The sequence below is a fragment of the Oreochromis aureus genome, linkage group 2 (genome assembly GCF_013358895.1).
Source record: "Oreochromis aureus strain Israel breed Guangdong linkage group 2, ZZ_aureus, whole genome shotgun sequence".
NCBI lineage: Eukaryota > Metazoa > Chordata > Actinopteri > Cichliformes > Cichlidae > Oreochromis > Oreochromis aureus.
In genome coordinates this window covers 23,162,659-23,625,158 of record NC_052943.1, presented here as the reverse complement: position 1 = coordinate 23,625,158, position 462,500 = coordinate 23,162,659, and the positions used below count along the sequence as shown (strand labels likewise).

The window sequence follows — 462,500 nt, the reverse complement described above, 5'->3', positions numbered from 1 at the left end:
GCCAAAACCTGATCTTCAGCAGGTAACAGAAGGAATGATGAGCAGTCAGGATTGTAGCAATGTTGCCTCTTTTTCTGGCAATACCTGTTACAACATTGGTTGCTGTGGAGTTCTTTTTGGGCTGGTATTAAACTTTGCTGGCTTTATGTTAATTCTAAAACACTCATCGAAAAATCTTTTGTGTGTCCTCACTAGGATAAGCATTTGTTCCATTCTGTTGGACTTTAGTCTGACGTTTGTATTGTTAACTTCTAACTTAAAAGTAATGGATTCGTACTTAGCACTTTCCTACCCTATCAGAGCACTGACAGACACAAAAAGTGATGATGCACTGGGGGATAGGGTTCATTAGGGTGTCTTCTGTGTCTTGCCCAAAGATACTTCAATATGCAGATTGGAAGAGTCAGGGATCAAACCACTGACCTTCCCATTAGAAGACAACCCACTCTACCTCTTGAGTCATAACCGTCCCTGTGAAGAGTAATGTAACAAATTACATTCCTGAGGGAATAATTAAGTTATATAATGCAGTACTTTGTAGAAAAATAACTATACTTAATAAATACATTATATTTTTTGGTAATGACTCCATCACTGCAACATAAATGAATATCATTACCACAGTGTTGTTGACAGTTATGCATGTCCCTCACTCATCTCCTGCCTTAATTGGTCGATACATTTTTATCTTACATAGGTTTAACCGTCAGTAATATTCCTATATGAAACCTAATAAATTCTGTAGTAAAAGTAGAACTCGCAAACACAAAAAGTAAACAAAGTCAAGCCCAAACAACAACAACAACAACAATAACAACAACAAAAAACTTTGAATGTGAATTAATTCAAAAAGTGATGAGCTGGGGTAAAACAACATGACCTCATCAATGCTGACTGTCATGCTAACATTTTAATGAAAGTAATTTATTCAGTTATTAAAAAATATGCAAAACTGAAGATCACCTGAGGAAATTAAGTTCATTCATACATGGCTCCATTTTCAATCAATCACTGTTGTAATTTTTATTTTAACGATAAGCTAGAACAGATGTATGACAACTAATTAACATTTAATAAAAATGATAACCTGCGAAGCCTTTCTTTATAATGAAATGCAATTATGACACCCCCACCTTATCCAGCACAAAATGCAGCTCATAATCATAACAGCATCAGTATAATGAGTTCATATTATTCTATACACTGTAGCCAGTGCACACAAATTCATAAAGAAGCTACTTCCTTTGTTATACTTCAGTCTATCTCCTAACTTAATTTACAGAATTTTATCAGCGTTTGAAGTGAGTTGGTAGTGACAAACTGTCACTAATACCTTTGTCTGTCAGTTGAATTTAATTCCCCATTAAAGTGACTAAGTGTGAATTGCCCCGCTATAGACCCCAAAGGCTCGTTGTTCGCAGCCGGTCTCATTAAATCTGTCAAATGCCCATTTCCGTGCATGGTTTCCTGCCCTCATATTTTAATGAATAGCGTAAAGATTACAATAGTGTACGGTTATAGATGGTTGTGATGTAGGGTGAAACCAGGGGTCTATACAAATAACTTCATCATTAGGGCAAGGTGGTGCCTGCATGGAGAAAATGTGAGACTTGAATGAGATGTTTTGCACCTTTTTTCTTCAGTGGGTCTCCAAAATCAAACTGTACACAGTAAATTGCATGAAAGGACAAGACCTTTTATTTTTATGTCCACATTTAACTATATAATATTTCAAACTGTGTCTCACAACTGGTTACCAATTCATCATGTCCCATATGCCTACATCGCCATGCACTGCATTTAAAGTGTTGACCCTGTGCAAATTATACTTCACCAGAAACATTAATGTCTCACAATATAAACTGTTAATGGTTATTGCACTGCTCACGCAGGTGAGAAGCTTTATGCTTCAAACAAGGTCTAATGACCCCATGAGAACAAGACAAAGTAAAAATTATTAAAATGAGTGCAGAATAATACGGCATATGAAGCAATATCACTGGTTGGGGAAACATTATACATTTATATAGATTATACATGTGAGGCAAGGGCAATGTTTCCATATGCAAATCCACCATGGTTACAGTACATCCCATTATACATGATGGACGATCGGATAAAACCAAATAGTCCTGGAAAAAAATTAATTAATTCCTATATGTTCAGTGTTATTAATACCAATACAAATTAATACGTATTTTAAAAGCAATATTATCAATATAGGTATATATTAATGTTTTTCTATAAATACATTCAATTTTGATAAATAACCATTAAATTTGTTGACAGACTTGGAGACCAGCTCGCAACCAGTTAGCAACCCCTTCAAAACCTCAGATTGCTAGGAAAATACACATATTAAACAACCAGTGGGTAGTGGTTGCGAGATGAAATCAGCCACAGAGACGGTGCTGCAACAAAAACCTCACGATTGCTTTGTTCACAAGCTAATTGCCATGGTAACCAACTTTTCACTTTTGCTATTGTTTAGCCTTGAAGTTGGTGAGTATCTGCAGACAAGTCAGCCTCTTCCATGCAAAAAAAAGACTACCAGAACATCAACCTCACGAGTTAACCCACCTTAGGGATGGGAAGGACTTGGACTAATTGGTTTGCAGAAACCCAACATTCAAAATAAGAGATATGACTGCAAAGATTATTTGTAAATAGTGTTCTCCAGAATATTTGAAAAAAATAAAATAAAATAAAAAACATTCCACACTGAGTGACCAAATGGTGGAAATAATATTTCTGTGCAACAAACCCATACAGTCTGTGTGCAAAATATTACAGTTAATAAAGTGATAAATTACATGGCATAAGTTAAATAACAATAATGTAATAAGATTTGTGATAAAATATCATGAGCCAATATGTAGCAGGCTAACTAATCTAAACAACAACAGAATGCATTTCAACACAACGTAACCTTCAAATTGCTCCTGAAAACCAGCCAATGTAGCAGATGGCAGTCATGATCCAAACAGCAAGAGCAAATAGGGCCAGAGGCTGGTGTGTATTTGTGTATTCTATTCTTACTCAGATGTGATGTTAGACTTTTGTCATCCTCCACTACTCTTTATGTGAAGTTAGCTACTGTAGTAGTCCTCTGTGACTGTGAAAGAGTCTCTACTTTCACCTTTTACGCAGCTCCTCTCTCAGTGTACAACTCCACAGGGACTACTCGTGGTGGAGGAGATTGCTGCCTTTGGCTCCTACTTTATTTAAGCTCACGGTTCAATTGCGAAACTCGAGGGCATAACTTTTCTTTTAAGCTATTAAAAAGGCAAATTCGCTTCCTGTTTTTCTCCTCTCCGTGCTCCATTAACTTTATATATACACAATGCTCCAAGCCTAAAGAATCCTATCTAATGACCATAGGCACAGTGTTTGGGATGTGCATTCTCACTGTAATCTTCAAACATGGAAAATACTAATAAATATTCTTAAAGCTTCAGTTGAATCCCTGGCTAAAGTTATTCAGTACTGTTGGCCCATAAATATTTTTCTTCTTGACAACACTCTTGGTTGCATGCCACTTTCTAGTACGACCATCAATAAACAACATTGGCCTTGTGCAGGGGGCAGAGTTACAGTTTATTTGTCGACTTCCCACCACAGATGTGAGGCTTCACTCTCCTTTTTGAGCGAGACATAAATCTAACAGACACTATAAGGTCGGAAGTGGAGATCATTAACAGCTTGCGCCGAGTGTCAAGTTTACCCGAGAAATCTTCACCTCCAAGGGAGACTTGGCCACAGTGTGCTTTTTTGTTGAGCAGCATTTGTACCCTGTTGCTGCTGGCAGGGGACTAATATCTTGTTCTTGGCACGGCTGCATCCAGATTTTTATGAGGTCTTCAGCCTGTGAAGGCAACATCCCGCTGAACCGAAAATTACCTGCTAATGCACATTGGCTAATTTGGATCTGGGGAGAAGGGAATTATGCAGCAATCAGCTTCAATCTAAACCTCGCTATGTGTGCAAAATGATTGTACAGTATGGGCAGCTAATGGCATTTTACAGCAATACCAATATAATATCATTCTGCCCCCCGCCCCATTTTTTTTTTTTAAACTAGCAGGAACAGATGCCATGCACATGTGCAACTGTGTGGATGCTAATTTAACTATACTATCATAAATGACACTACATACATTTATATACATTTTATATTTTCATCTGATGGGATTTAAGTCTTTAAAAGAGGAATACTTCTTTAACATCCACACATTGGGTACTAAATCTTCACCAGATGTTGCTCTGTTCTACTCAGTACATTTACTGTACCACCCAGCAGTGTAACTAAAGGTGAAAATATCAGGCATTTTCAATCAGCTTAATGATAGCATATGGAATAGAAATTAAAATCAAAACACATACAAGGTGAATTTTTGCTTAGAGCTTTATAGACTTTCAGATTGGGGTTGTTTTCACCTCAGCTGTGGCCCTTGAAAGAATCAATATGCACGTACCCAGGGACACCCTAACCTGTTATGCACGAGTACAGGGATAAGATGTGAAACAGAGTCTAAGCAGACAAGTCCAGTAACATTAAAAACAAGCCTTTCAGCTTCTTTTAAGTCTGCCTTTATTACAATACGGATTAAATTTGATGCTAGTGGCTCTAATATATAAACTTATTTTTTTCCTGAAAACATGCTAAAATAGATGGGAGTTTATATTAGTCCAAACTAATTAAAATACTAATAATATTATTATATTTTCAAATAGGTTTACTGTTTAACAAATGCTCCAACAGAAACTGTACTATTAGCCAATTTGTTAAGTGGGGAAAAAAAAATTGTAATACATTTTGGGTGTTAGCGCAAACAAAAAGTCAAATACACACACATGCACACACACAAAATTCAGTGCACTATTTTTGTTTTCATGGAAATTAAGAGTGGAAGTAGCAGCCAGGTGCTGTTAATGAAATGCATTTGACTAATTGATCATTAGCAACCATGACCATCTCTATAAAAGCAGAGGTTTTGCCAGTTTATTGGTCTGGAGCATTTAGGTGTGTTTTAAAACAAAACTACAATCTTCCCTAGAGGTGGCATCCCAGCAATTTTGTTTCAAGGTCACAAAAACTGCAAAAAACTAGACATGACCCAAATCACTCCACCCTTTACAGGCCACAGTTAGCATTTTAAATGTCCATTACTCTACAATAAGAGGGATAAAAGACAATGCATGGCTTGCACAGCTTAGGTTTCCAAAGTTGCAAAACTCATGGAACAGTGTCCTTTAGACAGATCCTTTAGAGACCAAAGTGGATTTGGAGAAAACCACCTCATACCAACTACCAAGCATGGTGGCAGAGGGCTCATGATTTGGTGCTTGTTTTGCAGGACCTGGGCACCTTGCAGTCATCAAGTGAACCATGAACTCCTCTGTATATCAAAGCATTCTAGAGTCAAATGTAAGACCATGATGATCCAAGCACCAGCAAATCTGCAGATTTGAACGTATAAACATGTTATCAGTTGACTGTTCAAGAGTTTAGAGGGATTCTGTGACCTGCCATCATACACATCAGGACTGACATTAATAAATATCATTGTGTTCAGTTTATGTTGAAAAGCAGTCAGCTATAATACTCTGCATGTTGAAAAACCATCAGGAAATGACGGTCTAGAGATGTGGAAAGTCTATTATAGAATTCCTTGTCCTCCTGAGCAGTCATAAAGCTGCTGCAGGTAAAATTACTGTGATAAAGGTATGCTCTCGCATTATTAGAAAAAAGAAACAGAAAAGAAGAAACAGACAAAAAAAGAGAGAATAATTTTTTTTAATATACATATAGATTTCATAACAAACGGGCAAAACCAGGGATACTCCAAATCAATGAAGTATGGTAGACTAAAGCAATTAAATATAATCATGACAAAAACTGATTATGCAAGTACTGAAACATACAAAATGTGCTTAAATCAAAGATAAATAAACTATTTATATATCAATTTTCCCTTATGGCCAGACATGACTAAATATGCAAATCATTCCATTAAATTTAAATCCTAAAGGTGACAAAGTGCTTTATATTGTAAGGTAAAGCCACTACAATAACCCAGAGCCCCAACTATAAGCTTAATAGTTAGTGCTATAAACCATTAAATGTCTCAGTGAGTTGGGTCTCAGCGATGAGCTTCTCAGTGGAGATCCCATAATTGATGATAATATGTATGAAGGACATAATGAGACAGACAATGAAAATGCAGTAATCTTTGGGTTACTACTACTTTTGTATTTTTGCACTAGAAAAGATTAAGATATGATAGAACTCTCATCCTTCAACAAAGATGATCTTAACGAAACTCTCCAAACCGGATGAATAAAAAGTAACATTTTTATTTTCCCAAATGTTTGGAAAGACAAGCTGTCATATACACTCAGCCCAAAACAGTAGTGTGTTTACTGCAGACCTCATTACTGAGCACCTGTTGACATCCTGATGGGTACTGCAGCCATGCGCTTTAATGGCTTTACAATGTTTCAAGGTAAATTGCTTTGAGATTGCTTATGCTGTAAGTTGAAGCTATAAAAATAAAACTGAGGCAAAAACAAAAAAAACAAACAAAAAAAAACATTGTGTGGGAGTATCAGGTTGTAACTGTGAAAAATACTAATTAATATTATAATACAGCATCAACACCTTTGTGTCTTTGCAGGTCTCTCTACAGTGGCTTTATTAAAGGTTTGAGAGACTGTAGTGTGGAGAAACACAATTAAACAGGCCAGAAAATTTGTTCTGAAACCCAGAAATTTCAACAACGGGCAAAGCAACTCTAGAGTTATTGGTATTGATCCAAAGTCTGTGTCAGCTCTTGACAGTTATATTATAATGGTTGTTTTCTACATTGTTTTCATAGAGCTTTTTTTTTTTTTTTAAATCTATTTTGTTATGCCATTTAATAACTGATTAAAGAATAACTGCAAAATCCTTCGACAGTCCATGGAGAGCTTTAAAGAAAAGAAAAGAAAAAAACCCTTTAAATTGGGCGTGCCACCCACTTTTTTTAATCAATCAGATAGAACAGTGGCATCCACATTTAATTTACTTCTCTTATCTTCTCTTATTTTGAAAGTTCAGTCAGTGCTAACAGCTAACAGTGGCCTTTGTTGACAATTTTCTTCCCAGATGTCTAGCGATTGTAGCAACCCTTGATATCATCCAGCTGCTTTTTCAAAAAAAATCTTATAAAAGAACTGCACCATTGTGACCACCAGGCCAACAGTAGTCTCTGTTCTGCTGTGGAGAGCACCACTCCAACCAGACTCTGCAGCAAGGGGAGAACTTGCTGGGCTGCAGAGCATGACAGTGACAAACGCTGTCAACTGCATTTGAAGACTTTGAAGTTGGAATCAAACTGAAAGATGTGGGACTCACTGAAGAGGCAGCTGTTCCCATGGGAGTCTTCCTTTTGAGTACACACACACACACACACACACGCAGAGCACATGTGACTGGACATTGGCCTTGGCAGCGATCCCCACAGAAATCTGATGTTTATGTTGTTCCTTTCCCACATCGCAAAAGTATGACATCATAACAAAATGTGATTGGTCACTTGCAATGTTGAACCTGGACCAACATTAATTATGACAATCCAGGAACAACACCAGCACGAGGATATCAGACACACGCACATAAATATCATCTATTTCTGGCAGTTTTGCAGCATGAAAGAAAATTATTCAAATCTACACCAACATGTAATTGGTTCTTGCTTTGCTTATGCTCCACCTCTCTAAAAATGTTTACATATTTGAGAGTTTTTACATAATCTCGCAGACAAACATAGAGAAGCATGGAAATGATTGCATTCATCACATGAAACTTTGATCATAACGAGATGATGACATGATTAAAAAAATATAAATCAATTCACAATAAGGCGTTGCATTTAAAAGTTATCTTCATATTTATTCATACCCATCAAAGAGGTCAAGCAATTATTATGAAATCTTCATCTTAATGAATTCTGTCACCATCTCTTGCAATGCAGTCACTCCATACACATATTTTATGCATGAGCGCAGATATTTTGACAGCTATTAGCAGAGGTGATGTACGTACTTTACCTTGTAACTACAGATGACTTCTGGGAGTTCTCTTCATTAAAATGAGCCTGTGAGGGGAAATGCTGCTCGGTGGATGTTAAATAATATTGTTTTATTATTGTATCTTGCCACTTAATTATTTTGACACATTTCTTGTGATGGCACAGTAGTTATTGCTGACATCCATACCAGTAAAATGTATTTTAGCTGGACTGGATTGTAAATAATTATTTGGTTGTTGAGGATAATTGTTATGGCCTTAGCAGGGCCTCCTGTGAAACTGACCTTGTGACCTTGTTTGGGTGTGTCCTGCCATCTCTCCTACCTTAGGTGCCACCTTTTTTGTACAGCTGACTCCCATTAGCAATTAAGAGGGCTTAAGGCTAAAGAAAAGTGAGCCTAGTGCCAGAGAGCCTTGTTAGTTTTTGCAGCTAGTGAGCTGTGTTTGTATGTGGTGGCTGATTGCTCCTGATCTGTGGAGAGGAGTGTGTTTTATTGTCCAACCATTTTTTTTTTTTTTGACTTACTTTTCAGTTTATTGACCAACTCCTAGGCTTTGTTGTTTTCCTTCTTTAAAAGGTGAGAGCAGCTTTTCTGTCTCTTTTAGTTTGGTTAGTAATAGGGACATTCATAAAACCCTTTAATTTAATCATTTTGCCTCCCTGTCTCCTTTTTTTTCTCCAACCCAGACACCTTTTGTTACTTTCCCTCATCCCCTCGACTTTTTAGGGGAACAGAATCAAAAACAGCATTTTTATGTAAAAGCTGTGTTCTTCTATCTGTTGGGGGAGGAGTAGGAAGTTTCTAAATAACAGGAATTGAGATTCATAGCAATGTCCACATCACATTGGCTAATTAAAAGATCAAAGTGATGTCATCATGAACCATTTGCAGGTTTCTGGATACTGTTGAAATGGCCAGTGTAATGAATAATTTCATTGCCTTGGTCTTTACTTGCATCATCTGACATTCTTTCCAAAGCGCCTTTAAAGTAAGGGAGGGTATTTTTGGGGAGGAGGGAAACATCAGGAAAGAGATGATTGTATTTCCTCTTTGCATCTACTGGATATGATCTTCCCCAAAAAATGTTTGAAGTCCTAAAGCTCCTGTGTGAGATACCCGCTGAATCTCCGGTTAAACAAATCCACCCACTAATCTCCTGCACCAAAAAGTCCCAAATTCATCAAAACACTGTAACTGCTTCAACTTTTGCTTAAGTCATTATGATGTCTGACTTCAAGCCTTTGCACCCTGGGAACGGCTGTCCTTGCATGCATGTTCTGACAAAGAAAAATGACTCAATTAAAATCCGTGGTTTGTACTCTATAGAGCTATTAATATCTGCTGACCTGAAATTCTCCAATGGGTTAAGTGAATGTTTGTTAGAGTGGGACACAGTTCAAAGCAGGAGTCATTGCCTTTGAAAAGTGTAATTATGGTGCTTAACATTATTACAGTTTAAAAGTACAGCTTGCCAGCCTGATCCCATGTGGTCATTTTAAGCACTAAAGATATTCTAACAATAACAAATGGGCATTAGTGGGGTCTAAGATATGACATACAGCCTGTGTAATTTGGTGGAAACTTATGAAACTTCAGCTATTCAACCAGCTAAACGGGTATTATTTTGTCAGATCTAACAGCAGATTTATAGAAATTGCACATCAATGTCAAACTGAACTGTGTTTCAAATCAGAACCTCTTTATATTGGATGTTTTGACACAGGTGTTGACAAATAAACCTTAATGATGGCTGTGGTCCGTTTAGGCAACATGCCAGTGAGCCAGCAAGCATGAGGCCAGGGCTCTAATTTTGGCACACCTAAACGAAGTGCAGCCACTAAAAATGTTATCGGTTCCACCTGTTTTTGACAAGCCAGACTGTCCGCTGTGAGAAAAACAAATGCCTGGTGCATCAAACATCTGTTCTGCTAAGGCAGTCAACCGGTTTAATCATAATATGGCTCAAATTAATACAAAACAAAAGTAATTGAAAATGAGAATGTTCTGAAGACAAAAAAGTTTATTTTTATTATTTCTGTGTGAAAATAAGGATTAAAAAAAAACATCAAACACCAAGTCTTAAAGTCCTGTTTTTTTTTTTTTTTGGGGGGTAAAACCTTAGTGTTTAATAATACTTCCTAGATATGAGGTAAAACTAGCAGAGAACAGATTGATGTGCACACCATAAAGCTCCCATATAAAGCTTTTACTAGTTCTGTAACATTTCGAGTCCTTAACAACCTTATATGGAAGCTGTTTGCTGTGCAGATTATCTTTTATCCACTCCTATAATAACTCCACAGATCATTATCACTCAATTCTGCGCCTCAACTGTCTTTCAGCTCATAGAATTGGTTTTATTTTAAATTAGCATAAATTAAAATGAAAATCTTGTGCTTTAACACATCCAATTTTAACGTGAGTGAACACTGGGGGGAAAAAAGTGCCACATGTGGCAAGAACAAAGCAAAAGGTTTCTCATGACTAGCACACCAAATTAGAACTAAAAAGGAAACTGAATATTTCCCCACACTCAAATTCATACTGGGTCTAACGTTTCTCCCGTTCACTGTTTGTTTTTTATTTTTCTCGCAACACAGGCAGCTGGAACCGCAACTTACGTTTGAAATGCTGTCTGTACTTTCTATATTTCGAGCCATTACATCCCTGACCAACAAAGCAGATTTACATTTAAAAGAAAAACTATTTGCATTTGTACACTTTATTATTTCTAGGTTGGTTCAGTAATGTTGGAGTTGAGTGGCAACCCTGACACTCCTGCTCTGCTGATGATCAATTTTTATCCAATATAATACCAGGCACAATGAGATCTCATAATGGCTCTATCAGACCAGTATTAAAATAGGATGGCATGCTCCCTGTAAAAGGGAAAAAAAAGGGTGATTGCAGTCAATTTTTTTGCCAGTTGCGTAGTTCAGGCCACCACTTTTGATCGCAAGGTGGTGTATAGGTCACTTGGTTAGAGGCAATCTGTTTACAAGCAGTTGACATCTGACTGACTGCAGCCACTCTCAATGAGATTGGCAAAGGTTTGCAAATACTACAATTTTTTTTTTATGAAGACAGATTTCCAACACGCTACAATCAATCTGAGTCAGTCTGCAGTGATGAATGCAACTCCTCTGCAATGCATCTCTTTGCAATAAGCGACTCAACTCAGTTGATTGACAGCCAATGGTTTTCCGGTCATTTTGTAGTTAAATTGTTATCATGTACCAACTAAATCACTATTTGTGGAGGACATTCTGGATTTCTGTTTCAAATCGATGAGGACATCGAAGGCAAACTAGTAATGTGACTTTCTGTTTAACCTGAATTTCTGTACATTTAAATAGCAAGAGATTTGTGACTCTTGAACGCTTATCACGGTTCATCACTCTTTCATCAAGAACATATTGTATTTACTTGACAGCTTGACCCCGAATGGCAATAAGATTCCCCGGCCTCTCTGTCCTGGTCGTTGTGTCCTTGGGCAAGACACTTTACCCTACCGCCTACTGGTGTTGGCCAGAGGGGCCGATGGCGCGATATGGCAGCCTCGCTTCTGTCAGTGTGCCCCAGGGCAGCTGTGGCTACAACCGTAGCTTGCCTCCACCAGTGTATGAATGTGAGTGTGAATGAATAATGGCATTGTAAAGCGCTTTGGGTGCCTTGAAAAGCGCTATATAAATCCAATGCATTATTTTACTGCCATTTTATCACCATCTTGATGTCCTAAAATCACTTTGAAGACAGCAACTGGTGGAGTGGTCACAGATCTGGTTCCTCTCTTTAAAGCAACGATTTCAAATACAATGAAATCACAAATTCATTGCACGCAGTCACAATAATATTTCTCATAGTCAAATTAAATTTGTCTCCAACCACTTGTTTTCAAGTGGTTAGTGTCACTGCAGTATAACTTATATTAAGCCATATTCTGATTGTTTTAACTCTTTCTCCCTCAGACTTCTATTAGGGCCACCCTTGTTTCTCTTTTCTGAACTGAGTGGTTTGTCATATTTCAGGCCTGCTTCCAGAACAAAATTATTTGGTAAGCAACAGAAGTTGTTGAATGATCAGTTTACTAGAGATACGCTTGGAAAAACTTGCAGTCTCTTCTAATGGTAGTAAAACCACTTATTTATTGACATACACTGAGGCATCAAAACTTGTTGGTACAGGGGAGGCTGTCAAATGTCATCTATATGGGAAAAGAGTTCAAACTAATGATTACCAGAAAGGTCAGAAGAGGAAAAGAGAAGAACAAAGAATAGTTCATGTGTCTTAGTAGCTTTATTCAGAATACAAACTCACCTCTAATAAGTTCAGTGTGTCTCAAGCTAACTGCCCAGACAATGTGCCTGGTAGTTAAGACTGGTCTATAAAAGAGCTTTCATGCACTTTTCATGAACAAAGAGACAGAAAATGAGTAGAAAGAGAACTGACAGAAACAAATGCACCAAAGCTTATTGTGTGATGACAACTGACCCATTAGCCTTTGCAGGAGCTCTGTAAATGAAACTAAAAGCTACTTGGGGAGCAGTTTATTTTTCCATTCTTCAAAAGGTCAAGTTTGAAAATCGTTTTAGTTTAAATCATTAGAAAACAACTAAGAACATCTATGAAGTTTTGTGCTGCACTGATGGTGAATCAAGTTATCATGTTAATCACAAATTACAAATAATACCAATCTGTAACTAAAGATGGGTGCAAAGTTATTTTCCCCCTGGGAAAAGAGGTAGTGTGGTTCAAAGATCCTATTTTGTGTTTATACAGTGATTCAAGCCTCTTGTCATTCACAGTGAAAGACAGCCAGTTAATGAATAAAACAGTAATGCAAACATGACTAAAGCTCTTGGCAAGCAACCAGTAGAGCAGGATGGTTGGGAGAAGAGCTGGAAGGCTGTTGTTTTTAAAGTCTTAGTAAATACTACCACTCAGCTGCAGCAGATATGGTTTCCCACACATCCCTTACAGCATACCAACCCCCGACCCTCAGCATCAGGCGACGTCAAGTGCCCGTTCACCAAATCAAGCTGAAGTCATGTTACTCGTCTACAAATATCTAGAATGTAGTAGTGTCTAACTGTGCCTTCTACACTGATATATGAAGCATTTAAGTTGCTTTTTTTTTTTAAATAAATGTGTGTATATAATAAAAGCAACAACAGGATCTCAGCTTTATTTAATCAAAACAGCAGTCACCCTCTTCTCCAACTGCACTGTTTGCAAACTGCACATTTAAATATTTCTACTCATAACTGTTTGACAAATTTACCCATTGCCCCAAATGTTACACAAGTACAAAAGCAAATTACTGAAGCAATATAATAAGAATTATTGTATTATTTCACCACACTAATGCACTCACCTCATGCCTATTGCAGTTTACCTAAACAGCAACAGTTGTGAAACACTGTTTAGAAGAGCCATATCGTTTAGCCCTCCCTGTTGCCGTCCTTTAACAAAGTTCATCTATTTCCAATATTATTTGCAATCACATATAAAAAGCCAAAGCGGTTTGAACACAGCCAAAAGAGAGAGGATGTTACTGCGAAATCAATGGACAGGGCTTTATTGCTTCAACATATGGGAGTTTGGGAGTTAAATCTTGCTTGGTTGCTGATTGAATTTTACAGCTAGAGCCTTCAGGAGAGTGCTGAATGGTAATTACCCCAATGTAGGAACAACCAGAGTGGAAAGAAGTGCTAAAAAAGGGAATGAGAATGAATAGCAGCAGGCCAATCCTTGGGTGTATCCCATCTGCTTTGAAATGTGGCAAGTTTAAAAAAGGACAGGGGAAGCTATAAAGGACAAAACTGCAATGGAGACACATCGTGGCTTTGGTTCTTAATGGGGTTTTAGAGTCTTTGTGAGGCAGAAAGCTTAACTTTTTTTGTTCACAGTTCACAGGGGCTGGGAGATTCCCAATTTCCCCAGCAATTCTAACAGTTTAACTGTCCAATTAATACCTTAGAATACAGCCAGACCTATGAATAATGCCATACAACCTGCAAACTAATCCCAAGAATCTAAAGTTGTGAACCCTTTCCTCCATTTTCCTCTTTATGTCTCATGCAATTTTTTTTAAATGGGAAAGTATAGAGTCTGCACAGAATCAGTGCAGACAAATTTAAAGACAAGTGGGCAAGACAGTTGTTATTATCTTAACATGTTCATCATAAGTGATATACACTGTATTTGCTATTTCTATTTAACCAGGAACAATCAAAAGAAAGAAAACCATGGGCTTCATTTTGCTGTATTTTTCTTTATTTGTTTACATTTTTGACACAGATTAAAAAAACAACAACAACAACAACAAAAACAACAACCAAAAAACAGCAGATTCATCAGTAATGAAGGTCACTGGTTGCAGCCATAATTTTCTCCTAAAACTGAGGGCAGCGCTGTCAGATTCTTAATAGGCATTTAAAGTTTTGGTCTCAGTTAATATTTAAGAAGTGTCACTTTAAACTAACCAATACACCAATTAAGAAGCAAAATAGTTTAGTAAATAAAAGTTCATTTTGAAAACATCAAGGTTATTGAGATGTCAGCATATTAGTTAAAGTGGTGGGACACAAGGGCTCAGATTGTTTTGTTTTAACCAGCCTTGAAGTGCTTCCAGATGATAATCTAACCCTTTGGATGATAATCTAAAGCCTTTAAAGTAAACAAATGGTATTAAGGCAGTGATTTAAGGTTAAATTTAAGGTTCTTACTTTTCCTGCTCCAAATCGGTGTGGAACAAATCTGTACTTGGACAGGTGCTGCTTGAATTTAGCACCTGGAGCATTACCTTTGCCTTGAAAAATGACCAACTGATTCTCTGCTGATTCTTTAAGTACAAGATCATCATGGTGATAAGAATGGGAGTCACAGATGCAATCCAGACCTATTGCAGTCCAAGCAAGGGAAGACTTGATTCTCTTCAAGACCCAAGAGCACCAATCATTTAAGGATCAGAAGTAGGATTTGTATTTCTCTTGCACTTAATTTGTACTGTGACATCATGGGCAACTGAGGGAGAACATTTAATGCAAATGACCCAAAATGCTTGGGCACAGTAGTCAAATAAATAGTTACCAAAATAACAATGATCAAAACAATTGGCAATCAAATCTCTGACACATGATATCAATTATCTAATTGCCAGGCTGTATTATACACAGTTGTGATTATGTTTTTTTTAAATTATGGTATTGATACCTGTCATATATTGACTATTTGAAAAACGTTTTATATACACTAACATCCCACATATATTTTTTTCAGCTGCTCTCTTATTAGCAAGGAGTCACCACAGCAATATATTCATTTATTTGATTTTGCACAGATTTTTATGTCAGCCACCCTTCCTGATGCAAACCATGAAGGATGTTGTTGCCGCTCCTGGTCTCAAACCAGGAGGAGGAACTATAGGTAAACATGGTAACCTCTTTGCAACAGAGCCACTAAATCGTTGTTTAATTTATCAGTCATCCAAGTAAAAGTTTATTTACGTAATTAAGAATTTCATGTTTTACACTAACAGGAGATATCTGGTGTGAAATCAAATATAAAATAAATAAATGTTAAAGCACAGGCAAAATTAGTTCTAAGGGAATTATGCAACACTTGGCCTTAATGAAAACATCGAATTTAATGTTGACTTTCAGCTTTGGAAAGATCAGTTGTACAGGGACCAGAATGTTCATACAGTTCAAAATTAGAACTTTAATTTTTATTTATTTTTTTATTTTTGGTCATTGTTTCATCTTACAAACAACATGCTGGTTGACTCACACACACCAAATGTATCACCATGCCAAACTCATCAACTCACTTGGCAAAAAAAGACGATTGACTATTCAAAGTTTGTTTTTTTATGCAAATGTTACAGTGGCAACTGTTTTCTCACAATTCGTTAGTAATATGTGCTTTGATTCACAAATAAAATAATTTATGTTTTGATGGTTCCTGAAGTACAGACAGTGTTCTTTGGTGTGAGTGTTGTGAGGAGGCTGGTCATGTAAACATCAGACACCAGTTATGCCCAAATCTTCTCTCAAAAGGCAATGGTTGGGGAAAGTTTGGTTTTTTTTTATATCGTAGTTCTCCTATACCGTTATTCTGTTATCTTTTGTTTTCTGCCCTTGTTGAATCCCATGTCATTGCATATAGCCTGGTTAAAGATGGATGAACCACCTGTGAAAAAGCAGTTTAAACTTTGAAGACGTACACCCCGCCTTAACTTAGAGTCAGACCTGGCTGAAATGCAGCAGTGTGGGATTACACAGGTCAGGTCGTGCTCTGGTGCTGATGAGCTCTGTGGAGACTTGAATATTTAGGGTACCCACTGGTATCTCCTAATACCAAATTCTTGCCATGCACCCTGCATTGCTGTCCACACAGAAGGACAATTTAACTCATGGGTTTCTCCTTACTTTGAGGGAGGCAGTTGTTAGCTATTCATCTCCTCTCAGTTGGAGTTGCCTGCCAATTGAGTTCTCGGTGATAGTATGTTTTGCTTTCGGGTCTATCAACTCACTTGGCACCCAGGCAGTTTGTGACTGGTATTACTCTGCGTGATCACAGCCTGACTCACACAGAGTGAAAGATCAGGATTCACACTGGGTAAACCACAGGGTGCAATAGGATTACAGTACTTGAAAAGTCTGGACATGCATGCAACATCTTAATTGTGCAGAAGTGTAGTCATGGATTTTGTGTGGATGTTTTTAATGTGATTTAAAGTTGATCAAAAAAATGAACCCATGCAATCTGATAAAGTTGACTTTTGCTATTAAACACAGAAAGCTCTCAGATTCTCTTCTGATTGGCTGCTCACCACCTGAGGTTTGCCTGAGCAGCAAAAGCAGCAAGGAATTTAAACTGTTTGTTAACTTTCTATCCATTTTCCTTTTATAAACGTCGGTGGAATAGTGCAGCATAACAGTGCTGACGGATTTAATCAAAACTGAAGAAAACTCAGGTAAAAAAAGTTTGTGTTTTTATCAGATTATATTAATTTAATCCTGTTGTATAAAGATCTGTTACATGATCAGCTTTTAATGCGCACAAGAAGAAAAAAAGCCCGATTAAGTTTTTTAAGATGTTTAATTTGTTTAAGTTTGTCCAAAACACCAAAGTTCTCTTTAAAAAAAATCCAATGAAGAAGAACCTGCTATCAAACTCTAAGCTATGAGGTCTTATTTATTCGCCTTGAGTCATCCGAATAAAAACAGCTTTCAACAATTGGTTTTGATGGAGCAGCCAAGGTCCTAGCACTGAAGGTCTCCACACATCACATTATAAACCTCAAGGTTCTTAAATGTGGCCATAGCTTTCATTTTCAGACAACTGCATTGAAGAAAAAAAAATTGATTGTCGGCGCCCACTTCACAATACAGCACATAATGTGTCACAGGGAATATGAGTGGTCCCCAGTCTGCAATTTTCCCATGATCCTTATCTTTATTAGCTCATTATTTTCAGCAGAGCCAGCAGAGGCTGCTGATCTGTGGCATTTATGCAGGCAAGCAGAAACAGCCAATTAGTAAGTGCTTATCTCATCACAGATATGGGGGTGCAATAAGAATTAAATAGCAGGGTAAAATTTTGATATAAACACAGCTTTAATTGAGCTACTAATATATATATATATGTGTATATTGGTAAAATGAGGTATTGTAGTACCACATTACCACATTTTACCACTGGCTGCTTAGCCAGCAAAGCTGATGTCAAATATCTTGGCATTTTATAGGATGTAAGACAGCTTGCTTTTGGTGAAGGGCTTTCATAGAGGTATTAGTGATGACAAGTTGCATGGCCTCTCAGAAAGCTATGCAGACCAAAAGAGAGGCTGCACTTTCACCGCATACCGCACTGGCATGAAGGCAACCATGAATTTGTTTTGAGAAATTGAGTTTGAGTTTAAGATTCATCACATTACCGTTGGTATCAGTGAATACTTGTTCTGTCTCATTCCCTTTTTTAAAGCTAAGCATAACTTACAAAATCTTGAATCAATGTGTTTTTGGTACATTCACAAGAAGGTTGTAGCAGATTGGAGAACTACACAGTGCAGAATTACACTTGTTATTTTTCTAGTATTACTCATGTATGACCTGAAAAATCGGGTCCTTTTTTTCAGAAATTTCTCTCAAAATGCTGAAGATTTGCCTCGAGCCTAAACTGCGGGGAAATTAAAATGTAAGGAAACCAATGCCGAACAATAATGATATTATTCAGGCTCAAATACTGATAAGGCAGTTTAAAAGCCATGCAGCCTCAGGTGGAGTGTTACATGGCAAATCCTGGGAACAAATGACATGCCTTGCAAATGACTAACTCGACAGAATAGAGTTTATACATACTTCACAAACCACCTCTAATATTTTGCTTTCTAATACCAATTAGACAAACCACAGCCCAGGCATGTTAGGTGATCCAGAAGGTGCAGCTGTGAGAGCGTGTGGTTCTCTGTGTTAGCACTATGATTACATGATTCATCTAGGGTGTACTCTCACCAAGTGTCTGCTGGAATAGGTGCTAGTTCTCCATAACACTACGTTAGAACAAAAATCCATCCATAAGAAAATGGCCAGATGGGTAGATTTTTATCTAGCAGGATAGCGGTTTGCACTTATAATGCAGCATAGTAACTGCAACTCTGGGTTCTCAGCCATCTTTGCTATCTTGGTTAAGATATCAGACCCGCTCTGATACTCTTTTATTCCTGACTACACAAACATTTTTTTGACAATGGCCTTTTATTTGTAGTTTTACCTCCGTATACCACCACAGTGGATTTTAAAATCAATCAAGATGTGATAGAATTATAGATTAACAACAATATTCCATTAACCATTTAGGATTTACAGCCATTTAATGCATAGTTTCGATTTCTTTCAAATTTTCAAAGGAACAAAAGTAACAACTGCTTAACAACTAGTTTAATTGTAAGATGAAGTCTTTTTTAATCACATGACAAATTAAGCTGATGAATATTTTGATATTGCAATATTTTGTTCAACATATATTTGGTAGCTTATGACTGGAACTCTTAATATGAGGCCTGAAGAGATGTCAATACTAGTGAAAGAGGCCATCATTTGGCTGCAGGAATGGCAAAATCAGCAATCTGATATATTCTTTAAAAGAATGAATGCACTGGAGAGCTCAGCAACACCAAAAAGCACAAAAGTCTACAGAAGACAAGTAAAGCGGATGATTGCAAATTCTTTTTGCGTTTAGGAAAGACCTCTTCATATCATCTAATCAAATCAAGAACACTCTCGAGGAGGTAAATGTATCATTGTCAAAGTCTACAATCAACAGAAACCTTCAGAGGGTTTGTAACAAAGTGCAAACCACTGGTTACACTGGAGAAAAGGAAGGCTAGATTAGACTTTACTAGAAAACATCTAAGAGTCTGCACAGCTCTGGAACAAAAACATCTTTTGACAGATGAAACCAAAATTAACTTGCACCAGAGAGAGAAAAGTATGGAGAAGGAGAGAAACAGCTCGTGACCTGAAGCACAGAACATTATCTGTCAAACATGGTAAAGGCAATGTTATGGCACTGGCATGTACGGCTGTCAGCAGAATCTCATCTGTAGTGTTCATAGACGTTTTGACTGCTGACAGAAGTGGCAGGATGAATTCCGAAGTGGGTACTGGGCTACACTCTGTGCTCAGATTAAGCTAAATGCTGCACAACTGATCAGACAGCACTTCACAGTGCAAATGGATAATGACCCACACTGCAACAGCAACTTAAGGGAAAGAAATTGGATATTTTCAATGGCCAAGTCCATCACTTCATCTAAACCCAGTAAAGCATACTTTTCAGTTAGTGAAGGCAAAAATGAAGGCAGATGCAATAAAGGCCTAGCAGAGCATGGCCTTTATTGCTGAAACACAGCACTTGTGATGTTACTGCATATGATGTGAGCTAGATAAGTTAGAGACTTCAAGAAGTCATGACTGCAAATGATTATGCAATTATTAAAACAATGCTTTTATTTAAATTATGTTAGTTTGCACAGTTACTTATGAGCCTCTGAAAATAGGGGAAAATGTATAAAAATGTCTGTATAACCTAAACAGTTAATACTTTTCTTGTTAAACCCCTTGAATTAAAGTTGAAAGTCTGCAATAGTGTAACAGAAGTAAAACTCCAAAAATTAAATAAAATAAAACACAAGTAGGTCACAGGCCCGTTTTAGAACACAATACTCTGTCTATGAAATTTGTCTGAATTGCCATTTTTCTATCACATGCACCTCTGCAATGGGACAGTTTCACTCCTACTTAAATCAGTTCAATTAATGCTTCCTAACTAGATGGTGTAACGTCTCAAGCTTTACTTAGCTATATGGCATGGTGTTTTGAATCCATCTGAGTGCAAACAAAACATGGGGGACTCACAGCTCAATACTCAAATACCTTGTATGCAAATTTAGGAGCACCAGAACTGCTGCAGTAAAGTGTCGTGGCATTTAGGGCTGAGAGCATTTCCTGTAAATTTCTTGGCTCTCTTAATTAACTGCTTGAGAGAATTTACATTCCTCTTAGAGCCAAACATAAGCAATGTCTGGGCTTGTTATTTGGGCAATTCTGTGATACACAGAGTAATTGGATGATTCAACCCATTTGCAAACATAGGAGTACTTCAAGAACAATCTCTCTATGGAAATTCATATGCAACCTCCATTTCTGCAAAGTAAAATCGAATGATTCACTGGTTGATTTGGCATTCATCTCATTAAATATTGTGGAGCATCTGAGGCTAGAGAGTTTCCTTGACATCTGTCTTTGAGGGATTTTCGTGCTAAACTGGCCATGAGACACTACACCAAACATTACTTATCAGATTATGACAGAACCCTATTGTAGAATGCATTTAATTGATTCATCATGAGTTTTTCTAAATGACTGAAACAAAGTACCATAAAATGTGCAATATGTCCAATATTTCTGACAACACACACTACATATTAACCAAGAGCTAAAACTTTAGTTGGTGGAGTTTTATTTTGGAAGTTAACACTTTATTACCGTGAAGTCTTTATTATGTGAATAGGGACAAAATCATTTTAAATTTTGTTAATCTACATAAATCAGTGAAACCAAAGTTTTTTATTAGATCACTTTGTCATCTTCAAAATAAAAATTCATCACTTATCAGAGCCCCAGATACCATTTCCGAGCATTCGTAGTAATCAGCAGTGAATATTCAAAGCTTGTGTAACAAAGACTTGTGACTGATTTTAGAACTACAACTACCACACATTTCAGCTGCATGTAAAACAGAAGGTCTCCCAGCTTTTTCACTCACTCAGTATTAGAAATTTTCCCCCAGGTGGCGGCACGTTGTTGCAGTGGTTAGCACTGTCACCTCTTGGCAAGAATGTTCCTGATTTGAACCTCCTGGACGGCTAGAGCTTTCGTGTGTGCAGTTTCCCCGTTCTCTCTGTGCATGTCAGGGAATCCAGCTTCCTCTCAAAGTCAAAGATGTGCTTGTTAGGTTAATTTGGGAGGTGTGGACATGAGTGTGTAGTTGCTTGTCTTGCTGCATTAGCCATGTGATGGGCTAGCGACCTGTCCAGGTTGTCTCACCCAGTGTCAGCTGGGATAGCTTCCAGGCCCTCACGAGCCTTAGCTGTATAAGCAATGAAGAAAATGGCTGGGTGGCTGGAGTTGTTCATGTTTATGAATAAACCAAACAAACTGCATCTCTGGATTCTCTGCTCTATTTGCAAGTTGAGATGGGGTAAATTATAGACTTGGTATATTTTTACAAGAAGCACTAACCATTTTAGGGATTCCCTTATAGAAGAGGAGATCACCACTCAGGGTTTTTATAACTGCTATTGCCAACAAGTGACGACGAGTAAAATCATTCAGGTAAACTCAATATACTGCATGCAGCTCTGCAAAGGAATGCGTGCAATCAAATAACTTTTTGCATGTCAAATGATGACTATAGCAAGAGGTGCCAATTACTTAGGAAGGAATACACTCATGAGGGAGAGACACTGTCCCTATGTGTTTGGCCTGTGATTGGCTGGCATCAGTTTGACATGTCTTATTACTGGCACATCTGGGGAGCTGGCAGCATTGCGCAGACCCTGCCAAAAGATTATCGTAAACAGATCTCTGAGCCAGAGACACAACTGGATACAGCAGTAGATGGGTTTATTTATTCACCATGCACATGGCTCTATGCTTATATTCAGTGAGAATCAGCACTGAAACTTTTAGAGAAACAAATTGGAATCTTGGCAAGATAACCTTTTTCAGGATTAAAAAAAACAACAACAAACAGACAACAAAAAACAAAGATGCTACGGGCTAAAAGTTTCACTCAATTATGTAAGGGCTAGTATTCATGTTTTGTTAATCTTTTGATATGTGTGGGAGGTGAGGAAAGAGGATTGGTTATATAAATAGATAAATACTGATATAACAGTCAAGGACAGAAGTTGTTGTTTTCAAAATTCAGGTAAATTAGAACCATGTTGTCTAGTGTCATTTAAAGTGATAGTCCAAGATTTATATTAAGTACTAAAGTTTTTTTGGGACTTTACTGATTACAGAATTATTATATAAACATTAAACAAAAATACTGATTATAAACGGAAGTACTGCCTGTGTTAACTGGTACTGCATCTCATTTGATGTCATAATATTACATTTTTAAAAATTACATTTTAACTATGAAACACTGATTCTAAAAATAGAAACTCCCAAAGCATCAACTCATTAAACATCATAGATAAACAGAGAGGCTGGCTTGACAAATACAGTGTAAAGACTTGTTATTTCTTTTAAATGTTTTTGTAAACTTTCCAAAACATATTGGAATTTATTGGAATTCCAGTATACTTAGGTTGTTACTTTGTAGAGTCAAATTATTAAGCAATAAACAGGAACTGAATGTTCCGTTTTAGTCTTCCTTTCAGACCCAAAACAATGCTTTCTTTTTGTAGGGGCTTGACAGCTACGCAAGCAATGAGGGTTTTCACTTGTCCAGAATTCAGAATTGTGTGAATCAATAATCAATAATGCATAAATATAATATCTATATATCTATATCTATATATATCTATATCTATCTCTATCTCTATATCTATATATAGATATCTATATATACACACATCTTTTTTATTTCTTTTTTTTTTTAAGAGACCCAGCCAGGAAGAATTATACAGCAGACAGACCAAGATACCAGATGTAGTCAGTCCGAACACAACATTAAAGAAAGAACACCGACACCACCAGCAGCATGATCTGCCATCAGTTAACAAGCAGTGGTGGTTGAAACAACTTGCAATGAATACAATTTACCCTTCACTTCACAGTTCAAGTGACCACAACTGACAGCTTGTCCACCTGGATACATCCAGCTACAAGGCAAATTTACACACAAACCAGAGACCTGCAGCAATTACAAACAGACCGAGCCCATCCCAATTATATCTAATTCATTCAGAGTCAAGCGGCATTTGTTCACCATTTCTCTCTCAGATACACAGGAATGTATCAGAGACAACCAAAAACCTAGCATGGCATGGTCTACAGTGCGTTTAAAAAGATGAAGAGAAGTGGCAGGCCTAGAATCCTACAGCAGATGAACAGCATCACAAAGTTATGTCCTTAAAAAAAAAAAATCCAACTAAAATCTGTCACGGGATCTGATTGATGCATTTGGCCCTTCAGTTGATCTACTGTTTGCAGAAGCTTCATATTCATAACAACATGAATCAGAAAGACTGCCAATCATCCCAAACAATAGTGATGTACTATGCAGAGCAGGAGAGTAAAACTAAACAAAAAACTGGACAAGCAGTGCAATGGTGCTTTTATGTGTATGTGCATAATTTCAGAATATGTCTGCTCTCTCTATCTATATATATTAGAAAAGTGGGGAAAATAACTTAATTCATAGCTAGTGGGTTACAGCAGGGGTGGTCTAATTTGCATGAAAACCCTTTTGGACACTTCTTAACCTTTTGCACACTATCAGTGAGCAGAGAGAACAGCGGGCATATCCTGTGAGGATTAGGTTCATGTTAAGTGGGTGTCCTGGAGCCTTGGAAAGTCTCCAGGCTGTGATTTCTTCTGTTAGACAGTGGAATGAGATACAGCTTCCACTGACCAGAGGCGACAGCAGAAATAACCTCAACTGCAGCTGGATTGTCTCTTTTTGATGGCAAGCACCCAAAACCCTTCATCACACACACACTCCCCACACATACACGCTTTACCCACATGCTTTCAGCCATTGGCTATTTGGACAGTGGGGCGGTAGGTCCAGAATCTTATTACCTAAGAGGAGGGCTGAGCAGCTGGCAGCCTCTTGAATTCATGAAATCTCAATATCTGTTGTTTGTATAGTCTGTGACACCGGGCAGCAATGATTTTGGTCAGCTGTAGTTGACTATATGATAATATTCTTCTGATTTTTTAAAGGTAATATATGCATACAAATCTTTACTTATTTCTGTAATTACACTCCCTAGCAGCACATGTCTTCTCACAACAGCACACAGTATAGTTGCCGCTGCTTCATAAAGGACCAGTTTAAAGGTTGGTGAATTCATTCAGAATTAGAAATATCTGCTAGTGACATAAGCCATGTTTCTGTATTCAGTAAATGTACGTGTTATAGAATAGAATAGAATAGACCTTTATTATCCCACGAATGAGAAATTTGGGTGCTACACAGATAAATTTACAATCTATTGGCAATCTAACTGCTTACGACTGTGATCCGTAGACGTGGCAGAGCCGCCGCATACTGCAGCGCCGGAGCAGGTTTTATATCCTGCTTAGGCCAGCGTGGGACAGAACATCGGTGTTTGCTTTGTACTCTCAGGTGATGTCCAGGATTCGACAGAGGCATCACAGGTACAAGGTAAAGTCTTTTTTCCTGCCTGCCAGATAATGTCCAAGCCTCTCTGCCATACAAGTAATTAGTAAGTAAGTTGACATTACATTGCATATCAGTGTATCAGCACAAATCCCTATCCTACTGAGGAAAATGTGTAGGCTCTCAGCATATAGGTCAGGGTAGTCTTGAGTGCTGTGAAAGACATCTGGATTCCTTCTTCTTGGAATTTCTTTTAATATTTAAGTTTAATCACAAATATGCTGAATGCATTTAAGAACAATAATCTGCTACATTCAATTAGAAATAAATACAAGGCTAATATATTTACCGATTTCTTTGTAGCATGTTACATGTGACATTCACTGGAAGTCAGTAAAAATATTTTCCCGGGGTGTCTAAATGTCTTTTTAATTAAGAAACTCCACTGAGCCATTAATAGGTTATAGATATAAACCCTGATCTGCCTTATACATTCCAGTTTAGCTGAATTTTGCAAATGGTCAATAACAGCTGTTCTAATCAAAACTATTTTTAATAACTTCTCTTTATTTTTTAAGTGGGAAACTGTCAAAAGTATGGGAACATTTTCTTTGCCATTATATTCTTACTTGCTAATTAGCTGGACCTGTCAAGGAAGTTTCCAGCTCAGCTACATGAGATTCAATGAGTTAAAAAAGTAAAATAAAAAAAATAAAAGAAATGTAAAGCAAACCCCATACTCAGGAGGGAAGATTACTTTTCAGTGGGATCATTTTTTGGCCAACATTTATAGCATAAATTTCACTCACCAACATGTGCATTTATCTAACAAGAGTGTTCTCAATAGATCACAGTGCAATTCAAGCACTAAGTTTTCTAAGGACATGCAGAGTCTATCCAATAGCTATTGGTTGGCACAGCAGAAAGGAGCAGGTTGAGTCTATCATTCATAGATCCTCTTGGGACATAAAAGAAATCACTAAATTAAGTAGATGTACCGAGACAGAATGTAGCTAAATGAAAATGTCAAAAATAAAAATAGTTATAGAAAACATCATCATAAAATCTCTTCTGTAATGTACTAAACATCAAACATTGATGATATCTTTTCTGAGTAGAACAGAATGACATTTTCCTTTAAGGCTGACATGACATGAATAGTTTTGTGTTGTAGCTAACTGATGATTCATTTTTAGTCCTAAATCCTGGCTGCTAGCAAAAAGATAGTGACAAGAAAGTTCTGAGGTTACTTCGTCTTCAAAGATGAAATTCTCTACATGCAGTGCAAAACATGTTTGTCACATAGCTTAGAGGCAGGATCTATCTGCTGAATCGATGAGGCCACCAGACACGTCTGCATTTGTCCAACAAGTAGATCAACCGTGTCTAAAGAGCTTGTGATATCCACTACATATCAAAGGTGACAAATATTCCCTGTCTAAATTATTCTTTTATTTCACTTTTCCCTCATTTGCAATAAATAAATAAAATACAGAAAAAAAAAATCTGACCTGCTTATGTAAATAGCTACTGTTGAGTGCAAAAGGTTCATATTGGTTATAATACTGACTGACCCCATTAATCTGAAATGCAGCACATCATTTGAGTCCGCTTTTAATTATTCAGACTCCAGTCCCGTCTGAGGTCTAGTTGCTACTTGGCCGGAAACAGCTCTCAGAGTACGCCGTTGCAAAATAGGCTTAAATCTCTACTGGCTAGTGTGATGGATGTCACAGTCTTCACTCACTGCGTTGCTTGAAAATGAGACACCAAGGCTTTAATTCTGTGAAGTGAAGAGAAAATTATTCTGAAAGATGTGCCGCATGAAGTACTGCATGGCGTTTTTAAAGGCAGCTATGCACCAGCTTGAGTTCATTTCAAAAACAGTAAATGAGAGCATGTGAGTGGGTGATGGGGTGGATATGATCACAGTATTACCATGCCAAAACTGAAACAAATTAACACCCTTACATCTTTTTCTGCTGTGACCCTTCAGCATTTCTTATATCTACTAATGTGCGGTTTTGTGACTGATGTCATTTTAACTTTCAGTGCTTAAGCATCAAAGTACTAAGTTTTCAAAATCACAGGAAAAAATATTGTTATTGAAATTTTTATGATTTCAGCCATAATATAATAAATCCCAAAACAGCCACAATCTGGAGGTATTATATTTTCCACACTTGCAATTAGACTTTGCTTAACTTATCCACCAAACTACTCATTTTGTCCTTGTTGTGCTGACCTTTACTGAACAAAATGCCTTTCGGCAGTTGCAGGCATGATTCTCACAATAATTTAATACTGGAAAATCCATTGTGGGCACAAATGTGAACTACATGTAGAAAGATAATATATAAAACATCTCCTTTATGTCCCGAAAAAGGCAAAAATACATAAATAAATGAATAAATAAGTCACGTTTGCATATGTACAGCTTCCTCTCTACTCCTGCTATACAAAACAACACTGAGTGGAAATTTAGAGGGAATGGATAAAATAGGCATCAGTACCCAGATGATTGGAGAAATCATGTAAATGTGCCAAATTTGACAGCCACCCAATGCATCTAGCATTGCGCTTGGATATACATGAGATCATTTATTTTATATTTCATTTGAACTTTTCTCCAGAATAACTGATTCAATCATCATACTGTTTCCCAAGAAGTCTGAGGTACCTGCATAAAAATTAAATTAGAACCAAGTAAATATAATGAAGAGCATGAGATTGTTGATGCCATCCTAATTTAAGGCAGTAATTAAGGTCTAATAATGTTTGTAGTATGGGAAGGCTAAAGACCTGATTAAAAAAAAGGTACATTTATTATAGATGCTAGCGTGCATTATACATGTCCTCATTTCCTGCATTAATTTTTAAAACATTGCCACACTCATGGCTTATCAAAAAGCACATATTATTATGTATGATGTATGATGTTACTGGCATCTATAACGCAGAAGTGAGCATTAGGAGAGGGCCTGTATCGTCTGTTCACCATTTCCACTCATGATCCTGATCATATATAATAATATGAGACAACCATCAATATTCCAGAACTAACTCTCCTTGGCAGGGTAAACACCATCATTTGTGAAACATAACCTAAATCTAACTCTAATAACTGCACACATAAAATTACACTGCTGGATAATGCTATCTAGCCAGGTATAAAGACAGTCTCTGAGAGCTGGGAAGTACTCTCACCACTTCCAAGAACATTAAATACAGATGCAGGGTGAAGAAAAGAGAGCTCCAAAATAACATGAGGACAGGAGACGTGTCTGCTGTTTGGAAAAGTCTCAGTTTTAAAAATTAAGACTCGTTTGGTTCATTTGTGGTCACACTGCTTCTGAGGTGGACTTTCACTATAGGCTCAGGCTCCACAGACAGCAACAAGGAAACAGGTGAGACAAAGATCACATTTTACTCAAAGCAAACATTTTTACATTTTGATTTTGAGGATTATGAATTTGGATTTGCACTGATTACTAAAACTACTTGCACCTTACATATCCACACCAGCATTAATTGAATGTTTTTCTAATTGCCAACAAATTCAATTAAAACCCCCAAAACCAAGAAGACATAGTAGTCGATATATCAGTACCTGTGGCACTAAGCACCAAGCCAATATCGTTCATACTGGGGATGTAAATCATTCAAACAGACCACAAAGGTACAGTTTAATAATGAGAAAAGGGTCTTATTTTTCTTTCCCAGGCAAAACAGCTGGGTGCTCTATTCAAACAAGATAAGTAGTGCATCTGCAGGGGGCAATTTTCAGCTGTGGAGTAACACATGTTTTTTGTGATAGCACACTTTTATGCCAGCAAGCAATCAGGTTGGTGCATGTGACATTCATGGCAAATAAATACAGCTGCAGTGGTTGTGTTTAATGCATTAAAATATGTTGTGGGATACAAGTTTTTAAAAGTGTTTGCACAGTAACAGAGTTGTATGATATCAGAGGTCTAAACTATAGCGTGTGCAAACTGTGCAGTACATGTTTATCAGTATAGGAACAGGTTAGTGTTTTTAACTGTAATGGAATTTCTTTCACTTATGTACTAATCACATTATTTTATTGTGTAATGCCTTGGTGCCACTGATTTTAACATGTCTGACACCCATACAGTAAGACAAATGGTGGGGGCCTATTTAGGAAGTTGGGGGAAGCAGACAACTCCACAGGAGGGAGAGTCTTTTGTCTCTTCAAGGACTCTGGGAGGTAGAAAGGGGGTGTAAACCTTAAGGTGTGAAACAACTGTGTACTGCCTTTTGTTCCTGGAGAAGGTATTTAACTGAGAGCCACACTAGGCTCAGTGAGACTCTGCTGACCCTGCCCCGTGATCATGCAGGCTCTCCACCAAGCTTGGTTTTCTGTTCTTCGTGTGTTTTGATTAAAGAATGTTAGCTACTGCTCACCGCTCATCTGCAGGCTTTATTTAAGTGGAAAAACTTCCACAACAGAATGGCGCTGCGAGCAGGGTGGTCCGTGTGGTCGCTGAACAACGGTTCCGTGGATGGGCTGATCACCCCTGAGGGAAAAAGGTACCTTTGTCCTACCAGCTGTTGAAGCAAAGGAAATGGAGGAGTCACGGAGCTGTGTGTTTCAGTCACCACCGAGACCATCAACTTTGAGGGGACTCCTGCAGATGGGTGAGTTGTGGCTAACTTGTATACAGTCATGGAGAGTTTTTTGTCTGGCCGAGGGGGGGAACGCTGGCCGACTCCGGAGTTCGAGTCTCCGGAGGGAAAATCCTGGTGGTTTGAGACCCCAGGCTTGTGTTGGGAACGGCCCATCACAAGGACAGTGGCTCGAACATGTTGTTGGGGAGAAGCCGGCCCAGACCTGTGGTCAGTCCAAGTACGTCACAGGGACAGCGGCTCGGGTACACTGTCGGGGAAAATCCTGGTGGTTTGAGACCCCAGGCTTGTGTTGGGAACGGCTCATCACAAGGACAGTGGTTCGAACACGCAGTTGGGGAGAAGCCGGCCCAGGCCTGTGTTCGGTCCAAGTACGCCACAGGAACGGCGGTTCGGGTACACTGTCGGGGACCATTTCTGCGTACTACAGTGCGCAGAGTGGCGGTGCTCGTTCCTTGGTCCGTAGAAGGCAAGGAACCTCATGGGGGACGCCTCGTGTAGTAATGGGAAACTGGATCCAGTAAAGCGGCAGGCCTTCCATCAAGCGGCCAGGGACAAAACTCAATGTGTGACTGTATGTTAAGGACTCTGGGTAAAAGTATGTTGTGAGATGAAAGAGAATGGATGTGTGGGAAAAGTTGATGTGTGTGTAAAAACAGCGGAAAATGGGGTTCAAAATGTTGAAAATGGGGAACGGAAAAAAAAAGAGAGGAGTGTAGACATGTGTGTAAAAGTTGTTTCCAACTAGCAGGAGAGGGTGGTACTGCAGGCTACCAGCTCCCCTAGGGTGGACACACACATGAAAATAAGCAAAAAAGGAAAATAAGCAAAAATAGGAAGAGGGTTTGGTGATTTTCAGTGTAGAACAACTACAATCTTTCTGGGTTTTTAAGAAAGGGGACTTCATAACCAGAGAGGGGAGACGTGTTTCTTTAAGCAGTGATAAGAATGATCAAAATGTCTCAGTGTGTCACTTGCAGGTGAAGAACAGACCCTGATCAATTTTTCACGTGCAGCAGTCGGAAGAAATTATAGGTTAACATCATTAGAAACACTCAAGCCAAGTTCTGGCTGAATTGTTTTACAGCTTAACTTCCATGTGTTTGTCACCCTGAGAACACAAGCTCCAAGATTCTCTCCCTGAAGACAAGAAATGCAGTTCCAGAACAACGAGATGGATATCAGGAGCTCACAGCAGTGTCCTGAGCAGTGAAGAAAAGGTCCAGCAGCAGCAGCTGTGCAAGACAGCGACAGCAAGGAGAAAAATGGCATCATCATGACTGGATGGATGGATGTGCATTTCCAACGAGCTGCAACTTCACTGTGTGTGAATGGACCTTTGACAGTGGAAAACACAGGACAAAGCTGAAAGACAACTGACTCTCACTGGACTGCTGCAAGGGGGGAGAGATGAGCTGAGACCACAGTGGAAGGAGCAGGGGAGAACATGGCTGTTTTAGTGTGGGAACTGAAATTTGGGTTTAGGAAACTGGGAAGGAAAACGACTGCCTTGCGTGGAGAATTGAAAAGTGTCTGGAGCACCGCAAAGAGGAGAGGTACACAAAATTACACAAACAGAAAAATGCATTAATCCTACTAACACAAACACACATGCAATGAAGCTCATGAAGACCAAATAGCATTTTAAGCATGCATTGCTGTTACCATCATCTTGTCCGGTTCACTTAGTGGGTTAAAAAGTGATACATAGACTAGTGAACTAGTATTATTTTGGGGAAGGATGATTGAATCATTGCAGGGGTGAACAGAATGCTGCAGGGGGGTCAGATGAGTGGAGACTAATAGATTATTGAGTTTCTTGTTTCTGATGTGTGGGGGAGGTCTTATCATGACACACATCTGGTTACATGGGGGAAAACAAAACTCATTATCTAATAGAATATTGTTGTGTGAGGTGTGTGACTGGTGGATGAAAGTTTTGGGGAAGTTTTGCATTTTCTTTGGTACCACTTTGAAACTGCCAATTAGTTTTGTTTTGATCTATCATTCTAAGAATATGCTTAGACAACTTCTAAAAAGAGGCCTTCATGTTTTTTGATTTTTAACAGTGCACTGAGATTTTTGTTTGGCAATTTTCTCTTTTGAAGCAGGCCTGCAAGATCGGGATCGAAAGCGCTACACAACATGTTGAACAATTGCAAGTGAGTTTCTCCAAAAATTAGAATGGGCTCGGGAGAAAGCCACTTATTTGGGACAATCAGAAAACAAGTCCCTGCCAAAAAGGATTCAGCGAGGTAATCCAGTCTAAATTCTTTTTTTCTTTTTTGAAATGACGTCATTGCTGGCAGTAGAAACTTACTGCGTCACGAGGTTCTACTGTCAGCAAATAAAAATGGGGACTGACTGGACTGACAAAAGCTTGACTGACTTGACACCAGTATGCAAGATTGCACCTTGACCTGACAAAAGGGTGGATGTATGTATGTATGTTTCTTTTTACAGGAGCAGAAAGGTGACAGCAACAGGTTGCATGGGCTTTTGGGCCGTGCTGATTTAACCTTTTAATTGCCACTTTCTGTGTCTTTGAATTTACCAGCGGTGTGTTATTCATGACCTTGTATTGTTTACAGTGCAGAGGTCACTGTGAGAAAGTGTGCATACAGATGCGCTGCGCTAACATCTATTTTTCCACAGCAAAGGGTTAATCGTGGAATCTAATCACATGATTTACAGCAGGACACATCGCTGGCTAATGTTTTACCTTTTTCTTACAACAGGGCCTGGAGTGAAACTACTCCAGGGGAGAATCCCTGGGAATTTTTAAGAGACAATGTACAACTTAATTGTGCATGTCTAATTGTGCTAAGCTGACATAGGGCAAAAGAGGGTTTTCCGTGGAAGCTTTCATTTTTAAATTGCAGAGACCGTGACATGAGGGATATGGAAGGATTGACGCAGATACAGACCACGACCAGGAGAGAATGCTTCAACAGGACCAGTGAGAAGCACGGACCATCTGCAGGACAGCAGACAAACGACAGTGGGCTGCACCACTGGGCTTCCAAAGGATTGTCACGAGAAGATTTTGAACAGCAAAATCTTAAAATAAAATGAAAGAGTTTCGCCGTTGACGTTGAGGAAGACAACTAAGGTGTACGACGTGCTCTGCCTTAAATCTACAGCCGCGTTGGAATGGAAATCAAGGGATGGAGAGAGCATGCCAAGCTCCAAAAGTGACAGCACAGAGGAAGATCAGCGTTGGAATTATAACTCTGTAAATGGCACAGACACCAGGAGCCATGACCGGGGACTGGGAATGACCACCTAATGCTGTTTCACTTTGCCATGCAAAGTACTTTGACACTCTGGAGAAGACCTTTCCTCTGTATCATTGTTGTTGCCATTTGCATGTGAGAGCTTAGATTGTGGGGAAGATTAAAGATGAACAAAGGGTGGTGGGAGAACAGTGAAGTGAGGATACACAGTGTGAAACTCCTTTAAGTGTAAAATAATGTTGATGTGATGTACAGAATGTCAGGAAAGAAATTCTGGTATTAATGTGATTCTTGATTTAAGAATCAAAGGGTGGGATTGTAATGGAATTTCTTTCACTTATGTACTAATCACATTATTTTATTGTGTAATGCCTTGGTGCCACTGATTTTAACATGTCTGACACCCATACTGTAAGACAAATGGTGGGGGCCTATTTAGGAAGTTGGGGGAAGCAGACAACTCCACAGGAGGGAGAGTCTTTTGTCTCTTCAAGGACTCTGGGAGGTAGAAAGGGGGTGTAAACCTTAAGGTTAAATACCTTCTCCAGGAACAAAACAACTGTGTACTGCCTTTTGTTCCTGGAGAAGGTATTTAACTGAGAGCCACACTAGGCTCAGTGAGACTCTGCTGACCCTGCCCCGTGGTCATGCAGGCTCTCCACCAAGCTTGGTTTTCTGTTCTTCGTGTGTTTTGATTAAAGAATGTTAGCTACCGCTCACCGCTCATCTGCAGGCTTTATTTAAGTGGAAAACTTCCACAACATAACTGACAATGTTCTGACTGTTTACCAACAGTTATTTGCATTATCAATAACAAGATAATATTTGTCTCAGTTATTAATCTCTGGCTCACTTCCATAGTGTCTCTTTTGTACAGTCTCCCTCCCCTTAACCCCAGCTGGTTGGGGTAGATGGCTGTTCCTCCCTGAGCCCGGTCTTTAACCGGGCTGCGGGCAGTCTTTATCCTTCAAGCTTGGGTCCTCTATTAGAGGTCTGAGAGCTTGAGGGTCCTGCACAGTGTGTTTGCTGTTCCTAGGATTGCTCTCCTATGGACACAGATCTTGGATGTCATTCCTGGATTCAGCTGGAGCTACTCACTCAGTTTGGAGTGCTCAGATTACCACTGTTCTCTTCACTTTCCACATCTTCTCAAGCTCCTCTCTCAGCCCTTGCTATTTCTTGAACTTCTCATGTTCCACGAGAAGTTTGAGTGATAGAAAGTGATCGCAACATCAGGAAGAAGGAACAGTTGCAGCATATGGTCGCCCCTCCCTGAGCCTGCTTCTACTGGAGGTTTCTTCCTGTTAAAAGAAAGTTTTCCTACCCACTGCTGCCAAAGTGCTTCTTCAAAGGGGGTCGTATGACTTTTGGAGTTGTCTCTTTTCTTTTCCGGATCTTTACCTTACAAAATAAAGCACCTTGAGGTAACTGTTGTGATTTGGTGCAAGTTGAGTTGAACTGAATGCTCAAATATCCTGGGGGCGTATTCTATTTTGACCACGGAACTTCTAGACCATACTTGGCCTGTATACTATGCTAGCCACCAGGTTATGGTGTTCCTGTATACCCTGCTTGCTAGCATCTTGGACCCTGCCGTTATGTGCTGGATTGTCTCAGGGCACATGTCGTCTTGCCTTGTGTGGTAGACTCCAACCTCTATTGATCTTGTGTTCAGACTAGGAAGGAGGTTGAAGACTAGCGAGTGTCCTCGGTCTCCTTCCTTCCACTTACCATACAGTCTCAGGATGCTGGATTAGGGGTGAAACCCTCCGTGCATGGTAAGGAGCTTTCTTGCCTTGATGTCAGTGGCTTCCAACTCCTTTGGCCAGCTTATTATCACAGCAGGGTATCTGTGGGTATTGCCGGATCTTGTTATTCCCATTCAGCTGACTCCTCAAGACTTGCCTGACCCTCTGCAGGTATTTGGTGGTTGCAGCTTTCCTAGCGGCCTCTTCTTGGTTAAAATGGGGAAAATTTGCTCATGTTTACATGAGCCAGTTAAAGATGCACAGCAGGATTTTGTACCATCTGGAAATTAGCAATGGAGGAATCACCAACCCCCATATGAAGTGCATAACGGTGATCGAGCGGTGAGAAAGATATGGATTACTGTCTCAAAGTGCTGCCTAAAAAGAACTGCCTTTAATTTTGTCAGCTGCCTAAATTGCAAAAAGCTTCATCGCCCATCTGACTGTAAAGTGTCCACTTAAACCAGGTGATGAGAGCCATCTAGGCCTTTATGGCATTAAGACACTTAAGCAACAGTCTAACAGAGAATGCAGCATTCTTTCTAAGAGGGACATAAGTCTGACTATAATCTACATAACACTGAAATGAAATTCTGTGCTTCCTAAGTATGAAGCGAAGTGGGAGCAAATATTTGTATCACTATTTATCATGCTATGCAAATAATATTTGAAGACAAACTATAGTTGCCTACATTTAGACATTAAAGATATTAACTGTAGGTTTGTGATCCTCAGACTGAGTAGAAAAGAACAGCTCAAACAACAGAGTCAAACACTTTTGAAATGGACCTATGCATACAAACTTTGGCACAATGGGGTTTTTTTTCACTGATTTATTGGATTTTTTTGCTAAGGAACCTAAAGATTTTATACACACACAAAATGGCAAAATCCATCCCTGACTATATTTTAGACAGATTTGTTTTAGTGAATTCTTATGAATGAAGCAAACAAAGACAGCTCCACTCTAAAATGATACTATTACATCACCCCAATCCTGTACAAAAACCTTGTCAACTAAGGTCTTAAAATGTCGTTCCTACTTGAATCAAAACCTCTATTGATGTAGACTAAAAAAAAATATTTCTACAGTTCAAAAGAAAATGTTTTGAAAATCCATTTATATCATCCACTCTATATTTTATATATTCTTTATTGACTTCAAGCCCCTGTGGCATGGTGCCATTTTAATCTGTGTGTAGCTTTGTAAAACAAGTGAATGAAAGTATACAGTGTTTCAAGGAAAATAGAAGTACAGAAACAAAGCTGATAAATAATAAACACAAAGAAACAAAGGTGTAAAAAAAATATTTCTGCAAACAAAGGTCTCTCACAAATCCTCATTGCTTGCAATGAATAGGACAAGTCTGATAGGGGGGAAAAAACTAACCAAGCACATTTTAAGCTGCATAGTTCCAATTTAACTTCCCTTAGCCTAAATGAAAAGTATCGTCTGTGGTTATCTGAGGCATAAAAATTGAAAGAAAAACTTGCACAATTACTAAAAAGAAATGTGTAAACCACTACATTACAGACCTACTTTTTCAGCCATTCTGTCACAGATTTGCTAATGTGTTCAGGATCATTGTCCTGTTGCATGGCCCATTCAGACAGATGGCCTCACATTTTGTATAAAGAGGAGTTCATGATTGACTTCATGGCTGCAAAACAAGCCCACCACCATGCTTGACTGTTGATATGAGGCGTTTGTGCTGATATGCTGTTTAGTATTCACCAAACGTGTTGGTCTCCATTATGACCAAACATCTCCTCTTTGGTCTTGTCTGTCCAGTGGACATTGTTCCAGACAACTTGTGGTTTCCTTGGATGCAACTTTGCAGGCCTAAGTTGTGCAGTCAGGGGATTTCTCTTGACACCCATTCCAAATATGTCATATTTGTCTTTTATAATTATACTATCATGAGCTAAGAATTTAGCATGCTAACTAAGGTTTGTGGATTCTGAACTGTGCCTCTTCGGTTTCTTTGTTTTTCTGTAATTTCTTTAATTAAGGGAGGGTCTGGTCTTGGGGCAAATTTGGTGAGACATCCACTCCTGTGACAACTCTGCCATTGTGTTAACAGACCTGAATGCTTCAAAGCATCAAACAGTTAAAACCTCTGCTTCTATAGAGATAGCCATGTTTGCTCATAATAAATAAATCAGTCAAATGAATCTTGTTTGCATTACATAGCTTCTAGTTACCCTTTTTATTCCCTATGGAAGCAGTAAGAGTATACTTTGGGTTTTTTTACAGGATTGCATAGAGTTCTGTAAGAACTTTTTTTCATGACTGTACACTCACCACCACTTGGATAAATCTGCCTGGTCTGATGATTCTTGATTTCTGCTGTGACATTCTGATAGCATTGTCAATTTTTTTTTGTAAACAACATGACAGCATGGAGCCATACTGGCTGGTATCAATGGCTCAGGCAGCTGCTGGTGGAATAATGGTGTGGGGAATATTTTTTGACACACTTTAGCAGCAGTTCAGCATTGTTTAAATGCTACAACCTGCCCGAGTACTGCTGCTAATATGTCCATCACTTTATGACTACAATGTACCCATCTGGTGGTTGCTACTGTACCAGCAGGAAAACATACTAAAATGATTTCTGAGGAAGGGGATTAACTGTCAAAAGGCTCTTAAATACAAAGAGGATTTTAATCATTTTAATAATCATGCTCTGTTTTGATTGTTTTGCTACTTTTGGACTAGCCTATTTTCTCTTCAGTATGATCAATATTGAAATTCCTCACTTGTAACAATACCATTTTGAGGATGAATTTACTGTAACGAGACGATGTACGTAAAAATTAGTTTAGGTTGTAGATTAACTTCATGGGGTCAACTTTTACCAACATTAGCTAATCTCCCAGCAATTGCCTCGGTCTTAACAGTTTAATCTTACTCCAGCAATCACATTAAACGCATGCTTTTCAACCACATTTGGAGGGTGATTAGCTTTTAACAGCAGCTTTATGTGTCAGCATTGCTCCTAACTGTAGAAAATGAAGAGAAAGGAGCAGAAATAAATAGAACTCCTGCTGTGACAATACCATTTCAGAGAGAGAATGATTGCAGGTAAATGGTATATTAATAAGGCAGTATTATGCACAGGGGATTTCTGCTGCAGTGAGAATTTAGGCATGGTAGGCTGGTATAAAAGACTACAGCCGAAACATTGAATTGGTTAAAGGCTGCAGTGCAAAATTCAATCATTAGATTGCCTTTAATGAATCTAATGAGGGACTGTTAAACAGGTCGATGATGACCGGGATTGAGCAGTCTGTTATCACAGCTGGTCTGCTCACTGACAACGCAAAAACAGTTGATCTTCAAAACTTTGACAACTTCCAGCATCTTGTTTCATTTCAAGGAAAATTTTTAGATTTTGAGAGTGATGCAATGCAGTTGGCACTTATTCACTACTCAGTACTTATTCAGCACACGTTACAATGGGCTGTTTAGAGTGGAGCATGCAAATGTTACTGTTAAGTGTTCTTGATGCCACTGGAGTTTAGAGAACCTTTGAGTTAAATTTGTTACAAATCAATTCTGCATTTCACAAATGAGAGTAGTACTGTAGCAGAGGTCAGTTTAGTAGGTTGGGATTTTTTTTAGTTTTATTTGCTGTTTTCACTGCCTTAAGGCACTGTAAAACCTACACAGGTTTTTCGGTTTTCATCTTCTTTGTTAAGAACATTGAATTTGTTTTATAAAATCAAATTGCATTTACCCTTATCTTCAATATAACAACTGTATGTATTTACACATATACATAGCTGATATATCTATATGTGTGTGCCTAAGTAAAGAGAAACAACAGCCCAGCATTACTTAAAGAAGGTCAATGAGTCCAGAAAATTGCTAAAACTTTGAATGTAGAATCTACAACGTAAATAGTCATGAAAATAAAGAAAAAACATTAAGTGAAAATATGTGTCCAAACTTTTAAATGTAGTGTGAAGTTGGTAGTGTATGTGTATGTGTGTGTATCCCAAAACTGGGTGAAAGAAACCTGGAATTCCAGTTATTTGTTACGATGATGTTGGGTTGTCAGGTTTTACCAAGTCCCTATGGATTGGGCTTTAGCATTTTAAAACCAGATGTTACATACAAAGCCTCAATCAGATTCTAATCAAGGGAAATTGGACATTCATACAGTACCAACTTCTTAATCGTAATGCAGACCGAGCCTAAGGCATACCCTTGCTTTGTCTATTAGGGTGTTTTCACACCTGCAGTGTTTGGTCTGTTTAAATTGAACTCTGTGTCATTTTCCCCCTTGGTGCAGTTCATTTTTGCAGATGTGAACACAGAAATTGCAATTGGGTGTGAACCAAACACGGTTCCAATGAACTCCTGAGCAGCTGATTTGTGGTGTTTCACGTTGTGAAATAAATGAAAATTCTCCATGTTCTCCAATAACCCAGAACACTGTTATTGTATTATATAGATTTTAGCTGCTCAGCAGTTTTTGGACTTATTTGTATTTTCTTTCCTACTGAACAAAACATTTTCATTGACAGGTGTGGATTGCAGTGAAGTCAATTGAGCATCCAGACTCAGAGGCTTGAATTTTAATTTGTGAAAAATGCAAAGTGGGATTGTTTTGGGGTAAGTCCATGAAATCCAAGTTGCACAGTAGCTTCATATTCAGTGGTAGGCTATGCTACAATATGTGTGCATGATGGTGTATTATTGAAAGCTCACTGAAGAACATGAGTGCTATATAAAGGCAGATTTTTTTACACTTCTTGCATAAATGGGGAACCAGCTTTAGGCAAATGGTTGTGACTTATAATTATTATTATTATTATTATTATTGTTATTACAAATTTGATCTTAAGACATAAAATGTAAAACCAAGACTACTCCAGAGTTGAAAAAAAAGAAATACTAATAAAAGAACACAAGTGCCTTTAATCACAGCTGTATGCAAATTGTTCTGTTTTTCTGTCAGTGTTAAATAAATATGTAAATAAATCTCACTGTATTTAAAGTATGTAAATGCTTCCTGTCCTTACAGCTTTAAAGGTCGGAGCTAAAGTGAAAAACAGATTTTCCTCTTCCAACTTTTCTAAGCTCTTTTGCTAATTATAAACTTAGCTTTGAACTTGACCTCTTACATAATCTTACTGCACTCAAGTTAACAGTTCTGAATAAAGACATTTGTGAGAGCTTGTGGCAGGAGAAACTGTGGTATCCTAGCATAGCAAATGAATTTAGCTAATTAACAAGTGGAGGAGGAAAACAAGAAATATCTTCTAAAAATCAGAAAGTCTAAAATGTGAATTTTTTGACTAGCTCACTGGGTAAAAACACAATTAGTTAATGGATGCAATTTAGTATGAAACTGGCAAGGGACATATTAAACCAACAATAAGAAGTTGGTTGAGGTGTGAGGTTTTGGAAGTTGGGATGTTCTTACCTCCCACAAAGGCCCTTCTAAAGGAAGGTAGAGTTTGCTTGCGAGTGGGCACTGGATTTGAAATCTGAAACATAGCAGTTGGAGAGGTGAGATAGGAAGAAGCAAGCTAGCGAGTAAATATCAGCACCTCATTTTGCCTTATCAGCTGCTTGTAAGCTTCCCAGCAACTGTTAATTCATCTACAGACAGATTGTAACGTCCCTGTTCAGGGGCCACTCTGTAATGGGGTCTGGCAAGGAAGGAGTGGCTAGCAGGTCCAGCGGACATGTGGTCTGGAGGTTAGCCAGACAACTCGGAGGCCAGTCAGTTAAATAGAACAAAAGACCTTTATTTGGCGTTAACACAATAAGACCATGCAAGCCAGGTCTCCATGGCTCTACCCCAGGGGTGGCCAACCCGCGGCTCTTCATGCGGCTCTTCCGTTCATATCAAAGTTTGTGTTTTGGGGGGTTTTTGTGTTGTTGTTTTAAAATTTGCGCGTTCGCTTCGCTTGAGTTCAATACGGTATTTTCATCAAATGCGCATGTGTGTGAGATGAAAATACCGCAAAGTTTCCCAGTAGGAGCAAGTTCGCCCTTAAAATGGCAGGGAAAAAATGCACAGCAAAAAGAAAATACGAAGATGAACACAGGACGTTTTTAACAGAGTGGGAGAGTTTATATTTTTTTGTTGAACACAATGGCAAGTCATTCTGCCTTATATGTCAGACGTCATTAGCGCATTTCAAAGCTTCAAATCTTCAGCGCCACTTCAGCTCACTCCATGCTAACATCGACCAGGAATTTCCAAAAGGGACTGAACTTCGCAAGCACGAGTTGGCCACTTTGAAAAGTCAGGCAGAAAAGCAGATACAGTTTTTCCAAAAATTTACGAAGCGGTCAGAGACCATAACGCTCGCATCCTATCAGCTGGCTTGGAACATTGCACGGGCTAAAAAGCCATACAATGAAGGGGAGTTCGTTAAAAAATGCCTCAGTGACGTTGTTGAAATCTTGTCTCCTGAAAACGACAAATTAAAACGCATGGTATCAGACGTCCAACTGTCCCGCCACACTGTTGAACACAGAATATCGGACATTAACACGGCTGTTGAATCACAGTTGCACTCTGACCTTCAAGCATGTGAGTATTTTAGTGTCGCATTGGATGAGAGTTGTGATATACAAGACAAGCCTCAGTTGGCAATATTTGCACGGTCTGTGTCAAACGATTGTGTAATCAAAGAAGAACTCCTGGATATTGTGCCATTAAAAGACAGAACCCGTGGCATAGATGTGAAAGAAACCATGATGGCTGCATTTGAAAAAGCAAATCTGCCCATAACGAAATTAACTGCAATAGCCACGGATGGAGCACCAGCCATGATGGGATCTGTGAACGGGCTTGTGGGGCTGTGCAAAGCTGACCAAACTATTCCTGACTTTTGGAATTTCCACTGCATCATCCACATGGAGCAACTCGTGTCTAAATCATTGAATTTAGATAACGTCATGAAGCCTGTGATGGAAATCGTCAACTATATCCGCACACATGCGCTTAACCACAGGCAATTTAAGAATCTCATCGCTGAGCTGGACCAAGGGCTTCCAGGTGACCTGCCGCTGCACTGCACTGTGAGGTGGCTGTCAAAAGGCCAGGTACTCTCTCGCTTCTTTGAGCTTTTGGATGCCGTGAAACTGTTTATGGAAGAGAAGGACAAGAACTATCCCGAGCTCTCGGACCTCAAGTGGATTATGGATCTGACCTTTTTGGTCGACATGCTGTGTCACTTGGACAGACTGAACCTGACCCTGCAGGGTAAGTTAAAAATGCTGCCTGACCTGGTGCAAAGTGTGTTTGCGTTTGTCAACAAACTGAAGCTGTTCAAGGCACATATTCAAAAGGGAGATTTAACACATTTTCCCACTCTGCTAAAAGCCAGCGGGCAAGTCGCCAGCACTGCCCTGAGTAAGCAAAGAGCCAGATATGCAACGCTGATTGAAAACTTGCACGAAAGCTTTGTGACCCGGTTCCATGATCTACAATTGAAAAGGCCACAGATTACGTTCCTCGTCGACCCATTTAATGCAGAGACCGGCTGTTTGAAAGTCCCGCTAGTCACAGATGAAGCTGCGGCTGAGTTGGAGATGATCGATCTTTGTGAGGAGGACCAATTGAAACCTGCTTTAAGGGAAGGGACCATTGAGTTCTGGAAAAGTGTGCCAATGGAAAAATACCCCAATGTCAAACAGGCTGCGCTTAAGATACTGTCAATGTTTGGGTCAGCATACGTCTGCGAGTCTGTGTTTTCTACCCTAAAACATGTGAAATCAAAGCATCGATCTGTTTTGACTGACACTCATGTGAAAGAATTGCTTCGAGTGGCAACAACGGAATACAAGCCAGATTTGAAGAGGATTGTTCCAGGCAAGGAATGCCAGAAGTCCCACTAAACAACATGCATTGCAAAAGAAAAATGCTATTGTAGATTATTATATTTTTGTTTGTGGACTTGGTTGAACTGAGAGTTTGTGTGTGTGGGAAACAGTGCACACAATGTTCATTGTTGAAAATGACTGGCCTGTGGTTTTAGTACTGTAGGAGTCCATTTCTGTCATTATCATGTTGGTGTGTGACATTTACAATAAATCTGGCTGAGCAGAGATGTGTGTATTTTTTGTGCGTGTGTGTGTGTGAGAGAGAGGGAGGAAAGGATGGGTGATGTTCATGTGTGCCCATGCGTATGATGTGGCTCTTTGCGGTAACACAGTAAAAAAAAGTGGCTCTTGGTCTCTGACTGGTTGGCCACCCCTGCTCTACCCCGTTTGTACATACATGTGCTGGGGTTAGGTAGTTGCCGGCGCCAGGTACTCGCCAGTACCAGCCTGTTACAATGGTAAGGTCTCTCTAAACCAGGGGTAGGCAACTCCAGGCTTCGAGTGCCGGTGTCCTGCAGGTTTTAGATGTGTCCTTGATCCATCACAGCTGATTTAAATGACCAAATTACATCCTCCACATGTCTTGAAGTTCTCCAGAGGCCTGGTAATGAACTAATCATTTGATTCAGCTGTGTTGACACAGGGTGAGATCTAAAACCTGCAGGACACCGGCACTCGAGGCCTGGAGTTGGAGACCCCTGCTCTAAACAGATGCACGGAGAGCAGCATACTCGGCTGTAATGGCTGCCGCTGCACTCACCCTAGGAGACTCTCCAACTACTACAATAATAGGACGACACCCCCTAGCGGTGCTATACCATAATAAGGTTGTTACAAGATGCCACCAGAACAGAGTCTGATGTAGGGAAGCCAGGACTATATTCCTACAGTATTCCTACTAAAGCAGAGTTGGTGCTTGTAGAACTGAACCACACACACACACACACACACACACACACACACACACACACACACACACACACACACACACACACACACACACACCAAAACAAACAAACAAACAAAACAGACAAGGTACAGCTTTAAACTGCACTTCATTTCAACGGCAGAAACGGTAACACTAATCAACAAACTGTCAATTGTTCTTCTTTATGAGTTAATACAATAAAAGGGAAACACCATTCTCTCATGTAGCTGCCTGTTTAGTCTAGAGCACAGTGTGGTTAAGTCAAGTCTACAAGTGAAGTGCAGTCTTACAGTGGTATTACTAGGTAGTCATCCCTTTGAATCAAAATTTTCCCATCAGATAAAACTTTAAGTGTCTTACTTTTTTCCTTTCTCATGCAATACACAGTCTGGGTGCTCAGCTAGATAGTCTGAGTTGTGCACTGTACAGAGAGATGGACTCTTTGAGCAGAATTCTTGAGCAAGAGAGCTCTGAAAGACCTCTGAAGGCATAGCTGTCTGTATCATTTTGGAGGGGGGGGGTTGGCTTGTTATTATTTTTTTAAAGTGCAGAGAACTATGAAACGTTGGTAAATCTTGCGCCACATTCACGTGAACTGAAGCGTGATGATTACTGTTGTGAGTGACTTGTGTCCAAGCTAAAAGCAACATGTTTTCTGATTTTTTTAAAAAGCCCATACTGTAAAATTAATACTGAATAAAAGAATAGATACACACAGCTTAGCCAATTTAAATTATAACATGATTATTTTCATGTTAAAAATTCCCTTCTTAATACTGCATGTAATTCAGGGATTTATTAAATGTCGGAAGAAGAATTTTAACTGAAAAAAATAAATAAATGTTCATCTTTTAATTCAGTATCTGTATTTAAAGCACTACTAAGTGAGTCTGTGAGACTATGATTAAGTTACGCACCAGTTCAGCAAGTTTCAACGCACTTGCATAAAACAAGAAAAAAAAAAATCAACAAAAAAAATCCACATAAGTCTGTAGCAGGTGGTCTCCTTATCTCACACCACGGTGTAGATAAATTTCACACCACGTCATTTTTTTTTTTTTTTTATCCTGCAAAATTGGAAATTCATTTGTTTTAAAAAGACGGCACCCACAACTTAGGGCAGTAATTGGATTATTAGCTTACATTTGTTAGGGCACCGCGAGGTAAAGGGCAGGCAGTGCTTTGTAGTCTTTGGGTCCTTTGTCGAGGATGACAGGTGGTGAACAACAGCTGGCTTCCCAGGCTGCTCTGCTCTGGTCAGAACGGTCTTGGTCCAAAATTTCCCATCTGCCCTGTCATTGTGCCAGGCCACATACCTTCCTCATCCACCTGCCATCACTAACAGGTTGGTTTTATTCAGTATAGCTTCACCACAAGCTTTTCTTTTCCTAACTAAAATATCAGTGTTTTGACACGGTGAGGTCAATAAATTCAAGTCCCTGGTCTCAAATCTCATATCCAACTACACATGGCTTCTTCCGAAGACAAGCAAAATACCACCACAATTAAAGTCTAATAGGTCACCAGAATTGTTGTAATCCCTCCTATTCAGTACAGCTTTTCAGACCTCATTAAAGTCCTTTCTGTTGACATGCGTAGTTGATATTCCACACATCACAGAGCAGACCAATGAGCCCGGGGATAGAATGTAAGAGAGCCTGAATGGATTGATCAGTTGCTCATTACACAGATCGGAGCAGTGTGTGCAGCTGTAGGTAATGTTTCTGATTGGAGAAAGCTTTAGTTTGTGGCAGTAGTGGCATTTTCAACACCACAGGCAGCATCATATGAAGACATCCCTTGAAGGCATCCTCCAAGGCAATTTAAAAGTATATCTAATTCCCACCTTATTACCTCTACTACACACAGCATCGCTAAACATCTGACTCTAGGTCTGCCAACCAGCTGCACATAATATCACCTCAACTGTCTGATCAACCTTGTCCTGTGCTGCAAGTGCTTGTTAAAATATTCCCTGCACCTCACCTCACCTCCCTAGCATAGTCCCCGGTTGATGCTATGACGAGCCCATCTGTTGTGGCAGCAGTAATTTTGGACTGAAGGCTTAAAGCACTCAAACCTCTTAAATGTCATTCGAATTCAAGGAATTTCTTCAGTCGTTCATCACAGGCTTATTTTTTATAGGTTTTAAAACAGCTCACCTGAATATAAGTTAATCAAGAATGATTGTGTTGAACAGTATGACTAAAAGTATGACTAAAAAATTTTATGTTGGTAATTTTTTAAGGTTCTGGAAGCGTCCATGGTATATAAGAATATTATCATTCTAATTTCTGCATAAGTGGACTATTATTTAAGTTTACAATGGGGTTTTTGTCAGGGGTATATACACTCACCACTCACATCTTGCTAGTCAACTGTCCATTTCAAGCTTTGGAGAGACACCCTTTAGGATGGACACAGTGGACTGACATATCTATTAAATGGACTGATTCTTTTATAGCTCTTTTTTACTCTCCGTTTTCTACTCTTTATACAACATGGCTCATTCCCATTCATTCATAGAAGCACCTTTTTCTATGTTTAAATGGTTTCTATCTAACATTCACACTCTGATGGATGCATCAGAGAGCAACTTGTGGTCAGGATCTTGCCCAGGTATATTTGATATTTGGCCAGGGATCGAACCACCAACCTTCTGATAAGTAGATGACTTGCACTACCTTCTGAGCTACACACTTTGCCATGATAATGGTTGGGCTTTCAGAACTGCCTTAATTCTTCATGGAATAGATTCAAAAAGGTGCTGGAAACATTCCTCAGAAATTTTGGTCCATTTTGACATGTCACCATCACATGTTACAGCTGCTGCAGTTTTGTTGTCTGCACATCTAAAAAGGTGCAATATTGGTGCTATATTGGATTATGACTGCTGACTGTGGAGGCCATTTGAGTACAGTGAATTCATTATCATGATAAAGAGATTATTTTGAGCTTTGTTACATGGTGCATTATCCTGCCGGAAGCAGCAAAGATGGGTACACTCTAATCATAAAGGGACAGATATGGTCAGCAAAAATAGGCAGGTAGGGGGTGGTTTGAATAATCTTCAGCTAATCCTGAAGGGCCCAAAGTGTGCCAAGGAAATATCCTGCACAATATTAGCCCATCAACACTAGCCTGAACTGCTGATAAAAGGCAGGATGGATCTTGCATTCATGTTGTTTACACCAAATTCTGATCCAACAATGCAAATGTTACAACAGAAATCAAGATCGAGATCGGGCAGTGTTTTTCCAATCTTCTATTGTCTAATTTTAGTCAGACTGTGTGAACTGTAGCTTTAGTTTCCTGTTCTTAGCTGACAGAACTGGCACTTGGCGTGCCACCAATCAGCTGCTGATGTAGCCCAACTGCTTCAAGTTTCAATGAGCTGTGCATTCAGAGATGCTCTTCTACATACCATGGATGTAACAAGTGGTTAAGGCACTGCTGCCTTCCTATTAACTTGAAGTAGTCCGGCCATTTCCCTCTGACCTCTGTTATCACCTTTCTTCTCCATTCTGATGAACAATTTGAACTTCAGCAGGTCTTCTAACCATGCCTACATGCTTAAATGAAGTGCAGGTACTGTCTCATGCTCTCAGTAGTGACAAGGTCACTAGCTGATTTTTTCCCCTTTTTTTCTGAGCAGTATATTTGTTGTTGCCTCATAATTTTTTTTCATCATAAGATTCTTGAGTGGAGGTACCGTTAATACAGGTCCCCTCTCAACATTCTCTATAGTGCTCTGAATAGCCAGTAATATATTACAAATAGCCCTCTTCACAATCAGCACTGTGCATTTTTTATTCCAATTTTAAAAGATTTGTGCCTACACGTCAATTAAGGACTGTTAGATCCAAAACACCTTTTTCCTGGTTAACCTGGAGATATGCTTGAAAAGAAGTAATTTGTAGAAGGTGAATGTCAAAAGACCAAAGTATATTTTTTTCCAGGACTATGACTACAGTACATGGAGTGAACAATTTATTACTACAGAAATAGAAGAGACACGGTAATCTTTTGGGTATAATAGAACATTATCGGACAAGCTTTTCTGGAAAGCATTCAAAGGACTGCAGCTTAGAAGCCAAAAAATTCAAGTCAGAGTGTACCCATTCTGCTTCCTAACCTCCATGTTGACTAATAGGTATGAGACAGGCAGACAATAGACCACGAGATAGCTCATTTGGACAAAATTGTGGATTAGGCCAGGGATCGGCTGGTGGATACCTGTAAAACTACAGGAAATATAAGAGGTCGTACAGCTACATAAGCTACATAAAGGTTTCCTACAAAAAATGTTAGTTGTAACATTTAATTTTAAAATTAACCGAAACTGATATTAAAAGACGTCTCTGTTCATGACCATATCATCTATTCCCAAACTGTGGCAATCAGCATCACTGGATTTTGTGGGACTTAACTAATATTCATGTTTTGGTCCATCCGCAGCACTATAACAGCAAAAAATCACAAAGTGTTGGGCTACAGGCCAAACCAGCAGTGTTTGGACTGTTTAAGGCTTTAAATATGCTTTACTACTTTAATACAAGTTTGTGCTGTGCAAATATTTAGAGAGCTGTTGATGCACTAGCATTTAGACAATCTCAGACATTTAATTTTACACTTTGAAAAATATCCGTAGCGAAACTTTAAAGCCAAACTGAGGCATACCGATAAAATGGCAGAGAACATTTGGGTCAGTAATTGACCTTTTGAGATCGAATTAAGAAGACCGAGCAGTCATGCCTTCTGTAATTTGGAAACATTTAAAGGAAGGAACTTTTAATCCTCGAGAGATTCAGAGAAGGTCAACCTTGTTTACCTTGCTTGTGTTCAACTTTCCTTTTGGGGTGTTTATTTTCTTTATTACTGAGTGTATACTGTTGATTTCAATGTCTGTCGTTTCAGATAATGGTGTGAAACTTTGTCCCTTCAGTTTACTGGCTGCTTTGAACCAACTTTACTGGCAATGTCATATATATTGTGACAAGTCATTCAACAGCACTCAGTACCAGAGTCACAAATCAGACCACATTTATTTTCAGTACTTTGCCAAGCAGCTATACTATTCTCAGTGTGCCAAGGTCAGGCACAACTACTTTCTGGTTAGTCTGTGGTTGTGTAAAGTCCAGCATAGAAGATGTAACTTAAACATAATGATGATGATAATGAGAGATTATTGATACTTCATGCTCAATTTAATCATGCTATGGAGCAGCCCATGAGAAAGCCATCATACATATACCCATGCCCCATATGACTACTATTAGCAACAAATAACCCAAAGTTTCCTGTTCAAATGTTGAACATGTTTTATCTGTGCTTCATGTCCAACAGATAGGCCACTTACACCATTTAAAAAATGTCTCAATTACAATAATGGAGAAAAGGAACCCAAAACCTCTTACCAAGCCCCCCCAACCTCCCTTCAGATAATCTGTCTGTATCAGAAGACAGAGTGTGGTCAGCTGGGTGCCCGTGCCTCCAACTGCACCACTCATCGATTATGGAAGGTCGCGTCACTAATGAGCGAAGGTCAACCCCTCTCTTCATCCATCACTGTCTTCCTCACCATCCTTCCTTTCCTCAGAGTTTCCATTCCTCAGTGCTCCCCTGCCTTTGTCTCGTGTGAAGCACAATGTGACGTGAGCGAAGGGCATGTCAATGTTATCAGCATGCAACAGACGACAGCTTTGAGGGAGACCGTGACTTTCGGCTGCTGCCCCAGTGGCTAATTACCCAAACCCCCCTTCGGGTGGACCCCCTCTGGTCACTTTGCAAAACAAACTGCTGAGCTATGGGCGGCCATTTTGCATGTTGTTGCCAAGGCCCGTCTTGCCTTTTTTTTTTTTTTTTGAGACACTTTTAATGTTGGACATTATTAAATGCCGAGAAGCTCATTAGAAATTATTCACAAGGGATGCTCAGAAGCACACATTCATTTCTTAAAAAGAATGATTTAAAAAAACAACCAAAAAAACCACACCTGTTATTTACCTTTGTTTATTTCCAAGAAACCTAGAAACTATAGAGACCATTAGCTCCCATCTCTTTAACCTGATTAACCCGTGCTTGTGAGCCTCACTTCCTTCCCTTTCCACTCTGCAGCTTCTGAAAACAAAATAAACTTTAATACCCATTTCTTGTCCTTCCTTGGTGGAAATGGTAAATTATCAAATTAGTATATGTTAATGTCTGAATCCAATTCATGCACTAACATCCACAGCAACAGTGGTTACAGCAAGAGGTTTCTCCATGTTCACTGGCTGCTTATTATTCGATATACCCAGGAGCCAGTTGTGCAAAACAGAAAGAAAAAGAGGATCAAAGTGATTCAGATTGGAACAAATCTCAAAAACGGTTTGTTCCAAACTGTATGATCCAATTAGATCACATAATCCAATGTTGGTCTTGATAAAGATCAAACCTTTGGTTTGAAGAAGGATTGGGATACATCTAATCTGAAAAAATGTTTGTGTTTCTGCAGACACACTCTGCAGTTTGTCTTTATGCATTTACTATTCTAGACCTGACAACAAACATCAAGAGTGTATGCATAGATTTAAAATTTTAATAACTTAATTATGTATAACTTTTAAAAAAAATTAATCTCTTGACTTGACCACACTGTTTATTGTTTATCTGTTTTATTTATTACTTTAATTAATAAAAGCTGAGGTCCTAAACACATATATTGCAGGTATAAAATACAATGCATCATAAATAATCTTACCAAGTAAATGTATGAAAATATTATAATGTAAATAGGTGGCACGGTGGTTAGCGCTGTTGCTGAAGGTTCTGAGTTCAACTGCACCATCAGGCCAGGGTCTTTCTGTGTGGAGTTTGCATGTTCTCCCCGTGTTTGCGTGGGTTGTCTCCGGGTAGTCCGGTTTCCTTCCACAGTCCAAAGACATGCAGTTAGTGGAGATAGGTTAATTGGAAATACTAAATTGCCCCTAGGTATGAATGCAGGAGTGAATGTGAGTGCGAATGGTTGTCTGTGTCTATGTGTTAGCCCTGCAACAGGCTGGAGACCTGTCCAGGGTGTACCCTGACTCTCTCCCTAAGACAGCTGGGATAGGCTCCAGCCCCCCCGCAATCCTGAAAAAGGATAAGCAAATGGATGGATGGATGATGTAAATATAGTGCCTAATACAACATGTAAAAAAGGTGGAATTGTTAGTTCTAGTGTCTTGTTTGACTACCTTTGATTTCATTTTTCCTTTGTGATCCAGTCTGAATCCTGCCCTCTGGTGGGATCATGGTAATCCTAATATTTTGGATTAAAGTGACTGTTATCCTATTCAAATGTCTTGAACAACGCAAACTGGAGATGTGTCATGCATGAAAAACTAGATTGATCATGTCATCCTGTTTTTCCTTTGGAAAATTGTTTTTCAGGATTTGATCCTATCTGATTGAATTAATCCTACCAGATTACTTTTGAGCAACTGGGTCCAGGAGAAAAAAAAATGACACCGGAAACAAAATATAATAAAACTAACTTGAAACTACTCAAATAATGCAACATTTGTATCCTGTAGTGTATATTTAAAAAATTTTTAAATTTGAGCTTCATTTGTTCAGTCATTAAAGTAATAAATTACATAATGCAGATTATAGTCTGCATATTAAATCTGTTAATAGTCAAGTGTGGAGAAGATAAAATATTCCCCTAACATTTTTCAGTATCAAAATCATGTTAATAATTAAACCTTCATGTCTCTTTAATAATTAGTGACACAATCAAAAGTCAGTTCAAACAACTGCATTCCTTCTTGTATCCTCGGTCAGTTCCTCATTCTGAGGCATTGCAGGAGGATTTCTGCAGGAGGATGAAGAAGATGGGGCGCTGTGCTGAGATGCAGAGGCTAAACCTAAAAGTCTGAAGCTCGAGCTGTTGACTTACATGGAGTTTTCATTGTTGCATAGTAGAGAAACTTCAAATCATTTCCTGATTAAATAGTTTGGTAGGCTCTTGATAACCCACTGCACTGGTGATTTTCCTCAGGATTCTTACTCTTCAACAAAAGTGACACTGTGTGATTTGTTTTGTTTAAATAATTCCACTCATATAATTCAAATCTATGAGATGAATCATTTGATGCATTTACACAAAAGATATAGTATATACTTATGAAATAGCCAATGTGTTTTAATAAATAAAATAGAATAATTAAACTAATAAAATTCCTTAACATTTTTGGGGGGAAGGGGGGGATATGTTATTTACTTCACCAGAGAAAGAACTAATATAACTGGAGCTACTGATCAATACCAATAACTCACTTCACCAGGTGAGACTTCACTTTCTGACCCCAGAATAATTTTTTTACTTCCCCAAAGGCAAAAACATCCTTATTGGCAGGAATATTACACCTCATGCTTTATAGTTAGTGCCACCCTGCTTAAACAGACGATGAGTGGGACAGTTTGTCAATGTTGGAACTTCTTGTTGAAAACGAATTTTGTATCCCTTACTGTCCCTTTGCTATAGTGTACTGATTATTTCTATTCAAATTAAAACAGTGTACAACAGCACACAAGCAATAATAAGCCCCTAAAAATGAAGATCCAAGGACCTTTACATTGATCTTACTGCTCATTTGGCAGCTAGTTCACACTGATCTAGACAAGCATCTGGTTGCACTATAAAGTTACCTTTCACCAATTAAGATCTATTCACAGCTCGAAACAATACAAATCAATGAACAGGCACACATAAACACCAATCAAAAGCTACATCTGGACTTCCTTTGTTGTATTTTAAGGCATTTGCTTTGGAAGGCAAATAGAAGCTTGGATCAATAGCATTTAATCAATATGTTGAGTGACAACAAATAAGCTTGCCATACAAATGATAAAAGTAAAGTTTTGTTTCTAAATTAGTGTTTAAAGCAGCAATAGGTCATTTTCAGTGGTGCTTATGAAGTAATATTCTGTGAATATGGACCTATAGGGCATAATTGCACAACTGTGAGTCTGTGTGTAATGTTAAACACATATTTCATTGAAAGAATATAGCAAAATATCAAGTTGGATAAATTAATACTACTTACTCTAATAAAATCCTTTCACATATAAGACAAAGGGATAAAACATTAAACAAAAACACCTTTTTCCATCCCTTTCTTTCATATTTCTATGAAAGCCTCCGGGGATATTTAATGGGTAAAGCCCAATGAGCTGTGCAGCTTGCAAGTTAGTCATTTAGTACAGTACACGAGTCACGTCATGTAAATCAATCAAATCTGAAAAATTTACCAGCTATCTCAGAATCAATGGATTGTCCTTTCACAGTCTGTTGCTCTGTTGTCCGTTCAGTTTGTGACAATTTTGTTTGCCAAGTCTTTTTTACTCACTTTACTAAACTTTGGAGCGGAGCATGCACTGCTGCGACACTTGTGCCGAGGGCAGAGTTTACCTGCTTGCTTACACTCAGATCCTAAGATCCTCTGTGATCCAGGTCCTTCCATGTTCTGAAATTGCAAGGATTTTGGAAAAACCTCTTCAGGACCCAAAGATGTTTATATTCTGCTATACAGAACACGTGAACTCTGATGTTGTTTCGCATTTCACAGGAAAAAATTCACTAAAAATATTTTGACACACAACTAATCAAAGCTACAAGACAAGCCTGCTATCAAAATTTAGGTAAAAGACCAAGTATGAGATGAAGTTCTAACCCGGCATCAGAGTGGAGAAGAAATGCGATTTGGGCGGCACTAAACGTGCCGTGGTTGCTGGTGCCACATGGGCTGGTCTGAGTATTTCAGAAACTGCTCATCTGCTGGGATTTGCCCACACAATTATCTCAAGGGTTTACAGAGAATGGTCTGAAAACTGAAAATATCCAGTGAATGGCAACTGTCTGCATGTCAGAGGTCAGAGGAGAAGACTACTTTGAGCTGATAAGAAGATAACAGGTAACACAAATAAGCAATCATTACAACTAAGGTACACAGAAGAGCATCTCTGAATGTGCAACACATTTGACCTTTAAAGCAGTTGGGCTATAACAGCATTAGACCACACTGAGTGCCACTCCTGTCAGCTAAGAATAGGAAACTGGTCACCAAAACAAGACAATAGATAAAAATGTTGGCTTTAAAACAACAACATGAAAGCATGAATCCATCTTGCCTTCTATCAATGGCTCAGGCTGGTGATGGTGTTGTTATGTGTGGGGGATATTTACTTGGCACGCCTTGCACTTCTTTGTCTCAACTGAGCATCACTTAAATGTTTTCAGTGTACCTGAGCATTGTTGCTGATTACGCCCACAGTGTACCACTTTCTAATGGCTGCTTCCAAGCAGAATAATGTCACAAAGATCAAAATTAATCAATCTAGCTGGTTTATTGAACATGCAGATGAATTCACTGAACTCAAATGGCTTTATCAGTCAACAGATCTCAATCCAATAGAACAGCTTTGTGATGTGGAGGGATGGAAGCTCACAGATGTGCAGTTAGCAGATCTGCAGCAACTGTGTGAGGCCATTATTTCATCTCTGAGGAATGTTTCCAGCATGTTCTTGAATCTGTGCCACAAACAATTAAGCAGTTCTGAAGCCAAAGGAGATCCAAGGTTACTCATAAACTGTGTTTTCCTCTTGAATAAAATCTGTCAAACCTTTATCGGAAAACAAAATGTTTAGTTGTTTTCCAAGATTTTAGTTGGGACTGGTCTTTAAATTTAATCTTGCATTAAATCGCTCAAAGTTTACAAACTGCTAAAAAAAATGTTCACTTCTACAGAATCTTCAGTCAGGCTGACAGTGTTTAGTAATTCAGTCCAATGTGTTCACAGTACGTTAACACAGCTGAAAGCACAACTGAAAAGCTGATGCTTTCCACTGTTTTCTCTTTCTTTTGTTTAGACTATGAAATATAGTAAGAAGCAAACCTGCCAAGGGAGTTTTTTTTCTGCATTCCTCCAATGAAGCTCGAGTATTACCCTTTATCCAGAAAAACAAACAAACAGGGTGAAAACATCCAAGCTGTAGCCACAGGGAGCTGTCAGCTGGTCAGACTGAGGTAAATGCAAAGAAAACACTTAATAAGAACTAATGGCTTCTTTTACACACTCTCCCTTTTTGTGTAATTTACCTCCCTCATAATGGTCACAGCTGACAGCAGCAGTAAAGATTAGATATGCTTTCCCCTCACATGCCTGCACACATACACAATGGCAGAGAGTGGTGTGTGTTTGTATTGTATTTTGTACATTTTTAGGCTCAGTAGTGTCGCAAGAGAATCAGAGTTGTGCTGGAAAGGCACCAAATTGTTTTTAGGATTGCACGTCTTTCCAAGGGTGGTGGCAGGGTTACATGCTGGCTTCTACATTCTACTGTCTAAAACCACATTTACCCACCCTGCTGGTCCAATTGAATTTTTTGGAAAATGGAAAGACATTACACTTTACAGATGGTGGTTGCACTTTTACTTCCACATATGACAAGGTGCCGTTCACAAGTCAAGAAATAGACTGTAGAGATGTGATGTGTACTGTCTGTAGCCTGAGCCTTCTGTTTTTTCTTATGATAATCTTCCATTCATCAGTTAGCCAGAAATCTGAATGTGAATGCTAGTAATGCACTGTGTGGGATGTGTTAACAGGCAAGTGTTTGCTAATATGTCAGCAATGATAATTCAAGTAAAAAAATAAATCAGCCTCATATACTACATATTGTGGCAGCATTTTTCTCTATGTTGTGGAGCGCGTCTGTCTCCAAGTCGAGAGATAATCAATTTATGCCGGCTGTTGAGTTTTCAAGTTTATATCACGCATTTAAATTCAGAAATGTCCTCTATAGATTTGATGATTAAAAATCCATATCACCTGCATTATATTAAAAACAACATTTTATGACATCAGGCCAACTGGCTTACCAACATCAGACTGATTCAAGTCTCACTGTTTATTTGTGACTTTCTAGCTGTTTTTAACCACATATAGTGACGTTTTAAATTAAACAAGATTTAGAAGCCATTTGAATAAGTGCATGTTACATTTGTTTGAAATGGGTTTAAATTGCCAGAAACCAACATTTTCCCCCCACATAGACATTACCAGGGCAGGTCATCGTGGTATATTAATGGATCTACATACAGAGTATGACACCACTCACAATTGACTTTCCAATTAATTCATAGTTATTTATACACCGTGAAATCACAACTGTTGCCTCAAGGTTCTCTATATGATAAAAAGATTGTACAGTATTACACCAGATCATCCACTGTGAGCTAGCACTAGGCAGTGTTGGGAAGGAAAAACTCCCTTTCAACAGGAAGAAACCTCCAGCAGAACCAGGCTCCAGGAGTTCCACTACCCACCCATTTCTAGTGGACAACTGCCTTGCTCTCACTTTGAAAGCTTAGTTGCTGCTAACCAGCTAGGTTAGGCCCTTCCTGTATCAAATTCATCAACCATCCTCAGAATAATTCAGCTGCATCCCCAAACGGGGACTCGTCACACAGTCTGACACAAACTCCACTATATTAGACTACAGCTGGCAGCAGCAGTCCTCCTTCTGCTCTAGGAAACCAGCTAGAAAGCAGGCCTGTTACCAGTGACTTCAGCTGGGGTGCATCTGGTTCTATTGCTCAGTCACCAAAAACTTAAATGTTTGCCAAGGAGCAATGGTTGTTGTTTTTTCCATGGTTAAACTGAACCAAACAGAAAGTGAATGACTTCAAACACTCTCATGGGTCACACCAAGTCACTTCTATTCATGCAGAACATTTAAAAGTGTTTTCCAAGCAGAATAACCTTAGTTGAAAAATAAATCATCATCATCATTCACATCTGTTAATTTCTTTTCAAATTAAGGAATACCTTTTCTCTGCTACTAGTGCCAGCTTTTCATCGGCACTAATGGTAATGAAGCTGAGACCTAAAAGTGGTAAAAAGACCTTGAATTCATAAAGCAAATTTTAATATTGAGAAGTTATAATAACTGAAACCCTAATTACACCATCAATTCTTTTCATTGCTGTAAAACTGGTCCTTTTAACTCTTCAAACACTGTTCTACATCATCTGAAAGTGCCCAGTGAATGGAGCTGCTGTTCAGGTAAATATTCATTTGATTATTTCTGACACTTTGGAGCTGTTTTCCTATAGCCTGAGACTAATGGCATTGAGGCTGCAGATGGCAATACTGGTAATTTGGACTCTTATTAGTTACAGATAATATACTCATGCTGAGCAATTAAACTGAATATAAAGACAGAGTAAAGGATTTAAGCTTTATCAGAAGTTTAGTTCACAAAATGACCTTCAGTTGCAAAAACCCAGAAATGCCAAATGTTATTTAATTAGAAATTGTAAAGTTAAAGAATAAAACTTTTGAATTGAGCTATCATCTTATTGAAACTGTACCCTGCACTTTATCATGTTCACAGCACAGCTTTTTTTCTTTTACAGACTGGAGCAAAAATGATTATCCTTACTTCACTAAATGATTTTCCAGCACACAGAATTTATATATGCTCCATTACTGCCATCGATGCGTTGCTTGTTTGTTTGGCTTTTTTTATCCATTTCATTTTTTTGTTAAAGTATTTGAGTCACATCACTTCTGTCAAAACAGCTGAATTGAGTAGCTGCATCCTTTGACTGTTAATGAGTTAAGCTGGAAGGAAAAGCATGCTCCCAGCCTCAATAGATTTATTGATGCAATAAAGAGGCATACGAGATCATTTTAAGGTGAGTTATCATTTGCTTTTCCTTCAGCTGTTTATGCAGTAAATACTTGATGTCTCTACCAATATAACTGAACAGGCTGTTTGGGCTGTTAAAAGGGTTACAACTCGTGCTGGGTGATAAAACGATAAAGATAATTATCATGAAATAACTTTTCCTCAATAGAAATATGAGACACGGTCAACATAAAACCAACAGAAGTCATACATCCTTCTTTTGACAGACAACACAAAAGGCCAATGACAATAGGAATAATGCCATGCCAAACCAGTCTTGCTAGGAATAGACTTAGAGCTACATCGGGTCACGCACGCAGTGTATGAGGAGCAGCGGGCAGCAACACAAATGTTAATACTGGGCTACTGCAGTCATAATAAACAGTGTACTGGGAATGTGAGTGAGATAAGAGACAGAATGATCTTCATACCTGACAGAAATAGAGATTGACTGACATTAAAAATTCCAGCATCCTCACATCCTCGAATTGTCAGGTTTGTAATTAACCGGGCCTTTTTAGTGTATTCAAAATGGCTTAGAAATTCAGTTAAGTACACCTGGAGCTTTAATTTTCTTAAACCCATTCATCCTATTCTTTATTTGAAGATGAAACCCTAAAAATGACTTGCACAAGTATTTTATCTGGCAACAACCTTCAGTTCCAGTTATGAGCTCTTTCGCAAGTCATGACATAGTCGAGTAAAAATCAACAATTCAATATCGGGCTACAGGATCAAAAAACAAGAACAAAATTCAACACAACCTGCTTTCTACACAAGCAGTCCACAAATGAGTTCAGTTTTTTGGGGGGTTTTTTAAAGCAAAGAGCAGGTTCCAGTATATAAAAGTATATTCATTTTTCATTTTCATTCATTTTTCATTCATTTTTTTCCATACTCACACTACTAAATCTGTAATCTAGGCTTGGAAGACAACACTAAGGCACTGTTCAATATTTAATGGCACAGGACAGAGAAATCAATTAATTCAAATGAGAAAACACCATGCAGAGTAAATAAAGTATAATTATCCTAATGCAAATCCTCTGTTCTAAAGTTTTCTTGACATTCTATAGATAAACTTATTGGTGTTTTTTTCCCCCTGTGTTCTTTTCATGTCTCCGTGTTATTTTTTTCTATTGATTATTTCTTCTTTATTTTTCAGTCTTCCTCCGTGTCCTTTGTTTGGATCCTTTCGTCACCTCGTATGAAAGCTGATGTGAAATTGCTTACAGAAAATAAATAAATGTCATCACAGGATTATATGTGGACCTGTGAAAAACTAAGCCTTATATCTATCATAGAAACAGCCAGATGCTGATAATCAAATGCACCTGATTAACTGATCATTGACAAGTGGCAGCACCTCTGTGAAACTCAAAGTTTGAACAGTCTGCTGATCCACAGCATCCAGAACGACACAATCTTGAAAGGAGTGGACGCTCCAGCAAATTCAGGTCAAGCTGTGCAATGCTCAGAGAAACTACAAAAAACCCAAGAGCTCCTTCTCAGACTCTACAGGCCTCAGTTAGCATGTTAAATATTAAAGTTCATGACAGTTCAATTAGAAAAAGACTGAGCAAGTGTGGCTTACTGGGAATGGTTGCCAGCAGAAAGGCTCTGCTAAAGAGAACATGGCTGCACAGCTTAGGTTTGCAGTGTAAATTATCTTGATTTAAAACTCCAAACACACAATTTACTGAGGGCATAACACATTTTTTTTCCTCTGTGACTAGAAAAAAATGCCTAACAATCATTTGTTAATGTTATTACCTGACACTATCATTAGAAATGTTTCCATCCTAATGCATGGTATTGGTCTACAGCTTAGCTGGATGTCTTCTCAGAAAAAAAAACAAAAAAAACAGCAATAGCATAATTAAACATCTGCATAATTATTTGTTTGTGCAATATCAAATTATTCTCTGTTATTTGTGCAATTACTGGTTGTGTTATGTTATTAATATGAAATGTTAGACTGAAAAACACTGCAGCTCCATAAGCAGTTTCAGCTATGTTTAATACTGTTTTCCTCATTATGCTCAAAGCTGCAGGGTGTTGACTGCTGCAATAGCTAATATAATGCCATCTTGACTTCTTAATGTTTTTTCTTTTTTTCTAACTTTGAAAGTGCTCAGTTGGAGGATTGCAGGAAGAGAAAGTGGAATTTCACCTATTATCACTTACGACCGCTGCAACATTGTGGGGTGCTCCAAAGTTTGTATTGTTCACTGCGAACGAGCTCAAAAAGGAATAACAACCTGCCTCTTCACAGTGGAAAAGATAAAAAATAAATGAGAATATGAGAAAATATGAGAGATATACACAGAACCTGGTTCAGTGATATTTGTCTTCGCTGTAACTGAACATTCAGGACCTTTAAAGTAGTTTCAGCAGGGTCGAAAACACAAAGTCATCTACACATGCTGATTAATTTCAAAGATTTGACTCTCAGCTCAAGTAAAATTCTTTTGTTCAGATCCATTTGTCAGACTCCACAGGCCTGTCTCCTATTCTGATACAGAGATAAATGAGAAGTGCAGTTATGTATATACTGCACTTATTTAATTCTTGGTTGGAGGCATACAGTATATACACACATTTTTCATTTTCTCTTCCTTTTCCTCATTCTGTCTTTAAATTTGATCTAATGATGTTGGATTTAGACTTACATGATTCTAAAGGCTGAGTTAGACTTTGGAAATTTTGAAAATGAAAACCAAAAACAAAAAGCAGACCTAACTAATTCCACTGATAATGCTTTGAATGTAATATTTCCTGAATTTGGCTTAATGTCGTGTGAAAGCGGCAGCCTTGATGCTAATGGCTCAGGATAACTCAAGTGGACACCATTTAAATGCACATGTCGACTCAGATATTTGGTGGGCAGCTGGTGAAAATAACACAAGGCAGGATACAGGAATACTAATATCAGGAACCTGATTAGCTGTTCTCCAAAGACAGCAAGGGGGGAATTGCGCAGTAGGTCTTACTGTGGATCCTTACCAGCCTTCCACTCCCCCCTGCTGTAAGAGAGGTCATATGGCATTGATGCATGCCAGCCTCTCCAACTGAATAAATTATAGCCAATTAATCATATTTTATTTTCTTTTGCTATGCTGTCTTTCAAGAGATCTAAAATGAACAAAGACAGACTAGCTAAATTCCATTTTGCAGTGATGGTCCTGTTTTGTTTCGTTTTATAAATCAGTGCACTTTCATGCCATCCTAAAAGCCCAAACCCACCTCCTGCTAGGATATTATCAATTTAACTTGGATGATGACAATTCAGTTCACATTTATTTAACATAGCTCCAAATCAAAGCAACAGTTACCTCAGGGCACTTTAATACTGTTGGGTCTTTATAGTATAAAGAGAAAACTCAATCAAACAACCCCCTATGAACAAACACTTTGTGACTGTAGGAATGAAAAACTTCCTTTTGACAGAAGAAATCTCCAGCAGAACCAAGGAGGCTCATGGACGGGCAGCCATTTGCCATGACTGGTTCGGGGTGACATGGGGGTGAGAAGAGGAGAACGTAGAAGTGCTTAATGTGATACACTGTAAATGCACAAAGTCCTGCAGCAGTTTGAGCCTACAGCAGCATAACTATGGAGCCATTCAGGGTCACCTGACTGAATCTTTTATCAAAGGGGAAAGTGTTAAGTCTGATCTTAAAAGTAGTCAGGGTGTCTGTCTCCCACATCCAAACTGGGAGTTGGTTCCATAGAAGAGGGGTCTGATAGCTGAAGGCTCTGTCTCACATTCTACTTTTAAAACCTAAGTAGCTCTGCAGTCTGAGAGCAAAGTGCTCTATTGGGATAATAAGGCACTATGAGGTATCCAAGATAGGATGTGACCTGATTATTCAAAACTTTGTGAGCAAACGATTTCAAATTAAATTCAGTGAAAAGAAGTATGAGAAAACAGTCCTATATAGCTGTTTAACTTATGCACTGAAGAACATTTCCTGGTCAAAAATGACTCCAACATTTTTTACAGTGTTGCTGGAGGAACAGGAAATGTAAAAGGTGCAGCTCCCAACACAGAACCCAGCGACTAACTTTCAAGTGTGTACAAGAACTACAGAGTAGATGGGAAACAAAATATAATCAACTTGCAGGAGGATATAAACATAGGATATATAAGTGACCTTCTTTACTAATATACTGCATCAAAGGTGTAGACATGATATGTCTATTTATAAAGTAAACTACTCTGAATAAACCTGTGTATTTATTACAACTTATTATCATTCTGCCATCATAATATATCTGATATTATACTGCCAAAAGCACAGAAGCATGAAAATCTGAGAAATTGCTACAGTGCATAGGTGTTCCTATGAGCAAGCACTTGGTGACAGCATGAGGGAAGAACTCCCTTTTAACTGGAAAAAACCTCCGGCACTGCCAGGGATCCATAGCCTGATGACTCAGCCTGAGATGAAATGAGAATAGTGCAAATAAATGTTTTGAATAACAAATGCATATCTTTACTTTTCATTTTGTCCATCTTAGTCTGTAATCTTTAATTATTGTTTCTAACACAAACCAAGTCAGTTCAATTCTTGGGTGTATTTATTCATTAAGTTTAGTTTTCAGATCAGGAAAGCAACACTCAGGTTGAGCAAGGTGGTTTTCAGTGCAACACTATATACTTCTTTGCGACAAATTTCACACTAGCGTCTGGTAGCAACCTCACCCCCAGGAATCACTCATCAACTAGTCACAGAATATGCGCTTTTTGCTGGTGTTGCTGACCAGTCGCAAGACCTGCATGAATGGGGCTTTGGAAAACAATTTCACAGCACATCCAGCAACTTCCAGACAACCAGTCAGTATATACACATATTTCTCTAGCAATTAGTGGTTATCAGAGGGTTACCAACCAGTAGCCAGCTCATATGAAACAGTTTTATTTATACCAGAAAATCGATGACACGCAAAAGAGTCTCTACCCGTCTACTCAGATCTCAAATAGATGTTTGTTCAAATGCCCAATAATAACAGGAATATGCATAGGCTTCTGTTAAATAAGGTAACAAAGATACTTTGCCTTAATCTCGGGTGATAGTGATTATGTGCCTGCCACAGCTCATTTAGAGACCAGAAAAAATCATCTTATACAAAAGTAAAATACACAGAGTTGATCTTGGCAATGGCAATAATACATTTTCCAGCCTACAGAGTCTAATATTATCTTAACACTAACTACAAGTAGGTATAGCTTAATAAAGCAAAAAAACAAAAGTAGTTGTTTCATATATAAACCAAGTAGAACACCTGAGTTTTAAGTATATAATAGTTAAGATAAATAAAGATAATCACATGCAGTGAATTGCATATCTACAGCTTGAATTGTATGTAACATGATGAACAAATGACCTTTAAAATGTGATACAGTTTAATGTGGCAGCACTGAGAAAGCAGCAGCCGCTCTGTCTTTCAGATGTAATTATGATATGCTGAACAGTACAGCATTCTGTCAAATTTCTTTGAGCTATTTCTTTCCCTTTAATAGTATGCTAAATATAAACAGTGTGGTGAAAATATTAACATGGGTTCCTATACTAGGACTTGACAGATGGTATTTGGGGATTTTCAGGAAGGCATGAAAGTAATTATCTGAATTGCTGTATGGAGCCATTGTCATTCTAAAAGCCAACACAAAGTCCAATAATAGCCCTTTACAAAAGACCTAATCTTGCAATGAAATCCAAGCCCCAAAACAATGGCAGTTGTCTAGAGGAAATATGCTAAGGCAGTTCTGTTGATAATATTTGACTAGTCATATTTCCACTATGTAAACAATCACAATGCACCTGCCAACCACTAACAAACAACAAGCGTTGCCACAACAAAACAGGCTCCTTCATAATTAATACCAGTGCAAACAAGCACAAATGGCAAACGCAGCAGCATCCAAACAGAAATTAGGAGCTGACGGAAGACAAAAACAAAAGGTGACCCGAAAAGTAAAGAAACAGCCAGTCAGCAGTGTCAGCAGGAGATTAAACAGCACACAAATAAACAAAAACCAAGACATGAAGCAACACAAATGAAGAAAAGTTGCTGAATTACTTACCTTGATGAAAAGTGCAGCAGTCTCTGGTGTCTGAGGTGACAAAGTTCGGTCAAAAGGTGAGAACAGTAAGACGGGTAATCCCAGTTTTCAGGTTTCAGTGCACCTTTGAAGAGGAACTTCACAGCTGGACTGATAGCTCATATGCAGTTACACCTCTTAGTGTCTTTTTAAGATAACAGGTTTTGCAGTAACCTTGTAGAAACTACTTTACTTCAGCTGCTCTTGGGTACGACAGATAGTTAAGGTTCTTGTTTACGCCGCATGTTTGTTCGCTGGTTCTATGTTGCAACCAGGGAAATAGCTCACAATCCTGACTATAGCTGAACTTTGCTGAACTTTTCTTTGCTTTTGAGGCCTAACATAAAACAGCCACTCTTGCCTCACACAGTGTTACTAAAGTCAGCATGGGGTGGAATGGGGTGGAATCTGGTGGGGGTGTGTGGGTCAGGTGCAGAGGAAACAGGTGCTCCTGATTTTTCATCAGGTGTGCAGTGAAGCAGGAGGCACGAGGATACAACCAAAGTTACCTTTGGATTTTTCTTTCAAGTAAGGAACGTACTGAGCACGCTTCAACGTTGTCGTAGTATACTGAAACTAAAGTAGAAAAATAAACCAAAAAGGTCAATAACAGAAAATGTCCCTCTCCAAAATTAACCCTTTAAATCCAAATGTATCAGATTTTATACATATTTTTTTGAGACTTTTACATCATCAGTCTGAGTCCCAGTACCAAATAAAAAAGAAGAAAATAAACTGCACAATGTATTTAAGCAATAAATTACAAAAAAGGCAAATGTAGCAAATATTATACAAATTAAAGCCAATAAATGCAAATTATGATTTTATTTAAGAGTTAAGTAAAATCCCCAACTAAAATCCCCTTCCTCAGCCACCTCCCCCAGTTTATCCAGAGGACTACCAAAGCTTTCCCAGGCCAACCGAGAGATTTATCTGTCCAGCGTGTCCTGGGTCTACCCTGAGGCCTCCTCTCAGTAGGACATGCTTGGAACAGCTTATGCAGAAGGCGCCCAGCAGCATCCTTGCAGATTCCCAAACTACTACAGCTGGCTTCTTTCAACACTGAATGAATGAACACCTCACCCCATGTCCAACAGATAAGAAACTTGTCCCTAATCATTAACCTGTGACCTAGCATGTCCTGTTGCCACATGCCTTCATGCACACCCTTATGTTCAAACATCGTTCAGTATAGACAAACTGTGATTTCCACAGAAGTCCAATAATAGAACACCAGTTACATTCAAATCAGGCAGGCCTTTCTTTACAGTCACGACTCCTCTGATCTCAATGTCACTATACACATGAGAAGTGAAGTCTCCCAGTAGGACAATGGAGTCATGAGATGTAGCATCCAGCAGCACCCCACCCAGTGACTCCAAAAAGACTGGGTACTCTGAGCTGTCATTCAGCACATAAGCTCAAATAAAAGTCAGGCCCCAATCCTGTACCAGAAGGTGCAGGGAAACACCCCCTCTCATTCACTGAGATAAAAGTGGATAAGGGAATAAAAAGATACCGACCAGTGCATGCCGCCTCTCACCAAAGGCAACTCCAGTCTGCAAGAGAGTCCAGCCCTACTCCAGGAGATGCATTTCACAGCCCAAAGCATGTATGAGTTGGACTATATCTAGCCAGCACCTTTACACCTCATGCACTTGCTTAGGCTTCCTCCCCAGCATATAGGTGACATTCCATGTCCCACTAGCCAGCCTCAGTAGCCAGCGATCGGACCGCCACGGCCGCCGATCTTAGCTACCAACTCAAACACACACTCCACTCGACTCCTAGAGTGCCTCTTGGTGGTCCTACAGGTTTTTTATGTTATGGTAGCACTTTGTTGATTGGGATTTGGACATACATGAAGTGAGACTTAAATGTCAATATTTTTGCCTAAAGTAAAGCACATTAGTAATGATATCCATCTGGGTCTGTTAAGTTTAGACAAACATTTAGATTGTCTTGAAATCATTATTATATGTAATGTAAGTTATTGTTGTCAATGGATCATTATTATAGTCATTATTTGGGGAAATTAAGTATCATTTTCAGAGTTCCAGAGGTTCTTTTATCTTTAAACATGTTACAGGTTACAGTAAATACTCAGAATTATGATCAGCTATAAATAGAGTAGAATTTCAATACGTTAAAACTCGCAAGAGAAACCTATTTTTTGTTGATGTTTTTAGTGTAAGAGCAAATTATAAGTGTTTGTACATTTTACATGTTAACACAAGTTTACAGCAAATTTGGCAACAACATGTTTATTTTCTAATGAATTAAGGAAACAAAACAGGTTTGTGTTGCAAATCACTGTATCCATGGCAATGTTATACTTCCTGTTCACACACATACACAGTGGTGTGTGCTGGGAAAAATGGCTTAGATTTGTATTCGAGCCCTTTTCAAAGCAGAGACATCTGCTTTACATCTATCAAGAAGCAATATACAGTGCTGCAAAAAATAATTTTCCCCATTCCTGTTTTCTGCATATTTGTCAAATGTAAATGTTTTACATCATCAAAAAAATTTAAATTAGACAAATACAAAATCCCTTTTTTAAATGATTATGAGCATTTAGAAAAAGCTATTGAAATCTACTGGGCCCAATGAAAACAGATTTTTTAAGATGCTTTCAACCTGAGATAAAATTCCTCCTTACAAACACTTGACTGTAGTTCAGTATTTCAGTTCAGTTATTTAAAAACTTCATTTTGTTATTACTCATGTTATCTTTGTCTAATATTAAAAATTGTTGACTTATGACTTGAGGATTGATGACTTGAAACATGCAAGTGTTTCAAATACACAAAAAATAAATAAATCAGAAATCAGGAAAGGAGAAAATTTCTTTTTGCAGCACGTTATAAACCAAGTGCCTGACTATATTTAGATGCTGCATGTCTCTGGCCATGATAGAGTCACAGTTGTTCATATATGTCAGAATTCATGACCCTCATTCTTCTGTACCTTAGACAAACAAACTCCTGCTTCATTCATTCAAAAAGACTTCACTGTGAAAACGACACCAAGACAAGACATTAAGCAGAGCTAAGAAGGCTATGAAAAAAGTACCCGATATAATGTTTTTCTGTATTAAATAAACATCATATACTCTGGTATTAAATTGATATGCTTAAGACGTGCTGGAAAAAGCTTACAGGACGATTGTGTTCCGATTTGATAAAGCCAGGCTTGCTGTTTGCCTGTTTCGAGTCCTTGCCAAGCTAAGCCAATCAGCTGCTTGCTGTATCTTTATGTTTATTATACATACATATCTAAGAATTTAATGCGCTCATCTACTCAACTACTGGCAAGAAACTGAACTGGCATAATTCTCAAATGACAAGCAATTTCTTTTTTTATTTCTTGCTGTTGACATTTTGTTTCTGTTGTAAATCAATTGAGCTGAGTTTGCTCTTTGCTTACAGGCTGAGACTGCATGTAGTCTTTTTGATGGTAACCACTGTAGGAGATAGTAGGAGTTTGCTGTTACACAAGATCAGTTGCAGCACGCTGTCTAAGCACTGTGTGATGCTCTGGTAGAGGCTGGAGATGGTCTGTAGCTCTCAGCCCACCACAGAGGAGGTGGGAGATGTTGCTTAAGATGGAGTATAGTTTAGACTTCATCCTCCCTTCTGTTGATGCCTCCAGGCTGGCCAAAGAATTTTTGGTTTTTTTCTGACTGGTTTGTTTATCCTGCTTGCCTCCCCCGCTGTGGCGCTGCCTCACCAGCATACCGCTGTACACAAACACTGACTGCTGCTTACTGCAAAGAGAGGATTGCGAATGCCAGTCTAATCAAAGGAAGAGATGTAAAAAATGGTTTTCTTAATAGTCTGCCCACATGTCCGTAAGCATTCAAGGCTTTCTGCAAAACTGGATTTTGTAGAAATTTCTCTCAGGATGATTGCAGGAACAAAATCTGACTGCGGTAGAAGAATGTATGCACATGCTGACGCACAGAGTATATTGACTGGTTAAACTGCCAGCAGAGAGGGTAAGATGTTCAGCAGACCATACACAATGATTTTCAGGTATATTGCTTCAGAATATTCTTTCGGCATTCAGCTCACTGTGCATACCAAACCAGCTGCATATCTCTGACCTTTTAAGCAAACTTTTACTCCATCTATTGTGCAATGACTCGGCGCTTTCTTTTTTTAATTTATGTGCATTACATAAATTTGAACAGTTTATGAAATTCAGATGTGCTCCGTCACCTCATGCTGTTAATGATGAATTATTGACCATCTGTGTGAGAAGCTTTTGAAGTATAAAATTGGTGCATAATGAGAATTTGGTTTGGAGGCAGTTTCAGCTCCACCTCACCCTTACTTGATTACATGTTGAATATTGATTATGCAAAGTATTTTAAATGACATTAGAGTTTAAATGGGCTTTGCAGAAATTAAGCTACACCTAGATTTGCTTCTGTTCCGTCATTAACACAAATGCGATCATTTGTATTGACTTTATGGCGCGTGCTTTCAACTGGGCTTCATATCACTTAAACAGAGCTATCACAAGCTTTCTGTACTAGCTAATTTGTATGAATGTGCTGCAGTTTTGCATTTTCAGAGAAGGTTAATACAGAAGTATCACCAAAATGGGGTGGAGATCAAAGCAAAGTCATAGCAAAAACAAAGTACAGAGTCTTCAACTTCCATGGATTTATGCATCAGGACATAAAAATAATATGATCCTTATTACGTCTTAAAATCAGGTAAACACAACCTCAGATGATGTAAAGGAATCTTTACTGGTTTCATATGAATTTTAGGGAAATCTAGTAGTCTGGGGCTGATAATCAAATGCACTTGAATAACTGATCAACAGAAAGTGTGACCAGCTTTATAAAAGCAGAAGTTTTGGCAGTTTGCTGGTCTGGAGCATTCAGGTGTACCTTAACACAACATCAAGGAGGAAAGACATCAGCAATTGTTGCTATCCGTCAATCTGGGAAGGGTTCCAAACAATTTAAAATCCATCATTCAGCAGTGAGAAATATTATTCACAGGTGGACAACATTCAACACAGTTGCCAATCTTCCTAAGAGTAGACATCCCACCTATTTGATCCCTAGGTCATACTATGCAATCCTTAGAGAAACTGCAATAAACACAAGAACTCAATCTCAGACTCTACAGACCTTAGTTAGCTCGTCAGACCCAGTTAGCTGGGTTCTTGATAGTGCAATTACTGAAAAACTGAACAAATACAGTTTGTCTGGAAGGAAAACTATAAACCTCCCAGAACAACATGGCAGCATGACTTGGTTTTGTAAAGTTGAGCCTGAACAAACCACAAGATTTGGGGCTTGTTTTGCCGCCACAGAACCTGGGCATGTTGCAGTCATTGACTCAACCATAAATTCCACTAAATACCAATTCTAGTTAAATGTGAGGCCTTTTTTCTCACAGCTAAAGCATGACCAGAGCATGGAACAGGACAATGATGTCAGCAGAATATCTACAACAGAATGACTTAAAAAGGAAAAGAATCAAGGTGTCGCAATAGTCCAGACTTCGACCTGGCTGAAATGCGAGGACCTTAAGAGAACTGCAAACACGAATATCTGCAATGTTGTACAGAAAAGTGGGCCGAAGTCTCTCCACAATCATATGAGAGACTGATATAGTCATACAGAAAACGATTATACAAAGTTACTTCACTTCTACTTAAGTGAACGAGATAGTGAACTATGATGTGTACTAAATTTTTCACATATCACTTCAGGCAGTTTTTCTTAGTTTTTGTCAATGATGTAATTTGCCATATTATTGTAAATCTCTGGTTACATTTACCCAAGTTTAAGACTTGCTAACAGTTAGATTTTTTTTTATTATATCCTGATCTGTAAAACCTTAGAAATTGTACTGGATGCACTTTCTTTTCACTATGACCTAATGTTTATCTATCCATCTATATCTCAAGTATCTTTTATGTGAAGTCATTCATAATTTTACTCATTAGCTCACATACATCTATTTGTCCCAGCATACCACTTTGAAGCTCAAAGGACCACTCAGATAATAAGCCTGTAATTAAACCTGGCTGCAGTGGTGTTGGTTGTCCGTGGAGGGAAACAGAAATAGTAGCAGAACTAATGCCAGCTTTATGTTGTGCAGAAAGAGCTCCAGATTAATATGGCTGGTTTTACTAAGAAGCAGTGACAGTCAGGACAGTCCCTTGGTGTGGACCAAATTCTATCTCTAAGCAGTGACTAACATGAAAGAGTCGTCTGATGTTCTGACCTGTGACCTTGCCGTGTTTTAGATGTGGGCTTTCAGTGAATCCGACCATGAAAACAGTATTGTACTGACTCTCCATCGCTGTCTGTCTAGTGTTTGATTTTCTCATGTTTGGATCTCTATCTGTGACCTTTGTTTTCTGTGAAGCACCATGTGAAAATGCATTTGTTAAAAGTGAGTTAGAAATAAATGGGACCTGACAGCAACTGCAACCAACTTTAAGTTATCATGTGAAAACACGTCTGTACCATTGCATATTGAAATGGCTGGCTTGGAAAATAATAATAAAAATATAACGGCAAGTCATTTTCACAGCATTAATGGTAAATAATATTATCAAATAATATAATGCTGCAAAATATGTCTGGACACCTTATAATGGGTTAAAAAACCCTCTGAAACGCAAATAAGCATTAAATTTTCCCAACTGAGATGTTGCTGCAACATCTTAAACGATGCATCTGTTATCAAAGTTTTCTGTCGAGCAGCTAATGAATCAAAGAGCCACAGAGAAGCAGGAAAACAAAAAGGCACCTGATGCTTAGCAGGTTTTCCCACTTATTCCCAAATGACTTATATAGCATATACTGACCAGCATGACTGACTGGCCTTATTGCCAGAGGAGCAAGACAGTGTGGGGGTGAGCCGACCTATCAGAGGTCAGACGTGATGTGAGAGGGAAATGTTTATGGCCCTTCAAACCAAGTTAGGCCTAATAGCCAATTAGTGGTTCAGAAGGGAGGTGAATGTCAGCTCATTGTTTTGAGGACTGTCACACCAGCTGGATAATACAGCACCTTGGCCTGGTGGAAGAACATTAAAGTTCAGTTATAGCGCCTGCTTTCAGTTCTGCCAGAGCCAGTCTAAGAGAGCCATTCCACTTTCCATTAATCATCCCACTGACAGTTATACTTTACTTTTTCTTACATAAAAGCCAATTTAACTGGTAGCATTCTGATAATTCATGCGGATTGGTGTGATAAAGATTCATGGGAGGACACACGCCACTGATGCACATGGTTTTACTACAATTAAAACAAAACATCTACGCCAGACTCGAGTTATTCTGGATTCTGATCTCATAAGGACTCCCAAAACCAAAGCTTATTGTAATCCTTTGAGTTGATAACAAGAAACTGAGGCTGAACAATCAAAGACTGGAAACACGCTGGCTGGTCGGATGAATCTTGATTTTTTTATTTGGATGGTAGGGTCAGTGTTAAATAAAAATGAAACGAAAAAAACATTTAGGTTCTTTAGTACAAAGTTAACACAATTTAAGTGTCACAGCTGACCTGAATATTATTGTATATCATTATGACCACAGTGCACCCCTCTACTGATGGCTGCTTCCCAAAGGGTAACATGCCATGTCTCAAAGCTCAAATCATTCTGATTTCTTGAGCATGAAAGTGAGTTCACGATACTCAACAGAGCATCATTGGGATGTGGAGAAATGGGGGATTTGCATCATGAAAAATCGGCAGCACCTATATGATGTTATATAGTTAATGTATAGAGGTTATATAAGAGGTAAGCCAGTTCTGAAGGCAAAAGGGGGGTCCAACCCAGTCCTAAAATTACACAAGGCCATGAGAAAAACGGTGGACACACTGATTTGGCAGTTTAACAGAGTAATTCATTAAGCAAGCTTAAGTATTTTAAATACCAAAGTGTTAGTGCATAAAGCACCACAGAGAAACTAAAGATGATGGATGACATGGTAGTAACTTGGTGAGCGAGACAGAGAATGAAATGCCAGCACCAGCTTTATATTTTAGCAACACAGGGCCCAGCTGTTCCCTGTCAAAATTTTCTTTTGGTGCACAGAATAAAACACTTCAGCTTACAAGATAACAGATATTAAACATGCATTATAGTCGACGAAGATGGACTATAATGCAATATTGGTGGAGGCTATGCGAGTGACCAGTGACTTTTCACCAAGAAGGCGATTTGTTTTTTGTGTATTCTTGCTATGTTGTGCCACCGTTTTGCAGTTAACCACACCACTGATACGTTTACGTGTCTTTGTGGCATGTGGATGAACATTTGTACATTCTGGTCTGTGACTGATTTTTAACCATGCTCATGATTAGGAATTAAGTGTAGGTTGGTCAGTAGGATGAAAATAGCTTCTTGATGTTGTGTTAAGGTATACACATGCATATCACTCACTCACTACCCAAACTGATGTCTACCAAGTAATTTCCGGAGGCGCCAATTATGCATCAGCAGGTGATACCTAATGTTAGCGAGTCCTGTTTTGCTTGCTTGCAGCTATATATAAATTCTGAATGCCTCATTTGCCCATAAATGCTGTAAAGAGTGAAGAATTCAATAGTACAATAGCAGTTTCTCACCTCCTCTGAAAAACATCAGATAACACAATTAACACAGAACCCCAAAACTTTTGTTTTCTGCATTCCCCATCTGTAACATGGATGGTTGCTGCAAATGTCACTGTGGATTATCACTGAAGTTATAAATATTAAATGAAAGATATTTGCTTACACTGCAGAAACATAAAAAAGGAGATTAATAGAACATTAATGATCCCCATGGAGAAAGTGGATATTATCCACATTAAGAGTTTTACTTTTGACATTTTCAGCAGCGATCCCCAGGTATCATTGCATTATTCATAGATTCAATACAAAACACATCAAATTCACACAACTACATAGACCGTGTGTCTTGTAGGCTAGTAAGCCTTGGCTTATTGCCTTATAATGGACTTCTTAAACCATTTCTCTGTTGTTAGAAATATCACCTCTCAGTAGGGTGAGGCCTTTTAATCACACTCAGGCAATGCAGTCCATTGAAATGTAGGGCCAGACTCTCCCCTTCAGCATGCCAACTAGCTTATTGTGAGTCAGGTTTGTAAGTGAATCCATGGGTGGTTGTTCCCTTAAAAGATCCATTTGAATTCAAAGCATCTCAAAGCGTGGCCCTCAGCTATATTTACAGCTTGGATAGCGATCAAATGGGATCCTTTGGGTTCAATAAAAAGGAGAAGAAAACAGCATGTGAAAACACGAGGGAATGAGTCACTTATTGAGTTTCATGCTTCCTACACATTTTCTGTTACAAAATATATCAGAATTTGTTGACAGCATTACGTTTTTGGATTAAATGTAAAGCTTCGCGTTGATGTGGGAAATGTTCAGTATGCAGTTTAGTGACTGTACAACAGCAAGGACGCGTGTTTCAGTTTTGAAGAAAAACTGTTTGCATTTGGCTCAAGTGCAAGGAATCTATTATTCTGCTTCTTTCATTCCTTCTCGAGTCTAATCTATATACGGTTTTCTATAAGGCAACAATTCAGCTTTTCTTTACTAACAATAAAGTCATTAAAGAAGTATTTCTATATTTTTCCAGATAGGTTCTGCTTATTTTGCTTCATGTATTTTAACCTTGAAATGAAACATTTCCAAAGGCCAGAGGCTCCAGCATGATTGTAGTGAGATGTGACTGACAAAGTGGCCGCCGATTGAATGTTGTCTGCGTATGTGAGGCTTTAATTCAAGTTTCAAGAAGAAAACTGAAATAATTGGTTAATGTGTTTCTGAAAACATTTTATTTGATTTCTTGCCAAGAGTCAACTGAAGAATACAAGCTAGCTGTCTGTTAGCTTAGCATAGCAAAAGTACCAAATCAAAGTAGGTAATGATCTGAGTGAGTGTCAGATGTTTCTCAGTTTGGGAAAGGTAACTTTAAACACCTTGAAATCTGTGCATCAAGGATTTTGATTTCCAAATGTACTTTCATATAAAAAGAGGACTTTGGACCACTAAGTAATCCCTGTTCTTTTTCTCCTTAGCCCAGGTAAGATTCTTCTAAAATTGACTCTGGTTTAGGACTGGCTTGTATTTAGTTGTAGATCCTTCATTGCATGGTGACTCTTGAACCACTGATACTGGCCTCACTCAACCATTTGGGAACACATTGTCTGTTTTGCTGACTTGGTCTTTATGGTGAATGGGCAGCTTTTCAGGGCTTAATTATACTCAGGATTTCTGGATATCTGATTCAATTTCTTGCTTTCTGCACCGCTGGTTAAAGAAGTATTAATTAAGGTGGGGAAAGCTAACAAAAGCCTAATAGCCAATGGCTTCGAGATCACATTTTGGCAGATGCTATCCATTTTTGTTTTCCTCAGACCGTTTACCTGCATGCAACTAAAGCCTGTTCAGTCGTGACTGATCAATGGGTGTTGTATATTGTTAGGCACAATAATAAATTTACAATATTAGAAACCCAATGGATTCAAGAACCTGTTATGACCAAGCACTTGGCAACACTGGGGAGAAAGAAGCAGAAAACTCCCTTTAAAAAAATTCAGCAGAACCAAGCTCAAGGAGGGCAGCCATCTGCTGCAACCAGTTGGGGGTTCAGAGAAAAACCTGGAGAGAAAAGATGAGAAAAGGAAACAGGAAACAATACAACACACAATAGAATTCTTGGCTCAGGTAACTGCAGACATACAGCCCTAGAGAGACTCACACCTGCAAGAAGCTACTGGGAGACCGAGGGCAAGGAACAGACCATGAAAGAAGAGAGAAGACACAGTGCTAATGGCGTGCAACAGTGACATATAAATGCATGCAGTAAATTATTACAGAGAAAGCTTCCAGTCTGCATGTTAAGCTAAGCTAACTGTCTGCCAATTATACCTTAGGACTTGAAAATGGCATCTAGAAATGAGTTTGTTCTCCCACTAAGCATTGCATGAAAGATCGCTGTGTTTTCTTTGTTTTCTTGGACTAAGGCCATTGAATCTGAACAATTTTTATTGGGCCTCCTCCATAATGACTCCAAACCTTTATACTCCTCCACAGCAGATAGTGAGAAGATATTTTCTCACTCTGTGATTTCTTCTGCCAATGCCATGAATGACAAGAGAGTCATTACCGCATGAGGCGACAGGTTCCACCGAATCACTTCTGCAAGGCAACAGGGAGCATAAAGTCACAGATTTATTTATGGGAATAGTGTGTGAGGCAGAGGTGAAAGAGCTTGCATAGATAGATAGAGAGATAGATACTAGACAAAAATTTCAAACTATGAATGGCTTAAAAAATTCAACACAGCTGAATTATTGTCAGTCCTGAGAGTGTTGCTTAAGTGTGCACTGCTGGTTTTCTACTCTGTTTATAGGGTGGCTCCCTCTTCTTATCTCTGCACATTTGCAGGTGCTCTGTCAGAGGCGGATCTCCCTATCTACTAATCTACCACAGTGGCAACTCGAGAGCCGGAGCAGCAGAGTTGAGGGCACAGCAGCACCACCGGCCCGACACAAGAAAGCCGCTCTTCTCTGGCAAATAACCAAACGATCGATGCAAGATAATAACAGATCCGAGTAGTTTTGGAGCCGCTTATCTAAAAAAAAAAAAAAAATACGGTTGCTGTTGTTCTGATTTGTTGTATTGACATTTTTTTTTCCTAAAAAGGCATCATAAAATATCAAAATGTATTGATGCACCTCAAAATGTACGGTTTTGACAGTGGCAATTGCCTCTTGGAGTGAAGTTTGAAAAGCTGAAACCGCTGGGTAATGTACACTATCTCTTTTTTTATAGAGAAATGGGGGTTTTATATCTAACCCCATATCACCGTTAGACATCTTTCAGAGATAACTGTGATATAACACTTATTGTTTCCAATTACGTATGAAATATTTGAGAAAATCACAAAATGTAATAAGCCCAGGTACATGCACCGACAGTAATTAAAGAACCTCACGCTGATATTGAATTACCGGCTCTCTACAAGAGGCTCTGGGAGTGAAGGGAACAGCACGAGTCCCTTTATGAACCGTGTGCAATGAGAACATTCTTCTCAATCAAAACAAAAAAAGAATGAATGCGCTTTAGAGTGCTCTTCAACCCCCCCCCCCCCCTTCAGACCCCCAACCTTCACCGGATTTTACCACAGCAAATTGTAGAGGAAAGCACCTGGGCAGAGGAGCGTATACAGCTTTTATTAATCTTTCTTTTTCTCAATTCTTTGACTCCGACAGCTTTTAAGTGAATTGTCTGCTCAGGCCTATGTAGCCTTGTGGAGTCCAGACATTGCCTGCTGAACGCTGTGACATCTCCACTCCCTTCAGCTCTAGTGCTGTAGCCTTCATCCAATTTACCATGAAAGGAATCCAGACAGTCCCATAATATGACCCACGGCTGCCTCGATTGAGCACGGTCGACACTCTGGGCCCAGGCTTTACACACATAACCATCCCGGCTATCTACAGAGGACCAATGGCTGCCTGCTACCCATTGATAAGGCCCATTGCCCAGGGAAAGAGTGGACACGTCTATCTGGCGGCATTTTATAGGAAAGAGTGCCCCCTGGTGCATCTGAGCATGCTGCACACTTCCTGAGCCAAGCCAGTAGTAAACATATGGCCTTTAACTGTATTCGGGGGTGGTGGTACTGTCGGACACAGATTACAGCAGCGTTTCCTCTGTAATTTCATGCAGCAGCAGCGCTTGTTTCTTTTCTTTTTGTGTGTGTGTGTTTCCACATCGATTCCCGTGTCAGTCACAGTTATCTTTCCAATGCAGGCGACTGCAGTGAGAATATTTTAACTTCACTTTATCACAATGAAAACATGATTTGTCAGCATTAGAGCTGTGCCTCTGTATGATGGAAATTAGGAAAAATATATACATATATAGGCAGTTTTTGTGTCGCTTACACTGCAGTTGTTATGTGATACCACACCTCATGAATAACGACAGCTAAACGCCATGCAGTCTATCGTACTCGCGTCCTCTGGTCCACAGCTCCTTCCTGGGAGAGTCAAACAGACATGCATAAAGGCCACGGCTTTAATGCATTTTTTCCAGACTCATAACAGCTGGGAAGACACCAGTGTTTTTGTCACTAACTGGTTTTATAAGAGATAACAGGGACCGGCAGCAGTTAATAAAACCTGTGTATTAACTTCTTTCAGTGCTGTCAGTTAAACGCTGCCCCAGACCCTTTGAGACCCATCAGAAATATGCTAAATAACCAAAATACCACAGGCAACTTAAGCATCTTTGTAGCCATTTTGACAGTTTAATTTAAACCAATTTAAAAATGGCTCAGTATTGGAATTTGGCAAAAGAAAAAAAAAGAAAAAAAAGTTGCATCTCCCCTATCCTCCTGTTTCTCTTTATCTATGATAGGCTGAGAATAGACACAGAACTGGAGCATGGAAACAGATATTTATACCTTTATTTACCAGCCTGTACATTTGTGTGAGTGTGCGGATGTGAAGGCAGCTTCTCGACTCTCGTGTTTGGGATGTGTATCATATTTTGGATAGTGTGACAAATTGGGGCCCTCGGCTCCATGATAGCAGGAACCAGGACCATTGAGCTTGCATTATTCATGAGGACTGGAAATGTCGAGCTGTGATATGGTGCCGACTAGCACAGCAACAGCCGGAATAATCAGACTGCATGAGCACAGGGAGTCTCCCCATCTGAACCCAGGCTCTGGAAAAAAAAAAAAAAGAAGCTATTAAGCTATAACGACACGGGTTAGTTATTTAAGTTTGATTTCCCCCACAACAAAAGGGCTTTCTTTTAAACTGGGTTTCTAATAAAAATCATTCTTCATTTGAAAATATGAGCAATTAGAATCAATTTAACATATTTTCTATGCATTACAACACTCACGTTAACATCCGAGCAAATTGCAGAGTTCAGATCTTAACTGTTAGAGTGCCCTCTTGTGGTCATTAGGCACATTGCTATTACTGGGTTGGATCCGCTTTGGCCTTCAGAACTATTTTAATTTTTTGTGGCTCAGATTAAACAAGGTGCTGGAAACATTTCTCAGATTTTGGTCCATAGTGTCATGATAGCATCGCACAGTTGCTGGAGGTTTGTCGGGGGCACATGCATGATGTGGATCTCCCACTCCACCACATGCAAAATGTTCTCTATTGGGTTGAGATCTGGTGACCCATTTGAGTAGTGTCTAAAAAACACAAAAAACAAAAACCACCATGTGATGCATGACACGGCTGGATGGATCCATGCTTTCATGCTGATCTTACCATTCAAATGTCACAACAGAAATCCAGCCTCATCGGAACAGGCAATGTTTATCCATTCATCTATTGTTCAGATTTAGTGATCCCCGGAGTGGCACACAGTGTGGTCTTCCACCACTATAGCCAGTCTCCTTTAAAGTTCAATGTGTCTGGCATTCACAGATGCTCTTCTTCACAGCTTGGTTGTTACAAAGTTATTTTAGTCACAGTTGCATTCCTATTGGGTCAAAACAATCTGGCAATTCTCCTCTGATTTCTTGCATTGCGTCAATATTTTTACTCAGAACTGCCACTTACCAGAGATGCCTAAATGAACAGAGTTGCTGCCAAGTGGCTGATTAAATGTGCGCATTAATGAGCAGTTGAACAGCTGTAGCTAATAAAGTGTGTATATAGCCTCTGAGTGTATATTCTGACAATCCTATTCATTATTCTAATTCTCATCTTGCCATCACACATTTCATGGAAACTAAACTTAAAAGTAACTTAATATTACTGAAGAATACATAAGAAATGAGCAAAGTCACTCTGAGAAGTATCAAACTGAACTGAAAACAACAAACATAAAACTGAAGTTAAAACAGGACGCACAGCTAACATTTTCAAACTTCTGAACCACCCGAGTCCCTTCCAGTCCCCTTGGAAAATAATTTTATATAACGCTGCCTGCCATTGTTGTGTGGCTGCATGCATTTCATCTTTCCATTTTTCCCCAAATCAGGAAAAATATAAATCTCAGCAGTTATCACGAACAATGAAGGAATGAATTAAATGTCTCAGTTTCAGGAGAAATAAAAAACGCATCATTTCCACAACACTGGTCAGATGTATTGGCATCAATTTACTTCTCTTACTATGGGAACTGTAGAATTTTATTAGAAAATGAAACGGCTAATGGAAGAAATGAATGAGGAATCAAATAAATTAGAACACCAAAAGAAAAATTAGAGTGGGGACTTGCACTATTCTCAGAGCTCAGAGTAGCAAGATAACACAAAACAAGTACATAAAAGCAAGAGGAGACTTCAATATCTCTTTTATTAACTCTGACACTCTGTGGTCAGATAGAAAAGGATGAGCGTTACACTTTTCAAGTTGCTTCCATGACTTGTGCAAACACTAGACGGCATCTGGAGACAAAAGGGAAAAAAATCCTTAGAAAGAAAAATGAAAAGAAAGACATCTAAATGCAGAAGAAATGAATAAGTGAATTTAAACCTAGGTGTTGATTCTTTATGCAGTTTTATTGATTCCCAGCTTCATATAAACTGGATGTTGAGGCATAAACATAGTACATTTGAACAAAAATATAACCAATATTTACAATTATTGTATTAAAAATACAAAAAACAACTGATACGTACTCCACCAATTGTCTTTTTAAAAGACATACAGGTCAAAGTAGTACAAGAAAGAATGAAGAAACGAAGATCATCACCAGCTAAATGTACATTTCTCACTGACATCACACATCAAACGGAGTAGCAGTTCTACCTACTACACTTATCTTTACGCTTGTACATTGTTGTGCAACGTTTTGTTTTTCGAACTAGGACTCGGCCCGCTAATATGCACATTATCTTCAGAGTTGAATGAAAGTGAATGATGCATGTCACCACTGTATTACAAACAAATTATTAACAATCCATCTGCAACCATTACAAAAAAATACAATAACAAAAGAAACCCTAGGAAAAAAATGATTAGAGCAAAGTCACAGAACACAGTGGAAAACACTGCACTCATTCAAACACTGATCAATGTGATCAGTGCGACTCTGAAGAACAACAAAAAGTTTATATGTTTCACAAGTGGATTCTTAATCGCTTAAATTGGCAGCCTTGGATTAAAAAAAAAAAAAAAAAAAAAAGTACTTCATTTGTCAACTACCTCACCGGAGTCAAAGAAAAAAAAAGATCAAAACTTTCAGTCGCTTCCATTGATGCTGAGATATGATGTAAAACTGGATGCAGGCATTAGCGATATACACACAGCATCCACTGAGCTGATGTCTGTAACAGATGAGAGTTTCTGAGGATGTATCTGGTAGCACGACAACAGAGGGAGGGAGGCAGGGTCGCTCTATGCCGAGACAAAAAGATCTACTACACTGTAACACAGTCTGGTAAAACCACCTGAAGCCACAAACAAAACCAAAAAAAATGCCCGACTTCCTGGTTCTACTGAGTCTTATATATATATATATATATATATATATATATATATATATATATATATATATATATATATATATATATATATATATATATATATATATATATATATATATATATATATATATATGTGTATATATATATATATATATGTATATATATATATATATATATATATATATATATATATATATATATATATATATTAAAAAAAACCAAAAACACACACACACAAAATAAAACAACAACAAAAAAAGCCAGGGGAAGTATCTTGAATAAGGCATTTCATTCCACTATTGCTTGATTCAAGGCTTGCTCTTGAAACAAGGTGATTCACATTGGGGAAAACCGCCGAATGAAATGTTTGCAATCATGGCATCGTAAGGCGCTTGGACATTCATGAGATGTGGCGTGCGTTTGTGTCAGGAAGAAGCCAAATCTGAATTAGTGGATATTTTCATTTGGAAGGGAAATGGGTGTATATTAAGACTATTACAAGATCATGTTGCAAAGGTAGATTCACACTGGCAGCTTTTAAAAAAAAATCAACCCTGCTGCTGGTCTGCGATCCTTTCATCGGTAAAAATAAAGGAATGAAAGGCAACTTTTCTAATATTAGTGCTCGATTGCCGCTCACAGTTTGTACTATGATTCTTAGATTTCTCGCTTTAGCTCGTTTGTGTGCCTCTGATGCACTGTAGAGACCAACACCGTTAAGCCTCACGTGATTCCCAGTGGGTCATCTCTGTGCTTTTTCCTATAATCGCCATCAAAAGTCTCGGTGTAAAACAAAGCAACTAGATGATACAAAGACTGAGATATAACCAGACACACTCTGCTGATATGCTTCACTCATACCCTGGTATCCGGGGTGGGGGGGGGTGGGGGTGGGGGGTGGGGTGGGTGGGAAAGCATCTGGTAAAAACTGATATTGTGCTGAAAGTGCTAGCTTTTGAATTAAACTGTGATTTTGTCTATGCTTGGGTATGCAAAATGTATTGTGTGTGTGTCTGTTTGTGTATGTGTGCACGTTGGTTCTCCCACCTGAGTCCTCCTCCTAGCTCTTTGATTTAAACCAACAGGTGATTAGCTTTCATATGTGACATGAGATAATACTGGATTCAGAGTTCAAACCCTCAGCAACAGATGGGTCATTTCAGTCCAGGCAGAGAAATTATGGGCTGACTTGATTTCTCTTTTCGGTCCCCCAGAGTGCAATCAAAGAAACAAAACTAAAACAAACAAACAAAAAAAATCTAGTGGGAAGTTGAAAATTAAGAGTCAAGTCAACCGTCGTTTCTCTCCGTCTTCAACATTAGTCTGTTTTGTTGTTTTATTTGTTCTTGGGTTGTTTTTTTTTGTTGTTGGTTTTGTTTTTTTTAGAAAGTAGAAAATGAGAAAGTGCAGATGAAGCTCAACATGTCACGATGCTGTGGTGTCAACAGCAAGGTCTGGGGTTTTGTTATTGATGGCGGCGGCGGTGGTGGTGGGGGGGCAGTCTTAAGAAGTCAGTCCTGTTTGTAACAGTAATATTTATGTGGTTTTGTGTGTCTGTGGCTAGGGTGAAGCCCCCCCACCCCCCAAAAAAAACCCAGTGCCAGTCAGGGTTCTGCAGTCTCATTTTTTCCAAAGTGCCAGGCATTTTTTTAAATTGTCTTTGACCTTCTCTCCATCTCTTCTTCACAGTATTTTTATCTTTTTTTTTTCTTTTTTTTTTGCATGCAGGGTCATTCAACCCTCTATGATGCTTTAAGGCGGAGGAGGGAGATGAGCAGAGGAATCCACCGATAAGGAGGGAGAATCAAGTGGAGGAGGCAGGCACGTTATGTCACGGATGAGTCTGTTTGCCTGTCTCTTTAATCCTGCCCACCCTGAACAAGGGGCACTTCAAGTTACTGCACAAAGATGTCCACTGTTGTCCCTCAAACCGCTGACACCTGTTCATCCTCTGTGGAGAGAGAAACAAAGATAGGCAACGGTTACCTTGAATGAATGCATGAGCTAGAATATAATAAAGTTGAAGAGTTAATGAGTTCAGCAGCGGCAATATGTAGAATGAAAACCTGCCCGAGACACCGTTTAAGAAGCTTTTACTTAATGTAATGCCAACAATATTACCAAAGAATGCCATCATTTTTCTGATCAGCTTTAACTCACATCAATCTGAAGTTTTCGAGGGAAGTTTTCAAAGCTTTATTTAACTTGTTTGATTGGACACAAACACCGCAGTACAACAGTGCTGCTCGGTCATCTGAAGGCAGATTGTGGCGTTTTCGAAATATAAAGCAATAAAGGATTTTCAAAGCATTTTCTCCAAGCGCATTTGGCATGGTGCTTGGATAGTTTTGCCTGGGATACTGCCCAAATAATTAACAAGCTGCTAATGCCAACTCTGCCATGGAGCCATGTTAGACTGCATGGCAGATGTCACCGATACATTCACTACTCCAACACTTCACTTTGCGGTCTTCCTGAAACCTCTGACGTTCAAGCCAAAAAACAGCTTGAACGTTCCCACGTGCTTTTTTATGATGCATTTTTGGTGCGCTCTGAAATCGAACCAATGGTAAAACACTCAAATTTTCCAAACGTGTTAAAAACAAACTCAAGTGTGAAAGTGTCCCTAATCATCTTTAAGGGAGATTACTCCTAAAAATAGTCATAACCAGGTGTTTATTTAAGCTTCCACTTGGAAACATCCTCCACTGGAAATGCACTGCAGTATCTATTTTTAGCAGTTTGTTGGCATCAGGATTTCTTGTCTATGTTAGCAGCAGGAAAATTTTTACTGTTTCTCTCACTGTTTTCCTTCCAATGGCCTTCTTTGAGTCATCACTCTCAGAAAGTTGGAAAAATGTTTTTGTAGTTTTGGTCTGTTTCAGTTCCAGTTCTTGACTTCTTGCATCAAATCATGAATGAAATCAAGAACAGGCACCTCGGTGGGTGGAAAAAGGTTCTAAAATGTCAATTTTGGTAAAAAAATTTTGTTGCGCTTTCAAATTTCTTTTTGAGGCTGCTTTTAGTGTGTAAACAAACAGCTGTTTAGTAGGCAGGCATACTGAACTACCTAAACTGAAACCTTATTTCAAGCTTGCACATCAGCCTTTCTTTAAACTAGCGCATTATTTCATGTTAGTCTATACATGTATTACTTAACAAGTGCACATCTATCCACATTTCGATCTTTCATCGCTACACCAGACCACTACAACGACACACAGTATATTCAGAGTCACTGCAGGCGAGTCAGGGGTGTGCTGGTGCAGGTGAATGGAGGTGCATGTTTTCAGGCACTGACTGCATGGGTGAGAGGATCCTAACACCGTGTCTGCTGATGAATGCTGTTTGGACACGGTGTGTGAGAAAGTGAGAGAAGAAGAGCAGAATGCGTGGTGGCAGAGAAGTAGTGAGTCTAATCCAGTAAGTATGACTCATGCATGATGACATATTGCGGGTAAGAGGTGAGGGTCCCACTCCAAATCAAGACTTTCCAGATCAAGTTTAATTTCCACTGACTTTTGGAATTTGGAGTGGGACCGGTGCTACTAGTGCTGTGGGGGTTGTATGCATCTCTGCTGACATGCAGGTTCACTGGTGTGGAGGGGGCAACCTGATAAATTAGTTTTTACCTGCCTTGGGGAGTCGGGCCCTGCCTGTTAACCCCCGTACACACACTGTCATGGTCTGGGAGTCTCTGGTGTATGCTGTGCCACTGGCTTCCTCAGAGCGACTAGTTTGGAAGACAAGGACTCACCCTCCTCTTCCTCTTCAGGCTCTTGCTCCTCGGCGGGTGAGCGAGTGCGGTGGAGGCCGCCTGCCCGGTGCTTGGCCCCCTGGTGGGCCTGGTGGGAGTCGGGCGACTGGGTGACCATGCGCGAGCGCTGCAGAGCCGTAGTGTAGTCTGGTGGCCGCCGGCCCGAGTGGCTTGCTGTGGACGTGGGAACAGACTGGGATGGGTGCTGTCCCTCAGCGAGGTCGGAGATGGTCAAGGCAGTGTAGCCGGGGGGAGTCGGGGGAGGCTCACGGTAACGGCCCTCTTTTCGAGCTGAGGGGATACAAAAGAGAGACACGTGATGATGTGTTTTATGAAGCTTTTTTGGCAGCGACAGTAGAAGATGACAGAAATCAAAAATGAAGGGAAAAAGAGGATGACATGTAACATTTAAAGATGCTGTCATTACATGTTACCATCTCAAATCTGGACTGCTCTACTGCACTGTAGGATTAGCTCATAATTTTGGGATCTATGCCCATTTCATTCTTATTTTTTTGCCAAGAGTTGAAAGAGAAGCAATCTGGGAACCCAACAGCTATCCTCTAATGATTTCCCCTGTGGGCTGACTGATATTTGGGGCCCGTTCAGCACAGCCAGTGGACATCGCGGCCAAAATTCTGGACCCGAGTCACTGTTCAGGAATGAACAACAAAACTGTGAAAAGCAAAATGCTAGCTGATGGTTTCCAGATACATTTCCCACTTGGTCTTTGCAGGGACAACCACAGCCTGCCCAAACATCATTGGTTAAAATGAGCTGGATTACAAACTAAAGCCACAAAGACATTTGTTTGTTTAATCCAATGTTTCTCAAACTGTGGGGCAGGCCGCATTAATGAGACACTGAGCTGCTGCAGGATGAATGTAGAATGGTTAATATTTATATTAGGACATGCCAGGAAAAAAATTCAGCACCACTGGAATCTGTACATTATTTTAGGTGTAAAATGTGTTATATAGCAGGTATGTGTGGGTTTCTTTGTGAGGTGCACAAACTTGAGGAGTCTCCTCATGACTGTGAGGTAACAAAGACTTTAGAAAGTCACTGCAATCAAGTCAGCAAACAGTCCAACTCGTAATGGTGCATAAAAAAACTAAACAAAAACTTAGCAGTCACTCACAAAGGCCGCCTTTATTTCCGACGGTGATGGGTGATGGAGACGGTCGGCCGAGCTGCTTTGCCTCCTCTGACCCGGTGGATGTGATGCTACTTGTTTCTGGGTCGGTGCTGACGTCCTTTCCTCCTCTCCTCTTTATGGTGCCGGTATCCCCCTCGGAGTCCTCCCCCCAGTATGCCGCTGAGGACGAGGAGGAGCTGGCAGATGCCCAGCTCCCCCTTGCCTGTGCTGCCCACAGTGCAGCTGATCCCCCTAATAAGGCATCTGGCCCGCCGGGAGGGAGCCCTCCAATGCCGCCTCCACTTCCACCACCGCCAAAGGCCAAAGTTTCCCAACTACGTCCTTGCTGCATGGTCTGGATATTGTCGTGGGAGCCAGATGAACAGGACGTCCAAGAACCGCGGCCGCTGTCTGCAGCATCGAGGGAAACGCGGTCTCCCTGATCCTGAGTCAGTTCCTCTGAACTGGGTGAGGAGAGTACTGTATGGCCGCCAGCATAAATGCCCCGACAGTCCTGCATTGATGAATATGACCTAGGATATGATGTTTTTAAAAAAAAAAAAAGAATAGTAAAGATGATGACGCTTCACCTCAGAAGGAAAAAAAAAACAATGATTCCCTTATCAAGTTCTCAGTAATCCTACCCAAGACTGTACTGATCGGGGTCAGTCGTGGCTCTTCGTTCCAGCCTTGATCCTCCGATGTGAGAATCCCCGACTACTCCAGAGTGACGGAGTCTCCTCTCCTCCTGGGCCATGTCGAAAGAGGAGTTACTAACGAGACTGGAGCGAGAGGAGATCTCACTGTGACCAGAGTCTGAGTAGGTGTCTCCCATCCTGTTGTAACCTGGAGGAGCGAGGAAGAGGCGGAAGAAGATACATTTATGTACTGGCAGTAGATCAGAATTTACAGTTTGTAATTCATAGTCATTGGTAAAAGTAATGAGAGATTATGAGAAAAGCATTCAAATTCTAAGTGCTTACCTCTGTTTTTGCACAACTTAAACCTGGCTGACTAAATTAAATCCATACAGTATCTATTTTATAGTATAAATCAACTCTTATTCACGTATCATCTGTCAACTTTAAACAAGACATCATGTGCAGACTGCAGACGCCTGTCAGCTCTCTTTACATGGGTATTCTTACTTAAACAGAAGTTCTCTGCCATATTCTAGGAGTGAAAAAACTTCTGTGACAAGGGTAGCAAAGAAATCTCTGGTAAATATTAAGACTTCACTGGTGCTGCCTCCTGATGCATGTAAGACATTAAAGTATATTGAGATGTTTGTAGTCATTTTAGAAGGTAGGGTTTTGTAGTCAAATACACAGCATAAGTTTAACTTGCCCACAAATTTCTGAAGGAAGCAAGTATTGGAGAATGTGAACATTAATGCTAAATGCTAACTGTTGTGACTGCCAACAAAGGGGTTTCTTTAGGTATGCAAGTTTCTGAAATGTTCAGGGAACATCGTCTGGATAAAGGCTATGATTTTTATTTTAGTAGCAGCTTAAATTAGCCTGAGCCTGTTCCTCATCACTACCTGCAGTTTTTATAGGACTCCTCATATCTCACTCCTGCCTGCAATGCAAACAAATTACTCTTTATAAATGGGAGCTGGGAGGGAATTTGGAGACCTATAGTATTCAGGGAAAATTCTGGCTAAATACTACCTATTCAGTAATTCACAGATTTTTGTCCCCAACAATTAGCTAATGCTGAAGTAATGAAATAATGCAAGAATAATATTTAACTGTAACCAATTGCACTATTTAGTTGGCTAGAATCCTAGTTGGTTTTGGAATAAGGTGGAAATTGGGGGGGGGGGATCATATTGGTCTTTCTCGGAACAATGAGAGCCATCATGCAGTACATGGCAGTAGCCACTAGGTGGCAATTGTAGCTCACCATGACTGCAGTCTGGAGAGTGGTGTCAGAGGGAGGGAGGATTATTGGCTTACCCTTCTTGGGCGAGCTCTGGGGGGAGGTGGGAGGGGAGGAGAGCTGGGAGGAGGCATTGGACATGGTGTCCTCTGGCTGCCTCCGGTGTCTTTCGCTCCCCTCCTCTGAAAGAGCGAGGATTTTCTTCAGAGACTGCGGGGAACTGGTGCCTGTGGACATTAGCAAAAAGATGAGCAGAATTAACATGAGGAACACTGCCAATTCCCAAGGGTGCTGGGACGCTAAGCAGCATTGTCTGGGATTTTTTTTTCTTTGCATTTGCTTATTGCCAGACAGCCTCTTGGTGGCAGCACTGTCACAAAGAAGCTGAATCAGCCATTGTCTGCAAATAAAAGGATGAGGAGGACAAAATAATAGCAGCATGTACAAGGACAAGGGAACAGGAGATCTATACAGAATGCTGTTCATGCAATCATGCACCGTTACTGTATCCACCTGTAGGGAAAGCTAAACCAATTAAAAAATAAAAAGATTCAAATCCCAAGAATTTTACCTTAGTAATTATCCAATGAATGTTCACAATCATAAAACTTTATTCTAAAATAACACATATCCTCTTCTCTCTCAATGATGGGAGGGGGAAATACCTTTAAACTCAAATGATACTTGAATACTGACGGTTACGTGTAATCTTCGCCTTACCGAATGGTGGCAGATCCTTGACTTGCACTTTCTTTCGAGATGGGTAAAGGGCCACAGCGGGGACCTGGAGAGCCTGGTTTCCTTTGGCCAGCTGACCCCTTTGTTGACTCGCAGCTCTGGGCACAACTGGAGAAGTGTCTGGTCGTTTCCCACCTGCATTTTTGGGCACTGAGTAGTGGGAAATAAGTAAGTATTCTGTATAGATATACTTCAAGTTACATTTAATAGTTAAATGTGTTAAAAAGGCTTAGAAGGAAGAAATTTGCTCTAAAGACTTTTGCATCGATCAAAACTGAGCTGCACGCCTCACAGAGTCTCTCTGACCAGTACTCCCCAGTGCAATGACAACAAAGGAGGTTTGGCATCAACAATGAGGAAACTGGCTAAGTAACTCAGATTTTTATTTCATGCCAGCTAGTCCTTGAGGATCTGCCTCTGAGCAGTGAACTATGTGTGAGGGTATAAGTACGTGACAGGAGAATTGCGCTCAAGCTTCTAACTTCATATTTTTCCCTATTGAATTCCCCAAACCCCAAAAACTGAAAGAAAGAAGAAAAACTGAAAGAAAGAAGAAAAACTGCAACAAACTCACATGTGCTAATGGAGGGTTCACACTGTAGGGAGAGCGTCTGAAGACTCTCCTCATTCGTTTCCAGGCTGAGGTTGGACAGGTACTGTTTGACCTTCCTAGCCATCTGGGCATCCTCGTAAAGCTTTTTGGCATTTAGGAAGGAGCTGCGTCGCACCCGCTTCTTGTGCCCACCTGTCTGTGTGACGTCAAGCACGGCGGCATTGGCGCTACCCTGACTTAGCGACCTGCTTGTGCACATGAACACACAGAGGAACAGAGACGCACAAACAGAAGAAGACAAAAAAAAAGGTGTGGCTTCAGACTGTAAATGACTCAATTTTGAAGTAAAACTGTATATTTGACACTAGGAGGCTACATAGGGAGCATGGTATTTAAAACTCGAACATGCAGAGAGCAGCTTGAGTCATTTCTCCCAACTCCAAAACATTCCAGACATTCCAGACGGCAGAGGGAGGGGTTGAACGATGACGGCTGCAGTCAAACAACAGGGCAGTAGAAAGAGGGGCTAGTGTAGTGCAGTCATAGTTTACATTTCTGTGGTTTGAGTCAGAGCTGGTAGTAGTAGTAGTAGTAGTAAAAGCATGTTGTTTTTTTTGCACATGGTCTCAGCCAAACAGCACCCTGGCAGTCGCCTGTGGTGTTAGTCAATGAGAAGCCACATTTGTTCTCGTCGGTGGAATTAAATTTATCACGTTTCAATAAAACATTTTCAAGTAGTACCTTACAACAACAACAAACCACATTTCAGAGATATTATTACGAGACAACAATCTCGCAGCTACAAGGCATGGACGTTGTATTTACGAGATTAAGGTGCTAATCATGAGCTGCAGATGTCAAATTGCTTTCTTTTGTTTTTGAGCGAATGAAATGTAAATCTGCATGTTTCCCATTAAATGTTGGCTGTGCACAATGGCGTCCCATTTGACCACAAGAATGTAAAGCATGTTGAAGAGTATTTCACTTCCAGAATCTCTGGCTGTTTGGAGCTTTGATAAGCAGATCGACCATCAAAGACAGGCAAAACTTTGAAACAGAAGCTGCATGCATTTTGTTGGGAAACAACATATCAGAAAAAAGGTCACATTTGCTACTTGGAAGCTGCATATAATCCTTTTATTTGTCAAATATTTTCCACCCATGTGTTTATTTCATGTCGTAAACAGCAAAGTATTCCAATTATTCCCATTATTTACTGATTCTCAAATAATTCATTATAACCTCATGTTGGCATATGTGACCTTTGTTCCACTGAATATCCATAGGTTAGTGTCAAGCAGGGTTAGAAGGATTTAACTCAAAACGGTTAATGAAAGCAAGGTTTCAGAGGGGAAGCACGCAAATTGGCAGGAAAAAAAGGGTGCATGGTGCAGAGAGGGCAAAGGTTGTAGGGTCACCAAACTTACCCTAAACTTCTCCATTTCTTCTTCCTAGAGGGTGTGTGCCACGAGCAGAGAAGCATGGAGGGCAAAGGGTGGATGAGTTGAAAGAGAGAGAGGAGACAAAGCTTAGGACAGGAAAGACCACCAAGATCACCAAAGAGAAGCAATTTCACCAACAGACCCACATGAAAGTCAGCAGAAAGGAAATCAAATGGTAACACTCAACTAAGAGGAGACATCATTAGACAAAGAGACTTTCACAGAAGCACTGAGCACATCTTATGCCAAACAATGTGTACAAGGAAACAGTTGCTAGACGAAGCAGTTGCCAAAGAGAACAGCTGCTTAAAGGAAAAGCGTGAGGCAGGAATTGGACTCAATCTACGTGAACCGGCTAACCCCACAGAGCTGGTTAGTCAGCGTAGTGCCGGCTGGTCCTACAGGGAGAGTGAAGGGTCCTTAAAAATCTAAAGATCTGACTTTGTTTCCTAAATATATTACCTTGTTCGGAACATAAGGGCTGGGTCCATGTTGACAGACGCCATGCGACCAACATGGCGAATTTCTTTGGCAATCATCCGCAGCTTTTCAAAGTTCACCAGGCCGTCCACTTTAGAGTCATTGCCTGAAAAATTCAAAGATCAATTACAGAGTTTAAAAACTACAACAAGTGACAGGACTACGGAGATGAATATGGCTCACCGTGAAGCATTTTTACCCCTTGTCTTGACACATTTAGATTCTGTTTGTGGTTACTGCATATATACAGCAAATCAACGCAATTTGTTTTGAGATTACTGGTGGTCTGTACATAAAGAAGTTGGCCAGAGAGGTAAACTTAAAGTTATGCATAATTCCATGTATAGCAGATGATAGGACCACACTGAAACCAAGAAGCAGTTACCTACTTAAAGTTGGCTTTCACATTGAGAAAAGCTTTCATTAAAAAAAACAACAAATTGTCCTGTATTTCAATAACAATACACAATTTTTAAGATTAGAAATATATATAGTATATAAATGGGTTGTATGTGTGTGCATGCCTGGGTGTTCGACTTTGCAAAATGGATTGTTATTTAGGTTGCTTTTAAGCTATGGGTGATAATGCAAAAGTGTTTGCCTGCAAACTGATAGTAAGAATAGTTTTTCGTTTTGTGTATGATTGAGCGCTAGTGTGCACTGCTCTTGAATCTGATGCAGTGCAGCGGTGATTAAACTCTGTGGTTCTGTGTGCATATTGGCAGTTTTTGAATAGATTTTGAGCTGGAAACCATCAGCAGTATCTGGCAACACTGACTTCTTTCAGAAAAACTGTGCAGAATCTGCAGCTGTGTGTGTTGTGTAGTGTCTAATATAGTAATGTTTATCGAGTGAAAGATCTGAGCTACTCAGATATAATATAATGTAAAAATATTAGAGTAAATCTGCCACACAAGAACTTTGCAAAAATACTGCCGACAAAAGTTGAGGGAAGCCATAATTATTTTATAAAGTCGGTTGTTTCATTTTGTTTTACCTTCATGTAGAAAGGTGAGGTCCTTCTTGATGACAGGGAACAGGGGGATGATTGGTGGCTGGAGGTTTTGATTGCTGAGGACATTCCTGTACTTGGCCATATTCCTTGAAGGGTCGAAGAGGTCCTGCAGGTCCCCGAACAGTTTCTCATATTTGCTTGGCAACTTCTCCCATGTGCCTCTTAGTCTGGAGACTGGAGCCAGGTTCAGACCACTATAGGGAAAGCCGTGGCAGTAAATATATATTATCAGTACAACTATTTGTACAGACATCACAACACAGAAAGAACATCTATATATTAATTTGACTTAAAATATGACGAAAATGTAAAAGAAATCAGTTTATTGCACATTCATTGTCTCACCTGATGATTGCGAACATGGAGCTAAAGTTCTTGCACTCGCGACAGTGCAGGGCTATCTTGATGAAGTGCTTGATGATCTTCATGCGTTTGAGCTGGTTCGGTTCCCGCGTAACCTCAGTGGCCACCCAGAAGGTCTCGTGGTTAATTGCCTCCTCGAAGCGCTTGAGACTGACAGAGCCAGTCTTTGAGCGCAGCTTGAAAAGGTCATCGATGTATTCGGTGGGCTCGATGGCGCAGAAAAGTTCAAAGGCCCGCATGGAGAGCTGCGTGGCCACCTCCACGGTGCTGAGCTGTAACAAAGAAATCTGTCCTTCTCGAAGGAGGTCCTGGGCATCCTCATCGGAACATAACGTCTCCGTCTCCATGTTGCTCTTTAGGTAGTATCTGATGGAGGAAGATGGATTGCAAAATATTGGTTAAACATGATGTTTTGTCCTACTAAAATGGCAACAACAACTATACTGCACATCACCATCCATGTAAAGGAGACCAAGAAAGGAACGGTGGAATTGGCCTTTTCAAACCCGTCTTTATTCCTACTCTTTATGTACTTTTTGATGTTGCAGTTTGCACATCAAGATAAAGAAGTCATTACCTGCCGCTCAGCTGAATCCTGTCGGCTAGCTTAGAAAGCTGATCCGGTAACCGTCTCTGCTTGATGACGCCCTCGGGTGTGACAGACACCTCGCACAGTGAATAAGCCTCCGGTGCAGCAGTCAGGGCGAACTCCCTGATAGCCTGGGCCACCACTTCTTTAGCGGTTGTGTCCTTCCCGATCATAATATACCGAGACTGCTGGTCCGCCTTGAAGACTCGCAGCACCTGGTCTGACATATCTGGGAAGAACGAACAATGGTAATTGTGGTACATCTTACCATTATTTTCCTGAAATCTGAACAGCTTGAATCCAATTAAGAAACAGTGATTGATTAATTGATTGACTGTCAAGCTTTATCAAGAGCTTATCACCAATCCCACGCCCGCAAAAGCCACACCAGCATCTTGCAGATCAGATAAATCTCCATGAAAACATACGAGCCCAGAGGAAATACAAAATTGCACTGCTGTTTTACTGAATTAGCTACTATGACTCCAGATTAAGCGACTGCACTCTAACAGATTAATGTCTGTAAGTCTGACATAAAGGTTGAAAGCACTGCCAAAGATATGATTTTTCCAGGAGAAGCAGAATCACAAGGAGAGACTATACTTACTCATTATCAATGGGACTGAAAGGATATAAACAACATAATGGACAGAAGTTAATATAAAGACCATCTTACTGTATTTTTCTTGTTTATTTTGTGCTATGCATGAGCAGTGGAGGAACAACTGTTTAGGTAGCTATTTTATTATGTTTAGTCATCTGAGGCTATTTGAGTGAGCGGTTCTTTGTTTGTTCCCCACAAATGACATAATGGCAGAGTATTTTTGAAAATTCTAAATGTGTTGATGCCACAAACTTCCCGAGCTCCATGTAGTGGTTAAATACACACCAGGCTGGTTGTTGAAGTCGAGGATGCGGTGGTGTGACTGCAGGAGGTCTGGGTTTGACGACGAGAGGTTTCCGCTGACTGGCAGAGCTGGTGGGATCTGTTTGGACTGCTTCATTCCCACTATGCTGTCATCCTGTGATTGGCCCACGCAAACGTCGCTATGGAAACGAGAGGGCAGCAGAGGGGAGTCTGTTATAGATAGCAGTTCTGTCACCAACAGGCAGAGGGCGATATTTGTGTTTGGAAGAGAAGGAGGATGAAAACACATTTGGCTGTGCAGTCCATATGATGCATTTCATGTTAATTATCCTGGAGTTTCACAGCACTGAAAGCAAAGGTTATATATGGCTCAACTAAAAGACGTTTTCAATGGTGCCCTTTGGGAAATGGACATCTGCTCTCATTAGGAACTAAATTTATATAAACAAATACCTTTTATTTCCCCTGCAGTGTTTACTCCCAGTTTATCTGCGGCAGTTCAAAGCAATTCTGATTCAGCTTTGCATTTGACTGGCAGACTGATAAACATGCAGGTGCACTTTGCATAATCGTTCAGAGCAACATGTCAAAGTGTCAGGAAAATTCAGAACCTAAGTTTCTGCATCTAATCAGCTCCAATCAGGAGGCTTTGATTTCCTATTGATATTAAAATCACAGAGTTCGGAGTCTGTGCAGCATTTTTATTCAGTAGAGTCTTAAATATTTATTTCTCACTAAAATCTAGACATGCAAAGCTGCTTTTATTGGTAATTAAGCCGTGACAGTTAAAAGTAATCAGGTCTTCTTACTTGTATGGTTTAGGGGGCAGGATGCTGGTGAGAGTCTTATCAAAGATCTTCTTCAGCTTGTTGCGTCCTCCCACTGTGTTGGTCTTTGCCTTCTTGCTGACCTTTTCCAGACTCATCACCTGCTCCACATCCACCGCCAGGTCGGGGATCGAGTAGCGACTGGCCTTCTTAATGTCCCCAATCTTTGGAAGGTGGGGTGCCCCATTCTTTCGATCATGTTCCTCCTCACAATCCAAATCATGGTCGTGTTCTGGCCTTGTTAGCAGCTCTTTAAACACTAGACAGGTGTGTAATGTAAAAGAAAAAAAAAAAAGAGTAATTAAAGACACTGTAGTATTCCTACATTTACTCTCAGATTTTAACCTTTTTATTAGTTTATCCACATGCTTTTTGTTCAGTAAGAAGCTGTAACATTTGGACAAGTCAACAAAAAAAGTGATTGTTGTTGACAAAACTATAACTCTCGTTCTAATCGTAATAGGATCACCAGTCATTTGGTGGATGTTGACAAGTTATCATAACCTATAATATGCCTTACCTAAAAGGTTTGTCTTCACAGTTATGGACAAGTGGGTGTTGTTCTTCAGAATCTCATTGGCTTTGCTGAGCTGGACATTCTCAAAATTCTGTCCATTGACCTCCAAGATCTGCAGGAGAGACCGAGAAAGCCATCAGCACAATTTTAAGCAACTTGCTGTACTAAAGGGTTATACATCTTATCGAGAACAGACTGAGGAAAAACAATAGAGTTGATGATGTCAAAAGCTTCCTGTTTTTCTAACCCATAAAGAAACACAAAAATTATGTCGTGGGCATCTCGTATGACTCTCCAAAACTGGGACCTTGACATTTTTGCATTCTTTTGTTAAGAACAAGAAGAGCAAAAATAATGAATTGAACACACTGCCAGCTCCCTGTTAGAAAAAGAATCATGTCTAAATTAGCACCTTATGCATAATTATGGACGTGGATTAAAAATCCAACCTCCTGGTCTGTTTGATGATCATATCTGGCACAAGAACATCATTTGACCACAGAGTGCCCTTTAAATTCTGACAGGACTTCACCACAGGAAGTGCTAAAACTCATCTGTTATCACCACATCAGGCCAATCTGCTGGTCGTGTTATATTACTGCAGATATTAATCTCTGAACTATGCAGTTTAACTGCAACTTTTAGATAAAAAAGAGGCCCTAAACTCCCGAGCTCGTGCATGTTCTACAGGATATAAACATCATCAACATAAGGTTTTGACATTAATACGACCCTTTTCATTTCCAAATAGCCCCGTCTTTGTCTTCATAACCTGACCATTGTACAGGTGCCGGATATTTGCATTTAAATGCGATCATCTAACTGAGCTGCCACTTCCTCTTTGGCAGTAGAGGAAGTCACCTTTAACCGTAATGTACATACAGGCCATCATCTGCTCTTGTGAGGCCAGTAAATGCTTACTTTTTCAAAGTCAAACTACTCTGTTAGGATCAGGAGCGATTAGCGAGTTCACTACTGAGAAGATGATAAAAACCAATGAGATTAATACTAAAGCTCTGAAAGAGCAGGTACTGGGTGAATGATGACATTAACTACAGCTGTTAAAAAAAGAAAGTATGAAGAATATGAGAGAAAGAGAATGTTTCCTTATGGATGTCAGTTTCTCTGCTTCCTTTTGAGGAAACAGCTGCAGGGGATGTTTGGAGTCAAGAGGGCTTAACTCACATCCAGACGCTCTCAAGATGGTTTCAAGGATTAAGGGACTTTGCTTAAAGCCCTAAGGACTGCAGAGTGTGAAAATAGTTGAGCAGTCAAGTTGTGAGGAAAAAAAGCCAACACAGGGTGCCCACAGCTACTGGCAAGTTCAATTTGAGACTTTTCAAAAGAGGCCTTTTAATGCTAGTTAGAGCAAAATGTAAAACCAATTTCACAACAAAAATTTACTTCAACAGGAAATTTAAAGTGCTAGTCTGCACAGCTGTAGCCTACAGAGAAAAAGTGTTCTGCAGCTAAATAAGCTTTGAATAAAAACGGCACTACCAGGAAATGTTCTGCTCAAAATTTAAAGTGCATGATGTTGGTGTCAAAAAGGACGTTAGAAGAGGGAACGGGAAAAAAGTAAATAAAATGACTGAAATCTCTTTACAGTAATAATGGTGGAAGAACCAACTCACTTGATCTCCACGCTTAAGGCCAGCTTCTGCTGCTTTGCTTCCAGGCTCCACAGCATCGATGAAGATGCGGAAACCTTTCTCCTGACCTCCGAGAAGGCTGAATGCCAGTGGAGAGTCCCTGGACGGCTTGGTTAGTGTCACCAGCCGTGGCTTGGCTTTAGCAGCACATGCTATGTTTAACAGTCTTAGGTGCCCACACATTTTCTTAAAGAAGCACAATGAGGAAAATGAATTAGAAACCTGAGTTAAACATTTTTTCCACATCTCTTTATATTTTACACTTACTTCTTTTTCCAGATTGTTTTCAAACTCTTCCAGAAAGCGAGTCATGGCAGGGTCACCTTCAAAGTCATTGAAGTGATTGTTTACCCACAGCAAGACTACCCGTGTAACCTGGAGAGATCACATGATCGACATGCACTTGATTAGAAATGGAACATTTTGCTTTATACCCACATTCAGTCATGTCCAAAGGTTTCATGAGGAATGAGTGTAGAACTGTTTATTCTCTAAACCTACTGACAGCTAATTAAATACAAGTTCAAAGGTCAAGTATGTCTGAGGATTTTATGTATGTGAATCCAAAATGTCTAAAGGACATTCAAGTCTTTCAGAATTCTGTGAAACAAGATAAATTTACACAATGTCTGTGAGTAAATGTACAAAGTCTGGCTGCCTTAAGTGTATCTGAACAGATATACCAGAGTCCTGCTGATCATACCTTGTCCCTGAGACTTGGGTCGTGGAACCACTCCAGGAGCTTCTTGCCCACGACCATGGGGCTTGAGAGGAAGGTCCTGTAGGTCAACAGGAAGTCCTCGATGTATGTAGGGTCCACCACTGAGTGCTCCTCTACGAGGTGCATGGTGAGACGCTCCGGTGTGCCCTGATGTTTAACAGAAAGACATTACAAGTGAGTGGCAGATCCTTAAGATGACTGCAACTTGTCAGTGACGGAGACACACTTGAAATGCTAGCCTGCTTTACTCTATATGGAACCATATACTAGATGGCACTCCTGCTTTAAAGCCTTAAAACTAGCATCAAGTACATACGGCTCACTGTGTTTACTGAGGTCATAAATCAAGTGTGAAATAAGGCCATCTTCTAATGGACTTCTTTTTTGAGATTATGGGGTTTAAAGAAGCATAGATTAATTGATTTTTAACAGTTACCTTGATGACAATGTGTCCTTTCCTGGTGCCGGTGCGGTCTAGTTCACGGTGTTCCTTAACCATAACAATTTCTCCTTCCTCCTCAACCTTCTGCATGTTCTTCTCCACCTGGTTGAGGATGCAGCAGTAGTCCTGCTGGGCTATACACACAAACTGGACACAACAGAGAAACTCAAATTAGTGGGTGACTGAAAGAAACTTGTAAATTTACATGAATTATATATGCTTAATAGTATTCAAACGCAATAACTGGAAGATAAAGTGTTAAAGTAATATAACCTATAAGATCTGATGGCATAGCAACCAAATGAATACATAAAAATAAGATACTCACTAATTAATGGGAACAATTTTTTACACCCCAGCCACCGACTTTAGCTCAGAGTTGGAAGAAAATCTTATGATCTTACTCTTTTCATCAGCTGGCCTATTTTCTTTCATAATAGCTGCTCCACACGTTTAAAGGAATGCTATGGCCCGCAGCAACTTTTGGTGTCATGAGTGCAAACACTTTCAGCACAAGTGGGTCACAGTGGGATTTAAAAACTGAACATGGCAGGGTTTGTACCCATGTTTTTCACATGGAAATAATGCAGAAGAAACTGACCTGTAAACCCAGGCAATAGATTGGACGAACACCTAGAGCAGGAGTATTTAAGGTGAGGCTCTTACCTGGCAGTCGTCTACTTTGGTCTTCATGACACCTTTCATGTATTCTTTCTCCATGGTTGGTGACACCCCAAAACTATTTCCCATGCACAGGATTTCTGTCCGACTGTCAGGGTACGTCACCTCCACCGAACCGTTCAGGATCACCGACCATGAGTCCAGCTGGAGCCATAAAACACAATCACAGAGGTCAGACCAAAAATAAAGAAAGAAAAAAGAAATAAAGAAAACAGAAAACTAATACACTAACATCTTCACACATCAGATTAACGTCAGTATAGTAACATTCCCAACAGCTGGTGTCCTTTAATGAGTCAAAGTTATTTATCAAAAAGAACCATATGTAGCAACTACAAGGGGACTGTTGCACTAACAGATGGTTTCTTATTTTCATCAGAGGAATACAGAAAAAGCAAGAGGCTGTTGGTGCTGCCCAGAAAAAAAACAAGACTTAAATGAGAAAAAAGGAGTTTCAAAGTATTGTTAGTAGGGGCACATTTGTTTGAAGATTTAATAACAATAAAAATAAGGGTATTTTCAGGATTTCCTGAAAAGCTGCCATTGTGGTTTCTTTAACCCTGACAGCAACAATGCACTCAATGAACCTTAAATTATTTATGACTGGACATTTACTAATGTGGCTAGGCCTTAAAGTCATCCTATTGTATGGATGTATTACAGCGAAAAAAGCAAACTGTCACTGAAACAGCGTCCTGAACAGAGAGATGAAATAACTGGGGCCTGCTTTGGGCGCCTAAAGGGTCCTAGAAAGACCCGCCGATAAGCAATGCCCACCATTCAGGTTTAATAGAGCAGAAAAAAATATCAAATGGACGAAGAAAGATTCATTGGTGTGAAGAGGTGAGACTAAGGTTCAGTTCCCACACACACGCACGCGCGCACACATATATGAATTAAATTTAACAGTCACAAGACAGGATTTCCGTGTGCATGAGTATGCACCAACACACACCTCTTCTCCATCATTGAGAACGATGGTGCCGGCGCGTTCGACCACAGCGAAAACCATGACAGCGCAGAGTTCCCTCCTCACTGACATGGTCATGTTGGCAAATGCTGGCAGTTGATGCATGAACTCTAGTAATTGCTCTGCGAGAGGAACAAAGGAGAGACAGCAGAGGAGTTTAGGAAAGGCATCAAAGAGACACTTGGAGGAGAGAAAGAGGGCGGGCAGCGTAGCGTGCACCTGGCAGCTCTGCACTGCCCTCAATCCAGCATCAAAATGGATCATCACCACAATTATATCAAGCCAACGGAGAAATCATTATGTGGACAAGACAAAGCCAAATATCAATTCTATTGATAAAAACTTTAAGGCAAGCCAGGAAAACTGCTGACAATTCACTCAACGACCTCTGTGCGACTTAAGGGAGGTATTGGAGACAATGAACCAGAAGTGAAATCATAGTGGGTGTGCTGTCAGGGAGGATCAGGCTTACAGGCGAATGTCCCCACACATCTCCATCCAGCCATGAACAGAGATGTACATCCTTCACAATGTGCTTTTAACAGGTCTTTATGTGAATATTTTATTGTTAGCATAAAGTAATCAATTAAATTTGTCCACATGTCTTCTAATATTCAATGTTTTCAACCTTTACATTTGTAAGATTTTAATTAACTTATATTCTAAGAACCACATAACTATTTAACCCGGCAGAACCCCCCCCCCTACACATCTATACGCATAAACAAAAACAGGTTCCAAATGTCATATGATGGCTAGCATGACTGGTATTATGAAACAACAGATGAAAGAGGATGTAATATAGAATCATGTGGGAGAAAAACAAAAACAATACATTTTCCCATGACTCCATGCAGGCCTGTGAAAAACTAAGCACACCTCATGAGTCAGTAGCTTGTAGGACTGCTTTCAGCAGCAGTAACTTGAAGTCATCCTATTCTGTATGACTACCAGTCTCTTAAGACATTGTGGAGGAATTTTGGCCCACTCGTCTTTACAACATTTCTTTAGTTCATCGAGGTTTGTTGGCTTCTTTTAACCTAACTTGGATGTGCTGCCATGCTTTTGTTGCAACGAGAGGTTTTCCCCTCGCAACAAACAAACCATACTTGTTAAGTCTTTTTGTATTTTTACAATCACAAACTTTACTTTTCTTATGTTAACTGAGGCCTGTATAGTCTGAGAATTTTTCAGTTTCACTTAGCACATTCTGACCTTCGGGCAAATTTGCAGAGATGTTCATTCCCTGGAAAATTGTGTTAACACACACCTGAATCCTCCAGACCACCAAACAACCCAAATTTCTGCTTTTCCAGAGGTGCTCACACTTGGTGATGATCAGTCAATCAAGTGCCTCTGATTAGCAGCACCTGGCTGCTAATTACACCCCCGCCTTTTTTTCCTGGACTCTATACAGACCTTTGAAATTTTTTGTCACTACTGTAGACCAAAAAACTCTAAATTTCATGATGACGATTGGAAAACAATGAATTCTGAATTTGGTGCAATGTATAGTTTCTCATTATTGAATATGTGATTGGATGCAAGTGCTAGATGCCCATGCTAGGTTTAATACAAGGTGCAGGACTTTCTGCAGCACACCTACACTGATGCTCACAGAAAGAAAACACCCCTCTATACTCCATCTACCAACCAGCAGCAGTGTGGTGTACTGGTTGACCTGGGCTTGGCATGGCAACAGCGTCGTGTGAGAAGCTGCGGAAGCACTGAAAGTTTAATGCGCAGGGAGAGGTGAGGCGAGAGGATGTGCCAGCGTGACCTAGAAAAGCCTGCTGGCAAGGGGAGGGGGTACAGCAGGGAGATAAGTGAAGTGGGGGAGGGGTTGGCACTTGTTCTTACTCTCTCGCCATCCACCAATGTATCATCCTCCCCAAGTCCACATCTGCAGCTAAGCTGAGTGTGCACACTTTTTTTTTTTTTTTTAAACGATGCCTATCATTTTCATTTGAGTAGAATCGTAGCCTTAAGAGTTATGATACTGCAAGGCTGATGAAGCTTTGAGAATTACTCGAAAGCCTCGATCGTACGAGAGAGGCACAGACTTGAGATAAATGTAAATTTATGGCGACGATTTAAATAAGAAAGCAGGGAGTGGCTTTTTATAAAGCATAAATTAATCTAAAATTGGGACAATGTGCTTCTGTTTAAATTGGTATTTTTCACACTATGCTCTAAAGATGTCTTCAAATATAGAACTCTCAGGCATGCACAAGAATAGGCAGGATATTTGTTCACAATAAACACTGCGTGGTTGAATATTTGCACTAGTGCTATTGATTTTCATGACTATTCTGATCAAAGAAATTCAATCTGTAGTTGGGTGCTCACCTATGTCATCGTCGGTCCGGTCCATGGGGTCCTTCTCCAGACAATCCCGCACAATGTCCCGGCTCATGAGGGGGTCGGACGCTCGCTCGATGTCCTCTTCATCGTCGTCCTCCTCAGAGTCCACAGCGGTCTCTGGCAGGCCACTCAGGTCCATGTCACCTGGTTCGTTTTCTGTGGCCTAGAAAGAAACAACAGGTAAGCCATGAGTCAATGATAAACACAAGCAGGGACTCTGCGGCTCCATGCAACATCAGCAATCCCGCCATCACAAGGCCAAACGAGTTCGAGAGTCTACTAGCGAGACACTGAATGACCAACCTCCATGCTCGTTACAAGCAAAGCTTTGAATTATCAGATAAATGCTTGAAAAATAAATCCCCACCCGTATCAGCTGTCCAAACTGGGGCGGAGTAAACATATTGTAAACAGCCAGTGAAATATTTTTTCAGTTTAAGCAGCACAAAACACGCACATTGCAAGTCATTTTACAGTAAGGGGGGAAAAAAACAAAAAAACAAACTCAGCTGTGACACAAAAAAACAAATTCCATTGTGCATATTTGACCCATTTCTTGAAACTGATAAGAGGTAATCAGTACAGTAGGAGAAAGACAGGCGTCAACACTGCATACAAAACAGTCTGCTATGCATAGTAACAAGCTAATTAACTCTCAACTTTCCTCCCCTCTTTTCTCCCCCACAGCAAACGCCACAGCCTGCCTCGCAGCCAGATCCTGTTCTTTGAAAGCACAAGATGAAATATGTGCGAAGCCGTGAAAATGAACTAAGATGAGAAGCAAGCGTAATGCAATTACTTGTGCCTGAGCGATACCAGCGGAGTTCTTCTGCTATCATCAAAGAAAGTATTTCTATAAATGACAGAGGGGCCAGATTGCCTGCTTCATACTCACACAACATGAAAACCTCTCAAAGAGCAAGTCAAAGCAGTCACAAAAAAAGGCAACAAAACATCGGCTCTTCTACCTCCCAACAGTGAACCCTCTTACCCAAATACGGTTCTCAATCTCAAACCTCTTAACAGAAAGAGAAGAATAGGTTGCCTTTGCAAACTGTCCGCAAAATCCCAGAGATAGACGCATCTTCATCTCCCAGACTGTCAGTCTGCTTCTAATTTTTTAATGCTCAGTCTCCCTGTGCTTGGTCTCTCTCAGAAACCCTATGTCATTTCTCCTCAAACGCCATGTGCAAAGGGCTCTTTAATGATTCAGTGTCTGAATGGCCGTTTGGGCATCACTGGTCCACACCCTGGTGGGTGGAGCCTGCAAACATGATGAAAGTGAAGAGTCACAGATTAGGTATGGAGCAGAACACAGGACAGAGGGAAAAAAACCTAAATAAAATGAATGTAAGCTCATAACTGACAATGGAACTTCTTGCATAAAACTACAGAGGATCATGTGACCAGTCTACTTTAAAAACACTAGACAGGTTCACAACACTTAACCCACATAATACAGCATTAGAAACTCAAGGTTATATACAACAATCAGTTCATAGCCAGCTGTCAAACATGGGTGTATGCTTACATATCGCATTTAAATACAGAGGGCCCGGCTGCCTTTGTGCTCTTGCACGGCCCTTTTTTCATGCCATGCATGTATCAGAAATCCATAGATGTGCAGAAAGCATTAAGAATCAGTGGGCAAGTCAGGTGTTGTTAATATTTCATTAGGGCTATTCTTGGATCAATGCTTTCAAAGTCCTTCTGAAGGACCAATTTCATGATTTATTCAGATACAAACAGTGCGCCATGTTGGCAGTGACGTGGGAATTACGTGGCGATAGCAGTGGAATAGCCTGGTGGTTCGACTATTCAGTGCTCCATGCAGAATCTAGACTCCAGTATGCTCAGCAAAAATATATATACAGTAAAAATAATGTTTAACGCAACCATATTTCACCAACATCAACTTAACATGATCTCAAGTGTAAATTATGAAGTATCCTCTGATCCATTTATTCAACAACAGCCCCAGTGAGCACTGCAAACATTGCTCGCTTCTGATGTACTGCACATTTAAAAATGTTTTATTATTCTGAAACATGCAGGGTGTAACTTAACCTAATAATAAAAAAGCAATGTTGCATAAACCAACAGTCTTAGGAATCATGCTGTGCACTCATGGTTAGAATTTCAATGTTTTCTGTCCACATTAAAGGCTATTCCAAGCCATGTGTGCATCGTGTTAATTTTCTAAAAGTTTGTGATAAAAATGAGGAGAATCTTGTAGCCTGGATAGCAAAAAAAAAAAGCCCATCAACCACTTTATATAACAATTTCCACTTAAGCCAGGAAATGATTAGGAGAAGATGGAGAGCATAAAGTGTTCAAGAACTTCAACAGAAGCACACAAAAAAATAAAAATCCAAAAGCTTCAAAAGAGCTTCCAAACCACAGCTTCCCAAATCACAATCCGATGGAGCATCCACGGAATGTGTCTGTTCAAGCCTGATTGACAGACATCCCAGAAATTCAGAACTGAGTAATCTCAAGATTATCCTCTTGATTGACCGATTGATTAAACCTTGTGCCTGTAAAGTGCCAGAAAATACAAGTTTCTTAAGCCAAAGGAGACAGGTTCAAATAGCCTGATGTGTCCAACTAACAGTCCAAATATAACACAGTGAAATACAGAATAGAGCCAAACTTTGACTCTTGGGTATCTGAAGCATTTTGATTGTTGAAACAGTTAAAACAGAGGAAGCACGTATGAAGCATATAAGTATCGAAGTTAAGGAATTTAAATACAGTATTCTGAGCCAAAGTTACAAACAGCAGAGTAAAGGTTGAACCAAACATTATAGAGGCTGAATAAAACAAACAAAACAGTGTCTGTGATTCAGTGAGAGGAGAAAGAGACAGAGAGGAAAAAAAAAAAAAAAAAAAAAAAAATCAAGAGGCCGCCACAGAGCTGCTAGCAGATGGTGCTAAGACCAGGATCACAGACTGGGGACAGTAGAGCCTGTTCAACCTGCCCCAGCCAGCCACAGCATGGTCAAAACATATACACATACACACACAGAGCTCCACAATAACACACCCCTCATATGCAATTAGACGGTTTGTATTCAGCATACTGAATAAGTGCCCTGATGCATACCAACCCCAGTCAGTCGAAGGTCTGACTATACCAAACAGCACAGCCACAATCCTGCTTACAAACATAACACACATTTACAGACACACAGCAGGTGACAGAATTAGGAGCCAATGGGGTGGGTGTGCTATGCTAAGCGGATTAGTTGCAGAGTTTGGGGCACGTCCACAATCAGTTGAGTGCACATACTTGAATTGGGTTTTAAGGGTTCAAATGTTTAACTTTGATTATGTTTTCATAACTACCAAGCAGAATTGAAAAGGCTTGGTGAGGGTGGGTGGATGGGGGTTGGATTGCAAGCAAACCAATCAATTTTGGTGCAGATCTTGATAACGTTATTTATAAACTGCTAAATTAAGCATTGGCCTTGATGAAGGATGGGCTCCCTCAGCCCATCCTTCATCAAGTTATACATATCTCAACACCACAAAACAAATTATGTGAGGCCTACAGGTGCTAGTATTTTAGCACAAAAATGCTCATCAAGTGCCCTCATTACATGAGACTGTATATCACAGCTTTGTGGGAGTCCTGTACTTCTGCTTTGAGGTGATGAAAGGCAGAGCTGGAGTCAGGATGTAGGTTGGACCACCTGCTTGCAACCACCAGCCTGTCTGCTCATCCCCCGCTGCGTAGCAAAAGTCTCCCATTAGTGTCTTATAACATGTCTGGCAGAAAATGCTTTAAATTCTTCCAAAGAAAATTAGTCCTCCTTAATGAGACTAATGCATATTCCCAGAGGTATAGTCATCATTTCACAAAAAGCATGTTTTTTCCAACATTTTTTCAGACTTGTCTCAGATGAGGTCAAAGTTTGTTCTATATCACAGATTTTAAATGCTATGTTACATGTTAGATCACTGAAGCATATCTATATAGATATAGAGATATAGATATAGAGATATCTATATAGATATAGAGATATAGATATATCTAGATATAGAGATATAGATATATCTATAGATATATCTATCTATCTCTCTATCTATCTCTCTCTATATCTCTATATATCTCTCTCTATATCTCTATCTCTATATCTCTATATATATCTATATCTATATATATATATATATAGATATATATAGATATATATAGATATATATAGATATATATATCTATAGATATAGATATATATATATATCCCAAATCATGCAAATCAATGTCTTTTCTCATTATTTACAATTCATCACGAGGTTATGTCGAAGCAAACCAGCTCAATGAATAATTGTTAATTTAAACTGCAGGAAAACAACCGATAAGTCTCCCTCGTCTAATGAGGTGAACAGAAAACTAGTCAGGTTAATACAAACACTACAAAGGAGAGGAAAAACTCAGTCCCGATCAGATGGGAACAGCTACACTTTTAATGCTTAATAGTTGATGCATTATACATTTTGTTTATTATTGCCACACAGACTGAATATAAAAGATGGACCTTGCCACTGTGATGGAGTCTCAAAGTGAAAATTTTGGTCATTGCTATTTGTTTATGTTCACATCAGTGACTGAGAAACCAGACACAATGAAACGACACGTTTATATGGTAGTGGTTTGCCAATCGCAAGTATCCCCAGCTTGATTCATGGTTTACTTTAGATGTAAAGTAATCCACAAAATGAACATGATACTGTATTAAATATGATTTGAAACTGGAGACTGAGACTTTTATCTGATTAACAAAATGCTAACCTAAGCCATAAATCAAGTGAAAAGTAGACTTTCATAGACTTCTATATAATCAGATTCCTGTTTGCAACAGTCACCACCCCCAGCTGATCGTTGGAAAGAAGGCAAATATTAAAATTGTCCACTTTTGAGACATGGAAATGTCATCCATCTTATTTATTAAGTCTATGTGGCTGCAGTCAGGTAAGCTAACTGGCTGTAGCTTCATATTTATGGCATGCTCATGAGCGGTAGTGCTCTTCTTATCTAACTTTTGCCAGTAATTCCAAAAAAGGCCCTAGCTAGACTGAGAAAAGTTTTAGCATCTTTATGATTTCCTCTTGCTTAGCTATGGCTGCATTCACTAGTTAAACTACCATGCACCTACTTAGCTATCCAAGGGACTCCAAGCTGGGGATCCAGCACCAGTGATGGGAGGACTTACCTGGTAAATGTCTGACAGGCTGCTGCTTCCGGAGTCGCTGGTGATACTACATCCTGAGTGGCTTGAGGAGACGTGGGTCACCTGTGGGTGTAAGCCGTCGGCCAGGTGAAGTCTGCTGAAGTCTGCGGGGAGCTGCACATACACACACAACATACACACAGATGGTCAGTATCAGCCAGCCCAGCAACCGCTATTGGTCATTCACACCAACACTCGTGCTGATTGCCAAACATTGGATACAGACTTAGCAGCATGTGTGTCTAAAAATAGGCTGTTTAGCTTTTATTCTATTTCTTCATTTCTTTTCTTCTTTCTTTCTTCTTTCTTCCTAATTATGTTTCCCAAATTCATTTGATAATAAGCAAAGACAGTCTCTTTGCTGTAAAACAATAATGTATCTACTTTAATTTTAATTGGAAGGCAGTCTGAAAAACATTCAATTTGTTCCCATCAATGATTGAAAAGGTTTATCATCTTCTTCATAGCACAGCAGTTATTTCACAAGAAAAATATTAATCAGAGCTTAAACAAGAGCTCAGCTTTGCTTTAATAATACATTTTGTGTAAAGGAAAGGCAGCGCAAAAAAGATTTTAATTAAGTAACCCAACATTTACAGAGTGTGTCAAAAATATTTAGTTTTAAAGTTTGTCTTGTTTTCGAAATCCTTTGGTTTACTTTAGGAGAATACTACACCTATTAGACAAACACATGTAAGAAAATAGGTTACAAAATTGAAAGGGAGTTGAAACTCGGGATTAAACAATAAGATAATCATTGTTTTAAATACAGCAAAGGAGCTCCTTTCCTGAGACCAGCAAAAAACAAACAAGCCTTGCATACATGAAGAAAACACCCTCATTAAGGTACTACGAACTTGAGTAAACTAAATGGATACCAGGCAGTAATGGGGGAAACCCCTCTGAGTAATTCATACGGTATAAAGTGCTAGAAAGCCCAGCTGTAATTAGCCACATTGTAAATGAGCCAACCCGCTTCTCTATGGAAATGACCCCAAAATGTAAAATACATCAGAAATCCTCCCACTGCTCAAGTTTTAGGAGGAAGATGAATTAAAAATAAGAAGCAGTTAGAACTACTACAACTCAGAGGTTTATTTGAAGTCCGCAGATGCTGTATGGTTTCTGTATGTGTGGCGTTAGAGTGGAGACAGTCAACAGCAAACACAGCAGCACAAATTTCCATAATTGGTAATGATTTAAGGCCTAAACTTATCAATTTAATGTCCTGGGACTTTAAAGTCTTGATCCATTTATTGAAAGTTTTTCTGCAAGTTTCCGTAATTCTGTCGATAAAATAATTCAGGTATTAGCTCAGAAAATAATAATTACACTGACATAATTAGTGTTCAACTTCTGTCCTGTGCATTTAAAATCCAACCTGATGGATCAGTTGTTAAAAGGTATGATATACTCATTGATTATAGACCACCTGAAGCCCTTAGAACATAGCTAACATTTGTTTAATTCCACATCTGTAGATGTCAAATGAAATAAATGAAACGTGTTTGAATCGCACTCAAATCTGACTAGAATTTCAGAGTGGTGAATTATGGATTTAATCAAACAGCATAAACTGGTTCATGGTGTCTATAGACTTGAATATTTGATGGCTAAATGTTTTATTTACCAATATACATTGGATACTCTGCAGGGAGACTGTTAGCTTTGGGCCACGTTTCAACTCCACTTCTTGCTGTGGCAGAGCATTAATATTAGATTTTTAAACCAAAAAAAGTCAAAGTGGGCCGATTTAGCTAGTCTGCTCCAGTCAGGAAATCAGAGCCAAATCTAAACATCTTCAGATTGGGTTTGGAGTTTTGAATTTTGATAGTAAACAAGATTTTAAATGTAATTTATGTTCAGTGATTTTTTTCCCCCAAATGTTTCCTCACTTGACAGTAAAAAATGTTTTTAACTCAGCTTTGATAAATGGTGATGAAATAGGGCGAGACTTTGAAATGTCAAAGAAAAAACACAACTTTGCTTTAATAGATCCTGATGTAGAGGTGACACTGGACACACTGCAAGGACCAGCAAGGCTTTCATCTCTTCATTTCTAAGCTATGAAAGGTTAACTCATCTCTGAAATTCAGAAGTCTGGGTATCAACATCATCCACCACTTTGGGATGCAAATAACACCTCTGCCTCAGATTATTTTGGAAATCAGCCTTGAAGTCCCACTTGGATGACAAATGGAATAGATTGGATAGAAATGCATCTTGGGATCTTCATTTGCAAGTAAATAGGTCTGAGCCATCATCTGCTCTTGAATATACTCAATGAAAACGTCCATCGTCACAGCTCCTGAAGTGCTCATCTGCATTACGGCTTAATTAAAGAGTTTTGGAGAATGGAAGGGAAGTGTTTTGCTGCCAGAATGATCGTTGTGTGATAGATAGAAGAAACTAGTTTTGACTAAAAGACTTCTTAACATTCATGAGGCAGAGTCACAATAAAACTGAAGGGCTTGAATGTGTTGGTGCACTGAACTGATTTTGAAGTTATTTGGAGACCTTTGTGAACGAAAAATTTGAATCTGAGACATATCAATTCACAAAGCGCCTTTATGTGTCAGCGACAAGAGACCAAGAGCCAGACAGTGCTGCTCCTGTGGCACTGAGGTGTGATGTGATTACACTGTGTCAAAGATTGCCATCACGATTAATTATCTGGCTGGCTGCACCAACCAAAATGGTTGACCGGAGGGCCTAGTCGCTCTCTATCCCGCCTCGGGCTGCTTTTTTTTCACCCCCTCGTCTGGTTGACTTCACCCTGAGTGCCTCCAGCTGACTTCCACAATATTACTGAACAAATATTATCTGATGAATCGCTTTTGTCTGTTTTTATTTGCAGTGATAAAGCCTCATCACATTTCCTTTTGATGACTTTTATGGCATAATATGTCAGTGTTGCAATAAAATTTCAGACATAAGGTTATGTTGGAGCTCTAGCAATTTATCTTTAAGCTTAGACATTTTTCGCTAGAGTGATGTGGCCTTGAGGCCTGCCATCAACGTCACTTTTATCCCAAAGGAAATTTGTACTCTGGGATTACAGCGAAGCTGGAAGCGAGAAAAGCTTGGCCTCAAATACACACCAGTGAGGTACATCATTGCTCTTACATGCTCCATTATGATTAACGGGAATATTAAAAATGTCTGCCTTTTTAAAGACAGTCTGGAGGAAAAATGAACAGACTTAGGGCTGAGCACCACAGACAAACGAGAAACTAGTTGGAAGGGCTCTGATGCATTCTGGGTGTGCCTTTTTCCATTCTGGGCTTTGTTATAGTAACAGAAACACAGAAAAATCAAAACACCTTTACAAATAGAGAATATTAAAAGATAATAAAAAAATCTGCATCTAAAACACCACATACAAAGAACATAACAAGTAAACAATTAAGTCAGAAATATTTTTAACATTCAGTTAGGGGAGAGTGCACAGAGGTAATGTGAATATTGTCATTACTGTGAGTACAAACAAAAATGGCCATGTTGGGTTTGTCGCTATGATTATCTCAACTGGTTTCCACAACCAGGCAAAAAAGTCTCACCTCCTCCTTCAAAAATAAATAACCGAATTTAAAAATATATATATATAAAAAAATAATACACTTAAAAAATAAGGGAACACCACAAGCCCCTCCCCCTGGAAAGACCCAGAGATAAAGGGAGGACCAGAAAGCAGGATAAAGGGAAAGGATAATAAACACTTAATCCTTTCTCTACACTCATTTAGGTCAGCCGTCTGTCAGTCAATAACCCAGGGTCCATGCAGTCCATAAGCATGTGATCCATCGACTTATTTGGCCCAATGGCATCCACGAGACTGGGCCAAGATGGATGACAGAGCAACAATAATGACTCTGACTCATTAAGTATTTTCAATCAGTAGCGTGATGATACGGTATTGTACATACATGGGTTGTTAACCCCAATGGATTTGCACAATCTATACGAAAACATCGTTGATTAAATTGGTATATATTAGTGACAATAAACATCAGCCACAGTGTGAATGTGTCTCCATTCTCCTACCTTACTGTATATAGGGCTTTCTGTGCTCCACATTCACTGTTCTCTGGCAAACAAACGAAGTGAACTCTGCAGAAGCGCGAGCCGAAAATACGTACAATCAGCTGTCACAGGAGGATTAAGCATCGCTCTAATGCTCGAGCCACAACACTGAACTCTGCCTACATGTGAGCAGATGTGGTGCTCCTTAAATTACACTGCAGACCTAATGACCTAGATTGCTGGGTGGAAACCCTGGCTGGCTCTCAATCTCTTTACTGCCTTTATATGCTGGGAATGAATCACTGCTGCTACACTAGACTTCCGTTCTAGAGTGTCACCAGTCTGCCACAATGAAAAATGCAGCTTTTAACTTCCACTAAAAACAAATTTCAGTGGTTGGGTTTAAATTTTGGACAAAAAACAGAGGGATTTTTTTATGATTCATTTCTGATTTTCTGCCAGTGAAATAGCTTGAAGCTGTGCTGCTCCTTTATACATTTCACATGTTGTTTAAAACTTTCTCTGCTTGTTACAAAATGGAAAAATAGACAACCTGGATGCCTAAGAGGCAACAGGCACATCCCAGAGTTTACCCTGACCATAGTGGCAGCTTCTCGCTTTCCTGAGCCTCGCGGATCAAGAGATTAAAATCCTTTGGGCAGGGTGTCCGATTAAATGGGTTTGATATGCTCTCTGGGCTTTCCCTTCCCCAGATACAGCTCCACCAGTCAGTAACACACAAGTCAGCAGTTAGACAGGGAGAAAAGATTACCTACAATGAGGCAATCCACTATATTGTCATTGGAATCATTTTTACACCAAATGTGAAACACTGGCAAGTTTTTATGCAGAAGTGCAATATTACACTTCTAAAAAGTTTTTTCTTTACAAAAAGTAACAAACTTTTTTTTTTTTATATATATATATATATATATATATATATATATATATATATATATATATATATATATATATATATATATATATATATATAATATATATATATATATATATATATATATATATATATATATATATATATATATATATATATATATATATATATATATATATATATCTATATATATATCTATATATATATATATATATATAGACAATGAAGATGAATAAAGGCACAAAGTATTATCTGACAAAACGTTTGGATATTGCTCTTCAATCTGTGGAAATCAATTTTTTCTCTCAATTTTGAGAATAAGAAATGCTATTCTTCCATTACCAACAGATCCAGTCATAAAGCCTCTTCAAAACTCAAGAATTCAACATGAACTATTAGTTAGCATGTATCTTGTTGCAATAAAGATAAATTAAACCAAACGTTTTCATGGGAAAGATAAGCAATGGTGATGATAGTGTGATTGCTGTAATAAGATCTAGTGGCTTTTATTGACTCTACCCATGGTGGGTTTCCTGCTGGGATAAGGAACTATTTACACAAGCCTTCATTTGTATGCAAAGAACATAAGAAAACAAAAGTCAAAGAAGGGGGCAAGACAGTAAGAAGAGATAAGGGCAAGTTTGATACCAAAGCTAAAGATCTTTACAGAGCTTGTGAAAATGAGCACAATTAAATTAACATTAATTAGCCTGAAAATTGGAAGGAAAAAAGTAAGATATAGATGATGAAGATGATCATGATTACTGCAGTCTACTTTCTGTAATTTTCCATTCTTGCCGTTTTGTTAACTTACTTAATTGTCTGTATAATTTGTCTAACTTTTCAGTTAGACAAGTGCGTGCGATGCGCTCCAGACTCTAAACATGTTTTGGCACTTGAAATTCTTCTATCCTGCCAGCAACAATGCTTTAATTAGAATTATGTGCTACTTGACAGCTGTTTGGCCCCTTCCTCATTAACAGTGATTACAGTAATCCTATAATAAATGATTTAAGATCAGAAGTGTGTAAAGCACTCTTTTTCTGCTCTGTGGTGTTTGCTAGATTTCTGGGAAACTAGTCAATGTATTCTCTCAAAATTAATTTATATGCAATGACTGAAGTGACAATGAACAAGTTTATTTGGAGAGATTTAAAAAAAAAAAAAAAAAAAAAAAAGTATAGGTCTAAATATATGTGCCAATCATTAAAATATGGAAAAGTGCTAAAAGGCACAGCAGCCATAAGGTGCCATACTATGTATGCATTTTAATGGCTTATATCCTATTAAAATGACAGTGTAGCTGTAGGTAAGACTTCAAAATGACATAAGCTTTAAAGATCTGCAGATATCGCATCTTCTTTATGGATAGTTGCAATTGGGGAAAAAAAGATGATGTTTAATATGCCACATTTGGGGGGTTAGTGTTAGGGGCCTTGGTCACCTACAGGCGTCCCTGAGGGAAGCAGCATAAACTGTGAGGAAAGGAGATGAGCCATCTCATCTATGGTGACACGTCCATGTCTATTATAGGAATATTAAGGTGATTTTTCGTTAAGCATCTGTGCTCTGCAAACCAGGAAACGTCCATCAGTGTGATTTACGGCCCTGTCTCTGTATGTGTGTGAATGGATGTGTGCGGTCGCGATGTGTGAGTGATGCCAGCGGTGCTGACAGTCGATCTATCTGTTCCTCCCTCAAGTGCAGAACAGCTCAGGCCTCCAGTGTCTGCTGGAGCTGCCGGCTGCTTCCAGCACCACGGACAGCGCACCTAGCCTAGCAAGAAGCCGGTGGTTCAAATTAGAAGCAACTTCAGCGAGGTAATAAGGGAGGGAGAGAGAGGGAGGGAGAGAGAGAGCGGGGAAAAAACCCGACTAAAAACACCCAACATCATTTCTGAGTGTTCTCGGGCTGAATTAACCATTTTATGCTTTAAAATAACTCATCGTGCATCAGTCTCTGTAATGCGATCCGGCTGTAACAGCTCCTGGAGCCTAAAAGGTGGGCTAACTGAATTTAGGGGAGCTCTCTGAACACATGACATCACCTCCCAGAAAAGGAAAAAAAAATTACACCCGGGATTCAGGATTCACTGCTTGCATCTCCGATGCAAATAATACCTGGCAAAGCTAATTTCACTTTTGCGACTTACGATTATTCTTCATTTCACTGCGTCGTTAAACGCGATGAGGAAGATGTGTCGGTCATTAAAGCACAGACACAGGCTACATCTGCAACGATGTGCTCGTGTTTGACCACAGGAAAATAAGGGCTACTGTTCAAGGGCCTTCGTGGGTGCAACGTGGCACTGAACCATTACTGACCTCGCTCTGAATTTTTATTTTTAGAATATTTTATTCTAATGCCCTAGACCTGGGAGATCGATAATGTAAGATTCACGCAGTTGTGCGCGTGTCAGCGCGCGTCAGTGACAGCAAGCACATGGCGGCCGTTTCTAGTACAACACACTGACACACATCGGAGGCTCGACGGGGCAATAATCAGCTTGTGATTCGGGTTTCTGATGCGTCCTTGGTCTGCCCTGCGTTCATTCATCTTGTGCAGGCTCGATAGAAATCTGATGCACATCCATTATACGGCCGGTAATCATATCTACGGGGTCATAAATGAGGGCGAGAGACAGAAAAAAGATGGAGAAAAAACGCTGCAAGTCGATAGGCTACTTACCGGGGTTTTATCTTGCTGGCTCGGGACTCCATTGCTGTCTGATGCTGCTAATGGTTTCATAATGAAAAAATGTTCACCGGGCTAAAATCTAACATCCCGGACCTGCTCTATGCTACAGCATAGACCCTCATTTTCATCCAAAGCCACCTGCCCTTTCCCCTCCCTCAGCTGCGCCGTCTCCCTGGAAGGAGGCGGCGGCGGCTTGTCAGTTTTGGGAGTATCCGCTGTTCCTTGGCCTGATTTGACACTCCAAACCGACACCACCTTCTGCGTTTATTCCAGCCACCCCGCTTCTTCCAACAGAAATATCTTAAAATCACCGAAAAGGAGGAGGCGGACAGAGGAGGAAAAAATCCTTTTATCCAAGCGAAGAAAAACAGCCAGCGTCTTCTCTCCGCGCACTTGACAATCACATCTCCGACCGGAGAGCAGCGGTTCGCCGATAAGAAAGCAGAAACAGGGGAAAAAGATGAGAAAAATGGCTGACAACACTTTCACTCACGTTTGCTCCCTCCGCCTTCCTTCCCTCTCTACCTCCTTCTCCCTCCCTCTCGCGAAAGTAAAGCGACACACGCGAAAACACACACACGCACGCCTTTATGCACCATTAGATTATTTGAAGACCGAGACGCCTGCAGCCTCCGCCGAGGTACTGTACGTTAAACCCAGCGGTTTGTTTGTAACGGGAGCAGGGGGATGTGTGTATGTGTGTCAGTGGTGGAGGAGGGGGAGGGAGGAGGTGGTGGTGGTGGAGGAAGAAGAGGAAGGGGGGTGGGGGATAAGGACCTCCTCCCTGCCTGAGAGTGATGCTGTCAGAGCAGCCACTATGGCTGTGCTCATCTGGAGGACTTACAACACCCCAGCTCTGATAGAGAGATAGAAGAGGGAAATGGATGGATGATTAAATAAAAATGAGGAAGATGGATGAAAAGCAATGTCCAAGGAGAGATAAAAGGTGATACACAGCTGAGAAGTGGGAGGAAGGCGATAAGTCCAAAAGGTAGAAAGAGGTAGAGGGAAACGGAGGGATGAAGAATTGGTTGGTAGAGAAGAGCACAGTGGAATAATGCCATTATCCCTCACTTCAGCACCAGACCATGGCTGGAGCTTGTTGGCATAGAAACGGAAAAAGGAAAGCCATTTCCTGGGTGGAGAGACGGCAGCACTTCCTCCCGAGTGTGAGAGTAAAATATGGAAAGAGGAAACAGTAGCATTGCTTCTCCGGAGAGGCGAAAGCATTCACAGGGGGCTCACTGCAGGAACACAGACTGGCAGCAATGATGTCACACTGTCACTCAGCTGGAATAGCCATGGCAACTGGGTGAGCACGAGCCCCCTGCACCCACCCACTCATCTACCCATCCAGCCCGCTACACACCCTCTAGGGCCTTCAGTTGCTGTGGCGACGGAGGCAGCAAGACATGCTGAAATGGAGGCAGGGAGGGGAGAGAGTGCATAAAATAGAAAAGTGGCAATAGACTCTTCCACTTCACCTTCACTCAGCTGTACTACAGCGAGCAACAGCATCACCAATCAAACAAACAACATTACACTTGGCTTTCTGAGAGGAAGAAATGTACTTCTTATATGTGTCTGTTCAGGTGGGAGGCCATGCCTCTGGAGACTCTAGATACTGGATAAATAGAAGGCTCTCTCTCTCTCTTTTATATATATATATATAGACTGAGATATGAGGAGGACACAATGACAGAAACTGCACCACAGGGAACAATGAGGATTTAGACAGCAAACCAAAGGCAACAAACAACAGGCCAGTTTGCTACTCGCCACAAAACAACCAGGAATTAAGCTTAGAAACAACACGCAGAGCACAAAACATTAAAAGAAGAGTCGTGTCTGTTTACACATTATCTACACTCAACAGCAGATTAAACAGTAAAATCACATAGAATCTCCAACAGTAGATATAACATTTATTATCATTTATTCTTTGGTCATTGCATTTTCCTGCATTGTTGCAGGTCTCAGTCATTTTGTCATCACTGTCCGTTTTTTGTCATTTTGCAAAACTGGTGGAGGATGAATCAGTTCCCTTTCGGCATCAATGTATCACTTTGTTACACAACATGAAACGAGAAATATTACTAACAAATTTATTTTTAGGCACATTAACTTAAAGCTTTATAAACTAAAACTGAACTTTTTTGCACTTTTCTTTTACTTCTCTTTAATATAATGTGCATTTTTTTGGTTCTGGACTGCAGACAAAACATAATCTGGAAGTATCATGCAGAAGCTGTCACAGGCAGTATCTTTGGCATTTCATAGCATCACACATGAATCAAAAATGAAGAAGTGCTTTGCTGCAGCTCTAGATTATTTACATCCATAAGCAGGAACCATAATATGATTTCAGAGCCTCATACTTAAGATGGATCTAAATGGTGCAAACAACCATACGTAAAGCCCGTGCAATATAAACTTAATTTCTGACAAAGACTAATGAACATTTGAAAATGAAACAATAACTAATCCAATAAAACCACTGACACATTATTTTTTCATGTATGCAGACAGCTGATGCTGTAGCCTTTTAGTAAAGAGTCTGGCTGCTCCGCTTCAGACAATGCCTAGAAAGCAGCGTACTACACGCTGGTTTTGGAGCTGCTCCAGTCAAAGCAATGGGGATGTGAGTGGGAGGCGGAGAGGGGGAGGGAAGCTGGAGACCCGGTATGACATCACCTCTCCTGCCCCGGAGCCATGATGTAATGTATCAAAACAACCAAAAAGCTCAGGTGCTTGGCTGTGCAGCCCAGTCATTAATGTCTCCAACAATTGCTGGCGGGGGGAGGACCGGGGCATCATTACATCACCTCGGCAACGTGGTTGCGTCTGGGGAATATCAGACCCTCCTGCCCAGCCCCCCTTTTTAAAGCTTTCATAGCAAGCTCATTTAAAGGAACAAACAAGCCAATTAATCATTTTTTAGTGACTAATAACAAGCTGAAGGTAAAGGGAAAGAGGCAGGTGAGCATCGATCTTGGGAGATTGTCGGAGTGACATGAAAAATGCTACTTGAAACAGCAATAATGAACTTGATCTCAATTGCAGTGTGTGCTAAATGCATGAGGTGGGTGAGGGGCCTCATCTGCCATTTGTAAACCGCCTGTGAACCCAGTCAGGCTTCAATTGTTTCATGCATTTATAGGGAAAGGCCATGTGATTGTGTTCTGCCTACTGATGTGTGGCATTAGGGCAATAAAAACCTCATTACACTGCTGGATCAAACACCCCTGCATAGACATGACACACATGCACAGCCAAGTATTTCAATGGCAATAACAGCATAAGGCACTCATAAATCAAGCATTTTCTTGGCACCAGCAAACCAGGATCAAATTGTTCAGTATTACAGCAACATTTAAGAAAAAAAATAATGCAAGAGAAAAATGCCTTTCTTTGCCAAATCCCAGACACACATGCACAAAATCAAACCAACAAACACTGCATGACTGAGGTGTATACTCAAACTTTAATTTCATCACCTCATGATCTTTCTTTTGGGATACTTGAGAGCAGATTGTTGGAAGACACATGGTTAAAAAACAACAACACTGGTACTGCAGATGACTGAGCAATGGACGATTTCACAAACATTTCTGTCCACTCAGCTGATCCCACAGTAAATCATAGTTGTGGAGGAGTTTACTGGCACACAGTGAATTGAAGGTTGTCGCCACAGACCACTAACCTTTCTCAATGCACACAAACTTCTATGTTTTTTTTTAATATCTATCAGAACAATAAATATGATAGGAGTTATTTTTTTTCTCTTAAAAACAGATTACTGTGTGTATGATGCACTGCCTTTAGGACAACCTTGAAGCTCTAGAAAAATCTGAAACAGACATCTTACTTAAGTACTATACCTGTTAATGTATACTTGTCTTTTTGTCTTAATGGATTTATTTGAATTTAAAAAACAAAACAAAACAAAAAAACAACAACTTGCTGTTATGCTCATAAGACTGCATAAGACAAAAAAAAAATCCCATAGGATCAATCATAGACATAGACCATAGACACCTTATACATCAGCACATTGTGAAAGACACACAGTGGCCATTAGAGGATCAAACTCAACATACTTTGATTTATTGATCTGTCTCTAACCTTGTTCGGTGATTTGTAAGCCAACAGAATCCCACGTGTAGAGAGAACACAGCGCATTAATCCTTGATGCCGGTCCCATTACGATGGCTCTAAATAACTTTGTTAGAACGCAAAAGATGATCTAATAAAGAGACTCCATTTTCATACTTGCTACAGCCCGAGGGATCATTTCATTTTTCAAGCTGTTGTCACCTCCACGCTGCTCTGAAAATAATTTGACAGAAACGCAGGCAACCAGGCACATCTAAAAGATTACACTTGTAGGTTCACAGGGGCATAACATCTGTTGTGCCCGTGCACCTGCTACAAGGTGCATAAATAGGAAAAGTGAATCAAAAGACATGCTTTCAGAGAATAAGCAACAAAGTGAGATAGTTTCCAAATGAGTGGCAGGTTGATCAGTGACTACAGGTTTCCGGATCGAGTTAACAACTGACTGTAGAAGCTTATGAACTGGAAGTCTTTAACACTGAATGCTGTGGGAGTGAGCCGAATGATGTGGTTTTAGTGTCACAGTTACAACTGCATGTGTCGACTCATTCTTAATCAGTGGAAAGAAAAGGAAATCTTTAACCACAAAAGTTCAAATGTACCTGAAAAGCTGAAACTATACAGTTAACAACTGATGGACACTATCAACTCATTATCAGTAAAATCCCAAATGCAGCATACAACGCTATTAGGATCAGCTAACAATAAGCAAAAATATTCAAATCAATCAGTGTTCACCTGGATGGGATGGATCAGATGGATGGACTGGCATTCATGTGGATATTAACTTAACAACCTTTAACATCAGAAAGCCTTTGCAGACCAAGCTCACACCCTGAATGCAATGACGTCAAGCTTGTTCCTCCCCAGAGGGACAATGAATTCTGCCACACCACAAACACAGTTTAGAAATGGGTAGAAGGAACATGACAAAGACCAAGGTGTTGGTGCAGGGCTGTTAAACTCCCACTATCTTATCAAACATGCCTGCAAAATGTGGTGACTGGCACTGACCAAACAAAGATGACGCTGATGGGAATTGGATTAGTTTTGGAAGTATTTATTCATGGAGTCATGGAGACCATCAGTGTTTTCACATTTTTCCAAAACAATCCATCTAACAGCAGTTAAGATATTTCAGTCTATACCAATATGGTGGACAAACAGTCTGGCTGACAGTGAAGCTAATTGGGCTGAGAATTTACCGTGAGATCTTGAGTAGACCTGCAAGCTGTAGCAGATGATACAAATCACATTTGTACAACTACCTTCACTGTGAAGACTATTCTAACAATTTCAATCTGTTGATGAGTTAGAGGGAAGAGTGCAGAATGACTAGTTAATAGAACCTTAATGAGACACATGGTCATTATGTCAGGATTTAAAACGGGCTTCATACTTTAAATTGCTGGAAAGTGTGCAGAGTCAGATACAAATGGATTAATTGTTGGTATGGAATTTAATGCGCCTTCTGAATTACCTTTTACAGTTCAACACTTCATTGCCTTTTACAAATTTACATAAGATATTACCTTAAGCAAGTCCTATTCTTCAATTTTATTGACGGACCATAGTTCATATCAGTATCAATTCAGTGCCACTGACATTTCAATATAAGGAGGTTTAATAAAAGGCTGATTTCATGTCTGTATGCGGGTCTGTCATTTCAAACAGAGCCAAGAAAAACAAATAACACTAAACCACAATCATCACAACCCCACAGTCTTTCTCAGCTTTTGGACAGCTTTAGGGAACTTTGGGAAATGAGTTGGTGAGATAGTTGTCATCTTATTTACCCGGTCACTACAGTAAACTAATCTAACATTTGTTTCTAATTGTTTGGAGAGATTTTGATCAAATTTAAGTGATAAACACCATTAAAAAGACGCCCAGAGTACCATGTTATCCTTGCCGTGCAGGCTCATTACCATTGAAATAAATGTCATCTGTCAAGCCTTTTGAAAATACTCAACTTTCAAAAAGGTCTTTGAATGTCAAAACTGACATGAAAAGCACATCAAATGTCAGTAAGCGTGTTCTAGCACATTGGTTGAGAAATGAGGCGCAGCCTGTAAACGAGTACCTGATTTTGTGTGCTTGCATGAGGCAGCGGTTCAGCTGTATTATCAAGTCTGAACTCTCCCAAAATATCTGCTCCATTTCCATCAAAACATAATGTTTGATATTTGGCTATTAATAACTACAAACACTGATTGTGTCTCTGTAGTCCATGCTGGGAAAAGAAGCGTGGGTGTTTCATTTCAAAGAAACAAAGGAAACTTAAGCTGCAGCTGCAAATGAAAATGCATATTTATTACATTACATATATACATATATAACACTACAGAAAATAAAGGGATGATCATTTCATTCAGCAATGACCATAATCAAGAGATGTTGAGATTGTAATTATTTTAAAAATAGGCAGAACCTTTGGGGTTGAAGCAGTGTGCCGATTAATCAGCTGCTCAGAGAATAAACTATAAATAAGGATTTATTATTGTTTCAGGATAAAACAATTATTTGCTAGTGTACCAAGTTTATTATATAACTCATAAAATTGTGTATTTTTAAAATATTATTCAAATATTATGATTATAATATTTAATATTAATATCATGATCTTTATATTTTATGGCCCAAACGATGAATGAATCAATAATTAATAAACAACATATTTAAGCAATGCAGGAGACAAGAAAGTGTAGGAAACTGTTTCTCTCTTCCTTGGTGTAGTGCCTATACAACGCCTATTCGACACCGGGGCTTTTGTATCCCTGCACAGCTGAAGCGGAGCAGGTTGTCACAAAGGACAGCTCTAAAAATAGGAGCTCGGCTTTTCTGCGGCCGAAAGTGGCAGGTTTTGTTCTCTCTGCATTTATCAGCAGGTCTGACTGCTCAACACTTTGAGCCCTGATCTTTTCAACCTCTTTGTCATAATCCGTTTCTGCTTAAACACTGCAGGACTCCGTGATGAAATACTGAGATATTATATATACACCCTTCCTCACCTATTGGTAATGCTATGTTTGTACACTTTGCACTGCATAAACTGCTCTTTTAAATGTTAGATAGGTCTTGAAATAGCGGTTTTACACTTTTCAAAGCCATCATGATCGAGCAATCCAGCAGCAATGGCAAGACCAACCAGAGCCCCACCCACACAGCAGGAATAATAATAATCTAAAATTTGATTTATGCTGATGTTGTGATAATAGAATTGGAGTGTGTGTGGTGCAGATTTCAGCCTTTATCAGTCTTCATGCCAGGAAGTGGATGTATTTATTAAGGAAGTCTACTACTACCTACAGATATGAGGGAAGAGACGCAGATAAAACCACCAGGAGAAGCACAAAACACAGACATCTAGAACACATAGACAGAAGAAGAAACACACCCACACTAGAAAACAAGACATAACACTGTTAACAGATACGGTACCTGGGGTTTATTGCATTCCTGGAAGCCGGGTTAAGGAGAGCGCCATGAAAAAAGGAAAAAAGATCAAAGTTATCAAACATGTCACTTGCCAGTCGAGTGAGAAAAAAGTAGGCAAAAGCTCCGTGGCTATCTATAAATCAACCATTTTCAAGTTTCTATTGTTCTGTTACTTGACAGTTTTTCTATATGATTAAATTCTATTATAACAAGAGTTCCCATGTTAAGGCAGATAACTTCAGCCAAAGTGTATCTGCTCTGAAAACAAAGATGATATCGACCTACATGGCAAAATCTTTCATTGTTCCAGGATTCGACAGCCTAATTCATCTTCAAGGTGAAAATATAACTTTCTCTGTACTCTTAGACAAGGACTGTTATAAAGAACACACATTCGCTTGCATCATAATTCTGCCTTGCACACACATACTTCAGCATGCCTGCAGACTACTGAACAGATCACTTCCGAATGCCGTGTTTTTGCCATACCACTGCAGGCTAATTTGGATCTCTAAGCAGACAATAAGACTCACTGGGTTTTCTTTAAAAATTGCATTTGCTAACCTTGCAGCACTCAGTACAGCAGCTTATCTGTGAAGCAAGCTTAGCACAGGCAGGAACAGTACCACATTTTTTGAAAAACAATACATGCATTCACTCTCTCAGACAGAGTTAGGGGAGGTTGATATCACACTCATATTTGTTCAGTAAATATCAAGCTCCAGCTGATTACCTGGATTAGAACAGCTTTAGTATAAAGACCGGAAACGAGGATAAGAAGTAACCTGGTGCTGTAAAGCTACACATTGTTGTCCACACACTTGGGTTATTGTAAGGATTAATCAACAAGATGTGATGCAATAATGGATGAGCTTTAGAAGTGGTGGTAGGGGGATTTGTTACAGTTGAACAGTGCTAGCAGTTTCTCCTGTTGCCAATGTTTACGCTAAACTATGCTAGGCTAAGCTAAGCTAACTGCTAGCTTGGTCCAGCCTCTTAAATACTGTAAAGGCACGAGTCTGTACACCAAAGTCACCAAAATGCAATATGATCTATGAAGAAGCCTTGAAAGAACAATAATTAATTCAGCAATCAATAAATAGTAAGATTAGTTAAATAAGGTAAAAAAAAATATTAAGTCACATCTTTTTTTAAACCTGTCAGCCACAAATTGCACCGATGATATATGGGCCATCTGTAGAATCGCCCATATATCATTTTCTCAAGTGCTTCAGAAGATCAATACATCTCAGAGAAACTGATAACATCCTCGCACAAACTTCCTCAGTGTGTAATGCAATATTTTTGTTCAACACCTTAAATTAAAGCTGAGAGTCGTCTGCCCTTCAACTGCAACTCGAATTTCTCACTTCACGTCTGCTGTGGTGCGGAAAATGTGAAAACTGCGTCACTGCCTAAATATTCCTGGGCCTCACTGTACATCTTAAAGCGGTCAGTGGATGAGTGAGCAATGTCACTGTCAAGGACACTCCAACAGAGCACATGATTGCTGATGGACACATTGGCTGTTTGGGATTAAACCCGCGACCTTCTGATTATAGGGCGGCCTCGCTTACCACCAGGCCTCCTTGGTGGAGGAAAGGAGTAAAAGGAGTATTGATTGCCTGCCTCCTGCTGCTTGTATAATTATAGAACATCTGTTTGGGGCCTTGGATGCCCTGCTGGACACCGAGTAAACCCAGAGGAAGAAATATTATTCATCCACACAGAGTTTGGGGAGTCTACAGGGGTCCTGAGGAGTTTCATTGGAGGGGGGGGGGCAGATAGGAATATGTTAAAAATCTGTAATGGATAAAATCAGCAGCGTGGTAAACACGAAGCCTTAACAGGAACCACATTGACATTTCATTTCAGAGTGAGTGACAGAATCTGCACAAAGACCTCTAGCAAGTGCCTGAGTGAGAGATCAGAGACACAATCTGTGTGTGCATGTGGGTATGTGTGTGCGTCAGGTCGGCTGTTGATATTAGAGGAAGAGATAGAGCGTGTGAGATTAAGTGCAAAATGGAGAGCGACTGAGAAATGGAGATTATGAGCATTTGCCACAGAGAATATATAAAGATCACATAAAGATATATGTGTGTGTGTTTTCATTCTGAACAAGGCACACAAGTGTCAACTCACTGCTCTGAGCACGCAGGAGGCATGTGGTGAATCCTAAACACGGCCCTCTTTCACTGCCCTGATTCATCTCTAGAAGTAGAAATGTGTTTTTATACATCTGCCTCCATCGCTTTAAATAACAGAACTGTCTGCAGAGTGTCTAATGATGGAAACTTGAATTTTCAGAGGAGCTTTTCAGATGAGAACACTGACTGCATACAACTCTAAATTTCCCGTACCAAACTACAGGAATGAGAGCATGACTCTGTTTTGATATGTGGCCTTACATCATACCTTTAATAAAAAGCTTTTAATGGTAGCCTGCAGAAGAAAAAAGTGTGGACACTAAGTCTGACAGTAAATCTGAACAGCACTTTAGAAAGGAAGCCCAAACTGCCATCTTTCACCATAGAAATACTGCAAAGGTCAGTCCATTTCTCTACCTGCAGGAAGCTGAATTACTAATGCCAGCCGACACACGACGTCTGCATTACTGCAACGCAAGTTTGAAATGTGATTTTAGAACTCCAAAGGTGTTTGGTGTAGTGCTCATAAAAATATCGTCGACAACTTCTCATGTCAGACTCAGACTACACAAGAAATATGTTCATAACAGATATTTATACCTGTTATGAACATCACTGTGGCAGATTAAGCAATTAGAGACTTGTGAAATCATGTCTGTTCATGCCTGCAGAGTACACAGTGCCCTGACTAATCACGACTTCCATCGTTCATTGTCTGTTGCTGACTGCCATCTTTTATGGCATCAGCGGACGATAACAAACAAAACGGTGCATGATGCTGGCAGTTCAACCAAGCAAACATTTCGCTTTCACGTTGCCATTTTTTTAAACTGTAGTCTTGTTAAGATTAAAACAAGTACAACTATACAAGCTCTGTAATAGTGTGGAGTATTTTCCAGCTACACCATCAAGCATTATTAGAAACAATTTTCCAGGTTGTAAAAATAATAGAGCCAAATAAAGCTGTGCAGGCAGATTTCAAATTAAGATCTTCCTGTGCCAGAGCCAAGCCAATTATGTGTGAAATCTGGCCACAAAAACACAAGATTAATATCATATGGGCTGCTTTACATCAACTTATAGATATGACCAATCCTAAATGCACATATTTCCCTGATTAATGTGTCTAGCATTTAACAGCTTCTGCGTCGCAAATATACGCAGATGAGAAAAAAGATGGCACTTATTCTGATGATTCATCTATTTAAGTGATTCATTTTAAACTGACCCCTTTTAATCTAACACTTATTCTTTGCACAGACTAAAACAGCAGCTCTAGTCATTTGTGCTCTCTGAAACAAGACATACAAGTTCACTTCCCCAACAGTAAATTAAACAATTCTGTTTTTTATTTTAAATGCATACTGTATATCTTTGTATTTCCATTTAATTCCAAGGCACGCTGTATGGAATTGTATAAAGTGTAGCAAACAAACCAGTTAATGAGATCATTTAAAGGAGCAGTTGCATATCTTCCACGGTATGTCAATCCCAAATAAGTCATCCAAATGATAAATGGGGTCCAAACAGGTCCAAATGAAGCCATTAATTTAAAGTGTTCCAAAACTAGATCTACTTGATCAAGGATTTGCACTTTCTTTGAACTGAGAAAATCAAATAATCTTCTCTTCATAGAGATGATAGCTCTACTTCAGACTGTGGGGGAGAGTGGGGTCTGCATGCAAGTGTCAGCTCTCCCACTGGGAGTTCCACTACAGGGTTAGCATTACTTTTATATTTTAGCTATGAAGCCGGCACTCTGAAGAGCACATTACAGTGGAATGTTCAGGTTGTTGTAGAGGGATCAGAAGCTCACACAGATTCTGTCTGCAGACATTGAGTGACCTGTGGCCAGATCCTACTCATCATTCTGAGGCCTGAGCACTAAACCCTCTCAGATTTAATTAATGTACCAGGTAAATGGCTGAAACAAGAGGATGCAGGGGCTCATGTAACATAAATACAGGAATCAGTTACCACTTTGCAGCATATGTGGCGTTTCCTTGATCATAGGAAAAAAAAAACAAAAACCACTTATTAAGCAAATATTTAATGGGTTGATAATTAAAACTAATGGTGATGTTCACATTCTCCAGATTTCATAGAAACTGAATGTTAGGACTGGCTGCTCCTTCCATAGTTATCCTTTCCCTCTGGACTTGAACAGGACTATGAAATCCACTTCATTCTGTTGAACACTGTCTAACATTGGGAAAAATGTACAAACATGGGCCAGAATGCCTGATTTTTCATAGACTAGATGATTTGACGCTTTCAGCAGGAACACACCTTAGTTTGTCAGTGTAAAGACTGGGAGCGAGCCAATTTGTCACTAATAAAGAAGGATACTTATCCTACAGGGAAAGTATTAGCTATTTCAGGATCTATCAAATACTAAAAATTCCTCAACTGTCAAGATGACATTTTCAAGTACTTCAAAAAAGGAAAACCCCCCCACAAAAAACACAAACCCAGCACATCAATGACATAGCAGCTCATCTGGCCCACGATCCATCACTGTTCACATATAACTGTAATGTGTGAAGAACAGAAAGAAAGTGATAATTTTTGTTGTTATTGGTTGGCTGTATTGCACAAACTAATGAGAATTAAAATCCACTGAGAAGTCAGAGAGGCTCAAACATTCATATAAATATGAATTAATCTTGTTTCACTAAAATCTGACCAATACTCTAGGAGGAGGAGTGATTCTTGTGAATTGTGAAGGCGTAGACTGATGGGCAGCTCGTAATCATACAGGCAGGAGTCTTCACACTGGAAAAGCTATGACTAACAATGTTTGGAACCATTGCATAAGAACAGAATAAGCTATTCATGAGTTATCAAAATATTCCAATTAAGATAATTTCTTGTTTGACAAATCATTAAAGCTTTAAAGATAAGAGTTTACAAAGTCAAATACTGTGAAAAATGGCTAATCACCAATGTTCAAATGTAAGGGACTAATCGATTTGGCTGTTTTACAACTTAGTTTATGAACTGGTGGTGAGACAAATGGGCAGTTTAAAGCCACATTAGGCTAACTTCAGTTTTACAATTTATGAACAAACCTACAGAAAAATAAGTCAGTTAACTTATCAAGTATAAGAAGAATCAGCTCAGCAATCAACAGATCAGTTTTCATTCTCCTCCAAGGAGCAGTTTACCTTCTGAGGTTTTCGTACTTGTTTCCATATTTGCCTTCATAGCAGTGACTAAGCTGAATGAAGAACAAAAAAACCTTGCCTGCTGGAGCGATATCCTGTCTTCAATCCCAAGTTTCTCCTCAGTGCATTTCTCACCTCTTAAAAACGCCTCGGGGAAGGAGAGAGGAAAATCTGAGCGGTGTCTGGCATTCTAAATTCTGGAGATTAGCTTGCTATGTCAGCTTAGCATCCGCCCAGATTCAGCTTCTCTGTCACTCCACACCCCTCCACCCCTCTGTCAGCAGCAGCAGCAGCGGCGGCAGCAGCATGCTGCACTCTTGTTAACTTAGCTCCCTTCCCTACTGTACTTCTAAGTGCACTCGAGCACAGCCCATCTGGGACTGCTGGTTGCCATAGCAGCCGGTCCATCCTTCCCACAGGAGCGGTACTAGAGTGAGGAGAGTTGGGTATGTGACAGGAGACGTCGGGCCATGAGAAAGTTCAGCGCAGTCTTTTGAATCAAAAACACTGCGCGTCTATATTTAGGATACTGGGTGGGGCTGGATGGAGGCAGGAAGAAGACTACTTTTGCCGCATTTACCCATTTGGAGCTCGATTGTTTCAGAGCAATACAAGTTTAAAAAAAAAAAAAAAAAAAAAATTGGTACACTGACAGAACACCCAGGGGAGTGTCAGGAATGAAGGGAATGCAGTGAAATTGTGCAGAACAGGAAAAACTGTGTGCAGCAACTGCATGCTGGGTATTTGCATCATTAGTGTGAAAATGCTTCACTTCCTATTCCCAGGGAAAGAAAGCATGAAGGGGAGAAGGCATGGTGCAACACAATGGGCAAACTTACTCCTCTGCTGTCAAATCGCCTCAGATGGTTAAATTCAACACTATATGGTACAGTAATTAGATCAGACTTCTTCAAAAAGTCAGCGTTGCAAACAACATTTCTCTTTCAATTTTCACACTGCATCATGCAAACTGTTCTGCTAGCTCCAGTTTGCCGATTTGTTCTGCAGTATTTAATTAACAGAACTTTTCCACTGTCTGAGGACTTCATGTATTAAGCAATTAGCAATAGCAATGGAAGAAAATGTGTATTTTGAAACAAGCCCTTCTGTTTAGCATGTAGTCTTCCATTTTCTCTCCTTGTACAGTGCAATAACTAAGAAAACAATCTCAATGTTTTTATCATGAACAGCCATTCTGTGCATCACCAAATGTGCTGGAAAATTTATATTGTGTGGAAAAATATTAAAGGGTGAGTACAATGCTAAATGGTAACATTTGAAACTTCATGCAAGTCACAGGAATCAAAATTGATTGGTGAAGGGTAGAAATCTATCCCAGCTACACTACCTAACAAAAGTATTGGGCCACACCTCTTAACCTGCAGAGTTTCAAACCTTCTCTGGCACTAACATCAGTGTGCTTCATGGAGTGGGTCTTCATGATCAAGCCGCTCCTGTGGCTATAATGTGTAGGCGGCCCTGTACTATTGCTTGTATAGTCTATGAAATAAGCAACAGATTTGTGATCTTCACCAATTTGTCACACAGTTAATTGCCATATTATCATAAACAGACTGGAATTGCCAGCTTTACCCTTTTCAATCACAAACTGATAGACTGACAAGCAGGCTGACGGGATCTTATCTGTATCTTGATGGACCAAAGTCGCTTTGAGGACGGTCACCAATTGTGAGCAGTAGCAGACCTGGTGTCCATCTCTCAAGCAAATATTTCAAAGGGAACAACATTGTATCACATCAGTGTTTTACAGTCTCCTGCCACTCTTTTCCATAGTGAGAGTGTAACAGAGGCATAGCCACTGACTCAGCCGCTAACGTTTGCTCTGAGATTCAGGTGTTTTATGCTTGTAGCAGTTAGCCTTGAACTGCTAGTTTACCACTACTTTCAATTTTTTTATTCCAAACTGTAGCCTCAAAATGTAAAACTCATTTAGTTCCCTCTTCAGTAAAGTATCTCCAATGTTTTTTGTTCAGCTCGCTTCAACAAGGTCCATAAAGTGGTTAACTTTTGGATGCTTCACAAAATATAATGATGCTTAGATTCACCAGCAGGCATGATAACCTAAAATTATTGATGTGAAAGGTGGATTTTACCTGGAAACCAAACCTTTTATAAGTTATCAATGTGCACAAAATATATGATGTGTGACAGCACAGACAAACAGTTTGAAGACGACAGGTACAGCACAGATAAACTGATGCTCAAAAAAACCAAACAAACCCAAAAAACAAACTACAGAAGCGTTTATAAAGAGAGGACTGAGGAACAGACAAAAGCCAGCAAGAGCTGTAAACATCACACACAGAAGTGTAGCCACTCTATTCTATTCTACCAAGAAAGGGCAGAATAATTCAACTCTGCAAGGAGTAGAGGGAGACTAAAAAACAAGCTTGAAGTGCACTCAATGAAGACAAGAGCAACCTTCTCCAGGAAATAAGACATCACAGTCCACCCACCTACAACCAAGGGTCAGCAAAGGGCACCAAACAGAGTGAACACACTAATTTTCAGCTACTATCCGAAGCAGAAATACAACAGGTTTGGAAGAAGGAGCTCGACACACAAACAGAGCATAACACAGTGATAGAGCAACGCTGATGCCGCCTCCGGAGCGCGCAGCGATCCGCCACAGCGAGGGTAAACAACAACAAAACTGTAGCACAGGATGCAACTCACCGTGTGGTACCCGCGGGCTATGGGCGGCTTCCCTGTAGGGTACGGATCCACGGTGTCGATGATTGTTTGTCTCTCCCCTTTCTGGTTGATCTTCCGAAAGCGCCGACGGGACTGTCTGTGCGAGGCTTGTCGCTGAAAGTACTCCTCATTTTCATCCATATAGTCCACCTGGAAATGATAGAAAGGGAGGGAGACAGAGATGAGGGGAGTGACAGTCTTCGTCTTCATTCACGCCCCCTCTTGAATCCCCCACCTCCCTGCATAACGCCCCTCTCATTGCGTAAAAATAGAAGTGTGTGGGCTGTACGATGCACACCTACGTCAAAAGGGTGCTCACAAAACAAAAGGAGAGACCGAGAGAAAGAAACAGAGGGCTGAGCGAGGAATTTGGATGGAAGGATTGAGCTAAGGAGAGAAAAGCGATGGGGAGTAAACTGATTGACAGGTAGAGATAAACAGAGATGGAGCCTGGCAGAGTTGGAAATAGAGACGCTCAACTCTCTCCGTCTCTGCTAGACATATTAACCACAAAGAAATTACAAGTTCAAAAAAGATAATAATCCATGTTTCCATTTTTAATGAACTGGGAGGAAGAAAAACATTTTCCATGTGGAAACTGGCACAGCATGCCACTTTAACTAAGCCATCGCTATAGTCAAGCGGTACAATTTTGTGACGCTTTTTTGGTTTTATACTATCTAAACGGTGCTCTGGTGCCACACGGCTTTGTGCCATGATGGAACGACATATCTGACTTTACATTTTTGGCCCTTTCTTTCCCTTCCCTCCCCTTGCTCGCTCGCTACTTTCACTGCGGCTTCACATTTCACAGCGCTCAGCCTTTGGGATTACACCACTAAAATCTCTCTCTGCCTTACCAACTGCTGCCATGACAACGGCAACGGAGCTGTGTGCGAGCGAGAGCGTAAGTGTGATTGTGTGTCTAATTGCAAATCTCGGTACGCGTGTACAGCACAGACACGTGAGCATCTTTGCTTATGTTTATAACGGCACGTCTGCATATCTCTGTACACTCTTAACATGTAGCAGCGAGGTTCATCCGCGTGCATCACTTCCTCGGCAGCATAAGAGCCCGTTCAGTAATTACAGGGCAAGCTAGCAACTGTAGCAGCATAAGAGGTAAAAGGCTACAAAGTGTCTGCAGCGAGCAGAACAGAGGGAGGTATTATTAAGGAGTGTGTGTTTATCTGATAGAAGCTCAGTTATCACAAGCCCCCCTCCACCCACCCATCTACACAGCACACTCACAGAGAAGAGGCAATTACAGTGAATGAACAGTGCTGTGACTACAGCAGTGCAAACTGGTTGTTATTATGTGTGTTATGTTTTTTATTTTACGGCGATGATAGAATAGGGTGGATATGCGCTGCTAGAAATGGCAGTTGAGGGTGTGTTTGTGTGTTATTATAAGGTGGGGCAAACAGTGCCATGATGCAACCAATCACTTTAGTGGATGAACATTATGTTATAATTGCCACTGGTAGGCAAATTAGCTGCACTGCATTGTTCCTAACCCCTCAACACAACGCTCAATTTGACTAATATCTTGATAGCATTAACCATGTTTTACATGTGCCCTCTGATTTATTTCTCTAGTTTCAGTTCCTTTTTCACATGTGTTCCTCTTTCAAAACAAATGAAAAAAATGTGTTTACTTGATTATTGAAGCAGGTCACAAACTCTGTTTCTCTGCATTATGTGGACCAGTCATTTCCAAATTTTGTGAAAGCAAAGCACACTGGTGTTATTATCTGTTGGAGATAGTCATGCCACCTATTTTTTTTTTCTTTGCTTTAACATAAGGGCAACTAGCATATAGCCGATATCTACGTGCTTATTACACATGCTCTTAAATACGGCCCGCATTGAACCACAGGACAGGCAGCTCAGTTTATATATTAATCTTTTATTTATCTAGGTAAAAATCTCATTGAGATTTAAATATCATTTCCAAGAGAGACCTGGCATCAATCCAGTTGAAGATGTCAGACAGGTATGAGGTTGCATGTGGCTTTTTTTGTTCGTTTGTTTAAAAAAAATATTTAACAGCAATGGCAAATCATGGAGCCTTGCAACAGTTCTGAAAATTAGCACCACATGCTAGCCACACGTAATATACTGCATATATAGCTCTGTCACAGACAGCTGTAGTGAAATGTCAATAAAAGGCACTTAAAACAATGAGATAAAAAATAAATAAACTAAATCAGCGACACTCTGCTGTAGATTTTTGGTGATCGACATGGAGTCCAGCTGTTTCACAGACTGACAGAATTACAAAATCAATGATTACCATAATGTTTCTTTTTGCATCCTATACATTAAGGTGAACTAAAGAAAAACTCCACCTGTCTGTATCCCTTTGGTATTGATGTTTCAGTAACTTACATTACATCAGAAATGGCAGGTGGATGGATTAGAAAACAACCAAAGTCTGACCTTAGAGGCAGTAACTAAACGGTGATGATTTTAATTTTTTGTAGGTTTAAAAAACTACAAGCCGGATGTGTGGTTTCAGCTTGTAAAGTATACAAAATTATCATTTGTCAGTTCTCTCTGTTGGTATGTGTTATTTTTCTCAATTTCTATGTATTTCTATGCATTTCTTACAAAGAAAAAAAGTTGTAATTGCTACTTCCAATTTGTGCTTGCTAGGTAGTGTGTTAGTGTGCATGCATAAAGTAATGCTTTTGACACGAGTGTGCTAAAAGTCTGAGAAACAGAACTCACCACAATCATCTCTGATGGTTCCAGGACGATGCACTCACATCCACGTCGAAGGCTGCCAGCTGATCGCTTCCCAAAACTATAGAAAGGAGGGAAAAGAGAAATATTAAATCTTTATCTAAAGCCAGCAGAACTCTGTCTTATTCAAGCTGTACATAGGCAGCTGAAAACTCTTAAATATAAGTCCTAACCTACAGGTAACTCCTTGTGCAGCATTTTAAATATGCAGTATGGAATATCCCTATATAATGTTGGATAGAGCAGCAATGAATGAACACTTCTTTTCAGCCGTGACCCATCAGAAGGGGAACCACCCACCTCTGGAAAAGTCCACTCTCGCCACGTCACAATTTGTACAGTATGCTTCCTCCTAATGAGAGGGAACGGGGGGCAGCAGAGACTAAAAGGTCTCGAAGACGACGAGCTGCAGTGGAAACTGAGCTTGAAGAGATCCAAGTTGCGGCTTTGGGAAAGAATGCCGCCTTTGTCCAGAATCAGACCTCAATGTAGAGACAAGGGCTCCCTTGTTTGTTATTTTTAAATATCTCTTGGTTCTGAATGTGATCCACATCACTGTGTTTTAAGATAAACTCAAGTGACTCCAAATAAAAAGATTGCACATTGAGTTTATGTGCCAGGTTTGACCCGTTTTGCACTGCTGAGCTTTAGCAGTTGAGGTTTTGTAGTATGAAATGCATTTCTAGGTAACTAACATTTTTTCCTGAAATGGCAAATGGAGCAAACAGTCCATAGAAAATTCAATCCGAAACAAGTTCTAATTGTCAATTCATTGTTTTATTTTTTAAACAAATCCTACATGTAGCTTCTTTAGTGTGACTTTTTGTTTTCTTAAGGCCTTTACACACTGGACACACAAAAGCCATGCAAATTCTGTGCTTCAAAAATATTTTTCTGATTCACGCTGCAGCCGTTCACACCGAGCACATAATTACGCTGGACGAACTTACGGCATTTATTTTTTTCAAACCAAATTCGAGCTTTTCACTAAATTTGGCTATTGAAGCTCATGATGCACACCAGTACTAAATACACAGTGATATAAAATAATACCATCTTCCCCCTGACAAACAGCCAAATGCTGCTCTGGGTTATTCGATTTCTGAAATTATTATTATTCTGTCTCCTCTGATGTTATTCTTAATCTGCTAACAAGAGCTCAGCCTGCCCCACTGCAAAAAAAAACAAAAAACAAAAAAACAAAAGCAGTCGCGATACATCTTCGGCTCCTGGATCAAACCATGAAATTCTCCCTGCTGCTGCCTTCTCGTGAGAATTGAATGAACTCAAATTCTCAGTTTTCTTCTTTAGAAACATCAGGAAAAACTCACCAGCGCTCTGTCGACTTCGACCACAGTGCGTTTTTTTTTTTAAGGACAAATTATTTACAAAAACACAAAACCTTTGGTGTGTGCACGTTTATACACGTTACAGGACAAATTCAGATGGAAAAATTTGGAATTACAATTTCAGTGGTTTCAATAAGTCAGCTGTTGTAAAAATGTGAAAACCTCTCTAACCCAACACACTGGGCATTTTACACTATTTTAAAACTCTTGCAAATATCTGGGGTCATTTTGCTAATCATAAAGTGTATGAGCATAAGCTGCTTATTGCTTTTATAACTGACAGTTATTCAAATGCATGTGGTTTCAGACTGTTGATTAAATAATTTAAGCACGCTGTTAGGCTCTAGGAAGTTTTCACAAGCTCTTAACATTTCAATGTCTAAACTATTTCTTGGAAAAACGGAAAAAAAAAAAAATCTCTGGGCAGGTTAATTAATAACAGTGGTAGTCAATGTGACTTGCTCTGTTCGGGCAACCTGCCATCTACTCGAACCTCACTCTGCGACCGACACAAACTGAGTAATTCCAGGTGTTCAAGTTCTCCTCAGTACCCACAGATGAAGTGAGCAGTGGTAGTGGTGTGAGCCTATGGACGTGCCAGCCTGCATCAATCATTCCCGACAGGAGCAGACCTCCAGCGCAGCATGGCCTAAATGCTTTAGAGCTCTGGGCTTGTGGCTTCATGTTGTGGGTGTAGCTTGGTCAAGTCAGGGAATAAACACCAGCCAAGAAAAACCTGGTGATCCTCTACCTGTCAGCTTGGCAGAGAGCGAGTAATGATTTTTGTGATGCTTTTGTTTTCTATGAGTTGATTTAGCTGGCTTTGCTTTTCCCTTTCTGCTTCCTTTTGTTGACTTTTTTCTCTTTTCTTTGTGTTTTTTTTCCTCCTGTCAGCTGTTCTGTTGTTTCTCTGCCAGAGCTGCAAATTTTACTTGAGCTATTTGTCGACTTTATAATTCACACAACTCCACAGTAAAGTTTTGCTAAGAAGCACAAACTGAAATCAAAGGCAGCATGAGTGACTGGCTGGGCCACACAGGCTTGGTGAGCAAAGGCAGCGAGTGGGTTAATGCTGATTGTCGCTGTTTGCTTTGCCTGAGCTTCTGTTTAATGCCTACTAACTCTGCTCGTATCCCTGACATACACAAGCCTAAATTCCACCGCAGGGCCAAACAGAGCCACTGTAAGGACAGCTTACTCAGTATTTTTGCTCGTGTTCTCGCAAGACAAATGCTGTGATTTTTTTTTTTTTTTTTTTTTTTTTTGGGGAACTTCCTTCCACCAAAGATGATTTGTCAGCTGGGCAGCGGCTTCAGAGAAACGACCAAGTGCTTTTGATCCGGTTTTAGGGACGTGTGAGTTGGCGCCAGCTCTGATCCTGTTCAGCCTCCTTCGACTCATGCTACAGTAGAAAAGCGATAGCGAATCCACCCAATGAGCATCACAAAACACGTTAGGCCACCAGAATACAAACGGTGAAGTGACATGTTCAATCATGTTCTTCCATTTCATTCCTGACATTAGTAATCCATTCCTCCATTTTGCAGGAGGCGAGGGCCACTGGCAGTGTGCAATGTTAAAGAAGGGATTACAGAAGTTGAGTGTGTGGGGGCAGGAGCGCGTTTTCTAACAAAAGTGTCTTGTTTGGGGATTAAAGCCTCCAGTGCCCTATGACTAGTGCTGAGCAAATATTAAGTAGAGGGCCTGCCAAGAGGGTAATATAAATTAGAAAACAAATAATGCATTGAGAGCAAACACTGACTGTCTTATCTAATGCTTAGGTGGACCGGGGTGTAAGCAACTCTCCAGTAATCAACACTGCCACGCAGCACACTCTGCAAAGCCTACCCATGCAAATATTCAATTTTTATTAGCTATAACTAAAGAGGCAGAGGTCTAGGCACACACCACTTGGTATGAATTATTCATCAACGAGGAATTCAGGGCCACAAGTTAACGTAAGGTTGTTTTTTTCTTTCCAGAGAACTACAGTGTGTGTGTGTGTTGGCTGACGAACCTACAAAACCAGATAAAGGAATTAAAAAGGGGCGGGGGGGGAGATAGGAAAGGTGCCAGATGCTTGAGCAGGTATTCAGAGCACAGCGCAAAGAAAAGATGATCACTGTTAAAAGTACCAAAATATTGCTACACTTACAGTGTAAATCTATAACCTTTTATATTTCCATTATCCTTTTTATTTTGCTTGAATTTATTGTTTCTCCAAGTAAAAATTCATGTTAAGAAGCTGTGAAAAATGCAGGACATAAAAAATAAAGACAACACATTTCTTTTGTTTTTGAACAGTTGAAAATTTTGCCATTTTCCCCTTTGTTTGTTAATTTGGCAGCTTACAAATTTTGTTTTTAACTTGAAAAAAGTAATTTACTTCAAACCACTCATGTCACTCAAAGTATGCCACATTAACAGTACTTTAATCCTCAGGCAAGCTCTGCAAAAATACACTTAGTACTCAAATGAAAGAAATCACTCCCATTTCCTTCCATTCTTCTCATGTAACAAAGGTAAAAGCTGGAACCTGGTTTACTGTCTGAACCTGTTCTGTCTTTTCAGAGCTTACCATGGCCCATCTTTATGCGTGCACTGCAGTTCTGAACTTCTTTAGACCCAACAGAGGTGAATCCAACAAATGCCCGTTGGATAAGACATCAAGGGGTCTTTAAACCAGCTTCCTAGAACAATGTCTGTGTGCAGTTCAAATGTGCCTCACAGTGAATTCATAGCAAGTAAGTGTGAGAATGCATCTATAGCAAATGATGTCCTATTTTCTGACACATATGATTAATAACACATATTAAAATTCAGTCCTTTACGTTCTCACATAGCATAAAGCTTCTTAAATAAGCAAGAGATTACCTCCTAAGAGACTTCGAAATAGTTTAGTTATTTATTTTTAATGAAGACAGTAAGTGTGGAGACTCTCCGGAGAGGAAGCTGAATGATACTGAAAACACCGTAAAAGCCATCCCCGGTCAACCTTCCAGTACAAAAAATGAACACCCTTGGTGGGTTTTAATATACCTGAGAGATACGTCCATGTAAAGTCCAAGTTAAAAATTCATTGCCCAAAAGAAGGAATGATGAAAACCATATAAGCAAAAGCAAATATTGTTATTTCAAAACCACATCAGCCAAGAATTTTGCTACAAGTGAAGTCTATGTGAAACAAAACAAAACAAAGAAAAAGAAATTGATGGTGAAGAGAACATCCCCATTTTTGCCTCTATTCTGTCATTTGTCAGGCAGCCAACATCTCAACTTCACATTAAACCCTGAAGCTCTCAGTCGACTGTCTGACATCTGCCCTGCCTCGGCAGCCTTGCATTCCCCTCCGTTATACAACAAGCCCGGGCGTCTGGAATGTCATTCCACATGCATCACCAGCTTCTCATTCTACCAGCCCGGCAGCCCACCGCCTTATCCTCGGATCCACTCTGCTGCCTGTGTGAACCAACGCAACCCTTAATCTGTACCCTGGTCTGAGCTGAAGGGAGCGAGGGATGGAAGGGGGGGGGGTCTTCTCACTCTTTTAAGCTGTTTAACTGAGTAAGTGGTAAGAGGGCACACTGGCTTTTTTAACCCACCAGACCCTTAAGAAGGACAAAGATTAAACTTCTCAGTTATGCAAGACTTCTGACCCAGCACAGAGAAGGAGGGAGTGGGAGGTCAGACGGATCTTTGGCTACAACTGCTAAAGTGAATGAAAACCGCATCCAGGCTTTGAAGCGTTTACCAACATCCTGTCAGAGCCGAGTTTGATGATCCAACCTCACCTTGCAAAGATAAACAGAATTCCTTGGAGTAACAGCATGGTCCACACCACATGCATATTCCAAACCTTTGCCCCGGCACATCTGAAATAGGCACTGACAACACATCCAAGAATGTGTAACTGACTCGTGACTTTTGCTTCCCAAAATACAGCTTCACTGACATTGTAAAAGGCAAAGAGAAAAGGGCACTGGAGACACGAGTGTAGAGAAAGAGCGACTACGCTAGCCGCTCGCAACTTTTCCAAACACATTCATCAGTCATCACTGCATCTATCACTCATTTCTAACATGTTCTCACCACAGCAGGGGCTCCATCTTTGTTTTGGTTTCAAAGTTGCCAAAAGTTGTGTCTAACCCCCTCCTCCATATACCCCAAAAGAGCACACACCCCTTTTGCTGGCAGCACACTCCTCACACTGACAAATCCAAAATAACATCAAAGTCATACTTCACATTCCAGACTTGAAGGTTTTACTGCAAACAGCTCCCGGCTTGGAGAAGAGTCAGATTTTTAAATTACAACCAAAAACAAAGGCGTTTCTAGGCAGAACTTCAGTAAGCCGTACGCTCATGTGTTTCTAGGTAAGAGTTACATGTAGCTGTACTTTGATGACTCACCCCCGACACGCCAATCTGCTCCTAGAGTGACACAGCCACCTGATAAGATGAACCCCTCCTTCTAAAATATCCCTTCTTGTTAGTCCAGAGAAAGCCAAGCAAACACGTTCCAAGTCCCGAGACTTCGGTGTAACTGCGGCATATTGTCCTGTACACAAACCGGCACTGCTGTCGGAGATTTGTGTATGAGAATGGGAGCGTGTGGCTCACAAAGTGTAGATCAGCTTCTGTCCAATGGCTCTGCCCCCTTTCTCTCTCTCTCTCTCTCTGTCTGTCGGTCTCTCTGGCTCTGTGTAATGTGGTGAGCTGAATACGGCTGCATTCCAGCGTACAACTCACTTCCTGTTACAAAGCACGAGTGAGTGAGAGGCTGGACTGTATGTTCCCGTGTGTACGTGTGAACAGGGCAACGTACACTGCTTTTAGAAGTTACTCAATGAAGTGAGCCTGTCCGTTTTAAGTCAAGTGAACTAAAATATTCTAATTACAGTGTTTAGATTTATTTTAGACATGAAAAATATAAGACCAACTCACAAGTTGCCTCAATGTCTAGTTGTGTCCTGTGGTTCAAAAGCTTGATTGCTAGCTTCTAAACGTTATATTTAACATTTTTCCTCAGCTTTAAGCTGGAATGATCATTTTACTGTGTTTTCAGATGAGTGGCATCATTGCATTTAAAATTTTAACACCTAAAGCTGGCATTTCCAACAAAGAACTGGAAATATGTTCAGTATCATGCGATTTAAATTTTCCTTAGCTCACATATAACCTGCAATAACTCTAGAGCTCATCCCAAGGCAAGACCATGCAATCCTCAGAGAATACACAAAAGACCCAAGAATTACATCTCAAACTACAGCCCTGTGTTAGCATGTTAAAATCCATGACAGTACAAAAAACAAAACAACAACAACACACAAACAAACAAACAGAAAAAAACATTATCATGGCTTATATGGTATATATGGAAGGGCAGGAGAAATATTTTTTCTCTCTTAAAAAAGTAGCACAGCTTAGGTTTGGTTGACTGGATAGATGAGACCAAAGTGGAGATGTCTGGTCATAATACAAAGCTCCATATATGGCAAAAAATAAATGTGGCAGGACAAACAACTCATACCAACTGTTGAGCATGTAGGAGGAGGGCTGATGATATGGTCCTGGTTTACAATCACAGGACCTGAGACTACTATAAAGCAGGATTTCATCTTATTCAGATGAATTCGGGATTAACCCTGGGTAGGGATGGGAATCAAGAACCAGTTCCAAGTAGTCCAGTTCCTTGGTCTGTCTGCCTATCGATCCCATTTATCAGTTCTTGCACTCTTGCTATAATCAGCTGAATCGGAGGAGGAAAACAGTGGCGCAGTTTACAGCGTGGATATGGACATTACTTTTATTTTACTGCACAAAGAACGGGAGCACGATGGATACTGCTCCAGGACGGAAACAACTGCATCATACTGTTAACGCAACTTCAGCACCTGGACAGACAGACCGCTAACGCTAAGCTAGCCAAGAGCCCAGAGTGGTGTTGAATTTGAGTAAATGCTGACCCCAGCCCAGCACCGTGATAAAGTGAGCAGTCATTTGCAGTGAAGCCGCTGCCGAACTTCAACAGGTATCAAACGGATGAGCAGTCAGGCTGTAGTCTCAGTTTCTACTGCAGAGTCATCGTGACGACCGCTTTAAAGTCTTTTTGTGCTGGTTTCCATCTTTCATTTGTGTTGTCCGCTTTGTGTTCATACATAAATACTAAGAGATAGATTGCATGCGTCTTCATTAGGATAGGGATTTGTGTTGGTGTATGGGGCTAGAGGTTTATATTTTAACTGGTAATTATGAGACTGTAACATCAAAGTAACTTAACGAGTAGTGTAACAAATGTCTTTCTCCCGGGTGTAATTAAGTAACGTGTAAAAGTGTTCTGTGTAATATGTGTAACAATTACTTTTTTCAGTAATGACCCCAACGGTGATCACAACAAAGAGGGAAAATACCTCCAACATGCACAAACATTTGACAACTCAGCATGTAATTAATTTACATGAATGTAATGACTTTCATATGCTGCTTAGAGATGGTGGTGACTCTCAAAGTGGAGCTAATGAGAATCGATAAGGGAATTGAATTGATAAGTGATATTGATAATGGAATCGGAATTGCTAATTCTTATCAATCCCCATCCCTAACCTTGGGTGTTCTATAGTATCAATATGATAGAAATACAACCACCCACACCCCTTCACTAGCAAGATAATAATAAACATTCTGGTAGTACAAACAGACTTCATAGCAAGTGATCAATGTTTAACCTGAGTGTTGTTGAGTAAACTTCATTTCCTGCTAGAACTCCTTTTTTTTTTTTTAATGCAGCTTAGAAATTTGAGGAAAAAGAGGACCCAGCATATGGGGAGATGTTTTCAATTTATAGACCTAAACTTTCCATGGTGCAGCTTGATGGGGTTTTATTTATTTATTGGATGATTCCTGCCAGGTTAATAGTCAGACTACATGTCCCTGGATTTAGAGCAGACTTTAAAAAAAATAAATAAAATAAAATAATGAAAAATAAAACCTCAAAGCCAAAGGCAAGATAACCCCGATGATATAACAAGTGTTATTTTGTGGAGTAGTCCTGTTCACATGACTGTGTGAGTTGTATCTGAGAACAACTCATGAAAAAAAGAAAAAAAAACTGAGGACAAAAAATATTCAGCACAAAGTCAAAATTTCATGTCAAAACAAACCAACAGTACTGTTTCACAGTCTGTGGCCTGTCGCTGGCAGGACCTAGAATTTTTTTATTTTTAAACATACTATTGCTCTAAAATGAGAAAACAAGACTTACTTGGTTATCAAAAACAACAACCATTAAAATCACACCAGATGGATGAGCACCTAATGTTTCAATTAAAATAAAAAAAATAATGAGATGCACAAGCACAGTAACCATTTTTAGTCATGAAATGAATTAATAAAAAAATTTTAAAAAATCTCCTGTTCAGCCAGCAACTGTTCCACAGAATGGAAATGAACATCAGAAGTGTTGAGAAAGATCTGCATTGTGCAACAAGAGAATAAATTATCACTGGATTAGTTTGTCATCTACAGTCACAGATGAGTCTGCCTGTCAAGAAACAGTCTCATCTGTACCGGCCTTTTTTTCCCAGCACTTCACAAGATGTGATGATGCAGACATTCCTCTGCTACCAAAAAACCCCAATTTTCCCATATGGGATGATTATGTTAAGAGTTGTGGTTTTGGTTTACCAGTGTAAGGAGTGAGTGATGATGAGAAAACAGTTTGGAAATGGATGAACGAAAGAAGCTTTGATAGCAGTATGTTGAAAATGAATGCACACAGCACCGTGGAGGAGGGGAAGTAAAATCAGTCTGGGTTTACTAAAGGGTGTTTCAGGGTGGAAGTCCACAGTTCCATGCAGTTACTAGAAACTATGGCTAAAAATAGTTTAGTGTTGAATGCAGAGTACATGTGAAAATAATGATCGTGCAAATCCTCGTCTTTAGCCTGTTGTTAACATTTGAAAGTTGCAGATTTGGCACATCTAATTTAAGGAACACACCTACACTGGAAAATCTTCTGAAGGAAAATTCATCCCTGAAACCATTAACAGCTCAGTAGTTGAAAAGCTCTCAAAGACACTCGCCTAAAACACAACCATCTCAATAATGGCCCAACCAATAGATGTGTAACATCTGGAAAGTGGCAGCTGCAAAAAAATTGTGTTTTATTCTGTGCAGAGTGATATAGTGGAAGACAACTGTCACAACAGATCACCCGTTCCAAATGTTTTCATCCCATTAAATGGTCATTATCAGTTGTAATCCCATAGATCTCACTAGGAAGCACTATCCTGTGGCTGCTAACAGGCTCAGTAGGCAGTTATCATCTGATCTCATCAGTCATGAACTGAAAGCACATTTAAAATCTGCAGTGCAGTCATCACCCCGGTAACCTGCATGTGGCTAACAATGTGAAAGTGTAGATTTCTAATCAAACCATTATCTTATAACCCGAGCCAAGTAGCTTTGGTATCTTAACCTAAACAGACGGTGTGTAAAAAAGAAATAAGTGGCAACTAAAAATGAAAGTAAACAAGTAAGCAGTCAGTTAAACTGAAATGCCTTCCTGTCCCTTTGTCAGGACTTTCTCTGCAATTTTAAAAAGGAAACATTCCCTAGGCTTAACCTCAGCAAGACCAATCTTCGCTACTCAGCCTGCTTGAAGTCAGAGGAGGCAGTCTACCTGGGTGTTAACTTATAATGACCACTCGGTGTTCTGAATTTAGTAAAAAGATGCCAAAAATAGTAACACAATAACATTTCGTACATGATGCTCTGCGATAAAATGAGTGCTTTTTGTATAACTGTCTTACATCATGTAAAAACACTGTATTGGTAGATACAAGCCAAGTTTTAGCAGATCACACACTGAACACACGCTTGAATTTTAATGCCGCTTTTTTCCTCTGTCCTGTTTTTGAGGATGTCCATTAATTGGAAAGTTGGTGGTCTAAAACCTCCTTAGGCAGGAGGATACTGTATCCCAAACTGCCGCAATGCATTGTGTGAGTTTCTACGATAGAAACACTGACCATAACAAGCTGCACTCAGTTTAAAGCTCCGGGTGGTCACCAAGGCTCAAGAAGTACTGTATAAATGCCAATACATTTTTATGAAATAAGAGTTACAATCTCTGCAGAATCATAACAAAATATACAAGGCTGACTGTCACTTTTAAAACTGACTAAATCACCAGTAGTGCACTTTGGTCACGGTTTGCTGAAGTCAGCCTTCAGTGTACCATGACCAAACATGTATCTATTTAGGCTCTATTTGATTTTGGGTTTACAGCATACAGTTCCAGCTTCTACGATTAATGACTGAGCCATTCATCTCCCCCTGGATCAGATCTCACTACAGCTACCGGCAGTAAGAGAGCGAGAGAAGCACTGAGAGGATGATGGAGACGTATCAGGTTTTCAACCTTGCTGCTAGTGTAGATATGAACAGCCATTTCTGGGTAGGGCCCGTCTGAAACCCAATTCCACCACATCTTTAAAAGCTTCAGGAAGTCCCACTGGACTCCATTCAGTTACTCGTGCCACAACCAATTTCCCCTCCGAGCCATTTTACCTTCACCATTTGTCCTCTTTATAGACTAGGTGAGGCAGTGTGTCTGGATCTTTTCCTCCCACCCAGTGTTTTGCCCCTATAGGAAAACCGTTAATAAGAACAATCCATGTAAAAGAAAACAGAACAAAACAAACAAACAAAAAAAAAAAAACCAACAGAAATGTTCATAATAAGATGATAAGACAAACAAATGTTTTAACACAGAAACTATGACAGTCACGTTTCCTACCAGGACAACAGGAAGATTTCAGTTAGGTTTACAGCTTTGCATCATATTAAATGATTGTACAGAGTTTCTCTAGCACTGTTACGGGAATACAGCCACAACGCCGCTGTCAAGAAAAAGTCTTATTCTTCTCCTTTTCATTCTTGAACTGAAAATGCAGACTGTCATTCAAAACCTGAGTGAGTTTCATGACCCAGGAGTCCTTGAAACGTTGACTTAGAATGTGCCATTGAATGTGTCATTTTGAAAATGTCTGATTGTCACTGAGGAAATAGGTTCTGCTTCATTTCCACCAAAAAAACTTTTTTGTTCTTTCTTTTAAATGGAGCCAAGTGGCTCACAAAATACTAGGGGGCTAATACAAAAATTTCATTAATGAAATTAGTGTATGAATATAAAAAAAAAAAAAAAAAAAAAAAACTACAACAACCAATGACAGTTGGTCATAATGTAATCAGCCTGGGCAATAGTAAATTACCTTGGTAAATTTAACAATGCTTATTTTTCTCTACTTCATTGTTGGCATGAACTGGCTCCTATTGTATCACTGATTTCAACACATAGTGTATGTGCCGTTTTACTAAGATTAACAAACCTGTGTTAGTCAGGTAGGTAACTTTATATAATTCATGTTTGTCTAACTCTGGGTCTTGATTCAGACCCACTATCTGAAACAAATAGTCTAAGCTGCAATCCCTTTAAACCTTTTATTTTGATTGGGTGCCCCTCTCAAATGCATCCAGAACTGTGTCCAACAGAAAAATCACATTAAGCCTCACTCAGGCCTACAGATTGGTTGCTGCCTCACTGGTAACCACCAGTCATTAGCGAAAGATGCATTTCCTGACTAGTGGTGAGTGGTTGCTGGTGGAGTTGCGGTCATTGTTGCGAAGAGAATACTGCACCAAAAACCTCTTTGTCAGTGTTCTGTTGGTTAGTGGATTGCTGCAGTTACATGGAAGACACTGACTTCCAACAGCAAAACTTGGAAAAAGTCCAAAAAGTGGAAAAGTAGAATGTTTGCTTTCAGCGTCACATTACTCCTGCAAAATATCAGTTTCCAAAAGCAGCTACTTTTACTTTGAAGGCTGACGATGTCAGTTTGTGATTTCTTAGTTTTACAGTCAATTGGCGAATAGTTGGCGAGTATTTTTTGTTATTAGATAACAAGTCAATGTCATCCAGGCAAACTGTAGTAACTTAGGTTTTGCTGGCCAGTCTAGGACTGTGTGAGTGAGGCCTTACAATATCCACATTTGTATAGAGGAAAGAAACCAGCATCTGAAAGTTTTTGTTTAAAGTAGCCTGAGCCTACCTTTTGCCATGTTTAATATGGTGTTGACCAACAAAACACTAGGGGCCATTCTGCTTCCTCACTAATGGAAATGTTACCTTTGGATTAAACTTGGAAGAGTGTGGAGGGTAAAATGATAAAAAAAAAAAGCTCACTCTGAGTACTCTCAACATTTACCTGCTCCATTGTTACATAAGCTCAATCAGACATCACAAAGACTTCATACTAATCAAACTTGTCAAGTTTGATCCAACTGATTCAGACTTTTGCATTCTACACACCCAGCATGTCTACAAAAGTCAGTGCTGTGGTGAATGAACAGCTGTTGCTTGTAAAAGAAGACAATCATTCAACAAAAGACGAAGCTTTTTTTACAGAATGTATCTATAACAGGCATTCAGATTATGACTGTGCCAGGCTTAGTGCTGCCTCTTCTGCAGGTATATTATATGTTGCATGCTCTGCACGATGTAACATTCCCTTACAACTATTGCCAGATTGCCTTCTTTTCATCTAGTTGCTCACATGAATCTCAGCTAGTGTCACTGAAGCACATTCTGGCAGAAACTAAAACCGCTCAACGTGCAGTTGGTGCTTCATATGCATAATTTAGCACAGAAGTCATAAATGTGACAGTCCTGAATAAAGCAGTTGGCTTTACTCTGAACATCTGAGCTAATTATCAACCCCATACAGTCTCACACAGCACAGCGGATCCACCCTCCACAAGCTCCTTTGCAACATATGCTTGGTAAACACTTTCAGGGCCTTCTTCTCCTCTGTGACTGTGGTCAAGCATTAACTTTAATCTGCCAGTACCTTCAGATCCCCCTTCGGGCATCCCACACACACACTTTAACCTTCGAAAAACTGAAAAGGTTAGATTTAAGAGGGGGCTAGTTTTTTGGCACATTTCCGATCAACTCTTCCGTTTTAAATGCCTCCCACGTTCGTACAAACCCAAAGAACGACCTCAGCGGACTCCCGCTGTACAGCCGGAACAGTTCTGCTCCACGGGCTAAAGTGACGGCCTCGAGCTCAGAGTGGCCGTAGGTGTGTTATGCAAGCCTAATGGATAAAAAGATCATTGTTTTCAAGACGCCTACAGGGATATTTCATGTAACAGATCCACTTGTGAAATCGCAGCTTTTTAACATTTGAGTCTTGGCTTCAGAGGTGGTGAACACTGCTGTGAGAGGGGAACATGAGTCTTAAGTCCTCTGAAGGTGCCATAAATAATTATTTTCTAGCCTCACTCAAAAACTAAACAAATAATATGCAATATGGTTAAATCAGAAAACGCAGGAATTATCCAAGAGGAAGACTAATGAAATGGTTAGTGTTACTTGAGCTTTTCAACTATGCTAAAATGGTGATGACAATAATGCTTTCTACCCAAGGTTATTGAGACTACTGTGATACAGGTCAAAAGCTTTAAAAGGACATGACTTATGCTAATCTTTTAATTATGGTCAGGAATTCATACGATTTAGTCAAGGTGTCTCTACTTACAAGGTACAAGTGTTACAGTGTAAGCTACTATAATGTGGTTTTGCACAGCTTCAAACCAAGCCTATGTATCCTGCTTTTTACCCTATGACAGCTGGGATAGGCTCGAGCTTCCCCTCTATGTAACCCTTAATTGGATAAGTGTTAGGAATGGACAGATGTACATTCCCCTTTTTGCAGTGTTGGTGATATAGTTCTTGAGAATTTTAGAGTGTAGAAACGTATTTTATGATAACTGTTTATAATTTGTAATGACGACATGTATTTTATTCTCGACCTAGTCGCCTAATGTATTTCTCTTGAACTGCAGAGAAGTCATGTTGATGTCCCAGCAACATTCTTGTACATGAGAAGAAACCAATTTGCATAGAGAAAAGTAAATGTTAAAATAGACTTCTGTATTAAATAACTGATTTTAAAAAAGATATAAATTAAAATTAAATAGTTATGCCAAAAACATAAGTAAAATCTGTTTTTGAAACCAAAGAAACAATGATAAGATTAAAATTTTCTTTAGTGAAATCACATAACTGCATACAAACATTTGCTGCTGTGCAAAATTTTTACAAGGCAATTTTAATAAAAGTTAAGAAGAAGCTGATAAGACAGGAAACAAATCTTGGAGAAAGAGCCATTTGTTTCTTCATTTTAAATTGGCTTGGAAGGAAAGCGGATGCTTGCATGTTACTGCCAAAAATCACACCTTCAAACAGCATTCAAAATGGCCGATGATCTTACCTGCTTCTGGGCAGGAACATGGATTCTTTGATGAAAACTGAGCCAGACAACAGGATGTACCAGCAGCTTCCTATGTCATCAGGGCTGAAAGACAGAAAGAGATACATTAGCTCGGAATGAATTATATGGTGATATTTTGACACGAAGCAGCCAAAAGTATAATTAAGGATGATGAACAAAATGGGAATTTTTCTAGATTTGGAAAGATGAGCCTATAATTGATGTCTCTCTCAAAATGCTCTGGATCTCAATCTGTTATTTGCAGGATGCGTAAAACAAACATGATCCAAAAAGACCCCACCGACAATCAACAGGACCCAAAGTTTTAGCAATTCAACATCCTACTGGCATCATAAGACACCGCCAGGCATCCTAATACATCACAGCTATTCTGGCTATTAAAAAACAGATTTGCAAGTAAGGTCAAATATTTCATTTCATTTGTTGCTGTGGATAATAAAAAGAAAAAACAATTCTTGACAGAAATTCCCAAAAGGGGTCCCTGCTTAATCTATGCCACTACATGAAAGGGTCACCGTGGGGCATGGATTTCATCATCAGTGTGTGCACCAAGGTGTACAAGGCTCTCTGCAGACTTGTATGCACAACAACTACACTACAAGGCCACCAAAAGCACAAAGATTCTCCAGGTAGACTACAAAGTAGTATAATAAGAACAAGTAGTCATCTGTAGGAGTCTGCAGCTATCTTTGTGAATGCCCACAAGGCAGAACACTGTTTTACCCTCTACGACAGTGAATTGAAAATGTTTATGTACAAATCAATCTATTGATGAAGATTATTTGCTGTGTCAGTTTACTTATCACCATTTTCTGTGCAGGTACTGTGGCTTAATGCATCAGTGATGCAAGACTGCTCGCTGCACCAAATGATTAATAAAATTACAAAAAATAAAAAAGCGAGAAACTGAAAGGAAGGGAGAGAGAGAACTGTGAATGAACTGAAGACTCATGTCTGTCCCCACACTACTGGGAAAATGGGCCTCTGAAATAACCTCACACTGACCCTCTGGATGATGCAGCTGATTGTCAAGTCATTTTCCAGGGAAAATGACGGGTAAACAAACCCACACTAAACATCAAGACGTGCACTTTTTTCAGTTTTACGAATTGTGTGGCAGAGCATGTGAACCACAGGCCTTATTAAGGAACATCAAAAGATTCCACTGAGGAGAATTTGCCTACAGATAAACAACTCACTAAATATAATTTTCAGAAACCACATTTGGTACGTCAGTGTTAATAAACTACGCTGCTAACGCTGAAAGGATATCCTCAGATTTTAAAATTCATCAGTTTTGTCTGTGTAATCATCTCGCTTATCCTTGGGTCTTCACAGATACCGCTGAGATAATCTCAAAAGGCTGAACCCTCTATCTGTGCTACATGCAGGATTATCAAAGAGACATACATATTAACCTAATGAGAATGTAAACAAACAAAGAAAGAACAATAATAAATAATAATAGTAATGCTTGCTTTCATCTATACGCAATCAATTCAATGCAGAGCGCTTCAAGGGGAATCAACATATATAACTGCTGTGCTGGTGAGATAAAGTATAAGGAAGCTAAATGCTGCTGTACCAGCATAAATTGTGAGTTATGTTTTACTGGATTTAGTTAAGTATAATCTTATATCAAAACAGATTATACTGGAGACACTGTGCTGCATTTTTCAGGTAATTACAACAGTGATCAGTGAAATTTTTGACTGTTTTGTGAGCCCTAAAAAAAGCCATCGTTGACGGCCTTGTTAATCAGACGTGTTGGGAAACGCACCTCTGACAGTAAAGAAGAAGCAAAAATCCAGAGAAGGAAGTATTCCTGTCACATGTAACACTGATACCAACCTTCAGCAGTATGGGAAATCTGACATCAATCCTGAAGTCCTAGCAGTTATGGGCAAAAATAAACATGCAAGTACTTGTAAACTGCTGTAATTTATGCTACAATAACTTAATGTCACCATAGCAGTTATGGTTACTTTGTTAGTTAATATGTTTCCAAATTGAGCTGAAAATTAACAAATTTAAAGGTGGTTGAAACAAAAAAAAAAAAAAAATGCAATTCCAACTGTGTATGGCTAGGTAAGGTTTTGCATGTTAAGCCATGTATTATAGCACTGCATTTAAAGTACAGTTAACATGTTATATCTGATTAGAAACAAAACTGGAACAAATACGAAATATGATAAAGTTTTCCAGCTCTTAGCAGGTGAAATTATGCAAAGAAAGCCCACCAGCTGCTGACAACAGTTTCACATTTAACGTAGACATCAGAGTCATATTAGTTTTTTCATCCAATTTACTCCAATAAACTTGATAGGTACATTACCCTAACATTTAGCTTTAAAACTCTGGAGGACCAGTTATAACATCATTTTGAACAATTTTAGTTTAATATCATTATGCAGCAGTTCAGGCATAAATGTTCAATACAAATAAGAGTCGCTCAAAATATCTGTGGAGGAATTTTGGTCTGCTATTCTTTATGTTGCTGTGGTTCATTGAGGTTTATGGATTTGTTTATGCATAGATCTCTTAAAGTCCTGCCACAGCATTTTAGTCAGGTTGCATGAACTGCATGACCTAGTGCAAGGCTGCATGCACTTGTTGCATGACCCAATTTGTGCCAAGCTTGGGATGTTTGAATGGCTTCACATTTAATTCTAGAATATGTTTGTATACAAGGTTGTATACAAGGTTTAAACTCAGTCAGACAACTCGATGGCTGCAAGGTGCCCGGGTCCTATGGCTGCAAAACAAGCCCAAATAACCACCCCTCCACCACCACATGTGACAGCTGCTATGAGCTGCTTTAACTAACTGTGGCCTGTAGGGTCTGAGATCTACCTCTTGCGTTTTGTGCAGTTTACTAAATAATATTATAGTAAGAAATCTATTAATCCCATATAAGCACACATTTGAGTGACACTGGACTTTATGCTTCATCTAAAGGCAAAAAACTTAATTCTCTTTACTATGAATGCACAAAATGATCTTAACAGCAGGCTAAAATAAATGTTTCTCTATACGACGCCTGCCTCCAGCAGTCTGTTTATTAGTTGGTACTTTGAAACCTCACCATCTCACAGAAGATGAACGTCTGCAGAAATGAAATCTTGTACTTGAAGTTTCTCTGGTGTTAATAAGACATCGGCTTGAGTTATTATCTCTGTGCATCAACACCTGGTTCAAGTGAGACTTTAATTGGCAAGGTAATGGAAATTAATAACCAGTCACACATCTGCAAGGTGGGACTGGTTTTTACTTACAGAAAGGTAAAAGATGGGTGCACTTATTATACATCTGCTTCTTCACAGAAACGTATATCCACACCCACCATCACTGTGCTGACTGAGTTTTTCCCCCTTTTAATCAAAGGGAACAAAGTCTTGCCCCTCCTTCCTCCTCTCCACATTTTCCTTGCACAACTAATGAGGCTGCAGACAGCACACCCTACTGACACACAGCACATTCTTCCTCGCTCCCTCCACAATCATCCCTTCTCTTTTTCCCCCTTTTCTCCACTGATCTCCATCTGGTTCCCTGCAGACTCGTTCAGTCCTTTTTATGGCTCTTCTTTGCATTTGGATACGACATGAAATGAAATGTTCAATTATTAATTGCTGGCATGCAGGGAGGGAAGCGAGGCAAGCACCTCACATGGCTGAGGAGTAGGAGGAGAAGATACAACACCAAAAAAGTAGGAGATAGAAGACTCTTATGTGGAGCGACAGCTTGACTGAACTGGGTCATGAGTACTGGAAGCGATAGTCAAATGCTAAGCATCATCCACCAAAACGCTCACAGGGAAACATTTAACAGTGGGGAATCTGGTTGATCGCCATGGAGGCAGCAACAGGGGTAAAATGGGGACAAAATTATTATGACAAAGACTTTCACAAAATTAGGTTTGACTTTTACAAACTGTTTCATTCAAGAATAATTGCCTTCTGCAAACAGTAAAGGGAATCATAGTTGGCTCTTAGAAAAAATATTTTACAGGCTCAAAAATTCACAGTTTAACTGTTCTGAACATTATGGTTTGGGGGTTTTCCCGTTTTCCTAGTGTGTTACAGATTTTTTATAGAACAGTTACTAAGCCCAAAGTCCACACCAACATTTCAGTAATGACTTCTAAAACTAAGACAGCAGTCACAGCATCAGCACAGTTTCAACAGTCTGCTTCATGTATGGTATAAGTTTAGATTTCAGAAACCATATATAGCGTTATATAATATGGATTGTCATAAGATTTATGTCTTTGATTAGATGGTCTGACTTTATAACACACATTACAGTTGTCAAAAAAAAGTCATTACATTTCTGCAAGTGTAGTTTTTGAACTTTATTCATAAATGACTTTCATTAAATTAACTCCGAATGCAAGTCTTTCTATACAACAGAATATTGTAAAATAAATACATAAAAAAGGCCAATTTTCTCTATATTATTGCACATATTATTACAACACACACAAACAATCAGGAGTTTCAAAACACTAGAAGTGTTTCTACACTCACATTAAGGGGCATACAAGCAACTGACTATTTTAACTTGTTATTGTCATGCTGCTTTTACCATGGACTCAGGAGACTGGCAGTCTCACAATGTTGTGTTGATATTATGAAATAAGGCATTCAAAGTTTTCAACTGTCCAACAAACACAAAATTAAAAAAAGAAAAAGAAAAAAGGTCAGGAGACGACAGAGTCTACTGGTTAAAGTCCAGCGCTTAAAACTTCTGACCAAACTACTTTTTTGCATATCATCAAAATATTTCCTTTCAAGACAGGATATAAAAAAAAAAAGAAAAGAAAAAATCTTATTCTAAAAATAAACATCCATCTGTCATTTTTCTGTCATTAAAAAGCAGCTCTACCAGATACTTAGCAAATGACTAACGTCTCCATGTCAGTGCCACACAAGCAGAACAGAATTTACTGGAATGAATAATTATATAAGCTGACTGGTCGCTGGGATGTGATGAGTTTTTCAGCTCTTTCTCCCAGAGTTTTCCTTCATCTACCTTCCCATGACGCCGTTTACGAAGGAAAGCAGCTTCACGCTGTCACATGGAACAGGAGCTGCCTGTGAGGCAACTTTCCGACAGCTGCTCCCTCTGAACCTTAGCCAGGGGTTAAAATATCACAGTCTGTTAAGTGTTCTTCTTTAATATTGTCATAATATATTGGATAAAATATAATGTTTTCTCCTCGACAGAAATGAGTAACTGGCTTCAGCAAATCATTTTTGAAAACACTAATTTAAAAAAAATTAATTCATTGATTTACAAAAAAAAAAAAAAAGCCAACATCATTTTCAGTAGTCTGTCCTCAGTTCATTATGACGAACATTATCTGTTTTTTTTTGGGGGGGGGGGGATTTACAATTACTGTCCATTCAAAGTCCCAAGGCAATTTTAATTTGTCCAACCAAAAACATAAACATAAAGCACAAATTGCACAGGATCAGAAGTTAATGTGAAACCACATTAATGATTCAAAAAAAGGGTACAGACTTTGGACGGGGGGATTAATGTATTTCAACGGTTTACTCCGGCTCTGTGGCAAAATGGATTATCAGTGTAATCATTTTTTTTTTTTAAATCCTAAAACTATATAATGCTTGTTTTATGGTACTGTAGTTGTGTTAATTTGTGTAGGTATTTGCCTACAGAGGGGAGATTTCAACCCAGATTATGTGCACCATTGCAGTTCTCCAAAAAACCTACCAGTGCATAGCTCAACTATACCGCTCGAATGCTGCCTGGTTGGCAAGTGGGTCAGACCAGGGAAGGGAGTGACAGCAGTGATGACTAGGAACAGGAGAGGTATCACACACACAGAAAATAAACTTAACTTCAGCTCTTTGCATGTTATAACTCTGCTCTTCTCCACAGTGGCTAAAGGACCGACAACAGCACAACCAAAGTAGCCCATAAACCAGCTGTTCTTTAGTCACTGCCTCTATCTGGCAACCGATGCTCTCTGCAGATAGCTCCCTATGGTCTGCAATGCACAATGCCCTGCAAATACATACAGTTGGATTTTTCACTCAGCAGAGAGGGTCAAAAGTCAAGGGTTTCATTTATAGAGCTGACATGGAAGAGGTTAAAGACCAGCCAGATGATGCTAACCCTCTTCACCAGCCACTGTACAATGTGCCAGGTCAGCCACCATCTCGAGGGTTTAGCACTTTAATCTTCGGATGGTAAATCCAGAGAGGTTCAGACTTGCAGAATGCAGGATGCGATGTTTTCATGTGATACCGAATGTGTCTTTATGAGTGTGCAGCCCAAGGCAGTACTTTTTAAAACTATTACCCTTATCATCCAATCGTTACTGCAGGCCTGCCAACAGCCATGCAGGGCCTGCAAAGTTATAAGCGTGGAAGTCATTACAAAAGTCACTTCAGCAGGACTGCATGTTTGCTGAACAGAAAGAAATATATAAATAGACAGCTGGGATTTAGTTATATGTAAAATGTCCTTTTGAATATGTTCTCCCTTGACAGAAGCAGTCAACTTTAGCTCCAACTAAAAAAAATAAATAAAAATAAATAAATCTTGTCTCTTAAATGTCTTGGAAATTATTCTGACATTTGATTCAGTGTCACTGTAGACCAACTTTAAATGCATTTTTTTTAAACTAATTTCTTTAGTATTGTAATGCTTTAGACTATATGTGGTTTTCTAGGATACAACTTAATATTGATACTATCAAAATTTAATTCCCCCATTAACTTTTAGAGCCCTCATTTTGCAGCCTATTATTGCCACTGTTATAAACAGATGAGGAGATGAAGATAGATTGTTAAAAGCTTGTGTTTTCAGTGTTGATTAAAACCCTGCAGAGAAAACTCAGTCTGATCGTCTGCTGTTTAATGCACAGCTCTTATAAGGGAGAGCCTTGACCAATTTTTATAGGTTAATACAGCTTGGCACGCATATACAAATACATGCAAACACAGCTGTAAATAGACACAACCAGAAACACTGGCGTAAGCGTGCACAGTTGTGCAAATCAAATGAGGCAATTTCCCAAAAGCAAAACAGCATGCTGTGTTTCTGTGCTTTAGCTCAGGGGTAAATTAGCACACTACCAGCAGTTATGCTCTCCACATTGTTTGGGACCACACCAAGGAGCTAGTGCTGAAAATGATTGTTTCGTGTGAAATTTTATCCACATTTTTTTTTTCCATCATTTTCATTTTCATAAAGATGTTTGACAACACTGAAACCCTAGAGAAAGACAGCAGCTCAATAGCTTCTTTCCCAGTTCAGTGAGAAAATACTGTATTAATGTACTTTTAAAGGTCCTATCTGACGAACAATATTCAGTAGACTTTAAAATCCTTTCACAGTGTTTATTTGGTGGTTGGTTGTTTCAGAAGTTTCCTCACCCACAGCTTTCAAGCATCAAAATAAGGAGGTCTGATTTTTGGACTTTTATTTTTTATTTGCCAGGTATGGATATTCGGGGTTGATTTGATCAAAGAGCCAACTTTAAATAAAACTTCGATCTTTTGCCAGTGTAGGTAAGTAGCCTTGGTACTAACACACTAGTGAAAGTAAAACACATTCAGTAAATAAGGACACAAATTTTGTAATTTATGTCACCACTACTTGAAGTGCCTACTCATACTCAACCGCAAACTGCTGTTACAGCTGGCTTGAAAGGCTGCAACAGTTTTAACGTAGCCTCACAACCAACAAAGCACATAATAGAACAGTTACTTGCAAAGGCCAGCACAAAGACAAAAGTAAGGAATCAAAATGTACAGACATTTCATTTTCAGCAACACTTCAGACTATTTTAGACCATTATTGCTATTTAATTAGCATTAGCACTACTGCAACCTCTATACTGTCAGTCCAAATCAAACTCTTAACACTACTAAGCTTATCTCAACATGTTATTGCTACAATGAACATTTCCAGTAACCAACTCTAGAACTTAACCGCTTTCTTCCTAAGAGACAGATTCTATCTGACTAGGCCTCAACTAGTCTTTATCTGGATTCCTGGGTATGCCAGGGGCCACAACAGGGTTACTGGACAAAAACAACAAAGTGGTGAAGGTCACAATAACAACCATAAGTTTACTTAACTAGATTAGCTCCAACTGGAAAAATCTCTCATGTGTCAACATCAGCATGATTCTGGAAGTTAATGCAGTTCCAAGGCTACAACAATTAATTCACCTATAAACTTTGCTTAAAATAATCTCCCGTTATGTTACGGCTGGCCTGTAATCCTGCAACACAAGCAGGAAGACAAACAAACAACAACAAACATCATGTATTAACAAAATCGGGCAACCAATAAAGAGTGCGATGTAAAACCTGGGTAGTGATGAAGGGTAAGAAAACCAGAGAGCCGGTTAGTTGAGAAGGAGGCCACTTAAGTAGGCCCAGTCCATGCACTTAAAAGGTGTCATCAAGTGAGGATATCTAGACCTTAAAGACACAGATCACACCCACATACACAAGCAGAGAATAGCAATGATGGTGACCCATAACACCCACTTTACAAGAAGTATTAAAACACAAGTTTCAGCTTTAGGATTTGCATTAAAATAATGTTTATAAATTCTCAATTATCCCATCATTTCTTTATTTTAACTTTAAGTTATTGGCAAATTATAAATGCTGATACCAGATACATTGGCAAAAGCCAATATATGAATGTTGTAGTCCTAAAGAAACACCAAGGAAGCACAGGGATAACCTGCAACTCCACACATAAGAACCTGCCTGAGTCTCACTGTGAGTCAACAGCCAGCATACTGCCCAAGATGATGCTTCTCGAAAGGGTACCTTTAAATAACCAATGGATAAACAACAAAAAGGCTGCTTCCTTATTCACAAGGGTTTACCAGAGTGGATGTGTTCCTATATTCGATTTGGCAGATTTTTGCGACAAAAGCCCTTCCTGATACAACCCTCCTGGGGATTTGCGCCTCCTTGTAGTCCTGAATTGGGGATCCTTCATGTGCTCAGAGAATGTGTTAACCACACATTACTAGTAGTAATAATAATTTGGTTTTTCTGAAGCAATAAAAAGCAGTCAGGTTTAACATTTATTAATGATGACTTTGCAAACAGTTACTGTAAGGGGCTATGAAGACATTAAAAATACATTTTAACAACTTAGGTTAAAAGTGAACGAGCTAATTAACTGCATATGTCAATATAAAGTTACATATATTATACTTAGGCTACGTCCGCACTAGCCTGGATAAATTTGAAAGCAGCGTTTTCATCTGAAAACGCTCCGCATTACACTATCGTTTTCAGTCGTTGTGCGTCCACACTGAAACGGCCAAAAACGTTCCAGTGCTGCGCATGCATGAAACGCAAGACGATTCGACCTGCCTCATTTCTGTCAGCCGTTTATTTACTTTTCGGCTCTTTGAAACGTCGCGGCAAAATGTTGAGGAAAAGCACCAAGTTTTTTAAATGGACTAACAATGAGGTGGAGTTGTTGCTGCGAGTAACACAAAAGTACAAAGTTGCAAAAGCAATTGAGAGTTAAAGAATTTGAAGAAAAGCTATCTGGAGCATGTACAGACTGATATTAATCTTTAATAGGGCTGTCAAAATTGAGAGCAAACAAAACAACTGCTGTAGAATGCCCTCAGCTATCTTTGTTTAATCGGTCACATGACTAAAATGCATAATCGTTTTTGAAAGTCTCCGTTTTCGCTGTCCACACTGCTACGCGAAAGCACCGTTTTCAAATGTATGCGTTTTCAAGAGCGTTTTCAAAACGCAGTCTCTGTGTGGACGGGAGGCCAAAACTGAGAGAAAACGATGCGTTTTCAAACAAAAATGCATTAGTGTGGACGTAGCCTTAGTGTTTCTGAGTGTGTGTACAAGTAAGTGGTGTGGGGCACCTAAAGGAATCTTGCTGAAGCTGGACTCTACTGTGGCCACCATTTAATCTGCATTCCTATTGTTTAATCAGCTCCCCCACTGCCAAGTGGGCTTCTAATGAGGTGTTGACTTTTCCACACCATGCGCGCGCGCGCACACACACACACACACACACACACACACACACACACACACACACACACACACACACACACACACACACACACACACACACACACACACACACACACACACACACACACACACACACACACACACACACACACACGGGGGATAGGAAGGCAGGAAAAGGGATGTTGCCCCCTCTGTAGCCCCCCGAGACGCTGACAGAGTTAATTAACTGTCTTAATTCTCACTCTGGGTGTTTGGAAGACTTCAATACATGACAGCAGTCAAACACTGTGTGTGTTTTGTGCTTACCACAGTTGTGCCAGCTTTTTCAAAATGGATCCAACACACACACGCGCGCGCGCGCGCGCGCTCTCTGAAAGCTGTCAATGCAGCTTTCTGATCACATTAACCCTCCAAACAGATAGCTCACAGGAGGAAGCATGTAAGCATCACCACTAGTGCCTTGCTGGCTCTCTCCAAACTGAAGAAAATGCTTTTAGGAGCTATTCCCAGCTTTCGTTGACAATTTAGATCAGTCACTTATTGAATCGCACTGAAATATGACTGGATGTCATTTCTATGTTCTCTATCCTTCAGTTGTGCTATAGAGTGATCTGCCTCATACCGCTTCTGCACTTTAATGACATTTATTTTTATTAAGTCACCGGGGTCACTCTTCTGTATGCAGTCGGCATGTTTCATCCCATCAATAACACCGATTTATATCCTGAAGCAAAGTGTGCTTTGACTACAAAGAACTGAAAATACTGTTACATTGTCTACCCATCGTTTTTTCGCTTTGTTCATGCGGCTCTGGACAAATATTATGAGTACCCAAGCAGACAGAGACAGTACTTACTAGTATAGCACTTCGTTGGCCTCATGTCTCTCATAACGCACCGTCTCACACATGATCCTGCAGAGAGAGAGAGAGAGGAAACAGAGGGAAGAAAGAATCACAGTTAGGCATCATATTTGTGTTTGAGTGAATTTATGATCAAATGTTATCAAATGTTGTGTTATTATAAATCTATAACTAGCAAATTTCTGCATATCCTAGAGTCACCTTCAGCAACAGTCACTGACAGTCAGAAAACCGGCTGCTGATTATAATTAAAATTTAGAGTGCTGCGAGTTATAAAGAGTTGCCAGGTTGTCCATTTGGTTCTGGTTGTTGCATTGCATTATGGTCTATTGAGGCTTTTGCTGATAGGTGAAGTGACTTGTTTTGCCTCATAATTTTCTAATTTTTCTTGGTTAAATGATACTTGGTTTATAACTGGTATGACAAATCTTCTTTTCTAGGCAAATATACAACGTAAAGACTACAGTCCTTGCTCCTTATAAAATATGGCGAGATAGCTTTATCCTCAAACTGCAGAGAAACATTTGTTCATGTCTGGGCATTAAATTTGCTGAAAATTAAAGCTTTAAAAATCTCCTTTTTTATTTGGGTATGCTTTATGGTATTTTAAGTAATTGATCACCAATTACATAATTGTTACTTTTAAACTTAATTCAGTGAAACATTTACATCTGGAAGATTCCTTTCTAAAGATATTAGAAAGGTAAATTTTACACATCTACGTTTAAGCTGAGCCACTGCAGTGATTTACTTTCTTACTTAACAAAAGCAGAGTGAGTATGTACTGGTATGTCCTCTAAAATAAAGCCCACATTGACTATGTGGTCCCACTGCACCACTGGTTAAATTGTCTTTTTCTCGATTTTTACCCAGTTGTACTTTTAGGCATTTATTTATTTATTTTTTTAGCAGCATCAAACATGATCTGTGGTTGCATGTCTTATGCACGATTTATTGCCCGAGTCCAAGTGGATGTCCGTAGCAAATATGAAGGAATTCCCTGAAGGAATTCCTGATATATCCAGCTTCTGGGCCTGGGAAGAACAGACAGACCGGCATTCTTGTTGCCTGTACAGAGGCAAAAAAATCTGTTTGATAATATTATAATCTTTAAACTTAACTCTGCCCTTAAAAATCCAGCCTCACAGCTTCTTGTATTCTTTTTGTGCAGCGAGTTCTTTTATAACTGTATATACACATTTCATTTTTTTATGTTCTAAATTCTGGAATCGAAACATTTTCACTTTAAGTCCATTCATGTCAGGCTTTCCCCAGATGCCTGTATAGAGAAGACAAATGCTCTTCAACATCACATGCAAGCAACTGTAGTAAACAGTAACTGATCAAAACACAAAAGCTTTCAAAAACAGCTGCGGGTGGACAGCATGTTGTAGCCTCTTTACACAAAGACCTAAATATAATCCCAGCTCTAGAAAAACAAGTTACTGTGAAAAAGGACCACAGAAGAAAAACAACACAGTCCTCCCAAAATGTTCAGACAACAGAAGTATAATATGATCATATCGTTAGTGGGATGTCTGGCTGGGAGCTTTTTTTTTTTCTCTTCTTTTTTTTTTAAGTTGCTGAAACTGAAGTTGGCAAGAGGGGTTGGTCTGTGGGACTACGGGGACATTCCTTTTCTGTACGATCCAAAACAAGGAGGAGGGAGAGGGGTTAGTGCTGGGTGGGAGGCCTCTGAGGGGTCACACAGTGGAATGTTCTAGCTCGCGGGTCATGCACCGCCACATTGTTCCCTTGCTAGTATAATCCACATGTATGCACACGAGGCATGCTGGGAACAGACTTCTGACATGCAGTGTTTGGAAAGTGTGTGCCAGGCAGAGAAGATGGAGGAGCAAAAGGCAAACTGACGCATGAACGGTAGAGCAGGGCGGGCTCATTACTTCAAGGTTTCAGCAGAGAGTACGGCCTCACGGGGACCCGGTCAGGTATAGGTACAGATTATTAGGGGAAAAGTGCAACAATGGCTTCGCTTAACTGTCAAACAGAGATTTATACAACTGGAAGAGAAAAAATAACTTCTGCAGTTTTAGCAGCTGGGCATGGATAAGTGGTATTGAGGCTGGTAATAATCAAGATTTAAGAGTCTGATGGCAGGTATCATTTATTTTTATCTGGAGGAGAAAAGTCCTTTTTTTGCCCTCTTGAGAAGACGGAGGAGCCAAAATGGCTCATTTCAGCTGGTGCACCAACTCAAACCATCGAGATCCATTATAAAATAAGCTGTATGTCAAAAACTGAAAATGAGAAAAGCAGGTCAACTTTAAAGAAATATTACAAAATACATTCTTGACTGTTGAAATGAGAAGCTCACTAAAATGTAGTGATATTTATGTCCATTTGTTAAAAATGAAGTTCCAGCCAGTTAATATATGAAGAATGAACATTTGTTATTAGTGTGTTACAAAGAAAGACTGAAAGGTCCAGAAGTACTAAAAACTGAATAATAAACATGCTGGTTTAAGATGCTAGAGACCAACCATAAAGATGCACTATAGTAATAACTGCACTTGGATGCTTATTGTAAATTATAAGTCTAAAAAATAAAATCCAATAAGTATGCTGTTGGAGGGTGCACTGGCTCCTGGATTACAAAGAAATAGAAGTAGCTCAATAGCATACAGCATAGCTAGTGGTTCAATGTTAATTTTCCACCCCTGACAACAATGCAGCATACCACTGAGGAGTTGTCACCACGCGTTAATTTGAATTTTAAATTCATGCAATGGGAATATCAAGCTTCAGGAAATGTTAATTAAGTACAGGGGAGGTGTGCAGGGACTCACCTCAACTGGTGCTCTCGCAGGTTGGATAAGGCCTCCATCCCATGGAGATAAGAGTAGACGATCTCCAGGTCCTGAGAAAGAAGAACATACATATATTAGCCTATTGATCAGAGAAGTGATCGATAGAAAATTAACTGGCAGTAGCCACACCAAACAAACTGTTTCTACTCATAGTTCCACTAACTTCAATTCTAAGTTGACCAGGGTTTGGACCAGTGCTCAGATAAAATATGACTTAATGTCTCTTTGCACTCTGGAAGTTGATTAATTACAATTTAGTGTGAAATGCATGAAAATGTGAAATAATGTGAAAATAAAATGGTAGTTGCAGCTTTAGCTTCAAAGTGATGGGACAAAAGAGTCGTTAATCTTCGTCATCGATCCATTCAGCCATCCTTTTCTTAATAACCCCCCCCCCCCCTTCCCATTTTCCATTTTGTCTGTAAAATATTACAACATTATGAGAAATGCTCAAAACTGTTTCAGAAGTCAAAGAAATGTTTACTGTATAAAACACAGAAAACCAAAAGATTATTGAAACAATGGAACCTGTAAATAATTGATTTCCTTCTTTAACAAAGGGCTTTAAAAGCTCAGCACACACTGATTGCTTAAAAAGAAGCACTTACTCAATATTCAAATCCACAAACCACAACATTACTTATTTTTTTAATTGAATAAAATGGAAACATTTAAATTCAACAAAATTATTCACCATTATTCACATTAAAGTTGAAATTTTAAGGTAAATTCAAACCTTTTTAAGGAAAGTAAGACAAAAATGGCATCGTTTGGTTAAGTTTAGGAACATTGTTGTGTAAATTGGCTAGTGAGGCTAGCGAAGCCTCCTTTGTGATCCTCATCCACAGGGTTCCTCTCAGTATATTACAAGCCTGGCAGGCCACAGGAAAAATCGTCATAACTGTTTTTGCACACATATAAAGAGCATGAAATGGGTATTTGAACTGTAAAGCACAGCCTCAATGATGCACTCCCAGTGCACAATCTAAATGTGTACAGAGGGACAAAACAACAGCATTGTGTGCTGGAAAAATCTCACGGTGGTGAGACTAAAAACATTTGAGAGTCATCCAAAATGAATTTGAATTTTCTAAGGCCTTTTATTAGTAAATGCATACTTTGAGACATTTTAAGACTTTTTTTTTTAAAGAGCCCATACACACCCTATTACAATGCTGATCATTGATGCTGCTGCAGACAAACGGGGTTCTTGCACGGCAGACAACATTTCACAGGGACGGTGACATTGACTTGCATAAGTGAACACTGGAATAGAAAGCAATAAAGCACCTCGCATAGGAAAAGAAAATTATAAAAAGAGCTCCACTGAATAACTATAAACTCCCAATTCAATTACTTCATTAAGTGACCCAGTGACTGACTCTCAGATTGTCTGGCATGAGTCCAAGCCAGAGGTGAAACAAAGTGGCCCTCACTGAGAGCTGGCAGCCTGCACAGCTACTCCACTGTCTACTGGCACACACTGGGGCACGGACTGTGTGTGCGTTTGTGGTGCATTGCTGGTCGAAGCCACTGGGAAGCCTTTGTCGGCGGCAACTGGAGGTGGATATGTCGACAGCAGAGTGACGGGATAACAGAGAGCCTGTGTTAAGACCCAGCCAGACACACAAACACGCGCATGAAGCGACACAGAATGGACACCCTGTGTCTGGGTTATGTTTCTGAGAGCAACAACGATCAGCTTGAAAATTTTATGAAATACTGGTCACAAATGCTGAATGACACAGTTTGTGCTGAATTGGTGTCACAAAATGTGTCAGCAGAGGACGAGGGGAGTGTCAGAGGAGCCTCAGTGTTACAAGCCTTTGTATAAACATTTTTTTTTGTTTCAAGTGAAAAATTTTATCATAAAACTATAAGCAAAATATAAAAACTAGGGTAGTTTGGCATAAAGCTGGGGTACTAGGTAGAGTTAAGTCGGAGCAAAAATTAAAAAAAAAATTAAAAAAAAGAAGAAGAAAAAAAAAATGTATAGAAAAACAAAACAAAAAACATCCATCCATCTTCTTCCGTTTATCCGGGGCCAGCAGCCTAAGCAGAGAAGCCCAGACCTCCCTCTCCCCACCCACCTCCTCCAGCTTCTCTGGGGGAACACAGCCATATGGGAGGGGCTCGGATGGGGCCGTGAAAAAACAAAAAAAACAAAAGACAAGAAACATAGGTAAGCAAAAGAAATGGGGAAAAAAAGATTAATTAAACTCTAAAAAAGGAAAAAGCAAAATGAACCAAAGTGTTCTGCTTTTTAATCCATTTATTAAGTTTCAAGTTAAGCAGCTGATCCCAAAAAGATCCAACTCTCTGCTCAGAGAAAGTGAGGTAAAGCCTGCAATCTCTACTTAGAGTGATTCCTGAGGGCTGTCAATAAATATTCAGGCTTTCATGAAACCCCACATATATATATCAAGTCAGACCCAAACTGTTTTTAAAATTTGGGTTTGGTCTTTATAAACAGAAACTCGATTTACCCTGAGGGTTGCCTAGCCCTATTACATCACACTGTGATATCCCCGCTAACCAAATCCTTATGTTCACTGTGTCTGTGGTCAGAAACACAATGAACAGGAGTCACGGTCCAACAAGCATAATGATCAGACTTCTACTGCCACCTACTGGCTGGAAGGAGAACTTTGATTCACCAGGTTCATCGAGGGCACAAAGGTACACCCTCATTCAAATAACACAAATCCGCACTTACTTAATTACTGAAGATAATAACTGAATGCCAAAAATGTTCAAAGTATTTTATGAATTTTGCCTAAACCAAAACTAACTTTTATTAAAATTTAATTCAAATCTTCCCATACTGCAAATCCTTGTCAGCCAAACTCATCCTATGTGCTACCTGCACACCACAAAAGCAGCAACACTAAAGACATTTCTTTACATTATGTTAAAGGAAACTCTAGTTTTCTTATACAGCCTTTTGTTGTAGATTTTGTAACATTGCATGTGTGCATGACCTTCTGACACATTAGGTCATTATATTTATAATGCATGTTGGTGGGTTTGCAGTGGTACAAAGCACAAACCACGCAACAGCAACTTCACCACTTCTGAGGAACCACAAATACGTCCAAACAGGAACTTGGTTGCATTGTTTGCATTATTGTTCCTCCTCTCACTGCCACTATTCTTTACTTTATTGTAAAGGGAAAAATAGATACAAAATACTAATTTATTTGTTCCATCTTGGTTTGGTGAACATTTAGCATACACTGGTTTAATAAAAAATAAAATACTAATAATAACTGCTCTATGTTTAACCATAGACACAGAATTCAAACCAAAAGACACCACTAGATGGCAGGGTTGCAGGGGTTTTTTAAACCTCCTTTTCACAGTGACATAACAGTGAATAAAACAGCGCCACTGAAACACAGCCTAGCAGAAAGAAATATGCAGAACCATCAATTGTGGCTTCAGTCTCAAATATTTTAGATTGACCGTATGGAAAGAATGTAATGGACCCCGTCTTTTCCACTCCCCGAGCCTTACATTTTCCGGTTGGATTTTCTTTCTAATACTGGTTTCTATTTACACTGAGCCAAACACAATCACCACAAAGTACACAGGAAAACGATAAATGAAAGTTTCAGAGCGTGGACCAGGGCATCAAATTTAAACCAACCGGGGCTTTAGTGCTTTTAATATAATTCATTTGTTTTATTTCACTATTTGAAGCCTTTGCACAGGCTTGTAAAAGCTGATTTTATTATCACTCTTTCTCCTAGAACCAAAATCAAAATGAAGGCCCTTTGACATAAACTTTCATCATTTAGGTGATGCCTGCTTCATGCTCTTTTACGTCTTTGTTGATCCTTTGTCTCAGCCACTCTCTCCTCGAACAGAGACAGGAAGGAAAGAGCAGTGGGCAGCAGAAACTAGGACATGCTGATGAAGGCTGCATCTAGCCAAAAATTCTCCTCATTGTTTGTCTAAGACAAAGCTTGTTCATTTTTTTTTTTTTTGTAAAAAGAAGAAAAAAACCCCGAAAACTTCTGGCAGCTCAAACTCCCAGGCTGCACTCAGTGATGCCATCTAATCCCTCCCCCTTCCTTTTCAAAACTAATCCTTCCAAGAACACAGGTGGCCCCCACAGGAGGAAAAACATACCAAGATGCTGTTTTGTGCTCTATAAAGCCCCGGGGATACTTCAAAGTTGTTTGTGCAAAACTAGCCGCGACGTTCCTCACATACCATTTACATACTGGCACTGAACCTTTTTGTCAAGTCCCTCAGTTATTTCCCTGACGCAACACAATATGTCATCACTCTACAGAGTCATTTGTAAGACAGATGGTAGCAGTGCAATGCAGTAAGACGAGCGGAGGCATTTCCTCTCCAGGATACAAATTAAACAATAGCAGGCCTTGTCTTCCTAGTTTTAGGCACACACACACACACACACACACACACACACACACACACACACACACACACACACACACGCTTCCATTTTCCGCCCCTTATGTAAGACCCCAAAGGGAAAGGGTGCACTGTCGGGCCTGTTGCCAGCCTGTTGAGTGGCAAAGCATTCAGTGTGCAGAGGGAGGTCAAGGAAGTTGTGATGTTTTTCCTGCATTGTGTTCACTGAGATTTCCCATAACCTAAAACAACTGGAGGTTGCAGTAAAAACAAATGCAATACGATAGCAAAAAGATAATACCGAGAAACGGCTGCATTGGTGACCTGAGGGGTAAAAGAATTGTTTTGCTGCATAACACACATGACACGAGTGACGGGAAAGCAAAACAATTTATTTTAGGCCTAAAACTCTTGAAAACTATGTATAGCACGAGACGGTAGTGCGTACAGGATTTCCTTGATATCAACCTTGTTTGTTGTCGTCTTTGGCAACAACAATCGAGATGCCATTTACGATTTTTCAATTAAAGGACTAATTTATACATTCGTAAGTCTGACAGAACAAATTCCTTTCTGACAGGTTCTACCACATCAGGTACCATCTCATGACCTCATTGTGAATGAATGAGCTCATTCCTCCGTCAGAGTGAAAGAGCAGGCGTGTCACTGGTGCTTTTTGTTCTCAAAAACAAAGATGCTTAAATTCATTAAAATGATATGATAGGTGCAGAATGGGCAAAAGAAGCACCTATTAAATTTTAACATGGATCTGGGTAACTCCATAAAAATAAATAAATAATAATCAGTGCATTGACCTTGGTGAAGGATGTTCTCAGGTATTTTAGTGACTAAGCTGTCAAAACACTACGTTTGGTTTCGATTAAGATACCTGAAAAATGTAATAAACCTTCACATTTGACAAGCTGAGAGAACAGAATATTAAGCACATGCTTGATAAAAGATGAGTCAATTATCAGTGATTAATGCTATAATTTAAAACAGCTCTGCACCCTAAACGACAGTTAAGAAAGGTGGAGGTTTTCCCTCTCTCTTAACACCACAGTGTCTGTTCAGCACATAGGAAGCTCTCCTTTGGTCAGGCCCTTTCACTGTGACACAAATGGCCAGTCCATTTATTCAACTGGCTCTGGCTGAGTGCAGATAGCAGACCTCTGCATTCATCTATCACCCACTGCAGAGAAACATCAAAGAAAGGGGCTGAAACATTTCAAAAACAATGAGACACTGTGGGAGAGGTAAACAAAAGAGGCTCTGGTAGGGAAGCAAAGGACATTTCTGACGCCCGAGTATCCTGATGGATGTTCAGATAGTTTTTGAACAGATTCATGTTTATGTAGAACCCGTTTTTTCAAGTTAACACCAAGTGTCCTTCTTAAAAGGGGAACCTAGTCTTTCCAGATTCATATTCTTGAGTAGCATTGCATGATTTCATGATGACAGTTTTATCCTTCCTTATCTTATACTTGGTGCTGCCCTTTGTTACATCTTTTAAGACAACACTTTTCTGACTATCTAACCACACTAAATGAAGCTTAGAAGGGCAGCTCATTTCTCTCAAAGCAATGGATTTCAGACAGCTGCATGATATCAGAGTTTTGCTTGTAAATGCATAAATACACAAGCAGATGATTCAAACTTTCAAACTCTATGGATAGAAGCATTCGTTATTACAGGATAAAAAAAATAAAAAATCTGGTTATGTGTGTCAACAGAGTGAGCAAACTGTAGATAGTGATGCTATGTTGATATACTGTAAAGAAATGACCAATTAAATGTTGTAAACTCATAAAACCAGACGCACGATTGCTTGTTCAGTGCTTCGCTGAGTCACCCAGCACAGTAAATCAATGATAGAGTCGCCTTTGTTAACATTTACATCTTCAAGCTGTCGCTATTAGTGCCCGCAAGCCCTCGTCTTTACTGCCTAATAAGGAAAATGTTTTACATTGATGCTCAGTTTATTTTGTTTTTATGCTTTCGTTTAAATGTCATAGAGGTAAGAACTGTTCTGTAGTATTTTGTTTAAATACAAAAAAAGTTGAGAGAGCTGAGATTTCTGAAACGGAAATATGGAGCAATACAGACCACAAAAAAGCACTTCACAATTCATGTACCCTGGCAATCAGGTACCACAGCATATTTCTGCTATTTACCTGTGGGGCTAAACCCTGCTTGCAAAGTGCATATTTGACAGTCAGGAACATGCCTTGAGAAAACAAACAAACAAAAAAAAAAAAACAAAAAAAAACAAACCACACACCGCACTTCTTCCACAACTTTCAGCATCATTTCTGTGTTAATCTTTCCCCCGTTACACAAATAGCAGATGGAGCAGGCATCTATTCTACTCTGATTAGTTTTCATTATTTGGTATCAGAGGATTACAATTTTTTGATTAATCAGTTAATCTTTTACCAAGCCAAATATCAAAAATAAACCACAAGCTGTTCTTGAATCGTGACACATGAATTGGGTTTTCTGTGATGCCAAGTTGAATGTAAATCAATATCAACCGGAAAAGAAGCAAATCCTCATATCTGAGAATATTTTTGGTCATTTTCTAACTCTGTAATTAAAGTAACCGACCATCTTACCTAAATTTAAGTGAAAGTACACCGATTAAGCACCTTTATAATCAACTAACATTTTAATTGATTAATAATTTAGTCTCCAAATTAGTGAAAATGCCAAACTGGTATGTTTTTTTTTCCTTCTTATCCAATGTCTTAGCTCTTGTTATCAAGCCAATGTACAGAGAAACAGAGAGGCGCAGTGAGTGTGAGAAAAATGATGGTGGCCACCTGCTGTGGAGCATATGTACTTTTGTCAGCACTGCCAGGCAACTTGTAAAGAACATGTCTGAAAAGTTTTCACAGTGACTAACATCTCACTGGCAAGCTGTGAAATTTGGCAAATCCTGATCTTTCATTCTGTCCTGGGTGGTGGTTTAGAGGAGCAACCCGTGCTCCGAGTACAAATCGAGCTGTACGAGCACACCACCATCTTAATTAGGGTTCGATTCGTCGCTATAATCGATGATGTCGACCATAAAAATTCATCGACGTGGAATTTTATTGTCGATGCGTCATATGCTAAAACGACGTAAATGTGTTTTTCACTTTCCATATTTTGGAAAGAAAACTTTCCCTGGAAAGTGCTGACAAAGTGCGTCAAATGTCAGAAAAATCTGAATTTGAGAATTAAAATAATGCAATTTCAGACCATTAAGACTGCAGTTTCCAATGTGCAGGCGACAAGCTGCAGCTCTGTTCTCTCTCATTATGCTATCCCTGTCTAAGATGCTTACCATCTTGATCCCTGGCAGTCAGAGAAGCAAAGGCTGTCCTAATCACAGCACTTTGCGCAGGGAGGATTTGTTGTTGTTCCGTTTCAGAAAATAGCTGCAAAAAGCACAAATTAATCCCCCACGACTTGGGAGCGAGGACGACCTAGTTTTATAACAATCGCTCATTTGTCACCACGGGCTGAGCTTCTCTCTCCATACCTTCACCCTGTGAACTTTACTGCGACCGCTTCAAGGTTGGAAGCGGACAACAAAGATTTAGTATGCAAAAAGAGCCCATCGGGGTTGGATACCATAATGACGACGCAGGAATGCAACTCGCAACTGTTTGAACTGTAACAACTTTTTTTTCTTTTTTTAAATTTATTTTAGACATAACCAGATAGCATCTTTCCTAAAGGGGAAACAAAAGCTTGCTCTTATTCAGTCAGTCATTCAGGTATCAGTTCTGTGTAGCCGCATACCACCTCATGATCCGCAGCATTCCTTGGAAGTTTTGACCCATTCCAGGTTTGCCCTGCTGTGTCCCCCCGCATTGAGAGAAGAATCAGTTACCAAGACTGTGCAGGGGCCGTCTTATGTGTCAGGTCGGGGTGAGGCTTGCATTCCTCACATGACACTGGCTAGATATCTCAGTGTCCACACCACACAGACACACACAAGGTCCAAAGAGGCCATCTCGGTCATGCCCCTCATCCCCTACTCCTCACTAACCTATGGCAGGTACTATATGGGATACAGGAACCATCTGAGTAAACCATCCATGAAGCCAGAATTAAAGAATGTTTAGCATATTTTAATAAAATATTACTATATTATACTTACAACAGTTGCAATGTCAGTATGTGTTACATGTGTTAAATGACTCCAAACACACTGCCTTAAAAAGTTTTCTCACGTTTAAATATTACTATATGTGTAATTGTAAACAAAAATGACACAAAATGCTAAATTTCGGCTTTTAAAACCATGAAAACATGCAAATCAAATAGTATTTTGAAAATCTTTAGAAGACTTAATTAAAAAAAGAAGAAGAAAATAACAAAAAGAAGACAAGCTACCATAAGTAACAAATGAGTAATAATTAAAACTCCGTAATTTTAACAATATAATCAGATTATAACATTATTTGACTGGTTAAAGGGGACAGAAAACAACACCAAATCTTAACAAAAGGAATCCAATTTCTTTTTACTATTTTCTGCTATTTTTCATTATGTGTTTAACTCAAAATAATATTCTATTTACAGCCCTGATTTTCAAAACCGTGTCGTGTCTTTCAGGTCTTACTTTAATGAAGTATTAAGCTCAACAGCTAAATGTCACTTTCATTAAAAACAAGCACACAGACAGCAGCACGAATCCTGTTGTGCCTTTTCTCAGTTCTTTTGGACATTAATATGGCGTCGCATGAAATTAAGTGTTAGTCTCATCGATGTCTGGCTGTCGGATAAAGAGCATACGTCTGCATTGCAGATGCAATAACAATTTTCATTGAGTGCTGGAGAATGATGCAGTGGACAGGCCAGCTGAATGAGGTGGTAAATTGCCTAGAGTAGTGTAACAAGGTAAAGAGGCCACTGGGAGTCAGACAGCCACTGCTGAAGGTTGGAGGGTCATGTTGCCTACAATGCAGTATCTGCTAATGGCAATATATTGCATTATATTGTCTGCTCAGCACAAATGCTGCAGCATGTCTGTGTCAGTGCCAACTGGGACTGAGAAAGGCTGCCCCTGACGAGCAGACAAAACACCAACGAAACTGCTCATTCCAAAATGTGCACAACATTCATCATACTCCTCAGGGCTGCTGTATGATGCTCCAGTGGACGACAAGGTGCACATGTCTGTCTTTGTTTGCGTTAGTGTGTGCATGTGTGTATTCCCTCGTCTTTGTTTGTACATTCCCTGTGTTAACAGGGTGGTCAGCAGCTGTCCTTGAATCTGTATTGACAGAGAGTATGGGATCTGCTGGGTATTTTTATCCATTAGCCTGTGTGAGAGAGCAGGTGGAGGCTTTGTGGGCTACAACAAGGTCACACAGTGACGAGTGACGTTATGCTGTTATCGCTGACTGCTTTGGCCAAATGCTAAAGACTGAGTGGCTGCCTCCCTCCCCCCTTTAATGGAAAGACATTGCATGTGGCAAGAGTAAGAAGTGAAACTAGAGAATAGAAGAAATATTGCATTACTTACTTTGGACAAAAAAGAAAAAAAAAAAAAACAAAACAAAACAAGATGAAGATAAGGCAGTGTAATTTAGCAAGTACTTCTTCACATTGTCGACTAATGAAAAATGGTCGCTTGTACAAAAGGCTAAATGTTGAATCAAAAGGAGGAGCTAAATCCTCAGATTACCAGTGCTGTGCCACTGAGACTATATTAAAACCCTGTGCCACCTGAATGAAGTTGGCACATGTTACACAAAGCTAATTAGCAGTCTTACTAACATTAAGCACTTGGGGTTAACTTAAGCTAGCAGAGCACATGGTCTATACCTTCTTCCTCTTTGCTTCTGATGCAGATTTAAGTGTTGCACAAAACAACTACACTTCCACTGCCACCTGTTCAGATGTGCCTGAGAAAAAGACAGGAGTCTTTTTTTTTTGTCAACAGGAAGGCATCTAATACACCCACATGGCCTCCACTTCCACTTTTACACCAGCTTGATGTAATTTATTGAATAGAATTACACCACTGAATGATGGTGGGAGGTTGAAGGGCCCGGTGGAGCAGAACAACTCAACAGTGGCAGGGAAAATTTAAAAGCACTTGGGAGCTGCTGTTTATTTCTCACTGTGGTCAGGGCAGCTGGTGGACACGGTGACTGGTTGGAACAGGACTCAGGGAGGCATGTGAATGAGCTTAACAGCACCTACTTGAGTTGCCTGCCAGCACAAAACCCTGAAGAGGTGAAACACTCTCAGTCTCCTGATGCATGCAAATCAGATGCAAGCTGGAGTGCAGAAGTAGCAGGAAATCTGTAAGTTTGGTTACGAGAGTTGCAAGATGTCAAAAATAGGAAGTGTGTCCACTTCACTGATTTCAAGCAAAACCTTGTTAGCGGTAAGTATGTCAAAACAACGGATGAAGGGTAACTGACCTTTCCAGCACTGCTTTGATCGATACTACAGCCTACCTACATGGATGTGTGCTTTGGCAGTGGATGTGTGCAAATTTATTCTGGCCAGCACCTCCACAAACAGAATTGTGCACCAAACCTCAAGCAACCTATTCTAAAGATAAAGTTATATAAGGAGTGGGCTTGAGTATCACTGCAGCATGTCAAAATATATCTCACAATGTTGACGACAGCTGAAAGCTGCAGCCCACTATCTCATCTGATGGCTGCAAGATAGCACAATGCTGCAAAATAAATACCTCACCCACCCGAGTGTTTTTGATGGAAAGAACAAGAAGTTTGTTTATTGCTCAAACCACATTGAGAAAAACATCCAGTGATTAAAAAAAATTCATGTCAGCTGATTCAGTCCCAATTGATGATCTATAAAAATGTGTCTCATTACCAAGGTGTCAAAAAAGAACCATCTCATGATGAGTCAAATGCAGATATAAAGATAACAACACAAATCACTGTTTATTCTGAGACTCAGTCCTTTCACAACATGTACCAACAGAAGTGCATGATCCTTGACAGATGATCATCTGCCGCTATTCAAAATATATTTAGTCATGCATTATTAACGCAAGTGTTGTCACAAAGAACAAAAAAAACTTCCTGTTTCTTTTTTTCTTTAAAGAGTGCCAACTAGGAGAAATTTTTTTTCTCATCTACATGTAACGTATACAAATAGTTTTAGAAGTTCTTATGGTCAGCATTTGGGAAATAGCTGCATTGTTCACAAGTGGAGAGAATTTATTATTAAATAACCAATATGAGTATGATTTATCAGGAGAGTTGCACAAGGTGAGAAAGGGGTAATTTCTTGCTTTGCACACACACAGTGATTACTTATTCAGAAGCTGCAGTAAACACTGCAAGGACAAAAGACTGCACTGCTGTCCTTGAGGTGATCAACAACATGATTTCTTCTTTATGTGAGAATTCGCTTTCCTGCAGCAGTCTGCTAGTGCTTAATATTATCCACACAAGCCACACTGATACAGGATCTCAGGGCTATCTAATTAGCACCAAATGTTATTTGCTGACTCAGTTGCACCCCGTAACACTAGAGAACTGCCACACAGGGCAGGAAGTCAAAGCTATCAACAGCATCACAAGAATAAATTCAAGGATGTGGGATTACAAATGAATGCAATTAAAAGCTTTGAAACTAAATTCAACACATGCTCTGGTATAAGTGGTCACAAACTGGCAGAATTTATAATCCTGAGGTGAAAAGTTCAGCTATTGCGCTTATTTTCTCGTCATATCCACTTCTATCTTCATAAATACAGTGTTGTGTTAGAACCCGTTTCTCCAGTTGCGTCAAGTCACTTAGCATGACTTTAGATGAATATCAAACTTGATATCCATCTGGGTTGCCCACAGAGCCAGATTTAAAAATCAGGACCATCTTCGTCACTGAATCAAACACTGTATAAGCAAGCAACAGCCAGTCTGCGGTCTCCTGACACAGTTTGTTACCACAGTGATGTGACTGACCACAGACTTATTCAGAGCCAACCACTGTACCAAACTCCAAACACAGCACTGACACGTGCTGGCTCTCCTGGAGGTCTCTGTATAAACAATATTATACGTACGAGCATTTTGCGCATTTTCTTATATTTGGAACTTCAAGTGTTGGTCAATTAATCCTTTAGTCTACAGGTCAATTTCCAACTTTTGACTACTAATTATTCAGGTCATTTTCGAGCAAAAATGCCAAATAAATCACTGCATGTCTTTAAATGTGATAATATGTTTCATAAAAGATAATATTGGGCACGAAATCATGCTTAATTTAATCAATGACATATTTATCCTGATAAATATGAACCAATTTTGAACTAATGAAGATCCACAATATTGATTTGTTCATTTTACAACTCCAAAAAAACTCAAGTATATCTAGATATGGGTTTATAATCAGTATTAATAATCCTAATGTCTTGGATGAAACCATCACACTTCTTTTAGCTAGCACTAACCACAACAATGGTTTAGTGTGGACTCAATGGGGGTCTTTGACCAATACTTGATACAAAGGGATCTCTCTGCTGTGTCACTGAACCTCATCGTAGCAGGTCCATACCCGGGAACAAAGCCAACTGTCCAGCCAAATGAAACCTGCCCCATTTCTCTCAAACAAAGGCCTCAAAGAGGTGCAGTGCAATCATCACAGACTTACGCAACACCATATAAAGATCAATCCGAGGGCTCAAAGCAAAAACAAAAAGAAAAGGATAGGGTGGATAAAGTAGGGTGTAGATGGGCTTTAATCTTTCCGAGCCAAATGGCTTGCTTGGTGGCCTAAATGATCCAGAAACACTCAGTTCCAGCTTCCCTCCTCTTCTGTCCAATTAACTTGACACAAATAGAAGCCCAAGGCTGGAGGAGAGTTACTAATGAAATCCCCCAGACTTTGACAATGGGAGCAGAATAACACTGGTTCCCCAACTGCCTGGACTCAATACTGTGCTGTTGATTCCTAAACCGCAGAAGCATTAATCCCAATCCTCCCCCTGGTGCATTTGAAAGAATTCAATAATCAATCTTTTCCATCTCCGCTGCTTTCTCCTATGGCTTCCTGCAGAAAGTAATTCCTACATTGCAACGCTACTATGGCTGCTGGTTGCTAGGGAACAACCAGTGAAAATCTCTAAGAAAACGGCTTTCACAAAGATTTCGCATATTAGCTCTCCAAGGCCACAAACACGCTAAAGTCACCAGAGGGACGATGGAGTTTGTTTGTTTGAAATCTCCTGTAGAATCCTATCTTATTTGGAGGAAGGCTTTCGATGCTGTTAAGTGGATATCATTTAAAACCCACACCCATATAAAAGAAAGAGAAACTGCCAAAAGAACAGCTGACTAAACATGTTTCAGTCTTACGGTCCTGATTTTTTAGGCATACTATAGTGAACCTAACAGAAAGCCCACACTTCCCCTCCCCAGTACAGTACTGAAAGCCTCCAGGAAGAAAAGAACCCAAGCTTTTAAAGTGCTTCCTAGTATAATAGCCCTTCAAAGTAAAATTGACACTATGTAGCACTCAAGGTGACATGAAACACACGTTTGATATTTTAAGAAAAAAAAAAAAAAATCAATGTCTTAATTGACTTACTTTATCACTTGCAATCCTGTGCTTTCAATTCCTAAATTGATTTTAAATGCAACCTTGGCTGTGTCAGTGCTCTCATGTTTGGAGCTTTTCCAGAGGGTCTTCAGGCTGCAGGATTATCAGCACATGAACAGCAAGTTCCCTCTGAGCTGGGAGTGAGCCAGCACCAATGCCTTTGTTAGTAGCTAACAACATTGTCATCTATGCTCTTTCATCGTCTGCCATCACAATGGAGCAGGGTCTAGCGCTTGCCTGTTTTAGGTGTGATTTCTCATCTTTTTTATCTCAAAAGCTGTGACCGTGGTGCTGAATCCAAAGGAGACAAAGAAACAATGCCCCCCCTCCCCCCATTCCAATAAAAGCTACAGGGGGGAATAAAACACTTTAGTCAATGAAAGCTGATGATGTATCTGCTGAGGTGCCACTTTAGGTCACAACAGCTACAAAGCAACAGCAGAGAGACACTTAAGCATACAAAGCCAACAATGTCTCCTGTGTGAAAATAGCGGTATCAGCATCCAATCACAATTACGCTGTACATTAATGTCAGTTCTTGAACCCCAGCTTAGGATTTGCAAATGTTTCACAACTTAACAACTGATTTTCTTGTGTGTGGTATATGCACCACATTGGTTCACAACAAGCCCACTTAAGTCCTGAATGGAAATTTCCTGTTTACAGAACTGGCTTATGATCCCACCCAAGGCCTTTCACTTCATGCTGAAATAGGCCTTCCCTCCAGACGGAAGGGGATTTCAGGCTATATCCTGAGGAAGTTTTACAAAAGAAACATGGCAAACAATTGTGATCTTTAAAGACTTCAGTCACAAGATGAAATTTCCCGTTTTTTCTTGGCCACATTCAAGTTAATCAAATCTGAAGGGTAGAAAACTCCAGCTAATTGTTTTTTTCCAGTTCACAGTTTCAATTCATTGAGTCTTCTTGGAACATTGGCTTATAGCAGTCTGTATTTGCTTTAATTGCTTTTGTTGTGTTCCTCCAAGTGGGCATAGATGTTCTTTTTTTAAATGGTCCATTTTGCTACCTTTAAAAATGGGGGAGGGGGGGGGACTAATATTATTGGCTAAAATTTAAAAAAAAAAATTAATTCCAATATCAGGACTGCTTCAATCTTTATTTTTTTGGCTCACACATTCTTATTTGTATAAATTAACCTAAACCATGAGTTTATTGCAACTCATGGTCTATAACACCAGCCCTTTTTTCAGTCTTCCTGGCATGTGCACTACTGCAGTTGGTACAGTTTAACTAAAGTGGCCATTTCCAATGTAGCGACAATATGACTGGTGTGATTTTAAACGTTTTTGACAAGCACAAGCTGCTTGCAACAGGGAGTCATTGTGTTGGGTCTACACTATACTTGTGGATCTGGTGGATTCAGAAGCCTATAGCAGAGCATGCAACATGTAATTACATACAGTTTTCATTTAGTCAAGTATAAACACAGTTGCAGACATTCTACATCAATATAACCAGTAGTAAAAGAAACCACAGGAACATGGCACATTTTAAATGAACATTGTACAACATAATAGCATCTTTTGAAATGACATTTTTTATAACAGTTAGTCAAATTGGCTAACTGAACAAACGCCATTTTCTTAACAGTCATATGAAACTTTGTAATATTCCATTAATGACTCAGTGAGGAAACTATTAGCTTACAATGTAAATAGAAACTAAAGACAACAAAAACTGCTGAAGGGTTTTCCCATCATTGTGCACAAGTAGTATTTAACTGGCTAGCAAGCTCTTTGTTCCAAAGGTACAATTAATACAACATTTTTTTAAAAATTAAGCACCATTAAAATTTTAACGATCAAGTAATAACACACTATCATTTAAAATAAGATGAGGAATCACTGCAACTTTTGCCTCTTTAAACGCCATCATTTTCACGCTGGTAGGGCTATTGGAAAATAACTATAAAAAGTATTTATAGGGTATCGTGGCATTTAAAAAAGCTCTTCTAAAGCACCACATAATGGCTTAATTTAAGATCGATCTTCAGACTGGGAGTGACTGGAAGACGATAATTACAACATTATTGAAACAGTCCTCAGCCGGATGAAACTTGTGTTTGAGGCTCATCATCTTTAGTTTCATTTTAACCTGCTGTTTGCTTTTGGATTTCCGTGTTTACTTTTACATCATGGTTACAGTTAACACACACAAACCCTTTGACACATGAACCACAAGTTAGGAAGTTCCAAGGATTTCACATGCACTTTAATCACACAGTCACTGAAGATCCTCTAGATCACCAATGCAGTTATTTTCCCAATTAGAATGGAGAATAACACACCTTCTGCACCACATGCTGTTACAGGAAGGTGCCTGCTGCTCTTATCTATGGGACTGATAACAACTGACAATGGCCAGAAATTCGAAGTGGGTGAATTTGACAAAAAAAATTTCAATACATGTATTCAATTTAAACAAGTGCACAAATCACCTTTAAACAGATGGTAAATGAAAATAAAAAAGGCCATGATCTACTAAAAAGCAAAAAATATTAACAAAAGACATTCCATTAAAATATGTTAACCAGTCACCCCCAGTTGATAAGAGTCACATCATGTCACCTCACCAATCAAATGTTTCCTCACAGAGAACTAACATAATGATCGCTTTAGGGTTAACTGAAGGATGCTTTTCACCAAGTACTTGTCTTATAAACATCTGACATATTGTGCATCTCAGTGGTAAAGTGAGGCTTAGATCCATAGCACTTGCAAAAACTTGCAGAAATAGCCTGTAGTGAAGCCTATATATTGTGTTAATGACACGTTCTGGGCCTACTGCATAAAATAATACGAAACAAATGTTTTTCCTGTAGAGGGATAAGAATGAATTGGGGTAATGTGAACAAGGTTCAGGGCACCACCTACTATGCAGCTACTTTCTAAAGATGCTGAAGGAGGGGCTGCTAGCAATGCAAAAGACATAAACAGTCTCCATGTGGTGGTAAAACTGAGATTTAAAAAATACCATTAAAACCACCTGGAGAGGCCAGTATAGCCTGGTGAAGGATGGTAAAACTGAATTTCCACTAACGGCAGTAAATCTGTCAGTCCTTGCCTAGAGTTTAGCCTAGTTTGCTTATACAACTCATAAAAACATCTTTAAGGGACATCAAAAGTTATTCTGTGCAATAAAAACCCTGCAGCCAAGCCACAATACATTAGCTATGTCTGAATTATCTCCCACCCCAAATATGTGCATTTTTTAACCAAGTGGGTAAAATACATTAACACCAACCACTACTCCCCATGCTAGGGTTGAATCACTTCTCATTATCTTGAGTTTTCACTCTTGACACAGAATCACATTAACAGTATGGATGAAATGAAGCACCAATGAAAATGTACTCGCCTGAGGTTTTTACAATGAATAAACTTGCAGGAGCATCATGATTCTGTCATTATGACATGCTAGTCACAATGACAGAATCATGTTTCTGTCACTGACTTGTGCTCATTGTGTTGTGCTGTACAGTTCAGACTAACGCCCCTTTTCTCGACAATATTCCCTTTCTTAGAGAGTTATGTACGGCCCTTTACAGTCCTTGTTTGCTTACTCAATCACAAATAAGCAAATACCACTTTAAGAAGATTGCACACACATTAGCCTCTCAAAAGAACTACTAGTGTGGCGTTATGTAAGCCTATTTTTTTATACTTTGTGTTTGCTACATTAAGGCAACACAACACCTAAGGAGATCTGCATACTAATCGTGGCAAGGATGATTAATGAAAAGTGTTTGCCCTCAACAGGAGTGGCTTAAGTGTGAAGGAACTATAGGGCCATATGGGAAAACGCCTGGCAGTGGATTGCCATTTGAGGTGAACCAAGTCAAGTGTCAATTAGCCTGGTCAAAGTCTGAGACGCTGATGAGCCAAAGACTGAATAAGTAATGCTCAGCTATAACTGACGTCACAACATTTAAAGAGAGGTTATTGCTGTAAGAGTGAGGAGGGGGGAAAAAAAAATGGTGCCACAATGTCAGAGTGAAATCAATGTCAACAGCGCTGCAAGGGAAATGTTGCATCACAGCAGTAAATGTGTTTACACAAACTTCTCCCAAAGGAAAGAGCCTAAAAATTCAAAGCACACTCACAAGTTCTCTAGTTGAAGACCAGGAGAGAGCATACTGATAATCTCAGACTGGCACCCAAGCAATCTTCACTCGGAGCCGTTAGAAAGAGCATGTAATTGAAGGTTCAGATCAAGCAAGCCAAAGATAATTATGCCCCTTCTTTCCAAACGCAGGAAGCAGCAAGAAACTGTCAAACATTCCAGTGAGAATCAGATTACGTTGAGGCCTTGGTAATAAACAGACATTTTCCCTGATGGTTAATGGAAGGATGGAGAGCTGCAGAGTTGGAAACGTGACCAGCCACAGGTTAGTCAAACCCTCAGGGACCAATTACAAAGATAAGGTTGCAACAAGACATATATCGTACACCAGTTTCCTCCACTGCACACAGGAAGTGGAACAACACTATAACTAATCGCTGATTTAAAAATGGGGAAAATGTTTCGTTTTTAGGTCGTCCAGTTCTCCTTCCTGCTGGCAGAACTCAAGGTCTGCTGCTGCAGCAGTTTTCACTTTTGACAACAGCATCCATTAACCCAGACAGCTGTTTTTGCTCACGCTAGTGTTGTAATGAATCGCTTCTCTTAGCTCACATGGCAAGTAATCACCTGCCTACCACCAGCACAGCTGCTGATAAACCACAGTTTGCACGAGGCATGACAGGCCACATGAGGATCAAAGACACATCCAGCAAAAAGTGTTACAGCTGAACATTACAGCATCAGGCTCACTACACAGTCACACAGCCTTGTGCGTATGACTCTCACACCAAGCCACTTCCCATTATCACTGTGTATTATTTTGCATTGTGTCATTCCGCAATCTGACCAACATCGAACTCTGATGATTTCACCCCCCCCCCCTTTATGTGCTCTAAGTGGTGTAGAATTATTATAGAATCTCATTACATGATGTTACTTCACATGGCATCACAAACTCAGTAATTGTGTCCATGATAAGACTGACAATGTTATCACTACTGTAACATGTCATTACAGCACACTTCCACTTAATTTGCAGTGTGTGTTTACACTTTTGTGCTTGGGTAGGCGGGGTTTAAAGGCGCCATTTCATTCTGATGACTGAAGGTACCACTGTCAGCTGTTCCCCTGTTTAAAGGGGTCACTACTGTAGGGAGGTCTGTATATTTCACTCCTTTTAATCTTATATGTTAATTAAGCCATCTCAAATCTGTGAAATAACAAATCCATATCATAAAAACAAAAAGGAGCTTTAATTAAAAAAAAAATCAAAAAAATCAAAGACCCTTTCTCAATTACAGTGTCAGCTACGACGGCGCTTTTTGGTGCAGTGAAGCAGGCTGGCAGTGTCTCACTGATAAATATTTTAAACCATCAGCTCAGGCAGGTGAGCCATCACTAGAGGCAACGTGTTAATAAAACAAAGTACACAGACACACTGAGCGATACTATTATAGAGCCTGACTAGTTAGAGTAAAAGGATGCAAATTCGTAAGGGTGAAAGCATTCAGACAAACAAATCTCAGTGCATGTGTTGCACTACAACTGATACAAAAATCTCCAAATCAAAGCATTCAAAAACAAATACAGCATTACGGTTTGTATATATGCAGCTCCACTAAGAACATTTCCCTGATTTTTACCCGTTGTTGCAATAAGAACTGTCCGGAACCGCCCTGTGCCATTGTTACAAATAGTGTGAAGTATTAGCTACGTGGCGAACCAGTATAGTGGGATTTAGAGTTCACTAATCACACAAATTAATCAGCTCTCCATCTGATCCACGTCATGTCTGAGCAGTTCACCACGAGGAAGGATTATACAGTAGATTATACAGCAAAGCGACCCTGTACTCTGTGTGACTGAAGCTAAGCAGCACATTCACTCAAAGTAGTCTGGCACTTGTTTACAACAAGGATAGTACAACCATCACAGACAAAGTAATTGTTGCATAATATAGAGCTTTAGATTATATCCAGAAGTGCTCGGTGTTACAATAAGGCAAAGATCAGATTAACTGTGTTAGCCAAGATTTGAGGAATTGCAAAACTTTCAGAATATTAAATTTTTCTCAACTCATGCTCTCTGTAATGTAGGCGTCACTTTTTCCCCTCCAAGTCGCACCCAAAAAAAGGTTTTAATGGGCGCTATAGTAAGTAGGGTAATTCAATAGCAGTCACGCAAAAATATCGCAGTCAAGTGGTTCTCATGCTAAGTTATGTAAAGACTGTGGTCACTCAGTGGCATGAGGTCTACTGCCTTCCGCTATAAAGGCCAATGGAATTCTTGGAGCCTCGACTCCAAACCAGGATTGCTTTGTTTTAAAAATATCTCATGGAATGTAGCACATAAATTTACTAAAACAATGTTTTTCACTAAAGTACAAATGTATAGCGCAAACCTGAGAAACCCAGGACTACACATAATCATTGAATTTTCCAATTAACACTAAGAGTAGCACTAAGAGTGAGATGGGAATGCTTTGAGACAATGCATTTTTCTGTAAGTACTGCAAAGCGGTTCAAAAAGAAAAGTACCTGTCAACTGATCAAAGCAACCACTGTGATAACCTGGAGTGAGCCCTCAATGCAAAAACTTCCGAGAGTAGAAAATGAAATTAGCAACCTCAAAGTGCAGAGTAAGCAACTCAGAAGCCAGCAGGGGTGTCTGGATAAACATTTCAGCCATTGTGTTGCATTAACTTTCTCTCACACTCCATTGTTGTAAAAGGAACACAGTTTAGCTCAAGGAAATCGAGGATACTTTCAACTTCTGTGAGATAAAACACTTTTTCAAGTGCATCCCCTGAAGATGAAGTCTACCTCACCACACTCGTTTTCTTGAGTCAAAGAAAAAACTGGGTCGAGCTGCTGACAAGCTCCACCACAACAGCACCTAAAATGATATTTGATATGATTAGTGCTAAACCAGAAAATGCGAACAATTCATGCATCACTTTCCCTAAAAAACATATTTCACAATCTTTTAAAAGAAAAACACCAACTCGTCTCTAAATTTACAATCGCCGTTTAAGCACAGAAAGAAAAAGAAACAAAATAAAATGTGTATGTCTCTGTAGCCTCAATGAACCAGAATGCAATGCAGCCACAATGCACATTTTTGCAGATCTACTTCCAAACAACTACTGAGCAAAGTACATCATTTCTCCCAAATTCTTCTCAGCTGGAAAAACTATCCAGAAAAAATTTAAAACAAATCAAAACAAAACCTAAAGCTAACGCCAAATCAGCCAAGCTGAAAACCAGCTGAGAATACACAAAAATTTTAATTACTTCACATATTATCACAGCTGGAATACAGTCATCATCCTTAATTAATGTCAAGCATTTCTTACAGGTTTCATTTATACATCCCTAACAGTATTTTACATGTTCGCATAACTTCATTGTAGAAATACACCCCTATTACCCAAAAGCTGAAGAGCTTTAGCTATGATGCTTTATAGAATACCGAAAGTGTTTGTGTGCTTAATTTGCTTCAACCTTTGTGGTGCATTTAAACAAACTACTCTGGATTGCCCTTTTCATTATTAGATTTTAGGGAGTAACTGGCACGCAGGGCTACACAAACATCCTGGTTTACTCCAGTAAGTAAAACAGCCTCAGGAATGTAAAACATGCCTGCCTTGTATTCAATTACGATATCAGACATTTATATGACCGATGAACTGTATAACATCTATAAATGTCATCTTCTTGCAGTAAAAGGGGTTAGAAGATCAAACTTTTTCATCAGCAGCATCCTATACAGTCATGAGATTTAAGTCTTTTTATGGTATAATCAACAGATTTATGAGTCTACCTACCAGCAGACAATGCTATGCTTTAGTGCCATCACAACAACATAAAAAAAACAAAAAAAGACTAATGGGGGAAAAAAAAAAAAAAAAAAAAAAAAAAGATGTGCAAGTATGATTTAAATAACTGAGTAAGAAACTGTGCCGGTCTTCTTTGAATGCATCATATGTTGGGAGTTTTTTTTTTTTCCTCCAGTCCTTCCTGAAATCATCCCCTGTATTTAAACTGGGAAATGTACGTCACTGAGACCGCGGTGTGTGTAACCACTTCAGTCTGTATGCCGTCTCCGCTTTCAACACAAGAATAACATGTGACATCACTTTACTTCTACAGGGTTACTGCTGCAGAGTGCCTGCAAATGCCAAGGCAAGCAGCACCTAAATATACAGGACAGATTGGAGGTTTGGAGAATTAGGAAACCTTGTGTTGCCTAGGAAGATTGCACCATTACAACTCCTGCATCTAAGAAATAGAAGGGGGAAAAAAACACTACAGAAGTTCATCCTTGTTTTTCAACCAGTGATTGGGATTTAAATAGATGTTTCCATGATTCTGACATCGTTACAAAAATAGAAAGTTAGCTAGAAAACAACACCACTCTTCAAAAAAAATAAAAACAAAGCTTTGGGGTTCTCAGACATTCTTCCTCCTCTAAAAGCATCCTGACGGCTTTCCTCTTCCTGACAGCGCTAAGCAGGATGCTGAGCACCAGGGTGGGTTTGTCCATATTAGTCATTTCGCAGCCTGGCAAATGCTTTGATTATCAGACATACATAAACTGATTAAAGTTGTAAAAGCCTTGCTGCATCAAAAAAAAATTTTTAAACTACTGTTTGTACTCACAAAGCAATACTTCAGTATTAAAAGAAAATATAGTTTGCTTTTACAAAATTTATAAACACACATAAAAACCCATCTCTGTCTGCCATCTACTTTATTTTCTGTTTGACGCCTCTCAATCATGATTATTTCATAATCAGAAACATTGAAGATGTTTGGACTGGATTGACTGGTTCTTTACCTTACTAACTGCAATTTGCAAGGCTAAATAATGGCCATTACATTCCCCTAAATTCATCCATCTTCCCCCTAGTGTCTCTTATAAGGTCACTGCAGGTCTTCTCTGATCTCTTATGCTGATCCAGAATATGTGGAAACAATGTAAAGTAGGCAGCGTGTCCTTCCAGCTATGTGACTGCGAAACGGGGTCACCACAGCAGAGGACTGTTGTTTGTGGCCTTTAGCTTTGCCACCTGGCTAAACAAGAGGAGAGATGTCCGTCCTGCATCCATCTACTTGCTGAAAATAAACCAGAGCCACAACTGCGCACCACAGAAAGACAAGTATGTGCACATTTTGGTTCCAGCAAAACTAAACGAAGTGATATCACTCATTAATTCATTTTCAGTCTGTGCAAGCTGTCTTTTTAATCTTCAAACCAGCTAATTTCACTGCATTTTAAGTGGCCAAACAGAGAGACTGAATCCACTTAAACGAAGTTTGCTCTTGAAGATTTTGTTCAATTTAAACAAAAACATAACAGAATTTTATAAACAAATGAAAATCTCATGCTTCTTATTTAAAAGTCAAAATATTTAAGAATAAAACTAAAAAATAAAATGTTTGAAAGTCTTACAATAACTCAGTGATGGTGTGCGTATTTATTAGAATATGTGACACTGGGCAAAAAAATTAAATAACACAATGATAATGAATGGAATATTAAAATTGAGCTAATTAGCCAAGCATGTCTGCCTTTGTCCTCAAAGATTTACACATCAGTATCTCTCCTGAAGCTGGCTCGCTGTCATTTGTACAGAGATCAAAATACAACCTAAAAATAACAGACAGTCAAGAACTAAAGAAGTAAAACCACAGAAAAACCTGCATTTTATAGTGTGTAAAGGAAATCCGTCAACAACAGAACAAAATCAAAATGCCTGGATTGGGAGAAAAGTTATGAACATATGAACTGATAATTGGTAAAATCGTCACACAAACAGAACTAATGGAAACAACACAACACAGTGCCACTGAGAGCAAGTCTCAGAAAAACAACGCGAGTTTCAGAAACCGTGCTTTAACTGAAGGGAAGTAATTCTCTGTGTAGTATATGTTTGAATTTGTATATTAAAGATATCAGATTTTTAAAAAAAAAAAAAGATATCACAGATCAAATAGCCATGTCATATTATCTTAATTTATGTCACTGCTGGAAAAAAAAGCAGTGCTTCAGAGAAAAACTGCATCCTTGTCCTCCATCTCCTTCCCTCTTGATTATTCTTGGACCTTAAATGTCAAAAATTCAGGGCTCTTCCTTCCCTTTACAGTGCAAAAAATATATATAAATAAACTCCACAAAGGACAGAGAGCAACAAAGCCAGCCAGAACACTACCTGTCAAGTGGTCAGCTATTTAACCTGCCGTATGCTATAGGTCAGATCCTACTGTGTGGCGAGTCCTGAGCGATAAAGACAGATCCCTCTAACTGTTGGCTAATCCTGACAGAGAGGTCCTGCCAACACCATTAGGATAAACTGTGTGAGCCAGCACAGTCCCGAGACACTTGAAAGGAACACTTGGGAAAGGTGCTGGTACAGAAAAACAATGACAATGTAGCTGCAGAGTCAGAAGATTTCCATATAGTGGTTTCTGCAGAAAAAGCAGAGGCTTTCCAGGAGCTTTTATTCCTTTGGACTTCTCTGTAACTGTAAAACAACATGGATGCATTCAAATCCTGTTACAATGTCCCAAATGACACCATCATTCTCAATCACAGTCGCTGTTAAAATTGCCCTAGTCAACCTCGCTGTTCATTTTTCTTCATTGCAATGACCTATGGGATCTGGGAAGCATTTTCCTCCTTCCAACCTGTCACTCACTCACTCAGAAGTGCAGAGACTTCCTACAGTAAAGCCCTCTGGGATGAAATGTTTGCATACTTACACAGCATGATTTGATACCGTGGCTCTAAAGTGCTCAAGGACGAGAGGCATACCAGTGATTTCTTTTTTATTATCATTTTACAGAGTCTTCCAGAAGGTCATATTTTATTGAAGTATTTTAATCTGACACTTTTCAAGCCAAGAAATTCCAAGTGCTTAATATCTTCTCACATACTCTTGGCAGGTTAGGACTGCCTCATAAACAGCCCTTTGAGATGGCCATAAAGCTATGCTGATGTAAATTCTTACAGGTGGGGTTGCAAGTTGAGGCGGGTTATGCTTTAGACACAGATCTTGAGAGAATTCCAGATATAGGAAAAATGTTTTTGTTTTCGTTTCCTGAGAAATTTTTCAGAAAAGAAAAAAATAGATTGACACAAATTTTTAAATTAAAGCTTCTCAAAAATGTAAAGCATTTCTTTAAAGACAAGACAGTTAATTAAAAATACACTGATCAATAACAATGAAAATACTTATCATTAAATGGTAATGAAGCAATCTTAGATGAGACTGCTGCTAGCGAGACAAGCCAAATTCTTTATCCAGTTTCCATCACCATGTTGGCATCTGTCACCCATACAAATTACAACTTGCATAAAGCTGTAAAGACCATGAGCCTAGGGCATGGTCTTTACAGCAGAAGCATTAGTCTGTCAATGTGACACCAGTGACACCATAATTGTTTCCTTAATGTGAGATAGACATGGGCAGAGGCTGTGCCACTAACTGTAGCTCTCTGGTTCAAGTGATGGACTATCGATTGTCCATTATGTGTAAAGATTTTGGCACCGGAGCCGTAGAGACGGCTCAAATGAAATGATTTCAGCTTCACAGCCAAACTGGATTTATATTTGATCTTTCCAAAAATGCAAAGCATAACGTCATATATCTGAAACCTTACTAGCCTGGGTGTGTACAAGCATGTGCAGCTCAAAGGGTCACAACCACAGCCCACAGGATTTGCATGTTCAGGCAGGATATGGATTGCACTACAAACTTCTCAGAGGTAGGACAAAGAAGTAACAGTACTGAGCTTTAGAAACAAGTAGCAGGGAACTGTTTGGGAGATTTTTTCCTCCCGATTTTAACTGCACGACAAGAAAAGCACCAATGTCTGTCCACCACAGAAACTGTATGACAAAACATTAATGGACCACTACCAATAGTCGGTGAAGCGGTATCAAAAGTAACCTACAGGATAGTCATCAGAAGCATTAGTCTGTCAACGTCTACCATAAACCGGGGTAATGTCCAAATTTACAGCCCAATATAGTCCACGCGCTATCTGTGAATTAGCCTCTTGTCCTTGACTTTCAAACAGGGATGTGCCTGGAGAGTGGGTATGGGGCGACACTGACCCTCAATGTACTTATATCTCATTTAAGTATTTGTAAGTTATTTTGGATGCATCTTTTGTACGTTTTAAAAATACATCCATTACTATACCATGTTGGTATTTTTTAAATTATTATTATAGAGCTTCCAAGCAGTAATGCTAGTTACTAATGCTGCATCTCCACCTGCAATGTTAGTGTGATTTACGCATTAATGCATCAATAAAAAAAAGTATGACTCTGCACAAACATATTTTATTTATTATTTTAAGGCTAAACTTTTGTAATATTACGGTACTTTAGCAGGATTATGCATTTTACATATGTTCTTAGTCTTAATACTTCCTTCCCCTACTGTAACATTGTTTAAACTTTTCATGTGCACCATCTGCATCAGGGCAGTGTGCTGTCCACGAGCCTGACTTTGCGCCCAATTACCGATTTTCTACATCCTATTCATTTCTGATCAAACTGATTTCCTCTCGGCTCCCTTGCCCTTCCTTCGTCTCCTTTGTGTTATTCTCTTTTAACACCCTTACATATAGCTCTGTCACCATTATCATTTAGATTTTGTTGTATGCAAAAAAAAAAAAAAAAAAAAAAAATCAGTTTTGCAAGAGACGACGTTTGCAACGTGCAGAGATGTAAAACCACAATACACAGAGCGATGCGATACGCCACAGGCGGGTTAGAGTCCCACCAATGGCCGCAGCTCCTGTTACATTAAGTAGCCTTGATTATCTCTGCTGATAGAGGGCTTAGCGGGATGTAGCCGCTGAGACGAGCTGAATGGCAACAGTTGCACTCAGAAACACTTTAACTGTTACACTTTAAAATGTTGCAATGGTAAAATGTAGCAACAAAGTGACAAAAAACGGCGGAGGCTACTAATTTTCATGAAAATCCAATTAGCAGCAACATGCAATGAATAATTTCTTCTGACCTGTTGCGTCCGTTCAGCCGGATTCTTCATCACAGCCTGCCGAAAGCTGTTATCCACGTAAGACGCCATTGTTTTGGAAGAAGCCGTCTAGAGGATGTGGAATTCCTTATCCTTAAAATTACTTATATCCAGGGGTAGGATATATACAAAACAAGTCCCCCTATTGTCTTGCTTTATTCTCGTCGCCTGTGCTCAGATGCTAGCGGGTAAGCTGGGAGTGCCCTGAGCCAGGCCACGACTGGAGCCAGACAGCCGAGCAGTCTCCTCAGGGTGTCTGTCTTTCTGCTGCCCGTGCCGAATCCGGCTGCCAACACCGGTCCTCGCCGGGGAGGAAACTTCCTTTAAAAGCGCCGGTCAAACTCCCTCTCTTAAGAGTTATTTTCTTAGCGTAAAAAGTGTTGTCCCTTTATTCAAGCCAGCGTTCATTAAAGCCATTCCTTGTCTCTTCAGCATTCTGCTCTGCTAGCGACGGGGGAGAAATTCCATGTAAGGATCCAGCAAACAAAAAAGTGAGGAAATAGCAAGCGGCTAACCTGTCAGCAACCAGCTCGCGCCCATTATCAGAGGAAGACTCGCGTCCTCTCACTGAGAAAATCTACTATGTTTGCATTTTGATGGAGCTAAAAGTGAAGATAGAGCCGCCGCCGCTCTGCTCTGTTGTATGCCACCATGGTGACTGACATACCGAGAGCATAAAGACCAGCGGAGTTACCAGTGGACGTTACTTATAACCTTTCAAAATAATACCCCCAAATGATGCTAATAAAAAGACAATGAAGGCTGTGGAAGTTTTGGGCAAAATATAAATAAATAAATGTGCATTTGGATGTGTTTTGCATCATTTTTTTTTCTTTTTTATGTAAGGCTTCCATGTAAAAATTACCTTTGCTTATGACCGTTTTTAAAGAAAGAAAATCAGTGGTGTCCACCTCATAATCCACCATATAGTAAGCTGTTATAGAGAATTATTTCAGTTTCTTCTGTAAACGTGCAGGTTTTTGATTCAAGGTTATTATTTTCCCTACAAGTCCGCTTTGGTTGAGAAATTATGTTGTTCTGTTTTGAAGGGAGCACCGTGGCATTTCCTGTCCGGCTGTTGTTGTATTTCACTTGACAGAGATTATTGTCACAAGGAGGCGGCTAATCATGGGCGAGTCCATTTAACAAAAAAGGGAACGGAGGGCGTAATGTGGCAAAAATTATGCTTTGGCTCCACCAAGTGACTCAATGAGGGATTGCAGTTGTGAGAAAATACGAAAATATGAACCTTGGTGTATAATTCATTGCTATTCGATCAATGAAGTGGTTCCTTCCTGTTTTAAACAAGCAGCTGTGCCACCCTTATTGCAGAAACCTAGCACAGACCCTGAAGACAGTCTGAGCTGCTACATAGGTTATTCACTCCAACATCCCTAAAAAAGTCTTGTTTAGACCAAAATGCAGAAGACAAAACTTTTTTTTTTTTGTCAATTTCAGGCCAAAGCTGATCGGCAGGTTATGGTTATATTCCGGTGTCTGGTCCTATTAAACGTGGTATCCCCCAGGGGTCTGTGTTGGGGCCACTTTTATATCTTCCATTGTTCCTCCCCTTTGTATCCATCTTTGAAAAATATAATATCTCATCACTGTTATGCTGATGAAACATAGTTTTACCTCTCGATTACAGCAGACTGTCTTTTGTTCACTAACAAGGATGTTTAGCTGCCTTGATCAATGAATTGTGAAAAGTTTCCTTAAGAGTTCTTTCCCCTCTGTTAATAGTCTGAGGAAAGTAGTTTTTATGCTTTACAGTTGGATTACTGTAACTCCTTGTACATGGGGTCAAGCTTTTTCAAGATTCTGGCTTGTGGTGGTTAAATTAGTAAGCCCTTAACATTTTAGCTTTACAAAACTAACTTTTCTGCCTTGGGGTAACTTAGATTATTATCTGCTCTTTTTCAGTTCCCCGCTCACATGGAGTGGACTTTTTCATTTGCTTTACAAAGATTCTGAAACAGTTTTTCTTTTCATATTAAATCAAACTGTAAAGACTTTTTCACGTCCACTCTTAATAGCCTGTTATGTTTGCATTCATGGTTGATAGTTTCATCGAGTTTCTGAATAAATGAATACATTTATTTATTTATTCATTCATTCATTTCATTTCATTGTGTAATTGGTTTTTCACTCTGTTATTTGCAGTTTGTTTATCTCTGCTGTTTGCGTGGTTGCTATGTGCTTAATAACCATTCTCTTTCCATTTTGTATTTCATTGCTTCATCAACAAGGTTTTGTTTTTATTATGCACCGAATGGAAAGCTGCTTTTTAATGTATTTAATAAATAACAATTAATTTACTTATAACCAGGGACAGGGATATATTTTACTTAATTTTACAGGGCTTGACATAAATAAATACATAAATACTTCATATAAATAAAGGAGTGAATGGGCATAGTTAAACACTTAAAGTATAATCTGCTTTTAGGCTGTAACTAGGATACAAGTAATGATTCCATGACAACCAGTCATGGCCCTGAGGACAGAGCAGACTGCTGGGCTCATGTTATCACCCATGGGTGGCCATTATCTAGGTGTATCTAGTCTGCAACTAGTCCAAACATAACAGGAAGAGAAATGATGCAAAACAGTGAAACAACTGCAGGACAGCCACAGTATGGACAGAGGATGATTTTTACAGGTAGGCCGATGTATGCAGAGAAGATGCTTTTATTAGTTTCTTCAACTCACTAAGGTTCTGGGGGATCAAATTATGAAGTTAAAATTAGAGCTGAAGCAATGTCTCTACTGCCATATCTATAATACTTTATGAGTGTGAGTGTGTTGGAATTAATAAGAAAGTATTTGCTGCCAGAGAACTGTAACCCAGTTTCCTGTAACTGTGCTTTAAACTGCACACCATGGTTGATCAATTATTAAATATTCAAGGAAATGGTGTGTGTCCAAGCAAATATAGCTGTAACTGGACACATGATGGCACTATAACCTGAATCAAACTGACTATTTGTGCCTATCTGTGTTTGTGTAACAGTGGAAATTTACACAGTGTCATTCTGCGGACCATATCATTGTCCAGAACGAATCCTTACACTGCGATATGCACATAGCCTAGTTCTTTTTAACCATCACTTTATTTCATTATGTAACAGACAGCATTTGAATATTTCTAATGGACTGACAATGCATATCTTTGTTATGTAACTCTATTAAAAAGAGGAACTATGGAGAAAGCGTGGCCTTTTGGTAAAATACTCCATAAAAGAAATAATATTTATTAAATCGCCTTAAGTTGAATATAGACTACATTTTTATTGTACTTAAGTTTATTAAAGCTGTGAATAAAAGCTTTGAGTTGGATTTTTTTTTTTTTTTTTTTTTTTTACCTGCTTTATCCACTCACCAGGTCCAGATGGAATCGGAGACTATAGGCCAAGATCCAATTACTTTACCCGGTACATCGGTGTGGGTGCCACATCACCTGAGGCCACAGGTGACCTCAGTTACCTGTGCCGAGCTCCACCAGATGCCCTCCCACCCATTCCCAGGCAGAGCTATGTGGGGGAGGTGGGCTGGGGATGGCAATATAACCAGCTGTTAAACAGTGGGACGCTGCTCAGCAATATGCAAATTAAGGTGCAACTAAAATCGACTGTGTGCGGCTTATGCAAATGAATAAGCAGAGGCAGCATCTTCTGTTAATGTGCCACAAAGTCACATTGAGCTTAACTTTGAGAAACTCTGACGGACAGATGATTTATCAGCCTTGTGACATCATAAATATTTATTGCTATATTTTTTTTAAGTCGCATATTTTTAACCATTAATGAATATTTTTCGCACAGTCTTCATTGTGATCAATTTATAAATTGAATCATATACACGTTCAAAAATATTACATTAATCTTCATTTCCTTTTAACAGAAAACAGACATACGGGCATCGTTGGAGAACAGAGTCACTCAAAAGTTTCAGAGCACAAAGTAAGATAGAAAGCCTTTTTCCCCTTTGCTCAGAGGGCTATCACACATGTGTGCTTTGTTATGTGGATATGTGAGAACATCTCAGGTTTGCACTGTGCTGAGTGATTGCATTGTAAGTTATCTACCTCCCCATTCATAATGTAACACTTCCACTTTTTCAGGAGCATGCAGCTCCCCAAGCTCTCTTTAAAAGAAATAGGCCAGACATAAACAGACACACAGACATCATAGAAACAAACAAGAGGTTTATGTTATTCTTCAGCATTTTTGGAAACAGTGCCGTATCAAAAATCCAACATCTTTACATTAACTGGCTTTAAATTATGCTTATTGGTACTGTAGATAATCAACTCTTTAAGAGCCAAAACAGTAAAAAGAATGCTGTAGATCTGCTACAACCATCAAAAGTAGGGTGACCAGATCTCAGCAAACTAAATGTGGTGCAAGGAGTTGGTTTGTGTTGGACACTTTACTGATACTGAAGGTAGACTGAAATGACTGAATGTGACATTACAGGACACCATATTTTACTTTGCGGTAAATAAAAAAGTAACAATAGCAAAAACTTAATGTATTAAAAAGGAATTTAAAAAATGAACTGCAATAAAAGTGCAAGGTGGTCAGGTTCTGCTGCTGCTGCAAAACACCCCAAATCATCAGCCCTCCACTACCATGCTTGACAATTGATCGCTACGTGTAAATAATCTTTCTCACTGTTGAATGATGGCTTCAAATTTTTGGTAAATGACGACATAACTCTTCCTTAATTGACCAGCAGCAACAATTGCATGTATTTTGATGATTTGAGGCTGCATTTACCTAATTTTAACACCTACAAAGGACCATGTGATTTTTTATTATGTTTTCATATGTATAATGGGATAAAGAGAGACCTTAAAAAGTACATGTCTCCCACTGTGGGCTTTTGTAAACTAATGGCCATTAAAATGTGGGACATCATCTTTATTAATGAGACTGAAGAATAAAAATGCTGTGCAGTGCCACAAAGTAGGCCCAGTTTGAATACATGATTGATTAACAGTGGTTAATGTTACAAAACAAGACAATATATTTGAATAATGGTGTAATATGAGAAATACAGTACTAAAGAGTACAGTTGGAAAGCCCCAACTACTGTCACCTGTAATTCCCTTTATCTAAGCTTATATTATGTTTTGTTATATATAAAAAAAATCAGCCCTATCTATTGCAGTTTCTGTATCAGCACAGCATTGTACAAATCTGGCAGCTACTTTTCTGGCCATTACTAGGATATTTGTATTGATTTTCTTCTTCACTTTGGCATCCGTGTGGATGTTTCATGATTTTTCATTTGTTCAGGACCGTTTTGCTTTCTGGTCTGAAACATCACAGTCTCCCGGGACCAGTATAAATGAGACACGATTGACAAGGGTGTAGATTTTTATTCTTGGTGCAGGCATCATTCACACAGATATTTTTTACCATCATAGAAAATCAGTCTGTTGTTCCTGAAAATGTTTTTTTCCCACAAGAAAGCCAATAAAAGCTACAAATGCAGGACAGACAGGAGTCTATAAACCAGATGGGAAGGCACACAAGAAAGCACAAAGCAAAGATGAATACATTAAGTCAAGAATGAGAAACAACAAAGGAAAAACAAAACCACTGTGTCGTTGTGATGTCTTAATGACAAGCTGGGAACAGAGAGACGCACATTAAGAGGCTAAGCCAAATGACACTTTTGATTTCAGCAAGAAGATATTATTCATATATAATGGAAAGCCATTCCAAATCTGGAAAATGCTTACAAAGAAACTGTAATACTGTAAAAACTAGCTGAACAACACCCATCTGATCAGCCACTGGAGCCACCCAGATTTTCCTTCCTTCGTTGGGAAAAAAAGAAGAAAAAAAAAACTGTAATATGTGAGTTTAAAATGATCATTCCAACTATGAAATGTGCACATTTATGGAAATTGTTCCTTCCACAGCTCATAATCCCTCAGAAATGTCTGATAGCTAGTTTTCCGAAATCTGCCAACCAGTAAGAAAAAACATAAACTATAACATAAAAACAAATCGAGACTATACATCTGCCCAGGGAGTGGAGTGAGGACACATTAGGAACCTCAGACATGAACTCACAACGTCTTAAAGGAGCCATCATAGAAGAATACAGCAGACCAGTAAAATGTACTAAAAGTTATATTTGAAAGTTTTAATAAAAACAAATATAAAACAAAAACAAGAGATAAGGTGGCATGTTTTCAGAAGCTTCAAAAAGACACAAGCTGTAGGAGATGAGAGGGGGCGAAGTAAGTTAAAGATCTCGTTTAAAGGACAATTTGATATCCCAAATGATTTGCAAAGCCAGCAAACAATATGTCAAAATGCAGAGTGTGAGACACAGCTGATCACATTTATGACCACTGATGCAGCTCAAAAAGCTTCTCTCGGCTGTGCATGCAGCTACTAATCCCTTCTTTGAAGAATCCTTTCAGTAAAATAAGTGACATGCATGAAATATTTGTAGGTGGTTATTCGAGGAGAAATTATCATTTCAGAGTCAGGCTTTGCTATAGCACTGCACACTGGAAATGTGCAAACATAGTCCAAGCCACAGACTGTATATAATACAGAAATAGTGTTTTAATTACAACAACATGTTGGTTCAGGCATGCACCAGTTAAATTCTGAAAAGAAGGGCATGCTATTATTTTTCCTAAGGCTGACAGTCTGAGAACTGGCACATCTATAAACGTGAACTAACTCATATAATACAGAAAATTGTGCTAGTGACCTTCCATGAGGCTCCAACAGCTCCCAACCATTACATGTAAATATTGCTTCGAAGTAATTTTCTCATTTTATAATTTCATCTTTATACTGATAGAAGTTCAAAATATGAACCATTTTTATTCTTTCTTTAGAAAATTTTTCTTTTTCATCATCTTGCTTTTTAAAATTTCACCCTTTAATAAAAAATATTTTCATATGAACATCCTGTGCGGTGACTAAAACGACTCCCTTGGGATTTAATAGGAGTTAAAGTCAACCACTTTAACTATTAGTCTCCTGCCTCAAACCTCAAGCTTGCACATGTTTTTATTCAAATAATATGTTCTTTCTGAAGCTGTGTATGATGTAAAAATGGTTTTATTAGGGAAAATCAATAGCCTACATGTGATTTTCTGTTAAAATGACAGATTTACTCAAGATTACAGGTGCAAATCTAAAATAATCTGGTCACAATTATGAGCCTAAACCAGTTGTTTCTAACACTACTGGATTTGTGACACATGAAAACACAGAAATAGGTGACTAAAAATGTCATCTTTAGGTAGCTAAATAACAGCTGAATGTTACCTGATTTATCTCTCTCATTTTCTCTCAGTGACTTTTTAATGACACCATATTTGTTTATTTTCAGAAATAATATTATAGATGAAACAGAGACAATCTGAGTAAAAGCAAATGGCATCCCACTCTTAGAATGAAGGACCTCAATGTTAAAGTTTGATTAAAAAGCTTGTGAAAAGGTTTCATTTTTCACAACCTTGAGCTTAAAAGAATCTTGCGGGAAAAACAGTTCTTTTATTATAGCAATGTATGCCTTTACTCACTGTAATGCACAATGAATTTATGAACATCCTTCACAGTGTAATCTGGGAAAGTGGGCTTTAAATAAGTTTCTCTGCAAAAGTCCTGACGATCTGCTTCAGGCATAAAAACATGTCTAACGGAGGATTCCATCCAGAAATAACAGTAATCACAGGTTTAGTATTGTTTATCAGAGGTCCCACTCCCTTCTTAGAGTGTCACAGCTACAGACTTTTGATTCTTATTTGAGCAGCACCTGGTAATCTGTCGCCATAGCAAAAATGATCACATCCTTATATTTGGTGTAGATAACGGTACAGATTGTTTACTGCAAGAGAAAACACCAATTTTTCTGTAACGAGCCACACAGACATCAATTTCTTGGGGTCAGCTGCAATTTTCAGGCAATACCATCGCTGCAATAGGATGCTCTAAGTCTCACACCCACATAAAGCCATGTTGTGGTTGAGTTGAGTATGCACACTCCAACAAACAAAACACTCCACATATAGTAAGAGTGGAAGGCAGAGTCAAAATCTTCAACATGCAGGGGGTCCAAATGGTCTTTTTTGGTTCAGAGGATCTTGGAAGAGATCTTTGATATGATCACCAGTTAAAAACAGTCTAATCAGTTTTTCCCCATAGGTCCAATTAAGTGGTTATTACATTTCAGGGTTATGATACGTAAAATAAATAATTTCTTATGAAGTAAAAATGTATCATTTATACATAAGACACGAATCACACTCCAGAAATGACTAGAAGCAGATTCTACCCACCCAATTAAATATTAAAATCATCTAATAAAGAACTTATGAGCAACATACTGTATTTAAATGAGTGTAACAGCCAAGATCAAATTACCCCTTTCTATTGTGACAGGTCAGAACTATTGCGTGGAAGAAAAAAGAATATTTTGCCAGCATAATGATAGAGCAGCATGTATCATTTTTTGAATACTTTTTTAAAATTCAGTTGCAGAATTGGTAAGTAAATGAAAAAGTTGGCAACATACGGCAGCCATCTCATATCCATATAGCAGCACAGATGTTTAAAATGTATTTTTAAAACAAAGAAATGAGAATGTATGCATGAGCACACACAAATCAAACTGCACTGTGTATTAAAAGTTAATCTGTGGAATATGCATTAATTAATTAGTAGATTTTGGGCTGTTAATTGATGGAAGATTAGACTAGCAAACAGAAATAAATAATTAATTGTAAATTATTTTAGCATGGTGTTTTCTTTTTTCATTCATGATTATGAAATAAGAAAAAAGCATCAAAGAGTGACTTTTTGTTCAACTGATTGAATGAAATATTGGCTTAATATAATGTTATGGACGGTGGTTGTCTGATCTCTTTAAACAAATATATCCAATGAGTGTGACCTAATATGATAAAATGATAATTGCACTACAGTCAGGCATATAGCTATTTTTGTGATATATGGCTATAAATTAGGAGTGAGAGAGCATATCTGAGAAGTCAATAGGATAAATACTGTTTTTAGGCTCAATGGTCCTGTTGACTATTAACATCTGTTATCTTGTAGCTCAACTGATAGCAGAGGAGGGACAGGAGTGAAAGTGAAGGGCCCAAATGAGACTGAAAACACAAGGTAAGTTTAAATGTATATACTCTGACCACGGGCAATGATTGTACACCATACATCTTTAATAATGTTAAAAACTGAAATTGGATGCATAAGTTTGAATTTATTTTGGATTTTCTTTAATCCACAAAGTTTAAAGAATTATATATACAAGTTCAAATATATACATACAGTCACTTAAATTGTTAATAAGTGATGCTGAAGGTTCTTTTAGCTTGAAAGGGGCAAGGTCTATTAACCTCTTGTTAGTGATCATGACTGACTGCAGGCATCCAGCATCAAAAGGATTTGTTTGAGAGCACTCATTAGATGGACCAATATTCAGAACAATGGAAAACTCCAAAGAAGACTGTCAAGACTTAAGAAGATTTGCAGATTTACACAAGATGGGATGCAGATTCAAACTGTAAAAGCACAAGTTATTTGGACACATCATTATTTTGCCAAAGTATGAAAGAACACACAAACTGTCATTCTCAGATAAGAGGAAATTATTTAGGATGTTCAGGAACAACCGATGAACCACCAAGCCTCAACCCTGTCATGAACTGAAAACTGCTGGAGCACCAGTGTCACTATCCATGGTGAAGATGGTTTTTATATATCGCCAAGGTCTCAGAGGGTACCAACCAAGAAAGAAGCACCTGCTCCAAAACTGAGACCTTCAAGTTTGATTGTAATTAGCAGCTGCCCATATGGACAAGCCAAATGTCTTGTGGAGAAAAGCTTTGTGGTGAGATGAGACAAAGATTGAGCTATTTGGCCATGACAGCATGGTGGTGGTAGCATTATGCTCTGGAGATATTTTGTTGCCAGTGGTTCTGGTATATTTTGCAAAGTGAATGGAATAATGAAGAAAGAAAACTAGCTCCAAATTTTTAAAAATTCACCTCAAACCAATAGCTAGAGCAGGGGTGGGCAATCTCAGTCCACGAGGGCCGGTGTCCCTGCAGGTTTTAGATGTGTCCTCGAACCAACACAGCTGATTTAAATGGCTAAATTAGCTCCTCAACATGTCCTGAAGTTCTCCAGAGGCCTGGTAACGAACTAATCATATGATTCAGGTGTGTTGTACCAAGGTGAGATCTAAAACCTGCAGGGACACCGGCCCTCGTGGACTGAGATTGCCCACCCCTGAGCTAGACCATTGAAACTTGGATATTGGGTATTGTCCAATTGTCCAACAGGACAATGATCCCAAACAGACATCTGAACTGGTTTCAGAATGGATAAAGCTACTGTTATAGTTTTCTGGTTATGATGTCCTTGAAATCTGTTCCTCTTCTGAGTAGAGGGCCAGGGCCGGTTGAGCTCCTTCTCCTCCCTCTAGAGCAGAGCTCAGTCATCGTTATGCTGCCAGGTACACCGGTTCCTCGTCAGATCCGAATTAATTCCCAGTACTAAAGGACCAGTTGGTGCTTCCAGAATCCGCCAGATAGTCTGCTACTACCAAGCATGATCCTTGCTGGGCTCAAGAGCCAGTACACTTACCTGTCCCTTGGAATTAGTCCACTCACTAACTTCTGTCTCTGGGTAACCCCACTTGGACAATCTTCCAGCAACAAGTAGGAGAATCACTATAACATCATCTGTTAAACTGCCTGCATCTCCCTTTAAGGACCAAACTAACTTCTCTCTCCTCTCTCTCCCTATATTTTAACACTTTAATGTATTAGAGTACTAGTCCTGTTTACAGAAATTCATAATAACGATGAAACTTGTCACACTTTGTTTAACCTAAATTATGTTTTGGTAATACTAATACTTACTTTTCCATAATTTAAATTAGATACTTAAAAATGGTTTCACAGTCATATCTAACTTCCCGTCTTCTCTCTTCTGACTCTTTTTCCTCTCAGTACAGGAACCACAGGAGGATGCAGCTCAAAGAGTCACTGCAGTGAGACACCATCCCTCTGAGTCTCATCTCCCTGAGTTTTTCAGGCTTTACCCACTTTTATTTTTAATAAACCAAAGATTATGCTTATAACTGGTCTTTGTGGTGCTTTATTGTTATGATTAATGTATGCATTTGTTGTTGTTTTAATCAGTTGTTATAGTCATAGTTATATCTTAATATAACTTATATTATATAACTTATGTTATATTAAGATTGGCTTTAAATTAAGCCAACTGTTTTTCTCCTCTTGGTGTCTGTGGTACAACTACACATGTATACTTTTATCTCTGAGTGCTGAATCCACGTGCAGCGCAACACACAACAGTGGAGACCGGTGATCTCTAGTCTTTTTGGTGTTTTACTTTGGAAATCGCAACCGGAATACGCGTGCAGTCACACACTCACTGTTCTTCGGTTATACTTCGACCTTTGTATCTATTATTTTGTATCTGTTATTTTTGTTCTGTCAATCGTAATTAGATAACGAATTGTTTGTTTTTAAAACCGTGTAAGACTCACTAGAAATTAAATGAGACTATACAGTTAACACAGACCGAAATCTGGCGGCTTTTATTTTGAATATAGTAATCGGAAGTCGTATGTCTTTCCCATTCATCCCGTTCAACCTGCTCCAGTGCACCGGTTGGATTTAGCTAGCATCGCTAGAATAAGTGTTGATTTGTATTAAAACATGTCTTACCCAACACCATCCGACAAGCCTTCAAACCCAGAAAACCCCCGCGTCTTCTTGGACGTGGACATTGATGGGGAGAGAGGTCAGGACTGTTGTTTAACATCTATTTGGGCCACTTTAAGTCTTAGCTTGTTAGCTTAGCACTATCCTGGCACGTTCTAGTGACTTCTAGAAACTGATTTATATACCACATGCCAAAGAAGCTATCAGCTAAAAATAACCCAAGCTGTAAATTACATGTGTTTGTCCTTTTAAAAGCCTTTACTTTTAGAGTATTAAGGCAGATTAAAACGTTTTGTGAGCCAGTTTTGTAAGTGTATGAACCACGTGTGCTTGTTTTGTCTTGTGTTACTATAATCTTATAACTGAAACATTAAAAGGTTAAAAGAGATACGAGTACACAGTCCATTGTATTATACTTATATGTTTAGGGCACTTAAAATGTTTTCAATCTTATTATTTCAATTTACCTAATCAATGATGATTTTTTTCAATATTGAAACTGTCGCTTGATAACCTAGTCCAGATTAATGTCATTGGTGTTGTAACTGATTAAACCGAGCTGCTTTCTGTCCTCAGCTGGCCGAATTGTTCTCGAGCTGTTTGCTGACATAACCCCAAAGACTGCTGAGAACTTCCGGGCTCTGTGCACTGGAGAAAAGGGCACTGGCAAATCGACTGGGAAACCACTGCACTTCAAAGGATGCCCGTTTCATAGAAGTAAATAGCCTTCATGTGATGTGACTTTTAACTTTGGAAGGAGAGCTTGAAGATGAATAGCTCAGTAGTTGAAAGGACATCCAGGGTAGCGAAGCATTTGGAGAATATATAGTTTATTGGATATTCAGCACATTTCCTAGGAGAAAATCCCAAGTTTTAGCATAATCAGTGGCTTGGAAACTAGGTGTATGAGTAACTATTTAAAGCTGTGAGTTTAGATAACACTGCTTGCATGGCTAAATTTCATATAGGTAAGTAAGAGGTAATAAATATATAATATTAATTCCTACAGTTTACAAATATACACAAAGTATGAGGTAGTGTATATTATACATTGAATAGTTGCTTGTTCACACAAATGCTCTCCCTTAATAGTTGTGCAACAGAGCATTTAATATGCAGACTAAGTACCTAGATTCTCATGGGATTGTTGAGCCCTTGAGAGTTCAATTTTCATAATAAGACGCCTGGAACACTGTTGATATTAAGTTTGTTTAATGTAGGAAAAGTAATGTGGCTGTAAATTTGTTTTTGGCAGTCATCAAGAAGTTTATGATCCAAGGAGGCGACTTCTCAAACCATAATGGCACAGGGGGTGAAAGCATCTATGGGGAGAAGTTTGAGGATGAAAACTTCCACTACAAGGTACACGACCTATCACCAGGACTGCAAATTTGTAGCCATTTTCACACATGCACTGCATGTGCAAACATTATCCAATCTTTAACCTGCCAGCTCTCAGTTACAGAGTATATGTGATGCTGGATTACAGCAAAGGACAAATAGACGTGTGTTGCCTCCTGGGCACTATATCCTGGCATTTAGCCACCTGAATTCAGCAAGACATAAGCAAATGTTGCACAAGCTCTGATAGTATAAAGCTGGTAGAAAAGGTAAAATTCATTGACTGGATTTAATCAGTATCAGTTGCTTAAATTTAGAATCTGACGCTGTGTCAGCCTATTATATAGGGAGGTGCTAGCCCCTCCCGACACGGGCGTCACTTAGCCAGCCTGTAAGGGCTGGCGTAATGGTATTTGAGCTTCTGATGAGGTCACGCAGGAGGCGTTCCCCATAGTGAGACATGAAACGAATGCTATGAAAGAGAACTGCCCGGTGCAGTATTTTCATGCAATTTGAATAACACAAAGTTAGCTTGTTTTGCAAGACTTTAAAAAAACATGGTTGAGCAACACATGATGTATAGATCCCATATCTGATTTAAAAGCTCCAAGAGGTCACATGTAAGATATCAAATTTCCAACTTGTTGAACAATCCTTACCTTTAAAAATAATCTTATCTTCCCCTCCTGCTCTCTTGTTTTACATCTTTACACATCTCTGAGTGTTCCACATAAACCTTTTTTCTCTTCCTGGGAAATCACAGATGAGATGCACAGAAACACTTTGTGTACTTGAAATGACCTCCCACCTAAAAACATCTAAATATTACTTTATATTTCTCATCTCTTGTAGCTAATTAGATGTTGAGTATAGTGACTGCAGCTTTATTTATTTATTTTTATTTACATCTACTTCATGCATGCATCACAGGGGATGTAAAGGCTATGTGGGATGTCATTATGTTTGAGCAAGTGAAGCAACGCCAGGCTACAGCACACGAAAAATGACCTCATTCAGCAGTAATGCCAACAGTAATGCAGGTTTAATTACCTGTGAAGCGAACGTGCCGAAATGCTTTTCCAGATCGTTTCCGGCCTGCTTTAACCCCTCCTCGTGCCACACGTGAGAAAGGAGAACAGTGGAAATAATCCGAACCTGATTCTCTTGAAATTGTCGGATGCTCATGTGTAAGATGGCTTATGATTCTACATCAGGTGATTTTAAAGAGTTAGCTGAATTTCTTCATGCGCCACGTTGTTTGTGAAGTTTTATCATTTTAAAAATGAAATGCTTGGCAACACAAACTCAAGAGCATGCTGGGATATTTGTGCCCTTAGTGCTTCTTGTCTTTCTTCTGCTGTCATTGTCTAAAGAAGCAGAACAAAGAAATTCAAAGTTACTCAGAAACGATGGCTATGTTTATGGCTCATGTTTGATGTTCCAGCTGCTTTTTCCAACCTATTTTTTTCTCCATGTAGCATAACAAAGAGGGTCTTCTGAGCATGGCCAATGCAGGGCCAAACACCAACGGCTCGCAGTTCTTCATCACAACTGTCCCCACGCCTCACTTAGACGGAAAGCATGTCGTCTTTGGACAAGTGTTGAAAGGGATCGGAGTAGTGAAAATGCTGGAATGCATTGATACTACAGATGATGCCCCTGTGAAGGTAAATGAGTCTTTACTGACATTTACTATTTAACCAAGATAACACCTGCTCTTAGAAGATAATGATACCAATCTGCCCATTATTTTTCTTTCGAGTTAAGGGCAAAACACATTTGGTCTGTTAAGCTATCTTAAAGTTTCTGCTAACATCTGCTTTTGCAGCCATGTATCATAGCCGACTGTGGTGAGCATAAGGATGGGGACAGCTGGGGCGCTGCACCAAGTGATGGAACAGGAGATGCCCACCCAGACTTCCCCGAGGACTCCGACATCGACTTTAAAGATGTAAGTATCAGCGCTGTCTTTGATCTTCAAGGACTCGGGTTGGCAGATAACTGCTCTGCAAGGAGCACTGTGGCATTTTTTAAATATGCTTGTTTGCTGGCTCATCCAGAGCCATATGAGAATGTGGATTTAAAAAAAAAAAGCAATATCACAAATCCAGGTCATGTTTAGTCTGGTTAATAATGGAAGCAGGGGGAAAAGTGTTCCCTGTAATAATGAGTCAGATTATTACTGAGGTCATTGTTGTGCATGTTTTCAATTTTACTTTGAAATAAAATAGATTAGAAATTATGGAGGTTAGACTTTGTGTTTGTAATGTTAGTAATGTCTCCTTGTTCCCAGTGTCGGTCTGTGCTCGGAACACAGTGTTATTATAAGCAAGAGAAATGATGGCAAAAAGTGCAAAAATAAGATCAAAGGTTCCAGTTTCACTTTGGCCTGTGCTTCCTTTCAGGTGGACAAAGTTCTGTCTGTTGCTGAAGATGTGAAGAATATTGGAAACAACCTTTTTAAGTCTCAAGACTGGAAAGGTGCAGCCAAAAAATATAGTAAAGCTCTCAGGTAAGGTGGTTTTGGTTCACTTGCAGTCATTATCACCTTGACTTAAGGAGAAGTCACTTTGAAAAGATATTCCACAGGAATTAAATATTACTCCCAGTAACCCAGAGATGATTTTTATCTGTCAGGTGCTCTTTGAGGATCGTTGTGGTGTATGAGCCTGATTTTCAAACAAAGGAAACAGTAGCAAAGAATAATTCCAAAAGCTAACAAATGATCTTTTTATGTTCATAGGTACTTGGAGGTGGGTGGAGAACAAGTGGAAGAGGAGGCACAGAAGAAGCTGGAGCCCACAGCCCTTAGCTGCTATCTCAACACAGCAGCCTGCAAGCTGAAGATGCAGCTGTGGCAGGAAGCTCTGGACAGCTGCAATGAGGTGACATGAGCTGGAACAAAGCAGACTGAAGCAAATATCACAGATTTAACCGAGTGCTCCTGTGTGGCTGTTAGGGTTTACTGCTGGTGAACCTTTCAGGCTTCACATGCTAAGCTTATGTCCTCTCACCTCTGGAAAACGGTTTATATGATTAGGTTTGAAGATATCAATCAGTACACAGTTTCTGTTGCTGAAGGTAGCACCCACGAGTGCTTAGCCTGATTCTGTCTACAGAGACTAAAATCTGTCTACCAGCACCTTTAACAAACTTTGGGCACTTGTCATCAGTGTTGTTACAAAGAAAATAAAAGAATTTGTCAAACTGGTTATATATTCGTTTTAAATTGCATGCATTTTAGGAAAAAAGTGTCTATTTAGTCTCTTTGATGTTTTATTTCTGTCTACTTAAAAAAAATCATGTGGAAATCTTTTAGATTCTGTGAAATGTGACCTTAACATTTTATCAAATCATCCAAATAATCATTTTTCTTGTCTTACAGGCTCTAGAGCTGAGTGAAGGAAACACTAAGGCACTTTTCCGCAGGGCTCAGGCCTGGCAGGGGTTAAAGGAATATAACAAAGCCATGGTAATGTCTACAGAACAACCTCTTGTGTTAGAGACTGTACAACCCAGCAGCACAACATGTACACAGTGCTTTTTATATGTCAGTTATCTAGTAGATTCTCCTGTAAACAGTTACAGTTAAAAAATAAACGTGAAGTTTAGCATTTGGCAGTAACATTAAAAATATTTTAAATCAATTAGCAGAATTGATTTTAACTATTTATTATTGTGCTATCTACTGTACAATATAAAGCGCCTTGAGGCGACTTTTGTTGTGATTTGGCGCTATATAAATAAAATTGAATTGAATTGAATTGAATTAATTATTTTTTTGTGCTTCTAACTCGACAGTCTGATCTGAAGAAAGCTCAGGAAACTGCTCCAGAGGATAAAGGTAAGGTCTTCAGTGGGTTTGTTTTAACTAAAGTCTTGGTTTGATTTGTCCTCGTAGCATGGCTTTGATCACTAGTTGTTGATCAATGGTCATGGGAATTTGCATATTAGTGGTCAAGGATCTGACCTCACAGCCCACTGTCCATTCAGTGGTGCTAGTTTCAGTCATCATGCAATTCACTGTTTATAAGGTTGGCGAAACCTGCAGTCAGCTGAGTCTGAAGAAGAAACATTTCTCCCACTGAAAACGCTACGTCCAGATGAACAGAATCGACCTTTTGGGACACCAAGTTTATGTTTTATTTTTCAATATATATTCGTGTTATTCAAACTTAGGAAAGAGGCCATAGTCCTGCTGGGGAAAGACAGTAGTTTTCCCCCTAAAGTTTTCTGTTCCTCCTAATTGGACTTTATGCAGAAAATGAAAAAGTATGGTCCCCTGAAAGGTCAACTACAACACAGCAATGAATCAGTTTCTTTAATGGTTGGATTTTGCATAGCTAGTAGGAAAATAGGATGCTATAAGAGGGAGGAGGGAGTGTTCAAGGAACCACATCCTCACTATGTAAGTTTAAGTGTGCTGGGTGCACCAGGCTCGCCGCAAAACTGCAGCTATTTCCAGCTTTTTGACAGTGTTTCATAGCCCTTTTGATATGTTAAGCTTCAGTTCATTGGCTGCAGGCTAGAAGATAAGAGCTATCAGTGTGCTTCATGCTCTCTCTGTGCCTTTAGGAGCAGGCCGTCTTTTTAAGCAAAACTCACTAGCCAGAAAAAAAAAAAAAAAAAAAAAAAAAAAAAAACAGGCAAAAAGTGGATGTATGGGAACTAAAACTTGCTCTGAAAACTGGATATTTGAGGGGAAATGTTAATAGAAACTAGAAATGATCTATAAAATGTAAAATTTCTTCTTTTTCACAGCTATCACCAATGAATTGAAGAAAGTCCATCTTAAAATCCAGGAGGAGAAAGAGAGAGAGAAGAAAATCTATGCCAAAATGTTTGCCTAAACTGACTGACCTCATGATGCAATTGGCTGTCATTATTTACAGTGGAAGCTGTACCTACAGATAAGAAGTGTATCCAGGTGAAAATGTTCGGTATTTTCATTTCGTGGGTCCTTTCATGTTTTTACACCATGCACAATTCTTAATGTCTGTAACGAGGGAATAACTGCTGTAAGCCTTGACCTGCCTTTACTGTAATGAATATCGTGAACATCGATCTGATTGCACTGTGCTGGAAAACCAACTCATGTTGGTGGTTTGAAGATTAGCAAAGCAATTTTGTGTTTGTTATTCCATGGTAGGAAGTTTAAGAGCGCTCTTGGCTACAAGCAGGATATCCATTTGTATTTATTTATGGGGTTTTTTTTGTGTTTGTTTTTTTAAACAGAGGCCAATAAAACAAAAGGGACAACCATCAAGTTTCTTTATTAGTACTGGGACATTATCATAATATATACAATACTGTATATACCACCAGTAGTGCTGATATGAACCTGAGGTGATCATATATATATATATACACACTATTACAATTGGTCAAGTACTTCTTAAAAACAAAACACTTTAAAATGCCTCCAAAGCAGCAAAAACTGCAAATTCTGACTTCAGTTTTACACGGCCCTGCAAAATGATTTCTCCAATATCAAGTTTTTAAACATCCTTTGTCCTTTTTAGTACCCTCAAATAACTACATAGTTACTTGAGCTCTATATACTCAGGCACATTTTCCATACTCAAGTAATCTTTCAACACAAAAAGTAGAAAAACACCCAAGATGGTCACATTCCATTGTAGGCTGGTCCGCCACCACCCTCAGGCACAACCCAGTTGATGTTCTGGCTCGGGTCCTTGATGTCACAGGTCTTACAGTGGACACAGTTCTGAGCATTAATCTGCAACCTCATCCCATCACCTGTGTCCAGGGGAACATACTCGTACACACCTGAGTGTTTGTGGGTGAGAGAGAGTAAACGAGTTAGAAAACAGATCCAGAAGAAAAGCTGTTTGAATGACGTAATGACATGTTATCTCTATGTGAGACACTTTTTATATTAAATCTTTACATGGATACTGAGGAGTTCTTCCTTTTATAGTTTCCATTTTTTATAGTTTTATGGTTGCTGCACTGATAGTTTTCTATCTGTCTAGGTGCTTGCTTTTACCCCTCTGACAGCATGTTTGGGATTACTGTCATCCTGAATAAAGAAGCCGTTGTTACATTCTTTCCAGATGGTGGATCAAAATCTGACAGTACATGTCTGCATTCATAATTTCATCAGTTTTGACAGGATCCCCAAATGTGACAGATGGCTGTAGACACTGTTGTACTCTCTCCTGACCTCCCCTGTATATATTGACAATCATTAAGACCAGCTGCCACTGATTTTTCAGTCCAGTGTTTGTGTAATCCAGCATCTTTCAGCCTTGTCTTCTGCTAAGGCTTCATCAAACAGTCCATCGATCAACTAAAGGACCAGATGTGTCTTTCAGGTATGCATATTATTTCCTATTTCTTAACACTAGAACTGCTTTAGCTAGAACAGACCCCCTTGCATTTTAAAAATCTTGTAAAAGTTGAAATAAAACACCAACACTTAAATTTTATGACTTTTCCTAAAATGTGTCCATTCAGTGAATGCGATGAGGTCAATTATAAAATATTTTATGGGCAATGACTAGTTCAGTATGTTTTTACAGTGAGTCTGTTTTTATGCCTTTTTTAATTTAGCCCAAGTAAGACCAGCCATTATCCATTATGCTAGGTATTGTAGCAGCTGGATAACGTAGTGTCTTGGGTTTGGGAGTGGGAGTTTGATTCCCGCCTGGGGGTGTCTGTATCCAGTAGTCCTAGATCCCCCACCCGACCCCAGAAATGAGTGAGATAAATGTGAGGAACCAGTGCTACTGCCAGGGGGAGCCAAGACAACAGGTCAAAGGGGGGAGATATCGTCACCCCAAATGCGATAGAAGAAAGTGTTGAGTGTGGGAGTAACTGATCTACACTACAGCGGCAGCCTACAGCATACATCATTTGGACTGGAGAAGTGTAGTTGGATGATAGCAAAGAGCACACTATTTGGCATTTAAAGAAGCTGGAACAAGCAATGCCAGATAGTCTGGACACACTAAGAGCTATCTACAGCTACACTTTTTTTTTTTTCTTGGTATAAGAAATATCCTATTTCAAAACTGGTTCTTTGCTAAGTTCATCCCTTGAGTTATACACGAATGACTCATAGGTCAGTGTAAAGTTGCTTTCTGAAAATAGTCAAGTCACTATGTCTGCTTCAGGTATTTCTTTTAATGGTTGCCCCACCTGCAGGCAAAATCTCTTAATGTTGTGGGGTTTTATTTTCACAAGTTTAAAAAGATTTATAATTTATTAAATGTAGGAAGGACCATTAGCTAAAATTGGTTATTTTTTTCACTCGTTAAAATAATGTTTTGTTTCTACCACAAAGGTTAACAAGATGAAATAATGCGAGTAAAAGTTGATAGTTTAATCAGGTTTTCAGCAGGAAATCTAATTTTCCCCATCTCCTAGTTACATTACTGCTCCCTGCTTTAATTTTAATAGCACATAGACCTAACTATTACCAAACCCTATAAAGCCCAGTGACAGACTCCAGCCCCACTTCTACTCTGAACGAAGTGGAAGATGATGGATGGATAGATGACAAAGACCAAAGGTGCACACAGTGATGGCAAAGTTGTAGATTTTTTAAAAACCATATTCCTAATGCCTGCTTGCAAAATTAGTTAGACTAATCATGGTTAATGAGTGTTTGTGCCCAGATGAATGTAGGCTGTGGTAAATATAATTATTTAATAATTTCAGCCTCCAAACAACAGCCTGAAACTGGTAATGATGAGTGCAGGGCAAACCCTAACAGTGCTTCTGCAACTACATTTTAAATTTTAAACATGTAGCAGGTTCTAGATTTTGTGGCCTTATTATATGGAACAGTGTAAGGCTGACTGATTATACTCCACAAAAACAACAAACACACACATCTTGTCAACCTCTAGGATAGTTTATAGGCTCTAAGGTTGGGAGCAAGTAATAGATTTAAGCTGTGTTAGTTTTCTGCAGCTTTTCACCAGCCAACCTTGGTATTCCCAAAACTATTAAAAAAAATTTGGACCTTGCTGACCTAAAGCTGCACTGTGTACAGGGGTATTAATGTAACTGCTGGCCTTTCATATCCAGTCTCCCCTGCTCTTTAGGGCTTGCGTCTGTGGGTCTCAACTTGTGCTGCATTTTGCTTCTCGTAGACTTCACATCATTAAGTTTCAGTTTCCAGAGAATTCAAATGGAGCCACAGTCTGAGAGACAGAATAATGAGTTTAGCTTCACTTAAAGAGAGATAAACACAGAACCTGAGCCTGTCTGCCTGGCTTAATAAACAAACTCACTTATACCCTAAACCTGCTGATAATAATGTCATTACATTTGTTGTGAGATTTGGTTTTAAACGGAGGTTGAAGCTTTTAAAAACAAGAAAATGTTACTCATTACCACAGAGATACCCAGGAATGCTGGTCTCAACTCTCTCTCTTTTTTAAAAAAATACTTAACTTGCTTGCAACTTTGCCTGGTGTGCAAACAAAACCTAGGGCACCTATAGAAAGTCTGTCAGTTTTTGCAAATGACCTTAAAATATTTTTGGGGAAGAAAAAGAAAATCAGGATACAAGATTTTTGACAGCTGCCTTTTTCCACATGTAGCACACAGAAGGAATTGGTAAACCTGGGTGTTTTTTTTTTTTTAACTTCCTGTGGTTAAGGTGTGGAAGTTTCCTGGAAAGAAATTGTAAGAAGCAGCAAACAAGAGGACATCATATTAGCTGCTACTTTTGCACATCACCGCAATGTGATATCACACAGGCATTCAGCTAATATCTGAGCTTACTGCACCCAACATTTATGCCATTAAAGCCTGCATATGTCAAAATAGCTTAAGTTCTCAATAAGACATTAACCCATCAGAACATCTTCAATGAGCCTTGGAATTGAATGTACAACTCTCGGGAACTATATTGGAGTGATGTACTACTAGACTTTACTTCATTTGTTGTTTTAATCATTGCGGGTAGTGCTTCATAATTCACTGGTCCAAAATCTCCTAAAGGTATTCAACTGTGTTCAAGATCTATTGAGTAGGATGCTCACAGGAATAGTCACATCATTTTCAGACTAGTAAAACCAGGATAGAGATGTTTCACTTTAAGACAAAGGTGATAAATTGAGAACAATGTTTTATTGATTAGGAGAGACTCCTTGGAGGGTAAAAGAGGGGCCTGAATCTCTTCTTTAGAGGTCAAGGTCTCCACTGTTAATAATTCAAAGAAAGAGGTTATGGTGGGGCTGGAGCTTATGCCTGCATAAGTCAAGTGAAAGGCAGGACTCAAACTGGGCTGTTTGTTAGCCTGTGGCACGGCTAATCATCATCTTTGAATTAATGTAACAGGAGCGAAACCTGGAGCACTCAACGAAAACTTACAGGAGAACATTAAGACTCTCAAAAGCCCCCAACCAACCTGGATGTTTAAATCTAGTGAGGTAACAATGCTAACTAGTACATGTGTGCTCCATGTTTGGCGAAACAACTACTCATAACTGGTTTAAGAGAACACTAAATGAGAGCAATTCTGATAAAGCACTGACCATTTAACATATCAAAGAACTAAATCATTGCTGGTTCCAGTTTTCAGGTACAAGTGTTTGGTTTGCTTTTCTGAACAGAGTGAATGTCAAGGTGACTTATGTTTAAACTACAAGGATTAGATTATGTAACTCTGCCCTCTAAGCGCATTGCTTCTGTGTTACTAATGTTAACGTGCCCTGTTTAATTTGATGTGGATATGTATGCAAGAACTCAGTTTTCACCTTCACTTACTTTACTATGTGGAAAACATGTTGCAATTCTCTTTAGGGACTGTAGTGGCATTACCTGCGGGGCAGAAACGTTGCTCGGGTCCATCATAAATACCCAAGTTCCTGGCGACCGGGATGCTGTCATCTTTTAAGGTAAGATGTGGGGGCTGGTCCCCCTCATGGTTGGTCCCACTCAACGCCACAGAGGAGAGCAGGTCAAAGCTTATCTTGCCATCAGGCTTGGGGTACTCAATCGGTGTACATTCCTTAGCTGGTTTCAGCTGGTTTGCATCAGTACCTGAGAAAGATGTTGCAGAGTTGGTCACAAAATGCTGATTTATCCACTAGGATAAGATAACCTCAGACCTCAGGTAAAGACAAACCACTTTGCTGTTTCTGTCGGTCTGCAGCAACAAACTTGAACACAGTGGAAAACCTACAATAGTCCACTTTGCAATCTTTGCACATTAAGTCAAGGTCACTGGCAGACTTTTTCTTATTTTCAATGTTTACACATGTAGGCTTTTTTAGAATTAACACCATAAATAGTTGCAATAAAAAATTGCAGAAAACAGAAAATTACACTTCAGCATGAATCCATTTCCCCCCCATTTTTCTACCTCTTTTTTTTTTTTTTTTGCCTCATTATCGCAAATATCAAACAAGACACTTGTTATCAAATGTTTTCTTTATCCACAACAAATCCTCCTCGTCCCATGATAAATGCAGTTTTGCTACTAAGAATTCTGTTGAGGACATAAGAGTGTCTGTACAGCCTGGTAAAGAGTTAAAGTAGGGCTGCAGCCACCGATTATTTTAGTGATCAAGTAATCGATCAATCACATAATTGGATAGGAAATACTTTTGTCTTATTAATGAGCAATATTAAATACTCAAAAGAGAAAAAACACAGGTCTTTCTAAATGAACTGCTCATTGGTTTTCTATTTTAGAAATTGCAATGTTTTAAAAATGTAAAACATTGCACTGCCTCTCACCCTATGGTAGCTGGGATGGGCTCCAGCTCCACCGACTAGAATAAGTGGAAGAGAATGAATGGATGGATGGAAAAAATATATAAATACTCTCAAGTACTCTCTAATGAGGTAGATTTGTTGTGTGTTCATGTTCAGTTTTTGTGCTTTGTGCTTGTAAGTGTGAAGAAGACAAGCGAAGAGTGAGTTTGTCTTTACGCCTTTAAAGGAGAATTTAGTATCTAAAATGAAGAAAAGCGAGCATATCTGAAGTTTGCCCCGTGCTTTGATGCAAAGTTTCTGTGCTGCTGAAAAGAGATCTTATAAATGTTTAGAACGCTCACGTTTTCATGGTGACAATGATGCGCTACAAAGCCATGTGTTAATCGAAGCATCTAAGCAAAAAATGTGTTGGGAATTTTTTATTATCAAATTACTCGATGAATTGCTGCAGCCCTAAAATAAAGAATATGCTCTGCAGTACTCACCACAGTGTTTTAAGGTCCAAGGCTCTTTTCCTCTAAAGATCCAATAGAAAATGCCAGTGTAGATCATACCACCGTAGAGGCCAAAGTAATTGTGGAATGATGGCCTAATATTTCTTACTGCGTACAGCTCCTTCCACACCCAAGAATTCTTCAGGTTCTCAGCATACTCGGGTACATGAAGCCCTAATGGGGAGAAATAATAAAATAGAATTGATAATTAACAACAAAAAATTTAAGGACTTTAGGCTGAATGAACATGAACAAAACAATGTTAAACCAAACCCTTACATGTACATCTGCAACCATCTCAACAGGGCACTACCATTAGGTGCAAAAAAGCAATTTCAGGGTTCATACGCCTTTTTCAGGGTAAAATTCAAGCACCTTTTAAGCATTTTCAAGGTCCCTTTTCAAGCTTTTCCAGCACATTTACCACCCCGCCAAAAAAAAAAGAAGAAAAAAAAAAAAAAAGAATGCATGTTTCAATTCATATCACCTCAGTAAGACCATGTGAAAATTAAAACAAATCATCCTAGGTGAACTTCAACACCTTTATTCCCCTTTTGTTAAGACAGAAAAACGCACCACACAAAAATACTGCAAAAGAAAACGGTCGCCTTATATGCATCCATTTCACTTCACATATGGATCATTTTAGTTCAGCTGCGTGTCTTTCCTTTTGTTATATTTCTTTAAGAGTTCAAAATGTGTTAATTACATAAATAAAATGTAATTTTCTCTGTAGCACTTCATGGATTTCATAAGCAACACACCTTAGTTGTTCACACAAAGCATAAAGATAAAAAACAATATATACAGTGTTATCTTCATCCTAGATGTCAAAAAGTATTTGTGGCTCCCAGTGTTTTCGTTTGCGTGGAAACCAGGTCCAAATGGCTCTTTGGGTATTAAAGGTTGCTGTTGAAGTCCTAGGTTAACTTCAACGCCTTTGTTCCCCTTTTGTTAAGACATAGAAAAACACAAAAATACTGCAAAAGGAAACGGTCGCCTTATATGCATATAGTGTATAAACTCAAAATGCACATTTCACTTAAGAATTAAGATGTGAAAATGTGAACAAATCAACTTGTTAGAGATATTCATCTCCTGTTGAAAAATAACAAAAAAGAAATAAGTCTTCTCATCAGATATTGATGCTTCTTTCCTGTATGACACAAAAAATAGGAGACAGATGTTTGTTTGTTTTTTAAGTTAATTCCCAATAAAACTTTTTTCTCTTAGTGTCCCACAGGTCTCAGTGTGAGCTTGAAGCCATTTATAATGTTTAAGTAGTTTAATGTGTAGGTGCTGACGATAAACACATTTTGAATGAAAGCCAGGGAACTTTGGTAGCACAGAAACAAGTGGCTATTCTTTGTGACCATATGGATCAGTCCCTCATATTACCATTATGTCACCCAAAGGCACCAAGTTAATACTTTAAAAAGCTGCAGCAATACACACAAATATAAACAGTACTTGGTGACAACTTTGCTCATAGCCTAGCTTTTTGGTCGTTTTTGACAACTTTTGATTTGGCCTCTATATTTTACCTTTAAAAACTATTTATCTTGCCTGTTTTCTTCTTGTTTTGACAATTGATCTAATCAGACAAAATTTAAAATACAAGTAGAAAAAAGTTATATTTTTGACTGTGAAAACCACAAACATGTTTAACGAATCATTTTCATAACTTGAAATCCAAATAGAAATTGTACATTTTTAAAAATATGCACGAGTTTTGCAAACAACAAAGTTATATGGTACTATTTACCTAAAAATGCAACCAAGGCTCAGACGTTTTTTATATATCAATTTAAAACTATTTACAGAACAATCAGGTGTTCTGCATCAAATAAGAAGGCACACAAATTATTTATGCAACTCCAAACAAATAGTTTGTGTCCACTATAAGACAGAGGAGAACAGCACAGGGATAAACCCTGCAGGTCTGACAGCATGTGTGTCACTCCTGTTTTCCATGTGGAGACAGCGTTTACACTGCAATCTGCCTTTGGTGGCTTTTTTGCAGCAACTGTGACATTCACTACTAGAACTGACACACAAAACAAAATAACAACTACACTACACACTAACTACACAAGACAACACACTAAGTTGAGACTCCAAACATGCTAAACGTCACAAATCTATCACCTATCAAAACTCGCTCTCTCTTTCTTTCGCTCACTTGCCGGTGTCACTCCTAAAACTTCCCCCTCTTCCTAAACAACCAAATGCCACATTTTACCATATCATTTTTTGATTGGTAGACACGGTACATTTTTCCACCAATAGGGAAGGAGTGTTTTTTCTTTTCTTTTTCTATAGCGCTAGCATAGAAATGCCGTTTTTACTGTTTATTCAGAAAAAAACATTGCGTGTATTTTTTTATGGTAACTCTGGTTTTACGTGGCCAATCAACACAATTCAAAAACTGGTATATAGTGTCAATGGAAAATTGTACTGAGTAGTCAGTATAAGCTTTTAGTGATATAAGTTTATTGATGATAGAACACTGCATGATGATCTTTTCCTTGCTTAGAACTGATTGTTCTTTATAAAACGTGTTCTGATATTTCTATCTGAGTCTTCCCACAGCGATAGTAAGAAGTTGAACAAGCAGTTCTGACCACCCCCCCCACACACACACCCGAACAAATGTATTCATTTTTCTTGTGTATAAATAAAGACAAGTGCAAGAACAGAGCGCACATCACAGGGCCCCCACTCTGGTGTGAGCGTTCTGTGACTGCCCTTGCAAGTAAAAACTGCAGCGTGTGTGTCTTCACTCTTAGACTCTCAGCTGAAGAAGTGTCATTTAGAATAAATCTCTTGACATATAGTTTGAAGTCTACACTTTTCGTTCGACATCTCTAGGTCCGTCAACCCCAGAGGGTTAATCAGAAAGCCTTAAGTTAGCTAGTTATGTAACGGGCTAATGTTTAAAGCTTTCACTTGAGTAAAGTAACTCATATTCCTGCTACTGCTAAGTAATGTTAGCTAAGTTCACAGCATATTCCATAAATCTCCATGCCATAACTAACTGTATAATAGCTCTGCCGTATTGCATCACACTCATTTTAATCATTTCTCCAGCAAGTTTGATAGCTAGCAAAATAATAATCATAATTTTAAAAAACAGCATGTGTAACGTACACGTACTGGAAAATTATTTACTAGGACTAACCTATCATGCGACTGGAGAGCGCAAACTCCGCCACTGTCATTTTCCATCAAACACTCATTAAAACAGCAACCTCCAGGTATGTTAGCGCACTCATCCCCGACTGTTAGGGGGAGGGGTGGGGTCACACATTCAAACAGACAGAGGTGCAAGGCAACCCAGGCGGAGAAATTTTGCTTTTACATTTTTTTCCTCTATCTGATAAGAAAACTATTCAGTCAGATAGTTATTTGTGGTGAATGAAACACAGTTACACTTTCAAGCACTTTTAAGCACCACGTCTGAAATTCAAGCACTTTTCAAACTTTGAAAAGACAATATTAAAATTCAAGCGTTTTCAAGGATTTCAAGCACCCGTACGAACCCTGCAATTTGGTTAACTAACCATTTAAAAAATGTCTCCTTTCCAGCGTATAAGATTTGAAACATAACCTTTATTAACTGAGTAAGCACTATGCTCACGAGATCCATTTTGTTGCCTAAGCAAAGGTTTTGTGTAGGCAAGTGTATATTATTTCCTTTTTGGTTAGGTTGAACCTGTGATAAATCGTTGTCAATGAATTCTGTCCTTTCTGAAAGTGAGTCATGATCCTTGAAGCTGCTTACACTTGACATTTTTATTGATACTGCAGTTCCCTGATTGATGCACCTTCAGTTTGAGCACAAAGATGATGCCCCCTTAGGAAAGAAGTTTTCTCATGGTGTATTGAAAACTCATAAGCCTTTATTGCCTGACCTTTTCAGCCTTTCAGAACTGCTACCTGCCATTCAATCTTGTGTAACCCAGGTTTGTAGGGCTTCTCTTTAATGCTATGTTATCTTCTTTATGTGGTTTCAGAATTTGATTTAGAGAGCTAGAATCCTCAACATCCCATGACTGAGTAAATGTAATACATACAGGTACTGTAGCTACCATGATCATTGCTAGGTCTCAAACTCTGTACCTGCTGTCTCCGAGTCCAGAGTCTCTGCTGTGAGTTTGGGGAAAATGGCTTCAGCAGCCAGCATGCCACTCTTCATTGCTGTGTGGGTGCCTTTGATCTTTGGCACATTCATGAAACCGGGGCTGCAGCCGATCAGCAGTCCTCCAGGGAAAGTCAACTTTGGGACGGACTGAAAAGAAACAGGAAGTAGTTCATGCTTAACTTTCTTCTGTTCTACTTTTAAGTAAACTTTTAATTGGATTTTTTGAATTTGGCCATTTAATCAGATGTAACCTGGGAAAATGTGTCACTATGTCTAAACACATTTCTGGCCCATGACAAAGTAAGACTTAATTAATATTCAGGCATCTATTTATGTAAAACCCCCTCAGGGATGAGCAAAGGCCCCAGCTTTCCTGTCTATGTGAATGAGGAGTGGCTGAGCAGTCATATATTTTTTATTTATTTTTTTCTGCCATATAAAAACCCCAGGTGATCACTTTTGCTGTACATATGGATTAGAGCAGTGTTAACTTTTCACCTTGTTCATAGGGCTGTTCGATATAACGATATATATCGGATGACGATATAAAAACGTCTATCGTTTCCTATTACGCTATCGTTTGTTTCGTGGTGTCGTAAAATAAACTGTTTACAGCAATATTTTTTCATCGTTTTGATGGTCACTGTAGTGGCTATATTAATTTCTTAAAGTTCTGTCTTTCTCTTATATTTAATATAACCACACTACGGACGGACAAGCACCTGTTTTTACGTGTTGTCGTGGCGTCGCTCCGATGTCCGCTTGTTTGTTTTCCACGTAAACCTTTCACAATAAAGCTCAAGATCCTGTTGAGACTTTTCAAAATAAACTGAATCACGTGAAAGAGTATGCAGAGAGTTTACGGATGAGAAGCAAAAAAGAGTCGTCAGGTGCTAAAAAATAAACCTTAGACTCAAACTTTGAAAGAAAACGGTGGCCGTTACAACTTATGTCTAAAAATGTAGTTTCATGCATCGGTTTAAACACTCGACTCCAGGTAAAGGACGCCCAGCTGGAAACACTTCACGCAAGTTGAGTTGCCCGAGATTCACAGAAAATGTTAAATTTTTGTGATTTATATCGTTGTCAGGACGATAAATGTCTTATATTGGGATATGAGATTTTGGTCATATCGCACAGCCCTACTTGTTCAGCACTTGTACAAGTAGAATGTAATGCTTGGTCAATATAGTAATGTTGAACATTTTTTACCTCTTTCTTTAACCACATTAAGCACAACTGGTCCGCACACAGTTAAGGCAGTTACCAAGGGTAACAACTTAGCCATCTAGTGTTTATGTTAAAAGCCAGAGGGAGCCATGGAAAATGGACAAAAGAGCTGCATGTGGCTCAAAACCCCTGCCCCATGGAAAACAAATGACAATTATTACTAGTTAAAAAGCTGTGTTTGAGAGTCTGAACTGTTTAGCCTTCACTTTTGTTATGAGAATGGTAGCAATACTATTCTACTTTTGTCCTCTCCATCTCTGATTGCTCAAGTGATATTACCTAATCTCTTTTCAGACCTTTTATTATTAAAATACACTAATACTAACATTCAAATTGACCAGGAAGGAATCATAAAGAGAAAAATCAAGACAACCACTTTACAGACTCATAAATGCAAATGCTTTACACAATTAATAACCAAACACAGAATATTGCTGCAGTACAGCATAATAAACCTAATCAATTGTTTGTTGTTGTTTGCTGTTAATATGGAGTTAACAACTTTAATTTGTTTACTCTTGATTGCTCATGACTTTAATTAATGAACTAAAACAGTCCTTAGAGTAAACCTAAGTTGTGATGTACATCTTGTGATGTGCTGTACTCATTCTTTGGACATTCATAATAATTCACTACCGAAGGTGAAATTTGCATTAAATCACAAATACTTTGTTCACTCAGACAAATGTGAGCATTTTTTTTTGAATGACACAATTACGCAGAGTACAAACATACCTGAAATCCTCCCTCATTCAGGGCCCTGGCTCCATATGCAATCCTCTGGCCTCCCTCCAGCGTGGGAGCTACGAAGGGATGGTGCTTCCAGCGTTGGAACTCTCTGAATGGGCTCAGGTAAGGATTGGTGTAGTCTAAACCAACCTGACGTGAGAGAAATTGTAACTTCAACTGATTGAGCGGAAAAAAACAAACAAAACAATCATTGAAGACAAATTCAGGCTGAAAACATTTTCTGCCACCAATCAGTGCCTGCCAGTTCATTTCAACTTAAAATAGAGACCCTACTTATTTTTGTACCTGTTCAGATCACTCTGAACTTTATACTGAACTTTTTTGAAAGTTCCAGAGTGAAACTATGGGACGAAGTTTTTTGGGTATGAAAGCTCACAGTGGACGTTGAAGCAGAAAATACTAGGACTTCTAATGTCCATCACAAGGTCACCTTGTATTGAGTTGTCTGAAAAAGGATGAGGGTAAAGATTAAAGCGTGGCAAATATGGAAACAGACTCCTCTGTGCTTGATGTGTGGCCACATTCACTGACTGCACATGAAAGGCATTGGTCATAGATGTGAAACCTGCCTGGCATTTATGGCAGTAGTTCCGAATATCCAGTTAACGACTCAAAATGGCATCACGCAATCAGGACAAAATATGAGATCAGCCTCAAGCGAAACTGTGTGCGTGTCTTTTGGTGGTAAAATGAAATGCAAAATGAACTCAATTAATGACCAGTGGAGAGCTTCATAATCCAGTCTGACAGAGCTGGAGAAAATTTGCAAAAAACCAAAACCCAGAGATATCAGCTGTCTCGGTGCATGTGTGCAGAAGCTGTGATCACATCAGGGTTGCTTTGAGACCCTTTTTTTTTTTCTTCTTAGTTTATTGCTAGAAGCATGTGCAATTTAAATTTCAAATTATCTCTACATCAGATACAGTACACACACATAATATGTAATCCTACAACAAATATGATCTAGTTGGAAGAATGAATGTTGAGAATGAATTGCTTTTATTTATTCATACTCTACAGACTGAATAATAAAAACTAATAATGTGAAATGCCAAAGCCTTTATTGAAGAGCTCAAACAATATCCTGAGATTTTTTTACTGCATGGAACATCCAGCTATCATGTATGAATTGGTAAAATGTGCACAAAACCACTCACAACAAAGCCCAAGGCCACTAGAGGCTCTCCTTCATTTAGATGATACAGAAAGGATCCTCCATATGTGTTTCGGTCCAGGGGCCAACCCACAGAATGCTCCACTCTGCCTGGCCTCCACTTCTTCTCATCAATCATCCACAGCTTACGACAAAAGACACAAAAACAAAGACAAATGAGACGTTACAAAGCGTGACGTATCTTTACTATATTATTCCTTTAGTATTACAGTGCCATATTATAACCTTTAGTAACTCTGCATAACTCAAAGTTGAAAATGGTAATTATTTATCTTATCCTAGGCCTTGGTAAAGAGCCTCAGTTCAACCATTTTCTGTTTTAGCACCTCTTCCTTTAAACCCAACTGTCATCATCCTCCTGTCAGTTTGTCTTTGTAAGTCATAGCTAAGGAGGCCTAGCCCAGCTTGTTATTGTCAGGGACTGATTGTATCCTAGACCAGCGGTCCCCAACCTTTTTTGCGCCACGGACCGGTTTATGCCCGACAATATTTTCACGGACCGGCAATGAGGTGTCGCGGATGAATACAACAAAATAAAACTAGTGCCGGTACCGAAAAAAAGAAGATTTATTCATAACACACGTGAAAAGACCCAGGAAAACCGAGTTAACGATAAAAACGATAACAAAATAACGTTGAAAACCGATAAAAACTCTGAAAACCATACATTTCACACCTGAGCCTCAACTCTCGCGGCCCGGTACCAAACGACTCACGGACCGGTACCGGTCCGAGGCCCGGGGGTTGGGGACCGCTGTCCTAGACTATCGACCTCTCCTCAATATGGCAGTCATACTTCTAGGCTGATGGACAGACTCACCATTCACTCATGTAAGCACACACATCAAACAACTCATTGCATTTTCCTTTGTAAATAAACCAGTTAAACCCCAATAAACTTGAGTGGACTCCCTCTTTTGTTGCAAGCTGAAGCCACCTATAACAATGGCTTTACTCTGATTGACAGTTTCTCGAAAACAGAAGGTTTGTGGCTAGAGCCAGTGCTGTGATCCTGTGATGACCATATTACCAGAATCATAAACAGACAAGAATAGAAAAAAAAGAGTCTGAAACTGAGCATTTAGAGCAGGGGTGCCCAATCCCAGTCCTCGAGAGCTACAATCCTGCAGCTTTTAGATGCATCCCTACTCCAACACAGCTGAATCAAATGGTTTGATTACCTCTTCAGCGTGCCATCAAGTTTGGCAAAGGCCTGATAACAAGCCATTCATTTGATTCAGGTGTGTCGGAACAAGGATGCATCTAAAAGCTGCAGGACGGTAGCTCTCGAGGACTGGGATTGGGCACCCCTGATTTAGAGCAACCACAAGCCCGAAGAAGCCTGAAGCTTATAGTGACTTCTTATTTATGCTTATAGAACCACAATGTCATCCAGTCTTGAAATACTAAACTGATAAAGACAGTGTATGGTATTTACCTCCTTCAGGCCAATGGCATAGGTTTGGGGTTCACAGTTTTCACGCAGGTTGAATTTCTTGTACAGCTGCTTGGCTAAGTGGCCGTGACAGCCCTCACCAAACAACGTGACTTTAGCATGGAGCTCCATTCCCCTCTCAAAAATATCCTGATGCAAAAGAGGAGGAGGATTCATAGATGAAAGACAAGTAACTGAATATATTACAGAGAATAGTTAGGTTGTCCTGGTGACAAACACTGAATTGCTTTTTATGTAGACACTAATGATGCAGAATGGGGGGGAAAAAACCCTTGAAATAGATCAAACCCTACACTCTCAGAGCCAAATAAGATTTTCTACATGAACCGTATGAAACACAAAAACAACATATATAATGCGCTATACTGTTTTGTACATCTTTTTCCCCAAGTATAAAGAAAGAAACTGCATATTTTTATGCCTGATGGTTCTGTTTGTTTTATATAGCCTTAACATAAAGACCTGATAAACCAAAGCTATTCATGTGTAGATTACCAGAAACCCCCTAATGGTTCTAATTTTCATTAAGCTAACACACCAAAGACAACAGTGGAACAGTATTATTAGATGAACTTTTCACAGAACATTACCTTTGGTGATCCATCCTTGGCAATGCCTACGTCATTGGTGGCGATTCCTTTTACACTTCCATCTTCATGAAATAAAACCTTAACATAACAGAGTTAACAATAAACACTTTACACACTGAGAGAGTACTAACCACTGCATGTTCAATTAAATGAGATGGTTGAAAACTGGATGTCTATACATTCATAATTCTGTAAATTCCTACCATCTTTAAGCCTATCATGTAAAGTAAGACATACAAGGTTTGTGATGTCAGTCTCTTATTATTCTTTTATAACTCGTAAAACCAGACCAGTAGTGTAAGCAATAATAGGAAGTTTTAAGCTTGATAACCTAATAGAAGCCAAACAAACAATTTCAAGAGTATAAAAAAAGATCAGCAAGCTGCTCAGCAAGCTTCGTAAATATCCTACCACTGGTAACTCAGATACTGTGTCTCGTGGACAAGACATCAATCACAAAAAGTTTTGCATGCCAATGACATACAGTGCATCAATGAAAAATCAAAGATCATCTCACCTCAGCTGCAGCATAACCAGGGTACAGCTCAACACCAACCTCCTCAGCCTGTTCCCCCAGCCAGCGCACAAGGTTCCCCATCCTGACAATATAGTTACCATGATTTTGCATGGGCAGGCCTATGAACGGTAAGAAAAGTCATTCACAGACTAAGTGAACACCTTGGATTCTCCAGAGTTTTATCAACAAGCTGAATTACTGGTTTTAAGAGAGTCTTTGGACTTGACAATCTCAGTCCAAAATTAAAAAAACAAAACAAAAACAAACATATCAAGTGTAAACCTCTGTGTCTTTTTGTTAAGATATTTTGGTCAAAATCCATTTTAAGACCCTTTAAAATTAACCTTTAACCTTTAGACAGCAAACGGGCTGGCTAATACCATTAGCGTTTCAACCAGTCTACTGTGTCAGCTAGACTTTTGGAATTTTAATTTCACACCTTATATTTATAGTGCAATTTTCTTTTAGGCAAGTTTGCTCATGCACCTCGTGAGCCTAGCATGAAACTTTCTAAAGTGAAGTGCCCTAAAAACATTTAAAACACTTCTAAACTGGCAGAGTTCAGAAGTATAGTTTATTATACTTTCGAAGGTCTTTTATTACATTTACTGTAAAAGGACATGTAGACAACCTGAAACAAGCATAAGATTTGGAATGATATAATGTGGTTGTTAAGTGATGAAGTATGAACCCTGCTTCAGGGTCCAAACTACTCTGCGTTTATTAAGGCAGTTGTGTTTTTAACATGTTTTAATGGTTTGTATCTTGTTCTATTTAATCTAAAAGCCCCTTTAAAAAAGTCAGCGATCACTGTCGGTGTCTTTCAGTTTTATTACCAATATTCATTGGCAGCACATTTTAAAGCTCAGTTTTTAACACCTTACCATGTAACTACAGCCCAGCCCATGCAGCAGTATATTAATGACTAACCTTTGATTGTATTGTGGATGGATTATCTCAGTTGTTCTCCTGACTGAAGTTTGGTCCATTTACAGCATCCTGTCCTGAAATTATGTTTGTCCCTAACCATCGGGAACCCTCATGTTATCTTTTATCAAGTAAAAAAAGTTGGCACTCACTCTTCAGCGTCACTGTGTTTATATTACGTTTTATTTTTTTCCGAAATCTCTCAGTCAGAACATGGTATATCATGTTTAGGTGGAAACAAGCGAGCTAACTTCCTGCTAACTTCTAACTCTGTCAAATTTAATAAGTTCTGTTTTCATGGATGCCTGGATGATAAATTTAATTGTTACACCTGGTAAAGCAGCAATGCTGATCATTTTATTAAAGACGAAAGAATTTAGACAGTTTGTAACTCTCAGTGGTGATGCAGTGTTTGTTTGACTTTGGGACCTGAAGTGGAGTTTGGACCCGGAAACAGCTTATGACGTCAGACTTAAAGACCGGATACTTGATTAAAAAATATTTTTACATTTTTATATGAAGCAGCATGTAAACAACAAACAAACAGAAAATAAACAAAAAACATAAAGAATTTATGAACATAATTATATACACAAATATACAATTAATGAATGAGTCTGTTTTTGACTACACAAATATTTTTGGTCAAAATAGTGTAATCAAGAAGGTCCCACAATTTACCAATTCGTGCAATTCCGATTTCTGCCTTAAACCACGTTACCCTAACCAAAATATCTTTGTGTCAGTACTATATTGAGACATACAGCATAAGACAGTATTATAACATTTTTATTAAAAATTAATACGTGCGGCTTTTACCTGGCATCATAGGAACAGGGATTCTGTATTTCTCTGTTAAAATGCTGAACACATCTTCAGTCACCGGCGTGTTCAATGGTGCCTATAGTACAAAAGCTATTATTGATGGTTTGACTTCCAAAGGATTTATAGTCATTAACAATATATTAAAACAATAATTATAACACTTTCTAAGTTTTAAAAAATTACATTCTTATACCTATACTGTACTGTAACATACCAAACATTTTTTCAAGCTTCACAGAATTGTACAAATTCGGTTTCTGCCTCATAAACTGTATTTTCCAGTATTCCATGTATTTCTATGTTTGCACATTTAATAAGCTGCTGCATATATTTCCTGTTTTCCTAGAAAAATATAAAGAAATAAGTGGTGGCTCCCAACACATGCACAGTACTGTATGTGATAGTATGTACTAGGGCTGGGCGATATGACCCAAAATTCATATCTCGATATTTTTTAGCTGGATGGCGCTATAAGATATATATCTCGATATTTTTTTAAAGCCATAAAGTAAGAACAAAAAGAGTTCTTAGTCAAAGCTGTGTCCCAGATGTCACACAGGCACTTTTATTAACATACAGCATAGATGTACATGAAAAAAACTGCTCAAAAATAAATTATGAGCATTTATTAAATAATAATGCTCCATAAATAAAACTATGTTGTTTTGTGCATAACAAAGAGCTCACAATTGTGCAGTCAAAATGTAAACTAAAAGACGCCGAGCATAATAAAAAAGACAGATTTCACAGCTGCTCTGTTCCCAACTTCTACTGCGTGACTGACAGCCTGGAGTTTGAAATCCGCTTTGTAACCATGTCTCCGAACAGGTGCCATTTATGGTCCTTATACACACACAATACGGTAATATTACGTTGAAGCACAGTACGTATCACTCCGCGAGGCTCCTCGGTAGCCGTAATGCTCCGACAATCCATCATGCGGTGCAGCTCCGTAGCTTACCAAAGTTGTACTAAAACATTTTTTCACAGATTGCTGAGCGCTGTGTATCACATAAAATCAGTTCGCGGACATCAAGCACAACCAGAATATATACAAAAGGCGTGCAGTCAACTTTTGAGAGAATGAAAGGATTCTAGGCTGTGCAGCCCCTCTGGGCTGCATGGCGTTAGCGTGGTTAGCTCATTAACACGTTGAAGCCTTAAAGCCCCACGCACGGGGCGATGCGCAGTAACTCATTAACGGAGATTTGCCGTGTCCATCTTGTCGCTGCCTGCAGGTGAAGCGATAGGGGAGGAGGGGGAGTTGTGTTCAGTTAAGGAGAGGCGAGGTCGAGTAACGTTGTGTAAAGACAAAAGTGGACGAAAGAGAGGCAAACTTGTGGCTCCACAACTATAATTATAACGTAACATAGACTATATCGATATAAAGGATATTGTCACATCTTATATCTCGTATAAAAATATATCGATATTTTTAAAAAACTCGATATATCGCCCAGCCCTAGTATGTACAGTATGTTGCCTTTTTAAATACAGCGTTCTGTACATGCAGTCATGTCACATGTTTTACACAATGTACAAAAACATCTACACATCAATCAAATGTTTTTTAAGTCACTTACCCCGCGCTCCTTCCAATCAGGAATGAGCTCAGTAAGGGCACTGGGCTCCAGACAGGCTCCTGACAGAGTGTGTGCTCCAATCTGAGGGGCTTTCTCCACAAGGCACACTCGCAGCTCCTTCTCATGTTTGTTGGCTAGCTGTTTCAGACGAATAGCTGCTGCAAGACCAGCAGGACCTCCACCAACTATCACCACATCTGCCTCATCTGCAAACCTCTCCATTTCAACACCTGCAAAAAGACCATTAAGTATAGAAGAGATACTCAGGGAATCAGACATGTGGAAGAGAACGCCACTCAGTACTTAGCTAGTTTTAAATATCTAGAATGAAAATAGCAGCTCTGTGTTCCCAGATGCTCTTACTTTGGTTAAAGCCAAAGTAATGCAACCGCAAACCAAAAATTGAGAATTTATGGTATCAATGTAGCTATAGAAAACACTTAAAGTGAAATAAACAACAAAACTATTTACTGAATGGCAATAAATGAACACAGTGAACTTTAAATTGGAAATGATATTAGAACAACGATCAGACTTCACAAAAAACAAAAATAGTTTTATTGTTTTATTCATGCTTAAGAGCTGACAAGCATGAAAGAATGCAGTTCAACCTTCCTAGCATACCAAATCCACACTGAAATTGCTCTTTGGGTATACTCAGTTTGATTTCTTTTTATTACGGCTGCATGCAGTTGACTTTGTGCACTCAGCACCAGATTCCAATGATTCCTCAAATACAGCTGCCTCTGTAAAAATTGCTAATTAACAGATATACAAATACAGTGTGCCACGAAATCCATTAAATCATTAACCTAACTGAAGTCTGCCAAAACTGCTTTTCAAATGTGTGTCAGAAAGACTGAGTGCAAGAGGCGTGATGAAATACTGAGAGAAACTGATGACAATAACAGCCCCTTTTCACTACCTGCGGTTTCAATAACAATTGAGTACCACCTAATAGAAAAGTCTAAAAGTTGAGTCGAGTCAAGCCAATCCGATTCCAGTAGGTACTAGTAGAAAAGGGCTATTAAAAAGCAAAAAAACACTTTTAAAACTGATTGTCGATGTGGAAACACACTAGGAGAAAAAGCTGAAAATGGATTTTCACAAGTATGTATGCAGTTTAATTTGAAAGCTGTACAAAAGATTTCTACCCAGTATTTTAGTCTTTATCTGCATCAAAGGTAGGATGAGGGTACAGTGGATTGAATGTATTGAATGCATGGATTTAAAATAATGACTTATCAGGAGCATATAACTCAATAGCATTTAGCCTGGGGGTTGGGGGCAGGCACAATTCTGTGACTCTTGCAAAAACCAGACTCCATGCAGAGGGCAGAAGGTGTTTAATTTTTTAAAAATAATTTTCTAACTAAGTAATTAATCAGATGATTCTAATTAACTTGTAACAAAGTTGCTTACCTTCCCATCTTGGATCTTTATCTCGAGGATGGATGGTGTAGTGTGTGGTAATGCGGGGTGTTGACACTGTAGAGCATGCCCTTCTGTGTAGTGTTGTGTAGAGCTGAGGGGTAGCATGCTCTGTCTTTATTTTCTGTAATAACCTGACACATCTGCGGGCTGCAAGACAGAAAACAGCTGCCAGTCAAGACCAGTTTCAGCTGGTGGTAACGTGAACAAAAATACTGATCTAATTTGCCTGCTTTCAGCCTGTGTGGGTTAAAAAAGATAAGAGAGAAATTAAACGACTTTCAACCAGCACAAACAGTTAAAGCCTATGGGTTTAGGCAAGTTCATAAGTCCTCTTATGTAGTGATAGGACTTGTGAAACAAAACACGTCAACAATTAGATCATTAAGTAATTGCCCTGCGCAGCTGCTGCACTTCTAAGTGCCAGGCTCGCAGAGCTACTCTTTAACTACTGCAAAGATAAGCCCGTGACTGCGATTTATCATCGGTCTCCCGTTAATAAATAGCTTGTTAAGTTTCAAAACAATGAGGGGACCTTAAAATAAGTACGTAAATCTCTGAAAAGTCGTAACAGTGTATGTATCTTAGGCTTAGGACGCATTTCAACTGACCTATATACTAGTTCAACTTTAACCTACTTATTAGCTTTACGCTAACACAGGAGAGGGTGCTAGGCTGTTTGGGCTAATGCTAAGCTTAGCATTTGTAAAAAGAATTGCTAAACGCATTTAACAACAAGGAAAATATATTCATGACTTAATTACTTACTAAATGCTAGAGTAAAAAATGCTGGTGAAGTCCAACAGCGGTACCTAACGTCAAACAGTGCAAGCTCGAAATGTGTTAGCTAACCGGCTATTAGCTGACGTACCTTGACATGAGTATCTGCTAGCTGGAAACATTGTGTGTCTGCCAGTGCAAACTCACAAGCAGACAGCGGGTTGTCTTTTGAAAAGAATACAGCCTGAAGAGAAGCTATTATGTCCTTACTTTGCTGCCAGTGTAAAAGCTTATGAAACCCGCACACCTGCTACGCGAACTACCAGTGAGGTATGTAGCTTACAAAAGCGCTCTCATAACACTGATACATTCAGGAGCATCAAAAGCTGCGCTGCTCTTGCAGCGGCGCCGCTAACTCAAGACAGCTACAACTGCGCAAGTCGCCCTCTGTCAGAGCAGTGTTATGAGATTGTGTGAGTGTGAGTCAGGCATTATTTAAAGGTGTGCCCTCAGGCCAATGTCCAGCTGGTTTAGTTTTTACTGGCAGGTACGTGTTATTGTATTTTGCACAACTCTGTTGCTTGTGAAGCTCGCACACAAGAATTTCACTCGCATGTACTGTACCAGTGTACCTGCACATGTGACGTGACAATAAAAGTGATTTGATTTGATTTGATCTTTTTCAGCCAAGTTTAGCCAGTGTGAATTTTCAGAACACATGACCATTTGATTCCAGTTTGGACAAATGGCTTACCTTCTGTCTTAGGTTTGATTGACAGGTGTAGAAATGTCCTGATGACACTGCAAACTCCCATAAACCCCAGGAGTCATCAGCAGGAGGAGCCAAACCAAGTGAGTCAACAGATAGTTTGTGGAAACCTTTTGACAGCCTGGTTAGCAAAACCCAAAGAACACCTGCTGATGGCATTGTAGAACTCATGAGATACCACAGTGATGCAGTTGGTCTGAGAATACATGGTCCACTGTCAGGAATGATGTGTATCTACACCTTTATGTTTTGGGAATAAAAAAACCCCTATGTATACCAATGTACTGCATATCACAGAGTTGTTATGCCTGTTGTTGATATATTCATGTAGTGGCTATTCTAGAGTCTGTTGGAGCCCTAGGCAAAAATTCACAGGGGAGTCCTCCAACCAGCATTCCTCACCATTATGTTGTAAATAATCTGACACTAACAAAAAAAAAAAAAAATTGCACTTGACCCATTCACATCACAACCAGCAGAGTGGGACACACTCTGCTGCTTTGCTGCTAAGCTAACTAATGTTAAATTCCAAAGTAAACAAAAGAAGTAAGACAAGCACATTTAGGTATTTAATATTATTTGGTCATTTTTTGTTTCACTCAACTCTACCTTGCTTTTTCCACTCATAGAAGATTAATCTCTTCATTTTTCATTTTTATTCATTTTTATTCAGTAGCTTTCCTTATTGTCATTGGGTTCACTCACATATATTCTTTAAAAAAATATTTTTTAATATTTTCATCTTAAACTAAATGAGTTTGTCACTCCAGGCTTAGATGCTGAGAAAATTCAAGGGAAAAAAACAAAGTTAACAAAGTACATAGTAAATAGTTTACATTTGTAAAATTAAATTTATTTTACTTAAATGTATTTAATTAAATTGTAGTGAAATTGTAGTGCTATAATCAACATTTTGAGGTTTAAAAGTTTTATGGCTAGTTCAAATTACTCTTAGCTACCTCTTGATAGTTCATGAAAAACACCCCTTTTTCCTCACAGACATCTGAAATATGCAGTTTTACACCTTTAAACCTTGAAGTTTAAGAGAAAATGGTTAGAAAAACATGCTACAACCTTTCTCAGTGAGGACTGCCTATCCTCATTGCTCCTAAAATACAAATGAATTTGCGTTATGAGTACAACAAACATTAAGATCTTATTCAACAGAGGCGCAGCTTCTTTACTCTTTTCGTTCTCTCTCTTGTTTGCTGTCTGTGGCTTTCGGTCGTTGAATCCATATTTAAACTCAACTTGTATTTAAACTCATCCACCTTCACTATCTCAACTCCTTGGATCTTCACTCTTACAACTCCTTGGATCTTCACTGTTACACCTGTCTACCTCTCATTAACACGCATGTATTCTGTCTTGCATTGAACTTTCGTTCATCTTCTCTCCAGAGCATACATCCACCTCTCCATGCTCTCCTTTACTTGCTCTCTGAACATCATACTCCATAGAGGCTCTTGCCTGTTGTCATCTGTCAAAGTCTCACCACTGCAATAAAACAGGCACTCAGAGCAGATCCATGATATAATCCCAATCCCATTTACATACTTTTTTGCTACTCCACCTTCCTCTCTGCAGTATCACAGTTCTTCTCTTGGCAACCTATTACATGCTTTCTCTAGATCCACAAAGACACAGTGAAACAGACCTCCATAATTCCCATGTCAATTCTCAGAGCAAACATCACATCTGTAGCACTTTTTCTCAGCATAAAGTCATACTGAAGTCATACTGCTACTCACCGATCATCATCATCTCTCCTCTTAACCTATAAGCTTTTCCCATATCTTCGTATCATCAGCTTTATCCCTCTCCTTACTAATCCTCTGTGCTTCCTGATTCATTAACTGTCCTCCAGCTGGGCTCTTCTTTTTCTAATTTTCTTCATTTTTCAGTGCCTCAAAGTATTCTTTCCATCTTCTCAGCACACTCAGTACATTTGTAGACATGTTATATCTCCTTAACCAAAAAAAAAGGGACATAAATGGATTTGTCAAATAGAAAACCTTGTTGGGCCTGTTGGAACTTGTGCTAATCTAATTCCATGTTTAATCTAATCTCTTTTTTATTGTTGTGTAACCACTAGGTTTGAATATGACATGCTTTAATTGGTTCCATTTTCACAGATTTTTTTTCAACTTGTAACTCCATCTGAGGCCTTTATTATAGTTGTTTAGGCCATTCTGCACATTTACTCATAATTCTTTTTTCCCCCCAGTCTTAAAACCCAAATGTGTTCTATGATAATAAAAATAACACTTTTTTTTTTTTTTTTTTGTCTGTCCCATTTGGTTCTTTAGCCGTCAGAATTGTTGTCTGAAGACCAGCAAGGATACCAAATGGATTTATTTTGCCAAATGGATCATCATGGCATTGCCGTATTGGTCCATTTGATCAAACTTTGGTGTTATTTATTTTATTTTCAGTTGTTACAGATGGGAAATAACACTTCTAAATCAAACAGCCTATAACTAAACAAACCAGCAAATTTTAGACCTAATTTGGGAAAAAAGAAACCACAATAGCAACTTTATAACTAATTTTATTGTAAGATACAGTCATTGTGCAATGTAAATAGAAATTGGCCTATACAATGTATCCACAAATAATTGTTATGATGTATTATGTTTATACCAGACAGTCATATGTTTACTTAGGCCAAATAAGCCAGTTTTACAAGAATCCGTACTGCACTGAACAAAGTATGCACAGAAGAATTTATGACTGTATCACTCATTGTATCGTATTCATCACTGTACAAATATCTTTATATATCACAGTGTAAAAAAATGATGTAGGGTTTGTGGAGACGGTTCAAAGTTCAAACTCCCAGACCAGCTGGGGAATTTCTAGACAAGATGCCGAAAAGACGACTTACCACTGCTGCCTGTGAGTCTGCACCCCACTCACAAAATCTCCCATTCATAAATACACAAATTAAATACATTCTTTGTTGAACATACTGCAAAGAAACTATATAATACAGTATATTACATTCAATATTTTCCTAAAACTATTTTATGTGGCAGAGAAAACACACAAAGACAAAACAAAAAACAGCAAAACACAAAATGAACTATAACTTATCACTCTTGAAAACTGGAGGACATTTTTATTACAATACAATATGAAATATGAAAATTTCCCCTAAAGAGCACTGAACCTGGCTTTCGCATTTGACAAAAAGAATGAATGAAAGTTGTGGTCATCAGGATACCAAAGTTTGGGTGGTACATTATTATCAACAAAATGGTCAATTTTACGGTAAGAAATGTATCAAACACGTATATATAAAACTATATGACAATGTTATTACAGCATTTGCATTACAGTCAGCTGCCACAATATACTCAGTAAATTTTGCAGGAAACCACTGGCTACAGTAAACATGTAATAGCTATAACTAAACAGACAAACATTCATACACTACCCATGAAACAATAAAGCTTCTTGTAGACTGCAATGAATAAACAATAGCAAATTGTATTATTTATTAAATAGAATGCTTTGAAATGGCTGGAAGTGACATTTTCAGAATGCATTCTCGTCAGTCAACAAAAATACTTGATTACAATTTGCAACACTAAAGGGAACTTGCGCAGATATCTCTAGCTAGTTTTGAATTCTGCGTAAGGGGAGCTGTGTGGTTATTTTAAGAAGAGCTTTAAGCATGCCAGTCTGCCCAAGCTACAGGAAAGAAAATGATTAGCAGCCGATCTAGACATATATATAATGGCTCCTAGATGCAAAGAAAATATTTGTTGCTGCACTTTGACCGCCCTAGAGCAATCATCTTTAGCAGGAAATATGCACAAGTTCAAATCACAGAACTATTGCAAGTTTTAAGTTGCACACTTGAAAATGCACGCTCACATGCCAACACCACAGCAATGTTAACAGTTTACAGCAATGTTAACGCCTCTGTTAGGCTTTATTTAGGCACAGTGGTGCTTTTTGTCTTAAATGCATCATGTCAACATGCTAACTTGCTAACAATATGATGTGACGATGTTTGATTAAGAAAAAAAAAAGGCAATTTGGCAATGGTGCTGGAGAATCACAATATTAGTATTCTTAGCCTCGGTGCCAGTGTCCACATCACAGCTTCACAGAATTGTGCTCCCACACCTCACTCTTAGGCTGTCTCCCTGGCAAATCATGTCAAAATTATGTATATTTCATGAGATAAATGTTTTTCTTCCAGAAATACTCATAAGAGTTAACACAGAATGTGCTAGAGACAATAGAGATTATTGCTTTCGATTTTGAATTTTTATTGTTGCAAAATACCTTTTTAAGAGGGGCAAACACCTTCAGCTACTTTACAGCACGCGTCATTTTGATTTCACGCATGAAACAAGCAGCAGTAGAACATTTCTCAATCTGCACATTTGATTTAGAAAAGATTTTACACTTGATGCTATTTCTGATGAAACCCTAGGAGCACACGGGCTTATAGCCTCCCTGTGGAACTGCTGTGATGTACTAACAAAAAGTAGGAGGTTGAGCTAGAGTTTCAGAGTTAAAGATGTAAAGTCTTTAATTTTGGATGGACTGGGTTAGAAATGAGTACATTGAAGGGACAGGTCAAGCTGAGAGTTTCGGAGACAAAGATAGAGAGGCAAGGCAGAGTAGAAATAGTGAATATGTTGAACAGTATGAAGTATGAAGCTACTAGGGAGGAACAAAAGAGGAAGTCCACTCCACAGAGGAGTTTCATGGATGTACTGGATGAGGAATGCAGAAGGTTGGTGTGACAGAGGACAGTGTAATAGGAGGCAGATGATTCACTGTGGTGACCCCTGTTTGTATAAATATGCAGTTTTTGTCTAAAGGAAAGTGTAAATAATTATTTTAGGGCTGTAGCTCCATTTGTTCCTGTTCATTGTGAGCTATCTTGCAAATGCTTCCATCTGCAGCCTTGGCTGGATTGCTTTCTACACTGGGATTAGCATGAAGGCTCTGCTTCGCCTTAAAGGAATTATCCATAGTTAACAACATACAGTTATGCTCCACAAGGTTTCCAGGGGTGCAAGGAAGCATAACAAACTAAACAAACTAAACAAGCACTCCAATAAAAGTAGCTTATTGTTGTCCCATTTCTCCATCTTGAGCCACTGTGAGCCAAGATTCCATATTTCTTCTAGAAGCAAGTGCTGCCATGTGGCAGCCATCCTGAAAAGTCCAGAACTTACTGGGGGCAGTTATTTTGGAACATGTGAATTCAGTTTGTGATGTCAGTGAAACCTTTTCTGTTTGTTTAGGTTTAGGGTGGACACCAATATTGTCCTCTGAACACATCAATGTCTGTACATAACCCATTTCTCACTCTGAGTGATGTACCAATAAACTGGAGTCTTGACCAAGAAACATTGGCAGCCTCCATCCCATCATGTAACTGTAATGATGTAAATACAAATAACCCCAAACAAAACCAAGCAGTCCAGGGTTTTATTTTGGTTGTAGATTTAAAATGTCAGAACTGCAGCACAGATAAGTGTTTCTTTATATCAGAAAGTAGCAGTTTAGTGAGTTTCCAAAAGTTGAATCTGTTCATCTGGACGTAGCGTTTTGTGGGAGAAACGTTTCATCACTCATCCAAGTGACTTCTTCAGTCTTTAGTTTAGTGAGTTGTTTTTGTCTCTATTTCATCTTATTTTGACCTGCTCAATCTCATTTCCAGCTTTCTGACTGTTACAAGCTTAACTTGTTAATGCAAACCTGAAGGTTTTGCTTCAAGCAAGCAAGCAATTTATTTATATAGCACTTTCAGACTGTTTTCAGCTGAAAACAAAGTGTCGTACACCTAACATGAAAAACGAAAAACGATAAGCACATTAAAATAAATTAAAACAATAAAATCAGCATGTTAGATTAAATTAAATTAAAGCAGTAAAATCAGGGTCAAACAGTGTCAAAAGCCAATGAATAAAAATATAGGCAGCTCTTCAGTGCATGCAACAACAAATACCAAATCTCTCAGAGACTAAGTGTAAAATCACAATCACTGCGGTATAAGTGAGGGCATGTACAGAATGAAATTGGGGATTTCTCTTTATTTTGATGGCACATCCCAGGGAAAAAGACACTGGGACACATAATAATGAGGAGCCAACTAAACCTAAGAAATGTGTGACAGACTCATGGGGACCCAGCTAGTTTTTTTATTTATATATATATATATATATATATATATATATATATATATATATATATATCACACACGTATGGGGACTATCAAATTCACATTGCATCACAAGCCACTCATCGCTGCATGAGTGGCCTACTTGAGCCAAGAAAATAACAAAAGGACTGCAACACTCAGTGAATATGCTTGGAATACTCATCCCCTGTTTCATCTGAGCAAATCAAGGATGCAGGTTTATTTTCATCTCATTTATTTGCAGTCCAACAGATTCTCATCACAAGAGATGGCTCAAAGGTGGATGCAACTCTGAAAAAACTTGTGGTGTATGGAGTATCTTTCTTAGTTGTCACTGGCACCTTAGACCTGAGGGGAAAAGGTATCGAGATGCATAATAACGACGAGCTAGCTACACTTTAGAAATGTGTGGCATGCCAATGGGTCTTAACCAAGATAAATCTTGAATGAGGCAGATAGTTGGTCATAATGTGACAGACATATACTGTACTATACTCTATGTATAGTTCCTTATCTTTACTCAAAGAAAATAATTTGCTGTAGGGAAAGAAAAGTGCTATAAGCTTTTATTACTCCAAGGACACGATCAGAATAACCAGTGTGTTAAAATATCTCTCCATTCTTTTCAACTTTCTGGAAGCTAAAGTTTGTAAATAATAAAAGTTTTAATAATTTCCAGCTGGGCATATTTTTTTGAATGGTAGAGAGCAGTTTTAGCCACAGAGGTGACAAATAAGTGTATACAGGTAAGCTGGTGACAGTTATTTGTGTATAAATGTCAATTAAGAAATGAGGTAAAGCAAGCCTTGTATTCTAATAGTCATGCAATACTGGTTTTTTGTCTTAACAGTCTCTTTTGTTGTCGAGTTCTTGATAATAAAAATAAAAAATTAAAGTTTTTTCTGTCAAATGTCCACATACAGAATGCAGACATTTGCTCCCTGTTTCAGCTGATACTCACCTACATATTAAAATAAATAAATAAATAAAGCCATCCTAGTCAAACGACTGGATCTCAGTGGCCCTGAGCGGCTGAAATCCCACTCATTCCCTTACGGTCATCCTATGCATTTCCTGATTCTCTCAACTACTCTTGTTTGCAATGTCACAAAAACGTCCCAAAAATAAATAATAAAAAAAATATCAAACGGGTGGCTGTAGCTCAGGAGGTAGAACAGGTCATCGACTGATTGGAAGATTGGTGGTTCGATCCCTGGCTCCTCCAGTCTGCATGCCAAGTATTCTTGGGCAAGATTCTAACTCCAAGTTGCTCTCTGATGCATCAATTGGAGTGTGACTGTAGTTAGAAAGCACTCAGTTTAGAGAATGGGTGAGATTGGGGGAATGTGTCATGTTGTATAGAGCGCTTTGAGTACTCCGGTAGAGTAGAAAAGCGCTATATAAGAATCAGTCCATTTACCAAATCCAAAATTTACATCTAATTGTACCAATCATCCCCTTGTTTTTCCAGCTTCTGCCATTAGGTCATAATTATGAGGTCCTTCATTGCCCCATCTATTAATTTCCTAAATGTTAGTACTCTTTTTAATCCTATGGGATATTCAGTGGGTCTCACCCATTAATTGTGGGTGAATTGAATGGGAGTGATTCAGTTTGCATATTAGTCCATAGTTATTATTATTATTAGCCTTTTGTCACTGATAACATATTAGGTTGCCTAAATTGTACTTGCCTTGCATTAACAGGATTCAAAGGGAGCAGAAATTCTTTTATGAAACAGGTCCCCCTATCTGCTGTGATGGCTGTTACCATTGACGGTCATGCACTGTTAAATTTTTTGGGGAAAAAAAAAAGACAAAACAAAAATACCGTAACTAATCCTTTAAAACTGCAAAGAATGTAAACACTAACAAGTGACTAAACTGAGGGTAAATATGAACTGCTGAGATGAATGAACTTGAATGAAACTGAGTTGACTGACGTGAGGTTTTGTTGACGATACAAACATGTATATGTACCTCTACCATTAGACAGTTACATAAGTTAATTTGTTTGCGTGCCTGTGTGAATGTGTGTGTGTGGTGGTGTTTCAGTCTTAGGACATACTGACAGCACTGTATGTTGTGTTTCCTGTTTTCTGGTTGATGCTGTAATGTCATTGTACCCCTCATTGGTATTTTCCACAGGCGTGAGCTTGGGTTTCGTGCCATTTGCTTCGAATTCCTGCCCCACGCTGACACTATGGCTGTTTTCCTGCAGGGGCCACATTTCCTGCCAAGTGAGTGATGGATGATGAGCTGGGTGTCTGCTAAGGAGGGGCCTCCTTTGCCTGTAGTTAGCCCACACCTGCACAATAGTCTCTTTGAAAGGCCGTGTTGTTAGTGTGTAAAGGATGGGGTTAAGTGCGCTGTTGATGGGGAGAATAAATATGACTACCCAGGAGCTGATAGTACCTGTCAGAGAACAGAGAAAGAAATGCAATTACAGTGTTAATTACTTAGTGTATCTAGATTGTTACATTTAACAACTACTAATATCACAAATTAAAAATGATATACAAATACTATGCTTAATCTCAAAATAAATGGTCATCATGCACAATCAAATGCATAATGGTTTTCTTAAGCAGTAGTAAAACTTATGAGAAACTCTTTAAGAGAACACACAATGAATCCGTATTTGGAGTACTTTCCTCCGTTTGACCTTAAAAGGTGGGACTTTACAACCTGATGCTTTGCAAGGGAAATGTATCTGTAGCCAGTTCTGATTCACTATAATCAATTTAAAAAATCTTCTAAAAGAGATCACGTGACATTTAAATGTATTCTCAACCCGCTTCTCCCAAAAAAACAATAACTTCATCAAACACAAATCAGCAACACGTTATCATTTTTTTTGTGCCAAAGACATGTGATTACAAAGTGCTCATTACCTGGAAAATGAGGATAGCAAAATAACTAATTTGTTCAGTTCTGCCACTAAAAGATCAATAGAATAATAAAATGAAGCCTATCGTTAATAATCTTAAAGCAAAACTCAGTAAAACTGTAGGATATAAAAATAAAAAAATCACTAAAAATAATAAAATCTATACACAGGTAATCAGTCATATCCATCATCATATCCATGTGGTATTAGTTAAAAGTCTAGCAGCTACATTCTGCTGAACCCCTATAAAGACCTGCCTGCATTCATCAAATCATCTGCTTCTTTCAGTGAGTTGCAGTACACCCCGGCTGAGTTAAGAGGCCAGAAATGTTGTACAGGCAAACTGTGCCTCTACACACACATTTCCATTGACGTGTTTGTTTAAATGCTTGTCATTCTTTTACTGTACCGGGAATCTCCACCTGCAGCAGTGAGAGGATCTTGAGGATGAAAATGGGGATCCAGCAGAGGGAGTCAGTAATGACGATAGAGAAGAACCTTTTGGCAATGGTCACCTCTTTTTTGATGTGGTTGCTGTATTTAGTGGTCTGAGTGCCTGTTCTCTGGATGTTATAAAACATACTTGCATAGGAGAGGACAATGATGAGGAATGCCACCAGGTTAAGACCTATGGAAAGATTTCATACAAACAGTTTAAATTTGCAGTACTTGAATGTACATGTATAATAACTCTCTGCATCCAGAGCAAATAAATAAATGCAAAAAGCCCCACATATAAAACACATATACTAAATACAGAGACTGTACATTTACAGTTACCTTTGGAGAAAACGTAAAAAAACCCAAAACAAGTGAAAACATGAACAAAAATCTTCAAAGCACCGTTTCAAGAACAAATCCTCACCCAGGAATATAACGATGGAGTAAACGTGAGCCCATAGAGTTTCTGGTTGCTCAGAGTGCAGCGGAAAGCAGACACCATTGGTCCCGTAAAAGTTGCGAAACAACCCCTTGCAAACCAGTGGGAGGAAGGCAATAATAAAACCAAACACCCATATCCCAAGAAGGATGGTGACAGTTCGTCGCCAGCCGGGAGTCAAGTACTGGAAAGGGTAGACTATGCAGATGTATTTCTCCAGCGTGAGATATGTAAGGAGCAGGACGGATACTTCAGTGGACAGCATGGCCAAAGAGCCAATGACCTGACACTGGCTGCTATCCATCCACGCCTGGGCGTGCCGGTTGTACTCGCCTCGAAACTTTAGGTCATATGCACCGATCATGAAGAGGTAGATGCCCATCAACCCATCTGCACCTGCGATGAAAAAGCAGCTGATTTACAAATTACTTATGAGATTTTGGCATAAGATTACATCACGTTATTTCTGGAGTATTTGCCTGAACATATAGCTATAAAGTTGTATTTGGGCTGCTTTGCTACAGAGAAAATCTAGTTTCATTACTTTAGATTAATTAAGAAATGTGAGCACAACATCAGTTGGACTTATTTTAACACCAAATAAACACTGCAGTGCTCTGAAAAAAAAAAACCAAGTTCAAAATTTGGTCAACATGAAAGGATTGAATCTGTAAGAAGGAGATTAATGATGACATGCTGACAGCAGCCACTCAACCTTGGAAATCCATGCATATTAAGAGGAACCAGGGATAATATAGGCTAACATCAGTTTTTCATGTGGTCTAAACTGTTATGATCAGGAAATGCATGATATGATCAGTTTGAAATAGTGCAGAAATATACCCATTAGCATTCTTGCTGAAACTCTTGAGGAAAAGGGGTAGCGGCTGGACTCGGTTAAGTTAGCATTAAGACTTGGAATTGGAAGAAAAAACACTAGCTCTGCTCTGTTCAAGGGAAACAAAACTGACACATTAACCAGAGAACTCAAGGCAAATCTAATGTAAGAGAAACAGAATAATGCATGTTCAGTGTTTTAAACTAGAATGCTGATTTCTTGTTCCTCTGCTCAAAGAGCAAGGTTCTTCCGAGTTAAATTTTACTTAAGGGGGAGAATGATTTATGATATCACAGCTAGTTAGAAGCCAGTTTTGAACAAATCGACGTACACTTAAAATGTTGCGTATTATTAAAGAACATGTAAGGGATATCCACCCATCCATGCATCCATCCATCCTGTTAACCGCAGTTTAGGGTCACAGGCGTGATGGAGCATACAACAGTGCTCCATATTTATAGACTCTGAACGTTTCATTGTTTCCACTTTTAATGAAACAGCTCAGTTTTACACTTGAATTTCAAAACTTTTAAAGTTCAAGGAGTTTGAGGATTAACGTCTAAATGCAATCTAAATTCTGACATGTAAAATGGAGAAATATTTAATATTGCAGAGTATTCCTGGGTCTCTCAGTCTAATTTGAAAAAAATGTGTTAACAAAAGGTTATTTTCTTTCAGTTGTATCTGTTCCACTAAAAAAACATTCAAATGTAATACAAGTGGATTTGATCTATTCATGAGAAACCTTTTCAAATAAATGAACTTGGAGACATTGCTCAAGGTTTCCAGCAAAACATAAGTAAGCATACTGCAAGCATCAGTGAGCAACATTTTAATAGAAGGAAACACAGCATTAACTAATTGGAGGTGTCCAAAGTCAAATTGATTTTATCTAAGTAAAGAAGGGCTTTCTCTGTGTGAAATGATGATTGGAGTAAAAACTTTGAAGAGGTTATGGGATTCTACATGCACTGGTAAAACTGCTTATTTACATTCAAAGCACAATCAAGTGGAATTAGAGTGACCACACTATAAGAAGATCAATAATGAGGCTCAGTAGACTGAGAGTTGGGAAAAAAATGAACAGATACAGATTTTGCTATAGAAGACTCTATATAGCAAGACTCCAATCAGCACAAGTGCTATCAAAATAACAGTAGAAACACTAGTATTAGTTCCTATAAGAGTTGGGGGATATATTAACATTCACCAGCATTTCTCTAATCAGAAAAAAGAGCTCTATTTGCAACAGCAACACTTTGTTTATCAGAGACATCTTTTGGTTTTCCTGTTTTTAGAAAAGGATTTATGCAGCAGCAGAATAATGACCACAATACAAGCTTTCCGAGAGCTACGAAAGAAGAAACATCAACTGTCACTGATTTTGCTCTACAAGCCACCCACCTTCATCCCTACAGAACATTTGTGGGGGCATTTGAAGACTGAGAAAGCCAAACTTTCTTGATAAAACAAGAAGCTTTATTGGGATAGATGGTATAATATGGGATATGAAGTTTTGTACAAACCTGTAGATTCCAGGGGTAGAAATACTAATGTGATTACAAATGTAAATATAAGCTGCGGAGCCAATATTTTTTATGATAAAAAGTCTAAACAAATGCAAACTACAAGTATCATCACTAGACCTACTAGACTTTCTGAATCAGAATCAGAATACTTTGTTAATCCCAGAGGAAATTATGTGGTCACAGTTGATCCAAGACAGTAAGAACAGTAACTAAATAAACTAAATTAATTACAATATATATTACAAAGTTATAAAACATAACAAAATAGCTCTAATAAATGCAAATAGCTCAAATTATATACATCCCAGTATACTACACAAATGAATTAGTTGACACTGAGGTGCCCTTCTTGTCAAGACTTGGAGCCCTAGTGTACATCATTTATCTTTACCTAGATGTTAGAAAAAGCAACGTTTAAAGCCCAAACCTCAAATTTGTGTTGCTTAGTGAAGTTAATTTTTTTAGTGTGGAATTTGATTGTCGCCCCTTGCGACAACTGAAGAAAAATACACTTCACGGCCTTCACTCAAGAAGCAGTGGGTCTCTTTGTTCGGGTGCTGTAATGAGCCCATTACAGCTTACTGCAAGTAAGGTGAAGAGGACAATGCACTCAAAAACTTGTGCGTACCCCCTCAGGCAGGAATTCTTGAGAGCACGTAACTTTCTCTTCAAAACTAACAAACTAACAAAAGGTTAGAAGTTCAAAAAGCAAGCTGAGACTTTCTACATCTGGCTTAAAAGACTGTTCAATGTGCACATCTCCATCTCTTGGAATAATTGGAATTTGATATACAAAACATGACTATCCATCGTACACCAACCATTGTTTCATGCTTGAAACTCTTGCAGAGAAAAAGAACGGAAACTAAAAGAAGATAACTACCAGCCCCATCTGTTATTTTCTTTTATACCTGCTTTCAATTCTGTTTGCAAAGTTATCACAATGTTTTTTCTTAAATTAGTGATTTAATTCACAACTTATATCCTCTGATGAATTGCTTGATGCTTCATCAGTCATGGATTAATGTTTATTTCTTTGATAGTTTGGTTAATTCATTACTCAAATCCTCCTCCATAGTCCTGTTAGTAATTCTTTTGATGCTGAATCAGACCAAAGCTCTTTAGAATTAATTGTGGACCTGGAATAAAATTATTAAAAACTGCTTTTAAGTTTTCTTTTGTTTTGTTTTCATTTTTTTTTTAAGTTATAATGTGTCATATAAAGATTGTAAGGGTACAAAAATTAAACTTGCCGACTGTGTGATGTGGCTGCTATAAAGTCCCCTATAACAGCGGACACTGAGATCATTTAAATTAATACTTTGGCTTTCATAGGAAAAGGCAATGGCTGATACAAGCATAATTAATTCATGTCAAGTCTTGTTCCGGTTCTAAGTACGGATGACTCAACACTTTCATGTTTCTACTTTGTTATTGGTTCATTTCTTCCCTGACTCTTTCCGCTCCTTTAATAGCCATATTAAAAGCAATATGCAAACACATCCTGCTTGCATAAAGATACACTTTTTAAACTCTTCAACAAAAGTAGCAAAGAATAAGTCATATTTAAAATGTTTTTACTTTTCTCATCATCATAATCTTCAGTTTTGGCTTTCTTTGGCCAAAAATTCACTTGCTAATGAAAACAGTTCTCATATCACATTCACACACCAGTGCACTCCACAAAAAGACTGGATTTACTTTTCCACTGTCTGTTTGAAACCACAAAACACCTGAACAGCTTTTTACTAACAGCTCTGTCACATGGTTGGCTCTGGCTCAGGACATAGAGTGGGTTGTCTACCAGTCAGAAGACTGGTGTATCTAACTATTGTTAGATACACAGAGAACCCTCCCCCCCAGGCGATGGAGATGATCGCCTAGGAGGAAGAGCTTTGGCGACAGCGGGAAGGCAGAACTCCCTTTTAACAGGAAGAAACCTCTGGCAGAACCAGGCTCAGGGAAGATTGGACATCAGTTGCGACCGGTTACCGGTAAGGGGAGGAAGATAGGACAAAGACATGCTGTGGGAGAAAGCCAAAGATTACTAATAACTAATTATTAAATGTCAGCTGATCCATTAAATGTCACCTGATCCAGCCCGTACTATATGCTTTATCAAAAAAGAAAGATTTAAATCCAATTTAAACCAAGTTGGATCCTCTTTAGCCTCCAGAACTTCTTTACTTTGTTGTGGCGCAAACTCAACATGATGCTGGAAACAATTAACCGAGTTTAGGCCGTACCAACATGATAGCATCATACCAGATTTGCTGCTGATTTGTTGGCTGCACATACATGATGCGGTTTTCCCATTCCAATCCCAAGGTGGTCTAACAGACTGAGATCGCATAACTGTAGACGCCATTTGAGAACAAGTGAACTTAGTGTCATGCTCAAGAAACCAGTTTGAGATGTTTTGAGCTTTGTGACATAGTGTGTCATGGACTGTTATCTTTCTGTGAGTAGATAAAAGAAAATGCTAAACTGTGATCATAAATGGGTCGGCATTTGTGATTTGTTGCGCACTTAGAAATGCACGTCTACATACCTTGGTTATAGCGAATGTTTATTTGAGTCAACCTGTCTACATGCATTGAGCTGCTGCAATGTGATTGGTTGATTTGCGTTAACAAGCAGTTGAATAGCCGAACCCAACAAAGTGACTGGCGAGTGTAGTTCAGCTGTATCTCAGTCAAAACTGCTTTTTGCCACTTAGTATGCATCATATATAAAAGCAGTTTTATGACAAAAGTTAAGTTTGAATATATATTTACTATTTTTACATATCGTGTTAATCATGTCTTATCTTAATGACTTTTTATTTCTTTGGATGATGAGAATATCTTATCTAATCAACTGCCAGCTTTTTGCATTTAGTAGTATTCATGAGGATTGCCAGTGTATTTAATATTAAACCTTTAATATTGAAACATGGTGATAGGCATGGTGGAAACTAATTTCATGCTTTGTGCTGTCTTTGACATTCAAGGCTATCAGAAGGACACAGTGTTGGAAGAATATGTCAGTTGTAATCTAGAAACTGCAACAGCAAACAATAAAATCTTTGTAGCCAGTAAAAGTTATATCCTAAAAGTTATACGAGTTTTCCACTTTAATTGTAGTAAAATGACTTACAGCAGAGGGAGATGATGCACATGGCATGTAGTTTGTTCTCTGAGCGAATGTACGACCGCATGCAGATGACGAAGATATTGCCGAAGCAGGTGGTAGCAGACACGACCCAGACGAAGACCCTCAGCACAATATTGGCCAGTAGGTTCTCAAAGGATGAGATTCCATCAGTGTTGGGCTTACAACTACGCACATGAGGAGCATAGCCACAGTACTGGAATTTCTTGAAGTAGCTGTAATCATGCAAAAAAAAAAGGTGTGAGGTTAAGCAACAGACAAAAGGAGATTGTTTATTGGAACCAAAAAGGTTACGGGTCAATCAAGGCAACAGGAAAATACCACACTTCACATAATGTCTTTTCTTTTTATGCATACTGGCAGGTGCAGAAACAAGAGACAGGAATAAAACAAGAAGGGGTATTCTGGTGATCTGAAGTGCCAATTTTATACGGAAATAATAGCACCCGAAACTGTGAGACTCTAAAGGTGGTGAACCTAATCAAGAAGCCAACTTAAATTAAAATGAGTGCTTTTGTCTTTTGTCTTTCTACCCAGGTGGAGACCTGCAAAGGTTTAACAGTAATCATTTTATCCAAAGAAAGAATTAAAGGGTTTGTTCAGCTGAATTATCTGCCAATCTCCCACCATCAACCCCTGTATAGAAATTGGCATGCCATTTATGGTCCTTACAGTAATTAAAAATGACATTTCAACAAATCAAACCATTTACCGCCTTCCAATATTGCCCATAGCTAAATGTCAAAGTGAACATGCTACTGTCCTTACAATGTTAATTTGCGTACTATATGTTAATCAGTTATTTTATTGCTATAGGATTAAAGGAATGGTAATGACAGTAGTCTCTATTTGGAAAGTCAGAGGATCCTCAGTACTATTAGAATTCATGCAGGAAACTATGAATTGAGTGCAAAATTAATAATTGGCCAATATTTGTTTTACATTTCTCAAATGTCAAACACATGCTGGTGCTCACTCTTCAAAACCAAAGCAGAATGACCTTTTTAGGACAATTAAATAGCGATCAAATCATGACCTTCAAAAATTAACTGCAATATGTTTTTTCAAAAAAGTCCCTTTAGTTAATGCACAAGTTTTATGGAAATACACTCTTATAAAGAAACAGTCCCTTTGAAAACAGTTCACTGCTTTACTTTCTTCAAATAGAGATGCAACTTTAAATTTATTTTTTAAATTGCTTTGTGAAATAAAAATGCTATTCCATTCATGTCTAAGGTAGGGTGCTGGCATATTTCAAAATATTTATGAATGAAGTAGTTTGAGCACTGCTGCTTTAAAATGTATTTTACTTGTGCAAAATAAGTTAGATTTGAATGCAGCTGACACTTACTAAAACTTGCATGAAGCACTATTACAAAGGGAACGTTAAAGAATCTCTGTAACTGTATCCAAGGGTGAAGAGGCATTCATCTTATCATGTTCTCTGTCTTGTTGCATCCCTTCAGGACTTACATGGATGTATCTAGAGTTGTTTTAGCAACAGAAAAGAAGGATTACACTAAGCTCGACTTAATCATCTCCTGGTTGGAAGAGGAGTCTGACAGTCTCAATAAGGCTAGCTCAAAGCTCATTACTAGGATAATATTACTATGTGTGAGTAACACATTGTCTCTATGACAGTCCAGACTGAACAATAAGGATTTACTGTTTAAACATAGAGCATCACAATGGAGTACTTACATATGAGTCAAGTATTTGAGAGGTTCAAACATCCTTCGCTGAATGTTTCCAATTTCTATTCCTTCTATGCTCCTAACAAATATAAAGATGATTTTGTCTTAGTTTGATGCCACACACAATACAGCATGCTGATTTGTTTTGTACACAAAAACGTGAAAACATGTTTTCACCAAATCTTATTCTTGGTAAATGGCCTTTCAAGGCCTAAATGGGGGACATTTTTACTAGAAAGAGACATTTTTAGTCTTCTTTTTATTTAGATTTTGACTTTTGTGAATTCAAGCTTGCGCCTCTGAAGAAAAAGTATGACAATCACTTGCCTGAATGTCTCAAACAGCAATATGCAGAATATACTGAGGTTCTCAAAAATGGAAAAACATTAAAAAATGATAACCTTCTTCAAACTAGTCAAACTAATCAAATCAAAAACTGGAGCTGACCAAAGTAATTGGACAGGCACCAACATGAAAGATAAGATCAATATGAAACTAAAATAAATATGATATAGTAAAAAAATAACAAATTAGAATAAAGAAAACTATATTTACATAAAAGGTTGATTGTAAACTGAGTTTGTGTGGTTGCTTGATATCAATTTATCTTATCACAGAACAAATTCAGTTTTATTTAATGCTAAACATTGATTTTTTTTTAAATTTTAAAGTTATCAGGGATGCACCAACAAATACTTACAATGATTTTAACTTATGTAACTTATCAAAGTGGTCAACTTGCAGCTCCATGATGGGATTGTACGATATATTTCTGCAGAAAAAAGGGGAAAATAAACAACAATGAACAGCACACAGGGCTATTCATCACATAAATGATTAATGAAATTACAGCTCACTGTACATTATGCATGGGAGGACGGAAACAAAGTACAGCAATCTTCAGTGATGCAGTTGCATGAAAACAAATAGAACACTAGTGACATTTAAGTATGTCTAGAAGCATTTTATGCATGTCAGCTGCCTCCCACATGTTTATCTTCCTGTCATACTGTCACATTACCTCCTGCTTCACATCTTAAAGGTGTGTCCTTCCTCTGTTCATTTTCTATCTTGTTATCCACCCACCAGCATATTTATTAGTGGTTAGGGAATCAGTGTATTGACTTAAAATTTATAATCCCTGGGATGATGCTACACCACAGTTTGACACTATTTTTGTAGTATTTTCTGTATTTAATCTATAACTATTCTGTACAACAATGTTAAACACAATAATATCACAATGATATTATCTTTGCTATTTATAATTTATTATGAGGTACTTGTCTTTTGCATTTTCTGAGCAATTTAGTTATTACTATTTTATCATTTTTCAATTAAAAGAAGGTAAATACTTTACTCTTTCATGTGCTTCATAGCTTCAGCTTCTAATAACTCTACATAAAATGAATGCTTACATAACATGTACTTCCTCAATAAATTATGACTTGTCTTTGTATATTAAAGTAACCAGCAGTACATAAATTACCCCTTCACAGAACATTAATTCAAAACTGATACAATCATATATTATTTTTGAAATTTGCAATTTTCCATCATTCCATAAGTTGTAAAAATTAAAAAGTATTACAAAACCCCCCAGCAAAATTTACTACAGCTTAGTCAAAGTCTGTATACACACTTTTCATCGAAAATATACTTGTATAAACATGAAACTATGTCTAGTTTTTGCAAAATGACAAACTGTCACTCTGTTGTCATTCTCGATGACTACAAAGATATAAATAGCCATAGAAAAAGGTATGGGAAAGGTATCTGCATACAGAACTGTATGTCTGTGGGTATTTGTGTAAAGAGAACTCACAGCTGGAGCAAATCCTCAAGTAAGACAAAGAGATTCGGAGGGATTGCCGCCAGTCTGTTTCTGGATAGATCCCTGTGTGCACAGACAAATCCACATCAGTTCTCCAAAAATAAAGAACAATGAATAAATATTGATGTACAACACTGGGCATTTGATGGGTGCATACAGATCTTCAAAGGAAGATCCACCCTCAGTAACTCTGTTAGGGGAGAGGGGGTGGATGGAATGACAGGCAAGCTGAAAAACAGCAATAACAGAAAATGTAAAGTCCTTTAAATACTGACACAATGCTTATAATGGGATGCAGTTCTTGTTGCAGCCACGTTTTCATAAGTGACCATACACAGCAGGTTTCCCAGACATACCTTAACTGCATTAATAAATTTACATTCACAGTTACCCTATTTTGAAGATACACCTCTGGTGTCAGTGTTACCAACTGCAGCAGTGTGAATGTTGCGGTTGTATCGCTTTAATGCATTATATGTTCAACCTACTATCCCTCTTCGTCATTAAATGTAAATGTCTTTGTCCAAGTGGTTTCTTATGTCAATGGTGAAACTAAATGATGAACAACTAGATTTTTGCAAGGTGACTCTATAACAGAATCTTTTTTGCTTGTTTGTTTGTTTGTGATACCGACACAGACATGATGCTCTGTTCTGTTTACTTCTTCTCCCACGTCTCTTTAATAAGTTTCTTCCCATACTTCCCCTGATTCTTCTCTTTGCTACATACTTTTTGAGAAAAATAGAGAAAAATAGAAAATCCCCTGCCTTATCCTTTAAACTTACTCCATATTGACAGTTTCAAGAAAAACAAATTAACTGCCACACCTCATTAAATTTCTGAATTTCTGGGTAAGTGTTCCAAAAATCTTGTGCTCCAAACAAAAACAACTTAATTTCAAGGACAGTTTGAACTCACAGTCTTTGAAGAAAATTAAATACTAACTGATTTAACCGTACACAGGAGGTTTCCCAGACACGGATTAACTCTTTCTATCAACGCTGCTACTGTAACAATACCAGATTCATGTAATCGTCTAAACATCTGATCGCTAAAAGTCAGCGATTTTGATTCTGCATGATTTTGTCATTTGTGTGGGGGCTTTATTTTGCTGTTTTCACTGCATTAAGTCATATAAAACCTACACTGGGTTTATATCTTCTGAGTTAAGCACATGAACTTTACATATGTGCTATATAGATCAAATTGCCATTGCCATTTTCAAAAAGTATTAGAAAGCTCCACATTTAATGCCAGTGGCTGTTGCTTGATAGAATTAAAGCACAGACACAATAAAAATGTGAAGTTCTTGTATCATCAACATGACTCTAATTATAGAGTCAATTATAACCCCTGATCTCAATCAAATTTCCTTCTAAATCACTCAGTCCTATTCATGTGACACCTGTGCAAATTCCATAATGTGTCAGAATACAAATGAGACCTGAAGTGGTCTATACAGATGGAGCAGCAAGGACTGCTGATTGTAATTAACTGCTGATTGTAAACTGGCTATAGGAGTGAATATTATCTTGAATAGTTGTTTGTCTCTGTGAGACTGATAACCTGTCCCGGGTGTACCCCGCCCTTCCACAGGGGTTTTCTAAAAACCCTTCAGCCTAAATGTTACTTTATTAGACACATCCTAAATGATGTCAGTTATTGCATTGAGCAGTGTTTGAAGTTTGTCCGTCTAAGGCAGGAAGCTGCTGTATCTTAGGTGTTACAGACTGTTTTAATGACGTCTAGGATAATCTTTGGAAGCGATTAAAGCATAAATCTGGTTATTTCAGTGCTTTTTTAAATAGAACAGAGCATTTATAGTGTTTTTAAATGCTGCCGTTTCCTTCTGTTCTTTTGGAACTTCTTAAGTCATTAATCACAATGGATCTTCAAAAATCCACATCTTAAATGGCCTCAATTCAGCTTTTTTTGGCACAATCCTGAGAGTTTTGTTTTGTTTTTTTTAAGTTTGTTTGTGCAAAATATTTTTACTTACAATTCTCCAAGCTTTTGCAGGACTGAGAAAGCCTGTTCATGTACGTAGCTGATCCTATTTCGCTGCAGAACCCTGGAGACAGGCAACAGACACAGAAAGAATTATATGACTATTTTTCCTACCTTAATCCCATTTAATGAACTGCCAGAATTGATCCCACACATAGGATAGTACAGTTCATCAATTTGTATGAAACTAAGGTTGATTTGCAAGCCTCTTACAGGAATTGCAGCAAAAGAAAAAAAAATGTAAATGCAAAGACTGCACCTCAGCCATGTAACAAATTATGTAAATTTATACTTACAGAACTGTCAGCATGGTGCATGAGCTGAATGAGGCATTGCCAATCACTTCAATGAGATTTCCTTCCAGGTCGCTGCAACAACATATTATCAAATGAACACAGAAAAATGCATCCAAACTGCTCAGAAAGAACAGATCGATCAACAACTTGGCACTTGTATGTCAGTAGAAGTTTAGATTTTTTTTGACATTCTACTTACAGCCAATTTAGTCTGGGCATTTCTCGACAGATGTCATCCAGCTTTGTCAAAGAGTTGTTCAACAAAACCCTGTCAATCAGCAAGACAACATGAAACAAGGTGAAAGGCCTTTCTCTTAAAGTTCAAAGAAAGAACACTCATTTGCTCGTAGCTGCCAAGTACTCTCAGTTGCACCACTTTTGATGATTTGAAAGGACGTCACAAAAACCAAAATGAACCCCCAAAAAGCCTTTGCAGCAGAAAAAAGTAGAAATAATGACTCACAATAGAACAAGGGAGTTCAGTCCTGAAAAGGTCGTGGAGGATATTTGATGGATGCTGTTATTTTCAAGAATCCTAGAGTAAAAACAAATACATCAAAAATAGAATACAGTTTTGCACAATATGAAACCACATTCACTGACAAGCATACCTGAAAGTAATCAAAAAACCCACAAGGCAAGAAGAAGAAATAAAAGGTGATATATGTTATAAAAGCTGGGTACATACAGCCACTCCAGTTTGTGCAGATCCCTGAACACCCCCGGCATCAAAACTGATATCCTGTTGTTGCTCAGATATCTACATACAGAAAGACAATGGAAGGTTACTTGCACAGGATGCTGATAACAATTTGTAAGTGGTGTTGATCTTCCAAAAGCAATTCATCATTGGTCAGTTTATACAATCTATCCTCTTACAATGAATGTTCATATACAAGCATACCTTGTTAATGTCAAGAAGCAGGATGTGCTAGGTTGCCAAAAATAACTACTGCAAGTGAACTAATGCGTTTCTGCATTTTAAGAACAGATAAGAAACCAATGCAACTCAGAGTGTGTATTATTAAATTACATGTAAAGCAAAAATGTAACAAACTTACAGTCTTGTCAGGTTATACAGCCCTCTAAATGCATCAGGACTCACATCTTGAATCTTGTTGTGCTGGAGATATCTATACATACAAAAAGCACAAAATATTTTCTTGTTTTTTACTTGATAGCTGTAACAAAAAAAACCAGACATACTAAGCCATAAAGCCCGAATGCCTTTGCTCGAGTACAAGTAGTGCGTAAATGAAATCGTTCATATCAAATAATGATAATCTCTTCCAGGAATACTCCTTTATATTGTGCACTACGAGCTCGACAGTTGTGTTTTGTCTTGCGTTTTCACACGCGGCGATTCATTCTAATGTTTGTTTATACACATCTCAGGGAAGTTTTAGTCCAGCAAAACCTACCAACCGAATGGTTTCTGGCGAGGGATAAGACCTATTCTCATGCTGCCATATTCAGTGTCACTGTGTGAGGCTGATAAACAACACAAGTCGACAATGAATGAATTTGTATGCAAAGCAGAACAAAAACGTCTGTCAGGGTTCCCAGCAGTCCTCTTAGCTTACACATACCAGCTTTATAGATGTGACGCTTATTTATTGCATTTGCCACTCAAGGTAGAGTGAAGATGCTTTACTCAATGAATAGGGTAGGGTTATAGCACCTGTTCTATTGTGTGTGGAGCTTTTTAAAAAAACAAACAAACAAACAATATCAAAATAAGAAAAGAATATTTTAGGAAGACAATAAGACAACAAATGCAATAAAAGAACGTAAATAGCATGTAATCCACAATTAATGGAAGACTCACAGTTTCTGCAGGCTCTGGTACTTAAAGAATGTGTTCGCTCTAAGTTTCTGAAGCCCATTCCTTTGTAGGGACCTGAGAGACAGGGACATTTACATGTTTATTGCTTGAAACCAAAAGCAACACTCACCTTTGGACACTTGGACAGCATGTTTCTTCTGACTATGATTAATGGGATTTCGTGGCTGTGAAAACTATTTAAAATGAAACATAACATCCCTATGCTGATTCTATTTTTTTTTTTTTTTTTTTTTTAACATAGCAGGCAGTTTAATTTACTCAAAGAAGATTTTTGATATACATATTTTATTATGTTAATATCTTAACTGGATTTCCCACATAAATAAAATACATATAAAAAAGACAAAAGCTCCCTATAATGTCCAACTGACTTTTTCTGACTAAGCCAGTTACCAGAAACATTAATCTGTAAACATGACAAGCTACAGCTTAGTGGTCTTTTAAATTCTGCCTAGAGACCAGTTCAGGGTCTCTTGACCCTGAACTGATCAACTGATTGAGCTGCTGATTCCAAGCCTTTTAAAGGATTAAATGATGATTAAAAGCTCATCTTCTCACGCACTATTCTGTCAAGCAGAAGTGGTCAGTTTTTTCACATTTGGGAAATCATCTTACTATTAATGCAATCTCCTTTGGTGCACCATTCTCTAACTTTGTTTACTTTAACTTTGTTTTTCTTGGATAGCTGGCAAGTAGAGACCGTCCTCTCCCAGAGGCTGTTTGTGCGAGCAGTTAATTATGACTCCTAGTTAGATTGTTTCATAGCCCTCTAGTGGGGAAGATAATTATAATGGGCTCATGAAAGGAAGCGAGGTGATGATTCATTAGAACAAAAAGTCAGTGTTATTTATTTGAACTGACAATCCATTAAAAGAAATGAAAACAAAACAAAACTAAATTACTTGATTACTAACGGGGTTGGGCCTTACTTTGCCTACTGCCTTAATTCTTCATTGAATAGATTCAAGAAACTGCTGGAAATATTCTTCTGAGATTTTAGTTTTGAGAGACTTTGACAGCATCATCATTTAGCAGCTGCTAAAGACGTATTGATTGCGTTTCCATCCAACTCCAGCATCACTACAACCCAAAGATGCTCTGTTGGGCTGAGATCTGGCAAAAGGGCCCCTCCACATTATGCAAATATTAGTAGCATTACATTATTAACATTATTGTACTTTCCATACCTTCTGACATTTGTAAATGATTGCAACATTTTTCTTGCTAATATGCTCAGAATATTCGCTCACACCTTAAGATGTGTTGTATGTGTCATATATTTACAAGCTGGTCCACTCAAAATGGCTGTTGCGACCTGTCCGGTCAGTCTGTGAGGACATGTGGTTAATGAGCCTTTTATTATTTATTCCATATACATTATAGTTGTCTTAATGTCACATTTTAACATAGGTAACATAGGTGTTGGGCTTATGGTAGCATAGTTGATCTGACTCTGGATGTTGTCCGTTGTACTGATCAAAAAGGCCATATTTTAAATGGGTACAGGAATAGGCTACTTTTTATAGCTTTTAACAGTAAGTCTCAACACTGAGTGGTCTTGTTGAAATATATCCATGCATTTTGTTTAAAGTAGTATATTACTGAACTTAACTTTCATGCAAACAATAAATTAAAAGAAAAAAAAAAAAGATTTGAAAAACTTTTTTTTTTCCCTGAAAATGATTACTTCTACCACCATCTTTGCTCACGGAGAATTGTCCAACAGATTTGAGTTCTTTGAGTGCCATGTCTCAGGCAATAATTTTCACTTTTTACCTTTCAAGTTGTGGCAATGACAGGTATTCACAGTGGCAGGTGATGTTTGAAGTGGCAAATGTCTGCTACAAAAATTCTCACAAGTTGTGACAGTAATCGCTGCTGATGACTGCCTTTCTGGACATTGCTTGAGTTTGAAAGTATTGAAGAAAAACAGGGGTTATTTTCTACTCACATCATAGTGACATTCATTGCTACCACTGGGATATCTTGAAAATGAGCCCCGTCACAGTCGAGCTCCAGGTCTCGGCACTGGCAGAGCTCAGGAACCACACCAAGCACTAGAGCAATGGAGGAGATAGGGGAAGGATAAACAAATGGTCAACAGTGTCAATAGTGGAGCTGTTTTGAATAACAACAACATAATCCTGCTGGAGGACTATGTAAGCCATGAGATTTAAGCAGGAGAGAAAAAGAAAATGAAAGCAAAATTTATTAAAAGTGACTTTTGGGATGAACAGGTGGGCAATTATTAATAAAAGACTTACTAAATATTCCCAGGATAAGCCAGCTTTGATTACCTTTGATTAAATTCCAATTTGAATATGAAAGATGTGATTAAATGAAGCAGATAAAATTGTCTAACCAGACTTTACCGGCTTCAATGAATTTAAATTATATTTGAGGACGTGTCAAAATGAGCCATAAAAGGAAGTTAATGAAAAGCTTGCCTGTGAGCGAAAACACATTTTCAACCAGAGAGATGGTGAGAGAAAATTTTGAAATTGAATCTGTAGAAGTTGCAGCCTTAAGGGCTGAAGAATTAAGCCAAAGCGCAAGTGGTCTAAGTTGCAGTTCCTCAAGTGGCCATTTGGGACCCAACCAATAAAATGTTCAGATCCACTGCAGAAATAAACATGTTTACATCCTGTTACAAATTGTTTTGGTCTAGACAGCTAACTGTCCCCCTTGAGATAACCGCAGATGGGCTGATGTATTAGTATGCAGGTTTGACTTCTTTGAGTAACACATGTATATAGATGCAGGCACCTAGGAGTCAGCTAAGAGTCACCTTAATTAATTTGAACCAATGAAGGCTTAAGCTTCTTTATGGTGTTTGTACAATATGGAACAAATTCACAGAGTGAGTCAAGCCTCTAACTGTGAAAAACTGTGGAAAATATGATATCCAGGAGTGTTTATATTCGTTTCAAGTTATACAGTCTCCACACAGATAATGTTTTGTTCTGCTTTTCGTCACCAGTAGAAATGAACCATCAGTTGATAGTTACAGCAGTTTCCTCAGATTTCTGTAACATTTTGATTTTTATCAGTACATGCATAAACACCTAATTTCAAAGAAAACCCAACAAGAGTAATTTGTTTACTTCTGCTTTATAATTGCAGTAATTCTGGCAATGTCTTTGAAAACAATTAGTCTAATTATGGTCCCCATATCCCTATGATACCTTGCCAATGGCTCTGCAAATTATTCAAGAAGAAATTATAATAAGTGATAAAAATTATGAACCACACTATCATTATTTTAATGTAGCTATGTGCTAGTTCAACAACAGATTGTATTTGGATCTGAAATACCATTTCTGTTCAGGAAGAAAGTCGACGATGGTTAAGCTCATTGCTAGGCGTATTACTAACACTTGAAGCAATGTTCTGGACTGAAACATCAGATTTATGTGAGGATATTCACAAGCCTTTGGGTCACACTGCTCACAACCCTGAAACAGAGCTCCCTGGACCAAGCGGACGGGGAAACAGAGTGACAAATCTGATCTAATTAATTATTCAAAAGAGGTTAGTTAAATTATTATGCTGCGGAAACAAAAGACTTGCTATTGTCCTGCATTCTACAAATAGATACATAATTTGTTTGGCACATTTTTAAAAAAGTTTTGCAGCAGTGGATTTTAAATAATAAAGAAAAATAACTTTCAGCTTTAATTAAAGGGGTTTTACAAAAAAATGCACTGTTTACAGCCATTTTAATAAATACTCCTCTATTTTCAGACACTCAAAATTATATACACAACGAACATACAAACATTTTTAACATAAGGATAGTTCTTAATACTTGGATGAAAATCATTTTCTGTCAGTGACTGCTTAAAGTCTAGAAGCCACAGACATCAGCTCTACTTTTTATCTCAACATTCTTGAAAGAGTAGTTGTAAAACAGCAGAGTTCATCAGTAGAGAAACTGCATTAGTGAAGTCACAAATGATCTTCTTGTGACCGCTGACAGTGGACTCATCTCCGTGCTTGTTCTACTAGACCTCAGTGCAGCGTTTGATACTGTTGACCATAACATTTTATCACAGAGCATGTTGTAGTCATTATAGGTACTGCACTGTAGTGGCTTAAATCATATGTATCTAATAGACTCCAGTTTGTTCATGTTCATAGGGAGTCTTGTTCATACACTAAGGTTTATTATGGAGTTCCACAGGGTTCTGTGCTAGGACCAATTCTGTTTACATTATACATGCTTCCCTTTGGCAGTATCATTAGAAAGCATAGCATACATTTTTACTGCTATGCATTTATCTCTCTGTGAAACCAGATGACACGCACAAGACTTAAACTGCAGGAATGTCTTAAAAACATAAAGACCTGGTTGGCCTCTAATTTCCTGCTTTTAAATTCAGACAAAACTGAAGTCATTGTACTCGGCCTTAAAAATCTTAGAAATATGGTTTCTAACCAGATACTTATTCTGGATGGCATTAACTTGGCTTTTCGTAACACTGTGATGAAATTTGGAGTCATTTTTGACTATGTACTGTAGCATAGTACTGTACTTCCATTTGCATATTAAACACATATGTAGGACAGAGTTATTCCATTTGTTCAACAACTCTAAAATTGGAAACATCCTGTCTTAGAGGGATGCTGAAAAATTTGTTCTTGCATTTATTACCTAAACCGGATTATTGTAATTCATTATTATCAGGTTGTTGTAAAAACTGCTTGAAAAGCCTTCAGTTGATCGAGCGAGAGTAGCAACAAGAACTAGAAAGAAAGGATATTTCTTCCACATTGTCTACTCTTCATTGGTTCCCTGTTAAATTCAGAACTAAATTTAAAATCCTTCTCCTAACATAGAAGATTTTAAACAGTCAGGCCCCATGTTATCTTAAAGACCTCACAGTACTCCATCACCCCTATAGAGTAATTTGCTCTCAGACAGCAGACTTATTTGTGTTTCCTTGGATGTTTAAAAGTAGTATGGGAGGGAGAGCCTTCTGCTTTTAGATCCTCCTTCTGTGGAACCAACTTTCAGCTTTGGTTTGAGAGACAGGCACCCTCTATACCTTTAAGATTGGGCTTAAGACTTTCCTTTTTGACAAATCTTACAGTTAGGGCTGGTTCAGGTGACCCTGAGTCTACCCTTAGATATGCTACAAGAGACAGGTTACTGGGGCTTTCCCATGACGCACTGAGCATTTCCCCTTCTCTCACCATTTATCACTCACCATGTGTTTATACACCTCTCTGCATTTAATTACGAGTTATTGCTAATCGCTGGCTCTCTTCCACAGCATGTCTTTTGTCCTGTCTTCCCCCCTGTTCCAGGTTCTGCTGGAGGTCATAGTGGGTTGTCTGATTGTTAGGGTTTTATCTGTATTATTATAGGGTCTTTACCCTGAAATGCTGTGTTTGCTCCCTTGAGATGCTCTGCCAGGTCTTTATTGCAACTGCCTTCAGTTGCTGCTGTCTCTGGGTTTTTCAGTTTTGTATTTAATAACTGAAAAGCATGCTCTATTGGGTTGAGAGAAGGTGATTGATTTGGCCACTGAAGATTATCCTTTTTTTTGCCTTGAGAAACTCCTGAGTTGCTTTTGGAATATGCTTTGGATCATTATCCATTTGCACTGTGAAGCTCAGTCCGATCAGTTTTGCAGCAGTTGGCTAAATCTGACCAGAATATAGAACTGCATCCTTCAGAATTCATCCTGCTGGAAGTCACATCATCAATAAACACTTGCACTGACATGTCCTTGGGTCTCATATTTAAAATTACATTGAAAAGCGATAAGACACTACAGGGAGTGCAGAATTATTAGGCAAATGAGTATTTTGTCCACATCATCCTCTTCATGCATGTTGTCTTACTCCAAGCTGTATAGGCTCGAAAGCCCACTACCAATTAAGCATATTAGGTGATGTGCATCTCTGTAATGAGAAGGGGTGTGGTCTAATGACATCAACACCCTATATCAGGTGTGCATAATTATTAGGCAACTTCCTTTCCTTTGGCAAAATGGGTCAAAAGAAGGATTTGACAGGCTCAGAAAAGTCAAAAATAGTGAGATATCTTGCAGAGGGATGCAGCAGTCTTAAAATTGCAAAGCTTCTGAAGCGTGATCATCGAACAATCAAGCGTTTCATTCAAAATAGTCAACAGGGTCGCAAGAAGCGTGTGGAAAACCAAGGCGCAAAATAACTGCCCATGAACTGAGAAAAGTCAAGCGTGCAGCTGCCAAGATGCCACTTGCCACCAGTTTGGCCATATTTCAGAGCTGCAACATCACTGGAGTGCCCAAAAGCACAAGGTGTGCAATACTCAGAGACATGGCCAAGGTAAGAAAGGTTGAAAGACGACCACCACTGAACAAGACACACAGGCTGAAACGTCAAGACTGGGCCAAGAAATATCTCAAGACTGATTTTTCTAAGGTTTTATGGACTGATGAAATGAGAGTGAGTCTTGATGGGCCAGATGGATGGGCCCGTGGCTGGATTGGTAAAGGGCAGAGAGCTCCAGTCCAACTCAGACGCCAGCAAGGTGGAGGTGGAGTACTGGTTTGGGCTGGTATCATCAAAGATGAGCTTGTGGGGCCTTTTCGGGTTGAGGATGGAGTCAAGCTCAACTCCCAGTCCTACTGCCAGTTTCTGGAAGACACCTTCTTCAAGCAGTGGTACAGGAAGAAGTCTGCATCCTTCAAGAAAAACATGATTTTCATGCAGGACAATGCTCCATCACACGCGTCCAAGTACTCCACAGCGTGGCTGGCAAGAAAGGGTATAAAAGAAGAAAAACTAATGACATGGCCTCCTTGTTCACCTGATCTGAACCCCATTGAGAACCTGTGGTCCATCATCAAATGTGAGATTTACAAGGAGGGAAAACAGTACACCTCTCTGAACAGTGTCTGGGAGGCTGTGGTTGCTGCTGCATGCAATGTTGATGGTGAACAGATCAAAACACTGACAGAATCCATGGATGGCAGGCTTTTGAGTGTCCTTGCAAAGAAAGGTGGCTATATTGGTCGCTGATTTGTTTTTGTTTTGTTTTTGAATGTCAGAAATGTATATTTGTGAATGTGGAGATGTTATATTGGTTTCACTGGTAAAAATAAATAATTGAAATGGGTATATATTTGTTTTTTGTTACGTTGCCTAATAATTATGCACAGTAATAGTCACCTGCACACACAGATGTCCCCCTAAAATAGCTACAACTAAAAACAAACTAAAAACTACTTCCAAAAACATTCAGCTTTGATATTAATGCGTTTTTTGGGTTCATTGAGAACATGGTTGTTGTTCAATAATAAAATTATTCCTCAAAAATACAACTTGCCTAATAATTCTGCACTCCCTGTATGTGGGTGTGTCCTGTTTTCGCTCCCATTTCTGCTGAGGAACCAGGGCACAGCTCGTTCTTCTCAGCAATTAGCCACTCTGCAGTATAAAAGCTGAAGGGAAGCGCTTACCATTTTCAGTGATGGCCAGGCTTAGAGTGGTGAGCTTTAATGGTGTGCTTTGATGGTGTTCCAAGTTTCGAAAAATGTTCTTGAGTACAACATTTGTGAGCTGTTAACAAGTTCAACTTCTAAAGTGTGACATAATATATCATCCCACACTTATTTACTACTATAGGCCAAAGGTGCAGCGGCATAAACAGAAGGCGTAATTACAGAGAACTGAGTTTTTACTTGCTAAGAATCCTAAAGGAAATCAATTGCAGCAGGCCCCTGGAGACAAACATCTTGTTTTGATAATCAGACTTTGTTTTTTTTTCATAATTGAACATATAGAACAGACAGACACACATCGTCTTCTTCCTCTCTCATTCTGTCCTTCTCTCTTATAATCTCCCCCTTTACCTCCTTTTAGTACCACTTGCCAATACCTATAACTTTTGTAGTTGTTTACAGTGCTGAATGTTCTAACTGTTGAGACAATAATTGACATGCAAGTAACAGTCAAGCTTTTACTGGGAGAAGCACACTTTTGGGATGTGCCCTCTTAAAAACGAATAAACACTTTAAAAAGATTTAAAAAAAAAAAAAAAAAAGAAAAGAAAAGAAAATGCAGGAAAAGCTAAAATATTCCCTGGATACTTGCTTCTTAAGATATGAAGGGCAACAGGCCTTCCACTGATGAGGCCAGCCTGGCTTCTTCTTTTAGCTCCTACCAGAACAATTACTTATTCAATGCTCCTGCTCCAACCAGCGTTTCAGGTCATAAATCCACTGTGACTATGAGCTGCTACATCTAACCTCTGGATTAGCTTTCAAGTCATCTTGCTGACTATTCGTGTTCACCCTGAAGAAAAAAGTGGCAATTTTCATAAAAGTTGTGCATCCCTGTTTTTTTTTTCTATTTCTGTTTGTTTCAATAATTTTGTAAACGCTGTATCAGCTATAGCTAAGTTTGGGAGGGATGACCAACCTCAGCAGTTTTTGGGGGAAAAGGGCAAGGGAAATAAGGATGACTGTATTGTACCCATGACATCAATTTGTTATGACAAAAAAATATATATGTGACTATTTGCCTGCACTGCTGTGCGTGCGTAACACATGCTTATATGGGAGTCATCTGGGAGGTTGACTGGCGGTCACCGGTCAGTGCAGTAGTGCATCTCTAATTAGCTGTCATGTTAGCTATCATCCTACTGACTCTCAGCCTGCTGGGCTTCATTTTTGGGGACACAGAGTTATGCATATAGTCTTTATTTTCTATTCTATGTAGAATAGAAAACACACTGCTTGTCAGTGAGCACAGTGTGGATAATACATAGCTTTCAAACAACTGGCAGATTAAAAAGCATGAGCTGAAAGAGGTGCATATAATGGGAAAAGAAAAATCCAAACTGGATGACTAAAATCGAAGCTTGACAATTTGATTTCATCTTCTTAAGACTGTCATGCTAAGGCCTTTGTTACTTATAGTACGAATGGCAAGTTAAAAGAATAATTACATAAACAGATTGGTCATGCATGCATGATTGATCGTTAAACAGAACAATTTTGACAAAACCAACAATAGACTAAAATTACAGCTGTCATGATGCATAAAATTCCTTTTTTTTACATGTATGGAATGGAATAAGATGAAAGGACATCAGCAAAACAGAATAAAAAAGGCTGTGTCAAACCAACATTCAAATAAGTCTGGTACACTCATTTTATTGGCCATACCATGTAAATCTATCAATCCCACAAAAAACCCCAAAACAAACTTTACCAATTTTTAAAAATGAGCAAATATTATTGTTTATATCCTTTATAAGATGAGTTTAATGCATTTATCTCGAAAAACTTTGTCCAGATTGTGCATATTTGTGCCCATTTTTTCTGAAAAAATAGTTCTCACAACACGCAGAACGTAAAAGTCTTTCCCATTTTCTCACCTCGTGTTCTTTTACATCAACGACATCATTGGATATGTTTCACAAGACAAACAAAAGAAAAAAATGCAAGGCACACTGTGTTTCTGTCCTGAGGTATTAAACTTCAAAAGGCATTTGTTATTGTTCTTTCATCTCGCTTATACAGTGGCGGCTATTAGCTCCCAGTGACTTGACTGGGTTGAAAAGAGGGTTCCTCTGATTTTTACAAATCTGTATTTACAGATGAAAACATTCCAACTACACAAAATGTGAGGTTGAAAGTTTTGGCAATTTTTAATCGCCACCAGCAGTCTTGACTGGTAGAGTTTGCAACATTAAACATGTTTGCTTTGAACTATTTTAACACAGTAACAAAACACAATGTAAACATTTTAGTGGCAAACGGAAGACACACATCTAGGACATTCCTCCAATGCGGTAATGAGCGAATGTCTTCTGTTTTAATTTCAAGTAAAAGCAGAAAGTAAATACTGTCATGAAAGCACATCTGATATATTAACACCCCAATGTGTTTGCTGTAAAACATTGTGAAAAGCAAATAATTAATTTAAGGATAAAGTTTAAACATTTAAAATGAAGGTACTCACAGCATACATTGGACTTGGTCCTGGCGTTATGACTCGGCATTCCAAAATACTTGTCAAAAAGATGGGGCCATCCATTATTATCCCCTGTAAATTAATATATGACAGACACACAGGGAGATTATGAGTCATCTCTTAACTTTCAAAAACCAAACGTGTAATTTGAGTTAAATCAAGTATGTCAGATTCACCAGAAGGCAAACATTTTTCCCACCATTGATGCTATGAGATACAAAAGCCTACACGAAATATAAAAGGCCTTGAGCAGTTTGGGATAACCATACTTGTGATACAACCACCAGTTTGACTGCGTAGCTTTCTGAACTGTGTGTTTTTTGCAAGTCAGAATAATAATCACCCGCTCCAGATTATTCAGTGAATTGCAGCATTCTCCTCGTACCACATTATTGTCCCTGTGTGATTTCTTTTTGTCAATAAATGTAAAACACAGTTTATCTCATACTGGTTTTTGTGAAGGTATAGGGTTTTTTTTTTTTTTTTATCATCTCGGACTGGCGCTATTCCTATCTATTATGTTCATTTTTCCCTCTTTGTGATGTCATTAATATTTATTTTGTACATAAGCACTGTGCTTTCTAGGTTTTCCTTTTAGTTGCATGCACCTTTGGCTGGTTTGGAGCTAAATCTAGAGGTTTTCGTTGTACTGTGCCAAAGTGATGCTTTCATAACATCAACTCTGCCAACTCAACCCCTTTGCAGTTTCCTTTTAAGCCACAAATTGCTAAAAAAGTGGAAAAGCCAACACATTGACAACTATGTTTGCTCTATTTGTTGCAGTGGCATACAATTACAGAATTACAGCATCCCTCAATTATGTAACCCCACCCCATCCTCACTTCCCTATAGCTACCTTTTGGTCATGAATAGATCACATAACAGAAGTGGTTGCACTATTTGTAATTAGAGTTGGTGTGCTATTTGACATACAATTTAAAATAATGAAATTCATCACTTCAGGCTATCATTCTGGGAAACATCTGCACATCCTTGTCCATACCAGTGGTCTATATTACAAAGCAGGATGTTTGTTACTGCCTTATTTATCTTCTTCTGAACGTTCTTAAAGGAGTTCAGATTTCACAAGTTCAGATTTTTTTCCTGGGTATCCTTCAGTTGTTTCATTGTACAGACCCAAGGTCAATGGGTACAAAAAGAAATGGCACTAAGAACAGAGTTAACCACAGCTTTAAGTGTAAAACACAGAAAAAAACTATAGCACATTTAAAACCAGAGGTAGCCAAAGTGCTTCACATGATCCAATAAAAGTACAAAGGCAGATAAGCTAGCAGGTGGGAGGCACTGATTAACCAAGCATACAAGTATACAAGTACGCAGATAAGCACAAGCAAGATGATAAAAACAATAAAACAATATAAGCAAAAGAGAGGAAAGGGGAGGGATGGTCAAGGAGGCTGGGAAGGCTAAGCTAAAAAGGTGGGTTTTCACTCGAGACTTGAAGGTCTGGATCGAGTCAGATGCGTGAATAGGATGAGGGAGGTTATTCCACAGGTTAGGTGCGACTGAAGCGAAGGCAAGCAGCCAACAGGCTGTTGGAGGCAAAAGAAAACAACCACTATGTAGTACAACTGACGCAGACTCTTGTGACAAAAGAAAGCTATTAAAAATTCACTTGAAATCACCTAACAACTTTTTTGGCTACATCCATCTTGATCGTTTTCCTGCTTAGTCAGGGATTAGCAGGAAAAAACAGAGTATCCATAAATACTGATACCAACCACTGCATATTTTCTTTATTAAATATTTGTCAGGATTTAGGGCAGACTGGGAGGCTCCTTCGGGTGCAGTTACCATCCCAGGCTCCCTGTTCTGTGCACCTGTAAGTAATAACCGATTCTTCCCTAGACTGTACTATCTACCATGATGGTAATTTGGCCCCATTCTTTGTCTTTGGTTTCCTTAACTTGCTTTGTGATAACTCCTCCTTCTCATCTCCTGTTTAGAATCCCTGACCTACAATCTTCTCACCCACCAGAAGAACTCTCCAGTTTAATCCTGTGGACTCTTGAGCTCTCAACCAGTCCTAATACTTGGCTTCTTATTCAACTCAGTAATGCGAAATCACAACAACAGTTGTCTCAAGGTGCTTACAATTGCCTTACGGTGCTCCTTGAAACTCCATACCTTCTGGACTTGCATCTGCCCACCCACTCTCTGCTGTACTTGTTATTCCCACTCTGGAAATGTGCCTGCCAGCAGACTGATCTCCTCACTTCCTGACCTCGGACAACAAGTAAGAATGACTAATTTAGTAATTACAGACACCTCATACCCACTTAGTACTTCTTTTGCCACATAATTTTGTTTTTCTCTGCCAAGTAAATTAAAGGGCTACTACTGTCAGGGGCTGTGACCCAGCATTTTCAGTTTATTTTGAATTGTTGATTTTCTTATGTTATGTTTGTGATAATATTAAGTTCTTTTGCTATTATTTAGTTTGGGTTTAATTGAGTTTTATTCTAGTTTTTGGTTCGTCCATGTCTCCTGTTTACATGTCTTTCCTGCCTTCTGTGTAAGTCTATCTTGTCCTCTGTTTTACTTTTAATTATGCTTTCATGCCCCCAGGCTGTCATGTGTTTCATCCTGTTGTCAAGCTTGTGTTGTCATGTCCACCTCTCTCTATGTTTCCTATCTTATTTTGAAGAGACTGGTGTTTCCATGTTCAACGTGTTTAGTTTTACTTTTCCCTGTCGCGTCAGGTTCATTTGTGTCAGCGGTGTCTCCCCAGGTGTTTCTACTTCCCTCATTACCCTCCTGTGTATTTAAGTCCTCTGTCTTCCTCTGTTCAGCATTGGGTCGTCTGTTTGCCCTTATGTCAAGTCACATTATGTCACAGAGTTTCTGCTTTCTACTGTTCGGGTTCTTGTTCATGCTCATGTTTGGATTATTTCACAGTTACGTTATCGCATTTTCTCCTTCAGTTTCATGTTCTTGTCTTTTGTCATCGTTTTCATAGTTAGTTTTAGTTTTACCAGTTTAGGTTTTAGTTTTCCGCTTTGCCTCATTTTTCTGTTTTGCATCGGCCGTAATAAAGGCTCGCTTTTTGTTTACTGTCACTTCCTTTCTCCCATGTCTGCTTTTGGATCCATTCCATAAACACACCAGTTCTGCTCAGAATAACTACCACAAAGTTTTATTTGAATAACTTCACAACTACAGTGGTAAGGCATTCAGACTATCTTGAAGATATACCCCCACATGAATCCCTTTAAATCTTATCCTGTAAACATTCAGTTTTAGTGGTCATAGTAAAACATCCATCCATCCATCATCCTCAAAAGGTAAGAGGCTAGTAGGTCACTAGATTATGGCAAGTTTATGACCCAGCAATCACCTTAAAATAGGCACATTACAACGCACAGGTGCCAAATAAATGTCCTTCCCGGTATAAATCAAATAATCTTCACAAGCTATTTTTGGCCTAGAATAAACTACAATTGGTATAGTTAAAGTTATAGGATGTGTATTTTACATCAATCAGTATTTGACTGTTAATGTTTTTTTTTTCCTGCATTAAGACTGCATATATTGTGAAATCTCTTTAGTTTAGACACTTCAATAACATATGAAATTCAGTAACAGGTGAATATTTTTCTATTATTGGTAAAGGCACAGTTCCTTACAAATACTAGTTATCAAATACCAGTTATCGCCAGTTATCGCTAAATTTGGTGTTCAATTTAACGTGCTCTCCCAATGTTTGCTGCCTCTTATATATTGTGTTTGAGACATACAGTAAATTGTTTTATCCAAATGAATTTTCTTTGAAATCTCACAACTTATCACTGACACCTGTGCAAGGCCACAGTTGTTGCACAGCACCAACTAAAATCAGTAACTTGCGATTTACACCTTGAGTCTATGGTATGCTCTGCAAAAGTAAGAGATTATTAAATATCTTTCTTTGAAATGTGACAGTAATTGGAACTTGATTCTACTCTAAATGAGCTCTCATTTTTCAAGAGTATACGGAGTCCTCTATAAATAAAGCCAAACAAGCTTTGTGTGAAAGGTTTTTTTTCCCCACAGGAATAAAGCACTATTTGAGGGTTACACAATTAAATAAATTGATAAACATGTTCTTGCTTGCCTTCTTAGTCAGTATTTACAGAAGAAACCTACCAGGATTAGGCAGCAGTGCTAAAGAGCTCACTGAGGTTTCTGATCAAAGCAACAGCAGACAGTACTGGGGCAGAGAAACCTCTCCACACTCTGCCATTTAGATTTATGTTTAGCATGTTACAATTCAGTGGGCAGCAGCACTTCAAAGCAGGTAGGAGGTCCACACATATTCTCAGCAGTTTTTGTGTGAAGTGCAAATTTCACAAAGAGCAGTCGATGTGACTCGTCCATGGGCTATAATAAAAGCAGCTACAATAAAAGAAGAGTTCTCTAATTGATAAGCTTTAGGAAATGTATGTTTGGATACAAAACTTACAAAATTCAAGCAATGAGCAAAGGAAAGGATGTGGAGAGTAAAGTGACACAAAACACTAGATAAAAGGGTATTATTGACAGACACTTTTCAAATGCAGTGCACCATTTATACAGGTCTACATAACCTGTGAGGATTATGATCTGCTAATTTTAGATGGCATCCTCTGCCTTCCTGTCTCTATTAGAGACAACAGTTAAGCCGGTTATGCTATGGTTCCAAATGTAATAATGCCTGTTTGTTGTGGTGTATGTGGTAAAAATTTCAATCAGCATGCAAAAGTATTTTATTTACCACATAAAATGTATTAATATTTAACTGCAGAGATTAGTAAACCACAAGAACAAATCATGGCAGGTAAAAGAGCGTTCTCTCTCTCTGTTGAACATATCGCATATAACTTAAATGCAATAAAAGTCAGGTATTTGATTTAAAAAAAACAACAACAACAATTTATTAAAAATGTATTTATTTTTATACAGGGAAAGAATAAAAATAAAAAATCTCTTTTGTAGGGAGTTGTTAAGTTTTTGGTCTTCGAAAGAAAACAGTGTATACTCATTACCACAAAACAACAATGTCCACTCACTTACTTAATCAAAAAATTCATAATAATTGGGTTGACTGTCTACTTGCTAGCCAGGGTTGGAAGGGATTTAGTAATAATCACATACCGAGTGATTCAGAGAAAAAACAACAAAAAAACATGAGACTTCTTGTTTTTTATTAGAGGTTTCTAATCTCCTCATCTGTTTTTTTATTTCTTGTGATTACTGGCTGTGCATTTTGACATTTTCTTACAAAAAAAATTAGTTAGATTAACATATTATTTATTGGTAATTATTTTTGCTAATTGCTACACTTTGCAATCTGCTGCATTTCTCAGTAAGTTATATAGTGAATCAAGATTTTGAAGCACCTAGGATACATAATGCAAGGGGCTCTAAAATGTATTTTAAAAATAGATTATTTGAAAATGTCAAGGTTTTAGGCTGTTCAATGAAGCAAACATTGAAAACCATTTGAAAGACAGAATGAGGATGAATTGGCTTGAAATACGGGAAGTCTGGAGGCAAATTCAGTGTCTTGGGGTATTTGTCATTCTTTTCGAGTTCTTCCTGAGCAGTTTTTGGGTTCTGGCAGGATTACTGAAGGCTGCAGCTGTAGACAAATGATACTGACATGTACTGTATTGTCTGCAACGAAGTTTTGATGGATCGTACATGTCAACATAATTTCAAAGTACTAATTTAGTCTGCGGAGAAGATGCACTTTCCTAGTACATTCATCCGTGATTATAAACAAATATATGACTCCAATTTTGAGTTCCTAAATATAAACAGGTAGCAGTTGCACAAAACTTCAGGGAAGTAGTTGAGCAAAGTCTTTTGCAAGGGCTACCTATTCATCTTTTAACACTTAACAACAGAGGGATTTGAAAGCATGTGAAAAGCCCACACAGAATAAAAAGGTTCCATTGAAACTATTTATGAACTAAACTACAGAAACTTTTTAACATGTAAACAATTTCATCAAATTTTCTGATTGCATTCTTTTTGTTTATGCTCTTTGTCTTGATGTAAATATGCTAATATGCACTTCCAAAGAATAATGGCTTCCAAGCTGAAGGGAACTCTGCAGAGAGTTTGTTTTCAATACAAACTCTTAAAGAATATAAAGCAACTACTGTCAACTGTACCATAGAGATATGGTATCTGCTGATAAAATGGTAATTCTTCTGATTAAATATTCTGGTGCAAGTGTAAACCTGACCCACAGCCACTGAGAGAAATGTTCCTGAACATGGCAGTATACCATACTTTCAAGGAAGTGCCAAAAAAGAATTTAAATTTCAGGACAAACAATGATCAGATAACAAGTTATCTGTACAGATGCAGGAGAAAGCCACTCTGCTTGACATTGATAATAGGATTACCAGCAAGCAGAAATCACTTAATGACTTTCTGGGTCATTCTTGCTATGGATCAGAGTGAGAGAGAAATGAACGGACAAAAAAAGACATTTTAATCTCGCCTTGGAGCAAAGACTGATATTCTATTCAAAAGACTGAAAATATTTTACTTCAGAAACATTGCTACTCCTCTCTTCTTTCTCTCTGCAGTAGTGGCATTTAAATACATGGGGAATTACAAAAAAAGGCATGGAATAGAAGTAGTCTGTGTATACTTATAGCAGCATAATTAAGGAGCCACCTGATAGTTTAAAGCCTAATCTTAAAAGTCAAGAGGATGTTTGTCTCCAAAACCAAAATTAGGAGCTGGCACCACAGAAGACGAGCCTGATGGCTTTAGTTTACCTCCCACTGGTAACTCTCGGAAAGTAAGCCGCCATCTGAGAGCGAAGAGCTCTATTGGGATAATTTAAAGCGCCACAGTGCATATAATCACGCACTGTGGCGCTGTGGATATGAGTTTCCGGCTTGAGATTAGATTAATGAGCTCATTTGCCACTTGTGCTGCAGCTCGCCACTCAACATTATACAGCTGCTGCAGAAAATTGATGCCCCAGCCTATCAGTGGCTTCTGTGACAGCTGAAAGACACTTTAATTACAAAAGGTAAAGGCAGACAGCGCTGCACTACTCATAACATTGTCTTATAATCTGAAGAGGACAAAGTTATAATGACATTTGTTACAAGTGCAGATTGTGCTGTCTTTTGAAGGGCGATTGATAATTTTTGATAAGGTGAGAACCGTGAAACCAGATGGCATGACTGGCATGTGATTCTGAAGTGACTTATGATTTTAATTGGTGATATCCTGTTACCCCGCTTGGTATTTTTACTCACCTGTTGAGTTGTTTTTTGTTTGTGTAAGATTTTGTAAAACTGTTCGACTATTATTGGACTAATCTATTTCCTGATGATTAATGATGCCTTTGAAGCACAATTCCCTCTAACGATTTGTTCATTTTTGATCAAGATAAGACTACTAACTCAAACCAATATTGATTTTCATATTGATTGCTCTCATTATCAGCTCTTCATTTATCTCTGTCTTCATTATAATGCTACATTAAGCAAGGTTCAACTAGAAACTGCTTGATGGATCCTTAAGCACTGTAAGAGCTCAAATATGGCAAAAGGATTATGACCTTTTACCAAATTCTAACCATCTTTGTCTTGGTTGTTCTAACAGAAGTGGTGATGAGTTAGCTTTCCACCCTAAAACATCAAATAAATTAGAGTAGTGCAGCACTTTCAAAAAGGCCAGATTTAGGAATTAAACACTATCACATTTACAAAGAAATGTCCAACAAAAAAAGCATAATTTTAAAGTTTTAAAATGTCAGTTATGTATTTATTTATTTTGCAATTATTATTAATTAAATTAAATAGTCAAAATTACAATGTAGTGGGGTTTTCTTTATTTTTTTATTCAATACAATTAGTACTTTAGCTGTTGACAGGACATTATTTAAAAAGAAACAAATTATATTGATTAAAAAAGGCCAAAACTAACAAAGGTCAAATCAAATAATGGTCATGATACACAGTATTTTGTATCAATAAGAATGTATTAGACAAAACAGGTGGACGGGGGATAGAATGGGCAGAGCAATAGTTAGATTGAACTTGCGTTGAAAAGAACTTGCTGCGTGCTGCACATTTCTAATAAAGGCTCACGATAGCAGTGAAGCTGGTTTTATATAGAGCATACCAGCACTCATTTTGGTAACCTGGTAATCTGCACAGCCTGAGAAGCAAAAGTTCAATTCCATTTATACTTTTAGCACTCAGGCTTCAATCAAACCGTATAGAATACCAAAATGAAACGGCCCCACCCAAAAAAAAAAAAAAAAAAAAAAAATATATATATATATATATATATATATATATATATATATATAGTTTAAGCTTGGTAAGGGATGCCTGAGGCAGCCTCCGAAATCTACTTTCTTCAGCCTAAATCCTGGCCACACATGACTGTTCATGTGTTAATTTCAGTTACAAGATGTCAGTTATTGTACGTACAGAAAGCAGCTTTGAGCTTGAAGCCAAGGGATGCCAAATACCCAGATGGTCAGTGAGTTATTCAAGTTGAAAGATAAAATTATCCTTGTTATCCCTTCGGAGAAGCTATCCACTTCAGTTCTATCAGCCACTGACTTTTGTTTCATCTCTTGTATTCTAGCTCAGTCAGATTTTAAAGGGTTTTGTAATTAGAGTTCAGTGTCCATGAACACTCCGAGTCATTCAGGTCATGCTCAGAAAAGCTAAATCAGTACAAAAGGCAATGTGAATGTTTCTATTTAATCCTTTAAAGGACTGTTTACAACATGATGTAAACCCATAAGTCGCTGAGCATAATTTGAGCTTCTACAACATTGCATCATTTCTTTAATCTGCCCTGTTGGGGTAGAAAACAGTGAATTCAATCTGCACAGTTATGCAAATTATGCAAAATAATATTTATACTTTGAGAGTAAGTTTATTTTGTAAGCCTATTTTGGTATTTCTTTGCGTTTATATCGTATTCTGTTTCATCAACATAGTAATTTTACTTTGGACAAATACAGAGAAATACAAGCTAGTTAAATGGACTACTAAATGGTTACTCCATCCATCCCTTATCTGGATCCTGGTTTTAGTCTAAGATGATATGCTCAGACTTTCTTCTTCATAGCTGATGAGCTCCCACATCTCCTGGACAAACATGTTCCCAATCCAGCTGAGAAACATTTTATTTCTCCACCCTCTCCTGGGTCTGCCCCAGGGCCTTGTTCTTGTCAGACATGTCCAGAATACCTCACCAGGAGGTGACCACGAAGCATCCTGGTCAAACCACATTCAAGTTTTTGATTCAGCCATCGTGAGAGCTGCACTCTGCTTGGCCTGCTAGTACCTATCAGTTGCCTCAAGAGTCCCACAAGCGAAGCAAGCTCCCAACAACTCTGTTGTCCACCATTTGGCTCAAACACTAGATTCTTAACTGTATATATTGATATATATGGCGGGGCGTGGTCACGTGTGTACAGCAACTGGTGAATAAAAACAAGATGCTGAAAAGCATGAATGTGCGGATGGGTCTGCCGTGGAGTTAATACAGTGGTGCCGAAAACCAGGACAGGGGCACGGGAGACCCAGGACTGGGCCAGCCAGGGAAGGAGCTGGCCCAAATGGTGGCCGAGATGGCGGCCACGTGGAGGGAGCAGGTGGCGACGTCACACCGACAGTGGGATTAACTGCAGGACCAGATCGAGTGCCGCAGGCAGATGATCGAGAGGCTGGCAGGTCAGATCGGGTCCTGGGCGACACCGTCGCCACCCCCATCCGCGACCCTTGACTGCATGGGAACTGCAGTCAAAGGTCCGGCACCCATGCCAACCTCCAGGGTGAGACCAGCCAGGACGCAGCCTGCCTCCGCACCCATCCCCACTCCTCGGGTGGGACTGGCTGGTGCCCGGCAGGGGCCTGTGCCCATTCCTGCTCCCCGGAAGAGGGCTGCTGAGCTACCGCCAGGCCCACCACCAGCTCACACATGTCACCAGCCGGAGTTGGAGGACGAGGCGCGCAAGGGCCCTGCCAAGCCTGAGGAGTTATCATAATATATAATATGTGTCAAAACTTATTGTTAAGGGTGCAGAGGAGTTTCAGTTTCAGTTTTATTTGTCATATCAAATGTCATCTTTATGGGGGAAAGACTTAAGCTACAGTTTTGTGTAGTTCACACAACTAGTTGCTCCATTGCCTTGTAGTCTCAGCAATGGAGATGCGTAACAAGGTCCACTTATATTCAATGTTAGCAGCATCGGTCATAATGCTGTTGAAGCTGTGTTAGAGGTAAGAGTTGAAGACCTCCAAAACTAGGGCTTCACACACTTGAACTACATGCTTTGGCACATCAGGCTGTCAGCTTCCTTTCCTGCTAACAAGTGGTCAAAAGCTGTCACCTTGTCCAAAACATACAATATGCCAGAAGAGCTGATAGTACAATACAATTATAAAATTTAGTTCTGGGACGCCTGCCTTTGATTGTGACCCAATCCAAAATGTAACCATGTTTCTCCCATGGGGGATGGGCCCACAGGAGAACACATGTGGCTCATTTGGACTTAGCCTAACCTGCCTGCATGGGATAAGGCCCAGCCATCAGACACTTGCAAAGAAGCCCCTGTCTAAGCGCTGGTTCCAGAGAGCATTATGTTCTGTCACCTGCAGCAGAATATCAATGTAATGTTCATGTGTGTATCGGTTATGCAGAAAAAAATGACAGATAATTTAGTTTGCTAAATAAACAGCAGACCATCTACGAACCCAGTAAGCACAAAGAGCAGCAAATAAACTATGAAATAAGGCAAGTTTAAATTTCACAGCAGAGTGATAAGATATGCACCGTGTAATCGCCACACTTAAAACATCATTGTTTCTTACTAAAAATGATCCAAAATATTTATTAAGGTCTTATATAATTGACTTATATTTACTCCTACTAATCGTGAGACACTCCTTCTCCACCCCTGCCCTAAGTAAAGTAACTCACATTTTTCACAGTGCATCGTCAGGGTCAGGTCATTTTCATAATGCCAGTAGTTGACCGGAACTCTTTTCAAGCATGCATAGTTTTGGGCGATCTGTTCTAAAGTTTACAGTCTAAAGATTACAATTACCAAACATAAAGCAGATATGTTTACCTGCATTTTACCTGAGCTGAGCAACATTCACATTGTATATTCAGATATAGTAAATTCAGATTGGCAAACGTACTGAGTTACTGGGGTTATATTTTTGTGTACTAAAACATGACAATAGTAACTCAGCAGACACTAGGGATGTGAATCGAGAACTGGTTCCCAATAGTGAACTGGTTCAGTAGTTTAATTCCTTGGAATTGTTAGTCTGCCTGCATATCGATCCCACTTATCGGTGTGGAACAGGAGGAAAATAACGGCACAGTCTGCATAGTGGATATGGGCTTTACTTTTTCTAATGCACAGAAGTACAAGAGCGCGATAGGGAAAAGCAAACTTCAGGACAGAAAGAACCACATAATGCTGCTAACACAACTTCAGCTCTTTGAAAGCATCTGCACAGACAGCGAGCTAACGTTAAGCTAGCCAAGAACCAAGAGTGATGGTAAAGCTGAGTGAATGCTGACCCCAGCCCAGCAAACAGACATTGAACTTCTTTATGGAGAATTGTGAAAGTAATGTAGAGAGTAGTAAAACAAGTTACTCTCTCCTGGGCATAATCATGTACTGCATTACTTAAAAAACAAAAAAAACAAAACATCCATCCATCTTCATCCGCTTTATCCGAGGCCGGGTCGCGGGGGCAGCAGCCTAAGCAGAGAAGCCCAGACCTCCCTCTCCCCAGCCACCTCCTCCAGCTTATCCGGGGAACACCAAAGGCGTTCCCAGGCCAGCCGAGATATAATCTCTCCAGCGTGTCCTGGGTCTGCCCTGGGCCTCCTCCCGGTGGGACATGCCCGAACACCTCACCCAGGAGGCGCCCAGGAGGCTTCCTTGTCAGATGCCCGAACCACCTCAACTGGCTCCTTTCGATGTGGAGGAGCAGCGGCTCTACTCTGAGCCCCTCCCGGATGGCCGAACTTCTCACCCTATCTCTAAGGGAGAGGCCAGCCACCCTTTGGAGGAAGCTCATTTCTGCCGCTTGTATCCGCGATCTTGTTCTTTTGGTCACTACCCACAGCTCGTGGCCATAGGTGAGGGTAGGGACGTAGATCGACAGGTAAATTGAGAGCTTCGCTTTTACACTCAGCTCCCTCTTCACCACGACAGACCGGTGCAGCGTCCGCATCACCGCAGCCGCAGCACCAATCCGTCTGTCGATCTCCGGCGCCCTTCTCCCATCACTCGCGAACAAGACCCCGAGATACTTGAACTCCCTCCACTTGGGGCAGGACCTCATCCCCGACCGGAGTGGGCACTCCACCCTTTTCCGGCTGAGAACCATGGCCTCAGATTTGGAGGTGCTGATCCTCATTCCCGCTGCTTCACACTCGGCTGCGAACCGTTCCAGTAAGTGAGCTGGAGGCCTTCACCTGATGAAGCCAACAGAACCACATCATCCGCAAAAAGCAGAGATGAGATTCTGAGGCCACCAAGTGAAGGCCCTCCGCCACTTGGCTGCTCCTAGAAATCCTGTCCATAAAATTATGAACAGAACCGGTGACAAAGGGCAGCCCTGGCGGAGCCCATCACCCACCGGAAGCAGTCCGACTTATTTCGGCAATGCGAACCAAACTCTTGCAACGGTTGTATAGGGATCGAATGGCCCGTAGCAATGGGCCAGACACCCCATACTCCATAACACCTCCCACAGGACACCCCGAGGGACACGGTCGAATGCCTTCTCCAAGTCCACAAAACACATGTAGACTGGTTGGGCAAACTCCCATGCACCCTCAAGTATCCTTGAGAGGATAAAGAGCTGGTCCAGTGTTCCGCGACCAGGATGAAAACCGCATTGTTCCTCCTGTATCTGAGGTTCGACTAGCGGACGAACTCTCCTTTCCAGCACACTGGCATATACTTTCCCAGGGAGGCTGAGGAGTGTGATCCCCCTGTAGTTGGAACACACCCTCCGGTCTCCCTTCTTAAAGATGGGGACCACCACCCCGGTCTGCCAGTCCAGGGGTACTGCCCCTGATCTCCACGCAACATTGTAGAGGCATGTCAACCAGGACAGCCCTACAACGTCCAGAGCCTTCAAGAACTCGGGGCGGACCTCATCAACACCAGGGGCTCTGCCACCAAGGAGTTGTTTAACTGCCTCAGTGACCTCGCCCCCGGAAATTGGCGGGTCATTCCAAAAAACAAAACAGTTCTGAGTAATATGTGTAATACTTTTTTTTGAGCTACAACCCCAACAGTGATCAGAACAAAAAGGGGAAATACCTCTGGTGTGCCCAAACTAAGACCACACAGCATGCAAATACTGTGCACAGATGTAATGACTTTGATATAGTGACTCAGATATAGCAGAGCCGGGTCATAACACTTAGCAATAGTGGTGACTCTCAAAACAGAGCCAATAAGAATCAATAAGAGAATTTGCCAGGAATCGAAGTGATAAGCGATATCGATGGTGGAATTGGAATTGCTAAATCCTTATCAGTTCCCATCCCTAGTGGACACTTGCATCAAGTATACACAAGATGACAGAAAAAGCATTACAGTGTTTGGGGTGTTCACAAAGGGGAATGTTGAGAGTAATGTGACATACCAAACAGTTCTTTCTTTCTCACCACCCACTGAAAAAACAGATGGAGGGTTACTGGAACACTTCACCATCAGGCAGAGAATGTGCTAAGAAGCACTGACGCAAAGGAGAAAGATGAAAATGTCCCAGGAAAGCTGTGCAAAAAGATACGCTTGAAAAATAAACCAAGGTGTTTATGAAACCCTGTAAACCACACAATACGCAAGCTCCCAAAATATATATACTTTCCAATACAACAAGGAGCATGCTATACAGACCTAAACTTTGTGGAGGCTGAACACCTGGTAAACAAGTATATGACCTTGATTTCTGGGTTTTCTTTTTATAACTAAGGGAAATCCAAATGCATGAACGTAAACAGAAATGGAGAAGCAGAAAAAATGCTTGAATATATGAGTATGTTAGCCAAGCTTTGTAGCACAATACACAGTTTAACTGAGCAACTGAACTATGCATCTTATGTGGCTATAAACGCTGTGTGTGCAAGCGAAACTTGAGAGAAAGGTGAATATGTAATTATTTTTTTGTTAGCCCGTGTTCCTTAAACGTATTACTGTAGCTAAAGCATGCACAGCTATTATTTTTCATTACTAGAAAATAACCTGTTTTGATAGAATTACAATGCGTTTGTTTGTTTCTCTTTTCAGACTCCCTTTGTTTGCACAAGAACATTTAATGGCAGGACAATTTCGTTTGGGTTCTGCATTAGAAAAAGTTTTAATTTGGAATATACAAATTGGTTACAATTCTTGGTTGAAAGTTTGCAAACTTATTTAAAGTTGCCACATCAAAAAAATGAGTATTACAATTTCCATTTGTAGAATACAACATTGATACCCCATCCACTCCATATTATGTTTTGCAACATTTTCTCAGTCAAAAGTCTTCTTAGAAGAAAACTATAGATATAATTTCCCAGTTTGATAAACCATGGAAGTGAAATTGGGAAAAATTGACTGAGTTACTTTGAACTTGGCCTTCAAAAACAGATTAATTTGTGACTCATTATATGATCATGATGATACACACAAGCTAAAAAGCACAAACAGACTGATGCGCAATCAGACCAATAATTCAAATGGAGCCACTGCAGTTCAGAGAACAGTCACAATGATACAAAATAAGCTGGGAGAGGCAATCTGTGAAAACACTGATGTAGTTCACAAACTATTTGAAGTCACTCAAAGGGACACATGCAGCACCCCTGCAGATACAAACACTGGACTTAGAGAAAAAAAAAATTAAAAATCTGACTGATAACAACCCTGTTTTTCAACCATCTGTCAGTCTCTCAAAGAAGGCAGAATTACTTTAAAGGCTCCTCTGCGGACTACGTATGAATGTGTTAAAATCAATTTGTTCAAGAGCTTTCAGAAGGTACAGAAGTATGATCTCAAACAACAGTTCTGACCTACATTACTGCATGCAGCATCAGCCCTGAATTACAATTACACAGTAAAGTGGTGGCTCTCAGTCTTCAGTCCAGGTTCTCACGACATGGAGACTTTAGTGACTTTGATTCTAGTCATCTAATTATTTGCTACCTGTGATGCCAAGTACATGTAATTAGGTAATTGGTAGGACAGAGGAACTAGCTCCGCAGCATGGTGGCGTGGGCAGGGATTGAAAATTACTTCAGAGGACATGCGTAACAATTCATTATTATAATTGTGCACACTTAAAAGTCAAAGGATCTGGAGAAGAGTTGTGGCTATCTCAAGAGAGCTACAGCATAAAAGCTGCATATATGCTGTGTTTAAATGCGTAAATGCTTAATTGGGCAGAGTGTTATTCTACACGCAGAATCCTTTGAAGCAGACACTGTTAATATAGTCAGTTAAAAAAAAAAAAGACAATCTGTGCAAGTTCTCTCTCTCAGCAGGAGAGTGGGAACACTGACTTTGATAACTCAAGACACCTTTAATCCTACCTGGAACTTTTGCTTCATTGTGATCTACTGTATTACAATCAAATTGTACCAAAGACATGCTAAAAATCAAACCTTCCATAAGGTGAACACTACTCTGTCTGTCTGCTCATGTTACACTCAATCTAGGATTAACCTGGTATCAGACCAACAAACTGGACCACTGACATAAAGGTTTAACGAAAGAAAAATGTAAATTCATTACGGGTCTGCGACAAATGATGAGTATGTGTCTATATAATAGACTTAAAGAGCTCAGGTTTTTGTTTCATGCAGCACCTTCCAAAGATGATGTTGAAATGATCCACCTCAGGATGATGTTTCAACTAGAGCTAATAAGCGATAAAATATTTCTGTGACCTGTTGCCAAAAAGGATAAGCTGTGGAACTTCACCAATTTCAAGTGTCCTCTTAAATTCAATTACTCACACTTAAAATACCTGTTGCATTGATGAGCATCTAGTATTCAAAAGTAGAAAAAAAATATACAATTCAAATTGGCATAAGCAAGACAAATATCCACCAAGGCTAATCACACATATTTTGCACCTCACTGCCAATTTAGGGTTTTATCAACAAAAAAATGAACTAAAAAGAAATATGGAAAAAAAAAATAATGGCAAAAGAAAGCAAAGCACCGCTTGGCAACACTAGCTGCCTCGTGGGTACAGTGTTACATTACACAGTGTTAACACATCACAGCACTGAATGCTGAGTTGTACTGCTGCCCAAACAAATACAAATACTTAAATAAGATTGTGGGTTCAGACACTGAGGGTCAGTGACTGCATTGACATTGTTACTTTGAGTGGGGACGTGACTGAACAATGTAACTACTGCACTTTAAGGTGTAATTATATATCTGACTATGTGTCAAAGAATGACCTTTGATGTACATGTACACAGCAACCAATATGTCTCCCTCTGGAGATGCTGACGGTAAAGGATTACAGAAATTATAAGATAAGAAAGCAATGGCTTAGAGAAGTGGTGAATTTATTATAATACATCTGACTAATGCGTCAGCAAGCTAACTTACTGTGTGTTCTTTGTCAGTAATTATCAATTGGATTGTTAGTGTGCATATCATGACTAGTAAGACAATGCATGCTGAGAGCGACATGTTTGAGTCAATATTAGTCAGTTGTTAATTAATCACATTACAGATGATGGCAAGGGCTTTACTATATTGCCAGTGTGTTCAAATTAAAGCAAAGTAATGATTTGCCTCACATTAACTGAGCAAATGTAGTCATGGGACCCTTTTCACCCAATTTGGCAACCTCCAAATATCCACCCCAAAAAAAGCTACTGGGGGAGAGCTACTTTATTCTCAAAATGTAATTAAAATGAAAACAAATAAGACAAGTAATGAGCTAAATATTATTATAATTTATTTATAACCCAGAGCATCAAAATTATTTTAACAGTTTCATTCGTTGTGATGCCCCCAACATAAATAAGAAATTAAATACTGGGTAAAAGATTAACAAACATCTCCAAGGACAAGCAACAGAAGCAGAACCAAAGTGTACACCGAGTTTCACTGTAGCAATAGCCCACCCGTTTTGTTGTTGTTAATTCTTTCAAGATATTTCATCTTTTTGGAAATAAAATGCTTTATTATTTATCAATCAGTGTACTGCTGCTGGTACGGATCTTCATTTGGCACTTACACCACCATCTCACAGCAACTCGTTAGATCATACTGAGGCACATTCATTAGTTAGAGGGTGCCATCAAGCACAATTACACACTGTGCATTCTTATTAACTTGGGGTATTAAGTGTTTAATGGAAATTAAATCTGAAATGTAAGAGTTGTTTTGGTTTGCTCCAATTACTTTTTATTGTTTTGCAATAAAGTTAGGGGGGGAAAATGACACTTGATTTTTAGCAGTGGCAAAAATTGTTTGAGTTAAAACCCTTTGTGATGTTACATTCTGGGGAATTTCACTGTGGCTGTAACAAAAAACAAATCCTACTAAAACAGCACCCTTCAATTAATCAGCAGCTTCACATCTGCTTGTTACATAACAGTCTAATGCCACTGTACAACTTGATTTGTTTATGGAGTAAGCTGTATTCCAGATGATATGTTTGTCATATTGTATATACAGCACATTTTTCTGATAGTAGTTATAAATGGATACAATATTTTTTTTGTCATGTGGGACTGGGAAGAGGTTGTTGCAATCAAGCCTAGAGCCCTTTGATGACACAATGTTTTCTCTGATAATCTCAACCTGACATTTCTCTGAGCCTTTTCCTGAAATATATACCAAACCCCCTCCCAAAAAAACCAAACAAACAATGTAACCCATTTTTATCCTCCTCACTTTGAGCCCATGTCCGCTACTTTTTGCACTCCCATGAGTTAAAACAACCGTTCCTCTTTCAGATGTCTGAATCTTTGGCTTTCATGTTTCACAAGCTCTGACATACAGCTCTGACGTAATGTTTAAAAAAACCCTCTCAAGCCCACAATAGAAATGGAAGACTGTTTATACATCATCCGAGAGCTTCGAACAGCACTGTTAAGAGCAGATGGAAGAAAAATATTTATGTTAAAGTTTTGATTCTTGAGCTTTTATTCTCTCATTGCACATATATTATTATTATTATTATTCATGTTATATTTTAAATTACACTCACAGGCCAATTTATTAGGCACACCATACTAGAACTGGGGCTGGATACCAACCATGAGAAGATGGGTTTACTGTGGTCATAAAAAATGAACATGGTCAGCAGTTGTGGTATTTGAAAGACGCTCAGTTGTTACTCGGAGGCCCAAAGTCTACTAAGAAAACCTCCCACACGTCATTACATCGCCAACACTGAATTGTTGATACAGACAAGCTGGGTCCGTGCTTTCATGTTGTTTACACCAAATGCAGTTCCTAGCATCTGAATTTCACAGCAGAAACAGACTCATCAGACTAAACATTTTCTCTATTATTGTCCATTTTTTCCTTGGTTACAACAAGTGGTTATTTACTTTGTTGCCTGGAGTCAACCATGAAGGTCACTGCTTATTTTATAATTAGTTGTGTATGAAATAAAATCTCTTGCTGAATGACAAAACAAGCAGCTTTTGAGTTTACCTCACAAAATAAGATAGCATGCCCCCCCCCCCAAAAAAATTACTATCACTATAAAAGCTCCAATATATTAACCAAATAGTCTAACAGCTATACATATGTGTAAATGTTCATTTAACTTACAATACCAATCATTTATGAAGTAAAAGCCATAAATATATATATTGATGGATATGCCACTAGATTTCCAATCCTGCCCTTGGCATCTATAAAAAAGTGATTAAAGTGAAACAGGCTTTTCCCAAAACTGTTAACTGTGGTCAACAGCACACAACTGTGATGCTATGATCCTTGAGCAGGAAAAGAAAAACCTCATCCTTAGGCAACTAGAGGATTTGATCAGTGTCAGCAAGAGCAGTCTGTTTACAATTACATGGAGGCAGAGATTATAAGGCTTTAGGGGATAAACCCTTTGTTACATAGCCAGATTAAATTACGCGAGTTTAACATTTGTGTAAAAGAAGACACACACAAAAAGTTAAGTTTTTATTGCTTATTTGTCAATAGGTTATTTGTCTATTAGCCAGTACTGGTTAATGTCTGCCTAGGAACAGAAACTGAAATTAATTTGCTAAAGTGTGGTTAAGCTGGTGGAAAATATTACTTTAACCTTTACCTGATGTGTATCCTAATGGGTAGGATAGACACTTTATATCCTAAGTAAATATTTTGATGACGAGATTGTGTCTTATCTGTGTTTTTTCCCCCAATGGTGTGATGGTGTGCCAACCAGAAGAGTCCCCAGGGTTCCTAAGTGCCTTTTAAAGGTGATAGCACCAAGCGATTGAAGAGGGGATTGAATAGATTAGTTTTCATTGTGGTTGTAGGTGGTAGGCCAAGTGGGAAAATATTTTATTTAATAATTGTCATTATTTTTACAATATTGGTTTGATGTTAACAAAGGTTATTAGATAAGATGTCTGTCTAGTTATTAGTTTAGTTTAGCATGTAACCCCAGATAATGGTGTAGCTTGAGGACCAATTAGCTGCAGTCTATAAAAGGCTGCCAGTAAACATCAGAGGCTGCTGCTGGGACCATGTCCCACCACTGGACTACATTGTTTTAGTTTGTGTTATGTTTTTGGCATTTGTTACTGTTGGCGAATAAACATGTGGTTGGTCTGCACCTCATCTCTTCCTCAAGCCACCTATTTTAAGCTAGGAGCTATCCTAACAGGTCTGTAGACATGCAGAGAAAAGCAGCATGGTCAGATAAGGCATCCTGCATATTTTCTGGTTAGGTGAGTGCATTTGTTGCACTAAGAGAACTATATAGGCCTTAATGCTTGACCCCATAAGAGACAATGTGGCATTTGTCTTGCATAGTCTGGCCCCTCAGATGGGGACAAGCGGACAAAGGAAGGGCCACTGCAAGTTAATGCACAATTCAGAGTAATAGTCTATAGCATATAATGAAGTTTATGATAACAGCCATTTGTATCAAAAGTCCCCCATTTTCAGAGCCTCACAAATGGACAAACTAACATGATATTGAATGTTAGGTTTATTTTTAAAACTATAATGTAAGTCCTCTGCAGTTAATGACTTGAGACTGTTAGGATCGCTGGGTTTGGATCCTGCATTTTGAATTTTATTTCGGACTCATGAATCATTCTCTTGGAGTTATGTAATAATTGATGTTCAAGCTCTATATCAGTTAGTCTCGAGTTTAGTTTTCCTACTACCTGAGTTTTGTTATCTACATTTGTAGTTCTTATTTCCTTGTTTTTATGTAGTCAGTTACCTTTTGTGTCCATGAAACTGCTTGACAATTTCTTTCGAGCCTCTACAAATAAAGGACTATATATACACAAATACCTGTGATTCCTGACCAGTTAATGCAGTACTTTTGCTACCAAAATAAAATCAACAAATGAGTGAATATGTTTTGAAGAGTGTTCACAGTTCCCAAACCTAAAATTACAATAAAGAGTAAAATAAATGCCAAAGCTCACTGAAGCTATTCTTATAGTTCATTATAGTTCAGCACCTTGCTACCTAACTAAAACCTTTTGCACACACCCCTCTCTTTTTTTTAAACTATCTTTTGAAAACATTACCAAAACTCTTGAAGGCCATACTGAAAGGATGAGTGTAGATGAAAACTGCAGTCTATTCACTGCAAAGCATAATCACAAATTCATTGAAAATGCCATCATATCACAATGATTTTACTCCTTATGTAAGTTAGGTACACACAGTGACTATGCTGTCGCCTTAAACATTATAAAGAAAAGAATGAGTCTCCTTTGGGTATCATTGTGCTCTAAAATTGAATTAGATAGTCCTGCTTCTTGGAGTATGAAGCATATTTGTTTGTGGAAGATAATAAAACAAGACTCAGAAGGTTTTATTTTTAATATAAGAAAATAAAATAAAAGCAAGAAAACAAAAAGGAACATTATGGGATTATCTCCATTCATGTAAAATAAAATCTCTTGAAATACAGTGAGAGCATCATCTGAGTCACCATTATTAAGAAAAATGGTCCATTTTAACTAACAGCACACAAATCCTGTTATGGATCCTATTTTGACTGAATGTGTCATTCAAATATTCAGCGTCACTCTGAAAAAAGTATGTGAATACTTGTTTGTTGCAGGCACAGGACAAGTCAAAGTAAGGTACTTAGAGACTGATGCATAAACACATTTTTTAATAACTGAGGGATCTAGTGAAACAATCATACTAGATGTCACTTCTTTAGATGCTATTGGTTTTGAAGAGGGATCGACTTCACTTGTCATAATTAACCATAATTACGGACAAAATTAAAAGGAACGTTATGAAGTGTTGGACTGCCATTTATACAAAGCCTTTCTGACAACTCAAAGCACTTTACACTACAAGCCCAATTCAACCATACATATATACAGTATTCTATACATCTGAAGCATTTTAGCTATCTATTTAGACCTAGCATTTAACCTATAATGAATGTCTTTGGACTGTGGGAGGAAGCTGGAATATGAAGAGGAAACCCACACATGCACAGGGGGAGCATGAAAACTCCTTACAGAAAAGCCCCAGCCAACCAGGAGGTTCAAACAACGGACTATTTAGGTGTTAGGCGACCATGCTAACTGCTGATCAAAGAATCAAGTCAATAATATTTGGACCCAGTTTAACACACCAAAATACATTTAAATCTGTGTCCATGTCTTAAAATTTATCCTGCATCTTCTGGCCTTCTAAGGTCTTCTAAGGTTTACTGCTATTTTTCTTCACTTAGCAGTTCTTGGTTGCATGTTTCTTTTTTCTGCAACAGACCAAACATGGAAGTAAAACCTTGCTCCATCCATCCATCGATCAATCGATCGATCGATCGATCGATCGATCGATCCATTCATTCTCTTCCACTTATCCTTATCAGGGTCACGGGAGGGACAGGAGCCTATTCCAGCTACCATAGGGAGAGAGGTAGGGTACACCCCGGACAGGTCACCAGCCTGACACAGGAATATCAAGACCCAAAGTTTTTATCAAAAAATAATGTAACTCAAAAGACAAAGCATAACTCTATTTAGAAAGAACTGCTTTTCATCAACAACTCTGCACTAACCAGTCAGAGGTCTTTTTTGGGGTAATTTTAAAATACGGGACATATATGTGTTTTACATGACTTTACATTTTGGTGAATGCTAAATTTTGTGTTTTTAGTTTTGGCTTTGTTATCAGTTTTTAGCCTCAGGCAGTCAGTCAGTCAGTCAATTTAATTATTTCATACCCAGCACAGTTATCATTGTGCGCAAGTTGTAGATCTAAACCCTATACTGGGGCAAAGTCTCTTTTCTTTTGAAACTATTCCCGTGTGATCACACACTTTGGATTTCCAGTGGAAATGAAGCTTGCAGAGGAATTGTCATACAAGGAAAGACTTCACTGTCTGAAAAGGGATAAAGATACAAGCTGAAGGTGATCCAGTAGAGCTGATCTCAGGAAATGAAGAAAACCTTAATAATTAATCTTTTTATTTATTTATTTATTTTTTTAACAAATAACAGATAACTTTTTGTTGTCTCTGATTTAGTTTTTCAATGTATATATTTTGTTTCAGAAATAAACAGCTTATAATGCAACTGACTTAAATGCTTGTTTATCATCTTTATTTATCAGCGTCTCCCCATGCAACCCTGTATGCATTATAGGGAAGTTAATGATTATAATCTATTGTAGATCTGACCGGGTGTGTATGAACTGCATCTCTGTGTTTTATTGTTAGCATTTATTTATTTATTTATTTCATGTATTAGCTCTTTTCACATTTCATCACATTGTCACCTTAGCCTAGAGATGGATCATTATAGTTTAACAAAAATTTAGGGAGTGAAAAAGACTTCTAGTCATTAAGTGTACCAGTGTTGCTGTATACTAAGCATAAATAACAAAGATGAAAGAAAATTGACTAAATACTTAATATTTCATGGATGCATAGACACTTGAGCGTAAGGATCTAAATACAGTACAGTTGAAGAAAATGTTGTATATTTTGTCTAATGGATTTCTATTTATGGTAACTTCTGTAAAAAACAGATGATGTACTGGTAGAAAATAACCATTACAGTTTTATTTTTTGAGTTGATTTTTTTTCTTACTATATAAACAAATTAAAATATTTACCTTTACCTTCATATAGTAATGTTAACTTTATGTTCCGTTGGGGAATGTAAGTAAATGTAAACTTGGTGAAATGGAAAAACAGATTATGCCACAGGTCTTGTTTTATAGTTTATTTTTGGTTTTACGCAGTGGCATTGCGCTTGTGGCAAAAAAGTGAAATAAACATTATACAGAGGTTCCAAGACTAAGTGATCATATCTTGCTGATTTTTCCTTTCATGTTTTGTGTGTAAAAATTAGAACATTAAAATGTGTGTAATTGGAAAAGTATGGCATAGTGTTTATTCAATTAAGGCAATTCTCTGGATGGCATGCCGTCTTTCCAAACACAACATGCAATTTTCCTGTTTTGTTTTGCTTTTGTACTGATAACCATTAGTTAGCAAAATACGACTGATTGGTAAGAAGATAAATGAAATACAAGACAGAGACCAATCCAAGGTATTGACTAAATGTCAAGGTAAGTGAAAGAGCTTGTGGCCTTACGGTTAGGCTCCCATCAGCGCTGTAGGTTACCTTGAATATAATAAGGTTTTTCTGCTTTATTCAGAGAAAATGGCTCAGCTTTATTTCAGTTTTTATTTTAATTAAATGCTTATTCTTATGTCAGTAAATTACATTGGACTGCAGGTTTTGTTTGCTTTGGTAATTACAAAAACAAATAAAAGGCCAGAAGTGGACAAAGATCTATAAAACGCTCACTGGATTGTAACGTATGTGACAGAACAGTTCAATGCATTGACTTTGTGTCAAAGTATTTAAGGGAGCACGTGATCTTAAGGCCAGCGCAGTGGTGCAGTAATGGTGCATGCACCTGCATGGGTTCTCTCTGGCTACTCTGGCTTCTTCCCATAGTCCACAGGCATACTAGTTAGGTTAACTGATAATTCTAAATGAACCATAAGAATAATCTTAGAGTCTTCATCTCCAGTCCCCCTTGACTCTGACCGCTATATAACAAAACCGATGACATGCTTTTCAGTAAAGATTCCTGTCTCAGTCTATAGTCACAATTTTTGTCACAGTACCTTATTCTTTTCAGCTGATAAGTCTTTGACAGATCCCAAAAAGTGGATTTTGTGTTTCCTTAAAAGAGCTGTTGCTTAGAAAATATGGCTTAAAACTATTGGCTTTTGGACTAATTTAATCCTCTGAGCCGCTTCATAAACGTGGATCCAGCTTTGCTTTTTTTTTTTCTAATGATGCTTATCCTTATGTCATCGGACACTGCTACAGCCTCTCGTGTACGAATGGTTTCAGTTAAAATACTGCTGACAGGCCTACCATAAGAAGCTTTGGATTTCTGAAATCCAAAGCTTCTTTTTTGAAATTTGCCAATAATTGTCTAGATCTATGCTATTCGAGGATGCTTTTACACAAACCAGGGTACACTGCTTTGATGTGCCTATGGGCTACTGAAATGGGAATTTATTCATTGCCTCCCTATTGAAATTCACAGGAACATAGTGATTATGTTGGATAATCTAGGGCAAAATGAACAAATAAATATGTGTGATATAACATGTTGTTTAAATATAGCATTGATGATAGATTGTGTAGTTTTGAAAAATACAGTGCTTCTGCCTGAAATACGTGTTTTTCAAGACTTCAAAGCTAAGGAATTGATCTGCAACATATTGACTAGACACTAACACAGGTACCAGAGAAAGGTCCATGCTATTGAAGCATCTAGCTGGCAGCCAGGCCAAGCCTTTTATACTACATTAGATGTATTTGTCTGAATAAATTCAGGTCTAGCCCTGCAGTCACATTTTTTTTTACCTGATATGTCTCTGACAGTTCATCCTCTCTGTCCTACTGCTGCAAGCCTAAGGGATGAGAAATCAGAAAGACCCATGATAACTTCTTATCTTTTGGAACCAAAGGTGCCAGCAGAGAGACTGATGGAGAGTTAACCAGCCACAGGCAGTGATCAAGGAGACATGAAAAGTAAAATTCTGTCAACAACATAGTGCAAGTCAGTTTATATGTAAGTATGATCGCGTTACAGGAACTCAACTGCTCTGGAAGATCAGTCAGAGGCAATGGGAGGGTGAAAGAAACAGGATTATAGACTTTAATATTTCACATCTACTTTGATCGTTTCAAATAAATTTTTAAACAGGGAAATATTGAGAATTATCTTGAATGAGTAGCATCCCTGAATGAGAAAAAAGCAAATTGCTATTTTGTACAATGATAGAAATTAAATTGTTCGGATAAAAATATTCATTCTCTTTCTAAAATAATGATAGAAAAAACCCAGTAAGACAGTACTTTACACCAATGTCCATGTGGGATAAAAAAAAAAAAGATTTTGCAAACTCCTGCAAGTAATATCTGCAACAAACCAAATGTCAGCACATCTCAGCAACGGAGCAGCTGCTACCCTATAAATTATAGTACCCCTTCCCCATCACCCAAACTGGAAAGACACTTTGGCTAGCAGCAGAGAAGGAAGGCAAAGCCATTCCCGTGAAAGATGACATGAATCAACTGCCAGCAGTGCACAAGAGAGGGCTTTTGGCTTGGTGAAGGCTTAGAAGGGAAAAAGCAAAAATGTAACCAGTGACAACTTTTCACCTCTCTTCACCTTGCTTAAAAGATTAATGACAGAAAATCTTGAGCAGGTGATTGTGCATGGCAGTCTGGAGCTGTTCAGCACCAGGATATTTTCAGTCAGCGTGGCACTCAGTGACGTCAGACACGCAGATTGTCAGAATGTGGAACTCATTTAATTCTACACATGATGGCGAGGACAGGAAATGTTCTTAGAGATGACAGTAAGTGATGAATTGTTGTAATATTTTGCTTCTCACATGTGTCTATGCATGTAACATTTTGAATTGTGTGTCATGCATCATTAGGTTTATTGTTCCTACTCAAAAGCAAAATTCATTTGAGCCATTTTTTGAGAGACAGACTAGTTTAGACTTTTTCAACAAATCTGATAAATCGTCTTTTATTCAAAATCTGCTCTACAATGGAGTTCAAATAAAGCTGTGCTAAGTAACCAGCCAAAGAGGTCATATGGAAAAAAAAAACCCCCACTCTTTTTTCATCCTTCTCCTTTTGCTTGTTTTTTTTCCTCATTGTCAAGGTCTCTCTCTATGGGTGCTTTTGATTATGCTAACTTTTATTTGATTGTGTCCTCTTCTGTGACCCAGAAACTGTTTTGCCATCACTGAAGATCTTCCAGTACTTTAAATCCATCCATTTATCTTGTGGGTAGAATGGAAAGAGGCATGTGAAGCCTTGGTAAAAAGAAAGTACACTGTGCCAATTCTAAAATTTAACATATCAGGACATAGTAATAAACATGCGATGTTAATTCTGTGCACATGTATAAACTGGCATGCAGCCTGTTTCAGTAATCTGATTCTGAGGTTTTCCACATTGTAATTATTTAATTAATGGGACATGCTTTAGCTGTTGAACAGAGGCCTCACATTTAACTCTAAAATACTTTGTTATACAGAGTTCATGATCGACTCAATGACGCTAAGGTGCCCAGGTCATGTGGCATGAAAACAAGCCCACCACCACGCTTGATAGTTACTATGAAGTGTTTGTCCTATCCTATTCGATGAGCAGCAGCAATTGTTTCTTTAAAATCATTGGCAATGCCTTTCCTCCTTGCGAGTGTGCCACACTTCCTAATGCTTCAGACCAGCAAACTGGCAAAACTTCTGCTTTTATAAAATGCTTTTATAAAATGTGAGGCACACTCACATTTTTCTCTATGAGGGCATTTGAGTAGCAGTACCACTTACCCTCTTAATTCCCTACAGAAGCAGTAATGGTGTACTTAAGTTTTTGGGTTTTTTTTATACAAACACATTTTCCTGAGACAGTATTTGAATGTCACTGAGACATTATTTGTCATGTATAGCTAATTTTAATAACTGATCAGATTACCTTCACTATATCCTGACATGAAAAACGTTGGAATTTAAACAGGGCATACCTTCTTTTGACCATGAGTACAGAATATAACTGTAAGAAAAAGGGAATATGGATCCTAAAATACTTTGTTTGATGGGCCTTTAATCTCACACCGGTTTTGAATTTGGAGTCTTGTAAGCAATTGTTATACATATAAATATTCACTGTTAAATGTCAAAAAAAGGAATAAGACAGACCAGAAGAGGAGAGAGAAGCAGGGAGAGTTAACATGATGTTGCAAGTTTGGCACTTCCATTCTTTCAGGCTCTGCTTTGATCGCATGAATATACAGATCTGTGGTTCGTTAACATAGACAGTACACCTGGCTCAGATTTTTAGTACTTCTCTGCCAGTCTCGTTCCGCTTGCAACAATGGTAGCTATACTTAGGCCTCTGTGCCCACACAGGCTGATTACCGCCTTATGATTTTGCTTTATACTAACATTCTTCTCTTGTGCCAAGTTCTATTTCATTCCTCTGCTTGCCTTCATTCACCTTTCTGACCCACTCTGCACCTGTCAACCACACCAAGCTCACACAGCCTTTCCATCACTAGTTTTCCACACTCACACATTCCAAAACTTTGGCAGCTGCCTCCATCTTATTAAACTTGTGTCAAGCAGGCGCCACTTTTTGGTTTACTAAATCCATTGAAAATGACACTGTGACACTACAGTACATGGTGTAACAATTCTTTGATCTAAATACTAGCTTCGGTTCTCTTAAATGCCCACAAATACAATACGAACGTGCTGATGTTTAGCTTTTATAATATCAGGTTCATACAAATGCACTGAAAACATCTGGATGGATTAATAATCTCTCCACTCGGTTCAGGATTTAGCAAAATGGATGTTTGCTATTGTATAATTCCACTTTAATTCACATACACACAAAGCTAATGCATTATGCATTGCTAGTCCTTTCACAGAGTTTTATCAATCTGTTGGCTCAGTTTAGAAATCTGTGCACACAGAGCTGGTGTGGATGCTTTCCAAACATCCAAGAGTTTTATTTAGAAGTCTTCCTGAATCCATTACGTTGCTTAGAAGTTTTCCTCTGTCATTTTATCTTGTGAAACATTATTTATCCTCTTATATACTCAACCTCTTTTATTATCAACCGCCTACATCACTTCAAATACAGACAGAGAGAATACTGACAGAGCCACATATTATACATTTCTTTAAAATGACATTCACCACTCAAGCCCCTGCTGCTTTTAACGTGTGTGACGTTTAGAGATATTTCTCAAAATCCAAAGTCAGAGTTAAGCCTTTTTTTTCTTTGCCATTTCAGTCGAAGCCCAGGCTCTCCTTTTTCCCTCCTACTCTCTCTGATCCCTTGTCTTCAGCTATCAGTTGGCAAAATTCAGCAAGAAGTGAGACGATTAGATTATGAGCAAAGTTGAAGGAGAAGGTAGCATAACAATTTCCTTAGTTTAGATGGTTTTCAAAGGACTTTAAATGACAGTGCATTCTGTTTTTATATTCATTTTGCACAGAATTACTGATTTGAGGAAACAGGGTTTTGCACAGAATTGTGCAAATATTTTTATATTTATTAAAGCAAGTGGTGGGTTTTTTTCAGCTTATTTTGAAAAGGTGCCAACGAGGATTACTGCTCTTTTGTCAGCAGCGATAACATCTGACTCAGTATCTTGTGAGCACTATTTTAATGCTGATACAGTACCTATTTGTCAACTTTCCAGACTGAGAGTCACAGTAGGAGGAGTACATTTTTAAAAGTCCCTGTACTTATAGAAATACATACTTTGATTTGCATATTATTCAACCATACTGACATTCTTGATAGTATAAAAACAGCTTAGAGTTCAGTTCTTTGAATTATTACAACTACAAAAGCACAATGTGCTGCTGAGACTAAAAGTGGCTGGACTACATTAGGCTGTGTACTAACAAAACAATATTTTGGCTTGCTGTTCAAACATGGGAGGAGAAATCAGAGGAACAAAGGCAATAATGAAGTTAGAAGCTAATATTCAATATCATAACTAGAGCCTTGTGCTTAATTGGTTTATTTTCACAAGTCTCAATATCTTCCAGTAATGAAAACCATTATAATTACTGTATCCAAAACAGCAGACCGTAATCCAATCACCAATAGGCAGTAGGTGAAGTGTCTTGCCCAAGGACACAACGACCAAGACAGACAGAGCTGGGGATCGAACTGGCAACCTTATTTTATTTTTTTATTTTTATTAACTCATCCCTTTAGATATAGTCTTAAATTTAGAGATGTGGTCCCTTTGGCAGCTGTGGCCACACCGGACAAGCCTAATCTGTGCTCATTCCAGTTAATGAGGTGGAGAGTTTTTTTAATCTACAGTTTCTATGAGTAAAATTCTAATACTGATTAGTCTAGTCTATCGCCTCTGTTAGAGATGTTACCAAAGTCGATACAGAGTCGATAATTTCTGAAAGAGTGATCAGTGACAGTACGTTTTTTTGTTGTTTTGTTTTTGTTTGTTTTTTTCACTACTGTAGGTACTTAGCCTGCATACGTAAGTAAGGCTATCAAAAACATGCTACACAGATATTAAATGATACTAAAAAAATGATTGATGGATAGGAGTGGATAGAATATTAATCTGAAACAGTTTTCACCCTCTTCAGCTGATGCACATCTTCACATAGCATCACACCCTTTGCCTCACTAGCAACTAAGCACATGAACAATAGTGCAACAAACCTGGTAAAGACTCACACCTTAGTCTTTTTGAGGATTTCCATGAGATACACAAACCAATGGGTACACCAATAAGCTGAACTTAATTATGCAAGAGACCCAGTTTTTCATGTGACCCTTGGTAAAATTAATTGCCCACCCTCATATAATCTCCATTCTTCATTGAAAATGTCATAGTGTGTAAGCAGCATTGTAATGTTTTAGGTGTTTAAAGTGGATATAATCATCATAACTTAATATACCTACACTCCAATGCATGCTTCATATTTAATAAGTTGAGATTTTGTTTTTTGTATCTAATGCTGTTGTTGAAAAGTACCAACTAACTATAAAATAAATGCTGTAGAGTATAATGACTGCTTAACTGCAATTATTAGTCATTCATGTAACTAAGACTCTAAGTTGGAATACTTGAACCATAATAAACCCTAATAATAACTATAACAAATAAATAAATAAATAAATAACCATAACAAATAAACTTTCTCCAGCATACCGTAACACGAAGTGTGATACCAAGTGGTTTGGTAGCAATTAAAAAAATACAAAAAAACATTATGTTTTACCATTACAAAAATAAACGTGCATGTCACCACAATCTTTTGTTTTCCCTTTTCTCCTATATAAAAAACACACGATTGTGGTGACATGCATGTTTATTTTTGTAATGGTAAAACATAATGTTGTTTTGTATTTTTTAATTGCTACCAAACCACTTGGTATCACACTTCGTGTTACGGTATGCTGGAGAAAGTCCCAGGGACCCAGGACCATAATATCCAGTTAGATACCCTAACCAAAATATGCTCCTGGGATATGTAATTATTTGAGCAATAAATTAATCATCTAAGTGATTTTTGAGAAAATATTTATTCCCAGCTTCTTAGTGGGTTTTTTGTTTATTTGTTTGGTTTTTTTTGGTCCTACAATACTTAACCCAGTATCAAATGGTTTAGAAAGAAAAGACATGATGCCAGGAAAAAAAAACATTGTATTCATATCCCAAAAGGACTCCTAAATGAGATTTGTTTGCAAAGAGTCACAGAAGCTAATGGAACAGTGGCTGACCTGAAAGTGGCATTAGGACTTTGCTTTCTGACAGCTGTTTTCTCTAAGCTTGTTCTGCTCTGTGATAAAGTGTACACGGTTAAGCGAGCAAGCGAGGAGCAACATCATCAGCCTTGACTGCAAGTGACATCAAACCAGCAGGATATCAACTTCTTCCCCCTGAAAATGGCTAAAAGGGGTCAGACTGAGTACTGGAGATAACAAAATGGCAATTCAGTCTGAAGAGATTCTCCTACTGCACCAATGGGTATGCTGGTTCAGTCTTTACTACACTTATATATGTCATCATAGATTTATAAAGTATTTTTTTTTTCACATATCATAGTGGCTATTTTAACCAGGTGTTTATGACTGAGTGAAACAGTTTTATATTACTGCACCATTTAAATCCCTCCAACACCTCCAAAATGATGGAACAAAGAAACAATCAGAGTTGTTTGTGTTTAACGTTACATCATATTTTAAAAGTCTGCTGGCTCAAAAACAAAGAAGCCAGTATCTGTCTGTCTGGCAGGTGGATTCAAATTTAACAACCTTTATTTGTCTTATTTAGTTCTCTACATTTAGGACTTTTAGTTTTGTCAGGTGGAATTTTGCAGTTGTGCACCTCATCTTTAAGGACATTTATGCAATTGACCTTAACACATAACTGGTGTTGGGGATGCTTGGTAAAAAGTAAGACAGTCAGACTGCTACAAGAGTATTTTATCTTTCACAGTAAGGTGAACAATATTTGCTTCTTATCAGCATAACATTTAAGATGCGTGGTGATAAAAAAGCAAGTAAATGACATCTTTGTAAAAAGAGAACCTCTTCCTAAAAGTAAATATTTTAATTTTCTATCACTTCGAGAATTGATTGCCAACTTTTTAACTACCCTGTCATGTTAAAATAATAAAAGAAACTGCCAGTGTTTAGGCTTTTTTGCCATCTGATTCTGCTTCCTGGGTCCAAGGTGCAAATCGTTACATACACAGATTTAAGTAAATACTTTTTCTACTCTTTTAAGCAAGGGTCTGCAAGAATATAAGACACGACTGTGGAAAAATAAAGACAAGTGGGGCAGCTGAATGCTGTTATTCTCCAGACAAAAAAAGAATCCGACCATTGTTTCTATTCAGATCAATTACTTTGCAATACACCACTGTTCTTTTTTCAATAATTCAGGTCACTCACCCTTAAAGGTTTTTAATCAGGTGTGTAGTTCTAGTGGGTTTATACAGTGTTCAGTAATTGTAGACATGGAATTGATAAGGAGACATACATTTTGGGTCTTAAAGTTAAATTGTGGCCATTAGAGCTGCTGTGTTGTAAAATGACAAAACTATATGTATGAAAGGTAAGAAAGAGTAAAGTAAGAATTTTGCACTTTCACGACAGGAAGCACCAACAAGGAATTGAGGTACCAGCTTATGTACCAGCTGTAAAAGGGAAAATCCTCACCTTCAACAACATTTTGGAAAACACACTGAAAAAAATCCGAGTATTGCATCAAACTTCTGGGATATTGAACTGATCATTTACGTAGGAGAGGAGGTTGTAATTGGTTTCAGCTGCTTCTGAAATTAATAACATGTACACTACAGGTATAACATTGCGACAACTCCTAACAAAGGAAGGTAATTTTTCCTGCCTCATCTTTTCTGACTGTTTTTTTTTTTTTTTTTTTTTCACCAGTTTTGCATTTGACTAGGGTCAGTGCCACTACTAATAGTTTAACTCCATTATTGCACATCAACACATGCCTTTGCCACTGTCTCCCAGCACAGTCTCAAAACTATGGAGGAGGTTCTAAGAGATAGGAGAGTTGGACAGGGCCATAGAAGATCCTCAACTCATCAGCAGGATTGGCATCTGCTTGGCCACTGATTTAAATGTCTCTGACCAAACAAACAAACAGTCTTCATGAAGGTATCCTGTGGGCCCCACATCCTCCAGCTGGCCTTTTCCTCACTGCCCGGCACAGTGGAGCCCAATTGGCATTTGCCGTAAAACACCAGAATTAGCAGGTCCACCACCAACACATGACAGACAACAGAATTATGGTGCCTGTAAGATCATGTATGTTTGAGTTATCACAGCACTGACATAAATCAATTAACTGATGGGTTACTAACCTAACTTGGACATGAACAAATCAAAGAAAATCTTTATGCTTTTGTTGAAAATACAGCTTTTAAAATGCAACAGTTCAATCCTGACCATTGTGACACATTACCTATGACTGGTATCAGTGAAACATAAAAGACAGAACTATATCATGTTTGAATAACTTATTATTTTCATGCTATTATTTACAGAACATGCAATGATATTTTATTTTTTATTACTAAATACCAAGTAAAACATCATAACACTGCTTTATAAGTTTGTATGCAGTACTATGACATAATATTAAATATATACAACTGAAATACAAAATTAAAAAGCACAAACATTATTCCAGTACAACATTAAATAATAGGTCAAATAAACTATGATATGATATGATATGACATACCTTTATTAGTCCCACAAGGGGAAATTTCATAAGGCTGCCGACCTATTGCACGCAATGGCGGCGCCATCTTACCCTCCGACCATTCATACATTACACAAAAACATCACATGGGGAAGACAGGTCAGAGAGGTATAACAATGGAAAATGCACCACATGAGGAAAGATAAGGAGAAAAAAAATAATTCCTCCCAGACTGAGCTCCAACAGGGAGATCAGTTTGAGAACAGAAAAAAAACACCTCTGCACATAGCACATGAAAAAAAGCATCAGCATCTTTGTCTCCATATATCACAGAGCCACAGCTCAGTGGCTGAGAGTCCAACATGCCAAAAAGCAAGCTTGAAGTGATTTATATTTTTTAATTAGTTTGATATGTAGGTACTCACCACAAACAGGCACTGATAAATGTCAGGGAATGTGAGTGTTGGTAGTTTTTAAAAAAAGAGATCATTCTTTGTGCTCATGTGGTAACACTCTTTGGCCTTGTTTAGCTTCTTTCTGTGTAGTATAAAGTAGTATAGTTTTCTCGTGAGTGTTTTTTCAGGATTCATTAGTGTGTTTTCCTCCTTATTACTGGGTGCTTTTATTTGTTTTGGTTTAGCATACCTAGAATGCAATGCTATTCCTGTTCTCTATAGACCTGGGAACCTCCAGGTTTTAGCCACAAAGGTTTTCTCAACTGTCTTTACAATTATCTCCAACACCTATATTTCCTTAACAAGTTAGTGGCAGTGAGTGTGCAGTTTTAGAGAGTTAGGATTCAATCATTGTTTTTACATCTGTGGACAAAACAAAAGGACAGTTTTCCCCAACTGGCAGTGTCAAAGCCAGTTACTTTTCCCTTGGACCTGTTTTAATCACACAGTCAGCACAGAGTGAAACATTTCCAGGCTGAAAGACTCATTCTTCCAGTCTAACGAAACGTAATAGCAGTGATGACCTGGGCATGTTTTACTTTGATTGTGCAGTTGTATCAGTGAAATGGAAATTCACAGTAGTTTTTTTTTTTTTTTAGTTACTTCATGAATCATAGAGTAAAAGTGAAAAAATGGAACTGAATGATCAATGAATTTGAGGCAGCCTTTCAGATGATGAAATAAAAGAGTCAGAGGCAGCTGTTGACCATGTTGTCTGGCCAACATCCATTCCTGGTGACATCTGGGCTTATGTCCCATCAGGACCAGCATTGCAAACTAGCAAAAATATGGACAGCAAGGCTGAACATCCACTAACAGAGCAGATTAATAGTACTCATCCTCTGCTTTCCCACCAGTGCTATACTGTGATGTTCAGGTTGGAGTATGTTAGACTGAAACTATTATACCAATGAAAAATTTGGAGACACCTTCCCATTTAATGGTTTTTCTTTATTTTCATGACTACTTACATTGTAGATTCTCACTGAAGGCATCAAAACTATGAATGAACACATGTGGAATTATGTAATAACCAAAAGAGTGTGAAATAACTCACAAGATGTTTTAGATTTTAGATTCTTCAAAATAGCCGCCCATTGCTTTGATTACTGCTTTGCACACTCTTGGCATTCTCTCATGAGGTAGTCACCTGAAATGGTTTTCCATCAGTCTTGAAAGAGTTTCCCAGAGATGCTGAGCACTTTTGGGGCCTTTTGCCTTCACTCTGCAGTCCATCTCATGCCAAACCATCTCGATTGGGTTTAGGTCAGGTGACTGTGGAGGCCAGACCATCTGCCGCAACACTCCATCACTCTCTGTCTTGGTCAAATAGCCCTTACACATTCTGGAGGTGTGTTTGGGGTCACTGTCCTGTTAAAAAATAAATGATGGTCCAACTAAATGCAAACTGGATTGGGATGGCATGTTGCTCCAGGATGCTGTGGTAGCTATGCTGGTTCAGTGGGTCTTCAATTTTGAATAGATCCTTAACACCGTCACCAGCAAAGCACCTGCACACCATCACACCTGCTCCTCCATGCTTCACGGTGGGAACCATGCACGTAGAGACCATCCGTTCACCTTTTCAGCATTACACAAAGACACGGTGGGTGGTACCAAAGATCTCAAATTTGGACTAATCAAACCAAAGGATAGATTTCCACTGGTCTAATGTCCATTCCTTCTGTTTCTTGCCCCAAACAAATCTTTTCTACTTGTTGCTTCTCATTAATAGTGGTTTCTTAGCACCATAAAGGTCTGATTTGCACAGTCTCCACTGAACAGTTGATGTCTGCTACTGGAACTCTTTGTGGCATTTATCTGGGCTCTAATCTGAGGTGTTGTTAACTTGTGATTTCTGAGGCTGGTGACTCGGATGAATTTATCCTCAGCAGCAGAGGTGACTCCTGGTCTTCTTTTCCTGGGGCAGTCCTCATGTGAGCCAGTTTCATTGTAGTGCTTGAAGGTTTTTGTTACTGCACTTGGGGACACATTCAAAGTTTTAGCAAGAACTGACTGACCTTCAGTTTTTAAAGTAATGATGGACTGTCATTTCTTTTTACTTAGAATTCATATTATGGCAAGAACCAATCAGCTAACAGCTGTCAAATAGGGCTGTCAGTTGTGTACGAGCCTCACTTCTGCACCACACAACTGATTGTCCCAACCTCACTAAGAAGCCAAGAAATTCAGCAAATGAACCCTGACAAGGCACACCTGTGAAGTGAAAACCATTTCAGGTGACTACATCGTGAAGCTCATTGAGAGAAGGCCAAGGGTTTGCAGCGCTGTCAACAAAGCCGAGCGTGGCTACTTTAAGGAATCTAAAATATTAAAAGATATTTACAGTTGTTTATCAAATTGTTTCTTTGGTAAATAATTCATACATATACACACATATCTAGCTTCATATATTTGATGTCTTCAGCATGTATCTACAATGTAGAAAATAGTAAAAAATAAAGAAAAAACATTAAATGAGAAGGTGTGTCCAAACTTTTGACTGTAACTGTACAAATATATATATTAGAAAATAAGCCTAGATAGACGTGGATCAAATTGCTGGATTTTCATCTTTAATTAAAGAGTTTTTCTAAAACAAGATTGCATTAATTGCCATTTTCACACTGTCTCCTATTTTCAGAAGCTCAAAAGTAACTGAATAACTTATTATTAATAATTTATTGACAAGTAGTTTCAGGGCCAGGAATTGCTCATTTGGTATGCCATGTCAAATGAAGCAGAAAAAAAGATCTGGTGCTGATTACTTATATTTAATAGCTGTTTACTAGAATTTGAATTGTCAATATGAGGTCCAAAGAGGTGTCACTGCAAGTGAGGGAGGACATCATTCAGCTGAAAAACCAACAACAACAAAAACAACAAAAACTTTAGCACTGGCCAAACAACAGGTATATCTGGAAAAAAGAAAAAAGAAAAAAAAAGGAATGCACTGGCCAGCTCAGCAACACCAAACGACACCACCAGAATAGACTTCGCCAGAAAACTTCTAAAAAAGCACACACAATTTGAAAAAAAAATATTGAGGGAAGTGAAACAAAGATGAATTTGTACCATAGTTAAGAAGATCAAAGAATTTAGAATGAAAATAATAGCTCATGATCCCAAGTATACCACATGATCTGTTAAACATGGAGGCAATGTTGTGGCTGGGGCACATATGGCTTCTAATGGAAATGTGTCACTAGCGTTTATTGATGATGTGACTGCTGATAGAAGTAGCCGGATAATTTCTGAAGTGCAGAGAGGGAAACTCTTTGTTCATATTCAGCAGAATTTACCAAAGATGATCAGAGAGAGCTTCACTGTGCAAATAGATAATGACCCAAACAAACTGGAAACCCAACCCAAGAGTTTCTCAAGGCAAAGATATTGGATATTCTTCAATGTCAAGTCAGTCACCTGATCTCAGCCCAACAAAGCATGCTTTATTAAATACAATACTGAGTCCCACAAAGAAGCAGCAGCTTAAGGTGGCTGCAGTAAAGGCCTAGCAGAGCTTCTCAAGGGAGGAAACACAGCATTTGATGTATTAAGTATTCAAGCATTAAATATTAAAAAAACAATAGTTATATTTACAATCATATTACTTTTTTCAGTTAGTTTTCAGGGTGTACATAAAGGAGACTTTAAAGTATACACAAATAAGGGTAAATCAGTTAATGCAGAACTTTTTTTTAACTGCTTGGATTAAAGTTGAAAGTCTACAGTTCAATCACATCTTGCTTGTTTGATTTAGAATCATTTGTACAGTTTTACAAATTGTGCCAATGTCCAAATAACAAACATAAACAAACCAACTGGCTATTCTTTCTACAGTGTATTACTGTGTTATCTAGCAATGTACTAATTTATGATTGCATACTGTGAAATAGTTTTAACTTCTACCCCCCAGCACCTGCTAAAAACAAAACTGACATCAGATCATAATTCTTCCTGCAGGATCACGAAACGAAGCCTGGGGAATGGACGGAAGTCAGGAAGAAAAAAAAAAAAAGTCGTTCATTATAATGTGACAGTTGGTTTATAAGCTGCACCTGTTTCACCACAGGAGTCATGATTGATGATTGTCTCCTCAAGATTAATTCTTGAAATCAGGCATGCATAAGCCTACTCTTTACCAATCTGAGCTGCAGATCAGCACACATGAGAAAGTTCCAATATTAAAAGGTTTGCATTTCTATGCTTTATGGTGCTTTGGACCTTTTCACTCTGTTATCAATAAATGTTAGTTATGATTAGGGATGGGTATCGTTTAGGTTTTATCCGATACCAGTACCAAACCGGTACTTTTGAAACGGTGCTGGTGCTTAAACGGTGCTCGAACCGGTGCTTAAAGAATGAAGAACACACACTTTGTCCAAAAACTTCTCATGTTTAGCTGTTTTTTGTAAAAAGATAACAATGTTAGCCTTTTCTGCAGCTATAGGGCATATATGGCATCACTCTTGGCTGGAAGCAGTGCTTAATCAATGGAAAAAAACACAAACTTTGTCCAAAAACCTCTCATACTCATACATACTCAGACTTTTGACTACTTCGCCTTGGGCATTTTTAATCTGTAGCTCTGCTCTAAAAGAACGTACGTACCTGGACCCGCCTACTACGCTTGCAAAGGTAAAATGATTGGCTAGAATCCAAAGTGATTGGCTTTTATCTCAGTAAAAAAAAGCACCGAAATAAAGCACCGAAATGTGCGCTGCTTTTCGGTCTGGTTACTACCGTTTATGTCAGAATGGCACCGGACACCGGTACCCATCCCCAGTTATGATGCAAAATCACTGAGTAATGTAATTCCAGTGTAGAATATAAATAGATAAGCACATATTTTTAAAGCAAATTTAATAAGCTGACTTGTATCTTGGTATTTAGTGTATATACAATTTCAAGGTTAATAAAGAAAAAATGGACAGAGGAGGAAATTAATGGGTGAGGCAAAACGAGAAACACACTTAGAAATAAAACATTGGAGGAGTTTGGTTCGTTATCCATCGTAATTTAATTTGTCAAACTGCTTTATAGTTCAAACTTTATATTATATAATACTTAAGAGCAACTATGACAGCTGTGCATAAAATGCAAATGATTTAGTGTTATAAATAATGATTATTTCTGAGCAAAACTCCTCATTCTTACAGTATCCTGGCACCCATCAGCTGTATTTATAGTCCTTATGCCACGAGCCAGCTCTGAACCTTTGCTTCTGGGTCCAGGTCGGGTTGAGTTCAGTACTGAGTTTTACCAGTGCAGGGCTCGAAGGTGCATCATAGATGTAAATTAACATATTTTAAAAAACACCATCCGGCATGCATATTAATACCACTGCCCATGCCACCAGCAGGTGACAAGGAGAGCTAAGTTTGTACATTTACAAATCTGAGCTTGCATCAGCAAGGTTCTCTAATACAGTAGCAGTGGTTATTACTCAAAAGCAAGGGGGCTTGTGTGTATGAGTGTGTGTGTTTATAGGATCTACACCAGTAATTTATCACATGAACCAATAAACCAGGAAAATCTCAAACATTATGTATGTGTCAGCCATTACCTAAGGGCTTTCTGGAGCTGGTATTTTGAAGATGTATGCATTAGGGCATATGGGTTTATTAACAAGTGTTCAAGTAGAAACAATGACTCACCGCAGTTCTCCTCATCTGCTTGATTTCCACAGTCATCGATACCGTTGCAGTGCATGAGCTGGGGGAGACAAAAGGTCAGGTTCCCACAGGGGAAATATCCTAGTGGGCATGTCCTCTTCTCCTCTGTCATATTGAGTGCTGTAAACAAAGCAGAAAAGCAATATGATTGAATAGAAAGTTTCTGATACTCTATTTTATCCCTGTCAAATGTCTCAGTAAAATGTAACACCTGTCAATCTCATCAGGATATTTTTGTGAGCTCCTGAACATCCAGGCTGCTGTTCTTTTTGCAATCCATAACGAGCTGCTGTACTTCATTAAGCAATCTTAAATAACTCATGTACTTCAGAGACAGAACCTGGTGTGTGTATAACCTGGTGCATGCATCAAATGTAAAACAGACTTTCAGACATGGAAGCTTTCTCCATTCTTTCTATCTTTAACTTTAACTATTAAAATTCCATATTTTTTGCCTTAGCGAGTCTGCCTTTGGTTCAAAATACAGTAAGTGGGCCCAACTTTAGATTATACATTAAACCTATACTGGCATTCCTGCACTGACACCCAATTACAATTACAACCAACTCCTTTTCTTCAATCCCTTCTCTTGCCCTTAGCACAAACGGTTAAAGTAAAGTAAATGCGCAGGGTGGTTTACAAGTGCTTTATTTGGTATTATATAATGTGTTTGTGTGTGTTCTTTAAAAAATATTTTGGCATAATAAACAATTCATCATGTTGTCAGGCCTAAAAAACCCCCTTCATAACATGACCTGCTTCTGACTTGAAACATCTCACCTTTGAGGTATAAAACAAGTTGAACAGCTGAAGTTGCAAACTAATCAAAAGGTTTCACTCATGGCATGCTGCACATGCTCGTATTTCTGATTATGCTTACAATAAATTCCCCTCACACTTTATTTTCTCTGGAAAAATGAAAACAAAACAAAACCATATCAGCTTCACATCTTGAACCTGATGGCATAAATTTGAATTCACTCGAATAAAAGTCACTGAATTTTATACATCAAGCTGGACAGTTTCATTATACAAATATTTAACTCACCGCTGACCTGAATCAACTCCAATTATAAGATCATGTTAAATGCAAAACTACAGAAAATGCTTTAATCAAAGCATTTTTTAAATAATTTTAATCTCCTTTTTATTTTGATGACACCTGGCGTGCCCTACATTTCTGCCTCCTTTTTGTTTTTACTGAAAGCAACTAATAAAACACCAGCGCTCTAATACCAGGCATGGTTAGCTACAGCACCTGTAATCATAAAATAAAAATATGCACTTTTCTTATCTTAATTTTCTTTTATGTACATTTAAAATGGTTAAAATCATCATATTACTCATTAACACTATCAGTCTTTTCTTGAATCTTCAAAAATTGCCATGTTAGTGATAGATTATGAACAATATATTAAAATTTAGCTTTCAAAACTCCATTATTCTTTAAAAATAGTTCAATCTGTAATTTAAATCAGTTTGGGAATACTAACATAGATCTCACACATCATTAGTTACTCACTGCAGAACAACAAGATGGCATGCTGGTCTGCAATCATGCAGTGATGTTTCCACGCACAGTGTTTACGGTCTAATACATAAATAGGAGTATCCCAAATCTCCAATGCTTGGCTTCTTGCTTTTTTCCCCATCAAAGAACGAAAATTAAAACAATCCTTAGATCTTAGCTTTTGCCCGTAGATGGTCGTACTGTCACTTAACCTAAACAGCCAACAGACTTAAATAGTAGTAAATACGAACTGTAATTTAAATGAATGTTTCACACTAAGTGCATTCATACACATTTGACAGTGAGCATCAGCCACTCTGCAGCCTCGTTTAAGAGTAAGATTTTTCAGCATGTTTTATTTTTAAGCTCAAGTAAAAGGCAATTATATTAAGTTCATTGAATTCAATGGATTCAATTGAATCCACTGGTTCCAGAATCTAATAAACAGTTTTGTAGTTTAACATTTCATTTATCACTTTTAGTCTTTTATAAACACATTTCAGTTTTAACCTAGGTTTCTGGAAGCCTTCTGAGACACGTGTGCAGGGAAGGGTTTATATTTTCATTTAATTTGAGCTCATCATCTGTGACAACTGATTTTCTCCTTGCTCATCATGAATTTATTTCCTCTGCGACAGCAGAATATGTCACATAAGCATCTGCATCACGTTAAACTAGGGTGATCAAACACATTCAATTCTGGTTAACTCTAAAAGACTCGCTATAGACAGACAGGAAGACTTGCTAGCCTTGCAGCATTAAGGCTGCAAAGTAAACCATTAAATTCTCCTTTGAAAACCAGCATCTGAACACATAACCCCTAATCCCCTAATGTATAATGACTTCTACTTTTATTCAAATACAGCACCCAATCTCTCCTTAAAAGATGAAGTATGACAGTACCGCGCACAATATAGGTTTTCTGGTCACTTGGAAGTAATATTCTTTTAGAAATCACATGGAGGAAAGCTTCTTTTGCATTATCATTTAAGTTTATTTACTGACTAAACTTTTCACACTATAGCCCTAAATGTTTCTAGCTATTACCCAATGGAGTTGTATATGTGAATTCAAATGTTCAGCTCATATTATTGGATATTAAATGGTCTTGTCTCTGCCAGACCCCTATTGCAAACTCTGTGTAATGCGACTGATAAGCTTGCAAGTGTCCAGAGTGTGGGCACCCCTTACCCAAACCAGACTATTTACTGCAGCGAAAACATGTCCTTGTCTCTTTTTGTGTGCTACGTGCGAGAAAAAGAAACTTCAGCTGATAGTGTCTGGACCTGATCGTTGCGCCTCTGCCAGTGCCCGATGTTGTCGAAAATATCTGTCGCTAGTTCATCACAACTGAACAGAGAATTAAATATTCTGAACATACTCGCCTGCTGATGATATACAAATTCCTTGCTGATAACTTGTCTGGTTAAATAAAAGTGACATCCACAAATAACAGTAACAACAAGCAGTCCAGTACTTTACATTTTCAATTTCTCAGTAAGGTGAAAATGAAAAAAAAAAAGTACCAAGTAATTAACAAACTGTACTATTTATATAGATAAAAACTTTTCACAGGGTTAATTCTTTATATAGGTCTGTAGCCATTATAAATATCAATAAATATGAAGGGGTTTATTGTTCGTTTTTTAACTCTAGTTGTAACTTGACTTGAGAATCAGTTATATTCTTATTTGACATTAACTAATCAATGATCCCATTAATCACTCTACAGCACTGGACATTCAGTAATTGTACTAAACAGTATAAGAATAAAAAAGCATAACTGAATAATAAAGCATATCAGAAATAACAGTGAAAATTATTCTATTATTAGTTGTATACCATTATATCACCTTGTTTCATCAGTTGGTTGTCTAACATTGTTTATTTGTAATATTTATGCGTTTGGGGACTACCGTTCAGTTACAATATGCTGTTCCTCAGTATTTAGACTGACACAAGTACATTCACTTAAATGAGCGTGCAATTTGTAGTACAGATAAGCTGCTCATCTAAAAAAGTGTGATATTTGCACTTTGAGCATCAACCCTTCAAGCGGATAATTGCTGTTAGGCTTACAGCATAATGAAGAAAAAATAGAGGAAATAACTCTTTAATATGTATATTCATATTCCCCAAAATTTAATGGGAAATTTCATTACTTTCCTAACTAACTATCCCTGACTTTCTGGTATCAAGATCAGCTGCAAATATTCAACATTTATGCAACTGAGTGTCTTTATATGTGTATTTATATGCTGTATATATATTAGATGAAATAATAATGCATTTAACAAGTTCAAACATGGACTCAAGTGAAAGAAATGTGAGAAAACTCGTTAAATAGGCTCTAAAGTTGATCTGCAACTACTCAGACAGCTCTTATATTACATTGACTGTCTCTGCCATTGTTTCAACATGCTGCAGCCCCACAAAAGCTGATAAGGAAAGAGGTAAGCACACTGACAAAAACTCAGAGAAGATGGTTTACCACAGATGTGGTCCAACAGTTTCTACTGGCTGACTGATTGTGAATTATGGTTCCAAAGAGCTTTGTGGCAGTGCTCTGTGAGATTCTGGGATGAAGCCAATCAGCTGTTTGACTGTGACAACATACGAACTATGCTCTTAATGGGTTGTTTTCTGATGCGACAGATCCATTTTTCACAATACAGCACTCAGTATGGACAATTTGTCTCCCAGTGCATGGTTGTATCTAGAATGTAATCAAAGAAAAACCGGTATGCAGCCCATTTCTTCCGTGACTGTAGGTATGTTTTAGGGTAAAGTTCAGAGGTGATTCAAATGCAGACACAAGAAAGCAGTGTGGCTAAATTAAAAACAAAGGTGACATTAATTAACGTAATCAATGCTATACACCAAAAGGCACTGTAGAGTGAGCACCATACTCAAAATAAAGTCTAACTAATAACTTAGAAGGTTCAAAAAGGAAAACAAAGCCTTGGGGAGTCACACAGATACAGAACCACTGGGGCGGAAGGGAAACAGACAAGTCTGTAACTGACAAAGGATGCACAGGGCTAGATACACAGAGAGCTAATTGAATGCAGGTGAAACTAATGAGTGTGGACAGAGGATCACAAATGAGGCAAAAATCAAGAGAAAAAAAAAACACAGAAAGTTATCAAAATCAAACAGGAAGTCGTTGCAAAGAAACCTTAAGAAAAACAAAGGGAACCAAAGACAGGAGTCATGGAAAAGGAAGGAAGGAAAAATATCCCAAAGAAAATCCTGGGACAGGTTAACACTGTCCGTGTCATTAATTTATAAGCTCTATGACTGTCTTTAACACTTCTTCTTATTTAAAAAAAAAACCCCTACAGCTCGACTTGAAGTGGTGTATGATCAAGCTAAATAATGCATTAAATAGGTTTAAAATCCCAGGGAGATATTAATATCCCAAACATTTTCTTGGTCGGTGACTTCATTTTGCAGTGGCTCCGCTTGGACTAGACTCAGCGACAACAACTGGCAGACTTAACTCGGTGTTTGCTTTAGGTTTCCCCCTGCTCTAAACCTTAATACAGGATGCCACACAAGTGGGGGAGAGTTACCGATCCACTAGTGAATGCACTGCTGTTTTATTAGATTATGAATGCTTTAGATGAAAAACCGCGAATACAATCCAAAGAAATCTAACAAATGGTAAATTCTCTGCAGTCCAATAAATGTAATAAACATGCAAAACAAACATCCTCAGACCCACATGCATAATAACATGAAATGGGACTGAAGACATTAACTGGGCATGTTTATTGATTACAATTACGTCCACATTTAGATAAGATTAAATTGTATAATATTAGAGGTGGTTATTAGTGGGTAGAATAGCCATTGCACCGAAAACGATTTTGAATACGTCGAATTCAAGATATCGTGAAAGCAACAGAATTATCCTGCTATATCTGCTGTCATGCATTCGATACAAACCCTGGAAATCACTATTCTCTCTCCCTCTCTACCCTTTTTGTTGTCCGTGCTTACGTGAAAGATATTTACTTGGATTTACCCAGCGGCTACTTCTTAAAAATTATTATTAGAAAACATGTTCCCTTTAAAATTGGTGCGAAAAAAATAATAGATTTTGGACCACTTGAAAAAAGATAACTTATCTACAGCCAGCCCATATTTTCGTGAAGAAAGAAGTTGTTAAACTTACCCCACACTCCGTAAGCGAATGCCACAGCTATATAAACTTGCATCATGGCGCTTTGATTTTTTCTTTCTTTTTTCTTTTGCTGAATATCGCACGGTTGAAGTAGTAGGAGAGCAGCGATATGGTCGTCTACTTGTGCAAACTGGGAATCTGTGCGTAAAAATGTCACCAAAAGTTTGCCCTTGCGTTCCTGTTACGTAATAAACGCGTGGACCGAGGTACTGTCAAACGCGTGCGGTGCAGATGCAGCTAGAGAAGAACCCGTTGCCACTTCGCAAAGTCGACACGGTCTGCAGCCAGCTCCAGTTGCAGAGGGGTCTAAAGAATCAGTTGCCATCTTCTGACGCACAAGCCGCAGCAGTACAGGTGCAGCGCGCAGAGGGCGCTCGCAGGAGAAAAGGGGGTGGGGGAGCAATCTGGGTCTCTGAATAGGAGGAACAGCTAAAGTCCAAAAGCAATAATCAGTTTCGCTGATCAAATGCTCGGTTAATTTGTAATCAGTAGGTGTCTGTAGTGAGCGCTAAACTTTAATTGTGCAGCACAGCACCCTGCAGAGTGTACAAAAGCCTCAATGCCCATTAATGTGTTAGTAGGATCAGAGGAGTGTATGTCAGTTCACTGAAAACCGTCTGAGCGTGGGATAGCGCACACGATGTCAATACCCCCCCCCCCCACACACACACACACACACACACTCACACACTATTAAACATTTTCCTGTATTATAGAAATGAAAAAAGAAAAAAAGTCGGTATGTTTGGACCAGGAGAAAGAATGATAAATACCGGCAATCAGATACAAAACAAATATCTGATTTAATTATTTGCTTTTATCCCCGTTTGTCACACAATAACAACTCATCAGCTTGCTTGTAAGTTGAAGTATACTTTTAGCAATGCTTGTTAAATCTAGTGTAAAAGATGTACAAGATCTTATATGTAGGGTAGATTTACATATTAATGTCTGTGTGTATTAACAAGTCAATATAAATTATGTGGGAATGAATAAGAACTTCTGAATATTATCACTGGAGTCTGCATTTTGTCTTTCACCGCATGCTTCACTCTTTTGCTTTAAAAGGTAGTGACTTGCTGTTCTGATTCATTCTCACTTCAGTGTTATTTCAAGACACAGCTGCTATTTTCATCTAATAAACTCCCCAATGAACCACCTGTATGCTGCTTGCCTGGTGCCTAATGGCTAACAGACACTTGTGAATGTAATGGATCACCGGTTAAAGAGTCTTAGTTTTATGCACTTTGTGAGACCAAAGCCTGAGCTAAAAAAAATCCTGGACTTACTTGTAGTCAGAAGTCGTCATGGGCATGAAGTAATGGTAATTTTGGGCTTACTTTTTACTGTCTTTTCTAATAATTATTCCATGTACCAGTAACTGCTGGTTTCTTTGTTCTTTGGAATGATTGCACAATATGCATCTTCAGCGGCTTAAAAAAAACGGATTGGAACAAGGGTTGGGTGCACCGGTTTTAATTTATTTTGCATTTTCTCTCATGCAAACAGGGTGAAAATACAAGCTAATATATATATATATAAATTTTTTTTTCTTTTGCTGAATATTTTTTATATTTGAGAATTTGCATAATTAAGATTAAGGAACTGACCTCCCAGCCCATTGTTCCTTCAGTGGGCTGGTTTCAGTCATTATGCAAATGTACTGTTTATAAGGTTTGGGGAAACCTGCAGTCAGCTGAGACTGAAGAAGTCACTTGGATGAGTGACAAAACGTTTCTCCCACAAAACGCTATGTCCAGATGAACAGAATCAACTTTTGGAGATTTGCTGAATATTGCACGATTGAAGTCACCCCTGTGGGCAGTCCATCCTTCAAACTCGGGTCCTCTACCAGAGGCCTGTCAGCTTGAGGTTCCGGTGCATTATATTAGCTGTTCCTAGGACTGCACTCTTCTAGACGGAGATCTCCAATGTTGTTCTTGGGATCCGCTGGAGCCACTTGCCTAGCTTGGGAGTCACTGCATCTAGTGCTCCGATTACCACTGGGACTACTGTTACCTTCATCCTCCACATCTCTCGAGCTCTTCCCTGAGCCCTCGGCACTTCACAAGCCTCTCGTGTTTCTTCTTCCTGTTGTTGCTGTCATTTGTTATCGCTACGTCTATCACTATGGCCATCTTCTTCTGTTTGTCTACCACCACTTTGTGAGGTTGATTATCCACCACCATTTTGTCCATCTGTACCTGGAGGTCCCCCAGGATCTTAGTTCAGTCATTCTCCACCACCCTCCTATTTTGACCTCGGACCTCCAGGCCATATTCAGCACAGATTTTTCTGTATACTATGCCGACCACTTGGTTAAGGCGTGCTAGATGTTAGGCCTGCTAACATCTTGCACCCTGCTGTTATGTGCTGGATTGCCCCAGGGACATCTGTACACAGCCTGCACCTGGGGTCTTGCCTGGTGTAATAGATCTGAGTCTCGATGGATCGTGCTCAGAGCTTGTTCCTGTGCTGAGGTATTCACTGAGCACATGGTTGGTTGGAGCCTCCTTTGTATGGGAGCAGTCACTTCTTGGGATCCTTGGGGATCAGGACTGTCCAGCCTTCAGTTAGCCATTCCGGGTGGTCATCTGGTTCATCTGTGCTGCCAGATGCTCGTGGAGTGCATTCAGCCAGTAGGCGTGAGCCATGTCAGGGCCTGGTGATGTCCAATTTTTCATACTGGAGGCACTTGGTTCGATGTTTACTGCGGTGATGGTTACTGGATCCTGTTCAGTAAGGTTGTTGTGGTCTGTTCTTAGATCAACTATGAAGCCACTGAGCATTGCCTTTATGAGTTGTGTTCTTCTCCCATATGCTCTTCCAGTGTTGCTCAATCTCCAGCCATGGTGGCGCTGTACTTATATTATTCTCCTGCCACTCAGAGTACACCTTGGATGGATCGGTGGATGGGTCTCCAAGGCCCTAACCCTAACAGCTCATATAGTGCCAAATCACAACAATAGTTGCCTCAAGGCAGGACTGTCCAGCCTTCAGTGTAGGGTCTCTATATTGTAAGAGACCCTACAAAGACCCTTCAATAAAACAAAGAAAAAAGAGACCCCCCCCCCCAAAATGATATCACCCCTTATGCAGTCTGGCCACAGTGAGAAGGAAAAACTCCCTTTAAACAGGAAGAAAGCTTTAGCAGAACCAGGCTCAGGGAGGAGCGGACATCTGGCGCGGCTGTTCGGGGGTGAGTAGATGGGGACTGTTTCAGGACTGAAACAGGCTTCAAAATTGACACTTTAAAGCTTGACTGAAATTTGTAGTTTTTCTCTAAATTTTTTTTAGGTTGTTCATGTGAAAGACTTTATGGTCAGAGCTACTTGGCCACAATGATAAGGAATATGCTTGGTTGAGTTTTTCTAACCCAAGAACACTGTACACACTGTCAAGTATGTGGTGGTAGCATCATGCTCTGGGGCTGCTTTGCTGCCAGTGGTACTGTCACTGATTTACACAAAGTGGATAGAATAATGAAGAAGGAATACCTCCAAGTTTTTCAACTTCACCTGAAATCATCAGCTAGGTAGTTGAAATGTGGACATATGTGGGTGTTGCAACAAGACAATGATCAAAACTGCTTTATCTAAATGGACAAGACGAGGTTAACCTTGTGCTTCTAGAATGGCCTTCAAGCCAAAGTCCTGACCTCAACCCTATTGAAAATGTGTGGACAGTGCTTAAAATCTTGGTCCATGCCAGGAAACCAACCAATATAAATAAATCTACCAATTCTACCAAAAGGAGTAGTCAAATATGCAGCCAGAACTATATCCAAAGCTTGTTGACCTACCTCTGGTCAAGGTGTAACTTGTTACACCTTGTACCTGGAGGTAGAAATACCCAAATATTAGTGGGTATTTATGTATAAACTTGAGCCTACATGTATACCTTTGAACTGTGTGGATTAGAGAAAATTTCAAAATCAAACTTGTGCACTTCATTTATTTTTTGAAATCATTAAAGAGCTATGCGGCACAATCGTTACACACTGGTAAAAGGAAAGTTCAAGTACATCTTTAAAAGCCCCAAATTATCATGACATTGATGTCCATGATGAGTGCATGACCACAATGGTATATTTCACACAACCAGAAAACATGACTCAAAATAGGTGATATTGTTGCGCTGTGTTTGTTAGAAGCATTGTTGTGTAATTTTGCTGTCCCTAAGTTGTAAAATACAGCTATTATTGTTACTTTAATTGATCCAAAGGCTGACATTGATTGGTACATCTCTATTCAGAAACATAATTAAAAAGAAAGGCAACACAATTAATTAAGCAATCATTGCTGCTGTTTGGGGAAAAAAGACAGAAGAAGGAAAAGAAGCTGAAAGAAGCCACATGTAACCCCCTCATTTATAAGTCTTGATTTATGAGTGTTTTAATCACTACAGCTCATTGGGAGATATTTTTGTATTTATTCATTTCATTTATTTTTGTCTGCACAGCCTAGAATTCGCAAAGCAATATAATAAAATCCCTGTCCTACCAACTCTAACCCGCCCTGACCTCAGTAAGAAGTCTTCATCAAACAGGAAAAATAAAGAATAAACAATATTTGCTATGGTGTACTGGAATTGCTGAGCATTACTGTACTTCTAAAAACAGGAGGGTGAACTCTTTTAAGAGTTTTTTTTTATTGAGGTTGTTAAAGAAAATACCACAACACTTACCATTGACAGCATTAAATATATTTGTTTCTAACTGTGTTGTGGTTTCTAACAAACCTCAGACTGTAAGATCAGATACAAACAAGCCCTGTGGGTGCTTGGCAAGCTGCAGTATTACATAATATTTTGGCAGTCAATGAATTACTTACATTACACCACTGACGGCATCCTCAAGGAACTCATCTTCATATCTTTTCGCTGTTCTTTGAAAAGGAAATTGCATATTTATTTTTATGCTTTGCTAGTATGCAAATTTCCCCTTAGTTGCTTTTTGTGGGTGCATGATAAGCCCTGATTTTACATATTTAGATCTAGGGGGATTAAGGGAGGCATGTATATTTTCTCACAGATGGGAAGTAACTATTCCCCACTTAGTGTTAGCTTAATTAGAATTAATTTTAGACTTTAAGAGCAGTGTTTTAGCAACCCAGGGAAGTTCCTATTCTATTATCAAACCTGAATTCTAGCATGTTCATAGATGATGTAATGCACTTGATTTTAATTGCAGATACAAAGAAAGCATCCAAACAGGTTGTGGACCTGTGTTAACATGTATTGATTTGGTGGAATGTTTATAAAAAAAATAGACATTGTATCAATTTTAAAGAGGTAAAGGTCTGATAAATATCTGAAAATCACCATGAAATTTTAAATCAGAATGCTGTTCGTTTAATAGTGTAGTGAAAACTGAAACCTCAGTTCTTTAAAGCGCTCTACAGTGTGACTTTGCTTTATTCTAAAAGTTATTAATATATAAATATATGGAAAATATTCATACGATTCCATAATATGTATAAAATGAGTTTGGATCCTAAGGCCTATTAAAAGATAAAGAAATATTTCAGTTATTATAGAGCACAAGTACTGTATCACAAAAATGACCTTAAAACTTTATCTGTGAAATTTGAATGCCTTTTTTTCACAGAGAAGATTTCTGGCACAGTGAAATTGTCATTCTTGCTGTGAAAGAAGTTACTGAAGTTGTTATCTGCTACAGAACAAAGAAGTGTTTGTCAGGCTGAAAATTGAATTACTAATTTCAATGAGAAGGAAGAGATCATTTTCAAAACCCAGTGGGCTGATTAGATAAAGCTGTGTGGTGTCAGTATAGCTAATAAATGATAGATGTCATGTTATTCTTTTTCCTGGATAAACACGGAAGTAGAAAAAGAAATTGAATGACACATAAAAAATGTGAGATTTAAAATAATTTTAAGAGCTGAGCAAGCAGCAGTTTTGTTTTGTGTTAGTGGTTGGCCTTATGTGACCTGCACTTTGTGGCGCTTGTTGGTATTAGCAGTGTCTCTTCTTTCCAATTCTGTTGTTAATTCTTGTCATGATTATTACTCACAATAAAACTGTCATCACAAGATAGCAAGGTTGTCTGAATATACTTATTAATTTGTTTGGTAGAACTTGGGAGAAGAAGCTAAAAAAATCCCCAAAACAAAACAAAAACAAGTCATCTAAAGTATGGAACTTTAAATGAACGCATTTTTTTGTGTATATTTACTTAAGTTCCTTGTCTTTTGTTATCTTTGTTTAAACTGTAGTACTCATTGCTCTTGGAAATTCAGAAACAGTAGTAGGTTAGAGTTTCTCCATTTGACAGCATAAACATGCAGTATCCAGTTTTGGTATACAGAAGAAACACATGCAGTACGACACTAACACAGTCATAAAAGGAGTTGTGCTGCAACTCTGGCTCTTTTGTCAGGACAGCTGTTTATGTAAACCGAAATACTTTATCTCTGACCACATCAGACCATGATATGGTCAAGACTACTATCAGTCTATAAGTACGAGTGTTCTTGTTGAGTTAAAGAACAAGCCAAGAAAGTGATGAACAATTTATATCTATTTTATTCCACTGTTTATCTTAAACGCCCACCAGAAAACATGTTATAATGCCCCTGTGTTATAATGACAGACACTAAAGCATGTTCATACAAAAATAACTTATTTACCTCTTCATAACAAACACGCAATGTCTGCTGGGCTTTCTTTTCATTAATTTACACCATAAAACAGGACCTCTTAAACATGTTTGTGGTGGTCCCTTTGGGGGCATTTTTAATGCTGTTATCTGCTACAGAATATGGACTACTTTGTGGTTAGTCATCGCATCCAGGAAGTCTGAGTTTGTCATGAAAGAGTATTGCGAGGAGGGCCCAAATGCAGGACACAAAGAAACATGGCATAAAATAATTACTTGACTACCAAAAAACCACCAAACAAAACATGGTGCTATCAACATGCTAAACACAGAGAATAGCTGGGAGCACGTTATGTTTTGTGTTTCAAATGTTGTGTTATAGGTGAAATATAGATTCTCTGCTGCTATGTTTTCTGTGCAACCTATTTGCAATACCATACTAAACCCACTGAATTAAGCACAAACTAAGTGCAGAAAATATAGTTATGTTGTCATAATTGGTTCTAACCTATTGTTAAGTCTTTTTTACAGTGCTAGAACTGCAGCTACCACAACACTGAACACACACCAAAAATATCTATCTTATCTTTTCGCAGCATTAATGTCAGAATTTTATCATCAACATCATCATCATTACTACGTGGTAACATCTCTGATTAGATTAGGTGACACTCACAGGGATCATTTTGTGCGCAAGAATTTAAATGACATGTGAAATGCTCCTTTTTAACAGTGGTTAACAAAGAAATTTGACAATAATCTTTAGGTTTATCCAAGCCAGTTAAGACACAGAAAGCTGTATTGAACTCATTTTGTAGTATACCCTTCCCAGGAGTCCAAGAAAGCAAGTGAATCATATGAAAACACAAGGACTAGATAACGGACAAAGGCTGCTCTACAGGGAAAATAAATATATGATTAAAGAGAACCCCGAGGTATTTATAAATGGGGGGTTTAATAGGATATTGAAGACAGGTGGGGAAGGATGTATGGGTATGAAAAGGATTACAATCAGGACAATCATAATATGGCAAGTAAAACTAATACATGGCACGAAGGCAAACCGTGCTTCAAAGTAAACTGTAATTAATCAAAAGACAATATCTAAATGCGGAGACAAGCAGGTTTGCACTGAACATGACAATGAGACAGAGGAAAGAACAATGCAGGAAACAGTAAAAGAACTAAACACAAACTGAAACTGCATAGAAATCAAGAGTTTAGAACTTGAACTAAAAGATATAATCTCTCCATCGAGTCCTGGGTCTGCCCGAGGGACTCCTCCCAGTAGGACATGCCTGGACTACCTCTCCTCGGAGGCACCAGGGAGGCATAGTCAGATGCCCAAACTACCTTAAATGTCTCCTTTTGAAGTGGAAGAGCACAGGCTCTTGAATGTCCCTCTTGAATGACCAAGCTTCTCACCCTATGTCTGAGGGAAAGCCCTGCCACACTTAGAAGAAAACATATTTCTGGTGCTTGAATCCGTAAGCTTGCGACCATAGGTGAGGGTAGGAACATATACTGACCGGCAATTCAACATCTTCGCTTTCATGCTCGGCTTTCTCTGCACCACAACAGATCAGTACGGCATCCCTGTCAGAACTACAAACAGAACACAAGAACAGAAATCCATCTTAACAAGCATCAAACCTTCCTAATAACTAGATGATAAATAAATCAAACTAAAACTACTAAAAGAACAATGGAAGCATTAACCAGAAAATAGTTTTGCAAAACAATTACAGCTTGTTACTAGGAAACCTTTGTAGTACAACTAGAAATCGAAGGCACCGCAATCCCACAAGAAATTAAACTTGGTTTTGAGAATAATAATTTAAAAAAACCCCAAATCAAAGCAAGAATCTAAGACTTCAAAGATGAGATTAATATAATAGAATCTCAAAAACACCTCAAGAGAGCAAGGTTTCTATTACACAACTGGCTTTATTAGTCATTTAACACATTTAAAGGCTTTATGTTTTCTCATAATATTATAATATTAGTCACAAAGACAGGTCTTTAACCACAACATACTTACATTTACTCAAAAACACAATCTACATTATGGATAAAGAAAAAACTTACTGTAGCCTTCTGCTGAAATTAGACTTGACATGGCTCCAGCTGGCTGCCACATCTAATAATTTGATCAGTGATAACTGGCTGAAAATCATCACCAGTATTGATCAAGACCTGCTGCAGCTCAGTTATATTCACATTTTCTAGATGGGTTTGTATGGATCAATATTGCCATAAATGTTGTCGCAGTCTGTAGTTTGACTTCCATTGGAGACCTGCCGTGTAAAAATACAGACATCTGCAATAAATTGAGAAATAAGACATTAGAATGAATGAATTGGGACACAGTTATTTGAACTGGATCAGCCTCATGAATTACTAAACCAAACTGTCCTCATTTAATCTGAAATTACATTCAATCTGAACAGCACTTCTTGACAGAAGGGACGTTTTTTTGTTGTTTTTTTATGCGTCCTCGTATTTATATGGCGTTTACTTGTTTTTATGTGGCAGGCTACAGAAAGAATCACCCCTCCGGCTTATTAATGATGGAAGAATATGATTCAGACTCCAGGGGAGTAAATGACTCCAATGCAAATTATTTCTCAACCGTGAAAGCCAAATTGCACTATTTAGGCAAATTAACTGGACATATTGAACACTCCAAATTGCACATCCCAATCATCATTGGGCTGTGGATGTCATATGCACATGTTTATGATGATACAATAACAGCTTACATTTGACAGCATTTAGAAATTGATTGATTAGATTGTTTACATAGGGTAAAATGGCTCCCATTATAGTTTCTGTTAAATAACTAAAACACTTACTCAACAATGAACTAATGATCAAGACCTGCTGTAGATAACAGTTGAAACCAAAGAACTCCACTGATGTACACTGAGGGTGCATTTGTCATGCAGCAAGAGTTGTACTGGAGCCTACTGTCTGCAGCTCTGAATAAGCTTTCACACTTGTAAGAGTTATCACAAGAATTAATGATATCTATCTATCTATCTATCTATCTATCTATCTATCTATCTATCTATCTATCTATCTATCTATCTATCTATCTATCTATCTATTACAAAGAGATTATCCTTGGAAAGTAAAAAGTGAAGGATGACGGGTAATTCATTTATTCGACAGCTCTGATCACCATCAGTGCCACATGAATCCATGACTGACTGACTTCAGGTCATGCTGAAGGTGCTCTTTACTTGAGTGTTTGCCTATCTTTTCTGATGGGCTGACCAAACCTAGATGGTGCTTCAGCATCAAAATCAATATTGTTGCAAGATTAGTCACTTTAGTTGAACTGCAGGCATGTCTTAAAGAAAAAAAAGAAAAAAGACCTGGATGACCTTTAATTTCCTGCTTCTCAATTCAGCTAAAACTGTGGTTACTTTATTCAGACCAAAAATCTTAGAAATTGGTGTCAAACCACATCTGAATTGCATTACCTTGGCCTCAGGTAACACTGTGAGGAATCTGGGGGTAATCTTTGGATATGCCCTTCAATGTGCATATTAAACAATTATGTAGGACTGCTTTCTTGCATTTGCACAATATATCTAACATTAGAAATATTCTGCACTTATTACTTCTAGACTGGACTTTTGTAATATATTAAAATCATCACATTGTCCTAAAAACTCCCTGAAAAGCCTTCATCTGATCCAAAAATGCTCCAACTCAAGTACTGACAGGGCTGAACACAAGCTCTTGAACAATCTTATCTTAATGAGTGCAAAGTACCAAATACCCTTCTGCTAAGAAACTAAGAGATGAAAATGAATGAAGTTAAGATATATTAGCATAATAAACTAGCTTTAGAGAATTGGAGAATGACCTGTCTTGCAGGGTCAAAGTCCTTATTAAGAGGGTAAATGGCTAATGGTAGCTTAGAAATATTTTACTTTATGATTATATTTGGTTAAGATGTTGCCTTTTGTTGTTTTTGTTTAGACTGCAGTACATTTCTTGGAAACTCTTGACATTTTGAAACAATAATATCTCATATTTAAAAATATTTATAACTCAGGCTTCTGCTGCAAGCCTAAGTTATAAACAAGTAGGCATAATAGTTACAGTCTACTTAAAGGCTTTGTGTTACAACTACAGCCCACTTTTCTGCATACGAATTAGTCTTAATTGAACATAAGGACACTGACTGTGCCCTTAAAATGTCACTTGTTACCATTTTAGAAACCCAAATTATAAAACCAGAAATCATTAATGTCTCTTATTTGATAGTAGTACAATAAGTTATCAAACCAATTTAGTTGGAAATATGCTGGAGCATATCCCAGCTGTCATCGGGCAAGGAGTGGGTTACAACAACCAGTCCATCACAGGACATTTTCTACATTTCATAATGTCATAATTTTTTTAAATTGCTGTTTTATCAGTGTGTTCTTTAGTGATGTGTACTTTAATCACGTGTAAGAGAACAGAAGTGATACTGTTAAATATATGAAAACTGGCATACCTGCTTTTGAAGACGTTGCAAGATTCACAGAGATAAGTCATAAGTATTCCTCACATGCAAGTGTGTACTCTTCTACTTTCTACCTAATATTCAACAGGGAGTCTTTGATGTGCAAAACTCTCTTTTTAAGTTTTCCTATCACCTTCTTCGCAGAGTCTTTCTTTCTCTGTCTCTTGCTGTGCTCCGTTATTGTTATCTTTGACACACACTTTTCCATCTGTCTTACTGAAAGTCAGATAGAATAATCTTGTTGAATAGTTTTTGTTATGTAAGACACTTGAAAAAACAGTAGAGAACAATGAGGTGCAGAGAGAAAATACATGCGATGGAGAAAACAGCAACACCTTCACCTTCAGTATTATACTGTGGCATTGGCACATGTTACTGATTTATTAACTTACTAGTTTATAATTATTATTTTCACATCAGCTCCAAATGCGTTCTTTTGCATTCAACTGGGAAGATGTTCAGTGAAAAATGGTTATTGGCTGTGTAATGCTCACTTTTCTCTTCATATGGATCATCATTATTAATACAAACTGAACTTAAGTCTTAGACTTTGAAAATGTGTTAAAATATTGTTATATTTTTGATATTTTGACATTTTTAATGCAAAAAAAATTCACACAGTTTCTCAACTTTCTCTCTAAGCTATTCAATCATTTCAAAGCAAAGACATCAATATAACACTTTGCATGAGTCCAGAGACAAGACTAACTGCCATCTTCTTATTTTTCATTGCATTTTTTCCCATCTGCGTCAAAAATGGGAAATAATACACTTTGCAAAAGCCTAGGTTTGAATAAGTTACCATTCATTGGAGATTTTATTGTTTGTTACATAAACATTCCTGAGATTGAAGGCAGCTATGTTTGTAGAAGAAAAAATCTCATTATGCTAAATCTCAATCACTAAAGTTTAGTTTCACCAAATGTTACATTAAATAGAAAAGAAAAACTATTACTATTCATGAGGGTGAAATGGGACTTGGAGATAAACACAGTCACATCAAGAGCATTCATAACATTTTTAAAAGTAATTTAAAATGTCTTCATAGGAGAAGCCTGTACGCAGTGACAGATTGCTGATACTTCTTGCTGATACACTTGGGTTGGTATGCTCAAAAATATGAAACAAAACGTTTGAATGAAAAACAGAGAAAAAAAAATGGTGAGTGTGAAAAAACAGCAGGGTGCCATGAAGTCATCTTTCAAATACAAGATGGAGACTGAAGCTCATGTGGCTCAGCCATTCCCCGCTGAAGTGTCCTTGAAAGAAGAAACTGTCAGACTGGAGATTTGATGTTGACACCAAGTACAGGTAGTCATAGGTCTTATTCAGGGAATGTCAAAATATCAAACAAATTCTCTGCAACAAGCAACAAGTGTTTTATAATTAATGCATGTTGCATTTAAACAACTTCGTCACTAGTTTTTTGTTTTTGTTTTTAATTTTACACTTAAAAAAAATCTCATTGAGCCAGCAACAGAATTTTAAGTCCCGAAAGAACCTTAGGCAATGGATATGAAGGACTTTATCCTTCTTCTTTCTCCTTCAAATCAACAACCTATAGCAAATTATTTGGCTTTGAATAGCACATCGCAGTCTTATCCAGCTTTTCTCACAGCTTTTCTCTGTGGTGTGATCTGAACTATCACCGTGTGAGATGCAATACTAATAGATATTACAGTGAACTAAACAAAACCACAATGAAATATGCAAAGGACAACAAACTGGAACAAAAAAGCTGGACCACTGTAAATGTAAATAAAAGCAGAATACAATGATTTGCAAATCTCAAAATACAGTCAAATACAGAAAACATCAAACTGGCAGTTTATTATTTCCTTCATGGGGTCATTTTGAATTTGATAATGGCAACATGCCTAAAAAAAGTTGCAGCAACAATGTCAGTTACATGACATGTTGGTATGGAGGTTCAGAAAAAGCCCTTTAGTGAGGCAGAAATTCTCAGAAGTAAAGATGGCTCTGATATTTAGTATATTATTTCACCAATATACAGAACACCATGTCTACATTCGTATTGGGAACAATTTCAGAATAATGTTCCTCAATATAAAACTACTTACTGAACATATCATCTACAGGGTGGGCCATTATATGGATACACCGTAATAAAATGGGAATGGTTGGTGATATTAAAGTCCTGTTTGTGGCACATTAGTATATGTGAGGGGGCAAACTGCTCAAGATGGGTGGTGACCATGGTGGCCATTTAGAAGTCGGCCATCTTGGATACAACTTTTGTTTTTTCAATAGGAAGAGGGCCATGTGACACACCAAACTTATTGGTAATGTCACAAGAAAAACAATGGTGTGCTTGGTTTCAACGCAACTTTATTCTTTCATGAGTTATTTACAAGTTTCTGACCACTTAGAAAATGTGTTCAATGTGCTGCCCATTGTGTTGGATTGTCAATGCAACCCTCTTCTCCCACTCTTCACACACTGATAGCAACACCGCAGGAGAAATGCCAGCACAGGCATCCAGTATCCGTAGTTTCAGGTGCTGAACATCATCACATCTTCACACCATAGACAATTGCCTTCAGATGACCCCAAAGATAAAAGTCTAAGGGGGTCAGATCGGGAGACCTTGGGGGCCATTCAACTGGCCCACGACGACCAATCCACTTTCCAAGAAACTGTTCATCTAGGAATGCTCGGACCTGGCACCCATAATGTGGTGGTGCACCATCTTGCTGAAAAAACTCAGGGAACGTGCCAGCTTCAGTGCATAAAGAGGGAAACACATCATCATGTAGCAATTTCAAATATCCAGTGGCCTTGAGGTTTCCATTGATGAAGAATGGACCCACTATCGTTGTACCCCATATACCACACCAAACCATCACTTTTGTTGTTCCAACAGTCTTGGAGGGATCCATCCAATGTGGGTTAGTGTCAGACCAATAGCGGTGGTTTTGTTTGTTAACTTCACCATTCACATAAAAGTTTGCCTCATCACTGAACAAAATCTTCTGCGTGAACTGAGGGTCCTGTTCCAACTTTTGTTTTGCCCATTCTACAAATTCTGTGCACCGAGCTGGGTCATCCTCGTTGAGATGCTGCAGTAGCTGGAGTTTGTAAGGGTGCCATTTGTGAGTAGCTAATATCTGCTGAGTGACATGCGGCGAGTGCTACGCTGTGGGCTCTTGCTGAATGAAGCTAGGACAGCCACTTATGTTCCTTCATTAGTGACAGTTTTCTTGCGTCCACATTTTGGCAAATCCAACACTGAACCAGTTTCATGAAACTTAGCACTACAGTTTGCTAACTGTAGCATGGGAGATGGGTGGTCTCGTAGGGTGTCTTGCATTGAAATCTGCTGCAATGACCCGGTTACTGCGTTCACCAGCTATCAACACAATTTTGATCCGCTCCTCACATGTTAACCTCTTCGACATGTCAATGGCTGTGAACAAAGAGAAACTTGAAAATAACTCATGAAAGAATGAAGTTACGTTGAAACCAAGCACACCATTGTTTTTCTTGTGACATTACCAATAAGTTTGATGTGTCACATGGCCCTCTTCCTATTGAAAAAACAAAAGTTGTATCCAAGATGGCCGACTTCTAAATGGCCACCATGGTCACCAACCATCTTGAGCAGTTTGCCCCCTCACATATACTAATGTGCCACAAACAGGACTTTAATATCACCAACCATTCCCATTTTATTACGGTGTATCCATATAAATGGCCCACCCTGTACAATGTATATTGTTATTGAAAGATTTAAAGAATCTGGACAAATCAGTGTGCAATGGAAAAGGTTGAAAATGAATATGACCATGATCTTGAGACAAAACAGAAAACTGTTCTTTGGTCAAACAGATCAAAACAGGAAGTTTGTACAATTAGAAAGGCACCACCAGTGTTAAATCACTACTACTGGATGGTTTTGAAAAACATTTGTTTTTTTTTAACACAATAACCTAATTTGAAAAAGAGGTTTTTATCAATCCATCCATCCATCCATCCATCCATCCATCCATCCATCCCCCACTGTGGTCGGTGTTTATCCTTCAAACTCGGGTCCTCTACCACAGGCCTGTCAGCTTGAGGTTCCTGCGCATTATCTTTGGTGTTCCTAGGACGGCGCTCTTCTGGACAGAGATCTTGAATGTTGTTCCTGGGATCCGCTGCAGCCACTCGCCTAGCTTGGGAGTCACTGCATCTAGTGCTCCGATTACCACTGGGACAACTGCCAATTGCCCAGTTTCGGGGGGTCACTGCAATGAGTGCTCTGATTACCACAGCAAGCACTGTTGACCTAACCCTCCACATCTTCTCAAGTTTCTCTCTCAGCCCTTGATATTTCTCAAGTCTCTCTTTCTTCCTGTGTTGTTGGTTAGCCACAAATCACCAGTTTGTCTGTCTGTATCTGCAAGCCCCACAGGACTTTAGCGCCATCATTCTGAGCCACTTAGGGGATTTATTCCATTTTGGCCACACTTGACAAAGATATTCCAGTATACTATACCAGCCACCTGGTTATGGCGTTCCATGTACCATGTACCTGATGCTGGCCCTGTTAATCCAGGAGATGGCCAAGCCAGTATGGCTTTAGTTATAAATCGCTCACACATACTCATAGCCCATAGCCCTGGGATACCTCTATATAAAAGAATAAAAGTATATATTGTGCAGTGCAGAAAAAGTCACATTTTCTACCTCTGGTGACATTTTCTGATAATTATTATGATAAAGCAACAGAGTTAAGGGGTCTGCTGTTGGCTCTGATATTCAATGTACTGAAAAGCTATAACTGTTTCAACTTAACAGCCCTTTCATGCACCACAAGGCTAATCTGTTATATTTTCCTTGAACTTTGGTGACACTTACTTGTCACTTTTTTCGACAGCATTCTTGACCATTAGAAAGAAGGGAAACGCAGCCCTTTAAAATGCAAAACAGAAAGACATAAGAAGCCACACCAGCAGGAGTGAATGCTGCTGACGCTGCACTTTAAATTGCTTTTCTAACCGTCTCATTTCACGTTGTCACCTTTTACAAAACTGCAAATTGGTGGAAGCAGTCAAGAAATGTTTTTGCTTTCTTTATTCATGAAGACAAAATGAACAGCCACCCTATTTACTTCAAAAACAGTGGAAAGTGTTGTGACTGAAAAATGTTTTTTTTTTTGCAATGAAACTTCCTCACTGACTCATACTCAGTAAAATAAATAATAATACTGTGTGATTAAACCAAGATTTGTAAACATTGTTCGTGTTAAGCATAACATTGCTGTTCTGATCCAAGGTGTTAAACATGCTGTACATTTCTGCTGATTTATGAACTGATATATACTAACCTGCACAAAGATCTGAAACTGCTCATGCTGCATATAGAGCCAGTTATATTGTGTTTTTGGTTACTCATCATTTTGAAAGAATTTCCAAGCCGATTTTATTCATCCAATTAAAAAAAAAAAAAAACTGGAGGGTTGGCAGCAGATGCTAGAGAATAAAAAAGTGACAGAAATGACACTAGACATGTGGTTTGCAGGTGTTAGTGATTTAATTAAAGCTTTTGTTTTTCAACAGTTGTCTTGTGCTCATCTCTATGGTTAACCAGTGACTGAAAAATACTAAGTTGGCACATAGTAGCTCAGTCACAGTAATTTTTTTTTCAATTCTAAGGTTATATATATATATATATATATATATATATATATATATATATATGAATATATAAATAAGAATAATCTCATCCTTATCTGCTTCTAAAATGAGTTAAATACAACCTCAGGTGAACAACAAACTAACACATATTAAAATGTGTTATTATTTGCTTTAACAAAAACAGTTGGACAGATGGTTCCACATTACACATTTCAAAACTCTTGTATAAAGAGGAGTTAATGGTTGACTCAATGACTGCAAGGTGCCCGGGTCTGGTAGCTGTAAAACAAGCCCAAACATGGCACTGTACTGTGACCAAACATCTCCACTTTGATCTTATCTCTCCAAAGGATTTTTTTCCAATAACTTTGGAAACTTGAGCAGTCGTGCTGTTTTCCATTTAGAAATCAAGCATGGTGTGTTTGGAAGGATTTCCAAACACACCATGCTTGTCTAAAGTGTGTAGAGCCTGAGTTGTTGCTCCTGGCTTTTATTGCACATTCTCCCTTCCAAGGCCATGCCTTGACAAGTCAGAACTGTTTTAATGAGAGCAATCACACAATACTAGGTAATTGGTTTTATTGTTATGGTAAATTTGTGTATCTTCTCCTGTGTTGCTATATCTGTTTTTTTAGTTAGTCTTAATAGTTTACATTTAATTGTGGTAGATATTAAAAATTCTATTTAATAAATTAAAATCCTAGGAATAATATTTGAAAGAGAGGAGCAGGAACTGAAAAAAACTAGCCAAGTAGCCACAACATTTCTTTTTCTGCAAATTATAAAATTGTTGAAACAGCAGTGGCATATTACTGCTTGTGCTTTTTAGGAAATTTAAATTACAATATTATCATATTTTACTTGCTTAAGTAGTTCTATTTAGAATACTGCATATTTTCTGTGTAGCCTCTAAGTATCTACTACTGTTGTAGTAAAATAATTGAAATAAATGTTCATAGAGAAATTGTGCAAATATGCATTTCTTTTTGTGGCTTCTACAGTTTCTGAATCATCATAAATAGGACTGAGACACATAACCCTGTGCTTTTGTTGATTCAGAAATAGAGGTGCTCTAAACAAATTTGCCTTTTTCCAAAAGATAGATGGACTGTTTGTCGGTAATATTATTTTTAGGATGCAGATATATTTCATTTTATATTTTTGGTTTTTGGGCATTTAAGTCTGTATTTGTCAAGTAAATCCATTTAGTTTGCCAGTAGCATTTACTCCGTGCAATATTGAAGTAGCAGAACTCAATCCATCTACCTCACAATACTATATGACATGCATTCTTTGTGCCTCCTGTTGATCCAAATACCGGGATTTATTTTGGCTTCTTTAAATTACATACACCTAAGAGACATTATAAATGCAGCAAGTCAAGACAACCATATATTTCATTTTTTTTCATATTACTGCTAAGCTGTTTACAAGGGTAATCAATCACTATTTCTCTAATATACACTACCAGTCAAAAGTTTGGACACATCTTCTCATTTGATGTTTTTCTTTCATTTTATTACTTTCTACATTGTAGATACATTCCGAAAACATCAAATATATAAAGCTAGATATATGGAATTATGTATTCAATTCAATTTTATTTATACATCACCAAATCAGAACAACAGTCGCCTCAATGCACTTTATATTGTAAGATTTACCCTACAATAATGCATACAGAGAAAAACCCAACAATCATATGACCATCTATGAGCAAGCACTTTGGCGACAGTGGGAAGGAAAAACTCCCTTTTAACAGAAAGAAACCCCCGGCAGAGCCAGGCTCAGGGAGGGGCAGCCATATGCCGCGACCGGTTGGGGTGAGATAAGGATGACAAGAAAACAGTGATAAGCAACTCTAAATATATCTTATATTTCAGATTCCTCAAAGTAGCCACGCTTTGCTTTCTTGACAGCACTGCAAACCCTTGGCTTTCTCTCATTGAGCCTCATGATGTAGTCACTTGAAATGGTTTTCACTTCACAGGTGTGCCTTGTCAGGGTTCATTTGTGGAATTTGTTGCCTTCTTCAGCAACAAGCAGAAGAGATTTTTTTTTTTAATTTGTTTGCCAAGAAACACAAGGAATGGACATTAGACCAGTGGAAATCTATGCTTTGGTTTGATTAGTCCAAATTTGAGATCTTAGGTTCCACCTGCTGTGTCTTTGTGCAACGCAGAAAAGGTGAATGGATGGTCTCTACATGCATGGTTCCCACTGTGAAGCGCGGAGGAAGAGTAGTGATGGTTTGGGGGTGCTTTGCTGGTGACGGTGTTAAGGACTTATTCAAAATTGAAGGCTCACTGAACCAGCATGGCTACCACAGCATCCTGCACTGACATGCAATCCCATCCGGTTTGTGTTCAGCAGGACAATGACCCCAAACACACCTCCAGGCTGTGTAAGAGATATTTGACCAAGACAGAGAGTCATGGAGTGCTGCACCAGATGGCCTGGCCTCCACAGTCACCTAACCTAAACCCAGTCAAGATGGTTTGGGATAAGATGGACCAAAAAGTAAAGGCAAAAGGGTCAACAAGTGCTCGGCATCTCTGGGAACTCCTTCAAGACCTTTGGAAAACCATTTCAGTATCATGAAGTTCACTGAGAAAATACCAAGAGTGTGCAAAGCAGTAATCAAAGCAAAGGGTGGCTGTTTTGAAGAATCTAAAATATAAAAGATGTTTTGAGTTATTACACACTTTTTTGTTTACTACATAATTCCATATGTGTTCATTGATAGTTTTGATGCCTTCAGTGAGAATTTACAATGTAAATAGTCCTGAAAATAAAGAAAAACCATTAAATGAAAAGGTGTGTCCAAACTCTTGACTGGTACTGTATGTATTTACCTTTAGTTGTGGATAATCCTTGTTGAACCTCACAAGGACAGCTTAGCTTTTTTATTCCTTCCACGGCCTTCTAAGAAGTTTCCCACTGAGGTATTTCATGCATGTTAAAACAAAAACAAAGCACAAAAATATTAAAAAAATATTATGTTTTACCTCTTTTATGATGTTACTGTGTGAAAATGTAGGAGTACTTATCAAACAGATATGAGAGCCTTCCTTTTACCCGAGTTCAGTAACTCTCAAATTCATCTCAGTCAGCCTCTAGTCCTCAGTCCTCAGCTTTTAAATTCATTGTGCTCTGTCAATCTCCCTTTAAGGCTGTCTGTTATGCAACTCTCATCCAGGGTGTTCAGGGCATCTCATCCAAAATCTTTCTCAGCCATCTGCTTACCCGGCTGCACCACAACCAACTTTGAGACTCTGGGGGTTTAATCACTATTTCCTACTTTCATCTGGGATTCTGCTCCATGATGTCGGAGTCTGCCAAAAATTCTCGACTTTGCATGTTGACATTTTTTGGAATAAACGTTACGCTTTTCTTTTAAACGACCACTTCTTATTGGACTACCGTACAGTTGCTAAATAAATAGAATGTGACAAACTGCAATTTTCAACCACAAAAGTAATGTGCATTTTAAATGCACCAGGATAATATCAGGACCTCGCACATGTTTTTTTGGAACAATGCTCTGTTTAAACTGGCCTACTTTGAAGATATCCATACAGATCCTGCTTTTCACATCACCAAATCACCAGTGTCAAATTTAGTGCATGTGAAAGGCCTGTATACATATAGCTCTGCAAAACAGAGGTGAGCCAGAAGACACAGACATAGTAATGCTGCTTTTTGTTAGTTTTATATACTGTAGGGGGGAGGAAATATAGGAAGGAAGAAAAGGAAAAAAAAGTTCATATATATGTGTAAATTTGTTCCAGTTTTCATTAAGGTTGTTAGCAGCAACAGTTAAAAGCTATATTGGTGGGAGTATAGACAGCATATAAAAGAAGGATGTAGGCATTGGAAAACATGACTTCATGGGTTTTAAAGTCAAATTTTAAAGCTTGGCTTGAGCATTTTTTCTTGTTGCCATCTTGTTCTTTTGAAACTAGACATCCAGAGCAATTGCTGGTTCTAGCTGAGAAATCTGTTGCAAGTTCGTAAAGTCTATTGCAACTTAGCCAATAGAGCAGGGGTCAATAACCTTGACTATCAAAAAAGAAATTTTAGAGCAATTTTTATTGTACATATCTGATAATTATAATGACAGTGACCCAGCTAAAATATAAATTTAAAAAAAAGAAGCCTCCGTGAGTCATTCACCATCTGTGAATACCTTCCTCTTATTGCCTTGCTCTCTCTTGACCTAGCACAAAACCAGCAGCAGTATGAAGTGTGCAGGTGTGATCCAGTTCTTAAAACTTCTTTTGCTCTGCAGTGCTTTCTGCAGAATTTCCCAAACTGCTCTTGCTTTTTCCACAGATGCCTACTTTTCAGCAGTTTTTTTTTCTTGATATCTCTTTCCGTGTTGCTATTTTTGTTAGTTGCCAGTTTCTAGCTGCAGATCCAGCACACCAGGAAGCCAGCAGTCTTGGTGGTGACATTTTTTGTGTGTAGGCTATGGATTTTAAAGGCACATGTATAAAATAAACATAAATAAACATAGCAATGAGGAATGAATATTAAGATGTTCATTTACCTATTCATGTATTCAGCTAGTTTTTTGTTGTTGTTGTTGTTGTCAAAGCAGGAGTTGATGGAGATGGACAAAAAGAGCCATAAGCAGCTCTATGGGTGCAGCTTAATTGCCCTCAGGCATAATCTACTTTAGAATAGAATAGCCCTTTACTGTCATTGTACATGTCCAATGAAACTGTGAGTGCTCCACACCAACTGTGCAAGAATAAAATATAAATAGTAAGACACCAGGAATAAAAAAAAAAAAAGACAAACGGGAAACCCCGAGTTAACTTAAAGAGTTGTAGCACTTTATCCTGATCCTCAGTGTTAGGGTAAATGAATCCAGGTACTGGAAAGATACCCCAGATATGTAGAACTTGCTTCTTAGTATAAGGCCCAAGGCCCAAGTGTGCCTGGCCCTTAGAAGAAATGGAGGTTGTCTATGCACTGATTTTGCTTCACTCTTCAGAGATCCATCTTTATAGTCTACTGGTGGCACTTTAAATTGGGACTATATGTAAAATTTTAATATATATTCTGGTGCAGTTTGGTATTTAAAACATATTATTGTTATTATTATTATGCTGTTTTTGTTAATTATTATTACTGATTTTTATTGTGTTTAGATGTCTGTTTGTTTTATCAGTTTAGTGTCTGCAAGGCTGCTGGTCAGTATATGTTCAGATTATTGTTGTGGAACAAAGAGATGTTATCATTAAAACTGTTGAGTAGAGAAAATCTACCCCAAGGGGACAATAGAATAAATATTTTGTTTGTATCATAAATGTATTATCTTTGCCAGCAGCACCAATTCTTCAAGTAAGGTAAAAAAAAGGCAAAATTGTTCCAAAAAGGTGTAACACATTGGTTGGGACATTGTGTTTATGGGCAATAACTAAATGAGAACTACTGGGGAAAAAAGGTGATTGTTTGTGTGATTGAGGTAAAGGCAATTCATTCTTGATTATGCTGTTTTGTTCTTGATGATGTATACATTACATGGGTATAAGGATTAGAAAGCGCTACACAGCATAGCACAATGCAGACACCAGTATGATGTAATGAAATGCAACCAAGCATCCCTGCATGGGTGAAGCTCTTAATGTTTACTGTTTGGTGGAAGCTTCCAGTGATGAATGTGCTAATTAAAGCATGATGTTCAAGCCAGCTTTTATAAGCACTACATCATCTTTCCCATGGACTGAGAATGGGATGCTCACTCTCTGTAGGTTCTCCCAAGCTGAGAATGTCCACACACAGCTTGCTCAGTCTTAGCACCCATTTGTTGTCTGGCTCAGGGCGCACACTCTTTAAAGTTCCTGCACTCTGGTTTCTCCTGACTGGTTCATTGGATGCTTGCTACTCATAGGACGATGACCCCTTCCAGGTCCCAGCACACTGCTAAACGGAGGATAAAGAGTGATTAGTCCATTCACAGTGTGTATGTAAGTGTAACACTAACCTCACCTAAAAAACACTTGCTCCTTTTTTCTGTTTTTTTTTCTCTCGGTGACTCTGAAATCATTGAGGATAAAAACAAGCAGTCTTAGGAGGAGGTGGAAAATCATCAACAGCACTATAACACAATTACTGTTTACAATGCCATAAAATCACAGCAGCACCTTTGAAATTCTCTACTTTTTCTTCATGAAGGTTTGTTCTGTAGAAGTAAAAAGAAACAACAAAAACAAATATATTTGTTATTGTGCAGCGTTTTGGTGCTTTGAATAGCACTTTGTCAAACTTGTGGTTTTTAAAAGTGCATTAAAATTAAAATTGGATTGGAAAAATACACAGAAAACTATTTCGACTATTTCGAAGTTTATAATAAAATGAAAGGTACATAATTATATTGCAGGCAGCGAGGTCAAGGCCAGGGTATTTTCTGTTTGTTTTTTGTAACAGTGGTTTGTTTGATTTTCTGGTGTTATGACAACAGATCATTTCTACTCTTGCAATAAGATGTATGACTGTGGTTGCTTCCTATAATAAAACATAAACACAGGTAGAAAATGAATATTTTAGTAGTGTCCTTTCAAAATCTTAAAGAAGATAGTATAATGGTTGTGATTGTGCCAGTTTTCAGATGTACATTTATCTTTACACAGTGACCTGTGGCACCGGGTCAAAGCTCACTGACAGGTAACGTAAAAATAATGAAACTTTATGCTTATAAAAAGTCACAAAGGGTGCAATTAAATTATAAGTGAAATTATGTTTATTAAATGAATCTGGCAACAAAGTGAAAAGTTATGTTGTTATAAGTTGTCAGACAATTTGAAACCCTTGAAGTCACAACTTTTAATAAATCAGCCGAGTCTTGATTAAAAACAGATACTGAAGACATCCATAACTTGGAGTTTTTTAACAATTAAGCTTATCAGTAAATTACATGCCATCAAATTATGTATTCAAAGAAATATCTATAAAAACTTGCTGAATCGAAAGTACAACTGTTTTTACAAATGAGAAAAGGTGATGCAAAGGAAAGGACAAAAAGATTTCACAGTTAATAGGACACATTCACAGGTGCAGAAAGGCAGATAATGATGATGAATTGTAGAGACGTTTCATTTCATTTGCTGTCTCAATCCCACTCCAGCTTGACGAAATCTGAAGGCAATATGGAAAATAATATTTCTCAGTTCATGGGGTTTTGGATTTTTTTTTTTACCCTTTATGTCACCTTCTTCTAAAGGACTTTTTGCTTTACAAAAGGTGTTCTGGTTTATGGTCTTTCTGGTTTAAGGTCTCTGATCACGTTTCTGTTTGCTGTGCAACATTCATTATGCTCCAGATGGAACCAAATACTTTGGGGTGTTATTGTAGCTTTGCATAAGTGGCATACAGAATTCGTTTTTCAAAATGTGACACACTATACAAATGGCTGAAAGTTAGACGGCTCCAATTTATAAGGAAGAAAGGATCGTTTACCAACACTTAGCAAATAGGACACACTGCAGTGTTTGCGTGAGTGGATTAAAGTTCATAGAAAGTAATCTGCTAATAGTTGTATGTACACTAATGCATGTAAATGTTTTCAGAGAGACATGAGATGAAGCTATGTATTTTTTCAGTGTTCCTAATGTTGATCAGTCAACATTGCATGGTCTAACATTTGTTTCTGTCCTATGATTTTGAACACATCAACAGAATCTCTGCTTACATGAAGACTTTTAGAAGATAAATTAAAATAAGGTTGCTGTGAAAAGCATCCAGACCTCAACAGGCCATCAGAAAAACACAAATTCTGTTTTATTAAGTTTTAGTCCCAATTGTATTTGGTTCTCTTGTTGTGGTATATCGTCATCAAGGCATATTGTCATTCTTTCCTTTGTTGCTGCAAATGTATTTTTATTTAATGTTCTGAGCAATCTAATGCCATTCTGTTACACCTGTTTGAACTGAATTCAAAATCCTGCTCCTCACATACAACGTCTTAAATAATCAGGGCCTAGGTTTTCTTAATGACCTTATAGTACCATATCACCCCATGAGAGCACTTTGCTCTCACACTGTAGGCTTAATTGTTGTTCCTGTTGGGTTTTTCTCTGTATGTATTATTGTAGGGTCCACCTTACAACATAAAGCGCCTTGAGGTGACTGTTGTTGTGATTTGGCACTGTATAAATAAAATTGAATTGAATTGAGTCTCCAAAAGTCAAATTAAGAATTTTGTCATAAACAATTTCTGTGAGAAAATTAAAGTATAGACTTAGAACATAAATAGCCCATATAACACATGACCACCATGAACCAGGATATTTTGATATGTGACAAGCCATAATTGCCCATTGTATGCTAGGTTGTATTTTTCTACTTGGATTAAATGTAAATGTGGAGGCTTTCCACCACAGTTGTATAGTGAGCTTTCATCTTATAACATGGTCTGTTGAAAGGATATACAGATGCAGCTACACAGACTGATCTACTTGAGAGGTCTATCTTTGAGATGGCAAAAGTTAAGTGTTTTCATACATAGTCAGCTGATTTAATTTGGTCTTTATTCAGTTTTCTGTTTAACCCTGTATTGAAAAATTAATTCCCAAAAAGGAAAATCTAATTTTCTTATCTATTTCTCCATTTTGGTTTGAAGAATCAAGAAGAGGAATTAATCTAGTTATTTTTTTTTAATTCCCTTTGAAAAGCACAGTTATTAAGCACATCTGTTATTATATTAATAGAGGACAGAACTCAATGTACCCAACTGCATTACTGAGATCCACCAAAAGTAATTTGGTGGATCCTTTTACAGTGTTACTCTTTGAGCCATGTGAAATGCTTCCAGTCTTATAGATAATTAAAGGCATATATTAGATGGCAATAATTCTACCAAGCTAATGTTACTCATAAATTTAAAACACCACGATTGCAGTCAAGTTCCCAAAACACCGATCTGATCCCAAAAACCTTTGGGATTTTTCTTTTTTCGATTTGTCATGTGTGCTTTCAGACTTGAACAACTGCTGAAAAATCCTCCAAATGCATGCTGGTATTTTATGCAATGTGCTAGCAATATGTTGTTTTGAGTTGTTAAATAAGGTCCAAAAGATATTTGACAAGGTAATCCTGCATGGGAGTTGGACACTACAGTATCTTCCCGACTGCATGATTACAATTTCAGCAAAGCTGCTCTAATCAGAGCAGACAGTGTAGGTAAAGGAGGGAAGAGAGAGGGCTAATGACATTATCTGTTATCATTATGTAAAATACCTTTCTGTGAAATACACTGATGCAATATATAGACAATATTTTCTTCTTCTTTCAGCTGCTCCCATTAGCAGCCTCTACTACAAATCACGTGTCTCCATTTCACCCTAGCCCTAGCATCCTCTTTTGTCACCGACTGTCACTTCATCCTACTGCCTGGAGCACCAGATTCAATATCTCATTAAATGTATATATGTATATAGAGTCACACGAAAATTAAACTATTATGTGTAATGTGGACATCCCAGAAATTCACTTCAAGGTCGGTGGTTAGCCTTGTTGCCATACAGCAAGAAGGTCCTGAGTTCGACTCCAACATCTGGCTGGAACCTTTCTGTGTGGAGTTTGCACGTTCCCTCCCTGTGTTTGTGTGGGTTCTCTTTGGGTACTCCGGCTTTCTCCCACAGTCCAAAGACATGCAATTAATGGGGTTAGGTTAGTTGATGAAATTGCCCATAGGTGTGACTGTGAGTGCAGATGGTTGTCTTTCTCTATGTGTTAACCCTGTGACAAACTGGCGACCTGTCCAGGGTCTACCTATCTCTCACCCTATGGTAGCTGGATATGGGGGCTCCATGGTTGCTGCGTCAAGCCATCTAGGACAAAAATAGACACACACACACACAAATCTCTGGGGAGATCGCAAAGCTGTGTTGGTTTGTGTGTTGGAAGCTGGGTGGGGCATTATGATGGTTGCTATCAGTGGGCTGGGGGGCAGACTGCGGAGTGGCGAGAGCTGTTTAGAAAAAGATAATTTTTTAAGTATTTAAGAATACAGACAACTTGTCAAAAAGGTTTCCTTGTGTCAGACACAGATATGTACACAGACACTAGACATTATTTTATTACCTGGTATTTTCACTCGAGGGGCTCGAGTACGGTGCTCATCCTCTGAGTCCGTATATGTGTTCAGGGGATTTGGTCTAAAGAAAAGAAATTAAAAACGGTCTTAAGTAATTGTAAATGTGCTTTTGGCATATATTTTCCTAAAGTTACAGTTTGACTTCTAACAACACACACAGGAAACAGAGACGTGCAAGAAGGTACAGTATACAAGGAATTTTTGAAGTGCACAAGTGTACACGGCTTTGCATTTTTAAAGAGTTTACAAACTTCCACTTTTTGGACTATATTATGTGGTGATATTGCAGTATGCAAGCACCACAGATATGTATAAAAGACAAGATCATTAATTCTTAACAATCAAAGATATGTTTTTGAATAAAACTTGTGCTTTCTTTTAAGACTGGTCTGGGTTTCTGCTTCAGACTGAAGGTCAGACGTATCACAGTGTTCACGTAGAGATCTCTGAAGACTGCGTTCTGCTTCGTGAAATGTGCCTGGAAATACAAACACAATGTACGGCCAGACATACATTACATGTGGACCAAAGGTGCAAACGCATAGAAAAATCAGCCTTTTCAAAAATACGCTGGTATGTGTGGACGTAGCCTTACGGTGCGTTCACACCGAACGCGATAGGCGCGAGCGAAAACGCCCCTAATTTGACGCGTGCACATTCGCACCTCAACGCGTGTCCAAGACAAATCCATCGCACCTCAAAATTGCATCTTTCCACGCAGGTGGACCGGAAATGTGGGAGGAAGTTGTGCCAGATGTGTTGTGCTGCAGATGTCCTCTGAATAAACACATCATCTCGTTAGCGGAAAGGTATTTGTACATCAGTGGGAAAATAGCGGGACAGTAGTCGGGCTTGCTAGCTTTTGCACGGTTTCATCGGGTCAGTCTGAACATTAAAAAGCAGAATGAATGACCTTACCAGGTTGCCCAATCTCCTCACTAATGTGCCTCCAAGCTAGGTCCTTTTTATTCCTGTCTTGGTAGAAGTAGCAACCAGCATCATTTAGCTCTGGATGATTAGCCACGGCACTGATGAGCTTTTCCTCCATACTGAATGACGAATGAAGGGCTTTGGCTGGATCTTCCCCTTTGACCTAGTTACAGCCACGTCACCAGGCTCCTGATTGGTTGTCGCGGCGCGATTTGACGCCGGAGTTCAGATTTTCCAACTCGAGCGGTTGGCGCGATACGCGCGTGTGCACAAAATGCAACACACAATCTGACACGCGTGGTTTTCTTCGCGAGTCAAACGCGCCCCACGCGCTACACTGACGCGCGTTTCAGGCGTTTTGGCGACGCAAATCTGCTTCCGAATTTTCGCCAGACGCGCAATCGCGTGTCATCGCGCTCTTTCCATTGACTTTACATGTAAACCTGACGCTCTGGCCGCCTCTATCGCGTTCGGTGTGAACGCACCGTTATTCATTATTCAAGGCACAAACGGAAAGTCATGTACGCGTGCAACGTAAAGTTAGGTGAGCGTGCAACGTACAGTCACGTGGGCATGCCGCGTGAGCATTCGAACTGAGTCTAAAGTTTTCGTGTGCGAATGGAAGCGGGTGCTCTCCAGTCATCAAAAGTAACAAAGTCATTGAACACGTTTATACAGTTAACTTTACGTTTACCAATCATATATCACAGATTTACACTTTTTTGTAGTACTATGCTAAGAAGCAACTACAGAGCGAAAGTCTGGGTCCATGGTGGCCGAGGCGACGGCAAGGCTAACAAAGGAACCCTCGAAGCGTTAGGCTAGCTTTGTAAGGGAATATGACTCAAAAGTATGAAACGAAAATGTTTTTCAAACTAGACCAAAAGTCATTGATAACAAAAGAACAATAAATCTACTTTCTCCGGTACTTTATACCCGCTCAGTTGCAATGCAATTTAACGCTCAACTACAAATCAATGGCTTTTTGATGGTGACCCGCGCTGGTCAACTGATCAACTATAAATAGACGTTTTCTCGACGTTGTTGTTGTCACCTGGTGGACTACAAATAGATCAAATATCAATGACAAAAAAACAACGGTAAATCAACATCATTACAACGTCCCTATAGTAAGACCATCAGTTTACCACAGTATTTCAATGTTGTTACAACATTGGCATTTCAACCCTGACCATAACGACGGATCGGATGAAAAATCAACATCAATTCAATGTCGTCTTGCTATCTGCAAAAGTGCTCTAACGCGTTAGAGCACTTTTGCAAATATGTGATGTCTTGATAAATCGAGCAGACATTTGAAGTTTACACAGCACCATTCTCGCATGAAAATATCTTAAAACTTTATTTTGTGACCCAGAAAGAGTAATATTTCAAACTCCGCCACTCTGTGTTCCTCCGCTACTGCCTCGTTTGAGTTTTGGACGAAATGGATTCTGGGATATTGCATTTCGTCATTTCGATCTGATTGGAGACCAAAACAGCCAATCAGATTTTTTTGCATCCAAGTCTGTGATTGGCTGGTTTTGTGGCACAAATATAACGATGTACAGAAAGAGTTGAGCGCACGGGCAGAAATGTTGAGAGCGCAAGCAACACATTGCGAGCAAGCGCAAATGCAAAAACTGAGCGAGAGGGGCTGCTATTGTGTCTGTGTATGGATAATAGCAAACACTGAAATACATTTTTTGCACGCAGCAATGAATTTTGTTCACTCACATTTAGCTTTTCTTCGATTAAAATAATTTTTTCCTCAAAATGCAACACTTGCACCTGCAAATGTTTTTTTACGTGCGCTCAAATTTTTTTTACATGCGCTCAGAATAGTGGCACAAAAATAACGCCATAAAAAAGTCCCTTGGATGAGTAAAAAGCAATGAGCAAATATTTACTCAGTAATTTTAGACTCCGCTGATTATAACAGGCACCTTTTTTGAAAAGCTTTGATTGCAGAGGTGCGTGTTGGGAAACATGTTACTTACTCCGACCTTGTTCCCAGTCATTTGTGCAAAGGTCGACAAACTTGTTGACATCAACAATGAAAACATCAGTAGAAGCATCAGCTTTTTAAATTATGTTTTGCAGGAAAAAGAAAAAAAAGGGAAGCTCAAGATAGCTGCTCATCCTGCTCTATACTCTATAGAGCAGGATGAGCAGGTTGTTGTCCATGGTGCTGCTCAAAAGCTAGAATGACGCTATTGGTATTATTGATTATTGGTATAAGCTATCGTTTTTGACTTCCAGTGTGTGTGTGTGTATGTGTGTGTCAGAGAGAGATAGCAATAGATAGAGAGCGAGAATGTCAGATGTTGTGCTTGCTCAAGTACAACATGGTGGTAATGGCCCCCCAAAAAATGTCTGCCCCAGGGCCTATCGCCGTGTTATAGCGCCTGTGCCGCAAACCTTTTACTTTCTTGGGGAAGTCAACTTTAGTCACAAAAATTCAGAAGGACTTATAATTAGATTATTTAAATGACTTCCTCTTTGCAATTTAGTACTCCACAAAATGCAAAGTCTCATATTTGAATGCACACATTTCTTTCTGTGGCCCTGAGGGGGGGAAACAATCTTCCTACTTTGCATTTTGCCAAATTGGACCTCAGCGGGTTTGTGCCATAACTTTTAAAGTTTTATGTCAAGTCAAAGTAAAGCAACATCGCGCCATGTCAGTGTCTAAACAGAAAAGTGATCATTGCATCACAAATAAAGCATACAGGAAATTATATGTTGTAGTCAATTTATTGTTTTGGTTCAGATACACGTGAACAGATAATGAGATTTCTTAATATACAAAGCAGATTTTAAATTTACATTCACTCCTTTACCTTTTGTGCTGTGTTGTGTATCACTACTTTCCCTTTCTTTTTCATCAAGTTTCATTTCATTTATTTATTTTGGGAAAAGTCACTTCAGGTATCTGACAGCGAGAAGCAGGGATGATCCTGCTATATATTTCTCTTTTTGTTGGGACTTTCAATAGAAATTGTGTAAAAATGTAGTATTTATGCATCCCATGAGCACTTCTCTCATCATCATTTTGGTACTTGATGCATTTTTTGTTTCTTTAGCTTTCAAATCAAAATAAGGAATAGCACTCACTGCCTGCTATCATGCAGCAAAATGTCGATTATGTTTGTTTCTGTCAAATAGATGAAAGAATAGAGACAGGAGTGTCATCAGTTTTGTCCGACAATGAAGACTAAGTTGAGTAGACAGACCCAATATGTCACTGTATACACCCGGCATTTACAGAATCCAATTCATCATCTAGCATGATGCCTTGAAATAGTTCATATTCAGGTGGATTAAAAGGCTTGACAGCTGACGTCTGATAAATAAAAAGGGTACCAGATTTTGTTCAAGCGAATACAATAACAGATAACGCTGATGCATTGAAACTTTACTTCTATAGCCACAGACTTAAGAGTAGGAGAAAAAGGGTTCATTTCAATATCTTATAAATTATTTGCATCAAACATGGGAGGTATATTAATATTTGATCAGCTGCTTCTTACTCTGATCGATCATGTTTTGTACAAAGTGTCATCCTCTGGAACTGAATGTGCAAATCTAAGTCCTCTGAGAGTTCAAGGGCTTGACAGCAGTGAGTGTTTATTTTATGCCCAGAGAGGGATAAATTTACTCAAACTGAATGGGACAGATCTCTCTCCAGCTTGTGTCAAAGCCCATCCTTTCAAGGTTTTCCAGCCAACTCTGTGATTAGTTATATTGGACAGGCTGTCAATCTCTCTTCTTCTGCTCGTTATCCGCTACCCTTCTCGCTGTGTCTGCTGCAGATGAGGAAACCGTTAGGAGTGTTTTCGTACTGGGAATTGAGATGACTTAAGCTAAAGTGGAACATGCTGTGTCTTTGTTGAAGATCACGTTTAGTGATTTAAAATTGCAATGACAAATGTGTGAAAACTTCAATCAGCTGGCTGAAAAGGGTGATGCTTTTGGGGAAGTGATACTGATAGTGAGGTGACAGAATTGAAAGTGTGAAAGCAGAGTTGGGTATTTCTGCAAAAATACAGCCATAAAATGTTTCAGTGTTGGCAGTGTGCCTTGACAATGACTGAGGCCTGAGGACAACACAGTGTAGAGGTATTTAAAATTGTAGTACATACGTGTGTGTATGTAAAGTCCAGCAGAAGAAATTCTTCCAAGACATTTGTACACTTATACAAGAGTGCATGACATCCTTCCCCACTGTGCTCACCTCAGACCAGACACTACAGAGCCAGACTCTTCAGCTTAACCTAGGGCAAAATATACATAAATATATATTAGCTTTAATTTCAAGACCTTTAACTTTAAAAAACAAAAACTTAACAGTAACTTAACATTTACTTGTCAAAGCTTTTAGAGAAAGTTGAGTTTAAAAGTGTTCAGATATGGTGATATTATTGCACTGGTTGAACTACTTGGAGCTAGATGAGTGGCCACTAACTTAAACTGATCAAATTTAAAAGACAAGTGAATACCTTGGACCTTCTCTGGAAAATACAGATTTGATTCTGCATTTCATATTTTATATTTTTCTTTACAAAAGTTACTTTGCTTAATCACTCTGAAACACTGCTGTGAAAATAATGATGTTCAGTAAAGAGACATAAGCAAACAGCACAAGACATTAACAGTAAGTAACGCAATATTATCATCAACAGTTTTTGTGATATTTTTGGCATATACATGACTTGTAAACTTATATATGAATTAAAAAACAAAACAAACAAAAACGGTGTCTAAATTGACAAATTGTTTTCTTCTTTTTCATAGTAACTTGTTAAGTCTTGTTAAAATCTTGTTAAAAGCAGAATAAAATTAACAGCCAAGGAAAATGTGCCTGTAGTCAGTCGTTGTCAAGACTTCTGAAAGGTACATGGAAGTCTACAGAAAAAGAAAATAACATCCTGTACTGCCTTCTCCTTGAGGATTTTTTGCTGTTCTTCCCTGACAAGATCTTCCTGTAGTTTAAAACAAAAGCTATTGTTCTGTCTTTCACTGCTGCTAAAAGGAAAAAAAAAAAACAGACATATCTCCACAGTAGCAGATGCTGATTATATGTGTCAAATGAAAAACAATATTTTTGCCATATTGGCTTTAACATGCCAAACATGAGTTAGCTGGCAGAAAAATGAATGGCTGCGTGAAAATGACGGGCTGCCTATCACTTTGCATTAGGATAATTTTGGTGAAAAAGAAAACCACGTATTATTGTCCAACAAATGCCAAAAACCTGGAAAGTGAAAGTCTTTTTTTTCACCAAAACTACTAAACACACTGTCAACAGGGCTCAATGTCTGTGTATAAAACAAACCAGCACATAAAGCACTATTTGTCTGTATAAATACTCATAGAAGTCATAGTGTTCATCAAAAAGTGCTTGAAAAGATTTTCCATTATACAAGGTAGAATCTTAAAGTATATCCACCTATTAAAAAAAAATTCATTTGAATTGGGCCAATTTTCACTTCAGAGTCATATTCTTGTGTACTTCTTGTATCGCTTATGAACTCTTCCTGAGAATCTCATTTAGACCATTTGCATGTGCACATCTGACCTCAAACTTTCACGCTGTTTTTTTCTCCACATTGTGGATATTAATGCTAAATATTCCCGGCAAACTAAACTGTGGGAAGTGTCATGCTGCCATTTTGAACATGTCAAAGTTTTGGCCAATACATCCACAATCTTTATGTTTTGGTGTCAAAATTGGCCCATTGCATCAGGTTTGGGTCTTCTTTGACTCCCACAATATGAAATTCTTGAATTGGTGGGTGTGTGGAGAAGATCCAGCATGCATCACAAATGGATGAATCCTCAGGTCAGAACAAGACCTCCATGAAACAACCTGTCCAAACAGACTACAATGAAAACACTTGATTTTAGTGGTTTGTGAGTTCACCTCAGATGACATGCAGAGAAGAAATAAGCATAAATATTCTTTATGCCAACTGGACTTCAATGTATGTGTGTCTGTGAAGGTTCTCAGTCATCCAGGTCATCGTAGTCAAAGGAGTTTGCAAAGAAAAGCGTCTGGACTTCTTTGAGTTGCTTGAAGACGTTTCACCTCTCATCCGAGAAGCTTCTTCAGTTCTAAGGTCAAATGGCCGAGAGTCCCAGATTTAAACCCAGTGGGAGTATCCCCCCCAAGGAGGGACAAAGGGCCCCCTGGTGATCCTCTAATCACATGCGCCAAGGTGTGAAAGCGGGTGTGGGACCTAATCAGCCAGGGTTTCGGGTGAGCTCATTGTGAAACCTGGCCCCACCCTATCATGTGATTTCCTGAGGTCAGATGGCCCAGGATGTGAGTGGGCGTTAAGGCATCTGGGGAGGGAACTCAAAACTGGATTATAGATGGCAGACAGTTGGTGTCGTAAACCACCGCCTCTGTTCAAAGATGGTCGCTCACAGTGGACATAGATGGCCTCTTTCACTCCTCTTTCAAACCATCTGTCCTCTCTGTCCAATATGTGAACATTGGCATCCTCGAAAGAGTGACCTTTATCCTTAAGATGCAGGTGGACTGCTGAGTCTTGTCCTGTGGAGGTGGCTCTTCTATGTTGTGCCATGCGCTTGTGAAGTGGCTGTTTGGTCTCTCCAATGTAGAGGTCTGGGCATTCCTCACTGCACTGTACAGCATACACCACGTTGTTAAGTCTGTGTTTTGGAGTTTTGTCTTTCGGGTGAACCAGTTTGTGTCTGAGTGTGTTGCTGGGTCTGAAGTACACTGGGATGTCGTGCTTGGAGAAAACTCTCCTGAGTTTCTCTGATACACCGGCTGCATGGGGATGACAATGTTGTTGCGTCTGTCTTTCTTATCCTCCCTCGCTGGTGTCTGATCTTCTTTTCTGTGCCTCTTTGCTGACTTTATGAACGCCCAGTTAGGATAACCACATGTTTTCAGTGCTTCCTTTACATGTGTGTGTTCCTTCTTTTTCCCTTCAGGCTTAGAGGGAACAAGTTCTGCCCGGTGGTGTAGGGTCCTAATTACTCCAAGTTTGTGTTCCAGAGGGTGATGGGAGTCAAAGAGGAGGTACTGGTCCGTGTGTGTGGGCTTCCGGTAAACTTCAATGTTGAGGTTGCCATTCTCTTCAATGTGCACAGCGCAGTCCAGGAAAGGCAAGCAGTTATCCTTAGTGTCTTCCCTGGTGAACTTGATGTTTTTATCAGACCCATAGTCAGTAGCATAAACTCAGCCACTTATAACATTGCGAAACACCTTGCTACCATCCTGGCACCTCTCGTGGGGAACACCCCACACCACATCAAGAACTCCACCGACTTCACCGACAAGGTCCAGAAACTTACCCTGGATCCAGATGAAACCATGGTGTCCTTTGACGTAGTCTCTCTCTTCACTTGCATACCCACCACGGAAGCAGTGGAGACTGTCAGAAAACGACTGCAAGAAGACAGCTCCTTGGAAGACAGGACCAACTTCACACCCGATCAGATCTGCACACTGTTAGACCTCTGCCTTACCACAACATACTTCAAATACAACGAAGGCTTCTACAGACAAAAACATGGCTGTGCCATGGGCTCCCCTGTGTCACCTATTGTAGCCAACCTTTACATGGAGGAAGTGGAAAGAAAGGCTCTTGGCTCTTTTAAAAGGAGAGTACCCAGCCACTGGTACAGATATGTAGAGCGACACCTGGGTCAAAATCAAGACACAAGAAGTGGAATCCTTCACTGCGCACATTAACGCCGTGGATAAAAACATCAAGTTCACCAGGGAAGACACTAAGGATTACTGTTTGCCTTTCCTGGACTGCGCTGTGCACATTGAAGAGAATGGCAACCTCAACATTGAAGTTTACCGGAAGCCCACACACACGGACCAGTACCTCCTCTTTGACTCCCATCACCCTCTGGAACACAAACTTGGAGTAATTAGGACCCTACACCACCGGGCAGAACTTGTTCCCTCTAAGCCTGAAGGAAAAAGAAGGAACACACACATGTAAAGGAAGCACTGAAAACATGTGGTTATCCTAACTGGGCGTTCATAAAGTCAGCAAAGAGGCACAGAAAAGAAGATCAGACACCAGCGAGGGAGGATAAGAAAGACAGGACTTAACAACATTGTCATCCCCATGCAGCGGTGTATCAGAGAAACTCAGGAGAGTTTTCTCCAAGCACGACATCCCAGTGTACTTCAGACCCAGCAACACACTCAGACACAAACTGGTTCACCCGAAGACAAAACTCCAAAACACAGACTTAACAACGTGGTGTATGCTGTACAGTGCAGTGAGGAATGCCCAGACCTCTACATTGGAGAGACCAAACAGCCACTTCACAAGCGCATGGCACAACATAGAAGAGCTACCTCCACAGGACAAGACTCAGCAGTCCATCTGCATCTTAAGGATAAAGGTCACTCTTTCGAGGATGCCAATGTTCACATATTGGACAGAGAGGACAGATGGTTTGAAAGAGGAGTGAAAGAGGCCATCTATGTCCACTGTGAGCGACCATCTTTGAACAGAGGCGGTGGTTTACGACACCAACTGTCTGCCATCTATAATCCAGTTTTGAGTTCCTCCCAGACGCCTTAACGCCCACTCACATCCTGGGCCATCTGACCTCAGGAAATCACATGATAGGGTGGGGCCAGGTTTCACAATGAGCTCACCCGAAACCCTGGCTGATTAGGTCCCACACCCGCTTTCACACCTTGGCGCATGTGATTAGAGGATCACCAGGGGGCCCTTTGTCCCTCCTTGGGGGGGATACTCCCACTGGGTTTAAATCTGGGACTCTCGGCCATTTGACCTTAGAACTGAAGAAGCTTCTCGGATGAGAGGTGAAACGTCTTCAAGCAACTCAAAGAAGTCCAGACGCTTTTCTTTGCAAACTCCTTTGACTTCAATGTATGTGCAGTGACTGAGGAATAAAATCTTCCTAACAAACAAAAAGTCACATAAATGCTGATATAATTTCATATACATGTACTTGGCTCCCCAATCTGATTTTTTAAAAGTTTAAATATGGCAATAAAGTTATAAATTACAGGACTGAACCAGTGAGCTTAAAGTGCCTTCTTTTGGTGTACTGTTTCAATTCTGATGTTTTATTTTGGCATTTGATGTGGTCATTAATCTGAAAGGACACACTGCACATGAAGCAAAAGTTGAAACTGAAAACTACTTCACTCGCAAAAACATTCTCATCAACTCCATCCATACAAGCTGGATGTCACAGATGTTCAGCTTAAGACTTTGGCTTACAAGAACTTCATTGCTATCCTGACAATCATCAGGCCATTTCATTCTGCCTGCAGTTGGAAACCATCAATGTGTGAAATTACCCAGAGAAGATTTAAAGCTGAAATGCACAAGATATTTTACATACATGAATAACTGAACTAAAAGACAGCAACAACATTGATAAATAAAAAATAAAACATCACTTTCTAAAAGCACTGATACAAGCACTGCATTTTTGTTTCGTTTTTTGTTTTTCTGTTATCGGTGAGCTCCTCCATCGCCAATGACTTGTTCACCTTCTGTGGTTGCTATTCAGATGTTGTTAGTCTCACCCTACGGCTATATGGTGTGTGTTTTAAGGCAGACGGCTCATCAAGATGAGTGCCAAGAACCCAGGGACTTCAAATGGAGAACGGTATGACTAACAAGCAAACTCCTTTCAAGAATTTACATATTAAATAGAAATCAAAAATCAGATATTATATTAAAAAAAAGTTTTAAATTAAAAACATTTTATCTTCATTATTTTTGTGCAGCTTAAAAGTCAGGAGTAACGGCATAGTGTTACATTAATAATTTCAAATATTTTTTTAATGTATGCATTTGACAGTTTTTATCATTTTCTCTTTGTCACTCTTCGGCTCTGGTTCTCTTTCAACCTTGCTCTCAGCTAGAGAGATCTCTGGAGCTGTTCTTTCCCCGGCTTGCTCCTGCACACCTGCAGCTCATCTCTGTTATCAGTATGGGGAACTGTGACAGTGATTCTCTGACAGACTGTTGTCTCCACTTTAGCGGTAATTTGACTAAGCGCGTATGATTAAGACTTCTGTAACATTCACAAAGTAATTCCTGTTTCTTATCTGCTTCCTTCTAATACTCTAGAATTCCTACCTCCTCCTAAACCTACCTGTTGCTCTGCTCTGGAGCAAAACAGCCACAGCACCAGCACTGTCACTGCACTGTACATGTTTGACACTCCTCGGAAGCAAAGACTTTCCTGGAACGCATCTGCCTGTCCACTCTCCACGGAGTCACCTTTTCTTTGTCTCTGAGCTTCGGCATCTCTATCTCTCAGTTCAACATTCTGCCTGGACAAGTAAGGCTACAAAGACTTTTCATTAAATGTATTTCTTCCCGCCTCTCTGAGCCCCACTATTGCAGCTACCTTCACCTGAATAAGACTAGCTCTTTATTTATTCAGGTTAGCTGTAAATAAACTCGTTTCAACCTTGTTAGTTATCTTTTGCTGTCCAAACTCTGGAAAAACTTTGTGTGTTTCATATCATATCAGGGAATGACTTGATAATTTGTCCATGGTTGTTCTCCATAAAGTTATTTTAACCACTTGGATATGGTCTGATGAAAGGCAGATATGCTTAAAACATTACAATGACTGAAACATATATGATAGGTCAAATTGGAGTTGTGGAGAGGTTGATTTTTTTTATTTGTGTTAATTTATTTTGGGTGTGTGAGTGGTCCAAAATAAATTCAAGCTCGTGCACACAATTCTTGTTTTTTTAACTTCAATATATGCTGTATAATCTTTCCACCCTGTAAAACTAAGTGTTAAAAGATATCATTGAAAGCCCCAAATTACCATGACATTCACGTCCATGTTGAGTATATGCAGGCTTCTGATCATAACTGTATATCAAAGTTCTTTGAATCTATCCTTCCCCATGCCTTTGTTATGATAGAGCAGCTCAAAATAGAAGTCATGCTGCAGGTGAAGGACAGTATGTTGGAGAAAACCTGCAAACAAGACAACACTCAACACGAAACTCACAGTTGGACTGACGTCTGTCTTGCAATTTCACAGCAGTCTAAACTGCTATGCTACTACTCTGCTGTAAATGTTGAGTAAATCCAACTTTTTTTTTTAACAACAGATACACATTTAGGTAAAAAGCTACTCTGATGGACAGCTATCTGTAGGCAGCTTAAGATAAAAGTGAACCTAGTGTTCAACCATTGTAATGTGTGTAAATTATTTAGTAGTATAAGCCTTTATGAAAACATGGTACAATGTATAATTAATGTAGATCCTTATGAATATGCTTTTCATGTAAAAATTGCAGACATGTCTTGAATAAATTCTTTCCTGTTTGAAAGTATGGAAATACATATTTTACAGCCACCTGAATCTAACAAGACATTTATACTTTCTTTTTAATCTAAATTGGGAAATGAGATTACCAAAGAAAAAACGATTTCAAAATTCATCTTATCCTGTAAATCCAGGCATTTTCCTACACTACCCATGAGATGGAAGAAGAAGAAGAAGAAGAAGAAAAAACACAGAACGCTGGAGTCTTTTTGCATATCTGTAAAGGAGAAAAAAAAAGGTTATTTTTGCTATTTATTGTAGCCAAATGCAGTTTGTATTATAGTATTTGGGATATACCTTTTAATGCTTTAAAGTATAAATTCTTGTTATTGTTGAGCTATAGTATCTATACATGTGCAACACCAGTGTTGGGAAGGTTACTTTTAAAATGTATTCCACTACAGAATACTGAATACATGCCCCAAAATGTATTCAGTAACGTATTCCGTTACGTTACTCAATGAGAGTAACGTATTCTGAATACTTTGGAATACTTAATATATTATCATGCTGTTTACAACTACATGAATGTCCTATTGCTGTGATTTATTACTGTTACTGAAGGTCCGCGGCTCGAAAGCGTAGTAAAGGGACCTCTGGCTAATCGTCGGGTTCGTGTCGGGCTGGTAGCGAAAACTAGCTTTACTTTGTTGTCTGGGTCAACTTTGCTTGCGGGAGACAGAGAGAGGCGTTGAAAGGCTGCTCCAACGGAACTTATTTTTCCGGAGGAAAACACGAACACAGTGTACAGTTGAGTCTTAATAGCGTACTTACAAATGGGCTCCTCAGGCACTCTTCTTGGCTGCAGTGGTTATTATTATATTTACATGCTTCCAGCTCCCGTTTTTGCTCCGTGACAGCTCGGACTTTTCCTTTCTCTCCTCCCTCGCTCACAGACACATAACGTGTATGGTAGTCCATTCTCCCTGCAGCACGGACTACACTGCCCATCAGGCTACATGCTTTAGAGCTATGCCTGTAGCATTCTGCCTTTAGCTTAGCACAACAACAACACAAAAAGCGCTCTCTCACCCATGAAACACGCAGAGAGAGCGCGTCACCCTGTAACCATGGCAACCGTAACGCTGCCGCCTGGAACAACAGAACGTAGCTGTCAAACAAACCCAAACAATCCTGACCCGCCACAATATGAAACAGGGAAGTACCGCCGTGTATTCCATTTATTTCAACAAAGTAACTGTATTCTGAATACCACCTTTTTAAACGGTAACTGTAACGGAATACAGTTACTCATATTTTGTATTCTGAATACGTAACGGCGGTACATGTATTCCGTTACTCCCCAACACTGTGCAACACACACTACTATTCACAAAGACACAACAACAAACACAAAGAGGATAAAGTTATGAGGAAATGAATAGAGTAAAGGCTGCAATAATTTATACAAACTGTGCAAAGTCCCATGTAGACCCATTTCACACACTGAACAAAAGCCAAAATGAACACAAAAATGGCACATTTTTATAAAGTATATTCAATCTGTATTGAAATTCTAATGGCCTGGCTTGCGGTTCAAAGGTCTGCTTTGCCATTTGGACATAGCTGAGAAAATGTTTTTTGTCAAAGGAGCGAGCACACAGCACGAAAATAATAACCTGGTGGTGAAGTGCTATATGGAACGCCAGGACTGCCATAATGAATTACTTAAATACACCATTAAATAATTAATTAAATGTGGCAATAATTAATTAAAATGGGAATTAATTAATTAAATAAATAGTTATGACACATGTAATTAATTAATTATTGACACATTTAATTAATTATTTATGTATTTCATATTTTAATTAATTATTGACACATTTAATTAATTAATTATTGACACATTTAATTAATTATTTATGTATTTCACATTTTAATTAATTATTGACACATTTAATTAATTATTTCATGATATATTTATTTATTTCATTTTGGCAGTCCTGGCGCCTGGCTCTCATCATGAATTAATTTTATCTGTCAGCCTCACCCATCAAACTCAGGGGGCGGGGTTAACGCTGATCGACTCAAAACCATTGCTTTGGCCTGGTGGCCATTGTTTTTAGCCCACAACAACCGGCAGAACTGAACTTTGAAAACCCTGTTTGTGTGTCACCAAATACCGTTTTAATATTTTTAGCCGAGAATGTAGTGGTTTAATCTTCATATGTCTGATCGGTTTGTCAAGATACAGCCTCTTTGCAAAAGTGCTTCGATGATTTCGGAGATGTCTGCCCAGTCTCACGGCAAAGCGTGGGATAGACCCGCTCGCCTCGCAAGCAATCGAGCTGTTGTTACCGCCGACAAAGCGCAGGCCCCGGTACACAGCTGCAATAACCCCGCTGACACTGACTTCTTTTACTGAGGTTATATTTATCGGGGTGTTATTTCCTGATGTTCGTATGTGTCCTACGTGTTTCAGTCGCCAATTCTGAATTATAACTAACATTAAAAACATGTTTAAGGAGAGAGAGGAAATAAATTCGATTAACAGCTGATGTTTGGGTTTCTGTTCAGTAATCAGCGTGACCTGCGTATAAACGCATAAAAGAGAAAACGTTGGTGTTTCCGTCATGTAGTAACTGCTGGCTTTAACTGTACAAAGGTTGTTCGACACTATGAAACACATACAGACTTCATGATGTTCGGCTAATATTTTTATTGTGAATATTAATCATGAGGGTGACCTGTACACCACGGAGCAAGATCAGCATCTCTCCACGATATCTTCAGATCTCTGAGTTAACACAGAGTTTCCCAGCTGACTATCTAACTGTCATCTACGAATATGTCACGGGTCATATCAGTATGATTTTACAGAAAAGCATCCTTAATACTGCCAACTATTCCAGAGACGTGAAAATCTACAGCATAAAGAACACAAAAATATAGCAGTCTAACGCAACACTGTAACAGAGATGAACCGTCAGTTTGTCGCAGATCAAAGTGGAATGAAAGTGATTGGTTGAACAGGTGTTCGTGATCTGTGTTATCTGCATTTTCATCAGTGTAAGAGACTCAGCAGCAGATTAGACTAACAGTTATACATTTAATAAATTACCAAATGAATCCACGATCGAACCTGTTCCGACAATTTGAGTTTGTATTCCCTCAGCTGCAGACTCGCTGCTGTTTAAATGTTTGAGAGGAAGATTAGATATAAAGCAAACATCAAACAGACTCAGTCTGCGGTCACATTTGATATGAGGCCAGCACGGATATTGGCTGTGTCCTGTTTTAAGATCATACATGTAAAATTGTTGTCTGACCTCCGTCGATCCAGCCGCTCAGAGTCCGTGGTTACCATGGTTACTGCATAAGCAGCTATAATGTAGACATTACGCAGCATGGGTGTTTATGTTTTCATTGCAAAAGAACTGTCTGAATGGTTAACTGACGTTAACTTGGATAAATTATAGTTAAGGAGTATCACAGATAACGCCCATGTGAGCTGCTGAAATCAGTAGGCTATTACTGAAATACACGTGCTATATCATAAACTACGATATAAATAGGGAGGTCCTATTAACATGTTTAGTTTTAAAGGACACCTTCCTGCCTTTAGTCTCATTCATGAGCAGTATTAGTTTTCTTCTAACATCCAGAAGTCTGCACGATGTGTTTCACAGTTTGTAACAAAACTTTTACAGTTAAACATAACATGACCGAAAAAGCAAAAAAAAAAAAAAAAAAAAAAAAAGAGAGAGAGAGAGAGAGAGAGAAATCACACAAATTATATGTTAAGCTCATTTATTTTTAGTTAAGTAAACTCTAAAAATTCTAACATAGCTGGTGCTTAGAATACAGTTAAATAACTATTAAAACAGATGATATAATATTTCTGTCCAGGTTGCAGTCTTCATCTTGAACATGCTGTTGCAAACTCTGCTCCTCTCGGTGGAAATGCGCCTTCTCTTTCCTCTTTGTATAAAAACATTTTAAAAGTCAGTTTAATCTCAAAATTCACTGTTAAATCCGAAACACACCAGATAAAGAAAAGCGAATAGTTCAGTCTAACACATGTGCCAGTGAACCATTAAACGTCTGTAAAACTCTGCAGTTATGAAACATAACTTTAATTTGAACCAAACCGATTTGCTCAGTTGTAAATAAAACAGCGAAGTAAACGTGACCCGACAGACAAAACCTGAGTGAATTAAGTCCAGCTTTTAACCACTGAGAGCTAAAACTCAGGTGAGGTTTCAAAGCTGTGTGCTGGTGATTGGACATCAGCCGCCGATAAAGTGGGTTTGCCTATAAAGTGCGGAAACAAGCTCCAGCAGCTCTGCGCTCGGGAAAAATACTATATTTACTTATCTTGCGCAGAAAAATGCGCAGAAAAATGCGCTGACATTGCGTTATATCGAGCACCGGCTGCCCAGTTAAACTGTGACTATCACCAGGTAACGTGGGCGTGTTTCTTGAATTAGCAGCAGGTGTTAAACAGCTGACAGGTGAGGAGGAGGATGCATGCAGGTAAACTGAGGGTCTGTTGAGCTGATCGCTGGTTTCGTGAGAAAAATGTCAGCTCGTTCTTTATGTTACAGAAGCACAGACACACAAGACCAGGCGGAAAGAGACGATCGTTCGGTGTAAATGAGAATATGCGAATGCAACATATGGAACACGGAAAGTGGAATATGTAAACAAACCGGTTGACTTAACCCCCTCGGTGCACTCTGCATGCTGACTTTTAGCAGAGCTACTGAAATCTCTGAAAACATCTGAGCACTTTTGGAAACATGTTCTATGCTGACAACCTGACCAGACATGTGAAGATTACGGCGCGACATTCGCGGCCAAAACACTGTTAAAAGTGTAGTTGGTGACAGAAAAATGGGGTATTTTAAAACTACACTACCACCATTGCTGCCTGTGATTTGAAATGCATTCTGGGACACCTGGCTGCCTCAAGTCTACAGACGCAATCGATTATCTAGGATCGACCTGTTTTGACTTACTTTGCACGGCAACCAATCAAATGTTAGAGAAGTTGCATGGGCAGCGTTAACCCCGCCCCCTGAGTTTGATGGGTGAGGCTGACAGATAAAATTAATTCATGATGAGAGCCAGGCGCCAGGACTGCCAAAATGAAATAAATAAATATCTCATTAAATAATTAATTAAATGTGTCAATAATTAATTAAAATGTGAAATACATAAATAATTAATTAAATGTGTCAATAATTAATTAATTAAATGTGTCAATAATTAATTAAAATGTGAAATACATAAATAATTAATTAAATGTGTCAATAATTAATTAATTAAATGTGTCATAACTATTTATTTAATTAATTAATTCGAATTTTAATTAATTATTGCCACATTTAATTAATTATTTAATGGTGTATTTAATTATTTCATTATGGCAGTCCTGGCGTTCCATAGTGCTAAGGGTCAGTTGAATAACTGAATCCATTAAGCCAAGACAGTTACAGGAGAGTCTGATAGAAACCACAAATCAGCACGTTGATGAAGAGGTTCGGTTTCTAGTGGAGGATGAACAGCTGTTCCGAGTTACCAGAGCAAAACTTTTCTCCTTCACTCTCAGAAAAACACATTTTCTTACTTGTCATTTTCATATTTATATTAAGAGTTAAGTATGAATATTTTTAAGTGTAAGAATGTAGACATGTAGCTATTAATTAGAGTGTAATTAAAATGTCAATTAGAGTATAATAAAAACAATAAAAGGTTTTAAAATAAGCTCTAAATAATGACCAGGCTTCTCTATGCTAGCATAGAGCATGTGATATAATAATTTATCATTAATTTTTAATTTTTTTCCACAGCAAATCTTATGATGTGGAAATACACTTTCAGCAAACAGTCCAAGACCAAAGGACACCACAGAAAGGGTTACTGACCTGCTTATAGACAGAAAGATGATTACATAAAAGAACAAGCAACCAATTCCCCCAACCCGGTCCGGCCTTGCGTTTTTAGGCAGGGAATATCCACACCATGTCCTGGGAGCACAACTCTTATTGTTTATACAACCTCAAAATCAATAAAAGAAAACTGTAGATTTCTTCCTTTATACATATACATATAAAGGGTTACAGGTTAAAACAGTGCACAATGCTAAGTAGAACGAAGTGTACAACTCCAGACAAGCTCCTTCATTGCATTCCACTTCACTCCTTCCTTCAGCTTCTTTCTCCTCCTTCATTTCCTACTCCTTTTATTGAAAAAGGCCACAGACTAGCTGACAGATGGGCTACAGTGAAATCCCCACTCCCACATGGTCCAAATACAAAACAAAAAACAATCTCGACCCAGTGTGCGGCTGTGAGATTTATTATTATTCAACCGTATGTCACATTTTGTAACACAAGTTACAAAACAAACAAACAAACAAACAAAAAAAACTATAAACAGAAAGAAATCTGTTAGTGAACAGTACCAAATCCTGGATACATTTTATCTGTAGTTTTAGTTTACTCATATATTGAAAAGGTGTTCTTGACTGTGGAAACCTTAAACAATTTGTGAAATCCTTCCAAATTATACTTCTACTTTAATCATGTAACCACAATCATCCTGCTTTTTATAATAACACCCTTTTGTTACACATTTCTATCACACTTTTCTTTTCTTTCCTCCTTTCTACGTAGACACACAAAAGCTGGAAAAGCTTTCAAGACCTGGTTATTAAATGAGTCACTATGAGAATGAGCAGTTATTTTAATTTGTGGCAAACAGACGGGGAAATAAACAATGTGGGAATGGGGAAAATGAATCAATGCCCCGTAACAGTGCCCATTGCTCTTGTTCCAGCTCCTAGACATTGATTTTAATTTGACCTTAACATTAAACAGCTTTGGCTGACTAGGTCTTTCTTCTGATCTCTGTTCGTCTTTCTCTTTTATCTCTCGGTGGGGAATGGCTCAGGTTCGGTCATCCAAAAGCTAAAGCAGCAGAGCTTGTAAGCTCAGGGTCTCGACTCATTCAAAGACACCAGAGCATTATAACAAAATATTCAGAATAGCATTTACAGCAGGCACAGTTACTGTGACTGAGGTATTGGTAGTAAGCTTGTTGCTTCCACAGTGGGCTTTTACATAGATTGTACTGGTTCATTTTACTGGCGTTTCGTGAAAGTGGTGCTCTTTTCATGTTTCCAGGTCCTTTGCAGCTTTATTAACAATTTTGTACATGTTGCACCAATTCATTTACTAAATAAACAATTTCAAAATGTGAAAAAAAGGGTATTAGAGTATCTAGTCTTGCCTCGAACATGTTCCATGTACTGAGCTGTCTGTGCTGCTGTGCACAGTTGGTTCATGCATAATAACAAAACAGCATGAAAAGGCAAACCATGTCATTTTAAAGCATGTGTGCAAGCATACCACATGAGGTGTGATAACTTTCTTGAAGTTCTTTTCTTTCTCTCCTGTGTCAGGAGAGGATATTATTACTACATGAATTGTCTTTTCTCATGACATTATTGATAAACTGCACAGTTGCTGAGGCAATTCTAGATTCTCAGTGGAGCAGTAAATCAGTACTAGCATTATCATTTATTTAGAAAAAGAAAAAAACAAATACCGTCTCTTGTTACTGCTAGTAATCTAAGAGGAAATGATACCACTCAAAAAGGGGCAGATCTATTAGATTAAAGAACTTTTAATCTAATAGATCTGCCCACTGAATGCCCTCTCTAGCCAGCACACAGCTGTGCATAAAAAGGTCCACAAGTTAGGGACAACACAAGTAAGAAGGTAAAAGTGTTGGACACAAAAAAGGATTGGATTTGACCAATCTTTAATCAAGACTTTATAATCGATGTAAATGGGGATGTGTGAAATGAGTTACTTGTTATTTTATTAAAACACAACTTCTAAGATGATTCAGTTACTATCATTTTCACTTCTCTTTGATTATATCTATATGTACAGAAAAAACTCCAGTCCAGGAGGTTTTCTTATAAAACATAAATCAGACAACTCATGCCCATATATGCAAACAAAACATTTGGCAAATTCCCAGTGTCATGCACACAGACACGGTTAAGTGAAGACACATAGTGAATGTTGCCAATTTTGCAACCAAAAGGCTACCAAAATAACTCCTGTAGTGATATTATTTTGACCTCCAAAAACAATTACTAAATTAACTTCAGTGCTGCTTACCCAGTATGAATGTGCCCACCCGTAAAGCTTTCTGAGAGAAGAAAAAGCATGTGAAGCTTGTAACACAAATGACAGGATCACCTCCTTTGTGTGTATTAGCCTTATCTCTTCACCATGTCACCTGTTATTTTCTTGTCTATTTCACATCATTTGTGTGCATTTTCAGTCTCTCTTTCACAGCTACCTCCTCAGATATATTACTTCCCTTTTTGACACTGTTTTTCCTGCTTATGTATTTGTCTGTCCTCCCCAGATTAGTTTCTCCTGGATGCCATTTCCCAATTAGTTCCCTGTGTATTTATAGCTCAGCCCTTCTGGTTAGTTATCAGTCTTTCTGCTTTGCAGCATCCCTCCCTGCATGTATCCATGTTTATCCCTCAGTTTTAGTTTCTCCTTTTGGACTTATTTAGTTATTTGTTGTTCCTTTGGTTCATCCGTGTTGGACTTTCCTGTCTGTGCCCTGCAGCACCTTTTATTAATTTTTGTCAGTAAAGATTGATCACATTTACACGAGTTTTCATCTTACCTAAACATCCTGAGTCCACACAGGAGTCCTCACGTTGAAATGAGGCTCTCAGTGCTCAGTCACAGAGATGGCAATCGAAAGGCAACACTTAACACATACAGAGCAGGAATGACTCAGGTTGAAGGTATCAGTTTCCCTCACTGTAGTGCTTTCCAAGATTACCATCCAATAAAGAAGGGCAGAGTAGCCACACACAGACGTGGCTGCACACTGGTGCTAAACCTAACAGAATACTTACCTACTGTTTTGCTTTACTGGACTGTATGATGCACATTTAAGATGACAGAAGCCTTAAAATTGTGGTATTAAGAAAATGCTCACAAACGGATCACTATTTTCTTTCATTTTTGGACACCCACTGGGATATAAATATGTGCCTACAATGACAGACTGGCAAGAGAATGGTCACATATGCATCAGAATCACTTAAAAATTTGATGTAACACTAAATTGGTCTTTGTCGAAACATCAAAAGAGACCCTCCCAGACAGAAAAGAGAACAATCAATAGCCCGATGTTGTTATCCCTTATTGTAGGAGTATCTGAATGTATTGGATCCCTGTAAACTCCAAGCCGTGTAAAACTTTGAGTCAAAAGCTTGTCCAACCTAGTGTACACAATTCATTACAATAAGGAAAGCACAGACATGGAGCTTTTTCTCTGCACATTTCCTGAAACATCCAAGAAGAATTAGGTGATATAGGTCTGCTGATCCCACTTACAAGAATGCAGTTGGTTGCAGGATCTAAACTATCAAAAATGTAATCATACTAGAAGCTTTATGCACATACAGAGTGAATTACTCTGTAAATTGGGAGAGAAAACAACTATAATGGCAAAAAACAAGAGACCCAACTCCAGTAGCAGTTAGCCAGCATCTCAATGGAGAAGAGGCACTATTTGAAGACACACTGGTATGTGCACATTTTGGCTAAGGAAGAGTGCTAGTTGGAAAGGAAATAGAAGACATTTGCACTCACACTGTCAAAAAGGCCGTTTATTTAATTCTCCTGTTGTTTTATCCAGATTACAAATGGAAAAGTTGTTTTGGGATTGTAACTGCTGCCTTCAGGGTTGTTATGCTGTACAAGGCTCAATCTTCTTATCCCAATTAATTTTTGGCATATACAGTATGGTGCCATTTTTGTGGGCTGCAGTCACAAAGGGACTCATTCCTTGAAAAAAGAGATTACAAAATGTTAATTCATGTGGTGGAAAAAATTCTGCTCTTCTCAGTCTCAAGCTGACATTACTTAACGAAAGGTTCAATATTGTCATATTCTGTCTTCATGTAAGCTCTCAAATATAACATATATTGGAGTACAAGCTATATTTTGCACACAATGTTCTGAATGTGTTCTGTGACCATGGTAGATAGATAACTTGTCTGTATAAATATTCTAGGCTTACAATCCCTCTCTGTTGTCAGAATGCATGCAGGTTGCTCCCATGTTGCTGTACTGTTGCTTGACCCCTGTGCAAAGGTCAATGAAAGAAAACCTGGTTGTGCATGCCACAAGTTATTTCTGATTTCTGCAACAAGCTTAGTGTCTGATGGTGGACAGTGACTGATCACCCTGGAAAAGTGCATTTCCAGCCGTCTGTATTAGAGTGACAATAGTGTCAAAAGTAGTGATTAGCTTAGCAAATAGATAGAAATGGCTGTGGCTGAGGCTGTGGCTACAATGTAGCTTGCCATCACCAGTGTGTGAATGTGTGTGTGAATGGGTGGATGACTGGTTGCGTAAAGCACTTTGGGGTCCTTAGGGACTAGTAAAGCGCTATACAAATACAGGCCATTTACCATTTACCAGAAATAGATTTGTGAGCATGGAAACAGGTCTGGTGAAGAAAATCCCAAAGAAAAGGTGGATTCATGTGTCCAAATCTGGGTTATAAGAGGGAAAAATATGGTGACAGAGCTATCAGTGTAATGCATACTTGGGTAAAACATTTTGAGTTTCCACAAGGGGGAACATTCAGCATAAGACAGCTAATGTAGTTGTGAGGAAAAAACAGATCAGAAAATAAAAATTAACAAAGTCAGAAAATCACCTGAAGGCATTAGATGTGTAGACATGTAATGCAGAACTTAGGGCTAAAAACCGAAACTAATGAAAGGGCCCAGGGGAAAAGGACAGTGATTAAATAAGGAATCTCCTTAGAGAAAATCTTTTCTGTATCTCTCCTCAGTTTGATACAGTGAATCATGGCCTTGACTGTGCCCCTGCAATGCCTCCTACTTGACCCTGACCTCCACTGCCATCATAAAACAAAGATGGACAGAGCACGATGCCAGCAGACTCTTCCAATGATTCATTACTGACCACAGCCAACCACCATCAACAAGCTGACTCACTGGGAAGGAAAACCACTTCCACATCAGAGTTTGCTACACATAACCCACCACAAAAGACAGTGTGGGGACCCTCCAGCTGCCTCTCCAGCTACTACTAATGTTTTGAACTTGGCTAAAATTGAAGACGCCATGACTCCTGACTGGGCGAAAATATCTGGTAAATATCCTACAAAAGACATCACCAGACAACATCGCGCTGATGGTGACAATGAGGCGTACAGGGATGCTATGTAGGGTCAGACACCATGCCATTCATATAGAGAATAGAAAACAAAGGAAGTTTAAGGGGAAAACTGACAGAGAGCTCCACATGGCAGCCCTAATGATGTACCAGTCTATCCAAGCTACAGCATCTGTGCCAAAACCCCTGACTTCAACCATGTATCAAGCTCCTGCCAGAGAAAGAGGTGGCTCCAGAACAGGACGATATGACCTGAAAATCTGTTTCAAGTGCTTTCAGAAGGGACACTGGGCTGGAGACTGCCTCAACAGGGAACAACATTCCTGATGACAAGCATGGTGAAGCTGATTGAAGACGGGGAAAGGCACGAGAGAAAAGTCTAGCTACTCTGACACAGCTGATGCTTGAAGTTGACAGTATTACACCCAGAGCACACACACAGGATAGTAAATATCCTGTTCTCACACTTGTGACACAAGCCGATGATAAACTGAGAATTTCCAACTCTTTCGCTTTTCAGTGGCATGTATGTTCATTCTGAGGTGTCAGGATGAAAGAAAACTTTACTGTACCACTTATCTGCAATGATGACTCAGGGAAAAGTGAACTCTATGCATGGATTTTTGCTCTTCACCTGTCGCCACATAAGTTCATTGAGGTTTTATCTAGTGTGCTGTTTTGTTAACATTTTAATTTCAATCTCTCAAAGTGGTTAAATCTGAAAGGTTTGAGCCTAAGACATTTTAGCCATCATAAGTGTATTCTCTTGTAATAGTTGTATTGAGTTTTCCTGTGGCACATGCCCTTAGTGCAAAATAATAATAAAAAAATACATTATTAATTAAAACTAAAGATTTTCTGATAATAAAAACTAAGAACAAGCAACCCTTTCTCTAAGCTAAATAACTGAATTTAAATCAAAAAGTTAAAACAAAATAAAAGACAATTAGAAAATAGAGTACTATAATAATTCTGACTCTCTCTCTCTCTCTCTCTCACACACACACACACGCACACACAGTGCATGTGGTCTGGCTCTTTGTAATGCACCTCACATATCTCCGTGGGAGTAGACAGTGACTTTGACAAACAGACCTACAAGGACAAATTCAGGAATGAATGCTTCACTATCACACGCTTCTTCTGGTCAAACATAAACGTGCAGCTATCATCGACACAGTTTAAAATGTTTGATGTATCAAATCTGGTCCTCCCATATTACTCTCAATGGTTAACAGTAACAGATGGGGAGGTTTTGGCCTTTTTACATGTCAGATACAATATAGTCCTGCTTGGCATAGCAAACATCACTATACTAAAGCTGAAATATTTTACACTCACTAAGGACGAATTCAGATATAGACTCTTTACTCTTTTCTAATTTAAGTGTGCTCTTCTCATCCTGATCTTTCAGTGCTTATTAAATCCTGTTTGGGAGGTTCCAAGAGACTGGGGTGGGATCTGCTGACCTCACACCGACCACTGTGAAAGTGACATTTTGAGATACTGCAAAACTTTGGTTTCTGTTTTATCCCAAATTCACAGACAGGTAAAGGAAGTTGTCCCCAACTCTGTATAAACATCAACTTATTCTGGCAAACATCAAGACAGGTGGGAACAATGAAAGTTGTCTGCTGCACCAAAACACCAGGGTAGCCAAAAAAGTCTCACCTTTGCTTTTTTGCTTCAGTGGTGAAAGGAGGAGTGCTGATTGAGCTCTGCTTGTGCTCCTGAACTCCAGTCACTGGCCAACACTGGGCAACAGAGCAGTAAGGGGTGATGAACTGAATTGCTTCCGTACACGATGGCAAAACTAAGGGATTAATCGTCTTATCTGTGTAAACAAAACCAGGCATGAAAGTTAATATGTGGTTTTATTATCACCAGTTATAATTGTGAATACTTCTGTATTCAGTGAGTGATGAAAAGAGAGGGAAGTGATGTAATTTTAAATCTTTCTGCTCGGTGTCAAGCTGACCTTATTGAAGACTTTATAACGTCATATTCTCTCTCTACGCAATCTTTCACGTATACCACATGTTGATGTACAAACTATCCACAATGTTTTGGATGTAGTCTATGAACAGGGGAGATAGGTAACTTGTCTGTACAAATATTATAGGCTTGCTATCCCTCTTTGTCAAAAATGCTGCGGGTACAGTTATTTGAACCCTTTGCAAAGGAAAATAAGATGGATAAAGGGAACCTGGTTGTTTATACCCAAGTTTATTTCAGATTTTCACAGCATTCCAGAATGAGAAAAAGACATGGTCTTGATTTTTTTACATAAGCTTACATAAAAGACTTCATTTTGCCATCCTGTAATGGCATGTTTCTCTTTCTGTCCTTGATGTTTTTTATTTCAGTGTTAACTAAAGAATCTGGCAGTAAAAAAAAAAAAAAAAATCTTTCTTTTTTTTTCTTATATTTGTGCAGTGTCCAAATCTATTGTCAAATACAGTTGTGTGAAAAAGTGTTTGTCCCCTTCCTGATTTCCAAATTTTGGTATGTTTGCAGAGGTGGGAAGTAATAAAGTACAAATACTTCATTACTTCACACCACTCTAGGCTTTAGTACAACAAAAAGAATCTGAATAAATTGTTTCACAGGGTCAAGCAGCATGATCATAAACTGTGAAAATATAGTTAAACATCACTGAATCATTGTGTTGTTTTTTTTTTTTTACATTTCTGAACAGTATCCATTTCCATGTTCACTGATTATGTACTATAGAGGTTCTCACTAGATCAGATAAGTAAATAAATTAATGCATTGTGCATCTACTGTATTCATGCATTGTGGAAAGATATGTGAGTTTATATAGTTTCACAGAACTCCAGTTTTAAACATAAAGCACTACCAACTCCAGGGAGCTAATTTCAAATGTGTCCTTGGTTAAGAATCTCTGCAGGAGCTCGGTGGAGTACTGGGGTTTGGTCCTATCTGAGAAATTAACACAGTGAGCATGCAGTGATGGAAGGGAAGTATAACCATAACAGTTTCAGTGGAACTCTGGGCACCCAGTAGCTCTTTCCACTGAGATACTCTCTGGCAGATTTAACAACAGCTTGAAGTCACAGGGTACTTGAAAGGATGGCTGTTTTTTTTTTTTTTTTGAAATGAATGAACAACAACAAAGCTTTAAGCTCTATGTGGGTAAAATGAAATACCATATAAGAGCATACTAAATGTGGTGTAATATAATGAATGCCATAATATAGGGAATATTAAATGGGAAGACAAAATATTCAGGCAGGTAATTTACTGCAAAATAGGACTGTAAATAAAAGAGCAGTGATTACATTACTTTTCTAAACACCCCCTTTTTGAAATTTGTCCAAGGATGACCTACAAAAAAAGACCATTTGGAAGCCTGCTGTGATGTTTTTTTTACACTGCGCAGAAGAAAACTTGCCCTGCATGCCAAATGAATTTCACAAGTTCACATTTCAGGACTCCCTTCCCAGTAGAGGCCAAAAAAATAAATAAATAAAAAAGAGTTTAATCAATTCATTTTCCCTGCTGCCATTCAAGCTTACTCTTTAAATCCTACAAATCAGAGAAAAGTTTATGACTAAGTCATCCTCAGTACCACATCATCCTACCAATCATTAAGACATTCAGCCCTGAGCCTGCTTCTGCTGGAGGTTTCTTCCTTCCTGGGAGTTTTTTCTTTCCACTGTTACCAAAGATCTTACTCATACGGGGTCATAATATTGTTGGGTTTGCGTCCTTTGTATTATTGTAGGGTTTTTACCTTACAGTATAGAGCACCTTAAGGAACCTTGTTGTGATTTGGGGCTATATTGAACTGAAATGAATTAAATCAACTTAGTGTATCAAAGTGAATATAATCTCACTGTTCACCTTGAACACTGCTCTGTCATTAAATTTCTAGCCTGTTTGCTTGTATTCTTTAACTTATTGTTGCTGGAAGCTGGATTGACTCTGCTCGGAATCTGTAGTGTCTATCTTTATGGCTTGAGTTTGTCAAGCTCTCTGGTCTTTATTGGGAGACTAATATGCTGGTTTTCACTGTTCTGAGATCAGCATCTCAGTATTGCAATCGTTTTGCAGGTTAGAGTTAGCAAGAAAAGCTTTTCTGAAGTTTTTATGATGAGAGGAGACTTCATTTCCTACCATGTCCCACTTTTCTCTGTATGTATTGACAGCTGACTGTATAACACAGCACTCAGTCCTTTTAATTTAGCTGTATTTTTCAGAAAATTATCTTATCTATCTAATAACATGCATTTAAAATCAAGATCTAGAGCTGTATTCCTGAGCTCATTTTTGCCACATGTAACTCTGGACAGTAATCCATTTGACAGGATGACAGATGTGAAGGAAGTGGTAGAAAATCTATGCTAAAACAGGCATTAACATAATAACGCTCAGAGAAACTATTAAGTATATATGTTGTGGCAAGTATGATTAAACTTTCCATTAAATATTAATTTTGCTGTGAACCTAATCCAAGGGTAGGCATGCTTTTTTCTGGATGGAAATCACAACTTCCTCCTCCTCTTGTCCACCTGATTAATGCCAGGTATGCACCCAAACCTCTTCTTTTATTTCAGGCCTAGTATGACACCCTTGCCCACCAGCTGTCACTATTCAGTTTCTTGCTTCATCTTATTACTTGATCCTGCCTACAGCCTACGATTTCTCTCACTAACACCCAACAGTCACTTTTGGTAGATTATTTATTCAAATATCACCTGATGACTATGTATTGAATTGCCTCTCCCACAGAGTTGTTTATCTATTCATTTACTTAGGCTGTAAGCTTCAAACTGACTCTTCCCTTATCGGGCTACTATATAAACTGATCCAAACCAGTGTATTTTGCTCTGAGTTTTATAAGTTCAGTAATTATATAAGGAATATACGCTACCTGGTTTCATTATTAGGTTCATTGTTCACAACACAAGTATTTTATTCACTAATCACATCATTCAAATGACCACTTGTTAAATGCAAGGCAGAAGAGCATCTCTCAAACCTCAAAACAGATGGGCTGCAGTAGCAGAGGACCAGGAGTAACTTCTGCCAGCTAGGAAAAGGAAACTACAAGATGTTTATAAAAATGTTTCCTGGTGGTGGCGTAATGGTGTGGGGAATATTGTGTTTGCATGCTTTGGAGTCCTTAATACAAAGGAACATTGTTTCAACACCTAAAGGTCAAATGCAGGACTAACAAAGTAATGGTAAATAAAGTAGACTAGTGAATGTACAAGTTGCTGTGATATCAGCAAGGATTCACCCACTTTTCAAATCCCTAAAAAAGGTAAATCTGTTTTAATCCTGACACACACTGTGACATTTTATAATTTTTCATAAACCTAGGATTTCTCAATAGCAGCTTGATCTCATTTCATATTCCAAATTCATTTAATATGGAATAACATGCAGGATAGAAAATGAGAAAAAATGCACTTTGATGTCAGAATATTCTTGGCTAGAGCAAATAAGATATGAAAGCCAGCGCTGCATCTAATTCTTACAGATCATACAATGGCTTTTGCATTTCTAAACTCCCTTTTGTGTGACATGAAGCAGCAGGAACAGGTTTTGCCCTCTAATTATAATGTTGTATTTTGTCAATGAGTGATGACAATTTGCTCTGAACAGCTTTGCTCCATTTGGCTGCATAATGTCACTGCCACAATGATAAGACCATAAAAGAGAAAAACACTAAAATGAATGCACAACATAAAGACAAAGATAATGTTTTGCATTCAAAAAATAAATTGATATTTTAAGAAAGTGTGAATTTTCTTGCTTTGTTGTGTTCTGTAAGATCAGTACACAGCAAGTACTTGCTGTGTACTGCAAAACAACACAGCCACAAGTAGTTCTCTGGCAACTTCATGGTGACAACAATACTAAAGTTATTACACTGTGCTGGGAAAAAGGAAAAAAAAAAGTTACATTTTGTGTAACTTTTTTTTTCTCATGTAGATTAAATATGATATAGTGATTTGATTATGGCACATTAGCAGTGCAGGCAAGTAGATTTATTGACCTTCAAAGAGGTAGCCAGTTTCACCTTTTTCTGGTTGCAAACTTGTGGTTTTCATCTTTTTTGTGGCAAATTCTGTTTGTTTTTCATGGTACAATATTCCCAGGATACAGAAAAGTACGGCCAGTTGGGTAAGTTTTATCAATAAAAGTCAACATATATAAAAAACAAACAAACAAACAAAAAAAAACAACAACAAAAAAACAAACAAAGACAATATGTTACTGTTACCCAAAATGCATTTTCATTTTAATAAAGTATTATATACCTGGTTAAGAGATCTTTGCTGTGTAATCACATACTCTACAAACTGTGTGTGGAAACGGAAGCGCTTTAACAATCTGACAAAGCATTTTACTTCGGTTCTGTGTAGCCTATCCAAGATTTACAACACCAAAGGGATAGGATTCTCTCTGTGTGATAATCCCATTTACGAGCATAACAGCATTGTGACAAATTTCTTTTCAACCTAAAGCTCTTTGCTTAAAACATGGAGCTTGAAAAATAATGTTCAAGTTTTGACAAAAGTCTCCTTCAATTACATGCCTCGGTGTCCAGGAGGAGTGCAATTTTTCTTTAGTTAAATGCACCCTAAAAGCTTTTTGTTCACTGCGAGCTACCAACTGCCACATATCATGACTAAATTCTCCATCTTAAGGAAATTAAGCTGTATTCTTCTCTTCTAGAAGTTAAGCCCGGCAAGCATTGATCAGAGAGTGCTGGAGGGTGTTGGAGGCCATTGTAAGCCAGAGGTACATAAATTTGCAAATGTACAGCAGTGGGAAAAAGTGTTTGCACCCTTCCCGATTTCCTATTTTCTCTGCATGTTCGTCAACTTAAATGTTTCAGATCTTCAAACAAATTTAGATATTAGATATAGGTAATAGAAAAAAAAACACTGGTTGGCTTCCACAAAAAATATAAAAGATGGAAGTTGCCCATTTGTTTTTCACTTCACATTTTGATGAACCAGAAGTCACCTTATATGGATAAATGGATGGAGTGCTAATATATCAGCTAACACTAGCTACCTTCGTTAAGAGGTGTAGAAAGTATAAAAATGGATGTAGCTATCATGACATCACCAACTGGTTTCTGAAGTCACATTTGAAAGCCACATGTTGAGCATTTCCACTGTTACCATCTTTATTGGAAGAGGCAAGCCACTGGGTCTAACTGTAAAACTGCACGCTCACTGACTTGAGACGTACAAGTTATTGTTACGACCCGGCTCTGCTAGGCGACAGTGGATGTACCATAAACGAGCCCAGAGACCAGGGGGATAGATAAAAAGAAAAACATAAGGTTTATTAACACAACTGAAAACCGTTAGTGAAACAACTCACTAGGCAATAGGGTGCTTTAAACGAACATAACAAACAACTCATATATTCAAATAACACTAATCATCTAATGACAATCACCTAAACATCTCACAGGTGGCTACTCAAAAACAAAGGTTCAATAGGGCAATAGGGCAGTAGGGCAGTAGGGCAGTAGGGCAGTAGGGCAGTAGGGAAGGAGGGAGGGAGGGCGGGCGGGCGGGCGGGCGGGGGAGTCTATTCAAATCAACAAGTCCCCCACAAATGAAGGCTCCTCAGCCTTTTATACTCCCAGGTAATTGCAGGCAGCTGTGTCATTGGTGTGTCGTATTCAAGGCTCCTGCAGCAGCCAATGGTCAGTGTTGGGAAGGTTACTTTTAAAATGTATTCCACTACAGAATACTGAATACATGCCCCAAAATGTATTCTGTAACGTATTCCGTTACGTTACTCAATGAGAGTAACGTATTCTGAATACTTTGGAATACTTAATATATTATCATGCTGTTTACAACTACATGAATGTCCTATTGCTGTGATTTATTACTGTTACTGAAGGTCCCATGGCTCGAAACGTAGTAAAGAGACCTCTGGCTAATATGTCGGGTTCGTGTCGGGCTGGTAGCCGAAAAATAGCTTTACTTTGTTGTCTGGGTCAACTTTGCTTGCGGGTAGGGAGGCGGGAGACAGAGAGAGGCGTTGAAAGGCTTCTCCAACGGAACTTATTTTTTCCGGAGGAAAACACGAACACAGTGTACAGTTGAGTCTTAATAGCTTACTTACAGCTGGGCTCGTCAGGCACTCTTCTTGGCTGCTGTGGTTATTATTATATTTACATGCTTCCAGCTCCCGTTTTTGCTCCGTGACAGCTCGGACTTTTCCTTTCTCTCCCTCCCTCGCTCACAGACACATAACGGGTATGGTAGTCCATTCTCCCTGCAGCACGGACTACACTGCCCATCAGGCTACATGCTTTAGGGCCATGCCTGTAGCATTCTGCCTTTTAGCTTAGCACAACAACAACAACAAAAAAGCGCTCTCTCACCCAGGAAACACGCAGAGAGAGAGCGTCACCCTGTAACCATGGCAACCGTAACGCTGCCGCCTGGAACAACAGAACGTAGCTGTCAAACAAACCCAAACAGTCCTGACCCGCGACAATATGAAACAGGGAAGTACCGCTGTGTATTCCATTTATTTCAACAAAGTAACTGTATTCTGAATACCACCTTTTTAAACGGTAACTGTAACGGAATACAGTTACTCATATTTTGTATTCTGAATACGTAACGGCGGTACATGTATTCCGTTACTCCCCAACACTGCCAATGGTGTGAGTGGTCTGGCACACTCTGATCTGCATGAAGTTGGGCGGGCATAGGTCCCTGGCCAGCCAATCCCCCGTGAGTCCTGGAACACTTTGATTTCCATAGAGGAAGGTGGGGCCACCTGAGGCCAGAGGCCGTAACAGTTATTAGCCAATGAATGACCTGGATAACCTAGATTTACAAAAAGATTTTTTAAAATTTAATATGACTCAAAACGATTGAGAAAGTGTTTAGTGAGATCAAGATAGAAAGCTGTTTTCCCAAAGACTTCAAGAGGCCCAAAAGTATTCTTTTTTCTTTCAAACCAGTTATTGCAATCAGGTTCTGCCAAGTTAAGAATGGACTAATAAAAAAGTAGAAATTTACTTTGAAGCACAAACTTCTAGGATGCTCCACAGAGCAAGCCATAATATTACATTCCAGATAACAGACAGTTCTCCAAAAAATACCAACTGGACAAACATAGTGAAAAGGTCCAGTTCAGTGATTTAGGGAAACAGTGGAGACGAGCCCTAGCAGCTGTTGGGTCACCTGTTTATCAGTGTAGCCATGGCCAAACACCCTTATCCAGGTGAATGAGTTCTAAAAACCCACTCACAGTTGCTGACAGGAAACTATCAGTAGATGCAATGCTTTTTGGGGGGCTAGGTTGTAAATGTCATTGTCATTTTAACACGGGAGTCTGTCGGGGCTTTGTTTTACAGCTATAGATGCTGCCCCTTGCTCTCTTCAGCCTCCAGTCAAGAAATTGCAGTTTTTGAGCTTCTGCTCTGGCTGCATTTTATTAGACCTGGAAAAAATTCTTCATAAAAACAATCACAAGTTTTAACTAAGCTGAAAATTAAAATCTAAGACACCAGAATTTAACTTAACACAGTTCGATTGTTCACAGATGTGATTTATTAAACACTATCTGACCTCAGTTTCACCAATTCTGTGATTTGATTATTTATTACTTCAGCAAACACAGATTGAAGAGTGGGTTTCAATTTAAAAATCCATGTCACAAATACACATTTGTTCAAACCCAAAGTACTTTAAACTCATGTTGCATCTTATATGCCGTGCTACACTTTGTGGGAATCTGTACTAAAGATGTCATATTTCCATTTTATCCATCTTATCAGCAGCTGATGAGCAGACTAGCAATGTCTGATACTGTGAAATAAAAAATGTGAAATACAAAATCATAATGTTTGGGTAGAATATTCCAGTCAAATGTCATCTATCTCAGTGAGAACCTGTCTCATCCAGGGGACCTGTGTCATCTGTCATTTCTATTATGTCTGTCTCTTTTCACCGTGACCCGTTAACTGAAGCATAAATGCCAAACACTAGTCTACAAAAAGAGCAGATCTCAGGCGAATCTGTGGGCAAAACCTAATTTATTTTGGTCAAAGGTCAAAAGAAACTTTATCTTCACTCAATAACTCAGCTGTACTCATACAAATTATGATCACATAAAACGCATAACTAATTGCAACAAAAAATATAAAGTTAATTTATATACATTTAAAAAAATAAATTATGAATACAGTGTGTATATCTTGACACAAAAAATCTCATTTTGGAATATTGTTCAATAGTGACTCCAGCCTTTTTCATACTAACAGCACTAAGGGAAAGTTCATGGTCTGGCTTCACATAGAAAAAAAATCTCTTACCACAAAACCGATTCTGAATACAAACCCAGTCTCCGGTGTTAGAGTCATGCACTCTGCAGCCCTGCATCAACCCCAACCACCTGGCGATTCTACAACATTATATGTGGTGTTTCATTAACTTAAAAGAAAAAGTTGCCTTTCGCTGAACTGTTCTGGTCCACCTTTACTCTTGCAGCTGAGCAGAAACCAGACCCGGTCACATCAGTAATTGCAAAAAATCAATGTTGTGCATATTATGAATTTAATTACAAGGAAAGATAGTTGTACAATCTCTAAAAAAACCAAATATATAATATGAACAAGGGCAATGCATATTAGCATAGGCATATACACTGTATAAAAATATGAGAATGATTTAGTAGTAGTAGCAGTAGTACTTGAGTGCTGTTTCCCATTCTCTGTATGTAAGAACCAGGGTCAACAGGTTATTCCAGAATCAACAAATTTGATATCTTTGTTCTTGACAGACCCAAGAGAATTACCTGGATTCAGTCATCGGGGATCACCCTGAGCTCGTAGTCACTGAATCAAGAAACTACATCAGTACTGGAAACCACATTTGAATGGAACTGTTCAAAAAAACAATTTCATTTTAACAAGAGCTTCTGTCAGATGGCTAGGAGAATTTTACATAGATGGATCACAGTAAAGGCAATATCAAGAAAGCAGCTCTTCCTCAGAGCCCCAGGCAGGAATGAGAAATTATCTCATTTTAGGTCATTTTGGCACAATGGACATTGCCTCTGTATTAAATGATACCCCTTATAGTTTAATTTAGGTCATGATTTTCTAATCCAGGCAGCGCGGTGGCACAGCGGTTAGCACTGTTGCCTCACAAGAAGGTCCTGAGTTCAATTCCACCATTAGGCCAGGGTCTTTCTGTGCGGAGTTTGCATGTTCTCCCCCATCTTTGTGTGGGTTCTCTGGCTTCCTCCCACAGTCCAAAGACATCCAGTTAGAGGGAATAGGTTAATCGGGAACACTAAATTGTCCATAGGTGTGAATGTGAGGGCGAATGGTTGTCTGTGTCTATGTGCTAGCCCGGTGACAGACTGGCGACCTGTCCAGCGTGTACCCTGCCTCTCGCCCTAAGACAGCTGGGATAGGCTCCAGTGCCCACACCCTGAAAAGGATAAGCAAAGGGATGGATGGATTTTCTAACCATAATAAATCAGAATGTTTTGATCATGGCATTTCCATTCTTTCCATTTCCCAATGTGTGTGTGTGTGTGTGTGTGTGTGTGTGTGTGTGTGTGTGTGTGTGTTTTTAATACTATTATTATTTTCATTGTTATTCTTGCCACTAAATGTTGTTTACACTGAATGACTAGGTTTGACTTGGATAGGTAACTGAAGCTGGAACTCTAAATAAAATTTTGATTCAGTCAAAATGCTAATCCATATGTGGAGTATTGGGGCCTTTGAATGATATGATGAGAATGACTGTTATTGATGTCTAAACGACCAAAGCACAGCAGGATTCAATACAACACATTTTGAAAAACAGCAGTGCTGATGTTGTTTCCTATATATCGTGTTGACAGCTCACTGAGTTTCCCATTCAAAAGGTGTTCTTCCCACTTCCACATTACATTTGATAGCGCTCAAAGGCTCACAAAGATTCCGGTATTATGCTTTGTTGTTTAGACAACAAAGGGACAGAGGTTTTATTCTGTATATAGCCTTCTGTTTATTTTGTGGAGATTTTCACATTGCTAAGTGAAATTGTGATGGAAAGCTTCATACAGTCCAGGGTATAATTGGCCGTTTTTGACTAATTTTGATTTTACCTCTATATTTCACCTTTAAAATATGTTTTTCTTGCCTTGTTTGGTATCATTATTTTCAGCACAACCTCAAATATCTGAAATTTGAGTTATTTTTTCATTTTGGCATACTATATTAGCACAATTGATCTAAATTCAGACAAAAAATTCAAAATCCGAGTAGAAAAAAGTTATATTTTTTACTGTAAAACCCACAAACATGTTTAACGAATCATTTTCATAACTTGAAATGCAAATAGAAATTGTACATTTCTGAAAATTATGCACAAGTTTTGCAAACAACAAAGTTATATGGTACTATTTACCTAAAAATGCAGCCAAGGCCTCAGGCGTTTTTTTATATAATCATTTAAATCTATTTACAGAACAATCAGGTGTGCTGCATCAAATAAGAAGGCACACAAATTATTTGTGCCACTCCAAAAAAATAGTTTGTGTTCAGTATAAGACAGAGGAGAACACCACAGGACTAAACCCTGCAGGTCTGACAGCAGGAGATGCATCAGTCCTGTTTTCCATGTGGAGACAGTGTTTACACTGGAATCTGCCTTTTATGGCTTTTTTGGACTAAATGTGACATTCAGCAGTATAACTGACACACAATACAAAACAATAACTACACAACACACTAACTACAGCCTCCAAACACGCTAAACGTCACTAATGTCTCACATATGAAAACTCGCTCTCTCTCTTTCTTTCGCTCACCTGCTTTCCATCAGGGGTGTCACTGCTAAAACTTCCCCTTCTCCCTAAACAACCAAGTGCCACATGTTGTCATGTCATTTTTTTGATTGGCTGACATGGTAAACTTTAACACCAATAGGGAAGGGGTGTTTTTTCTTTTTCTTTTTTCACTCGTAAGCGGAGCGTGTTTGCTAGCGCTGTCCGTAGAAAACGCCGTTTTTAACCTTCTTCCCGCTGTAAACACCACTGTCTTGTTCAGAAAAAAACATTGCGTATATTTTTTTTAATCATAACTCTGGTTTTACGTGGCCCATCGACACAATTCAAAAACTAGTATACAGTTTGAAGTCGGCACTTTCGACCCAAGTTGAAATGGAGACTCCCAGTCGCTGCATCTTATCGCTGTGTCGTCTTAAATTGGTCATGTGATTTTGACTCGCCGGAGCTCCGTCGACCCCAGAGGGTTAACAATATATATTTACTATTTTTGTGACATGACAACCTGATTTTTATAACTTTTTTCCTGACCTCATTTTTTGCAGACTGCATGCAGCTGTATTCCATACAATTGGATTTTCTCTGCTGATTGGTGTTTGTACCTAACAAATTTCTATGTAAAGCCATGTAAATGTTTTCTTCCTTCATCTGGAATGTGCTGATGACTGATCATAACTGAGATTTTATAAAAAGGAATAGAAGTTTAATCATTAACCAAGAACTGATTAACTCAGAGAAAAGCTAATCAGAGTAAGTCTACCAAACCGTGAGCATGCTTACCTTGGGTTTAGCGTTTGTGAGTAGAGAAAGAAAGCCATCATCAATGGAGCTCACGTGGTAACAGGTAAATGAAGAACAAAGCCTTAATTTTCAAATCAGTGGACTAAGAAATGTGAATGTGTGTCAGTGTGGACATTGATGTTTATCTTAAAAAAAGGAGTAATTTTAAAGAGGATTGAGCCACTCTTTCACCATCATAGACTGTAGACAATTTTGATTAGATTGATAGAAAATCTATATTTTTGTGTTTATCATTTACTCAAATTAAATTTCATTAAATTAACCTGGAATTCTAATTTTACATTTGAGTTTTGGTGACGGAAACTTAAGATAAAACTACAAAGATCTATATTAATTACTCAATTTTCTTTTCCATGCGTAACCATTTACAATTTGATGAGATATCATCTTTGATTGATAAAGTCGCTCTCTTAAGAGAGATGTTTTAGTGAATTACTCTTAATTGTAGGAGTTTAGTAATAGTGTTTAACTTGTAGCTAAAATCCAGGTTTTTAATAAAGATAAACTTTAACATTAAAAGCAAACGTAGCTTTTATAGAACTGTCTACATGTTACTGAGCTACATTTAATAATTCAATAAAAACTGAAGTGGTGAGCCATTTTATAATGAGGACTAGATCCCAGTTTGATCCAGGCCTGATACTTTTGTTTTGGATTTGCCCAAGGTGGACAGATATAGACCGGGATTGCTGATCCATTATCTATGAGCATCTTTAAGCATGAAATGTTCAGCTCACAGCACATACATATATGAAAAAAAATCACTTTAAAGTACAATTCAGTTTTAGAATCTCATTTCAATCACATCATTGCTCACATATTCACATCATTACAATATGAGAGCTGCATTACTGTCCACAGAGGCAGAAAGATATAGATTATATTCTAAGCTGTGACATCATTGTGCCATTTAGTACACCGACTACTGATTCATTATAAAAGAGATCAAGTTGCATTAAAAACATTAAGCTACAACTGGGATTTCATTGTTTGTAGAAACCTAAAGCTCTATAGATTACTTCACGCTGCTCTGAGTAAGGAAATGAACTTGTGTCAGTCAGATGAGGCCAATACTATGAAGCAGCCTCAGCCGCTAACTTCAGGGTTGTCGCTATGGCAACTCTTACAGTGTCACACAATGAAAGTGTACAAGCAATCTGACACATCAAATGGAAAGCACTACAAGTCATCTCAAGCTATTAGTTTGATTTAGAGACCTCCAATAATTTTGTGATTAGTGAAGTTCATTGCTTGCATAAAGATTAAACTCAGAACTTTGATTTTAACCAGAACATATTAAATTACTAATGAGTGTTACATGCTTCAGTATACTGGTCAACTTGACAGAAGACATTTTTAACATGGGTCGGTAGCAAAAACAAAAAAACACCTCAAAATCTGCTTAAAGTCTAAGAAGTGTGATTTTGATCGCTGTTCTCACAAGCTGTTTTTTCTAGACTGAGCTCTAAAATCTAGTGTCATAAGTGCTATAGTAACATTTTAATCATTAAAATAAAAGGTCAGTGTTAGTGTGGCATGTTAAAGCCATTATCAATCTCTACAAATCATGTTTATTGTTTAATCTAGCACCACGTTCAGAAAGGCATTTTCAGGGCGCTGGTTTAGCTCAGTGGAAAAGGAGGCAGCCATATGGCTGAAAGCAGCTAGCCCGGGTTTGAGTCTGATCTGCGGCCCTTTGCCGCATGTCGTCTTCCCTCTCCCTCGCCCTCCGCTTTCCTGTACCTATCAAATAAAGCCATAAAACCACTTCTGTGAAGCACACGTTCTGTCCTCCCTCCCAGCTATTCCATCCCAGAAATCAAGCACATGTTGACCATGTTTTTCTGCATACAAACCCCAGGGAATGTGAGAGATGCCATTGGTGGAATTTCAAGTGTTTTAATAGCAATTTCGCAATATTCAGTCTAGCATTGACCATCTTTATCTTACATCTGTAAAGCAGACCTCAGTGGCATATACACACACACAACCTCTGCACTGCTGGAAGAGCCAGTCTTGATTAGTGAAAACTGCAGCTGCTGTGTGATGCATTAAATGTGACATTTGTGTTATTCGGTTTGTTAGTAACAAACCAAATATATTTTCAAAGTCCAGACACAAATCCACTTTAAATATTTTCCAAACAGTTAACTGCAGAGCATGAGGTTTCTGCTATGCAACTAAAAAGGTTTATAATTAGATTTCAATTCTTTTAAACATGATTCAATGCATTTATAAAAAAGCAAACACTGCTTTTCCCCCTCACTGATACAGAAAACAAAAATAGAGAAAATGAGATGTTTGACTGTTCTGCATTATTAGAGATTTGATATGGCAGTCAGCACAGATCCAGTCAGCACAACACATGAGGCCAATGAGAAGATCAGGCAGTTGGCCAAGCCCTGTGGAAAGAAAGTGGGAGAAGTTAATCATCTTAGTCTGCTTTTTCTCAGAAACATTTAATTAAAAATTCTTCCTTTTGGGGTGGTAAATGCCTTCCTGATCAACTGCAGTTTAACTTGATATTGTTTAGAAACTCCCCTTTGTAAACAGCACTCTTACATGCAAGCCTTTGAGCTACTGTACAGTCAAGAAACAAGACTAGCTAGTATTTTGATCGTTACCTTAATCTCTTTAAACACCAGGCATCCCCACAGAGCAGCAACCAGACCATAGCCCTACAGAAAGGAAACCAAACAACCTGTTTGAGCTCAGACCATTGACTCAAATGATTTTCTTTTAATCTGTTTTCACTTTGACTTTAAGGTCTTGCCAAAGTGAGGATAATGAATTGCACACAATATTTTGATGAAACTAAAGTACCAGCTCAAAAGAGCAGGATATAAATGGGTTAGAATTTGTTCCGACATTGTCTGATCCGTTTAGCACTTTATGCTGTGCATACGCGTCAAACATTCACTAAAAGTTAAATGCAATAGATAATCTAAATTATGATATTTAAGCACTAATGGCTTCCTCCATGTATGATGGATACACTTAATTGATCTTATTGCAACATGTTTTGTCCCAGCTACATTGCTTCTGGGGAAATGGAATTTGGTGAGAAAGCTGCAAATCTTAACTCTATCAACCCCTCCTCCCCACCCCACCCTGCCCCTGCAATGAATATGACTTACATCCATCCATACAATAGAAAGTAAGAAGCATCTTTCAGTTTTAAATGCTGGTAATACTTTTTCAGAAGAGGCCCTTACACCTGTTTCCACATGCAAATGTATCCAGGGGCTCATGTTATTTATTGGCAGTCAACTCTTCTGACTTTCAGGTACAAACTTGTTTCTTGAAGAAAGAACAGCGCACAGCTTAATGTATTCCCCTCTAGCGGCTAAAAATAGTGCAGAAATATACTCTCACTTCAACAAGTTGCTGACATTTGAACAAGTACTAGCTGTAATGTCATCAAATCTGGCCCCAAGGAATAACTTGATGAGTTTCATTGATCCATTCACCTTTTATTTAGGTCAAAAATCTCCTCCTAGTCCTCCAAGTGGCTCGTTTTTTGGGTTTTTGGGGGGGGGTTCCTAGAGGATGAATCTTGTTTCTTTGTGACTAAAATATTTCAAATCGCCAATAGAGAAAACACTGAGAAAGCAAATTGCGTGCATGACTACCTCCCCCTGCAGGTCAGGTCATCTACCTCAAGTCTTCAAATCATGGCTAAAAAACCCACACCCATTCTCTTTGACTTATTCGCTTGAGTTCCAGTTTATCGTTTCTTCTTGAATAGTATTGTTTATCACCAGCAAAGAAACACTAATAAGGCAAATTTCTTCCCCCCCCTAGTATTTTTTTATGATGTGATTTTGAACTTTCCTTTCAAGCATTTTAACTTCATTTAATTTCTTTCACTGGCTGAAGTTATTTTTTCCTAATTGCTTACTATACCACACTTTGTTGATTTAAAAAACAAAACAAAAAAAAAACAATGTGATCACTAAAGATTCCTAAAACCCGTAAACACCCTTAAAATGTCAGTATTTTGGATCCAACTTCTTTTAAAAAATACTCATTTATTACAGAACAATGTGAAAACCTTCAATATCAATCTGCAGTCCAAGTGGTTTTACAGTGTTCATTTTTTAAATGTGTATTTATTAATCGAATCCACCCAGCTGTCAGAATATGCTGGACTTACCGCTGTGACAACTGGAAATGTAATGACAGAATTCAGGTAGTTATTGGCCAGGAACCAGCAGTATGTCCCAATTGCCCACATCAGTCCAGACAACAGACCTGAAGAGCAAGAGGAGGCAGTAAGGTATTTATGTTTGAGTAAAAATGCATTAAAGCAAACAAACAAAAATTCCTGTGATTCCTTTGATCTTTAAAGGAATAAAATAACAAAAACCAAAATAAGAGATTAGCAATATGAACACAGTGTGTGTCTGTGTCTCCACAGGACACAAGTGACATGCCGTCACATATTGTAATAGTAAACAATATGCAATGTTTAGAACCAAAAATACACAAAATTTAATAGGTGGAAATGAACAAGGTGCATGTGTCTACACAGCACATGAGGGACATGTCATCACAGAGTGTTTTGTGCAAATGAATGTTGCACATTTTGAGAGGGTGAAGCCCTCTCCTCGATCTCCCTCACTGTTGCTGCAGCAACTGGGATCCTTGGCATGTGCTGCCTCCGTTGTATATGTGGTATCACATTCACCAGCACCTTCCCCACCTCCTCCAGGAAGATGCGCCTCTTGTACAGCTTTGACATGTTCACTCAGGAAAGATCTCCATCCAAATGACATGCATTGTAGGGCGATACATCCATCATGTTGTAAAAGATGACCAGTGTGCAGTCATTCAGTTGGTGCTGTTGGACCCTGTGACTTTGTCCAAATTGTCCACTCCCCACTTTGGTGGCATTGTAGTCCAGGATCATAGTTGGTTTCTGGTCCTCTCTGGTGCCGATTTCAGAATTTTTGTGCAAACGGCTCATGAGCACAACAGTTTTCATCTTTTTCGGGGCAATAAGACACCAGGGTTGTAATGTCTGTGAAGGCAAATATGGAAGACTGAGGGGCTCAGCAGGAAGTTCAGCCCTGTTCTTTGAGGCTTCTCCAACCAGCTTTCCAGTGTAATCCTGCATGTTCAATGCATAGCTGGTGTTTGCATCAGATTTTTATGTCATATTTGACCTCTGAAATGCCACTAGCCTTTCATGCACTGTGACATTAGGGCCAGGGTTATAGAGCAGAGGAAGTTGCTCTACCCACTTGTCCCACACTGTCCTAGCAGCTGCCAGCTGTCTCTCTACTCTCTGACAGCCCTCGTCTCTCGATTATCAAATCGGAGAAAATGTGAAAAGTCTCCAGAGACATAGTGGCACAAAATATAGCCCTGGCTGTGTCTGCATCCCACAGACTGGCTGTTGATTCATCCTTTGATTTATAGACCCCAACCAGGATGAGGACTCCCAAATATGCATGCAAATGCATTTTATCCAGCTCTTTCCACTTCTCCCCCAAAACACGCCTTCCTTCTAAATTTGTCATTTCACGAATGATTTTCTGTATTGAATTGGACATGACAAGCTCAAAAGCTGACTTGACGTCTGTCACACGAGTCAGTGCCATCGTATTGGGCCCTGGCACTGTCATTATGTTTTCTGCAGACAGTTCTGCCTGACGCATATTTGGGGGATGAAGACCATTGAATTTCACCATTTTTTTAAAGAGACCCCTTACAGGCAATGCGTTTTGCTCCTTCCCTACCAAGTGCCCACTCAGTGTGGGTGGAGTTTGCCCACGGGAACTCTCTGTTCCTGTGGGTAAACTCCACCCACACTCAATTAAGAGGAACAGAAAGGGTTCCCATCAAAAGACATAAACACATGCATTCTCGACCTTTACATTTGAGGTGAAATGAACCATTTTTTTTCTAAGTTGATTACCTTTATTATCCAAGCAGAAATTTCATACAGAAAACAAGTAATACTTTTAACAATTTTTTTTTAGATTTTTAAAATGTATAACAACATAAGGGTTAAATAAAGTTGACTTTCAATACAAATCCTCAAGTCACTAGTCTTGATTTTATGTCCCAGAACAGAAGAGATGTCACATGTTATCTCCATCACTACATAAAAGGAAATATAAAATTTTTAAATAACCAATGCCAAATCTAACTCTTTTCAACGTACATTAAAAGTTTTAAAATGCATCTTTTTGAAAAATGAGTAAATTATCCTCATTGAACCATGATCTGTGAGAGGTAAAGACCACCATTACACCAAATATTGATTGAAATGGTTAGTAATAGAGTTATAATTAGATATAAGATGTTGTAGATGTTTATTGGAATTTTTTTGGTTTCTGAGACTTTTGGATAAGTCAACATTCCCCAGGTCAACCTGACCCAGGAACATCACTGGTGTTCCTGAAGAACCGACATAACAGGAGAGTTAAAAAGCCAGATCTGTTAATATTTTTAAAAGAGAAGCTCTATGGCAGATCATTCAAATTTCAGTAGCTGTATGGCAAATGCACCACCACAGTGATCTGCATTACTGATTGCGAAACAGATGCCACAAAGCAGACAGCTTAGCAAAGGAAAGTACTGCATTTCCTCAATATTGGATTCTTCTTTTCTGGTTTAGAATCATGCAGGAGCTCTTATTAGACATACTAGTAACCCCAAGTGGACGAAGTTCACAGAAAAACATCTCTGGTAGAAAGTAAGAAAATCGATAGTTTAAAGCTACCGACAGATTTCATGGAGGCAGCAGCAAAGAATTAATACTTGACCTTTAAACTGTATTAAGGCTTAAAAAAGGAAACCTTTCTACTTGTGAAGGTTAAAGTCTTAATGTGAATATGTAATCTGTTCTCCTAAAGAGATTAAATACAGCCGTTTTTGTCAAAGCTTCTGATGTCTCATTCGAATAAGGTTTCCTTTGGCATTCAGACTGAGGTAAGCCGACTTTAACGTGTTGAAGCATTCAATATGAACTGTCATTTTGATATTTTACCTTATATTTTCCTGCAGCAAATGAGACAAGGTTGTAGACACACATGTTCTCTGTTTGTCACCAACCTATTTGTACCTTTGGAACTAGCTTGGTTCTAAAAAGGCACACACCACAGGGTGTCATAAGATTTGCTATTTAACAAAAGAAGGGGGAAAAAAAAAAAACCTGACAGAGGTCCTGAAGATTTTGTGAAACCCACAATATCCACTAAGAGCTGCCATACCTTCTTGTTTGAATGTTCACTATTGCTAAGGTCTAGGTACCAAAACCACATAGGAAGAGATTAAAATTAGCTTTAAAAGATTTTTTCCCCACAAGATTGACCTGCAGTGTACTTTTGGGTAAAGTCTTACTTTTCGTGTCTAGCCCAATTGACAACCCTGACCATTGAAACAGTGACAGTAAAGGGCAACCTGGCACAATAAGAAATAATAACAGGGTGACGCTGATCGACTGTCAGTATAAGACAAGTAGGGTGTGAACTTGCCCTCAGGGAAAGTAAACAAAACTATGGAAGCTTGTTTCCACTTTTTTTTTTGCCATACATACATCACAAAAATCGCAAAAAAACAACAAAATTAGAATGCTGGGAAAAAAAATTTGAAATTGATTTTTTTTTTTTTTTTTAAAATACTGAAACTTCATGTCACTGAATCTAAATTTTAGAAAAATTTGGACTGACATTCCCCCCTCCAGTCATGGGAAAAGGGTAAAAAGAAAAAAGTTACTGAAGCAAGCTTTTTTTTAAAAAAAAAAAAAAAAAAAAAAAAAAAAATACAAAGTGCATGTTCATAAACACTGGAGAAAAAAAGGCTAGAGTAATTTAAAAATATAAATTCAGTCTCTTCAAGGATACACATTGCTTGCTTGTTCACAACAAATCATCACACAGTAACCTGAGTAGAATTACTAATTTGTTCAAAGCAGCCCAATCATTAATTACTAAAGATCACAGTCATACAATAGGCTTTGGAAGAGTGCCTTTTCAGAAATAACGTTCTACCTGGAAGTACAGCTCTGGAGTAAAGCTTCGGCTTTGTATTCATGGCAGCGCAGTAGATGGCAAAGTACACAGTGCTTGCAATGAAAATACCACAGCAGTGTGCATGAACATAGTCGAGATCTGTGAAAAGATGGAAACGGAATTAATTTGGAAATGTTACACCTGGTTCACAGGAGGGACTGGTATTTCATCAACCAGCAACTGGATCCATCTTTATATCTATGATAAATTTATTTTTTCAATGCTTCCTTCAAGGCAGCTTTTTAAAAAAAAGTTCAGAATAAAGCGGTATCCAACACAGAAAACGTACCGTAGACACTGGCTTCATAGAACATGCTGTCATGGTGCACCGAATGGCTCTTAATGTACAGGACTGGTATGATTGAGGAAGCGTACATGAGGCCCGCCACAACAGCAAGGAGAAAACCACTGGTGAAAAGGAAGCAGGATACATTGAGGAACTGGATGAAGAATGCATTTTAAGTCTCCACTGATACATCATTCAATTTCTGTGGTTAATTCCAAGATATTGCAAAGAGCCGATAAAAACTGACAGTGCATGGATAAATGGATATGCAGGAAAACACAGCACAACAGTGTTGTTATTTTTGCACTGTGTTTTCTACATTTATTGAATATCGACTGTGACTGCTACATTTACAGCCTGGTGCTCACATTTTAATAGTTTTTTTTTTCTGCTGCTAAAACAAATTCACAGTAAGAGCAAAGTTGTCATGTGTGAAACTGTTTTTATAAGTAATGACTTAAAACTTGTTACACCTAAAAACCACACTGGCAGGCAGCTTCTAAACAAATAACTAAGACCCTTATTTAAAAGATGTAATGTAAATTGATTTATTTTTTTATTACTTTTTTTAATAATTCAAAAGTGTAAAGTGATATTCATTCATTTATAATTTAAATTCCATAACAGAGTGTCTGTTGTAGCCCTTTGTCAGCAATGAAAAATGCTAATAGTAATAATGTACACAGCTGAGGGGCTGCTAATGAGATGAGCTCACATGAATCGTTTGCTCTTTGGTCCAATGGTGTCTATCCAGGATTCAGAGGAATTTTGTCCATAACTGCCTGAATTTGTTCTCTGCAAAGAGAAACATCGACCCAATTTGTATGTGCACCACACAAAATACATGATAAAATGATGACAGGCTTTGAGAAAAAGCAATATTTGCTTTGAGTGAATAGGAAGAAAATAAAAATGTATTTTCTGAAATCAACCTACTTCGACAAGCTGATAAAAATAAATATTAAGTCAGTGACACACTCACTCTGTCAATCAGTAATGGAATTGTTTCTGAACTGTGAAGTAGCTTTACATCCGCTTTCACAAAGAAAAAGATCAGCCCACTGAATCAAAGGAGAAAAAAAAAAAGTCATGTACATCCAGCTGATATGATTCGAAAAATGACAGCAGCAGACAGTAGCCATCACTTTTTTGGGAGGTGGGGGGTGTAAATAAACAACACAGGCTGGGTCATTACAATTCCAAATGCGGTTTACCTTAGCAGACACAACCCAGCTCCACAATAATTTAATATTGGACGCGAAACGTTCTGTGCAGCAATCCCAAACCAGCCAAATCTAGGACAGACACAATCAGTGAACTTTGACCAATTCAGTTATTTTTCATTCAATCCAAGTCATGCAAAGACAGGATTATGTTATTTTCGATCCAGAGTGTACATTCCATTAACTCAGCTCAACTCACCTTGAACTGGCCCAGCCTATCAACAAATGAGAGGATCCTGAAATTAAGATGCCAAGACCAAGGCCAATGGCTTTAACAAATGGAACAACTCCTACATTTCCTGTAGACCATATGGATAGATGGAAGAAGTTAACATGTAAATGTTACTGACAAAGTTAGGATTGCACCATTTCCATTGCTATATCTGAATGCAAAAATATATTTTATTTATTCACTTCTCATTAGTACATGGAGTCTAACTGACCCAGGAGCCATTCCCAGTCCCCTCTGAAGTATTCCCCAAACCCCAGCCTCAATTCAGGCACAAGCCATCTACCCTCATCTCCTCATCTACTGATTTCACCCCTAAAACTATTCACATCTCCAACAGGGGACTATCAATAACCTCATTTTACGATGAACTAGAAAAATAGGAATCAAGGACAATATCCAGCTGGACCACAGGGTCCAGTTTCCAGAACCTTTAGCATTATACTATATGTTGTTAAATTAAAAAAAATCAAACCCCCCCACAACTTCCACAATACCTGTGGCCCAAAGCACACCTCCAAGCATTGCAAATGGGCAGAACTTGGGTGACTGAAGCATCAAGTCTCCAAACATAGATACAACCCATATTGCTGCACAGGTAACCCACTGAAAAAACATGCCTGTAAATAAAACACAAAGATAAATGATCTCAAAACTTTCCCAAATAGTGTAGATTTTCCTCATTTGAAAAGTAAACATTTAAAATGGAGCTTTCGTCCAAAAATAACACAAATAAGAATATTCAAACTCTCAAAAAAATAAACAATTGTATGCTCACCATCGCCAGTCTCTACTCTTTTGATGGGAACGAAGTTGCTTCCATACAAAAATATAGCAGCCATATTTGCAGTAATTCCATAGGCAAAATGTGAGATAGCCCTAGATGAGTTACAAGTAATATTAAATGATTCCAGTTCACCAGCTCCATCATTTTTGCAGCCATCTTCTGCACCTGTAAAGTTTTTACAGCAAGAGGTTAAAGAACAAATCTGACTTCAAACAAAAAGCCAACCTAATGCAACCACACGCAGCCCGTATTCATCACAGACCAATTATACTTTACAAACCTTCAGCGATATGACAGCTCGCAATCAATAACGCAGCAACGAATAAAAGCAAAAGTAAGAATTTTGCTCGGAGCATGTTAAAACAGAATATTTGTTTTGCTTTTGATAATTCAGGTCTACAACATTAAAAATTGCTGGAGGCCGTCTGTGTCTGCAGTGGTAAGTCAGTCAGGTGCTGCCAGTTATCTAATCAGTTAGTCACACAACAGCTGCAGGGGATGTAGCGCATATACGCGTATACTTACAGACAAGAAACCACACAACCATGAGGGCTTGTCATCATGTCTGTTTTTCTGGGGTAATTTATGTTATGACATATATAATAATGCTGTTTATCGTACTTGCTTATTTATAGGACTGGCGCGCCCACCCCACATTCTCCGAACACATCAAGACATTTTTTACTGCTATTGTGTCTCCACGACGGAAACAGCTTTGGGAGTTGCCATGAAGAATTAGGACAGTACACCACCAGATGTCGCCTGAAACGCATACATATAATACATAAGCGATCAAATATTTAGGTTTAAACTATTTCATTTTCAACCTAGTTAATATGCTGTGTAGTGCTTAACTTCCTTATTTATAGTTTTTTTTTTTTTGTAAAATATGTCTAAAGCTCGTGTGAGTTAAAAAAAAAAACATTTGTATTACGTATTACACCTTATAAACCTTCATAAGGACTTGCGGTGTACCCTAATGGGCTTCGATGTGGATTTTGATAGAGGGACATACAAATACTAAAGGTTAACTTTAGGGATATTGCAGTGCACTTTATCAAGTTTGAATATCACATGGTCTGGGTGTGTTTTATTTTCGGGGCTGACTGATTCATTAAAAAACAAAAAACAAAAACATAATAGCCCTAATTCACGCTCTAATTGGCCAAGTCTGTACCCGAAGAGAAGGGGAGAAAAAACTATAAGGTTTAAATTGCTTCTCATTTCCGAGAAGGGTGGTATCCAAGCATGACCCTCCATCCACTGCGCAGTTGTGTGCTCCATTCTATTCACAGAAATCCTCGGAAGTTTTGCGCTCCTCCCCAGTAAGAGTTTGGCGCAAAAAGGACAAAGTCGTGATAATGACATAAATTCTAATGGGGAAGTCTGACTTTTGTTGGCTAAGTTTCCCTATTCTAAAACTGACCGGCAACTTTCGTAGGTGCCCTCTTTCAAAAAGAAGTTTGATAATTGCGTCTGTCTGTGTAATCTATCTGCTTTTTGTGTTTTCACAAGTTGGATACTCGCAACTGCACCGGAGCCGAAGGATTGATGAGGAGAAGTACCGGCACACCCGTGGATTGTATAATTTGGAGATCAACGGTGGCCAGCCACACTCTCCAGACTCGCAGAACGATGCGAGCTTCATGGTCCCGACCCGCTACAACGTGGTGTACATAACCTTAAAGACTAAGCGTCGTAAACCAGCACATATACGAGGTACAGTCCGACCCAAAGTAAGGAGAAAAGCGAGAAGAAATAAGTCTTCCAATCTGTCTTTTACAGAGGAAAAACTTCGCACTTTGGAGGGGGATGCGGTACAAATTATGCGCAACTTTGCACCCATACCTTCAAGGAAAGAAACCATGGATGTTGATTATAAATCACCGGATATAAGCCATAAAATTTATAAACATGAAGAAGCAGACTCTCAGATTAGTTCAATTCGAATATACAGTCAAAGGCCGCCACCATGGTTCAGCGCACAGGATGTGAAAACCATGCGCTTTCTTGCCGATGCCAAAGTTTTGCGCGTGAAAGAAGTCTCTCATGGAGACAGTCATTCGCTTCTGATATTTGAGGGTGAGACAAACGTTCAACAGTCAAACCAACAGCACGCAAAAACGAGCACTGTATGCGGAGGGCCATGTGGAGTCATCCACAACCCGGTGGATAACACAGAGGTTTTTGCTTTTCATTTGGACAGAGTGCTGGGGCTTAATAGGACGTTGCCAGCTGTAAGCAGAAAATTTCGCTTTTTATACGGTAGGTCATCAAGCACATGGACAAAGTTTTCCTTTTTGACCCTTGTTAAAAATATACTATTTTGTTCATGGCTATTCTAACTAGATTGCCTGTTTGTTTGTTTTTTATCATGCTAAGAATATACTGTGCAAATGTCACTACAATATTCACTGATATAGCGACAGAAACTGCAACCTACAGATTAACCATACCATAAAAACTTTTTATTTGTTACCTTAACCCACTGATGGGGCATATGTGAAACACAGATTCATGCAGGCTTGGGAGGTGGACCCCAAAACTTCACCTGCACATTGTGTCATCGTGGACGTGATTTTTTTTTTTTTTAAAAAGTCATTGAGCAACATAATCCAGCCATATTCAATGAAAAAAAAAACAAAACAGTATTCATATTGCTCATTGTCATTTTATAACATTAATAGTAAAGAAAGAACCAAAACTGAGGGAATACACATTTTATATACATATTCGGGGAAGAGAGGACCAAAAAGTACTAACATCCTTCTTTCTCATAAATAGTGCAAAAAATAATGTATTTTACATTATGACTTCACAAAGTGTCAGCACAAGGGTTTAAACAGATTTGGGGGCCATGTACAGCTAGTGACAAGATACCTCTGTCCTCTTTCCTCATTTTCTTGCATAACCATTTTTTCCATCTGTGGGAAATGTCTGTGTCTCTTTTTTATTATTAGCATAATACATTTAGAAATATTTTTATGTGTTTATGAGTTAGTTCATTGTTTGGTCCTGGGATGCAAATGAGATAATCCATGTGTGGACAGTTGTCATGATCACAGGGGATAAGTTCTGGTAACATGAGTGTAAAAAGTGTTTATAGACTTTTTCTGGTTAATAACAGAAACAGCTGCTAAAATCTAAGCGTGTAATTATTCTTTCCTCCCTCTTTAGATGGGCAGTCCTGTCCAGTTGTGTCATGGGATGCATCTCTATACCCAGCAGGCCTTGCTGCAGGTTTGACCAGTTTGAAATTAACATGGGGGGAGTACCAGAACTCCCTGAAACAGAGATGTTGGCAACAAAACATCAGCCCAAAGTCTGATTCTGGCTGCTCTACAATTCATCACTATGAATGGAGCAAACTTGCTCTGTTTGACTTCTTGTTACAGGTAACTGTTAAAGAAAATTTTATTGTGATTAGGGCAGAATACTTAACAAATTCTACTTTTCAACTAATTGTGACACTAATTCCTCCTTTTTTTCAATTTCAAAAATGCTTCATGAACGATTAGTAATGTGTATTTGTCAACAGCAATGTGCTCCAATATCTGATTACGAAAAACAATTCTCAGAGGTATTGTCATGTGGCTGCATAGAGCTCTTGCTTCCTGTGTGGGAGGCCTCAGTAAATCACATTTTGGGACAAAGGACACATTTTATAAGAATGACTCATTTTACCCCTTAATCATGACAGAGAAACCAAAGTAGACTGAAGAATCTTAAAATACTGATTCAGAAACACTGACAATCTTTAAAGTTAAATTGTCTGTTGAGGTCATGGTGGCACAACTTTGATCATTCACATATTTTGCCTCATTGTTACAAAACATCTTGTCAAAGACATTAGTGAACTGAATAGAAACTCCACTCTTATCACAAAAGTACTTTTTTTTTTTTTAACACTGAGAATGTCGATATTTTTTTGCCTTGTTTTGTATTTCAAATAAAATAAACTTTTAAATCAATGATAACTTTCAATGTTTTTTAGTCTAATTTTATTATTATTATTATAATTGTTATTATTATGGCCGTTTAGTTTTCTGTTAAATTTAACACACCAGCACCTTACACTGTTAAGGCACACAATCCTCTTAGATATTCAAATAACTAATAAATTCTAATTTTCATCAAGTCAAGCTACAACTAACATTTGTATTTCTATGACAGCTCTGGAAAAGCTCTGCTTTAGTACTATTAGCTGTGTGGATGCTTGTTTGGAAGGTAATAAGGATGTATTTCATTTTTGTCAGATTCAAAGCCTTACGGATGCTTATTCATCTAGGTTACCCTAAACCCCAGGCCTTATAAAACCACGCCTGTGAGCAGCATGTAGTCCCATCTAAATCTATGTGTGACATTTCAGCTTGTCTTACTCTGACAGCACTGTCTGAAACCTCCACAACTCAAATGATTTCACATAAAGGATTAAGAATGGATGAGGGCTGTAGCTAAATATAGGGTTGTCATTCCCTGTGGAGAAGCCTGATATACTTAAGTGAGTTTCCTGTACAGTCATGTGACTCAGCAGTCTACATGACTAGTTGATGTTGATGTCCGGTAAACTAGTGGTACAATATAGTCACTGCAATTGCCAGCATCTAGGTTTGTTCTTCTATGGGAGGGGTGTCGAACTCCAGGCCTCGAGGGCCGGTGTCCTGAAGGTTTTAGATAACACCCTGGGTCAAAACACCTGAATCAAATGATCAGTTCATTACCAGGCTTCAGGAGAACTTCAAGACATGTTGAGGAGGTAATTTAGCCATTTAAATCAGCTGTGTTGGATCAAGGACACATCTAAAACCTGCAGGACACCGGCCCTCGAGGCCTGGAGTTCAACACCTGTGCTTTATGCTTTCACTGCCAGCTGAATGTTATCTTTTCGTGAAATTATTATTTAGATCATGATAAAGACAGATCATCAAAAATTCAAAGTAAGCCCATTCAAAGTAAAACTGTGCTTACCTTTGTCATTACAAATATAAAAACGAGAAAGAAAACCCCTTGAATAAGAAAACTCTGTTAATGCCACTCTGAACTGCACTCTTAGTCTCAAAACACCATCTCCAATCATTTAATGAAGAAATGTGAACTGTATTTTTAGATTAACAACCGCCTGGACCAGGGTTGCTGTGGGTTCAGGCCTCGGCAGGAGGATGTGTGCATTGAACTGGGTTACCATGCTAAATGTCAAGATGCCAACCACATACAGCTAGAAAACATCATCTACAGGAGCCACAACCCCAGACACCTGGTCTTCAACAACAACAAGGGATTCTTTGACCGTAATGAGGACAACTTGGACTTCAGGCTGTTGGCGGGAATCAAGGAGTAAGTTTGGAGCTAAAGGGTGAACATGCTAAAATAAATAAATGAATGAATAATTAATTAACCTAAAAACATTATATAATACTAAATACTATAAATTTCACAGCTTTAATCTCTTGGGCAGTGTTGAATAATGAAATAGATTACATGATTTGTTTATTATGAGCTATAGATCAAATTAATTTCTATCAGATGTTTACAAATAATTATATATCAGAAAAAGAATAGAGGCATAATAATGACTCTAATAAAGGCCAGGGGCTTAAACATGTCCTTCAACTGATAAAGCTGCTGTTTATACTACAAGTGTTGTTTGAGCTTTAATGTCTTTAAAATAATTACACACTGAAAACTGAAGTGAAACTCAAAAGCAACAAGTAATTGTGTAAATCCAGTTTACTGTTACATATAGATCAGCTTGTTTAAAAGTAATAATTTGTCAGACAGTCTTCTAAATTTATAAAAAAAATCACAACATTTAAAACAATGACCCTGAGTTGTCTATTGGTATTTATTTTTTGAGATAAAAAATGTCCACACAGAATAGGAACATCTGTGGACAGTCTGGATTCAGCTGCTTTCAGCAGCTGTTTTTCTCATTTCCGCCCCTGACAACATAGCTGAAAAATTCCAGCACACTCAACAAGCATATTTAAATCTCCATCTGGGATCTATGCCAAAGCTGCTCAGAAACTCTGAATTTGGTTCACAGTAATTGGCCAACCCATACACAAATCAGTGACTGCAGGTTGTGAATTTCTAAGATTGCATCGTTAACTTTTTAAAATCAAAAGTGTACTTTATGATTTAAATTTTTCAATTAAAATTTATAATGTTACAATATTTTAAAGGTAAAAAAAAAAAAAAATCGGTAGTTTGTGAGTCGAGTGTGCAGTTTGTGAAGAAACACATGCCAAAAGACACCTTCTGCATTATTAGACGTCCCATGATGAGAACACATTGCTTTATGCACCACAGGTCTACGTGGATTTGTAAACGTACACTCCACAGGCATCCCTTTCATTTCATCCATCTTTTTGATCAATAAATCAGGGATTCACTGAGGAGACAGCAGAGAATCTGCGGTATGGCAAGGACACATTTGTGAATGTGACACATAATGTGAATCCTTGTTTTCATTAGCAGAATTGTAACTTCCATTCTGGCATTCAAGTAAGATAAAGCCATAAAAGCTAAATTCTAAATAAAAGACGATGAAAGATCATAGGATTCAGTAAATATCTAATCTATTATGATCTATAATTTCATGTAGATCAGAAGAGGTTTTATCTCGCTGACTTTTCTCAAAGCTAAATAAACCAATGTTTGACATTTTATTCTAAGCGAATTCTGAGCAGTGATGATACAAAGTTTATCTGAAAAATATAAATGCGTAAAAATCTAAACTCATTTAATAAATAGCAGTCTGTTCATGGCTCTTTCTAATTCAAACATTTCTTTAAGGTGAATCTTGTTTCCAGACAGGCACAAACTACACTTAAAAGTTAAATCACAAAACACTATCTCTAAGTAAGAGCACCACTTTAACTTTTAGCATTGTTCATTCACAGTCATCACGTACAGAGTAGGCCAGGCTTTGTTTTGTTGTTGAAATCACATGAGATGGAATTTACTGATATGTAGTCCTCCATCAAAACCAAACCAAAAAACCAAACACTCCAATCCTGACTGCTGGAACCAATTGCTTCACATGATATACAGTTCTCACTTTTCATTTCATTTGTATGAAGGGAGCTTTTACCCACTCAAAAGCTATTAAAATGTCAAAAAAATCCCATCCATGCGCTAAAAGTATGAGTAACCTGTCATTTGATTTAAGTGATGTTTTTGTTACACAAACCTCCAGTTATGTGATTGTATAAATGCAGTTTTTACTGCCAAGAAGAAAAAAGCAAAAACATTTCAGATTTCAAGGTTGCTGATGTACAAAGACAACCTGTCATAACCACTTGGTATAAAATACAGAAATTTAATTTTGCCATCTCTTAATTATTTTTTATGGGTTTGGCACTTCCACAAATTTATTTAATTGTCAACTTTAGTAAAACATTCTGTTATTATTGGCATCTTCAGACCAGAGGGACTGCAGTTTAGCTAATCACAATGTCACCCCCTATGTTTACCATATCTATAAAGAATTACGTTTTAGACTAATTCCATTCTGCAAAGAAGACCAAATGTCAAGAAATAACCTATAAATAGCTACATGGTTAGAGGTAGTTACCTTTTAAATATTTATGTTTAATGTATAGAATCTGCACAGTATTACAGTGTGACTACACTTCCTCCTGATTCCTCTTATGCCTTTCTAGGTTTCCAGAGCAAGCTGTGTCTGTGCTGAAAACCAGAAAACTAAGAGAAAAACTCCTTCAATCTCTGTTCCTTGACGAGACATACTGGGAAAGCCAAGGGGGTCGACAGGGCATTGACAAGCTAATTGATGTTATCGAGAGGCGAGCAAAGGTCCTCCTCACCTATATCAATGCCCATGGGATCAAAGTGATATCAATGAATGTGTGATGAAGATAAATCTTTGTCTTTTATAAGACATTGGGGGCTTTATGCCCGAACATTTTATAGGTTGGTTGGGATAAGAATAATAGCAGATGTGTGACAATTTTTAAAATTATATCATTTTTTTTTTTTTTACTAAAGCTAAGAAACTTTGCCTTGCCAGTTATTTAGGCACTCACTTATTGTCACAATTAGGGCATGGACACAGTGACTATAAATGATCACGTGAAGATCAAAAGTCATATAATGATAATGATGATGATGGGAAAAAAAAGTTTGTACAGGATTCCATGCACTCCTGTGAAAAACCAAGTACGCCCTATAGTTCACCTTGTAGAAAGTTGCAGCAAAAATCTAATGCGTTCCGATATATACAACATTAATCCCAGAAAAGTTGGATGCTTTTTAAATGTAAATGAAAAAGAATGCAGTAAGTTGTAGATCTAAAAAAACAGATTGTATTCACAATAGAACATCGAAAGCATCAATGTTTAAATTGAGAAAATAAACATTTTTAAGAAAAACTTTAGTTCATTTTGAAGTTGATGGCAACAACACATCCCAAAAAAGTTAAGAGACGGTTTGTTTCACTGGGTTTTCTTGTAGTACTTTAGGTGTTAAACTGGTGAAATGTCTGAACTGCAGTTCAGGTCCCAGTCTCTTCTAATACAAAACCATTCTGTTGCAATAGATGCATTATGCAGTTTAGCTTATATATTCAATTCCCCTGAATGGGAACATTCATCCAACTATAAGTCTTTTATCACTGATAGTGCCTTTTCAGATGTGCAAGCTGCCAGTTCCACAGGCAGTGATCGGGGCCACTCAGTGACTTCAAGTTGCATCCAAAATCCTGTAGATGCAAAACAAGCCCAAGCCATAACCCCTCCACCACCATGACAGTTGGTAGTTGATGGTTGGTATGAAGTGCTTCTCCTGATGTTTTTTACTTAGTGCAGTGTTCCAGATATCCTGTGATTCATTCAGATGTAACTTTGCAAACCTCAGCTGTGCTGATGTGCTCTTTTTAGAAGGGAAAAGGCTTTTTTCCCGTCAATCCTTCTAAACAGGTCATGAACATACACGATTGTTGATTGTGCTTATGTAAATCTGAATGCTCCAGACTAGGATCTTCTGCCTTTATAATGGTGGTGATGATCATTTAATCAAGTGCATTTGATTAGCAGCACCTGGTGGCTGATTACCATCTTAATTCCTTGGGAAGCAGTAAGGGTGTACTCAGTTTTTCATAGTCCTGTGAATCATGTAAGCTGTCTTTTTCACATGAGTGTATATGCACTATTATTTTAAATATGATGTACTGATACATTTATTTATTATTGTTCTTTCTTTTTGTATTTGGTAGTGCAATTTGAATGTGGGATACATCAATAAAAGTAATTACTGCTGATAGATTTATATTTCTTGAGTGAGTTATGCATAAACATAATTATGTTTTACTGTGATTATAGATATGGTTTGAAAATGATTTTGTCGTAGATAACAAAGCCACAATCAAAGAGTTATCATAATCACATTTAATCTATAAAATGTATCAGCAATTGCATTTTTCCTACCTATTTCTACTTGATATCAATCAGGCACAGAGAGAAACAGTCTGTGGCTCAGAAATCTGATCCAGAGTGTGGAGTGTGCTTTTCAAGCTGTTGTAAACACTATTCTTTGGGCTCTCAGAAATAGAGTCGATAGGGCTTTGTGGGCTATTTTCTCCTGTTCGTGCCTCGCATTCACTGGGCTGTTGTTTTAACCCTCTACACCTGCATTAGTTTGTCAGTGGGTTTTATGGCTCTGGATGTTTGTCCAAGAAAAACCCCTCCAGCAAGAGCTGGACCAGTCAGTTTGCTCCTGTACCTACATTTGGTAATATAAGTGTAAGAAACAAAAACATGTTTATAGTAATACAGGTCAAGCCGTTACAGGTAGCTTTTTAAGTTAAAGTATCTTCAAGTAGGCAAAAAGCATATACGTTTCTTTTTCACAATAACAACAAACATATAGAGAAACAGTTTGTGCTTTAAATTAGCTAATAAAGAGGATCGTTTGTGCAGAGGTTTAGGAAAGCTTGTAAGGTTTATCTTCAGGCTTGTTGAATTTATAACATTATTCTGTCAGGTTCACACTTGTTTACACTGTTTGAACCAACCTTTTTACTCTGTTTATGTTAAAGTTGCATTTTCTGTCTTCACCTCCTCTCCTTATCACAAGTTAGGGTTTTGCTCTTCCTCTTGTTTCCATGGGGGTATGGAATTTGAGAGTAATTTGAAATGGTTCTTCGAAGCTGTGCCCAGCTGGCAGCTGGCAGGCCAGGCTAAAAACAAGATCCCAACAGAAGAGTTCTTTATTGCTGTGACCTTGGATCAACCCTGATGACATCACTTTTCTCATTTCTAGCATTTGCTGTCGTCTGACTGTATCAAAAATAAATAAATAAAAGTAAAAAATGTTAATAAATACAAATTCAGTGCCCACTGGCAATGATGATACGACTGAATTCAAACAGAAACAAACAAACAAATATTAGCCAATATTTATTTTGCATAGCTTACACCTAGTAATTTAGAATAGTAGGCCGTTTGTAACAGGTTAACAGCTTTTCCTGAGTTACTTGACAGTTTATGGGCAGAAATATATGAAATTATTACATAAATAATAAAAACAAGTATTTTCCCCATTTCCCCATGACATTTTGGGGAACGTTATACCAAGCCCATTCCTAATACCATGTTTCCAAGCAAAATTAATACAGTAATTTAAGGCTTACAAATCTTATTATCTATTGCAAGCTTTTTAATAACCCCTTTATGTCTTCTAGTATCCCAAACTTCTTTAGCATTACACTGCACTTCATTGTGCTAAGATACAGCACCTGGGAGGTTACTGTGGGAACACTCAAGAGGTAGATTACATGGAGCGATAGCAAGAAAACTCAACGGATTGTCTCACTTTTGTCTACCTCAACACAAAAGCCCATAGACACAACAAAATGCTCCTGCCATGTTGACTCTACCGCTGCTGAAGGACATTCCCCTTATGCTGATAAAGGAATTAAGAAGAGAGTTTGAATAGATGCCAACATGTCTCAGATAAAGTCATGCCAACACTTGCTTCCTTCACCAAAAATACTTACAATCTGCAGCTTGGAGATCCATGGTTCACACAAAGCATGACAAAAAACCACCGTCTTTTCTGATTACTTTACCAGCATGTACAAACTTCTTTTACAGGACTGGCGTGCTGCCAGGATCGTCTAATCACATTCTGTTCTTGTTTAAAAAAAAGTTCAAGAGGATTTAACTCAGCTGTCCTGACTGGAAATATCTCATCCTACAAGTCTTACACTCTCACACTGAGTGTTTAAATTTCCCATCACTTGTCAGCCAATAAAACATCCATCTCCTTTCATAAATCCATTCTCAGCTTCAGCACAGTACAGACATTTTCTCCATCATATTATTCATTTTAAAGCAGACTTCAGTTTATTTCAGCTATTTTCCAAACAATATAGTTTTTCCTGTTATTATGTCGGCAGCTTTTGTGCAAAGCTAATTATTAAAATGCCAAACTTGTTATCCTGTGTCAGTCAGTGCATCAGTGGTCACTTTTGCCATTTAGTTTTAAGAAATAAATAGTGTAATTCGATAACCCTCTGACACAAATAAGTCAATGAGCAAAACAAATCTTTTTTTGAGTTTTCACTGTTGCTCAAATTTAAATATGTAAAAGTAGATGGGTCTCTGTCAGGTAAGAATGAAACCAAACGAAATAGTTTAGTTAGTGGTGATTTGGATACTTGTGAAAAATCCCTTTACACATTTAACAAGGAAAATGGCTGAGAAACTTCCAATTCCATTTGGTGAATTTGGATGTTTAAATAGTGTCAAATAGCATTTTATGCTTTTGAGACTTTTCCTGTAATAGGCCAAAGGGAGGAAAAACAAGTGAGCAGCTTCCTATTGTGCAACAAGGTTTATCTTTGATAACATCCAGATAGGATTATATGGAATAGAATCACAGTGCTGCCAGCCCCAGGAAAAAGAAAAAAAACATTCAGCTCTGGCATGCAGATGGAAGCTCAACATTTCCTGTTTACTTTTTATCTTCCTAATTTTCAAGGAGGTTTGCAGGTCAGGACCAGTGCAGTGACAGAACAGTTTCCCATGGCGTTGATTTAAATTCAGTTTGTTGCTCAAGGTCATTTGAGCAGGACATCTGAGGTCATGGGGAATCAATCCAAGTCTCAGTCACATGAGAGCCTCTGCAGCCACTTGCCTGCCCTGATTTTATTTTGAAACTGTAATGGGATTTTTTTTTTTTTGTACACCTAATGCTGGTATTAGCTTATCCTGACCCTGGGAAGAAGAAAGATTTACTGCATTAATGCTTTGATACAGTCAGTTACATGTAGGCAAGGCTGACATGGTTTTATAGAAAAAAACAGAATCACAAAAAGTCTTTCAATACAAATCATTGTGTGTTGGTTAGATGAATGCAGAAACTGAACAATGTGATTGTAGAGTTTGAGAGTCTTTTTTTTTTTTTTTTTTACCTCTGTAACAATAATTTGATATTGCTGTGTGAACCCGTGTTGAAGTCCTGTAGTATCTTAACACCTTTCTGCAAAAAGTGCAGTAAAGGCTTTAATCTTCCTGTATTGTGCATTGTCTTTAGTCTTTGAAATGTAACATTTTTAGTAACACAGTGGTACAGGGATTAGTGCAAACATGCATGCTGTGTTAAATTGTGGGGTGCAAGTGTGACTTGTCTCTCTCTCTATGTTCCCTGTCCAAGGTGTACCCTGCTCCTTGCCAAATGTCACCTACAATTTATATAGAGTCTTTCTGATTCTTCTTAGACTGTCAGTTACAGACAGCAAGGTTAAGTAGCTGATAGACGGACTAGTCTACAATTAATGTATACACTATTGGTGCAGATTTTATAAACTGTAGCTGGAAATGAAACGTCATCATGCTGGTTGAAGTGTAAACCTGAGCAGAGAAATCTGAAGCTCTGGAACTAGATTAAAGGGATGAACGCTAAAGAATTGGGGTGAGGCATCCCCATGGACTGGCATCTCAAACATCTGCTCTCAGAGATATATGGGGCAGTCATGGGCTGAATATGTCACATTCTATATTTAGACGGCTTGTGATGAGAGAGGTGTGGCATGTAGAGCATGTAATAAAGTCTGAATGAGATCACTATGGTTGATTACTCATGCTATTTAAGACATTAACTGTCAGTCTGACACTTGATGGGAATTTTTTTTTTCATTTTTTTTTACATTTTAGGCCCCTAATTAAGAAGGAAAGATAATGTAGGACCATCAAAACCACATGCATTTAGCGTCGGATCTGTTAATGAGTCACTTGCTGATTATGAGAAACATGGACACAGTAAAGGTTTTTATAAGACTCCGTGAACTTGGTGGTTGCTGTTACACTGCTACTTAGCGTTTCCTCTTTACGTCCTGTGCTCTATTTGGCAACACATCACAGTGGTGTTCACTTTTCTAAAATATTTGCAACTGGCAAAAAGAGCCTTCATTTCAAACCAAAATAACATGTTTCACGCCAGAGAATATCTTCAGCTACCATTTTTCTCAATAGCTACCTTCAAAGTCAGACATGCTTAGCGGTAGGGTTCATATATATGCATCTACACTCAATACAAAAAGAAAAAACAAATATGCAGAAAAGCAGTCTGTCATTACTTGTGCTTTAGTGTTCCCAATTTGAGAAGTGTCCCATTTTTAAACCCAGAAACCATCTCCCAGTGACCAACACTCAACCCACCATCTCTGATGGAAAACATCCAGACAAGTGGGAGTAAAAGAAACAACTTGTAAAGTCTAAAGCAGGCTCACAAAAGCTGCTTTGTAAAACTGGCAACAGTATTTTTCTCTGATGCTGATGCAAACATTTGTAGGCACTGATTGAAGATGTGAACAGCCTAAAGAAAAAAGCACCAAATATCCCTCACCTACTCCAATGGTGCCGGCAGCAGCACTTTGAACTTGGTTCGACCTCTTTCACAACCTATAGAATGATCTGAAGTTTTGCAGGGAGAGGTGATTACTGTATATTCTTATCATATATTATATGTTCTATACTATATATTTATATATTGATATATTTACATCAAATCATACTGCAATAGGAAAAAGTATGAATGATTGGGTGTCAAACCCATTTTTATTTCATGGACCAACAAACAAACCAAATACCCCCCCCCAAAAAAGAAAAAAACAAACAAACAATGAGGTCTTTTTTTTCTTGAAGTTTATTTACATTTCTAAAATATTCACTTCACGCTTAAAAATTACAGACGACAGAAGGTTCACTGAGATTTCAACTATTTCATGTTCTTCTGTTCTCATCACTCTTTATGATGAGAACATTTTAACACCTTTGCTAGATTTAGAAACCTTTAACTTGTCCTGTATTTTCCCTCCTGCATGTTAATGCTGGCATTTTATTGAGAAAAATAAAAGCGAGTATTTTTTTCGGTAGCAATTTAATTCCACTCCACTGCCATTTTCACACATTGCAAAGCTATCCAGTAGGCCAAACTGGACCACTTGGAAGGCCACTCCCCCCCCCCGGCTGCATCTTTGGCACCTTTGATTTTCTTTGGCTTTTTGGCTTCCTGATGCATACAACTGCTTATGCTGTCAAACTTCATATTCATATTCACAAACTACAGAGAAACAGTTTCTTCAGAAGACTCTAGGTCAAAGTCTGATGTTTTATCTCTAATTTGTCTTATTGTTTGTCATGGCTTAATTAATTAATTAATTAATTTTTTTTAACAAGGTTGGTAACAAAACGTCAATTTGTAATGTTATAAGAGCAGACTATAACGTTTACTAATAACTTTGCCTTAACTTTTTTTTTTTACCAACATATCTAATTTGACATTTGACAATACCTGCACAGTCAGGCAAAGTAATACAATGTGCAGTTCAACAGTGCATGAAACATTGCAGTTAAACTTAGTTCTTCTGGTAAGTTCCACTTTAGTTTGAAAAATTTAATGACAATAATGGGCTTGTGATTTACTGGGGATCATTCTCTGTGACAGCGAGGCAGCTAGAGTGATAAAACTCTTTTCCAAGTCGAGTCGTTCCATTGCTTCATTGTGATGAGTCATTAGAGAAAAGGGGGGCTCACATAAAACTGCGGATCACTTCTTTATCTCTGTTTTCAGCTGTATTTCCTTTGTGTTTTTTGACCAGAAATCCACTGTACTCACTTTTATCTATCAGTAAACCTTTCTACGCATTGTGAGTATGATTTCATTTTCTGCTTTCTACTTCTGAGTTGTTGTTTTTCTTCATTAGTCGAGTGATAACAATTAAGAAACACCAGCTTTCAAGAAACAGTGTGCTGTTTCTTGAAACAGCACACTGCTAAGGTACTTAGTGTACCTTAGCAGGAGTTTATTTAAAATCCATAACAGAGGTCTTGTTTTAACTCATTAATCTGAAAGACAACAGCTAACACAATAAAGTCATGGGATGTTAATCCTTATGAAGGAGATGCTATTCTGGCAGAGAGCTAAATAGAAAAAGGACCATGCATAAAATGGACACTGTGAATCCTTGGCCTGGGTCACTGCACATGTCTTTTAGACATAAAGAGGCCACAAATCTAAACTCGCCAGTCGCTAATAGCTTCTTGCAAAATGTTTTCAAAGAAAATGCGAGTGACAGAATAATTTAATGACTTAATAATCATATGCAGCGGAGATAAAGAGCATGTTTTATCACAGAAAGAGGAATGAAATCTTTTTTTTTGCTCCACAGTTTTGACTGTTTTCAAAGAAATAAATTAAGATTAGTCTGAGAGAAAGAAATAAAACATTAATGCTTCTGTTCTTTAGGTCACTGTCTTTGAGTTCTATGAGTCAGCTTGATTAAAGATGTTATCCTTCCTTAAAGCTTATTTTAAACTTAGAAATTAGGTACTTGTATTATAATTGCAGTCAAAGGACTACTTCACTCGAAACCAGATGGAAGTCATAGGAATAGCTTTGTGGGATGCATAAAAATTCACTACAATACATGCATTTACAGAGAAATAATAATTATAATAATCACAAGTGCAAATTAAAATCTATATTTACTTGTTTTTAGACACCTCTTGGACATCTCTACTGAGTGAAGATGGGTTGTATTTATACTAACTTATAACTCCAAATACAAACTACCACAAATACACCTTAACAGTGGGCAAGATTGTTGACATCTGGTAAAAGAAAACTGTTGTTGACAACTATTCACTTCTTTTACTGAGACTTTTTTGTATCATCCAAGACTGTTTGAAAAACCCTTTCGTTTCACAGAACTGGAAATGCTTCACAGACCAGATGGACGCTTTTTAAACATGATGAAATACAGTTTCACCAGCATATTTGACTTCCTTTCATTTCATAGTCCACACAAGCTGGGTCCACGGAAACAGGCATCACCTCATAAGCCCGCATGAAGAAGGAAGAGGAAAAAACGTGGCACCACTGTGGCCGAGGCAACGCTCCAAAAAAAATCTTCCATGGTGAATGTTACCCATTGCTGTGGAATCCAAACAGGAACAGCCTGGCCTTGAGTTGAGCAGACTCATAGAACAAGACAAGGAAATGACTGAGCTCAGCCTCAGGGCGGGGCAGGTTCAGACTAGAGGTCATCTAGTCTGGCTCGCTGACATCATAAGGGAAGACAAACATAAAAAGATAAATGCTTAGTATTTCAGAAGTTGTTTAACCATAAACAGACTGGCCAATGGGAGTTTGCTGCAAATAAATCAAATGCAACAACTTTTAATGCATCAGAGAGATTTAAAAAACACACACATACTCTCTAAGCTGTCCTGTGCTAATCTATCCCAGTGGCATTTGTTGTTTTCTTTTTCTCTGAGATTTGTGAGTCTGGTGATTTGTTATTGCTTTGCTGTTATTTAAATACAGACTTGGTTTCAGGTGCATTTCAGAGATCTATTAATTTTGGAGGTCTATTTTTAAACTTGCATGGCTTCTTGACTTCTATCAGAACTATCATCTCTGCTTCTCATTTTCTCTCTAAGCACCCCCCTGTTTGTCTCAGTCTGCCTCTCTCCCCCTGCCTCCAGGTAAATGAGCTTTGAATGGATTACTCTTTAATTCACATATGCAAACACAACACTCATTATTGATGGACTGACTACATATCTAACTTTCTTTGTTCTTAATTAAATGTATTTTTGATTACATACCTGTATGTTCTCTACTAATTTATTCGACTCTTTTAAAACAGAAACTTCCTGTTATCAGTCAGCTGATACATTTCAGTAGGCAGCTAATTCAAAAACATGATGGCAAGTTTGTATGACTTCAGTCCCCCTAATGAACAGAGTCTGACATTTAGGGAAAGAAACTTGTGCTCCATATAGTTGAGCATTAAGCAATGCCAAAAATACTTTTTTATTTAACAGTGAGACCAACATAGCACAGCAACAGTGGTATACAGTTGTTCTACAGTCTAAAAACAGTCTTTTCCAGTATGAACATGCATAACTGCCTTGAGCACAGGAAAACAGTGCCACCTAGGGAAAGTTACAAGCACCACAGAAATGAAAAATTGTCGTTGAACTTTCTCAGGAGAGGTTTGAGTTTTCCACCCAAACGAGTCATGCAGGCTCTGCATTTAGATCTGCAGATGACCTGTCCCTAATACTGTGGATACATAATTTAATAAATGCTCCAATGCCCTTACATGGATAAGACGCCATCATAATGATCATATTATTAAAGTATTAGGTGCTAAAGTGATTCTCAAAGGTCACTAATTACAGGAATGTCCACTTGAGCAGATGCATGGATTTATGAATGAGGTGATTACAGTCACAATTGTGAAGCGCTGAGAAGTGTCAGGTCATTTAAAAGCGCTAATCTGCTACCCTCTAGTGGTTGGATGAGTGTAATGTAAGTTTTCTCATACTGTAGGAAAATCAACTCAAATTACAAAGGTTTAAATCAACAAAATTAAATTGGTGTAGAATTGTATGACCCACGTTCTTATTGATGATAATATAGCTATTTTTGCTAAATATTCACATGTTTACAGGAAAGCTACGTGAAAATAGGAAAACAATAAACTTCAGGTGTTATTTGATATCCTTTAGTACTATAAGATTCTTTGTTACTACTACAAGAACAGAAAAAACAGTATTTTTCTTTTTGTCAGCCATATTTCAATTGATACTAACTCTGCTGTTGTACCTTCCATTGCTGCTCCTCTTGCAGAGTGTAAACCACTGTCTAAGAAATTACTTCGAGTTTTTTGTGTTGAGATTTTCAGCGTTACACAGCATATGCAGTACAAGCAAGGGCAGGTAAAAAAAAAAAAAAAATGAATATAGGAAAGAGAGCTAAATACTCCATGCAGTAAAGTTGGGGCACTTGAAACACCTGGGGAAAGGACTGTCAAAATAAAACAAGCAGCACTTAAACAGGGAAACACCTTACACAGGGATGATTTAAACAAAAAACAAGAAGACACCAGGGAGACTAAACCAAACACCAAAACACTGTCACAGGCTGGGTCAGACCCAGCGTTTTGAGTTTTATTCTGTATTTTTGAGGTTCTCATGTTAGGTTGGTGATTATGAGTTTGTGTGTTATTCTTATTTAGGTTTTAGTGGAGGTTAAGGTTAGCCATTATTGATCATCTGTCTCCTTAGTTTCTGTGTTTGGTTTCTTGTCTAGTCTGTCATGTGATTCAGGTCTGTTAAGCTTATGTTGTCATGGCTAAGTCTCCATGTTTCCTGTTTTATTTTGAAAGAGCTCTGTGTTCTGTGTTCATTGTTTTAGTTTCACTTTGGTATCGAAACACTAATCTGTATCAGGTGTGTCCCCATGTGTTTCCCGTCACCTCCTGTGTATTTTGTCGGTGTGTCACGTTGCTACCTACTCCATGTCTTGTCATCCTAGTCGTGATCCCAGTTATTCTCATAGTTAAAGTCTTAGTTATAAGTTATAGTTAGTCAGAGTTGCAGTTTTTTCAGTTCTCTCATAGTCGTCACACTTTAGTCTTCCCACTATATGTTTCAGTTTTGTTCATTCTGCCTTGTTTCATACTTGTGAGCATTAGCCCCAAAATAAAGGCTCGCCTTGTGTTCAAGTTTAGTTTTGTCTTTCCACCTGTGTCCACACCTGGGTCCTCCACACACACCCCACACAGTCTGCCCTGCAGACTGTGACAAACAAAAATTCAATGCAATCAAAAAGTTGTCAGACTGGAGCCTTGAGACTAAATGTTTTCTGCATACAGTTAGGGGATATTAAGAACAATGACTAAGAAGAATAAAATGAGTGATAATTTGGGATTTAATGATTACTGTACCACAAAACTGTGCAGTAAATGATTAAAGTTTTTCTATTAATGAGGTCTGACACCATTTTTATGAAGTCAAAAATGTAGTTGAATTTGATAGTGCAGGCAAAGGACATACTTCAGAAACTGAGATCATGTAGGATGTATTAAAAAGACATTTTTTCCTGGGCTTCTAATTTTTAGCTTAGATGATTCAACAAAACAAAAGCAAAAAATTCCATCTCCATTTAAACCATGTCATACCAGTGATAAATTATTTCTTGCATGTCAAACATTGTTTCCATAGCAGCACTGGATGTGAGAAGTTGTTTCCATGTGTACATGAGGGAGTGTTCGCCCAGGGCGCCAAACAGGCTAGGACCGCCACTGTTTCTATCAGCTAATACAGTAATAATATTAGTAAAGGAGAATACATTTTTTTTTTAAATAAAACCCAGATCCACAATTTGGACATCAAACCATGACCCAACTTGGATGTCAATATGACTTTCAACATTTGAACTTTGATAATTTTTTGGATGTCATGTGGACGTCTATGACAGGTGCAGGCAATTTACCTGATTATTATTTGTAATACGTTTTTATTTACAAATATCAGCGTTGCTGTTATCAACATAATACATATGAATATGGACTATTTATAAAAACAAATGTAAAAAAATGTTAAAATGTAAAGTAATGTTTAAAATATTTAGAAAAACTTGGAATTCCTTTTAACAAGAGTTAAAAGCATTTGTGTTATACACAGTCAGGTCCATTAATATTGGGACATCGCCACAATTCTAACATTTTGGCTCTATACACCACCACAATGAATTCCAAATGAAATGAACAAGATGTGCTTTAACTGCAGACTGTCAGCTTTTATTTGAGGGTATTTACATCCAAATCAGGTGAACGGTGTAGGAATTACAACAGTTTGCATATGTGCCTCCCACTTGTTAAGGGACCAAAAGTAATGGGACAATTGGCTTCTCAGCTGTTCCATGGTCAGGTGTGTGTTATTCCCTCATTATCCCAATTACAATGAGCAGATAAAAGGTCCAGAGTTCATTTCAACTGTGCTCTTTGTGTTTGGAACCTGTTGCTGTCACCTGCCAAGATGAGATCCAAAGAGCTGTCACTATCAGTGAAGCAAGCCACCACTAGGCTGAGAAAACAAAACAAACCCATCAGAGAGATAGCAGAACATTAGGCATGGCCAAAACAACTGTTAGGAACATTCTCAAAAAGAAGGAACTCACTGGTGAGCTCAGCAACACCAAAAGTCCCAGAAGATCATGGAAAACAACTGTGGTGGATGACCGAAGAATCCTTTCCCTGGTGAGGAAAACACCCTTCACAGTTGGCCAGATCAAGAACACTCTCCAGGAGGTAGATGTATGTGTGTCAAAGTCAACAATCAAGAGAAGACTCCACCAGTGTGAATACAGAGGGTTCACCACAAGATGTAAACCATTGGTGAGCCCCCAAAACAGGAAGGCCAGTTTAGAGTTTGCCAAAGAACATCTAAAAAAGCCTTAACAGTTCTGGAACAACATCCTATGGACAGATGAGACCAAGATCAACTTGTACCAGAGTGATGGGAAGAGAAGAGTATGGAGAAGGAAAGGAACTGCTCATGATCCTAAGCATACCACCTCATCAGTGAAGCATTGTGGTGGAAGTGTCATAGCTTGGGCATGTATGGCTGCCAGTGGAACTGGTTCTCTTGTATTTATTGATGATGTGACTGCTGACAAAAGCAGCTCAATGAATTCTGAAGTGTTTCGGGCAATATTGTCTGCTCATATTCAGCCAAATGCTTCAGAACTCATTGGACGGCGCTTCACAGTGAAGATGGACAATGAGCCAAAGCATACTGCAAAAGCAACCAAACAGTTTTTGAAGGGAAAGAAGTGGACTGTTTTGCAATGGTCAGTCACCTGACCTGAATCCGACTGAGCATGCATTTCAATTGCTGAAGACAAAACTGAAGGAAAAAAAATATCCCAAGAACAAGCAGGAACTGGAGACGGTTGCAGTAGAGGCCTGGCAGAGTATCACCAGGGATGAAACCCAACGTCTGGTGATGTCTGTATGTTCCAGGCTGTAATTGACTGCGAAGGATTTGCAACCAAGTATTAAAAAGTGAAAGTTTGATTTATGGTTCTTATTCTGTCCCATTACTTTTGGTCCCTTAACAAGTGGGAGGCACATATGCAAACTGTTGTAATTCCTACACCGTTCACCTGATTTGGATGTAAATACCCTCAAATAAAAGCTGACAGTCTGCAGTTAAAGCACATCTTGTTTGTTTCATTTGGAATCCATTGTGGTGGTGTATAGAGCCAAAATGTTAGAATTGTGTCGATGTCCCAATATTTATGGACTTGACTGTATGGTTTATCTTTTACAAATATCCTGTTTTATTGTGAGGGCCTTTTTATGAGGAAGCTAATGTGGTTGTGATTGAGAGCAGGACTGAGAGAAGTTTTGACGGAAAGTAAGAGTTTGTGCATGTTTGTGTATAAACTGGACTATCTACTTGACACTCTTTGTTGATGCACACATTTTACAAACTGCCTGTGAGAAGCTTGAGACATTTTTGCTCGAAATCCACCTTGCAGCTCCTCACTTTTGTTTTAGCATCAAGAGCCCAAGCCATCTTGAAGATGTCCGCTGACCCACTGTCCACAGAATCTTTGAGATAAAAGGAAGGTTGGAGGTTGACCTATAATTAGCTAAGACCTTAGGTAAGATCTTCTAAATTAATGAGTCACCATTTCCTCTCCAGCTTATGAGTTGTCTGCTTTAAGGTGAACACCACAGCCACTGTGCACTGTCCAACACAGTGTTCTGCACTTTAAATCCACCACAGTGTGGAAAACTAACCTTTTTATCTTGGACTAAACCACAGAGTATTTTCATGCAACATTTGAATAACACAAAGTTAGTATACCTGAGTTCATGTTTCAGTATGTTTCACAATATGAAAATACATAATTTAACTGTATGCACAACATGCAAAAATTTAAAAAACTCTCACTGTTTGTACAAATACAGCAGGGAGAAGAACCCATTAGCAAATTAGACAAAGCAGGCAGAAAGAGTTTTATGATGGTTTACTTGCAGAGAAGCTTACAGGCAGAATGACAGCAAAGCAAACACAACAAATAGCAAAGCAAAGATCATGTTCAAAAAAAAGCAAAATATGTCAAATAGATTATCCAGCAAACTGGTGGAAAAATCACAACTAGAGAAACCAAGAAACTACACATAAAAACCTAGCAGAGAACTGGATGTGGAAACTATTACAGGGGCTGGATGGCAAACTGGAAACAAGCGTAATGCATGAAACAGACAAATGACTGAGAGCAAAATGTAAAAGGGCATTCAGTGTGAGACAGTGGCAAACATTAAAGAATGATCTTGAGGCGATCATTCATTTATTACTATCTATACACCTTACAATCAATATTTTACACTGTAGTAAGGTTTACATCCATATTTTGATGCATATCTCAATTTTGTGTAATTACAAAGAAACGTCAGGCATAAATTTACGCTAGGACATTAAAAATCTTTCACTATAACTGGGAGACATTTGAGAAACATCCAAGACAGATAAAAAGATGCCTTACTGATTTCAGGTGTTCCTTGTTAGTTAATTTATTACAATTGCGGGCTAGAGATCATATTAGACTAGTGCACATGATTGATTAGGTTTCAGGTTCATCGGTCCTTCAACATATCTGCCATTAGCATAAAACCCACAAAAGCACATGATATTCAGTGAAAAGAAAAAAGTCTGTGGAAATGTACACACAAGCATGAAATGTCAACTATACAGTAATGTTCCACAATAAATCACCAAAATTAACTCTCAGTGTATTATACTGCTATATTTAGTGGCAATAATCAGTCTTACCAGATCAGAGCACATTTACATACCAGAATTAGCGTACAGTAGATATTTTTTATCCATATTACCTAATGAATCCAGATAATTGTGTACACAGTATCTAGTGGCCAAGCACAGTCTCGACTGCTTCCCATGTCATGTTCTACATACCAAACTAAACAGGGCCACCACGGACACCGTGTGATGAAAAATGCATCATTTACACCCACAGAGTGTTGCCTTTCTTGTCTCGCTGCTCATGCAGTTTTTTGACATGATGCCTCCTCTTTTGGGAGATGAGAAACTAGAAATACTTCGACCTCCTTGTGTCAAACTCCTTCTGCCTCACAGGGTGAAGCTCTCTGGTGGCACAGCTGACAGTGACAAACTGACAATGGCTGAATGCTTCACTTCACATTTCTAACCTTTCTCTGAAAATGCTTTTTTCCCCTTTCTTTGCTGAGTTGGAGAGAAACAAAGCAAAAAGGTTGAGCATGGAAAGAAAAACTTATATCCCTCCAAGGACTTTTTCATGAAGATACATATCTTGATATGATGTCACAGGTGAGTTCACGGCATGTTGCTCAAGGACAAATCATATCTGATCACACAGGCTAAGAATCAACAGCTTTGGAAACTTGATGTCTAAGGACTTCATATGTGCCCATTAAATTCTTATGATTCTTGGCTAGCTGCCCAGCTTGATAGATTGTCATGATGGCTAGTCTCCCTCTTTGCTCCATCTTGAAGAATTTGAGTTCATGTATACTAGCAAAAGGAGTCGACTGACTTTGAGGATCTCTTGCCTTTGTTGTGGAGCACAGCCAGTTGGTAAACATTATTGCCCTGTAAATTTTAGCTTGCTTTGGTAAGGTACTCAAACTACATTATGAGCACCAGATGATAACAAATAATAATCCATTAGCTCCAGCTTTGTCTTCAAACTGATGAGCAAAGGTCAGCATGCTAGTAGCATTTAGTCTCAGAAAACATGGGTAAACATATGGGGCAATTATGGCTTCCAAATATGTAGTAAGGTTTGCAGTTGAAGTAGTTTTGTGCTAATGTTAGAATAGCAAAACCATATTGCTTTGAACAATATATATATACACATATATTCACAATGTATATTGTTATAGATTAAATTATACATCACATCAGCAAGTTGCAAGATATAAACCCATGAATAGCAGTTTCGATACATCTTACACTTAAAATGTGTTAAAATGGTTAGTTTTCCAGGTAGATTGCACAGATGAAGGTGAATTTGTGAACTCAAGAAAACATTGAAATTTGGATCCTGCATAAAACAATGATAAAAGCCTATTTTTCTTTAAGGCACCTGTGTTGTAGGTATGAGAGTGGTGATCTAACCTTGGTAATTCTAAAAGCACCTACATATGCACAGAATGCACACTTTACTACATTGTAATTTATACACATACACACATACACATGCACAGAGGAAAGAAGACAGATGAGGGAAAGAAAGATGTCGTAGCTGTGGGGACTAAACATGGCACAGGGAGGGGCTCAATCCTTGGATTTGTTGGGGGAGCATCCATCATGTATACCAGTCAGAATGAGATTGCTTCTTCCCACCTGCAGCACAGCAAACAAGATGTTTCATTTACATGTCTTAGATCTTCAGTAATCCTGTGCTTCTCCCTTGCATGATAGTTACAGTATCATCTATAATTTTCTGTGATATTGCTCTTAGTATACTAGACAGCTTTTCTGATTAAGCTGTAAAATATTCTCTGTTACTTTTGAGTATGAATTGATAAGATCAGTTTGAGTTGTTACTCAGAAAAGTATGTATTAAACAAAACAGTTTTCTCAAGAGTAACTTTAGAGTAACGTTACTCAATTAGTTCCAAGAGGAAGTAATTTGTTACAATACCTGTTACATTACTTTGAATTTCTCTGTATAATTCACTGAAATGCATTGTTTCATAATTTTTATTTAATAATATAAACCTGTAGGCTAAAGTCCCACACATTAACACAAATGAATCTCCTAACGAGGACACATATGATCTTTCTCTTAGTATTTCAGTATGAACACAAAGCTGACATGTTTGTGAAGGTTCTCAGTCATTGAGGTCATGGCAATCCAAGGATCTGATTTGATGAAAGCCCAATTGGGATAACTACATGTTTTAAGAGCTTTCTTTACATGTGTTTATTGCTTTTCTTTCCCTTCTGGTGTGGAGGGAACGTCTTTTGCCCAGTGTTCCAGGGTCCTGACTGCTCCAAGTTTGTGTTCCAGATAGTGGTGGGAGTCAAAGAGTAGGTATCTGTGTCTGTATGTGGGGGCTTCTGGTAACTTCATTGCTGAGGTTTCCATTCTCCTCAATGTGCAGAGCGCAGTCCAGAAATGGCAAACTGTTATACTTTGTGTTTTCCCTGGTGAACTTTATGTTTCTATCCACTGAGTTGATGTGAGCATTGAAAACTTCTACTTCTTGGGTTTTGATCTTAACCCAGGTGTCATCCACATATCTGTACCAGTGGCTAGGGAGCCAACAGTCTTTCTTTCCACTTCCTCCATGTAAAGGTTGGCTACAATACAGTAGTTTACATTGGGGAGCCCATGGTACAGCCATGTTTTTGTCTGTAGAAACCCTTGTTGTATTCAAAATATGTGTTGGTAAGGCAGAGACCTAACAGTGTGCAAATGTGATTGGGGGTGAAGCTGGTTCTGCTGGTTCTGTCAAGTTGTCTTGTTGTAGTCGGTTTCTGACAGTTTCCACTGCCTCAGCTGTAGATATACAAGTGACGACCTAGAACACATCAAAGGACACTATAGTTTCATCTGGATCAAGTGTAAGTTTCTGGACCTTGTTGGTGAAGTCAAAGGAGTTTTTGATGTGATGTGGTGTGCTCTGCAAGGGGAGCACTAGGTCTTAGATCCTAGCATCTAGGGTTACAGACTTGTCACCATCCCAGCTTCTGGGGACAAGGGGACTACTTGCCCATCATGAGTGGTGATGTCACTGAGGTAGTTAAAGAACTCCTTGGTGGGCTGGGCCCTTGGAGTGAACAAGGTTTACTCTGAGTTACTAAAGGCTCTGGATGTTGTAGGGCTGTCTTGGTTGACATGTCTTTGCAATGTCACATTGGGGAGTGTCTCAGGAATGACAGACTGTGGTGGTGGTTCCCATCTTTAAGAAGGCAGACTGAAGGGTGTGCTCCACCTACAATAGGGATCACACTCCTCAGCCTCCCTGTGAAAGTCTATGTTGGGTCCTGGAAAGGAGAGTTTGTCCGCTAGTCGAACCTTGGATACAAGAAAAGCAATGCAGTTTTTGTCCTGGTCATAAAACACAGGGCCAGCTCTTTATGCTCTCAAGGGACAAGCTGGTGCACTAAGTAGAGGAGTTTAAGTATCTTGAAATCTTGTATACGGGTGAGAAGAGAGTGGAGCAAGAGATTGACACGAATTGGGGTGGCATCTGGAGTGATGTGGACACTGGTGTTACCCTGAGTTAGCTGGAGAGGTTGTTGGGCAGAGGAAAGTCTGGGCCTCTCTGTTTAGTTTACTCCCCTTGTGACCCAGCCCTGGGTAAGTGGAAGTAAATGAATGCATGGATAGATATTTTCCTGCTCCGTCACACAAACAAAAATAAACTGATTGCAGCATAAGTACAAGCAGAACAGACAAGCAGAATTGATAGGCAAGTATACCAACAGTTCCAAGGAAATTCCATCCATCCATCCATCCATCCATCCATCCATCCATTCTCGAATTAAGGGTCACAGTTGGTTTGGAGCATATTCCAGATGTTATAGTGTGAGGGGTACACCCTGGGTACACCCTGAACAGATTGCCAATCTATCGCAGTATTTAGTGGAAAGGAATGTAAAACAATTGACTAACAAGAGTAATGTAAACGGGTTCAAATACATAAACATACAATACCAGTATGTTGGCCTATTTTTCACTGAAAGCATTCCCTCACCAAACATCCCATTTACTGAGTATTGTTTGCTTAAAAGTACAGAACAGCTGTTTTTTTGCAATGGTTTAGCCTTAGATCTTAAAAATTTAGCTGCATATGTAAGCCATTTTAAAATATTTATGTCTTCAAGAGGGTTTGTGACTAAATTCCTGAAGAGACAGGGTATGGAAGTCAGAAAGCACTGAAACATCAGGTTATAAATGTTTGACAACCATATTTACCCACAAATAAGTTTTGGTTCTGCACACCACTGCAGTGGATTGTAAACTGAACAGTCAAGATGTCATTCAAGTGCAGTCTTTCAGCTTTAATTCATAGGATTTTACAAACAGTTTGCATGAACTGTTTAAGAATTTTAGACTATTTTATTCACAATCCTCTATTTTCAAGGTTCAAAATGAATCGGAGAAAGTAACATAAATCTAAATATAAAGTCTTGGATGAAAAAACTTTGCAGTCAGTGTCTGCCTGAAATCTAGAACATGGACGTCACCAAATGTTTTGATTCGTCCCTAGAAATTTACAGCCACCTTCTTATGCTGCTTGTTTGTCGGTCTTTCTGCATTCGGTTTCATATTAAAAAAACATTCTCTGTCCAACTGAGATCAGGCAACTGACTTGTCCAGTCTCTTAGGTTACTTTTGCAGTATCTTTTCGATAACTATCCGAAAGTGCTGTCTGATCAGTTTTGAAATATTTGGCTGAACCTTTGCACCAAATTCAACAATCAGAATTTATGAACATGAGTATGCTGCAGTGCTGAATGATGCCACAAGGTGGCGCCTCCTTCTTATGACACACTGGACTGAGGACCACTCCAAGGTACCATGCATGTCCTCTGACCAGAACTGAGAGTGGAGTCTGTCTTGTAACAAGTTCGTGCTGACTATTATCTACATTTTACTGCCATGTTTGACAACTTACTGAAGTGCCGTGAGACCTGGTATTGCATTGTATTGTATTATAAACTCCTAAATTCTCTCAAATAAATGCACCTTGTTCAAATCGTGTCTGTAGCGTCTCTGAGCTAAGCTGGTAATAGCGCGTGCTAAAGGCTAAGAGCCTCTCCACCCTCAGGCGCTCATGCATTTCTATTCATGAAGACATGGACTGATTCTAGACTCTTACAATCTGGAATCAGTCAGGTGTTTCTGACTTCCTTAGATACTGTGAAGTTGTTTTTCTTAACCACTGAAATCGTTTTTTCATCATGCACTCTAGTTGTCATCAGTGGTCTTTCAGACCTTGTGCTGTTGCAGAGCTGGTCAGTGTATTGAATATTTTTTATTCACCGAATTAGTAATTTGGCTACCTCTATACAAATAGCTGTAATTTCTAAACAGTTAATGCAAAACTTTTGTAAAACCTCTTGAATTAAAGCTGAAATCCATCATAATGATTTGATTTGCAAACAACTGTAGTGATGTACAGAGGCAAAACTGCAAATATTATATAATTGTTCCAAAAATTATGGAGGGCACTGTACACAAGCTTTCTATACCTTTTCAGCCTTTGGTTTATCATAGATAACACTGCCTTCTTATTTTGTTCATAGGCAATTGCATCTGTATTTATGTTCATTTCCTATCAGTTCATTTCACTAAATTATTTCTTTATACAGCGCTCAATCACAACAACAGTCCTCTCAAGGCACTTTATATTGCAAGGTAGACCCTACAATAATACAACCCAAGAGTCAAATGACCCCCTATGAGCAAGCACTTTGGTGATAGTGGGAAGGAAAAACTCCCTTTTAACAGGAAGAAACCTCAGGCAGAACCAGGCTCAGGGAGGGGCGGGGCCATCTGCCACGATCGGTTGGGGTGAAAGAAGGAAGACAGGATAAAAGGCATGCTGTGGAAGTAAATACAATACTGAGCCTTATTTTCACCATGCATTCACCCATTTTCTTTATAGTTTAAAGAACTTGGGACTGAAAACTATCCAAGCTGACATTCTGCAATAGGCAGGACACGCCCTTAAGAAGTCACCTCTCCATCACAGCACCAATTTCAGTTTTATTTGCTCACCAAACATTACCAGAAAGCATCAGTACACATGATGAATGCTCTATATTTATTGTGATCAGCTCAAAAACCTCTAATAAAAACACACAACCCTATCACCTTATGATTTATTGTTCTTCCCAAAGCTGTAGTTTTACTGATTCTCCATTACAGCATATATCACATCATCATAAGCTGCTCAAAAAAACAAGAATCCTGATAATGAGTCATCTGCCAAATCTGAAGAACAGTTTGTGCTGCCTCAAGCACAGTGTGCCAGCTACCAGCTGTTAGTGCATTAAATATCACCCACTCAAGAAGCCTATATAATGTGTGAAAGGGGAAAGGAGATAAGAAAAATCAAAATAAAAGCAGAGAGCTGCAAGGGGATGCTGGACTAATAGATGATCTGATTATAAATTGAAAAATGGCGAAATGGAATTGGATAGATAGGTTAAAGATGCAAGAGGAAAATAAAGACAAATCAAATCAATAAATTTAGAGAATTATACAAAACAACCATAAATAACAAGACAGAGAACAAGGAAGACTTTGAATTACTATCTCCTTTCAACTGTAACTAATAAAGTTTTAACCACAAGGTTGTGCTGTTGCACTTCAGTCCTATTCAGGCAGGTTTGACCCCACTGAGGGAGAAGTGGAGGGTGGAGTAATTCATGGTGCAATTTTCAACAATTTACTCTACAAAGCCAATGATTCTGAAAAATACATTTCATAAGAGAGGTTACAGACATGATTGCAAATAAAAGGAGACAGCACTCAGCAGAAAAATAGATAGATCTGAATAGATCTGAATCAACAGGACACAGCGACAACACAGGATCAAGATGGGCAAATGCTGACAAAGCAGTGAATGTGTGAAGAGTGGTAGAATTTTTGGATATTAAATTATGCTATATTCAATTGTAGCACATAGAGCTTGTAAAGGTCAGTCCAAAAAACAGTAAAAAGGATACTTAAAACCATATATAATTCTCTGAAGGCTTAACATGAAAAGTTAGATTACATTTATGCTGAACACTGGGAATAAATTTCAAATATTAAACTTTCAAAACAGAAAAATCCAGTGACATCATACTTTTATACATGCAAAGGCTGGGATCACCTATTAATTACATTTAAACATGCTAGCTCAGTCTACTTTTCGTCGGCACCTTGGATGTATATTTGTGAACATAATGTGAGACCAAATGTTGTGCTTTTAATTTGAGAACATTAACCCAAAAATGCAATATGTATTTTAATGTGCAGGCTTAAGACTTCAAAATCAGATGTTTAAGATCTGATAATGATATACAAAATAGCAAGATAGTCCCAAATACAGCTGACAGATTTATAAATAAAAAAAATAAGCTTCTGTCCAGATTCATAATTCATAATGACATTTGAGATTCATACAAGAAGCAATTTACCTGAGAACAGTCAGTTGCCTTGCTCACCTTACTCTCTTCTCAGGCTGAAACTCTACCTCTCCTTCCTGCTCTTCCTACTCCTACACACATATTCTGCAGTAACTGAATACATGGATAGTGTATTTTCTGGGGGTGGTTAAAAGCATTGTGGGAGAAATCTGTGGATGACACAGGTTTTTTAGATGGATAGATGGATCTGGGTAGTTTCATAAATGCAATGCCATCTCACAATCAAAACAGCAAAACAATCTCACTGTTTGGATGTTTTCTGTGATAATTCATCCCACGAGGTTCTGTGAAAGCAGCTGTATGTTGGATGTATGTTATCATCATGTTCCATTCAAAACATAATCCAAATATGTACAGCTGGATGGATAGACTATTAATGTCATTCCACTTATGGCTATGTTCATTTATTCTGAACCAGTGCATTTTGACCAAATAAACAGACTCACCTGTCAGTCTGAATGGTAAGCTGTAAGCATTTTCTCCTCTACCTTTGCACTCAAAGCATTTTATACAACTTGCTGCATTCATCTATTCATACAAGCCCTTTTCTATGTAACATTCATACACATTCACACAATGGATGCATTAGAGAGCATCTTTAGGTTAGTATCTCTCCCAAGGATATTTGGCATGCAGACTGGTCCAGCCAGGGATTCAACCACCAACCTACCAACTAGTCAATGACCTCTAAATCCTGAACTCCAGCTCCCCCCGAACAAAGCTGAACAGGAATTATGGCACTTTTCTTTCACCATCATGGTAAATAGCTTTATAATAAGCACTTACGAATACAAGGTGTGAATCAGCCAGTGGATTTGTCTGTGTTTAATTGGTGTGTTTTCATTAACACATAAACTCCTGGGATGTACACTCTAGGGCTGCCTTGTCCTTTCTACTTGACTTGCTAATTCCGAACTAATCTCTTTAGTTTTTAGCTAACAGTGATATAAGGTTTATTTTTGCTTTCACACATGTATTTTGTATGTCCCCATTTTATTTAACCTCTTGTTTGGATAAAACTTGCCAAAATTAAACCTCTGCAGGGAGAGGAACACACAGATCTCAGGATTTGTCAAAATGACCTCTTACTGCCCAAAAAGAAAAGGTCCCATAGCAACATTGAGCAGAACTAGACCTTTAACCCCAGAGAGACGTCTATGTTTGACATGAAATAAAGATTAATAGCAGGATACTGGGACTTCCTAATGAGCCATCCTGCTGTGGGCTGTAAAAAAGGAAAATTGCACAAAAGAAGACTTGGGTTTTCCCATGTAACAGACATGTTTCATTTGAGGAGACTAAAACAGATTACATCAGAACAGATGTATCACTGAAATTAAAACATGAACTTTGGGCCTCCAGTGAAATGTTTTGCTTCCACTATGATTAATGAATAACAGACATGAGAGCGGCATGTAAAGCCAAATTTATAGTCCATTGCTGTTGCCAATTTGCATAGCTATAAGTCAACAGATTGTTGCCAGTGCCATGAATGCTGATTCATTAAGAGGTTGGCCTGAACAGGAAAGAGTGCAATCACTGCATAGAAGAGGAAAAAATGCAAGAAAAGAAATCAATTACATAACTAAACAGCTCACACGAAAAGTACACATAGTGGCTGCCCTGTACAGTTTTAACTGTTGGCTTTAATCCAATTCAAATAAGATCTTTGTGTATTATGAGTTGTGTCTTCCTTGTAAATGGGGAAAAGCTTAAGTTTTAACAACAGCACAAACAAGTGAATCTCATCACTGGTTGTCCATTTTTTTTCACACTGCCCCCAAGTGGAAGTTGACAACCACAACATACTGGCACATAAATTAATGCGTGATTTCAGGTTTTTTTTTCTAACCTTTTTTTTCATTTTGCATTTAAAATGACTATAAAAAATCCACTGGCTTGGGGCAGCACAGTGTCACGGTGCATGGTGGTTGCCTCACAGCAAGAAGGTCCTGAGTTCAACTTTACCATCTGGCCAGTGCCTTTCTGTTTGGAATTTACATGTTTGCCTCATGTTTGTGTGGGCTCTCTCCAGGTACTCTGGCTTCCTCCCACAGTCCAAAGACATGCAATTAGTGGGCTTAGGTGAATAGGTGGCTCTAAATTGCCTATGGCTGTGAATGTAAGAGTGAATGAGAGAGTCTATCTGTGTTAGCCCTGCAACAGGCTGGCAACCTGTACAGGGTGTACCCCACCTCTGGTTCAGCTGGAATAGGCTCCAATTCCCCCGTGACTCTAAAAGTGGATAAGCAGAAGAGAGTGGATGGATGGATATTAAATGACAACAGCGTTCGGAGAGTACATGGCCTAACTGACAGATATGTGGAACAAGTAGATTTTGTCACTATTTTATGATTCTCTCTGTCCAGCTATTTTGCCAGTCTATTGCTTAAAGGCCTTTGATGCTGTTCCACTATCATATAAACTACATACATTTCTAATGTCTATGCCATGTCTAAATTCACCTTTCTGATGGAAAATACACAGAAGTTGTTGTTTTTTTTAAATATTACTTCTATTTGAAATTTTTATCAGCTGAAATCACCATAGTAATTATTAGGTATTTGAAAACATTTAAATACTTTGAATCCCTTATTTATACAGTTTCATGCAGTGCTGCCACTTATCTCTGATTATAATGCTTCATGCTGTTCAAACTGCTTAAATCAGTCCATCCGAAAGGCAGTTTGATGGTAAAACAAAATCCTGTGGTATAGTGTGTCACAGATGAACATGGATCGCAATCTGCTGGCTGACCTCAAACTCACACAGGGCGCTGGAGAGGCTGCTATATAAGACAGCAACCATACCTGGCATCCCTCTGATGCATATTTGCGCTCTCTCTCTCTCTCTCTCTCACACACACACACACACACACACACACACACAGAAGCCTACACAAATACATGACAGTGGACACACTCTCTCACTGATGTCTTGACAGCTATGCTTGCTTATGTCCAGAACACAAGCAAGTAAATTAAGGTGAACAGAGAATAGAAAGCTATTGTCTCAAAAGAACAGCAAGTCACAATCAAGTCCTCTTGTCAATCTACACACACATACACATACATGCACTATGAGTGAGGTCAGTGACTGGCTTGGAAACAACTGCCTTACCCAAGCATGATGCTGATTAATTTGATTCCCACTGGTACACACTCCCTCCCACAAGACATGTCACTCCTGCTGCAAAGAAAATTACACCCAAGAGACAGAGAAAAAGAGAGAGAGACTGAGGAAGAGCGAGAGCGATGATGATGAAACAGAACTGAAGATGAAGACAGACACAAGCTTAATAATTTTAAGCACACACGATCTGTGTTTTCAGCTACAATCTCTCCAGCTGAATCTCAATCAGTCAGCAGAACTGGCCAGTCACTCCAGGATCACTAAGACCAAACTTGTTCTTTAAATGATTTAATTACAGATGGCATTGTTTTTTGGAGTAGGACATGTTGTATGTCACCTCAAGTGTTATGAGCATTTTAAGTTTCACTAGTAGAACATACTGACAACAATTCATTGGTCTATTAGAACTTTATGGAATGCTAATGGGATAAAAATGGAAGAACTTTTAGTGGGTTAAAATGGATATTTTCCAAGTAGAAGAATCTAATCACCGCTCTCTAGAACATGGATTTTTGGGTTGGATTTATCCTTCATGAGCTGTTGTGAAACCAGTCTGTACTTGGTGAACAGAAGTAAAAGTAATTAAAGCAAAGTTAAGTAGAAATTGATGTAAATTATATAGATAAATACCACAAAGTGCTTCGCAACCAAAATGTTAAAAATATAAAGATGAGTTTTGAACAATGTTAAAAATATAAAGATGAGTTTTGAACAGTTTACAGTTCTTAAGGGATTCTCAAAATGTTCTCAAGGGAGTTCTCAAGACTGCCAGGTGGAAATGTGGGACTGATGAGAGAGTGCAATTGGAGTGTGCGCAGTCCGGTGGAGAATATGTAAGTTGTTTCTTTGGCTGAGAATGAGAGAAGCAGACTGGTTTTGACCAAAGGTTCTTGCAAGATTTCTCAGGTAAGTGGAAATACAAATGAACAGATTTTTCAGGTCAAGATCAAAGTGGAGAACTAGGAACAAAATGGATAGGTGAGGTTATAGAGAAAAACAGAGCCAGACCCTACTCTGCCATTACCTTAACAAAACCACAACCTATAGGAGACTTAGTCTGAAGTCTAACTGAAGCAATCTGAATAACTCTCAGACTTTACAAGGAGGTTTTGTTAAGACAAGTGAAAAAATAACTTCAGTTATCCACACAATGGAACTCAACTTGACAATATTTCTTAAATGATAAAATGAGCACAAATCACAGATTTACATGAGAATCCAAAGTGAAAGTTGAATAAAAAGTCACTTCAAGGTTCCTGATAGAAGATCAGGCAAAACTGTCACGGGGACCTAGAATTTTCATTACCTTAGGCACAAATATGTAGGTGGCACAAACAAGGATTGCCGTTTCCTGATTAAGTTAGTTTCTAGGCACTTCTGCAAGTTCTGTAACTTAGAAACATCTTGGGGCTTAAAAGAGATATAAAATTGAATGTCATCAGTGTGGCAGCAACAAAAAATGTCCTTAAAAGCGCCGAAAATGTCCTGAAGAGAATAACAGAAGTAGTTAAGGTCCAAAATAGAACCTTGTGTCACATACTAGGCAAGAAAAATGGAAGAAGACCTGGGCAGATGCAAGAAATCCAACCAGCAAGTGTCTCAGCCTGTCAAGCATAACTCGTGCACTAAATAGAGGGGATGGAGATGACGTAATCATCAACAACAGTAGAATGAAAGACTGAGTTTACCAATGACAGAATGAGTCTCCCTGTTGGAAAGCCGGTAGCAAAAGATGAAAAGATCAGAATCATAAGGTAACCACAATGTGTTGCCTAAGACTGTCCCACTGCTTTGAAATATGCATTATTGTCCAAGTTTGGCTGACTATCAGACAATTTGATGAGATAATGAGATCAGGCTTGCAGGCACAATCTTCTCTCAAATCACTGCTGTTCCAAGTTGTAGATTCTTGATCCTGTTAATCTGTGTTGTTTTTTAACTCCTGTTTTTGGCATTTGGACATATTTATGTAACTAGATCTTCTTGGTCTATCAGCGGCCCTATATGCACTTTAGTTTTGTGCATGCTGATTTTCCAGATCAAAAAGATTTCAAGGAAAAAAAAAAAAGTTTGTATCACAGTTATAAAAGTGCAGCTTCCTCCCACTTCCAAAGATCATAACATAGACCAAATCTGTCAAGGGGTGGCATTTCGCTTTAAGAAGGCTAAATACATGATTCATTTTCTACTGAGAACATTTATTCAAATATTCAATAGAGTGGGTGCCAGCAAATCAGTTAAAGTCGTAATTATATGCTGGGATTTCTGTCTCCCCAACCCACTCAATTCTTACAGCTCCAGCAGTGAGAAATACTGCAGCTGGGAAGTGAGAGGAAATCAGTGAGCAACATTAGGTTGTCAGTTTTTAATATTTTATACAGAAATGCATTTAGGCATTGTATATGGCTTAGAATTATTTTGTACCTGTGGGGCTCTGCCCTGCTGCTGCTTTCTGTATATGAGGTCAAGTCATTAGTGTGTCACATTTACCAGCAGGCGTTTTCTAATTGAGAGCTGGTTTATGATGCATTTTTCTCTTTAATTATCAAAAGAACATTGATCAGCAGCACATTTCAATTGTGAGCTTGTTGAAATCCTGAAGTAGCTCTGCCAAAGCTTTCTGAGTGAATCCTCTATAATTAAAAGTAAGACAAGGCCTTATTTTTTTTTTATTTTGTTTTTTACAGGAGGCCTTCAATGCAATGCCATTAAACAGCACAACCCACTCTCGACATGGTAAATACTGAATGTCCCTTCTTGTTTGGCAGTCTCTCGTGAACCCTTATTTCTTCATCTTTTAAAACAAGTCATCTCTCTTCTGTCTTGCAACAAAGGCTGCTCTCTCATAACATTCCCTCTGCACTTTGGCTCTTCTTATCTTGCAAAGCCTCGAAGCTACATTTTGCTGTTTTGTTTTGTAAATTTTGTATTTGTTTGAATGTCTGCATCACAAGCTTGGATTTTTCACCCATTTTATGAGATGCTGTTGACACAAAATTGTGTTTTTTTTTAAGTATTTGCTTTATTTTTCCTTTGCTAGTTATGTTCCTAGATGATAAATGAACCAAATAGCATCCATGCCCATGTTACTAAGTAATACCTCCTGTCCATGCATGTGATTCGTTTTATCAAAAATAATATACAAGCTTTTAATAAGGGGGGAAAAAGATAAAATAAATAATAATAACCATGACAATCACTGACTTTTGGGAGATTGGCATCATTATAGTCCCAGGGCAAAGTTTGTGACAGCTGGTGTAACAGCAGTTTCTTTGCATCCCACCTGCCATGAAATAATGCCAAGTCAAAGATCATATTTCTACTGTTGCTCCTGTGCTTCTAGCAGAGAATGAGATTCAATTAAAACTTAATAGTGGCCCTGAGAGAAACACCTAACAGGTGTACACAACAGACGAGTGCTTTAGCCAGTTAATGTCACCTTGCACATACACACACACTCATATAGCATCACCTAGGCTATAACTCAAATTAAAAATAAAGAAATTTAACATGCGATTTTGTGCAAAGTGGGCAGATTCCAGACTCCCAAAGAGTTCTGAAATAGAAAAAGAAGAAGAAGAAGAAGAACAAGGACAATCACTGCTCAGGAAGACATTGTCATGCCTCTTTGGGTAACACTTGAACCAAGGCGAGTCACAGATGAAGTGGAGAATTGCTGACAGTTAGCTGTGTTTCTGGGAGTTGTTCAGTGTTACAGAGGTCTTATCTTCTATCTCTTGTTTAAATGTGACAATGGCAGACAGTGACAGATTATGAGTGAATGCTTGGCTGAGTGTTATGCCCGGATGGAACAACTTTAAATGTCAGTTTGGATCAGCACCTTTGTGCCCTTTTTGTTGAATAGCACCAAGGCACATGGCATTGCACTGTTATATGCAAAGATAGAGACGTTATCCTGGAGAATGAATGTTGAATCCAGAAACTAATCTGTCGTGTATTGTGAATGACGGGAAGTGTTAAGGGATAACTCGTTTTCTAAGGAAATTACTGAGAAATAACTCCTGTAGTTTAAGGATATTGTCACTGAAATTATCCTCCTTTAACTCTAACAGTGCCTTAATTCAGACACTGAGGAATACTATACCCCTAAAAGACTAAAAGGCATTACAAATACTTCAAAATACCAAGAATCCCATTATCGTGCCATATCATATGTGTTTGCCGATAGTGAAATTTAAACTCGTTCTAACTAGAAACCTGTTCATCTTGAAAAAAACATGTTTTTGCCATTTGCCTCCAAAAGTTGGCAGGGACAAATCTGACCAAAAATTATTTAAATGCCAGCTTTGAAAAGTTGCTTAAAGTTGCTTAAGGAAAATAAATCTTCTTCGTGTTAATGTTATGGGAAAATTATGGCTATGAGACTGACCGAGACTGGATGCTGTCTTCTTTTACTAGAAGGAGACAGCATTCTCTCTCAGGGGGAAATAGCATGCAAATAGCAACTTGGTGTATAAAAGACATATGGCTGCAAACACAGGGTAACATGCTGCAATCCCACTCAACAGTGTCAAACCTCATTTAAAATGTACAAAGGAAAAGATTTTAGCTGTTGCTTTGACGATTAACCGAAGCTAAGGCTAATGAGTGAGAAACTGTGATCAAGACACGTTTCAGACCCTTAGATGCTTTGTCCAACTGCTGCAGCACAGTATGCTGTAAAGAGAACGGCAGGCTCATCAACATCTTTGGAGCATTTTGGTATAAAGATATAAGAAATTATACTGACAAAAACCCATGGTGTGTGCAGCTAACACAAGATCACAGAAGTAGAAAAATGTGGTTTGATAAAATTACATGGATCGAACAATGAGAACTGTGTATGGCCACACACAAAAAATATAATATTATAAATTATTCTCCCTATTATGAAATTATGAACATTGAACACTTTCTTATCTACACTACTACATTCATGAAGGCATCTCATGCTAGTATGGATAGAGCTCACTGTCTAGTGCTGCAGCTTTTTATGCAGTGCTCACATCAGACAGTACTGCCATGGGCAGATCTTCCTTTAAGGCTGTATACAAATCATGCCCTCTTTGATAGAAAAACTAAATCTCAGCTGCAACATTAACCTTAACTTTCACCAGCTATAACTATACATCTTTTGATTGGTGCAGGTTGTCAGGGGCAAACACATGCCTGGGAGACAAGAAACAAAGCAACAACAACACAGCTTGAAAATGTACACGTTGTGAATCAAATACGGAACATCTGTGTTCAGTAAAAAGATATGAAATTCAATTAACAAATCAATCACTTTAATAATTTCTATGACAGTAGATGTCACTATGGTCACAAAATGATTTCATATTGCCTATTCAAAGACAATGACACCTAGTGCAAGTTCATCTGTCTTTGACCACATCAGTGTTTCAGCCTTCTGAGCCTCAAACTGTTCCCACAAACAGAAAAACAGGCTTTTTCTTTCAGCTACATTAATCAAAAAAGTCCTTGCATTTTAAAAAATCTCACACAATGAATCTGAGATGAAACCACACGGAAAGATCAGTAGAAGCTAATTCTGCCTCTGTATTGGACAACTCCATTAACCATAATCCCTTTTGGTGCGCTAGAGGTGAAGCCAACACATGGCTGCTATTGAGGAGGAATTAGGCTTCATACTGAGGGTTTGCAGCCTGATGCCAGGAGACGAGGCAGTAAAGGCGTTGGTGCAGAAGAAGGTGGAGGATATTAGATGGATGTTAGCTTAAGTGAAATGATTCATGAGTGAAAAAGTGATTTAGCACCCTCATGAAATTAAGTCTTTACGAGATACATGGTTAATAATGCCCAATACAGAACTTAGTGAGCTGTGTAAATTTAGGCAGACTCATCCAGATGCGAAAGAGTTTAAGATGAAGATGAAAAATTATGCATGAAAGCATAATGTCAGCTTAATATTTCCAGAGTTACTTTGAAGAATATTTATAAGTGGGGGCAGAATTCAGAAAAGGTTGAAACATTAAGAGAAGACTTCTATTTTTATTTTTTATTTTTTTTGCCTAGATCTGAGAGATGTCAAAGGCTCTTTTATCTCTATTCCATGCGTTTTTTTGCCCACAGAAATCTGTAAACCTGCAACTAATATTGATTCTTGGGTAAACGTGAGTCAACAAGAGTTACTGATTTATGCTTCAGCAATGTAAATAAACAAATAGAAATATTTAAAAAAAAAAAACTCTATAGTCTTTCTATTGGTCCAAGTAAGCAAAAACAGTCCCAGCAAATAAAAGCTTTCCTTAGTTTTTGTTATGATATTAGTGTTTACTACCAGCTTTCTGAACAATTTATTCATTTCCTAGTGATTCATCAGTATGTCCCCATAACAACCATAGTATTTATGTAATTGTTCAGTGTAAACAGGCGTTTTGTAATTTGATATTGATGCCTGAGTATATTTCTTTGAAACTGGGACATGTTTCTTATTTTTAACTTTTACAGTATTGCAAGTGATTAGTGACTTTCCAATGTTATAATTTCCTCAACAACAATGTGACACATATCATAGGAAGTAACATATATCACAAACATTTATCTTCAGATATTCTTCTCTTTAAAAGGTGAAATTAGCTATATGACTCAAAACCTTATTTTCTGCTTGAATGTGGGAATTTTAACAAGAGAGCCTAAAGGGACTGATGTCCTTTTTGAGCCAGCCTGAAGTGTCCATTCACCAAACTACAGTTTTTTTGTTGTTGGTGGTGGTGGTTGTTTTTTTTGGTTGTTTGTTCTTTACATAATGGCACTGGATTAGTTTTTTTCCAGGTTCCAGAGTGACATGAAATTAGCAGCTAGCAGACATCTACTTTGACCAAAAGACTTGCTCAGCAGAGTTCAGTGTGTCAATATGAATCATAGTTGCAGACTGATTTGCATCAATAAAGTAAATTATTCAGTGTTAATGTAAAAAATAATGATTTAATTGAACAGAAATGTTCAGTAACCATGAATTACTGTAAGTTTCTTCTTCTTGCATAACTCTGCATTAATTTACATTCTACCTTTACTGTGACTCATTTAGCTGATCCCAAGAGATGGTTTTGGAATGTGTTTATTGTTGGCTTTGAGTTTCATAAGGAAAAAGCAATAGTGATAGGATTGTGGGTTAGGGTCTTTCTTTTGGGAGATTAAAGCTGCATTGAGTTCTGGATAACTGAAGCTGCTGTCAGTGAGGAAATGAATATCTCAAATCAAATCAAATCAAATCACTTTTATTGTCACATCACATGTGCAGGTACACTGGTACAGTACATGCGAGTGAAATTCTTGTGTGCGAGCTTCACAAGCAGCAGAGTTGTGCAAAATACAATAACGTAAAACAAGCAAAATATAAGAATGGCTAAATCTGAGAGTAATAAATATATGTACAATATATAAGAGTATATGCATTACTGGATGTGTATACTAAATATGTTTTTGTGTGTGTGTGTGTGTGTGTGTGTGTGTGTGTGTGTGTGTGTGTGTGTGTGTGTGTGTGTATACATATTTACAAATTAAATAGAGTAAACAATAAAATAAGATATATAAAATGTACAGAGGTTGGTAGTTGGACATGTGCAAAACAGTGGCATTAATGTACAGTATGGAGTGCATAATGTTGAGGTTCCAGTAGTGAAGGTGAGGTGTCTATGACGTGTTCAGCAGTCTGATGGCCTGATGGAAAAAGCTGTCTCTCAGTCTGCTGGTACGGGACCGGATGCTGCAGAACCTCCTTCCCGATGGAAGTAGTCTGAAGAGTTTATGGCTGGGGTGACTGGAGTCCTTGATGATCCTCCCCACTTTCCTCAGGCACCACTTCCTGTAGATGTCTTGGAGGGAGGGAAGCTCACCTCCAATTATCCGTTCAGAGCACCGCACTACTCTCTGGAGAGCTTTGCGGTTGTAAGCGGTGCTGTTGCCATACCAGGTGGTGATGCATCCAGTGAGGATGCTCTCAATGGCACAGCGATATCTTTATTTGTATTAAATTTTGATGGATGTCCCACTGTATTGTTGTTGAATACTATAATAAGGTTCTGTCTTTAAGAAGAAGCTGTTAACCTATATGTGAACATGCTCTAAAACAGAATGATGGATGACATAAATGCTTTTTGTTTATTAAAAACTAAGAAAAAATGTAACAAAGGTCATGCTGGATTGTGCTTTGTGTTACTGTAAAATGGTATTGTGTATGCATCTTAAAAGCAGTGCTAAGCACACAGTATGTTTACTTGCTATGCACATTACATGCAAGGATACTCCAATTGTGCAGTTGCTGACAGGGCTCCACGGTGTGTTAGATGAGGGGAAACCCAGCGCTGCGTGATAACATCGGCCTGCAGAAAAGCCTTATTGCCGCCTCTAACAGGAAGGCCGCATTGATTTGTAGTAGCAACCACACACGCAGCCCTTTCCACCCCTACCTCCACTGTGTTCCATGAACGGCTTTATCTCATAGTGAGTGCAAAAGCTGATTAAACATTTTCACCTGCGGCTCAACCCTCTTCCCCTCCCCGCAAAAAAGAAAAAAGTCTCATCTCAGCACACAGAAGGGTAATTGAAGTTTCACCTTAGTTTCTTCTGTGGTTGAGAATCACAGAATAATATACTGGAGATGGAAGGTCACTGTTTCTGGCACCTTGCATTTTCCATTTTTTTGGATTTCTGGATTGGCACTGAAGATGATGATATGTTGCTTTGTTCATTCCCTGTGAAGAAATGTCCTATTAAAGTGGAAGCGTTTTTGCTTGAAAGACACAACAGGGTCTTTCACACTTCTTATGAGGGCAAATACTTTCCAAAATGAGAAATTAATCTTTGAACCTGAGACCATTCTGGTGGAGAGCCTTTTCCGAAGTGACTAGGCTGTGCAAAATGACTTTAAAAGCAGTCAGCAAAGCAACATACTTAACCTTATATTGATAAAGCTATTTTGCATCTACACGAACTCAGACAAATGCTCTTCCTATTATTACTGAGAGAATGTAGTCAATTCATGTTCTACAGTCATAATGCTAAAGCAATGTGGCATTTTAAAAATAACAACAATAATGACTTTATCAAATTGCATATACAGCAGAATCTTATTTGTCTTAATTATAGATGTCGATTCTACTTGTGTAATAGTCTCTCTGGTTCAAAATCTGAAACACAGGATGGTTGTCATGCTTCTACAATGGTTTTTGTGTGTGCTGTGAATGCTAATTGAAGTGGAATGCTGCTGCTCTGTTGAGATGGTGACAAAAATATCCACACAAAAGCTCAACTAATCCTTAAGCTTTTTCATTTATCTGCCAAAAGAGGCCGAGGTGACACAATGCTTCCCGTAGCAGGGTGACAACCGGAGAAGGACCTGTTCTAATAGAAAGGCTACTTCATCTAGCATGTGAACCCAGTCTATTGTACCTAATAATAATATTAATTATATGCTTTAATAACTTTTTATTTTGAGCCATGGCATTCACAAGCACATTTTAACCCACGTTTAAATGGGTGAAACAAATAAGAGTGGGTTGAAAAAAACTCTTGTTCCCCTATTACATGTAAACAATATTTAAATGCAAACATGATCACAGTTACAGTTAGCAATTGTACTGCCAAAGGTAGCAAAAGACGTTTCATGTTTTTTATCTAAATGCTATTTAATCCTAAAAATTTAATGAGTTTTAATTAATAGATTTGAAAACAATTTTTGAAAGATTTAACGAGTTTGAGAGAATTAAACTTGAGTTTTTCATATTTTTTTTTTATTACAATTCAGTGTATTTCTAATCTATAATTTTATTTTTTTTGTACATCTTATTTATTTTATTTTATTTACTTAATGTACATAATTCACTCACTTACTGCACATAATGTCCTCTTTTCTATATAATTCACTTACTGTATATAATGTTCTCTGTTTTGCACAGTCGAGGAGCATTTCAGGACACATTTCACTGCGTGTTGTACTCATATATCTATGCATGTGACAAATACAGAATCTTTAATCTTGAATCTTGTTTTCAGTCCATACGATCCTACTGAGCTATATATCTTGTACAAGGGATTCACAGAAAATGTTAGTATTAATTTCAGTAGCCATCCATTCACTTTCCTACAGTAACATTTCAAAAGAAAGAGTTCGTCCTTGAAACGTCGGCAATCTATCAAATCAGAATTGCCAATTAACTTAACATGCATGTCAGATACATGGAGAACATGAAATCTCCATGCAGAAAGGAGACAGGCAGTCAGAGCCACTGCAGTGTTATTAACTGCAGTGTTATTATTAATTTTATCCAGGTTATATGAACCTTGGTGTTCACTGTTGAAACTGTGTCAAGACAATACTGAATTACCACTAATGAAAGCTAAATGCCCTTATGCTGGTGATTAACATAAAAACCTAGCCTTATTGCAAGACAGTATTTTCAACAGCTGATTAGTTTTAAATATTACCGTGAGCAAGAAGAAGTCGCTGCAGTTAACTTCAGTAACTTTTTTTAGCTGAATTTTAAACCAGTAACTAGTTCCTCTGAACAAAAGAGCTGCTCAGAAAGTCTTTGAATTTGGTGTTGCCACTAGTAATTACAGATTCTATTTTAAAGAGTGACACTTAACCCGAGGCAAAGGAAAGTATGCAAACTTCCATTTTGAAGTGTTGTGGTGGGTTGAAAATGTTGTGGTGTATTTTGGTCGCGGTAAACTATATATTTTATTAATGAGACCAGTGAAACACTGATACTTAACCTCTGCTCTTTTTTCTGTCAATGTCAACCCCCACCTCTAGCACATCTGCTCTAGAACATCCCCTCTTGTGCAGTAACATCCACTGCTGTTTGCATGGCTAGAGCAGATGGTGTCTATATACTCACCAACACAAAAACAGACATCAGTGAAAACACATTTACCTTATGCATACATGATGTTGTTTGTTTTCGCTGTTAAAAGGGGTGGAAGTTTGAGATAGAGCTAAAAGAAAGTGAACTGGACAAACAGTGTTGCAGACTGAGCTTAATCAGTACACAGTGTTAAGCTGCAGGATACACAGAGAGGTCAGGTCATACTGAATGCCTGATTAGGTTTGATGTGTGAAATGATGGCTTTGGTTCCCCATCCTGTTGCATTAGAAGTGAGTCTTAAAGCAACAGTAACTCAAGGTTATTAAGGCAGTAAATGCAGTAGTTGTAGTGTGGGAACAAGGGTTATTAATGGAGTTGTCTAAATGCTGACATATGTGGGTCATCCATACAAGTTAGGAGTGATATAGTCCAATAAGTGTGACCTTTTGTGCTTGTTGTAAAAAAATGTTATTTGGAAAAATGTGTGCTAGAGCACATAAGTTTTAGTTGAGCAATTGTGTGGTGCAAAACACAGTTTTGACAGAAAGGGAGGATGTCCTGCAAGTTTTAGATATCACCCAGGATCAACACACTGGAATCAAATGATTAGTGCATTACCAGGCCTCTGGAGAACTTCAAGACATGTTGAGGAGGTAATTTAGCCATTTAAATCAACTGTATTGGACCAAGGACAAATCTAAAACTTGCAGGACACCGGTCCTCGTAGCCGGGAGTTTGAAACCCTTGATCCAAACAAATACTGAGTAAAAGAAAAAAAATCAACAGTGAGTGAAATAGAAACCAGAACTATAGTCTCCAGATTAAAAGCCTACTACAAACTTAACTGCTCTAAGTGCTCAATATTGATACAGTTCTGACCACGATCAGGTAAAGCATTGTGACGACACAACAAAGCTTCACACTATTTCAGATTTTGCGAACTTGTATTTTCAAATAATTGAGTAAATAAAACAAATGCTGAATAGCTTTATAATCTGTCACCTTGTTACTTCAGCAGTAACATGTTGACTCTTGGTTGCTGTTATATTGATCCCAACACATCACAATTAAATATATTAATGTGGCAATATTAGCTTAAATACATTGCATGGCTGTCACTGTGTCAAAAGGAAAACCACGCAAAACTGCTTATTTCACACTCACTACATCTGAGAATGCATAAAACATGCAACGAAAGGATCCTTCATGGCCAAGTGAATGGGGCTACTTTAGCAGTTGCAAGCAGAAGAGAGCAGGTAGCTGGGAATTATTTATTCTTAAGGGACATAGCGAGTGGGATGGTGAGGAGCGAGCTGTGGCAGCAAGCACAGATGAACAGTTTTGCTGTCACAGGAGCAGGTGTGCAGCTTTACTAAAGTAATACATTAATGTTAAAGAGAGAAACAATGATGAAATATACATCACAGCATTTTTGCCTTCCACCAAGTGTGTGTGCATATGTGTATTATCTCGGCTGTAGGGATGTTCCAACAAGTCCTCTACTAAATGATCGTGTCAGGACATAAAGGAGTATTTATATTTTAAAGATGTGTAGAAGTTGAGTCAGATATTGGGCCGTTTCTCCACAAATGTTTGCTCAAGCCAGGTAGAGAGGTAATAGAGAGGAGGAACACTAGATAGGGAATGATAGAGGAGTGATAATGAAGGGTTGAGATATGATTACTGCACCATCTATGGTTGGTTAGCCAGCATCTGTGTGTCTGTGACTCCAAACGTCCCAGAGGATCTTCTGCTGCTCTCATTGTGTGTGTCCCATTGGGACTTGGGGACTTCCACACAGTGCAGATGTTGCTACATAGTTTTCTAGCCACTTCATGTTATCACAGGTGTATCTTGCATTCTGCTGCTGTGTGCAGCCTGGCTGTCACTGTGGTAGACCCCTGCCCCCAAGGCGCTGCTGTTTAAGGCATGTTGTTGTACTGCCATAATCAGAGCCTCTCTGCTGTGCTTCAGGTCAGCTTTTTTTCCTATCACTGGTAGGATTTCCCTATGTTAGCTATTTCCTTCTGACAGCTGAGGATGTTGGATTGGATAGATTGGCTATTATTCCATGTTATTTTCTTTGTCCTTGTCATTCAGTTTTTACTGCCTGAGACATTGTTTCAGCAGTTCAACCCTCGGGGCATTCTTCCTGGTGATTTGCGAATGCTGCTGGTTTCATCCTGATACTCAGCCCTCAAACTCCTTCTTTCCATGTATTATTTTTAGAGTCTCATGGTGCTTAACCTTACAGTAGAATGTTCCATGCATTGTAAGGAAAGTTTTTGTACTGGCATGCGTCAGTACACAAATATGTTTTCATTTCATAAATAATAACATATCATGGAGTGTGGTAATGGAGAGAGAATTCAAATGCAGGACATGAACACACACATACAATGTAACAACAGGCAAAACACTTAGTGGCAGAGAAAAGTCCCCAAAACAAAGTGAAATGAATGAAGTCGACAGAAACAGGGTACCAAAACAGCACAGAAAACACAGTGAAACATAAAAACATACAAGGGGGAGACTGATCTATTTATACAGCCAAGGCTAGCTACAGAATGGCGAACAAGAGTGGAATAAGACACAGACGAAAGTAATTGACATAGGTAAGAACAAACAGGGTATTGGGACATGAAGAACCAATATTACAAAAGAACACTAAACTAAAAAGTAAAATAAAAGGTAACCAACAAAAACAAAACTAACATTGAGACAGGACTACAAAGTCATTACACTAGTGATAGCAGAAACAGGAGAACTGCCATTAACAGAAATAGAAAACAGAGAAACCGACAAAGAAAAAATGAGGAAATTTTAAAAATCTATGATAGGAATTAAAACATGAACCAAAACATGAGGTGTTAAAAACTGAAACCCCTCACAAGAATAATCATTAAGACTCTGTTAGAATATGATAAATAAATAAATAAATAAATACATAAATAAATAACTAAATAAATAAATAAATGAATAAATAAGAAAAAAAATCAACAGACACAAAAGTGAGACAAGAATTACAGTTTTTAAAAAAAAAGCAGAAACCAAAACAAACCATATCACAAAACCTCACCACAATGCAAAAAACAGCAAAATGCAAAACTCAGAAACATCAGAAACCAAACCAAAACTTTAATATAACATTTACTGTTTGAATAATATTTTGAAATGGATATTTCCCCACTTTACTTAAAAAAAAGTACTGACAGGATTTCCACCCAGTGGTGTTTAGAATTCTGAAAACAACTAAACAATACATACACAAATGTATTTTAAACATAGACTTAGCGCACTTGCAAATTTGATGTGACTTCAACAAGTACAATGTGTCCTAAATTAGTATGACTATATTAAGTCTTACAAAACAATAAACATGTTTTAGACTTGCTTGTAACTACCAGGAAAAAAATGTTATGAAGTTGCTTCTAGGGTTTTATCTTCTTCATTGATGCTTAATGAAGTTGCTATGCACCGATGTCTGATCGATGTTCCAGAAATGATGATGGTCTTCTAGATAACTGTTTCCATTTATAGCCTTTGATTTCTTTTGTGGAACATAATCTGCTCTGTAGCAGTTTAATAAGTTACCATGGTGATATACCGTAGTATAAGAAGTCAACCACTCCAAACTTAGGGTTGAACTTGAAGTTGCCTCACTAAGCCCCAAATCCTGATTTGTAATACTGGTCTGTGGTGTTTCTTGACACAAGGTAATCCCTTGGGTGCTGATAATGGACACTGTTTAAATAAACAATCTACTACATGACAGAGTCTCCCAGGAGTAGCAAGTGCCTCAAATTACAAAACAAACACAGATGAGGTTACGGAGCCACTGAATAGTACTAACCTTGGTGGCATGCAGAAAACCGCCTTTAAAGTGTAATAAACATGCAAACCAAGTACAACGTTACCTCAAATATTAAAAAGGAAAAACACAAGACATCTTCTCAAATTAAATCACAGCTGCCCTGAATGATAAGAGGCAGGGGGAGGAATTACTGCTGCATCTTGAATAGAACACAGCAGTGGGGCTCCTGTCAAATCAATCTTAGTGGAAAGCAGAAGAAAGTCAGAGCAGTCCGGGTGGTAAGGCAGGGCTTGAAATGATAGCATCTATTGTGACCAGTGGGGGTGATTGGACAAAGACAGGATAACAGACACTCTGGAAGAGAGCTAGAGATTAATAATAACTAATGGTTAATGGTGTATAAAAAATGAAAAAGCACTCTACCCATAGTTTTCATGTGATGTAAGAGCTACCCGAACATGCCTACCTGGTGGGCAAAAACAGTACTGCAGTCCTTTGCCCTCCAGCCATCCTTTGAACGTCTTCGAGTTTAACTTGCCAGAATTGCCAAGAACTTGCTGTGATACTGGATGCCCTGCTCAATGCTTATTTACATCTGCCAGAAGGGAATAGAGCGGGGGTCCCCAACTAAAATAGCAGGAGGTCCACTACCACCATCATTCAATCTGCGGTCCAAACATTTTAAACGAACCAACAAAAATATTTTCTTTCATTTCTATTTAACATTTAATTAACAATATCAATAACTATAACAATAACTACTGATCAATTATTCATATGCCCATTAAGTCATCTGCTGAACAGAAAACTGCAATCCAGTTCAAGTACTAATATTAAACAAAAAACAATTTAATAATGAAATGATGCAATAATCTTTACCAGATCTATTGCACATAAACCAATGTTAAGGACTCCTGATGCATGCTCAATCATCCAGGAAAGTAAATCCCAAAAAGTTGATTCTGTTCATCTGGACGTAGCATTTTCAGTGGGAGAAACATTTTGTCACTCATCCAAGTGACTTCTGAAGAAGTATGTGAAAAGGGAAATACCATCTCTGAATCGAGGAGGCAGGAATAAAATATCTAACTAGATAGTAAATGAGAAAATGATTTGCAGTCCTTACAAAACCCTCTTCGGGTCCGGATTTGGACAGGAGTCCAAAGGGTTGGGGACCCGTGCCGTAGACTATGGCACGAATATGTGCACACACCTCTCCTAACTCTGTCTTAAGCCCCTTTTCCATTAGTACCTACTCAGATCAACTTGCCACACTGAGATGTAGCACCAGCCAATCCGATTCGCCATGACTTGAATCGGATCGGCTGGTTTTCCATTAAAATCCTGTAATACCTAATGTACGTGGTAGAGATGGCACGATACCACTTTTTTATGTCCGATACCGATATCATAAATTTGGATATCTACCGATATGAATCGGATATAGTGTGTTTTTTAATCAATAAAACAGTTTTTTTCATATCTTGCTGCTTTTTGTACAAGTTCATACTCAAGTTAAACAAAAAAAACCCCCAAAACACTAAAGCTATTCTGTTAAACCTGTATGCAAAAAATACACTGCACCCAAAATATTTCATAGTTCAGCAATACTGATCAATCTAATAAACTTAAACCTACTCCATCCTCCCTATTCTGGTATTTTAAAGAGTAAGCAACCTAACTAATAGGGTTCTAAAACTCCCAGTAAAAAAAACAAAGAAAAAAAAAAGGGAACCACCCACCGTCCACCTCATGATGCTTAATCGATGTAATCAACTTTAATTTGATGCAGTGTGAAAAAAAATGCACAGAAATCAATTATTTTTCAAGAATAATTAAATAGATTCAACATCTTTCTTCAACAGAACTGCAGACTGCACAGATGGTACCTTCCCAAAGGAAAAAGTACTATAGCTTACTAGGGTATATATTAGACTTGATAGTTACTATATACAGTAATGGACTTCTATACGTTTTACATCAGATTAAAACTTTGGGTGTAAGATTCGGATAATTATTTATTAAAAGCTAGACATTTTAAATGAGAATAAGAAAGTATGTCTTTGTGCCCCCTTTTCCCTGTTCATGCCCTATCGCCCCCCCCTGGCTAAACTTTGCTAGATCCGCCCCTGCACAGTTACCAGCCGTCAGCTACGTAGAAAAGGATCCTGGTGTAGAAAGTAATATTAAATACATTCTAACAACAGCTTATCAAGCTTAAACGTGCTGCTGCTGTTCAGCCGCTGGTTTCCTCTTTCTGGCGCGAAGTGGTCAATAAACAAACAAGAGAGACTCGCGACAGAAAAGCGGATCAGCTGATCATTGATCAGTTTCATGATTGAAGTAGCAGCAGGAGAGAGAGAGAGAGAGAAGAGGCAGTTGCTCCATATATCGGTTATTAAGCTTAACGTGGGAATGCTTTACAAACATTCAGAGGTGAACTGGTTCAAAATAATCTTTGAACCATGAACACTGAACATTTACTAAATCTATATACTTTTTTTTTTTTAATTATCAATAACTTGCTTAAGAAACAAAAATAAATAAATGGAGATGGGATAAAATGACATATGCTTTGGTGAGTCAGATGATATTTGACTTTTTCATTGTTCTCCACCTGTCCTTCAGGTGGAGAAGGACAGGTTGCTTTACTTCTCTCTGGGATAACTTTGTCGGAGATGAAATGCCGGATTGCTAGCGAAGCTACAAATACATGCAGCCACTCTGCTGCCACATGCTACGGTTATGAGCCGAGTTACACCATGTCGCAAGTTTTGTGATGTGCTTTTTTGATATTTGTAATGAATTGGATCAGATTACATTTTTTTTTATTTCTCTCCGATATCCGATCCAGTAATTTATGTCAGTATCAGACCGATACCGATACGTAATATCAGATCGGTCCATCTCTAGTACGTGGTTGTCATCATAGCAACGCTGCAGAGCATCCTGTGATGTATTTTTTTATTTTATTTTATTTTATTTTATTTTTTTAACCTGTCCCGTTTGGTTCTTTTGCCATCAGAATTATTGTCTAAAGGCGAAGAAAGATGCCCAACGGATTTACTTTACCAAATGGACTATCCCAGCCTTGCCGTAATGGTCCATTTGATTCAACTTTATTGTTTATTTTATTTTCACTTGCTGAATACGGGACAGACTTGACTGGAGGAGAGAACGTGGAGAAAGAGAGAGGAAAAAAAAAACCTGAGAAGAGGGACGGGGAAAAGGGCAAAAACAAAACCAACAGAATAAGCAGACAAAAAATACATATATCGATCACCTGGATCACCTGTTGAGAAAAAAAAAAGAAAGCAAGCAGAAGAAAACGAGAGTAATAAACAAGATCACAATGATATATGGGAATATGACAGTAAATACTAAATATTAAACATTATTGTGCAGCACGTGAGATCGACAGCGCACAGTGTGCTTTGAGGTAGGAGCCAAAAGGGTGTAGTTTGTGTGTGTGATCACCCGTGTGTACACCTGTGAGCATGAACACGCTTGTTTTTAAAAGGTTCCTTCATGTAACGATCTGCTAGAGGGTGTGGGGGCCACTGCCCCGACCTCCAGGGCATGAAGCAGGTATGGAGGAGATCAAGACTCCAGACATCCAGAGGCCCCAGAACACAAGAGACCAAGGAAGACCAACAGAGGGGCAGCGCATGCTATCCCAGAAAGAGCTGAGGAGAGTCCCAGATGAGGGGTCACTCAGCAGCCATGAGCAGAAGCCAGGGGGTTGCAGTGACGTGCCCGTGAGCTCCGCCCGGCAGCCAGCTGTGCCTGAGTGGCGAGCCCGGGCCGTGAGGCCGAGGGCACCCATCCCCAAAGTGGCCCGAGTGAGCCCCAGGCTCCAGGCCCCAATAAGCAGCCGCCAAGGAGTGAGCCGGTGGGTACCTGGGCGCCACCCCGGACACAGAGAACCACCAATGCACCGATGTCTGAGGCGTCCGCCACCGGCAGGGAAGTGGTGGGGGAGATGGGCCTCAAACCTTGGAGGGCCTGAGATGTCCCCAGAGAGGTGGGGTCTGATACCCAACCTGACATATAGACACAGACAAACAGGCACACACAGATACAAACATCTATTCCCACCCTCATGCTCTCATATACAATTGCTCAACACTCACCCAACGTGGAGACAGACATAGAGAGACACTGTACACACAATCACACTCCCCAAGCGTACTCTAAGCCCCGAGGTCTAGGTACTCTTGCCCTGGAGGGGAAACTGCACCCAGACTCAGGTGGTGTAACCCTTTTCCCTGCGGTGGGGAGAAGCAGACCGCCCGACTCCACAGCAGCAGGAGGTCCCACATTCCAGACCCCAGTCGGACGGCCAACTCCTCCTCCTAGCCCCCGCTCCAGCAGGCCGCAGAGAGCGGGGTGTAGGAAGACTCAAACCTCCCTCCACCCGCTCATATGTACTGTTGATGTATGTGTGTTCTAAGGTGCATTTAAAACCCAGGAGGGCATGGAGCTACCTGCCAGAGCAGCAGGTAAGCGCATAGCCCCTCCTGCTAGCCCTCAATGTCTACATGTATTTAAAATTGAGAGGTGGGCAGCGACGCCAGGGGTGAGGTGTACACCATGATGGTAGTTTGGAATCCGTGTAGCGTGCCCACCCCAAGATCCTATATGTATGTGTAATGAGAGTGTGAGTAATGTGAATGTCTAAGTTGTGGGATAAAATTGAGGCAGAGGCAGCCAGAAGGGGACAGAGGGGGGATGTCTCCTCTGCACCCTGGTGACACACCCCTACCCCAAGGCCCTGCATGTGTGGGTGATTGTGGTGGAGTGGGAAGAGGGAGGCCGCTGGAGATGGGAGGGAAGGAAGGAGGGGCAGTGACCCCTCCTGGGGCCAGCTCCCCGCTGACCCCAGTAGGCACCCCATGCTGTGCAACCCGCCAGGAAAGGGGCCCAGGCCCATCCGGACCGGGGCCCAGTGCAGCAGCGCCGCCCGGCCCCACAGAGCCCGGGACAGTTCACCTGACCCCACCACAGAGAAAACTGCACCCACCCCATCATCCACTCATCTTCCAGACTACACAAGACAATAGGCGCCCAGGCTGAGATCTTCCTCCACCTCTCCTGTATCTCCCCTCCTGCAGAGAGAGTTCCTGAAGAGAGAGAAAGCTCCTGCAAGATGTGACAACCTCCCCACCAGTTGAAGAGCCCCCAGGTGGCTCGATGCACCGGCGGCACCCTGCGCCAGGGCCGGGCCCCCATACACCCACCCGCCCACAACCTCGGCAACACACCAACCAGGACCCAAGCCCCTGAGGCATCCTGTGATGCAATTAGCATGGGATAGGCCTACGAATGCTACAGCAAAGGTGGATGCCGAGGTGACCATATACCTGGTGCTCAGTTTGTGGCTTGTCATCAGACTCGGGCACCATGGTGTTGTTTTTTGTACCCATTTCCTTTGTTGCATAGTTCTAAAGAATGGCTGTTTTGATATTTGTGAATTAGAATTATCAGCGCTCATCAAGTGATGCCAATGACCAGCCTGTGACTTCACATATGCTGCTCAGATCACTTGGAACCCTGGCTGAGTGGGTGCTATTGTAGTACCTAGTATCAGGTACTATCACCTAATAGAAATCCCTTAAAAGCCATGGTGAACCGACCTGAGTCGATCCAAGTAGGTACTAATGGAAAATGGGCTTCACAGGCCAAATCGCACCAATCTCTGCTTCCCAACAGCAATCCCTGCTGTCATTGGCGGCTCATTTAAACTGTTGGAATGATTTACATGACATTGGAGAAATACTTGGTCAACTTAACTGTTAAGACACAATGATAATGTGAAAAATTACTACTATGGGAACCTTTCTGACCCTATACTGTAAAAGTCCAAATCACCAAAATGTTAGACTTAAGTGTGGTAGTTCATTAAAGCTAGGTATGTAGCACTTACCTTTGCTTTAACTAGCAATTTCTTTTTCTTCACCTCCAAATACAGGTAGCTGTCTACACTTTGAAAGCTTTCATCCTGACAGACATCACTGACCCACAGCTCTAGGAGAGACATCGCCACTGTCAGTGATTTACTACTTGGATTCAATGTCAGAGAATCCAAGTAGTCTTGGCTTGTAAAAAAACTCACTTTATGGGCCTACAGCGCTTGTTCACTTTGTTCATGTATAAAAACGCAGAGACATGTGTTAATGTATCATTATTCTTTTCTATATACATCACTATATATAGTAAGCTGACAAAACAACTGTTCATAAACAAAAAATAAATAATGAAAACATAATTATTGGTCCGCTACATAGTCTTTGTATAAGGCATAAATATTAGACACTTTTAGCATTACTGTTTGGTCAGAACTTATTCACATGTGTGCATGACAACAGATTCCAACACATTACGCAAAATTTATTTCGAAACAACATACACATAATATTACATGTAAATGTAAATGTTTTGTTTCCTTTAGAAATTTGGTTGTACTTTAATGTCCTCCTGATAGATACAAATGGTAGCCATCCATCCATCCATCCATCCATCCATCCATCCATCCATCTTCTTCCGCTTATCTGGGGCTGGGTCTTGGGGGCAGCAGCCTAAGCAGAGAAGCCCAGACCTTCCCCTCCCCAGCCATCTCATCCAGCTAGTCTGAGGGAACATGCCCAGAACACCTCACCCGGGAGGCTCCCACAGGCATCCTTGTCTGATGCCTGAGCCACCTCAACTGGCTCCTTTCGATGTGGAGGAGCAGTGGCTCTCTCTGAGCCCCTCCCGGATGGCCGAACTGCTCACCCTATCTCTAAGGAAGAGGCCAGCCACCCTTTGGAGGAAGCCCATTTCTGCTGCTTGTATCCGCGATCTCGTTCTTTTGGTCACTACCCACAGCTCGTGACCATAGGTGAGGGTAGGGACGTAGATCAACCAGTAAATTGAGAGCTTTGCTTTTAAACTCAGCCCTCTCTTGCCCACAACAGACTGGTACAGCGTCCACATGACTGCAGCCACAGCACCAATCCGTCTGTCGATCTCCCGCTCCCTTCTCCCATCACTTATAAACAAGACCCCGAGATACTTAAACTCTTCCACTTGGGGCAGGAACTCCCCAACAGGCAGTGGGCACTCCAGCCTTTTCAAGCTGAGGATCATGGCCTATGATTTGGAGGTGCTGATTCTTATTCCCACTACTTCACACTGGGCTGCAACCCCATGCAAAAGCTTCATAGTATTTGGTCTTCAGTTTCCTACCTTGCAAAGCTAAAATTAAACAAAATTGCTCATTTAATTTTAGCTTGCATCCAGGTGTCATATGCTCTTCCATGAACTCCAGACTCTTTACTTTCTGATCCTGCTATAGGCAGTGCTTTCAAAATTGTCACTAAACATTCAGATCTGATCAGATTTTTTTTTCAGCTTGGTTGTAATCGCAGAAGTATAAGCTTCTGAGCCTGGGTAGACTGGACTAAATCTAATCAAGTAATGGTGTGAAATTTAGCATCCAAAATTTTAAGATAAGCATGCAACATAAGCTTTTGTTTTACAGTATGAAACAACTTAATTAATATAAGAAAGACCCAAATTATTTTTATACACTGTCTACAATTTCAACCATTTCAAACTATATTTTTTCAGCATGAACAGTACTCTGACCTGACCTGCACTGCAGCTCACTGGCACGCTACAGATAAAAACCCTTTATGGTTACTTTTATCCAAGGAGGTTTATCCTCAGTGACATGCAGAATACACTAGACGAAGGAATCCCAGACAGCTCGAAGCATCTCTAAACACGCTTTTATGTTCTGAAGTAAATCTGAGCTAACAACACGAAAAGAGCTAACAGCAGAGACATCTGGCTTCTCTTCTCTTTTTCACTGAGTATTGCTTTCTGAGTTTACCCAGTGTGGTGTATATCACTTCATTACAAGCAGTGCATATTTGTTCATAGTAGGGCTGTAATCTTATATGTAACCTGTAACGTATCTTTGTTTAAAACCTTAAATCATGGTATTATTTATAATGTGATGTGAAAAGTATATAGATGTTTGCAATATAGTAATCAGTGCAATATGTTATAGTATTCTTTTGCTACACTCAGATCAAATAACTATACATTTGCATGAAGACATTTTGTACTTTTGGATGTGATATAAAGACTTAACTTTGTTTCTGAAATAGAGCACATTAGAATGGGCCTGGCTCTAACATAAGGGCTTACATATTTAAGGAGTTCACAGTTTATTGTTACATGATTTACAGAAAATTGCAGTGTCACCCTGATATACTTCTCTTTCCTATTTGTCACCTCAGCCACTATCTTTTTCATTGCAGTTTTTACTCTTTGCTTGTTACTGTTTTCAATTATATTGTTTTCCCAGCCCTACCCCTTTTTTTTTTACATGAATTTAGGCGCATGCAAGAGCCCGAAACCTCAGGCAACCAGAGCAGTTCGACCGTGGAGCTGCTTGATGGAGGAAAGAAACTGCAAAGCTGCACTAATAACGTCCCCCTGAATATTTTAGACACAATTTATTTTTAATCCGCCGGCTGGAAATCAGAGTGATTCAGTTCCATATTGTGGCCCCTCGGGGTGTTTCTTTGCTCATATTTTTTTAACGATCACACTGCTGTCCATTCATAGGGAGGGAGGGAGCTTGGACTTGGAATTCCAGACTGGAAATCTGAAGGGAAATGCCATGAGAAGCCACAATTTTGGAGTATCTTCATTGCCTTAAGGTCTGACATGGATACATTGTAATGACATCGCCCTAAGTTTACATCCAGCATTAGACACTACTGTCTTTTCTTTCCTATATGAAAACCATATAAAGACAAATAAGGAATAAGTAGGTGGAAAAAATCACTCCACGCATACAAAGCAAAGTCAATTTTGCTGAGAGAGTGTGCTGCTGTACTCTCTGGCTTTAAGTGCATCATTCATTAAGGAACTTTAGGACTCTTATTGTATTCTTTAAAATTTAATAAACAGAAGTGCTTTTCCACGCTTCACTAACAGTTTTTTTGGTGCTATAAATTACTCAAGCCTCAGAGAGGACTAATTTTGATCCACATAAAAACTTGGTTTCTTCAAGCTAACCTACACAAGGCTAAGCGCTAAATACAGGCAAATATCAAAGATCCAATCGTTCTCTTCCCTTTATCCTTGTCAGGGTCACGGGGGACTCTGGACAGATCCCCAACTGGCCCAGAGCTTACACAGAGATAAAGACAACCAGAAGTAGCAAAAGTACAGATATTCTTTACTTACATAGAAGTATAGATACTTGTGTTAAAAAATACTCCAAAGAAGCACTCTAAGCACTGAATCGACTTCTTTAGTCAAATAAAAGTGAAAAAGTACAGAATCTGAAATGTAGCCAAAGTAAGAAAGTAAAAAGTAGCTATGTATTTTTATGCAAAGGTAACTGAAGCTTGTGCTATATTGTTATATAATAATAACAATAAAATAATATTTTAAAATACATATGTTACTCAAATCTAAAATCAGATTCAATGAACGTACTCAGCTTGGATCTGTTATGTAGGACATAAGCAGTGAAAGAGAGAAAAAAAAAAAGCTATTTTCTGTTGCAGAAGTTGACTTTAATTTTCTGATGTGAGCCCCAGTAGATTTTCTTTATCTACAGCCTGTAATGAGCTAACCTGCTGCTGTTTGTGGATTTACATAACTGAATTCAACGTGATGCAGTTGTTTAATGAGCTAGCTTTGCTGATTGCCATTTCCTACAGTGACAGTATAGAGTACTGTATATTGTCTAGATACTAGACTGTATACAGTTGGTATAAAGGTGAAATTCAGTGATTTAATCTAAGAATCAGCATAAATGCAAATTAATTTACTATACTTGATGTAGCCTAACACTGACCATGAGCACCACAGCCACTGTTCAACAATCCAACACAATGCTTTACTGTGAATTCACCACAGTACTGAGAGTTAACCTGTTTATCCTGCACAGAACTACCCAGTATTTTCATGCAACATTTGAATAACACAGAGTTTGTATACTGAGTTTGTTTTGCAGGATGTTTCAGAATATGAAAATACATAATTTATAAAAAGACATATACAGATCTAGTATGTGATTAAAAAGGATGGCATTTAATCTTTAAATGTGCAGTTTATTATTTGTCACAGAGCAGTCCTTCCCTTTAAATCTAACTTTCTTCCTCTCCTGTCCTCTTTTTTACTTCTTTCTCCATCTCTGAGTGAAGCTATCATTCTTTTCTCATTCTGGAATATACAGGAGCTGGATCTTTTGATAATGCACTGTGCAACAAAATACACATAATTTGTGTGTTTGCAGTTAAAAAATGTGACCCCCTTTATGCTTCCTCCTCTTCTGTAGTTAGCTACATATAGCACTGCAACTGCAACTTTAGCCCACTTTAGCCCCACTTTGACTCCAAGTCTAAATAAATAAATTATACAATTAAACCTGAAGTAACAAGCCTGTTGTGAAAATGAACATACAGATATTTCTGTTCAAATGTAGGAAGTAACAAAAATTGTCAGAAAAATAAATGCTTAAGTAAAGTACAGACACCTGAAAATTCTACTTAAGTAAGGGAAAGGAAGTATTTGTACTTAAGTAACAAAGTAATACTTCACCTCTGCAGACAACCTTTTATATTCACACCTATGGGCAATATAAAACCACCTATTTATTTAACCCCTGTAATTGCACGTGTTTGGGAGAAACCATAGTACCCAGAGAGAACCCTTGAAACCATGAGGAAAACATGCAAACTCCACACAGAAAGACCGCTGGCCAGATGGTGAAGTCAAACTCAGAGAACAGTGCTAACCACCGCAGCACTGTGCTGTTCCGCTTAAAAGTAGTACTGTAGGATACTGCAAGATGTCAGATCATGAAATTTCCTCTCTCCTAGATATTCCATGATCAACTTTGCAAAATAGAAGCATTTTGGAACCATAGTAACTCAGTCAGTGACACAGCACGTAAAGTTACCACCAATGCATGTCTCCAGAGTTATATATGCATACATATTACACACTCAGGTTACTGATGATACTCATTTCTTTAAAGAAGTTCATTAAATAAATTAGTAGGTAAAGATCAAGAGGCATTACTCTACGAGGTCATGAACATTATTTTATGACTACATGAACAGACATATCAAGGACAATAGGATCGTTTGCCCTGGGTAATAAGGGTCACATGATGTACTTTGAATGCAATTATTCAAATCAGACTTGGATATTGAGAGGAGACATCATTTTCTGCATTAATGTCCTAGTGCAATGAAACATAAATTTAAAATGAGTCTAAGTGTGTGTTACTTCCTGCTGTCTCGTGCAGATATTTTCAGTTTTGCTTCCCCTCTGTCTTTAGTCAGATTTGGTTCACCTGTGTTCCCTGGTGTGTTCCATCCTCATGTGTGAATTGTATCTCATGATTACCTCATGTATGTGTTTTAGCCCCCAGTTTTCTTCAGTTTCTTGTGCACTCTCCTCTCATGTTGTATATTCTGTCTGTCAGTTTGTTAATGTTAGTGTTATTTTGCTCGAGTTCTGCTCTGCCTTTGTGAATCTGTAATTTTCCAGCCAATAAAGCTTTGAATCCTTTATTTGGGTCCACTAAACATACCATGACATGAACAGGCATAGAGCTGTGATATTTTTTTCAACTGATTTTTTTGCATGTTTTTTTTTAATGTTTTCAGCCTTTCCAATACCAGATATATGGCTATAGACATGTATTAGTTGAACAAAGAATGGTTATTCAAATAAATGTGTGAGACTAGCCACATTTAGTATGCCATTGGAGGACAAGGGATCACACAATGTAATGGTAAAACCAGGATTTTGGTAATTTATATGAGAAACGATCCTTTACAGAGGATGTTTGATAGAGAGGTACATAAATCAAAAGCAATAAAAGGTAGGAGAAGGTAGGACTGAAAGTTTTTTTTTTCCTTTCCCTTATCATTAATATAGAACAGGGCTGCATGATTCATATTTCACTCTTAGTTGGAGGTACTGAGACTGAGATTGCCATTGTTGATTGCAATCCTTTGACCCTTTTTCATTTTCATCAACCTTGAGTGCATAGTGTATTTTTTTATATGTAGATCAAATTTTCATCATATTGGGAAAGGGAAACTACTAAATAGCTATAAATTGGTCAAAATCAACATAATTTATCAGGACTGTCATATATCAAAAACTTTCTTTTTTTTCTAATTAGTAAGAATGATGGTTCTTTTAGAGTTAAATAAATTCAATTTCCATTTAGTGTCCAAAAATATTTCCAGTGATATGAGTTGTACAATGTTTGTCCATCCAACAATGAGAAAAGAGAAGCATGGATAAACAGTAAGACAAATAGGCAGAGCAAAAACAGTAGCAGCAAGACAAGAATAAGTCAACAGAGCAGTCATTTGGTTTGGAATTATAGAGGTTAAAGCCTATTTAGTAGGATAAAATGTGAGCTAACTGTAATGATGATACATTTGATGTATATAGTGCAATTTGAATTACTGAATTCTTTAATGTTAAAATCAGGACCGTTTTTTGATAAATGGTTATTGCATTAACATGCAAACATTCCTTGAAATCTAGCCAATTAATGCTAGCACTTCTAGAAACAGGTGTGCGTTCTAACTGCAAAATGCTTGACATCACATCAAATACATTTAGTTGTCCATTTTTAACCTGTATAAAAATATACACAATCCACAAAGAAATGATACTACTACCATTTTACTGAATGCTGTCCCTCATTGGTGACAGTTAAATTTAGACATGCTAGTTATAGGTTCACACTGAGAAGATAATATTCAAACGTCTTGATTTTTTAGCAAGACATGTTAAAGACATAGTCAACATTTACATATTTACATGGGATTCAAGAGCTAGTCAAATCTATTTCTTGTAATTGTGAATAAGACTTGCAGAATGTTTATGGGGATTTTGTACTGATGTTTTTCCAGAAAACTACTTCAGTTCAGCAATATTTGTTTGAGGGCATTGCACAGCATTTTTATGGGGTTATGGGGTTAGATCATAGAAAACATCAAATGTTTAAACTTTAACTATTCCATTAAAAATATCACCTCTTTTGGAATTTGATAGCATTAACACATCTAAAAAAAAGTGGAGCAACAAAAAGGCTGAAAAGATACTTAATGAACGGACAAAATGCAGTAAAAATCCAAAAAAACTACAAAAGGTAATATATAAATAAACCAAACCCTAAATATTGGTTATAAAATAAACATAAAGACTACTCAAAGTATAGGAGGACATTTCTGGAAAGCTTGATAATACATGGAAAATCTCTCTCACAGAGAGGTACAATCAGCAGTGTCTTTGATAATAAATAGGTAAGGCAGATTAAATACAGGTGACAATAATAAAAGTTGAGGCTGACAATAGTTTGAGCTTTAAGAGGATGTCTAATATTTATTATTAAGTCATTATTCATAATTAACTGACATCCTCTTATATAATTATTATTTCCTAATACATATATTCTTTCCGTCATTACTCATGTTTACTCAAATGGTTACCAAAAAGTCAAAGCAACATTTGGGGGCTCTTCAGTATACATAATATAAATTAGGATTCTGTGGAAAAGCATAGTTTCAGCAGAAGAATTATTCTGTTCTCTTTCTCTACATTATTAATGCAAAACAACAATTGCTATTTTTAGTTTTGTCCATAGTGTACAATATTAATAACATTAACCAAACCTGCCCATCAACGAAGAAGAAAGAACCGTTACCTGAAGTGCAGCATTAACTGAATTTGCCAACATAGCGACACTGACTCACACTGTGCTGGGAGAATGACAAAAGCTGTGGAAGTTTAATGCTTGAGTCTTGCAGGGCTGTATATGCATGAAATATGCAAGCAGGGTAAACTGCAGGAAGAATAATAAAATCGTCATATTTCTATTTTTATATCCTTATGGTAAACTGGGCTGAGATGTACCATAATTTTCATCTAGCCTTTTTCATCCAATCCAAATGCACTTGCTGCTTTTATATTAAAAATGTCTATATTTTATATTGTTTAATTTTATATCCTTACAATAAAATGGTCAAGGCTTTTACTTACTTTTTTCACCTATTTTATCTTTTAATATTATAGATATAATATCAAAAAGGGGTTGATTGACTGAGTTGATGTCATGTTGGTGGCATACAATTTGTTTTATAGGTTATTTATTCAGATGCCATAACTGTCTTATGTACTAATTAAAATTCAGCATTTTAAATGAAAATAAACCCCACATGCTTTAGTCCCTTGGATTATAAACATATCTAACTTTCTTTCTGTTTTAGTTATTAAATGATGCATTTAAGTAATTCCCACTGAAAGCTAAGAAGAGGATGTCCTAGACTTCAAATCACTGATCTCTCTTTCAATTGGAATTTAATGTAAGGGGCTCTCTTTATAAACCTCTGTGGCAGATGGTTGTTCTTTCAACACTGTAATGATAGCACAATGGCAAAATATACAGTGACTGCAGAGACAGCAACACGCATTGCTTCTAAGTTAGCTGAGGGTCACATAGCTTGTCATCACCACTACTGTACCACTGCTTACAGATATCTGATTAGAAACAGCAGACCACCACTCTGATCTAAATGGGTCTAAATGGCCAGACCAAACAGAAGAATAAGTCAACCTATTGTACATATTTACTGTTGCTTGTGCTTTGTTGACTTGATCAGAAAGACCTTTGATAAGTTCACAGTGAATATTCAGGTCAAAACAAAATGAAAATATGTTTGTTACCAGCAGAGTATAAAGAGATGTGGATAGAAACTGAAAGAGGAGAGAAGAATATCACTGAGATAAATAGAGGTTCTGGAGCTAGATCAGGAATAAAGCTGTGGGTGGCGGATTGGCGTGGGTTTCCATTTAGAAAGGGAAAACTGCTGAGGAGCACCTGTCGTCACAATCTGTCCACCTCCACAGTGTAGCTCTGTAAGTCTGCACAGACAGCGGCTGCTTCAGAGCTCTGGTTGTTGTATCCAGTTAAAATGTTTTATGTTGACTTATATCTCTGCAACTCTGTAGCTCATATTCTCATATTTTCATATATTCTCATATTTTTCTAAACCGAATTCTTACTCTCTTCTATCTCTATTTCTCTATTTTAACAGATCATTAATCCAGGCCTTTGTTTTCCAACATTTGTTATCATGTGTTGGTTATGTTCCTGTCTTCTGTATGGTCTTTAAAAGAGATAGATGGATGAAGTTTATCTGAAGCAGAGAGCATAAACATAATGCTGATTTGAGTGGCCCCTGGGTCTCCTGCTTAATAGGTTCTGACACCTGGCATTGGTTTGATAGATCAGAGGCCAAATAGACAGGGGCTGCAGGCATGGAAAGGCTTATTACAGCCTGACAGAGGAGAGTAGCAACTGAGATCCATCACCCTCTAGGGAACTACTCTATGTGCATGCGTGTGTTTGTGGATTTAGTGAAGGTGCTGTGTGAGGGGGGGTCATCACTGGCAAATAGAAATCTAAAGACCCCCAAGCTTTGCACACTGAGAGACTGCTTTAGCTTCAATATGTAATGCAGGTCACTAAGCCTCAAAGTTGAACTCATGGAGCAAAGTTTATAGATATTTCAGTGTTATTCTATGAACTGGAGATGAATGGATGCAACTCAGCATGTGAAACATGCAAAATAATATAATAGGTTTTCTGATTGCCCCTAAATGGCATCTAATATGGTTTCTTCTGTCACATTGAAATATGTGCTGCCTTCTTATTGCAAGCAAACCATGAAATGTTAAAATGAAGTTAGATGGACAAACAGGAAAATGATTTATTGACCAGCTATGGCCGTGTCTTTAAAAGGAAATTCATCTTAGAAACATGCATTGCTTTACATATACACCAAACAAACTTATTTTTTCATAGATGTAAAATTAGCTAGTTTTGTTTGGAAAACGCATCAGAATGATTTAAAGGGGACATGAAACACTTATTTAAAAAGTGCTTTACAAATCCGAACATTACAGCTAACAGCTGGATTTTTGAGTTTCAGTGCAGCTAGCCAAATATCGAGGAGCCACTTAGCCTACTGCTACATTTGACCGACAGTGAAAGTAAACAGTATATCCTTGTTTTGAAGATAAGACTCATTGTTCCAGCCGGGGGCGGAAAAAACTGATCCCTTAAACTGTTCTTTAGTTTTAGTGTCCTCCTTTTCCTATGAGTATTCGATTCTGTCACTACTAACAAATCTAATCTACGTCTATTAGCTACAACCAACCAACCAACCTGGTGACACAGTGTTGTGTACTGGCATAAGATGGCACTACACATTAGTGCTACCATTGACATCAAACTTTCTAATGAATAATAATGTCGAAATCAATAACTAATGACAGCTTAGTACACAGCATGTGGCCAAACCTGGGAGTGACGCTTTTTGAGCTTAGAACATTTAGGGCACACATCATTTGATTTGAAGAGCATGGTCAGCTCCTCATTAATGAAACTACACTACATTTGCATTTAAAGTTTTATAAACAAAGTTTTAATTTATGAATGGGAAGTGCTCTCCCCTTCATTAAGGTCTTTCTAAACTTAAATACACAGGTCCACGGGTCTTTTTTTCAGCCTCTTGGCACTGATCCTTTTCTGCTTCTGATGATGTGTAATTGCCAAAAGTGGTGGGTTATTCCCATGTGAGGCTGGGCTTTTTGTTTGCACCTATCTTCTTGAAGAACACAAGGAGACAATATAATCTTAAGACCATATTTCCCTTGGCTCGCTAATCAGTGATGCTGCCAAAAACCTGGTGCTACTGACAGACCTCTCAGCACACTTCCATCACAGGAAATGTAATGGCCCTAAAAGTAAAGGTGACAGAGCATATGTTAATCAACATTTTAATGATGAATTACAAAGAAAAAGAAGGAAAAAGACGCCATAGCTTTTTGACAGCATCTAAAAGAAGAAAATGGCACATTTCTTTGCTTTAGCAGTGATCATGACATGGGTCACAGGAAACCAAACTGGAAAATTGTAAAACAATGATTGCTACCTCAGCCAAGAAAGATATTGGCATGCTCCCTCTTACGGATGGTAGTGAGCCTGCTGTCCCGTCCGTTCCCACCCATGGGTATTTTCCGCCTGCCCAGAAAGCATGTCCTTCTCACTTCCTGTGGTCTTTGGGGATGATGCCATGTGTATCCACCTGCATTATACTCTTCTCCCAAAACACCAGGCTGACAGGTGAGAAGACGTGGTTCCCCAAGCCAAAAATAAAGGGGCTGGCAGCATGATAGTACACGGAACTGGCTATGCCTAAATAAGGGGGAAACAAGCACATTTTTGTATAAGTACTGAGTTTGTATGTCTTGCTGAGTCACAAGTAAATCCAAAAATGTTAACATAACATTCATACAGCAACCAATAGTCTTACAGCAGCTGCAATGTATGTACAGAGTTTAGAGAAACATTAGTATTTTTATGTTTTTCACTATTTGTTCTTTTACAATCTTCAAGTAACATTTGCATAAAGGAGGTAAAAATACTTGGAACTGGGAAAAAACCCTGATCTTATCTTTAACTGATACAAACATAATATTTAAAGAGGGCAGAAGAACAGCAGTTTGAACCGAGGTGTAGATAAAGTACATTCTGACCAGAGAAAATCACCATTATCTAATTTACATTTCGTATTTGTATTGTGTTCAATACTGAAAGCACTGCTGAAGTAGGAACTGTTAATCCACGTGTGTAAATTTTCATCCTGTGTGACAAGCAATTTTTGAGTTTTTAATCTCCAGGGGTATGGAACCCATCCACACTCTTCTCGTTGTATGTTGTTTGTCCCGTTTTTTCAGGAACACTAGGGAAAATACACAGCACGAAGAAGCTGTACAACGCAACGACAAGCAGGGGAAGACTGAGAAGTAAAATACACACTGGAGTAATCAGGGAACGGGAGACAGGAGGGAAACACAGCTGGGACCAATTAGGCAGGACGAGACAAGGGAAGCAAAACTAGACACGCTCACGAATCACACAAGACTATCAAAGTAAAACAGGGAATACGACACGTATGCACAGACACGGACTCAGAGACACGAGCTTAACACTACGACACAACTTAAACGCAGTACAGAGGGAACATAAAGACAGGGATGACTAGACAAGAGACTTGGGACCAGGACAGGGACAGAGACTGAACACAGAACAGGGACTATCAAAGACACAGATTAGACACTGAACAGAAGGAGCACAGAATCTAAACCTAAGAACTAAGATCTTAAAAAGTATTAAACCAAAACACAGGATAATAATAATCAAAACAGCACAACTAATTAATCAGAACATAAACGATAATACAAAATAATACCAAAACACAAGAAACTCTAAATATTGGGTCAAAATTACCCAGCACTGTGACATTATCTCAAGCTGCATTCTGGCGTGAAGCATATCCCAACAAAGGGGTGTCTAAAGACCACAGGAACCGAATGACACTAGACTGAAAAAAAAAAAAAAACGCCACTGGAAATGCAAAGTGGATGTCTCCCAGCAAAAACCTTTCTCAACTGATAGCACTATTTGGTATATGGCCTGGTAATAAATGTTTATGTAGTGAGCCTGGAATATCTAATGATCAACCATCACTAGCACAGCTTTAAAAATTTTGGATGACATTTCTCTGATTCTTATGACAGCGAATCACGAATCATAGACATTGGTTGTTCTTGAAACAGTGTGACATATCTAAATATGTCAGCTTTTTTTTATTTAGATCAATACTTTGTAACATCTTTTAGAGAATAATACTAACCCCCCAAAACTCATTCTTTTTCATTTATCTATCAAGCTAATCAAAACAAATACATGTGACTACACCAAACCCCTTCTCATGTCTATGCTAATGTCAAAGTTTCACATATAGTGCAGTCACAAAGACTGCCTATAGTATAACACAGCTCATTGCTAAATTGTGTTAAGCCACATTAGTGAAAAGAGCAGCCAGTATTCCTAACTTGTCACATACTGATACTTAAGGACATGAAGGATAAGGACCTCTTAATAAACTCAGTATCCCCTTTGTGTTATTATTTGAAGTGTCGGGATACACTGGGCCAGCTGAGAAAGTATTAAGGGTGAAAAAAGCCCATATCAGATGGCTTTCTTCCTAACTGAATTAGATTCTCCTGGAGGAAATTCAATAGGCCTCCCTCTGAGGAGGTGTTTTGAGGGTGAAAATAGAGATTGAATCCCAGTAAGAGAATTCACTGTATCCACTGTGTCCTGGTGTCTGCTCTTCATTATTTCCCCCTGCTCTGTCTTGGCTCCTATACTCTTGGTTTTGACCTGGTGTTTTGAGTTTGTTTGGGTTCATGAGGCATTTTGTATTATGTGTTTTGCATTGTTTGGTAATTATGGTTCTTATGTTAAGTTTGCAAGTTCGAATTTGAATGTGCATCACCAATTTGAATCACCAACAAAATTAAAATGTCTCTCCTTTAAGAAGTGCAAACCACCATGCATATACATTGGCATGTTTACCCTATTTAAATACACGAAATAAATAGATTAAAAACACCGAAAAGAGTGAACAGATTGTGACAGTGTGATGTCCTTCACGATGTTACAGGCCCTCCTGCGGCATCTGGACAAGTAGATGTCCTCCAGAGGGGGCAGGGGGTGGCCAATGATGCCCTGAGCAGTTTTTATCACCCTCTGTAAAGCTACTCTGTCTGCTGCTGAGCTGTTCCAGAACCAGACAGTCATATAATACGTCAGGATGCTTTCTATTGAGCAACGGTAGAAAGACTAACAGATTTGCAGACAGGTGGGCCTTCTTCAGTATTCTGATGAAATAAAGTCTCAGTTGTGCCTTTTTTTATAATAGCAGCAGAGTTTGCTGCTTATAAGGTCCCTTGAAGAAACCTGAAGAAATTAAAAGCAAGGCACTCTCTCTACCTCCTCACCCTCTAATTCCAGTCATCTGAGATTCCCTCTCTGTCTCCTGAAATCAATGATGATTTCCTTTGTTTTTTTAATTTCAGGGAGAGGTTGTTATGAGAGCACCACTCATGCAGGCTCTGCACCTCATCTCTATAGACCAGCGGTCCCCAACCCCCGGGCCTTGGACCGGTACCGGTCCGTGAGTCGCTTGGTACCGGGCCGCGAGAGTTGAGGCTCAGGTGTGAAATGTATGGTTTTCAGGGTTTTTATCGGTTTTCAGCGTTATTTTGTTATCGTTTTTATCATTAACTCGGTTTTCCTGGGTCTTTTCACATGTGTTATGAATAAATCTTCTTTTTTTCGGTACCGGTACTAGTTTTATTTTGTTGTATTTATCCGCGACACCTTAAAGGCCGGTCCGTGAAAATATTGTCGGGCATAAACCGGTCCGTGGTGCAAAAAAGGTTGGGGACCGGTGCTATAGACGACCTTGCTCCAATTTGAGAGGAGTCTCACCACAGTTGTGTCATCAGCAAATTTTATGTTCCTATTTACAGGGTGGAGAGACAGACAGGGCAGGGGGATCTAATCTGGGCTAGCGGCCTTCCTGGCATTGGCTGTCCTCAGAGCCTGTTGCAAGTCTTCTACCTGGAGGATAAGTAGCTAGTCAGCAGGAGTCATATGGGTAGAGGTGCTTCCATCAGGTTCTCTCTCAAAACAGACAAAAAAAAAAATGAATGTGTTCCTGTCCCAGTGACGAATCAGCAGCAGCCAGTGGATTCCTGCTGCTCCTCAAGTTTGTTAGATGCTGTATTCCCTGCCACATCCATGCTGCATCTCTGGAGATTAAATGCTTTAATGCCTCTCCAGAGATTGTATCTGACAGTGCTGTACAATTTTTTATTTCCAGATTTGTGGGCTAAGCTTCAAAAGATGCTGGACCTCCTTTGTCATCCATGGTTTCCTGTTTGGTAAGATACTGATGTACTCGTTGATGGTAACACACTCCACACAACACCTGATGTAGAAGAGTACTTTAGCTGTGTTCTTCTAGGTCCTGATTGTAAAATCCCCTCCAGGATGTTCTCTGATAGCAGTCCTGCAGTTATAATGTTGCATTCTCTGGTCAAGATTTAATATTCCTGGTAGCCTCCTGCTGATGACCACCAACCACGGTCAATAACCATGACGCACAAGAGCAATAGAACGCAATACCCAGAAATAATAAAGGAAAAATACCTAATACATAATATATGAAATGCATATATAGCCCTTAAGAGAATGACAGACTTTCTTAGAAAAAGCAAATACTGTTTAAATAATGTTTAAAGATGAGGATAACGTGTCTCAAGTATTAACCTAAAGTTAACCATGATTCAATGCCTAAAAAGTACGTTGTTCATTTCTGTGTGTGTGACAGTGTGTGCATGTAGTAGGGTACTTGCTCTTTTATATCTGAAAGGGCTATGCCAAATGTCAGCAGCATTTCAGGCATAGACCATATAAATCAGGAAAAAAATAATTTAGGTCGTCTTCAGTGAACACGGAAGAGAAACGTCGGCAATATTTTCTTTAGGTTGGTATGATTATAATCCCAGCCACAATAAAGATCCTACCGGGTTGTGAGTTCTTTTGCTTATTAATAGCATTTAACTGGTATCCCAGTGCTATGTTAGCATTTAACTGCTATAATTTAGGTGGCCTTCAGTGGACATGGAAGATTCAACTTTACAGACATAAGGTCTACTTCCTTTTACATCACTGACAATGGCAACTCCATCAACAAGTGAGACATTCAGAATCAAATGGTGTATTCCAAAAGAGAACCATTTCTTAATGTCTCCTTAAACTGTGAAATATCTGCCTTGTATTTTATTCATTTCCAGCTGAAAAAAAAGAAAGAATAGCAACAGTAAAGAAACATCTATATGGCTATATGCATTCGATCAAACAAATCACTGATCACTGAGTGTAATCTGTAAAACAAAGCAAATATCAGGTTACCATCAGTAGAAACAACTATTTTTGAATAAAGATAGACTTAAAATAGCAAGGGGCTGACGTTTAGATCCCTGGACGTTATTGCACAGATGGTAACTCACTGTAACACACCCAAAACAGCTGCTGCAAAATTTGTCCTTCTTCAGATGAGCTGCAAAGTTGTTTACCTATTTCCTATCCAAGTCATCATTATTCTCTAGTTTCTTTCATATATAATTTATAGCACATCAACTTGCCGTGGCATTTTGCTGAATTAGGAATGTACTTTAAACAGTGGGGCGTGTTGAGTTCTCGGTCGATTTTGTATTTAATTTTCCTCAAAAAAATTACAGCATGCTGAGAACAGGAAATTAAACTTAATTTAGGCCTTTTTAATACAGGAGAAATTTTTGTTTATCAAATGTTCTCAACTATGCCAGTTCACTGAGTGGGAAAAAAATATATTTTAGTTTCTTTAAAAGAAAAAAAGTCCAAAAGTAATCCATAAAGTTTACTTAATTACTTACTGGAGAAAGTAATACATTAATTTACTTGCTAGGATCATTTTGCATTATAATGCATCATCATGGTTACCAATGAATAATGTCAACCCTATGCTTCAATCCCACACCCTAACACAAATGCCTATCCTAATGAGGACACAGGCACATGGTAGAATATTATCACAAAACCGAAAGCAAAGTTTAAAAGGTACAGGTAGAACTGAGGGCTACAGTGCTACAAGCTTGCCCCTAGAGCACCTTTCAATCTTCCTCTTCCCTTCACAGGAAATGAAATCAGCTATTTGATGCTGTGGAAATAAATGTAGGTTTGATTTATTTTCTCTTTGCACATTCTGTAGGTAATTGACCAATCTTTGTAAATCAAGTAATCAATTAATTGCTGTTGTATTGGGATTAGTGGATTAAGAACAGTAATGTATTACATTACTGCATTACAAAAAAAGTTAATGTGATTACAGTAACACATTACAACAAGCACTGTTCAGGAAGGAAGGCCTGAGGTTTGTTTTGACCTGCTGTGAATACTCAACTTCTCCTGCAATAATGCAGTAAACAGGGATAAATTGACAGACTTCTCAGAATGCACTAGTATGACTTTCTCATTCTGCCAATAAGAGAGAGCGAGAGAAATAATTTCAATCTCAGGGGAAATGTTTCACTGATGAAGCGCAGCATTGTTTAATACCAAAGATGTTGCAGGTCCTTGACTAATGACCTTGACTACGTCTCTTTTTTTCCAAAATCCTGTTGACCAAAAAAAAAAACCTGTTTCATATCTTCAGAACTTTGATGCTATGGTGCTAGTGTAAATTTAGTCTGAATAGAGTACATTTCTTTCTGTGTCTTTACTTGAGTTTTGTAAAAGCACAAGAACATAATTCATTGGCACCTGTTGAAAACCCTTTGAAATAATGATAATAAAGGACTAGCATGTCACGGTTTTACAATCTGTTTATATTCTGCTGACATTACCTGTGAAATGCTTGGAATAAAGTTTTAAAAAGTGAAGAGCATTGGAAATCACATCATACTCAAACTGTGACTATACTGCGCATTATATATGCATAGATCATATCAGGGTAATTTAAGTTACATTGTTATAATAAAAATGTGCCAAACATGTGCACTAAATGGACAGAAGTTAAATGGGTCATGGTTCACATGACTCTTCTTCTGCACAAAATTAAACCTATTAGTGTGCCTACCTGAGTCATTAGATTATGATAATGATGATAAAATACTGATAAGTCTATAAAAACCATTGGAAAACCAACTGTAAAGGCAGCGCTGTTGCAAACAAGACAAGAGTAGAAACTCATAAATCTTGCAATTTAGTGCACAGACCAATTTAATAGACATTTTCATTTGTGTTGACTATTTTAATGCTGAGTGCACTCTCAGCGCTGCTGTTTATTTCTAATGATGCTGCACATTTGAGCTCTGAAACCTCAAACATTACAGGTTACTGCCCCGTAGCCTAATAAAGGAGACATAGGAACTGCTTTAGTTTACGGGCAGATCAAAGAAAAAATTATTTTATTTATTGAACAGATATTCTTGGTGCGTGTTGTGTGTTCTAGAGCTGGAGCTGCAGCAGTGTAAAAGAGAATTACCAGCAGATTAGAATCAAGAATAAAAACTTTTAGCCATTTTCTGCATCACCAAATTAATATATGCACATTCCAGTAACAATCCGATGCACAGTTTGCACCAGTTTTACAGCCGGGTTTCATTTGTGATGTTGATAAAGTACAGCTTACCAAACTGCAGTGCACATATAAAATGCATTCCCCCGACAGTGAATCTATATTGCATGCAGTAAATAAAAGAATCAGTGGAAATGTGGCGCTTCCAGACAATTATAAATCAAAACTCTGAAAATAACCCGCTCTCCTCCAGAATAAGTTAGCTAGGTGAGAAGAGGGACATTTTCTTTTGTGACAGAGAAAACTGACATTATGCTTCACATAACTTGCTGTTTCATAATACACCCTTTGTTTTTTAATGGTTGGTGATATTTTGTAAACATATGACAGTATATTAGAGGCAAAATGATGTAAAAAAAAAAAAACAAGTCTTCAATATAAGCATAAAGTAGAAGTCCAAAGGGCTAAATAAGCAATCACAAAGGGACCACAGAGGGTACACAGGGAGGTAAAAGAGGACAAAAACCCACAGCAGGAAGTGATGACAAATTATCTGACAAGGACAATAGAGGAGAGGGGAGTTTAAAGACACAGGACTGATTAGAGAATCAAAAACAGAAGGGGAACGAGATACAGCTGAGAGTAATCTCACAGTAAAAGTAACTTACACAAGACATGCAAGAAAATCAACAGAGGGAACTGAAATAAATACTGCAAAAAAAATCAAAACATGAAACTCAGGAACCGTAAAACAAAACAGTAAGACATATAATCGGAATGAAAACTAGAATAACGAAGAAGTTAAAACGGATATCCAAAAGATATAACACTGGAATAACAGGAACCAAAATAGCAACTCAAAGTCATTCAAACCAGGAAATAAGGACAAAAATCAGGGACCATGACACTTTTTGTAAGCTTAATTTCGAAGCTTTATATATGGTCCATTTTCTTAAGTGCTCCTGAGCAGCGTCTTAGAATAGCTCTCCTCTATATGTCATCATATATCACGCAATGCTATGCGATTGACCATTAGTTTATTGCTCTGCCAGCTCTGACGCGTGAGAGTGCATGAACAATCCTCATAACTGAAGGTGAGGAAAAAACTGTTTCATCAAAATAAACTGTGCTTTGTGCTTTTTTTGTCCTTTGTTAGTGACATTTAAATGTTACCAAATTATTTCTAGTCTTGGTAAACCTAAATTAAGGACATGCTTCAGGCTCACAGATACCTGATTTATTGGACCACATATATCGTACTTAAACTGTCAAACCACAGAGGCAACTCATAAATTCAACAAATGTGGTCAAAGCCAATTTGTCATTTTGCTTTATTTTGAATGTCACTGCTAATATACACAGCTGCTTTGTCTGCAGCAGTTGAGATGCTAAGTTGCATCTCTGACATTTGCAGAAGAAATGCCACCTCAAAGCTGCTTGTACACCTTCGACGTGCTTAAAGCAAAGACAACAGAACAACAGCTTGCCACGGTCTGTTACCATGGAAATGTACTCAGCCTTGGTCAAAACTGAAGCCCTCGTTTCATTTTGAAACACCCCCTCCCTGTCACTTCAACCTGAAGCGCACAAGATCGTGTACCGATAAAATACAATAGCTGTTTGTTTTATTCTCAGGGGTAACGTAAAATGGAGGTATGGATGGAGGAGCAACCCCCATTCCATCCCACCGCCACCTCAGTGCGTTAATGTGCAGCTACAGGGATGACACGCTATACTGGGACATGAGAAACCCAGCTAATACTGTTGCCATGACAACCCAGCCAGAGGATAACTGTTTTACAGCATACAGTATAACACCACCCACAACCTTGGTGCCTCAGAAATATGTTGCTTGTCTCTTGCTCAGTATAACAGGGGTGAGTGGCTTTAGCAGTCAGTGGAGATTTTTAATCATCCACCATCATCATTAGACATCATTGGAAAGTGCTGGCTTTCCCCCCATCAGAAATAAAAGAAAATATAAGGGACCAATACTAATGAACCATTCTATTGTTAGTTGTGCACAATGAGAGCAGAAATTAAATGAAAATGTCACATCTGCATTGGAAATGTCATTGGTTTTAAAGGGGTGTACCCCAACTGGTGACATTATCTCAGTTTAACTTTAAGGGCAACTAACCATGGCTACATTTAATTATGTCAGAAGATTATCCTCTGGGAACCAAATCAGTATAAAAAAAATATCAGTCTTCCTCCATGCACGTTAAAGACTTTATGAGACTATACATGTCATAATGTTTTCTCATACTGCCCTGGACATACAGTGAGCATATTTTCTATTCATTTTAATATAAACATGTTATCATTAAATACATATCACTATTACTAGCAGTGTTAGCTTTATGTAAAATGCTTTCATACCAAGATTTAGTCTTTTCTCTTTTTGCAGCAGCAACTGGTGTGTATGTGCTCCCTAAACATAAAGTAACAGCTTTTTTTAGTGATAGGATATTTTAGCTATCAAAAAATGTACTAGTGAGGTATACATCATTATACTGTAAAATGGCCTTATTTAGTGGATATCGCACATGGAAAAGAGTTTCTAAAGAAATCTCAATCATAAATTTCAGAAAGACGGAAAAGAATAGACGAAGATTGGTGACCAACTAAACATTTGTGGAAACAGATAAGTGGCAGTAATCAGGAGGTATAGAACAAGGCATAAGGCCACTAATCAGAGCTGCAGTGGAAATTAGTTTCCTGAAATGACGATGTTATGCTGCAATCTACAATGCTAAAATCCATCTCTGAAAAAAACAGAACTGGTGGATCATTTCTCTTTGGAGGATATCAATCTCGATATCCAAGAAAAATAAAATAAAATAAGAAAACCAAATAAGAAGAAAAGAAAATCCCGTGCTTTAAATTTGGGAGCACATTCAGATGTTCTGCTAAGACCAAGATAAGATGACAGTGTGATAATAGCTGGGCTGCATAAGTTCAAAAGGTGTTGGGTAACAAAAAAACAGCACCATTTATGACAGCACCATGAGTGCATGTGGATAACCTTCCCTAGAGTGCTCTGGACCTGGGCTCTGGACCCTAAACACACAGTCAAGATGACAAAGAAGTGGCTTTGGGACAATTCTGTGAATGTCCTTGAGTGGCCCAGCCAGAGCCCAGACTTGAAACCAATTGAGTATCTCTGTGGAGATTTGAAAATGGCTGTGGATTCTCCCCAGTCAACCTGAATGGAGTTTGAGAGTTTCTGCAAAGAAGAATGGGAGAAACTGCCCAAAAATAGTTATACCAAGTTTGTGACATCATACTCAAAAAGACTTCAACAAAGTATATAATAGATAATAGATAAATAGTAATAAATTTATCAAGTTCAAGAAAACTTTTTTCACTTTGTCATTATGGAGTGTTGTGTGTCAAATTTTGCAATCAAAAATGAATTTAATCCATCTTGGAATAAGGCTGACAAATGACAAAATGTGGAACAAGTAAATTGCTGTAAATACTTTCTGCATGCACTGCAGTTGTGGAAAGACCATTTACTCAAGCCCCACTACAGTCAACACGTTCTCACTCCCAAAGCGTAACATTTTACGTTAGGTGACAAATCTTATGCTTCCAGGCGCAACAGTAACCCAAAAATTACTTGTTGATTTTGAGTTCATCTTTTAAAACCGAACCCAGTATACAGAGTCCTTATCTTGCCAAATATAACAAAAGTTTAGTGACTTTTTTGCATTGAGGTCCTGCTGTCAGTCGTGAACTTTTAATATAATAAAATCACTCTTGCTTTTAATGAAATGCACTGTAGAACTATTTAACTTGGAAGTTATCCATCCATTCTCTTCTGTTTATCCTTAATCAGGGTCTTGGGGGGCTGGTGCCTTTCCCTGCTACCATAGGGCGAGAGGCGGGGTACACCCTGGACAGATCGTCAGTCTGACGCAGGGCTAACACAGAGACAGAGACAGACAATAAGATCACAACTACTCTAGTGGTTTCTGAGATTTAACTGAATGGAAAAAAAATAGTTTAAAGAAATGTAAGAATGAAATCAAACAATTCAATTAAAAGACACTTGCTTGGCATTTAATTTTGCAATACCTCTCTGGAGTAAACATTGCTTTGTTGTTCAGGATTGCAAGTACAAGTTCCTGTCCATGACCATCTGAATCATTCTGATGTCAACTGAGTTGATTGTGTATTACACTTGCCGTATAAGAGGCCTGGGCACTGCCAACTTATGCTTTTAATAACTTTCAAGATCTGTCATTTCCATAATATCTTCCATAATGGTTTATCAAGTGGGTAAACAAGTCAATATTATTTTGAAATATACATAAAATCATGTCATGTTAAGAAAACTCATGCGCCTTAAATCGGCACCAGTGTTGCTGTGTGAGCATTTCTGAATCATGGCTGGATTCTAATGAGGCCAGGTCAGGCAGTCAGGCCTTAGCTAATAGACCTGAAGATGAAACATTGTCCTGTCTGTGCTATTGATGTCTCCTATATGAGGTGACAGATTCAGGCCATTCCCCGTGTACCTTCTGTTATCATTACCTTCAGTCCAAGGAGAAACATATCATAACAACCACTGATAACTACCAACATAAAAGAAGGAAGTGAGACAAAGCTGGCACATCACATGCTGATAGCTCACATGGATGAAGATTCATTTTGGTCAACCATTCCTGTGTGATATTATTGGATAAACTAATGGCCCATAAGCAAGCTTGATTACACAAAGATGGTGCAACTGCCTTGTAAAATGATAACAATGCTTCTGCAGAGTGTCACTTCAGTAAGTCATTTCTACATAAAGGAAAAACAAAATAGTCGCAAAATATCAGTATAACAAAAAGCAATAAATAGCAAAAAAAAACCTCAGAGTGGAGCTATGCTCACAAGTTGGCAGTGCTGCCATGGGACATTCATAACCTTTAATAACCCTAACCTGATTAAAGAAAGTAAGACTAAAAAAGGAGGCTCCAAGAAAGACTAATTAAGGTGGAACAAATCTGTGTTTTTGTTGAAAGCAAACAGCAAGATTGTGCTGAGAAAGAGGGAATTATCTACATTTTCTGCTGCAAATGCAAAAATACCCAAATATATGTAAAACCTTTATCAGGAAGTTCCTACATTTTATAGGCATTTTGTGAGAATTTAACCACATGTTTACAAAAATCCTTTCATTTTTAAAGAATTTAGCATGATGGGACATAAAACAGGAAGCGTTTTTACTTAGCAGAACTGTAACGATTATCCTCTTTGCTTTTTTAAATTTTAACATTTTACCTACTTCTTTCATGCAATAGTATAATTTAAGCATTTTAAGAGTGGGGGCTTCTCCCCCTTTTACAAATAAATGTTTTAAATATAAATTTTCGACCTCTCGTAGCAATGGGGACGTTGTTATTCTGGAAGAGCTCATGCCCACCAGGATAGAAATGTTTCAACATTACATAAATGGGATCACTCAAAATAACTAGATTTTCAGTAACCCTCGTCTTTAAAGGGTCAAGTGAACAAAAATTATGCTGGCAAAATGTCCCCGATGGCATGACAGAGCCATCGGTTCCCCTTCCCCCCACCCCATGACTCCCCCTTGGAGAGGTCCAGGTTTCCTCTCCGGGGTTTTCTTTAATTTGTCACCTATCTTTATGTCAACAAAAACACTAAAATGGCTTTTGGACTAGAAAGCTAGATTCATTCCACTGAGTCATCCACCAGGCAAAACCCTCACAAAATGTTTGGGCTGACCAGATGCGTCCAGTAGCAAAGCCATCTGATCCAACTAAGCAACAGATGGTGAGCAACCTCTTTGCTATGCCCAAGTGTTTAAATCAGCATATGTGAGTAGAGTGGCAACCGGAGAGGTGCATGGAGCAGTGTGATTTTGCCCAAAGCAATGAGCAATCCCATGAGTCTAATAGAAACACTCATGAAAATGGATCAATGCTTGAAATTCTGGGAGTATCTCAAGATACACCCAGAATGACAAGAATGACATAAAAGGAAAACGATGCAGCATATACAAATGTGCACATGAAGCAGGTCTCTGCCTGCATTTGACAAAAGGTGGAAAAGATGGAGCGGGAAATTCTTCACAGATTTTCAGTAGCGAGAACACAATCAAAGCTATTGGGACCATGAGTTTTGTAGAACAAAATGGTAACCAAACACCTTGCATGATATAAAGTGGGAAGACTTAGTGGAATCAGAAGCCTTTAAAAATTAACTGTGTATGTTTATTTCCTTTTAAATTGCCAAATACAAACTGTCAGGAGTTTTCCTGTATTGCAACTCAGGTTAGAATAAAAACGCTCAGACAGGTTAACGTGTACACGGGTGAGACCCAGGGAGACTCGCGCCCCTGCAGTCAAAGCACCCTTTATTCATAGCTTTTTCATAGCATGTACAGGAAGAGATAAAATAGAACTGTTCTGCGTGCAGGCTTCCTGTACAGAGCTTCCTGTACAGAGTGTAACTTCCCCATTTAGGAGTCTGCACAGAGTGTAACTTCTCCATTTAGGCTGAATACTGAAAGAGCAAACACATTTAGATGATGAAATGTACTTTTAAGCATAACATAATGAAAAACTGAATGAAATGTACTTAATAAAATAATAAAATAATAAAATCTTTTGACACAAACAGTTAAGAAAAGTACCATTTCACAGCATCAAACAGTCATTTTACTGAATATTTGCAAAAGCTTCTTTTGAAGGAGAATCATAAAGTAATGTAAAATGTAATTAGTAAAACTAGATTGGAATATAAAAATGAACCAGATTGTTCTGCCCTGACAGCCTGACTCCCATTACCAGTAAATGTATCTCGTTGATTTCTATTGACAAGTTTCTCACATCTGAGTATGTGCATGTGCAGGGTGAGATTCTTATTGATTCAGTGAGCTCTGGTCTGCAGTACATGTCACATTAACAGGAACCTTTTTATGTGTAAAAGGAAGATTCATACACTTCAGTGTCCACGGCGCCTGCTGGAGGTGACGACAATACCCCGTGAGCCATTCACGGCTAAGGGATAAAAAGCACAAATAAAGGCTAAATCTTTCTGTCTGCTGATGAAAGTGCATTCACTTTATTAGTAGAGCTTACATTCATTACCTATAAATTGTATATATTTGCAATAACTGTGGCTCCTGGGTGTCTGTCTACGGATTCTAGTTGCAGCTAAACATGATTTTAATATGATGTAATTAACTACAAGGCATGATAGAAAGGCACACATGGCTTGAATGTGAGAAAAGGAGGATTATCTTAGGGAGCAGAAGGAAGTCAGCCATCTTAACGGAGACGTGTGAAATTCATTAACACTCAGCAGAAGTAGGGTGACCTAAAGGCACTTCAGCACTAAGCAATTTAAGCTCAAAACTGTTTGATGTATTATACTTCAAGAATTGTAACACACAGCAACGATAGATTTAACCAATACATTTCAACTGTAAAGGTTGTTGTACTTAAAAGTAAAAAAAAACAAAAACAAGTATTTGTCTTCATATCCTCTGTAAGTTTTGTTGTTGTCTTTTTGTTTAGCACAGTTTCTGTGATGTGCCCTCAGCTCTGGCAAACTAAGTTTAGTAATGTGATATATATCTCCCTAAACAGAAAAAGCAATGAAAGCACAAATGGATGTGCAGTGCCTTGGGTGATATAAATCACAACCCAGCGAGGTCACATAAAGGGGAAATAAGTGACAGGTGTCACTTATTTCCCCTTTATGTGTGTTATATATAAGCAAACAAATTAGTCATAGGTAAGCAGTGTCAACGGGTTATGTTTATGCAAACTTGAATAACTCTTTATGAATATTTCAATAGCATAAATACAAAGGAAGTGATTCCAAATAAATGACACAGTAAAAGATAACAATAGATCAGCCACTTTTTATTTAGAAAGAGTCCCAAAAAATAAACAAGTTAGCACACATTCCATATACAAAATGTCTGTGGAATAGCCTGAATATGCAATGAAATTGATTAGCGACTATGGTATACCGTATGCTTCTATACTTGATAACAAAAACAGTGGTAATAATAATAGTATAGTTCATCTCCCTGCTGTGTGCAGGAGGGGGTTTGTTACAGATCTATTTGAAAGTGGGGAAAAAATCTTATAAATAGATGTGCTCATCTGCATAACCTGTGTATCTAACTTATGGTGAGTCTGGACAACTAAAAAGTAATATTGTATCTTTAAAACAATTAAATGTAGCATTAAGTACTGCAAAAGGAAATCAAGTACTTATGATAATTGATACAATTTTTCATATTTGAACTTTTATATAAAATATATGTTTATATGTATATATTGTATATATGTCTTACATTGTATTTCCAATTTCAAACATTTAACCTCACAACTTCAACATTGAAATGAAAATGCATGTTTGGCAGTAATGAAATAAACGTATGTAGTATTTGCGGCAACAACATGCAACTTGTGCTACTTCATTGTCCGATTAATGCAAAATACATGGAGACTTGAAAACAAAGCAGAAAGGCTATTGTATTAGTCATTGCCACCAACTGTACATCTAGTTACAAAAGTTACAGAATGTATCAGAATCATTTACATTCACTGAGATGACAGTGATTGAGTATATTAAGACTATATTTATCTACTGGCACTAGAATTTGGCACTCTTACTTATTTGGCATTTTAACCATCACGTAAACCATGTGAATGTGGATGCTTCTTTTTGATGTCACTTTAAAATGTGATGGAATAATACCATACCATACTATTTTTTTTTTTTTTTTTTTGTTTATTCATGGCGTGTAAACATATTAATCTCCTCTTGAAAGAACAACAACCCCGGTCCTCATCAGAAAAAATACAAACAGCAAAAGCACTGAAGCAAACAAAGAGACAAAAGTAATAAAGCAAAATTGCTGCACCAAGTCTAACAAGAAAAACATAGAAGGATTGATTCCAAATGCTAAGCATTGACATATATTTCATATCAACACCAAATGTTAAAGAATAAAATATACAGGAAAGTTCAGAATAGGAATTAATTACATGATTTTATCTCACCCCCATGATGCAATGTATTTGACTTTAAAAATATCGAACTAGAAGCTGTTTAGTATTTTTTCTTTCTGTATACTCACACATTAAGATGTTTATATCCAACCAGTATGTAAGCAAGTTTATTTAAAAGCTATTTTGTGAAAATACATAAAAATATTTTTTTCAATAAACGTTTTTAATAGATTTTCTTAGAAAAAAAGGACGATTTCACATCTTAATGCAGATGAAATCAAGTGTGCTTGAAAATCCTGTTTTGCGGCGGTGGCTACAGAAACGGTGTGTTTTTGACGA

At 38.6% G+C, this 462,500-nt stretch overlaps 8 protein-coding genes and 3 long non-coding RNA genes across 21 annotated transcripts in view; 3 read left to right on the top strand and 8 right to left on the bottom strand.

The window, feature by feature from the left end:
* Window positions 1–80,878: 80,878 nt before the first annotated feature.
* Window positions 80,879–188,082, bottom strand: rapgef2 (Rap guanine nucleotide exchange factor (GEF) 2). 7 transcript variants are annotated; one of them, XM_039621114.1, is made up of 31 exons: window positions 187,360–188,082; window positions 160,239–160,309; window positions 157,426–157,482; window positions 146,533–146,616; window positions 131,833–131,908; window positions 129,082–129,249; window positions 121,071–121,088; window positions 105,881–106,012; window positions 100,653–100,830; window positions 98,289–98,425; window positions 97,319–97,477; window positions 96,647–96,799; window positions 96,193–96,357; window positions 95,757–95,864; window positions 95,472–95,675; window positions 93,841–93,949; window positions 93,303–93,579; window positions 92,515–92,672; window positions 92,233–92,247; window positions 91,614–91,854; window positions 91,019–91,402; window positions 90,656–90,867; window positions 89,641–89,764; window positions 89,164–89,187; window positions 87,758–87,984; window positions 87,166–87,333; window positions 86,523–86,672; window positions 85,206–85,407; window positions 84,565–85,094; window positions 83,424–83,714; window positions 80,879–81,617 (listed from the first exon to the last, which is right to left on the bottom strand). In XM_039621114.1, exons 1-31 carry the CDS (start codon window positions 187,426–187,428, stop codon window positions 81,592–81,594), a joined length of 4,917 nt encoding a protein of 1,638 aa, XP_039477048.1. In that variant the 5' UTR covers window positions 187,429–188,082; the 3' UTR covers window positions 80,879–81,591. The 7 variants fall into 7 exon arrangements, with proteins under 7 accessions (XP_039477048.1, XP_039477038.1, XP_039477035.1 ...); XM_039621104.1 differs by lacking the exon at window positions 121,071–121,088 and having other exon boundaries at window positions 83,299–83,714; XM_039621101.1 differs by lacking the exon at window positions 92,233–92,247 and having other exon boundaries at window positions 83,299–83,714; window positions 87,758–87,981; window positions 187,360–187,428.
* A 1,796-nt stretch (window positions 188,083–189,878) lies between these two features.
* Window positions 189,879–198,487, top strand: LOC116335786 (uncharacterized protein C4orf45). The gene is made up of 5 exons (XM_031759553.2): window positions 189,879–190,039; window positions 190,763–190,992; window positions 191,281–191,339; window positions 196,479–196,544; window positions 198,398–198,487. The coding sequence occupies exons 1-5, from the start codon at window positions 189,976–189,978 to the stop codon at window positions 198,456–198,458; spliced, it is 480 nt and encodes a 159-aa protein (XP_031615413.2). The 5' UTR covers window positions 189,879–189,975; the 3' UTR covers window positions 198,459–198,487.
* A 527-nt stretch (window positions 198,488–199,014) lies between these two features.
* Window positions 199,015–205,738, top strand: ppid (peptidylprolyl isomerase D). Its single transcript, XM_031758958.2, has 10 exons — window positions 199,015–199,214; window positions 199,712–199,852; window positions 200,391–200,497; window positions 201,955–202,143; window positions 202,305–202,427; window positions 202,882–202,988; window positions 203,220–203,361; window positions 203,862–203,948; window positions 204,278–204,320; window positions 205,238–205,738. Exons 1-10 carry the CDS (start codon window positions 199,130–199,132, stop codon window positions 205,324–205,326), a joined length of 1,113 nt encoding a protein of 370 aa, XP_031614818.1. The 5' UTR covers window positions 199,015–199,129; the 3' UTR covers window positions 205,327–205,738.
* Window positions 205,734–227,833, bottom strand: etfdh (electron transfer flavoprotein dehydrogenase). 2 transcript variants are annotated; one of them, XM_039621094.1, is made up of 13 exons: window positions 227,773–227,833; window positions 226,290–226,448; window positions 224,868–225,097; window positions 223,279–223,360; window positions 221,533–221,651; window positions 221,016–221,093; window positions 220,408–220,554; window positions 218,953–219,093; window positions 217,781–217,924; window positions 215,794–215,962; window positions 211,663–211,845; window positions 210,278–210,499; window positions 205,734–206,266 (listed from the first exon to the last, which is right to left on the bottom strand). In XM_039621094.1, exons 1-13 carry the CDS (start codon window positions 227,831–227,833, stop codon window positions 206,103–206,105), a joined length of 1,899 nt encoding a protein of 632 aa, XP_039477028.1. In that variant the 3' UTR covers window positions 205,734–206,102. The 2 variants fall into 2 exon arrangements, with proteins under 2 accessions (XP_039477028.1, XP_031614808.1); XM_031758948.2 differs by lacking the exon at window positions 227,773–227,833 and adding an exon at window positions 227,170–227,483.
* A 6,124-nt stretch (window positions 227,834–233,957) lies between these two features.
* rxfp1 (relaxin family peptide receptor 1) lies at window positions 233,958–306,553 on the bottom strand. 2 transcript variants are annotated; one of them, XM_031759541.2, is made up of 18 exons: window positions 306,217–306,553; window positions 300,509–300,646; window positions 260,889–260,972; window positions 252,877–252,982; window positions 250,908–250,979; window positions 250,141–250,212; window positions 249,768–249,839; window positions 249,543–249,614; window positions 249,279–249,347; window positions 249,080–249,151; window positions 248,776–248,847; window positions 246,768–246,839; window positions 245,643–245,714; window positions 244,950–245,021; window positions 243,234–243,463; window positions 237,714–238,124; window positions 237,258–237,476; window positions 233,958–236,373 (listed from the first exon to the last, which is right to left on the bottom strand). In XM_031759541.2, the coding sequence occupies exons 1-18, from the start codon at window positions 306,260–306,262 to the stop codon at window positions 235,964–235,966; spliced, it is 2,361 nt and encodes a 786-aa protein (XP_031615401.1). In that variant the 5' UTR covers window positions 306,263–306,553; the 3' UTR covers window positions 233,958–235,963. The 2 variants fall into 2 exon arrangements, with proteins under 2 accessions (XP_031615401.1, XP_039477023.1); XM_039621089.1 differs by having other exon boundaries at window positions 236,204–236,373; window positions 237,271–237,476.
* A 23,192-nt stretch (window positions 306,554–329,745) lies between these two features.
* LOC120441119 lies at window positions 329,746–333,279 on the bottom strand. Its single transcript, XR_005613793.1, has 3 exons — window positions 333,101–333,279; window positions 332,800–332,987; window positions 329,746–330,154 (listed from the first exon to the last, which is right to left on the bottom strand). It is a non-coding gene; the product is annotated as an uncharacterized LOC120441119 (long non-coding RNA).
* Window positions 333,280–333,423: 144 nt separating this feature from the next.
* LOC120441123 lies at window positions 333,424–334,176 on the bottom strand. The gene is made up of 3 exons (XR_005613795.1): window positions 334,032–334,176; window positions 333,778–333,890; window positions 333,424–333,591 (listed from the first exon to the last, which is right to left on the bottom strand). It is a non-coding gene; the product is annotated as an uncharacterized LOC120441123 (long non-coding RNA).
* Window positions 334,177–355,056: 20,880 nt separating this feature from the next.
* On the bottom strand, window positions 355,057–364,764 carry LOC120441126. The gene is made up of 3 exons (XR_005613798.1): window positions 364,730–364,764; window positions 358,271–358,433; window positions 355,057–355,234 (listed from the first exon to the last, which is right to left on the bottom strand). It is a non-coding gene; the product is annotated as an uncharacterized LOC120441126 (long non-coding RNA).
* Window positions 364,765–372,089: 7,325 nt separating this feature from the next.
* Window positions 372,090–381,244, bottom strand: tmem144b (transmembrane protein 144b). 2 transcript variants are annotated; one of them, XM_031757935.2, is made up of 12 exons: window positions 381,040–381,244; window positions 380,751–380,924; window positions 380,488–380,592; window positions 379,943–380,042; window positions 379,735–379,815; window positions 379,503–379,581; window positions 379,236–379,315; window positions 378,524–378,642; window positions 378,214–378,333; window positions 374,367–374,464; window positions 372,835–372,888; window positions 372,090–372,612 (listed from the first exon to the last, which is right to left on the bottom strand). In XM_031757935.2, exons 1-12 carry the CDS (start codon window positions 381,113–381,115, stop codon window positions 372,529–372,531), a joined length of 1,170 nt encoding a protein of 389 aa, XP_031613795.1. In that variant the 5' UTR covers window positions 381,116–381,244; the 3' UTR covers window positions 372,090–372,528. The 2 variants fall into 2 exon arrangements, with proteins under 2 accessions (XP_031613795.1, XP_031613789.1); XM_031757929.2 differs by having other exon boundaries at window positions 380,470–380,592; window positions 381,040–381,243.
* A 762-nt stretch (window positions 381,245–382,006) lies between these two features.
* On the top strand, window positions 382,007–390,038 carry gask1b (golgi associated kinase 1B). Its single transcript, XM_031758934.2, has 4 exons — window positions 382,007–383,024; window positions 383,937–384,154; window positions 385,867–386,093; window positions 388,424–390,038. Exons 1-4 carry the CDS (start codon window positions 382,136–382,138, stop codon window positions 388,629–388,631), a joined length of 1,542 nt encoding a protein of 513 aa, XP_031614794.1. The 5' UTR covers window positions 382,007–382,135; the 3' UTR covers window positions 388,632–390,038.
* A 71,024-nt stretch (window positions 390,039–461,062) lies between these two features.
* Window positions 461,063–462,500, bottom strand: part of gria2b (glutamate receptor, ionotropic, AMPA 2b) — a 48,112-nt gene continuing 46,674 nt past the window's right edge. For both annotated transcript variants that reach the window (XM_031758899.2, XM_031758907.2), the window contains exon 16: window positions 461,063–462,500. This exon is cut by the window's right edge and continues 613 nt beyond it. The gene's annotated coding sequence lies outside the window, so the exon portion shown is untranslated.

What these genes read in the sequence shown, in the direction of transcription:
- rapgef2 (XM_039621104.1), bottom strand. Translation starts at nt 187,428, where the DNA reads ATGGCGTCTTACGTGGATAACAGCTTTCGGCAGGCTGTGATGAAGAAT. An exon ending in TGAACCCTCCATTAGCACAT is followed by an intron (nt 87,334 to 87,757) that starts GTGAGTTTGTTG and finishes CCCACTACTCAG; the next exon opens with TGCCCAAAAATGCAGGTGGG. An exon ending in CCCGATCAGTACAGTCTTGG is followed by an intron (nt 85,095 to 85,205) that starts GTAGGATTACTG and finishes ATCATATCCTAG; the next exon opens with GTCATATTCATCAATGCAGG.
- LOC116335786 (XM_031759553.2), top strand. Translation starts at nt 189,976, where the DNA reads ATGATGCAAAACAGTGAAACAACTGCAGGACAGCCACAGTATGGACAG. An exon ending in CAAAAGTTTCAGAGCACAAA is followed by an intron (nt 191,340 to 196,478) that starts GTAAGATAGAAA and finishes GTTATCTTGTAG; the next exon opens with CTCAACTGATAGCAGAGGAG. An exon ending in AATGAGACTGAAAACACAAG is followed by an intron (nt 196,545 to 198,397) that starts GTAAGTTTAAAT and finishes TTTTCCTCTCAG; the next exon opens with TACAGGAACCACAGGAGGAT.
- ppid (XM_031758958.2), top strand. Translation starts at nt 199,130, where the DNA reads ATGTCTTACCCAACACCATCCGACAAGCCTTCAAACCCAGAAAACCCC. An exon ending in GGACATTGATGGGGAGAGAG is followed by an intron (nt 199,215 to 199,711) that starts GTCAGGACTGTT and finishes TTCTGTCCTCAG; the next exon opens with CTGGCCGAATTGTTCTCGAG. An exon ending in ATGAAAACTTCCACTACAAG is followed by an intron (nt 200,498 to 201,954) that starts GTACACGACCTA and finishes TTCTCCATGTAG; the next exon opens with CATAACAAAGAGGGTCTTCT.
- etfdh (XM_039621094.1), bottom strand. Translation starts at nt 227,833, where the DNA reads ATGGGAGTTTGCAGTGTCATCAGGACATTTCTACACCTGTCAATCAAA. An exon ending in TGAATGAGGGAGGATTTCAG is followed by an intron (nt 215,963 to 217,780) that starts GTATGTTTGTAC and finishes GTTTCTTTTCAG; the next exon opens with TCCGTCCCAAAGTTGACTTT. An exon ending in TCTGGACTCGGAGACAGCAG is followed by an intron (nt 211,846 to 215,793) that starts GTACAGAGTTTG and finishes TCTCCCCATTAG; the next exon opens with GGCTTCATGTACCCGAGTAT.
- rxfp1 (XM_031759541.2), bottom strand. Translation starts at nt 306,262, where the DNA reads ATGATGCAAGTTTATATAGCTGTGGCATTCGCTTACGGAGTGTGGG. An exon ending in GACCAAGTCCAATGTATGCT is followed by an intron (nt 252,983 to 260,888) that starts GTGAGTACCTTC and finishes CCATTGCTCTAG; the next exon opens with TGCTTGGTGTGGTTCCTGAG. An exon ending in CTCAAATACTTGACTCATAT is followed by an intron (nt 243,464 to 244,949) that starts GTAAGTACTCCA and finishes GCATGATTACAG; the next exon opens with CTACTTCAAGAAATTCCAGT.
- tmem144b (XM_031757929.2), bottom strand. Translation starts at nt 381,115, where the DNA reads ATGCTCCGAGCAAAATTCTTACTTTTGCTTTTATTCGTTGCTGCGTTA. An exon ending in AAGAGTAGAGACTGGCGATG is followed by an intron (nt 380,593 to 380,750) that starts GTGAGCATACAA and finishes TTTTATTTACAG; the next exon opens with GCATGTTTTTTCAGTGGGTT. An exon ending in CATTTCCAGTTGTCACAGCG is followed by an intron (nt 372,889 to 374,366) that starts GTAAGTCCAGCA and finishes TCCTTTCTGTAG; the next exon opens with GGCTATGGTCTGGTTGCTGC.
- gask1b (XM_031758934.2), top strand. Translation starts at nt 382,136, where the DNA reads ATGGGGAAGTCTGACTTTTGTTGGCTAAGTTTCCCTATTCTAAAACTG. An exon ending in AAAATTTCGCTTTTTATACG is followed by an intron (nt 383,025 to 383,936) that starts GTAGGTCATCAA and finishes CTCCCTCTTTAG; the next exon opens with ATGGGCAGTCCTGTCCAGTT. An exon ending in CTGTTGGCGGGAATCAAGGA is followed by an intron (nt 386,094 to 388,423) that starts GTAAGTTTGGAG and finishes ATGCCTTTCTAG; the next exon opens with GTTTCCAGAGCAAGCTGTGT.